A 576716-nucleotide genomic window follows, 5' to 3' on the forward strand; every position below is an offset into this window, starting at 1 on the left:
CTGTTGCCATGTGGGATCCTAAATGGAATCATGGAACAGGAAGAGGACATTAGAGGGGAAACTGAGGAAATCCAAATAAAGTCTGGAGCTTAGCCAATAGGACTGCAGCAACGTTAATTTCTTACTTGTGACAAACGTCTCGTGATTATGTAAGATGTAAACATTAGGGGAGACTCAGTGAGGGCGGGGTACACGGGCACTCTCTCTACTTACTATCTTCCCAAATTCTCTGTATATCTAGAATTATTCAAAAATAAAGTTTGCTTAAAGAAAACTACATCCCTAAAAGAGATTGGAAATGTATAAATTTTTGAATCAGAAAGTATTAACTGGGCAACTATTCCATATCCAGTCCTGAATCTGATTTGAAGTTCAAAACAGGGCCAAGAAGATGTGATCCTGGTTGGAAACCTTATGAAGCAGCTAGAAGTGAAAAGAAACAAACGTTTACAGGCTCACCTGCAAGCCAGCCATGGTATAAACGTGATTCCATTCTGTTCTCACAGCCATCTTATGTAAGCAGTATTTTTTATTATTATAGGTGAAGAAACTTAGGCTCACAGCAGTCAAGCCACTTGTCCAATATCACACAACCGCAGGTAGCAGACTTGAATTCAATTTCATCTCTGTCCAAGGAAAAAGCCCTGTTTTCCACTCCTGGCGGCCTCCCAACTGATGCAGGTTTGTTCGAAAACACAGGACATGGGAGAGGAAATTGAGGAGTTTAGGTAAGGTCAAAAGAACTTCCAACATGCTCCCAAATTAGAAGTAGCTAGATAAAGCAGAGAGGCATGAAACAGGGAGTAGGAGGAGCAGCTGAGGAAAGTGGAAAAGCATGAACCGTGTCATGGAACAGCTGAGGAAAGTGATGAGGCATGGACTGTGGAGTATAAGGAGCAGCTGGAAAGAGTGAAGCATGGACTGTGGAGTATAAGGAGCAGCTGGGGAGAGTGGAGAAGCATGGACTGTGCCATAAAAGGAGCAGCAGTAGAGAAGGAGCGGTAGAGACACAAAATGTGGAGGAGCAGCAGGAGCGAGGAGAAGGAGAGGCACGACCTGGAGTGACACAGGCTGTGTGAATATAGGGTTCACCACACACAAGCTGTATAAAGGTAAGAAAATTAGCATAACTAACTTCACATCCCTCTTACATAAAAGAAAGGGCTAAGAATGCCAATTTCATAGCATTTGGGGATTCAATAAAATACGTAAATCTTGTAGGCTCGTGACTGACGTATAGGATGTGTTTCAATGTAAGTTTCTTTCCCCTCTGAGAAGTCGCCCATGCACCTGGAATATTTGCATCCTTGAATCATTTTCTGGAGGAACCGTAACGTGTGTGAAAAGAATGTGGACCCAGAGGCTGTACCCCATCTCTGCAGAAATAAACTGGTGGTGAGTCACACCCAGGGCAATTCATTTCGACTCAGTCGTTCCACTGTGGTTACTGTTGACAGACTTAGACTCCAGAGGGACATGGGTGATGCAAATGCCTTCTCATGGAGCATGGTGTCAGCCGTAATCCTAACAAGATGTTCCAGTATGGAATAACGGCTGTTCTTCAGTTTTGAAAAGTAGCAACTGTTTTGAAATACATTTTAGTGCCAGACCTCTTTCTCCACCCCCGCAGATTTCTCAGTTATGATGTAAGGAGTCTGACAGTTACAAAGCGACACTTGCAAATGAGCAAAGAAAACAAGGCAAGGCTTTTATAAATTATTCAAATAGTGTGTTGAGTTTAAGAAAAGAGTTCCATTTTATGGCGAAGACTGATCCTTTGTAAACCTGTTGGTAAGCCGAGAGTCTGCTTTGGGAGACTTCTCGTTGGAAATACCCAGTGACCACAGCAGTGCAATAGCCTAAAAGGCATCCTGGGTCACACTTCATCATGCTGGGGCGTTGGGGTCTGGAAGCAATGACGAGGCAACCAGATTCAACACTGAGCTGGAGGGGTCTGTTTTTGCAGTGAAATCAGATCCAATTATATGCATTTTTCTCCAAAGATGAATAAACCATATTGAAAACACAATATAGTTTAAAAGTGTGTGTATGTGTATTTCTTCCTTTGTTTGTTAGGAAATAAGAAAAAGCAAGGAATTGTAGGAAGAAAAATGGAAGACTGAAAAAATTAGAGTCAGTACATAATATTATGCCTGGAGAAAGTTAATAATAATAATAATGGCTTTGGTATTAGACGTCGGTGTGTATCTTAATTCTATCACTTTCTTGTTGGTTAGATTTTTTGGCTGTTTATTATAAATGCTTTCCAATCATAAGTATTTTTTAAAACACATAGAAAAGTATAGAGAATATTATAATGAACAGTTTTGCACTAAGTTTTAGTGTTTCGCCTCACGCGTTAGACATCTTTAAAATACTACAGACAGAATCATCGACCGCATAGATTGCTCGCTCTCCCCTTTCTCTCTTTCCCTTCCCAGAGGTACCTACCAACCCTTACTTTGTTTTTATTATCCCAAAATGAACTTTTATACTTTTATTGGACTTGTGCATCTATAAACAATATATACTATAATTCAATATGCTTAAGTTATGTAAATGGCATCGTATTGTCTATATTCTTTTGTACTTTTTTCACACAAAATTATGTGTTTGAGTTTCATTCATGCCGTTAGATGAGGGTATAATTCCCCACTTTTCAGTGCAGGGTAGATTTCATTATGTATATATTACAACATAGTTGTGCATTCTCTTATCAATGAAATCTAAGTTACTTCTGGTTTTTCACTATTACACACAATGTCGTAAGTTGTTTATACAGTACTTGGGGCTCAAATGCAGAGATTTTGGATTGCAGCCGGGTGTCAAGATTTTCAAGAGCTCCCAGGAGAGCCTAATGGGCAGCCCAGGTTCCTGGTTCAGACCTCTCCCAGATCAACTGAATCAGATTTGGTGGGTGACCACCAGGCGCTGGTCTTTGTGAAGAACTCTTGGGAGATGCTAACGGGCCCCTGTGATTGAGGTAAGTTTCTCCTCTACAGAAACTCTTGCATTTGATGGACGAGTAATGATGCACAAGAATGTTTATTTACTACGTTCTAGATTCTAAATGTGCAACCAGGGTTAAGAACCTCTGCTCTAGAACACACATGGAAGTGGAATTTCCAGATCGTCTAGGTGGTAGGAATTAGTGCATCTCTAACTTTGCTCAATATTGCCAGTTGCCACCACAGGAATTGCATCAATTACATTTGTTCTCATCAACACACGGTACTACCACTCTTTCGGGATGGAAGTTCATGTCTTTGTGATATTTTGTAATTCCTTGACTCACAGGCAGCTCAAGATCTTTTCTGCTCATTGTCCATTTGAGTTTTCTCTTCAGCAAACTGCATTCCATATAATTTGCCCATTTTGAAGTGTCTTGAGGACTTTTAAAATAAGTAATTTGTTGGTTTTTAAAAAATATATCCATGTCAGTAAATTGAAGTTGCATATGTGGTGTTCTCTTCTGTCTTGATTTTTACCTCATTTATAGTGTCTTTCCTTGTACAAAATGAAAGGGAATAATGTCAATTTTTCAATGTTTTTATGAGGTTTTTTAAAAAAGTGCTTTATGTAGTTTGAGGAGTTCTGTAAAATGCACACACCTGTCCAAAGCCCACCCCTGTCCAAACACAGAACGTTCCATCACCTCAGAAAGTTACCCTGCACACCTGCCTGTTGGTCTCCGCTCACCTCCCCTGCCCAGAGCCAACCATTCTGGGTTCTTTCGCTGTACGTTAGCTTCACCTGTTCTAGAACCTCATATAAATGTAACTTTACAGAATGTTCTCGTATGTGTTTGACTTCTTTCATTCAAGCGTAATGTTCTTGAGACCCATCCATGTTTCTGCGTGTGTAAAGACAGTTCAGTCTTCTGTCCTGCGGAGGAGCAGTCATTGCATCAACAGACCGCAGTTAGTTTATCCCTCCTCCTGTGGGAAGATTGCTCTAGACTGCTTCCTGTGTTTGGCTATTATGAAGAAAGCTTGTATGAACGTGTCTTGTGTGGACATATATTTTCATTTCTCTTGGGTCAATATTCAGGGATGGAATCGCTGGAATCTAGCATATGTCTAACTTTATTAGAAACTGCCAAAACGTTTTCCAAAGAAGCACCCTCAATGGACCCATCAACAATGTATGAGAGTTCTGCTTGTCCTGCAGCCTGCCAACAGTTGACCGTTTCAGTCTTTACCATTTTAGTTATTCTAATGAGTGTTGAGTGATATCTCTCTGAGATTTCAATTCGCACTTCTGTCACGAATAATGATAGTAAGTACTTTCTCTTAGCCCCTTAGATATCTTTCTCTGTGGGGTATCTGAGCGAGGTCTTCACTCTCTTTTACAATATGGAGATGTTTTACTACATTATTCTAAGTACAAGGCCTGGGTCAGATGTATATTTTGCAATTAGTTTTTCCTATTTGGTATCTTTATTTTTCATTTTCTTAAAGGTATCTTTTGATGAGTAGAATTTTTTTTTTGAAAAGCCTAATTTATTAACTTTCCCTTTATAATGAATGCATTCTTTGTCCTGTCTGAGAATTCTGGCTACCCCAAGATCACACAATATGCTTTTATTCCATAAGTTTTTTATGACTTCAGATTTTATGCTTTGGTCTCACGCCTTCAGGTTTACTATTTTTCCCTATAAATGTCCAGTTCTTTCATCACCATTTTTGTCAATTTATTTTTTTAAGCGGCATACATTGGTTGGGTTCAGACCCTTCTTCCCTCTGCCATTTGTGGGTGGCGGTTCCCATATCAGATGCATTTCCGAAGTCTTCGCTGGCCTGTTTGAGTCTGGGCATGCCTCACTCGGAGGCTAGGCTGGGACTCGTGGTTAAGTTGTCAAAGCCTTTACTCTGCTTTCTTGTTCTCCGAGTGGCACAGTTTTGGGGTAAGACCAAACCGGGGCTTCAGTTGGCTCCAGCACAGAAGGAGGGGAGGCCTTTCTCCAGCTCTCCCCTCTCTGGAATGAGCCCCACGTGGGGTCACCAGGTAAAAGACAGGATGCCCAGTTCAGATAGACAATGAATAATTTTTTAGTACAGCTATGTCCTAAATATTGCATGGAATATACTTACATTAAAACTCTCATTTTACCAGGAATCCTGTATTTTTACTTGCTAAATCTGCCAAATGCACCCCACACGCTGTGCCTCCTAGGTGCCCTTTTACCTGATTCCTCTGGCCAGAAAGACAGGTTTTTCTCAGGGGTTTTAGCCGACTCCCGTCCCTCATGATGTTCTGCGCTCCATGGGACCCGGGCCACCTTTGAGGTGAAGCAGCAATAGATAAAAGAGAAGCGATAACAGGGACTCGCCCACACTCCGCAGGCAGCAAAGGCTGCTTCTCTTCCTTTCTCTAAGGAAAAGGGAAGGGATGGCTGTCCTTTTGGGATCTTAGCTGCCACCACAACAATGCATCCATTCAGCTGGGATCAGGCAGGAGAGAGCAGAGAGAAAGAACAAAGCAGAAAGAAACGTGGATTCCCTCCACGCTCTCCAGCACACAGGAGCCCCTCTCTCTGGATCTGTGGCCAGACACTGGCGTTTCTTCTGAAGTTACGTTGTCAGAGCTCACGGCCCAGTCCCGGGATGCAGTCAGCCCTTTGGGCAAAGCTGGGAAAGCAGGAAGGAAAAATTGGGAAACTCAGTCCTGTTATAGGACCTTATTTCAGTCCCCTCATGTGTCTATTGTTCACTTTGTAGAGATTTCAAGTAGGTTTTTGTATTTTGTCCGGAGATTTTTAGCTGTACTCAGTGGAAGAAGGAGGATGTAGTTGCCTTACCCCATCTTGGCCCCATTATTATAATTCGAAAAATCTCTCCTTTCCCCTAAAATTACTTTGGCGTGGTTTCTTTTCACCACATATGTGGGTGTGTGTCTCCAAACTGAGTTTTGCTCTGTCGATCCCTTCATGTGTCCTTTGTCCAAATCCACGCAATCCTGATTCAGTCTTGCTGGCTGCAGCTTCATAATCACGCTTGAAAGCGAGTCACGTGAGCCCTCCAACTTTGCTCATGTTTTTCAAGGTTGTTTTCGCTGTTCTAGGTCCTTTGCAACTCCCTATAAGTTTCAGAATTGCTTGTCAACAAAGCTTGCTGGAAACAGAATTAGAATTGCATTCCATCTATAGATAATTTGTGGAGAATTGAGATCTTAACAATACTGAGTCTTCTAATCTGTGAGCATGATTTATCTTTTCATTTATCTAAATCTAATTTCTCTCAGCAATGTCTTGGCTTTTCGGGTAGAGGTTTTGCTCAACTTTTGCTCAATTTATCCCTAGTAGTCTATGCTTCATGATGTATTGTAGATGGCATTTTGGTACTTAAAATTCTATTTGTTTGTTACTGGTATATAAACATAGAACTAACGTTTGTATATTGACCTTTTATTGCATACCAACGCTAAATTCACTAATTAGGATTAATGGTTGTTTATATAGCTTAGTATTTTCTACATGCAAAATCATGTTTCTGCAAAGGTAGACTCTTACCTCTACCTTCTTAATATTGTCACTTTACTTTAAATAATACAGTTTCTTGCATTATTGCACCAACTATGACCCCCCCAATACAATATAGAATAAAAATGAGAGTGAATATTCTCTTTTTTTGCTTTTTTTAGTGGGCAGTGTTTGGTCTTTCACCATCAGACTCCCATAATCATAACTGAGTCTTGAATTTTATCAAAAGCCCTTTCTACACCTACTAAAATTACCACATTTTGCTTTTTTATATTAATACAACAAATTACATTGTTTTAATGTTAATCTAGCCTTGCATTTGTGGAATAGATCTCACTTGGCCATAATATATTTTTATTCCTGATTATTGCTTTTATTCCTGATTATTTAATTTTGTTAGGATTGTTGTGTTTGCTTTATTTCTTAAACTATTCTTATTTATTTTTGATATCAGCATTATTCTAGCTTTATTAAATCATAGCATTTTCTCTTCCTCTGTTTTCTGAAGGAGTTTGTGTAAGGTTTATATTTCTTCCTTTACTGTTTCTTAAAATTCATCAATGGAGGTATTTGGTCTCAAATTTTCTTTGGAGGAAGGTTCTAGTTATAAATTCAATTTCAGGGCTGTTCTGATTTTTTTTCCCTCTTGTATCTGTTCTGGTAATTTATGTTCTTTTCTTTAATGTCAATTTTATCTAAGTGTTTAATTTTATGGCATGAATTTTTTCATAGCATCCCCTTTATCGTGTCATAAGTCCACTGATGTCCCTTATTTTCTTATTAATACAAGGAATCATGCCCTCTCTCTGTCCTCCCATCTCTCGCTCCCTCTCTTTCTCCTTCCTCCCCTCCCCTGTATTGGATCAGGTTTATCGATTTTATTTATCTTTTTCAATGCACCACATTTAGGTTTGGTCAACATTTGCTATTACTTCTTTATTTTCTATTTCAATGGTTTCAATATTATCTTTGATATTTCCTTCCTTTTGTTTAATTTGGGTTTAATTTGCTCTCTTTTCTCTGGCCTCTTAAGTAGAAGCTCAGTTTGTTGATTTTGAAACGTTCTTCTTTTCTAATATGAGCATTTCAAGCTACAAATTTTCCTATCAGCATGCTTTACCTGCATCCCACAATTTTGATGCATTATTTTCATTATCTTTCAGTTTTAATTGTTTCCTAATTTCCATTGTCATTTCTTTTTTGTCCCACAGGTTCTTAGAAGTACGTTGCTTAATTTTCAAATATATTGGAATTTCACACTTTTGTTTTTGATTTCTAATTGTCTTTTTTAAATGTTGGTAACTTTTTTTTTTTTTGCAGGGGAAAATTCACCCTAAGCTAACATCTGTTGCCAGTCTTCCTGGTTTTTTCCTTCTTTCCCCCCTCCAAAGCCCCAGTACATAGTTGTGTATAGTTGTAAGTTCTTCTGGTTCTTCTGTGTGAGCTGCTGCCACAGCATGGCTACTGATGAACAAGTGGTGTGATTCCGCACCTGGGAACCAAACCTAGGCTGCTGAAGCAGAGCATGCTGAACTTTAACCACTAGGTCATCAGGGCTGGCTCTGTAATTGTCTTTTTATCAGTGAACATACTATGTACATTATCAGTCCTCTTAAGTTTATTGAGACATTTTATGACTCTGCACATAGCCTCTCTTGGTAAATGTTCCATTTGTCCCTTGAAAAGAATGTGTATTCTGCTGCTGTTGGGTGGAGGGTTCCATAAACGTCAGTTAGGTTAAGATGCTTCAGAGTGTTGTTCAAATCTTCTACGTCCTTCCTGATTTTGTCTACTGTTTCTAACAATTCCTGAGAGAAGAGATTTGACAGTAATATGTTTTCTCTTTCTATTACCTTCTGGTACTACTTTAGAAATTAGAAATTTATAAATGAAAATCTGCTGGCACTGCCATGGCAGCTCATTTCAGGTGAACTGTGCTTTTTACCGGGTGCATTCTGTCATTTTATCTTTACCCTTGAAACTGTGCAGTTTCACGATGATTGTCCAAGATGTGGTTGGTTTTTACTGATCCTGCTCCATATTGATTGCACTTTTGATTGGAGTACTCTTTTTTTTGCCTTTTCTTAATTTCCTTAGAGTTGCCAGTTATTATTTCTTAAAATGTTTATTTTCTTCTGGAGCTTTAATTAAACTTATGGAGCAGCTTCTTAATCTATTTTTCAAATTTAGCTTCTCGTTCATATTCTTTCTTTCTCTCTCTGGGCTGAACTCTGAGTAAATTTGTACACACTACTTCCTGCTGACAAATTCCCTATTCAGATTTTCCAGGTCTAGTGTTTATCCTATCCATTCAGTATTTTTTTTAATTTTAGAGAGCATACTTTTCATTTTCAATATTTCCAATTGTCTTTTAAATCTATCTTTATTCCATATCTGGGGTTATTTTTCCGATTTCTTTTTTCTAATATTCAATTTTCATTTATCCTTTTGGGCATCCAATATAGTTACTTTTAAATCTTTGTCACATTTCTATTTTTTTAGTTTCATGTGGACTAAACTATCTTACAGCCATTGATTTCATTGGCTGTCTTTCTTAGTCTCATGCTTCTCTGTATGCTCGTGAATTTGTATTTGCAGGTTCATTTAGAGAAGGAGATATTCTTATCTGCCTTACATCTTCCAATCTTCAGGTTCATTAACTACCTCCATCGTGCCCTTGGAGTCCTCCATGCAGAGCATCATGCTTGGTAGTCCCTGCCAGAGTGAGACCAGGAATGTGGCTGATCTTCCTATCACTAAGCCAGTGAGGCTGTTACTGTATCTCCTAGTTACACGTGTCTACTTCATCTGGGGCCCTAAGCTGCACCCTTATAATAAGCTAGAGCTACCAGACACCACCACTTCTGTCAGCTTCCTTTCCTGAGTTCCTGGTTTCATGTATATAAACTTACCTCCACTCCCCCTATGAGGTAAAGAAAATACAGTTCTTGCCATTGAGGTGGAGACAAACTCCTGGTGGACCTTGAGCCCAGGAGGCAGACCTCTAGCTTTATCCTACCTATCTTTAACTCCTCTCTTTTACTATTTATCTGCACTGCTGTGTGTTTGGAACAGAGGGGATTCAATATACTGAGCTAGATCGGAAATCAACATTCTGTTCTGTTTCTGTTCTTGTTTTTGTTTACTCCAATAAAAAGGTTTTAATATCTCATTAGAAAGGATTTGTCACAAAGGGGCTCCAGCCATCAGAAATTGTTTTCTTGCTCTTGAGATTAAGGAGTCTGGAAACACAGTGTAGGTGCCCCCTCCCTGTAGGAGATGGTGTAATGTTTTCCTTCCTTTCATTCCTGGTCCTGTGGAGTCACCCTCTCCCAAGGATGGGCAAACAGCCTCGTCTACAGCAGCAGGAGGTACAAATTCAATTTTCCAATCCTGCTCTTTCCCATAAAGGATGCGGGTGGACTAGCTGAAAGGAAGCCCCTCCAGCTGTAAAGATGCATGATTCTGTTGACTGATCATCTTTTCTCCACAGCGTTGGAGCCGGAAAGGTACAGGCGCTTGTTTGAATTTATGCATGAGCAGAGGGCTGCCAGCCCAACCTTTGGCTTCACCTGGAAAGCATCATTGGCCTGGCCTTCTTCTGGCCATGGAAACAGACTGACCCCATCTCTCGAGAAGCAGTAACACAAGCATGGTTCATCTTCAAATGACAATGAAAATGAAAAGTAACAGAAAGAAGAAGTACTACAGAGAAAACTGGTTTGGTGGAATCCATAAAACAATTTTTTTTCTTTGAGTCCCTACTATGTGCTGTGTGTACAGATGTGAATGAGAAAAGGATTCCCTGCCATGATGGTTAATCGCTTTTAGTCAAGAGTCAGGAAGCCTGTTAGTTACGTGAAATTGGACAAAGCAGTGTTCTTCTCCAGGACTCAATGTCAATTTCTGTGCAAATAATAATAACAATTGGCATCCACTGAGCTTTTCCTAAGGGCAGGAGGCTAAAGGCTGTGTGTATAGCATCACGCTTAATCCTCATAGGTTCGCAATAAGGCAGGCACTGTTGCTAATCCCTTTTACTAATTGCCCAACATCACACAACAGATAACGCGCAGTCCTGAGATTTACAAAGTGCCAGCTCATTACATTATGCTATGCTGCCTCGTGTGTATGCATAAAAAAGAATTTTTTCTGCCTTGCTAGTTAGATCAGAGGAGTAGATGAGACTTGTAAAGGCCATGGCCCATAGCACATGCTCAAAAATAGTGCACCAGCAATGTGGAGGCAATATCTAATAATGTAAAACCCATGAAGAGATGTCCATCAAATTTTCCTGGGGTTTCTTTCTTCTTGACATCTCCTGCCATCCCTACACCATGACTGTCCTCCACACAGCTCCATTTGTCTTGTTTTCTTCCTCAGCTGATGTACATTTTGTAACACTAGCTCTTTGCTGGCTCAAGGGCTGTGGTTAAACCTTGAACTCTTCAGAGGACATGTTTTCTTCTCAAATCGAATGTTATGATTTACATCAAGCACCATGCTATGGCACCAGCAGAGCTGAGACGATATCCTGGCTCATGTAAATGCAGTCCAGCACACTGCCTTAAGAATGGGGAGGAATTTATGTCTCATAGAACATGATGCTTGGGAAAAAAGTGGGGAGACAGGAGTAAAGGGTAGTCATTGGGCTACGTGCCTACAGTGAGTAACAGAATGCAATGAGATTGATATCAAGTCATGCTTATGAGTGGGAGAAGAAACTGCTTTTGGCCAGAACAAAATTCAGTCACTAAGTACCACTGTCAGGATGTGTGCCACATCCTCATAGCTCCGGTACTATTATTTAATTCACACTTTCCTTTAAATTAACTTGTTTTAAAATTAAATAGCTATATCTATCTGAAAGATAGACTTTATATCAGAATGCTAACTTTAATCCCATTATCATTTGTCATAAAAAGAAGATTCAACTGAAATATATTCATAACTATTAACAACTTGTCTGCAACCCACACTCATGTCAGGGACCACATTTTGGGAGATAGAAGGGAAAGAAACTTCCTTGTCTGCTGACACCACTACTTCCTTTCCCCACCTAGAGGAAATCTGTCTTATTCCAGTTATCCACTTATGGCCACTTAAAAGAGCAAAGAGTTGGGGAGAAAACCCATAGCCTTAACTTCTATGTAACCCTAATGACCTTTAGGATAAGTATAGAAGAGACCAAGACATTCTCAAAAAGAAGGGTCAGCATGAACCACAAAATGAGAAAAACCCGATAAACCTCAAGTGTCTTTTCAAAATGAAATTGTCTTTCTACTTTAAGAGGAAATGGTCAGAAAATAGTCTTCCCTATATTTGAGCACAGTCATTGGTAGAAAATAAGTGAAACCCTGAGGGAAGTCCATGGAAACGTCCCAAGGTGGTGTCACTGGGTTAAAACAGAATCCCATTTCCTTTGTGTGGACCCTTGAAAACTTTCCTCTACTTTTTTCTCTTCTCTTTTTCCCTTTTCCCCCTTTTTTGCTAACTTGCCCTCCTCTGAACCTTGACACACTGGAAGACTCCTATAAATAGTTCTAAAAGGAACTCTTCTGGTGATTGCCAGAATGGGATTCTACCAACAACCAAACAAGGCATGTGAAGGAGGGACACGATCTCCAGTCTTCCCAATGGCAGGTTTTGCAGCAGTTGAAGAAGAAAAGTGCTACCTGGACCAGACCACAAGGACCTGTCCCTCCCTCCTCTCCTGGCCTGTGAAACTCCCATCCTGCTTTGCATGGAGAGTTACCTCATCTTCCCTTGTTCCCTGACGCACATCAGGTAAGTCAAGCCTTTTACCTGGGTCGTTTGAAAAAATGCCATGGTACTTGTAACCCCTGGCCTTAACAACTCTACAAAACCTTAATATCAAAGGGCCTGAGGAAAGGAAGCAAGGGTGTGTGCTCACCTCCTGGCCTTGCTCTCTCTCCTGGCTCAGGTACCTCACCCAACACCCACAGTTGTAGCAACACTACCAGACTTCAAAATCCATCTACACCATTATGAACAGCATGTTTGTGTTCCCAAATTTCACAGGTTGAAGCTCTAACCCCCAATGTGATGGTTTTTGGGGATGGGGCCTTTGGGAGGTGATTAGGGTTAGATGAGGTCATGAGGGTGGGGCCTCGGGATGGGATTAGTGCCCTTACAAGAAGAGATACCAGAGAGCTTGCTCGCTCTCACCAGGCACACACAAAGAGGCCATGTGGGCACACAGAAAGATGGTGGCCACCTAGAAGCCAAGAGAAGGGGCCTTAGAATGAAACTTACCTTGCAGGCAACTTGAGCTTGGATTTCCCAACCTCCAGATCTGTGAGAAAATACATTTCGGTTTTGTAAACCATCTAGTCTATGGTATTTTGTTATGGCTGCCTTTGGTGATTAATACATACTCCATTACAGTTTATGATAATTTCCCCAACAGGAAGAGGTAACACTTTCTCTGAATTTACTGCCTTACTGCTGTTGTTATAACCTGCTTCCGAAGATAATCACACATGCTCCTGGATTTTTACTCTTATGGATAAACAAGCTATTCAAGGGCGGGGACCATATCTTATGTCTTAGCATCTATCACTGTGTCTTACTTAGCATAGGTGGTCTATAAACTATTTTTCATTGCTGAAATTTACAATTAGCAATGAATGGTTTTTTGCTAGAGATTTCTTGACCTACTAAAATATCTCATTTCTGACTGTCTTCATTTGTAATCCAAGGGAAAAACAAAGTGAGGTGTGTGGCATCTCATTGCAAATGTGAGAAAGAAGGATTAAAGAAAGAATCCATTTAAAAACTAATCTGTGATTAAAGTAATAAAGTCATTCAAATATGTTTATCCATTCCAAAAGGCTGGCCTTCGCCCTCTCTTTCATATATGTTCTATGCATGCTTACCTCTGCACACTTGCCCACAGCATTTCCAGAGTTATCTTCTCCCTTCTCTTCATATTCCATTAAATTTCATCATTTTAAGCCCAACTGAAGACCCAATTCCTGGAAGAAAATTTCGGAACTCATAGTCCACACAATAGAAATCTCATTTTTTCTCTTTTAAATTGGAGTAAATAATAGTAAATGAGGCTCATATATACCCTAGATTGTTATTGTGCTTCTCGTGCACAATAAGTTCTGTATCTTCCACCAGTTTGTTGTTAAATTAATTAAGAGCAGCAATTAAGCTTTTTTCTTTCCTTGGAATCCCCATCAAACTGAGTACCGAGACTTGTACACATTTTAGGATCAAGATTTTGCTGTTGATTTCTGATTCATTAACTTAATCTTGGGATAATTTGGTTCCCAGTCTTTACCAGATATCCCTTCCAAAATTTTTATTACTTTGAAGCATTCATGTTGTCGAATGGACACCAGAAGACCCATTTCCCATTCTCTTAAATATTAAATCTTTGGCGCACATCACATAAAAGTCTTCGTAGGCTCCTAGATGGATTAATTAGGACCCTGGATCTGGTTTTCTGCAATTTTCTTGTTTTTTACGACCTCATTCCCCTCCCTCATTCTGGCATCCTTCATGACTCCTTACCCACTACACTACTTCAAATCTGTGTCCAGGAATTTCCAGTGTGAGGACAGTGTTGATGGTCTCATCTCTGAATCAATCCAGTGGCCAAGGAAGAATATGCCCTTGGTTTCCTCTTTCTGGGAGACTTCAGTCAGTCACTGAGGGAAAGAGAGCAGGATTTGCCTGATTGGTGGTTGCTATGGAAATCAGGACCCACCCCCCGCCCCCAAGCTGGCTGTGATGTCATAATGGGTAGGATGAGGGTTGGGAGTGCGTTACAGGGAACTGGGGAGACAAGCACAGTGCTGACCACAACTCTACAGTTACACAGGACCTAACACGTAAATACGGAACTTGGCAGTTTGAAGAAGCCAGTTAACACATTTGAAGAGTAACAATTCATCAGTGTTAAACTCTTCAGTGAAGTCAGCATGCACCTTTAATCTCCACAGAAATCTTAGGAAGATTTGGATAGTTGAACTGCTTTGGGCTTCTTATTATTTGTATTAGAACTGTAAGTAATATTTAAGAGAAACAAAGGTAAAAGTTTTTGTGTTTATTTACAAAGTAAAAACTCATTTTGTAGAATCTCGTTTGTCCCACCATTGAATTATTAGATATACTTCTTTTTCATTTTTCCACAAAATTTGTGTAGTGGTTGCACTGGTGTTTATAAAGCATCTTTAACACCTTCACATAATAATAATAGTTTACCACTTCGCGTTCAGGTAGGAAGCGCACAACAGTGTACTTCCCACCCTGTCTTTTATGTTATTTTTGTCACACATTTTATTTCAACATATATGACAAATGCATAATTTATTATTAAATTTTGCTTTAAACTCTTATTATCCTCAAGGAAATTTACAAATGAGAACGTAAAAGTCGTTTCTATCTGCCCGCACACACACCATCCCGCCGCTTTGTCTAGATTCAATTTTCCTTCTGGGATCATTTCCGTTGCGTCTGAAGAAGTTTGCTTCTGCTGCGGACAAACTTCTCAGCTTTTGTGTGTCTTAGAAAGCCTTTATTCCTCCTCATTTTTTGATGATGTTTTCAGTGTGTGTAGAATTATGCACTGACAGGTGTTTTCTTTTTTTTCCTTTTCAGCACTTTCTAGATGCCATCCCATTGCCTTCTGGCTAACACAGTCTCCATGGGGTAAGAGTGGATGGCAGAGGTTCTAATTTACAGAGAGCAAAGGCTGCACAGCAGTTAGCAGATTGGCCCAAACTGATCTGTATACTCCTCAAAATCAGAACTTCAGTCGGCTAACTCCTACACAAGTTCACCCCAGCCAGGTAAATCTCCCTTGTTCGTCTAGGAGTTCATACACTGGGTATGTCTGGGGGGTGATGGACACCATGAACCTAGAGTGAACTTGACCAGCTTTGAAGAAGGAAAATGGTTAAGAAGTTAATTATCTAATTCATCACGGTAACCAAGGGTTTTCAAAGTGTAGGTGTCCCCACAGACACTACTGCCTCCTTAAATCAACTGTCCGTGCCCTTGGCATTGTTGAGCCAGTAAGCACAGTGTGGGGCACATTGTTTTGATGGCCCTGGAAACCACAGCCATGGACATTTCTTTACAACCCACTAGTCAAAAGTTTGACTCAGTAATTTATTTAGTTCTGTTTAAAGGCCTATCTGTTAGTGGAGTGATTGCTTAAGATTTTTCCTTTATTAAACTGGGCAAACAACTAAAAATCAACTGATTTTATTTTTACCGTCCTAAGCACACACCCTTAAAAATAGCATTAAATAGAATAGGTGTTATTTGTATTGCCAATATTTGCAATGAGGAGTTTCACTTTTTTTTTTTGAAGATGATTAGCCCTGAGCTAACTGCTGCCAATCCTCCTCTTTTCGCTGAGGAAGACTGGCCTGAGCTAACATCCATGCCCATCTTCCTCTACTTTATATGTGGGACACCTACCACAGCATGGCTTGCCAACAGTGCCATGTCTGCACCCGGGATCCGAACCAGCAAACCCCAGGCCACCAAAGCGGAACGTGCACACTTAACCGCTGTGCCACCGGGCAGGCCTGAAGAGTTTCACATTTTAACGGCAATTTTAACTTCTGGGAATCGGGCTCAACAGGGACAATCAGAGGCATACGTCAAAGTCTTCATTTTGTCTCCATAAAGCAAAGAATTGAGGGGGGGTGGGAGGTTGTTGACCTGTGTTGTGCCTAAGAGGAAAACGTGCATATGTTCTGGTTGCTTGATTCATTTTTTTTAAAGTAAAATGGTGCTGCCATTTAATTTTAATTTTACAGCAACACTGACATTTCAGGTGAATAATATGTGAAATTTATTTCAATTCTCACAAATGAATTCCAGATTAAACAGTCATTGTCTTGGTTTTATTTCTGTTGTCATTGCCAGGTTAAAAGTTCCCAAATTATCAAGGGTGAAAGATAAAATTATAAAAGGTTAAACCTTAAAAGACACGGGATTGAAGAGAAAAAAGGGCTATAAAAAGTAGAGTTTGGTTGATTATGAAGCAATGACAAAATCCTTAGAAACCAGAAATTGTATATTTCTTCCAGGAAAAGAAAATGAGTTTGAAAACACCCATTACTACTAAAAATACAACTTATAATACTTAGTTGCCCAGAAATATGTTACTCTGAATGTGCAATGGAACACAGTTTGTTCCAAAGTGACTTTGCAATGAACTTGAAGGTCAGGTTGTAAGGAAAGTGCTGGTTAGCACAGTCATGCGTCCTTTAATGATGGGGACACGTTCTGAGAAATGCGTCATTAGGTGATTTCGTTATTGTGCGAACATCATAGAGAGTACTTACACAAACCTAGATGGCAGAGCCTACTACACACCTAGGCTCTATGGTACTAATCTCATGGGCCCACCATTGTCCATGCAGCCCATTGTTGACTGAAATGTCTTTACGCGGTACATGACCCCAATTGGTTATAAATGGCTTGGGCACCCTGACGGTCTAGGGTGGGCAGTGGCATCGCAGCTCTCTCCTCTCTCAGAGCTTATAATCATCACCAACCTCTCTGCCAATAGGTATCACAGGCCTTAGAATTCCTGAAAGGTAGTGAAACACTCATTATTGTATTTAACTGAATTCAACAAACGATGCATAAAAATAATAAAAGTGAAAGCAAAGGCTCAAACTGAATTTACTTGGCAAACTTTATCTTTTTAAGCATCTGATATGAAGTGGGTAAATGAAGATAAAGAAGACATGTTCCCTGTCTGGTGAGGGAACCGGATGCACATATACAACAGTGCTAGAACAATAGGGTCATTCATGAATGTTCTCTGAGCACCATTTTCTAAACATCTTACCAGGTGATGTATTAGAATGATAACACCTGTAGGTACATCGGGTTGACTATAACAGAATCATTCTCATCAGATAAGCTAAAAAGAATTTCTATCTTGGATGCTGGAATTGTTCATTTGCAAACTACTTTTAATCATCCTAAACTGGAAGTCGTGCCTGTAGTTTTTCAGGGAAGGTCATAACTCAGTAGTGTCTAGGCTTGGTGACAAAGGACATCTACAGTACATAAATATGGTAAAAAAGTGACACAACAGAAAAAAGCACAGATATCTTATTCTCAGAACAGTGACCTTAATTTCACCAGTTTCTGAAAGCAATGTCATAATTTCGAACAAAAATGAACATTTCTAGAGTATACATTTCACTTTTACCTGATACTAACACAAATTTTTATAAGATTTTATTTACTCATTTCTGTTTCTAAAATAATCCTCTATGCCACTATATGTTATTATATAGTTGATCTATTCATGTTATATCACATAAAAATAAGCCTTATTAAAAGACACTTCAGAATTATTTTTCCTGCTTCATGTAATGCAAATACTAGAATTTTAACATGGAAATGGGCCTAGGCCAGCACTTCTCAAACTTCAATGTGGAAATAAAGCACCTGGAGGTCTTGTTAAAATACAGGTGTGGAGGCTGGCCCAGTGGCGCAGCAGAGAAGTGCGCACATTCCGCTTCAGCGGCCTGGGGTTCACCGGTTCGGATCCCGGGTGTGGACACGGCATGGCTTAGCAAGCCATGTTGTGGCAGGCATCCCACATATAAAGTAGAGGAAAATGGGCATGGATGTTAGCTCAAGGCCAGTCTTCCTCAGCAAAAAGAGGAGGATTGGCAGCAGATGTTAGCTCAGGGCTAATCTTCCTCAAAGAAAAAAAAATGCAGGTGTGATTCAGCAGGACTAGATTGGGGCCTGAGAGTCTGCATTTCTCACCATCCCCAGGTGATGTCGATGTGCTTGTCCACGGGTCACACTTAGAGCAGATGAGCTAGACCACTGTGTCTCATCCATTTTGTTGAAACCATCTCTGCAGTTGGTCCTGATTACTTTGCCTGCAATATTCAATCTTACAGCCTCCCCATGACCCTTTCAACTGGCCACACACTTAGTTAGGTAAGATCACCATCATGAGATATACAGAATTAAACTGGCTTTCCTCCCAAATCCCATTCCCTTACACAAGTTCCTCTTAAAGGGATTTCTTAATTTGAGAAATCATGGACAACTTGGAGTGGTCTACCATGCATTGTCGTGATCTCTACGGCTGGCTGCCATTACAAAAGAATCTATCTTGAGTTAACGTGATTCCTGGAAGTGGATCGGAACGTCTTGTTATTTGTTTTGTTTTGTAATAGTGGTTGTATGCTAATTGGGAAAGATGAAGGGCACAGATTATTCTCATCGAATTAAATTCGGACACAATGATCGTAGTGAATAACTCGTGCCACAGGCTTACTTTTTCTAACAATTATAATTATAGAAATCATAATTATAACCACAACTTACTGAATGCCTGCTTTATGTTATTTGCTGTGTAATTACATCAAATCCTAGCAACAATCTTAAAGTTTAGGCTTTATTTTATCCCTATTTTGCTGTGAGGAAATTAGCTTTTGCAAGGTCAATTTGTTTATTCTTCATATCACTTATAGCAAGTTAAAAGTGGAATTAAAGATTCAAGTGCACATAAATTGCTCCTTTTTTCTCTGAATCTACAGCTTAGCTCTCAAGCCTCCACTGTGTCAGTCCAAAGGCTGTCACTTCCTGGAGGTAAACATGCTAACACATCTTCTGTCTTCTCCTCTCTCTCCGGGAAGCCACAATTTCCAGGAGGTTACCTGTTGTTCATCTCAGCTGAGTTGGGAGGGCCATCATGGCTCTGCTAGCCCCCCCCCCCACCTCTCCTGTTCTAAAGCTCCCGCATACCTCTCTGGGGCCCTCAGAGAATCAGAAGACCATCGCCATTCCTCTTTCTTAGCTGCCACTTCTGTTCCCCTACAGCCGTCTCCTACGATATGTATTTTTCCTTTGAGGGAAACAGATTGTCTCTTGCAAGAGCTTCAGGTGAGGAAAGGATGCTGAACCATGTCTTGAAGTCTGATCTGCTTTCTGAGGAGAGGCACAGTATTCACACACCCACGGCCTCAGTTCCCGCAGACAGGGTACGGGAACACCTCTTCATCCTGCTCCTCGCTGTTGGAATTCTCACCTCCCTTTGCTCGGGATGGTGTTTGTCTCATACGTTTCTCTCACTCCACTGTTAAACACATCACCCTAATGTTTTGAGTTCTCTGGGAATTGCCTCTTGATACCGAAATACAAAATTTGGAATTAAAAAACTACTTTCTCAAGCACCAGTTGCTTGGGAGGAATGCTTTGCTTTCAAGACCAATATCTCTGCTATGAACTGAAAGAGAGTTCTGGTTTGCTACTCAAAGTCACAAATTTGACTCTGATCTTTCTAAGTTCTTTTGTGCTCATCCTCTGCAGGGGCAACAGGCGTCAGCCCCAAAGCTGATTTTAATGGTGGAGATTTGCAGAAAATGAAGAAGTACCAAGAAGAAAAAATGCACCAGATATTATTTCAAAAAAAATTAAAATGGGCTACGTTCATATGGTTGGAAGAAAGAGTACAAATCTGAACAAATCTCGAATAAAGAAAAGGTTGCTTTTATTGGAAATACCTTGTTTTCTATAACTTTATCTGAAGTCAAAAAGAGAAGGTATGTCACCAAAGTTTCATAGAAGTCCTGAATGAGTCTCTTGAAACACCGCGGGAGTGTTGATATGACAAATCAAAATTTTATTTTCTGTTTGTTTTGTTTTCATTTTCCATTCCCTTTTATTAAAACTTTTTTATCTATGCAATCTCCCAAATCTAGGATGAATCTTTTTTTTCTGTCATTTTGAATTGCTGCTGAAGGAAGATTTCAATTTTTAAGAACTAAAGTGTTTTCTACTCGTTCTTATAATCCCAAGCTAAGTAAACTGATATAATTTATATTAATAGTATACACATTGACAATTAATGGGTTCTTTCCACAAAGGTCTTCTTTTTAACCAAAGTTATGAGTGATAGAAAACAGAGATATTTTGTAAAATGGAAAAGAAAATTATATGTAAACTTGAATTCACGCTGACATGTTTGCAGGAAGTTTAACACAAGGCTGCAGGTGACAGGAGCAACACTGCCATTTCCCTGAGTTATCATGGGGGAAACTGGTACCGTGTGACTTGTAACACTCCTAGAATATCTTTGTGAGCTATTACACACAGGTGTCTGATGGAGCAAACAGACCAGGGTAACGCCAGCCTCTCACGAAATCTCCACACCAGCCTTCTTAACTTGCCGGAGATTTATGGCTCCTGAAGCCAAAGACGGGAACACAAATCTTACTACTCCAGTTACTCATGTAAGCAATACTGAAGCCATCTCTGCTTTGCACCCAGGCCCTGGAGGGTGCTGGGTTTTGAGTGTTTAAAGTGCTTAGCTTTGCATTCAGGGAAGGATGGAAAATCATTTAACAGCCCCCGTTCTCCACTGGCTCCCAGGGATGCTTCCAACTGATGCGCGTGAGGAAGCCGGACCACAAATAAAACTCTTGCAGGCTTCGGAATACAATCTCTCTGCTTGGAACTGGTCAGCTCTTTGTGCATCAGGAAGTGTACACTGCTCATCAGAGGAGCCACGGTTTCGGTGTTACACAATGATGTGTGTCTCCTCATGGATTATTATCTCAAGAATAAAATATTCCCAGCTCTTCTATTTCACCAAAATATATACAATTAAGTGAAGAATTAAATACGCGCTTCTCCATTTCTCCATCTTAGCATTAGTCATATTTTAGATGAGAAAGTTCATAGTAATTTAGAAATAACCCAGATGCAAATAATATCAAGGATAATATCTCAAGTTTCCAGTAAACATAATACAAAATAGGTTAGTGTTGTCACTATTGGTCTTCATGGGAAATGTAAATACTGTTAAATTCAGGTCAAGCAGGAATTTAATTCTATGTTAATTCTATGTTAAAGGTACTGCTAGGGTTCATTTTAAATGGCATAGATTTCTGGGATAACGCATTTGGTTGGAAGGCAGACAGCATGAAGGAGATAAGGCCTCCGTGGGCAAATCAGTTTCACAACTAAGAAGACTGTTCCATGACCTGTTACTTTTCAACATTTGGCCCTGGTTCACGGAATGGAGCAGGGGTTTGGGGCACTGATCTGGGGTAGGGCCAGGTGGAGAGAGAGCTCGTCTTGAAATGGGTTTGTACTGTATTTTACATAAGATCGATAAGACCGGCAGCTGTCCGTCTCAAAGAACCGATGGAACAGGTGGTGATGGAGGTTATCTCCCATTGGCACGACGGCTCGCCTTATTTTCATATGCATACCCCGCATATTAGTAAGGAACACATTTTCTCTTCTAGAAATAAGGTTTTCATTCTAAGCTAATGTCATTTGGATAGAAGAGATCACCAGTATCTTGCTAGTTGGAGAAAACCCATTTCCTCCCTCTTAGTTACTCCAACTGAAGTTCTGAAACTCGTGAACTGGTTATCCCTCCAGCCCTCCCTGGAGGCTGCCTTGGGGAGAGCCCTTCCACGAGGCCACCTTCAATCTTGAGGAGGCTCCGCAGTGCCGGGGTTTCACAAGCCTGAGAAGAGGATGGCCTAATGCTTTCGCAGAAATGCCCTTGGCCAAATGCTCTTTGCTCACTTACCATCCAAGACTCAGGGCTTAGAGCAGACGGGGCCTGTGCTTCTCTCCAGGACAGAGGAGAAGAAAGCATTCGAGACTAAGTTTCAGATGTGGTGGTCATTTATCACTAAATATTTGGACATCTATTCTTTTTACTGAGTGGACACAACTACTTAAAATATTCTTAAAACCCATTCAGAAATACAAATAAGAAACTCAACATTCATTTACTGTATTCAAAGCTACATTCTGCCGCTAGTCCTTCTGCAGACAAGGGGACTAAAGGATGCATTTTTCCCCTACGGAGAAGGATATCTGGCACCAAGGATCTCTGGCCTAAATTCCTCAAATACATTCGTCATGTTGATACCATTTCTGAAAATCAGTAATGATACTGAATTCCATGAATACTTTGAGCAAATTGTATACATATAATTAAACCTGGATTCTGTCACTGGAAGCTAAGTTTGAATTCTTTTTTTCGTATTTCATTTGACAAAGCTACTTCTGGGAACATTTTACGTAAAACTAGGAACAACCAAGGAAAGAAGCTTACAGCACATTATACTGCAGTTCACCATATATAAATAAGCACATTGTAAAATGTGTATTAAAGTTCGAATCTGAAACAGCGTCTACTTTCCAGCTTTTATGTTTGGCATGGGGCTTTGCAGAAATGCTGCAGTGGCTGTGAAGACATTCAGGCATGCCAGACATTATGCCAGTACAAACGGTGTAACCTTAAAGAGTTTGAGACACTGAGTCATTACGAGGCACGTTTCTGGTTAAGGTAAGTTTCACTGCACGTCCTGTTACAAGGAATTCTGCTGTGTTCTTGGTAAATGTTTACCGTAAGTTCTTGTCCTTCTTTTCTGTTTTCCTAGGACCGGACTTTTGTGTATCATACAGCCTAACAGGACAGCATAGATCTATCAGGAAGCAAGCTCCACCACTAAAGTCAGTTCATGAAGAAATGTAGTCAGGATGAACTCAAAAACAACGTATTGGTTACCTAGAGGTAAACAATTATTTAGATTTATTTTTCATTTATCCCAATTTCTCTTGTATTTTTGTCACTTTTTAATATATTTTCAAGCACACAGAAAATGTCTAACTATAATACAAAATTGGCTGTAAACATTTACCCAGATTCAGGACGTATTCAAATTTGGCCCCATTTGCTTTGCTCTACCTACTGTATCATCTATTCTATCATCTATCTATGATCTATCATCTATCTATATCTATGTATCATGTATCTATATATACCTATCATCTATCTTTATCTATCATTTATCTATCTATTCTATCATCTATCTACCATCTACTTATCTATCTATGTCTACCTATATCTTTCTATTTACCTATCTATCTATCTATCATCATCATCATCTCCTCTCTCATGTCTTTCATGTGCATTCACACATAACACACATACACACACACATAAATACAAAATACGTGCATAATTTTCTGAACTACCTGAAACTAAGTTGCAAGTATCACATCCACATAGCCCTAAATATTTTGGTGTGTGTTTCCAAAGGATAAAGACTGCATAAACCTAGTACAATTATCAAAATCAGGAAATTTAACAATGGTGCAATACTATTATCTAATTCACAGCCATATTGAAACTTTGCCCATTGTCTCTATAATTTCCTTTTTAGTTAAGTTTTTCCTTTTCTAGGATCCAATCTCCATTGCATCGTCGTGAATTTTGAATTTCCTTCCACCTGGAGCAGTTCCTCAGTCTCTTGTGTTTCATGATATTGATATTTCTGAAGCTCACAGGCCAGTTATTTTGTGGAATGCCCTTCAACATGAGTTTGTCTAATGATTCCTCATGATTGGATTCACTTTCTGCATTTTGGGCAAGAATGCCACATAAGCGATGGTGTGTCCTCTCCAGGGCATCATATCAGGAAGCACACATGATCTCCCTTCATCCCATTCTTGGTGATGTCAAACTTCATCACTGGGATGTCTCCCCAGTTTTCTCCTATCAAGTTACTAATTTTCCCTTTGCAATGCATTAGAAATGTGTGGTATTGATAAAAAATCAGTGAGATATTTTGAGACTACATGTGTGTCATCTTGTTCATCCAACTCATTTTGGCATCTAGTTACCATTGTTAGTGAAGTGGTGGTTACAGATGGTGATTTTCCAGCACTGTTCCTTCAACATCTGTTAGTTGGCTAAAGAAGGCCTTTCCATTCTCTATTATCATTTTACTCACCATCAGTATGGACTCAAGGACAACACAAATGCATTTTCCTGAAATGAGTCTTTTCAAACTAGTACCTGTGCACTTCTGACGTGTTCCCAGTACTTCGTAAGCACTTTCTCACATAACATTACCAGTTTCTTAAATGTCGAAATGAAGATAAGAATGTCCAAAATGATGGTCTCCACCTACTAATCTATTAAGAGAATACATTGACTTACATGATGATAAGTACTTTTATCTCCAATTAATACTTCCAAGTGTTTGTGGCATCCACATATCACATAGATAAATTATAGAGTAGATAGGATCTAAGGCTATTTTAAATTTCTGCCCAAAGAGCTTTCAACAGGAGAGATGTCCATGGTCGTCTACAAATAGACAAACCATGCCTGCAAAACAAACTCAGTGATTATGCTATGGTAAAATATTTGAATTTAGTGAGACATCATCTGGTACAGATGGTGGCAAAACAATTATTTTCCTAAAAAAAATCTATAAGTGTTTTAATGTCATAGTCTAGCCTTTGGGTGTTAACTTAGTGATCACCTAGTTCACTGTTACCCAACTCTTCTTGAACATCGATACCTCAGCACCTTTTTTTTTTCTTTTGGTGAGGAACATTGGCCCGTAGCTGACATCTGTTGCCAATCGTCCTCTTTTTTTGTATGTGGGATGCCACCACAGCATGGCTTGATGAGCAGTGTGTAGGTCCATGCCTGGGAGCTGAATGCAGAAACCCCGGGCCACTGAAGCAGAGCATGGAAACTTAACCACTACGCCCCTGGACCAGCCCCTCTCAGCAACTTTTGAATAGTTCCAGTGGTTGAGAGTACCTATTACATTTTAAGAGTGCTTGTTTCACTAATCTCACTAAATCTCATTTCTTATTTATCATGATCAGGAATCCTTCCTGAAATTCTCTGCTTTATCCTTTGTTTCGATTTGAAGAGCTGTAACAAACCATGAGTCAGCTTCCTCTTCATACAGTGGCCCTTTAAATATTTGAAGAGAGTGCTTGTGCTCTGATGGATCTTGTCATTCTTGGCTAAACATTCCCACTTCCCACCTCCGTTTTCGAAGACCTGATTTCACTATTGATTTTCTCTACTGTGAGCATCATGTGCAGTCTCAATCACAAAAGGTACCAGTGCTGATTAATTATCATGACTACCTGGACTACTACAGTTGAGGGAAAAGATAAGAGGTCACGTTGAGGCTCTTTCAAGAAGAGTGCTGCCATTGATTATTAATGTCTGTCAGGATGGTGTGGGAGAGTTTAGCGTTCAATTGCCACCCTACGTTGTAAGTAGAGACAGTGGTTTGGATATACATCCAGATGTGTTCCAACCAGGGTAGCATACTTGACATTGTATATGAAATGAAATTACTCTTCTAACATGCCAATCTCTGAACTTTAGATTTTATCATATTGGTAGCTTAGAACAAATTTATAGTCAACTAAATTGTCAGGGCTTCTGTTCCCCTATAACATGCTTTTTGGATCATGGCATTTTATATAATCCCACTAACACTAGAAGACTTGGAAAAATCTCTTGATTGGACTAATTGAGAATAAATATAAGGAGGTGAGATTAAAGAAATAAATCTCAGCTTTCTATTTAGCTTTAACAAAATTATCATGCAGAACTGCAGAATAGGTGAGAATTTACTTTGCTTTTGTTCACACAAAAATTATTTTGAGTGTGTCAAAACATAAAAGGATGTCAAGAGTTTCAAGGGAAAAGCTGTATTTACATGTATAATCTTTACCTTATGCTTATCTGGCTGAAAACATGAAACAATTCTATTATGCTAACATTTGTCATGAGGTTTCACTATCCTAAAACACATACATATTTATTTTTCATCTCATGTGCTTCTCCATCCTCTATTGTGAGTGAAGACAATTTTGAAGGGAGAAATAATATACCGTTGACTGTAAACATTTAGCCTAATGAGAAAGATCTTTTAGGGGCTTATTCTTTGATTAAATAAATACTTGCTTCAGTGTGACAGATGTTAAAAAGGCTTTTAAGGTTTTTCAGAGTACAATAAGCTATGTCCATTGCAGCTCTGAAGTCTAAAATGATAACTTTTGAAAAGAAAAAAGCTGCCTCAAACTATAAAATAAAGGTAGACATTGCCAAAGGAAAAAAGAAAAATAGCTTTGGTTTCCACAGATCAAAACAGTTTCTCATTTCAACACATTCAGAGTCATTCACATTCCATAAAGCAGTCACTTGTGAGAACTCCATCGTAATAGTCCCAAGAACACAGTCTTCCTACAGGTGTCATGTTTATGTTGGGAAATGAATACTTTTGACAGTTGGTCACTATTTGATTTTTAATTAAAAGTGTTCATGGGGCCAGCCTAGTGGCACAGTGCTTAAGTTCATGTTTTCTTCTTCGGCAGCCCAGGGTTTGTGTGTTCGGATCCTGGGCACCAACATATACACTGCTCATCAAGCCATGCTATGGCGGTGCCCCACATACAAAATAAAGGAAGATGGGCACAGATGTTAGCTCAGGGACCACCTTCCTCAGGCAAAAAGAGGAAGATTGGCAACAGATGTTAGCTCAGGGGATAGTTTGCTCAGGTTGTGTCACTCTCTTTGATGAACCAGCAGAAATGTAAATTCTACCCAAAAGGAAGAAACAATTGCCCTCTCTCTATGGCCCTCCTTCAACATGGAGGAGGCTCAATAATGAATAACTCCTCTCACCACTCCATACAATTCTGACAGAGGTAAACAGACCATGGTAGACAGCAACAACAATAACAATAATAGCTTAAGTTTGCATAGAATTTCCATTCTCATAACAGAGGAACTATCGCATGTGGCTTGATTTCTTTGGGGCACTTATGATGCATTAAGACTCCTGAGGGTTCAGAAAACTGGCTAAGCATCTGAGAGACCTTGTAATTCTGCATTATATCTAAGGAGGTGGCTGCCACCACCCTTTTCCACCAGGAGACTCCAGAAAGAGCCTGAGGCTCAGCTATTCTCTGGCAAAAAGCTACTGGCTCCAAATGAGTTGTTTAGGAGCTGCATTTGATTCTCCTCAACCCGTTGAAGAAGGATGCTGTCTAAACCATTGCAGTACAGCAGCCGGACAAACAAAGAAACAAGAAAAACAAAGGCCAACTTTTCCACTATGTACTTGTAATGTGTTCATCTGAAAACGTTGGTGTTTTCCAAATACACAGATGTCTATATATTTGGAAGGAGCTGGAAGATGAGGAACTCAAACTGCTCAGCGAGGTTGGAGAAATGCAGCGCAATGAATGCTAATTGAACATTGAAACCAAGCAGTTTGCAATAAGACATTTTTATGAGGTCTTTGTGCCTTATCTAAATTCCCATTTCCTGAAAGTTGGACTGAAGAAACATTTAATGAAGGTTTTTATATTATGCAGAGCTGGCATTTATTATCAGAGATTGTGCACTGAACAATGAATTAGGGTGAGCCAGTCATTCGGTGAGAGATGTGCTTATATATATATGTATGTATTCTTTGCACTGCTTGTAGTTGAATTACAGATCAAACATGCACATTCTCTTCCTTCTAACTCAACTTAGGAAAACCCATAAGTAATTGATAGGACTGGTCTCACCTTCAAGGCTAGCTAATGAAGTCTTGCTAAGGGGAAAAACTCATAGTCCTGTCCATTTTTCATTTTCCTCTCTTCTGAGGCAACCAACTAAAGACGTTTTTAATATTTAGAGGAAGGAATCATTGCTCCTTAGTCTATATTCCCATTGTATGTTGAATCCACCTCCATTAAACACATATTTTTCCATAGTCGTTTCTGCCTTCCTTATTAAATTAAGAGCTCTTTGGTGACTGAAGGCATAAAAATATTTGTGGTGGATTAAGACCCCTCTAAATGTCAGATCCTCCACACACATGATTTTAGCCTCACACAAATGCTATGATAGGTTTGATCATTTCCATTTAGTTAATGAGACAGTAGGCTCAAAATGACCAAGTCACTCACTCAAGATCATAACAAATTTGAACTTGAAACCAATTCTGCTAAAGATCACCATCAGAGACATTTCAACAACCACCATGGATCACGTGTATTAATCTTGGTATTCCCAGGAGTTGATCGGCGCTTAATCTATAATTAAGGTAATTTCAATCAGTATTTACTAAATATCTAGTTAGTTACTTCCACATACCAAGAGATGGGATACAGTGCTTTCTATTTATTTACTTATAACTGATCTAGTCAAGGAGTTTTTATGAAATTTCTGTTTCAGAGATAGTGTATAGTGAATGCATTAGTTACCTATTGCTGTGTAACAAACTGTCCCAAAATGTAATGGCCCCAAACAACAGCACTGCCTCACTATTTCTGTGGGTCAGGAATTCCAGCACAGCTCAGCCAGGTCCGTGAGCTTAGGGGTTCTCATGAGGTTGCAGTCACCTGGGGCCTCAGTCATCTCAAGCCTAGGCTGATCCTCTTCAAGCTCACTGTCACAATTATTGGAAGGATGGCAGCATTCAGTTCCTCATGTGCTGTTGGAATGAAGGTCTCAGTTCTTTGTTGGCTGTCGGCCAGAAGCCACCTCAGTTCCTTGTCATATGGGGGTCTCCATAGGGCAGCTCACAAAATACTTTATTAAAACAAGCAGGTGAGAAGAACCAGAAGAGAGGACCATCAAAATAGAAGTCACAGTCTTTTGTCACCTAATCTCAGAAGTGTTATCCTAACACTTGGCAGTATTCTATTCCTTAGAGTAAGCCACCACCTCCAGCCTGCACTCAACAAGAGGGACTTACACAAGGCATAAAGGAAGGAAGCAGCAGCATCCGGGGTCATCTCAGAAGACTGCCTACAACCAGGAGCAAAAGAAGGGAGGGTCTGGTACATTCTGTCCAGAAAGGGACAATTGCAATTCATCAGAGTTGAGTGAATCTTTTCAGAGATTGTAACCCCGACTGATAACCAAATTGGCAACATTAAAAGTTGTCTTCTAAGCAGAACCATATCAACATGTTTAAATAATACACAAGCATATTCCTTGCTAGACCTTTATATATATATATCTGTAACCTCTTCTGAGCCCTAGGCATTGTGCAAATTTAGTAAGCACTCTGATTGTCTCATTGCCCGCCACCATTGAGAAAGTAGTAGTGTCAGAAGTGTGAAAGAACTGACACTACGTCCTGACCTTCAGCTCAGAAAACTACATAAATGTAAGCCAGAAAAAAGCATATGTGTGTATAGAATATAATATAAAAAAGAATAAATTGCCTAGTTTTATTTTTTAACAACATTACACATTCAAATCTTATCTTCAACTATGTGAAGGAGTCACTTTTCATGAGTGACAAAGAATGTTAGACCAGAAAGTTTTAGAATATGTTCCCCTGAGGTTTTCAGTAGGATCAGCCTAGAAACCACACACTAATGATGACAGAATCAAGACTGATAAAATCCACTTTAGAATATTCTGAGTTTTAGTCATGTTACAAAGACAAGAGCCTCATTATCTTTTATCGTTTATACTTCTGAACCACTAATGTATGCATTACTTTTCCATATATTATTAAATTTCACTTTAAGTGGAAAATGTTAATATTTTAACTCAATAGTTTAAATGTTATTAATACTAATGTTGCCTTTCTACTTTATGAAGGGAGAACTTTTCAAGTTCAATTTTAATCTTCTTAATTTATTTCTGCACCATTTGGAAAGAATACTCTAGTGGCATGGATTATCCTAAAAGTAACATCACAAAGAACTAATTTATGTCTCACTTGAACGCGTTTGGGGATTTATTTGAATATGGATCCCTGATATGTGAGGAATTCATGACAATTAAAACACAGGTGGGAAATGGAGCAGTGAAGGCTGGACTCAAGCTAAGTGGATTTTTTCCGCCCCCTGGTTTACCCCTCTCAGCAAACCTCTTCCCCCCTCTCCCTCATTTGTGAGGATTTTGTCACCTCTGACACGGATACAAGGGTCTACAGTAGGAGGAAGGCGTTGAGCAACTTCTGAGTGTTTTGCACTTCTGGATGTTCAGTCCAAGAGAGGTGGAGTAAATGCACAAGAGTGTATGAATGAGTAGATCTGGGTACTGTTTTATTCCTTTACTTCATTGAGAAATTGCCAACGAGTTATTTAAAATTCATTAATTGGAAGAAGCTGACTCTGCATCCTCCTCTACAGCTCCATAACACTCAGTACATAGCTAGCATTTAATACATTTCACTTAAACTATCTTCGTATGTGTCTATACGTCCAACCAGGTTCCTGGGGGAGGAGATTCAGCGTCTTTGTGCCCCAGCATATAATACAATGCCTGGCATCAACCAGATGTTCAAATGCCATAAAACCATCACTAACAGTGACAATAGTGCACATGATGCCTAGATCTCCAGAGCAGCTGGAGTGGTGTTTTGAACTTGCAATGTAGATATTTTCTGGTTTGAACATTAATTAAGGGAGAACCATCAGCAACTTGACAAAACTTAAGTAGGTTTTCCCAGCTTTGAAGCCAGAAAAATTACTCCACTGACCTCAAACAATTAGGATACATCTGAAAATAAGAACCCTGCAGAATCCCCACCCAGAGGCCACCATGCTGAAGAGGTAGTCAGCTGGGATCACCCATAGAGGCTTCACTGGAAGAACAGCGACCCAAATACAGGCAGAATCGTGGAGAAAAGAAAAGGTTAAAGCCAGTTCTGACCAACCATTTCTTCATTGCTCCCCTGGCCTCAGAAGTTACAAGTTACAAGTTTTCATTACTTTTTCTTCCTCTTCTCTATGTTACGTGTTCCCATCTCCAACACCAGAGATGGCTCTCTCCTTGTGCCCAAGATTCCCAGAATGTGAGTCAGGAACTTCCTTACATGTAAGAAACCACCTGGGTGTGTTTGCTCAGTAGGGGCTGTGGGGGATGGAGTGTTCCTCACAATGGGACGAGGTAGCATGCAAGCACCTAGAGTTTGAGCCAGATGATGATTTTGTTTGAACTGTAATACCTTTAGCCAAATCACTTTCGGGAAAGTTGTGGTTATATGGCCAAACCATATGTGGTTATGCCATCTGTTATGGAGCAATTGCCACAATAACGCTGAGCAAAATAAAAAATCATTAAAAAACCCAGGCAACAACAGCAAACATTTGAAAGCTTATGGGTGAGCCAGGCACTCTGCTTCAAGCTGGGGTTGGTGTCCACTTATGTCTCATGTGCCACCCCATTCTTTTTTATCAAGACTACTTGGGACATGCTCTCCCAATGGCAGATCACAAGGATGTAGACAACATGTAATGCTTCTCGAGGCTTCAGCCCCAGCTGGACCACTGTCATGTCACTCACTTACCATTGGCCAATCCAAGTCCTCTCCCCAAGCCCAGCGTCAGCAGGATAGGATACAGAGCTCGCACTCCAATGGACAGGTGTAGAATTTTAGGACCAGGAGAGCTGGAAGAATTGAGAACAGTGGTTCAATCTTCCACTCATGATTTCTTAGCGTCACTCTCCATAAGCCTCTGGAAGGTCTGGGATATGTTTATCCATTGCTGTATCCTCCCCAGGTGTCGTGAGAGCATATATTGGAAAAACAACCACAACCTTGAGTTCAACTAGATTACATTGGAGAAAAATCAAAACATTGTTCTCTATGACATTACATATATTATATATATTATTACATATCGAAATGTTATCTATAGAGATACTTTTGGTTACAAATAAGATAATAGTAATTCTGATAATTGCTTATATCCACACATATCCAGCGTGTGTATTGAGAGAATTTTGGTAACAAAGAATGTAACATTATCAGGACTATTCAGCATTTAAAGACCGAGAGAGCTGATTTTGTCTACATAACACACACTGAGTAGGGAACTGTTCAATTGAATAACCAAAATATTTTAAATATTTAAACATCATATCCACATGGTCCCAAAGAGTAAGGCTAATTAATAATTTTGACTAGTTTTTCATGGAATCGAGTGAACCCAATGAATAACTTTGTTGCAGTACAGATTTTGACACGCAGGTGAACTCATGACCTCTGAAAGCCTTCTTGATTAAGAAGTCCCAAAAATCTCATCCACACCGGATGACTAGATAAGCCTGAAAGAGGCTTCGCTGATTTAAAGTAGAAATGCTCTTGTTATTCTTCCAAATGCCATTTGAGAAAGACCAGATAGTATAATGTGGGTTTCATCTCAATTTGTATCCACCTCCTTTCTAAGCATTTAATCTCTGCTAGCAATTCATGCATTACAGGACTTATGAGCTGCACGAGTAGATCATGCGGAGGAGATGGAGGGATAATTTCCCCATCCGCTATTCAACTGCCTCTGGCATATTACAGCAAGAGCCCTAAACCATTATTTAAGAACTTTAGAAAGGATTACACCCCAGGGATCTCCCAACTGACATCAGTTTGAATGCTACCACGATAGGAACCACTGATGGTGTTTTCCAACTTCAGCTGCATCTAGTTGGAAATGATTACAGAACTGTAACCCAGCAGCACATATTATACTCACTTGCTTTTTTTGGTTGGGTTTTTTTCCCAAACCAGCAAATGCCCATAGACCCAGACTAAGTCCTACCACATATCGTGGAGTATGCCAAACTTTTAATTCTAAATTTTTTTTTCTCAAAATAGAGGTTGCTCAAATACTGATTTGAATTGTTCCAACTTGGATTTCTGTTATTGTTGCTCAAGAAGAAGAAGATAACATCAGCTTCTAGCCGGATCTAAATAAGACTCGACTTGGAGGCGGGATCCCTAACACCTGTCGGCTATTGCTTTGAGAAGCGTATCAGAGAAAAAGTGACCCCATCTGCAGCTGCATACTTAACAGACTGGGCGATGCCTTGTCGCTCATAGCATGCCAAGCTCAATGTCATGTCACTTCACTCAAGATAACAGATTGTGATCTGAATTAGAATAAAGATTTTAATTCTGTAATATATGTATTACTCACTAAAGAATGTTACAAAAACATTCCATATCCTTCCATTCTGGTCAAATTAAGTAATGGAATTACATGCCCTTAGACATTAGTGTAGCGGGGGAGAAAACTGTGTTTTATTTTCCAGTAAGTGGAGTATGCATATGCATGTGTGTGTGTGTGTGTGTGTGTGTGTGTGTGTTTCAGGAGCAGATGTTGAGAGAGAGATGTGAATATGAGCAATTTATGTGGGATGTGATATTAAGAAGCATCAGTGAGAGAAAGAGGAAGTAAGACAAGGAAAGAAGTTAAGAAAAGGTGTTTTTTTCCCAGCAAGTTACCACTGTGGAGCTTAATTCTCCTGAGAGTCTCTGGGAGGCAGACAGAATACAAACCTCAGAGCTCTCACTCCCAAGAGAAGAGGGAGCTGGAACTGTTGCTCATCAACTCCCATCAGCCATTTGTGGAGGCCAACGTGGGAGGCATGAATCCCCTGGCACTTCCGTCATGCTGTGCTTTGCCAGGGCAGGCTCTGGTCGCCAGAGAAGGCCCTTAGCCAAGGACAGACAGGTGCTGGGAGCTGGAAGACTGCAAGACAGACCAGAGCAGTGTTCATGAAAATCAGGACTAAGGGAAAAAGGGTGGCAGATCTCTACCTATATCTCTACTTCTATCCGTATCTGTATCTATATCCATATCCATCTCTATATCTCTAAATGTATCTACATCTATACATTTATATCAATAGGTCCATGTATGTGTGCTCATATTTATCCACATACTGATTGTGACTTGGCAAAAAAATCCTAACAAAATCTAAAATGTCTAGATTTTACAAAACACTTTCATAAACAAAGCTAGATATCAACAATACTAATGACCCCCAGAACCTAATTATTTGTAAATTGATTGATTCATGTATAAATTGAAAAGAAATCATTGTATGAAACAACACCTAGATCAATTGGAAAATCGTAACAGAACTGTCAATTATCTAGCAAGTAGTGAAAACGTTAATTCTGTATGCCAAAGCCTATGAGAAAGCTATTTATGTCCACTTAATCTTTCACTATTAAGATGAAAAAGACTGAATATAAATGAACTACATATTCAACAAAAGAAACTAGAAAAAATGTAATTAAAAAAGCAAAATAAGGCATCTACTTTCTGGTTCCACAAGTAAAAAATCAACTGCTCTTCTTGGATCCATAAGAGACAGGAGGACACAGAGCAAACCACTGTCCCCAAGATTGGAGAGACAGACAGGAAAACACAGGGAGTCACAGCTGACCAGAGCAGAAACTCACAAGAGGAATCCTGTGCCAGGCAGGAAATCTGAGCTGTACTTGATGAATTGCAGGAGGCTCACGGTGGACAAGTCTGAGAGTTAAACATTCCTGGAGGCCCCCAAACTTTTGTGAGTTTACCTCCAGGAGTTCAAATAGGTTCTTACCATAAATATCAGAGATAAATCCACTCATGATTCCAGTAGGCAGGAGGGAAAAGGAACTCAACAATATCATGTATCAACTGGATATAATTGACATCTATAGGCTATGTCATCCAACAACAGCAGAATACACATTCTCCTCAAGCTCATACTCACCAAGATAGACCATATTCTGGGCCATAAAACACACCTTTACAAATTTAAAAGAATAGACATCATACAATATCTGCTCTCAGATCACAATGGAATTAAACTAGAAATCAATAACAGGAAGATAACTGGAAAACCCCCAAATACATGGAGATTAAACAACACACCTCCAAGTAACATTGGGTCAAAGAAGAAATCTCAAGAGAAATTTAAAAAATAGTTTGATCTAAATGAAAATGAAAGCACAGCTTATCAAAATTTGTGGGATGCAGTGAAAACAGTGTTTAGAGGGAAATTTATTTCATTGAATGCATATAATAGCAGAGAATGATCTAAAATCAATAATCTAAGTTTGCACTTTAGGAAACTAGAAAAAGAAGAACAAATTAAATCTGAAGTAAGCAGAGGAACAAAAATAAGAATTAGAGCAGAAATCAATGAAATTGAAAACAGGAAATTAATAGAAAAAAATCAATGAAAACAAAAGCAGGTTCTTTGAAAAAAAATCAATAAAAGTGATAAACCTTTAGCCAGGCTAACTAAAAGAAAAAAAAGAGAGAGAGGATACAAATTAATGTAGAACAATTCTTTGGAAGACACAATCTGCCAAAACTCACATAAGAAGAAAGAGATGATCTAAATACGCCTATATCGATTAAAGATATTGAATCAACAATTAGTAACCTTCCAAAACAGAAAGCACCAGGCCCAGATGGGGTCACTGGTGAATTCTACCAAACATTTAAGGAAGGAATTATACCAACTCTCTACAATCTTTTTCAGAAGACAGAAGCAGAGAGAATAGTTCCTCGCTCATTCTATGAGGCTGCCATTACCCTAACAACAAAACCAGACAAAGACATTACAAGAAAAGAAAACTATAGATCAATATCCTGCATGAACATAGATGCAAAAATCCTCAACAAAATATTAGCAAATCAAATCCAACAAAGTATAATAAGAATTACACACCATGACAAAGTGAGAACCAGCCCAGGTATTCAAGACTGGTTCAACATTCAAAACTCAATTAATGTAAACCATCACATCAACAGGATAAAAAAGAAAAATCACGTGATCATATCAATAGACACAGAAAAGGCAGTCAACAAAGTCCAACACTTGTCCATGATGAAAACGCTCATTAAACTAGGAATATAGGGGAACTTCCTTAATTTGATAGTGTCTAGAAAAAAGCAAAGTAGAAGAGAATAAAGATAAAAGTGGAAATTACTGAAATAGTATAAACAATAGCAATCATAAATATATCCAAATGTTATTTCTTTGAAATTAACTATAAAACAAAAGAACTACCAAAAAGTCAGATTAGGGAAAAATAAGAGGGAGTAAAAAATAAATGAGATTATGAATAAAACAGCAGTGTAATCACAGATATTAAAGAAATGCGAAGCATCATAAGAGCATATTTTGTGCACCTCTATGGCAATACATATGAGAATTTTGAAGAGAATGGTTGATTTCCTGCAAAAATATCCAAACTTGCTTCCCAAAGAGGCAGAAAACTGAGTGTACAAATAACCAAGGAAGGTGTTGAAAAGGTAATGTAAAGACACATTAGGTTAAAAAATAATATACATCAGGCCCAGGTGGTTTTACAGCTGAGGTCTATTTGAGCTTTAAAGTACAAATCATTTCTGCAAAATGTGAACTTTTCTAGGCTATAGAAAAAGCTTAAAAACTGCCCAATTTCATATTAGCCCGATTTTAATGCCAAACTTGCTAAGGTAAGTACAAAATAATTGAAAAAATTATAGAATAATGCCATATGATTATTGTGCATGAGTAGATGCAAAAATTCTAAATACAGTCATGCGCCATATAATGATGTTTCTGTTGATGACAGACCACATGTACAACGGTGGTCCCATAAGGTTAGTACCACACAGCCTTGGTGTGTAGTAGGCTACACCATGTAGATTCGTGTAAGTGCACTCTATGATGTTCACACAATGACAAAATTGCCTAACAATGCATTTTTCAAGACATATTCCCATCAGAAGCAACACATGACTGTAGACTATTAGACAATAGAATCTAAGATATTCAAGAGGGTGACTGATATTTTTAATTCAGGATGAAAGGATGGTTGAAGATCTTTTATTCTACTAACAAATTAAAGGAGAAAACCATCTGTTCATATTCATGGTGGCTGAGGATGGAAGGGTGTTTGATACATCCGGCAGCTATTCCTAAAAGAAAATCTAAATAAGATAGAACCAGAAGAAAATGAGCTAGTCATGACTACTTACCACCAAATATCATAAGAAAGAAAGAAGCAATGAACTATTTATATTAAAATCAAGAAAAACAGGGAGGCATGCCGTCACCACTCTTGTTCAACATTGCTTTGGAGGTTCTTGCTAAAGCACAAAGGCCAAAACAATTAAATAATGATTATTCACATATTGTTTTTAAAGTCCAGAGATGTTTAGCATGCAGATGCTGAGGCTATAGATCTAAAAAATCAAAAAGATCAATTAAAAGTAATTAAGAATTAGTGAGATCAACTAGAGATAAATAATACAAATCATATATAACAAAATTTTCTCCCTATTCTAGCCTTATCCAGTGGGAAATTCGAAAAAAAAATACATTTTATTCATATTAACAGCCAAAACTATAGAATGACTAAGAAAAAAAACATTGTAATATATACAATATACAAACATATGTTTTTCTTTTCTTGGTCCTTATCTCTCTCTGCATATATGTATTTATATATATAATTTTCCTAATATATTTCTATACAGTATATATTATGTATCATATTTATAAACATACATATTATATATAAATTCAGGAGCCTTGTGTTCATATTGATGTAAAAACCTGTGTCCTCACTAAATATTCCTGGTGAGAAAATGAAATAAAAATGGTGATTCAAAATCAACATATGAATTTGATACAATTCCAAGCAGCATCTTTTTTTTAAAACTAAATACAAAGAAAGTCACAAAAGAAGTCAGCAGCATGGATGGTCTGTCACCTCCCAGGCCCGTGTCAATGTCAACAGAAAATACAGAAACATATGACATAGCACAGCACTGCTCACTTCTGCGCGGAGAATGGCATCCCGTCTTTTTCCCTTTCTTCCCGCACATTAAGGACCATGTAGAGTGAAGAAGGGAGTGACAGAAGAGGAAGGGGGTGCATAGACTGAACAGTCGGGTTGTCTGCTTCCCCCTCAAATAAGCGCATCAGGACACAAACGGTTTGATTTTAAATACTTCTGGGGAATTAATAGATAAGCCTGGAATGTCGAGAAAACTATGGCACCTAACCGCAGAAATCAAAGAGGGCAACGCTAGAAACGTCGAAGGGGCGTTAAGACGCTGTCTCTCTTCTCTCTGCTTTTGTGCGCTATTGTTTCGCATCTGTAGCCACAACATTGGCCGTCAGCAGGCGGGTTCCTGGATTCCTTCCCCGTTGGTAGATGGACCAGAAAGTTGCACTCATAGCTGGTGGTGGAATCTGCCCTGGCAAATCAGGAGACATCATTCCACAGGGTTATTTTGAGGTTAGTAAACTGACTTTTCATTATCTTTTTTCAATCCTGATGAAGATTTGCACTTTTTTAGTTTTTTTTTGTTGTTTTGGAGGGTTTTTTTTTTTTTTTTGGTTAGTGCTGTTTTAAAAATTGTAATTCATATTTTCTTTGTGTTCATTTTTGTCTACATGATTATTTTTTCAGGCAAGATATACTGCATCTGCTAGTGATTTGGCATTGGACACGAAATGGTTTGATTCAGTAAAGCTTGAGAATAACACCTTCCCTCTGGAACTGCATCCTCCGTCTGTCCTCTCCTTTCTGAACTGCAGAGTTTCTCTCAATTCTTAGCATTATGATACATCTCAAGGAGGTGAATATTATTCCCTCTTTACTGGAAAGAACTTCAAATAAAATCCTTGATTTACTACATTTTTGCCATGCATAAAGGGTTTTCTTAAAATATCGTTCTGGGTTTTGTGTATCACCAAAGCCAGATGGTTCCAGCCCATTATTGTACATATATAAAAAATACACACACACACACATTTCAGGTTCTGCTAAATTATTTTGATAACTTTAACTGGAACTAATGTGAAATAAATGGATAAAAAATTTTAAAATCACCATTTTGAAAAATAGCCAAACAATAATTCTTTCTGCCTGAGATGGTCCCCAGCCATGATGCAGCCCTAGGAAGCCCAGCTGGGTATACTGTCCTCTCTGTGCCTGCAGAGAACTTCCCAGAACTTGATTGTTTCACATGCAGAAGATTAGGTTCTTAATGAGAAAATGATCATGGTTCTATGCCAGACATTTAAATACAGTGTGAAGTGCTTCCTGAAAATATCTATTTTTAATACAGTGTTTTAAAGGTGTGCAGATAAAGTAAAAAAGACTGCAAGAAATGCTATAGAGCCAATACCAACGCGCTGACAGATCTCAAGTGACATCTACTGAAAAATGAATTAAAGCTTTATTAATGCTCAACTATCTCATTGTAATAGTGGTTGTTGGTTAATAAGGGAAGCTGATAGATTCTAACTTCTTCCTTGCCCATGGTTATTTCTCTAACGGCTAAGTAAAATACATTAGAAACATCAGACATCCTTTTGTAACTCAGTATAATATTCGTTTTCTCTGAAATTTACCCCCACAAGATTCAAATGCATTTTATGACTTTTATCATTATGCTTTAACATAAATAATTAGCACAGTTTGAGAAGAAAAAGAATACAAATGTAAATAAAAACTCCCCAATAATGAAAAATTTAAAAATGTCTTTGTTTTGCATGAAAACCTAAATGAGCAAATGATTTCAAATAAAGTCTCTTTTTTCGCACATAGAATCACATTTATAATTCTATTTCTTAAAAAGAATTAAAAATGACCACTCTCTCAATATACATTTAAACATTGCACACAGACGATGTGGCAAGAGATCTTCATTTGATTAATTATTGTTTCGTGTTGCTATCTAGGATGGAAACCACATGGTCTGTGTAACAGACATGTTCTTAGAGTCTAAGAATGCTAACATGGGGGCAGTTTCAGCTGACCTATAGTATGGATTCACGTTAACTTGCTAAACAACACCGGGACACTTTAGAAGGCTATGTTACCTCAGAGCCTATAGACATTAACAAGTTTCATGTTCTGAATGTGAAAAAAAAATTTGTTCACAGACATAGCAGACCTGAAAGTTATGCCTGCCAAAATCAGGAAGACATTTCATTTTACCAGGATGTGGCCAGAGTTTGCCTTTGACCAATTCTGTTTCATTTACTTGATGGATCAGTGACTTACGGTTGACTGAGGATTTCGAGACACATGAAATTTACTAAAGTCACCAGGGGCAAGTCATCAGAACATCAAGAGGCTTCCATCCATAGAGCTCCTGGATGGTTATCGGGCTCTTCCGGCATTGCACACACTCATTCGACGGAGGTTAAATAAGATCAATTGGATTGAGAAGGATTGCTTAAAGAATCATTGAAATAAGCAGAATTTTTTCCAAGGCAGGGCTTCCAATCCTTCTCAGATGACAACCCTTTGGGTGTGTCTCCTGGCAGGAGTTTTTGCACATCCTGGCCACACTGTGCCAGCCGAAGCTGCCAGCTAAGTGCAAAGCTCTATAAATGTTGTTCTGACACAAAAGCTCCTGAGAATTGAAGGGTAAAATGAACGTGGGTTCCGTGTAATGGCTTGGCAGTGATGCTGTTGTGAGAAATTCAACTAAACTTTGTATAAGAAAAGAGTCAGTTGTTCAGCATTCTCCTTTCATTAAAGCTAGCGAAGGGTTTTTTTAAATGCTATAAATTCACTTTGCACGTAATTCCAATCTTTGTGTTTTATTGGATATCTTGTGTCTACATCCATCATTGCTTCAAAAATAAAACAAATATATTTAAACAATAAGGCACTTCCAGGGAAAAACTAACCAGGATTTACTTCCACTTAGGACAAATTGTTCCACATGTAACAACCGTGTCCAAAGAAGTTATAAAATGTCCTTGGTTTTACAATGATAAAAGAAAAACGTTGAGTCCTTCAATTTGACAAGGTATCAAGATTGTTTATCATTGTCTTTTGTGTTATACAATGAATGCAAAATAACTTTCTAGAATATACAAATAACACTTGAATAAACATGCCACTAATGGAGAAAAGGCACATTTTCCCAAGAACCAATATTTTTCCCCTCTGCATTTTCATCTTAACGTTGATGAAAACAATCTTCTGGCAAATTTAGTTTAAAAATAAAATACTGCAGGGGCTGGCCCCGTGGCCGAGTGGTTAAGTTTGCCAGCTCTGCTGCAGGCGGCCCAGTGTTTCATCGGTTCGAATCCTGGGCACGGACATGGCACCACTCATCCAGCCACGTTGAGGTGGCGTCCCACATGCCACAACTAGAAGGACCCACAACTAAGAATATACAACTATGTACTGGGGGGCTTTGGGGAGAAAAAGGAAAAAAAATAAAATCTTTTAAAAAAAATAAAATAGTGCATCTCTCTCTCTATCATCTGTCATCTATCTATCATCTATCTATCTATCTACCTATCTATCTATTATCTTTCTATCTTCTATGTATCTCCTACTCTATGAACAATAAAAGAATGGGGGGAGGGAAATCAATCTTTGTCATTCAAAATAGGCTCTCATTAGTTTTCCCTGTAGTGTACATCTGTTGATCTTTCACTGTACCTCAGAAACATCCTGTGTCCACCTTCAAATTAGCGTAATTTTTGTTCTCGGTCTTCATTGCTTCCTCTGGCTTTCCTGGGACACAGAGAAAATCAGTTTCCTCAACTGTTGCTTAACACACGTGGTATGAATTCCACACTGAAAAGGCAGTGGGAGCACCAGGAAGAGAAGACAGTGGTCTCTCTCATTCTCAATTTTTAATGAGTTTCCTTAAATAGTCACTAAGTAATATTTCTCTTTAGCAGGCACTCCATAATAGTTCAGGATAGAAGTTTAAAAAAGGAAGAAAAAGATGACCAAGGAAACAAAGCTTTCTGAACACAACAATGCTTTTTGCTGCTATATAGTGTATTTAAATATCAGATCAAGGAGACACCTAAATGCCCACCAGCACCAACCTCAGCACTAACTAGCTTCCACTGTGAAGTAGCCGCCATCTTGAAGGTGGGAATGCCCAGTGCGAATTATAAAAGAATTCAAGCAAAACTTCTTTTATCTCCTCATGCATTATTGATTCATTTCACATTTATTTATTCACTAATTCCTTAAACAAACATTTCTTAAATGCTTATTTCCTTGGAAAAATGGCTGGAGGATTGTGTAAGAATATGGACTGCCCTGATAACTCTCATGTCCATATATTGGAGTTGGTATAATCCGTAGAAATGGAAATGTCACTAAGAAGCATTTCCTTTCTTGGTACCCCAAGAAGTGTTCTCCTCCCACAGGCCTCACCCGTCCAGCACAAAGTGAACTGCAAGATGCTAAAGAGTGTTTTTATTCCCTCCTGGAGGCAATTCCACAGGCAATTCCAGTCTAGTGGTTATTGTCTCATATGAAGGTCTTCAGCATAGGGTGAGGTTCATAAGACAACCAGTTTGGATGTAGGAAGCAAGTACTAGAACTTCCATTTATATTTATGTCTACCTAAATAATTAAGAGAATCATTAAGATGTATTGATTCTTGACAGTCGGCTTGACGTTGACTCCTCACACAACAGATGGGATGTGTCATGTCTTTGGAATGTGAGATATCCTGAGGGCAAATTGGGAGTTTGTGCACATGGAGGAGCCCAGAGTGGGGCTTTTTCTCAATCCCCAACTTCCAGTGTAATGTGACATTTGCACAACTAAGTAGATTTGGAGATTATTTCATCTAGGTTTAACTAATCTAGCCTCCACAAAATGGACAGGTAGCTTACAATTTTCCTGTAAAAGAACTGCAGGTTAAAAATATTGATCCACACCTCAGGTCCCTGAGCGCCAGATAAAGCACAGATGACTCTTCTTCTGTTAATCCAAGTAGAAGCTTTTTATTAGCCATATTATGAGGTCAACACGACGACCATCCAATGAGAGCAGACAGTCATCTGTCAGATCTGAAGTTATCAACAGCATGATTTGAAACGTGATTTTACATACACTGTTTTTAGCCATTAACCTCCCCTGAGTGTATGTTATGCCTTGAGATTACTGCTAATTGTATTATAAGCCGTCATAATCAGCAAGACCATTAAAAGTCAACCATCCTGAACATTATTAAAGCTAATGTACATTTTTATGAGAATAAAAGTTAATATACACCATTTATAAATAAAAATACATGGAATCCCACAACTGGAAGGACCTGCAACTAAGATATACAACTGAGTACGGGGGGGGGGGGGGTGGGATGGGGAGATAAAGCAGAAAAAAAAAAAAAGATTGGCATCAGTTGTTAGCCCAGGTGCCAATCCTTAAAAAAAAAAAAGATTGGCAAGAGTTGTTAGCCCAGGTGCCAATCTTTAAAAAAAAAAATACATGGAAAATATTTTTATGTTATAATTTTATGTTAACCTCATGCTTTTTCTACTCCAGTGCTGGTTTTACAATGTAAATAATATATGAATACGATAATGCATGCCTATAATTTGCAAAGTAACAAATGTCACAGATGACAGCCCAGGGCTGTGCTACCTTGAGGTCCCTGTCCAGGAGCTCTGGGAACCCTGTCCCCTAGGCTCTCCAGCCATTGCCTCATACAGGCCAGCCAATTTCCTAACCACTATTTATAAAGGACGAAGTATAAAGAATTTTAAACAACTAGCCTACAGACAAACTTTTGATGAGCTGTCACTTGAAAATGTGTAACTGGTCACTTATACTAATAATTAAAGAACTCAGTCTTAATATTTTTAATACGTCATTTTTCATTTGAAAGTTTTTGAAAAACCATGCCATCACTGGTTCGTATACACGTGGTTTTGTTGAATAAATAAACTTGGATTGTTTCGTTGATTAACAAACTTGGAGATCCCTTTCAGGAAATTATTCTGGATTATTTGGATGGGCCTGATGTAATCACAAGGAGAGGGAGAAGGCAAGAAAAGAGATTCCCCAGAATTGGCCTCACATCCTCAGGTTTTCTGGACCTATTGAGTTAAGGACATTGGCTGTCTTTAAATAGAGTTTGTGGAATGTCAAGCACCAAGTGTCTTGCTAAAGTTAAAGAGAGAGAGAAGCGTTACTGCACAAAATTGGGGTTCTCTTGCCCAATGCTCATAAAGAGCCAATCATTACAGCATCAGCTTTTGAGAAAAGAAAAAAGCTTTATTGCGAGGTCGACCTGCAAAGAGACAGAAGGCAATGCTCTCAACCCTATCTCCCTGATTCAAGATTTGGGGTGAAATTTAAGAGGTTAGGGAGAGACGGCTGGTATGCAGAAGCACTGGCAGGTCAGGTTTTGATTGGAGGGCTTTAAACATTTATTCTAAGCTGTGGAAGGGGCTTTAACACTGGATCTTCCTAGACAATGGACCCCTCACTTCTGATAAGAGTCCAACTTTCAGGTTCCGGTCATGTTCTGTTCCTTTGGTTCCTTGGGGTGGAGGTGAGGGGGTGAATCTTTGGTTCCAGGGTCATTTCAGGTCAAGATTTTCTCCTCTGCACATGTTCTGGCTACATGACTTTGCAAATTTTTTGCCTGTGAAAAACCTTCTGTTGATGAGATGGGGTCAGTTTGAGCCAATCCTGGAGGGTCCATTGTCACAAGAGAAGTGACTCAAAGTATTCTTCTACAATGCCATTTGTTGTACAGAAAAAATCTGGAAGAGCATGAAATTGCTGAGAATGCCAATTTTTAAGCAAGTTAATAGGGAGTCCATACAAATTTCAAACGGAATGATAAAGTATAGATACTAATGGTGACACATACATAGACTTTGGCTTTCTCCAAAAATGTGTCGCTTGGGGCATAATTACTGGATTGGACTCCCAGCTCCGTTTTCAGATGTACCCTTGGTGGCCCTGAGAGGCTTGCTGCTGGGTCATTTGCATGTGGACAATTGTCTGCATTCCTAAGTGGGCTGGAGCTTCAGGGTTGAATTCCCGCCTATTTGTCATCTGATATTTCACTTAGATTTCCCACCCCCATCCCCAATTAATGGCTTGTCACCGAGCAGGGTGGTCAACTCATAAGGCATCCTTAGGTTGACAAAGCTTTGTTTATGGACACAGATAAACTCTCCTCCTTTATGCCAGAATTGGCTGGAAGGCCCCCTCCCGGCCCCAAAGTCCAGCCTTTGTTTCTGTGACTAAAGCTTCCTTGCCTTTGGATTCTGGACAGACGTCAAGAAAACCCCCTCGAGGCAAGTCCTAAATGTTCTGGTGGAGGCGAAGTAAACAGACAACGACTCCACAACAAAAAGCAACCTTTGCCAATAATTTCTTAAGGCAGAACAAAATTCATGCAAAAGATTCGTCTCTTAACGACTTTCCAGAGACTTCACAGGGGTGGCCATTCATCTCCATAACATACACATTTCGGGTTCTCCGGCGTGCTTCCATACTGTAAAATGCATGTTGATTTAAGCTGATCTCATGTTAGGCACAGCGGGGCTGCTGTTGGCTTCCTCTCAATGCCAAGCCGGTTGGCAGGACTTCCACTCTGCTCCCCATATAACTCCCGCAGGGTTTTCTTTTGATTTTTACAGGTGCTAGGTTGTCAGCAACTGGATATATGCCGATGTTTTGGCTTGGGGCCTTCCTTGACGAAGCTGGCATTTGCCCAAATGACAATGCAGCCCCTGTAAACGCACAGGAATGAAGGCACAAAGTTGCTTCCGTCGGCATCGCGGTGGGACCCTCACGCCCACGCCTGGAAGGCAGCTGCAGGGCCAGCCTTTGCCTTCACGGGCGTGTGAACGGAATTTGGCCTGGGCTTCCATTTGCTAACACTTCTGGGAACTTCTGTGAGAATGCTAAGCGGAAGTCTGATAGATGATGCTGGGAGAGGAGTGACAATGCATTTGGGATCGGCTGCTAAGCCTGGAACCAGAGTCACGCCCTGACGTTTCAGATGAAGGAAGTGTTGTAAATGAATTTGGTAAGAAAGGTGTGAAATACTTTGCGTCACTGGTCATAGAAATGCTGGAGCGTCTTTTATCAGCTATTCCCTTGAGCAGGACTACCTTTGGGAACAGAGTTCGAGTACATATTTACATTATGAAATCTTAAACCATTGCATACAATTAATTTGGAAAAAAACTGTAATTATCCTCATGTGGATGAACAATAACACTGGGTCTTCAATCTACTCATGAGTCTATCAACGTTTTTTAAATTAAGGAAAATAATTATTTAATGATATTTATGTTCAACATTGATATAGTTCATTCAATAATCGCTTATTTTGATACAAAAATAGTAAAAAAAAAAATTGGGAACCACTGGCCCATGTAAAATCCTCACAAAAATGTGTCTTCAACTTGCAACCTAATTTGACTTGGCAGGTATTGGAAGTTGAGACATATGGAATTGAGCCAAATGTACAGACATCTCCACTTTTATTATATTCCAAACCATCTAGAACACTTAGTCACATCAAACCTGCAAATTCTCTTCTTGAAACTTCCAGTCTGGATTTCCAAATTTACCATCTGATTGGCTATTTGACGGGAAGTGAATGACAAGTGGGGCCAATCCCAGGGTGGTGAATCTTTGCAGACAAAACTGACGACTATATAAATACTGTACTTTTATTCAAGTCCTTCACTAAGTCCTTAAAAGCATGTCTCCTGAGGGCCAGCCCCAGTGGTCTAGTGGTTAAGTTCATTGTGTTCCACTTCAGCAGCCTGGGTTCGGTTCCTGGGCACAGACACCATTCCTCTGTCAGTGTCCATGCTGTGGTGGCAGCTCACATACAAAAAGAGGAAGATTGGCAGTGGATATTAGCCCAGGGCAAATCCTCCTCAGCAAAAAAAAAAAAGTATGTCTCCTGAAGTTTCCCAAATTTACTCAGAAACGAAAAAGTAGGGATCATTTTCTGTGTAAAATAAGAAAACAATTATGATTTCTCCCCTGCTACCTGGATAAGGGAGGGAGGAGAGAAAAAAGGAAAAGATTTTGTAAAAGAACTTAAAGGTCACCCATATTCCTTAGTATTACACGCCAGTCACCAAATCCAAGTCATAGTTCAAGAAAAGTTAGGTTGCAGGCAAATTGTAAAAGCCTTCAGTTCTGTGCTGAGAGTTGGAATAACCCCATAAGGCAGTGGTTCTCTCCGGCTGTGTATTAGAATTGGTTCAGAAGCTCTAAAAATATCACACCTTCAAGATGCTGATGGAATCGGTCAGGTGCAACTCAAAAACACAACCAAACAGGATAAACAAACCAAAACCCTCTCCTATGTATCAAGGCACATTGACATTTATCTTGCTTTCCATCTATACATAGATAAATATTACATTTAGTATCATATACATTTCATGCATGTATACACAGTACTTTATACATTTATACATAGTATTTCATACACACAAGTATATGTCTCTACACGTACATAAGTAAAATCATGTGCTTGCTTATTCACAGGCAAGAGGATGGGCTGGCAGGCAGAAGAGTTTAGTGGTTAACTGCAAGGATGCTGGCCTGATGTTCATGGCCTGCCTTCATCTTCAGACTCCAAACTCACTAACTACCTGATCTTGGGCAATTGACTTAAACAATTCGTGTCTCATTGCCCTCAGCTTTAAGATTTCACCTGCCCCATAGGATGGCTGTAGAAATGAATGACCTAATGCAAATAACACACTGAGCCAAGGGATACAATGAGTGGGCCCTCGGTAAATGTTAGCTCTAGAGGTGAATTCTATTAGCTGTTCCTCTAGTAAACTACTAACAGGGCCTACGATTGACCCGGTACAACACCAAGCAGGGCCACTCAGCAATGGAAAGAGGGATGGTTTCCATTATTTATAATGAACCCAATTGCATTTGATGGGCTGTTGTTTGAGATGAGGAAGGAGATATCTGGGAAGAAAAGGTCAGTCAGGCTCAGTTCTGGCTTGCACGTAATCTGGTGCTATAAGCATACCGACTGATGGATGCGAATTGGCTGTCTTTGACTACATTTAAATCACTACAAGCTGCCTCTCTGAACGCTATTTCACAATGCCAGGAAAGAGATGTAATTTCTACTAACCACACACTAGAATATACAAAACTGTATTTGGCCCTATGCTTTATTAATATTTGCCACAACAAATTCCCAATTACACCCAAAAGAAGACTGAATGGGAGATGTCTATCTATAGGTTACCTGTATCTATCTGCACGTGTGTATTTTACACGCATTTTCATATCTGCACCTATATCTTTATGTATAATTTAATCAAGCATAAAGTGGAGGAGAAAACTTCAGTTCACTCCACTGTAAGCAAAATGGGATGCTTCAATATGACTTTTTACTTCTTCAGCTCTGCAAGCAGGGATGTTTATTATATCTCCCATTCAACATCACGGTCTGGAGGAGTGGTTCTCAACACGGGCACACATTAGAATTACCTGGGGACCCTTAAAGAAAGCCCTGATGTCCACACTTCACTCCAGATCTGAAGGTGCTGGAAGACACTGGTCTTCTTAAAAGCTCCCCCGGGGATTCTAATAGGCAGCCAGTTTTGAGAGCATCTGATCCAGGGTCACGCTAACAATCAGAGGCGATTGTTCAGAACTCAGTCTTTAACTGTTACATTAATCTGAAACTTGAATCTCTTTCCTCTTTGGGGCAATATTTAAGTTTCTGAACTGCAATGAATTTACTCTTTTTTTCTCCCTTCAATTCACTTCTAGACCATAAATATGCACCTGAATTACTCTCAGTCCGTGCAATGACTTTTCAAATCAATAGATTTTACTTACACGTAAATTTAGTTTCATTGGATAAGACAGATTTTTCTAGACAGACTTGTTAGGCATGCAGCCATTTTATGAAAACAACTCATTGACTGAAATACAAGACAGTATCAAATGCATATTGAGTTGATTAGTTCTATGGCATTAAAGTTAAATTCAGCATAAAATAAATGGCATTCAGCTTTAGGGAAATGTGCAAAAAACATAATTCCTCAAAACTAATTTTTTAAAGTAATTGCGTCTTTTAGATGTTCTTTTGCTTAAAACACAATGGCATGCACATATGTGATAAAATTGCATAGAACTAAACACACACACACACACACACACACAAGTGTGTGTATGTAAAACCAGTGAAATCTGAATAAGTTCTATGGACGGTGCCAATGTCAACTTCCTGCTTTTAATATTGTGCTGTAGTTTTGGGAGATGTTATTATTGAGGGAAACTGGGTGAAGGTCCAGGATAATAATCTCTTTATTATTTCTTACAATTGCGTGTGAATGTACAATTTATTCAGAATAAAGAGAAAAAAGATGACTCCTTCAAACAGATTGGCAAACCATGAGGGCGTGGATTTGCATTTAAGGTTGATAAAGCCAACTCCTACCCATGGAGAGCTGGACTGCACGCTGTTCTTCCTCAGTCCCTAGTTCCCAGCCTACTTCAAGTTCCTATGCTGCAAACTTCTGCCCCCCAGCAACAGTTCCTCTGGTGTGTTGCCATTTTAAAACTTGCTGGGCACCTGAATCAGATCTCTGACTCTTCGTTATTACGTACAGGAACTGTCGTCTTCAGTATTTGTGTTCTCAGTGTCGCGGTCTCGCTTGCTTCCTCACCCCCCTAACTCTCTCCACCCTTTATAGTTCACTTAGCACTTCTGCTTGCTTTTCTCATTTACCATTTATCTCTTAATTCTAAATTTTTTCATTCTTAGTCTTTGCTTTTCCAAGTTCCTCTTACCGTATTATCTATAGATCAGAATGTTTCCTTACGAAGATCTTACATGAACTGCTCACTTCCTCACCGTCTTCTAAAATACATTCCATCACTCCCAGGGATTGGATGTCAGAAAGTGTTGGTGCAAATATAACACTGCGCTTTCCTATTAGTTGCACTAAATTGTTTTAGAGATTGCAATCCCTACTTATCTGACATTTTTAGACACACACACACACACACACTTTGGAATTTTGAAAGCACTTCTAAATAATTAAACCTAATCTTCGTGGTTACCATGAAATGGTGGAACTCTCACTTTGATGAGGAAAACCGAGGCGGAGAAACGGCAGGCACTCTCCCTGTGTCATGGCACAAGAGTTGCCCAATCCTTACTCTTTTAAACATTTTCTTGGTCACCCACAGCTAGCTCTCCTTAAATGGCATGTTCCACAAATGGCTGGTTTACATAAAAGTGTTCTCCAATTTATAACAAAGTCACGTCTTCAAGACACATCTGTGTGAAAACATCTCCCCAAAGGAAACAACGCAAAAACTATTCATTGCGTTTTGGGTCCCTGCCATGGCATTCCACTCATCCTAAAACCTGTGGACCCTCTCATGTAGCTCAAGGAGTAAAAGAATGTGGCCAAAGCCAAGAGTTTTTCTTGTTAGTTTTAAGCCTGATGTCTGGGTCAGGAGCCCACAGTCCTGCTCTTTGAAGGAGTGGATAGAACAGAGGATGGAGGACCAGTTGGAGGTGCAGTGGCCATGCAGCTGTTGGGGAAGGCAGGAGGAGACTGGGGAGGGGGAGAGGCCTCAGTGGCGACAGTGGCTCAGGCAGCTGGCGTGGGGGCTCAGGCAGGGAGGGCGGCTGCAGCAGCCAACTTGAGGCATGGCATCATCTGTGATATGATATGCTATACTCAGGAGGAGCCTGGAATAAAACCCACTTCTCAGACACTTCCTAGTCAAGATCAAGGCCAGTAAAATTCTTTCTCTGGCATCATTTTTGCTTACTTCTCATTTGAAAGTCAGAGGGATAATTTACACCACCAATAAAGACAGGAACTTCCTGCCACTGGTGAGAGCCATTAAGCTGCATTTGCATTAAAATTGAATATGATATATACCTGTGCTTGTATTTGGAAATTAGGTGGTATTGCTAATAATTTTTTTCTATTGCAGTAAGAGTCACATAAGATAAAATGAACCATTTTCAAGTGTCCAATTCCGTGGCATTTAGTACCGTCACAATGTTGTGCAATCATCCCCTTTGTCTAGTTCCAGACGTTTTCATCACTAACTCCAGAGCCATGAGGCAGGCCATCCCTGTTCTCTCCTTCCTCCAGCCCCAGCAGCCACCAATCTCCTTTCTGTCTCTGTGGATTTACCTCTTCTCGACACTTAATAAAAATGCAGTCTTCCCAAATGTGACTTTTGTGTCTGGATTCTTAAGTGATATTATTAATATTGTTCTGGATCTATCCATTGTTTGAAAATTACTGAGCGCCGACTAGAACAATATCTCTACATGTAATGGCTTCTGATTATCAAGGAACACAAAACAAACGTTTAAGTGATTTTTGACAGGAAAATGTCATCATTTTTAAGGAGAGACTACAAAACAAGAAAGGAAAGATAAGTGGCCCCAGAAGACGCTCAGTAACCCCAACCTCAAACCTAAGAGGCAACTCTATTCCTGCCTTTGGAATACGATACACATACAAGTCCCGTCGACTCAACTTCCAAAACGTATCCTCAGTCTGTTGGCTTCTCTCCACGTCCACCGTGACCACTGCGTTTTAATCCACTCTCTGGTCTTCACCTGGACAAAGACCATGGTCTCCTGCTGATCTTCTGCTCCCACATTTGTCTTTTCACAATCCCTTGCACCCACAGCAGCCAGAGTGTTCTTTAAAAATGCTCGATGAGACTCCAAATTTCTTGGTACAGATGCACCCCCCCACCCCCACCCCCCACAGTCCCCTTCCATCCTATGTTGGCTTCTTCCTACTGCTCAGGTCTTAGTTGAGCTGTCAATGCCACAGTGCAGTCTCGACTGAGCACCTTGCTCTTCAGGAACCTCACAGCCACTCCCTAATGCAATGCTGTTTCCTCCTCACCACAGTACTTCCCACCACCTGGCTTCTCACATTTGGTACTCTTTCTTATTTATCACCCATGTCTTCCCGCTAGAATGAAGAATCCATGAAAACAGGGAGCTGGCCTTTCTTGGTCAACGTCCCACCTCTAGAACGGGACCAGGCACCCAGCAGAAACTAAGGAAATGTTTGTTGACTAAATGCATAGATAAATAATAAGTGACTTTCTGGAGAAGAAAATGATCCAGGTTCCCCTGGATAGCACCACTACTTCCCACGCTTTATGGGACGGCATTCTTCTCATTCATCGTGGATATGCGATGGGTCCACCGCATGTCTAAGTGGGAAACGTACTAACTTCGCAGAACTCTTGGATATTGGAGACTCGAAGCCTTCAACACAGAACATGGTGTTGAAAGCCAGAGATATGAATGAACGTTTATTCGCACTACATATATCCAGCATTTTATGGATACATCTGGGGGGCGCAATTCAAAATCGCAGACTATTGATAAATAACGCCACCCAAACCATCACGAGCAACAGCTGCAAATATTAAGGAAAATCTCTGCAGCCTTGATTGTCAAACTCCAAAATACTTTCATGAGGAGGAAGCACTGTCTTGTTACATTGACCAGACCTTGAATTCCATTCACACTGACACGGAAAGTTAGGGTTTTGAATCTCTGTGGTGGCATAGGAAACTGCAAATTTTTCTTCTTAAATTAAAAAAAAGACTTTTTTAGGAAATAAATGAGTCTAGTCTGCTAGGCAGGTTTAACGATACTTTATTACTGAATCAGTATGTACAAACTCTAACATGAAAATAATGAGTCACAGAATATCAGACTATTTACAATACTTTTTTGTTTTTTACAAAATGCTTTTTCTTTACAAGATTACTTTTCTCTAAATAACATGACAGACAGACACAAAAATCTTTTTTTATTACATACATAAATAAATATTGACTTTAAGCAACCACTCTAAGGGACATGATTTCTAGAGAGCATCTGGATGAGAAGATAGCAGTTCTGTTATCTGCACACTACAATATCATTAAGTAAAGGAAAAATAATAACTTTACATAGACACCTCTGTTAATCACTCTGTAAATGGGATAACTTGCTAAAATACTCAGTAGAGGTAAAAACTGAGTCCGGCCATGCAAAACCATAGGTAAGGGTCACCACCTTTATGCATTTATATTTTAGATGAATTTCAAAGTACATGCACACATATTTAGCTTTTGTGTTCTGGCTACAATGTAAAGTTTGTGTAACAAGATTCAGAGATATTTGCAAACACGGGAAGGAGTAAAGTTGAGGAAATCCATGGTACATTTAAGGGCATTAAATAAACATGTCATTATCACAAGTGATGTTGACTGACATGTAAGACAAAATTAATATCTGTACTTGCATGATACAGACACAAGTCAAAATTCAGTCTTTTAAACAAGTTTTTCAGTGGACATAAAAGACACTATTTAGGGCTTTGAAATCAAATGTAGCAACTTCCCAGCTGTTCCTCAGTCCCTGGGGCTTACTTTTGCAATTGACTCCACTCCTTATACAGGCCAAATTTTCATCTATTCAGTAAAGATCACTCTACGATGCAGATTCTGAGCGGGGGGGCCTTTATCCCCCAGGGGTAGTTGGCCATGTCTGCAGAACTTGTGGGTGTCACACCTTAGGGGAGGTGCTCCTGGTATCGAGTGGGTGGAGACCAGGGAGGCTGCTCAACATCCCCCAGTGGACAGGACAGTCCCCATCCCAGAGAATGATCCGGTCCCTAAAGTCAACAGTGCTGAGGTGGAGAAAACCTGGTCCCGAGACTTGGCTGCACGCTCTTTTAAGTTTCAGGGATATAAATGTATTTTTAAACTTTGAACTTTGTTTAATAAACACTGGAAAAAATTACCTGTCATGCACTTTATCGTCTCTAATATGTCATATTCAAACAATGAATGACTTGAAAGGACACTCGTTTGTTTATAAAAATCACTGCATGAGTTTCAGCGATTTTTGCGGATAGCGCAGATGCATTCCTCATCAGAGAGCGAACGCTGTCAATGAAGAGAAGGCATGTAGCTCAGGGCGTCTCGAGTTGGCCACCTGGATTTGACAACTTGGCAGTTTTGATGAGCTCAGTTTTTTAAAGAGTAAATACTATCACCGAATATACTTTTTCTCAAATGAGAGAAATACATCTAATTTCAATAAAACAGAGAATTAACTGCTTCAAAAAGTTTTAGATTTTTTTCTAAAAAAACATAGATTTTATCCGTTTATGAGGGCACTCATTTTTAAAAATAAAAAAATTGTAATTATATTTTTGCTCATTTGATTATTGGAGATTATTGAAATTCATAAAAGAAACTCATGTTTTATTGCCTAATTAATATTTTTCTTCCAATAATACTAATAAAATCTAAATTATTATAGCAAAATTACATGCTCCTTAGAGCTGCTTTAGATTTTTTAAGGAAGGTGTAAGCTTTAGAACCTTCATTGAACTAAAAATATATTTGCTCAATGTCTATTACCCAGACAAAAGAAACATAATTAAATTTTATACAATTAAATTTATATAATAATAATATTTTGTATCTATGTATATATTCCTGCATTTTAAACTATATAATGGTACAAAAATTTGCTGGCACAAATATTAGGATTTGTTCATGACAAATTAAGGTAAAAGATAAACTTGTAGCCGATAATTAGAAGTCTTGATTTTTGAAAGTTTAAGAATTTGAAATTCAGATGCTGGTAATGGCACGGGAATAAACCACAGTTTCAGAGAAGGCTCTCTGGTGTCTGCTCAAGCGCGGGGGCGTTTTAAATGAAGGCTGTTTCCCGTTCTCTCCATTCAAAATATATCATTCTTGGAACCAGGGGACTTCACAACACATGGCAATAAGCCCATCCCAGACCACGTTAGCTAAGGGCTGCAGAAAACCATCTGGAACCAGCGAGAACTTCCATTCTGAGATTTCCCATTTATGTCACTTGTGCAAAGCTGCAAAACGCTGCCTGCACTATCAACTGTTTAAATATTTTAATACACAGGAGACAGTTTTCAATATCCATTATCAGGTATCCATGCTTTGGGGCTGTGTTTCCTAAAGAAATGCATCGATATAATAATAAAATAGTTTCTCTCCCTTTTATATCGCATCTGCTTTTAGACACTGCTGCAAAACTCCAGGAAGTGAAGGAGTCCTGAGCCATCCGCTCTTCCCAGGACTGGTCAGGGCATCCGCAGGCTTTCCGGAAACAACAAAACGACAAGTCCCACCTTCAAACCCAAGAATAAGGGTGCTACTCGTGTAGATAACGACAAGAGGAAGTCCTTTAAAAAAAATGTTTAATTTTGATACATTGCTCTTTTCTCATAGAATCACCACTGATGGGGAAAAGATATTATCCTTATGACCTTTTAGAACTGTGTTTATCCGCCAGTGGTGAGCTGTGAAAACAGTGTCTTCAGTCATTCATCCTCAAGGTATACGCATGTCCATGTATGTGAACATAGACACACACACTTAGGAGTATAACGACACACATATGCATATTTTGAACATATATATGGGTATTCCTCAACAAAAAAGTATATTAAACCAAACGTTTCTGTGTTTAAGTTGCCCCAATAGACACTGCAACGCTATATACTGATAACTTGTTTTGACTTGAGTTCATGCTCTGCGGGGGCAGTGGAGGCTGGGAAATCTTCGAAACAACAGGATAGAACAGATTTGAGAGTAAAGCTTGTTCAAAAGCAAACCACTGTCTTCTATCGATCAAAGCCCCTTCTTCACGTTACTGAGAATATTCTAGCATACAAATAGCTTACTTTGATAAGGAAAAGGCCAACCGCAGGGAAGAATTGAAAATATTCAATAGTTGGGATTCTGTCAGTTTAAGCAAGACGCTTTGTAAATTTTTCGATTCATGAAGATGGTAAACAAAGCGTATAGGCAGCTGTTTTCCACATTAAGGGGAAATATAAAGATAACATATCTGGGAAATCTCTTATACTATAGTTTGAAATATTAAAAAGTATTCCTAGGAAAGAATTTAAATTTCTCCAAGGCAAAATCTGGATAGCAGCTTAATTCACTAACTCCACCTTGCTTTGGACGCCTTTCATCAATCATAATTCACAGATTGGACTCTTGCTTGTCCTTGTATAAAATGAAGCTTCAGGTGCTTGAAGTGGGAGCGTTTTTAGATTTAATGAGTATATTTCATGTTAAATTTTTGGTTAAAATTCGCATGTGATAAAAATCATCTTTTGAAAGATCTGAGTAAATAGGGCCTAAAAACTGTACAATCTTAGTTGATTTTGCAAATCAAATCAATCATTTAGTAAAAAATAAGTTTTATCCCTTAACTTTATGCTTCATGTGTGTATGAACTGTGTATTTGTTACACTAATTTGTTTTGAGAATTTGCCGCTCCAAATTCAGGGAACTCTCAGTTCAGCAATAATTCAATAGACATTAGCAAAACCAGATGTGGAAACGGAATCTGCAGTTACACAGGCCTATTCTTCATTGTCTCATGGGAAGCTGGTGCCCATCCTCACCAGTTCACTGTTAGTCACTGGTTTCCAGATGCGTCGGAGGTGGACAGAAGCACTCAGTGCGCTGAAGTCACACAGGAGAGTGAAGTCCCGCGGGGGGCCTTCTGCTTCTGCAGGGATGCGTGTCCAGTCCTTGAAGGCCCACAAGCTGACACCTTCCATTTGCTCCATTTCGAACCTCTTTTTGAGCTGTTTAGTATCTTTCTGGAGCAGGCTTGTAATGATGTGGATGACGATGTTTGAGATGGGGTCCTAAGAAGTGACAGCACATACATAGCAGTCACATGGCTTTGTACGTACTGGATAAACAGCACGGGCACATTTATTTGTAGCGTGAGCATTAGAGCCGGGCAAAGGTTCCCTCCCACATCCACGTCTTTCCTATTCTGAGTCTGAAGGTACAGACATTCATTCTCTCTCTCCCTTCCAGCTTTTCCCTCCTTCCCTAAAACCATAAAAACACGAGCGAAGACAAGCTCTTTGCCTTAAGCTTACAATTATTTAAGCAAGCCATAATCCCTTTTATTTCCTAAAAAAACTTTGAAAATTAATGAATACTTTTATTGAACAGAATTTCAGTGGAGGACTACCAGGAAAGCATTCACCCACCGCTTACAAACACACAGGGCCAGCAAGCTCCCCCACTGGGAGAGGGTTTGTTTTCCTTTAAATTCTAAGCATAAGAAGTTATTGGGGCAAATTTGAGCCATCGTTTAAAAAAATCAGAGGTAAAACTAGGATTACTTCTCAATTTTCTTATCAACACACAAACCTTTAGATGCTGCTTTTTAAGGTTAAGCTGGAAAAAAAATAAAGTACATAATTTAAAAATCAGCAAAGGCTCATTGTTTTGAAACAGCAGGTGACAATTTTTAAAAACATTTTACTTGATTTAGCAATAAATCAAGTAGATTGATTTGGGTCATATTATGAAGAAAATTCATGTAATATATTACAGTAAAATATATGTAATAGGAAGATAAGCTCCTTAGCAAAATATTATTTCCTATATTGTCATATTTGAAAATCTTAATTTTTAAAAAAAATTTCAGGTTGATATGAGATTATGATTTTTTTTCCCCATATATACTTATGGTTTAAAAGACAAAGAAAAGGCATGCATTATGTAGAAAATAAATGGAAGGAAGGAGGGAGGGAGGGATGGATGGGGGAGGGAGTAGGAGGGAGGGGAGGAGAGCAATTCAGCATCAGCTGTACAAGTCACGCTGACAGTAGCCAGAATAAAATCCAATAAGTAGATCCAAATAGGGAGGAAGAATTTCAGGTAAAGGGAATTCCCTATTGCATAGCAATCGGTAACTATTTATTTATTTCCGTTTTTCACCAAGACATTCCTCTCTGTCCACAAGACACGGCAGGGGTCTCAGTGCCCTGGCACTCACTGTGTGCTGCAGACGGCGGGAGGTCGGGGGTCCGGAAGGTTTTCATGGTGGCTGGCCCTTCCCCTCCCGTGGTCAGCACTTGTACTTCTAGGCGATAAAGGGTGGATGGCCTCAGATTGGGCACTGTTAGGACGTAATGATCCTGAGGAAGTTACATAAAAGGAGATGCTGGTCAGTGACCTTCAAAAACACACACAGTGGACACATAGTCTATGACCGTTTCTTCCCCGTATGAGAATATTGTATAAATGCGTGTTTGGTTCATTTCAATGCCACAGTCTATCTGCAGAATGTTGCTCCTAATTTGCTAGAGTTCTCTGTGTACAGCCTCTCGGCACCTACTCAATGCCTGGCAGCCTCAGGCCCTTGGCAGAGTTAGAATCTGCCGAGGTGCCAGTTCTCAGGGCTCACCCTTGGGATTTCATCTTTTATTCCTTAACATAAGACTTTCCCATGGCTTAAGGTTTTCATCTGCACATCTTGTGATGTGAATTCTTGATAATCCAAATTTCAGTAAATGAGCCAACTGTTTTCCTTAAAACACAATATCTGTCAATGCCCATAACTGAAAATGTTTATTTTTATGCCAACACATTCTTCTCAAAACTCAATAAAACTTAATATATTCATAGAAAAACTACTTTCTAACTCCATGGAATTTTTCCTTCTGGGATTTAAGGTTTGTTTGTTGTTTTTTCTTTTTGGAACAGGAGTTGGACATTCTAGGGCGTTTTTAGAGAGGGTGAAAGCCCACACATGGGTTTTTTTCAAGCTAAGGAATTAAGTGGCCTGGAAGACAGGCCAACTCATTACGGGCTCTAGCCAAATTTGAAGGGGGAAAGGAAGAGAAACAACAAGCTTCTTTTAGCTGTTTTTTTTCCCCAATTTAACACTTCAAACAGGGCATGTCTACTCCGACCGGGGGACTTGGGGTTAACAAAGACAGAAGAAAACTGTTAAATCGCTTGTATACAAGACATGATAAGGTCTCTTGAAGAGCTGGCTCCAGCAATCAAAATCAATCTAGATGACAGTTTACTCTAGTCACAACAACACTTGTGATGTGTTGTTGAGACTTGCAAAATAACACATTCAGAAGAAGAAAATGTAGAAATAAGACTAAACAGTACAGCATGCAGGATGAGAAACCTCCAGCTCTGACAGTCATTACACACGAGCAATGGACACGAGCAACATGGACACCGTAACTGAGTTGGCACCTACTGAAGGCAGTATCTGGGACTGTGAAATGATGCTGTTGGGCAAGCTGTTCTGTCTGCTCTCCGTCGTGACCTCAGCCCACGTCACTTGAAAGCCAGTCATGGGCTGATAGAGGTTGGCCTTGGCCATCTTCCAAGAAAAGTGGCCCGTGATGTTAACATCTTGGACAACGAATGAAGCAGAAAGGTTCTCGGGCTTGGCTGGTACTTTGGAAAGAACATGACCTGGAGCAACGGGAAGATGAAAACCAGGTCAGGCTAACGGAGAAAGAGCGACAGTGGGACCTGTTTTACGTTCCCCTGGGGAATTTTGGGCAGCCATTCTACAGGGAAGGTAGAAGCAATCCGACCTCAGTCTTTCAGCACCTCTTAGACCTATGGGCGTAGTACCTGAACAGGAGTCTCTCACTGCAACTTGGTGCTAAGTGCTTCCAATCCTTTGGGCATTATGTTTAGATCCCTGCTTCAGGGATGAAAGGAAGAGAGAGAATTTTGCAATCTGGCAAGACTTGTCCATTTCTTTGAGATCAGAAATGACTACAATGAGAAGGGTGGACACTGGAGTTATTAGAAGAGTTCTTAGAAGTTACTAGAAGGAGCTTAGGCAACTGCATTTAAGAAGCCCAGGGATAGTTGTCTCCACTGCAAACGGGCTTTGGCAGAAAAAGGGAATGGAAGGTAAAGACACGAAGTTTGGAAAGTGTGTAAAGATAACTCACATGGCAATGGGGTGGGGTAAAAATAAACAATTTACATAAAGTCTGCCAAAGCACAAGCAGTATATATAGAAACCTTTGGCTTCATTTCTAAAGGGATAATATTGCCAGCATAGGATGTCTTTCCAATGCTGTTAGAATTTTAAAATAATGCATAAATTCATACATATATTACCTCCCAAACTGGGCCACCATATTACGATTTAGAAAGAGGGGTACATTTAGTTTTTAGGGTCTTGTGAAAGGTAGTTTGGAAATGTTTTCAAAGTGTTGCCAACATCACAGACACGCACTTGGAAGCTGAGGTCAGCCTGTACCTGCTTCACCGGGGCAGTTAACGTGCTTGTGGCTTTTCCCCTTAAGAGCGGAGCACGGTGGCGTGGTAAAGAAAACAGTTTCCGCCTTCAAGCGGCCCTTTGGCCGTGTTGGTTGGACGGTCACCTTATATTTGCAGGAAAATGATAGGTCTTGCAGAATTATATAATTTTCCTAGAGAAAGAGAAAGAGAATGTGCTAGCAATAAATCTCATTAGGGATAAAAAATTGGCAGGAGATGAAATCACATTCCAAAGGGATATTTTCCTCTACGTATGTGAAGTGTGTGTAACATGGCTTTTATGAAAAGTACAAAGGAGACGCTGTCCATGTGGGGACTAATTACAGTTGTGAAGCACTCCCACGGCACGGGAGACATCTCTGAAATTCCACGGGATCCTAGTGATTCCGTATCAAAGCGGCCAACTCTAACCTTCACGAGCAGCATCTCCCAGCCGGCAGCAGCGCAGCCAGTGCTGTGAAGCTGTCAGTACTAACCTAATTGTTCCTTAAATATAAAAAAGCTAACTCAGGGTGCTCTGAGACATAGGCTTAGTTTATACGTGTTTGTCTTTTACACAATGGAGATAATCTTTCGCAGTGTATTTTTTCCCCATTTTGGAGTGCTGTTATTGCTACCTGCCATAACATGGTGACTAAATATAAATCGGAAAAATAGGCTAAATTGCTGAGGAATAAGAGGCTTAGAAAATGGCTTTACACTCACATGGAAAGAGGACATTTACGGGTATGACGAGTTTGTAACCATGTTTCTTTCATATTTGTCTGTGCTGCTTATCCATTCAGGTTGACAGTTCCCAGAGCTGCATGTACATGTATGAAAGATGCATACGTACATGTCTGTCTGATACCCTGCAGGGGAAGGGTAGGGGTCCCTGCCAGGCGGCAGCATGGACTAGTGGAAAACATGAGACAAGAATTTAAAGAAAGATGGAGCCCCAGGGGCTGGCCCAGTGGCCGAGTGGTTAAGTTCGCACATTCCACTGCGGCGGCCCAGGGTTTCTCTGGTTCGGATCCTGGGCGCAGACATGGCACCGCTTCTCAGGCCACGTTGAGGTGGCCTCCCACATGCCACAACTAGAAGGATCTGCAACTAAGATATACACTATGTACCGGGGGTATTTGGGGAGATAAAGAAGAAAAAAAAAACAGATTGGCAACAGTGGTTAATTCAGGTGCCAATCTTTAAAAAAAAAGCCTCGAGTCCTTCCCTGAGTCACCTGAGTCAGGAGTAGAAGCCGCTGTGGTTGGTGGAGCAGGATGTGTGCAAACCTGCAAAGGGCAGCGACGGGCAGAGCTCCTGGCCCCTCGTCTAGAGGGGAGGGGAGATGAGGAACACCCAGCTGAGCGCAGTGAACACCAGAGAGCGAGTGGGAAGCAGACCCAGCCTGCTGTGTCTCTGGGAGTCTGAAGTACTTTTCTTTAGGAACGAATCTGCACTTTCTACGGGAATATATTGGAATCCAGAGTCAGCCACGAAGGAGACTGCTGCACAGGTATCTCAAGAATGCTCTCCCGTGGCACAGAAGGTGACATCTGCAGCAACAGGTAAATTAGCCAATGTGCCATCATAGCATGAAAATAAATTAAGTGGGCTTAAAAGTTGTTTACAAACAGGTAAGTTCTAAGCTTAGTGGAATGTTTTTCCAGGATTTTGATTCTTATTTCTAGCAGACACATTATATATGCTCAGTAAAGAGTTATCATCATCTTCAGAGCTTCTAAAGATAATAAGCTAGGACTGGCCAGCCCCCTGAAAATAAGCCAGATTCCACACAATTCCAAGGCATGAATAAGTAATACAAATACCAGCCTCGCCCCTTGCCCACAAAAAATTTAATAAATCTTGCTTCCGTTCATTTCTTTTTCTGCTCTTCAAGTAAGTTTCCATTTTGAAAACGTTTCTTTTTTTGTTTTACTGAAGGCCACAAACTTTGGGGAGAGCTTAAGGACAAATAAAAGGAGCAACTTTGGTGAACCTGAGTTGGGACAAGTCGAATCCAGTACAAAGCTGTGTATTTCTGCAAACCCAGTGACTTGTTTTATCTTACTATCTTCAAGTTATGTGATCAGATATGATTCTAAAAATACTGTACTTGTTGCTTTACAAAATGTTCAAAGGAAAAATGTTCCAGTTAAACAGCATATATCAATATTTTGTCCATTTGGGGCCATGTCTTGAGATTTTTTTATACTGTATTGATATATTACATACACATTGCCGTCCTCAACACTGGAGAATTTGATGCCCTCTGAAACATTTTCTGTTGGCTTGTTGATTCTACTCTGTAACTCATGCATTAACCCCCAAATATTTGGACTAGTATTTTGAGTAATATAGTCAGACTTACTATCCCCAGGAATTTAATGATCTCTGAAAACATCAGCGTGTGCTGCATAGAACAGGTAATATCTTTCAGTAGCTGGACTAGTCGGCGGTAGTCAGCCATGGCAAAGAGGGATGCTAAATGACAGCCTCATAATTCACTGGGAAAACAGTACCTTTAGATCGTGGTGCCAAGTCAAAATTCAGAAAATAAATCAAAGCTTTTGTCCAATTAAGATGCACACAGAGACTCAGAAGCCTTTCCCCTCTGAGCGGGGAGTTCCTTAAGAATTGCCTTTAATCTCTGCGTTTTAGGACCTGCCATGTGTTGACAACAGAATAAGCTGTCAATGTAACATTGTGCATGGATGAAAGAGGGAGGGAACATAATGACCATTATGTGTTCAGCTTTCATCTAGTCAATTATTCAACAGCTAACTTGTGAGAATAAGTTATCCATTGGACACACAGTCTGCACATCTTTGTGTCCAATTTTAAACACAGATCAACTGAGTCTAAAAACTATTCCAAACTGAGCAGTCTGACCTCTATCTACTTACCTGGGTCATGCCAGATGACGTCTCTGGTCCAGTGGTTTCATTGTGCGCACAGACTTCTGGAAACCACTGCACGTGATATCGATTGACACTGGGATCTATAATGTCAAAACGCACAGACAAAAAGAATAGTCTGCAAGTCACATTCCACATAGTTCAATGTTCTTAAAATGTGAGAGATGGAAAGGAAGAACATAAAATTCTGCAGGTGATCCAAAATGCCTACGTAAACCAAAGGAGGCACACAGGTCTGGCACAATTCTGATTATTGTTTCACTACTGAGAGTAAAGTCAGGGAAAGAAGTAATTCACTGCCAAAGGGAAACTGTGTTGAAATGCGAGAACTACATTGCAAAAATAACTAGTAAAGCCCTAGCCAAATGACTCCAAGGATGTCTTCAGAATAAGCCCTGGTGTCAACAGAAAGTCAATCCCTACAAGATAGGGCAGCACTTAGCAACAGATTCTTAATTCCTATGTTACAAGAGAGAATCATCCCAGGTCTCTGAATCCTACATTTTTCTGATAAAGCTGATAGAGAGGCTACCGAACCCACAAGAACAAAAGCGTTTCCTCAAGCCTGAAGACCCGGCCGTTCAGATGTATTCCCCCTCGAATACTGCTGTAACGACGCTCCCGCATCAGAAGACACACGATGAACAGCTGTGCCTTCCACCTCACACGGTGCCTCCTGGCACTTTGGTGTATTTGGTCCCTACTGAGCCATGACTTGGTGCTCTCAGAGACAGGCAGGATACCAACCCTTTAAACATTTGCATTCCTGGGTGGAGCAGCATATTTTCTGAACATTTCTTTCCTTTGGGCAATCAGGTGGAAAAAAGACAAAATGCTGAGAAGCATCTGACTGAGTGTGGGAAAGGCGATCTGGACAGTCTCAGGGTTACTAACCACCCAGTGCGTCCAAGGGGTGTGAAAAGGTGCTGCGTGTGCTGGTGACTAACACCGTGTCCCGAGGGTTCCCGCCAAGGGCCTGATGGAGGTTTTCAGAGGGGAAAATTGTTTGATGAAATTGGGTGGACCTGGTGGGAATTTGCCTTGAGCATTTTGGAATGAGAAAAGAAGAATATCAAATCAGAGAAAATAAACCGGTATCAAGCTGGCATCAACGGTGTTTAGTTAAAGAGGAACCCTTTAGGGTTCTACTAGAGGTTTTCACTTTCACAAGGCAGACATCAAGGGCTTTTTTTTTTCGGAAAAGAATTAGACATTATATATAAGTATGAAGTCAATCAATGAGTGAATTCCTATCCTTTCATTCATGTGATGCTGTTCTAGGGGTGGTAGTGAAACAACCACACAGAAACAGCTGCTCTCCTGGATCTCAAATACTAATGGGGCTGGAGAAATAATAAACAAAGTACATAAGGAAGATGTAAGTCTGGTTAGAAGGTATAAGGCTGCAAATAAATATGGAAGGTAAGGGGGGAGTATATTGACAAAGGGTTACAATGTTAAGTAACATGGCTGGTATAGCTCACGAAGAAGCTGACTTTGGGTAGAGACTGGGCAAGGTTTGTCAAGGGGTGGGGACAATGCAGGTAATTGTGGGCAGGGCTTTCTGGCCCAGCGCTGTCCAAAACAGCCGTCTGTGATGATGAAAACATCCTGGATGTGGTGACCCATAGTCACTCTTCCGTCTAAAGCAATTGAAATGTTACCACTGCAACTGGGGAATCAAATTCTAAATTTTCATTCATTTTAATCAATTTAAATTTAGACTGTAACAGGTGGCTAGCGGCTACCATGTTGGACAGCACAGTCCCAGCCACAGGGAATAGCAAGTACGGAAGCTGTGCGATGGGAACAGTGTGACTGACAGTCTTTGCTCAGAGGACTGATTCAGTTTGCGATAACACAATTGCATGATGTCTAATTGAGACCTGATGGCTCTGGTATCCTAAGAATCATATACATGTTTTACAACAGATTATGTTTTCATGAGAAGAGCTATTCAGAGGGACATGGCTGACGCTCACTTTAGGCACCATCCCTTCCCTCAGCTCTCAATGCTGCCACACCTGAGTTCAAGGCCCTGTCATCTTCTCTCTCTGTACCGCCCCCACGAATAATTCCATCCATTCTCATGACTTTCAAAATCACTTTCCTGCTGACAGATCCCACATTTCTCCCTCCCCCCGAGCTATTGCCTTGAATAGCTGGTGCTCCCAACTTCCTATCCCACGTGGATGCTTTTCAAACTCAACATTTCTAAAACTACAGCCTTGATTCCTGCCCTCGAATTGCCCCCTTGCCTTCAGATTGACTTTCACCTAATCACAATTTTTGTTTCCTGTATTTCTGATGTTTTGATATCTTGGGGCCTTGCTGGAAGGGACTGCCCCTTCCAGGGTTAGCCACTTCCTAGAGACAGTAAACTAACCCCCTGCAAGCACGCCTTTCATGTGCAAACCGGCTCATCCAGAGCCCCAACCCCAGCATCTCCTCGGTGGGCTCTCACACTCTGGGCCACCATCACCTGCCCTAGTCACCAGAGGGCTAGGTCCCAGGCAATGAGGGACAGTCCCTATGCCCCAGAGCCCACTGAAATCATTCACACGAGCCAGTCTGAAGCCTCCTCGCCCGCTCTTCCTGCAGAAGCCACAATAAAGGCTCCTGACCAGTGTTCCTGTCAACCTCTGCCTCCTGAGCACCCTGGTGTTTCTTCGTGTGGCCCTGTGTGGTGTGGTGGGCCCCTCTTCTTGGGAACTGTGAGGAACAAACTATCCCTTCAATGGCAGTCGTCTCCTGATCTGATGGCTCCCCCATTCCTGAATAATAATAAAACCTACACTTGAAAACACGATTAAAAAGCACAAGTTGTCTTTTAGCATTCCTTTCTGGCAGATTTTCAAACATATACACAGCAGTCCATGTTTTTCGAAGCTTAGTCAAAAAATGGCAGGCATTTAGCATAGATGTCTATACAATAAATTCTCATTATTCACGGTAGTTATGGTTTATCAAATCACCGTGAACACTGACTTAGTGACTCCTGAATCCTTACTTCTAGGGGACATACAGGGTTAGGTTCCTGAGAACCTCTGGGCCCAAAATTTTTGTCAGCCAAACAATACATCCTATTTTATGTGTGTTTCTGTTTAAAGGCAGCTGATTTAATATATATTTCTTACAAATTCATAATTAAGTCTCAGGTTTCTTTATAAAAACACAGAAAGAAAACAGGTGCAAACATTTTCATGACATGGGGAGCATGCATGTACATTTCCTTAGCTTTCAGCCTCACAATAATGCTGTCTCCTGTACTTGTTTCATAAGTCGTCGTCTCAAGAACCACAAATTTAGCCACTTTTTCACATTTTCCATAGCTTCATCACACACTATGGATGTTATTCCAGCACCTTACAGAGCGGCCTCCTGTATAAACCAGCAAATTTCCTCTTCCGTTTCATGGATGGACCGTACAGAGATTCATTCACATTCAACTCACCGCCAACAGCACTATGACTCACGCCCGAATGAAGCGTGTCTCACCAACTATTTCCCCTGGAAAACACAGGGCAGCCTTCTGGCTTAGAAGGCTTAGAAACCTAAGCAGCACTTCAGCACTACACCTGGGGGCTATTTTAAACAGCAATACGTCCCCCCCTGCCCCCCAAAAAAGCAAGAAAATACAAACAAAACAAAACAAAGCAAAAAACCATGACACTTCATAGACCATGCAAAGGACACTCGTTGATGGTACAAGAGCTGAAACAAGGAGGCACAGCGTGTCCTTGTCCGACTTCAGTTGAAAATGTGTACGTGGGGTATGAAATTCACTACCACTCTGTGCATGTGCATCTCTGCAAACGACTGCAAAAGCGCCACAAGTATTGGTTTGGGGGTTACAAATAAATTTTAGTGAGTAGATGAATTGCAAACACAGAATTTGTAAATCATGAGCATCAACTGTATCTCTTTTCATTTTCAAGTCAGTAGCATAAGGCAGCTTCCTTCTTTAAATGCCTCAGGAATTCTACAGCATTCTCAGTTGTTGCCTTTAATCCAATCCTCACACTCTGGTGCTAATGTACCAGACTGACATGGTTCAGATTATATAATTTTACTTAAATAGTGATCATTGCAAGGCCACTCAACACAAAAGATCATTTTCAACATCTTACTTGCAGCCTCTGCAGTCTCTGACATTACTCAGCCCTCCCTTTCTGCTGGAAATCCTTGCTCCCCCTGGCTTCTGTCTCAAATCTCCCCATTTTCTCCAATTCCTCTGGGCACTCACTATCTGTGTCCTCTGCTGGATCATGCTTGTTTGTCCTTCTATCCTCACAGCCAGGGCCCAGTCCACCCTCTCCCATTCTCATTTCAAACTCTCTCTCTCTCTCTCTCTCAAGGGAGATGGATCGCATCTACAATACACGTCTATAATTCCTACCAATTCAAATTTCTATCTCTAACTCTATCCTGAGATCCACGCAAGGGCAACTGCTTACAGTTGTGTAGGCTGTGCACTGCATAATTTTGGTGTTCCCAAAAGGCCAGTTTGGGGACATTTATTTAAAAATGCAAATTAAAAAATGTATATGTTATTTGAGCTCAATTTCAAAGAAATCAATTCATAGATATTTGCTTCATGGAAGTCACTTACACAAACATCTTGTCTTTAGCTTCATCTTGCCAATTGTTAAAATCCTAAGGACTTGTATTTTAGGATATGACTGCAGGACCTATCAAGTATTTGAAAAGTATTTTTAAATATTGAAATTTACTTTCACTATGCTTCAACAATTAGATTCACCTAATTTGTTTCTCAAATATACCCAACTCATAGGGTCTGGCACACATGAAGGGCTCCAAAATTTTTAATTAAACGTTAATTCCTAAAATCGCAAAAGTCTAATGATCAAGAAGGCTGGGGTTATTGAAATGACAGCTCTGAGAGGTGGAGGCCACTTGGGGAGCCACAGAACAACAGCCACCGAACAAAGAGCTGGAACTCACGACCCTGGGGGAGGGGCGCAAGACTAGAAAGGCCTTAGAGAATGCCAGCTCCATGGAGCAGGAATTTCTGCTTCTTTGCAGTGTCCATACACCAGAAATAGTGCCTGGCAGGTAGTAGGTGCTCAGTAAACATTAGTTGAATGACAACTTGTCATGGACTAATGCCTCATTCTCTTTATAATTGTAAAAATGCTTTGATAAGACAGAACTTTCTGATTTTCTACAGTTAAAATTAGAATTACGAACACCAACTAGGTCTAAGATACTTCTACTCAAAGCAGATGAATGTTTTCTCTCTCTGATCCAATTTTTCATATTTGTAGACTAAAAACACTAAGTCTAAAGCCCAAAAGCCTAACAATCAATCATGGATTCTATTATTACACATTAAAACTTAGCTGACGTCAACAGAATAAAGTTACTAGTTAATAAAATGAGCTAAGTGAGCTACTCCTTTTAAAATACCATTTGCTCTGCAAACTCGCTGTTGAAGAGATTTATTTTCTTCCAGAGCCTTCACTATGGTAACCCAACAACCTTATGCAATAAGATGAGAAGGGCTAATATCTGCTGTTTGATTCATTTGCCTACAGAAGTATATGGTGTCATAATAAATAAGACAAAAAAATTGAAGCTCTCTCTTTGGGAAATTCCGAGGGAAATGAACAGATTTGTGTTTTTCAGTTCCTAACTCCAAGTCTGAAACTAACGGCCTGCCCACCGTCACTTTCAGGAAATGTGACATCTAAGAACCAATTTCTACGAACAATTTTGTCTGATTAGTGGACGCCGTCCTCCTCTACCCTGACCTGGCACAGGTACTCAGTCCTTTTTGGTTTTCGACTCAGTGTATCCACTGGTGGGAATCCATTATAATTCGAGGATAGTCAGCTCCTTGTGTCATGGAGTCTAAAACCACTTAAGATGGGTCTATTGAGCGGCACACGGTGCACACAATGTTTAACTTTACAGAGTCGAAAAGTCCAGAAAATCCAGCCAAAGCATCCTTTCCACGACAGAAATAGAACTCATATTCACATTCTACACAGGATTCATGTAATAGCAGGACTGTTAGTCATGTCAATAGCAGGACTCTTTAAAGGCATCTCCTTTCCTACATTTGTGATTTATGAATGTGCACATGTTTTACAAATGTCTGGGGAAACTGTGGTTTGGGATCCTATGCGTCACATGGTGACTGCCTAAAAGGCTTCTGGAAGGAGAAAAACTGTGGAGTAAGTCTGGCACACGTGCTCTCCACCTCGTTCTGCTTCGGATTCCCGAAGCTTCTCCCAGTCTCCTACCAAGTGCTCTGGCAAAATGAGGCTCCATTGAGTTTTAAGTTGGCTTTCAAATTTAAAAGAAAAAGCTAAATGAGATGGATATAATTTAAGGAAAAGGGCTTTTGGAAAAACAGAAAACTCTAGTTAGATATGACTTGTTCTTAGTACCTTAGGAAGCGGCCCTGTGATCTGGTGGAAAGCAACCAACATTTGCAGACTGACAGCAAAGTAAGTGTACTGTAGTATAGCTCCTGTTCAGACTCATAGTTCTACTGCATAGCTATCTCCTGAGCGCCAGGATGATTTAATGTGTGTATATGTATATGTACACACTCATGAATGATCTTCAAGACAGACACGATTCCTTGGCTGTCATGCACTCAAATGATTACTGTATGGGAGTATTGACCATTATTCCTGCTTGCTGATATAGTGCAATGAAGATTAATCCCTTTTCATGTGCCAAATTTAATAAGACACTTAAATTTAATAGCATTTGTATTGCAAATTGGATAATGAAAACCTTTTTTTTTTTTTTTGAGGAAGATTAGCCCTGAGCTAACATCAGCCACCAACCCTTCTCTTTTTGCTGAGGAAGACTGGCCCTGAGCTAACATCTGTGCCTGTCTTCCTCCACTTTATATGTGGGACGCCTGCCACAGCATGGCTTGGTGAGCAGTGCTAGGTCCACGCCCAGGATCTGAACCTGTGAACCTGGAGCCGCCAAAGTGGAGTACGCTAACTTAACTGCTGCGCCACCAGGCCGGCCTCTGAAAACCTTTTTTAAAGCATTGCACTTGGTTGTCTGTGAAGGAGAAAAGCAGAGCGTCAATCCCAAAGCCATTTGAAGCCTCCTGCTCAGAGGCCCTCTCCCTCCTTCCCAGGGCCTGTCTCCTCCCTGCCCTCTGGCCATTCTTCAGGGCTCCGCCTACAGGAAGCTCAGGAGAACCCTTACATTTAGAGAAGGGCTACTTTGTGCCAGGCGTTATTCCAAAGCAATGGTATGTGTAATCTCACTTAATCCTCACAACAAACCTGGGAGGCAATCAATCATTTTCCATTTCATCACACTAATAGAATACAGCAGAACAAGTCCTTGATCATTTCATCACGTGCAGGAAGAACATTTGATAAAAACCAGTACCCATTCATGATGAAAACTTTGCAAATAAGAGCAGTAGGGAATTTTGTTCATCTGGTTAAAGGGTGTCTTCACAAACCTTACAATTAAACACTATGCCTGGAGGTGTTAATTAACCTTATTATGGCAGTCATCTCACAATAAATACATATATCATCACATTGTACATCTTAAACGTGCACAACTTTATATGTCAACTCTATCTCAATAAAGCGGGAAAAAATACAACAAGCAAACATTCACATACATATATAAATCCATTACCAACACGCACACACATACACACGTGTATGCGCACACACACGTATGGATCCCATTATTTCACCCAATGCTTCTATGAGACGGGGATCATTATTCCCATTTTACAGATGAGAAACTTAGACACTGAGTGGTTAAGTGACTTGCCCACCATCATACAGTTAGTGAGTGGTTGACCCGGGCTCTGAAACAAAATATATCTTATTTTAAAGACTGTATTCTTAAACTCTATGGTATTCTGTTTCAAATATGACTTCACAAGTGTACAAGGTTTTATACAGAATAGTTCCTTAAAGATACACATTTACAGTGACTTTTCTCAGTTGCAAATACTGTTAGCTTTCTTCCATATAAATATTCTGGTGAATTATTGTTAAACGATCAACCAAGTAACTAAGAAGAAAGAAAGAAAATAGTGCTTCTGTTCAATCTTTTTTTTTTTGAATAAACAGAAATGAAGGAGCAAAACAATTTTTAAAAATAAACATCATGGCTGCAATCCTCACTTTAAGTCAACGTTGTACTGACTGCCTTAGCCAGTGGTAAGGCAAGGGAAAGAAGGAAAACGTCAAAGATCTGGAAAGGACAATATAAAATTATCATTATTTACAGACTACATGATTGAGTTATAGAAAAACGGAGAGGAATCATCACATGAAATGTTATAATGAACAAAGTAATATAACAATATAGTTGGATTCACAGTCAATATATAAATATAACATTTATATATACCAGCAACAAACACTAGGAAGTCAAATTGAGGAAGCCGTATGCCATCTGTAACGGGATTAAAATAAACACAAATACCTTCGAATAATCATATTAAAAGGTGTTATCACCTCTACATGATATATTATAAAATACTGTTGAGAGAAAGTCTTAAAACCTGAATAAAGGGGTATGTCATGTTTATAGAATTTTAAGATGTGAATTCTCCAGTCATTGAAATACAGATTAATTGCATTTTCAATAAAGATCTCAGAAGGTCCTGTGGAAACTGACAAACTCATGTAAATATTTATATAAAAATGCAAAGGGCCAAGAATAGTCAAGACAATTTGAAAAAGAAGTAAAAAAGTGGAGGACTAGTATTAAAAATATTTATCAATTTACAGTAGTTAAGGCAATGTAATATTGCCACAAAGTTGGGAAAATATGCCAAATGACTCTATAGAAAAGTTCAAAAATAACTTGAAAATATGTATTTGATTTAGGGCAAAGGTGGCACCACAGAGCTTTGGGGAAAGAATCATTTTTAAATAAATGATGCTAGGTCAGTTGGAGATCAAGAGGGAAAGAAAAATAAAAGACTCCCTACACTGGCCCCCTACAACAAAACTCGATCTGAGTGAAAGTCAGTCTAAGAGAAAGAGAAACAATATGGATTCCAAGAGACAAAGAGAGTATCTTTGTGACTCTCGTATAAGCAAAGATTTCTTAAACATAACACAAAGACCACTAAACCTAAAGGAAACAAAATGATGAACTGATCAACTCTAAAATTAAAAAACATTAAGAAAGTTAAAAAAGGTAAGAGTGGATCAGAGTGGGAGAAAATACTGATAATTCATGAAACCAGCAGATGACACATATCTCAATGTACAAAGAACTCTTGCAGGACAGACTGGCTAACTAGTTTAAAGAGTGCTTCGAAAAAAGGAGGTCCAATGCCAATAAACTTACAAAATGGTGCTCAAGAACTTGATGATAAGAAAAATGCATGTTGAAACAACTCTGAGCTATCACTACACAATGCCTACACTTAAAAACGGAAAATTCCACAAGATGGAGAGAATGGCACAGCTGGGGCCATTATACCCCACGGGTGGGAAGGTAAATTGGTACAACCACTTTGGGAAACTGTTAGCATCTTCTAAAGCTCAACATACTCTAGGACCTAAGAATTCCACCTCTATGGGAGAATATGTACACATGTGCATCAAAAGACACGTGTTCGCAGGATGTTCATAGCAGCATTCTTCTTAAGCCCATCACTAGAACAAACCAGATCTCCATCAACAGCTGAAAAGATGCATGAATTGAGGTGTACAAGGGACTACTATGCAGCAATATAAATAGATGAACTATTGCTTCATGCGACAGAATGGATTAATTTCCCATTTCCCATATAATGTTCACTACAAGAAGCCAGATACAAACTGTACGATTCCATTCATACAAACTTGAAATGCAGGCAAAACAAACCTTCAAGTTTAGAAGTCAGTGTGGTGGTGGTTACTCTCGCATGCTTAAGTTGTTTTCATTTTCTATATGCATACATTTTCATTTCATTACATTAGATGTTTACTTTCCCAATGTTACATTAATAAAATGTTATGTTTTACTAATATTAATATAACATCCTGACATACAATTCTAATTTAAAATTGATAAATACAGTAGGCCAAATAAGTCTTACAATTTAATATTGATTATAAAACTATTATTAAACTCAGTAATATGGATATATTAACATATAACTTTAAATTTAATAAATAATATTGAATAAATGAAATTTAATTTTAATTAATATATGATAGTAATAAAACATTAATATTAATGTTAATCATTGTAGCTGCAGAATGGATGTCAGCAGCTTGGAAAAATATTCTGGAACATGAAGACCTCCAACATCAATATTCCTTATGGCACGTGGGCAGATACCCTGAGTAAAATAGCACTTGAGAAGAATTAGAAGAATTTTTAAAACTGAACTCTTGAAACAATCTGTTTTACTTATGTTTCTAAAACGCATAGAAGTGATAAAGATAAAAATGTATGTCAAATAATTTTAAAAGCACTATTTCAATGAAGGAAAATAAATATTCAAAGAATAAAACAAATAAAATGAACTTATCCTAAAAACAAATATTAAAACAAAAAAAAAGGGGGCTGGCCCAGTGGCATAGTGGTTAAGTTCTCGTGCTCTGCTTTGGTGGCCTAGAGTTCATGGGTTCGGATCTTGTGCGCCGACCCATGCTCAGCTCATCAAGCCATGCTGTGGTGGCGTCCCATATACAAAATAGAAGAAGACTGGCATAGACATTAGCTCAGGGACCATCTTCCTCAAGCAAAAAGAGGAAGATTGATGGGGCTGGCCCCGTGGCCGAGTGGTTAAGTTCGCGCACTCCGCTGCAGGCGGCCCAGTGTTTCGTTGGTTTGAATCCTGGGCGCGGACATGGCACTGCTCATCAGACCACGCTGAGGCAGCGTCCCACATGCCACAACTAGAAGAACCCACAACGAAGAATACACAACTATGTACCGGGGGGCTTTGGGGAGAAAAAGGAAAAAATAAAATCTTGAAAAAAAAAAAAAAAAGAGGAAGATTGGCAACAGATGTTAGCTTAGGGCCAATCTTCCTCACCAAAAAACCCCAAATTTATTCTAAGGATAAATGTTCATTGCCATATTAATTATAAAATGGAAACTCTGAAGGCATAAAATGTTTTACTGTAGTGGAATAATGAGGTATGTTATGATATTATAGTGTATCCACACAAGGCATTGATTTTAAAATGTTATGAAAAATACATGACAATATAGAATACTCATATAATAGTATATGAAAATACGTGTGCATGGCTTACATATATACTTATTATTTATATATTATATATATATAATGAGTGAAGAACTGATGCCTAGAAAACTTGCAAAGGGAAAGCCACCAAAATGCTGTTTCCATAAAATGATGCTCAGATAAGTGACTTTTTTTCTACTTTCCAAATTATTTGTGTTATGGGTCTTTTTTAAATAAAAAAACTAATTTAGAACAAAAATTTACAGTGTAAAATAACAACTATTTTGAGTGTTTTGACCTTCTAGGAAAGAAATGAAGACAGGTCAACACCCCTGAAATGATAACATTCAATGAGTCAACTGTCGCTGATTTCAAAATGTGATACAGATTCCTGGGAATCAAGGGCAACCCATTCAGACTTCAGCACAGAAAGGCAAGAAAAAATAAAAGTGTTTTACTCAGCTACTGTTTTCCTTAATATCTATACTGTGGCTTGACCCTGACTTTTTCACAAGTGCCTTTATATCATTGTGCTAGTCAAAGCAAATAACAAATAAACAAAGAACATTTGCGCACCTTCGGTCTTTTTCCAGTAAACCTTCACCTGCAGTTGGTTGTCTTGATAGAATGGAGCGCCAATTTCCAGGAGGCGAGTGGGCCGTCTTTGAAAAGGGGGCTGTATTTGCATCACACTTTTTTTAGTTTTCCCAAGTTGTTCTTCTGCAACAAAGTACAGCATTCTAATTTACTTGTTAAAAATAATTCTACAGCCTGATATCAATCCCAGTGTATTTAATTTTATTCTGTTATTCATTCATATTTAGTGGCTGTTTTTTAAACTAAAATGGGATGCAACTGCAGATTCTTTCATGCTCAAGTCGCTGACACTCCCCCCATAACAGGTTGGAATGCCTAAAAGTATATTACATGCAATCCCCAGATTTTAAATTGGTAATCAACGTGTATTCACTGGGTTGAAATATGCTCCCACTTAAGTAACAGGTATAAATAGTATTTCTCATTATACATAGTTTTTTTTGTAGTTATGAAGTAAACAAAAGAATATTAAAATTCTACTTCATGAAAACAATGTAGCTAGCCCTGCCCAGAAGTACCAGCATTCTACAGCAATATCTGTTAGTTCGAGGCCCTAGACAGAAACATGGTTCAACTTTGTCAAATTAGAAGTAAAAAGTACAAACGGCATCAACCCAATCGATTTCCCAATCAGTCACCGCAGCCAACAATTGATCAACGTACTGTTCAAACTAGTGACAGACATCCTGAGCTCTGACAGATATTAATGTGAAATATTAAGATACTCAGCAAACGAAATGAAACACAAAGGCAACAATATGTTAGATTGGGGAATGGAATATAGGGGACATTCATCCATTCATTCTGTAAATATTTGGGGACCAATTCCTAAGTGCCAGGCGCTGAGCTAGGGGCTGGAGACACAAAGCTTTCCTACCCGAGGCTCTTGAAATAGCGGAAGCCAGGGCCGCAGGCGATCACAGCGCGCCCACGGTGAGAGGGCTCTCCGCAAGGGAGGTGCGGGCCACAGGAGCACAGGTGGGGAGGGAAGGAACTGCCTAAGTGTGACAAGCCTCTGGTACGGATTCTTTGGAACATAGCCAAAGGCCTTCTGAGGGAATGAGTTATAAGGATCCCCCGTAAGATTGTTTCAATACGAGACGGGATACTTTTGGAAAGATAAGATGGAGAGTGTGTGAGGATGTCCGTTACTACTTTTTTTAACATGCATTTTTTCCTATTGTCTATTTAAAAATTAAACACACACTCATTGCAAAGCAAGGACAATATAAAAGTGATTCAGAATGATCCCAAGCCTTAAATATCCCATATCTAATGGACATAGAGATAGGTTGTAATCAAGCAAAAAAACAAAACAAAAACAAAACCAGGAAATATTTCTTTGAATCAGGTAATCCAAACTTTCTAGCCTAGGTCACTTCTTGATAATGATCTGGCTCTAGTTTTAGTGTTCTTTTTCTGTTGCCGTTTTAATTTAGCTGCATTTCCCCTTTGTGCCATTCTTGATTCCTACAGTCTATTGGGCTCCTTCGTCACGATGTTTCCGATGTCTTCCGCTCCGAAGGCACCAGCACTACTCGCGTGTGCTGCTGGTACAACACTCTCCATCCTTCCAAACTCCCTATGTGCCTTCCTTGGTGCAGATTTCCCGGGATAAACGGAAATGAACCCCTCTTCGGTGTTCCTATATTTTCCCAGTTTTAAATCACTTTTTTCCCCCTTTAATTTGTTTCTCCAATTCAACCTTGAACTCCTCCAGCGAAAGAACCTTATTCTCCTCTCCCTTGGATTTCCCCTGCCTCACTCAGGGACACACAGATAATAGTTGCTTACTAAGCATAAATTGGATGAAATGAAATGAAATCCATGAATCGACAGCTCTAGAGCTGTTACCAAATCCTTGCTCGCCTGGGCTGTGTGGGGTGTTTTACTTAGGTTATTTAGCACAGTAATCCTTTGACAGGGGATGCAAACATGTTTTTCTGGGGTACATTGTCCTTTGTGGCAGCAAGGGCAATAAACAAGTTTTTTTCCAGGTGTGTTTCTGGTGGGTTTTGGTTTGCTTGGTGAGCTCTGACACCATTTTATTCCTGTTCATACAGGCATCCTATGAAATAGAACAGGGGTCATTAACCTTTCAGCAAAGGGCCAGAGAGTAAATTTTCTTGGCTTTGTGGGCCATAGGCTCTCTCTCCCAACTGCTCAATTCTCATGACAGCACAAATGCAGCCACAGACTGTCTATAAACAAATGACTGTGGCCAAGTGCCAGTAAACTTTTATTTACAAAAACAGGCGGTGGGCAGGATCTAGCCTGTGGGCCGTAGTTTGCAGACCCTGAGAAAGAGGAATTAGCATACACATGTTAAAGGCAAAAGAAGTAGGACTCAAAAATATCAAGAATCGTGTCCGATTCCATCCATTTCAAGCAGTGGTGAGGTTGAAATTTAATCCCAGGGCCATCTCAGGTCGAGCTTATGTTCCTCCATCACTAAGCACAGCCTCCTTATAGAAAGCCAGGTGACACTTTATATGGTTTAATGATGATACCAAAAATTTCCCCTGCCTCAAACCTCTCCCACTCATTGATTTTAGGAGCTGCATACTTAGAAATTCTGCCCTTTGACGCAAGACTTCTCTGCTTTCTGAATTCCAAGTAGCTCTTTGAGAGATAATAGGTTAAGCTGTGTTGATCACATACTGATAAGAAATGCATTATGGAAACTTAGATTCTAATAGAGCTATGAGATTTGCATTCTTGGGAAGGGGAGGAAGAGGGAAAGATGAGGATTTATGGGGAGAAGACTCCCGACCTGGGGTAAGACAGGATCAGTAAAGAAAAAGTGGAGACCCCAGAAGAAAAATGGCATCAATTTACTTTTCCTTTCGATGGCATGCCTGTTAAGTCATCTATCCAATGGATCTGATTAACAGAGAATAGATACTTATATTAGTTGGGCCCATATTTAGAAAACTTTAGTTTAAACAGTTCACTTAAATGTCTGGATAACTGAGAAATATTTATTAGGCTTAAGGGTTCTGCACCCAATTCCAGTGTATGTGTGGGGGTGGGTGAGAGTGTTCCCACACTACCAAGCAATTCTCCAACACCAGCTGGGTGTCCTACAGTGCAACTCAATCCTGACACTGTCCACCAACAGGTGAAGGGCTCAGTCCCACAAGACTGCCCACCCTCCTTTAGACGTCAACTGCAAGTGCAGGTTGGCTATGGATTAGAGGTTCCAACGACCCCCTCCTTGGGTTCAATTAATTTGCTTGAGTGGCTCACAGAACTCAGAGAAACACTTGACTTACTAGATTACCAGCTCATTACAAAAGAATATAACTCAGGAAGAGCCAGATGGAAGAGATGCAGAGGGCAAGGAAAGGGGAAAGGGTTCCAAGCTTCCACCCCTCCCCAGCGCACCACTGTCTGCAAGTCTCCATGTGTTCACCAACCTGGCAGTTCTCCGAACCCCATCCTTTGGGGTTTTATGGAGGCCCCATCACACAGGCATGATTGATTAAGTCATTTGCCATTTGCGATTGAACTCAATCTTCAGCCCCCCTCCACTTCCCAACACCTCACTTGGCTGGTGACCAGCCAAATCTGGTGACTGGCCTCCAACTTTAGGTGCAGTCCAAAAGTCACCTCATTAACATAACAAAAGACTCTTCTGATCCTTCTCACCACTTAGGAAATTTCAAGAGTTTTAGGAGCTCTGTGCCAGGAACAGGGTCGAAGATCAAATATTTATTTCTTATTATGAATCATAATATCACAGGCTACCACTTTATGAGAAGCGCTCCTCGTAGCTGTAGAGAGTCAGTGTGACCAACAGCAAAGTAAGCGTAGAGCCCGGAGGAGGCTGGGGCAGGATGGAGAAAATTCACAGGGCTCATGGCCAAAACTCATGCCTTTCTTGACACCACCACGGAATTACAGAATCCTGCTGGTTACACCTAAAGTATTTCTTAAATTGCTAATTAAGGATTTAAGATCTTCCCAAGCCCACTTCTGTTTTTAATTCCTTTAATAATCTGTGATGGTGAGAATTCACCAGTGGATAACCACAACAGAAGTTTAGATGCTATGTTTAATCTCTATGTGAATTTTGTCTTCCTACTTTCTTTTATATCATACACAAATTTTTAATTTTAATTACAGATGTAGGAACATGTTTTTACATTTCTCAAGATTGAATCGTTGTTGCTTTATTGAAATGATTCAAGCACAGAAATACATTGACATGTAGTATTGCTGAGGCGTGCCACACGTAGAGGAGAGATATGCAGACTTCAGTCCTGGGAGCGTGTCCCTCACTTTGAGAGTGTCCCCTCCACTTTCAGTGGTAAACAAAAATGAAATAAAGTCTTTTCTACCACATTCTGAGAAGGCGTGAGGTCTGACTTATACTCTTTAATAGTCCTAAAAGTTAAGAGAATGGAGTGACTATGCTGTTTTTTCAGATGTCAAAATCTTGATGAATTTTACAGATGGAGATTCACAGTATTTTCTCTCCACTCCATTTTTATTTTAGAGAGCTAGAAGAATATCCCAGTTGTACAAGGTAACTATCAAACATTTGGAAACTGTCCCACCCTGGAAATATTCCTCCGGCCTCCAAAAAAGCCAGCCACATTTCCACTCAAGCTAGCATCAGGTCTTTCCTCCTTCAGGGGACCCTTTGATGAAACTGCTTGAACATTCAGCCTTTGCTTGCATAGAGATATTTATCGTCAAAACACCTAGGATGCCTACAGACCTGGAAAAAGAAAATTCAAAAAGTAATTTATATGCTGACATTTACTACTCTCTTTCCTGTAAAATATAATTTCCCTTGCTTATACTATGAAGTTGTAATTATTCTTTGCTTCTAGTTGGTTCATGATGAAATATATAGTGTTCTTGTAAAAGTCATATACTAGTGTTTATGAGATTATATATCAACATTGGGATATAAAATCCTGACAAATACTCATTTATACCCTGCATAATCGTTTGTAAAGCCACTCTCTTCTGTAGGATACCCCGAGACCCAAACGATATGTGTTACTATAGGTACTTTCCACTATTACTTCTTTTTTTACTTATCTTTTATAACTTTTCTGAATCCATGTAGAGGAATCAGTTACTCCTTAGAACAGAGTGGTCTTTGATATGTTAACTATCATACCTCTTTATTGGTCAGGTAAGACATTATCTGATTTTAAAAGATGATTAGAAAATGACTTTAACACTCAGAACGAACCTCTCCAATGGCAAGGAGTTGGCTGAAGTTGTAGGTAAGAAAGGGAATAACTACCTAATTTAATTCGGTTTCACAAATATTTATGAAGCAATGCTAATGAACTATGATGGCTGCTGGGGGCACACAGATACATAATCCATGTTCTCTGACCTAGATGAGATTTTGGTTGAGTGAATGTAGTTTTCCAAAGTTGGGAAGAGATGGGTCAGGACCCCACAGCCATAGTCTAGACATGGTGGAGTCTACCATATGCAAAAGGAAGGATGCTTCCACCTTAGATTACAGAGGCAAACATGGGTGAAGGGATAGATATGTTTATATTTGTGTGTGGCTTTCTGACAGGGCGGAATTCAGATAGTGCTGTGCAGTATGGTTTAAGGTGAGAGAGAAAGGTTTGTCATCATACTCGAGAGGATGGGAGGAGGAGCTAATTAAAGAGGATCTCACCGAGCTTCTGGGATTGTGTGGGGATGCCCTAGGAAGAGTGAGAGAGCCCTAGATGTGCCAGGGAGACCCAGAGTCCCATCAACGTTCTGTCTGTCGGCTGGACCACGACGAGGCTCTAGATGACGTAACGTCAACAATGGCAAGTTGAGGTTGTATTTCTTCTCCTTGTTCTTGGTTGCAGGAATAAACACATATTAAATTACGGGAGTCTGCAATCCCATACCAGTTTCTAGTAGGGAAGGAATGTTGTTTATTGGAAAGAACAGAATGAGATTGAAAGGAAAACTTATTTTATACAATAGATGACATCTCTGCCACCAGTAGAAAAAAGAAGGGTCTTGGGTGAAGGATAAGTTTAAAGGATTTTGGTCTTAGAAGGAAGTTGGGGAGGAATAAGGGGGAAGCAGTAAAGGACGAAATTTGGGGAGAAGTGAAAAAATGAGTAGGTGACAATCTTGAGAGTGGATCTCAGAAGAGGGAGAAATTTGTAATACGATTAATATTTTCTAAAGGACATTTTGGCTGCCATCTACAAAATGGATATTTAAGAAAGAGTGGAATCTTTGGAACAGAAATACTAATTAGGAGAATTTTAATTTTATAAAACAGAGGTGACAATGGCCTGAACATGGGAAAGAATTTGACAGATCTCACATTTCATCCATACATGAAATTAGAAACAAAAGGGCTTTCTCAAGAATTGGATTTCTAGAGAGAAAGAAGAGAGAAGCATGAAGATTGACCTCTGGATCTCTGGCTACATGGTGAATGGTGGAGCCTTTTGAGGTAGGAGAGCCCGAGAGGAACACGTCTGAGAGGGAAATCAAGAGTTCGGTTTTGAATATGTAACATTTGAAATACCTATTGGCCACCCACGTGGAGATGTTGGGCAGGTAGCTGAATATGTGACTCTGGAATTCAGGGAGTGGTCAGGCTGGGACACACGGGGAGTCACTAGCACATGGATGGTTATTGACTCCATGCGACTCACTGAGCTCTCCAAGGGAGAGAGCTGCCTCGCACTCCTCCTCGTTCTCCCCCACACAGAGTTCTCTGCACGTGCAATGCCCTTTTCCAACTCGCTGCACTCACGCACGCGGCTGCATTTGCGTGGGAGGACGCCCTGCGCCTTGTGAGCCCACGGAGCGCTTGATCCTCAGGACTCGGTGCGGAATGCTGCGGCTCGAGTTCCCCACCGTCAGGTTGGTTTCCTCTGCTTCTGTGGTTCCCCATAGCTCTGTGTGCAACGGACTGATCTTTGTGTAATCGTGTCTACAGGTGAATTCTCCAAATGCAACACTAGGCACTTTTAAGGCAGAGATCGAAATATGTCTAGTGCTGCCAATAATGTATGTGTGTGTGCGTATTTGCATATGTGGAGGTATACGCATGTGTGTATATATGCACACACACATAAGTACATGTTACGTATATAGTACATAGTGTACACATGGTCCATGTAGTATATATATTATATAGTGTACATATCTTTGTAGTATTATATAGTATAACATAGTATTTCCACCATTAGACACAATAATGTCATAATTCATAGGCATACATTTCAGTTTGATGAATGAATGAAGTTACTAAACACACAGAAATCTTTCCAAGAGAATCTTTAGGTAAAAGTTGTATTGTATCCAGACTCACACAGAAATAGTGGACTTTTCAAATCCACTTAATCTCCAAAGAGATCATTTCCCAAAAGGTAGGAAGAGCTGTTTCGAAAGCATCATTTCAAACGGACTGCTCATTTGGATCTTATTTTTCCCCAGGTGGTAGAAGATAACTGTGAGCAATCAGTGCGTCTAACTCTGCAGAGCCGGCACTGCCTTTCCTAAATTCAGACAAGCTTTTGGCCTGTTCTCCTCCTCTTCTGAACCAGGCTCACTGCCGTGATGAAAGGCAGATACCACGGGCTCACAGAGATCCTCGGGAATCAATGCCACTGGAGCCCCAAGACAAGCGGCCCGTGCCCTCGTGATCTCTTGCCACCACCCCGGTCTCGGAAACCCTGTCCCAGGCTTCTCCCCAGCTCTAACCAGCCCCCACTTCTGCACAAAGCCAGAGCATTCCAGGAACTTGTGTTCTGGCTCAGACATGAGTGTCATATAAGACTCTTCTCTGGTTTTGCTCAGTTCATGGCAAACATATTAGTTTAGAAAAACTGTAAACAAGGAAAATCAATATGGGAATGACTTAGTCCCTCCAGTCAATGGGGTATTCAGGAGCCTTTCAAGCCATAATTATGACCACTGTGGATACCAACAAAAACGGGCACGTCACAGTTATAAACTGGGAGGCATCAGTTTCTAACCATTTAACTGTATGCATTCCCCTGAAAAACAAGTATGCACATGTACTAAGACCCAAAGTCATATAAATATGTAAATTTGTTAGAATGAGACATAAGCTTTCTTGCTAAATTTCCATTTATGACACCAAAATATTACACATAAAATAGATAAAAATCATAAGAAAAAATTCGAAGGTAAAACTGTTTTATACATCATAGTTCAAAGGACCTGGTTACCTGTTCCTCGGCATGAAGATTTGCCATGTAAAGGTCCCAAATAAAAAACCCTCTCTCTGTGGTGTCTCGAGTTCATTGCTTGCTAGGTCGGAAACTGCTGGGGAAGCACTATAAGGTCACTTACTATTGCTGGCAGCCTGTGTGGACGTGAAATGAAGGGAGACCTTGGCACTCTTCAGGCGTGTCTGCCCCCAGTACGTGATCGCCTGCAGTTCCACGCTGTACTCACAGTCTGGCTGAAGTCTCTCCAGGACCACAGAATTTTGAGACTGCGAATGGAGAGAATATATACCTGAACTCCATCACCAAGCTCCCCTGGCTCTCATCTTCATCACAAAACCTCGGACGTCATCACGAAGCACACTGACTCCTCCCTCACGTGTGCCTTTAATTTTCCAAGATCTCACACTTTTCTACATCTTCACAATCTGAAAATCCAGTTTTACTAAGGATTGAAATAAATTTCATAGAAGGGCCAAAACATACTCAAGTTTCTGTGTGTGATTCTCAATATTAAACGAAGGAAGTCAAAACAACATAATTTGCCCAATAGCTTGAAGTCAGATAGAAATTCTACTAAGACTGAGAGATCAAGAGACATACCCAAGTGATCAAGTACTGGATGGTGGGACCTGGATGGAAACACAGGTCTCATGACTCCGAATCTAGTGCTTTTTCTACGACTTACAGGTATAGCAGTAAAGTCCCTTGCAAGAACTTGTAATTGAGAGGAAATAAAGTTGTTTTCTTAGAATTCAAAACATTTGTCAAAATGGAATGCACGTGATGATATCAAATGCCCCCCTAGGCTAAAACAAGATAGTCTGCAAATGGTCAAATTGGTGGTATTAACATTTATGAAGGAAAAAGATGTATCCATCATGAATGCAACACCAAACAGCAGGCAGTTAGTAGCACATGCTTCCCAGCAGAGAGTATTCCAGTTTTGTGAGTACAATGTGCTATATTAAAGGCACTGTGGTCTGAAATCCTCTAACATTGAATCATCTAAGTAACTCCCTTGCTTAAATTCTGCAATCACTATTAGCATTCTCATCCTAATTTTGAGTGTTGTGAGACCTCTTTTCAGGGAGAGAACCTGTTTTTCAGAGGCATTCCACAACTGTCGGCCCAGTGCTCACTGTAAATTAATAGACGGCATCATTCTGTGATTTGGGCTTTTGAGGGGCTAATTATCAGAACTCAACCATCTGCCATCTGGTCGGCTCTGGAGGGCTGACAGGACTGCATTCTAGAAGCGGAAGTCTGAGAGTCAGACTCCAGACTGTGGTAGCTTCTCCCAGGGGAGGCCAGGACAGCCCTCAGCAGCCCACCACCCGGGATCTCCAGAGAAACCCTCTCTGCTGCATCGTGGACCTACTTCCTCTTGTAACGGATGGTATGTCTGCATAGACTACCGAGTCCCAATTTCTTTTAGTTAGGGTTTCTTGTTGGATTGCGTATCGTTCTCCCTAGACTGTTGTCTTCAAACAAGTCAAATAAAATTCACTTTTGAAAGAGCATTTCCTTGAAAATTCCCTCTCCCCTTCTTTACCAAGGCTATTAGAATGGTTTCTTAGGCAGTGGGAAGCCATTGATGCCCAAGAAGAAAATTTCATAATTTCTCATGTTCTTTTGTATTTTTCCAGCTTCTAATCTTAATTCTTAATTGGTCAAATTTTAACATTGAGAATCTTAGTGATCCACATGACCTTTAGCTTGCCTCTTGTGCATCCAAAACTGTAGGTCACTTATAAGATAGTGACTCATGTTTCAGGCTATACTGGGCCCATTAGCAATTATAACTAAATTTGCAGTTCACATTTCCTTTATCTAATTGATATACAATAGAAATAAATTGCAAACTTCCCTACTAACCCTTGACGCTGTTTGGTTATAATGGCAAGTGTGTATGTGTGTGTGTGTGTGTGTGTGTGGAGGGAGGGGGCCCCCTGTCAGCATTTCATCACATCACATTTTGCTTTCCATCCCGGTGATTCCACAAAATTAGCTCTTCTAGCTCTTTCTATGAGCTAAGCACGCATTACCAATGATCACTTGTTACAAAGGCCTTCAAAATAAAAGATGGAACTGTCAGAAAGTTTCTTTAAAATAAAACCAAAGGAGTATCACAGCTAAACATCAATGATATGGAATTTTGGAGACATGTTTTATAATTCTAAGTGGCACAGATACTGGAATCTTCAGTGCAAAAAAAACTCCTGCTATCCTTTATAAAGAATTTTCAAATATTTATTTATTTATGGAATTCAACTTTATAAACTAGGGGGAAAGGTGTTTACGTAAGTTTTACAACTACAAGATAAAGAAATGAATACTAAAAGGCAGCTGAATAACTCCTTTTTATGCACTAAGCATTTCATATGATGCAAAACGTTCATTATCATAGAAATCTCATTGCAGAAAATGGTTCAGTCAAGATTTTATTTCTTGGCATCTGGAGAATACACCATTCCAAGTTCTTTTAATCAATAATAAAAAAATATTGTCAAAAATGCATTTTCTAGGCTGTTTACTATCCCACTGATTGGATGACAGATGGAAACACCTTGCAACAGAAAAGCCATGAACATGTGCTCTTTGATTTACAAGGATCTCAAACAAAACAAAAGAAGACCTAAATGGACAGCCCATTTTGAATTCTATCATTTTCTATGGCTAGATACATAAGATAGAGGTAAGTTTGTTTGCTTCTGCAGCTGTGACTGCCATTTGGATATGAGTAGGTCAATGGACTAAATTCAACTGTTTTTACCTAAAATGTCAAAGATGGTCCTCCATTCTCTAAATTTCCTCGGTCAAAACAAAAGGGATGGGAAGCTTTCCTTCATCCATTCCTTCTCTTAGCTCAGCAGAAGCCACTTTTCAGATCAGTTGCCTGGCATTCAAATACCCGCTGCAAGAAGACGCCACTCTTCCTTACAGCTTGCACTTACCCCATCCGTAGTTTTTCTACGCTTCTTTTTCGTCGGGACAAGCGACTTGCTGCTGACTGTCCAGCTCCAAAACACTTTGTAGTGATGCACTGGGATATCTGGCTCCTCCGGCAGATCCCAAACAATAGCCACAGTCACAGTTCCGTCACTGTTGATGGTGGAGTTCGCAAGCCGGAGGTTGGTGGGAGGTGGCGGTGCGGATGGATCTGAAATCCCAGTAGAAAGAGAAACCATGTGACCCAAGTACCAAGGATGACAAGAAAACCTGCATCTTGGTACACGTGCTGACTACATGGTCAACGCATGGAGCATTGCCCTTTATACGTACAAAAGTTGAAAACAAATACTGCATAAGATCTGCTTTTTAAGACTCAAATTAAAATACAGTCTACAAAACAACAAGATAAATGTGCTTGGGCCAAATTTCCAATCTAGAAGGATCCTTCAAGGCATTTCCACACCACTATAACCCAGTCAAATTTTCACTGTACTGAAATTGATACATTTCTGTAAAACACGGTAAAATTCAGTTTAGCTTGTTTGCCATTAACTAGGAAGCAAAGCACAATTGCCTTTGAAAATTCTGAAAAGAAAAAGATAGAAATCCAGCTCACACAAGTGACTGCTTCCATCTTAGCGGCCCTGCAGCTCTCGCCTCACATCAGCTGAGAGCAAGAGATCGGCAAAAACAAACTCCACCATTTCACGTCCACATTACAAACTGGATGACATACAGACAACCTCCGTGCTTGTAATTTCACCATTTCTGGTTTGTCACATAAACCAAAACCTTCTCAGCTGTCAGGGGAGAGATTAGGGTCTGGAATTATTACTCTACAAATCTCCATTTTAAATATATATACGCAGATGACTAAACACGTGCGAAGCTCAAGGGCCTTTCCTTCATTTTTTGCCATAAATTGAGCAAGTGTAGATGCCGCTCACCACAAATGATTTACAGATGGCTTCATTTCAAGATGCCTTCCCAGGAAAACGCTGTCAATAATTCTAATTATAATCCCATCTGCATTGGAGGTGCAAAGAAGTTATATCTGACTTGATATAAATGAAGAAGACTGGAGGAAAAAATACCCATGGTTTTACTCTCAGGATCGTTCATGTTTTTAGAATGATGGAAACATGAATTATTTTTAATAATCTCTTGCTTTTCTGGTCTGGAGGTGTGGTTGGTTGCTTAATTTTTTAAAAGTGAGAAAATTTCGTAGTTGCCTTTTTAGGTAAGTGGCTAATCAAGAGGACATTACATGAGACTGTTGATCAAGTGGTTCTCCTCCAACCATCGCCATTAGGAAGTTTCTGGGGCGCCCAAGGCTTACACTGGATATGCTGACTCAGTAAGTCTGAGTGGGGCCCAGAAATATACACACATGTTATATATATATATGTAAAACACACAGGAAATTCTGAAGTAGATGATCTGCAGGCCAGAAGTTGAAACCCACTTCACCTGGTGGCAACCAACCAAGAGGTCTAAATATTACTTGGTTCTAGGTAAGGAGGAAAACACTTGTTTCTGTTATCATGGCACAGAAAACTCAGGTTTCCTTGCTATGCTGGTTCAGCTGAGCCATCCGAGAAGGCCCACTCTGATTGTCCATATGCACGTGACACCGCTGACCCCAGTCTTTTCTCTGAAACGTTCTCCACTTGACACCACTCCCTACTGGATTTCCCTTCAGTCCCACAAGATGCTACTTCTCTTCCCGGCCTCCCCCTCCGACCCCTCCCCATTCCTTCATCTCTAACAGGACAGCATCCAGCTCGGAACCCAGGGGCCTCTTCTGTCATCACCTACTCTCACACTCTCAGGACCTCATCTAGTCACAGCTTTAAAAAACAACTTTGTGCTGATCACTCCGAAGTACGTCTTGAACTCAGATTTGAGTAATTAAGGGTCTTCCTGTCAGCTCCACTTGGAGGTCTCAGAGGCAACTTGAAACTTACATGTCTAACACCAAAATCACGATCCCTCCCAGCATCCCACATCCCACCACAGATGCCCCATCTCAGGAAACAGAAATTCCTTCCTTCCACTTACCCAGACACCAAACCTTGAAGTCATACCCTCCTTTTGCCTTCATATCCCGTGAGCAAATCCTGTTAGCACTGCCTTCAAAGTACATCCAGCATTTAACTGCTTTTCACCATGTCCAGCACCCCGCAGCACGCCACCATCATCTCTCCCGACTATTGAAAGGCCTCCTAACAGGGCTCCCCTGACAGGGCTGCCGCTGCCTCCCTAGCGCCTTCTCCCAACATGGCAGCCAGGGGATTCTTTATGACACAGACCATGCCATCTCTCCCTTGCTCGGGAGCTCGCGATGCCTTCCCATCTCAGAGTCAAAGTGCTAGCAATCTGCCGAATGTCCTGCGAGTTCTTGCCACACATTATCTCCCAAACCACCTTTCCTTCTAGCCCACCTGACCCCTCTGCTCTAGCCTCAGCGGTGCCCATGCTACTTTTGGGGGAGGAAAACCATAATGCTACCGAGGCTTTTCCCCTGGCTTTGCCTAAAGGCCTTCCCCAGATGTCCCCGTGCCTGGCTCCTTACCTACTGCGGGTCTGCCAGATGTCTCCCTATCCAAAAGAGCTACACGCTCTTTCCAACCCCCACCAAAAAAATTGTCCCCATGATTTATTGTTGTCTACAGGCCTCATTACCAACTGACTTATAGACTTTACTTGCTGTCCGCCTCCACTCAGGATCCTGAAAGCTCCACGAGGGCAGGATTCTATCTGTTGTGCTCACTTCTATATTCCCAGCGTGGAGAAGAGCGCCTCGCACGCAGCAGGTGCTCAGCAGACATTTGCTGAATATTCAGAACAACAGACTTGTCCTAAATGTTAACTTTAATTTGTAAGATGATATTTCAGTTTCAGTTTTAAACGATGTCAACTGGAATGGAGAAATCAAAAGAAGATCATAAAGTGAAACGCAAAAATCAAAGGACTGCTATTCTTGGTTTGAAATAAGATACTCAACGCAATCCCTTCCTCTTAGGCTTCAATCCTTAACCTACAAAAAGTTGCTACAGACCTTTCTGAGAGGGGAACTAGTTTGCACGCTAATCATCACTTGAGGGCAAGAGAAAAATTTAAATGTATGAAGACAATCACAGCCATTCACAGTTTCAATGACGCACCTGAACGGCTGAAAATAAGCAGTTACTTGAATTTTCCAGATATTCTGGGTTCACAGGAAAAGCTCAAAATCATCTCCTCCTCTAAAGAAATTCCAACTTTATGAAGGTCAGCTAGTATTAAATATGTCACCATTTCCTTAATCTACTTCATTCACTACTTCATTAGTTACTGCCCTGGAAAAACTTTTAGACCTTAGATGTAATCACAACAATCCAGAATATCATTATCTAGTTTATGAAACATGAAACAAAATAATTTATGAAAATAAATGAGGAAATAATGTTTTAAAATCTATGAATTAATAATATTTGCTTTACACTTTCTTAAAAGTAAGGGCCATTTTGACTGTTCACAAGACCCAGCCGGCATATTTCCATTACCAAGACGAGACACCCCCTTGCTTTCTCCCCCAGAATAATCACTATCAAGTTACAAAGCCAAAAAAGAATCGTAGAGATCACCTCTTTATCATCCTGAAACTGTAAACTATCTACTCATTTATCCATTTATTGACTGCAGAATTCAGATAAGGGTCTGTCCCATTTATCCAATCCAGAGGATTTCATTCAGTCCTAGCAAATCCCTATCTTCAAGTTATTTGCTGCCTTGTGAAATTGTTCCCCATATTATGAAATAAAGTATATTCACCTTGTTGAATTATACAAAATTCTTTTTTCAATTTGCATGATATTTTAATTGTATTTGAATTTTGAAATGTAGCTGGAAGTTTGCATGTAAATGTATATATATATATATATACACACAGATACACAAGGACTCCACATTATGACGAAGCCCTAAAGGATTCTACAGTTTATTTATTTGGCCTTTTTTTTTTAACTGGCAAGGGTCATAGGGGTTAGAGAGGTAAAGTGACTTGCCCATGGTCATTGACATAATTTGTAGCAGAGCCAGGAGTAAGAAAAAAATGAGGGGAAAAGAGGGCATTGAAGCTCTAACAATATACACCTATACACACCACACGCTCTACATATGTTATATTTCATCCTCATCACGATGGGCCAACATCCTTACAGAAAGTAAACGTGTAAAACCCTTGAATGGGGAACGTGTCCACCACAATAGGCAAGAGCAGGGATTGACAAACTTTTTCTGTAAAGGGGCAGATAGTAAAGATTTAAGGCTTTACCGACCATACAGTCTCTGTTACAACTACTCAACTCTGGAAAGCAGCCAGAGACAGCATGTAAACAAACAAGCATGGCTGTGGGTCAATAAAACCATATCTGCAAAAACAGGCAGCAGGCCAAATTTGGACTGCAGGCCATCGATTGTCAACCCCTGCTCTGGAGTCTTTCAAAAGCAGGGACACCATTAGCTTTTTGAAACTTGATGTGAGCACTGTTTATTTTTTATGTGTATGGTTGTACTTTGTTGGTTAAATTTGGCATTTTGTTCCCATTCTACAGATGAGGAAACTGAGGCTCAGAGAGTTTAATTCACTTGTTCAAGAGTGTAAGGCAAGAGGGTCAGATTCATATCACAAGACCAGCGCTCTCCTGACCCCTCCCTCTGAGGGTTAAATCAGAGCACTTCTCCCCCGTCTCAATTCCGTGTCTGCTTCACTCCACTCCCGAGGGCCTCCACGGTCATCTTCAGAACACATTTCAGAAAGCAGAAAGCAAGCACACTCTCAAAGACAACTGAAATGGAGATGCTGTATTAGCCCCTCAACTTATATACAACTTGTGTGATTTCTAGTGCAAGATATATTGACTATTTAGCACGAATATCCAACTTCATGGATATTCCTTTTATTAATGATCGTATGTGGTCCTTTTGGCAAAGGAAGATGGAACATTTGGGTTTCACAAAGACATATTTAAGCTTTCATCCCTTCATTTTTGTGGTTAATGTCACAAGTTATGAAGTAACACACACGAAGGTTTAGCAAGCTGGAATAACTTTGAGCCTCCCGCGGGTAAAGGGACAAATAAAATGACTTGTCACCCTTGCAGAAATGCAGGTCTATTATTGCACTATGTGAAATCTCATGAGAAGGGAGCACTTCTGCCCATCCCAGCAGAAAGCCATCACTTACTGCGAGGCAGGCTCCTCTAGGGTTTTAGATGATGCTATTGTTAAATACAGAAACCCACTCTTGCATGTTCAAACGACTGAGCCGCATGCGGATGGCAATAAAGAAAATGACCATTAAAAATAAATAGTCATATACATGCACATATATACACATACACATACAGAGGAACAATGCAGTCACGTACCACATAAGCACATTTCAGCCCATGATGGACAACAGCATACACAACGGTGGTCCCCTTAGGTTAGTGCCATAGACAACGGTGGTCCCATAAGGTTAGTGCCATAGACAACGGGGGTCCCATAAGGTTAGTGCCATAGACAACGGGGGTCCCATAAGGTTAGTGCCATAGACAACGGTGGTCCCATAAGGTTAGTGCCATAGACAACGGTGGTCCCATAGGTTAGTGCCATAGACAACGGTGGTCCCATAAGGTTAGTGCCATAGACAACGGTGGTCCCATAGGTTAGTGCCATAGACAACGGTGGTCCCATAGGTTAGTGCCATAGACAACGGTAGTCCCGTTAGGTTAGTGCCATAGACAACGGTGGTCCCCTTAGGTTAGTGCCATAGAGGCTAGGTGTGTAGTAGGCTATTCCAGCTAGGTTTGTGTAAGTGCACTCTGTGACGTTCATACAACGACGAAATCACCTAACCATGCATTTTTCAGAACATATCCCCATCGTTAAGCGACATATGACTGGATATGTTTTAAGAAAATGAATGTTGATTTTATTATCAGATTTCCTCAAGTGAAGCCCAGAACTCAAACTCTCCTCTGAAATGCCTCATAGGAACCTCTTGAGGAATGTGACAGTGGTCAAGTGCAGTTATATTTTAAGGGCAGTGATTATAACTAGGCACAAATTCTCCAACTAATTAGAAGGTTGGTTCTAATATTTAAAATATTTTTTTCTTTCCAGACTGAGCAGTTGGTATAGGTTTCCTTCCCTCATTAAAAAACAAGCAAACAAACCCCAAATCACCCTGCAGAAGCTGCACTGCAGGCAGATTTCTAACTGTTAAACAGTTTCAAGACAGATGTACAGCGAAGTCTTGCCCACTGGAAACGGCACACACAGAGCAGCTGTGGAACAGCGTACAAAGTCACGGGCCCCTGCGGGCAGCGGGGACTTCACGACCACCAGTGATGGCTGTTCTCATTCCACTAACACGCCCGAAGGTACGCGTGGGACAACATCCAGTGTGATACACGTGTGCTGTGAGAACAACGCTGGCTGCTTCTGTGTCCTTGGTGGTACATCCTATCCACATGGGGAAATGAGGACAAAAGATGTATGGAAGACTGGATTTGGAGGGAAGCGAATATGATAACTGAAAGGTGATGTATTAGGGTAATGACAATGTAAGGTGCACTTGTAAATTTCTCTTTATAAGATACTTTAAAAGTGTGTTATTTCATCATGTTCAACTGATCTTGACTCATCTCAAACGTCCCAAAAAATGTGTGCCTGCTTTTGGCAACATGCAAAAAAAGGGATTTGGATTCTGCTTTATACAAGCCACCAACTGGAAGTGTCCTTCCCTCCCTGCCCATGTTGACACATGGAGGTCGTCCCCACAGCCAGAAGCACTTCATTTCCCAAATTCAGGCAACTTGTAGATAAAATCTTGTAACAGGTAGTAGTACTTAGCAGTATATATTTCCAATATGAAGCATGCAATAATGCAAATATTTTTGCCCCTTCAATAAATATCAACATGATCCAGGAAGGGTTAAACACCAATTCGTTGGAAGAGAGAAACCAGTACAGCATGGAACCCAAAAGGTACTTTTTCCATTGGTACAACTGTCCCTCCTAATTATTCACTCACATGTTTGGGATCTCTGTTACTTAGAAAGGGCTGGCTTTCTTGTTCAAAGCAGTCGGCGATCATGGGAAACTTGTCTGATGTTGGGAAAGAGTGGGGGCAGGGCATAGAAGAAAAGGAGCCCAGAGATGGATGCCTGTCGCCCGTTATTCCCATTGTCCCATAGAGGATTAAGGCTGGGAATATTTGGGGACGCTGGGATTCCTTTTATGATCTCACTACATTCTGTTCATGGAACTGCTAACATATTTATTTTATACCATAATTCAAAATGTATTAGATACATTCTGTAACAGGAATCATGGGCTACTGAGTAAAACAAGAGGTAAACAGCAGACACCCTCAGTGCCCCCATCTTATTCCTTTGTACTTTACTGTTTCAGGGCACATCAGCTCAACTTCTCAGTGCCAGTCTCCCTCCCTGAGCCTTTGTCTGGACCCAGAGCAAGCTCTGCCCAAAGGACAGATACGCCTGGGAAGAGCTTGCATTCAAGGACTGAGTTCCCCACAGAGAGGCAGCTCTGGTTGCCCACAGTGGTAACTAGTATGAGAATGCGCCTTTTAATTTTTTCCTTCTCTTCCCAGTCTTGTTCCCCTCTCACTCACCCCTGTTTCCTGGATCACTTCCTCAAGAAACCACTTCTACTCAAAGCCTTAACTTGCGTTGGCTTCTGGAGGCACACCATCTTTCACAGGTAATTTCTGTGTGTCAAGAATCACATTCTAAAGCAGCATGTGCCAGCACCTTTGTGAACAGACGCATCTACACCTTGTGTTCTGACACTTTCTATGGCTTTTTCCAAATGAGACGGGATAGACTCATCTACACCTTCTGTTCTGATGTTTCCTATGGTTTGTTCCACACGCAAAAGGATAGAAAAGTTTCGCAGACTCTAAGACCTGGTAGGCTTGTTGGCTAGAAAAGTGCTTCATCCCAGGAGTGACCTATGAAGGTAATTCACCATTTCGATGATTACCATTTCAATTTGCTACATAAAGAGACATTATGATTAGACTACTAAATTATTTGTAATCTTAATTTTTAATGTTGAGCCAATTTTCCTTCTCAAATGCCAGGGGTAAAGGTAGTACCAAAATTAAATAAGTAAATAGAAATTATCCCTACCTCTATTTTGGCCTCTCTGCTGCCAGGGAATATCATCAATTTTATCCATTCTATAATCACACGTTTCTTCTGGAGGAGATAGGGGTTAGCAATAAAAACATCCAAAAATGGTATTCACCAGAAGGAAGAAAAGTATGAAACTGAGTTACCAATCTATGAACAACCCAGAACTTTCTATAAAAATAGGTATTCTAAGGCGTTAGGATTAAGCTATGGGAAAATAAATGAGTTAGAAGGAAATTAACTTAGTAGTCAATCCATTCTGGCAAACCACAGACTCATTTTGTCTTTAAACATAACCATAAGAAGAGAATGAGAAGAATTTTGGCTTTTCCATGAAACTGAGGATTATAGTTCATGAATACCAGGCAGCAAGCCTAAACTAAATGAAAGCCATCTTATCAAGACTTTTTCTTTTTCTATTTAATTTTATTTGCATTTTCAGAGGTGTTCATGGTACTTGGAAAAAATCCCTTCCTCTTTCCCTTGACCCAGCCTTAAATTATCATGGCTGGCCCTTTACTCAACTTAAATACACTAGATAATTGCTTACCCTTTGCACAGAGTATTATTTTGGAAGCAATAATTCTTTCTTAAAGCAATTTTAAACCACTAGAAGACTTACAACCAGTGCAGTTTCAGTTCTGGGCCACAGCAGGAAGAAATGGGCTTTTATTAAATGGAAATGCACCGTTTTTGGAAACACCACAGTTACCGTTAAAATGTTGTTCTATTTCCCGCTTTTACAAATATGCCCAGAATTCATACTTCCATACATCTCACTTTAAAGAGCATTCCGGATTTTAGTTCTTGTGCTCTTGCAAACCAAAAATGTCTGCACAGAGGCCACAGGAGATTCTGCTACGGTTTCAGTGCGGATGCATCACAGAACGATGGAAGAGTAGTAGATCCACTAAACAGCTGGAGACATTTCTTCCAGGATGTGTCTAAAAGACGCTTAACCATTTCCAACCATATCTTTCCTTGCCTTAATCTCATCAAATGTAGAAAAGCGCCTTACTGGGAAAAAATTGTTTTTAACAATCTCATTGAAATTTAATTTTTTTTTTAAAGATTGGCACCTGAGCTAACAACTGTTGCCAATCTTTTTTTTTTCTTTCTGCTTTTTTTCTCCCCAAATCCCCCCAGTACATAGCTGTATATTTTAGTTGTGGGTCCTTCTAGTTGTGGCACGTGGGACGCCACCTCAGCATGGCCTGATGAGTGATGCCATGTCCGCGCCCAGGATCCAAACAGGCGAAACCCTGGGCTGCCGCAGCGGAGCACATGAACTTAACCATTTGGCTGCGGGACCAGGCCCGAAATATAATTTATATGCCATAAAATTCAATCCTCTTATGTGTACAATCCAATGATTTTAAATATTTACTAAATTGCGCAACTACTACCATCATCCACTTTTGGAATGATTCCATTACCACTGTAAGATCCTTCCTCCCTTCCTGGGAAAATTTTAAGGTAGAATTCAGCTTCTGCTTTTATTACTCACGTTTCTCAACTGCAACCCTATCAGAATGTGCTGTCATATCCTTCAGCCTGGTACATCTACTCCTTAGAAAAGCCTGTTTGCAGAAAAGGGCCTAAAACATAGCAATTGTATTGACTTGTACATGATTACTCCTGTTCTAGAAATATGTGTATCCCCAAAGAAATGAAAGAGTTTTCCCCTTAAATATTCCCTTCTCTCAATAATCTCCGCTTTAGTAACTGGCAACGCCATTCTTTCTTCAGCAGTTTGTGACAAAAGAACTCTGGAGTCATTCTTGACATTAGTCATTTCCTGCAAGCCACTGGAAAGTCTTAAATTCCTATCAGATTTAGCTTTCCATCTGTATCCCCTAGTCGGTTCACTTCTGGCTTTATCCAAATGACCACCATTTTATTTTTCTTTTATTTATTTTTAGGAAGATTAGCCCTGAGCTAACATCTGTGCCCATCTTCCTCTACTTTATATGTGGGATGCCCACCACAGTATAGCTTGATAAGCAGTGTGTAGGTCCACACCCGGGATCCAAACCAGCAAACCCCAGGCCACTTAAGTGGAACGTGCGAACTTAACCACTGTGCCACCAGGCTGGCCCCAACTGACCACCATCTTTGACCAGGAATATTGCATTGGCTTCCCTACTTCTGCCTCCCCTCCCCTTTTGCCTGTTCTCAGCACAGCAGTCTGAGTGGTCCTACTCAAATCTAAGTCACATCATGCAGTGCTTTGCTCAACATCTCCCAGCCGCTCCCCTATCTAACTCAGAGTAAAAGCCATACTCTTTACAATGGCTATGAAGACCCAACAAATCCTCCTTCCTCTCAGTCTTCATCTTCCACTCCCTGCCCTGTCCCCTGCTCAGCCCTCAGGCTCCCCTGTGTTCTATGAATACTGCAAGCTCACTTCTGCCTCAGGACCTTGGCACCTACCATTTCCTGGGAATGCACTATCCTTCCTTCAGAAGGTTGCAAGGCTGACTCCTTCGCCTCCTTTGTACAAACATCTCTTTCTCAGCAAAACTGCTTTGGCCACTCTCCCTAAAACTTTTTAAAAAACATACCAAAAAAACCACCTCCTCCTCTACTCCTGGGTGCTAGTCTTTATTTTTCTTATTGTCAGTTATCACTATCCACCCTACCATACTTGAGTATTTTACTTATTAATTTATTTACCGCTTCCTCTCATCCTCAACTAGAATGAATGTGTGTGTGTGTGTTCCACAGGAACAGACGTTTTTGTCTTTTCATTCACTTATTACCCCCAGTGCCTAGAACAGTTCCCGACACGCAATAGGTGCTCAACAAGTATTTGTTGAATAAAAGAGCATGAAACATGCATGATAAAGACAAGCCAAAGACACAAAAAGGAAGTTATTTCCACCTCTGAGTTTGAGTTTTCCCAGGAAGGCAGGAAGGACCTCACTGGGGTAACGGAATCCTTCCCAAATGGATGATGGTGATGCCTGCACAACTCAGTGAATACTCAAAATCACTGGACAGTACATTTAAGACGAAGGAATTTTATGAAATGTAAATTATATTTCAATAAGATTGCTAAAAATTGTTTTCCCAGTAAGGCACATTTCTACATTTGATGGGATTTGAGTAAGATGAGGAAAGATGTGGGACCATCTCATCCGCGGTTAAGTACCCTTTAGACACGTCCTGGGGGAATGTCTTCAACCGTTTAGTGGTCTATTACACTCCCAGCACTCTGTCATGAACCTTCACTGAAACCACAGAAGAATCTACTATGAATTCTGTGCAGATATTTTTGGTTTCCAAGAACTAAAGATTGGAATGCTCAAAGTTGGGCATATTTGTAAAAGCAGGACATAGAACATAGAATGGCATTTGAACGATAACTGCAATGTTTCCCAAAAAACCGGTGCGTTTTCATTCAACAAAAGCTCATTTAAATTCGAGGGATGCACCTCTGATTCTAGACTATTAAGGTGCTCAGATAGATACACTAAGAAGTATTGGGACAGCACGGTCTTGCTATTTCCCCAGAATGGATGCCTCTTAGGAAGTTACAGCCACGACTGGCCCAGGGGACTGTCACAGGACCTCTGCTCAGATCCCACTCAACTCTTAAAGGTATTCAACAGCTGTCTCTAGAGGCTGGGAACCGGTTCTCTCTGATGTCTGAATTCTCAGCCTTTAGGGCACCAGACCAGATTCTGTAGGCAACTAAACAGATGGTAACGCATTTTGACCACAATGTGCCTGGATCACATTTGAACCATGAAACTCAAGGTGAAGAGTTCTCAAGCCTTTTATTGCTCCTCACCTCCTAACTCACAATTAATTATTTATTTCACTTGCCTCTCTAAATCATCAGACCAGGTGGACACAGTCTTAAGACAAGGTTTGATGTCTTTATTTATAATTTCACTTTCAAGTCTGCTTAGTGTAATCGCCTCAGTGGGGGGACAAATGTACCTTTCCTTTCTTAAAAGGGCTTTTTAAAAGAAAGAGCTAAAAATCCACAACATGTACTGTAATAGAATCCAAATATTAAATTATTTTGATTTCAAGTTTCCCACTTGAGACCTATGACTATGCAGAGAAGGGAGTGGTAAAATTATATAGTGAGAAATGGACAGATTAGCTGAAATATACACACTTTCCCAATCATGGAACAGAAATTGCAACTTATACAGCCAGTTCTAACTTTCCCATAATGAAAGACACATCACTGATGTTATGTCTTACATTATTCATCAATATCACAATGCATTTTGTTTAAAATAAATTTAAATCAGCTTCCACATAAGAGGATAACTCCTGATTAGTAAGTGAACAACCTGAGTAATCTCTGTCTATGAAACTGGATCTTGATGAGCAGCCAAGCAGATATATAATTAATTCATAAGGTGCACAGCCGTCTAAACACAATTGGAGAAATAAACATGGCGGTATTATTAACATCTAGTCGAATTATGTCCTTCAACTATCCCAGACTAAACTCACTACAAATGTAACACAGTTAGTATTCACTGGATTCCACAGAGATTTTAAAATAGCAATGAATTGGAACTGCAAAAAAATTATAGCCATATAAAGTGACTCAGGAGAGGTTTAACTTCTGGATGTCATGAAACAAAAGAGATTAATTCACACTCAACAATCATTTTAAGAAATATGCCTAGTTCAAAGTGGCTCAAGCTAAACCTTTCTCTCCCCAAATTAAGTGAAAGGTGCTTGATGCAGAATATTGAGACACAGCCACAAGAGAAGTTGACGATGGAAAACCGCCACTTCAAAGTTGAGAAAAACCCCACTACGTTCTCTTCTGTGGCATCTCAAAGGCAAAAGCCCAGGGATGCGCTTCATCAGAGACTCACATGGAACCTTCAAATACATCTGGTCCCATTCGCTAAGAACAGCAAAGCCACCTGTTGGCCCACCAGAAATGTGAACATGGAGACACGATGAATCTGCACCCCATGTGTGTCCGGGAGGAAGAGGAGTGTCGGGGCAGGAAAGCGAGACTGACCTTTGGAGGAGCGGAAGTGTTTGCTGGGGGCGGTGAAGCCTCGGGTCCCGTGGACGTTGACAGCCGCCACTCGGAACTGGTACCACCTGCTGGGTCGTATGTCAGTCAGTTGAACCCGCTCATCTGTGGTCTGAGGGGAGATGTCAAAGGGCACAGAGAACCTTTTATTGTGACATGGCAATCGGGTCTGTTTTAAAAATACACTAACTCATCGGCCAACGCAACACAGACTTGACCTCCCTCTACCTCTGCCCTTCTGGATACAGATCTCTGGAAGTCAAAACCTTATGAGAAATGCTTGGGCTATTTTTAAATCTGGTGACTAAACACAGCATTTGAGGGACTCAATCAATGAATTTTACATATGAGCAAATATATTAAATGAGCTAATTATTACATTACAGACAAGAAAATGAAATCTTTATAGAAAGAAGATGCCTCTTTAACTTGCACGACAAATGTAATTTTGGAAGTAGGTATAAGAACCCCCACACTTAGAGAAAGCTAACAATTTCTGGAAGTAAACTGCAACCCAAGACTCTTTTTTTAATTTGAGTAAATCACGTAACATAGGCAAGGACCCAGCTCTAGTCCTGAAGGGTGAGGTGTGGGAATATATCCTTGTCCAATAACATGTCCAAAGAAAAAAACTGGACACTGGGGAAGTTCCCTAGGTTTTGCTGTCTCTACTGCTGTAGTCCCAAGATATCAAATAACTTGAACAGTATTCGTACCTCCCCTCTTCATCAAGCTAAGGGAAAAGAGACCTACTTTCAACAATGATCTGTGCTAGATCTGAAAACCTTTGCCTCGGATTCCAAGGAATGAATGCCTACATTCTATGCCTCATCTAGGCCCAGGGTCAAACTCAACTTGGCACTCAGTGGATGAAACTGGGGAAGATTTGAATTGAATCCTTCCCAAACCCCAGTTTATAATAACTTATTGAAAAGAATTTTCACATTTATTTTAACATCTAAAAGAAGCTAAACATTTCTGAAATCAAAGGAAAAATATGAAGTCTTAAACATGGCTTTCTACCTCATTTGGCAGAAATTGAGACGACATTGTCACTGAGTTCATCATTTAGTTTTAGCCTTGAATTTAAAAGACTAAAGTCAGCATGACATCCACAGCATTTAGCAAAGTCATGAAGTATTACACGTGGTAACTAGCAAGAATAGGAATAATAATAATTCAAGATCTTTCCTCTTTCTAAAAAAGGGATGAAAGAGATGATCTTATCAGTTGCTTGCATAAACCTTTAAATAATTTGGAAAATTTACAAATGATATTGCACCATTGTTTAAGGGAGCACACTGTAAATCAAATAGAATTTTAGGCTGTATTCTGAATATCTTTATGTTTTACTAAAGTAATTTTTTTTTTACAAAATAGGTATGGAATAGAATTACTAAATTTATTTGACCAATTTTTTTTCCCTAATTTAAGATGTTTCTTTCACAGCAAACTTTTCATTTATTTTGGGGAGGGCTTTATTTTGTATCTTTGAGATACTAGTATTGAGAACAAAAACAAATTTCTCTTCCAAACACCTGAGTACTGAAATTTATTTTATATTTACTTAAGAAAATAATGGGAATCTTGTCCTTGGAGAAAAATGATCTGATCAACTTAAGGTGAGAATTCTTCCCGATAGACATACATGTGGAGAAAGCATTTTAGTCATAGAAAAGCACAAGGCAGGTTCACATCGAGAATTTATTCTTTTTCGACCATGTAGTTTTCTTGCAGCTGCTAGTCCTTTTTGCAGCTCTTAAAAAGAAAGAAAACATTTTGCTTTTCTCATCCACACGACAGCAGAGGGAGAAGCACAGGTAAGACAAACTCTGGGAGTGCTGTGATCCAGGTGGCATATCAGTTTGTAAGTGGACTAAGACGAAGAAGAAAGCACTTAGCAAAGATTTATGAGCCGTTGGCCACTTCCTTCCCACTAAGTGGTTTTGTGATATGAATCTTACTCCACGCTCCTAAAGTCCTTGTGTAAATGTAGGAGAAACAGACAAGAAGACATTGAGCTGATCAAATATCATATTAACTATTCCAAACACGGCTGCATTTCTCTTACTCTGGTTGGTTTTAAGTTTACTTCAAGGAAATATAGTTCTTGGAGGAAACAAATGTGAACACTCAGCTTAGAAAATTTTCTCCCTTCCACATGTACTTCGAGCAAATTAAGCCAAGAGTTTCTAGTTGTAGCGGGTGGTACCTACAGAGCTCATCCTGTCTTCCGCAGATATGATATGCGTGATATTCCCACATCTGATTAAGTGATTGCGGTAGTCAGGCTATTTTGACTGAGGCATATCAAGTTAATTTTCTATCTGTAGGTGTGTAGGTAGACATCACCTCAAGGGGAAAAAAGTCTATGAAGCACTCACCTGCGCTACTGTCTGCCAATGTGTGGCATCGTCTTCACTAGGATGGATTCCATAATTCCATCTTCTTTGTACCACGTAGATCACAGGCTCAATTGAAATATTGAATTTCGAGGACCACTTAATCTCCAGCTGTCCAGATTGCAGTTCTGTAAATCGTAACTCTTTCCTGGGCTTCAGGGGGACACCTGAAACAGGACCACGTCAATTAAAACAATCTGTGTGTGACTCAAGTGAGGTGAAAGTTGAGGAAGAAAATCTATAGAGGAGATGAATCCCATCTGATGATAACCAATACTCTACTTCCTTTCATAAAAGTGGCCTCTCCATATTAGGGTTTCACATTTGAACTATTCTGACACTAACTTCAGTTTAGCTGTCCCATTTTTTTTAAAGGGTCTAAATTGATTCCTGATTCTGAACAAGTTTTTTCCTCCCAGTCATCTCGAGAGCAATTCTTTTATGTGCATTCTTCTAAATGTTACCAAGTTGCATCACCTGAGGTTAACATGGAATGCACACAAGGTGAGAGTCATAAAGAGTTTCAAGGCTTTTTTCCCATTCAACATACTCTGTTTCTACTGATAGATTCCAAGGTCATTATAATGTGGTTCCCAAGTTTACTCTCCTTTCTATCTCAGGGAGTTTTCCTTTTAAGGAAAACATTTTAAAGCTCAATCCTCTCATGTGGTCAAATCTTACAAGAATGATTTCCAAAGCATGAGGCTTGTGGATTCCCCAGTTGATTGCTGGGGCTCTCTCCTATAGACTTACAGTTTAAAATTGGAAAATGATGAATTTATAACGTTTGGTTTTGGCATGAGTGAGTGCCTTGCTTCAAAAGTCCCTCACAGGTGTCTCATTTTAAAGTAGTTAATCATTCTGATTGCTTTTCCCCCTACAGTGCGTGCAAGTTGTCTGGTGACTGAAAGATTTAAGAACCATGGTTCAAAATAGTAGCCATTATGGAAACAGAATTTTAAAACAAATTTGTAATCCTAATAGGATTATGTAAAACTAACTGAATTAGGTACAGTCTACGTGACCATGATGTTCAATGCCATCAAGACCAAGAACACCAGTTGCCATTAATATCATTTTCTGTTGAGAATGAACATTTGCCTAAAGCATTGACTACTCATTTGAAAAAGTTTAGTTCACAATGCTCTATTTCTTTCTTTTTATTTTTAAAGATTGGCACCTGAGCTAACATGTGTTGCCAATCTTTTTTCTTTTTTTTTCCTCTTCTCTCCAAAGCCCCCTAGTACATACTCATATATTCTGGTTGTAGGTCCTTCTGGCTCTGCTGTGTGGGACGCCGCCTCAGTGTGGCCTGATGAGGGGCGCTAAGTCCGCGCCCAGGATCCAAACCGGTGAAATCCTGGGCCGCTGAGGCGGAGCGCACCAACTTAACCACTTGGCCAGGGCGCCAGCCCCCAGAATGCTCTGTTTCTTTTACCATTTTTTAAATTTAAACAGAGAGGAAACTGGAAAATGTGCAAATACATTTGCAAAATGTACACTGAAAATTCAAAATGTACATTTCAAAAATGTAAATTACATTTGCCAAATGTAAATAAGACCTGAAGCACATTAGTGACATGGCTGAATTTCAACTCATTTCGTTTTGATCTTAATTCAATCTACGTCTTGTTTTGAGAAATTTTAAAAAGTCATTAAACATTTAGGTGGATGGAGTTGGATAATGTAAAGATGGCATATTTATATCTGCTCAATAGGTCACTGATTTTTAAAAACCATTTTCTAGAGAACACATTCACCATACCCACAGCATTCTCCGTTTTGATTTGCTGATGGCTTATATCTGTAGATTGCCCTTTACTTTACCATGAAGTTGTCCCACCTGGTCCTTACTGTGACTTCATGGCGTGCGTGAAGGGTAAAGTATCTACATTCAGAACATTAGGGAACTGAGTCTGAGGAAGAATAAGTCTCCTGGAGCTATGATCTGATCTGAGGTTTCTCTCTAAATTTTCTGCTTCTTGCCACATTTTGAATTAGGAAAAGCCACTTAGAAAGGCAGACAAAAGAGATGGTTTTCACAGATCTGCAAATCCCTTGGACATTCTGATTCTAGTGTCCTTGCTGCTCCTGGTCAGCATGGGACTTCTCTCAGGTAGTCCGTGCTCCTGTTTGGTCACTAGAGGAGTGTTTTTCAAGCTTGTGTCATAAGCTTTTCCTCTTGGTGCATAACCTTACAGTGGGGGTTACATTCACTCTCACGACTAGAATACTTCTGCTAAGCAAGTCATTCTCAAACCTGTCCCCATACCCTCTCTGAGCTGCAGGCCCCCGGGTCCACCTGCCCCCCGAACGAATTTGCAAAAGTCCCAGCTCAAATGCCTCTCCCTGAATGTGCCCCCCCCCACCACCCCGGTGACATATACAGATTCACGGCAACTCCACACTTTTGGATATCTAAGGGATCTTTGGACTTGTTCTCGCACCTACCAACATCTTGTTGTTTTACTGCACTGTATGATTTTAGGAATTCCCAAATCATTCTGTCTCCATGGCGACCGCCCAACCTAGGCCCTTCAGTTCCGTCTGGACCTTCACAATAGCCTTCCAAAGCCTCTCCCTGCACATCACTCTCTCTTCTCTCATTCCCTCTTCTCAGTATTTTGTGCTTATTCTCCTAGTATAGAGCAGAGATTCTCTCCTTCACCTTCTCACACTCCTAAGTTACATCCCGTTTTTCATAGAATGAAGGGAAACCCCTCTGCATCTCATTCAAGGCATCCATCTTTATCAGCTACTACCAGTTACCTTGCAATTTATCTCCTCTATGAACATTTTACCTATTCGTCACACAGCCTACCTTTCAACCCAGCTTTTCTAGAAGCACACCACCAGGTACTTTCTACTACCATGGAATGCTTATGGGTTTTTTTGGTTTGTTTTTCACTCTGAAACGTCTTTCCTTCTATTTTCTGACTATAGATCCTTGAATACTTCCAGGCTCAGTCCAAATGCCACCCCTCTGAGCCACTTTCCCTAAACCTCCCAATTGGAAATAAAGGCTCCATTCTTCTGCACCCCTCCAACGTTTAGCCTCTAAGTGTCAAGACGTGCATTTAACTGCCTCTTACTGCAGCAAGCTCATTTAATGATGTCTGTCTTCCCCACTAAGGCATGGCCCCCAGAGGTCAAGAAACGTGTCTCCTTCACTCCCACACCTCACGACGTGCCTGTAGAGAACACTCTGCAATAGCAAACGTTCAGTAAACGTTTGCTGAAGGAACAGTCTACCCCGCCTTCTTATATTCACTGGGGAAATAAGAGGGTACTGGAACATTGACACAAATCTTTGCAGCAGCGCCAAACCGCTCTCTGCTGGAGAGTCGCTCAGGGAAGAGAGAAGACTGATCACAGAGACTCCGCGCTGCCTTCGGAATCATGTATGGTTCGAAGGCAGGAACGTTTCTCTTTTCCTCCAAGGTCATATTACTCCAACATTTGTTTACTCTTACTTTGCTAAAAGGTAAATACTAAATAATGAATAAATCAATATTAAGTTTACAAGATGCAACAGTTTCATTGCATTGAAAGTAGAACTTTCTCACTTAAAAAAACGACATTCCTGATATAATGGAAATCTCAAAGTTAATTGATAATAGGTTTTAATCTAGAAGTAGCTCTCTATTCTTTTTAAGTCAAGAAAAAAGCCACCAGAATTTGTTCAGAGTGATGACAAACCAATCTCGACGTAACAACTGGTTTGTATCATTCTCTCATTCCAGCTGGGCCAGTGGGCAGAAGACAAATGCTTCCACTGAGGAGGTCAGCACATACGGAAAGAGTAGCCTCTGAGAACACTGCTCGATTCACTTGACTTCTTTGTGCACGGTAAAGAGATGAGCGGTTGGTTCTTGAAACTCATAGAGCATTCTCTGAGACTTCCAAATCCATCTTTCTTCCTGGCTCTTCCATGTATGATCCTCTAGCATAAATGCAGCTACAGTGAATACTCTAGCCGCTGAAGTAAGCTGAACTCATCAGAAGCGAACCCAAGCATCCGAATCCCCTTGCTACAAGGTTTTAAGCTTGAATATCATTCAACTACCAAGAGCCTTAATGGAGCATAATGAGCATCAGGGCGATGTCAGTTCAAATTTCTTTATTTAAAAATCTCTTTAATTATCATGTACAATAATCTTGCAATTTGCATGTTAAGAAATGGTCCATCTGCTTTGCATTAGGGTCAGCTGGCTCCCTTGATTGGCAGTAACTCCAGCACTTGGCTGTAATTGTGTGCAGATGGGTCTCGTCCCCCAGACCTCCAGCGCCCGCTGTCAGTCCTTCCACACAGTCCTCGTTAGCTCAAGCAGCATCCCAACTGCATAACCAGATGTGTAGAATGGATCTCTCCTCAGTGTTTTTTATTATGTCAATGACTCGAATTGTTCTTTTTTTTATTATTATTTTTGAACAAATTAGTCATCTGAAATCTAAACTATTCTGTTAAAAAATTCAAAAATGCTATCGTATAACATCCCACAATATAGGTGCATTTTTTTCCCTTTTAAAGTGTAACAAGTATTTTCGTGCAATCAAAGGAACAGAAACCCAAAGCTTTAAAAAATGTTGAAAAGATACTGATAGAAAAATCAATGACGATAGATAATCAGCAGTTGCAAATCACCATGAGATTTGATTATTCATGTAAAAATATTTGCCATGAGTCTAAATATTAAGAAAATGTAGCAAGACAGTGTTCCAATGATTCGATAATTAATCAGTATTTATTATCACTCATAAAGATAATCAGCAATCAAGGAATTTGTGTTTCCATCTTATTAAGGCATTGGGTCACTGTATTCAAAATGTTTGAGGATAATTTGCGAAAAGTGGTATTAGTCCATCGCTAAAGGCCTGAAGTTTAAACACTTCAAATATTAAAATATTCATGAAAATATTAAATCAACTCCATCATCAGATCTTTTCGAAAAGAAACAAACTGATATATGATTAATTCTTGGTTGTGCATGGTAACCGAAAGCCACAGATTAACCTGAATCTTTACATTTGGAAAACAATTTCACCCTTTCTCTTTCTGTGCCCAAACCAATTGGGCCACCGCTGGGAGTCTGGAGAGGCAGTAGTTTCGGCAGTAAAATAATAAAGCATATAACTTCTGGAGGGAGGAGAGTCTAACGAAGCTGTAAATCAGACTTAAAAGAGGCAAGGGTGGGATGCAAAGGGAAAATAAATGCCCCAGGGTGCGATCATTTCTGTTTTACCTGTGGAAGATCAGCCTCTTAAACTTTCCACAATGATACTGAAGTTTGCATTCCCCAGAACTAGCACCTTCAGGGGTCAGTTTGCCATGTTAACATTTTCAAGTCTTCTAGGATGCTGCGAATAATCCTCTTCATTTGAAGGATGAGGGGAAAGCTCTCTGTTGTTTTCCTTTGACTGTTTCAAACTATAAACCTGGTCTGTAAAGCTAACTTGGCGGCATCAGCTAAGGATAGTTCTTACAGCATAACCTAAATTAAGTGCTCAAACAGATTGGAGTATTGGGTTGATCATCTTTTCAACACACACATTGTTTTTAAAAACTCAAGTGTCTAGCATATAAAGCTCTTGAAGCTATAAAGTCAGCATACCTTGACCTCAATCTTCCCTTCCACAAACATAGGAGACCAAACAGAAAGTATGTATGTTTCCATACATTCTTTTTAAGTTTAATTAACCCAATAAGCAATAAAAGGATAAATAGGACAGGGTTGGTGTGTATCAATTTATTGCAAAAGTTCAGAAAATGACTGGTCCTCTTAAATGAGTACTGTGTGCATTACCACCTTGATAAGGAACTACTGGATGGGTGGAGGTTGGTGTCACATTGATTTTGTCCCCAGTGCCCAGTACAAATCATAACAAATGTTGGAGGCTCCTAATAACTCCTAACAGTCATCAATAAATATTTATTGAACTGAAATGTATCAGTATTTGTAGATCCAGGTGACAGCAGTCCCGTTGAAACTCTAAATGGTGAAAACATTAAGAAAATGGTCTTCAGGATTTCCAAACAGCAACTACCTGTGAGAGGACACTTTAATAAGTAATAATCAATGAATGAGAAGGACATGAGGAACTTACAGGTTTTCGGTATTTGTCCAATAGAATCTGGTTCTTCATAAGGCATACTTTATATCTAATTTAGATACTTTAACTCTACAAATTAGTTGACAATTAAGTTCAAAGAAAAAAATTTCCATGTTATTCATTAGCCTAAAACACCGGATAAACCAGTGATTTTATTAGATTAAAAATATTTGATATTGATATATCTTTTAATTGACCTATAATAATACAGTGATGCCAAAGAGAGCTTGAAGTTCAGGGTCTTTCTATGTAGTTGGATGGAGTCACAATAAACACGACAGGAGAGCTGGCCTAGGTGGGAACGGGGCTTAGATGCATTTCTGCTCCCAACTACCAAACCACCTTAGACCCAAGAGCAGGACTAGTCCATGCCCACCAACGCTGGGGCTCCCTCCCTCTTCCTCAGGAAAAGCTTGCACAGACCCAGAGGAAGCAGAGAGAGGAGGAGGAGCTTATTTCACACCAGTTTCTTGTGGTCACTAAGAGGACAATTTGGTAAGAAGGATGCTGCCTGCTGGTACTCCAAAGAGTGCTGAGGTTGATTTGTTGCATGCTGTGTGGCTGGGTATGTTTTTATCCTCAAAAAGCCAAGAGTTGAGTCAGAAAGGATGCTTTCCCAGAGAGCCTGGGGCCATCGGCACCATGATCCTCTTTTGAGAGTGAGCAAGCAGTTTGACTCCTGGTCAAGAATGCGATCAGGGACCCCGAGTGTCTAATAATTAGCTCAGGTTGTCATTGAAAGGATCACAACAAGCTCTACTGGAGCCCCCTCTTGGTTACACATGCTCACTCACTCCTTGGTGCTGTCAAACCCTCCCAGGACATGGAAGCCAGCCTGCCTTCAGGGGCTACCGAAGAGAGCAAGGGAAAAATATCGACGTGTATATATATATTTTTTCAAAATGACACTATATTATCCTTATGCTCATTATACAAAAGTCACTGTCAGGCGAACAGAGTCTGTTTATTCTACTTGTGGTTAGTGCTCCATGAATTGCCTCTCTCTGCAAAAATCTAAGTGAGGAGCTACTTTGTAGTAGAAGAGTGACTTTAGCGCTTCAAAAAAAAGATCCATCACATTTAGTTAAGCAGAGGTCTAAATTGCAAGTATCTTTTAATAATTAATCATTTATGTTAGCCCTTTGTAGAATATTTCCCTTATTCTCAGTGAACCAGGTAAACCTGAAATTCATACTGACTTTTCAATGCTTTTTTATAAAAAGCATATTTTAATCTATATTCCCTCTTTAAAATGCCCTACTTTTAAAACACTACAGGTTTTACAAATGAGTTTTCAACAATCCTTCTAAAAGCATCCTATTTTTCTGGTAAATACCAATATTTAAATAGCAAATGATCTATAATAACAGAAAAGTTTTCACGATAATAGACATTAAAAAAATTAAATGGTGTTACATTTTGCAAAAGTGATTTTATGTAGTTTATAATAAGAGGCATGAAAACAACAAAACTTTAAATCCATTAAAGAAATGTTACTCAGTACAAAGGGGAAAGTGGCAATTATTTTGAATTAGAGAAGTAATATTTATGCCAGGTTTCCAAGGATCCAGGAAAAAAAAAAAAGGAAAGCTGGATGGATTACACAGATTTCAGATGAGAGTATTTCCAGGTGAGAGGAGAGGAGACGGAGCAGGTATGTGACTTCGGGAGACGTGAATTGTAATAAGGGTAAGAACGGACTTCTGAAAACAGCCAGCACATAAGTCAAAACCAGCATTTCTGGTCAATACTGCTTTATACACAGTTTTTTTTAAAAAAGCTTACCTATGTTTAGAAATAATATATATTTTGTGCGTGTGAGTGAACGTAAGAGAGAGAGAGAGAGAGTGACAGAGAGGAATGTAGACTATCACATCTGCTAAACTGTTTGATAAACTGAATCCCCATCTTTTGGAAGAGGGCAATTCCTCCATCTAGGATCTCAAGACACTAATCAAAATATTTAAAGTACATACGAGGACACTTCTGTTCTTGGATTACACCAACAGAAAAATCACAGTACTGGGGCATGTATTATGCATTTTTCAAGTGTGTCCCATCCCCAGCCTGTTTCCAAGGATTTAAATCTATTTATTCCAATGTACCCTGTGGAGTTTAATGGATTTATTCTTACTGGAGAAAAACGCAAAAAAGTTCCTGAATTGATGCTCTTCTTCCTACATGCTAAATTTTAAAAAAATTAACATGAATGATTTGCTCTTCCCCAATATGAGTTCATTGTGGCTGAAATCTATGGCCCATTAATATTTCCAGATGTTTGCATATGGTGCAAATTACATTTTCTTAAAGTTTTGTCTTTTTTTGCAATGGTGACGTCTTTGATTGACACCCTTCCCCCGTGCACACACAAACCCCTGCGAGGGTGAAGGTCCCTTCACATCCTTGCCTTGCTCTTTACCTTTGTACAGCGTCTTGGGCACCTGGCAGGTGTGTCCACATCCATTCGAACAACATTTCTTAACCCCAGAGCACTCGTTGTCAACTTCGCAACTTTCAACACAGGCGGCGGCGAATCCGCTGGCTTTCTCCGGAGCGGGGCAATCCCCCTGCTTCACCGACAGGATGTACTTGAGGAACTCACAGCTCGTCAGGCATTCGTAGTTCTTCTTGGGGAACAGAGGCTAGGGGAGAACAGAAAAACTTCTTCCTTAAAGATGACACATGAGGTCTGATTTCCACGACATTGGAAAGAAAGGTCAAAACTCTCATTTTGTCAAAATTTCCCTTGAATGTTTTACAAAATAAATGTATTTTCTTTGTTCCCCCTAAAGAAGTAATATTTTATGCTAATTTCCTAAAGGGATATGACCCACGAGTTGTAACTTTTATTACATGCAACAGATACATATCAGTTATACACACACATTCACAGGTTGTATTCTGAGTTCAGAAACACTTGTCAAATAATCGATTACAGATATTCAAAAAACATGTTAGGTCCAATTTGAAGGGCCTTTTTAGACTACTGTGTACATACATATATTTTCTTTCTCTAATGAGTCATTCTTATTTTTATTTCATATCCTGTAAATACTAATCAAAAGAGGTTAGCTGTCGCCCTATGGAACCATTACAATTCTCACAGCAGTAACACATGTATTGATATTTCATCAAAAAGTGGTCTAAGCCTCAGTTAACTGAACATATTTTACTAGCATCCAGTTTTTAGAATTAATGTGCACGTGGGATCTCTTATCACTGTGGAAGTGTCAATGGGTTGTGCAGTAAGAGAACGTGAATTGTCTTTCAAAGCCAAGGCACACATATTTGTCTGTGATGTGGTGTCAAATTCTGAAAAGCATCTAGCTAATGACATTTTGCTTGAGCCCAGAATCAATCAAACGTTAGTGAGAACAGTATTTCTTGACTTATTAGGGGGGCGCATTATCAAAAAAGCACGAGTCATGGAAATAATCATTTATCAAACGTATCTTTTTTGCTTGGACAAAATGGTTTAGGACAGCACCTGGTCATCCCTAGGACATGAGCTGCAATGTGAAGAGGGAGCTGCTGAGGCCCTGACAGCAGCCTCACCCAGGGGAAGAAAGGGAACAGCACTGTCCCTGCTCTGGACCTCCTTTTGCATCGGGAAGACGGCTGCCAGGACAATCGCCATAATCCTAACTTTCGCCCTAACCTTCCTTTTGCTTTTATGAAGGTGCTTGCCAAGATAGCTACTCTAATCCTAACCCTGTCCCTCCAACCCTATTTTCCCTGCAACACACCTGTCCAGCCAGGTAAAATCCCCAGCCCTCTGTTTACCCCTTTGTAGAAGTGGCCGCGTTGTCACTGATGGGAAGTTCCGTGCCACGGTGAGCCTAGGCTTTTAGGCAGTGGGGATGGCACTCCCACATCCACCTTCTCCCCTTCTGGCTGGCTTTGGGCGATGCCACAGCCCTGGACGATGGTAGAACCACAAAAGGAAAGACAGCAGGACGCAGCATGACACATGGAGAAGAGCACCCTGCCACGCAGCCTGCCTTGAGCTGCTCCGTGCGCACAGAGTGAACCCGCATGGCTTCAAACTCCTGAACAGCTTGGGCTCTGTTTGTGATGACAGTTCAGTCTGCCCTAACCAATGAAGACCCATATCTGAGAGTGATTCCCATGAACGCCTATCAGAGCTGCTTGACATTGGAAGCAGGAGACGAACAAGGAAGGCGCTTTCTGTTTATTATTTGATGTCAAATCAGAGCCAGTGATGTCAGAAATAAATGTGGTAGCATTGGTGAACACAAACCCGGGGGAGAATGCAAGCATCATATGTGGCTGACTGCCAGCATGCTGCCTGCTGCTCCATACGGACGCCAAACCACGATTCATCGTTGGTAGCGCCTGGTGACACCTGGGGAACACCTGAAGAATACCTGGTAACACTTGCCAGTGGACTGCCTGCTGCTCCTCACTGATGACTTGAATATGGTCCTCTACCATGTGGCGACAGCTGGGTAACATCTACTAACACCTACTACCTGTAACACCTGGGCAACACCTGGCACGACCTGAGCACGTGCTGCCTGTTGCTTCTCAGTAATGACCAAATAGGGCTCTTGACTGTCTGGTGACACCGGGTAACATCTGCCAGCATGCTGCCTGCCACTCCTCACTGATGATGGAGTATGACCCTCTACTCAGATAGGTAACACGTAGGTAACCTGGCAGGAGACAGGCTTAGCGATTGGTTAGGGCTGTTAATGAGAGGGCATTTCACACAATGGTAGAGGTATGTTAAGGGAAAAAAAAAGGAAAGAAAAACCCTCACCATTATCAAAGTCCCTGGTTTGGGGAGTGGGGAGGAGAGAAAGATAGGAATGTCTCTAAGTCTTTCCCCAAAAGAGGGTTAATTATAGCCTATTATTTCTCACATTGATGATCACTGGAAATGCCATTGATAACCCAAAACATGAGAACTTCAGCAAGGACATATCCCAGTAACCCCTGGATGACTACTACACCAGCACAGATTGTTCTCGCATGCTTCTCCTGGTTCTTTTCCCCAAACGACATTGAGTTAATAATCTGCGTAAGAGTTAAGGTGGTAAATGTGATATTGTGTATATCTTACCACAATTAAAAAAGAATCTGTGTAAGAGCTAGAAATCTGTAGATTCCTTGAGGACGCATACAGCGTCAAGCAGTGCTGTTCTCTTATAGCCACAAGAGTTTTTCTGATATTGTCAATTTAATGCACGTCAAGGCATCAAATCTCTACGACAATTAAATACGAGGGAAATATTTCATACTCTTAGATTAATGAACAGAGGGAGAAAAACTAGAAACACTAGCTAGAAAAAGTATCATTCCAAGGTGTGAATTAGAATTGTAGATGTCAAATGAAATGGACTGTTAATAATTAATCATATACAAAATTTGAAAATAACATGAATTGACGGGATTGAAATAGTGTCTCAATTTAAGAACTTTCCAGGTAAAACTTAGAAGGCAGGCCCTGGTTTCAATATTGAATTACCACAAATTTGTAGCTAGTTAATTAAAGAAAACCCAAAACTTTCTAAACATTGAAGGCATCATCAGTTCTTGAGGCTTTTCTCTCTTCCTCAGTTTCATAGTTCATTTTTCTGTTAGCTGCTATATGTATTTTACTTCATTGGCTTTTGAAGTTCTAAATTTAGGTCAAAACCTAAGTGAGCAATCAGAGAAGTATGTGAAGGGGTCTGTGACAATTATGGAGTGTTTGCCAGCTTTCTTCTTTCAACAAAATGTACACATTACGCGCACTAAAAGAAAATACTTAGTTAGTAAAATCACTGGCCTTTGCCACACAAGCTGAGATTTCCAAGTAGAAATAATTTTATTAAATCTGACAAGTGTTTACTGCTTGCTAACTTGGAAATCACAGTGACTGAGTTTGCACCATGCTATAATCAAATTAATGCAGTTTCAACTTCTTCACATATGAAAATAGGGTATGAGTCAGGCATCGGGTAACAATGCCTGGACTCTCTGTTCATGTGTTACTCTCATCACCCATGTGCCAACCACCACACCCCGGAACTGGGAGGGAGAGCAGAGGTACCTCCTCATCTTAATAACTTACTTACTGAGCTGTGAGGCAGAATTAAAAACAAATAAACAAAAACAGTGGCCTACACAGATCTGAAACATGCGTTCCCAATGAGCATAAACGAACGATCATACTAGCCCCACAAGCTACATCTTCCAGTGGAGGTGAGAGTGGTTCAATATTCTTCCTTTTTGGTATGGATTCTAAAATGTGATTTTGGGGGGATTATTTTGAGGACCATGGAAACAAAAAAACGTTCATCTTTGCACTGGAGTTTTCTAGACGGGTATACGAGCTCAGAATAATAGAAATAATGTTATGAATATTACGTGAGATTGTGCAAGCAAAGAACTTAGCACTATTGTGCAGGGTTGGCCCACAACAGGTACTCAACAGAAATAGAGTAACTGGCGTCTTTTTCTTTTCCCACTGCTACAAGTTTACTGTTTAACCTTTCCAGATCCTTCGGTTATTCTGACAAAAATTGTTCTAAGATCCAAAGACTGGAGGTTGGCTCTGCTTCTTCTACAGTGTGACCATCCACAAGTTTCCAACAGACTACTGAAATCTGCATAGAATGAACTGGGTCCTGTTGGAATTTATAAGAAGGAAACAGTCTAAGTTTTTAATGAAGATCATTTTACAAATACATGGATTTGGCTCAGTAATCTTACAGAGGAGTTCTATTTAGCTGTTCTATGGTTTATACTTACTGAAGGCAATTTTTGATGTTCTCTGTTAATTATCTTGGATAATTATCTTGGATTAGGTTGAAAAATATTAATGGTCTGAATATAAATTAGAGAACATATGGTATCTGGACACAAGGTTTCTCACTAGGTCTTTAATCGTAGCTTAATGAGAATTTACCAGTTGAATGGAATAAGGACAAAAATGCACACAGGTCAGAGAAAATGACGTGTGAATATTAATACTCTAGACATAAAGAAAATGTGTAAATTGGTCCCCTAATAGCCAGTTGGAAATCCTGTGAACAAAAGGTCATTTGGAGGCCAGAAAAGAAAGTTCTGACCAGTAAGCATGTAATATTTCCTGTGATATCACCAGTTAATTCCTCCTAGACTTGTCAAGAGGAATGTGAAAATTTCAGGAAAGGTGTGAGTTTTCCAAATCATTATGAGTATAATACCCATCGACTTCATGGTAAATGAAAACCCATGTGGCAACACAGATGTATGTGCTAAATGCTGTACTTCTTGTTTATACAATTATATCCAGTCTATTCAGGCAAATTATTAATTGTAAAGTTAATGTAACTACCATTCCTTTATAAAACTATTCATATGAACAATTTCACAAATCACACAAATGGCAATCTTATGCCAGGTCATTGGCTCCAATTTAAATTTGGAAAAATCATAATTACTAAACTCATTAATTTTTGTTCTTCTTATATAGTTAACTCTTATAATCTCGCCTACATGTCATCTCTTAACTAAGAAACTAAAACGTGTTTTTTAGTGCCTTACCCGGACAAAGTGCTAAGCAAAACTTTCCCATGGCAAATGATAAAAATAAAATGAAATACTAACAGTAGTGGGTAACAGTTCTTGGATGCTTTCAAAAAGGATACTATTATCTTCATTTTTTTTTAAAGATTTTATTTTTCCTTTTCCTCCCCAAAGCCCCCCGGTACATAGTTGTGTACTTTTTTTTTAGTTGTAGGTCCTTCTAGCTGTGGCATGTGGGACGTCATCTCAGCATGGCTTTATGAGTGGTGCCATGTCCGTGCCCAGGATTCGAACTGGTGAAACCCTGGGCTGCTGAAGCAGAGTGCACAAACTTAACCACTTGGCCATGGGGCCAGCCCCTACTATCTTCATTTTATTTGGTATAAAATGTGAGGTATTACACCATAAAATAATCTGTGCAGCAATCATGGAATGATGAACATAAAAACATCCAATTCAGTAAATCATCTTAATATGTTAGAAATCACACAAACATGAGGCCTCAGATATGGAGAGAAACCTTCAGTTGGTATTAGGTTCAATTCAACAAAATTGTCCCATATGCCAAATCTCAAATACAGGTTGAGATACAGATACGGCCTGCTGTGGGGTGGTTCTCTTCCTGCTCCAGCCAATAAACAAAAGTGCAACCTTGAATACAGAATCCCCTGAAATGAGCTTTCTGTCACCATCATAACCATCGTCATCACCACCACCTTTACTGCCATCATCACCACAGCAGTGGTAGTTAACCCATAATGGATGCCGGAGATCTACCATGTCCCTCATCCTCTGTCAGGTGCCTTACTAGCTCATCTCACCTATTCCTCTCCAGTCCTCACAACCATTATTATTTCCACTTTACAAGTGAGGAAACAGAAGCCCAGGGAGATTATAATTTATCCAAAATCAAAAAACAAGTAAGAGCACAGGCCACTATTATAGCCAACGTTTTTCTAAGACCTGTACCATATCTCAGGGTAAAATAAGAAGAGAGCTAAGCCAGTGGCTCTCAACTTGCTTCCCTATTAGGATCACTTGGGGAACTTCCAACACTCCTGAAAGATCAAGGAATAGAGCAGAGGGAAACAAAGGCATATATCTACACAGGTATATATGTAAATCATACATCAGAAAATCAGAAGAAAGTCAAGTTCAAGGAATATTGATAAGAACAAGCAACACTGATATAAAGCTTGTGCTGTTGAACTTCAAGGATAAAAATATAATTTTTCAGACATCCAGGTTGTTGATTATGATTTGGTTGCCCCCAATTTTCTCTACAAAATTTAATGTGTGAAGCCAATAGAGCAATGGCTATACAATAGTAAGGAAACAAACTATATATTATATATGTATATATATAATCAGCCAAGTTGTTACTCAAATATATGTGTGACAGAAATATTCTCAAAGACAAAAAGACTCAGAGAATACAGCACCCATGAGCCTTTCTCGTAAAACCAAACAATGGCAAAATTCAGCCATTCTATAGAAAAACAGAAAAGAATTGATGGGCTAGTACAATATTTGGTAGCCAAAGAAAATGAAACAATGCTTACATATTGTGTGAGAAAAAAATATTTGTCCAACTCAATTTGGACTTTAGGTATAACAATAGGCAAAGTTTCTCATGAACAATCTGAAAGAAAATGGTATCTAGGACTCCTTTTTAAAAGCAAACTAACAGGGGCTGGCCCCGTGGCCGAGTGGTTAAGTTTGCGCGCTCCGCTGCAGGCGGCACAGTGTTTCGTTGGTTCGAATCCTGGGCACGGACGTGGCACTGCTCAGCGGGCCACGCTGAGGTGGCGTCCCACATGCCACAGCTAGAAGGACCCACAACGAAGAATATACAACTATGTACCGGGGGGCTTTGGGGAGAAAAAGGAAAAAATAAAATCTTTAAAAAAAAAAAAAAGCAAACTAACATATGAATCAAATTTAGAAAGCCAAGAATAAAGAAGTTGACATAAAGGAATTAGTAATCATTTTATCAACCACATAAATATAAAATTAAAAATAAAGTCGGAATGATGGTTAAGGAAGATAATTTTATATAATAAATCTAAAATTTGAAAAATAATATGTTAGAAAAATTGGTAAGTAGAAGGAGTAATGTGAGACACATATGAATGTGACTTACCTTGAACTCTATTTTATTTTATTTTATATTTTTATTTTTGGGGGGTGGGTGAGAAAAATTGACCCTGAGCTAACATCTGTGCCAATCTTCCTCTTTTTGTCTGAGGAAGGCTGTTGCTGAGCTAACATCCGTGCCAATCTTCCTCTGTTTTGTATGTGGGACACTGCCACAGCATGGCTTGATGAGTGGTGTGTAGGTCCATGCCCAGGATCTGAACCTGTGAACCCCGGGCCACTGAAGCAGAGCACATGAACCCAACCAACATACCACTGAGCCAGCCTCAATTGAACTTAATTTTAAGACATCAGTAAATGATAAAGCAAATATTGGACTTAAAAAATAGTAATTTTAATCCTGTAATATTTTTCATAATCTTTTTTCTGTAAAATTTGGAGGTTCCTTTTTCTTCTGTAACATTCAAATAAAATTTAACTTTAAGCATTATTAAAAGCTAGCATGCATAGAGAGATAGCTGATGAGATGTTTGCCTAACGCACTGTGGGTCCTCAAGAATATCCCCAGGTTCGGTAATCCACTAGGAGGACTCACAAGACTTAGCACGTGGTCATACTCATGGCTACGTTTTACTACGGCAAAAGGATGCAAAACAAAATCAGCAAAAGGGAAAAGGCATATGGGCAAGGTCCAGAGGAAACCAGGAGCAAGCTTCCAAGAGTCTTCTCCCAGGATGCACTAATTCCCCCAGCCATGAGTTGTGACAATGCATGTGAAATGCTGTCCACCAGAGAAGTTTAGTGGAGACTCAATGCCAGAGTTTTTATTGGGGGCTGGTCACATAAGCACCTCCCACTTAGCATGTGCCAAAAATCCAGAGTCCCAGAAGGAAATGGCTGTTTATCATAAACCACATTGTTTGTACTAATAGTTTAGGAACAGTGAGCCCCTCTTATCAATTAGGGAATGGTGGGAACCGTCCCCAAATCTAAGTTTCCAGATGCCAGCCAAGGGCCAATCTTTTCAGTAGGAATGTCTAAGGAGAGCAGGCTTAGGGTAGCTATGGCGACTCCTGCACAGGCAAGCACGGCTACTCTGGATGGTAGAACTTGGAGGAACCATTTGGTTTTACTCTCCTTTGCAGTTTGTTATATTAATTTTTAACAGGCATGCATACTTTCTATAAATAATCAAAATATTATACTGTTAAAAAAATCCCTATCAGTTGTATCTTTCAAAGAAGACCTCTAAATTCTAAGTACACACGAAATAGGAAAATCATTCCAATACAAATGTTTCTAATTTATGCTTTGAAGTACAATTATAATTTGCTTGGAAACTCAATTATACATACTAATTTATTAGATGTGATTACAATTAATTTGGTTCCCAGGCAAATTAAAGACTTTGACCATGAATAATACAAAATCAGGAGAAAAATTAGAAACACGCATTTTACGGAAGTCCCTGTCCTATGGGTACATGCCCCTTTGTTAAATTATAGTCGTCTTGACTGACGTTTATGTCGGCTTCCTCTTCCTTGCCCTGCTTTTCTATTGATTTTGAAGACAAATGCATCACCTTGTATGGGAGTATCAGTGCTTAGATTCTCCACTGGGAGCAACACTCCAGAATCCTGCTGGAAGATCTTTGAAAGGTCACTGAGCCCATAAACAATTCCAGAAATTCAAAGATTGCTACAGAATCAGGGACAGCTAGGGTATTTTAGTTAAACCATATTTCCTTCTCTCCCATCCTTCCTGCATTTTGTTAATAGGAGTTACTGGGCATGGCTATGAACTAATTAGCCCATGGAAGCATTTACATACTGATTCATAAACCAACCTGGTGTTCTAGGTACTAGGAATCTTTTTTTTTTTTTTTTTTGAGGAAGATTAGCACTGAGCTAACTGCTGCCAATCTTCCTCTATTTGCTGAGGAAGGCTGGCCCTGAGCTAGTATCCGTGCCCATCTTCCTCTACTTTCTATGTGGGACGCCTACCACAGCATGGCTTGCCAAGTGGTGCCATGCCTGCACCCGGGATCCAAACTGGTGAACCCCAGGCTGCCAAAGCGGAACATGCGCACTTAACCGCTGTGCCACCAGGCCGGCCCCTAGGTACTAGGAATCTAATGACGACCAGAAGAAGGTATGAAAATTATTACCAACTACCCTTACAGTTTATGTTTACTAACAAACAGGCAAAATCACTACGCAGTTTAATTTCTATTGAAATAAAGGTAGACACAAGAAGTAATCTTTCTTGAAATCTCTTATTCCTTTGTTTATACACTACTATGTGGAAATCATACCACTTTTAGACTGATTGGATCATCATAAAGTGACATAAAAATTAGTGTAAATAGAACATCATTTCGTCATCACGAACGTGCCAGGGAAATTACAGATACCATAGGTTAGGAGAGTGCTTCTCCATGGGGGAGATTTTGCCCCCACGGAGTATTAGGCAAAGTCTGGAAGCATTTTTGGTGGTCACAGCTGGGAGGTGACTGCTGCTGGCACGGAGTGGGCAGAGAGTAGGGATGTTGCCCAACACCCTACAGTGCACAGGGCAGCCCCCCCACCAGAAAGAATTATTTAACTAAAAAATCTCAATAGTGCCAGAGTTGGGAAACTCTGGATTCGAGCACTATATGGATGTACTAGCCAGGAGTACGCCAATGTGAAAAAGAAGTAAGACTATCAGTGTCTAGAGAAGCCTAATCCGTTGTAGGAGATGGACACTGAAACAACTGCACCACCACATCATAAGCGCTATAACAGACGCGTGGACAGGTCCTACGAGAACCACTGGTAGCACATAGCCAAAGAGCATTTGAACAGTGTCCAGCGGTGTGTCATAGGGTAAGGACACCGAGAGCCAAAGTCATAGCCTCTGTCCCCATTCTGATTGCCCTTCAGGAGAGAGACAAGATGTAAACAACCAGAACTGTACAGTGAGTGAATGAATATCAGGCTAAAAAACACAGAAGCGACACTAACTCAAGAGAAGGAGGTCAAAGAAGGCACTTAAAGGATATGACAGCTGTCTTAAATTAAGAGAAGAAAGGAGTTAAGGGTAGCATTTGAACATAGGTGCTTTCCAGCCATAAGGGACAGATCGTGCAAAACCAGAGTGATCAGAACACAGAGAGCTTCAACTAATTTGGTTTATTTGGCAAAAGCCTCCTACTTCTGCCTGTTGAGGAATGTGGGAACTGACCTCCTGCTGGAAACAACTGTAAAACTGACAAATATATGCAACAACTTTATTCTCCAGACATTGGCCAACAAGTAGCACAGGACTGTACACCCTGAGAGACGTCACAGATGAGGTGAGCCCAAGGTTGTCAAAAAGAATGGCTGTAGGTAGTTTCAAGTCCACAGTGCAGGGAGTGGTGACTCAAGGAAAGCCCTGGAACTTTCTGAGTTGAGGAGGAAGAGCTCCAAGTTGAAGAAGGCTGAAGTGAATAGACCCTGTGGGCAGAATAAAAGGAAGGATGGAACTATGCAAAGAGAGAACCCTAGAGAGTTGCAGAGGAAGCGCTCGAACTTTTGGCTGGACACTGATTCGAACGTGCACGGGGTGAAAGTGCATAAGCCCAGGGACTGAACAACCAGGCAGCACAGAGTAAACAGTTCCCAGGGTTCTCAGAAGGCTAAGAACTCACATCCAAACAGGAGGAGCGGGGAGGATGCGGAACACATGGGGCATCAGATAGAGTCCTCGGAAGGACGTCACCTTAGTCCCGAGGAGAAATTAGCCCTACAGAAAGGCTGCTCTGAACCCAGCCTAAGAATGTTTCAAAAAGCAAAGCCACCTCGAGCAACTAACTACGTGCCAGAACAAAGTCTAGCGCTTTTTAGAGAAACACAGCAAAATTCAGAACATGAAAATTTGACGTCCAATCAAAAGTCATTGGGCATGCAAAGAAGCAGGAAAATATGACACATAGTGGGGAAAAAAGGAATCTACAGAAACAGAACCAGAAATGATAGAGGTGATAGAGTTAGCAGAAAAGGACATTAGATAATAAACAATAAATAAATAAACACGCTCCGTGTGCCCAGGAATGTAGAAAACATGAACAGGGAGGAAAGAAATGGAAGATATGGAAAAGACTTGCATGGAAGTTCCAGAAGTAAAAATGAAGAAATAAAAAATATGCCAGATTTCTGTTAAAAAGACAAGAAGTAAGTGTTGGAGAGGATGTGGAGAAAAGGGAACCCTCATACACTGCTGGTGGGAGTGCAAACTGGCTCAGTCACTATGGTAAACAGGATGGAGGTTCCTCAAAAAATTAAGAATAGAACTACCATATGGTTCACCTATTCCACTTCTGGATATTTATCCAGAGAACACGAAAATGGTAATTCAAAAAGATGTATGCATCCCTATGTTCATTGCAGCATTATTTACAATAGCCAAGGCTAGGAAGCAACCTAAATGCCTGTGAACGGATAAAGAAGATGTGGTGTACATATATACAATGAAGTGTTACTCAGCAATAAAAAAAGATGAAATCTTGCCATTTGCAACAACGTGGATGGCCCTAGAGGGTGTTATGGTAAGTAAAATAAGTCAGATGGAGAAAGACAAACACTGTATTATTTCACTCACATGTGGGAGATAAAAAACACCACCACATAGATACAGAGAAGAGATTGGTGATTACCGGGGGGGGGGGGGGGGGAGGGTGAAAGGGGTCACGGGGGTCATTTGTACAGTGATGGATGCAAATGAGACTGTTAGAGGCGAACAGGATGTAATGTATACAGAAGTTCCATTATAGTGATGTACACCTGAAATCTACATACTGTTATAAATCAATGTTACCACAACCAAAAAATAGGGAGAAAAGAAAAAGAAAGATAAGCCAGATGGGATTTTCAGAAGGTTAGACACTGCAGAACACCTTGAAGGGAACTTGAAGACACAGCGATAAAACTAGCAAATGAAGCAAAAAGGGGAAATGGAGAAAAACAGGATCAGAGACTCGCTGACCCAGAAGACATTCTAAAGTGGCCTATCATGTATAGTTAAGAGTCTCAGAAGGATAGGAGACAGAGGATGGGATGGAAAAAATATATTGCCCAATATGTTAAAGATTTGGTTAAAATTATAAGCCCATAATTAGAAAAATCTCAATGACCTCCAAGCTGAAATAACATAAAGAACATCCAGTCAAGGCATACCATCATTTTATTGCTTAAAACTAGATATCGGAAGAAAATCTTAAAAGCAGACCGAGAAATAAAAAGTTTCTATACAGTAGAACAAAAGTAAGAATGTCAGAGATTTTTCAGGAAATATACAAGACAGAAGAAAATAAAGAGGGATCTTAAAAGTACTAATTTTTCAAAAATTGTCAACTTGGAATTCTATACACGGTGAAATACCTTTCATTGGAAGATAGAGACAAACTAAAAATTATAATTTTCAGTTGTGAAAGATAAAAGAATGTGGGGTTTTTTTCACTTTTTTTTTCTTGAGGAAGATTAGCCCTGAGCTAACTACTGCCAATCCTATTTTTGCTGTGGAAGACTGGCCCTGAGCTAACATCCATGCCCATCTTCCTCTACTTTATACATGGGATGTCTACCACAGCATGGCTTGCCAAGCAGTGCCATGTCTGCACCCAGGATCCGAACTGGCAAACCCCAGGCTGCCGAAAAGCAGAACATGCAAACTTAACCGCTGCGCCACCAGGCCAGCCCCATTTTTTTCACTTTTAAAAACCATTTTCATCAGTTTATTTTCAATCATTATCAGCAACTGCATCTTTTCTCTTTATAGAATATCATAGAAGAAATCACAAAAGACTTCATAGAATTTAGGAAGTTCAAAGTGAGTGCTCGATAGGAAACCCCAGCATCAAAGAGGGCTACCCACACACTGCTGCTCAAGGGCTTGTCCTTGGTCCAGCAGCATCAGCATCGACCGTTGGAAATGCAGACTTGTGCCCACGGCATACAGCTACTGAATCAGAATCTGCCATTTAGCAAGACTCCCAGGTGATCTGTGAGCACAATCAAGTCTGAAAAGCATGGTCCGGATCATCCCGGGAGCTAGAGTTTGGCATCTGCAGAAGCGTGGGTCGCTCCATCTCTGAGCTGAAACTTGCCTCATCCCTAGTTTCTTACTCCAGGAGTGTGTGCTTTTTATGCGACATCCCTCCAACTTCACACTCCTGACAAGATTCCCCTTGGCATATAAATGTAGTCAAGTCTTCCCAAAGGAGAAAGACACAAAAACCACTTCCTCAAAATGGAAGCCCCCTCCATCATCCTCTACTATCTCCTCTGTCCCACAAAGACAATCTTATAGAAAGAACAGATGATAGAAAGGGCTGTGTGCATTCGGTTTACATCCCCTCCTCTACTCTTTATTCCACGAGCCAGAGTCGTAGGCAGTGACTACCATTGCTCCACAGAACCCACAGACGCAGGTTTCTAGTCACCTCCTGACTACAAAATTCAGTGGGACCCGACCTATCACGGAATTCCCAAGTGGTGACCTTGCCCTCCTCCTTCATAATGAAAATAGCTAATATTTATCTAATGTTTCTTATATTCAGAGCTGGTTAAGTGCTTTACAGGCATCTTTTATTTTTCACTGAAATTGGATGCTGTTGCAATTTCCATGCTAGTCCCCTAACTCCTTACGTGGCTACCTCTTTTCAGACAAGATAGGTCCTTAAATCACTCAGAATAGTCTCCAGTCTCAGCCTCTTATAAATTTTCAAAACTCATCAATTCTCCTCCAATTGAGTCTCATATAATTCTACACTCCCCAGCACCATATAAAAATTCAGTGAAAATTGAGCTTTACTATTTGGAAAAAAAACAGCCTACTCTCTATGGAGAACATGTTCCCCCTGGTCAATAAATTACTGAACAACCCTAAGAAGTAATTCAACATTCTTGATATTCTCATTTTCCAGGACTATAAAATTCGATACAATGAGGAAAACTTCCTTTATAAGATGGCTGGTAGAGGAAATCTCCCAGCAAGTATAAAAGTTCACAGGCATTCCTTGAAACGTTTCAATTCTGTTACTCCCACTACTGCCATGTTGAAAAGTGGGACAAAATCTGCACTCTCCCCAACCGCCCGGGGATCACACCCCAGAAATGTAAATAACACTTGCATGTCTTATGAAAATGTTAAAGGCAAATGTTTATCTTCTGTAAAAATAAAAGTTCATTATTGGTAGTAATAGAAACTAACACTTTTGGAAAGTGTACTCTGCGCCGGTCCTCGCAGCCTCCACTGCCTTCTGCCGCTCGCGCTCTCAGCCAATCTCCCTATTTCACCGGAAAAGGGAAGCATTGAGAAGAAAACGTCCACAAACCCACCCTCGCACCCACCCGTGCACCTGGATCTGGACCCATGTATTCTCCTATATTCTCTCATCTCGTGACACAGGGGGAGGGTCCTTGTTCCCACTTCAAACCTTCCTCAATGTGTGCAATGGACACCAAGCCGCTTAAGGTCACGTGCTTCTGCAATTCTCCCCTCTCCCTACCATCAACCCCTCTCTTCTGGATAATTCCCATCTGCTTACACTACGTGGTTATTTCTTCAACCTGAAAATACTTAAATATCTGATTACCTACCTCCCCCTCTACCCAGAACCTCGCTTTGCTCCTTCTCTTTACAGCAATGCTCACTGAAATGTTCTTTATACCCCCCTCTCTGTTTCTCCCTGCCATTCCTCTTGAACACATGCCAGACAGGCTTTCTCTTCAGCCACCCAACAACAGTGCTCTGATCAAGGTTGACAATGACCTCCACATTGCAGAATCCAACGGTCAATTTTCAGACCTCAACATTCTTGCAGGTGTAACTGATCACCTCTTCCTTCTTGAAAAGCTTTCACCATGTGGCCTTGAGAACTCCCCCCTCCCTGGACGCTGCCATCTTACTGGCCTCCCTTAGTCTCACTTGCTGGGTCTTCCTCTTCTCCATATCCTGCTGATACTGGTGTGATTCAGGGCATAACCTGTGCAGCTGTTCTCTGTCACCTCATCCAGCTTCATGACTTTAAATACCATCTATCACTGATGGCATTTCTATTTCCAGCCTAGATGTCTCTTCTCAACTCCAGACTCATGAATGTGCCTATGATACATCTCACGTGGATGTCTCATTTACATCTCAAACATAAGCATGCTCAATGCCAAATTTCTGACCTATCCCTTCAAAAATCTGTGCCTGTCACATATTCTACATCTCAGTATCATCTCAAAGTCATCCCAACTTCCTTAGTCCCCTAGTTGTTCATGACAAAAACCCTGGCATGGTCACTGATTCTTCTTTTCCTCCCATTCCTCATATCCAATCTGTCACGCACTCTGTTGGCTCTACCTTCAAACTATGTGCTGACCATTTCTGACCACCTCCACCACGACCCTCCTGGACTAGCCACCACCATCTCTCATTTGCTCGAGTGCTAAGACTGTGCAAGTAAATGAAAGAGCCTGTGTTTCTTAACCATTGCTCATACTACCTCATTACTCAATACTCAGTACCTCAATGTTAATACTCCCTAAAGCGAGTACCCATGAGCCACACTATAGCTTTCTTAGGAAACTATTCCAAAATAGGGAATCTTTTTAATAAAAATTGAATCCATCTGTTATGTTGGATGCTAATTTAGTGGACTCAGGATGGTTCACTAATTGACTTTTCAAAAGAATACAGGCAATTGTATCTGTGACTCCCATGATGTGGCGCCCAAAGCCAGCTTTATTTTATTTAGGCTCTGGTATATCCCCAACCTCCAAGAAAGAAAAGAAATGTATATGATCAAAAAGAAGAGCATCAACTCCACTTGTCCCTTCACAAGGATATTCTAATCAGGTAAGCTATTGTTCTGCTCCACTAAAGCAAAGATTACTAAACTGTACCAAACTCTATGTGCTGAGCTCCCCCCACCCCTACAACGCACACACTTCTGGGGCAAATGCTATCATTTTCCTGTTTAGCTCTCATCATCTTCTTCCAGTGCCTTTAACTCATTTCCAGCCGTTCCCAGGCAGGGGAAGTCTCTGCTCACATCCTGAAGGGATGCGTTTACGGCACACCCTCGATTTTAAGACATAAAACTGGGTTATGGAGCAGCGGAGGATCACAATTTTGAGTGCAATAAGTCCCCACATAGGAACGAGATCGATCTTAACACCTTTAGTTTCTGAGGTCTCTTTTCAGTCACGTTGGAACATTCTGTGGCTAACGAGCACCCTGAAGTAAGAAGGAGCCTTGTTCTTCCTTCAACTCCTTGAAGGACCATCAATTAACCATGATTTTGCATAATCCAAACTTCCTCATGTTTGAGGCTAAGCCTCTTCAGGTACGGATGGTTGGGCCAACGACTTTACATTAGAGACAGGCTCATTCGTTATTTCCTGATGGAGGAAGTAAGCCTTGATCCTCTACTCCGTATGCTGTGACATGGAGTAGAGTCAGGAGGAGGTGCCTGGGACAGAGTAGAGTGGGAAAGAAATGTAACTAGAGGTCACACCACCTGGATTTTAGATCTTATTCCTCTACCGATTACCCACATAATCTTGGGCAAATAAAACCCTTTCTCCTTGAGCGTAAGTTCCATTGTCTCAAAAGTTCATCTAGTGAAATTCAGACCTAACTTCCAAGAATTTTTATGAAAATCAAACGTAATAAGCTTGGAAACCAATTTGAAAAGGAAAAAACACAAAGAAAAAATTCAACAATCGTATCTGTGGTACAGTGGAAACCATCTTTTTATTCCTATTTTCACACTGACAAGGACTAGCTCTACAGAACCCAGGTTGATCCAATAACAGCTTTAATATAAACAACAGGTACCTCTCCCATTGACTGACCCCTGAAGCAGATGGGGCCTCAGCTTTCCAGGACCCCTAGTACACACTTCATACCGCCAATGTTGACATCCCAGTGAGTACCTCTCAGGGTTGGGACGTCATGAAATCAGGAACATCAGAATTAAAGACGGGAGGTGCGTGATCGAGCAAGGTCACTCATAAACTATGATATATCACGTTTCATCAAAAGTAAGACAACATCAGTTCTAACAGACATGATTATTTTATATACCATCAAGAAAGAAAAAGAATATTTTCATTTATAATTTTAGATTCCATCAATTGTAAGTAAGGAACATCTAAATGTGAGGAGATGTGCATTTTATGATCAGTAGGAAAAATGGTTTGTTGTGGTTTTGAAGATTTTTTTTAAATAGGAGGATGGAGATAATGGTTAGTTAATAAACAAAAGCAATAAAGCAGGATCTGTCTATACACCTATCACGACCCAACATGTTCCAAAAAATGATATAGGAAAAATTATCCCAGATGGTCCATAGAAGGAATCCTGAAAGATTCCTGTTCTAATACAAACACTTAACCTCTTCCCTTAGAAAATAACATTATTAACTCTGGTACCAGTCTGAAAGTAACAAAAGTAGAATTGTATAGATAATCAACTGAAAAGTTAGAGATCAATACATGAGGAAGCCATGAACCAATTCTAGGTATGTTATTATTAACATGCCTCCAAAAGTCTCTTCCATGTAGGAAAGTTTATTTTATAATTAAAATTACCAAGAACAATGCTTTATGTTTAGAAATGGGTGCTGGTAAGACAGATTAAGAAGTAACAACATTCTAGGAGGTTGGTTAAGTGGGTTTTGTGATACAATTGTGACTATCGTTCTTTGTCTTAGGAGCAGGAGTGGGGAAACTTTTTCTGTAACAAGCCAGACAGTAAATAGGTTTAGCTTGACGGACCATGTGATCTGTCACAACTAGTCATCTCTGCTGTCGTAACACAAAAGTAGCCATAGACAATACGTGAGCAAACTGGTGCGGCCGTGTTCCAATAAAGCTTTATTTACAAAAACAAGAGGCAGGCCAGTTTTGCTCTGTGGGCCGTGGTTTGCAAACTCATGCCTTAGAAGACAAATAAAGCTCAGCTATCTTGCAAATAAACACATCGGGCCAAATCTGTCTAACAGTCTAGTTGCTTCTGCTGTAGAAGAATAAAATCTAGAGTCCTTCTGGGTCTGAACTTTTTCAAACGGAAAGCTTAGGTGCATGACAATATGGACTTTGTGTGCACTCTTAACCAATAATGTGACGAGCAAGAGGACGGACAGGATTGTATTAGGTCTGTCTCGGTGAATGACTAGCCTTGAAAATGCTGAAACGGGGATCAGTTTTTTCAGGATTCAGTCTATTTCGGCATAATAGTCAGATATTTACTGCAAAATAAACCAGAAACAAAGAAACCCCTATAAGAACCATAAGAACAATCAAAGGAACTAAAATCGCATATGAAAGTTTGAGTAGTTTGACTGTTGGGCTGAGGGCTCTCCATAAAGTTCCTCACATTAACTGGCCTCTATTTCTCCCACCTTTCAAGTTACAATTAACCTTTACTGCCAGAGCAGTTGACAATTTGTACACAATAAACTGGATTTGGTTCAGAAGGCCTCAGAGTTGTTTCAGAGAGAACAGCAGTTACACAGGGAGCTATCACATTTGGAATTTCCAGGGAGAAAGGTTTTAGATGACCTTCAAGTATATCTTCCTTCTCAGGGATTGGACATAAAATAACAACTCAGAGTCAGGGATATTAAGGGGTACTGTGTTTGTAAGGAAAATGGCACGGCATGGCACATCTTTTTCCTCAAGGTTCTACAGCCATGTTCCCAGAGTGGAATCTGTGTGCCTTCCAAGGTGAAACTCGCTGCAGGCGGGGAAGACCAGACTACTATGTCCATCTGGAATGGTTCGGAAGAGTTCCCGAGCAGCCCTCAGTTCCACTCAGGGAAGCCCTAACACATCACGTCACTTCAAAGCCATGGTTCGCTCCCAAGAGCCTCAGTGGAGCTCCTCGGACTGCCGGAGTGGACTTTCCACTGCTGCTCTCCACGAGAGCGCACCGACTTTCCGATTCTCCTTACTTTCACAGGCCACTGTGTAGTCAGCCTAGCTCACATCCTCCTGGCTGCATCTTAGCGGATCCCCGGCTGGCCCAGACCCCGGATCTCTGGTTTGCCCTCGGGGAGGGAGTCCAGCAAAGCAGTCCTTCTGGGCCCCTCTTCATCATAATTGATGATTTTAGACGCTGGTCTCCCGGGACGATAATACTCTTTATAATTTAACTCAGAGCATAGAGCAAGTAAGATGTCTCTCATACAGTTAAAAGTAGACAAGCCTGGGCCAGCCCCAGTGACCTAGTGGCTAAGTTTAGTGCAGCCCACTTCGGCAGCCCTGGGTTTGGTTCCTGGGGGTGAACCTACACCACTTGTCTATCAGTGGCCATGCTGTGATGGTGGCTCACATACAAAAAGAGAAAGATTGGCACAGATGTTAGCTCAGGGCCCATCTTACTCAACAAAAAAAGAAAGTAGATAAGCCTTCTGTCCAGGATACAGGGAGCCCACAGGGTGAACAGTGAGATGAAAATGTTTTGAGAAATCCCACTACTAATAAAATGGGTGGCTTCTCCCACACAGTGTGAAAATCTCAACATCATGCAGAGGATTACCCGTAGAATAGCCAGGATGTAAGATGGGAGGATGGCAACAGTTTATACCTTTAAAAACAGATGTTAGCTCAGGGCGAATCTTCCTCCGCCAAAAAAAATAAAAAAGCTTCTAGTCTTGCAAGCATAGGTAACACTTTTTTTTCCTGTCTGATTAACCAATAATGGAAGCAGTAGGTGATTGGGTTTTAAGAAGACTCAAAATTTTTTTCTTTTTTATGTGAATTCACACACACACACACACACGCACACACGCAGGCACGCACCCCTCAAGTAAACTGAACTCCCCAAGCTGCAGAAGAATGCAGTGCCTTTCTGGCAGGGAGTCCACTGGGGCACTGCCAGATGAGGGCCGTGCCCCGAGCACCTCTGGTTGGGCCCGGGAGCCCTCTTACCTCACAGAAGCTCTGGCACTGCTGCTTCCGCAGGTCCCAGGATTCCTTGCAGGGCTCCAGGCACTGGAGAGATAAACAACAGGAATAAATAAACAAACACGGAGAGGAAACAAGGCCACAAGGCAAAGAGTTCACCTGTGCTCCTTCCTTTTCAACACCTACTTTTCCGAGTTAGTTTGGGAAATCCAACTTCCCAGGGGGTGGTTTTAACTACGCATAATCTGAATCTGAGCAGGAGCATCATTACAGAACAATCAAAAAAATGTCTATTTCAACACTATTGAAAAAGAAAAGGTGCACAGTGTGGAGGTGAAGTTAGGAAAAGTGGTGATGTTCATTGTCAGGCTGAACGATTTGGCTAAGAAATTTTTTAATTTAAGAGATATTTTTTAAAGCTTGTTACAGATGAATTTTTTCTTATAAATTTTAATATTAACTTGGTTTTAAATTGGCAAAATACGGTTATTTTTTGTATACTCTCCTGTAAGTGACTGAGTGAAATTGCTCTGTATTAAATACATGTAAGTATGTATATATACACATATATATTGCTGTTAACTCACGTCTTTAGCTCACTGAATCCGACAACATTAATGTTCACTCAGTTTAATTACTCTATTGAAATATATTGAATAAACCTGAACATTAGATTCTGACATGAGAGTTTCAGAATAAAGTTTGAATATATATATATAATTTGTTACCATATGTATTTTAATAAGCCAAAGGTAATAGCTCGGCTCCATTGTTCAATAACAAACGTCATAATAAATAATAATAGTGTTGAATAAAAAAGTATCTGTGTGTATAATATATAGTTCTACATATAATATATAATTATAATACATAAAATATAGTACTATACTACTATATAAATATGTAGTAATAAATAAGAGATTACAGCCAGCCCTCATGGTTGAAATTAAAATGTTATGTTCATATGAATGGAGATTTGATTCTCAAAATTATATTTTAATGCAAATTTTAATTAGTGAAAATTAACAGTCATGTAGAGTTGTCAGCCATCTAACTATCGGCATACCCCTGGCTCCCAGAAGCTCATGACTATTTTATCTACATGATTTTTGTTTCACTATTGATAAACTTTTCAATTAGGATCAAAATTCTCAGTTAAATTTCAGACATGTATAATATACAATTCAGGATATATACCGATACTATTTTTTTAGTCTACTTTCTAACAACCTCCTCCCTGTTTTAATATAAAGATATACTTTGGGGCTGGCCCGATGGCATAGTGGTTAAGTTCACACACTCCACTTCAGTGGCCCAGGGTTCGCAGGTTTGGATCCCAGGCGTGGACATGAGCACCACTTATCAAGCCATGCTGTAGCAGGCATCCCACATATAAAATAGAGGAAGATGGGCACGGATGTTAGCTCAGGGCCAATCTTCCTCAGCAAAAAGAGGAGGATTGGTGGCAGATATTAGCTTAGGGCTATTCTTCCTAAAAAAAAATAAATAAAAATAAAGATATACTTTAAAGATAAACGGGAAGACCCTATGCTTGTGAAACAATTTTCAAATATCCATTGCCATTTTTTTTTTTTTTTAAAGATTTTATTTTTTCCTTTTTTTTTTTCTCCCCAAAGCCCCCTGGTACATAGTTGTATATTCTTCGTTGTGTGTCCATCTAGTTGTGGCATGTGGGACGCTGCCTCAGCGTGGTTTGATGAGCAGTGTCATGTCCGCGCCCAGGATTCGAACCAACGAAACACTGGGCCGCCGGCAGTGGAGCGCGCGAACTTAACCGCTCGGCCACGGGGCCAGCCCCTCCATTGCCATTTTTTTCAGTCAAAAATATTTATATGAAAACAAACTACTGCCCACGTATCAACTGTCAATTCATCACACTAATGCTATTTGAAGCGTGATCAATGACTGGCACTATGAACGTCACGTTGGAGTTTATTAGAAATGCAAACTCATGGGCTGCCCCTAGATCTACAGAGTCAGAGCCCCTGGGATCGGGCCCAGGAATCTCTTTAACAAGTTCTCCTGGAAATGCTGATGTTTACTAAACTTTAAAAAGAACTGCTTTATTGTGGTAAACATTGCAATATATATGTACATCAAATCATGACATTGTACACCTTAAATTATACAATGTTATTTGTTAATTGTATCTCAGTAAAGCTGGGGGTAAAAAAAGAAGCGCTACAGAACTTGATGAAAACAGAGTCTGTAATGTCTCCTTCTTGATTCCTTAAGAGCCAATCTCTCTCTCTCTTTCTTTCCTTTTTGGAAGATTAGCCCTGAGCTACCATCTGTTGCCAATCTTCCTCATTTTTTTTTTGGTTTTTGCATGAAGAAGATTAACCCTGAGTTAACATCTGTATCAATCATCTTCTACTTTGCATCTGGGTTGCCACCACAGCATGGCAGACGAGTGGTGTAGGTCTGCACCCAGGATCCAAACCCACAAACCCATGCCGCCAAAGCGGAATGCCCGTACCTCAACCACTATGCCACGGAGTCAGCCCCAGGACCAATCTATTTCTTATGAGAATATTTTAGATTTTATATTCTTTAATGTTGCATATGAACAATTCATTTTTAGGTATTTTAATTTAAAAAACTTGAGCTCTTCAATGAGATTTTTCCAGGACCTCTATGAGCTTAACCCAGGTTTATTAGTGTTCACTTCTCCCAAGCATGTTCCAAAACACATGTACAATTTTTCACCAATATAACAATTCTAAAAGAATACCATTTTTCTAATAGCAATGAAATCGTTTAAAATCTTGTCAACCTTACATATTTTATGAGTTCTTTAAAGAGTTAGTTTTGTTTCCTAAAGGTACGTCCCGACCCATGACTTATCCTGAGAGCTCTCCATATTTGTTTTGGGATATTGGCTCCTAGCCAAAAAAGGCTAGTGGTCATTTAATAAGTATGCTTAGACCTAATTCCTTCTCAAGACCATTTGAAATGAACAAATGGTACTCTTCAAAATACCCTGAGATTTTGTTCATTTGGAGAAGCGTCCTACGATGTAGCAGGACCGCTCCACAAGATCTGGGGATTTTTCATGGACACCAGCTCAGCTGCTTACAAGTTAAGCCTTTGTCATTTCATTCAGGAAACATTTATTCCAACAAGCATTTATTCCATATAAAAATTGCTCAATGCAATCTGGCTAACAACGCCTCAAAATAATAACGCAATTCTTGCTTCCTGTCATTGCTGAAAATGTAAATTATGAACACATGCCTCTCTACATGTGTACACAGTTGCATTTTCACAAATTCAGACATGAGTGCACCAAAACTTCTCAATCCTTTGAGATCTCCATAATGTCAGATAACCATATTCCTAATAGCTTGTAGGGCAGTCAAATACTTTATCTCAAAACAAACGTCATTTACAAAAATGGGCATACTTCTGAAATGCTAATGGAAGCAAGACATAACACATTTGTCTTCTTGCTAATCCAGAGTCTGTCAAAGTCTAGCATTGGTAGATGCAATTCACTTACAGTTCCATTTTAATTGCATGCTTGCCTCATTTCCAATAACCACTAATCAGCAGTGTTAAAAGGTACATTTCAAAATGTGATTAATGACAGGCAACATTTTCTTTCAGTAATCCTCTGTGAAAACTACTTGACGAGAATAACCTAGATGTAGACGTCTGAGTAAATCTTTGCAGGATGAATTTGCCAAAGCTCTATTTCTTTATAGTGCTCTTGGCCAGGTAAAACGATTTCAACAAAAGCCAAAGAGAAAAAAAAAATGACAGCCATTTCTCTCACACTGAAAACAAGAAGAAAACACTTCTTGTTTCTCCAAGTAATAATAATAATAATAATAAGGGTAAATAAAGGTTTGCCAAAAGAGGATAGCCCCACATCTCTCTTCCATGAGGGAAGGGACTATGAGAGAGATAATACGACAAGCAGACAACCGCTTTGGAACTTACTATATCGCAACTGTAAGTGCCATGAGCATATATTGCCTCAAACTACAAAAATACGGTACTCAAAGTTAATATTTTCGCAAGTGTTTTAGGCTTTCAAGTTTTAGGGTGATAAACTGTTTGAAATAACTTCTTCCTAGGCTATTACTTCAAGCTCAATGAAGAAAAACATCACATTTCAGAGAAATAAAAAAAATAGGTTGAGAAAGTTAATCATATAGATCATCATTTAAATCAATTATGTTTTACTTATTCTAGAAAAGTACACTCACAATATCATTTGCTTAGATGGTAATTCTATATTCATTTACATTTTAAAATATACAGTAATGTAAAACATGTTCACAGAATATTCTAGTAGAATGTAAGATACATGAGCACTGAGACTTTGTGACATTTCCTACAATCTTCTCAGCATATAGTAGCAGCTCAATAAACACCTGTTGAATACATTTATTGATAAATTCATGTTTTTTGCAGCACTTAGAGTTGGCACACTCAAATACTTCCAGGGACCAAGCAAATAACGAATAAGAGTGAAGGGGGGTAAGTCAGGACCAAGTGGGAGTGACAGGAAGAATGGGAACCTGGAGAGCTCACCCAGCATCCAGAAAACAACTACTCTTCACTGCCTTCTGCTTCTTGTCCAGACCCGCCTGGCACTCCAAACTTTACAGAGAAGCCAGTGATACAGATTTTATGTAAACCCTTCCAACTTTTAAGTATACTGCACAATGCTGTACAGCTCTTTTTTTCAATTGTAATTTATTTACAGCCCAAGATACTAGAAAAATTACTTTAATTGCTCTAAGTAAGTGGTTCTGAAATAGGGGTGATTCTGTACTCCTGGGGACATGTGGCAATGTCTGGAGACAGTTTTGTTTGTGACCACTGAAGGGAGAGGTACTGGCTTCTAGTAGGTGGAGGCCAGGGATGCTGCTTAAACATCCTACAATGTGCAGGACAGCCCCTCATATGATAAAAAAAAATTACCTGGCTCTAAATGTCAACAGTGCCAAGGCTGAGAATTTTTGAACAAGACACAACAAAATCAGTGGGTTAGTCGTAATAACAGAGTTGATCCTGAGAAACAACTTCGCCAGGATCACAGAGTAAAGGCTACTCAGAACTGTGACCTCTAATCATGTAGCAATTCTATATATTTTGGCCTCATTCATCCTTCTAAAACATGGTTTTGATAATGGGAGTTCCCTCGTAAAATTAGTCAATAATTTTCAAACTAATCCCAAAGAATATGGTTTTACATTCAAAACATCTGGTCAACCAGCAAATCCTGCCTAACCAACTTCTTCAACCTCATATGATCTACCTTCACTGAAGCTGGTCTCTTTTCTGTTCCCTAAACACAAGATCCCTTCCACTTCCACTCTGTTATTATTGTTCTTCCCTAAGGAGGAACTATTCTGTCCTCCGCTCCCATCAACAGCTGCTTCAAACCATCTATTTTTGACCATTGCCGTCCACACGGCACACATTGATTTTCCCTCTCTGCAACCACACAGCACACATTGATTTCCCTTCTCTGCAACCACACAGCATTTAGTTTCCCTCAAGACTTCTCACATTTTGTTTTCGATTCAGTCGGAGAGTCTATGAATTGTACTGAAGTTACACTGTCTCCAATTGACTACAAACTCCTCTTTAGGAGGGAAGGTGTCTGCTAACCCTTTTATGATCCTTCACAAGGCACATGGGCTGAGCACGCACAGGAGAGAGCAGACTCTAGGGAACCAGCCCTGTGCTCCATGGTAGCGCAGCTCGTGCAGACTGGAGGGCTGGAAAGCCTTGGCTTGAGCCTGAACTCTGCCACGTGTTGAATCTTCAACTGTGAGAAAAGCACATAGACTATTTAGCCTCAGTTTGCAAACTCAAATATGAGAACACAACTGTCCGTATTCACTTGTTAAAATAGGACTGAATGTGAAAGAGTGCCAGAACCTCTACAGATTATGGAGCGCTTCTAAAATTATTTGTTCAGGGGAGCCTCATCACAACAAATCTCTGGAGGTAGGTCAAATTAGGTCCTATTATCTGTCCATTTTGGAGAGAGGAAACGGCAGTTCAGAGAAGTTGAGGAAACCAAGCAAGTGACTATAGTTTGAGACGTCAGGGGCCGGAATTTGGACCCACGCTTTGGCACACTCAAAGAAACAATGCTTCCAAATTAAGCACTGCCCTATTTCTGCCACATGCTACAAGGGCTTAACGAGATAATGTATGTGAAAGGGACTTAGAAACTGAAAAGCACTTTGCAAACCTCTGGGATTACTAAATTATTATGATCCCAAAGTGGATTTAGTTCCAGAATGCCAGAGGTGCTACAAATTCCAAGGCATTTATGTAATCACAACCAATAAGACTGAGTATTTCACATCACAGACAAAGGGATCCAGCTCTTATGAGCCAAAGTAGTGACAAAGAGGGAAATTATTGACATTGCTTTGGTGAACTACCATCTGGACTGTTCAGCACAAAATTCCATACCTTACATTTAACCAAACACTTTGATAAAAGTACAGCAAGGGAAAATATATTACCTAAATAGCAATTACAATAAATTCTGAAGCAAAAAATGTTCATACAAAATTCAAATTTTCACACATGCCAAATAATCAAGGAAACAGAATCTAAAATTACATTATGTTACATAAATAGAAACTATGCTAAAACAAAGCAACCAGCATTCCATACATTGCAACCTGTTCAAATTAACATCTGCTAAATCAAAATGGACTAGTATTTCCTATGTGCAAAGTACTGTCTAGTCACCAAGATGGGGGGAAATGTGGCAAAGATTCATTCTGCCCTGACTTAGCATATAATCTCCATGAAAGAAAAGCATGTAAATAAACAAGTATAAAGCAATGAAGCATAAAAAAAGTGGTAGAAGAATAATGTCCCATAAGAAACTAAAGAAGTGATAGTATTTCCATATGGGATAATCGGAGAAGATCTCATAGAATTGAGGATTCATGAATTAGCTTAGAAGGATAAGTAGGACTTGAGCAATTGTAAGTAGATTTGAGGCCTGGACAATATTGTATATATTGGCGGGATGGGGGGGCAGGCTTGGTGTGTGATAGTTAAAAGGGGAGAAGACCCAGTAAAATACAAGACAAGAAAGATGGTCCTTGGAATTCAACGAGGATCCACCGACACTCCTAGAACAGAGAGTTGCTTGCCCCAATTTGTGTTTAAGATGACTTTGTGTTGGACCAGGGGATGGATTAGAGAGGTGAGATATTGCAGCAAATGAAACCAGAGCAAAAGTTTTTACAATGCCTTCCAGACCTTCTCTCCACCATTTCTCGTATCAATATACCATTTGGATGGCAGAGGACACCGGGTGAAAGGAAAAGCAAAATAAACCCATGAAGGACAATGTTGAGGTGCAAGCTTGTGGACATAGTTACTGGTTTTCTTTGAAAGGTGGGAATGAGGGAGGAAGGAGAATGGGAAAAGTCACCAACATTTCTAACTTCGATCTGAAAGGAAGTGATGGTGTCAATAAGATGGAGGGGGCAGGAGAAACAAACACGGGGAAACATTAGGAACTGAGTGTTCAACATGATGAGTGTGAGGTGCCCAGTGGATACACAGGAAGGGAGGCTCAATAAGCTATTGGGATTATGGATATGAGTTCCAGAGAAAGGTTGATCATATGCAAGTCTCTCCTTTCTTTCTCTCTACGTCATTCATTCATTCCTTTCATAAACATTTGCTGAATTCTATTACCACCAGAGGGCCATGCTAAGTGATGGGTCCATTAATCTATGAACTACACAAAAAAATCTGCCTTCGAGTTCCTTACAGCCTAGAAAGGTTAAAAAAAGCATGTTCATTTATAAGCAAAAGTCAATGATACATGTCAAAAAGAAGTGTAAGAAATATAAGGATTGGAGTGTCAAGAATTTGGGGAGTTGGCCTATTCAACATAGTGCTGGAGGTTTTGGCCAGAGTAATTAAGCAAGAGAAATAAAAGGGATCCAAATCGGAAAGGAAGAAATGAAACTCTTGTTGTTTGCAGATGATATGATTCTATATATAGAAAACCCTATAGAATCCATCAGAAAACTGTTAGAAATAATCAACAACAACAGCAAAGTTTCAGGGTAAAAAGTCAACTTACAAAACTCAGTTGCATTTCTATACACTAATAATGAACTAGCAAAAAGAGAAGAATACAATCCCATTTATAATCACAACAAAAAGAATAAAATATCTAGGAATAAATTTAACCAAAGAGGTGAAAGACCTGTACACTGAAAAAGATAAGACATTATTGAAGAAGATAAAGAAATGGAAAGACATTCCATGCTCATGGACTGGAAGAACAAACATAGTTAAAATGTCCATATGACCTAAAGCAATCTACAGATTCAACGCAAATCCAATCAGAATCCCAATGACATTCTTCATGGAAATAGAACAAAGAATCCAAAAATTCATATGGAACAAACAAAAGACCTCGAATAGGCAAAGCAATCCTGAGAAAAAGGAACAAAGCTGGAGGCATTACAATCCATGACTTCAAAATATACTACAAAGCTATAGTAATCGAAACAGCCTGGTACTGACACAAAAATCAATGGACCAGAACTGAAAGTCCAGAAATTAAACCACAAATCTATGGACAGTTAATCTTCAACAAAGGAGCCAAGAACATACAATGGAGAAAGGAAAGTCTCTTCAATAAATGGTGCTGGGAAAACTGAACAGGCACAGGCAAAAGAATGAAAGTAGACCATTATCTTTCACCATGCACAAAAATTAACTCAAAATGGATTAAAGACTTGAATATAAGACCTGAAACCATAAAACTCATAGAAGAAAATATAGGCAGTACACTCTCTGACATCGGTCTTAGCAGCATCTTTTTGAATACCATGTCAACTCAGGCAAGGGAAACAAAAGAAATAATAAACAAATGGGACTACATCAGACTAAAGAGCTTCAGCAAGGCAAAGGAAAGCAGGATCAAAACAAAAAGCCCACCAACCGGGAGAAAATATTTGCAAATCGTATATCTGATAAGGGGTTAATTTCCAAAATATATAAAGAACTCATACAACTCGACAACAAAAAAACAAATCACCTGATCAAAAAAGAGGCAGAGGATATGAACAGACATTTTTCCGAAGAAGATATACAGATGGCCAACAGGCACATAAAAAGATGTCCAACATCATTAATCATTAGAGAAATACAAATCAAAACTACAATGAGACATCACCTTACACCTGTCAGAATGGCTATAACTACCAAGACAAAAGACAACAAATATTGGAGAGGATGTGGAGAAAAGGGAACCCTTATACACTGCTGGTAGGAATGCAAACTGGTGCAGCCACTATGGAAAACAGGATGGAGATTTCTCAAAGAATTAAAAACAGAAATACCATATGACCCAGCTATCCCACTACTGGGCATTTATCCAAAGAACTTGAAATCAACAATCCAAAGAGACTTATACACCCCTATGTTAATTGCAGCCTTATTCACAATAGCCAAGACATAGAAGCAATGTAAGTACCCTTCTATTGATGAATGGATAAAGATGTGGTATATATATATATACAACGGAATACTACTCAGCCACAAAAAAGACAAAATTGTCCCTTTTGCAACAACATGGATGGACCTTGAGGGTATGATGTTAAATAAAATAAGTCAGACAGAGAAAGACAAACACTGTATGATTTCACTCATATGTGGAAAATAAACAAACACATAGATAAGGAGAACAGATTAGGGGTTACCAGAGGGAAAAGGGGCTGGGGAGTGGGCAAAAGGGGTAAAGGGGCACATATGTATGGTGACAGATAAAAATTAGACTACTGGTGGTAAGCATGATGCAATCTATGCAGAAACTGATAAATAATAATGTACACCTGAAATTACACGATTTTATAAACCATTATGATCTCAATTAAAAAAATTGAAAGAAGGGGCTGGCCCCGTGGCCGAGCGGTTAAGTTCGCGTGCTCCACTGCAGGCGGCCCAGTGTTTCGTTGGTTCGAATCCTGGGCGTGGACATGACACCGCTCATCAAACCACGCTGAGGCAGCGACCCACATGCCACAACTAGAAGGACCCACAACAAAGAATATACAACTATGTACCGGGGAGCTTTGGGGAGAAAAAGGAAAAAATGAAATCTTAAAAAAAAAAAAAAAATTGAAAGAAAAAAAAACTCAGCCTCAAATACCCCCCCAAAAAAAGGAATTTGGGGAGTTGGGATCTATGAGAGCTAGAATGGCAACACTGAGGAGATCTCGTGGTTCAGCAAGATGTTTTTGTTTGATCTGTTTTGTTCCCTCTTTTTCTGTTTGTGCATGAGGAGACTGGAACATGAGGAGATAGAAAATGAGGAGACCAGAACATGAGGAGATAGAAAATGAGGAGACTGGAACATGTTGGAGGGCAGAAAGAAAGGTTACAACATGGAAACACAGAATTGTAGAGAGGCAAGGAATCTTTGATGGCATCTAACCCAACTCTGCACCTTCCAGATTTGGGAACTGAAACAGCTTCACAGAAGCGATGGCTGGGTAGCAGGAGTTAGGTCCATGGCTCCATCCGTGATTGGAAACAAGCCATTCAATTTCACTGTTCAGCTTCAAGATGTAAGAATTTGGTTGTGGAGAGACGTGACAATGGTCATGAGTGGCACTTGCTGTCCAATCACAGTTTTCCAATATGGTGAGAAAGCACCGATGATTAGATGTGTGTGTCCTTCTAGGTGCAATTCTGGTGGCTGAGCTTGAGATGTCTCGTGTGGATAGGCAACACAGGTGAGGGGCACAGAAACTGACGATTCCAGTCAGGTCTGCGGGCAAGGGAAAGAGCACGATCCTTGGAGCTGGCTTGACCTAGAGGAGAGCTCCTCATCTCCCACTTGCTCCATTCAAGTTTTATTTTAACCTCTGAACCATAGGTTTCTGATATATAAAAGAGCAGAGTAATATTTGCCCGAGGGGGCTTTTTTGAAATAAATTTTTAATGACAATATTTTGAAACACCTACACATAGTAGCTGCTTAGTGAATCTTGTTCCCTTCCACGTCTAGAGGATCAATAAGGGGAATTTATTTTAGTTCTTTCATATTCCCCTGATATCTACCTTTTTTCTTTTAATTGAAGAAGGAAATAAAATTTGTTTTAATTCCAGTCTCTCAAGCACATTCCAATAATTGTCTTAAAAGTGCCGAATTTTTTGCCAAAATTCCAACAGCTTTGTTTGGGTGGGGTGGCATTATATTTGTGTATGTGGCCAGAAGGTGGAAGCAGAAGAAAAAATCTGGGACTAGGGCACTGTGCATTTTGTTGGACATACAGTATGCTTTCACAAAAATATTTTCTGTTGAATAATTAAAAAATCAAATAATGATTTATAATTAATTTTTGTCTGGATTGTTGCCTGGATGCAAAGAATAAGCTTTAGGTGCCACAAAAAAAAAATCCAACTTTTCATTTCATAGAGGTGTATATTCACAGCATATAATAATGCTATCAACAGAAGTTTCCAAAGACTATTTCTGTTTTCTGAATTAATGGCAGCAAGTTTCTCTGGGATACTGTAGACCTGTTTTTTAGATGGATATGGGTTTTTTTTCCTCAATATATTTCCTAAAATATGTGCAACCTACTGCCTTTGGAAGTATTCGTGGACTCTCTCCAGCTCTAAATTGGTATAGAAATTGTTACAACCCTGCGCGTCGAAAAGTGCACTTTGTCTTGCCAAAATAATGAAATCTTTTGGCAGGAAGCCGGCAGAAGTACAGTTGAACAATCATCAGAGCCTGAACCACAGGAGATTAGCGTGCCAACCCAGCACAGTAATGCTACGCCTTCGACATCTCATATCACAAATCAACTTTCTCTGAAACGTTTGAAGGTAATTGCTCTCTCGCCATGATGCTTATCTAGGAATCTGGGCCTCGTTTTATCACAACTATTTTTCATCATAAAAGGAACTCTGACATCAAGAGCTCTTGTAGTTTCAGTGAAAGTGTTTAGAAAAAAACAAAAAACAATTAAAATGGAAAACAGAAATTAATCAAGGTAGTTATTATCAGAAAACCATACTCTCATTGTCATTCTTTCTCACTTAAACTAGACCATGATGCACAGCATTGAGTCTCTTCAAACAGGTGCGTCACGGAATTCTGTCTCACTGAAGACCAAGCGTGCTTTCTTGGCATCCAGATTTTCCACCTGATCTCTGCTACGGCATTTTAGCATAATACTGATACATATTTCAAATAATAGTCAGTGGTTATTTCTCAAATTAAAACAATATTAATTATGAAGAGAAAGTGACAACTTTACAGGGGAGAAACCTGGCAGAGAACACCTTAACTAAGTGATAAATGTCACATCTCTGGGAATGGGACAAACCCAAGCCATGTGCCCCTGGTGGGATGCACCGGGGAAAACACAGCATCACCAAGGTGGGGCTCCTGCCCAAAAGGCAGAACCTGAATTGAACCCCAGGAAAATATCAAACAAATCCAGAACAAAGTGCCTTCTACAAAGCAACAAACCTTTGTCTTAAAATATATCAATGTTGTGAAAGGCACAGGAAGGCTGAGGAATGCTTCCAGACTAAAAGAGACTAAAGACATGTGACAATCAAATGCAAAGGATGATGATGGCCAGATCCTGAATCAGACTAAACAATGCTATAAAGAACATGATTGGCACAATTAATGAAATTCAGATGTAGACAACATACGAGATAATAGTATTACGTCTATGTTAAATTCCCTGAATTTGATAATTCCACAGTAGTTATGTAAGAGCTGCATGTTGAAACATTTAGGGGTAAAGAATCATGATGTCTGCAACTTATTTTTAAATAGTTGGAAAAAAGTTAACTATTATATATGTATATATACATATATATACAGAGACAGAGAATGTGATAAAGCAAATATGGCACACACCAAAAAAGTTAACAATTGGTCAATCTAGATTGGAGTCAGCACAAGAAACCAGGGACCAGATCTGACACACCATCTGTTTTTGTAAGTAAAATGTATTGGAACACAGCCACAGCCATTCATTTCTGTATTGTCTGGGGCTGCTTTTGTGCTCCAATAGCTGAGCTGAATAGTTGCGACAGAGTTTTATGTCCATGAAAGCCAAAGAGTACTTACTAGCTTTTGACAGAAAGTTTGCTGTACCCTGATTTAGATGAAAGGTATATGGAAGCTCTTTACACTATTCTCCTCACTTTTCCAAAGCGTTTTAAATCAAGCGAAAAATTAAAAATAAATATGTAATCTTAAAATTACTGAAAATCTCAAAATCACAGATTTTCTTCAGGAAACATCATTGACAAGCTCTCATGGACATATATCTATGGGCAAAAGATGATTAAAAAAAATAATAAACTGGCTATAAGTAGGCTTATAGGAAGAAATGGAGATTTAGAGACCAATGCTTCAGATCTGAAACCTCATACTGACTGGATGGTACATCTTCCCAAAAAATTGTTCAACAAGAATCTTCTGGGCTTTGTACACTTCTACAAACAGGTGATTTAACCAAGCCTGGTGAACCCACGGCACAGAGGCAAGGGTAGCCTCAGTCATCCTGGAGGTCCCAGGTTAACTCCATGGCCTTGTGTAATGACCCAATCATCCTCTCTGTCTTGCTTTCTAATTATGAACACAGGAAACGAGTTCACCCAGCCCTGTGGTCCAATTTGCCTCTGAAAATGTCCCTCCCTCTTTTGTACTAAATAAACCCTTCTTACAACATCAAAGCAAAATGTTCCTCATCATGAAAATAGGAAATGAGTAAAACCTACTTCTTTTGCAGTTGCAAGCCACTCAATGACATGTCCTGAATAATTATTAGCTTTCAGTAGTATTTGCACTTCCTGCCTAAATTCATACATAAATTCTAAAATCAGTAGAATCCATGTTTATTACAAGACCAACGAGGGAAAACTGCCGTTGGTGTTGGGCCAAGGCAGGGGAGGAAAGAAGGGGTGGTGCCCTCCCCTCAAATGTGGAAGCTTACATGCTAATATGAACATTTTCCTCAAGACACGAAGAACCGCCCTGCAATGGGAAATGAATTGGAGAAGGAGATAGCCCAACTGATGACAGACACAAGACAGCCTTTCCCCTGGGAAAATAAAAACGTATGGTTAATCAGGGTGCTCAAAAAATCAACAATGGCTAGAAAATATCATTCCTAGGTGTTATTTCAAACCCAGAAAATGCAACATACACACACACCATTCTTCATTATAGTTTGATTATAGGCATCTGTGTCCTTTGGCAAATCAACCACTCATCTTTCTCCAATATTGACCCCCAAGTAACCAAAATAGCTCCAGAAACCTGTCATAGCCATTAGTCAGATCTTAGAGGCTGAATTAAGGAGAACCATCTTGTGCACCCAGAATCTCAAGCTTTCATTAGATCAGATTTTGCATAGCTCCACGGGAATCACCAGTCAGTGTTCTACAGGCTTAAACAGCCAGGCCCCATCCCCCGAGTGAAAGCCAGCATCTAATCTGCACAGCAGGCTTTTGACATGGCTGAGCCCCCAGGTGAAAGAACTCCCTCTTGACAGGCTACCAGATGAATGGAGATTAGGATTCCCCTGATGTCACGCTGCGTTTAAAAGCTTATGCAAGTCTAGCGCTGATCCTCCTCTCCATATATATTTTTTCTACACATTTGCTTAACAACACACAATTCCGAAGAAATCTTGTAACTGGTAGAGTTGGAGAACCGTGTCAATCGTATTCCCAAGCTGGGTGGCCTGGTGTCCTTTTCCCCTGGGCTATTGGCCTTATAAAATCACAGGAGGAATTGGATTTTGCTATTCGCCCCTATGTTAAATCTCACAGCGCTACTGTTGAGCCTATCTTATTTATGATACGTGCTTGTGGGTTAATAAGATTGTTTATATCAGCAATATATAAGAATGGCATAGGTAGATGTACGCTGTCGGCTTATTATTTCCGAGAAATTAAATCTATTTGTCTGAGAGTGGAATGATTGTAGCAGATTCTAAAACGGAAGCAAGTCCTTCCAGTTAGACACATCATCAAGTGTCAACACTAATCCTTGCAGATAGCAGCAGCTTGTAACATTGACAGCTTAATATCTATCTGTGTGGTTGGGTCGTCTGACAAGTCAAGCTCAAGGAAGGCATGGTGTGCTCTTGAAAGGACTGGGGAGCCGAAGCTCGACTTTCGTGTTTCCTGTCTCCCTTGCCAGATCAAATCGCCCCAGCTTTGTCAACATTAAAGTGCCTCCAAGACATTAGTGCATCCCTGAACAAACCCATTCAACTTCGCATTCTGTGGTAGGTCTGCTCAAAATTAACAAGTGAGTCGTAATATTCATAACTTTCCAGAAGCTGAAAAGGAAGCACTGGGCTGGAGCATACGTATTAGTTATGGATGGGAAACCCTATTTATATAGAACCTATTTGCCCTTTTACCCAAACTTGGAACTTGCACAATCTCACTTGGATATTTAATTTTGTTCCCTCTTTATCCTGAAAAGAGTGATATTGAGGTTCTCTTGTCCAGTGGAATTCTGTTATAACAAAATAACAATTAAAGCTACTTGTGAACCCAATCAAAACTAGCAGCAAGTGCAAACTCACGAAGTGTGGACCAGAATGAACGTTTGGCTAATGACCCAACTCTTTCAGGAGATTTTGCACAGGTCTAGAATAGCCTTCTATATCACTCTTTTGGGGATAGCATAGAGAGTTAATCAAACAATGTGGAATTAGCTGAGTTGTGAAATGCAAAACAACAAGAGGAGACTTCTTTGGTTGGGTCCTTAATTGAATGTTTCAGGTCAAGGGAGTTATGAGGAGACGGTAGCAAAGAAGCCCCAAGCCTGCACTGCATTTCACAACTCAGCTAATCCAACACTGTTTGATTAACTCTATGCTTACCCTCTTGACTCCTTTACCCACTCAGTCATCAGTTGCTCTGCTGAACCCAAAAATGCAGAAAAAGAAGGCAGCTAGAATCACCTGGAGCAGTACCAGCCAACATAATGCAATAGTGTAAATGCTCTATATATGCACTGCCTGATATGGAAGCACCTAATCCCCTGTATTAAATGTCTTCCAGTTTATGTACCTAGAGTGGTGTGTTGTCTTTATTCACACTGCCTGTTACAACGGATTAAGAGATAGCTGTGATTCAAATTCAATCCCTACATCACTAAAAATGCAAAGAACATAGACACTGTTTCTCCGATCATCTATTGTATTGCCAATGCTCCTTCATAACCCTACTATCCCTTTACTTTGGAGCAAACAAAAATAAGTGAAACAAGGTAATACTCTCCCTTTACTTTGGTGCCTCTCTCCCTTCTGTCCTCCCTTCCCTGCATACAAACTTACTGAGCCACATCTATGTGGCCAGCACTCTGAGAGACACTGGGAGTACATGGACACATGTGACAGACAGCCTGTCTGCTTTGACCTTAAGTGTGATGGAGGACAAAATTAAGCCATTACAACACAGCGGGCTCAAAGCTACGGCAGAAGAATGGAGAGAAGCACAGATGGGGACAACCAACACTGACATGGAATTGGCAAAGCTCTCTCTCTGGCTGAAGGGATGTCTCGGCAGAAAGCAGAATAATGAGTAGGAGAAGAATGAGTAGCAAAAGCCAAGTGGAATGGAAGAAGATTATGTTCCTGTCAGATTTGATCTTCTGAAGCAGGAAAGTAAAGCTGTAAATTTCAACAACGTAGATCTACCCCAAAGGTTTCTGCTGTGTTGTGAGATGAGATGATTTCTAATACACAGGTTACTCAAAGTCAGCTTTAGCTTTGGGGCAAATGAAAGCTGGGATCTTAGCTCTCCTTAGAGTAATTGCCGAATGTGTTTCTAGAAGGATAGCAGGCATGATGTGAAGTGTAGAAGAGAGAAAAGAAAACGACTCTTATTGAAATTTATGTTCCATTTATCAAAGACAAATGATCTAGCTTCCGTTTCTCCAAATATCCAGAGCTGTTTGTAGAACCAATCCTTTCATTACCTCATAATGACAGCATGGAGAGGTCTGCTTTATGAAATGGTAAAATTCCCTACATAAGAGTTCATGCACTTGAAAATAACATACATGAGGACACTCGCATATTATAACAGACAGTGTGATACTTATAGTTGATGTACTTAATGACTGCTTTCTTCTGTTTCAGGGGAGCTTAAAAATAGTCCCACGTATTGGGGCTGGCTCCGTGGCCGAGTGGTTAAGTTCTTGCACTCCGCTGCAGTGGCCCAGGGTTCGGATCCTGGGCAAGGACATGGCACCACTCGTCAGGCCACGTTGAGGCGGCGTCCCACATCCCACAACTAGAAGGACCTGCAACTAAGATATACAACCGTGTACGGGGCGGGGAGGGGGTTGGGGGACATAAAGCAGAAAAAAAAAAAAAGATTGGCAACAGTTGTTGGCCCAGGTGCTAATCTTTAAAAAAAAAAAATAGTCCCACGTATAAAACTATTTTGGAAATTTTAGATAAGTACAAACCCCATAAATCTGAATAGGCAGCCTAATATAATTTAGGACCACAACACATAGCAGTACAACTGGCCAAGGATGCAGAGGATGAAAAGTAAAGGGTATTTCTTTCACACATTTTATTATTTTCCTCCCAATCCATGCAGTTTGCTGTGCATGTATAAATTCATGAGTGACCTGAAACACCTTCAGTCCACAGTCATGTAGCAGAGAAGCTCCACAGGACACTGCTACCTGACGATAACGTAGCCACGTGGCTGAGAACCAACCATAGCTCCCTTCTTCCTGATGGCACTTCATGCACGTCTATACTTTGAGGAATGCTCTTCCTCTATTTCTTTAATACACTAGAAACATCTCTAAGTGCTTATACAAAACATCAGCAACTAGTCCCCAATTTGTGAACTTTAAATAAGAATGTGACTGCCTCATATGCAAAGACTTGACCGCAAAGAGAAAGCACAGCAAAGTAAAACATCAGAATGGCACCTTCTGTAGAAAATAGGGCCTACAAAATATTTCGAGAGATTGAAGACTGCTCGGATAAGGCAAGTCCTTCCCATGAAGGGATGAGCTTTTCTCTCTTTCATTTTATTTTTTGGAAACGAAGTTGCCGTTGCTCTTTGTTAATGAGCAAACCCGGTGAGCCCTGAGGCGCATAGATGACTCCCCAGCCACCTTCTCCATCTGAGCCCCGCCCAGATGAGTCCCGCCCAGAAGAGGAGTGAACCTGGGACACTAAAACGCTCTGGTGCCTCGGGGGACTACTCCCCAGGAGTTTTACAGACCACCTAACAATCAAAGCAGCGGGGGGAAAAGGCCGCCTTTGTGCCCGCTGTCACTCTGTCCTTCCTCTCTGGCTCCCCACCTCCCTCCCTGCACCGCCACCACCAGACCCCGAATGGCTAAGCAGCCTGGGGAATAGGGCTTTTCACTGCGAATTTCACGGCCTGATAAAATGCAGGGGCCGTTTCTCTGGGGACCGAAAAGCCCTCCTTTGTGAGCCCGGTTGAGGGTCAGGTTAAGCCCTGCGTTTTGGCAGCGGGCATCTGTTTGTCTTCACGCTGAGGTCTCCTAACGGGGGCGGGAGAGGAAGGGAAGCGCAGAGGAGCCGGGTGCAGAAAGCCGTCTGTGCAGGGCAGGTCCCCTGGTGCACTCACAGAACTCAGGCAAACCGAGACGGGCCGCCCGCCGCCCTGAAAGCCCCACCAAATCCATTCGCTTAAGCCCTGAGAGCCGGCCTTCTCTCTCCTGCAGGCTGAGTCCTCACTTGTTGCTCTCAAGAGAAGGAAAGCAAAGTACAGCCTTTTGCTCACTTTCTAACAGCAAAAAGAACCTGCAAAAAAATAATGTTGGAAATACTGAAAATATATTTCTTGGGTTTTTTTGTTCTGCTTGTAATAAAATTGTAGAACTTCAAATTAATTCTCAATTCGGGAAACCTGTCGTGCTATATAAGGGGACATTTGCTATGGGAGGCTAATAAAGAGCTCATTCTATAAAGACAGGCTCTAGGAAGAAAAGCTTCGCAGGAAATGATGAATATTGATGGTTTCTCTAAGTTATAGCTGCACTTTCTACTCCAGAAAGAAACCAACACATAGAGATGGTCCCTAAAAACTTAAATCATTGAACACGATCCAAAACAGTAGTTCAAAAACTGAGTGGGTTTCCTAATAAAATTAGAATTGACAGAGCAGTGCTCTCTCATTGTAACAGGGTTACACTTGCTTCTCCCGTGCTGTTCTCTAAGGTTAAATATCTACTTCGCTAGCTCAGCCCAGATGCAGAAGAACAAGCAGTTTAATATTATGGGAAAACTATTGGAAATAAGTAGGTTAGACAGACATATGGAAGACCCAAAGACTAAGGAATTTTATAGGGGAGAAAGCAATAAAAAACAATACGAATCTGAAGACTCATTGTAAACGTAATCAAATACAGGCAGACACACGCACGTGCACGCACGTGCACGCGCACACACACACACACACACTCAGAACAGAGAAACAAAAGTAATATGTTGCCAACTATCTAGTTCATCTTTGGTCAATGAGGGAATAACCAGAGGTGTGGGAAGAGGCAAAAGGAGGCTATCGGAGAGCATTCAGTGAAATAAAATAGCGACCCCTTATGTTCATCTTCTCATTCAACTATTATTTCTTGTGATCCTTTTTTTCCCTTTCAGCAAGGTGGATGCAATTATTCCATCAATCTTTGTAAAAGAAAGACAATATCCATTGGAAAATCAGCCTCTCTAACAAGTGTCACCCTTGCTCCATTAGAAAATTATAAAGAAAATATGCAAGACCTGCATATCAAGAGACTGAAAATCAAATACTACATGCATACACATACACTCGCACACACACATGCACACATGCACATACATGCACATGCGCACATGCATGCAGATATGCACACTCGCGCACGCACACATAGATGCACACAAATACACACGCTATTTTATTGGAAATCTTCATGGATTCCGTAAAGCCCGTGGAGATATTACCTCAAGCACTAAGTAGAGACCACAGTCACCTCAGTGTGTTAAAATGAAAGCTTCCAAGGGAAGGCTCTGAAATTGCGCGGGTGTGTGTCGGTAGCCCACTCAACTTTTCTAAGAAGTGTTAATCAAACTTTCCCCCCAACAACTTAAGACTAGTGTTTAGCATTCCAGAAAGGCAGCCATCTGGTTCTGTTTTGTGGCCGTAGTTTTTTCAGGGACTTGAGTTTTATTATGTTGAGGATTTGCAATGGGGGCAAAGGATGAAACAGAGCTGATTTTAATATAATAACAGACAATGTTAGAATAAGTTGGACATAATTTAATGTAAAATTTTCAGGATAAAAAATGTCCAATGTTTATAATTCCATCCATTCCACCAAAAACACACATAAATGTTCATGATAGCATTATTCATAATAGTCAAAAAGAAACAAACCTAATGTACATCAACTGATGAATGAATAAATAAAGTGAAAAAAGACAATGGAATATTATTTGGCAATGAAAAAAGAATGGAGTATTTATACATGCTACAGCATAGAAGAGCCTTAAAAACATCATGCTAAGTGACAAAGGCCAGACACAAGAGACCATGTGCTATATGATTCCATTTACCTAAAATGTCCAGAATGAGCCAGTCCACACAGGGACAAGAAACAGATTAGTGGTTATCTAGGACTGGGGACATGGGAGGGGAACGGGAGTGACTGCTAATGCCTGTGGTGTTTCTCTGGGGATGGTGTTGAAAATATTCTATAATTGTGCTGCTGGTTGCACAAGTCTGTGAATACATGCAAAACCACTGAATTGTTTAAGTAGGTACATTGTATGGCATGTGAATTACATCTCAATAACGCTACTATGTAAAAAAAGTTTATAAATTTACCAGTATATAATTTACATTGAACAATGATTAAAAATGCAAGTCATGCAAGTTAAAAATTTAGTGATCTTCAACTGTCTCATTTTGAACACTTCCAAGATTCATGCTATCAAACATATCTGTTCCATTCAACGGGCTGAGCACGTACATCAATCTCTCTCACAGTGTGGGTTTGGTCCTCCCCTACCCCCACCCCACCAAGATTGGGATTAGGTAGGTCTGAAGCAGCTGGGAAAATGCGCCCGTGGGGACCCCAGATGACCCTTATGCAGGCTGAATTTGAGGATCATGATCTAAATTATAGCAATTACTTCAAATTACACTGAGTCTAGGAAAAGATACTGGCCACATAAAAATGGTAAATTTCATAAAGAATGTTAACTGTTTCCACTTTCACATTAATTTTAGAATAATTATTGTCCATGCGATATGTTTAACAACCCACAAGCAAAAATGCTGGAGAATAATTACATTACCTTAAGCTTTACAGGCCAATTGAAACACTTTTTCTGTTTTAGACACTTAGAGAAAATGATCTCTTGAAAACGAAATGACCTCTTGAAAAATAGATTCTAGACATACCAATGCAAGAAGTGGAGCTCATTTATGAATTCCTAACAGTGGATAAGTTATTCAGAGAAAGTCTTTACATTGGAAAAAAACAGGTGTGTTTGCAACTTGTAATCACGGACCTTTTTCTAATTAGTCACTTTAGTAAAATGATGTATCATCCCAAGACACCAGCGACTACGACTTTAAGCTTAAATCATATGTTCTGCTAATGAAGCGGGCCTCCCACTCTAAGTTATGCAGTTCCTCTGTTCTGCTTCTGTTCAAGATTTATGTTGAAGAGCATAGCATCATGCAGAGTACCTTTCAGGCCTAACATTATATTAGATGAGTTTCCCACATGTAACTTCAAAATGAAATGCTTTTACCATAAAAAGACTCAGCTCCTCAACATGCGATTCAAGGTTCCTTTGGGGAGACACGCAATGAGGCCGGATAGTAACGGGGAGCTGTGAGCAGCCTCACATCAACGGAGGGGAATCTGCGTCTCCAGTTGTAAAGCAGGAGGAGAAACGTCCATGCCTGAATCAGAAGAGTGAAGGAAAGGGCCTTCCACAGACGATGGCAAGGCATGAACTGGCAAAGATTGTCAACTACTGGCCGCTCTGAAGAAAGACTTCTGTGTGGACCCCCAGATTCTATGTTCAAGATACTTGGATTTTCAGTTAGCTTAATTTCAATATTTGATCCTGCCTAACTACCGTGGTGGGAGATTCATGTGATTGTACTTTGTGTTTTTACTACTGCTTCCTCTTTTTATATTTCTCCACTCACCTTTTAAATGTGTTATCTTTAAGCTCTTTTGTTTTCTCAATTTATTTTGAAATCCATCTTATCTTTCACTTCTAAGTGAAAAAACAGGAGCTCAAACTCTGTCTGAATCCACCAAGTTGGGTCCATTCAACATAGATCGTGTAAGTCTTTTCTTACAGAAGATTTTTCTTGGGGAGGGGGATATATACAGATATACAGATTCCCTCTCATTCTCAAAAATAGACTGTTTTTGAAACTCGTCTTAATTTTTTCAAAAGAGGAAAGAATATCTGTAGTTATATCTAGGTAATTAGCCTTATGGGAGCCTTTACCCGGGGAAGAAGAATGAGATGACAAAATATGTCTGTCATAGATTCCATTTGTTAAGTTAATAATAAAGAGCAAAGGAGAAGCTGGTGAGTTCAGGCACAAGAGTAATAAACATGGGACAATCAAGGAAGACATCTTTAGGCAGATGAATCTGAATTTTGTAGGCCTAGTGATTTTGGAAACTGCTGTTAGGGTTTTGAAGTACTTTGAGAGTTGCTACATTGAAACCATGTCATACTTCACAGCATGGACACAAATGTAAACACACCCATTTTCCATCTTTACCTGGCTACAGTATAAAGCTTTGTATCTTTTGTAGATTGCAATTATTAGTAAAGGTTACCTCTCCCCTGCCCCCAAAAATGGAAGGCTTGAAAATAGAATCACATTTTAAGAGAATATTCCATAAGACATTTACATGCCACTAACGAGATCTCAGTTGAGGGCTTGATCCCCACGTGGCACAACTTGTTGTCTGCAGAGAAAACTCTACCTCCAAAGGCTATCGGAGCAGGTCACTGGTAAGGACTGTACTAGTCACCGAGTGGAATCAGGCAGGGTCTCTCTGCCTCAGCACCACTGACATTTGGGGCTGCCTAAATCCTTGGTGTGGGAAGCTGTCCTGTACACTGGAGGATGTTAGCAACATCCTTGGCCTCAACACACTAAATGCCAGCAGCTCCTCCATCCCTAGCTGTGAAAACCCAAAACATCTCAAAATGCTGTCAAATGTCCCCTGGAGGGGGTGGGGGGCAGTACTGCCCTCTGTTGAGAACCAATGGGATCAAGTAAGAGCATATGCATAAATAAGCATAAAACCATCACCACAAGGGGAAAAGCATTCAGAGCACATCCTGCTGATTCTGAATCAGAACCCTCATCTCCACAGTACGGATTTCTCAGTAATAGAATCCAGACTGAAATGCTGACACGAGGCTGAAACAGATAGGTGAGAACAGAAATAATTCCCTATAACAATTCAAACGATGAAAGAAAAACATAAGTAAAACAAATAACAGTTATAAATAATACTTTGAAATAACTTTAGGGTTTACAAGTATCTCCACAAATCAACACTGCTTTGAATAGTATTTCTGTGGTGCTTTTGGAATATTTATGTACAAGCAGTCAAATCTGTTAGCTCTTTAGTGAACAGAGTATGTTTCCAGCTAGGAGCTATTTTAGAGATATTTTCCCTCTTAGATATAAACAATAAGCAGATAGAGTTACTATGTTCAAGCTCCTTGAGAAAAGACCTAGGACTTCCACTAGGATGAATGACAGAGGATAAAAACGAATATTACATTATCCAAATTCCCTCATTGTACTCTTAAACAAGCAGCTTTAACACGTACATGTCACTTACATAACATTTCAGCACTCCGACACGTTCTCTTCAACTCAGCCATTGAACTGGGGGCAAATAATATCATCAAAATTTCCCATTTCTGCAAAGCATTTGGAATCCAGCAAAGTTCATTAAATTGTAATGATGCTATAAATTCATAGACGAGCCAATTAAAATAGTGCTTCTAAGGTTAATCTTCACAGTGGAAAATAATTTATATGCTTCTAAAGTGGACCAATAGGCTATATTAAAATAGAATAATTATATGAAAATAATTGCATGACAAATGAAATAAATTTAATCAGATCAAGTAAATGCTAAAAGAAAGCATCTAATAAATATTCAAACTAAGTAACTATTGGTCATAATTCTGGAGTCTAAAATAAGCAAAAAAATTCAAAATGGGCAAAATTTTTTATAATTTTTCTATACCTAAACCAAGTTGAAGAATGAAAATTCTCTAATATATGTTCACTTTATATTTTATATTCATATTTTATATTTTGCCTTTATATTTTGACTACATATTGTCCTTTATAAAATTAAGGAACCATAAAAATTTGTTACTCTACTTATATTAAGTAGCAGTATTACTTTTAAAATACTCTTATGAATCTCTGAAAGGTCCAGGTATGTTACTAAATAGCCAGTTTTAACATATATGCTCATTTACTTTTTAATTTTTTGTATGTCTCTTCTTTCTCTGACAGTTATGTTATAGACATAGGGACATATGGTATTATAAAGCACACTACACAGAACCAGGTGCGCTCTAGAAGTTTAGTAAATGAAAATAGGATCCATGAGAGAATATTCCCTTAGATATCTTTTCTTTAATATAAAGAACCAAGCAAGGAATGGCAATCTCCCAAGTCAGCATCTCCTTTATCACCAGACCCTCCATTAAAATAGTTCCAAGAGAGAAAGGTTTAAAGATGTGAAGATTCACCAGACAAATGCTACACTACCCTAGTCTACTTCTCTCCCAGAAACAACACCTGAATTCCTTTAGTACTCAGGGTATTCACAAAGGGGCTCATCCTTAACTCTAGGACATTTCATAAAGTGCAAAATCAAAACTATCTCTACATCTCTGACGGTAAGAGGTAGACATGGATGGAATCACTGGGACCCAGGTGTGAGATTGAGAAAACAAAGTGCAAGGGTTCATAAACCGTAAGAAAGAGCCAGAAGAGTCTAAAGGATCCCATTTTTCTGTTGGGGACTTTATGGCCCAGGGGGTTGACATTTGTGACTAACTCAAGGAAACACATCTTGATCATGACAGAACCAGGACTTGAAGACACATCTTCTCACCACCAGCCCTCCGCCATGCCCCAGAGATTCCCCACCAGTCACGGCATCTTCCTGGCCCACAGAGAATGGACCCGTCACTACAGCCCTATCTCCTCCATCACTTTATTTTTTGCCATACTTTTCACTTTATTTTTCTTCTCGTATGCCCACGAGAACAAGATTTTTGCCATCGTTCACAGCAATATCCTCAGAGATCCTTTGCATAAGCAGGAGGTACTCAACGAATGAACACAGCAGTAAGACTGCATCACCCTCAGTCTTCACATGACCGAGTTCTATTGCGTAAAACGTCTCACAAACAGAAATGGACATCTCAAGTTTTGCCGGCCCCAAAAGATGCTCCCACAAATGCCAGCCACTTCTGAGACACCCCTTCTCAGTGCAGCAGGCTGCTGAGCCCTCTCTCCCTAGGGACTGAAGCAGATTTCCTGGGAGGCTGACCAAGTTCAAAGTTCAAGGCTCCTCACTCCATATGAGCCCCTCCAAGGCCCTGGAAGACAGCCTTGCAATGTGTTCACATATAAAATTTGCGAAATTAACATAATTTGATTCATTTCTCTTAACCACACAAGCTTCCATTCCACACACCTCAAGTGCACAATGGTGACAGGCTTTCTTTTTGGCAAAGGGTTAGCTAGTGTTAGTTTGGTCTGCTGCCAGTGACAGCTGTCTGGGGGACCTGCCACTGCTCCAGAGGAGTGCAGTCCCCTTGTGGAGACCTGTAACTCTTTCTGGAGGCACCTGGTCTCCTGGGTCTCTCCTGGGTTCTCCAGGCAGCTGCAGAACCACAGCATCCCTGTGCTTTGCTAAACTGTTGCCTCGGACTGGGCTCGTAAACCTGTCCACTGATGCACTTCCAACGTGCCTTTATGAGAAGACCTCAAAGGCTTCTTGGGTAATCAGGAAGAGGCCAGTGCAAATCAGAGTGTCAAATCATATTCTATTTGTAAGCGAGAGAACAGCTGTGTCAGAATGTAGAGAGAGCTAGAAGATGGGGCAAACAGAAGCACTGCAGGAATTACAAGCTACAACGACAATTATAAATAGAGATGCTACTATACTGTATAGTCTGAAAAAGAGGCAGGGGCTGACGAGGACGAATAGCGCACTCAGGAAAGAGCTGTCCTTTTCACCACAATGCTGAGTCAAAGTAGAAGGAGAGGTGTAGACGGGGCGGGGCGGGGGGGGGGGATCCAATTTGTAGTCACAGAGGGAGGACTGGGTGAAAACCGTTTGAAAAGGAGTCAAGGCTTAATAGAACTAGTTTATCAATGAAAGACACTTCAAAGCCTTGAAAGAAAAATTACTAATGCCCATTGCTAATTAATCATTCTACGGATTCTCATGCAAATGCTCTTTGGGTGGCTTTGATCCGCACTGACACCTGAAAGAAAGCACACAGTGTCCCCAGACTGGAGAGATGATTGGGGAGAAAAGTCCCGCGCAAGGACACAGAGCACTGTGCCTAATACCCTGGGAACTCCAGGGGGACGCACGGGGCAGCCCAGCAGCAGAAAGCAGGGCTCCATCCCAGCCCACAGGGGACTCAGAGATGGCTCCGTTGTGGCCCTTTACCTCTCAAACCACAAAACACGTACCCTGATCAAAAGCAGCTGGCCTCCCCATGCCCTCTTTTTTGAAACCAATGCAAATGGCCTCCTGGAACTCTCCGATATATGCAAGAAAAAGAGAACAGAATATGCTCAGGCTTTGTAGAATTGGACAGCAAAGGTTAAATAAAATTAGCTAGAGATTGGCAAAGTAATAGAACTGTCACCTCATTGATGGAAAAAAATTATTTGGGGAAAATTAAAGAGAGATTCTTTTTCAGAACCACATTCTCATCTAATAGGTGGCCAAGTGTCATCAAATTCATTATTTTTATCTGATTTAGAACAGGAGTGTGCCTGAGGGATGGGCCTCTGATTTGTAGAACACTAAAGTGGGTGTACTAAAAACCATTTAAAATGATATTAAATCAAGAAACTATTTCCCAAATTGAGTTTTCTCCACTGGCTTCCACAAGGTCACGCAATAAAACACTTAAGAGTAGGAAATAGTGCACACAAAACTAGGCAGATTGTTGCCTCTTTTATCTACATGAAATAAAATCCTGTCTATCTAGTAGTTTGGGTGAAATTTCATTTATTTTCCTAAAGTTTCCATCACAATTAGCAATCAAAGGGATGAGAGATCCTATCTCAGGTTGAAATTTCCCCAGTGGACATGCGTTTCAAACAGCAGCTAAAGAGAATGGGGAGGTCACTCGACTGGCCTGGTGTACATTTAGTCTTCGGTTTTTGTTTTAAGGAACGATTTTAAATGATACACATATTCATAAAAAATAGAAAAATGACCTAAATTGGAAGTGAATGAGAAGAAATGAGGACATGAAATGGAATCAATAAAGAGTCTGATGCCAAATTACACTCTCCAGAGGCCTTCACACTCATTGAACAGAGGCCACAAATTTTGGTCTCAGCTTTCTTCTACCCAACAGGAAAAGAACTTGATCAGTCTACACAATTCAAGTATGCTTACGTTAGAAGCAAGGAAGTAGGCTGGGGGAACAATTATTCCTGATAGAAATACTAAAAAGAATTTTTTTCTGAAGTTCAGAAATACCACCTTCAGATCACAGAATATACTCAAGTATCCTCACAGCAGCAATGGTGAAGGGCTTCACAGAGCTCTTTCTCTTGGCGTGTTTCACTACAGTGTAGCATCTCACCAAGGCAAAGTCAGCATCCTCAGTTCCACAGCGTCTGACAAATTGTGTGTGCATAACCAGTCCTTTGTCCAACTGGATTAAGCCAGTCTTCATCCCATTTAGAATACTGGGTATAATTCACAACACTCACACTAAGATTTGTTTCTCTCATTCTCGCTGTTATCATGTGCTCATCTCTTCATTGTACCTGTTTTAGGTTTGGTGATTCTGAAGTGGAAGACAGAAGAAAAGGAGGCCAATTTATGGCTCTCCATGACCAGGTCAACATGAACCCACTGTCATTTTGCTTGGATGCTCTCCTGGATCGAAAGGAAGTACGCAGATAGTAAATTTTTATTGGCTACCCCAGTAAGTGAAGTCATCCCTCCATCCTTGGAATCATCCTATACATCTTGTTTTCTCTCACTTCCCAATTTCAATCCATTGGCAGATCTTGTTGGCTCCACCTTCAAAATACTTGCCAACATACCTAGAATATACTCAAGTATCCTCATAACAGCGATGTTGAAGGGCTCTCCCTCACTTCTAGATTGCTGCTCACATGTACAAACATGCAAGCCCTTTTGCAGTTACCTTTTGCAAAATAAACGTTTTCCCCCAAATTCCATCTCCCCTTTATCTGGCTTAATTTTCTCCCTTGCTCTCCTCGCCCCCTACCGTATTTAAATTCGCTTCTTGTGTTTCTTGTAGATCCTCCACACTGAAGGTAGCTCCAAGAGGACATGGGATGTGTCTGCCTTTTCATCCTAAGTATCACTAGAGTTCCTAACAGCCTTTGGCACACCGTAGGCGTTCAGCAAAGGTGCAACGCATGGGTGAAGAATGAGCCAGGATAACACTTGTCTGTAGATATGAAGCCGACGTCTTTGTTTTCCAGTTAAATTGTATTGAGTACCAAGCATGATGTCAGGTGCTGGGGATTCAATGGTGACCAAAATAGACATGGCTGCAGCCCTCAGGGAATTTTCCAACTAAACCTCTTGTCACCGACCCTGAATGGGACAAAATGCATGGCTTCGGGCTTCAGCTTCAGCCTCAGACTCTGTTTCTGCCCTCACTTTCAACTCCAACCCTTCCAGCCTCAGGGCCAGAGCTGACAGTTCTTTTGCCCAGCCCATGTCACCGGGGGACTGGCTGGACCCAGTGTCATGTCTCCCATTGGTCTGCATCAGGAAGTCGGAGTGCCTTGGTACAGTACTTCAGTATTAGCAAACCATATTTATATCCAACGAGCATTCAATAAAATTAAATACAAACCCCTCCCCCAAAAAGGATAAATCTGTGCCCTATTACTAGGAAATATAACATCATAAAAGAAAAAATAAACCAGAGTCTTGTTGAAAGTCTCTCTCTGTTCCATTTCCCAAAGAGATATTTATTTCAGCGACAAAAAATATACCTGATCTTTTGCTAAAAAGTCACCATGATGGAGACTAAAAGAAAAGTCCTTTTTCAGCAAACAAATAAGATACAATCCTTGATTCTTGCTTTTATTTTCACTTAATTCACCAAATGTAGGCACTGTAGCAGATTTTTAAGAATTAAACATAAAAAGGCTTTAACATATGTCCAGTAGCAAACTTAAATCGGGGCCTGCTCTGTGATCTCTACCCCATGACCACAGCTCTCACTACGCAGGTGCTGACATGAGTTACTCATCTGTTTACCCCTCTGGAACAGTCTATAAGCTCCTTAAAATCAGGGGCTGTGCATGTCATTCAGAGTTTGGCAAGCTAAGGCCATCGGGGGCCAAACCAGCCCAACACCTGTTTTTGTACAGCCCACGATCTAACCACAACTTTTCATTCTAAAATGGTTGGAAAAAATCAAAAGAAGAATAAGATTTTCATAGCATGTGACAATTATATAAAAATCAAATGTCAATGTCCCAAACCAAGGTTCTATGGGCACACATGCCCATTCATTTACATATTGCCGGTGGCTGCTTTCAGGCTACATCAGCAGCCTGAGGTCTTCTCCTAAAGGGACACGGAAAGTGCATCAGCAGACAGGTTTATGTTGAATAGTTCCAGCAGAGTCACTATGTCCCACAAAGGCCCAGATCCTCATTATGTGGCCCTTTAGAGAAAGAATCTTCCAACCCCTCGTCTAATTCATCAACTCCTCCCCACAACACAGCAGGGACCCGCAACATAGTGGCTGCTCATCAAATGTTTATTAAAATGAGCTGAAATGGTCAGCAGAATTCTGACCTTCGGAAAGAGTCTGAGACCTAAAAATTGTTTTCTTCTACCTCAGAAAGCATTTTCAATACCACGAGCAAAACAGGGCGCTGGCAGTCACAAAGCAAGTTTATCTCTAGTAGGAAGCTCCCCGGCTAGGATACAGTAGAGAAGGCAGTTTTATCTGAGGGGACGTCGTTCGGTCCAATCCACCAACGTGATCAGTGGAGTAAGTGGAACTGTGAAACAGGCCCTTTGATTCCCAGAAGCCTGGAATCAACACCCAACCCCGTTATCGCAAATGCCGGCACGGGGCCTTGCCAAGAGTAGCATTTGGCAAATATCAATTGAGGTGAAGGGAACAGAACTAAGGAATCGGACAATCGAAAGAGGCCTCCAGGGTTTCCGCCTGCAATGTCGGCCCCAGCCCCTGCTTGCATATTTCCAGCAGCTTCACAAGACCTCTTGTTGCATCCCTACAAGTGCCTCCAATTGGGAGAAAATGCTCCCTTATATTACAGCAAAGCTAGTCCTGCCTCCTTGATACCTTGGATCCAGCAGCACTGGATGAGAACACTGGCTGAAGACTAAGAATGCCTTGTCGTGAATGCCATGTGAACTTGGCAAGTTGTGTAGCCCTTCTCTGCCTCAGTTTTCTCGTCAATATGATAGGGACAAAAATATACCTCTCAGTCCTTCCCAATGATATTGAAAACACCCACCATTCTTGGTTACCCTTTAAAATGGGTTGGCCATACCCTGTTCACACAGCTGCTTGGAACCTTTACCCCCCTAACCTTTTGGAACAGCCTTCAAATCTACCCATTTCTCTTCATTCCTGGGGCCACTCCCTCATCCAGTCTGCTAAACGTTTCTACCTGGGTTACTGCAAGCATCTTTTGACTCAACACCCTGCTTCGTGACGCACTCTTCAAATCCATTCTTCCCAGTGAAGCCAAGACCTTTATGCACGGATAGACCCTGCCTTCCCACGAAGTTGAGACTGTTAACAGTTCACAAAGCCTTGCATGCCTTGACCCTGCTCCCCGTGCCCTTTTGGCTCTGGACAGTCACCTCCCCAGGACAACTGTAAGTTCTAGCCACACCGAGCTAGTACTTTCGGTTCCCCTAGATTCGTGCTGAGGGAGGCTGTGCGGTAAGGAATTTGGCCTCACCCAGGGAGGTCTGGCCTTCATCCTTTACCTCTTGGGAGGTAACCTCTAAACCCTTGACATTCCCTGAGTGATTGGCATTCCCATGTTATTCATGAAGAGTCCCCAGGACCACACGGGAGAGTTTATGCCAACGAGATGACTCACGGTGGGCCATGTAGTATCAGCCGGATCTCTGAGGAAGTGAGTTGGGGTGCCTGCAGATGGATGTCAACCACATGGGCAATGACTCAATCAATCACGCCGATGTGAGGAAGCCCCAGTCAAAAACTGTGGACACCGAAGCCCAGATGAGCTTCAGGTTTGGCGATATTCCGTGGGTATTGTCACACGGGGAGGCTAGGAGGGACATGCGTGCTGAGGCCAAGGGAAGCTTTGTGTTTGGAACCTCCTAGACTCTGCCCTATGTGTCTCTTCCTCTGTCTGGTTCAAATTTGTAGCCTTTCCCAGTAATAAAGGCGACCATGACTCAGTGAGTTCATGAGCTTTTTTAGTAAATTACCAAAGCTGAGGGTGGTTTGGGGAACCCCTGAACTTGTAGTCGGTGTCAAATGTCTTGAACATACTTGGCAGGTGGGAGCACTGTGTGCTTTTGTTGTTGTTGTTGTTGTTGTTGAGGAAGATTGGCCCTGAGCTAACATCTGTGCCAATCTTCCTCTGTTTTGTATGCGGGTTGCCACTATGGCATGGCTTGATGAGCAGTGTGTAGGTTTGCACCCAGGATCTGAACCTGTGAACCCTGGGCTGCCAAAGCGGAGTGCACAAACTTAACCACTAAACCAGCGGGCCAGCCCCATGAGGACTGTGCTAACTTCGCAGTTTGGAGAACTCTGGGTCAACAAGTTCCTAAGACAGAGAAGTGAGGGAGTAGGGAAGCCAGGGAGGGGAAGGAAGGGAGCCCAGGACACATTCATGCAAAGGTCTATGTTCTGGGCACCTGGGGCTCCATGGCACTGGGGACGCTGGGAGACTGCTCTCCCACTCTGGTGACAGGGAAGCCAAAGTATTTATCCACCACCTCCTGACCATCAGTGCTGGGGGCTGCTCCAGGGCATTAACTCCCAGCACCTCCAGCCTGCCCCTGCTCTGGCAGAGGGTAGGTTCCTCAGGCAGAGAGTGCAGATGCATGCAGAAAAAGCCATGGGTGTTGACGGGATCAGCCTCAGCCACACAGGGGATCCAGGAGACTCCCATAGGCATCTGGCTCAGCCAGTTCCAGTTCTTCAAATGTGCCCTGGTCCTTTTGCTTTCTTTTAACATGCTGTCCACCTTCCCCAGAATACTGACAAACCCCTCCACCTCCCACCCTTTCAATTAGTTTATTCATCTTTGGGCATCAGCTCCAATGTCACCCTAGGATTTGGGGTCCTTCTCTTATTTTCCCTATTCCCTCCCTCACGGCACTTTTCAAGCTCTGTTATAATGTCCTCTTAAACTGTCTGTTTGGCCCCCATAAGACTGTGCACGGCTTAAAGGTTGGACTTGTCTGCTTTATCCCCCGAGCCTAAGGTATTTAGCAGTTGTTCAGTTCATCTGTTGGATGGGTGAAGGAGCTGAGGCTGGGAATAAATGCATGCATTGATTTCGTACTTGCTCTCAGGAGCATTCTCATTTCAGAAGGGGTCTCAGGAAACTCTCATGGAATGACTGTGGACATGACACCACCTCCTTGAAGGAGACAGTTTGGGAAACATCCTCACAGGCCCTGGGATGGATGCCACACGGATGTCTACCTCTTCTGCTCTCATTTTGCAGGTGAAAAGGCACACGCCAGAACACTGTGGAAACGACGAGATAGATATACATACACGTTAACCCAGAACTATACTACAATCTTGGTGAATACATGAACTGTGCTTCGAGCTTCATATGCATGTGTGCCCTAAAAGAGGTGGAGACTGTCTTGTAAATAGTTGGATCTCAATATATACTCATCAAAACAAATGGAACTTTAATGGCTCAGAGCGGGATACACACCAAGGCAGTCCAGGAAGCTGAATAGCAGGCAGAGGGGACAAAAGAAATACTGTAGTTCCAAATAAAGACATTTGTAAATACTATGCTATAGGTTACAGTAGTAGACAGATCAGCCAGGTGAGAAATCGTAAGGCCCCAGGTAGAAGTACTCGCTTGCTCGGGCTGCCGTAACAAAGTACCACAGCCTGGGGGCTTAAACGACAGGAATGTATTGTCTCAGAGTTCTGGTTGCTGGAAGTCCAAGATCAAGGTTTTGACAGGGCTAGTTTCTCCTGAGGCCTCTCTCCCTGGCATGAAAACAGCTATCTTCTCCCTGTGTCCTCATCATAGTCGTCCCTTTGTGGTGTCTGTGTCCTCATCTCCTCTTCTTATTAGGACACCAGTCCCATTGGATCAGGGCCCAGCCTATAGACCTCACTTCATCTTATATTACCCCTTAATGACCTTATCTCCAAAAGCAGTCAAATTCTAAGGTACTGGGGGTTAGGGTTTCAACATATAAATTTGGGGGAGGGGGAACAAATTCAGCCCCATAACAACAGACTTTTTTGAATTCTATTACTTATTTGATTTTAATAAAGGATCCACCTTGACCACAAGTCAAAAAGCTGGCGCTAATGGAGAGCTGTTGCGGCCACAGCAAAAACAATAAGGAGCCATGGTCCCCAAGCTCCCAGTGTAGGGAGTGTTCCCAGTGGTATGGGACTGTTTGGTCTCAAACAACTGGTCATCGTCACAGTTAGCAGCGTTGTTTCTGAGAGCATGGAAAACAACAGCATCCACGCCTCAACCAGCCCTTCTGCAAGTGGCGGCCAAGGACAATCACATCGCGTGAGGCCAGGTACCCGAAAAGGGAAAAAGACCCTCTCTGGGAAGCTACAAGATGGTTAAAAGCATTCAAAGGAAGTGGAGCAAGCTGAAGGGAACATAGGGGCATGTTGAGCAGAGAAAAAGCAACGAAGGGGAAACAAGAAGGAAGAGTTCACCCACCCCTGGTTCTCGGGGAATCCCGTGACCCTGGTTTGATGACATTCAGGGCAGATACGCCTGTGGGTCTGCAGCAGGCAGACGCCCCCATAGCCCAGGCTCCCACTCTCAGCTCTGCAATGAAAGCAGGTCTACAGAACTTTGTTCTGTAAATGGCTAGAGACTCAATATTTTAGGCAGGGCTGGCTTGATGGGTGTCCAACCGTCTTGAAGTTCTTAATTTTTGAAAGAGGCCTCGCATTCTCATCTTGCACGAGACCTACTACAATCCTTAAGTGAAGGCTTCTCCTTTTTATGTTAAAAAAAGAAAACCTGGCATCCAAATTCTTGATGGAAAGCATGATGGGAATTTTTTTAAAACTTGCTATGTTCAAACATACTTGTATTCACTTTCCAGATTTTGTATAACGGATTATTTTTCTTGGACTTTTTTCCACACAATTGGCAATTTCTATGTATGTTGTAAAGCACTTAAATCTTTCAACCTTTGTACAAGTTTATGGCATAGAGACTAGTGCAAAAACTCGGAGTTTCCATTTCAGATCACGAATCCGAGGATAAGAACACCGAAGACAGAAAGACGTCACACAGGGCCACCAAGCCAAACGGAGTCCTGGTTTGGGGAAGGAGAATCCCCACGTTATTATCAGGTGGTTCTGTGCTCGCGCTGGGATTCTTGAGGCAATTCCCAGCAAACACTGTTTGTCTATAGAACGGCTGTGATGTTTTTAATGTAGCTCTTAGTAGTCTCCCAGACAACAATGCAGAAATTTTAGCCACTGAAAAATAAACTTACACACACACATACACACACTGTTATCCTTTCAATTGGGCCTCAATCCTAAAGATTCACCCTACCCTGATTATTTTAATTCATAACCTCAAGACCAGTTAAGGTGTAAGTGGAGTGAAAAGTCCGCTGCCTTACTCCGTATCTAGAGGTCTCTCTAGAGAAGCTCTTCCTCGTGGTAAATTCTCATCAGGTAGAAAGGACCACAAGGGAAGGAGGAGCTGGTCCTGTCTTTGCTGCTCACAGGCTCCTTCACAGCCTCCTCCTCCAGTAGCATCTATCTTTGTGCAGACTTCAATTTTCATGGCTTTTGGGACATATTGTCACAGGTCTGCATAAGCACCTATTTTTCGCTATGTTGTCTCATATCCTGTCTCCTTGTAAACACTGCACCAGCATCAACGTGAGCTGAAGACAGACATGTTCCCAGGTTCCTCGGAGCAATGCCCACTTCTAGGTGTGAGGCAAGGGAATGACATGATGATCCTAGAACGTCCTGTTGTTCCAGAAAGCACGGAAGTGCTCAAGAAATGACAAGCACCTGTCAAAAGGATGCAAGAGCATGCCTGAAGATGCTCCTACTGGCCAAACCAGCTGACAAACCAAGGATCAAAACAAACAACGTAGCCATCGATGAGCATCCGCTGAGGTTGACAAACACTCTCTCCTTGACCAAACTCTAGATAGGCCCCTCTGGGCTCTCTTTTGACTATGCCCCATCCTTGGGCTTGTTGTACTCAGAAACCCCATTTTAGCAAGACTCCTGCTACGTCAGTTTAGCAGGATCCCCACCCCCAATACCAGAGCATCGTCACTATCTGAATGGGTTCCTCAGCCCCCACCTTCACCCAGGTGACGTCTGATCACCCTGGCTTGTCTTCAGCAAGAAGCCCGTCAAGCGGGTTTAGCCAGAAATCCCCCTTGACCGCTGCCATGTCCTCTTAGTAACCTTCCCCCCACTGACCCCTTCCTCCTGCTCCTCAGCTATAAGCTCCCCCGTGCCCATGCTGAGCCATTTAGAGTTGAGCCTGGTTCTACACTGAGGTCTTTTTTCCCCTACTGCAAGAGTTCTTGATTAAAATCTGCTTTTGCTCCTTTAACTTCTGTCAGGCTCTGGTTTCCTTTGAGAAGACAAATAAGAATCCATGAGTCCATACTGGTAATACAAACATAAATATGACAATAAAGCTTCCTTAATATAGAATGCAAATTAATAAATGCAGGAGCAAAGAAGAAGCCAGTGGTCCCCAGAGCCGACCCGACACACAGCTGTGCTAGGGAGGTGAGCTCCTCCCAGTCCCACAGGGCCTCAACCACCAGCAAAAACGCTCCACTAACAGCAGAGTTTCCTGTTCCTGGAAACAAATATGGGAATGAAAGGCTGCCAAATGTTAATATTTGAATAGTGGAACTATGGGCAACATTTTTTCTATTTCCATTCTTTACATATTTTTGAAAGGGTGTATATTGCCTTTACCACGGAAGCAGCATTTTTTTATACTATGCACTCATTAAGACAATTGTTGAAGTCTAAAATATCAAATTATTTTCTTCTTTTTTTTTTTAAATATGCTTTCGTTCGTGAGGAGGATTGGCCCTGAGCTAACATCTGTTGCCAATCTTCCTCTGTTTTTTCTTTTTCTCCCCAGAGCTCCAGTACATAGTTGCGTATCTTAGTTGTAGGTCACTCTAGTTCTTCTATGTGGGACACCACAGCATGGCTTGATGAGCAGTGCGTAGGTCCACGCCCAGGATCCAAACTGGCGAGCCCCAGCCACCGAAGTGGAGCACGAAACTTGGCCACAGGGCCGGCCCCTATTTCCTTCTGAAGACTACTCAGCAGGGATGTAGACATTTTAGATGCTGAAATACTGGGTACCCAATTCATGTACATATTATTTTTTAATTCTCTTCTTATATAAGTTACTAAAATTGGAAAATAAAGTCGTCACCTAATTTGACTTTCAAAATATTAAAGCAAGTAATTGTGGCAATATTTACTGTGCTCATTCTGGCAAAGTGAACGATTTTTAATGATATTCTTTAAGATTGAAAACAGTGACATTTCTTTAGTCCAATTCATACATACCCCACAAAAAAAGAAAGAAAAGAAAAAGATCCCAGATTTTAAGCTTATTGTAGAATCTGACCGTATTTGCCAGTATGGAGAGTCTCCTTGTTCATATTTAACATATTTTAAAGATTAACATGTAGATATGAGGAAGTGAAAAAAATAGAAAAAGGTTGAGAATGTTCATTTTTCACTATTAGCAATTCAGTGATTTTCAAACCAGTATTAGGTTATTTTTTCCTATATCGTAGATGTTATAATAAAAAATTAAATAAAGCTACTACTGTGACCTGAAGGGAAATTTACAGACACACACAAAAAAAGGAGTCAACAAATTTGCAAAACTGTGATGTTTTCAAGTCTTAAAGTGTTGATGCACCATTATATTTGGTTACAATGGAACTTAGAAATTTAGGAATTTAGGAATGCATGAAATGGTGTCACGAAATGGGATCTATACACGGTGAGAACCTTAAGAGGAAATGCTCAACATTCTCCAATGTCCAAGAAGTAAAAATGGACAAACTGGTTTTGTCCTAAATGAAATGATGGCGTCTATCCAAAACGCGGAGATTTACAGCGCTTGCGATAAGTGCTCTTCAACTCTGTATTTCCTCCCAGTCTGCAGACTTCTTGATAAGTGGAAAATTTGACTCTCCCACAGTTCAGTTCACCTTATGTGCCCAGGATGAGGTCCGGGGATTCCCGACAGCTGACAGCAACATCCCATGCCACTGAACCACCTTCTTACTCCCCACCCAAAACAAACATGCCAAGTGTCAACAGTAGGAACTGCCTAAGAAAATATATCTTGTTCTAGGCCAATCAGACTCACGAAAAGAGTAGAAATCCCAGCCATCACTGACAGCCTTGGGCTGAACAGTACAGAACTCTGTATATTTAGAAATTATAAACTCTGTCTATATTCTTTCACCCAGCCCTACCCCATCAGGTGCTCAGAGCTGCCAAAATTTCCCCTTAAAATTCTAGCACACACCTAACAAAAACAAAGTCTAAAATTAGGAGAAAAATGAGTTTACATTTGCCTTATAAGACATTCAAGCCTTACCGATATCGTACAAATGAAATTCTTCTCTAACTTCATGCAAGTTTCAGAACGTCATCCTTAATCTTAGAGAAAAAACTGGGAGAATATCTCTTCTAATCATTTCACTTTTCAAATGGAAAATCAGAGTTCCAGAGAAAGAACATGACTGTGGGACTGGGCTTACACAGCAGGCAGGAGACCAAGGGTTCATAGGAACATGGGTCACTATCCCTCATCCACTTCACTGCACCATGACGTCTATTCGACATAGAACATCCTCAGGATATGGTGGGTTTCTTCTTGGGGGAGAAGAGGAAACAAGTTAAGGGATTTAATTGCCAAAGACCAGAAAGGACCAGTCTCTTTCTAGAAGGCACTCCCCCCAAATCCTGCCTGGGTCAGAAGAGCAAAACAGCAGGTGTGAAGGAGCAGGGGAGGGTGGACGCTCAGAGTATGGACAGTAGAGCCAGGTGTCCTGAGCTCAAACTCTGTAACTACTTCATAGGATTGCAATGGGGTCCAAGTGAGTTAATACTGGCAAAATGCTTACAATCGCCAGGAGTACATAAAGTCTATTAAATTAAAACAACAGCAATGAAAATCTGTATGTCCATAGTAGCAGAATTGGTATTATAAACAAAAGTGCAAGGTGCCGGCTTCCAGAACAATGCCGACCCAAGAAAAGTGAATCAACTTCATGGGAGCCACTACCTTTCACTGTCCTATCCATAATCCATTGTTTGATTCAACAACTTTCATCCAAAAGCTTTGGGTTGAGGCAGGAGAGTCACAGCATGAAAAAGATCAAGCCTTGGGCAGGAGGGGAGGGTTGAAGGTGGCCCCTTCCAATTATAGAGGAATCAGTTCTGGGGGTCTAATACACAGCATGGTGACTATAATTAACAATACTGTATTGAATACTGGACAGTTGCTGAGAGAGTAGATCTTAAACATTCTCACCACACACAAAAAAATGGTAACTATGTGAGGTGATGGATGTGTTCACTCACCTTACTATGGAAACCGTTTCACAATGTATGCGGATACCAAATCGTCAAGCAGTACACCTTAAACTTACACCATGCTATATATCAATTGTACCTCAATAAAGCTGGGGGGAAGAAAAAGGTCAAGTCTCCAGAGCCTGCGAGGAGTCCTACGTCACTCTCTTTTCCATTTTTCTCCCTGCTTATCTGGGCCTTTTCTGTGTCTCCTGACAGCCTTTTACCCTGGAGGTCAGTGGCGGGGGAAAGCCGCCCCTCTGTAACCGAAGTCGTCTCCATCCGTGCGTGGGAAGTGAAGGAGGGGCACTTTGCAGCGCCTTTGGCTCTCAAAGGTCTAACAGCAGGTTCTTTCATTGTGGCTACACGGAAAACTAACCAAAAAAACAAAGGGAGGGTAAAAATCCACAGCCTCTATGAAGACAGTAAAAGATCAGTAGCTGCCAGGAGTTTGCAAGGAGGAAGGGAGGGTTGAATAGGTGGAGCACAGGAGATATTTAAGGCAATGAAGCTACTCTGTGTGATACTGCAATGGTGGACACGTCATTAGACATTTGTCAAACCCAGAGAATGTGCAACACCAGGAGGAAACCCCAACCTAAACTATGGACTCTAGTTAACAATAATGTATCAATATAGGCTCATCAAATGTAACAAATGTGCCAAACTAAAGCAAGATGTTAACAATAGGGAAAATTGTGGAGGAGGAAGGGAATACAGGGCAACTCACTATTTTCCACTCAATTTTCTGTAAACCTAAAAATGCTCAAAAAAATCAAAGTCTATTCATTTAAAAAATCCAAGATCTCTTAACAGTCTCATACACATGGCAAACATACAAACATTTAATTAAAGATGATAACTCTAGAAATAAGTCTATCACATAAGTACAAAAACTGTGGAAATTAACACCCACTCAAAGTAGGTAGATGAATTGACTTGATGTGGTAGATGAGAAAGAAAACACAATTTAGAACTCTATATAGAAATTAAAAACAAAACACAAGAAACTACTGTTTTAATTATTTCACCAGCATTTGTATATGATAAAAACATCAGCTTGCATATATTATTAAATATCTTTCATCAAAGTGCATGGGATATGAAGGTAGCTTGTCAAATAGACAATCAATGAAAGAAAAGAAGAGTGGAAAAAACATTTACCTTTTTTTGGATTCAGAAATGCCCTCTTAAAATAGGTATTGCAACTATGTTATTATTACGTCCATTTAAGTAGAATATTCATCCTATTTGTAAATTGTGGAATGAAACAATTTCAGTAACAGTCCACTGGTCACCAGCATTTGGGCTCATCTCTTCCTTCTTCCCATGAGTTTATAAAGCATCTATCAGCATAGCACCTACAATGTGTTAGAAAATTTACCTAAGTCATGATTTCCCCATGTGGTTGAAATGTCATGAACTGACAAGGTATAATTTAATTTTTATAATCCTCATTTTGGGGAAGAAAAGGGCCAGGAGATGAAGGTAATGGGTGTGGCCACACAACAGCTATGAAGAGTCTGAACTGGATTCCACATTGACCCAGCCTCTGCTCCTGCCAGTTGGCTGGGCCACTCTAACTGTTCGCCTTTTTGCTTTCTTATCTAAGACCAAGCTTCAAGTAAACACCAGTCCTCATCAATATAACAATGCTTGTTAAATTGCCACGGAAGGAAGCAATCACAAATACTCTCAATGGGTACAAATATTGAAATTACCCAAGAGTTTTCCCAGGTAGCTGTAAACATCATGCAACCAAGGACAACTCAAATTTATGTCTCTAGTCCTCACTGTGTCTCTGAGTGGACACCTCAGACATCCAATTATCTGTTTAAGAGCTCCCCTTGATCACCTCACAGGCTTAAATTTATCATGTCCAAAAAGAAATTTTTACATGGCTCTCTCCCCGCCCCGCCCCCCCCCCAGGAGAAGCCCAGCTCCTCCCCCAGTCTCTTTGATCTGAGTAACTGGTCCATGCTTCTCTCCAGTTTCCCAAGAAACTCAGGCATCAGAATGGATGCCTCCCTCTCCCTCACATCCATACCCAAGCCTAGCTAATTTTGCCTGGATTTTACCCACATCTATCCACTTCGCCCTGCCTTCACTGTAGTCTCACTCTGTTGCCTGAAGTAGTGCATGTGCTTCTGAATGGGTCCCCCATTTCCATTCTCAACCCTATTAATCTTTCCCAAATATAACGTATCATATCACCTCCACACACACGCGCTTGTAACTCCTCTGTAGCTTCTAGGGTTGCACTGCAGCCAGAACATAAAATACTTGATCCTCTAAGGCCCAGCAGAGAGCAGACTCCTGCCTACTTCTCCAGGTCTCTTGTCATCATTACTACAGCTTCTTAAAGTTCTCTAAAGATGTTGAGTTCTCTCCTGTCTCAGTGCCTTTGCACATGTTATTCCCTTTGCCTAGAAAGTTCTTAAGCCTACTCTTCAAAATTTCAAAGAAATTCCATTCTCAGAGAACCTTTTCAGTAAATCATCTCTCTTACATTTCTTATTATAGTTCCCTATTTTCTCCGAAACATTTGATAAAATGTCTATAGATTTTTGAAATAGTTGCCCTCCTTACTTCCTTCTGTGTTTATAATACCAGTTCTGCTCCATGAAGACAAAGTCTGTGCCTATTTGTGGAGCACCCTTCCTAGAAAGGGCTTGGCACATGACAGCTGGAAGTGAGTATTTTAACATGAATGAATGAATAAATGAATGAATGATTTTAAAGGAAACATGAAAATATCTTAGATATCAGAATTCATTCATTCATATACTAAATATTTGCCACCCCCCCATTTTGTCACAGGAAGGGGAAAAGTCCTTCCCATAATATTTAATATTTAGCATTCATTACATGATATCAAGCCACCTATCACATAAGAAAGAACCTCACTTCCAGAAGAGAGGTTAAATACTAGATTCTCACGAACATTTCCATTTTTCATCTTATGAGGTACTTATGAAAGGTCATAATTTACTTTGAGGAAAGATGCTTTCATCTCCATGAAGAGAAATTGCTTTATTTAAATATTTAGCATTCAAACATATTCTTCCAGAAAAGTGGGTCACGGCATTTAAAAATCAAATAAGAGCATATTTGCAGAAAGGTGCAAATTACATTTCCTTTCTGGCTGTTACTGAGGGACACAGTGCTAAATTAATCTTCTGAATCGTACTTGCCTGCTGACTTCAAAAGAGAGGGAAAAAAAGGACATCATTTTGAAGCCTCATTGCTGAGCAGGGACGTAAACTTAGCCAAATGCCCAGACCCACCGTGGGTCACATGTGTTTCTATGGCTTAGGAAATACTTCTGCATGCTTATAAAAACAAGCCTTTCATCAAATAAGGCAAGACTTATTTGTATTTTATATCATGATGCTACATATTTTGTGTATATATCCCATGTGTATAGAGAAGACTATTCATGAAAAAAATACAATGACAGAGATCAATTTTCTTAAACTGCATTCAAAAATCACTTCCCCAAAGACATCACAGATGTAGACTGCTTCACACACACACACACACACCAGTGCTGTTTACTTCACATGGCTCCCTTGACATCAGAAAGAATGAAAACATGAACCCACCGTGTCACACCAATGAGAGTTTACAAATCTACTTTCATACCAGGAAAACGTGAGCTCTCAACAGTCACTGCATACACCACCCGGAGGGCCTTGCGTGGAGACGTCCAGCTGCTCATGCCCATATCTGCGCAGATAAATTCCTGATCTGTCAGCCCAGTTCCCCATGAACGGTCTCTTTAGGCTTGGCTTGAAGCAGTGGGAAGTCGACCCACGCCAGAGAGTTCCCTTGTCAAGTGACCGGAGGTCAGTGTTACAATACCCATCGGGGCCAGGGGTGCATTTGCTCCCAGCATGTGAGTCACGCATTGCTAACAAGCTCCACTGCATCTGAGCAAGCTGGGCAGTGGGCAGAGGGCCTTATCTCCTGTCCCCTGGAGGAAGAATTGAGAATGAGACACCCTCCCCACTTAACTGACCAATGAAGGGACCAACAAATCTGGTCATTCATCAACCGGGGTCTTCGCCCTGAACACCGCTGATACCCTGAGTGTAAAGGAAAGCTCATCAGTGAGAGGATGGCTGGTCTCACAGAGCAGGGACAGCGCAACTAGGAGGCTCATTCTTTGGGGAAGCAAAAAACGAGAATGAAAGGACATCGTCTTAATTGCTCTAGGGGAAATAAAATCTAGTAAAATAATAGAACCAACAAAGAAATTAGAACTTGATCTGGGTAGCACATAACTAAATAATATAAATAGTACCAATATGGTGAAATATCAGTGCATTATTCGACTTTATGTATATACATTATGGTATAAAATAGATCTGTACAGCTATTTTTACATTGAAATCATTTGTTATTTTAGATGTCTTTGAACAAAAAAAATATGACGGTGATATTTAAGATAAAACATGATTTTAAGATAAAATTCATATTTTAAAATTGTTACTGTAGCACCATCATCAATTCATCTTTTGGCATTAATTTGGTAAGCATTACTCAAAGCTTCTTGCTTAGCTAACTACCACTAATGTAACATAGTTTTTAAATTGGTGTGTAACACTGTATTTGGCTCTTTTCTCTGTTCCTTGATGTCCTCAGACTGACAAGAGATTTCATACAACACGATGGTGCTTCACAAACATTCGCAACAATGGAAGTTGGCAGTTTTACCCGTTTCTGTTTACCATTACTACAAACTTCACAGAAAAGGAAAGTCTCCGTCAGATGGGGCTGGCGAGTTTCTCCAAATGCTGTCAAAAACAGAAGGCTGGTTCGTCCACGGAGAGCTGAGCAGAGCCCGCTGACATGTCAGCCCTCTGAATTCCGGATGACACTGGCAATGAAGTCCGTTTGAAGGCTCCCCCACGGCACACATATGACTCCTCTTTCCAACCTGTCCTCTATGCTCTGTGTTTTGAGAGTTTTAAGAAACGGACAGTGAGTTCTGTTCTGCCTTGAAATGTAAAATCAAGTGAACTCAAATTGTGAAATGATCGTGCTATGTAAGTTCCCCCAAATCACGACAGAGATGGTGCTTAATTTATTTGCCAGGTTGAGTGCAGTCAATGTTTAAGGACGATGGAAGGGCCAAATGTGCAGATGTTCGGAGGACCTAAACAGCAGGGGTAAAGAGAGAGTACAGGAGGTTGTCGTGAGCTTGACACCTTACAGGCAGGCCGGCCTCCACAAGGAGCCATTTCGCACCCACACGAAGCTCTTCATCCAAATTTGCCTTATTGTCCCTCTCTGCCCAAGGTGTCAAACAGCTTGGTATGTTTAGTCTGTCATCACATGCCAAATGCTGAAAGTAAAGGAAACCTCACAAGCTTCTGAGAAGGCTCATAAACCAAATGTAAGAACCTTTTGGTTTCTTTCTTTCCTCATAACAAGAACTCATGATCCCGATTGCTTTTTAACGTGGGAAGAATCTATGAGGCCCCTTACCTTCCTGCCATAGAAAATCGAGACAAAGAATCAACCTGCGAATCTGTTGCAAGAGTGTGGGAAGAAGCATTTTCTCAACGTTTCAAGTTCTTGTTAATGGTTTTTTTTTTTTTAGAAATAGGAAAAAAATGGCTACTTTGTTTTGTTGTTTAGCGCTTCTGTGATCTGGTAAAATCAGACATAAAATCAACAAGTTTGACAAATAAAATAAAAATCAGCCCTCAAAATAACAAATGTTTCTAATTGGGTGACAGGATTGTTTTACCTACTTTTGAAGTTCTTAAAGACATAGGTGGCTCAAATGATGAACATGAAACTCTAGGCCTGAGGAGCTCACAATAAAACGCATATGCCACCATTCATGTGAAATTTTAATTCCCACACGGAAATCTCTGACTCCGCCCTAAAATGTGGGGGAGCCCAGGAGCAAAAGAGAAATACCAAATAGATCTTCTCAGGCAAACTGCAGTATCAGTGCATGTCCCTCCCTCCTCGGCCGTCTCTGTCCTGTCTGGTGTCCTCTCCTCCCTGCATACAATCAGCTCCATGTAAAATAAGAGCAAATCCTCATTTCCTCAGCGCCTTTTGGGCTGTGGAGTCATTCTTCCCAAATATGATCTGAAGTGCATATGTGGGCCGCAGAGGGAAGTCTAGAAATTGAGTCTAATGTGCTTGGACCACCACACATCCCATACAAGGAAGGAACTTTTCAAAATCCCAAAGCTATGAGTTTGGCACCCCTCAACTAGCACAAATTTCCTTTCAAAAGTTTGAGAGAAAGAGAGAGAAACTCCCAAGTATTTTGTAACATAATGTATTCCACATTTTCGTCGGCATCATTTTTAGGCCAAACCATGTGGTAATACATAAATACATAAATTGATCATATGCTGCCTGCAAATCTCAAAGCAGAGAAGCAGCAACACAAAGGATTTCCGCCAAGACCGGCCTGGCAACCGTTTCATCAGAAATCATTTCCTCTAGGGTGCTGTTCAGAGAGAGTCCACCCAGATGCTTCGTAAAGTCTCGGGAAACTAATGACCACAGCAGTCTGTATCGGAAAAGTGAGCTGAAGGCAGCCATGGGTCCTCATCATCAAGATATTTAAATGCAAGAAGCCCATTACTTTGGTCTCTAAAATTAAACATTTCTCTCAACGATCCTGTTTAGAAATAGTTAAGACCAGTCTCTTCTTGGGTGTCCTAATTTATATTCCTTGCTGTTGTAACGAAAACGCTATTTTGACTGATTTGTTTTTTTATTTAACTCAAATGGCAAAGCAGCTAAAGTTGAGTATTGAGTTTCGTATATCTGGTTTAATATTATATATTTTGATTTCCTTTACAAAATCGCTCATTTGGTTGAGCTAGCATAACTATAACTCTTTAAAGACATCCACAATTTTTCTTTGAAAGGACAAGCTAAAGAAATCTAAGGCATGTGCATTATGTTATTCGTATTTGCATAAGCTAGTCTGGGCAAAATGGTCTTTCCAAATTGGAAAAGTCAAATGACCTGATACTCAAGGGCCAGCCCCATGGCATAGTGGTTGAGTTCAGCACGCTCTGCTTCAGTGACTTGGGTTCATGGGTTCAGATCCCAGGCATGGACCTACACCACTTGTCAGCCACGCTGTGGTGGCAACCTATGTATAGAGGAAGACTGGCATGGATGTTGGCTCAAGGTTAATTTTCCTCAGCAAAAAAAAAAAAAAAAAAGACTTGATACTCTTAGTAAAATGTTGTATCATTTGTCCATAAGTTCTGTTGAAGTAGGGGAGGGGAAGTTGTTCTCTTCTTTAATGAGATGCTCTAGTAAAAATGAATGTGTGAAAACACAATCTATAAATTCAGGAAGATCCATAATTGTCTCAGAATTGTTCGAGGAAGGACAAAGAATCATGTTTTCTTTATATCTTTCTTTCCCTTCCAAGGGTGGCCATGGAAAATGCAGATGTAGAAATGACTTTGGGTTTTGAAAGTCGGCCTTTTTCTAATGTTGTACACTGACTGCTTTAATCCTTAAAAACTTCGCCAAAGGAGACAATGGTGACAGAGGGGAGAAGGTACCAGCTCCCAAGCAGAAGACCTGTGCTCCACTGCCATCATATGGGCGTGACGAAGCCAGCTTTCTTTGTAAAGTATAGTAGCTCATTCACATACAAAGACAAAAAAAAATCACCCTCGCTGTTAGAAATCTATAAAACGGAGAGCTTCTCTGTTTTAGAGTTCTGCAAAAATTAAATGAGACAACTGATGGTAAAGTATTTGTCAATCAGGGAGTTCTACACAAACTTGAGTACTGGTGCTGCCATCACCACGAGGGTGACTGCAAGGAGCTTGCAACCTCCAACACTTAAGGCAAAGGCTGTCTGTGGAAAAGGACCCTAGAATCCATAATACCTCATTCAAAGAAGTCTATTTCATAGGAATATTACTTCCCTCCTCTCGTTCTTCCTCACCTCACTTCTACGTGCATCTTCTCTCCCACTTTAGAGGGTGCCGTCCAGGAGAACCGTCTGCAGTGAAGGATGGAACTGTTCCGTGTTTGCGCTGTCCAAGATTGCAGCCTCCGCTTATGGGTGGATACTGAGCCCTTGAAATGCGGTTAGCGCAGTTTCTCAACCTCAGCACTACTGGCATTTTGGGTCAACTAACTCTTTGCGGTGGGGCTGTCCCGTGCACCGTAGGATGGGGAGCAAGGTCCTGGCCTCCACCCACTAGACGCCAGTAGCACCTCCTCCTCCTAGTTGTGACAACCAAAAATGTCCCTAGACATTGCCAAATGTCCCCTGGGGGAACAAGATTATCTCTGGTTGAAAAGCACTGGGTTAACGTGATTGAGGAACTGAATTTTTAACTGTCTTCAACTTAATTTAAATAGCAAATGTGGTGAGTGGCTATAACATTGGACAGCATCACCTTAAAACTTCTGAGATTATTATAAAAAGCTAGACTGACAGTTAATGAATAAAGAAGGAAGTTGAAAAAATCCTTTTTTTTGAAAGGGCTAAGGATAGGTTGAACAATGTAACGTTCCACTTTATTTACAACAAATTATATATTTGCTGTCTTTAACTCAGAGCAATGATAGTGATCCTAACCTAGCAATGTCTAAAAAGGTACAAAATTAACAATAAAAGGAGACCCAAAAAACCACCACGGGGGTTTTCTATCCCTACCTGCCACCCAGGGAGGGGATAATGAAACAGACAGATCTCTATCAGCAGCAGGGTCCAGAACCAAAGAAAAACTAACAGCCGTAACCACCCCAAGCTGTTCCTGCTGGCTCCCAGCCCTCTCCCTACTAACACGCACACGGCGCAGGAGCAAGTCCGGATTGTTCTCAGGCAGCAGGAGTGATCTGACACAGCTAGGTCTCTACTGACCTGCTGCGGTCACCTCTCGTTTCCATCATTGGACTTGGAGCCATGGCCAGGTCCCTGAAGTGGAGTTACACAGGTTCCTCCGATACATTGAAAAGTTTACTAACTATCGTTTTCACTTGAGGACTGAAAACAATTCCCTATCAAAACGAGATAACTGTGTTCGGTTAGGGAATCCTGTAAATGACTGGGAGTCCCCAAATAAGTCCAAGTTCAAAGGGAATATTATGTAAAACAGTCTCCCTGGAATCTCAAAAGCAATGGAATCCCAAGTGCCCAGAAACTGAGATGTCTTAGTTTCCAGTTCTACATTTCAAGAAATGTACGGATATTGCTTGAAAGAAACAACATTCAGTGTGGTGAAATACACTACAATTTTGTATTTCCTCTCCAAGTGCTTGGAGGGTGAATCTCCTATAAGATTCTGATGCCAGGAACAATAATTTAAAGTACAAAGAAAGAACATAGACTTTTGTCTTTTAGAGACAAACAGTTCTGCAATTTAGCCCACAACCAGCCAACTTTGGGAACTTTGGACAAGATGTTATTCCATCTGAATCCCAGCTTTCTAAACTGTAAAATGAGAAAAATAATAGCCACTTCCATGAGTTACTGCAAAAATTGAAAAGAGCATCTTTCAGAATATACCAACCCATTCATTCCACCCATTTCACATTCTCTAACTTTCTATCTCCCTCTACTGAGCATGGCCAATCTTGGTGCTTGAAGACACAGAGAAGAACAGAAGATTGCCCCGGCCTCAAGGAGCTCACGGGAGCCCCAGAGGCTGTAATCACAGTCTGTCTTCTCAAGGAGACGCCAATCTATCTAAGGAGACAGACACATAAACACTGAAGGAGATGAAAGAAGTCCACAATGGGAAGGCACCACTTACTGTTGGAGTACCCGCGACTCCATGGGTCATATAATCTGGAAAGAAAATGCCCCCTAAGTGAACAGCTAGCAAAAGAGAGCAAAACAAACAAGTCTCTTTAATTGTGAAACAAAAACTGTCAGGCATCTGGTAGGTTCAAGAGCTTTTCCAAAGGACCAACAGTTCAAAAACCATTCATTCATAGGAGTACTTATTCAACTCAAGAGTCCTAGATATTAAATGATGACAGTGTCCCACTAACTTTTATTTCAACAATTCAGAGTAAAAAAATAACAGTAATTAACTAAGTAAAAACTTGGCTTTAAAAGATGTAGATTATGCTAAGTGAAAGAAGCCAGACACAAAAGGACAAATGCTATGATTCCACTTACGTGAGGTCCCTAGAGGAGTCAGATTCATAGAGACAGAAAGTAGAAGGGTGGGTGCCAGGGGCAGGGGGAAGAGGGACTGGAGAGTTCGTGTTTAATGGGGACAGAGTTTCAGTTTGGAATGACAAAATGGTTCCGGCGATGGATGCTGGTGATGGTTACACGACAATGTGAATATACTTAATGCTGCTGAAATGTACACTTAAAATTGATTAAAACGGTAACTTTTTAAATCTCATGTATATTTCATCATGATAAAAAGAAAAGAGGAGCAGCATGGTTATGCAGCCTTGCTGGCCATGAGGCACGCACACACTTACACACACACACTTCACACCTTTGCACGGAGCCGGGAGGAAAGAGCAGGGAAACATCCTGGTCTCCCCTCACAGTACACTCTCACTCACAGAAAACAAGCAGCCCCGGAAATGTGCCCTGCTGGCACACCTCTCTACCTGTGCTGGACTGTGGAACTGGTGCTAAGGAGAGACTATAAGAGAAGAGCTGGCATTCCCCTTGCTGTGGATATTATGCTTAAACTCACTCCCCCTCCCGCCTTGGGCCCACACGCTATGGTGTAAAATGTTCCATTTGTCTTGTGGCCACGTCAAAGAAGCTTTTCTGGTTGGTGAGCAGACTGCTAACAACGAGTCTTTTTCCCTCAACATAAAAGAAACTCGTCTCTTAGACACAGTATCTCCTTTTTCAAATAATGACAATCAAAGTTCCTGGAACTTAGCTTGTCCGAATGAATTTTAGCTTGTGGTAAAATAAAATAAACTAATGGCTTGGGGCACAGAATAATTTCCATTAAGAACAGAAAGGAAAAAAAAATCAGTTATGCATAGTAAAATGGAAAGTTCACTCAGCCCCGTGTCATAACCTTTGCCACTAATTAGCAATGTTATTCTAGATATGGAGCTCCCCCAAGGGCTGCAGCATTCCTAAGTCAGTCGGTTAGACTCTCGCTATGCAAAGTAAGGTCCACGGACCAGCAGCATCGACATCACCGGGGAACTTGTTGGAAATGCAAAACCTTGAGCCACATGACTATATACACTTCTCTGTCCCATTGATGTCACTCTGGGTGCTGTGACTTGCTTGGCCAATGGGCTATAAAGACAAGTGGCAAGTGCCACACAGGAGTAGAAGTTTTAAGAGCCATCCCAAAGTTCTTACATTGTCCTTTTCCCCCATCTCAAAACTAGCATAAATGCCAAGTTCCAGCCAACAGGCCAAGCTAGAACACCTAAGAGGGTACAGGAAAAGTTCTTCCTCCCTACACTAGTTTAGTCACCTAGCAATAATATATAAGGCAAAGAAAATCAGTATCAATACAAACTAATAAAATGTGAAGAGGAATATTTATTTATATACATTCAAGAGAATATAGCTAATTCTATTGTTTGAGAGATTGTTCAGCCTCTCAAAATCCTGACTTCCCTCTTGATTCTCTTTTCTTTATAGCCAAACTACCAAAAAAGGGGGTCATCATCACCTGAATCAAATTTCTCCCTTTCGGGGCCAGCCTGGTGGTGTAATGGTCGAGTTCACGCACTCTGCTTAGGCGGCCCAGGATTCACAGGTTCAGATCTTGGGTGCAGACCTAGTACTGCTCATCAAGCCATACTGTGGTGGCATCCCACATAAAATAGAGGAAGATTGGCACAGATGTTAGCTCAGGGCCAACCTTCCTCAAGCAAAAAGAGGGAGATTGGCAACAGATGTCAGCTCAGGGCCAACCTTCCTCACACACACACACACAAATTTCTCCCTTCCCACATTTTCCTCAACTAACATGCAGTCAAGATCCTGTCTTCCAGGCTCTCCTAGACCCTTCTTCCAAAGTTACCAAGGACATCGGGGTCCATCTTACTGTCCTCACATCTTATCAGCCGTGCGACCTTGAGAAGGCTACTCTACATTGTATCTCGCACAAAGTCAAAGGAAGTTAATACTTCTCGTTCCCTTCTCAGAAAGACTTTTTGAAAAGCAAATGGTATTAATTTATGTGAAGACTCTTGTAAACTGTAAATCTTAACCAAATGAAAGATATCAACATCATGACTGAAAGCTCATGCCAAAGTTGCTATCAACACATTTCGGGAGGAATCTAGAAGCACTAAAAGTGTCAAATTACCATGAATGAAAGTTAAGGACATGAAAGAATCACACTGATCAGACGGTACTTCTGAGAGCACCGAACCTAAGAATGCTGGTTCAGATGACTCAGTTACAGCCAACCTGCATCCAGTGCCCTCGTCCCACTCAACCCTCCACAAGCACGGGGTCAGGCACACAGACGGCATGTAATTAAAGCTTAACAAATATAAAGTGAGCTAAGAAGGAGAAACAAGCTACAGTAAAGGGGAAGGAGGGGAATGAGTCTCCATGCCTCAAGAATCTTGGGTTCCACATGCAAACAACATAAAAGCAAAAACTACAAGACAATGAATGTGAATGCAATCACGGCATCTTATTAGCATACAGGAGGGACTGATTAATTGGTCCTGGGACTAAAGAAATATAAAAGGGAAGTTTGCACAGAAGAAAGAAATTAAATCTGGCTATTAGAGGAAAGGGAGAATTTCACAGCAAAAACATCTGGAAGGGGCACAGCTGTTTCCAGTTCCACATAGAAGGAACTTGGAAGTCAACACTCCATCTTAACAACAAATTAAATGCTGAACAGACTGAAAAATCAACAACTTTTCTTGGATCCATATGACAAGGGAAAACACGGAACAAACCACTGCTCCCAAGATTGGGGAGACAGGCGCATACAGAGAGTCACAGCTGACCGGAGCAGAAATCCACAAGTGGAAACCATCATGGGAACCAGTGCTGGTGCAGGAAACCTGAATTGTGGTTGACAAATTGCTGGAGGCTCAGTGTGACAAGTCTGAGAGTTAAAACTCCAGGGAAATAAGAGGGGCCCACAATATCGCGAGATTTACTTCCAAAAGCTCAACTAGATAACCACAGTAAATATTGGAGAAAAATCCCCTCAAGATTCCGGCAGGGGGAAGAGGAAAAGGAGCCATTCTGGAATATGCTAGAGCAGTCTGTTCTCAGGAGGGCCTGCTTTCAAGGAAACTAACCAGATCCTAACCTGCTAGGGTCTCATCAGAGCCCAATTGACTTGGGGAAGGGAAATACTCAATGCCAGCTGGCTTTAGCTATTCTGTGCCACCTAAAGAGGGAGAAAAAGTTTCAGAAACACTTGTGAAGTTCCCAGTCTAGAGACACAGTTTCACTAAAAGACTGAAATCTACTCATAGGGCTAGAGAACACTTCCCCTCCCACATACCTTAGCATACTTTACTAAAGGTCTATTTACAGCAGTTCCTTTTACCCAATACATCATGTCTGGCAAACAAGAAAAAATTACAAGGCATACCAAGAGGCAAAAAATACAATTTGAAGAGACAAAGCAAGCATTAGAACCAGACATGGCAGGGACGTTAGAATTATCAGACTAGGAATTTAAAACAACTCTTTTATGCTAAGAGCTCTAATGGAAAAAGTAGACAGCATGTAAGAACAGATAGGCAATGTAAGCAGAGAGATGGGAATCCCAAGAACAAACAAAAAAAAATGCTAGGGATAAATAAAACTTGGTAACAGAGATGAAGAATGCCTTTGATAGGCTTATGTAGATAAGGATACAGCTGAAGAAATAATCATATCAGACACCAAACTACAGACCCAGGAAGCTCAATGAATATCAAGCAAGATAAATGCCAAAAAAATACATCTTGGCATTTCACTTTCAAATTACAGAAAATGAAAGATTAAAAAAAAAATCCTAAAAGAAGCTGGAAAGAAAAGAATACTTTATGTATAAGGAACAAAGATAAGAATTATATCCAACTTCTCCTCAAAGACCATGTAAATAAGAAGAGAGTGGATAGAAATACTTGAAAAATTGAGAGGAAAAAAACACCAACTAGAATCCTGTACACTGTGAAATTATCCTTCAAAAGTAAAGGAGAAATAAAGAATTTCTCAGACAAACAAAAATTTAAAGAATTTGATGCCAGTAAACCTACTTTGCAAGAAATGTTAAAAACTTCTTTAGAGAGAAGAAAAATAACATAGGTCAGAAACTTGGATCTACATCAAGAAAGAAAGAACACCAGAGAAAGAACAAATGAAGATAAAATAAAATGTTTTATTTTTCTTATTCTTAATTAATAAGAGTTCATTCAAAATAATAATAGCAGCAATGTATTTGATCATGTGTGCTTATGTATATCATATATATACACTTATGTATGCTTATATATAAGTGAAATGAATGGCAGCAATGATACAAGGGACAAGGGGAAGGAATTAAGATTATTTTCTTATTATAAGGTACTCCCACTACCAGTGAAGTGGTATAGTATCATTTGAAACTGGACTTGGATTAGTTGTAAATGTATATTGCAAATTCTAAGGCAAACACTAAAAAAAGTAAAAAGAGAATTTGACTAATATGCCAAAAAAGGAGGGGCCAATTCTGTGGCCTAGTGGTTAAGTTCGGCACACTCCACTTTGGTGGCCCAGGTTTGGTTCCCAGGTATGGACCTACACCACCCATTGGCAGCCACGCTGTGGCAGCGACTCACATACAATAGAGGAAATTGGCACAGATGTTAGCTCAGGGCAAATCTTCCTCAGAAAAAAAAAATTAAAAAATAAAAAAGGAGAGAAAATGGAATCATATAAAATGTTCAATTAAAACCAAAACGGACAGAAGACAAAAAATAGGAACAAAGAACCAGAGCAACAAATAAAACAGTAACAAATATGGTACATATTGATCCAACTATATCAATAATCACCTTGAATGTCAATAGTCTAAATGTACCAATTAAAAGACAGAGAGGGGCGGGCCCTGTGGCCAAGTGGTTAAGTTCACAGTCTCCGCTTTGGTGGCCCAGGGTTTTGCTGGTTTGGGTCCTGGGCGCAGACATGGCACCACTCATCAGGCCATGTTGAGGCGGCATTCCACATAGCAGAACTAGAAGGACCTACAACTAGAATATACAACCATGTACTGGGGTGCTTTGGGGAGACGAAAAAAAAGGAAGATGGGCAACAGATGTTAGCTCAGGGCCAATCTTTGGGGAAAAAAAGAAAAAAAGACAGAGACTGTCAGAGTGGATCAAAAAACAAGACCTAACTACATTGTCTATAAGAAACCCACCTTAAATATAAAGACATACATAGACTAAAAGTAAACAGATGAAGAAAATATACCATGCTAACACTAATCAAAAGAAAGCAGGAGTAACTATATTAAATTTCAGACAGAGTAGACTTCAAAATGAAGAAAGTTATCAGGGATAAAGAAGAGCATTACATAATGATAAAGGGAACAATTCTCAAAGAAGATTTAATAGTTCCTAACATGTCTGTGCCTAACAGGACAGCATCAAACTATGTGAGACAAAAACTTTTAAACTGTAAGGAGAAACGGATGCATTCACTATCATAGCTGGAGACTCAAACACCCCTTTCTCAGAAACGGACAGATCCAGCAGGCAGAAAATCAGTGAAGACAAAGTTGAACTCAACAGCACCATCAATCAACTGTATATAACTGACATCCATAGACTACTTCATCCAACAAGAGCAGAATACACATTTTTCTCAAACTCACATGGAACATTCACCAAGATGGTCCACATTCTGAGCCATAAAACATACCTTAACAAATTCAAAGGAATAAATATCATACAATGTCTGCTCCAAGATCACAATGGAATTAAAACTATAAATTAATATCAGAAAGATAACTGGAAAACCCCCAAATATGTGGAGATTAAACAACACACTTCTAAATAACACATGGATCAAAGAAGAAATCTCAAAAGAAATTTAAAATTATTTTGAACTAAATGAAAATAAAAACACAACTTTTCAAAATTTGTAGCATATAGTGAAAAGAGAGCTCAGAGGGAAATGTATAGCATTGAAAGTATATGTTAGAAAAGAAGAAAGATCTAAAATCAGTAATCTAAGTTTCCACCTTAGGAAACTCAAAAAAGAAAAACAAACTAAATCCAAAGTAAGCAGAAGAAAAGAAATAATAAGAATTAGAGCAGAAATCAATGAAATTAAAAACAGGAGACCAGTAAAGAAAATCAACAAAACCAAAAGCTGGTTCTTTAAAAAGATCGATAAAATCATTAACCCTCTAGCCAGGCTAACAAAGAAAAAGAGAGAGGACACAAATTACTAGTATCAGAAATGAAAGAGGAGACATCACTACAGATCCCACAGAAATATAAAAGATAAAGGTAGGGCCAGTCCCATGGCTGAGTGGTTAAGTTCACACGCTCCCATTTGGCAGTCCAGGGTTTTGCCCATTTGGATCCTGGGCGTGGACATGGCACCACTCGCCAGGCCATGTTGAGGCGGCATCCCACATGCCACAACTGAAAAATAAAAGGACCCACAACTGAAAAAAATATACAACTATGTACTGGGGGGGATTGGGAGAGAAAAAAGCAATAAAAAAAGATTGGCAACAGTTGTTAGCTCAGGTACCAATCTTTAAAAAAATTTTTTAAAAATTAAACAAAAAAGATAATAAAGGAATATTATGAACAACTCTATCCCACAAATTTGATAACATAGATGAAATAGACCAATTCCTTGAAAGAGATAATCTGCCAAAACTCACATAAGAAGAAAAAGATCTTCTGAATAGGCCTATAACCATTAAAAAATTGAATGGACAATTAATAACCTTCCAAAACAGAAAGCACCAGGCCAAAATGGGTTCACTGGTGAATTCTACCAAACATTTAAGAAATTATGTCAACTCTCTACAATCTCTTTCAGAGGCAGAAGCAGAGGGAATACTCCCTCACTCATTCTATGAGGCCAGCTTTACCCTAATACCAAAACCAGACAGTGACATTACAAGAAAAGAAAACTACAGACCAACATCTCTCATGAACATAGATGCAAAAATCCTCAGGAAAATATTAGCAAATTGAATCCAAAAAAGTATAAGAAGAATTACAACATGACCAAGTAGGATTTCAACATTTGAAAATCAATCAATGTAATCCATCACATCAGCAGGCTAAAAAAGGAAAATTACATGACCATATCAATAGATGCAGGAAAAGCATTTAATAAAATCCAACACTCATTCATGATAAAAACTGTTAGTAAACAAAGAATAGCGGGGAACTTTCTCAACTTAATAAAGAATATCTACAAAAAAGCCTACATACTTAATGGTGAGAAACTTGAAGCTATCCTGGACAAGCAGCACCAGAATCCACTGGAAGTCTCTTAGAAACGCAGAATCTCAGGCACCAGCCCAGACCTACTGAGTCGGAATCCCTGGAGGGGGCACCTAGGAATCTGTATATGAGCAAGCTCACTGGGGGATTCTCATGATTGCTAATGTTTGAGAAGCATTGCTCTAAGAAGTTGGGAGCAACAAAAGAGCAGACACAGGGAAAAAATTAGGGGCTAGGGACTAGTATATTTCAGGGACAATACATGCTTGAGTTATAGCACAGGGGATGGCAAAATAGTTTGAGAGATGAATCTGAAGGACTTCGCAGGAGGATGGATATAAAGGTTAGGGAAAGGAAACATTAAAGAGGATCTTGAGGGTTTTAGCTTGGGTGATTGAGTGAATATTCACGTTTCTAATTAATATTGAGAATCCAGGGAGATGGATAGGTTTGGGGAGGGCAAATAAGCAACTTGGTCCAGGTCATGGAGCTCGTAGTTCGCATTCTCAGCACTAGAGCCCAAAGACCAAACTCTCTCCACCATACTACCACCAGCTCTCTCACAAACAGCAGAAGTATTGTTTTTCACTTAGGACACAGTAACTTAGAGGGTTTTTATAGGACCATAAATCAGAAATGACCCACATGGAGTTGAATCTGCAACTCAGGACAGTAATACTGCAGTGGATGGAGGAATGTATAGATAGAAAAAATCAGGAAGAAGGAGGCAGATGAAGAAGGGACATTTCATTGGCCAAAAATGCAGTCTTCCCTCTGCCTTTCAAATATCAGGGAGGAAATGCCATAGTCCCATTTCTGTTAGAGTTTGGTGATTCAGAAAGAGAAGCTTCAACTCTATATTATGTATCTTAGGGCTTAATTTGTGCTGCTATAAATGCACTATCAACATTATCCTGCAAGTCCAAGGAGAATGCTGGCAAACTAGTGTTGCCTTAGTCCTGGTCAAGACACAGCCTCTCAGCAAAATGACAGCTAAGATCATAACGTCAGAGATTTCAGCATGCTGCCACTCAGGCACGGAGATATGACTCTCCCAACCTAGATTATTTTTTCCTGCCAAATATTGTACCAGGACTAGGCAGAAAATGATTTAGAAGTAACACAGAAAAGCTCTCCAGTGTACGTATTTTACATTCTGTCAGAGTTCACTTCTACTTATAATATTCTCCATTACCAGTTGGAAAACAAAAGTCCTAGGGAATTTCATTGTCTTTTTGTCTCAAAATGACAAAGAAACGAAATAAACATACACAGGATGCATAGGACAAAAGTGGAGGATGGGTGCAGAAGGGAACAGCATTCCAGAGCTTTAAAATACAGCAAATAAATTTGCCCTGGTTCTTGAAACTAGAGTCTTTAAAGATACTGAGCAACAGGCTTCTTGGTGATCGGAACACTTTTTGACGCCGCTTCACGCAATACTTTCGAGATGCCCAAGATTTACAGTTGATTAGCCTGCATAGTTCAGCTGCTTTCTCAAAAGATTCTAGGAAGGGATTATTTCTGTGCCCAAAGAGCCCTGGAGAATAGGGAGCGCTGTTCGCGGCCGTAATGTGAATTCCCCGGACTCGGTACACTGTGCTCACTGAAGCAGATAAAGCAAAGTTAAAGAAGCATTTAGTTCTTCAGAATGCCGGCCTTCGTAAGTATCTTTTTGTGGAAGGATTTAGGAGGAGGGGAGGGTTATCCTCAGTGCAGGCATTATTTCCTCATACAAAAAGGGAAAATGTGCATACAGTGGGATGTAAAAAGCCAAAACTCGCATGCCCTCCTCCCTCCCCAAGGAAAAGTTGCCGAACACACACTCCCAAACCGAGAGCATGAATCTTCACAGCTTCATAGCCCCGAAGCCATTGTGCAGTTTCTCTTGGGAAACGCGGCTCATTCATCTGCAACTGCCCAAGTTCAACCTTTCAGCTGTGAGAACTGGGAGCCGAGCGACCATCAAAAGCCCCACCTTCATCAGCAAGCAGAACCGAGACAAGCTGCGGCGGAGGAAGAGCCGGGCAGCGCCGCTTTGACTCTCAACAATGCTCCCATCAACGCACAACGCACGGGAGAAAAGTCTGCAAGAGGCTGAATCGGCCACATCTGCAGGCGGCCGAACTCTTAAAATGATCTTTGCTTCACAGTGCAAGGCCCATCCTGGGCCCCAGCGGCTTCCAGTTCTTCTTGTAAACAGCGTTGCTTATGCGGAATTGAATGCAGAATTAGTCACTTGTGATGAATTAAAATGCATATTGTAATAGGGCAATGCCACGTGATCCCATTTTCCTAACGACCAGCAAATTTCTCCGGTTCCACTCGGCCTTATCCCCAGCCAGTCTTCAAACATGAATATCCACATTGACATGAACTGAGCTATTGGTACAATGAAAATCACATCGCGATTCCCATTCTATCGCTTGAGTGGAGTTTCCATTGTAGTTAAAAGTTGAAACCCAGTTCCTCCGCATCTGTCTCTACGCTTAAATTTTCCATATGGACTCCCATAACCTAAGACAGATGGAGAAGGTTCTTCATAGAAATCAATATAAACACTTACTCCTGATAGCAATACAGAGAAAGAAAAAAAGAAAAAAGAAAGAGAGAAAGACATCTTTACCAAGTGCACACTTTAAGTCACTTCTTCCCCCACACAAATGGAAAATGAACTCACCCACACTGGTAGCTCCGCTCTGAAAAGACCAGTTGAGAGAAGTCCTTTCTTTATTGTGTAGTTTTAAAGACTATTCTTTGACCTTTCCTATTTAAGTCTTAAGATCTGTGAAGACAGGGCCAAACCCCTTTGGCTCCGAATGGCGCACACAAACAAAAGCTTTTCACCTTTGTTCCACGCACCTCATTTCCCATCAGAACACGTTTATGCTGCCTGCCCTGTTTTCCTAATTTAAATGGCATTTTCTTATTTCTTTTGCCCAGTCACAGCCATTACCTAGTTGACAAGCGGCCACCATCGCTCCTTTCCAATGAAGTTATGAGGCCATAACCATCACTACCCAGCTGACAGACGTGGCGTATGAATACAGATGTCTTGTCACTTCATCCGAGCCAACCATGAAATTGTGGATAAAAGGTTCAGGAAGCTAAACCACTCAGCGGGCAAGCTTCAGCCAGTAGGGCACCTTTCTAGTTATTTATTATTTTATGGATTTATCTAGTTATTTATCACTTTATGGATTTATGGACTTATCTATGGCCTTAAAGGGATTCAAGAATTTACAAAGATCCAGATGATATAGCCATAAAACAAATCTTAAGTGAGTGAATAAAAGGAGATAAAGGGAAATAAAAATTGGGACAATAAATACATGCAGTCAGAGAAAAAGCTAGTTCCCCAAATCCATGTGATTAATCTCAGTGCCCTTATTAAGATAGGTTATTTTATTTAACTTTCAGCTTTCTCAAAGTCAATTCTAAGGGGAAAGCACTATTGGTTACAAAATCTACGCTATCCATAGACTAAAAAAGCTACCAGTTTCCAGGGAAAGCATAATTAGTACTGACACTGTGACCTGAATGAATGAATGTCCTTCCTCCTAAAGATGGCACGGACTAACAGCCCAATGTCCCGAGCGGGCTCCTCAGAGTTGCCTCAAGGACTGGGTTTGTGAGACAGTTTCTGAGAATATTACACAGGTTGCATTACAGCAACACGCGATTCAATAAAGGGCGTTTGCTAAAGGACGACTTTGAGATGCAAAGGTCGGTAGTTTAGTCTTGTAATCAAGGCATAGATTCTATAACATCTGGAAAATGCCTCCACTGGGCATGTATAAATATGGTTTCTCTCTGGTGACTTTCGTACCACAAGGATACAAGGAGTTTGATAGTGTCCTCCTTGGCAAATGTCAGGAGTGCAGTGGCTTTGTTGACACATCATTGTCATTTCATAGCTGGTAACTGTTGTTAGCTCTGTGAAAATTAAAGATCCTAATGAGGACATTTGTCTGAAAAAAAAGATACCACAACCTCTGCCTAGACATGCATCAAAGGAAAAGGGAGTACTTGACAAAGATCCTCCTCAGGAAAAATTGTTTTCTCTTCCGACCCAGAAGAAAACAGAAGGTACAACCTCAGTGGAATCTCCCATACAGCACGGCTACAATAATTTTAGGCTGAAAAAGAGTTTAAAACAAATGCTCAGCTTAACCATACACACACACACACACACACACACACACACACCCATTTCACATCACCCAAAGAACATCATGCTTTGAGTAATGAATCTTGCAAAAAAGTTCTCTGACCCAAAATAGTTGCAAAATGAATATACCAAGGTAGCTGAATGTGATTACAAGGGTAAGTTTCTTCTGAATCAAATAGGTAAAAGGCGAGAACTCTTGAGAAAGGAACATTATTTTAGTCTGCAATAACTAACCTATATTCCTTCTTTCAGGCAAGTTAGATAGCAAGAGTGTGTTTTTCACCCCACTAGTAAAAAAAGAGCTGAAATGCAAACCTAGATTTATTTTCCTGTAATGATTCTCCTCTAAGCATAGGGAAATAATGTTTCCAAGGCAGACTATAGGTTTGTTTCTAAGAGGAATTTGTGTGTATGATTAGGTGCAACAACTACGCCTGACCCTCACGTCAAGGATCACCGACAGGATAGAGCCCAAGTTACGAACCCAGAGAAGCGAGCGCTGACCCTCTAAACCCCAGTGAGAGACTCCACCCCAGTAAGAATACTCTGACAGGGAGCCTCCTTGGGGAAGGTGAGGCAACACAGCATGATCACGTATGCAGTACTCAAAATGCTGCCCTCCCCAGCTCGTGAAATCCACGCTGCCTCCTTTCTAAACCACCACAGTTCCCAACCTTCAATCGGCACTGGTGCTCTTTGCTAGTTGGCAGATCAACCCCAACATCTTCAAGCCATAGGCGCTCATCCATGCTCCGGGTGCCTTCTGATGAATACATTACAACTGCAAAACATCTGTCAGACCATAATCACCATGTAATGCATCCTGACTGAGATGCTTTTCATATGTTCAAAACGGCTTCCCTTTCTGAAGCCAGCTCTCAGGAATCCTTCTTCAGTTGTGAACCAAATAAGAGATTTTGCTTGCATCTTCTTTCATCAGATGGGAGGAGAAATTAATAGTAAGAGATTAGGAAAGGGCGAGAATAAAAACTGCGCAGAGGTGCTTTTTCCCTTCCACGTGTCTTTGCTTTGAAGTTTACAGCAGGTGCAAGTCTTTCACACTTGTAAAAATTGATATGGAAAACCAGAAACACATTGGGCTATTAATACGTCACATGTTGGATCTAAATCTAAACAAGAACCCGTCTTTTTCCTTAAATATTGATTTGCTACGAGCTTTGCAGAAACCTTGCATGTTCTTTCAACAGACAGGCTAGTGTCTAGGCTAAAAAACCCTGGAATGTTCCAGCTACTGCAGACTAATGATCACCGCAAAGCGCACTAATATGTTTGATAAAAGTTCCCAGCATGAGGGCAGAAAACACTTACCATAAGAATGACAGAGTGGGGAGAAGCAAATCATGACACCAGCTCAGGCTGCCATCAGTGCTGGAGGCTCCAATTAGAACTGTGAGCTGGCCTTCCAGGAGGCTGTGACAGATGGAAGGGGGCAGCAAATCTCTAATTGTTTAAATCATTAACTCACCGTTCCACCTGCATTATCGCTGGAAGGGACCCTGCTGGCAGCCTTCAGCCGTTTCTCACAAATCTCAGCGCTCACTCCTCACCATTTAAGAAATGAGGTTTTGAAACCAGATGTTTATGTAGCTTCCCTGTTTATAAGTTCTTTTGGGTTTCGTCTGTTTCACATTCTCACTTTTCTCTATTTTTTTTTTCATGTCTGCCTTTACACAGAGATGACATCCATTTGAAGGTTCCTGTAGAGTGACACTGGACAGAGTACTTGAGAATGATGTCGGATTTCTAGCCCTAACTCAAGCTTGCTGGTCATTTGATTTTCAACTGCATATAGACTGTGAAATTCCAGAGCTTGAGTCTCCCTTAAGAGAGACTTCAGCTCTTGCTAAGCACAAAAGCACATCGTGGGCTTTGGGGTACTCGAATTATGCCATGTACAGGCATGATGTTATAGGATAGTCTGACAAATGTGCGTTTCACAATTTTTATTAACCGTGCTAATGTACTATCGAATGTACAAACCACTTTTTCGAGAGAACACTTGCCAAACTTTCACACACATAAAAATTTCTTTTCCTATGCATTCCATACAAATTTTAATTCCATCACTGGTTTAAGGAAATAATAGAATATTTCTCTCTTCCCTTCCCAGATCATCACATCCTGTTTACTTTCTCCTGAGAAATAATGTCATGCTCTTTATTTATGGAAATAAGAACATTGGTATCCAGAATAAAGGGAATTAATTATATCATTTGAGAAGTTTTCTACAAGAGGCTGTCTCTTCCAGTGGTACAAACCTACAGCTTCTCTTGACAATCACTGTCAATGGTGGCTTTGCCTATGAAATAATTGGTAATTCCCCAACTATCTCAACATGTTGGACAAGAGATGCTCAATAGACATCAACTTTGTCCTTGAAGTTGATAATATAAAGTCAGGGAAAATTGTATGAACATCAGCAAGTATTACAATAGGCTTTAAATGTTTTAAAGTATATAAAACATCTGACATTTCAATTCATTGTTTATTAGAATTGCAAAGAAGCAAAAGAAGATGTTTGCCTTTGGTTCTTGGGTATTTGGACATGGTGCCTTTCCACGTGTCTGAGTTTTCATTTTTCTCCTTAAGATCAGTTTTCCTTGGGCTCGATGGATCTACAGTCATTACCACTAAAGCACAGAAAGCATCTAACACAAAACAAAACCCTTCAACAGTCACATTCGGTTGTGTTTCAGAGGTTTGACCCTTATCCAATAAATTTCACAGATGTCCAATGAAGCCGTCCAGATGTTCATACAAGCAAAACCAATCTTCCTCACCTCTAAAGTTGGTTCTGAATAAACCTGGAAAATGACTAAGAATTAGTGTTAGAGCCCTTAGAAGAACCTAACTCCCACTGAGATCAAAGCAGCATGCCCAGGCACCAAGATCGGGCCCTAATACATATCCTCAAAACCAAATGGGAAACAGAAGTTGAGTGAGTGACTTATAACACCCCAAGGAGAAGGATGAGCATGCATGCTCCCCACAGAGAGGCAAACTGTCACCCAGAGAGGTCCACTCTTAGAAGGAAAGTTTTGAAAGGCAACTGAACAAAATGTTAAAGGATAAATCTTTTATAAAGTAAATGCATGACTCTCATGCAAATATAAAATGAACATGTGTCAAAGATTTGATTCAACTCATGCAATACCAATAATATGTTACATTTGGTTCAAAGGAGAAGTCCAAGAAGTATAAAGACGCACACAATGAGGAATGCTGGAGGGCTTCACAAACAGATGCAGAATGGTCTGTTCACGGGTAAGCAGCAATTGCATCCCACTGGACACAACCATGATCAAGAATCACGTGCATCATTACCAGCTTTCTACCACTTCCTGAGTAGGAAAACAGCTCAATGAGGACAATGAACAATGGGGACAACCCAGAAAGCTGCAGTAGAGGGGACATCTAGGAATCTCTTACTTTGCCCATTTTGAAGTCTTTCACAATTTTTACCAGCTCTAATAGTCACAATTTAACACTGAATTTTCAAAAATTAACTGTGATTTATTTCAAGTTTTCTTGCTATTCTTTACCATTCATTCATTCAACAAACCCCGACAAGATGACCAACATTGTTCCATAAATGACCTTAGAAACTGTCCATTTTTGAGTTTGAGTACATCAAAATGTATCTCTGTACTGAGAGAAGAATGCAATTTTACTGTTTTGTTTCAGTTTGGTTTTGCATACATGAATGCAATGGCACAGAAGAGAGATTGGCAAACTAGGGGAAATGGCCAGATCCCGCCTGCCACCTGTTTTTGTACAGCTGGTGAGTTAAGAATTGTTCTTCCTTTTTTTTTTTTTGTTGAGGAAGATTGGCCTTGACCTAACATTTGTTGCAAATCTTTCTATTTTTGCTTGAGCAAGATTGTCCCTGAGCTAACATCCATGCCAATCATCCTCTATTTTGTATGAGAGACGCCACCACAGCATGGCTTGATGAGCAGTGTGTAGGTCCATGCCCAGGATCTGAACCCATGAACCCCGGGCTGCCAAAGCAGAACACGCAAACTTAACCACTATCCCACCAGGCCGGTCCCTGTTCTTCCATTTTTATATGGTTGGGAAAAAAAGAAAATTTCTTGCCATGTGAAAATAATATGAAATTCAAATTTCAGTGTCCATAAATAAAGTTTTATTGGAGCACAGACACACTCCTTTGTTTATGTATTATCTGTCACTGAATTCATGCTACCACGGCAGAGTTGAGTAGTGCCACAGAGACCTTATGGGCTACAAAGAGAAAAGTAGGGACAGATCCTAAAAGTGTCCAAATACTCTAGCAGGGGAGGTAAGGAGACGGTGGGTGTTACGGCCATCATTACAATATGGGGGACCCTCAAAGGATATTGCACAAATTTTGAAAAAGGGGTGAAGAGCTGCTGGGGATGTGCTCAGCAAGCCCAAAGGGAAAAAGTGAGAGCAAAGACCAAGTGGGCTTCAGTGTTACTCAATCACTAGGGCCTGGGACATAGCAGATGCTCAGTGAGGATTTGTTAGAATTGAGTTAATCAAATTCTATTAGAACAAGCAAATTTATTTAAAGGAAATTTATTTTGTGCCGGGGTATCAGAGAAGAGAATCGAAGAAAAGAATTTGAAGAGAATGTTAAACTAGAAACATAAATGAAAGGCCTGAACAGCCATCCCATTGTGGTATATGGGAAAAATTTGGAAATTTACATTATATTTGGCATAGAGTAATTTGTTATTTAAGAGAAAGATTAAAACAGGTTCTTAAAAAATATACATTGTTAAAATAGAATTAACTCAAAAGTACCATTAAAATGGAAATAGGGCACATTTTATTAGTATCTTTTAGGGTACCACAGTAATATTTCAAAAAGCACTTAGGATGGCTTAGACTAAAAAATTAAGATAAAAATTTATGAGAAAAATTATTTAGATAGAACAGAAAAACATATTTTCTCTTTTATGTCAAAAGCATGTTTACTTTCTTAATTAGGAATAGATGATCTTATTATTTAGTTACTACTAAAATTGAAGTACTAAAAATAAGTTATTCTAAAGGCAGCATTTTCAGTAGATTTGGTGTATTTAAAATGTTTGCCCCTAATCATCCTAGACTGAGACTTAGCTCAGATGTCAACTTTGCAAACAGTTTAATTTGGAGTGCCCAAGAGCAAACCACGTCCCTCTGAGTTAAGCGCACTCTCAGTGTGAAAAACCACCTTCATGGAGGAATTTCTAAGGAATCCATCTCTCCAGGCATTTACTGTGCATCCCTAAACGAGGCTGAACCAGCAGAGAGGGCCATCTTTAGACTGCATCTTCCTGACCGCCCACTGGATGACAGGGATACGAAAGCAAGAAAGAGAACAATGACTCTCTCGCTAGAGCTGGGCCACAGTTTTGCCAGGAATTTGTACAATTCACAGGAGCCACAAGAGTGACTCAGGAAAAAGCCCAGAGCGCTGGAAGAACCAAATGCTGAACTGAGCAAAGATCTTCCAAAATTGTTGTATTGTTCTCTAATACAATGGGGTGTACAATGAGAAAGCCATTGGCTTCTGTTTTAGCCAGAACTCAGTTCAAATTCCATCCCTGTATTTACTAGTACTTGCTAGTTGAGTGACATTGTAAGAAGTTCACCCAACGTTCCTGAGCCTCTGTAAAATGGAGATGGTCATACCAATTACAAAGTCAAGATTAGGCCCACTGACACACAAGTCCATCCTCAGAGAACAAAAAAATGTAAAAGCACGGTGGCTTAGACAAGACAGAAAGTTATCTGCCTCCTACACGCAAATAATTTGAGAAGTTCAAGACTGCTACGGGGGCTCCGTGCTATCAAAGACCCAGAATCCTTCTACATTTCTTATTAGCTATTGTCAGGCTGGCCTCCATCCTCAAAGGTAACTCATGGCCCCAGATAGCTGCTGGAGCCTCTGCCATTGGTCTGCATTCTAAGCAGCAGAGGAGAGAAAGGGGGAAGAGCAAATGAGTGCATTTTCTAGCTAAATCAGTTCCCTTTAATGAGGCGTCTCGAGGGGCCGGCCCAGTGGCATAGTGGTTAAGTTCATGCGCTCCACTTCAGCAGCCCGGGGTTCACAGGTGCGGATCCCAGGCATGGACTTACACACCACTCATCAAGCCATGCTGTGGTGGCATGCCACATAAAAAATAGAGGAAGATTGGCACAGACCTTAGCTCAGGGACAATCTTCCTCAAGCAAAAAGAGGAAGATTGGCAACAGATGTTAGCTCAGGGCCAATCTTCCTCACCAAAAACAAAAACAAAGAATAAAGCGGCATCTCGAAAATCGTTCACAATAATACCACCTGCATATAATGGACTAGAAAATGAGATGGCCATATTTAGCAGCAAGGGAACTTGGGGGAATGTAAATATTTAATTCTAGGTGGCAATGTGTTTAGGTGAGGAATTAGGTTTGGGTTAGTGGAGAAGAGGAGAAACGAGATTAAGAGGCAAAGAGCAATCCACCCACCCGCGTTAGAGAGCATGTGATGAGAACTGGAATCCTCCACAAAACAAGCCCCTGAAAGGGCAGTTGGCACGAACCACACGCTCAGTAAATTATATGTTTATTTTCTTTCATACAATAAGGTAAAACTGCTGAAAATAAGACTATATTCTTAACTTCTTTCATAACTCCCAAAATGCACAGACCAGGGTTTCTCACCCTCAGCACTACTGACATCTGGAACCAGGTAACTCTTCGCTGTGGGGGCTGCCCTGCGCATTGTAGCTTGTTTATCAGCATCTCTGGCCTCCACCCACTAGATGCCAGTAACTGCGACAACCAAAAATGTCTTCTGCCACCACCAAATGTCCCCTTGGGAGCAAAATAGCCCCTGGTTAAGAACCACTGGCTTCCACTTCGGCAGGACCATACGTCACTAGTCTATACCATCCAGGAGTGGAATGCTGCCGAAGACCCTTGAGTTCGTAGGGCGGATTTCACTATGCCGGATTCACCAAAGAAAAAAGGCGCAGAATCCCCCAACGAGTAACAATCACGCTAAGTTACACAGGTACAAAATAGATGCTATATTACTTTTTCCTAAAGGTAATGCAGTAATGATATACTTTGGAGAGGAAAAAATGTAATGTATGGGCTTCATTCACTCATTCATCCATCACAAATACCTGAGCAGCTACTCTGTGCCAAATACCATTGTAGACTCTGAGGACAGCACAGCGAAGAAAGAGAACAGAGCGGATGCCCCAGAGAGTTTACTCTCTGCTGAAGGAGACAGACTCCCAGCAAACAAAGGATGAACTGTATAATGCCATGTCGGGTGTGATACGGACAACGGAGCAGGTAAATGGGCGAAGGGTGATCCGGAAAGGCAAGGCTGAGAGGGTGGCATTTGTGCTGAGACGCAAGTGAGAAGAAGGGTGGGCTAGGTGACTCTCTGCCGAAGGAGCATCCGGGTGGAGGGAAAGCAGCCTTGACAGGGAAGAGCAGAAGGAGAAAGTTGGAGGGAGAGCACAGGCAGACAAGACAGGATCAGCGTTTCAGACTGAGCGAGATGGGAAGATATCAAAAGGTTTTAAGGTAGACAGCAGCGTGATTCAACTTATACGTTTAAAGGGTCATTCCAGCAGCCACGTGGAACAAGAATACAAGCTGGGACACCCAACGGGATGCTCCTGGGTCCGTCCAGGCAAGAGAGGATGGCAGACTGGACAGAGGGGGCAGTTAGACGGGAAGAAGAGATCATATTCTGGAGGGACTCTGAAGGGGACAGCCTTTGCAGATGATAACCAGAAATGATTAGAAAGTGTGTGGTTTCTATAAAATATCAACCTTATCTTTTAACACATATTCAGAAAAGTGTATCATCAACATTTCTTCTGGGTTTGGTTTTGATATTTTTTACTCTTCGGTCCCAATATTTCTTCAAAATGGTTTTTCAAGTTGCTGATGCCTATGCAGCACAACATGGGAGACAGCGTTCCCGACTTGACCACGGCTCACCTAAAGATTCAGAGGAAAAGCGTACATAGTGCTTCCTGAGTCTCAAAAGAAATGCCAACTGCAATGATCTGCAAATGTATCCAGCAGTGATAACACCCAAAGGAGATCAACTTTGATTAACACGTAAGATTCGTTCCCAAGGATTCAGACTCAAGACAACCCTTAAATTCCTGTCAGCCTTGTGAAAGGTTCCAGAGTTTCTGCTGGAGTTAGCTGTGACTTATTGAGTCATTTCTGCTTTGGGGCAAAAGGAGTTGATTTCTTCTCTTGTGAAATTCAGTCTCTCATGTCAGCCTTGATCATTCAATTACAATATAGGGTTTGACAATCTGTTCCCTGGAGCTGCAATTTTCTTTAATTAGGATATTTTTTAAACAGTTCAAATGAAACTCTTCCATTAAAATTTCAGGTGTAAAAAAGAATTAATTTCTTGATAGTATAAGGAGAAAGGGGGTGCTTAAATGAGAAGTAATACTGAAACAAAAATTATCATTTATGTAATACTCAATTTATGCAAAACTGGACAAAAACACCACTTATAAAATCCAGTCAGACTATATATATATGTACATAGAGAAAGAGAAAGTGAGAGACAGCATCTTTCCTGCAATGGTGACACAAAAAAATTACCCAAAACTCCAGTTGAAGAACAATTAATATAAGAGATACCAGAAAATGGCTTATCAAAGCAAATGCTTATGATATTATACAAAACGAGTAAAATTATCATAAACCAGACATTTCATTTCTGCCCAGGATCTAGAGTCAGAGCTAAGCAAAGCTTTTTTTCTCCAAATTATTTCACATTCACATAATAATTCTGCTCTATTTGTAATAGCATTCATGTGTATTAGATGACAATGCGTGCACAAATGTAGGAATGTATCATTACAATAAGCTTTTGGGTTTGGGAATATTATTCTACAATCATTTTCTTTGAGATAATGTGTTTGAAAGACCCTTCAAAATAATAACGATCTTCATAAATATGCTATTTCAGTATTATTGCGTATTGCTCACATGAAATTTGGTTATAAAATAAAGGAATGCTTCAATTTTAGGTCTAATAGTAATGTCCATGAAATAAATCTCATCAAACACTATTACGATCCCAAAGGTACGCCAATATTTTTAGCAAGTTGAAGCTTTATTCATTTATATAATCTGAATATAAAACCTCCTTCCATTTCCAGACTGGAGCTCAAGTACCATCACATGTATCTATTTTAAAGGTTCTGATGTTTCGGGACTGAGGTAAGAATTTAAGCTATTAAACATATGAATGAGTATAACGACAACTTTAGAGAATGTGCAGGGAGCAAGAAAGACTCAAGAATAGAAAAGAGACTGCTTATTTAAAGAATCAAATCAATTTAACCAGCAATTCCGACATACAAACAAAACTACATACAAAATAACGTAGGGGTAAGCAGAATGCATTAAATCTTCTGGTCTAACCGGAAGATGCTTTCTCCATAAAAATTTTTTTTAGTAAAAAAACTACAGAATAAAGAGAGAAATAATGTAGTATACAGAATTTTAATACATGTATCTTGACTTCAGTGGCGGCTCCACTAACTGAATCTACACGTCATCAAACCTCACAGAACTAGACACACCGTACAAATGTCAACTTTCTGCTTTTGACCTACAAATACATAAAGTGTACCCACTGGTGGGAAGTGGGCGAAGAGTACCTGTGATTTCTCTGTACTATCTCTGCAACTTCCTGTGACTCTAAAATTATTCCAAAATTAAGTTTTTAAAAATACTGACACAATAGTAGGGAACGTACCTTAGAACATTGCTTGTGATTCTGACACCAAACCAGGGAACCATTGTTCTGCAAAAAGAAAAGATATATTGATGCATTAAATAACTTTCTAAATGAAAACTACATATACATGTGCGTGTGAATATAATTTTTAAATATTTGCATTAACAAAAGACCAATTTCACCATCCTGATATGTTTCTCTTCCTAAGATAGAAAATATGTTTCTAATGTAAATCCTATTTTGTCCTTGACTTCATGACATAAATACACATAAAATAATAAACGTCTCTAGCTGTTGAAAAGGAAGCATGTCTGAGCCATCTCTCCCGGTGTGTGAGCACTGAAGTACAGGCCAGCAGGAAAAGGAACACTACATGCTTCTTCCGTAGTAACCAGTTTTGGTAAATTTACAAGCTGGGCAGCCTGCAGGCTTTTTGATCTCAATCAATTCACAGTAATAAGAGTTTAGCTTGGAAGTCAGATCCCATGGCAAAAGCCTTTTCTTTCCCTTTTACTGGACATGTGACTATGGACAAGAGACTATCTCTGTGCCTCAGTTTATCCATTTGTAAAGCAAAACGACAAAATCTCATGCATGAGGGCATTGGGATGACTAAAGGAAACAATATCCATAAACCACTCAGCATGGCTTGGCATTCACTCTATGCACAACCAACGTTAGGACTATGATAGATTATCCTTAGCATTCAAATTTCTGCTTGAAACTTCTCCTTCGAAAGACTAAAACTTAGGTCATGGTTTTTCCTTTGGTTGTGATATTTTATGTCAGATTGTGCTAGGCTGGGGTAGAAACCATCATCCAATAATTAAGAAGCTACAGCCTCCAGTTCTCTGAAGTTCAAGGATGAGATATGAAATAAAGCAGCTCATTTCCTACGTTTGAACTTCTAAACTGTTGGTTTTAAGAACATCAGTATGGATAGAATAGTATTATGTTTGCAGTTGAGAGGAAAGAAAACTGAACTAACATATCTTTTTAAAAATATTTTATAACAAGTTTACTGATACATAATTCACATACATAAAAATCACTCATTTAAAGTGTACAATCCAATGGTTTTTAGTACATTCACAGGGCTGTGCAGCCATCACCACTAATTTTTGAACATTTTCATCAGCCCAGAGAGAAACCTGTGCCCACTAGAAGCTACTCCCCGTTTCTCCTCCCCCGAGGCCCAGGCAACCACTAATCTAATTTCTTTCTCCGTAGATTCACCTGTTCTGGACACGCCATATAAACGGGATCACACGATATGTGGTCTTCTGTGTCTAGCTTCTTCCATTTCATGTTTTACATAATACCTAAATGGTGCAGGATTTTTGCTTCATCTATATTGTCACAAAGATCAGTATTTCACTTTTTTGTTGTCAAATTCCATTGTACGTATATACCACATTTTGCTCTTCCACTCCCAATAATATATATTAATATATCCTATTCCCAAAAATATATCTTGATAATATAGGATTCCCAAAACCACTGAATAATTCCCAACTGTATAGAATTAGAAATTTTCCTCTTCTATTTGGACGTCATTGGGCTAAAAGACCTCAGTCCCATGGTAAAGCTTTAACTATTAAATCTGTGATATGGTCCTAACTCTCCTTTGCAGCCTTTACTCCCCAAAGTTGCTACACATACGTACAATTTTAGCTAATCTGGTATCAACCTACTCATCCCCCTTGTGAGCCCCATGCTTCCTCAGGGGGCCCTCATCTCTGTCTACATATCAATGTTCGTTGGCCAGACAAGCGAGGACTGAAGCTGGGAAAGTATATGAATAGCCTGGGATGAGGTTAAGTATGATTTTTGGCAGGGTTGACATCAGAGAAATAATTAGATTGAGTACGAGTCAAAGCTGGACCAATAGTGGACATGGTTAATTACTGGAAACGAGGTGTTAAGAGAAAGGGTGCAAGAGAGAGGGCATTGTGTGTGCCCTCATAAAAGGAGCCCTTGGCTTGGTGACAAAGTAAAAGTTCACCCGGGGTCAGGCAGACTGAGGTGCAGTCATAAACAGGGTGACAACTGCAAAAAGCAGGGGCCAGACACTGAGAAGCACACTATGGAAAAGCTGAGAGCAGGGTCCAGGGCAGCTTTGGAGAACTCCTAAGTGAGAGCCACCCTCACCAAGTTGCCCAGGAAGGGCCTTTCCCACCTGCCCTGGGCAGGGTTGGCTCCTGCAGGGACTCCCAAGGACCACATCTGTCAGAGCACACCCTGGCCTCAACTCGAGTGCTCCAGGCTCATTACCCAAGGATGGAAAGTGGTGAAGTACCTTCTAAAGAGACTCAGGGCTGAAGTGAATGGACTCCGATCTTGCAGACTGGGTCAAGGCCAGTTCTGGGAGATCTTTTTCACCAGGGTCATGGTCTGAGGACCTTCAGCCTCCTTGAGTCATGTCAGAGGGTGGGAACCTTGTGGTAGGAACCTTGACATGGGCCCAGCTCCCACCTCCTTCCCTTCCAGATCTTTCTTTTCCCAGACAGTTGGGCAGGACCTCTGGAGGAGATAAGGGGACCCTTAACTGCCGCTGCATTTGCTCTACTGCTCTTGAGAGATGTATCGTACTCTCTCCTGCCGTGGTATATATTTTCTTTTATCCACCTCTTAGCTCCACAGCTAGAGTGAGGTCCAGGAGACAGGGCTTCCTGTTTCCTCTTTGCTTGAGTGTCTCACACTAGCAGCTGGACCAGCTCCCAGCACTCACAAAGATGGCATCCGTCAAAGGCCATGGGAGGGTGACTGGGGCCAAAAAAGTAGGCACGGCAACTGCTGCCTGCCCCAGATTAGTGGTTGACAAAAACATCACTAATGGGGTAATGTGCCTTTCACACAATTATCATCGATAAATATTATCATTATTATACTCTTGACCACATCTACGTGGCAGGCACTTGCTTTGGTGTTTGGCATATTCGCCCCACAGAGTCATCTCGGATGACGACACGAGCTGCATTTGCCCATTTTTACACTTCAGAAACTGAGAGTCATAGAAGCCAAATAAACATCTACAGTCAAGAAGCCAGTGGTAAACTTAACTGCGAACATCACAAGGAGTAATGCTGTGGTTAGACCCAGGGTGATATTGGCAGTGGGTTCTAAGGCATCTCCAGATTTAAAGTCTTGGAAAGAAAGGTAAGGATCGGTCGGGACGGTCCTGCACATCATTACATTCAGGAAGCAGCAGATCAGATGGGTGGGTTAGAGCAGAGAATAGGAGAGGAGATTGGGTAAAGAGGTAGAAAGATTACAGTGGATTTGGACATTTTGCCGGAAATAAATTTTTTATTTAATAAATGTCAGAGGCTTAAAAAAATGGAGAGTTAGAGCTGTGACAACTTCTGTCCATGGCATACCTGATTAGCTTCCTTCTGTTCTCTCTGACTTTAGGTAAAATGGCCAATCCTCAACAACAAAAACACCAAGAACCCAGCAAGGATTGCTTTCAGCTGCTCAGCAAATGCAAACGCTCCTGCCCCGCCCATGATGAAACTCAACACTCGTCTAATTGGCTCCCAGTTTGATCCCACAGCTCCCACAGCCATCAAACTGAGAAGAAAGCCAACAGCACAGAGCCTATCTGCTGCTTACATTTTATTGGGAATTAATATCAATGTGCTTCTTCAACCAACGCACCTACCTTTTAAGCAAAATTTTCCACTAATCAAAGCTCTGTCAGAAAGAAATATTTGGGGCAATAGCAAGCAAGCCTGAAAGATTATTATGTTAACAATTTTTTTTATTCCTGAAGATAGTATGTCATCGGATGCTTGGGAAGATTAAAAAGATAATCCACGTAAAGTATTTAGCAAAATGTTTGGCACAGAGTCAGATGTCAGAAAAAAAGGCCATTGTTAATATTGACGCTATTTTGTTGTTTGTCATCATTATTGTTTTCAGGAGCCGGGGAGTAATCCTGGATTTACAATCTCTCAGCTCTTATATATACGTAGCGCTCATCCTCCATCCTACACTAACCAGTGCGAGCTTATTAGCGAGGCTCAGACGGGGGAGACCACCACATTTTCTTCCCTGGGAGGGAGCAGTCTTCCACCTTGTGCCAATATGGTGAGTGGGCGATGGTCTGATTTTTGCTTTAATTTCCTTTGGCCATTTGTATTTCCTTGACTGCGAATTGTCTGTGCATTTTACCACTTCTATTTGGATTGTTTACTTTTTTCTTATCAATTGTAGCAGCTATTAATACCAATTAGATTTAATAATCATTTTTCTGTAACAGGTATTATAAAAATTTTCCAGTGCATCATTTGTCTTCTGAATTTATTCATGGAGTTTTCCCCATGCAGAAATTTTCTACATACACACACACACACACACACACACACATACACACATTTATGTTTCATCCAAAATGTGTCTCTATTTCCTTTTCGAGTTTTGGATTTCCTGTTTTTCTTAAAACCATTCCCCCCACGTCAAGGTTCTGCAGCTGCTCTGTGCTTCTGCCTTTATCAGTCGGAGTTTGCCATACTATTTGTCTCTACAAAGAACTTCTAAGAACCCTGTCTAATGGCACCAAGGATGTCGGTAAAGCCCCGATTAACTCCGGCCACTGTGTTGAGGCCAGGTGTGCACGTGCCCTGCACCATCCACCTCTGTTGCTCACCTGGAATGCTCTTTGAGCAGAAGAGCAATGGAAAATAAAAGAATCCAGTATATTTCAACATCCTGCCCTGGGGGGAAGTTCTTAGTCAGATTACAATAGGCTTCACCAGTTAAGTCACTTGACAACAAAAATAAAATACAGTACTTGCAATAAAGTCTTGTTCTGGCTTAAAGCCAGCAAAATAGAGTCCCAGCACATTAGGCAAGAAAGACGTTTACCTCTAGAAGCATCATTGTAACCTCGAGGTAGGATCAGACAGCGGGACTTTTGTAATTATATAAAGATTACATCCTGTATTTTATTGGTTTAACTAGATCAAACATGAATGCTAGTGAATCCGACTTTCAAAGAGTTTATATAAGTTCAATCAACTGTGCCCAGACATTATTTCAATGACATTTTCAAAGTCTCTCCATTTCCAGCCTTTTGATTTTTCTCTTAAAGAAAAATAATTCTTCAAAAGCTTCAAGTAAAGAAAACACTTCATTCACTCAAAGACAACCCACAAGGGAAGGATAAAGATAAATGAAAACTAGTTATCTAGATACAACCATTTGAAAAAAAGGACAATTAAAACAGATCCTGCATACTTTTCTTTAACATAACCAGGTGTAAGTGTGGAACAGACACACAGACTAATCAGTGTGCAGTTTCGGAAAGACAACACCGGACTATTGTCCCACAGCAGGACAGAACAGTGTGAACTGAAACCATCCCGGAAAACCCGAGAGACCTCACCTTTCCAATCAACTTCTGAACTGCAAATAACTGGCCGTGACTCAACTGATGATTGTGTTTTCATGTTAAATATAAGTTTTTAAAAATGAAGGCATGGATTAACATTTAGGAATTCATTTGAACCCAAAATATGTTCCTATTATTTTGGAACCATGGAGTAACATAACTGCTTTCACTTATTATTATAAAGATGTTCATTCCTATCGTCAATATACTTGAAAGTTTCTCACGTATTCAACAGCAGCTAAAAGAGTTTAAAAGAATAAAATTGACATGGGGCATTTCCATGGCTTGAAATATTTTTTAAAATGAATCTCTGCTAGTGATCATCTCAACAGTATACTTCATGCAAAATATTTCTCAGGAACTTTCAATGCATATTGAAAGAAGCTAATCTGAAAAGGCTACATACTGTGTGATTCCAACTCTATGACATTTTGGAAAAGGCAAAACGAGGAAGACATTAAAAAGATCAGTGGTTGCTGGGGCAGGGGTGAGGGGATGAATAGATGGAGCACAGAGGATTTTTAGAGCAGTGAAAATACTCTGGACCATACAGTAATGATGGATACCTGCGACTATACATTTGTCCAAACCATAGAATGGGCACCACCAACAGCAAACTCTAATGTAAACTACGGACTCTGAGTGATAATGACCTGTCAATGTAGGGTCATCAACTGTAACAAATGTACCCCCTGGTGGGGGGTGTTGATAGTGAGGGAGGCTGTGCATGTGCCGGAGCAGAGGGTAATGGGAACTCTGTACTTTCTACTCAGTTCTGCTGTGAACCCAAAACTGCTCTGAAAAATAAAGGCTACTTAAAAGGGAGAAAAGCTATGTGTATATATTTGTTATGCACAAGTAAGATTTACTTCAAATGTTACGAATCATCTTCAGTAAATGGTCTTTTCATTAACCACACTTAAAAAAAATTTCTCTGGATACCACAAATATCTCACTTTTAACTGAATTCTACAGGAAAACAATATTTGAGTATACAAATATACCTCTCTCCAGATTCCTGCCCTTCCCTCTCCCACCCCCCTGGAAAGCATGCGCTGGCCACACCGCCTTTGGTTCACTCCTTCACACCTGGCACCTTGCTTTCCAACGAGAACTTTTGCAAGTGCTGTCCTTCCACCCAGAACTTGTCCCTTCACCAAGTCTACTGCCATGCATCTTTCAAGTCACTGCAAATGCCACTTCTTCCAGAAAGCCTTCCCTGACACCCAAGCTCTGACTATCACAGGTCCCCTTGTTGCACAAGCTCTTGCAGGTCCCTGCACTTCTCTTCCATCCACTCTATCAGGGTCGACAAGCATAAATGTATTTGTCGCTTCTCCTTAATGATCATCTGCCCTCAGCCTGTGACCTCCCTGAAGACAGAGTCTGTCTACATCTCTCACTCACCACTGGCTCTCTCATGGCCTTAACAAATATTATCGATGGAAGAAATAAGTGAATGGAATAGGGGGTCATACACAGGAATTTAAACTTTAATCAATAGGCCAGGAGGAGCTGAAAAGAATGAGATAAATAGACTGAGCTGAAGAAGTTTTTCACCTCTGGGCGGAGCTTCTGGGAAATAGGTTCCTTATTTTCTTTCCTGTAGAGTAAATGTCCAGAAGATTTGGCATGACAATATTGAAAACTGAACAGAAACTTGCATTCACAATCAAACACATATTATTTAAGAAATAATCACAGTAATCATCTTTTTATAGATGTATATAATTAAAATCATCTAAAGAAAATTTATAGAACAAGTGCTAAACTATACCATATAGGAAAACATTATATTTTATTAATATTTTACTATGAATTTTGACAGGGAATATTCTACTGAATTGTAAATGTGAGAGAGCATTAGATAAGGACAGAATTTTTACTACTTACTGTCCCTATTAGAATGGTGGGACCCACCACAGAGTCTGAATTATTGGCTTCTCTTAGGACAGCTCAAGCAATAGTCTTCCAACTTTAATCTCCTCTAAAAAGATATGCTAATCTTTAATTCATTCTTGCCACAGCTATGATTTCAGATATGTATTCTCCAAACCATATTTAGTACTAAAATTTATATTTTCAGGAGAAAACTCTGGTAAATTGTGCCCTCTCCACAAAATCACATAAAACCCAGGAAGATTTCAAGATGAATAAGTGACGTGCTGAAATAAATCCAACCTTAAGTAGGTTAAGAGGGAGCATTAAAGGTAATCACTAAAATTTAGTAAATGACTCATATTACAAAGTAGGAGAAGCATGAGAAATAGAGCACTTCCTATAAATCAAACAACTAAAGCATTGTTCACGGGAAACCCAAAAAATAAAGAAACGTCTATATAAATGCCCTTCTCCTCGCAGCTCCTCCTTCATGCCAAGGACAAGAAGGAGTGTAGAGGAATGCCAACTGTAAAGGCAGGCATGCTCAGACATCACACTGAGGTTTTTACTTCGCTTGTAAATTGCATGTAGATTCTCCCAATTCCAGGAACCTCCCACCAATCGCCATATCCACTTGTCTAGAAAGTAAACAAAGCTTACAGAATACAACGAGGAGTCTAGCAGGGCAGAAGTACTGAGTTCATTGTGTAGGAATGCCCACTCACCTCAAAGCGCTCCAAGAGTTGTCTCCAAGGTGGGCAACTTTAGTCGGCCACGCCTACTTCTGTTTCCAGCCCTTACTTTGAAGCCTTCATGGCTTGAGCTTTAATTGTTTGTTTGTTTTTGAGGAATGTTGGGAAAGACAAGATGGGGAAGAGGAGAAAAGAAGGAGCAGTGAAAGAAATAGGGAAGAAAGATAGAAAGGGCCCAAAAAGTCTGCGGTAAACGGCATATTGGGTCTCTGGGCACAAACATGAGATTGAAAGAGTCCTTTAAAGTTTAATATAAAAGCACATTCTGCTTTTGTCATCAAGAGGCAAAGGCAAAGCATCTGCACTATTTAAGATTATTTGAGCTCAACCATACAAAAGCCATTGGCATGAGGACTGCCGTCTGCTGCCAGTGGGCTGCACCTCAGCAGTCCCTTTGCTGGATGTCTAAAAGCAGAGGTGGCATTTTCTGACACTAGGATGCTTAATAATCTAGCTGCAGCTCAGTCTTCGTGGCAACCACCATTCCTGTCCAACCTGGGATATGGGGTCCCCACGAACATTCAAGGATCCCGGCTCCACCTGCAATCTACGGTATCTAGAGACAAAGCACAGAAAGAGCAAGTGGTGGAAACGAGGCGGGCGGGGAGTCTGGAAACAAGATGAATGACCATGACCCGCTTCTTTGGACCTAGAACATGTCCTTCCAACAACCCTAGGCAAAATCATGAGATACCATACCTCACTGAGATACACAATCTGATTGTCTCTGAAGTCAGGGTGCATCTTATCCCAACTGTGATGAATGTGACACAATCATTGTTGGCCAGGTAGGAGCTGTGACATGGTGATCAACATTTCACACGTGAACTTAGTCATAGCTGTGCACGCTATCACCATTTACACTGAGTTGTGCACATCATTGATTCTACACATGTGGGTTTAACGACCATTCAAAATGTGACTAAAATAGTTAGACAAAGATTTGGCATTGAAAGGAAAAATTATCATGTGCACAGAAACACACAGAATAAAGACGTATGGCAACCATTCATTGGAGGAAAGTCTGAGCTTTCATATTTTCTTACAACTAATAATACTTTATAGGATTTAAGCAAGGAATATGCCACAAGTAGATGACTCTGTACTACACATTATCACTGACATATGAACAAAAGGAGCCACAATCTCACGCAAAAATACAAGAGAACCAGAAGAAATCACCTGGACCAGATGAAAAATATTACAAAGCAACAAGATACTAGAGTGAATGAAGGATGCTTCAGGAAAGACCATCATTGAGACATGTATCACCATTTTATTCTCATTTAAAAAAAAATTCTTAGGGTTACAAAAAAATGGATGTGCTACCCATAGCTTCTTAGAGTCGTTGAAATCTCTTATACAAATGTATGTTGGCTCTCCACAAATCTCGTTGCTTCTCAATACTGACACATCTTGATAGTTACTCTTTCGGGGGCTGCCCCTGCTTTCCCTAATCTGCATTCAAAAAATGATGAGTGAATGACTTGTTAAACTTACAAATATTCTCTAGAAATATTTTCTGTGACTTTAAGGAGCAGAATATCATCAGTAGATACACAGAGATCTGCCCACACCACAAACACGCAAGGTAAACCCAGTTTCAATTTCAATGATCTCTACATGGAATGTGCACATAGAATTTCTACTGACATGAAGTTGGGGTGGACGGTGCTTCTTGTGCCCTTTACTTTTCTATAGGAAATCAAAACTGAGGTAATTTTCCAAAAGAAGTGAGTTAATGGGAAGGGAATTTAAAGAGAGAAGTGGACATTTAGATTAGTTGCTGAAGGAAGATGAGAGCTGGAGTGGACTAGGACTATACTGGGAGGATTGGGGATAGAACAGACATTTACTGGAGGCTCAGAACTACGGATTTATAGTAACACCACTCCACATGGTTGTGTGATTTTCTTTGCCAGTACCCAGCACTAAATGGACACCCAAGTAGGCAGCTATTAGAGCCTGATGGATTTAGAGTTAGGATTTTGCAGCTAGAGAGTAGCCAAAGGGCAAGAAAATGAAGGTACTGACAAAAAAAAAGATTAAAATGATGCCTCATGGGCTCTAGACAGGACTCAGCAGGAAAGTCAAAGGGGAGGGTCAATGGAGCAGCGCTGCCAAATGTCCTGTCAAAGAAGCGCCCGGGGGAGCTGTCGGACAGGAGGCTCTCGGGCGAATGCAGAGCCAGCCCCGACCCTAGACTGTCGCTCAGCAGGTGCCCCAGTGCTTCCTGCCACGGGCCACACGTGGTAAACTCTCGGCCAACAGACGGTCCAAACTTGGAGGGCTAATGGAAGAAGGTCTTGCGAAAGATACAGAGCAGTTGTACAAAGTAAATCAAAGCACTAACTTGGTAGGTGTTTGTGCTCAGAGTAGAACAGCGAGTTTCAAAACGTAGGGTAGAAGAATTCTGATGGATGACAGGCCCAAGGTTGTCAATGGTTGGGACTGGATCAACCCCAAAGAACTTTGTTAGCAAAATAAAACAGTCATCGTCTGGTTTTACATATAGCCACGTACAACCCAGATGTCTCCCCCCCACACACAATGGAAATGAACATTCCTCCTGAGAGTGAGAGCAGATGCTTCACAGCTAAACTCCCCCTTCCCCACCTGGAAATTGTACTTGGTTGAAGAGAGGGATCTAGTCTGAGGCTGCGCTCCTTTAGGGCAAAGCCCAGATCCAATGCATGGCTGAGGCTGGAGTGCAAAGGACCAACCTCCTTGTCCCATTCAGGATAACTTCCAAGGTATCCTCACCTCCAGAGTGTGCTGTGGGATCCGCCAAGGCTGTGGCTGCAACTGCATGGCAGCCCAACTCCTCCTCCTGCCTCACGGTACATCCTTCACTCCGTACCTCAGGGGTTGATGCTGAGGACACTACCCAGTAAGGTTCTGAGCTCAGATCTCGAAATCTTGGAATATGCTCCATGAAGAACACAACCTGTGAAAACCATTCACCTCCCATGTGTATCTAGGATGAGGGAATGAGTTTTCTCCAACTGAGAGGCTTTTGGAAAAAGCCAAGTTTCAATAAAGGAAAGTAGATATGAGGTGTATTTCTTGAAAAAGACAAGGCTGTTGAAGAAACTAACCAAGTTGTAGCAGAGTGGACTCCTGCATGGCAGTGTAGCCCTTCCGGTGCGGAAGATGAAGGTGGGATCACAGGAGCAGCTGTGAGCTGACAGACGCTTTCACCCAAGAACAGAGAGCTCCTCATTTCAAGTCCCAACAAGCTCTTTCTTCACGGACCAAGCTAGTTCAGGATGCATTGCAACTTCACTTCAAGTTGATACATTTGCCCCCCAACTCAGAGAATTGTATTCTCCAGAGGATATTCACCAAAGAAGAACGTCTTGTTGTTTGACTATGTTTCAACTTGTTATTGGTGGCTATTTTTCATCTGTGCTTTTAAAGCAGCTTTAGTGTGAGGCTATGTACCAAACAATTGCAAGAAAAAATAGAAATATTTTTTAAAAATCATGTCAGCACCATTCCAAAGTTCCTCTGAAGAATTAAAATTATTATCAAAGCAGAAAAAAATGCAAGAACAACTGAGAAAAACAGTTTAAAAACATGACTTTACACAGCTCCTAATTACATCCTTTACTGTAATTCTCCGGAAAGACTATGGCGTGCTGCAAATTTGCAACTCGCTAAAGTATACTTTAAGTAACATTTAATGACTAGCAAAGTTCAGGAGTCTTCTTAGATCTTTCTTCCCTTAATTGTTGTTGCTGTTGTGTTTTTATTGTAGGATGTTTTAAACATGAACAAAACAAAATCAATCAGGAGGAATTTTAGCAAAAACTAAAGCTATGTAGCCAGCGACAAAAATGATGACTCCATCAGATCTCTTAGCTACATCAGGGTTCCATCTTGGCCTTCCTGGGAAGGGCAGTGTACAAAAGCTGCTCTTATTTATAAGCAATTGAAAAGCATTTTCTTTATTATTATAACAAAACTTAATTGAGGGCTCTTGGAATTCTGACTTCTCCACAGTGAATCATGAGCCATGAAGGATTCCAGAACTCTCTCAGACCTTCTGCTACGTTTCTATCAGTCCCCTTCTGTGCAAAGCAGGCATCTGTGGGCATTTCTGTCAATCCCTCTCTGTGAAAGTATAAGATCTATTCGAATAGGGCCATGCCTGTTCACTACATACAACCAGGACAAGAAAAGGGACCCAAAATGTGATTCCAAACACCCACTCACAATGTTTGTAAATTGCAGAATTCTGACTCAGATGATCCCATATAATTACAAATCAGAAAAGACCTCTGAGGCTCATTTAATCCATCTTCTTGCTGAAAACAAGACAAACGTAACCCGTTAATGACATGTAATTGTCTTACAATACAAAGAATTTTCCAAGGGAATGAGGTTACAGTGTCCCAGTAACATGTTACTGTGTCTCATTCAGTTTTCCATCCCTGAATTCCTACCAAAACCTCTCAAAATCATTAAAGAGCAAACGGGTGAGGAGTTAATTTTCAGACTTCCTGCCAGCTAATATTCTATTCTCTAATTAACTCAATCTTCTAATAACTCTCTCAAAACATGTACAATGCCTAAGAAAAAGGTCAAAACCAGACGAGAAACAGAGACAACACAGGGTCCATCTTGTCTGAGTATTAAGAAGGAAGATCACATCGACATTATCCAATTCCATAATACTTAAACAACCCACATCTTGCAAGTGATTGTGAAATGGGGAACTTTTTGAAAAATGCTCACCAACGTCTGAGGAGAAAGGGAAAGAGAAGGACGGGGTTGCGATGGAGGATGTAAGCATCCGATGATGGCACTAAACCTCAAAATTACCGCGCCGAGGACTGTCTGGCCACATCAGGCTACTTACTCTTGTGGATTTGAATAACATGTGAAAGCCATCAGCAATACTGACAACACCAGATTCTGAGGAAAATTCTAGATCATGAGAATTGCAAAAGTTAATAGAGATTCTAGTCCAATGTTCTCCCTTTGTAGATGAAGACACTGAGCCCGGGAAGTATAAAAATGTGCAATACATTGTTGACTCAAACAAAAAGAATATTTTAATAGAAAGCGCACCTAACTTGAAGTCAAAAGACCTTATTTCACATTCAAGGTCACCTATCCATCATAAATCGTGAGCTCTAGGGAAAATTACTTTCTTTTTTTCTAAAATGAGAACAACAGTGCTTTTATAAGATCACCACACAGATGTCTATGAAGACCACCTGTGACTATCTAAAGTCAAGGCTGTAACCTAGCTGGCAAGATGCAAAGTCCACCAATATGAATGCTGCGCACACAGTGACTGTCAGTAATTCACAAGAAGATCTCAGAGAGCTCTGGAGTCCCACATGGCCCACGTGATACTGCGAAGTCAGAATTCTAAGAGCCCTCAGTAAGTTTTGATATAATAATAAACAAAATGGTTTTCAACTGCTAATGAATAAGACCAGTCTTATGAATTTCTACGTTATTTGGTTGTTTCAAGTCTTTCCAACGGCACACTCTGCATGTAAAGTATAAAATCAGTACAGCACTTTAATACAGTGCCGCACTAAGTTAAATTCATAACTCACACCCCCCTTTTGGGGAACATGAAAATCCAATAGCATTTACTATTTCTTTCGGGTTCCTGGACCCAATTCTAACATATATGGCAGGAGGGGGCTTCCTTACACACCACTGACTAGAGATTTTCAAACATTGAGGTATATAGGGTAACTATTCGGGTTCAAAACTGATTCACCTTGAACTAAAAAGCCTGACTTATGGCCTATAAAACATACATTGTACATCTCCTTATCCATTAAAGAACACAGTGTCTTAAGCTAAGAATGCAGACTTCCCCTCCTATGCGCTGTTGGTAACACCCGGATTAATCCCTTTGCGGACATCAGGATCATGTTGACCTGCTAATTTGCAACTTTGAAACTTTGGAAATGTATCCTGGGTATGTTTAGCCTATGTTCTTTGTTCTAAAAAGATGTAAGACTGTACTGAAAACCATGCTTCTCTGGAACATTAAGGCCTTCCGGGTTATAATGCTCACTCCAGATCAAGTAAAACTCACCTCACTTCTCTTATCTATAGAGAGGTTATTGCTTATTTTGCCTAGACATCATTGAGCAGTTCTCAGACACCAGCAGGGTGTTGGAGAACTCAACTCAATTCTGATACCATCTACCCACCCCCCAGCCCGAGATCGCTCCAGATCCCACAGGTTAAGAGTTCAGCTCAGTGCCACAAGACTGCCCCCCATTCTTCAGAAGCAGGTCACAAACCCAGGCTGTTATCCGTGCTTCTGACCAACTGGCTATAGATTGGAGGTTCCAACAACCCCCACCAAGGACTTCAGATGTCAGTCACAAGTCTAGGTTGTTTCCTGTACTTATGACCAACCGGGCTATAAATCAGAGGTTCCCACCACACCCTCCTTGGGTTTGATTAATTTGCTAGAGTGGCTCACAGAACTCAGAGAAACATTTGACTTAGGAGATCACCAGTTTATTATAAAAGGATATAACTCAGGAAGAGCCAGACGGAAGAGATGCAGAGGGCAAGGCACGGGGAAAAGTCCGGAGCTTCCGTGCCTCTCCAGGAGCACCACTCTTCCCGAGTCTCCACGTGTGCACCAAGGGGAAGCTCTCCGAACCCCGTCCTCGGGGATTTTATGGAGGCTTCATTACACGGGCTTGATGGATTAACTCACTGGCCACTGGCAACTGATTCAACCTCCAGCCCCTCTTCCCTCCCTGGAGGTCTGGGGATGGGGGTGGGTTTGAAAGTTCCAATCCTCTAATCACAGGGTTGGTTCCCCTGGCAACGAACCCCCATCATTAGATGACCTAGGGGCTTTCTCAAAGTCACCTCATTAACATAACAAAAGACACCTTTATTACTTTTATTACAGGAAATTCCAAGGGTTTTAGGAGCTATGAGCCAAGAACCAGTGGAGGAAAACCAAATATATATGAGAAATATATTTTGGTCATCGGAATGACCAAATATATATTTCTTACAAATCATATCACACTATTTTTAATATTATTTAAAATTCAAAATGAAATATAGTGGCTATAAGTTTCTTAGGCCTCTGTCAGAGCACAGTGTCTCATTACCACCCATCTGTCTTTCCATTTTGCTGACTATGACTTGTCCCCCGTCTGTCTTTACATAAAGTACTTAAATCGTAAAGCATATGGCTGCATCATAGGGGACAATTGTTAACCATAATGTAAACTGTTTCGGATCACGTCCAGTTTTTGGTGAAAACAGATTGCTTAAATAAGCATGGAAGAACCACAGTCACAAGATGGTTTGGCCAAGCACAGAATCTGTCCTCCCCCAGGTGTAATCTATCTGTTCTTACAGCGTTCTTTCCACCCTGTGTCCAGACCCTCAACTTCACCTTCCTCACCTTCATTTCACAGCCAGACCTGGACTACTAATGACCTTTCCTCTCCAAGATTTCTGCTAAAGAGTCTTCATCCTAGAACCAGATTCCCTGAACACATATGGTCAGAAGAAGCATTAATGGGCCATAACCCACGTTTTACAAGAGATGGCGGCCAATAGCAATCCCAACCCTCTCCTTTGTCAAATGAGTATACTGAAACTGAGCGTCCTCAATGACGTTCCTGCCCAGGAAGCCACTACTGACTCCTATTTAATAAGCTAAACCTTAATAAATTTTATGTAACATTGAATGAAGGAAGGCTGGTCAGAAGAAGAATGTTAGAGCCAGGAGGCAGAGAACAGAAAGTTTCAATGCTAGAAAACATATCAAGCAAAGAAACACACTAGAGAGAAACCCTAAAGCATAAATAACTATCGCAGTGGTTCTCAAAGTGGAGTCCTGGAACCAGACACATCCCTGAAAGCTCATTAGACATGCAACTTCTCTAGCCTCATTCCAGACCTGCAGAATCAAAAACTCGGGGCGGGGTGCAAAGGGCTGTGTTTTAACAAGTCTGCCAGATGATTCTTATTCGGCTAAAGCTGGGGAACCTCGCTGGAACGGGAGGAGGACAATGCGACTTACATTGTAAGCGTATGCGTGTGCACGTATAATTTCCAACCAAGTCAAGTCTATTTCTGCTTCTGAACCTGCAAGGCTGACACTTGGAGCAAGGACTGCTCGAGGTGATGACGTCCTGCTCAGTCTAGGCCAAACTGGTCTCCACTCTGTCTCGGCCTCACCTCCATCTACAGTGATCTTGAGCATCTTTCTACTGGCATTTTTATAAAGAGCAACTCCGGGAAGATGTTATTTATTGCTCGGGATGACAGCGAGGAAAAAAAGCAAAGTGGGCTTTACAGGCACTCTCACATCACCCTATTATTTTTCAGAATAGATGCTTGACAGCTGCGAAGCTTGACGGGCATGATCTGTTGTTCATAACAAGCTATTCCCACAAGGCGCGTTACCGCCTGGTTGCTGGCATGTTGACCAGCAGAGGTTAAGGATAATTTTAAGTTATCAAACTAATTACTCACAAGCATTAACAGTAGCCAGAGAGAACATAGCTCCAGATAACATGAACTGGAATCTACTGCCGTTATCACTATACCCATTTAAAAAATTTCTACTTGAAAAAACATACAAAGCCCCATAAATGCAAACTGTTATTTCCGTCTGCACTCCTACAGAATATTTTAGCAACATGTTTTGCAACGCACTCAACAAATCTTAGAAGCACCTATTTTAATGCTAAAGCGAAATCTACCACCTTGACATAAACACGTAACTGGGAGATCCAGGATTTAGTTTAGTTGAGTTTCATTTGTAGTGAGGAAAATCTAAGCAGGAAAAAATAATTACTAGAATACATGTTTTTTCTCCTTCTAATTGACTTTACTAAGTTGGATTTTTGTCACATTGCCTTCTCATGATATATGCTTTTCCATTGTGCTAATTTATGTGTTAGTCATTAGAGAGCACAGAATAATTAATCAAACTAAAATAGAGCACCTCGCAGTCTACTGCACCCTGACTTATACGATATTCTAGCCCATTCATCATGATTCTGGGTTATTTTAATATGAACTTCAAAAGATAGCATGTTTTAATGAGAGATCACTTGAGAAAACATGATGAATTAAATGTGATGGACGAGAAAGAGCAATCACTTTGCAAAAGAATCAATTCCAAGAAAAATGTGCTATCTGCAGAATTATAAGCACCCAGCATCTGGGAAGTCGTTTTCATAACGAATAGATGACCTAGAATCCAATGGCCTTTTCTCCTTACACAATACCTATCCAGGATTTCCAATTTCAATTTAAAATTCTACTTAAGAATTTCTATTCCCATATGGGAATAGAAAATCTTTAAGTGACAAAAGCATATAAGAGATCTGAATTTCATTCTCTATAGAACTAAGCACTTTCAAAGAAACTTCAAAGGGTAAATTTTTTAAATTAAAAAATTAATTTTTTTAAACTCATCTTTGTAAAAAAAAAGATTTTATTTTTTTACAGCAGTTTTAGGTTCACTGCAAAATTAAAAGAAAGGCACAGAGATTTCCCATACACCCCTCTACCCCCACCCAAGCACAGCTTCCCCCATTATCAACATCCCCCACCAGACTGGTACATTTGTTCCAGTCGATGAACCTCCACTGCACATCACCACCACCCGGAGCCCACGGTTTACATTCCGGTTCACTCTCATCGTACGTTCTATGGGTTTGGACAAATGTATAATGACATGTGCCCACCACTGTAATAATACAGACCAGCTTCACAGCCCTAAAACATCCTCTGTGCCGTGCCCATTCATCCCTCCCTCCCCCAATCCCTGGCAACCACTGATCTTTTTACTGTCTCCTGAGTTTTGCCTTTTCCAGAATGTCAGAGTGGGGATCATACAGTATGTAGCCTTTTCAGATTGGCTTCTTTCACTTAGTTATATGCATTTAGGATTCTTCCATGTTTTTTTGTGGTTCATAGCTCATTTCTTTTTAGTGCTGAAAAACATTCCATTGTCTGGATGGACCACAATTTTTTTTTTTTAATCCCTTCACCTACTGAAAGAATCTTGGTTGCTTCCAAATTTTGGCAATTATGAATTAAGCTGTATAAACGTGTGTGCAGATTTTTATGTGGACATAGTTTTCAGCTCAGTTGGATAAATACCAAGGAGGGCGACTGCCGGATCATACAGTAAGAGCATGTTTAGCTTTGTAAGGAACTGCCTGTCTTCCAAAGTGGCTGTACCATTTTGCATTCCCACCAGCAATGAAGGAGCGTTCCTGTTGCTCCACATCCTGGCCAGCATTTGGCACTGTCGCTGTTCTGGATTATGGCCATTCTAACAGTTGTGTAGTGGTATCTCATGGTTGTTTTAATCTGCATTTCCCTGATAACATAAGATGTGTAGCATATTTGCATATGCTTATTTGCCATCTGTATATTTTCTTTCGTGAGGTGTCTGTTGAGGCCTTTGGCCCATTTTAAAATCAGGCTGTTTAAATTACCTTTTAATGGCTCCGAGACCAGACCGAAGAACCAAGGATCAAGGTGTGCACTATTCATTTTTGCATCCCAAGAACTTCAACACCAGGCACTCTCTCACTCTCTGCTTAACACATCCCAATAACAACAGCTAATACTTCTGTAGCGCTAAGCACCTGTGAGGTTCTGCCCCACCTAAATTGCAAGGCATCACGGCGCAACCCAATGGAGCAGTGTTACCATCGCCAGCACTTTACAGGTGAGGAAACTGAGGCAAAGAGCTCTGAAATGGTCTGAAAGAAAGCTCAGAGACTAAAGTTTTTAAAAATGAAAAGAAGTTTACTTGCAAAGAAGCTCCAAGGGAATCAGACTTTAGGACCAGCTCTAAATTAAAAAAGAACATAGTAGGTATGTCAAGGAAAAGATGCAGCATGGCCAATTTACATTAGGCTGCTCATGGCCGAAAGCCCCAGTTTTCTTATATGATTATCACATCCACAAACGCTATGCCATATCTTCAGAATCAGTATGGCTAAAGACAGAGATACAGTTGTCTTCATTCAGGAGAATGTTTGCCATAGAGTGGGAGCAAATTATTTTTTCTAATTGCATTTTATAAAGACAAGTGCCTTATTCTTTCCTAAATTCTCAAATGGAGACATAAATGAGCATCTTTCCAAACTCTCACATTATAAGTGAAAGAGGGGGCCGGCCCCGTGGCCGAGTGGTTAAGTTCTCGTGCTCCGCTGCGGCGGCCCAGGGTTTCGCTGGTTTGGATCCTGGGCATGGACAAGGCACCACTCATCAAGCCACACTGAGGCGGCGTCCCACGTGCCACAACTAGAAGGACCCACAACTAAAATATACAACTATGTGCCGGGGGGATTTGGGGAGATAAAGTAGAAAAAAAATAAAGAAATAAGAGAACATTGTTAATGCAATTAATTCATTGATTCATGTGTCAGAGTTTATTCTTTCAAAGAGAGTACCTGAATATGTAATAAAAGAATCATACATACAATATATATATATATATATATATATATATATATATATATTTGAAAACAGATATTGAACTACAGACACACAGATCCAGGGAGAGATGTAAAGGGATAGAACTAGACCAGTGGTTTTGAACTGGGGTGATTTTGCCCCATGGCACATATTGCAATGTCTAGAGATACATTTTTTTTCTCATGACTGGGGGTGGGACGGTTGCTACTGGCATCTAGTGGGTAGAGACAAGGGATGCTGCTAAACAGCCTACAATGCACCTGACAGTCCCATAAGAAAGAATGACTGGGCCCAAAATGTCAATAATGCCGAGACTGAGAAATCCTGAATGAGACACGTGTGGATAAGACGCATGCAGACATACATATGGAAATAAAATTTTAGCCCTAATTTCATACAGTTGTTCAAAAAAGAAGAAACTTCCTCTTTTTTTTTTTCAAAATTGTGGAGTAATAGGGACCAGCCCAATGATACAGCAGTTAAGTTTGCACGCTCTGCTTCCGCAGCCCCGGGTTCGCTGGTTCCAATCCCGGGCAGGGACATGTGCACTGCTCATCAAGCCATGCTGTGTCAGGCGTCCCACATATAAAGTAGAGGAAGATGGGCACAGATGTTAGCTCAGGGCTAATCTTCTTAGAAAAAAAAAAAACATTGTAGAGTAATAAATGGGACTAGAGTATGCAAATCTTGCCCTATTAAAAATAGGTTAAAAAAAATCCATGGCTCCTGAATAACAGGAAGATCAAAATGCAAATAGATGTCTGTTCTACTGTATTCTCACCTCTAAATGTTTCTCTATGCTAAACGTGATACTTACCAAGTGAATACATTCTGTCCAGAATTTTTTTTTATTCCTTTGCAGCTGTGAGGACATTATATCCTAACTTTGGACACAAAAATATGGAAACAACAATGAAAAAAAAGATATTCCCTACTTTCTTTTAGATTCTGGCCCAATGGGAAAATAACTTCCCAGATGTAGGCCATTCCTGGAATGATCAGCAAATAGGTTTGGCAGTGCAGCTTTCAAAATGGTACAGCCAAATGTCAAAATAACAAGAGAGCGAGGCAAGGAGACGGAGAGAGGGAGGGAAAAGGAGAGAAGGGGAATTGGTGACAGAAATGGAGGGAGAATGAATTTCCATCCAAAGATATGCTGGGATGTCCGCCAAACCTCTGCTGAGGGCCAACTATGTGTAAAGATGTAAGGAAGGGGCTGTGGGGTACATATTTCAGATTTTAAAGGCAAAACTCTAGTTCTAAAGGGTGTACCCACCTTCAAACAATCACTATTTTCAACAGTGGATGGCACCTTAGGTTATTTCTCTGTACTTCCCTGCCACTGAAGACATTAAAAAAGAATGACAGTTACCAAAACATTTTCAGAATAACTGGTGTCCTCTTTTCTTCTCACCCTTTCTGAAAGGAATCAGTAACTTGTGGGTCGACTTGGCATTCTCGTTGTTAACAGACATCATTCCAACTCTTGAAGGCAAGCCCAAGTTTGTGTTCTGCAGTTTGTAACTGTGCCTCTATTGGAATCCTCCACATGTTGGACTGTTGGGCGAGACTGGGTCCACCCAGATGCCTGGACACCATGTGATGTCCAGATGGCTGGGAGGTCTTCTGCTCCTTGTTTCATAGGAAGTTACTCCTCTCTGGTGCACAAAATGCTGTTCACTGGGGAAATGGCCATCGAGTGAGGGATAAGACATCAGCAAACAGGGCCAGAAGGAAGTAGCATGAAGGATAAGCAGTGCAAATCTGAGTATCTCAACAGAAACCGTTTGCTCAGAGATTTCTTGGGAAACACTTCCACATTTCCCAATGTGGGGATTATTATTATTCCCTGATGACTGTAAGGGGTCTGGGTATGTGCATCGTACAGGGGTCTGCTCATCAAATGGAAAGGAAGCTAGTGGCCCTGGAGTGCAGGGCTCCTTGGCGTATTTGGTCATTGGGACAGCACTGGGAAACCTGTCCAGGGGACAGGGTGACACATAATATAAAGTATGTATCTTCTTTGAAATCTCTCTTGATATTTTAGGTTTGCAAGCCTTTGTCAATTTTCTTTCCAGTCCACAAAGTATAACAAATAGGATGAATTTCAAAAGAGTGCTATTACTTGCAATAGTGTAAGCATTTAACGACAGGAGCTGAGACGTTTAAATCTAGAAAGGGCTGTCTCTCTCCATTATGTGTTAGTAGAGAATTAAACAAGAGTTGATAAACTTACATCGGAGGAACCACTCACACTAACCCAGCAGGGACACAGCTAATAGGTGAAATCACCTTTACCCTGGAAACTTCATTTTTGCTTGCATTTAGACTTTCTCAACGTTTCAGTCTTTCTTTTAGAGAAGTTCTCAGTAACCTCCCAACTGAGCATGTAACCCATCTGGTTTGCCTTTAGATAAGCATGTCATTTGCATTGGAGAGAGGGAGAAACACCAAAACTAATGCAATGTGTTTCAAAATATGAATTCTTAATGCATTAGAATATTACAGTGAATTGAAAAAAGGTGTAAACTGAAAACAAACTATGGAGAAAACATCTCTAAATTTCATAAGTAAATGAATTTCCATCATTTCTCTTGTCCCAAGCGCTAGTACGATTGATGCCATTTTTGGAAGGTGATGGATTACTCTGCAAAATGAACGTTTTCCATTTCATTAAACGGATTCATTGGTTATGTTTTCATGTCTGGATTTATGAAATTGTCACCTCTTTGAATATAACAAGAAATTAGCTATGAAATTTAAAAAGTCATCAGTGATCACCAGACACTAAATTGAGGGGCAATATGCATTTGTGTTTGCTGAAGGTGATTTAAGATCATGTACATACCAATTTGGATAATGTACTTCCTTAAAATAAAGAATCTGATCACCAGACATCATGCGACTTTTTAAGTAGTGACAATATATCTGCCTTCTCTTTCAAAGAAAGACGGTAATAAGAAAAACTAAATTATATATTTTGGAGGTCACCCTACACAGAATATTATTTTCTCAACTTGGCAAAATACTAACAACTTGGAGAGCAAAAAGTTTATTAAATGACAGAAGTTACAATTTCAAACAAAAGGACAAATAGAATGTGAATTAAGAATCGTGGTTAGCTTTTTTTTCCCTCTTGATCCTGCTTGATGCGTTATTGTCTCTCAGAGTCCCCTGAGGATAGATTTTAGCACTTTGGGGATGAAAGAACCCCCATTCAGCACCATTTTCATGTGCAGCCTTGAGAATTTTCTAACTTCTCCTTTTCTCAGAATGCCTCATTGTCCAACTTTTATATCTCACAGAGACCATAGAGAGAATCATAAAGTGTAAACATACGCACACACACCCAAAGCCAAAACAAAAGGAAAGAAAGTAAGCATATGAGGCGCACCGAGTTCTTGGGAGTAGCTGCCACACACATATGAGCCACAAGGACCACTTGCTAATACTCTACATGTGTCCCACCGCCGTACAGAACAGCAGGGAGCCAAGGACAAAGGTCAAGGCTAAATATGGAGGCTTCTGTCATTCCCAGAAAACAAACTCATCTTCCATGACATCAAGGAGAACAGCCGTTCCTGGGACATTTCTGCAAGGATCACAATAACACTCTGCTATTTTGTTAGACAAGTGGAAATTTTGGTGGACCTCAACCAAGTCAATTTGTAAGAGGAAAAAAATACTCTTCATCTAAGAACTTAGGATAATGTGTGAACTGATTATATACGAAGATTTAAAAGATGACTCATGACTATAATAGTTTGTTTCTTCACTTCAACAACTCTTTGCCACTATTTACTTAAATGTCCCTCTCTCTGGTAGAAAATAATTCTCTTGAGGGCAAGAGGCACATCTCACTTCTGCCGGGTCCCCACAACCTAAGCCACCTGAGAGACGACTATGTGTGACAGGTTCATGTTGATTGGAAGAAGGATTTGGGTGGACAAAGGCACAGGAGAGGGTGCTGACGGACTGCTGTTTTTAAGGCTTTTTCTATCATACCAGCAGCCTTTCAATCATCCACAGCTGTGCCACTCTGGACACAGTGGTGCCTCCAGGAGCCGATGAGAGAATGGGAAACGTAGGACTATTACCCCCCAAACTCCATGATTCTTGGTTATGCTGCAGTTGATATTTCCACTCTGCCTCCTCTCATTGTTAACATCCTGAGAAGCAGGTTGTGTAGTATAAATATTTGGGAATATGAAAATTACAGTTTGAGTCTCTGCTCTGAAGCCTTGGTTATCTCACTTCCAGACTTTCAGCCTTCCTATCTGTAAAAGAAAAATAAAACTCCTGACCTCAGAGACTTGCTATGAAGGTCAAATAGATACTTTACGTGAAGTTACTTTGTCAACACCAAGACATTACAAGATGCAGTGCTAAATACCTTCCATCCTGTGGACCAGTGATTCAGGAGAGTTTCGTACTTTGGGTCCACCCCCACTGACTCAGACTGGGGGCCTACTGTCAGCCAAAGTGTAATGGCAGCGAGATGGCATGGGCAGCCTCCTTCTTACGCCTTCTTGTACTCCTCTGGGGCTCCTTCTTAGGAGTGCTAGCAAGGATCCCCACAGAGATCAACTGAAGAGCGTTGGAGCCCTCAGGAGTGTAGCCTGAGGTCCAGCTCGATCAGCAAGAACGGGAAGAGGAACTGTACACACACCTCTAAGTGTGATGACCTGCTCTTAACCCGTCCCACAGAACAACAGACTTGAGCTCTGGGACAGCTCTCCCCGCATTCCCAAAGCCTGGCTGCAAGCTGAGGCGCTGATGCTGTGTCATGTCCATAGAAGCCGCTGGCAGTCCGCAAGAGACAGCCCAGACTGTTGCAAGGATGCTGTATTTACTCACATTGGCTGGTCTACGCTGGAAGAGCCCAGCTTTGAAGGTTTCGCTCAAGTGTCACATCCCCTAGGACACTTTCCCTCTCCTCTGAGATCTCACACAAATAAGTCTATATGAGCTGTCACTCGTGGACTGAGTTGTCTGTTTACAAGTCTTGGCCCCTCCTGGACTATAAATTCCTGATGAGCAGGGATTTTACAGTCTCATCTTTGAAACTGCAGCAATCCATGGATATTAGCTGAAATAAATGGAAGTGATTAAAACTGTGTTGTTTTTTTTTCCTAAGGGAGAAACAGATCCAGCATCTACAATCTGTGATTCATATTAAAATGAGCCATAAACACTCCTGCCTAGTTCCTCTTTACTTATTGGCTGTTGGGATCACTACTGTTATCTAACCCACTCTACCATCAGGAAAACGCCTCCCACACCTCTTTGAAACCATGTGTGAAATCTTCTAGGAACACAGAGGGGATTCTGGGTCCTGGGAGACGTGGCTCCCTGCTTGCTTGCTGAGTAAATCTCTAGGTGGTTACTATCTGAATTAACTATCCTTGCCATCTCCCTAGACCCGCCAGGGAGTCCTGTAGTTAACGATGTCCCCTCACCCCATCTGCTGTCTACCTACCATACAACTACTTCAAGCTTCCCTTAATAGTATATATTTTTGACATTTCACTTAATTCTGGACAATGAAGGAGCACGATGTGCTTATAAATTGGGCTCACAATATGAAATCTTTTTACTGAAATCCTCTGGAGATATAAGCTAAACTCAAATAAGAGAAAATGTTCTGACTCTAACTGCTTCTTCATTTAGAGGGATTTTTTAAAGTTTGTATAAACTCTCAAGACTTTTTTTTAAAGTGACAGAGGAAAAAAGTCTGAGCTGACAGTTGTGAAGGCTGGGCTCTATTTTTACTTCTTGTGTCTACTATCTGTACGTGCTTGCACGAGTTATTTCTATAAGCATCAAGTTGTCTCATCTGAAAAACAAAAGTGTTGAATGAATTGGATCAGGGATCTCTGAAGGGAGGTGTCTGAGATTGGGTTTCCTAGGAGCAGAGGCTGAAAAGGGGCTTTCTGGGTATGTCATCTACTGGTAGGGAAGCTCTTGATGGAAGGGGAGGGGAGGAGGCAGGAGGAGGAGCTGAGAAAGCTGAGTAGGGACGTGAGCTCAGCTGACCTGCATGAGCCTGGTCCCATGCAACGCTTTGGAGCATAAACTGTACGGGAGAGTTGATCCCAGCAGGGGGCTGGCCTCCTGGATCCCCCAGCAGTGAGCCAATGGCCACGATTTGCCCTCATCAAGGGAGTAGGATACCCTGTCTTGCTGGCAAGATGACACCCATTGGCCGAAGGTTAGTATCAGAAGCAGCAGCTGTAAGCTATTAGCAGCTGATACGGGAGCCTGGGGTTGCCGGGGTGAGGGACAGAAGGTCACCAGCAGCATGTACTGAGGAGGAATAGGTGTCTGTGACCTATTTTCAATATTTCAGAGAATCCAAAAAAAAGTACACAATTTCCTCAGATGATGGTGCAAAGATAACTAAAATGTCAAGATTATGAGTTTTATCAGTCTACTCTGGTAACGTGGGAGACCTCATGCTGATCCGAAGCTTGATAGACTTATGGGTATCTTTGATTAATGCAAAGAGGAAAAACTAAGTCATACTTAATAAATGCCATATGTTGACAGACAACACACTTTCAAAATACGGAGTCCAGGCTGAGTGCAATAGAAATGCTGAGAGGCGACCGGCTGGGGGAGTCTAAAAGGCCTCTGAGCTTAGACAAGGCAGCAAAGTATAAGTTCTGCAATAATTTGCACAAGGCCTTGCAATGGGGCATTTGCAATTTTCCCTGGTCCCGTTTTTCATATATAAAACGTCTTTTGATAATATGGATATGCTTTGCTGATTGTTGCCCCCAGCCCCACCCTCCAAATTGTACAAGAGTAGAATTCTGTAAAGCAATGCAAGTGATTCATGGGAACTTCTCCATTTCTGAGTTCATACAAGCGGTGCCCACTAACACGTTCACAAGTTTCTCTACCGGACCCTTCAGTTGTACGCCCATTCACTGAACCACACAACGGTGGATTGTACAATGAAATCCGGTGAATCCATTTCAAAGAAATAGAGTAACTTCCTAATTTTTGATTAAGTTTTTTAAAGGAGGAACACTTGCACCAACAGTAACTTTAACTTTTTAATTTAGACCTCCAGACACACATACATGTATATATTATACACACACACATATATATACAAAATATAAAAATGTTTAAATGTAAATATATAATTTCTCCTCTAATGATATAGTGCACAAAGAAATGAACAAGTCAATCACTGTTTTCTAATGTGTTTTTAAATGTTCTATAATAGTCACAATAAAGATAGACTTTTAAATCACATTCACGGAGAAACACTGTATTAAAAACTTGAAAATTTGCCATGAACAGCCTAATGTTTGATTTGGGTCAAATTCATGAATTCTTAGAAACCCGGCCAGAGATCCAGTGACCCAGAACCAGGAAAGAGAACGGCCAAATCTGAGGCCGGCCTTCTTCCCAGTGACTCTGTCCACACCCGGCCATTCCGGCACACAACCTAGACTGACTGCGGGGCAGACGGACACGCCAGGGCTGAGGACACTCACCACGGAACGGCTCCTCCCAAATCTCTGAGCAGGGGCCTGACTGTTGGCTGCTAAGCTTCCCCCCACCCCGCGCAAACTGTTTACTTTTCCTTGGAGGAGAGGCTGGTTCTCTAAGCAGAATGAGCTAATCACCAGCTTCATCCTCTCCTTTGCCAAAACAAACAGCTTCCAATTACTGCGAGGAAAAGCCTCTGATCAGCTACCTAAGCGAGCCTATCAGTGGTATTCTATAGGGTGAATAAGTCCCATTAAGCAAGAATCTCTTAACACTAATAAAATTCTAGAACCCTAGGGCCAAGGCTGCCAGCAACCTGCTACTTATCTTCCAACAAGATTCCACCCACTTTTTCTCTGAGCAGTCCGGAATTCTGGCAGAGATAGATACACTCTCTCTCCTCTATTGCACATGAACTACTATTTGTCCTCAAACCCTATTTTCTTGAGCTTCCTTTGAGAAAACACAGGCAGAGGAAGAGCAGGTTCCAGGTCTGCTAATACTTAGCGGAATGACTTTATCTTTAAGGCTCCAAGATTCAGCTCCACTGTCGCCATCATGAGCAAAACCGGCAGGGGCGGTGGGGGGAGGTTCCCACAAGAAATGCCCCAATGTCTCAAACTAGCATAAGAGAGGAAGTCACTCTCAAGGTAAATGAGATTCGCCTAAAGAGAGATAGAGCTTATTTCAGGCACAATCTTCTTCTTTTTCCCTCTTCTTTAATCTTCTAGTGAAGGTGGGAAAACAAGCGTAGAGGAGGTTACTGCCAAGTGAGCACAGGTCAGCATTGAACACCACGGACAGCCCTCTGAGGAACCGCCGTGCCAAGTGGGCTTCATGCCTTCCAAAGGGCTCTGCAACCTTATATACAAGACCCAGACCAGGGCCAGCTTCATGGACACGTGACCAGTGCACACAGCCCATGCTCAGAATGGGACATGTGCCTGGGGTTTAACGCTCTTCAATCGCCATGTTGAAATTCTTAATGATTTTCTCCTCGAGTCTGTGTTTTGTACATTAAGTCTGATGGAAGTGTGGAGGCTTGGAGCCTCTGACCACACATGATGCTGCCTCCTACCTCCCCAGGAAAGGTTCTCGGTTGTCCACTCCCTCAGCCACTGGCACCTCAGTCGTAACCCAACCTCTCTCTCCTCACTCTTTGCCCTCAAATCACCGTCACACTGTGTCCCCTGCAGGGACCTGGATGTGGGTGCAAGGAGAGTCAGGGTTGAGCATGCATGCCCTGAAGTGTCCCAGAAGATAGTGGTGGTGTCCTAATCCCAAGCTGGTAGCACCATGCTGTGTCTGGTGGGTGGCCAGCCAGAGCCCAAGATTCCACAGGAACAAACCTATTGCCCATCCCCGATGCAGGTACCAGTTGCATCCAGCAGAAGGCTGCAGTACACTTGGGAGTTGCCCATCTGCCATGGGTTGAGTGGCAGGAGGGGGAGACCCTTGGCTCAACTTCCTGAGGATCCATCTAGAACACAGTGCAGTGCATTGGTCCAGCAGCTGGGAGAATATGAGACCAGGCAAGTGTTATGCCTGAGCAAGCATGGGTGCACACCAGGCCCCAGGTACCTGTGAAGTTCTACACGCGTACAGGCATCCTGCAAAATCCCCTTGGGGGGGCCTATTGGGCACAAGCCACACTGAGCACTTGGGGGGGGCCTCTCTTCCTCCTTCCCACCTTCCTGAGTCTGGCTTCTGCTTCTCCCTCCAGCCATCTCAAAGCACCCTCCAGGGAAGAGCCAGGAAATCTGAATTGGATGATACTGGGGATTCCCCAGACAAGTGAAATGCTCTGACATCTGTAACACTGCCCCCGCACAATATAACGATGAGCAGTAAAATCCCTGCTAGTAACTCAATTTTTAAATTTTTCTTTACTGAGAAGCGCACTGAACAGCAAATTTAAAACACCACGACAAGTTGAGAGAGAAGGGCCACAGAAGGAAAACATGTTACATTTTAGCTCCTTTAACACTTTTTTTCTTGCTCTTGGAATAATGGACCAAACGTTTTCATTTTGCGCCAGGTCCTGAAAATTAGGTCAGTCCTGAAGTAAATTAACCAACTAAACAATGAAACCATAAAAATAAAAACAAACCCAAAAACTGGTAGCTGTCTTAGCTCAGAACCGAGCTTTGCCGTCTATGAGCTGTGTGACCAACCCGCCTTCTCAGCACCTCACCCCCTTATCAATTACAGGAGAACACAGACGGTACTCCTCCATATGGTGGGTGTGGGGATTACGTGGTGAGACAGCCTTGTAAGACATCCAGAACACTGTCTGGTACTTCGTAATCTCCCAGTTAGCGTTAGCTCCTTTATCACCATCACTTTCGTTAGCCCCAACATGTTTTACGATCTCCACCCTGCTGGGCAGGTACTCATCTCCCAGTGGACACAGAGGAGGCTGGGAGTTCAGGAAAGCAGTCTGCCCAAGCGACCCATCTGCAAAGTGGCAAAGCCTGGATGCAGAGCAGTTCTGCCTGGCTCCAGAGCCCACTCCCCTGCTCCGTACCCCACAGCTCGGAGCTCATCTTCATTCCACTGATAAGAGGATGTCCTTCCCAATCACCTCTGTTGGCAGGATTTTAACCACCCACATATGTAAGTGTTAACCTGAAACTGCAAAGTGCCAAACGCCCTGCACAGGGCATCGTGGAGCTGGAGACTGAGCCCCTGGGAGGTGCTAACCTGTACTGCTTGTTTTCATGAATGAGGGGCAGCACTCAGCAGTGAAGCGATGCAATCGAGAATCCGTCTCCCTTTCAGTCTGAAATTCTAAGCTCTTCTAGGTCAGGGGCTGTGCCGGATAATTCAGACATCCCCCGTCACCATTCCCACCTCCGTGCATCAGTGTTGAGTCCCTTGCGCTTTCAGGCGTGGTTGACAGGTGAAGCTGAGCCAGCCCCACAGACACCAGGGGCGCACCATCTACTCACAGTCCTCCCGCCTTGTTGCTGCAGGGCTGGGAGGCGTTGGAAAGGGCACTGAATCGGGGTGGAGACCAGGCGATTCCAGCTTCTTCTGCAGGTCTGCTAGCCCAGGTCACTGCCCCTGGTGGCTCTGAGTCTCTGTCTGTACCATGAGTGCAGAGGTTGGGTTCTTCCTAGCCAAGGCCTGGCAGTTTTCACGCCTAAGAGTCCACACACTTGGCTGGCTCCAAGGCTGGCAGCAAGCCTTCTCCTAGCCTTAAAAAGATGCCTAGAACTGTGCAAGAGAAGTTGGAGATGGCAAATGCTCCAGAAACAGCCTTCAGCTTGGGCTTATTTGCACAAGTAGGTGCGGTGGGCTGACCCTGACAGAAGGCACTCTTCCAAAAGCTTCCTCTGGCCCCGCCTTCCCCACCCATTAATAAATACCATGTGCAGCGTAATGAGTTGGCTCCAGCTGATTCCTCCACCTCCCCCCAACCATTTAAAAAGGGGGAGGGCCAGGGAAGCTTGAGGTTTTATAAGGAGAATGTGCGGCTGTCTTTTCAAATCCTAAGAAAGCTTAATCCCTACAATTTAGATAAACCAAATAGGCATTATCAGGTTAGAGTTAAACCTCCAAGAATGGCTTTGCCATTGATTGCAAAAACAGCAGTTACTAAGTCCTAACTGAGTAATTTGCAGCTTATTTCACCCCAGCTAATTAAAATGTAATCAGGATTGTTTGGCAATGTGTGTTCTGTCAGCAGTTTTTCTTCCGAAGAGAAATCACGCCAAGAGACCACAAGAAAAGCCTTTCACGGGAATTGGCTTGATCTAAACTGCTGCTTTAGCCACCGAAACTGTAAAACAAATAAATTACAGCAACTGACAATTCAATAAAAAAAGAAAGAAAGAAAAGATACTCTTTCTCGCCGGGGATGGGCTGCTCTGTTTTGTTTTGTTTTCTGTTATTTAAACAATAGTGCAGCATCTTCTCAGGAGAGCGACTTTTAAGGCAGGGCAGGGCGGTTTTGAAACCAGGTGGCCGGGGAGGAGCCCTCTCCAGGATGTCGGCGTAATTTCACCGCAGGAGACGAGCACTGGGTTTTCGCTTTCCCTGAGGCCCAGGAGGACCGCAGAGCGTGCCAGTTTCTGTGAAACCCACTAGATGTTGCTTCTTTGACTGAGCACAAACAAAACCACACACTCGCGCGCACGCAAACTTCGCGAGCTGGTTCATTCTCGGAAGATCCCAACTTTGAGTTCCCCTGATGCCATTCGGGGCGAGGTTTCATTAGCTCTCACGCCAAGATGAACCACCGGAGGGCGGCGGCGATTCGCCCCAAACTCCACCGTCATTACAACCGCCTCCTATCGCAGCTTAATTCCCAAGGCCGCCTGGCAGCGGGGAGGCCCCCTTAACCCAGCCCAGGTGGGAGGGACACCCAGTTTATTTCTTAAGGGCAGAGGGCTCGGCTTAGAACCCCGCGAAAGAGCCCCAAGTCTCCTTCCGGCCTCCGCAGTTTTCTTTGGGGCGAGAAGTTGCGATCTTGGAACAGGTGAGCAGCTAGAGATAGAAGCGAGAGGGCGAGGGAGAGAACGATAGCAAACGAGAGAAACAAGACGTTTGCGTGAAAGATTTCAGAGCGCGCGCGCTGGGACTGGCTGGGAAGGCAGCAGCCCGACGCAACTCCGCTGAGTCCGGGAACAGCTCCTGTGCGCCCACCCGCACCCGGGGTGCCTGCGCAAGTCCGCGGGGATCCTCGCCACTATGGACCCCCTCCACAGGCGCCAAGTGTGCTTTTCCCCGAACCTCCTACACACCCTCGCTCACACACACACACACACACACACACACATACACTCCACTATCAAGCTGAAAGAACCTACGAGAGCAGGGGGTATATATGGACCCCGGGACTCTTCTCGGAGCATCCAAACATGGCCTAAGTCCCGCATCGCTTGCAACTCTTCCCTTACTCTCCAGGCTATTCATTGACAAGGTCTGGAAGTTTTGGGGCTCTGAATTGGGGCGCGCAGAGCCACCCCCCCCCCCCGGCCCACGCCCCAACACACACACTGTGGAACACACGACTTGACCCTAGTGCTCTGCCTGGGGCCCGAAGTGCGGGCCGCGAGTTCCGGGCTCGCCGAGTGTGAAAGCATCTCTCAACAGAGACAAAAGTGTCGGCCCGCGGGCACCTGCGGGGCTGGGCACCTCGCGCGGGTCCCCGCGCGCAGCTGCGCGCGCCTCACGGCCACGCGCAGTGCCGGCGCCGCCGAGGGCCCCGGAACGCCCGGGAGTTTGCGGGACTCTTCCTCAACTAACAAATCCACACACCCGCCCTCGGAATCCACAAAACTGCCCTCCCTCCCCAAAGAAATCGCCTTTCGTTTTCCGCTGGGAAGAAGGGGAGTTGGGGAAAGATGCTGCAGGCTTCATTTTCCTTTCGAGAGCAGGGAGGAGGCTGGAAAGGAGGGTTCGAGGACCCCGATAGTAAAATCCAAGCCGAGCGAAAGCCGGATCTGCCGGTCCAGTTGGGCGAGAAGTTCGGGCGCCGAGGCTGGGAGGCGCGCGCCCTGTGCGCCCCCGCCGCAACCCGAAGCGCCGGGGAGGAGCCGGGGCGGGCCGCGGTTGCCCTACCTGGAAGTGCTGGAAGAAGGCGGAGATGCGCGTGATCTGCAGGCTGAGGCACCTGGATGCGCAGCGGGCGCGCTGGACGCTCCCGGCCGACAGCGACTCGTCCAGCCGCCGTGCAGCCGCCGCGCCGGGGCCGGCCGCCAGGCAGACCCCGGAGGCCGCCAGCCAGAGGCAGAGGGTCAGGGCCGCGCCGGGCGCCCCGGGCACCATGGCTGCGGGTCGAGGGCGCGGGCGCCGGGCGCTGGCCAAGGCTCCCAGCTCCGCGCCGGGGCCGCACTGCCGGGGACCTCGCGGCCGCCGCAACTCTGCTGGAAAGTTCAATCATTCAACTCCGGCCCCCCGCCCTCCCTCCCAACTCGGCCTCGAGGGGTGGGGTGAGGGTGACAGGCGGCCATGCCATTGGCTGGAAGGAAAGTGAGTGACAGGGAGGCCGGGCGGAGGGCCGTGCGCAGGTCTAAGGGGCGGCGGGCCGGGGCGCCCAAAGGGAGGGCAGGTCCCCACGCTGAGCTGGTCTCCCTGTGGTCCGTTGCCCAGCCCACGCAGGTTCCACCATGGTCTGCATTCGCTCCTTCCTGCCTCCACCTCGCCCCACCATCCAGGTAAACGCCAGGTGTGAGCCAGCCCGGGCCTGGGATGCGAGGCGCTGTCTTGGGAAGGATGGCCTCGCCCTAAAGGACCAAGCGCCCTAAAGTTGTGGGCTGCCTCCCCAATTTTCACCCCGGCTCCCAGCTTCGCTCATGCTCTCCGTATTTGAATTTCCCTTTACCCAAGTAGTGGCAAAGAGCTAAGTAACAGAACTGAAATGGATATGAAACGAGCCAGAGGCCAGGCAGAGACATTTGACTGACATTTTTTTCCTCCCTCCCCCATTCCTTCTTTCCTTCCTTCTTCCTCCCTTCTTTCCGTCTTCTTATTATCTGGGATATCTTCTTATTAACTCTGAGTACATAGCTAGTGACATTTGTTAATTAGACCCACACACGTTGTTTCCTCGGGTGTCTGTTTTTCTAGTAAGCACTGCAGTCCCAGTGTGAGTTCTTCAAAACAGAAATCTTTCCTAAACTCTTTCTTCCCCTTGTTCTGCCCCACGCCTCTTGATTCAGCCTTCTTAGCAGTGACATTGCCACCCCATCGTCTCTTGTACTCTTTTCCAATGCTCTTTCAGCACACATGTTCTCCCCAGCAGGGGCCATGCCAGAGAAAGAGACACGGCTGCATTTGTACTACACCACCTGTAACAAAGCTTTCTGCTTCCCTGAGCTCTGCTGGGAAATGGCAGTGCCCCAGCCCCCTTGCGACTGGGAGACCCCAGAGAGTGCTGGGATGCGGTCACGAAGCCTGTGCTTCAGACATGGGGATATTTATGTAACACAGTCGAGTCAAAAAGACTCATGCACACTCACTTTTGGATGCGGAACAATTGACTGATGTTTCTGTGCACTGACATTGCCACGTTCTCGTACAAAATTGCACTCACACATTCCAAAACATCATACCTCCATACGCACACAGCAGAGCACAGCAGAGCGTCTAGATGCACTCGGTCTGCTCCGCGATCCATCACAAAGCTTAATCCCTCTTTGCACAGAGCCTCTGGCTCTTTCCAATTTCCAGCCTTCTCCTCCTAGGTTTCTGCACAGTTTCCACTCTGTGATTCTGGGATCTTTCTGTTAAATTATAACAACCACCATCTACAGTGATCCTATTATACCTACGATTCTGTTTCAAGTACCTCATCTTACATATATATTTCTCCACATAGGTAAGTCAGCAAGGCCAATAGAATTAATGTCTTAATGTGTTTCTCAATGAATTAAAAAAATCAGAGTTGCCTTGTTCAAAGTTTCTGTAGGCAGAGCCGGCTTCATGGGTGTGCGACCTGTACAATTGTGCGGAGCCCCATCTTAGAAGGAGCCACACTTGGTTTAATGTTCTTCTGTCACCATCTTGATTTTAATTTTGAACAACATTCAAATTATGTAGCCAGTCCTATCTGTAGGTTTTAGCATGACAATTCTACACGTGAGCTGGAAACATAAAAAACTTTAGGCATGATCTCACACGAGCTCAGTAATTTGTTTAAAAGATACTCAGTTGCAAATGGAAATCTTTTTTAAGAATGTTAAACATACTTAATATTGACTAGGAGGAAAGAAGCTAATCATGGTGACCCCAAGTTAGAAGTGTATAAAGTCTTGTGTCAGTGCGTGACATCTGAATCCAGGGACTGTCTTCTGACTGTTATCACTTTCATTTGGGAATTACTAAAAACGTTTCCAAAAGCTGCAGCCGATCCTTCCACAGTGCTTGTGCAAGTTTTAAAGTTAAGCGAACACCTGGTCTTGGTGAAGGCGAGGATATTATGCCTGCCTACATTTTCTTTGATTTATGACTTTGCATGTCATATCATGAAATTTATACTCTGGACAGGGAAATCATAGGGACAAGCATGGTGAGCTTTTAGAAACAGCTTTTAAACGTTCAAAGGGATCACTATTTTTTTAAAAAGCAGTGTGTGTGTTACTTATATGGGTTCCATAGCATATTCATTGCCATGAATAAATGCATTTTATAATAAACCACAAAAGAGAACATCTAGTCGGTTGAACAGAAGGCTTGGGATTAAACATTTAGGGCTACCTTATTATGCACACGTTAGAATAATACTAGCATTTATATTGCTTTCTTCTTTTAGAATTAGTACAGACATCCTCTGTTACCATGCTGGCCTTTTCCATGTTATTTATGTTAATTACAGTTTGAAGTAACTTGTAAGAGGAAAACATTTTTGTAAAGTCAGAATAACAGTTAAAATCTATTTTTTTATTCTGCTCACATATAGCCAATTTATTAAGCAGCTCACCCTGCAAGTTGGCACATGGGACCTCTCTAACTTTTGACAGGACTGGTGAAGACACACCCTAAGTTCATGACAACCAACGGCAGGAGAGGACAACCAGAAGTGTGTATGGAAGAAATGACTGATAAAGGAACGCGTGGGAATCGTCCAGGTGCATTAGTGACAAAGGGCTTAGTGTGTCTTTCCTCAAAGCCAACTTGAACCCCATGGTCTGAATTTGTCTGGAGAAGAAACGAACCTTAAACTGACTTCAGTTTGACTTAAATAGACAAAACACCCATCTCTCAGGGAGAGTAGAAAAGGGCCTTCATTGACTCATTTCTAGCTATGTCAGCAAAGATAGACCAAAATGTGTGCCTGTCTTGGTGAGGTTATAGAGGAAACACACAAAACAAGGCCCTCATTCACAGCTTCCAGAAAGTGAGCTATGCTCTTCCTTGCAACTTATTTAGGTTATTAGTTTCGTCTTCTTTACTTTTTTTTTTTTAGCAGAGAGTAAGAAGCCCCCTGGGAAGCTCGCTCAAGGTGGACTCCAGGACTCCATGTTCAGAGATTCGGGGTCCGCCACCTGGGGTCGGGTGCTGGCATCTCACCTTTTACACGCCACCTGGGGTGATTCTATAGCAAGTGAGTCAGGGACAAGTTTGACAGATAATTGATGTAGAAAACATATACCCCATTAAAACACCGAGTGGACGCTTTGATTTCAATAGCATCTATGACTTCATTTTGTTTAAAGTGCCTTTTTTAGGTATTTGTGTTGATATGGATTGGACCCACCAATCTATTTCTTAATAATCACATTGATATATTTTTTCAATGCATTTAGCCAAGACACTCTTAGCCTCATTCTTGGGGCTAGCAGCTTGTTTGTTTTGTTTTGTTTTTTTATTTTTCCTTTTTCTCCCCAAAGTCCCCTGGTACATAGTTGTATATTTCTAGTTGTGAGTCCTTCTAGTTGTGGCATGTGGGATGCCGCCTCAGCATAGCCTGACAAGCAGTACCATGTCTGTGCCCAGGATTCATGCCAGCGAAACCCTGGGCCTCCGAAGCAGAGAGCACGACCTTAACCACTCGGCCACGGGGCAGGCCCCGCAGCTTTTTTCAAAGGCTTTCCAGCTACATTTGATAAGGATAAACTACGAAGGAAGCAAACATAATCTCTCTCTGATATGCTCCTCTTGGAAAAGCAAATTGAGGACTCTCTCTAAAACCAGAGATGACCAATACTTTACTTTGATGGCATTTATGAGTCTTAAAACAGAATGCGGTTCCTGGTCATTGGTTATGAGTTAGAGGTGACAGTGAAGTGAGGGGCAAGAACTCACATATGAGGGTCTGTTTCCTTTTAACACCTTTCATTTGGTGATGCTATAATATCCATCTTCTCTCAGAAATTGCAATTAACTTCCAGAAAAGAAAACGTGAGAAAACCAAGAAGTATGTCCTGCTAGGGCCTCCGGCCATTCTCCCCTCCACATTTCCATGCTGAGTTGTCAGAATTGCATAGTCAGACCCTTCTAGATCTCCTCATTAACTGTGCTTTCCTCCTCCTCCTCCAGATTTAATTCCCTTCTGCTCAGCTTTGAATCTCATGATCCAGGGAATACCGAGAGAGCCTTTGAGAAAATCAGAAATAGTGAAATGAGAAGCGTGGGGTGCAATGAACAACTGAATGGATACATATCAGATTTGCATCTTTTGTAATATGATTTCAGGCAAGAATGGGATGAACCTCTACGGTACTGTACCAATCTGGTCTCTGATGGCAAATTTAATCATTTTACAAATGAAAATTATAATTTTTGCATTGGGTCATTGAATATACACTCTACTTTTCAGAAGAGAACACCCATATCCATTTGCAATCACCTGCTTCCTTTAATTGCCTTGCAATGTAGACATCCTACTTGGGGATAATTTTAGCATACAACACATTCTCCTCTTCAATGAGATTATAAAAATTCAGTTGTATATACAAGTTTTAAAGGTATTATTTTTATTAATTACCTAGATATTTACTAAGATTTTACTAAGAAGTATCAGAAATGTGTTTGGTATTACTTTTATGTGCTAAAGAATATTTTAATGAATTTTATATCTCTTTTGGCAACATATACAAAGAATTGTCAAATAACACGATTTCAAGCTACGTCTACTTTTCAAGAATTTGTCTCCTTGTCCTTTTCCCTCCCCCACAGTCAGCATCAATCAGTGTTCAATTTGTTCAGTACCTGTTCTGCAGTCACGCTAAGAGCCTCTTCTAAATTATGTCATCACTAAAGTTTTATTCTGTCATTGCAATAATTACTAAACAATAAAATGTATCAGATGGTGCATTTTCAGGTTTCAAGGGTCAGCTGTATAGCAATGATGATGTTCAACTGTGAGTGCTTTTTCCTTCCCCGCAAGTTTTTAACTGTAGTGCATTTGATGGCCTCTGTTGATTTTAGCATCTGCTGGACCACTCAGGGACATTGGGTTTTGGAAATTCAGTGGTTTCAGAGAATGTTCAATGCAAGTAAAACTGAATACTTGTCCCAATGACTAGGCAATTAACTGATTTTACCCTAATTCTAATGTTAGCTACACTACAATGATCAACCAACCATACAGAGTCAGTGTTTGCATACCGGATTTTATAAATCAGCTGTAGATATTGAAAAACATACACATAACCATAAAAGAAATACTATATAATAGCCAAATGCTGGAAACTATTTAAAATATGAAAAGTAACTTATTTGTTTCTGGATCTTGACCAAAATATTACTGGTTTGCCCGGTACCATACATTTTGAGAAGCGTAAGCAAATTAAAAGAAATTTAAATTATATTCTTTTAACTAAATCTTAAATGATATAACTTTAACTAAAAACCTCATTGCTCATTTCCGAGTGGCCTAATTTTAATGTGAAATGCATAATGAATTTTTCAGTAAAACTCATATTTGAAATTTTATAAAATGAGACTTTTAAACGAAGCTCAAATAAACAATCATACTTTTATTCTGATTTTCATGCCTGAACATGAAAAGAAACCTTCAGGTGCTCTTCAGAAATATTGAAATTCTAGTCTGTTAAAAAGACTTAAGTGGGTTTTTCTTCTTTGATGTTTTCAAGCCTGTTGAAATTTACATTGAGCCGTATAAATACCATAGATTTGGAGAGATGCTTCTGAAAGATGAAAACGGCAACTTTTAACAGGAAACAGCGCCACATGCTGGCCAAATAAATAAAATGCAAAGGAAATGGACGGAATCCTTTAACTGATAACCTAACTTGAGGACTAAATTGTCAAGTCTAAAGCAGAAATCTGACTGGGATAAGCATGTAAGGTTCTCCATTAATACCAACTAGATTAATTCCAGTGTGGCTTTCCTGTGTAAATGCAGTCACACTGAACTAAATTAGAGAAAGGAGCCTAGCAGTCTTCAAATGGATTTTTTCCTAGCTTTTAAACACTTCTCAAACTATTCACTACAAAATTAAGCAACAAAGGCAGACTGTGTGTGACTTATATTTGAAGAAGCTTCTGTTCAGAACACCTTCTTTGCAGCTCACATTTTCCTTGCATCTTAATATTTCATCAAATCTGAGACCATATGAATAGAATTCAACACCAGAGGAAACTAAAGCAGAGAAGTCAACAGGCTTTATCTACAGTGTTAGCGAACAGAAAGAAGACCCAGAAACTGCCTTTCGATGCTCACTAGCCACTTTAGACAAGATGAACCAACAGTCGAGAAATTAAGATCAACACATTTAAGAACTTGGAGGAGGCACTCTGTTACCCTGAGAGCAAGCGAATAGACTGATGGATGTATCTAAGGCATGAATTAATACTTTTCTCTTCTGAATCCACAGAGGCTTTAAACAAAAAGCATCCCCCAGGACCAAAACAGAACAAAAACAAAACCAAAAATTTGGGTTTACTTCCAGGATTTTCTATAGTGGCGAACTGGAAGCAGCTGGAGAATATTCTGCTCTCAGATTGAATTTGGGTGTCTCAAGGAGTCAGAAATCAAAGGTCATTCCCTTCCCCTCTCTCCTCCGTCCAATGACTTCTGTACCTCCTAATACCCACCCTTTCTTCACACAATCACACTCCTTTTCACACAAAACGTTGACTTTGAGTTCCAGAGAATGAACTCCAGCCCAGGAGCTCACTTCACTCTGTTTTCTTAGCAATCTGTTTTTCCCCTGGACACAGCTGGACAACAGGTAGATATCAAAGACGGTAAATAGGATTCTTCCATTGCTTACGTGGGATTCCTAGCAGGAATATTTTTCCTATGGGCCTTCCGGATATTGCACCATGCAGAGAAAGTAACACCATAACGGCTTCTCTGCTCAAAAAGAACTTCAGTCAAAGAACGGACATGGATTCAACCTGGTTCTTTTTCTTCTCCGCAAATAATTAGTAGCTACCGTTTTGGCTGATTACAGTCAGGCAGCATTCATCCGAGAGAAATTTATTTTCAATATCTTGATATTCATAATGCTCTTCATATACGTGAGGACTGTGCTAGGAAAAGTGTTCAGCTGAGAGCAATCATACCTATGTCACTGACACGTAATAAGTCAGGTAAGACGAGTGGGGTCTCCGGAGAGCTGGTGAAGCCTTTCACATCAGCAGGATATCCCTAATGAATTAATGCTTCCTGGCCTTATGCACAATGAAAGAAACGAAAAGTGATTTAAGCTTTTTCCTGTAGTCAGAGAATTAGCTGCACACATTCATTGTTAATTTAATACCAAAGACTTTTTGTCCTAGACATTCTCCCTCCTCCACCCCCGCAAAAGCTATGAAATTATAGCTGTCTGAAAAAATTTTAAGACATGGCTTTATCATAATTGCCTGCTCAGATCCTAAAGGATCAGGAGAAATGCCACAGTTTGAAGATGAGGAAGGGTGAAGAGCATCAGCTTGGAATCGACCCGGTGTTGAAATCTCAGAGGGAGCAAGGAGGCAGGTGCCACCTACGCAGATTCCTTCACTCCTTTGCATCTCCATACCTTCCCCTTATAAATAGACACGGGAATGGAGACTACCTTCCGGGATTCTTTTGAGGTAATATTTCTAAAGGTACAGACTTTGAATAAATAATGAGTGCTCAAACTAGGCAAGGTAGATAGAGAATTCATAACATTCAGCAATGGCTAGATAATGGATTTATAATATGTTTTGTTTTTGTTTTTAACTACTCTTCTATTTGCTATAAACTTTATACCAGGGTTTCTCAACCTCGGCACTACAGACATTTTTTGTTTGTTTGTTTGTTTGTTTGTTTTTTTTTGGAGGAAGATTAGCCCAGCTAACTACTGCCAGTCCTCTTTTTGCTGAGGAAGCCTGGCTCTGAGCTAACATCCGTGCCCATCTTCCTCTAGTTTATACGTGGGACGCCTACCACAGCATGGCTGCCAAGCAGTGCCATGTCCGCACCCGGGATCTGAACCAGCGAACCCCAGGCCGCCGAGAAGCGGAACGTGCGAACTTAACCGCTGCGCCACCGTGCCGGCCCAGGCACTACAGACATTTTGAGCTAGATAACTTGCCGTGGGGAGCTAGCCTGTGCCCACGGGGAGCTAGCCTGTGCCACGGGGAGCTAGCCTGGCTTCCAGCCACTAGATGCCACTAGCCCCCGCCCAGCCACCCCCAAACAATTATAACAAACAAAAATGTCTCCAGATATTATCGCATCCCCTGGGGGTCAAAAATTGCTCCCAGTTGAGAACTCCTGCCTTAGAGCAACGCATCTTGTAATTTGGTGGAGTCCGTTGCCACTAATGGAAAGGTAAAAATGATTTCTAAATGACTTGAAATGGACATTAGTTTCTGAACATGAAAACCAAGTCCACTTTCCAAAATGATTTATCAAAGCAGTTTATTTGATAAAAATGGTACTGGTGATATATAAATGATGGCAGACTGAAAAGAAAAGCAAATGCCCAGGGCAACCCCCACCTGCCTCTCCAGAGTTTTCAAGAGAAGCATTTAAACCTAAGATTCTATCCAAGAAGAGCTCACACAGCAGACGGGAACGCCAGAGCCATTTTCCCGCCTGGTCAAACACTCTACCTGATTTTAAACACCCTCTTTGAGGCTCGGTCAGTGTTTGCTGCATAAAATTACATTGTAGGGAGTTAAGTTATACATTTTTTTCTTAACTTTTTTAGTCGGTTTTATCGAGGTAAATTTACATAAAATAGAGTTAACTCAGATAAAATAAAATCCACAAATTTAAATCCACAATTTGATGAGTCTTAACAAAGGATGCAGTTATGTAACCCCCAATACACTTGTGATGCAGTATATTTCCATCGGCACAAATAGTTCTCTCGTGCCCTATTGCATCTCTGCCCTGACTCCCAGCCTCTGGCAACCAGTGATCTGATTTCTATCCTTCCATTTTTGTCTTTTCCAGAATGCCCTATTAATGGAATCATACAGTATGAAGCATTGTGTCTGGCTTTTTTTCACTTAGCTTCATATTTCTGAATTCAACGTATTTCATGCAGTAATAGTTTGTTCCTTTATTTAGCCAAGGTTTTTGAGAGTATGATACAGGGGTTCACTAATAGCATAAGAGTTGTCTGAAATTATCGAAGCCTGAAACAAATGGAAATTCATCAGACCGTGCCCTTCTCTCTGCTTCCCAGCATGCAGTTGGCTGATTTAATGCAGTAACCCTGGTCACAGCTGCCTGCAGGGGGCGGCAAAGGGCTGGGAGGCAGCACCAACATTTGCCCTCAGAGTCAGAGAGCCGGAACTGGGGCCTGAAGCTCAGTCCCAGGTGAAACAGCTTCAAGCTCAAAGCTTTAGAAGGCGATACTGATTTACCCTCCAGCAAAACCTGATCAGCCTCAGGGAAGCGAGGAAGGAAGTCCTCAAACCATCTGATGTTAGAGGACAAATCAGGAGTTAGGTCAAAGATGAATCCATGACTAGAGAAATATTTCTAAACACAGAATACATTCACTAAATAATAATATATTTGTTAGAGTAAAATTAAGACATATTGATCATCAAAAACATCTTAAAGAAAGAAAAGACATTACAAAGTGGAAGAAATTTTCACAATACACACAACTGACAAAATATTAGAATGAAGAATAGGGAATGAATTCCTACAATCAGTAAAAAGAGCACAAACAGACCCAAAGAAAAATAAGCAAAAGTTATGAATAGGCATGGCCGGATGAAGAAACACGTATTTCTAAAAGACAGATGAAGGGACATTCAGTATTACTGGTGATTAGAAAAAAATATCTAAAATAAGACCAGCATGGATATTATTTTACAGCCTTTCTCTTGGCTACAATTTAAAGTCTGACCATGCTACCTCTTGGAGAGCAGGTGGCTTCACAGTGGCTTTTATACATTGCTGATGGGAGTGTAAATTGATGCGATGACTCTGGAAAAGGGTCAGACGTCACCTCTAAACATCCGACCACTCACCTCGCTGAGTCATCGCTACGAGTCAATTCCACTTCTGTGCGACCCAAGAGAAGGTACTGCACATATATTGTGAAAAACCATGGACAAGCAAGTTTATAACAGCACAGCTCACGTTAGCAACAAAGTGTCCATCAGCAGGAGAGCAGGTGCAGAAAGTCTGGTGTATGGACTATATGGAAATAGTACACAGCTGTCAAAATCAACTAATTACTGAGACGTATATGTTAACGATCAACCTTAATCATATAACAGTAATAACAACTGCCAACAGGTTATATATGGCAGGATATCCTTTTTATAAAGTTAAAGATAACTAGAATAAAAATTACTTACTAATAAACGTATATGTGCAATAAATCTGTATAAAAAAGGAAAGACCTAGATTGCAGGGTCGTGGTGGAGAGAGCAGGAGTATTGGTTGATTGTAAAGGACGTAGTCTTTGTCGTTGGTAATGCTACATGGTATCTGCTACACTATTAACAATAACTAAACAGTTGAATATGTAAAATGAGCCATATCTAGAACAATGATGAGAATGCCATGGACCAGGAATTATAATTTATCCAACTCCATGTTTCTGAAACTTAATTTAAAAATATAATGAGGGGCTGGCCCCGTGGCCGAGTGGTTAAGCTCGTGCGCTCCGCTGCAGGTGGCCCAGTGTTTCATTGGTTCGAATCCTGGGCGCGGACACGGCACTGCTCATCAAGCCACGCTGAGGCAGCGTCCCACATACCACAACTAGAAGGACCCACAATGAAGAATATACAACTATGTACCGGAGGGGCTTTGGGGAGAAAAAGGAAAAAAAAATCTTAAAAATATAACAAAGTAAAAATAACAGTACTAGATGCTACATGTTCATTTAAGCAGCAATTCAAGGTCCAAGGCTTCTATAGCAATAGTACATGTATTATTTGTTGAAAGAATGAGTCAAAAAGCAATTCTTTTTTCTGGGTGCAAAGTCGGAGAAGAATAAGACATAGTAATTGAATATTATTCTTGGGAATAACAAGGAACAAAAAGGTAGTGTTCAAATGACTGAAGAGTGTTGACCTTGAGAATGAAATAGCTCCAGACTTTGTCAAACTGTCCCGAATCCCTGGGAAAACAATATGTCACTGTCAGAAAAAATTAGAAGGTAAAAAGTATCAGCGAGGGAACTAGCTCACTGGCAGAAAATGAGGACGACGTGGTTTCAACAGGCAGCACCTGGAGTCTGCTGCCAATAATTTGGTCTTCTGTGGCCCTCGCGGCTGCCTCCTGATGGGACACAGCTTGCTTTTCAGCTCTTCACTCTCCCAGGAGATACAAATTGGGGGGCCATCATCATCATACAGATGACATTCAAAACCATGGGCTGAATGAGATCCCAGAGGGAGCAAGCGTGAGTGTAAAAGAGAGCTACAGGAGATGCAGGGATTAAAAGACCATCACGAGCCAGAAAAATAGTCCATGTAATAACATGGCCTTCCTTACAGCCGTGGATTGGGGAGGTCTAGAAAATCCAGACCTCTTATTTAGGGCAAGTTTGAAGTAATATAATGTTAGGAAAAGATATGTTCTCAATCTGTATCAGATATTACCTAATCTAAATCTTTCTATCAGCCATTGGAGGTTTCTCTGCTACTTTGACCTTATTGTTTTCTCCATGTTTGCTAGACTTATCTACCTTTTGATTACTCTGGTGAGTTTTAGGAAAGAGTCTCTTCAAACAGGCTCTTTATCATGCTACTGGAAGACTATTTATTCATATAGTAAAGGAACTGTGATGGTTAATTTTATGTGTCAACTTGCCTGGGCTAAGGGATGCCCAGATAGCTGGCAAAACATTATTTCTGGATGTGTCATCTATTAGGGGGTCTCTGGAAGAGATTAGCCTATGAATCTGTAGCCTGAGTAAAGATGGCCCTCACCAATTCAGGTGGGCATCATTCAATCTGTTGAGGGCCCGAACAGAACAAAGAGAGGCAGAGGAAGGGCACATTTGTTCTCTCTGCTTGAGCTGAGACATCCTTCTTCTCCTGCCCACAGACGTTGGCACTCCTGGTTCTTGGGCTTTCAGACTCAGACTGGGACTTACACCATCGGCCCCCCAATTCGCAGGTCTTCATTCTCAGACCAAATTACACCACTGGCTTTCTTGGGTCTCCAGCTTGCAGATGGCAGATTGTGGGACTTCTTGGCCTCCATAACCACATGAGCCAGTTCTTAAAATAAACTTCCTCTTATATATCTATATATCTCTATCTCTATCTATCTATCTACCTACCTATCATCTCTCTATCTATCTTATTGGTTCTATTTCTCTGGAGAAACCTAAGTAATACATGAACTTCTGCGTCTTTCTCTAACCTCATAACTAAGTCTGGAAAAGTCTTGGGCATAGAAGAGAAAGAAAAACAAAGACACAATACTTGCACACTTGCACTAATTTGGTTAAGGCAAAAGGAAGGAAATAAACTAATAATCCAACCAAAACCCAGAATATTTAAATCTAAACCACAACTAATTATTCTAGAAGTCATTTTTAAATTATCAGTCCATGGGTATTTTTCTGTCTCAATTTTTATTTACAGAGAAATTATAATGGTCATATATTAGACTTGCAGTCTAGCCCACTAATAGCATGGAACACTCTATGAATCAAATTATTATTACTATTTCATCTCTGATGAGTCACTGAAATGTTCACCACAAAGAAATGGACTTAGGAGTTAAGCATTGCTACAAACATGTCAAAAATAAGAAGTAAATATTTTAATTTTATTCCAGAGCTATCTTTCTGAGATCAGGAACATTTTTTAACACATTTTTTCTTATGTAAGTGAAAGAAAATCCTTTTGCAAAATATAAGCAACCACATAGGAAACCATGGAGGAATGGCAGCTGCTACATTCTCATTTAAGTTGGAGAGTCGTATCATTTTATTTGTAGAATTTTTTATTGCAGATAAGGTAAATCAACTACGGGTGGTTAGGATCATTTAAGCCAGTGCCACTTAATGCTGGTTATAATTAGCAATTTAAAAATGCAGGGGCTGGCACCATGGCATAGTGGTTAAGTTTGCACGCTCTGCTTCCACGGCCCGGGGTTCGTGATTTGGATCTTGGGCGTGGATGTACACACCGCTCATCAAGCCATGCTGTGGTGGCATCCCACATACAAAAAATAGAGGAAGATTGGCAACAGATGTTAGCTCAGGGCCTAGCTTCCTCACCAAAAAAATTAAGATGCCTAGGAGCCAACACCAGACATCTTCATTTAATCGGCTGGGGTGGCTTAGGTATCAGAATTTTTTAAAGCAGCTAGGCCATTCCAGTGCCACCAGGGTTGAGAATCAACAAGAAGAATATTTTTCCCTAAATTCACATGATGGATTTAAGGAAAATTACAAGAATCTGATAAAAATGGTGGAAACCCATGATTGCTCAGCATCAGCACCACTGACATTTTGGACAGGATCATTCTTTGTCGTGGGGTCTGTCCTGTGCATTGCAGGATGGTTAGCCATATCCCTGGCCTCTCCCCACTAGAAGCTGGGAGCACCCTCTCCCCAGTGTGACAACCAAAAATGTCTCCAGATGTTGCCAAGTGTCCCATGGGGGACAAAATTGCTCCTCTCCTGGGGCTGAGAACCACTGGTGTAACCAATTCCCATGTTACAGATGATTCAAGTAGTACTTTAGTTCCAGGAAAAACCAAACACATAAACAAACACATCCTTCAATTACAGCAGCAATATATAACCGTGCAAACAAAAGGAGACAGTATCTTTAAATGATGTTCTGGATGATGTTTTGAATTAAAAATTAACCAATATAAAAGTTTTCCATTCCATCTCCTCTTGCACTTCTGGATCCCCCACCCCTACCCGCCTTCGTTCCTCTCCGTTTTCAAATAGCCTCATGAGACTCCTTGTAAAGATAAAAACCTTTCCCTGTTCCTCTCTCTAACAACAGGAAGGCTGGAAACAGCCCCCACTTCTGCAACCTCACGCAGCCAGCTAAAGCTTCACAGCCCCCTCCCAGCAACTGCAATTTCCTGCCATCTTCCCCTCTCTCAGCTACCAGGAGCAGCCCGCTGATGGGAAGAACAAAGAAACTCATTGCTTCTCCATCCATGGCGCTTATTCACCTTTTCTCTCCTTGCGGCAGAGAAGTAAAGTTAAATGGGTTTCTTTGTTTCTCATTTGGTCTCTGCCATGCCCGTCCCGTATGATTTTATATTTTACCTGTCTAGCAACAAGTTCAATAATATCATCCATTCAGTAACTGAGCCTCTTGCTATGTTTCAAGCACCGTTGTAGACAGTGTGACACAACAACGGACAACATGAAGCCTCCACCCCCTTGAGGGTCTCTGACTAACAGGCAGAGATTCTACACTGTTCTAGACAATTCTATTCAGCTGCACAGTTTGCATTTTCCTATTGCATGAGCTCCTCTTTTAAACAAATGTTCAACTGAAGAACTTTCTAGTTCCAAAGAATGCTAAGAATGAGATTTTTTTAATGTTGAACTTGCGCACCTAGGGCCTTGAGTGCAGTGAATGCTGTGAAGTGTCGGTCTGCTGAGATCCTTTGTAACCAACCATGATACTGCACTTCACCTTGAGGTGTTTGACAAGCATTACTGACATCAGGTTGAATAAGTTCAAAAGCAATGAATGTTTTGATAACAAGCGAGTCGGAGGGGAGGGCACCTTGATGACCCCAGTAGGGAACTTGCAGGTCCAGTGGCATCCACCTCCAGGTAGCAACGGGGCCAATTTGGGTGGTGCAGCTCAACTGCAGCCAGTCTCGTCAGAGAAGGGGCTCTGACCGGGGTCGCCTGCACTGGTGAGCCACATGATTCAATTACAGCTGCCATGTCTGGAGTTGTGTAAATGGCAACACTCCCCTCTCCCCACCCCAGAGGATCAGTAAAATAAAACAAGGTTCCTCAAGGCGAGTCTCAGCCGGAGCTGTGGGAATGGCCTTGACTTCTGCCCACTTTTGGGTCTGCCTAGCTGGTGCTGAGGTAGAATGCTCACAGCAGCCCAGTGGACACCACTGGGTTTCATCTTGGCCAAACCATTGGTGAGCCAGGCCCTGGCATTTCGAGGACTCTCTGGGAACCCAGGGTGCCATTGAGCCAGCGGCTTTTCTCCAGGTGGGAGAGTAGGAGATAACGTTTCCCCGCAAAGGGGTAGCAGCCCTAAGACACAAGCCAAAACAATTTGAGTTGCTCCCCTGCTCAGAGTTCCCCAGCACAGTTGGACAGATGCACATGGTCTTCGATTTTGCCTGGGGACAAGGAGACCTTGGCCCCAACCCTAATGATGTTCCTGTCGGAAGCCACAAGGCTGAGGGAGGGATGGGGTTATGGAGGGAGGGAATGGCACTGCTCCAGGAAGCAAAGCACAGTTACTTCTGCTTTCAAGCGCCTGGCAGATGCTCGCCTATGTGATTGAACACATAGTTTATTTTTCCTTTTTTTCCCTTCATCAATTTAATCATATATCCCTGGAAGTCAAGAAACTTTTGTTAAAAATCAGCCTGAAGTTTCTTGCAAATTGAAGTGCGAGGCGCCCGCGACAGTCTTGTGAGATGTGAGCTCTGTGAGCTTCTGAGGAGTTGGTGATTTCCCCTGCTGTCAGTGACATCTGCTGGGCATGGAGAACCAACATATGCCACACCAACAATTCACAAAGCGCATTGGAAATCACCAGTGGCCATGGTCATGTTCACGTAGAGGTGACTGTCTCTGGCCTGCTGTCTGGCTAACTGGCTGGGAGACACCGTTGATTGTGCTGTGAGACACATTTCAATTTCAGAGAGAGGTTAATATGCGTAAAAATAGGTTTCTTAGAATCCGTGAACTAGGCAGCAGTGTTTAGCTCATAGCTTGGTTTTGAAGCTTAAATGCACCGACCCTCAAGCACAGGACATCATAAGCAGGCACTCAATGCAGTTCTCATTTAAACCCATGTGTTGCCTGCTTGCTTTAGTCCATGGGCCAGCTTAATTTGTCTACATCCTGGCACCTTCCATGAGGGCAGAAGAGAATATATGAGAAAGAAACTCACATTTGTCATGTGATGCTAAAATCCTCTTTAGGATGAAAAATAGAATGAATAGTTCTTTAAAATAAAGCAAAAGCTAGAAAAATGAGTTAAGAGATTAATTCTCTTAAAAAACCTTAAACTGAAGCTGTGATTTTTAACATGGTGCTCAATACTCCTCAACTCTACTTTGTAGTCTGTACGACTCTGACTGCCACCCTGGTTACAATCCTGCTCGATTTTCTTTCTATATTCTAAATGTGTATAGCCATTATGTATTTCCCATGTGACAAGATTTCTAGAAGATATTTTAAAAGCAATTCTAGAACCATCAGCCCAGACTTTACAATGACATTGACTGACTGTATTGATTTTTATTTTTCATGCTAAATGACTAGTCTAGCAAATGTGAAATTTCAGTGAAAAAGAAATTGTTAGTTTAGTTTAAAATAATGTGATGAAACTGGAGACATAAAGATGTTGGCAGACCATCGTGAGCTGGGTTTCTGAGACGAACATGCACGATATTAACATGACCCACTAGGAATGCATAACATAAAATGCCTGGTGCTTTTTATGAGATTATTAGAACGTGTATGCTTATGGCTGCAAAATGTGAGATCTGGCTTTGTACCTATTTAAGTGCCAGTAGACAGCTTAAAACATTTCGAGTTTTATGACTATTATCTATCTCGCTGTATTCAAAAATCTCTGTCCTGACAGAGCTAGTCACTATTTCTGTCACCATAAATTGGTGTGACATTTTAACAAAAAGTTCGAATATGTGGTTTCCTGCTGTCTGTGTTATATTGCCTTAGAAAAACCAAGTAGTTGATCATCTGTTATAAATATATACTTATATTTTGTGTGCTTTATTTGCATAATGTTCATAAACAGTCAAATTGAAAGAAACTGGAACTTTATGAAAATATTAGAATAGAAGTAAAATCTTAATTGGGGATTTCACAAATCTTAGCATTTTCCAGTGGGTTCAGCACCTTCTCAGTGGACCTGATATTGGTTGAGAAAGAAAAGCTATGTTGCTGCATTGCCTGGCAGTTTGGTACTTTGGGATTATCATCTACTATTCACTAGGCTGCAAAGGAAATAGTATCTGAATCTTACAGATGAGGAAATGAAGGCTCAGAGAAATTAAGCAACGTGCCCAGGGCACTCAGAGGGGAAGTGTGGAACTGCTGTCATACAAACCCAGGGCCAGCTATTCCAAAGGCCAGGCATTTGCATTAGACCATCCTCCCAGACACCAAAAAGGAACAAAAAGATTTAGCAGATTCTGGAAGAAAGAAATTGGGAGGCAGGATCAATTCAATCATGGCCTCATCTGTAAGGACGTGAAGTGAAAGGCTGGCATTAACATCTGTGAGTAAAATTTGTGAGTAAAAAGTAAACACTAAAAACAGTAATATTATCCTAGTGAACTAGGATCCCACTAGTCAGGAGATGAAGCGACTCTTCAGGTCAGAAGTCAAGGGGGCCGATGGCTGGCTCAGTGTCTAGAAGCATGGACTCCTGGACACATGGATGGCCCGCAAACAAGGCCCCAACGTCTTATATGGAGCAGAGGTCAGGACATTTTACTGGTGGTCCAGGAGTCTAAAACAGGTTAGCAAATTACAGCCCAGGGGCCAAATCCTGCCTGCCCCCTGTTTGCATAAATAAAGTTTTATTGGAACACAGCCACTCCTATTCATTTGTGTAATATCTGGGGCTGCTTTCACACACACAGAGTTGAGTAGTTGTAACAGAAACCTTATGATCCACCAGGCTTAAAATATTTACTACCTGGCTCTTTATGGAACAAGTTGGCCAAGCCCTGGTATAAAACACAGACTGCCTGTTGGACAAATGGCATTTGTAATGTGACCCGTGCATGTGGCCCGCCTCCTGTCTGGCTACTCTCGCCATAGTTCTTCCAACCCCATCCTTTTACAAAGATCCCTGACACACCTCCTTCACATCTGCCTGTCCCTAACTCCCCTGACTCTGCTTCTGTCTCTTTACTACTTCACAGCTGTCTGGCGGTCCTCCTCTTTCCACACTTGCCCTTCACACTGTTCTTGGCCAATGTCAGCAGAGTGAGCTCTTAAAACACAATGTAGGGGTGAGCCTGGTGGCGCAGCGGTTTAGTTTGTATGTTCCGCTTCGCCGGCCCGGGTTTGCTGGTTTGGATCCCGGGTGCGGACATGGCACCACTTGGCAAGCCATGCTGTGGTAGGCATCCCACATGTAAAGTAGAGGAAGATGGGCATGGATGTTAGCTCAGGGCCAGTCTTCCTCAGCAAAAAGAGGAGGATTGGCAGCAGATGTTAGCCCAGGGCTAATCTTCCTCAAAGGAAAAAAAAAAACTAAAAACACAACGTAAATGATGGCCCTCCCCTCCTCCCCACCCTCTCCATGGCTTCTCATCCCTTGCGGATGAAGTCCAGTCTCTTCCTTGTCTGCACAGCCCTTCCTCACACGCCTGCCTCCCTCTTTGATCTCAGCTTGTCTCTTGTTCTGTCCACTGCAGCCCCCACGCACTTCTTGCTGAACTTGAAGCTTGTTCCTTCCTCAGAACATTAGCAAATGCCCTTCCCCAGGCCAAAGACATTTTTATACCCCATCTTCCCTTCGTCCTCCAGTAGCCTGCTCAAATGTCACCATCTCATTCTTTACCTCAAGGGAAATAATTCTGCAAATTCCAACAGAAATCTCCTAGTCTTTATGAGCATTACATTTTGAATGTTATTAAACAAGAAATGGCAAATTTTCTCAAAATTCTCAATACATAAAATATGGCATCAGAGTATATTTTTATTTCTCTATCATCACTATTTAAAAAGTTATAAAATGGATTGTAATAAGCTGAGAAAAATAGGTTTTTGTCAAGTCCTTCTGATTTCTCCATCTTGAGTTGGGTATATACCCTCAACCCACGTTCGCTCACTAGACTCAGCTTCATTTTTCTTCCTAACACTTCTCTCTGCCTGAAATGCTATTATTTATTTGTATATTTATTTATTTATTTTATTTACTTGTTTGTTATCTCTCCAATTAGATGTAAGCCCCATGAAAGCAGTGTTTTATCTATCAAATTTGCCACTTTTGACACATAACAAGAACTCAGTCAGTATTTACAGAACATTGGGTGAACCGCCCATGTTTACAGGTAAAATTCTATTTTGTAATATATACATCCTGCTGTTATGCTGACATGATTTACACCCTTTGGACCAAATCGAGAGTCTGACTCCACTTGACAACTGTCTGTACTTCTCTCCATGGTGTATGGTCTGTGCCCCCTCCCCTTTCTATCCTCATCTGGTACTGCTTTCCTCTTTCGTACCTTTTTCCTGATTCTGGAACATCCCTGGCCTGTTTACCCTTAGGATCTTTGTTCTTGCAGTTTCCTCCACCTGAAATATACTGGGGGGGGGGGGGGGGGCATTTTGCATAACTGACACCTCACCTCTGTCCAATCTTTGCTCAGATGCGAGCTTCTTAGTGCAGCCTGGCCTGCCCTCCATGTCTACAGCTGGGAGCCGCCCGCGTCCCTGACCCTCTTGATCCTCTTCCTCTGCTGTACACTTCTGCCCCATGGGACGCACCACCCTTTTAAAGTTGAAAAAAAATGAAGCGTAAAATTATCATTATGTAAAATAAAATTATAAATAATATAAAATGCTAGTTGCTTACTGTGTCTCCCTAGAAGGGAAGCTCCATGGAGGCAGGAAGCTCTGTCCACGTGCCCCGCCTCTTGCGCCTGCCTATCTACATCCATTTGGCTGCTGTAACAAGCACACTGCAGACTGGGCAGCTTAACCAACAGACATTTACTTCTCACAGTTCTGGAGGCTCAAGTGCAAGATCAAGGGACCAGCAGATTCGGCATCTGGTCAGAGCCTACTTTCTGGTTCATAGATGGCCATCTCCTCGCTGTGTCCTCACGTGGTGGAGGGGGCGAGGGGGCTCTCTGGGGTCTCTTTTATAAGGACACTAATCCCATTCATGAGGGCTCCTCCCTCATGACCTAAGGCCCCCCCGCCCCCCGCAACGGCCCCACCTCCTAATGCCATCACATGGGGTGTTAGGTTTCAACAGATGGATTTGAGGGGACACAAACATTCAGTCCCTAGCAGTGCCCTCCCCCACTGCTCCTGGGATCAATCCCTGCAAGCTGGTCCCAGGTTCTCCTAGGAGCAGGTTTCCAGCAGGGATGGGCCAATGGGAGGTACTAGCAGGTACCACAGGGTGGCTGTGTCTTTTATAGGATGCCAGCGCCTCTGACTAGGCCGGCTGTGCTGCCAGCTTCCATCAGGTGGGGCAGCCTCTGGGTTTGGAAATCACTGCGTCCTTCCTAGATTCCTCCCCCAGGGAGGGCAGTGGCTTCTGGAGGCTGCTCTCTGCCGTGCCTTACCATCCAATGCGCTATCCATTGTGCAATGGAGCTCACAACCAAATGACTTAGAAGCTCAATAAGTTTAGCATATAAGCTCTAGTTTAATGGGTTTTCTTCATTATCATAAGAGAAATGCACTATAAATCACCATCGTAGACAAGAGCTATAATCTGATGCACTGTAAAATCACAGTCACGTATGGCAAAGTCATTTATCATAAGACTTTAATTATATGAAGAGACACTAAATTTATCTCTGTGTCTTCATCATCCAGTTCAATGCCTGGAATGCAATAGTTACCTGATAAATCCTTGTTTAATGATGAAATGAATGAACTGAAAATTTAAAAAAATCATGCAGACTATGCTTTCCACATTACAATATAAGAGGGCGCAAGAAATCTGGCAACCCATGAGCCTATGAATGAAGAAAAATCCCCCTAGTTTGCAACACAAAAATGCTAAGGACAAACACGTGGTTCAGACTTGTGTGAATCACGAGAGGAGGGACTTTCTGGCAGGAATCTCAGGGCACCTGTCAGGCAAATCTCCCATAACCACATCTTCGGTTACTGCCTTCTCCTCAGTCTCTGGACATCTTGGAACAGGCAACAGTGATTGATTGATATTCACACGGGAGAGAGAAATATTCAGAAGTCAGATCTCCACCAGGAGGGTCATCCCCCGAGGGTCCAGGCATGCCTAAGGGCACTGGTGTTTAATGGACACACATGGAAATAGATGCAGGAGGACAGAACAGGAGATGGAGGGGCACAGAAGACAGAGGAACTATTTTATCCTATTGTCCAGGGTGTTATGGCAGGTTTGAGGGAGAAGCCAAGAGAGATAACAGAGTCAATGCGTTCTGGTCCCCGGTTTCATTAGCATACATCTCCAAGCAATCCTTTTTTTTTTAAGATTTTATTTTTCCTTTTTCTCCCCAAAGCCCCCCCAGTACACAGTTGTGTATATTTTTAGTTGTGGGTCCTTCTAGTTGTGGCATGTGGGATGCCGCCTCAGCATGGCCTGACAAGCGGTGCCACATCCACTCCCAGGATCCAAACCAGTGAAACCCTGTGCCACCGAAGCGGAGCGCGCGAACTTAACCACTCGGCCACGTGGCCAGCCTCCACGCAATCTTAAACACTGCCTTAGCCAACTCCGGCTTCACAAGTTCCTTGCAGAGTTCCTACCTCAAGAGCCTCTGAGAGATTAAGGGGACCTGTGCTGTGCAGCATGGACTGCGGGGCATAGGTTTCCTCCTCTGACACTGATCAATTATCTGTAGGGCAAAGCCTTCACCATGGTGTCCTGTCACCTTGCATTCCCCCCCACGGGCCACACAAGCAAAGCTTAACCACACTCTGACCCATGTCTTGGTGGGATATCCTGCAATTCCTCCTGGAGCCAGAGGAGATAACCTGGGTAGGAGTTGCTGTGAGGCATTTCCCCAGCCCCACGTTATGGTCATTTCTCCTCTGTCTCCCTCGGTTCAGCCACCCACAGCTCAGGTCGTCTGTTATCTGGCCCCTTTGGATCTGTGTTGTCCTGTGGGACTAGAGTTGTGTGGAGCTGACGCCATGCTGACCTTCCTTTTGCTGCCTGTGGAAGTGATACCCGTCCGAATCCACTTGGGCTCCTTGTTTCCTTACCAGCCAAACCCATGGAAGAATGCCAAGGCAAACTAGCGGGGGCTATGCTGCTGCGCAGCGACTGTGTGACCGTGTGGCTGGGTTTACTCATTGCTGCCGCATTTTCCTCTGTTAATAGACTCCAGGGCCCCATACTGAGTATCAACGCTCCATAGTGCAGGCCAACCTCGTTTGCCACAATTGTATAGACTTCCTCTCAGTGATGTGGCCACAAGGACCTTTTGCTGTATTTAAGTGGTGTATAGACTTTTTCCACACGTCTGCAGGTCAGGTTCGCCCTTGCACAGCCCCAGAACTCCTTTGCAGCCTCTGCTAGGAATTTATGTGGTAAAACAGTTGGTGTGATTAGATTCTCACATTGCTCCAAGTTTATGAGGTTACTCTACTAATTGTCCTCAAATATACCACATTCAAAGATAATTCCTTAAGGAAATAAAAGCGAGTTCATGAAGCGTAGAGGCCAAGAACAGGCTGTACTTCGTCACAGAGTGCCTATCTTACACATCTACAGAGTATGAACTTCTCCTTGACTTGAGATACTTATAAAGCCCTCTCCACAGACTCAGGAGCGGGAACAGTGTTCAAGTCTTTGGAGCAAGCTGCAGAGTCTTTTTCTTTTGCCACATAAGCTCTTCTCTTATGATAGCTTTAAAGTAAATAAATTCAAGTGCTAGCTTTTTCAGCTAACTGTCACTCTCATGTGTTTTCAATCATGGCTCTCATTAGTTTTTAATTCTACGGAAACTCAAATTCATTTTTAATTATGACATGGCTATACTTTGGCAAAGTAGAACGCAGATGTGCTACATTTAAAATAAAAAGCAGATTTCTTCATCACAGCCCAAATATGCTCCTATCATAAAACATTTCTGATCCTAAATGTCTTGGGCTCCGCAGTGACTGCAGCGGAGCTGTATGCTCGGCCCAAAGGCGGACGAGAGGTCCAGGCGCTGCCTGGCTGTCCCTGCAGAACAAGGGGACTCACCCAAGTCCTCATCAGGGTTGTGCCCGAGGACATTCTCTTGAATCACACAATGTCAAGAGTTTTGGTGCAAAACCGGTTTTCATTTCCTAGTTCCACTTTTCAGAATCACAAGTTCTGAAAGCCAACGAGCAAGTGCGCCTTCATCCATTCTGTAACTGCCGTGGGGGACTGGAATTGGCCACCCCAAGATGTCTCTTTGGCATGAGGATTATTTTGGGGCTGGTTACTTTTAAAAAACTGCAGACAGGAAAGAAACTCTGAAAAGTAGAATTTACTTACCCTTTGTAAGAGACATTTGCATCTGTAAGGGAAATCTCCATCTGTAAATGTGTCTCCCTCTCTGTACCAGGAAGAAGGGGGGATGACCTTATCTCTAGAAACTCTCATCAATGAGGAAGGCAAGGACTTACATCTGCATAATAACCTGACTCTTGTTTACTGTACTTGTCTGGTAACCTCCTGTAACTGACTCCCCCCACCCCCAACATCATCCTCCTTTGTCTTTAGCTGAAGATGATATTTAAGGTGGTGGCTTCAGCCATTTTGGTGAGCTGCTCAGTTTGCCTGAGCCTCTCCCATGTATACATGCTATAAAGCTCTGTTTAATTTTCTCCTGTTATTCTGTCTTGTGAATTTAATTCATTCTCTGGCCAGAAAAACTCAGAGCGGGTAGAGGACATGTCTTCCTCCTCTACACTGTATACTATTCAGGAAAGAACAGAAAGTAAGATTTACTGTAGACACAAACGAGGCTATAAGCAAAACGTACTTTTCACTATTTTGACTTTTCCTTTAAGTCATAGACTCACCAGTGCACGTTTAGATGTAGTGAAAAATGATGGATTAATTGAACAGACAGTGCCATGGTATCAAAGTGAGATTTAAAGATGGTGCCCTCTAAGTTATTCCAATTCAGAATATGAGTTTAACAGTAATTCCACTCCTGAGTCTTCCTTTGCCCTTGGGAAGGATCTGCTTGTGTTTGCATGGTGGGACATAGAAACTAAGAATCCCAAGTTCAAGGGAGCCTTAAACAGCAACAAGTCCCCAGTCCATAGAGACAGAGAGTAGATCAGTGAGTGTTCCCAGTGGCTGGGAGGAGGGAGGAATAAGGAGTCACTGTTGCTAATGGGTATGGGGTTTCTTTTTGGGGTGATGAAAATATCCTGGAATTAGATAGTGGTGATGGTTGTACCCCTTCTTGAATACGTTAAATACGCTAATACACTAAAAGCCACTAAACTGCACACTGTACTATAGTGAATTTTATGATACACAAATTATGTCTCAGTTAAAACAAATAAATAAAAGTTAGCTGTATGCTAAGTTTCTTTTGCACGTACACACAGACACACACACACATACTGCATGGGACATACTTACACTAAAAAGGTGTTTGTTGTTTATCCGGAATTCCCATTTAATTGGGTTCCCTGCATTTTTGGGGTGGATTTTTTTAGAATAGTTTTAGATTAACAGCAAAATTGTGTGGAAAGTACATAGAGTTCCCATGTACGTATACCCCTCCCCCAACACATGCATAGTCTTCCTGTCGATCAACAACCCCACCAGAGTGGTACATTTGTGACCATTGATGAAGAACCAATATTGATACATTATTATCACCTAAAGTCCATGGTTGACATTATGGTTCATTCTTGGTGTTGTACATTCTATGGGTTTTGACAAATGTATAATGACACGTATCCACCATTCTAGTATTATATAGAGTATTTTCACTGCCCTAAACATCCTCTATGCTCCACCTGTTCATTCCTCCCTCCTCCCAAACCCTCAGCAACCAGTGATCTTTTTTTTTTTAAAGATTGGCATGGAGCTAACAACTGTTACCAATCTTTTTTTTTTTCTGCCTTATCTCCCCAAATCCCCCCAGTACATAGTTGTATATCTTAGTTGCAAGTCCTTCTAGTTGTAGCATGTGGGACACCGCCTCAACATGGCCTGATGAGCAGTGCCATGTCCACGCCCAGGGTCCAAACTGGCAAAACCCTGGGCTGCCACTGTGGAACACGTGAACTTAACCACTCGACCACAGGGCCAGCCCCAACCACTGATCTTTTTACTGTCTCCAGAGTTTTGCCTTTCCCAGAATATCACAGAGCTGGAATCAGACATGACGTAGCCTTTTGAGGTTGGCTTCTTTCAGTTAGCAATACACATTTTAGGTTCCTCCTTGTCTTCTCATGGCATTCTAGCTCATTTCTTGTCATTGCTGAATAATATTCCATTGTCTGGGTGTACCACAGTTTATCCATTCACCCACTGAAGGGCATCTTGGTTGCTTCCAAGTTTTGGCAATTATGAATAAAGCTGCTTAAACATTTGCATGCAGGTTTTTATGTAAATACACTTAGTTCATTTAGCCAAATAGGAAGGAGCACAACTGCTAGATCAAATGGTAAGACTACGTTTAGTTTTGCTAAATCTGGCAGCCCTATTCTTGGTGAACTTGCACTACTTTGGAAGAGGCACAGAACAAGGACATAGTTCAGTGAGAAAAGGCAATAAAGGACATCTTATCTTTATTCACTCACTCATTTGCCCACTCACTCATTTGATATTTATTGAACAAAACTATACGCTAGGCCCTGAGAATGCAAACAAACCCATGTAATGGAAGACACACATGCTGTAAAACACAGCATGGCAGGGTAACAGGGGCGCTAGTAAGGGTTTCCAACATGCACGTGCTAGAACAAAGAAAAGATGGAGAACTCTTCCCAGAGGAGGCTGCAAGGAAGGCTCCGAGAGTGCCCCTAAGAACGAGAGCCTTTCTCTTGAAGGAGGCAAATGGTCCCACAGGGCTATTGATGGGAGGGCCATGGAGGAAAGGATGATCTAGACAGAGGTGCAGAGGTGTGAACTAGCAACGAAATATACTTATTCAATAAATATTTCATACTCTTCTGTTACGCTGGTCCTGAGGAAACACTTTCACAAAACAGGCAGCCTCGACAAGTATTCTGCTGGAAAACAACTAATGCAGGTTTGTGTAACTCAGAACCGACAGCCTTCCACATGGCTGGGAAAACAGATGCTTTGAAAAAGTGGTCATTTTCAAGTGGGTATTTCTTCCCTTCTATTATTGAAGAATTCTCCCTTCTATCCTAAAAAGGAAATACTATCATCAGCTTCCCGAATATGAAGAGTAACATAAATGTGTGTATAAATAGGGTTACCATCTATTAGCATTTCAAGCCTTGGTTTGGGGACTTTTTTCCCACTACTATGAACATTTCCTAAGTCAAGTTAACATTCAGAACTTTAGTTACTATTATCCTATGTGAGATTTTTGTATCTTGCATCCAATGTACTAGTTAGACATTTCTTTATAGGCATCTTAGATTTACAGGTGCACTTGATCAAATAGCTAGAAAGATTCATTTCAAATAGCTGGAAAGTTCTTCATTGAACAATTTATTCCATATGTACCCAATAGCCAAGCATTTGGCAAGTGACCAACAGATGTGATTTAGAAGCCTGGATAGCTCATGCAGGAAATAAGTAGCTGACAGATAAAGAAAAATGGCAACTTTATGCTTTAATGGCAACGTAAACTCTCTAGAAGGGACAGTTATCAGTTCAACAATAATTGATTTTCTTCACTCTCAACCCCTATAACAAATCTCTTTCTAAAAGGTAAGAGACTTTGCTCTGGTAATTTATTTGTTTATGTGTAACTAGTCCATCTCGAGAATCTCGATAAGACATCTTTCTCTGGCACATGTTTTATCTTGGTCCTGAGTGCAAGAGAATAGTAACTGAATGACCTGTTGAACAGGCACGCTTGGAGGCAGGGTAAGGAGAACTGACTTAGTGTGCATTAACAGACATCGCTGCAAGTGTTGTGTGAGTACCGAGACAGGGAGGCAAATGGCTGAGTGAACTGCGCCCCTCAAAGACACGTGAATGATCTGAAGTGTCTGATTTTGTTCGGCCCTATACTTTAAAATGACTTAAGTCAAAAGAGACGTAATTTGTTAATTAGTAAAAATCTAAAAACAAAGAGTTTCTGGTTAATTCACAGAAAGCGGGAAGTTGGAATAAATTCCAAGACAATGTTTTAACTAGGTAAAGTTAATTCTAGTATTTGTATTAACACAGGGAATGGAGAATTAACATTTATTCAACATTTATTCCTTCTACTGATCAATCATTCATTTGGTAAGTGTTTATTGAGCACCTCCTATAGGCCTGGGAGTATGCCAGGTTCCAGGAATAAAACTGTGAATCTGATAAAACATCTCCTCTAGGGGTAACAGTTGAAGTATACAACCACCACAATATGTGGTTTGAGGGGCTTGGAACCATCACAGAGAGAAGGAGCACAGTTCTGTTTGAGAACCAACAGACGATGCATTCCAGGAAAAGGGAACTACCAGGTGATCTTCAAACCAAGTCTTAAATGAATCAGTAGGCATTTGCCGGACATGGGTGAAAGGAAGTGTAGCTCAGACAGACGAGACCAGGTATGATTATTAAGTATCAACTATGTCCATCTTTACCAATTACTTACAATTCATTCCTAGGCAAAATACTTAATCAGCTCTCTATTCCTCTGTTTTCACATTTGTAAAACAGAGATACTAGTAATACTTAATTTGCAGTCTATTGAAAGGATCAAATGAGATAACAGATCTTAAACGCTTAGCTCATGGCTATTAAATGCTGATCCTATGGAACATTCCAATTAGTCAGGTTATCACCCCTTCCTCTACCCTGAATGGCGGATGAACAATGTTCTGCTCTCCCCAACCTTTCCCCCAGAAGAACGCGAGGAACTTCGTAAGCAGCTCAGAGCAGAAAATGAAAGTTCCATTCTCATTTATGTGAAGCAGTCCGAAGGTACGTGGAAGAGCTCCCTAGATTGTACATGCATCTCACATCTCTGATTTTTCTCTTCCAGAATTTCTTATCATTTTAGTACCATTTTTCACATTGTCTTTTACTGGTAAAGGGTTTCGTTCAGGCAGAATTGTGATCAAATCCCATCCTAAAATGTTGACCTATACTTTGATTCAGATTTCTTTTGAAGTAGTTCCAAATTCCCAAGTAGTTCATATTTTCTGATACTTTGGTCACTGATTGATAATTTTATGGGATTATAATTAATAAAAGTGGACCATACAATCACTGAGCTTCTACAGTTTTTACTCTTAGCACCCACCTATGGCTTCACTCTTGGCCTCAAGGGAAGTGGTTGGATCTTTGAGCTGAGGAGAGAGGGGAAGTCCCTGATCATCCGCTTCGAGGAACCAGATGCACCCACTGACCGGATGGAGGGCCCCTTGCAGCGCACCGGCGCAGGCCTCCGTCAGGAAGAGTGCCTCTGTAGGCCGATCCATCCTCCTGTTCCCTGAGTCTGACAGATGGTAAATACTTAACAACATTCCTTAAGGAAATGAATAACTATTTATTCTTTCTTGTAATGACCATGCCTACTTTTATAACATGTTAATAAAACTAGAAACCCAAAACAAAAGGATCTTTTAAAAACTGCCATCATTTTTGGACCTTTATTCTACCAATAATCTATTTATGGATTCTAAGTATTCCGACTGCTCTCCTGCTACTGGTGAAGCAGTTTCTGGCAATTTTACTTCATCAAATAGCGTAGCACAAGCATGAATTGTAAACAAAGTAAAATAAAACCAGCACAAACACTGAAAAGTATGAAAGTATGATCACATTTCTTCAAGTAGCAAAAAACACTGAGAAACTAGCCTCGCGATCTAACAACATCATCAGACTTGAAAAACCAGTAACTAGAAATGCAGTTTTAACCATGGCATTGCTTAAAGCAATTCCTCTTTTTGATCAATTGTTTTCAGCCCATTCACAAGACCCTAAAGCTAATAAGGGTGAAAAATGTAACAGTATTTCAGTTGAGTGTAAGGAGAGAGAAACACAAGAGCTTTAAGGATACATCATGGCGTACAGTTTTTACTCTTATTGGTGATGGAGTGCTAGGACAAAGTGAGAGTTTCCAAATGCCCTCAATATGTCTTTGCCTCTCACTATTCATGCATCTGTGAAAAAATCTGCAATATTTCAAAACATTGTAAGCAGAGTGGAGACTTACATGAAGAAAGCTATTTACTTTATCAGGATTACTAACTGTACAGTAGTATGCACGACATTTCAAACACTAATTGCTGAATTAAACAATTCTTCAAACAATCACACGACTATGGAACTAAGTGGGGCTGACAGTTCCCAGTTCTCATTTCTCTTTAAAATTTTCATTGGAGTCTCTGTTGTAAATTTCTTTTAAGTGCTTCACAGAGAAAATTAAAACATTTTTTTCATCTTCAAATGGAAATTTGTGATTTGAATTTTTCATTTTTTATTGAGATATAATTCATATGCCTTAAAATTCACCATTTTAAAGTATACAATTCAGTGATTTTAGTATATTCATCAAGTTGCACAACTATCACTACTATCCAATTCCAGAATATTTTCTTCACTCCAAGAACAAACTCCATACCAATTAGCAGTCACTCCCCACTTCCCTCTCCCCCCAAACCCTGGCAACTATGAATCTGCTTTGTCTCTATGGATTTGCCAATTCTAGATATTTAACATAAATAGAGTGATACAAAATGCTGCCTTTTTAATCTGGCTTCATTCACTTAGCACAATGTTTTCGAGAGTCATTTAAGTTGTACCATGAATCAGTATTCCATTCCTTTTAATGGCTGAATAATATTCCACTGCATAAGTTGCCCATATTCTGTTTCTCTATTCATCAACTGATGGACATTTGAGTTGTTTCACTTTTTGACTATTATGAATATTCTACTACAAATATTCATATTTGAGTTTCTTTGTGAACATATGCTTTCAATTCTCTTGGGTACATATCTAGGAGAGGAATTGCTGTTACATGATAACTGTGTGTTTATTAACTTTTTGAGGAACTTCCAAAGTGTTTTCCAAAGTGGTTGCACCATTTTAAATTCCTACCAGTAGTGTGCAAGAGTTAGTTCTGATTTTTTCACATTGTCATCAACACTTATTATTCTGTTATGCTTTGAAATTTATCACTGAGGAGAAATGATAAATATTTCACAAACAGAGTACTATGACAAAAATAATCTAATGGGTGAAGTTCAGATTATAAGGGTGTTAAAAAGAAACAACAGGCCCAAAATGGAGTCACTCATGCTAAGCCCCAGCAAGACTTAATACCTACCCTAATTGCAGCTTCAGCCTCTCCCAGGAGTGGAATTTTAAACCAATAGGTCTCAAATTTCCTGATCAACACTAGTGAGGTAATCTGCCTGATCAGACTGCCTGCCTTGCCATAATGAAAGGTGACTTTGCCTGAAATAATCCACTTTTTAACTTCTTCCTCCCATCTTCTTTCTGCTTATAAAAACTGTTTGTTTTGCATAACTTCTCTGAGCTCTTATTTATTTGCTGGATGGGATGCTGCCCGATTCATGAATAGCTGAATAAACCCAATTAGACCTTCAAATCTACTCAGTTCAATTTTCGTTCTTTAACAAGGGGAAAAAAACCCTAAAGATTGTGGTAATTCAAGAAGTGCAAATCTCCTTAAATAATCAGAGGAAAAATATAAAATTAACATTTTTTAGCAATAATTGGTTATTATATAACTACATTTCAATTAATCTTTTTAAGAGAATGATCAGAAGAAAAGGAAACGAATTTTCACGAAAAAATTTTAATGGTATCGTGGATGAAATGGAGTGATAGCAAAACCTGCACGAAAACATATCTGTTTAAAAAACATAATGCAAAACGTTTATGTTCAAAAACATCAATATTTCAAACATCAATGTTCAAAAACATTGGCCCTTTGTTAACTCAGCCCATGTTTGTGTGTCTTGGATTGTACTGTATTTTGGATTGGCTCACCAAGGTGTAACTCATCACCGCAACAGCACAGGCAGGAGAAGTAAGAGGCAGTGAATCGGCGAGAGAAAATATGGTACTCTCGGGGAATGGAAGTAGTTCTTACGGATGGAGCATAAAACTCAATGAGAGGCATGATGGAGGATGGATCTGAAAGTATGCATAAGTGGGGGCCAGACCTAAGGGGCATGATGGGCACGAAGAAAAGTGTTAGCACAGAGAGAGTTAACACACTGAGATTGCTCTCCTAGAAAAATCTGCTTGCATGGTTGACCCTTGGCTGGCATCTGGAAACTCGGAGTTCAGGAAGGTCGCCACCATTCCCTGATAAGAATGGCTCATCATGCTAACTTGTTTGTATGAACAACATGGTTTATGATGAACACCTGCTCTCCTTCTGGGAGTCTGGAATTTTGATACATGCCAGGAAGCGGGTGCCTACGTGACCAGCTCCCAGTTAAAACCCAGGATACTGATTTTCTAACAAGCTTCCCTGGTAGACAACATTTCACATATGTTGTTACAAATAAATAGTGTACTTGCTCTCTCTCTCACACACACACACAAACTCACATACACACACACATACCCCAAACAAGCAAACAAACAAAAACCCGATCCCTTTAATTTATGAGGGACTGAGGAAATTGCATGTTTAGACGGATGGACAATCACTACTTAATTCTGAATTAATCAGAGGCTTAAAATACAGCTTAAATAAATGGGAAGAAAACATCGGTCAACTTGATGATGAGAAAGAACTTTTTAAATTGCAGTAAGGTCCAAAACCTTTGAACAATCAAAATACTTATCCCAAAGCATAGAATTTTTTAAATCTGAATTTCATTTTACATATGAAGAATGTATCCAAACACACCGATAATAAAGAAAGTTGCAACTTCAGTAGCCAGGATATTAAAACTAAGAAATGTTTTTAACCTAGTCTATTGACTTTAGCATAAGCTGCTTACCTTGATGCTAGAGACCCAGAACTCAGTGTGTTAGTAGTTAACGACTTCTTGTGGGAACAAAAATCACAGTCTTTTTATTTCACTGACATTAAAAAATAGTGTTCTCTTGTTTACTCCATTACTTTTCCAAACTGGGTGATAATTTTTACGAAACAGTCCTGGATCATTTGTTCCTTTGGAGTTAATTTAATTAAATAAGAAAATTAATGTTTTGTCGTCTTCTAGCCTAAGGGAAAAGATGACCTTCTGCTAATCTGTAAATGTCAACTTCTAGCAAGAACAAAAGTGTCCCTGGATGTCTCTGAATTATTTACAGCACTAGTCTTCAGATGGGCAGTGACAATCCCTCTCATTTTAGGAATAATAATAATAATAATAAAACTCCAAAGACAAATCCACTCCCCACCCACTGCCATTTTTCCATACTACTATCAGATTGATTTCTTTTCTTTTAAAATTAGTCTTGAACATGTTTCCATTTCTATAGGTGGGTAGTGGCCCCACAAGTGCTTTCTTTATGAAGAGAGTACATATTTTAAATTATATTTTTAAAAGATGTCTGATAAAATAGGCCCTAAGACACCTGAAGACCCATGTCTTTAGAATCATTCTTTCTTTTCAAGTTTTATGAGACCTCACAATTCTTGATAAAAACTGAAAGTCTAGACCAATTCAACATGTGTTCACGCACGAGAACCTTCAAAAGCCATTTACAACCTAGAAAACATAAGCTTAGGAGATAACGGTAAAATGTAAAAACTCCGCTTTGGCCTAACACATGAAACCAAAATTTATAATAAAAACCTAAAACGCAAATGAACCCAAGATGGCCTTTTCCAACGTCTGACCAGATAATCCTAGGATTGAGATGTCAGTCTGAAACCTGGCATGAGTGTTGTACTACTTCTCTATTTTCCACCACTGGATGGACATTCCGAATGACTCTTACAATGGTATCGATATCCTTTATTCCTGGTTGAGAGATAGAAACATAGATCACAAGAAAACCCCCAAATCAACCCTACCGATTGCTTCAAATGTTTCAGAGGTGTGAAGAAGGAAAAGTCCTAGAAAACCCTTGGATGGCAACTTAGACTGTCATTTGAGGTCTTAGAGAGAGCAGTTTAGGTGCAGAGATGAGAGTGGAAGGGCTGGTTTAGTTTAGATCAGGTTGAGAAGAACATGGGAAGTAAGATTGTGGATGCTGTTCGTTCTAACAAATCTTTGCAAGAAGTATGGCTATGAATTCATATGAGATATCCAGAATCAGAAAACCCATAGACACAGAAAGCAGACTAGTGGTTGCCTAGGGTTGGCTAGGGGGATAGAGTGACTGTTAATGGATACAAGGTTTCCTTTTGGAATGTTGAAAATGTTCTGGAACTTGATAGTGGTGATGGTTGCCAAACATTGTGAATGCACTAAGTGATACTGAATTGTACACTTTAAAATGGTTAAATCCCATTTTCAAATGGTTAAAATGGTGAATTTTATGTTATGTGTATTTTGCTATATACCAAAAATATGGCTATGAAAAGAAAGGATAAGAAGACAGGAAGAGAGAGACGTGAGGTTATGGGAAGACTTTTTTGTTCTAAGAAAGGAAATAATTGCACATTTTTTATAGGTTTTCATGAGTTGAAGCAAAGCAGCCAGGAGAGAAGGCAGCTGAGACTGGAGGGGAGGGGGAGAAGGGACTCAGAAGGGATGCTGAGGAGAAGGCTCTGAGCTTGGGCAGAGAGCTGATCCTCACAGGCAAGACAGAGAAGAGGGAAAATGAGAGGATAACTAGGTAGCTAAGTAGGCAGGGACTTTTAGTTCTGACTTGGTAAGTTTTTTCCCCATAGGATAAAGATGAAACTTATTACCTGAGAATCCAGGGAAGTAAGAATGGGAAAGGAGGCCTAAGTGAGCAGTAAAAATGTAGCATAACCATCTTGGGTAATATCAGAGGAAGCCAGGAAGGGAAGGTAAAAGCATCTCTAAGTGGTACTGTGGCCTCACGTGAAAGTGGAATCCATAGCGTTGCCCCAGTGGCACAGTTCGGGGCCAGGTTGGTTGGTTGGTTGGTTGGTTGGTTGGTAGGTTGTTTTTTTCCTCGGAAGGGCATGGTTGTCTGATCCTGGGTCAGAAAGAGCAGATGGTTGTCTTGATCTAAGATTAGGCTTGGCAAAATTGGCAGAACAAGAAGACAGTGCAAGATCTTGAATTTTTGGCAAGAGGACTATTGAGGAAAGCCTTGACCTTTCCTCAATATTTTGTATGCCCTTTGGTTGGATTTCAGAGACTTAAGATGTTTATTTTTGACAATCTTTTCCAGTTTTATCATGGCCTTTTGGGGAGAGTGCTTGCCAAGCTCCTCACACAGATGTTCCGGAAGTTTCCTCCCTCAGTTCAAGAGGTCTTGGTCACATAATGCCATTGCATCTGGATCTTAGCAAACATCATTCAAAATAGGTTTTGGTGGGCTTATCACTTTAAGAAATGTTGAGTGAAACAAAATTAACATATTTTTTCTCCTGTTTGATTTCAGATAAACTTTACTATAATAATGTGAAGATTTATAAATCTGTGAGAAGTGATCACAGCACTCAAGAGCGGCCAAATTTAGTTGACCTAAGAAGTCAGGCATATGGCGGGGCCATGGAAGAGTGCCCTGTGTGCCTCAGACCACACTAAGACGTGCTGGGCTGGGCCAGCAAGCAGGTGGGTGTTGTGTGAGATCTATGGAGTGGCAGTAATGTGTCAGGAACACTCTGAAGATGTGTGCAAAGTTTGTGTGTATTGGTTATTTTCTGTGGCAAAGGTCCATAGCTTTCATCAGATTCTCCAAGGACACCATGATTCCCAAATAGTATTTATTGCTACTGAACAGGGAAAGGATGATTGATGGGAAACAGGCAGAGAGAATTAGTTGAGGCAAGTGATCTAGCTATCGCTTATATGGTTTAATCTATGGCAAAATTCCCTCACTGCCAAAAGGATGTTTTCCAAACGCACAACCCACTGGAATGTTGAGGGCTGCTGCCTCAAAGGCATGTAATGAGGTTCCAGTTAATGTGGTTTTCATAACTTTGAGGAAGAGGCAGGATCTACACAAGTGAAATGAGTGGACAGAAAGTAACGACAGAGATCCATAGTGTCATACTTGTGGCTACCCGCTGCTGACACTACCTCCAGCTCACTACGGGTTCAATGTGACGTCCCTCTCTACTCACGTTGGCTTCTGGAAGTCCTGGAGGTAAGAGAGAAATAGACAAGAAAGGTGTACTATTTATCCTCCACATTTTCTTTTTAATAAAAACTCCTCCTCAGTCCTAGTACTATAGTCTAATCAGTATGTCATTATGAATTCAAGCCCAGAAATGTGAACATGTTACTAATAAAATACATGATGATTCCACCTATAGATGATTCCATCTACTACTTTCCTCTCCCTTTAAAAGTGGGTTGTGTTGCTTTCCTAGCATATTTTCTTTATAAAGAAGACATTCTTCACTAGGTCTTGTCTCCCAAGATTTGTATAAGCTAGAATCACTGATCCTGGAGCCCTATTAAAGATCACCCCTCTTAACTTGCCTGGCCTATGCCAGTGGATTATACCCAGTGATACTTCTCTTCAGAACCAAATAGTTTATCTAGTTAACTAGCAGAGGCTGATCCCACTAGCTTTTACGACATCCAAAGATGGCTCAAAAGGAGTATTTGTCACCTTTTCATGGTTTAAGAGACATCAAATACCATATTCATGGTTTTAATGGACTTCACTAACAGAGACAAGACTTTCATCTCTGTATGTCTTCAGTTCCTGCCACAGCCCTCAGTAAAAGTGAACGAACAAAGGAATAAACAATTACTTCTATTTGATCTACCTGAGGGCTTTGGTTAAATTAATCCTGGTGATGAAGATGAAGCCAATAAGCATTTCTATAATGTTTGACAAGACAATTACAAAGAGAAGCAATGCATTAATACTTCTTAATTTTTGTCAGGTATATTCTCTGGCTCAAAATCCCAAGAGTTTAAATGTGTCCATTTCATGCCATCAGTAGAATTACCTCTATAATTTAGCCTCTATATGAAAATGAAAGGAAAACTTTTGCTTAATTTATAATTTTTGGCTCAAGTATGTCTGTGATTTCGTGGCTGGGTTTAATTTTACCTTTGTGCATAGAAATCTACAGACAACTGTAATGCAGGGATAATTGACCATCATGACCAACCCTTGACATCTCGTCTAGGTGAATCATCAATTTTCTCATGGCTAAGGGACAGTCAAGTAAAGATACACTTGGGGCTCAACTAGACCAGGTCAGGGGACATTTGCACAGGGACTGGGGATGTGTGAAACACAAAGGAGATGGAGATCTCCTTTTACGATCTTCAACGTCAATATCAGAAAAAAAAAGGATCTTGGAATAGCCTCACCATCCACTGCCTCAAGAAATCTCTGAAAGCAAGGCTCTTGTAAGTATATGGACTGCTGCAGGACGTGCAGTCTTGTGGGCAAAACAAGAAAGAACTCCTTTCTCTGTAGAGTTCCTGTAACGTCTCCTCTATCAGAAACATCCAAAGTGACCAGTCCTCCTCACCAAGCCCATAGTACCTGTGACTACTCAGTGTGAAGGGTCAATTAGATCAAGAAAATGCATTGAGAATGAAAACCAAATAGCATTATTTGGGAACTTCAGAAATCTTCAGGAATCCCATTTTTAGTGAGATCAATAAAAATCTCTGGAAACTTTCACATTGAAAAGTATATATTCTGGGATTACAGTAAAATCAGGTATAGGACAAATTGAGAGACTAGCTTTCAGTCTGCAGCTAACTAGCTCTGCAACTTTGGGCAAGATAATGAAGTCCCTGGAGCTTCTGTTAAATGGAGGGGCCCACAATGACTGATTTAATCTGAAAAGTTCCATGAAGTTATGATGTCGTGAACTATATTCTTCTGGTCTTTATTAGGGAACTATATATTATTTTGTAGGATTCCTTTACTAGATTAGAGGATTTCTCCTTCCTTCACCATATACAATTTTTAAAACTGATCTCATGAATTATCTCTATTTCTATTTTGTATTTGAATGAATGACACTTAATTTACCCAGGCTTTTAAGAGAGCATTGCTAAACTCTCAGGAGATGAGGCCAGTATGTATCATTTATAAAATATTTACAGCATCTAGTAGAGAGCTCTGAATAATAAATGGCTTCTATTTAAATGATGATAGACTGTTTAACATTTTCAAACTTGGCTTCTCAGTATATGTAAAATATTCTCAAATCTCCTTTGATTTGTGATTTTACTTTAAAATAGCTCTAATCGAATATGCAATGTAATAATCTTACTGATAGAAAGGTAATTTTTTATCTCTATTTTTTAGTTTTGCTTTTTGTTTCATAACAATAATAGGAAAGAATCCACAACAAAAACAATTTTCTAGATTAAAGTTGGAAGACTCTGGTTTTATTTTTGAAAATCCAGTTAGTCTAAAATGCATTATTAAGTTCAGTAATGATATTTAAAAGCTGGAGGAGTTTAATTCCACAATGACCGTTTCATTTTTAAATTCGACACATCTTTGGCTTATGTAACTTGTCTGAGATTGCACAGCTGTTTTTATTTATAGTCTAATGAGGGAATTTCACTTGTCAAAGATGCTATGATAAATAAATGTCCCTGGGCACATTGCATTCTGTGACGTGGTCCCCTTATAAGCCAACAAAATGTCAAGAAATAGCATTAAAATCCTTTTAGCTGCAAAGAAACTGGATTATCATTTTTCTCAAGTTCTTACTCTTCTAGGGGCTATTACAAGAGAAGTTCACATTCAAGAGTCCATTAATTTACATAATATGCTTATTATTTTTAATTAAGAAGAGAAAGTCAAATTCATCTCCAGACCTTAATACTGACAACATTCGTCAGTAATCATAGGTAGGTGGATGTACTAAAATGATGCACAGACTCCAAAAAACTGGCAGGCAGTGAGGAGGTAGATTTTAGGGGGGTTCTCTAAGTAGTGAGGGGTTTACACAGAATAGAGACATCCAGTCATCTGCCTCCCTCTGTCTACTGTGGGTTACTCACACAGCTTCTATCAAAATGCTGTCAAATACAAAAACTACACAAATTCTAGAGATTGGCATTGCCACTTGTTAATTGCCCTGCGCTCTTACAAAGTGCGCACCAGATTTACTTTCCTACATACAAGTATATAATCTATAGTTGTTTCCAAGCAATGATGACAGAAAGGTACTAATTGGGAGACATTTGCCATTTCTTCTTATAAAAAAATGTCAACTGGTTCCCTGAAGGTCCTTCCACTCAAGTTGGCCATAGGAATCCCAGGGATGATCTGATTTTCCTTCTTGTTGCCTTAAAGTTGGCTTGCTGATTGTAATGGAATTCACCCAACTCATGGTTTTTTCAGGAGCAAATGGGTCCATTTGCCAAAAAGTGATGGTCTTTTCAAGTAAGGCTATTTTGGGAAGTAATAAAATATTTGTGCACTTTTATTTATTCTCCTTTGCGCTTCTTGTTTTAAAATGCAATTCTGTCCATAACAATTTTTTTTGTTTAGAAAAATTTATTGGGATAAACAAGGAATGTTACCTAGTTATATGTCTTTCAAATTCATACCTGTTGGAGATACACTTCAGTATTTTCAGTAAAACCAGTCTTTAATAGACAATGGTAAAAGCCCATGTGATATTCAATCAGTATTGGAAAGATTTTTAAAAAGTCGATTGCCTTTGACAAGATGAACAATGGGTCTGTTATTCACATCACAAAATAAAAATTTATTATGAAAATAGTCAAAAATGACTGTTGGAGAGTAATACCAGCATCATGGCAGAGTGAGCTCTCCTGGTAAACTTTCCCCTCTAAGACACAACGAAAACAACATTCATATTCCAACAGAGGACATCCACACAACACAAAAGATGTCTGAGAGACCCATGCAGCCATATGTTGGAAGGTGGAGGTGCTGGAGTTCTCCCTGGAGGAAGTGGAACAAGGCAAGAGAAAGTTCCTCTTCCTCCTCAAAGGGCAGCGACCCAGGGATTGCATGCAGCTTCCAAGAGGAATGGGGGGAGGGGGCAGCGCCCACCATGGGAACACCATTGATCTCCAAGGTCCCTTACAGTCCAGGGGAAAGCCCCACACAGAGGTGGCTAGCTATCACGGTGTGTCTTCATCAAGCTAACACCCCAGAAGAGCAGATAGCGAGGGCAGAGGGAGAAACCCCTGAGATCGTGTAGGAGAAAGAAAGCACTCCTACCCCCCACCCAATGCCCCAGGTCAGCACCTGGGAGCTGTGCCGTGGATCATGGCAGGCTTAGAATATGCAGCTTTTGACCTCTACCCAGTGGCAGCAGGTGGAAGTGGCAATCAAATACTACCACAATGTGGAAGCACAAATATACACTGTCTAGCAGTATGAAAAAGTATATTAAATACCCAGACCAGAAGGAAAGTGACAAGTACCCAGAAATCAATCCTGAAGACATAGAAATCTATAATCTAAATGACAGAGAATTCAAAACAGCTATCATAAAAAAAATGAGTTAAAAGAAAATGGAGATAGACAGTTCAACAAATTCAGGGGCTACTTCACAAAAGAGATTGAAACTATAAAGAAGAACGAATCAGAAATGTTGGAGATGAAAAACACAATGGATGAGATAAAGAAGAATATGGACTTCCTGAACAATAGAGTTGATATTATGGTGGAATGAATCAGCAATATTGAGGACAGAAATATAGAAATGTTTCAGATGGAGGAGGAGAGAGAACTAAGACTAATAAGAAATGAAGAAATTCTCCAAGAAATATCCAACTCAATTAGGAAGTGCAACATAAGCATTATAGGTATTCCAGAGAGAGAAGGAGAATGGAGCAGAAAGCTTGTTCAAAGAAATAATAACAGAGAATTTCCCAAACCTGGGGAAGAAGACAGAAATGCAAGTGAAAGACACCAACAGATCTCTTAACTATATGAATGTAAAAAGACCTACTGCAAGACATATAGTAGTGCAGCTGGCAAAAGTCAATGACAAAGAAAAAATACTAAGGGCAGCAAGGCAGAAGAAAATAACTTATAAAGGAACCCCTATCAGGCTTTCAGTGGATTTTTCAGCAGAAACCTTCCAGGCTAGGAGAGAATGGAATGACACATTCACATCTTTGAAAGACAAAAAATTTCAGCCAAGAATACTCTATCCAGCAAAAACATCCTTCAGACACGATGGAGAAGAAAATACTTTCCCAGATAAACAAAAGCTAAGAGAGTTCACCACCACAAGACCCCCACCCCCTCACAAGAAATCCTCAAGAAGGCTCTCATACCTGAAAAAAAAGAAGAAAGAGGTTACAAAGCCCTGAGAAAGGAGATAAATAGGTAGACAAAATCAGAAAACTGTAGCTATCCATCAGAACAGGTTAGCAAACACTCAAGTATAACATTAAGGATAAAGGGAAGGAAAACACCAAAAAATATATAATCTTGTCATTTTAACCAAACATTCACAACACAAGATGGAATAAGATGTGACAAAAACAACTTAGGAGGGGAAGAGGAGAGGGACTAAATTGGCTTAGTCTAAGGAAATAAGAGGTCATCAGAAAATGGCCTATCTCATCCACGAGATTTTTCATACAAACCTCATGGTAATCACTAAACAAAAAAGTAGAATAGAGACCCAAATAATAAATAAGGAGAAAATTAAGAAAACCAGCATAAAAAAACTACCTAACCAAATTGCTGGTCTGAAATACATGGGATGAGAAACAAAGGAAATGCAGGAGAACTAGAAAATGAGCAATAAAATGGCATCATTAAGCCCTCATATATCAATAATCACTCTAAATGTAAATGGATTGAAATCTCCAATCAAAAGACACAGAATGGTGAGATGGATTACAGAATAAGACCCAACATTATGCTGCCTCCAGGAAACACATCTCAGTTCCGAAGAAAAACACAGGCTCAGAGTGAAGGGATGGAAGATGATACTCTAAGCTAATGGCAAACAAAAGAAAGCAGGTGTTGCAATACTTATATCAGACAAAGTAGACTTCAAGATAAGACAGGTAAAGAGAGACAAAGAGGGGCAGTATATAATGATCAAAGGGACACTCCACCAAGAGGATATAACACTTACAAATATCTATGCACCCAACATAGGAGCACCAAAGTACATAAAGCAACTATTAACAAACTTAAAAGGAGACATTAACAACAACACAATAATACTAGGGGACCTCAACACTCCACTCACATCAATGATAGCTCATCCAGACAGAAAGGCAAGAAGGAAACCATGGAATTAAATGAAAAACTAGACCAGATGGACTTAACAGATATATATAGAACACTCCATCCAAAAACAGCAGAATACACATTCTTCTCAAGTGTGCATGGGACATTCTCAATGGATAGACCATATGTTGGGAAACAAGGAAGCCTCAATAAATTTAAGGAGATCAAAGTAATAACAAGCATCTTTTCCAATCACAGTGCTATAAAGCTAGAAATTAATTACAAGAGATGAGGAAAGGACAAAGATGTGGAGACTAAACAACATGCTATTGAAGGAGCAATGGATCATTGAAGAAATTAAAGGAGGAATCAAAAAATATCTGGAGACAAATGAAAATGATAACATACCATACCAACTCATATGGGAGGCAGCAAAGCGGCCCTAAGAGGGAAATTCATAGCAATACAGGCTCACCTTAACAAACAAGAAAAATCTCAAATAAGCAATCTCAAACTACACCTAACAGAACTAGAAAAAGAACAAAGCCCAAAGTTGGCATAAAGAGGGAAATAATAAAAGTCAGAGCAGAAATAAATGCAATTGAAAGAAAAAAGACAGCAGAAAGGATCAACGAAACAAAGAGCTGGTTCTTTGAGAAGATAAACAAAATTGACAAACCCTTAGCCAGACTCACTAAGAAAAAAAAGAGAGAAAGCTCAAGTAAATAAAATTAGAAATGAAAGAGGAGAAATTACAATGGATATCACAGAAATACAAAGGTTATAAGAGAATACTATGAAAAGTTAAATGCCAACAAATTGGACAATCTAGAAGAAATGGATAAATTCTTAGACTCTTACAACCTCCCAAAGCTGAATCAAGAAGAAATAGGTATGCCACAACTAGAAGGACCCACAACTAAAATATACAACTATGTACTGGGGGAATTTGGGGAGAAAAAGCAGAAAGAAAAAAAAAAGAAGAAATAGGTAATCTGAATAGACCAATCACAAGTAAGGAGATTGAAACAGTAATCAAAAACCTCCCAAAACATCAAAGTTCAGGATCAGACAGCTTCCCTGGAGAATTCTACCAAACATTCATAGAAGATTTAATCCCTTTCCTTCTCAAATTATTCCAAAAAATTAGGGGATATGGAACACTTCCTAACACATTCTATGAGGCCAACATCACCCTGATACCAAAGCCTGACAAGGACAACACAAAAAAGGAAAACTACAGGCCAATATCACTGATGAACACAGATGCAAAAATCCTCACCAAAATATTGACAAACCTAATACAGAAATATATCAAGGGGCTGGCCCCGTGGCCGAGTGGTTAAGTTCGCGCACTCCGCTTTGGTGGCCTGGGGTTTCGCTGGTTTGGATCCTGGGTGCGGACATGGCAGCGCTTCTCAGGCCACGTTGAGGCGGCGTCCCACATGCCACAACTAAAATATACAACTATGTACTGGGGGGATTCGGGGAAAAAAAGCAGAGAAAAAATAAAAGAAGATTGGCAACAGTTGTTAGCTCAGGTGCCAATTCTTAAATAAAAAAAGAAATATATCAAAAAGATCATACACCATGATCATGCTGGATTTATACCAGGGACACAGGGATGGTTCAACATCCGCAAATCAATAAATGTGATACACCATATTAACAAAATGAGGAATAAAAACCACATGACCATCTCAATAGACACAGAAAAAGCATTTGACAAGATCCAACAGCCATTTCTGATAAAAACTCTTAACAAAATGGGGATAGAAGGAAATTACCTCAACATAATACACCATATATGTTGCCATATACAACATATACGACAAACCCACAGCAAACATCATACTCAATGGGCAAAAACTGAAAGCCATCCCTCTGAGAAAAGGAACAAGACAAGGGTACCCACTCTCACCATTTTTATTCAACATAGTACTGGAGGTTTTGGCTAGAGAAATTAGGCAAGAAAAAGGACTAAAAGGAATCTAAATAGGCAATGAAGAAGTGAAACTCTCACTGTTTGCAGACAACATGATTTTATATATAGAAAACCCTAAATAATCCATCAGAAAACTATTATAAATAATCAACAACTACAGTAAAGTTGCAGAGTACAAAATCAACTTACAAAAATCAGTCGCATTTCTATACTCTAATAACGAACTAACAGAAAGAAAACTCAACTGAAACAAAAAGAATAAAATATCTAGAATAAATTTAACCAAAGAGGTGAAAGACCTATACAAGGAAAACTATAAGACATTGCTGAAAGAAATCAATGATGACATAAAGAAATGGAAAGATATTACATGCAGATGGATCGGAAGAATAAACAGAGTCAAAATGTCCATACTACCCAAAGAAATCTACAGATTCAAATGCAATCCCACTCAGAATCCCAATGACATTCTTCACAGAAATAGAGCAAAGAATCCTAAAATTCATATGGGGCAACAAAAGACCCCTAATAGTCAAAGCAATCCTGAGAAAAAAGAACAAAGCTGGAGGCAACACAATTCCTGACTTCAAAACATACTACAAAGCTATAGTAATCAAAACAGCAATGGGCTGGCCCAGTGGCTCAGTGGTTAAGTGGGCACATTCCTCTTTGGTGGCCCAGGGTTCATCAGTTCAGATCCCAGGTGTGGACATGGCACTGCTCGTCAAGCCATGCTGTGGTAGGCATCCCACACATAAAGTGGAGGAAGATGGGCACAGATGTTAGCTCAGGGCCAGACCTCCTCAGCAAAAAGAGGAGGATTGGCAGCAGATGTTAGCTCAGGGCTAATCTTCCTCAGAAAAAAAAAAAACATAAAACTCCTCAAAGAAAACATAGGGAGTATGCTCTTTGACATCAGTCTTAGCAGCATCTTTTCGGATATGTCTCTTCAGGCAAGAGAAACAATAGAAAAAATAAACAAATGGGACTACATCAAATGAAAAGCTTCTGTTCAGCAAAGGAAACCATCCACAAAACAAAAAACAACCCATCAACTGGGAGAAAATACTTGCAAATCATGTATCTGACAAGGGGTTTACTTCCAAAATATATAAAAAACTCATACAACTCAACAACAAAATAATGAAAACCAAATCAAAAAATGGGCAGAGGATATGAACACACATTGTTCCAAAGAAGATATACAGATGGCCAACGAGCACACGAAAAGATGTTCAACATCACCAATTATTAGGGAAATGCAAATCAAAACTACAATGAGATATCACCTCACACTCATCAGAATGGCTAGTATTAAGATGACAAGAAATAACAAGTGTTGGAGAGGATTTGGAGAAAAGGGAACCCTAGTACACTGCCAGCGGGAATGCAAACTGGTGCGGCCACTACAGAAAACAGTATGGAGATTTCTCAAAAAATTAAAAATAGAACTATCATATGATCCAGCTCTTTTATTTTTTAGTATTATCCAAAGAATGTGAAAATACTAATTCAAAGAGATATGCACACCTATGTTCATTGCAGCATTATTTACAATAGCCAAGACTTGAAAACAATCTAAGTGCCCACCAATGGATGAATGGCTGAAGAAGATGTGGCATATAAATACAATGGAATACTACTCAGCCATAAAAAAGATCAAATCTTGTCATTTGTGAAAACTAGATGGATCTCGAAGGTATTAGGCTAAGCAAAATAAGTCAGACAGAGAAAGACAAACACCATATGATTTCACTCATATGTGGAAGATAAACAAACAAACACATAGATATGGAGAACAGATCAGTGGTTATCAGTGGGGAAGTGGGTAGGGAGAGAGCAAAAGGAGTAAAGGGGCACATTGGTATGGTGACAGATGGAAATTAGACTATTGATGGTGAACACAATGCAGTCTATACAGAAGCCGAAATATAATAATGTACCCCTGAAATTTACACAATGTTCTAAATCAGTATGACCTCAATAAAATAATATACATATAAGAGTACTTTGTGGAGATTATCTGAATTATTTCCTACATTTTTCTTTAACTTTTATTTCACCTTGTTTGTTCATTTGTTTCTGGGAGTTGAATTTTCATTGTAAAGTCTCCCTTTTCTACAGATTTTGGTCTTCCTTTCTTACAAAATTACTAAAAATGATTTTTTTAAATTCCACAAAATCGAGACAATCAACATTCTTACTTTAGATTTAAGCTAAATTAGTAATTTCTCCCCAACAGCATCACAGTTTTTGAGCAGCTGGGAAACTGGAACAAATGATGAGATTGCAAGCAACAATGATGCCCCTGTCAGACAGGTGCAGGGCTGGTCAATAGATGTCACCTAAAAACCCTTTCTGTCAGTTCATTCCAGGAAAAGCAGAAAGCTCACCCCACTGGGTCCCAGATGTATGTCACTGACTCTTCAGCAGTGGAATAGTTGGGTCAGAGACCAAATCTTTCCATCAAAAATGTCTAGCTTCAATATTTGCAGTTCCTCTAATGCAAGCAATATCAGCACTTTTTTCCTCTCTCTCTTTTTAACATCCCAGACAATCTCAAATAAAAACGGCATTTTGTTCTGCAGTTTAAAAATAGAAATTTTTGATCTCCATCAGCGATGGACTTGCCTGAAGTTACTTGAAAATAAAATATCTTTTGGTCTATTTTCAAAACTTGCTTCATCATGTGAATGAGGAAAGCATCTTGATGAGATGGGTATTAATTTTAGTAATTATCAAAAGCTCCCTAATGAGAGCTCTTTGTAGCAAAACACACCTTGACATTTTTGAAAAGATATTTTGAGTATTAAAAAAGAAAGCTCCACCATAATCTTTAAGAGTTATAAAAAGGGTAGTGAAGAATGGAATAGTATAGGTCTACTTGATAAAGTAAGTATTACTATTATTATGAAGCTTCTCATAAGGACTCAGTAGCATTGTTTAAACTTTATCACTCAACGAAATGATACAGATAGAAAGAAAACATGGAAGTCAAATCCTGAAACTAAGCTGGAAGAGCTCAATTTTACAAAACTGAAACCAAAAGGAATGGAGAAGACACTCTGAAAATCTTGGAAACTCCCCACACGGTAAGTCAACGTGGAAGCACATTTCATGGGGTGCCACCCAGAGCTCATTCTCTGGGTTGTCCGTGGCCTCAGCAGAAGGAATCCACATTTTCCAAATCATGGATATTCTGATACCATGATATTTCTTGCCCATGTTCCTTAGAGAGTAAATGGAATGTAGATTTCCTTCAACAGTCAGCAACAACACACCATTTTCCTATTTAGTACTGTGTTTGAAATCAAAAGCCCTTTTCCCGACTTATTCATAGCACTGGGATATAACCTTTGTATGGCTGTCCTTAATCTATGACACTGATCCCTCACGCGGGATCCCGGAAAAAGCAAACCTGCAGATGGCGACATGGCGCCGCTCTGCCTTTGCCTCTAAGGTCTTGTTCACTGTCAGGGAGCAGGCAGGACAGGGGAAGCAACAGCAATATTTTAAAGCTGTGGTTTTCAGATTGAAAGGTATCATACAACCTAATTATTTCCTTACTTTGTGTATATTCTTGTATATAACCCAAACTTCAGAGCTGTCAAAGCAAACCTCAAAGATAGGGAAGGTTGACAGGGAAAAAGCCAAACAAAACAAAAACATCCCATTTTTCAAGGACAGGGACTTACAGTTCAATTACATTTCCTTGCTCTCTAAATAACCGAGTGCAATGACCCATAGAGCCAGCATAGAAAATATGTCAAAATAACATAACGATGTCTAAAGAGTTTTGTCATTTTCCTATTTGATGTGTCTGAGTCATTCTGTTTGAATTTCTACTAATTGAGATTTATGATAACCATCTTGAATGTCACGTGGTAAAGCTAACAACCTCTTTGGAGAATACCAAGTTTCATGGGCAACAAATAACAAATCACTTTTAAAAAATCAATGCCAACCAGTTCACTGAGGTCAGACACTTGCTATTGTCCACCCTTGGTTTAACACTTAAATATTGGAAGGCACCATACTTGGGGTCTCTCCAGGATGACATCTGAGGGATAAAATCAGAATCATCATGAAGACAGGTCCAGGCAATGTGGCATTTCACTGGCCAAAACAGAGCCTTCATTAACTCTCCTGAGCACAAAGTAGAGAAAGAAGATTTTTCAGAACTGTTTAAATAAATGTCATTCTGTTTATCAAAACAAAGAAATCTGGCAGGCATTTCTAACCATATGGGGCTTTTGAAAATATATGAGAAACATCTGATTACGTGTTTAGCTGAATATTATTAAAACTGTATGCAAACCCTTGGGAGAGCTATTGGCCTAAGTTGCCTGAAATCATCCTCTGGGGCATCCTATCTGATATGTTATTGTCTGCACAAAATTATTCCAATATAAATAAAACAGAGCCTCAATGAAACGAACCCAGCCCTCCATTATTGAGCTGATTTCTTGAATAACTGTAATTATAAATATCCATACTCTTTTATTTAGACTCTAAGGGTGATATAATAAAACAAAAACCTATAATTTGTGGAGTAATAGAATCAGTATGAAAACTTACAAAAGCTCACTAGATCTTGAACCCTGGAAGAGCAGGTAGCTGGAGAGACTGAGAAAGTGGAAGAAGGAAGAGTGATCAATGGTCAGCTTTGGCTCCTCGAAATCATCCAAATATTATCAGGCCCTTCAGTTACAACCTCATGGCCACTACTTAAAAAACCTCAGTTTGCTTTTAAGGAACGTAATTTAAAAACCAGGGACCATGATAGGCTTGGGAGGTCCAGGACACTCTTATTCTTTTGTACGGGTGCGTTGAATTAGATGTCTACCAAATGAATAGACTTACATGTAAACTTCATGTCAAGTTGTTAAGCAGAGCCCCATGCAAAATATTTCAGAGTAGGATTTATAGAATATAAGCTCATTTCTATGAGTAAGACATTACAGATGCTACCGTTAATGAATGAAAAGTAAAATATATTTTAAAAACACAATTTTTTTTGCCCAAATCAAGTTGAAACCCAAAGTCTCAGTGTATCACGTTCCAGGGACAGGCGAGATTTCAGGCAAGGGCAGCAGTCCCAACGCTGTTCTTAAAGCAGGACTCCTCCCTGACGTGAAGCCAACGACTCACTCTGCAGGAGACCACGCAGCATGTGTCCCTGTCTCAGTCATTCCTTCCTTCCCTTATTTTCTTCAATACTTTCACGATAAAATCTGAGGGTTCTTTTCCTTAGTATTTCTTGGAGAGTGATCTGATAAGAAACTCTGTCAAACACTCAGATTCAGGAAGCGGATCAAAATAAAACTGAGTGAGGCATGGAACTGAGTTGTACCAGCAAAAGTGTGCATGAAATCATCGTAGCTGCGACCCAGTAGCTCTTTTTACTTTGGCAACCTCAGCACACTCCGAAGTTTCCGGGTTTTGCTTCCATCGGTGGTTCAACCAATATTTATGGCTACCTATCATATGCCGGCCTCTCTCTGAGTTCCCTGTCTCTGGAGAACAGGTTCTTTTCTTGTTTTGCCTGTGTGTGTGTGATATTTAATCAATCTAGGTTAAAGTATAATTCCTGTTAACAAGGAATCAACTACTGTCTACATCAGTCTGTTTCTTCAACAGTTGGCATTAATCAACACAATGGTATGCACTTGAAAAGTTTTCCACTCTTTATTTCAAGTCTACTTGTTGTCTTTGGGGTATGTCCCTAGAGCTCTACCACCCTGGAAAACGTACACATTATAAAGTTAAATTATAAGTAGGTTTGCCTGAAAAAACCCAACACACCTTGTGAAATTTGAATTCTGTTTCCATGGGACATACTTCTACTAAAAAATGATCTGGTGTTTACCTGAAATTCAACTTTAATGACGCATCTTATATTTCTTTTGCTAAATCCAGCAAGGCTAGTCATAAGTGCAAATTGTGCATGTTCATAAAAGAGCAAGATTAGAGGAGAATGAATTAATATGTTTCCATTCATGAATAATATAAATAACAAAATACAAATGGGAAACAAGTCAATAATACTATTGGTTGTAACTCAAGGGAGACACGGGTGGAGAATCCCCTTGATCAAAGCAAACCTTTGATCAGCTGCAAAATGAAAGACTTGCTTGCATATGCCAGACATATGTTAATGTGTATGGCTAGAATAAAGCGTAGCAAATATATTAGTGTCAGAAAGATCCTCCAAAGCCAGAATTGTAGCATCTGACATCTTCTACAGATAATTAATCCAGGTTGGCACAGACTAAACCAACATCACTGAGTGGGATAATATACACAATGTAGGCATCTAAGGCAGTGATCAGTAAACGTTTTCCATAAAGAAGCAGACAGAAATATTTTCAGCTTTGTGGTCACACGGTCTCTGTCACAACTACCAACTCTGCTGCCACCATAGCTCTGAAGCAGCCATAGACAGTACATAAAGGAATGGGAGTGACTGTGTCACAATAAAACTTTATTTATAAAAACAAGAGGCTGCCTGGATCCGACCCACCGGCTCTAGTTTGCCAACCCCTGACATAAGGCAAGAGGAGTTCGTTGGTAGCTCCTTACACTGTCAATAGGCTTTTTACTCAGAGGCAGAAAAAGCAATTGCAAGAATTATTAAATGATGTCAATCTACTCTAATAGAATATCCAGGAAATTTAAAAGGCTCAGTTTGGTAAGCGATATTATAAAAACTCAATCTCTCTGTTATAAATGCAGTTAAGAAGAATTAGTTATCTTATTAATGAAATCAGCTAGCTTGTTAAATAAGATCTAAAATTTGAAGGTTGGAAAGATTAAGAAGTCTGCTTATTCATGGTGATTAACCACACATATTATCTCTCTCTTTTTCAGAGCTCTCAATGGCGGCATTTAAATGGATGTATTAATCCACAAGGGCAGACAGAATGCGGGTGGAGACCGGAGCAGAGGAGTTTTCGACAAATTTTGGAAACTGGGAAGAGAATGTAAAATGTTCATTGATTCCGGAAGGGAGTAAAATTACAATCTGGGCTCGGCTCACACACTCCGTTCCCATTTTAGGAGAGAGGCAAGGCTAGAAATGAGGAATTTGGGCCCTGCCTGAGATGTTCTGAATTGAGATATGCTATAGAGTGTGGGCAGTGTGACACCAATGGCAATTTCCCTTGACCGAGCTCAATTTCATTTTCCATATCCTCAATTGTCTTTCCAGAGAGTCTGATAAAGCAAAAGGAGCATTATTTTAAAATGTTGAATAAGAAAAGTTATTTTCCCCATGTATCGCAATGCAAACAATTCTTTTCAGAGTCTCCACACACAATCCAATGGTGTCACGCACTGGGAAGAAAAGCATCTTCCAGCAGCTGAATCAGCACTGGTTAGTAATCCTGACTTTTTAAAATGCAGGTGACAGGTGTCTGGATCTACCAAATTTTCACGTTACTTTGGATTAAAACCTGCAGAATAAAAAAATTCTACATGATTTCTTTGCGATTTGATGTGTTATCCCATAACAATGGAAACTTCCTTTATCAAAAGAAGCAATTGCGCATTTACTTACATTACAGTTAAGTCCCACCTTGTTTCATCTTTTTTATTTTTTTTAAAGACTGGCCCTGAGCTAACATCTGTTGCCAATCTTCCTCTTCTTTTTTTCTTCTTCTCCCCAAAGCCCCCCAATACATAGTTGTATATTCTAGTTGTAGGTCCTTCCAGTTCTGCTACGTGGGACACCACCTCAGCAGGGCTTGATGAGCGGTGCCATGTCCACGCCCAGGATCTGAACCAGAGAAACCCTGGGCTGCTGAAGCAGAGTGTGCAAACTTAACCACTCGGCCACAGGGCCAGCACCTGTTTCATCTTATAAAATGTTTAATATTCTACTTCTCATTAATAAGACATAAAACATACAGGCTGCTGAGATGATTAATTTTTAGTTTTATATCCTTTCTTTTTCATTAAATAAAGAGGCAAAGTAAGATAATGATGTCTAACAGAATTAATGGAGTTATGCCTGAATTTTTATAGATAGTTCTTAATTATTCCCAAAAGCCTAACACCAGCACACATATTTACCAAAAGAATATTATGTCGTTTATCATATCTGTTGTTTAATAAGAACTCGCAATTTTATACAACACGTCACATTGTATTACTGCAAATTAAATAATGAGTAACAGGATATAGATGTCTTCCGGTTTATATAACCTCTAATAAAACTGGGTAAATTCATCATATTAGCTCTTCACCGCTTTTGGTAATCAGTCTTACAAATGTCTACTGTAGTCTATTCCTCAGTAAGTCTTATGATGTTCTTTGAAACACATATTAACTCATTTATTTGACTTGAATTATTTCATCTGACTGTTTTGACAAGAAAGGAAGTCTGAAATGGTTGATTACTTTGAAAAGAGAGTTGATTTGCTAATTAGGTTACATGGCAGAAATTTCCCATTTACTGGGAAAGCCTATATATAGATGCAAGATTTTGACAAAAACATATGTAAGGCACATTTTTATCAAAAAATGTAGTACTGGGAAAAGTTTATTGTAATTCAACAATATTTAGATTGTTCTCAACTCTGTGTTTATGGAATTAAAAGAGTACCTCTAAGGGAAAAAATAACATGTAAAATTAATAATCATTTTATAAGTACCGTGATAACTATTTTTGGTTTAATTAGGCGAATTTGAGAGAATGAGTGACTATAGTGATAGTAATAAATCCTTTTGAAAATCAGAATTTCCAAATGCTTGTTTTCACAAAGTTGAAGAATGACCTAAGTGAATAGTTGGCAGAGTTCTCATGGTGGGGGGGAGAGGGGGGCCTGCTTCCCAGGGGAGATTGGAAATGCTGCAGGCATTTTTGGATGTCACAACTGGAGATATACTACCGACATCTAGTGGAAAAGGCCAGAGATGCTGCAAAAAATCCCATCATGCTTGGGACAGCTCCCTCCTCCTCCCCACAACAAATTAGCCAGCTCCACAGGTCAGCAATGTCCTTTATACTGTTGAGAAACCTTTATATATGGATACATAAATTAAAAGAGGAAAAAATCTCCACTTGTATCACTAAGAGATTCATTTAAATAAGTTTTATTTAATAATTATTAATGTGGGGCCGGCCCCGTGGCCAAGTGCTTAAGCTCGCACACTCTGCTTCAGCGGCCCAGGGTTTCACCAGTTTGGATCCTGGGCACAGACACGGCACCGCTCATCAAGCCATGCTGCGGTGGCATCCCACATAGCAGAGCCAGAAGGATCTACAGCCAGAATATACAACTATGTACTGGGAGGCTTTGGGGAGAAGAAGAAAAAGAAGATTGGTAAGAGATGTTAGCTCAGGTGCCAATCTTTAAAAAAAAATAATAATTATCGGTTTGTTGTAATTATGTTGAAGTATGTTTTAAACAATGTCTGCTTATGTTGTTTTGATTACTATGTAATAATAATAAATGCAAAGATAACACAAGCTAGAGGAAATTTTTTTAACTCTTAGAATCTTATGGCTAGAAGAAATTTTTTTAAAAAATCATTTAAAATAATACACAGTTTTGTTTTAGGTAAGTGTCTTAGTCTGTTCAGGCTGCTATAACAAAATACCACAGACTGGGTGGCTTATAAACAACAGACATTTGTTTCTCATAGTTCTGGAGGCTGGAAGACCAAGGCCAAGATGCCAACACGGTCAGGTGGGGGCTGGCTTCCTGCTTCATTGCTCTTCATCCCTGGCAGAAGGGACAAAGCCCCTCTCTGGGGTCTCTTTTATCAGGGCACTAATCCCATTCCTGGGGGCTCCACCCTCACAACCTGATCACCTCCCAGAGGCCCCTCCTCCTAATGCCATCACATTGGGTGTTAGCATTTCAACATAAGAATTTTGGGGGGCCCAAGCGTTCAGACCATAGCAGTATGTAAAATAAGTCATTAATAAGAGATTTGCAAGCATCAAATAATATTCCTTTACGATAAAATTCTCTGAAGAAAGTGGAATGGAAACTAAAATACAAGGAAGAAAAAAAATGATGTAAAATTCCCCTCTGTTAAAGAAGAGCGTTTTCATGGGGCCAGCTCCGTGGCCAAGCAGTTAAGTCCATGCTTCGGTGGCCTGGGGTTTCATGGGTTGGGGATCCTGGGCGCGGACATGGCACCGCTTATCAGGCCATGCTGAGGCAGTGTCCCACATGCCACAACTAGAAGGACCTACAACTAAAATATACAACTATGTACTGGGGGGATTTGGGGAGAAAAAGTAAAAAAAAAAAAAAAAAGATTGGCAAAGAAGAGCCTTTTCAGTGTGGGTTTTTTAAAATCTTTTTTTGTGAGGAATATTAGCCCTCAGCTAACATCTGTGCCAATCTTCCTCTATTTTATGTGGGATGCCACCACAGCATGGCTTGATGAGCAGTGCTAGGTCTGCACCCAGGATCCCAACCTGTGAACCCTGGGCCACCAGAGTGGAGTATGCAAACTTAACTATGACACCACTGGGCCAGCCCCATCATTCCTCCTTTTTTTGCTTGAGGAAGATTGTCATTGAGCTAACATCTGTGCCAATCCTCCTCTATCTTATGTGGGATGCTGCCACAGCATGGCTTGACAAGTGGTGTTAGGTCCTCACCCGGGATCCACACCTGTGAACCCTGGGCCGCCAAAGTGGAGTGCGTGAACTTAACCACTACGCCACTAGGCCAGCCCATTCCTCAGTGTTTTTAATTAATTATAATAGGTATCAAATTGCTGTGGTAATTAGATTATATTGGTAAAAGAGTGATGTTACAGTTTTGTGTTTGGATGTCTGTATTCACAGTATGCCGGAAATTTCATCCTTTCCATCTAAAGTGGTGATGTAAAACTGTAGACATAATTAAGGTGTGCTAGAAGTTGCACAGGTTGGCAAGATCCTTTTAGAGAATATTTAAGCAAAAATGTTTGAAGTCCACTGTTGTACAGGGACGATGCAATTTCCTAAGACCCTAGGGGGCTCCAGACAGACAGGCAGAGAGAAATCCCTTCACTGTCCAAGTCTCCATGCCTTTCTACTCTTGTAGCCCCAAAGCATTTTAAACAGCAACTTTCCAAATCCAAACAAACTAGTCATTCATAACATTAAAAGCTTTTAAATATAATTCCCAAGTTACTGGGGTAAGTAAATAATATTTTGATGCAATGAGATCAAAGCAAAAAAAAAAATTACATCACCAGACTCAATGAGTGATTCTTCTGTATGAAAAGAAATGATCATGAGGGTGCTTTGTCGGATTTTTAATTTAAATATTCATTAAGTGAATTTAAAATATCTTTATAATCCTCATCCTCTGGAGAAGAAAAGAAGGCATTTATCTGAGACTAAGAGCTTTCCCCACTTAGTGAAACCCAAGGGTGGGAAATCTGAAGACTTATTTCAGTTTTTCTCAAGGGCAGTTGAAGAACATTTAAGAAATGCAGCACAAGATGGCAGTATTTCCATCCTCTAGTTTCCATCTATACTCAAGTAGAAAAAGAATCGGTGTTTCTACAGTGACCAAAGAGGGGTGGGGGCCTTTAAAACAGATATTGACACTAGACACAGATGTTTAAATCAAGGCATTGTCTCTACACTTTGGATATGTGACTTATTTTTCCCATATAGTTCACTTAAAAATTAGTTCACAATTATTAATTTTTTTCTTATTTATTGAAGCAGCATCATATAAGTAGGTTACCTATATTAATACTGACAGAGTAAAAAGGAAAAATGAAGAAAAAGTTAAATAGTGAAATTGCCAAACTAGCATATAATATCAGCAAGTTATGGCTTAACTCAAAGTGGTTTTTTCCTTTAACAAACCATGTAACTTTACCTGAGCCTAATATACCGACATAGATGACTAGTATGTCGATGACTATTTGTAGTCATTTATATATTACAAGAAAATTATATACGCATTTAAGAAAGAATCACAGTTATGTTTTTATACATATTCCATAATTGATTACAAAAACATACACTCTGTGGGTATCAGAATTTACCTGAAAAAGTTTGTATCAATGAAGCCAGCCAGACCTCCCGGGCTGCTCCTTCCAAGTTGTGTGAACTATGTAGACATTTAAAAAAAAATCTCTCAGTGCCTCATTCAGTTGCTTCCTCTCTGAAAACAGGTATAATTTCACCCACCTGGTTTTCAAGAGTAAAAGAGAAAGCCAGTGTGAAATTGCCTAATGGGCACATATCACACTGTAGGTGTTCATTAAAACAATCATCATCATCATCATTGATTAGTTGAGCTATTATTGCTTGTTAATTAGGATCCTCCTTAAAATCGGGATATGGTGTATGAATCCTCCAACAGAAAGGCTGACCCGAAGGAGATTAGGGCATTTTTAGCTTCTGAGCCTCTTTCTATACTTTACAGCACCATCAAATGGAATATCAAGCCAATTATATCTTTTTTCAGTCAGTTTTGTACCCATGATCTCTCCCATCACGATCAGATTTTATTATGCACTATTATTAACTACTGAATAAAAGAGAAAGGAACCAAATTTTAGCATATAAATGTCCATGCTTTACGTGTCTCATTTAGTCTACAAAATGAACTTGCAATTTTTATTCTATTGTCCTCATTTTACCATGCAAAAACTGAGGAGGTGACCAGGAGGTTTTGCGACTTAGGTCACAGAGCAAATAAAGGGCGAGTCCCTGGGATTGCAGCAAAGGTCTGTCTGTTCACAATTCCCCCAGGCACTGGCTCATCCTCCGTGCTGCTCTCGGACATTTTTCCCTTTTTTGAGGAAACACAAACGCCAGTTGAGCAGAGAAGTTTTGGAGAAGGCTGCTGAGAGGTAGGGCTGATCGTGTGCAACGAGCAAAGCCCAGCCCAGCCCCCACAGCAGTCAGGCGGCCCCCAGCGAGCGCCCCATAGTCCACGGCCACCCACTCTGCTCTTCTGGGCTTCTCCACCCTACTCAGGCTCCCAGCCTGCACCCTCTCACTGCACTCAGAGCAGCTCTCAGGTCATTTAGACAGAGCTGGTCTGGGGTTTTTATTGATTTGCAGTTCTGGCATTGAGCCTCCAAATACTGATTTCTCTCAGTCTTAATGATGATGATGATGATGCTAGGTTCGGTGCTTCCTCCCCGCAATCTTCCCAGTTGTTGGCACTGGTTCTAGGAATCATGCACATCCTAGATTGCCCTGGTGATGGCGCTGTGGATATTTAAACCCGGAAATCGGCCTTTTCAGAAGGCAGAGCTTGCTTCCTGCGCTTTTTGAACCAATGATATTTTCTATTAAATGCAGAGTCTTGACTGCAGCGCTCCCAGAAGCCAAAACCCAGCTGCTCTCACCCGCATGCCACCATGGACAAAGGGTCATATTTTACCCCATTCATCGGACTCTCAAGGAGTCCATAGTCAGCACAATAGAGCAAAGGGGGCTGCTTCCAATAAGTGACCTGGAATCCCAGCACTTCCTCCCCCAGGGCACTGTTGGCAGCTTCAAATAAAAAGCTAGTTTCAAATAAAAAGCTCAGATCACTATGGTTTTGTTCTGATGTCATGTTTTGCGGTTTCCCGCACCTGAATTGGACGTGGTGTCCTGGTTAGTGTGTAGGTTTTCCGATGGACACCTATATATCTATCCCATGCACATGAACACACACAGCCACCAAGTGAGCTAGAATGACCGAATCCCAAGAAGATTGGTCTGAAGAGACCAGTGGCCCCACGAGTCCCTTCCACTCCTGCAGCTGAGCACTGTCACCCACAAGCATGCGTGGGTGGAGCGGCCTTAGGAGTAGGGAGGTCTGCAAACACGGAGTATGGACACAGCATCCTGTGCTGGCCCCACGGCAGCTTTGCAGCCGGGAGCAGGCAGCAATTGCTCCTGCCCACTTCCCTCCCCGACTCCTGTGGGTCGTTTTCAGGCATCTTTGCTTTTTTTCACATTCTCTTTATTTAAGTAAGCCTAAAGGATTTCTTGAAATCAATACAGTGTCAACTTGTATCCAATGAGAAAGTGAAAATATTTGGGGCTGATGGTGCTCTCCTGACACCATTTCATTTTCCCTCTTTAACTTTAGACAGGTAACCTGGCATTTGGCTGCCTCCTTCAGAATGAATCATCTAAACACTTGTCAAACGCTGACCTGAAAGTTGTTGAAATGTTTGTCTGAAACTTGTCAAATATTAGATTACGTGACGGGGTTTCTGTTTCCTTTCCAAATTTGCCCTTGTGCCATTAAACTGCCATTTGAACTCAAAAGCTCCAATTTAACTTCTCAGAAATATCTGTTCGCTGCCTACCTTAGGTTTAGCAACACAGAATTAATTTGCTGCGGATAGCACTCCTTCGAGAAAGATGCTGTACAAGCACATTGGCCCTGTATTTCCAGCAAGAACTCACACAAGCCTGAGATACAAATAATGTTCTCTGTAAATAAATTCTTTGCTGAGTTTGCCATTGTCTAGCTGGTAAATAAATCCTTGGCATGGTGCGCCCAGTGGGTTTGAATACATACGGTCCAGCTAGAAGGAAATCTCAGTTTTATGCATCTTTGCCCAAAGTTCTTATCATAACCCAAACTTTGAGTGTCTTTCACCACACCCACAAATTCCCTGAGATGACTTTTTATTTTGACTCCTTGCTGGCCCGGATGAGGACAACATGGAGAAAAGACATCCTCAGAATTTAGAAACACTATTACAAGTGGAGATCATTTTTTATTTTATTACTTTTACTATTTTATTATTTTTGTATTACTATGGAAATTCTCAAACATAGCCCAAAATAGAAGAATAGGGCAATCAACCTCTAGGTATTCATTGCCCATTTTCACTCACCCTCAGCAGTTTTCATAGGTCCCGTGCATCTGCTTTCGCTTTAGTGGAGCATTTTAAAGCACATCTCATATCAAGGGACCCACTGTTCCTATTGCCCTGGACCATCGCCATCTTAGCACTGAAAGAAGGCCCCATATCTCAGGAATCCGCTCATTCCAGGCAAACTGGGATGGTTGGGCAAGACATCATCATTCCTGTACTGTAACTTCTTCACTGTGGATCTCTAATTAATAAGGGCTTTTGAAAAACTTAACCACAATACAGATATCACATCAAATAAAATGAACAATTATTCTTCAGTATCATTTAATACCTGCCATGTTCATTTTTCTTTTCTGTCTGCAAAAAGACAAAGTTTTCGCAATTAATTTGTTTGAATCAGGATTCCTATGATTGATACATCACCTAAATTTCTTTTAATCTATAACAGCTTCCCAATCTTTTTTTTTCTTGTGTCATTTATTTCTTTAAGAATCTAAGGCATTTTTCCTACACAATTCCCGCATTCTAAGTGTTGTAGGTTGTATTCTTGTGGTCATTTTTAATATGCTCCTTTATTGCATGCATTTTTATATAATGTGCTGATTAGCTTTAGAAATTTGATTGGATTCAGGGTCAACATTTTTGGCAAGAATACTTCCATGGTAGTGTTAAGTATTTCCTACTGCATCCCAGAAGGAGGTCCTTCTAATATTGATAAGATTGACCTGGATTCTGGAGAGGTCAGCCTGCTGGGACCATTTGAAAACTCCCCACTCACCTTTCACCTAAAGATTTCTGCGGCCGCCTATGGGCATTGCCTTGATCTATGACCTCATTAGGGCTGGCAGAGCATGATATTCGAATTCCAATATTCTTCCTTCATTTATTCATGTGATCCTCTGCAAAGAGTAGCTTTCCATCACTGACTATCCGGTTATTGTGGAGTAAAATCCAGACAGAAAGGCAGAATAAGTGTGTGATATTCTTCTACCATTGATTCATTTTCGGGGTAAATAGTTGGTGCCCTAAAGATGACCAATAAAGCTTTTTGGAGGAGGAGGGCAGAGAGAGAAGTAGCATTTTGAACTCTCTGGTGCCTGTTCTTTGATGTGTTTTCATAATCTCCTCAGTTTCTGTACACATGCAGAAATACATATGCAAATATAGTTGATGCTGTACCATAATTTCCCTAATAGGTGTGCACATGCAAATTTGCAAGGACCTAGAAATATATGGCATAGTACCTTCCTTCTGTACTCTTCACCAGTAAACCTTTTCAGGGGCAAGCATGATGATGACCATGGAAAGCACAAGGCAAAATTATTAAATCAGGAAAAGGTACATGTACACTTTTGTCTTTGCATTGTTACCTTTCTTCCAGACTCTTGCACATTACCTTCTCGAATGGCTACTTTTCTGTCCATGGCATCTACCGTTGCTATCACCCAACTACAATATGCTTCAACAGTTTCCTTCCCTCTGCATCTCATCTCCCCTTTCCTTTCAATTCTCCTTCTCACAATCACCTGAGATCTGGCCCACAGGAGAAAAACAAGCTCAGAAACTAATTCACACTGACATCAGTGCTCTTAGCTGCAATGTGTTCCTTCTCTTCCTAACCCATCTTCAACTCCCAGAATTTAAACTTTAAAACAAGTCAATCCTTGGGTCCAAGGGAACAAAGGTTTAATTGCACTTTTCTAAAATGTCTTTGTTGACACAAATAATCCATAATGAATCTATAAATCAAAATTGGGGTGAATTTATTATGAGCCAGATCTGAGGACTAGCTCAGGGCCTTCCTTCCCCAAGGAAGGAAGGGCACCAAAGAATTAGGGTGTACAGAGTGGTTATATACCGTCTTGGAACAAAGAGCATCCACCACATATGACAGGAATATCTCTTTTACTACTGTCAGGAGATGCTTAGCTGGCACAACAGATCAGTGGTCAGCAGGTCGGTGGTCACAGGTGAGTACAGCAGGTAAAGTAACTAATCCTTCGTTCCCAGGAAGAGATGCTTATCCTTAAAGAAATGCCAATATGGGGGAAGTTACTTCTCTATCTTTAGGGGCATCATTCTTGTCTTTGGGACATAGTAAATATTGAAAGCAAACATACAATGCATGCCACGTCAGGCCCTTTTGGAAAAACAAGGTCAGGCCGAATTAATTTTAACCCAAATGTCTTCCTCATATACTCCAATATATCCTATTGCTTGTCATTTATTTATCATCTTGAATTATTCAGTCTTAAAAAAGAAGGAAATTCTGTCATTTGTGACAATATGGATGAACGTGGAGGGCATTATCCTAAGTGAAATAAGCCAGACAGAGAAAAACAAAAACTGCATAGTATCATTTATATGTGGAATCTAAAAAAGTTAAGCTCACAGAAACAGAGAGTAGAAAAGTGGTTGCCAGGGGCTGGGGGGCTGGGGAAACAGGGAGAGGTTGGAAAAAGGGTGCAAACTTTCAGCTGTAAGATGAATAAAGTCTGAGGACCTAATGTACAACACGGTGCCTGTAGTTGATAACATTGTATTGTGTAACTGAAGTTTGCTAAGAAAGTAAAACTTGTCTTCTCTCCAAAAAGAAAGAACTGAGAGAAAGACAGGGAGGGAGGGAAGAAGGAAGAAGGGAGGGAAGGAAGGAAAGATGTGAGGTAATGGATGTGTTACTTATCTTGATGGGGCGAATCCTTTCATAATGTGTACATATATCAAATTATCACATTGTACACTTTAAACACTTCACAATTTTGTCAATTATACCTCAATAAAGCAGAAAATAAAGTCTTGAGTTTTTCTCCTTTGGGGTGTTGTTCACACTTTTCTAAACTCCTCGAATAGCTCCCTCACTTAAACAGTCCAATCCTTCCTTCCCTTCAGATCTGTTGAAATTGCACCTCCTTTGTCATAATGGTCTTCCGTCTTTGGAACTCACAGATTATTATCATTCGAATGCCTCATGAAGATGCTTCTACTGTTGTCCTGAACTCTTATTTATTTCCTGTAACGCTGTTTAACTTTTTATGGCCTTAGATAAGATTTCTCTACTAAACGGTACACTCTTTGAGGGCAGGGATGGTGTGTCGCATTTTAAATAATACCTACCGGGCTCTGGGCACAGTAGGAATATTTGTATCAACGGTAAAATGCTGGTAAATGTTTTAGATGAGAATGGGGGCAATTCTAGAACATTATATTTACCACTGGGCTGATAAACATTTACACTGCCTAGAGTTTGGCATGATATTTCTTTTGAACCATTCTAATATTTTTTAAACTTCTTATTTTCATCTCTACTACTGGAAAGTGATGCATTTCTGTGTAAACAGTCTACCTGGTGTATTTTAGGACACAAATACTTCCCAGTATGACCTATGCTAACTGAATTGCCAAAGAATTTTAATTAGACCAGCAGCATGAGTCAAAGTGTGGAGAAATGGTGATTCACAGGTTCCATACACTGCTCATACCAGACGCAAACTGATAGATTCTCCTAGGGGGCAATGTGGAAAGATATACCAAACACCTCAAGACTGCTAATACCCTTCATAGAAAATGATTATATATATTATGTACAGTCACAAACATGAATGCCCATTGGTGCGCATCACTGATATTTAAAACAATGAAAAATTAGAAATGACCTCCAAGTCCAAAAATAGCAAACTAAACCATGATAGATATGTATGATGGAATAACTATTCAAGCATCAAAAATATTTTCTAGGGGCCGGCCCAATGCCGTAGCAGTTAAGTTCATGCACTCCACTTTGGCAACCCGGGGTTTGGGGGTTTGCATCTCAGGCACAGACCTATGCACCACTCATCAAGCCATGCTGTGGTGGCATCCCACATATAAAATAGAGGAAGATTGCCACAGATGTTAATTCAGTGACAATCTTCCTCAAGCAAAAAGAGGAAGATTGGCCACAGATGTTAGCTCAGGAACAATCTTCCTCAAGCAAAAAGAGGCAGATTGGCAATGGATGTTAGCTCAGGGCCAATCTTCGTCACCAAGAAATTTCTGGGGCCAGCTCAGCAGCACAGCGGTTAAGTTTGCATGTTCCACTTTGGCAGCCCAGGGTTCGCGAGTTCAGACCCCGAGTGCAGACTTATGCGCCATTTGTCAAGCCATGCTGTGGCAGGTGTCCCACATATAAAGTAGAGGAAGATGGGCATGGATGTTAGCTCAGGGCCAGTCTTCCTCAGCAAAAAGAGGAGGATTGGTGGCAGATGTTAGCTCAGGGTTAATCTTCCTCAAAAAAAAAATTTCTAAAGGAATAGCTATAAAACACAATTCACTACTAAGTAAAAATGAAATGATTTAAAAGAAGCAAGTGAAATGTGCACATATGAAAATTAGCTAGGATACCCTGAAATACTAATAGTGGCTCCCTCTGGATGTGAGCATTATGGATGATTTTTATTCCTTACTTGACTTTATGAACTTTCCAAATTGTCTACAAAGAACAATACTATTTTTAAACCCAAACAATGTTGTCCTATAAAATATCTAGGCTACATCATTATAGTCTTTTTTCAAATATGTACATAGCTATGACTCAGAAATTACACTCTTGTGCACATACACAATAGAAATCCATACACACATCTACCAAAAATGCAAACAAGAATATTCAGAGCATTTGGGGGTGAATAAAATGCTTTAGAACTAGATAGAGGTGATGGTTGCACACTGTTGTGAATGCACAAAATGCCACCGAATTGTACAGTTTAAAATGATTAATTTTATGCTATGGGAATTTCACTTCAATAATGAATGAATGAATGAATGAATAAATGAATAAATAAAGAAATAAATAAATATTCAGATCAGCACCATTTGTCATAGAGAAAAAAAGGGAAATCACCCAAACGTGTAACAACAGCAGAATGGATAAATAAATGGTGGTATAATTAAAACAATAGACTATAATACAGTCATAAAAATGAAGGAACTCCTGCTACATGCAATTACATGGAAGAATCTCACAAACTTAGCACCTGATAATAGGAGACAGGCACAAAAAGAACACACTGTAGGATTCTACGTAGGCAAGGTTCAAAACAGACAAAAGTCACTAACAACGGCAAGTCAATTTCAAGGTTGCCTGTGAGGAGGGAGGGAGGCAGTGACACGGAGTGAGCCTGAGGGAGGGTCTGTGTGCGTGGGGATGATCTGAGGCTTATCTGAGTGGTGGGTGGCTGTGTCTGCAAGTTCACAGCAGTGAAATTCACCGAGTTATAAACTTACAATATGTGCATTATTAAAAATGCCCTGTTGCTTTAGTTTCTACCTGGTTCCCTGCAAATTCTCCAGCCCAAATGACCTCCCCTCTTGCTGAAGCTCTTCTTCAGTTAATAAGATAATTCTCTGTTCACTTATAGACTTGGACTGTTTCTATGATTTCCACTTTTAGACATTCCATCCATTATTCAACAATGGCATTATTGAATTCTAGTATATTCCAAACACAGGGCTAGGTGAGGGGGAGACAGAGCCAGAAAGAAAATACATATTGAATAGCCTTTAACGTCCATCTAAGCATGGACCTTTCTCTAAAACAAACACATACAACATTTGCATATAATTTCAAGGGGCCAAAATCTCCCTGAAGACCCTTCCCCAGCCCCGGTTAAGAGCCCTGCTTTCGACAATGTTTCATAAGTGTCGGGGGAAATTTTTCTCACGTTTTTATTAGGTAATTACTTTTCTTTTGCTTTTCTAAAAATTAAATTTGCACCTTATAGAGTGGTATTTTTAAGTCAATTTATTTAGCTATGGGGTTATATGATTTTTTTCCCTCAATTTGTTTGATATTTTCAAACCTTTTGAATTCAACATTTTTCTGAAAATGTGTCCTATAAAGTATCCCAAATCTCTTTAGGCATATTAGTTAAGAAGCTACAGAAACCACATTTTACTGCACTTAACACAGTAAGCTTAACTGCTCAGGATAAAACTAATACTGTAATTTCTCCAAAATATTTTGGCATGTATATTTTTCATTAGAATAAGGTAACTAATAATGATAATGCTTTTCTACAGCTAAAGAACACAGGATATTAGAATTTAAAAATCAATTTCTAAATTCTTTTTTTTTTTTTTTGAGGAAGATTAGCCCTGAGCTAACTACTGCCAATCCTCCTCTTTTTGCTAAGGAAGACTGGCCCTGAGCTAACATCCATGCCCATCTTCCTATACTTTATACGTGGGACGCCTACCACAGCATGGCTTTTTACCAAGTGGTGCCATGTCCGCACCTGGGATCTGAACCAGCGAACCCTGGGCCGCCGAGAAGCGGAACGTGCAAACTTAACCGCTGCACCACCAGGCCGGCCCCCAATTTCTAAATTCTTAATCATATGTGACCAAATATTTCACTCCATGGAAAACAGTCCCTCGTGCTCACATCCTGGTAACCCATGAAGACTAGAAGAACAAAACTGATGACGAATGTGACAAGAGAACGAAACTGTATGTTAATTCGTAGTGCTAATTAAACCATAGAACTTTACACCAAGTTCCCCAAGCATTTAAAGGAAAAACAAATATAAAGAAACATGTGCCATGTGAAGAAACAAAAAGATAACATGCTCTTCTTTAAAGATATTTAAAATTCCAAAAAGAATTACAATTCTAGAATATGCATTTACAAATTATATATATACATATACATATATGTATACACACATACATATGTGTGTAAAATACCTTCATAATCTTATCATAAATCAACCATTTTCTAGATTTTACCAAGTTAAGTGTTTTATTTTCATTTTCTTATAGTTTCCCTGTGTCTTAGGAACCTGGCCTCTGTACCATAACTTGTATCCTACTGTGCGTCTTCTGGCCTTCCTAGAAAAGACCATATCAAATCCTATACTCTTGAGGACAATTGAGATCTCATTTCTTTTCAGAGTTGAATAAATACATTGTATGCTGCAGCAACAATATGTCTACCTTCTAGGTGAAAAGGTGCCCTGGCTGTCAATAATCATCAAGGGCTTCTGTGATGAATTCTGTAATCAAAACCTGAACTCCTTTTTGCCCTGTTTTATGCAAGATCCCTTCTCCACCCCCATTAAAAATCTTCCATTCATTCAGGGGACATTATTGCACTGGGCTAAGATTTTGGCATAACTGTAAACAGTATTTTCTCAACAAAATCTGAGCAGAAATGCAAACCATTGGCTGCTGGTGACCTCAATCTCCTGGTCTTTTCACAGTAATTAACCTGGGTTTCTAGGGGTGGTGTAGATATGTTACAGACTTTAAATTAATACCAGCCCCAATATTGGTTCCCCAACACTAAACCCAGCATATATGGGGTTAAAACCAAAAGCACTCATCTCCTTTCCCTGCTTCTTTAGTTACACTCATATGTAAATATCTGTTTCCTTAAACTTTGACTCCCTGAACTTTACAATGAAATAGAAGTTACAAATTCTTAAAGCCCAGGTGGCCTCATGCTGGGCTCACACTAAAGTTGTGGCTGATCACAGGTCCTTGAAGTTTATTACAGGGAAATTGGTGTCCAGAGAATATCAAGAAGCTGGAGCTTCCCAGACCCCAACTCCTCAGCTTCCTGGAGCCAGAATCCACCATCCATCACAGAGGCATACAACCAAGGACATCCACCTGCAAATTCCCTTATCTCACCATCCCCACTTCCGCAAGCAGCCTCACAAGGCTAAATGCAGACTGATGGGAGAGCATGAACGCAAGGTCACAGGCTCCCCGTCCCTACAAGCAGCAAACCTTAAAGCCCTTTACCCACTTCTGAACGGGGAGTCAGTAGTGCTTAAGGCACTAGCCTGCTGCATGGTCCCTTTGCCTGGCAAAGAAAATAAAAGCTGATTTTTTCCTTTTCACCCAAAACTCTGTTCTCATTGTTTAGATAGGCACCGAGTAGGAAGACTGAACTTTCGGTAACAGATATAGAGGTAAACAAAGGGTAAAAATATTCTGGAGTAAGAAAGAAACTTCTGTCAACTTGGACCCCTCCCTCTGCTCCAGACCATGAATCACAGGTTACATGGTCTGGTTGATTCTATTTCCAAAATGTTTATCCACACAGTGTCTTTGTCCCCCAAACAGTTCTCATACTCTACTGTAGACATGGGTTATGTCTTGCCTGAATTATATCCATAGTCTCTAATTGGCTCAGTAAATCTAGGTTCTTCCCACATATGATATAATGGCTTCCTACTGAATAAAATGGATGAACCCTAGGAAAATTCAAATTCTGATCATATCCCACAATTTTATTCCATATAGAGCCACTCCCCTTTCCAAACCTGGGGCTCCAGCTATGACAGACACCTCATGGTTCCCTGAGCAAGCCATTCATACTCAGGTTTCCTGCACTGCTTCTTCCTGGAAAGCTGCCCCCTTCGCATCAAATCTTCATTTGAAATGCAAGCATGTTTAAAATTGCTTGGGCATGTTTTATACCAGGCATTAAAACATGGAGGAGGAGAGATTGCTTATGTGGGTATGATGAGTTAAAAAAGAAAAGTGATAAGCAGCACCAATTCCCATCTCTTCTTTTTATCTGCCTCTGGTCAGAGGTGAGAAGATTCCCACCATCTACCCATCTTTCCTTGGGTGGATGTCAGTGACAATGGACATGCTATGATGTCACATCTTTGACAATGATGGGACTGCAGATGGGTTCCAGTTTTGTGAAGTATTACACATTTTGTTGTTCTACCGAATATAATCCAACAGAGCTTCTAAATGCACTTGAAAAGCCCTTCACCATCATGTGCAGCTGAGACTAGGTTCTGCTCCCCAGTGGTCTCTCAGAAGCCGGCATGCTCCACCTAATTCCCATCATGCCTTAATACCAATAGTATTCCATAGGAAGATTATAAGGAGAATTCCATCCATGCAGGTTCTTATCTGTCACTAAGCTCTGAATTCCGATGTTGTCAAAGAGAGGGACCTTGGAAAACACTTTCCTTCATGAAAGGGTCATATTTTCATTGCTTCGCAAGCCCTATTTAACAATAACGATTCATTTTCAGCCTTCCTTTCTGAACGAAGTCCAATTTTCATTACAGGTGATGCTATTCTTCCCAAACCAGGTTGATTTCAGCTGTTAGTGCTAATAAGCGACATCCTTGCCTCACTTATCACTTGGCCCTCCAAGCAGTGTTTCATTATCGGAGAACAGTATCAGGCAACATTAAATGCTCATGGAAACTGCAGGGGATCAGAATTGGCCACCCTAAAATGTGCCTCTTTGACATGAGGATTATTTGGGGCTGGTTACGTTTAAGAACTGCAGACATAGAGAAGCTCTGAAAAGTAGAATTTATCCTTTGAAAGAGACATTTACATCTGTAAGGGAAATCTCCATCTGTAAAGGTGTCTCCCTCTCTGTACCAGGAAGAAAGGGGGGTGACCTTATCTCTAGAAACTCTTAACAATGTGGAAGGCAAGCAATTAAATCTGCATAATAACCTTACTCTTGTTTACTGTGCTTTTCTGGTAATCTCCCATAACTGACTCCCCCCACCCCCAACACCCTCCTTTGTCTTTAGCTAAAGATGCTATTTAAGCTGGCAGCTCAGCCATTTCGGTAAGTTACCCAGTTTTCCTGGGTCTCTCCCATGTACACATGTTATAAAGTTTTGTTTGATTTTTTCCTGTTATTCTGTCTCACATGAATTTAACTCATAGCCCAGCCAGAAGGACCTAGAGAGGGTAGAGGAATTCTCTTCCTCCCCAACAAAAGGAATCCTCCCTTCTCCCCCAGAACACCTCCCCCCATGGTACAGCTGCTTTCATGAAAATTTCAAAGCACTTTGCATTTCTAGAAACCAATCCATACTCTGAAACCAGAAGGAGTACAGACTATATAAGATAACCATTTTGAAGGTCTGTAAAATAGATACATATTGCCCATCATAACTCACTCCTGTAATTTAAAGTGTCCCACTGGGGATTATATATCCCTATTCTCACTTCCTATTTCCACAGAGAGTAACCCTGCACACACTATGGGAAATACTGAGTATGCCTTTCCGTCCTTAAAAGGAAAGGCTTTTCTTTTAAAGGGTGAATAAACTCTTGTCTCTAGAGGCCTGAATTCAATTCTCATTCAGTTGCTTTGATTAAATAGGAAACCCAGCAAATTAAGCTCCCCATTTGAGGTGACCTCCTGAGGCATTACTAGCAAGAAGGACAGAGGTGGGGAGAAGACGACGACGACTTAAATTTAAAGTCATTATTGAGATTTGATGCAATAACTAGTCACATTCAACTGCAATAATATAAAGTTTTAAATTAGCCAAGGGTACAAGCGTGAACAGAGTTTTGGAATATTAGAAAGACCTTTTCCTATTTAAACTAACAGATCAGAAGAAGCTGACAGCTTGCCTTCTTTACACAAAACGACAGTTGTGATAAGTTGATAAAAAGATGAAAATGACAGTGATAACACTGAGAGAAAAAAATCACCGACAGTATTTCTCAGAACATAGAGAAATCAACCCTACTTTATAGATCAATCTCCTTGCTCCCTGGGGCAAGTCAGCACAGCCAGACCTTCTACCATTGTAAGGCTGCAATAAAAAGAGGTAGTCTGATACTAGAGGAAAACGGGAAACCCCAAACGGCATTATTAATATGCAGTGCAAACTGTCTAAAGAAGGAAATCTTGAAAGCAGAGGGAGAGATTGGCTTTAATGAGGCTACCCTCCTTCCTCATGAGATTATGGCCCTTAGCTTTGAATCTGACAGCAGGACTCCGTCTCAGGTAAAAAACAGTTAAATTGTTACACCTTTAAAAACTGGAAATAGATTATGGACTTCCAAGAAGTGAGCTTGATTTTTTTTGCAATCTTACCTCTGCTTCTTTGTGAGATGCCATACAGTTTAAGAGAGGAGCAGCTGAAGATAGCAGGGTGACGCCTGCTCCTCTTGCTATGCAAGATGAGGATCATGAGGTCTTCCTGCTGCAAGCTTGCTACGGAACAGAGAACACTGCTTATTTGTAGCTTAGTACCGACGACTGGGTGGGTGTCTTATTGTCCATCATTATCTGTAATGTTAGACTTTGGCAAAGAAATGGTTTTTCTACTAATGTATTTTTATATACCAAATAATTTGATAAAAGATCTCTAAATCAAAGATGATTTATTCCACTATATATATACACACACTCACACTGTTAATTGAAGGAGCAGTGATTCTCTACTGGGGAAATAAATATTTCTCCCCTGGAAATGTTAGTGTTTTATGACATAGTATTCAGTTATTTGTCAAAATGTCTATGGCAACAGAGAGGGGAAGAGTAAGACCCTAATTTTAGTATCTTGAACCTGGGGCATTAAAGTGAAATCTTTACTTCTAAGACATGAGTATCCCCTATAAACCACATCAAGAAGGACTGCTGTTCTTCATAAAGACGGGAAGTCAATTAGAGGTTATCAGGGGCTGGGGAAGCGGGAGAGCGGGGTGTCACTGCTTAATGGGCACAGAGTTTCTGTGTGGGGCAATGGGAAGGTTCTAGAAACAATGGTGATGGTTGCACAACAGCCTGAAATAATCAATGTCATTGAATTGTACACTTCAAAACGGTTAAAATGTCATATTCTGCTTTGTATATATTTTACAACAATTTAAAAAAAAGGAGAATGACTGTTGCTACAACAGGTCATACTGAAAGGGGACTCATCCATACAGGAAAAAGGACTGTTGAGCAGTTGATGCGTCCGCTTCTAGATGTTTCCTTTAATTTGACTAGTTTGTACATAAATATTTGACTACCAAAATCAGACAAAGGAAAACTCATGGTCTAGGGCATGTCTATTCTAGAAAATAGGGTGAAGTAAATTACCTTCCTTCTGGTGCCTCCACAGCTCAGGCTCCTTACTGAGCACCACAGATGCAACATTCCTGCACGTTATATGGGGCAGTATGTTCTCACTTGTGAGCTGTGATTTAAAATGGATGCTCTCTCTCTCTCTCTCTCTCTCTGGCTTTGGGGGGAAAGCCTCATGCACTAGAATCTGGCATTATTCCCCTTCAACTGGATGATCCAGGGCAAATTCTTCCTTAGAAAATGCTCATGGAGAAAATAGAATCCAACATTCAGGGATGTCCTGAGAATTAGAGCTTATGTATTTAAATCACTTGGCACGTGATACCTAAATATTTACCACTTTCCAGATAACATTCTGAGGCTTCAGAAAGGATGGTGGCTCAGTAGGGCTAAGAAGACCCCGTGGGGAATTCCAACATCACCATCCTAAGTTTTCAGCTTGCCCCGAAAAACCTTCTGTTGATAAGATGGGGTCAGTTTGAACTGCTCCTAGAGGGCCCGTGGCTACAGTCTAGAGCTTCATGACTTTTTACATTTGTAAATAACCATATAACCACCACCCAGAGCAAAAAAGAGGACATTTTGATGCTTTAGAAAGTTTCCTCTTGCCCCTCCCAGTTGGTGTCCCCCCATCCTATTCTCACCTCCAAGTTGACCAGTTCTGACCTCTATCACCATTGATGAGGTCTTCCTACTCTCGAACTCCATGCAAATGGAATCATAGAGTAACTTGTACGTCTGTCTTCTTGCGTTCCACATAAGGACTTTGAGATTCAGCCCTGTGGTTGAGTTTCTCTGTAGTTTGTTCTTCTTATGGCTGAATGGTATTCCACTGTGTGAATATACCAAAAGGTGTTTATAAATTCTCTTGTTAATGGACATTTGGGTCTTTTCCAGTCTGAGGCTGTTATGAATGAATCTGTTATGAACGTCTTTCCTAAGTCTTTTTGTAAATATTAACACTCATTTCTTTTGGCTCTATATGTACAAGTGGAATTTCTGGGTCCCATGGAAACTTATTAACTTTATTAGAAAGTAAGAGTTTCCCAAAGTGATTGTACCATTGCACATTCCCACCAGCAATGAATAAGGGTAGTAAACTTACCATACGTTAAAGTAAATCTACTTTTAATATTACAATAATAAAGTATGGAAAATAAAACATCATGGAACTGACTCAAGAATTCCTTCTTTCCTTCCTTAAAAATATCTTGAGTTCATGCAAAGAACCACACACAGTTTTCAGTGTCAAGGTTAAGTGGAGAAAAAAAGAAAACTGAACAAGACCCCTGATATCATAGGGCTTACCTTCCAGTGGGAGAAAAGGTCTAATAAAGAAGGAGAAAACTAATAATAATGTAATTTCAGATATTGCTGCTAAGTGTTATAAAAATGAGGCAGGCTATCAGACAAAAGTAACTGCTATGGGTGCAGATTACAGGCTATCAAGTGTGTAACACAGATGTTCTCTCATAGGAGGCACTATTGAACTGTGCTGTCCTCATCCCTCCTGCCTTACGCAGATGTGCCCCCAGTGGCTGGGAGAAATGGTGTCAAATGTTCCCAGCACCACGAACCTGAAGACACTAGCAATTTTCTTCCTCTTGCGGATGGAAAGCAGAGACTTCAGATGGGCCCGATTGGGGTTATATACCCATCCCTGAACTACAACTGTGGCCAGAGTGCCGGGCTCCACTAACGGCCAGGTTCAGGCCACAGGCCTCCTTCAGTGAATGGTATAGACACGTGTGTTACAGCCCTTTCCATGTGGAGCTAACCGGGGAGGAATTCTGAAAGGAAGGTGGGATCCTATTCTTAGAAGAAAGTGGGCTGAGCAGATAAATTAAACTTAACACCCCAACAGCGAAATCAGCAATCCGTAGGGGAAATAAAATCAAGAAGTGGTTAAAAAAGTAAAAAATAAAAATATACAGTCAAGTGTTTGCAACAAAACCAGATGAATATTGAGGGAGATCAATTTAGAATGAGCTGGATGGAGCTGGGTGGCAGTTCACAGCCCACACCACCATACAGAGAATCAGAGAAGCAATTAGTGGGGGCCATGAGACAACAGGGAGCAGAGAGCCCCGCATAGCTCCCCTTACCTTCAAGCTCGCTCCCCCCAGCACACTCCGCCTACCCCCCAGACACACACTATAATATGAAGGAGGAACTGTGTCTCTCTGTGTCAATGTTCTATCTCCTACACGGAGAACAGTACAAAGCATGCAGCTGGTACCCAATAAATACTTGTTGAATAATAAACAGGGAAATTTGGTTTTACAGATCTTGTTACAGCAATGTACTGTATTAAGAATGCATAGTTCTTGGGGCCAGCCCCCTGGCCTAGTGGTTAAGTTTGGCACACTCCGCTTTGGGGGCCTGGGTTCTGTTCCTGGGTGCAGACCTACACCACTCGGTGGCCATGCTGTGCTGGTGACCCACATAGAAAAATAGAGGAAGATTGGCACAGATGTTAGCTTGGGGCAAATCTTCCTCAGGAAAAAAAAAAAAATAAGAATGCATAGTTCTTGCAGCCATGCACCAACTATGATTTATAGATTTAGGGAGCATTCTTTACTCTCCCCTTGCTCTGTCTTCTTAAACTTTAGAAAGAAATGTTCATTTCTAAACCAAACTTTCTCATCATCCTTTCTCAGCTTTATGGTCAAGGAGAGTCTGGCATCACAAGCTATGGAAGAGTTTGCAAACTGACGGGAATTCACTTAGTTTAATGATTCCTAGTCTTGACTGAGATTGATTCATAACAAGAAATAAAACTTCAATAAGGGGTTAATGGATGTATAAGATTTATAAAAATATGACTTTGGATACTTCTTTTCAACCTGTAAAGGTCATCAACTTCAGCTGTTGTGTGTGAATTTTTGAATAATTGCCTAGGACAGAGTTTGGAGCAATCTGCCAAGTGGACAGCTCTGATTCCCCCTGCATTTGCTGAAAATCCCAAGAAGCAATGTTATATAGCTTTCTTTGGAAAAGGAACATAGAATCAGTACAATTAATCCCACTGACAGTGATTATAGCTAACTCTGTGCAAGCCATTACTGGTAACTTTACAGGTAATAATTCAATTAATTGGATCCATTATGTATAATGGTTTTACCTTGTGAGTCTGGAATAGAAAACGATCTTTTGATTTAAGATATAGCTCCATTATTCATGAAACATAGTCCTGGAATGGGGTGATCAATTCACTTAATTGATTTGACATCCTTGTTTTGAGTGTAAGTGTTGAATGTTCTTTGACAGGAGGATATGAGAATTAAGTGATTATTTTCAGGACAGATTGAGCCTCTAGTTGTTCTGATGCTTCTTCCTGTTTTTTGTCATCAGAACAGATTCCAGATCATCCATTGCTGAGGAGCAAGTGTCATGTAGGAATGATGACTTACAAGCAGTTTGCTTTGATGGCTTTCTTTGTTGGTTTTTGCATGCTCTGGAATCAGGTTCTTCTCAGGCATTTCTTGCCTCATCTCCCTCATGATAAAAAGATGGACTAGAAAGTACAAAGGGTGCTTTACTGAGGTGCAACACACAGGTGTGTAATGGGAGAAGAAAGATGTGAGGTTCTGGATCAGGCTTCTCGAGACGGATACAACTTTGAATAGCTGGAGAGGGAGAGCAGGGAGGACCTGGGAACAGCAGCAAGGCTCCTGGCTGGTGTGCAGGGTGTGTGTGCAAAGTGTACAAGAGTGCCCCATCCTCCTCTGTGTGTGTATGCCTCTCTGTGCAGAGCTCTGGGTTCTCTCTTCCTACCAGGCATCACCACACATTCTTTATCAAACATCCCCTGAGAGCATGGATGGAGCTCAGTTGATCTTGCGTCCTCAGCTTTTGGCCTGGCACCCAACGGACACAGATATTTTTCGACAGAATGAAGGAAAGAAAAAACCACCCAGGAGAGGATAATGAAGGCTCATCTGAGGAGCTGGACTTGAGTCTAGACACAGAGCCCTGCTTGCAAACCCTCCCGCTCTCCTGCCTGCTTCTTTCTCCCACCTTCTACAGTGGAACTTCACTCCCCCAAGCCTGCCAGCCACGACGCCTCCCCACGCACCCTCAGCGGACGACGTGACGCCCTGCTTATAGAAAGCAACAGAAGCCTCAGGTGGACTCACTTGATCTTCTTGCCTCTAAATTTACCTGTAACTGGCCACTCTTCTTTTTGTCTCTTTTTATAAATATGCTGACTCCCGTGAAACTCTAGTCCCCAAACAGCTGCTTCTTCAGCATCCTTGCTCTGATCATTAGCCTCTCTCTCCTGGATTTCTCACCTCTCCTGTCTGCTTCTTGTCATCGGCATTTCAATATGATGGTATCTCTCTTATGTCAAAACAAATAAAAATGTCTCTGGAACCTCTTCTTCCAATTAAAAACAACCTTTGCTCTCTCCTTCATTAAAAAGCTGTCTATAGCCACTCTTTTCCATTTTCACTTCCCTTGTGCTTCTCAACCCACCATGGGCAGGTTTCTGCCCACACTGCTAGTCTGAAACTTGTTGCTACAGCCGGTGAATAAGGACTCATCCTAATCACACTTGATTTAGCAGGGGTGTTGCATACAGCCCCTTTAACCTGGCCTCCAGGAAGCCTCCCTCTCCTAGTTTTCTTTATGCTCATTTTTACCGTCTATCCCCTAAATCCAAGTTGCTCAATGTGTTCTCCTGCACATGAAACTGGCCTGGGGCCTGGAAATCTCTGCAATTGAAATAAGATCCCAGGAGATTCTTTTACACTAAGCTTTCGGACGCTCTGTCTGAAGTACTCATGTTTCTCAGAGACCTGTCCCATGTCTTTGATTCATGGTTTATAGCAGAGGTTGGCAAACTAGAGCCCATGGACCAAATCTGGCCCCCCACTTGTTTTTGTAAATAAAGTTTTATTGGAACACTATGACCACCCATTCATTGACATATTTCCTATGTCTGCTTTCAAGCTGCTATGGCAGAGTTGAATGGTTGCCACAGAGACCACAAGGCCCACAAAGCCTAAAATATTTACTATCTAGCTTTTTATAGGAAAAAATATGCCAATCCCTAGTTTGTAGTCTCTCAGCTGTCCTCCCTGACATTAATAGCCTTCTTCATGTGGATCTCTCTGCTGTCCTTCAGACGTATATAGCCAACAACTTATTGGAAAGCTGCACGTGAACATGTCACAGACCCTTCAAGCCCAGTGTCCAATTGCATTTACCATCTTCATGACTTGCTCCTCCTCCAGGATGACGTCTCAGGAAAAAACACCACCACCACCCAGTTGCCCAACTCCTGAGCTCTGTTTCTCTCAGTCATCCATCTCTGTAGGCTTCAACCCTATGCTAGGTTAGTTCCACCATCCCTGGTCCCAACAGACGTTCTTTTTGTGCAAGTTCATCACTGAGGTTAGTGCAAATGATGGACTTGGGCTGATTTGCCTAGGTTTTGCACTAAACTAGGGATTTCCCTCTGGTCCACAGTCTGGGGGCAGCTCTGGCTGACAGGTCTTTCCTTGGGAAGAGCACTGGGTGGGCCAGGGCAAATCCAGTGTAGCCTATTCAGTTACTCACACTTGAAAGAGGTCTCATTACCTACATCTGTAGGACATCATTCAACATCAATTACAAAATTGAATTTGACTGACATTCAGACAAAGAAGAGTAAAGGGCAGTAGGACCCAGGACTTGAACCCAGGTTTGCTGTAACAAAGGATGGTCCTGCCTAGAGGGGAAATAAGAGGAAACAATCCTCCTGAGAATTCAGGGCTTGAAAAAGTCTTACAAAGAAAGTACATTTCCAACCCTTGGCAGAGAGAAAGCACACACAGAACTGAGAGGTTTAAATTCCGAGAGATATGCATCACATATTCAAATGCAATAAAACGGGCGCCCAGATTGATTCATTATCTTTCATCTGAAGAATCCAGGAGTCATATTCCCTAAAGCAGATGCTGACTGTTTTTATCATTGCACCCCTGATGCGTATGCAATTTTGTTACTGGACCAAAAGTCACATTATCCATGGAAATACAATAATATCTGCTTAAAATTTCTTGAAACGGGAGAAAAAAAAGTCTATTGTTGCACTTTTTTAAGCTGCATAATGTAAATAATATCATTTTTGGTCCCGTAAAATCCTCTTTCACGGACTCTCTGAAGACTGGGGACAGCGCTGGAAGGCAGGATGTTCTTACCTTCGGCCTCTTACCCAATCTTGCTTCAGCTGAAAATCACAGCTTGTCTTCTGAAATAGCCATTTGCAGAACTGGAGACTTGGCGTTCAATTTTATTGAGCTTAAATGTGAAAAAGCAAATTTAAACAAGTTTAAATACGTAGAGGTTTTCTCTAAGTGTTGTAACCATTTATATGAAATGTTTTACTCAAGGAGGTAATATCTGCCTCACTCATATTACTAATACCCCTTCCGTAAAATAATGGATGCTATTTGCAAATTTGGGTTATAAAAATGCTTTCTTGTTTCTAGCACACAGCCATGTAGCTAGGTATGTGGAAATTTACCATCCAATTTTCCCCTTACAGATCAGGTCCTGCTCTTACTGATCAGGTGTTTGATCTTGAATTTTCTGTGGTTCTTATAGTCAAAGGATGGCCTTTAAATTCATTATGTTGCCACATGCAGTGCCTTCCACAACGTAACATTGAAGGAAAAAACTTTATAGCTTATTGAAAGAGTAGTATTTTCTGTAAAACGGAAATAATGCTAGTCTCTCCAAAAGTAGCAGAGTGTATTCGATTTTAGAACTTTATTACACTCCACTGACCCCAAGCGGACCTACATTTTTAAGCCAATTCTTCAATGCAAGGGTCATAAAAGAATGTTCAATTGTCTGGAAATATGGCCCAATCTTACTGAGAAAATTATTATCTTGTTGTTGTTCAATGAAGTGCATGTTAGGAAATAACCTGCTCAGGGGCACCCCTAGAGAGCCTGGAAGGCATTTTCACTATAAACAAGAGCCAATGCCATCAATTATTAACAGGCACCTCATAAAACACCAGATGTAAGGTGGTTCAAATTCATTTCTTGGCATCATTAGCATGCATTCTTTCAATATACAGAAATACTCTACACAGACAAACACACAAGGTGTGTTTACCTGTGTGCTTAAAAGAAAGTCACCATTTCTCTCCATTGCAAGTCTGAAAACCTCTTTCCAACATCTACTTGCGTACGTGCTGGCTATTTCGCTGTTCTGTGTGGGGCCTTTCACAGTCTGCCGTTCTGACTCACCACTGGGGCTTTAAGAAGACTTTAATACATATGAGACACATTCTGGTTTGTCACAGGCAGAATAATGACCTCTAAAGATGTCCACATCCTAAGCCCTGGAACCTGGGAATACGTTACTTTACAAGGCAAAAGGGATGTTACAGATGTGATCAACAAAGGATGCTGAGATGCGGAGATTATCCTGGATTATCTGGGTGGGTTCAAACTAATCACACGAGCCCTTAAAAGCAGAGAACTCTTCTGAGCTGGGCTCAGGGAGATGCAGAAGAAGAAAGTCAGAGCGCTGAGGCCTGAGAAGGACATGACCTGCCATTGCTGGCTTTGAAGATGGAAGGAGCCATGAGCCAGGGAATGAAGGGGCCTCTAGAAGCCAGGAATCACCCCTATCCAATAGCCAACAAGGGAATGAGGACCTCAGATGTCAGCATGGAACTGAGTTCTGCCAACAACTTACATGAGTCTGAAGCAGACTCTCCTCCAGAGCGTTCATTTAGGAGCTCTGCCGATACCTTTTACCAGCAGTCATATTTAAGTAGTCTCCGAGTTTATGGAAAACATCAGCTCTCCTAGTCCCTTCAAAGGTATGTTTCACCATCCATTTACACGCTGTTCCCTAGAAATGTCCCCCCTTTGAAATGCAGACATAATTAAGGCGGCGATTAATGTTGGCTTCCTTCCCTCTGTGTGCACGGTCGTCAAAGGTTTAGAGCCCAGTAAGGTTTATTACTGCTCAGCTCATTCCATAATAAACCTCTTACACACAGGAAGAACATTTGTGACTTAAAGCAGAGTTAACACATTCTAAAGAATTTCAAGTTTATTGAAAGGAATGACCCTTTGTGACCAGTCTCCAAATTACAATAATAATATATTATACAATAATATTATACAATAATAATAATATTGTAGGAATCTAAGAGTAGCACAATTGCTTTTTTTGTGCAAATGCATTGGTTATGTTTCTGGCACAAAAGATAATACATAATTTATCTACTCATTTTAGCAAGAGTTTCCAAGAACCATTTCATCTTCAAAGTCAAACCTTCTACAACTGGAGTTTGAAAACATCAACTGTTACCATAAGCTGGGAAAGGTTTATTTTAGTTTGATTTTTTTTCTTCTTCTCCCCAAAGCCCCACAGTACATAGTTGTATATTCTAGTTGTAGGTCCTTCTAGTTGTGGCATGTGAACGCCGCCTCAGCATGGCTTGATGAGCAGTGCCACGTACGTGCCCAGGATCTGAACCAGCGAAACCCCGGGCTGCAGAAGCGGAACGTGCGAACTTAACCACTTGGCCACGGAGCCGGCCCTGATTTTCTAAAGAATATATAAACTCACCTGAATTCTATACCCTCTACCCACATCTACCAAACACATAGGTTAAAATAAGCAAAAGGTAAACAACTAGTACAACTTATACAGCAAGAGAAGTCTTCCGAAGATAAATAATTGTTTCTTCTGGGATGATTAAGCAATTGTGGTTAAATTATTAAATTTCATACTCCAAAGTCATGTCCAATGACACAAAAGTCAATGAAAGTTTTTGAGCTAGTCATTGCATGGATTTTGTTTTACAAGGGGTGTGTGTGTGTGTGTGTGTGTGTGCATGTACGTGGTGTCTAATTGTTTAGTGTGTATGCTTTGCAAGAATCTGCAAAAGTTGCATGGTGGGAAATGTGAAGGAAGTGGAGGAGAGGCCTTACCTTCTATTGCAGGCAAAGCTTTAACTGAGTTGGCTTTCAGATTATGCAATATGGTTTCAAGAAAACATTCTCAGGGGCTGGCCCCGTGGCCGAGTGGTTAAGTTCGTGCGCTCCGCTGCAGGCGGCCCAGTGTTTCGTTGGTTCGAATCCTGGGCGCGGACATGGCACTGCTCGTCAGACCACGCTGAGGCAGCGTCCCACATGCCACAACTAGAAGAACCCACAACGAAGAATACACAACTATGTACCGGGGGGCTTTGGGGAGAAAAAGGAAAAAATAAAATCTTTAAAAAAAAAAAAAAAAAAAAAAAAAAAGAAAACATTCTCAAGGGCCCCTGTTGAATAACGTAAGTTCGGATGCTGCTTCTAAGATTTTTTTTCAAGAAATGAGAAAAAGAAAGAGGGATGTTCCTTTCTGTTGGTTTGAGAAGCCAGCCCCCTGAAGTCACTTCATTTACATTAAATAACTGAATCTGAGTTATTTATTAGAGTGCGGAGCAGTGTAGATGGTAGGATTTCAGAAGAATGTGTGCCCTCACCTGGTTACGCAGGCCTTCCTAGAAGAACAGCAGGTGGTTTATTTTCCAAATACTCCAAGCTGTCTTTTTAGAGACTCTTCTTCTCAGTCTTCATTGTCCTTGCTCTGAAGGACCAGCATCTTTACAACACACGCTGTCTTACCCCTCCTGTATATCTTTAAGACACCTGAAGAATCAAATCTCTAAAAGTATTAGTCCAATACTGTGTGTGATATTCTGCCACTCAGGTTTCAGCAAAAGAGCTGGGAACTACCCCCTCTCTCAGCTCCCTGCAGCTGTAAATCACTGGTTTAGGGTCATTGGGGGGGGTAAATTCCCAGGTATTTTGGAGCCTCTGAGGAAGAGCCACAGGTACTGGGTAGAGAATTGGTGAAACCGGCAACAGGGAATTGAGAGGATCTGCCCTATACAGACTGCACTTGACAGCCATTCCTTATGACTCTTCAGGACACACCCCAGGGACTGGACAGAGAACCAACTCATGTTCCATCTCCAGACTCAGTCCTCATTTGCCCCAAAGCCATTCCTTTGGAGTTTCACTGTCTGTGTCTTCACTGGGTTCAAAGCTTGGCTCTGTCCATTGTTAAATGGGTGAACTTACTTTCTTCTGAACACAAATTATTTTTCATCTGTAAGATGTAAATACGAATAGTTGCCTTTAGGATGATCAAAAGGATTAAATTAGAAGCTTGAGTAAAATCTTTGGCATATAGGAAATACTCAATGAGTATTAAGCCCTTCTGTCTTATCGAAGATCTTAAAGGTACTAAGAATTGCACACCTTCCTTTACGAGTGAATTTTAGGACCTTTATTATCATTGACGGTAAGATACTGTTTCTTAGTTTGGTCAGGTGTCTCTTGCAATGAGCTACTGTTCCTTCTCCTCCTTGCTCCCTCCTCTCGCTTCCTCTCCCTCTCCCTCTTCTCTTCCCCCCCCCCCCCCGCTCCTCCTTCTTCTTCTATTAATTCCAATTTTAAATTGTCCTCTAATTGTAACTCTCCTTCTTCAACCTTCTTGACTTTCTCCTTCTCCTTCCCTTCTCTTCCTCTTCTTCCTTCTGTACATATAAACACGCACATTCTCCCTCCACTAGAAGAGAAAGCAAGCTGTCTTCCAGCCTTTCTCTGCTGGAAAATCCCTTGAGTGTGGTGAGATGTGCCTCCCTCGTCACTGCATCCATCACACCTGGCGGGGGACTGGGCAGCGTCAAGTGGAGCTGGAGAAAAGCAGACGGCTTCAAATCCTTGCTTTGCCAAGTGCCAGCTTACTTGACCCTCAGGAACATTTCTGAGTATCACCCTCCCTATCTGTAACACTTTAGTGACAATGCCAACTTTGTAGAGCTGTTGCAAAGTAAGGGGGATAGCATATGAAAAACTGGCTGACCTACCATATGACATTGATAAACAATGAATCATGGAAGAAATTAAAATTGTGCCACAGATATATATATATCAAGCACCTATTATATGCCAGGCAATTTGCTAAGTATTGGCCATGTCAAGAAGGCCATCTTCCCGGGATGAGCCTCTGTGTCTTTTTATTAAGGAAATGTTTTTAGTGTAGTCACAAGATTCTCCGGTAGATTCCTTTTCTCCCAGAGAGTGGATGAGATAACACGACAGTCTTTGCAGCTTAACCTAGAGACACTCAAGAATATTCTTATTTTCTCTTTCCTTTTTGGGACCCTGAAATAGATTTATGCCCTTCTATCAATCCCATCCTTGTCATGGTGTGCATAAAATCAGCCTATTTACACACCCACTTTTTCCTTACACGTTTAGAACACATTTTGATCCACAGATACCACCTCTGTCATTTCTCTCTCACTTATGTTTTCAGAATGACTATTCTAGACAACTTATTTTCTTCCACCGTATTTTTGAACATTCCAAACTGATATCCATGCGTTTCTTCTGTTATTGCTCCTGGTGATCCAGATCTTGTCCTCAAGTGGAAAGCTGTCATGAGATTCCCTGTGTTTCTATCTAAAAATATGCATCTTGTTTACTGAATTCTATCTGTCATAGAAAGTGCATCAGCACAAACATTTCAAAATCTTTGCTCTTTCTATAGAATTAAGATAATTTCTTTTTGCTTCACTCATCTGCTGATGACTCAAATGCATCTACTGAAAAATATTGTTTAAATGAGTTCCCTATCAGTCTCATTTAAAGTGTATTAACAATAATGATATGCGAAAGTCGATATTTTTTATTACTCTAGCAAACTGAGTTTCTCAACCCACTTGACAGTTTAAAATTGCCACTGGGAAGAACTTGACTTTCAAGGAGAATTAAATGGCGTTCATTGTGGTGACTGATTATCAGCATAAGAACCATGCATTTTTCTACTACAGTAGAGGAAATAATTCAATTAGTCTGCTATTGTAAATGTTCTGATTTTAATACATTAACTTGTGGCCCGCGGCTGATAGAAAAGAAATTAACACTGACTCTTTTTGACTGTGGAATGAATTTGACTTTCCAGGGCAAGAAAATTAATTATAAATGCTCTCTATTTAAGATTGCCAGATTTTTTTTATGATAAATGATGTAATTATTAGATGTCAAGTATACAAATAGTCATGCATCGACATTTCAGCTTATTAATTCCAACATTCACCACTGTGTATAACATATTCATCACATTTAATTGCTCACTAAAGGGGAAAAAACATCATTGTTCTCATGGTTCTCCCTGTGATTTTCAGGCAGTAAATTTCTGAAGACACTGAATGCTAATGCACTAGATTTCTGCTGACAGCCTTGTGTTTCATTTTGAACCAAGACCAAAATAAACAGAAAGAATCAGTGAAAAGTAGGCTAAAGCTATGGAAGCAGGGACTAACTTTTACAGCTTTGGGTTAGGTGAAATTTGTCCCCAGCTCCCTTCCTCCCTCCTGTGTGTTTTCCCTTCTCTCTTCTGCCCGTTTTGGGGCATGTGGGGGTGAGTACCCAGGGCCCTGATGCTGTCTTCTAGGACCCCAGGAGCTTCTGCCTTCACAAGAGATGCCCTCCCTTATCAATCAGTGCTCCCGCTCTTTGCAGCATGAAGACAATTGCATAGCTTCAAAAGAATTCAGGGGTCCCTTCACCCCTGACAGTAGATATGAGTCATGATTGATGAAGTACATTTTTTTTAAATTCAGCAATGGTTTCAAATAAATTTGTACTTGATTCATCCCATCTGTGATGGTCAGTTTTATGTGTTAACTTAGCTAGGCCACAGTTCCCAGTTATCTAATCAAATGTTGATCTAGGTTTTGCAGTGAAGGTATTTTGTAGATGTGATTAAAGTCCATAATCAGTTGATGTTAAGTGAGGGAAATTTCCTGGGTAATCTCAGTGGAACCAATGTAACCACAGGTGTCCTTATTAGAAGGAGGCAGGAGGATCAAAAAGAGAGAAGGTGATGGTGGAAGCAGAGCTTGAAGTGATGCACTTTGATAGTGGAGGAAGGGGCTAGGAGCCAAGGAATGAGGTGGCCTCTAGAAGCTGGAAAAGACTCTCCCCTAGAACCAGAATACTAGCCCTGCTGACAGCTTGGTTTTAGCTCCATGAGAGCCATTTTGGACTTCTGACCTCCAGAACTGTAAGGTAATACATTTGTATTGTTTTCAGCCACCAAGTGTATAATAATTTGTTGCAGCAGCCATAGGAGACTAATACACTGATACATTTGAAAAATTAGTATCCAAATGTGTGAAATCTATTATTTACTCAATCTATACTCTTTCTATGCATTTATGGCTTCTTATCCTCCTTGCAATAACTCAACGGCACCTCTAGAGCCTCAGTCCATGGGTTTACATCTGCTGCCATCAACCACAAAAGGCAAGAGTGGGCCTGAAACTACCTCCCTTCAGTCCTGGCTGCACTATTTCCTGCTAAGCCTTGGTATAGTCCCGCCATCCTTCTCTAGGCAGTCACTTCTAGGCGTGTAAGGTGAAACTTATCAACCTTCCCCATCAGAAGCCTTATCTTTTTTCCTCCTTATTTTCTACCTGTGGTGGACAGAAGTCTAAGACGAACCCCAAGATTCCCACCCCCTGGTGTATGCGCCCTATATACCACCCTCCCCTTGAGGATGGGCAGGACCAGTGAACATGTTGGATGTCACTCCAGTGTTTAGGTCCATAATCAGTTGATTTTAAGTTAATCTAAAGAGAGATCATCTGTGCTGGCCTGACCTACTCAGTTGAGCCCTTAAAGGTGACAAGCAGCGGCAGCAGCAGCAGCAGCAGATACTGTCCTAATCGAAGAAGGAAGCAGAAACCATTTTGTGAACTGTCTAAGGAGACTACATGGCAAGGGACTGTGGGCAGCTTCTAGAACCTGAAAGCAGCCCTGGCAGATTGGCAGCAGGAAGACAGAGACCTCAAGCACACAACTGCAAGGAAATGTACTCTGCCAACCACCTTCTGACTTTAGAAGAGGTCCATGAGCATGAGGATGGAAGTAGCCCAGCCAACACCTTGGTTCCTACCTGGTGGGGCCTGAGCAGAGGACCTAGCCAGCCTGTGCCTGGCTTCCAGACTTGCGGAAGCTGTGAGATAGTAATTTGTGTTGCTGTAAGCCACTAAGATTGTGGTTATTGGTTATGCAGCAATAGAAATAAATACACCACCTTGCAAAAAGCATTCTTCAATTAGCTATCACTAAGAATGCAAAATTAATTTAAGCTATGTTTTTAATAGTTTATATCCTTAAGCATGCTACAGAACAAGAGAAAAGTTTTTCTAAATAAAAAAAAGTTGTGGGGGTCAGCCCAGTGGCATAGTGGTTAAGTTCACGTGTTCTGCTTTGGTGGCCCGGGGTGCACAGGTTCGGATCCTGGGGGCAGACCTGCACACCGCTCATCAAGCCACACTGTGGCAGCATCCCACATACAAGACAGAGGAAGACTGGAACAGATGTTAGCTCAGAGACAATCTTCCTCAAGCAAAAAGAGGAAGCTTGGCAACAGATATTAGCTCAGGACCAATCTTTCGCACCAAAAAAAAAAAGTTGTGGTCTGAGCAGAAAGAGTTGTTGGAAAAGTTACCTTTCTCCAGAATAAACTTCCCTTCCAATCTCCCCATGTAAGTGGACTCTTACATGCTCACTTGGAATGCGGGTAGCAAGCCCAGGTAGCAAGGAGATACTCAGATACTGCTGCCCACTCTGGCTTCCATATCCTGTCATTTCCCATGACCTTGGTGGTCTTTGTCACTCACTGGACCTTGTGCACAATGATGGATTCATAGAATCATTTGTCCTTTGGGAAAGGTAGCTTCCATTTCCCTAGATGGATTTGAAAATCTCTAAGGGCATGGTGCCAGGTCAAGAAGGCATGACTTGGAATCAGAAGAGCTGGTTTACATCCTGGCATACTATTTAATGTCTGCAACCTGCATGGAAAGTATTTTACTCTCTCTGCAGTAAATACGTTAGTCATAATATATGATGCTATTTGTGAAGCTCATATGAATCAGTTTAAAAGTACCTTGCACATGGCCTTTCAACTACTAAGTGTTCATTAAATGTTTATTCACTTGCTCTGGAAACATGGCACCAAACATGGTAGTTTAGGATCTGATACAGTTTACCAACACCCATTTCCAGCATTCAGGTTAGCTATCGGCCTAGAAGGGCCTGAGCAGGTCCTCCCTCTTGAGCTGCCCACAGTACAAGAGATTGGACAGCTCACGTCCCACCCAGGAGAGTGAACCCAGCGAAGAGCTGCCTCTACAATTTCCCTCAAGAGAATAACACAGATTTCCTTCATAGCAGAGGCACTTTTTCTTTTTTTACCTCATTAGCAAACCCCACCGAGTATGACTTTCTGAGAGTAAGAGCCAAAGAATGGGAGGAATTCAGAGGCAGTAAAGAAAATTGCTCCCTCAAAACTACAAAGACAGAGAGTAGAATTTCCACTTCGGCGGTAGAGTTGTCTCACTCCACAGGCTTGAGAAGAGGCATGTTTATGAAACGCTAATGAAGTCAAGCTCATTCACATGGAAATTTCTAGATTTTTTCCCCCAAAATTAAGTTCTTACAAGTGATTTAAAGAGTAATTGTCTCTAGATAAACCTGCCTTAATATATGTTTTCCAGCAAATTACACCAGTCAAAAGCTTGTTTGAAGGGTAATGCCGCCTGTTCAGGTTGCCTTTGGGAGAACATTATGAGAGGATGGTCTTTCTTTCCATTTACTGCTCCTATAACTAATGTAGGGCTTCTCTCCAGAAGATTAAGCTATAAAGGGGAGGATATGTCCCTAGGAATGGGGAAGATACAAAGGGTGTTTTTGCCTCATCCCCCTGGATCATAATCATATTGCACATTTTCACAATGTTCATGTTTTTGCTTCTCACTCCAAATAATACACCAGATGGTAAATCCTAGGAATCGTTTAACAGGTTTGGCAAAAATTCTCAGAGCAAAATTATTTTGAAAGCTATATTTGAAGCAAAATGTGGAGCAAAGGAGGTATGGATTTAGCACTTGGGGCAGGTGAAATAGTGTTAAATGGATCAGAGGGAAAGCTCTATGATTCTATTACTGTGTCTTGAATGTGCAGATGAGTAGTCTTCAAAGTGAAGAGGCAGGAAAACTTGATTCACAGGAAACCAAAGTCCACTATTAGTGAGCCAAACAGAGTAATTGATTATTGAGAATAAATTATGTCCATGCCCAGACAAACTACTTCCAAGCATATTGAGAAGACTTGAAGACATGAGCATAGAAACATCATCATCAAACTTTGAGGATGATAGACAATGGGTGAAATCCCAGCGTTCAGGCAAAGGCCCTGGTTTTCAAAAAGGAGATGAGTATATTCAAAAAACTACATGTTTTTTTTTAGCATCTCACTAATTCCTGGTTAGATTTTAAATAAATAATAAAAATGTACTATCATGGGGCCAGCCACGTGGCCAAGCAGTTAAGTTTGCATGCTCCACTTCAGCGGCCCAGGGTTTTGCCTGTTCAGATCCTGGGCGCAGACCTAGCACCGCTCATCAAGCCATGCTGAGGCAGCATCCCACAAAGCAGAACTGGAAGGACCTGCAACTGGAATATACAACTATGTACTGGGGGGCTTTGGGGAGAAGAAGTAAAAAGAAGAAGAAGATTGGCAACAGATGTTAGCCCAGGGCCAATCTTTAAAAAAGAAAAAGAAAAGTACTATCATGTCCTTGATTACTATGCTACTGGAGAGAAAGATTCCAGTAGAACTATCCATTCATCCAACCATATATTCATTCATTCCATTCATTCATTTAACAATTACTTATATCATTACTACCGAAGCCAGTTACTACAATAGGACCATGGTAACTAAAAGGGTTTCTGTGCAATCTACTGCTCCAAAGGAGGTTTCTAGTTAGAATGTGTGGACAGTCATTGTGATAAGGGCTGTTACAGAAAAATGCACAAGAAATTTACAAGATTCCAGGTGAGAGACAAATCACCCTGTGAACACGAATTTCAGGAGATCTTCCTTCCCTTTAGGATTCTTTAAAGGAACTGATTTCCAAATGAGAGTTAAAAATGTGTTTTCCTTGGTGGCCAAGCCAGAGCTCAATAATCCCTAGAGTTCATGCTTCTTTGGCAAAAACTAAACTGGAGAAATGGCCCAGGACTGATGCCCACGTGTGGCATCCCCAGCCCTCTCCCTTGAGTTGAAGACAAGTTGGACCACTGGGCATGGCCAACCTGACCAGCCCAACCAAGCATGGTGGAGAGGCTGAAAGAGAGTGCTTGTGTGACCTACTGACCAGGCTGCTCCTCTGAGTCCCTGGGAGTCCTTTCTGCTTTGGAACAGCTGTTGGAATCAAGGAGTCACAGTTTCCGTGAGAAAGAGGCAGAAAATCCACAGGGAGAGAACAAGTGAAAAAGGAAAACATCACAGAGTGAAGTGCAAATACCAGCTGAGAGGAAAATAAGCTCAGGGATATAGGCCACATTGTTTTCCAGGAAGCCAATGACAAAAGCAGAATTAAACCCTACAGTGGATAGCTAACATGGAGAAAAAACTAAATCAATGAAGTAGAAAACAAACAAGACATACTCTAAGAAGTCAGAGAAAAAGAACAAAGAAATAGAAAGTATACAAAAAACACAGAGGCTAGGAACAGGGATTTGGTGTAAAGAAATTGATTTTCTCTAGGAAGCCACCAGAATACTTGAAAAAGGAACAATTACAGCAACTTTGATGAAGCAACTATTATGTCCTATGTGCTAGGGTAAGCACTCTACACTTATTATCACTTTTAATTATTACAATAACCGTTTAAGATACAAACTAATTAATCCCTATTTTTCAAATGAAATATATAAGTATTATAGGAAGCATGTAAATTACCCATGTTAAGCTAGTAAATGGATAAACCAGGAACAAAATCCTGGGCAGGCTAAATTTAACACCTGGTATTCTATATCCCTAATCAAAGAAGCAAAAAATGAAACTTTTACTGAAAGCAAAAACTGACCCAACTTTGTAGATCAAAATGATTCACCTCATTGTGTTCCAAACAAAGTAGTAAAGAGTAATTTCCATGTCTAAACATTTGTCACTTTTATGCAAAACAAAGAACAAATCTATACATTTTGGGGATGATTTCAATCACCCTAAGAACCAATAATGTGGTGTGCAAATTTCAGGCTGTCCCAATGGGAAAGCCGTGTTTGGTTGAAAGAAAGGAAATGGTACCCTGTGCCTGACAAGCCACATCTAGGATATGGTCCAGTTCTGGGGGCCATTTTTAAGGACTTTGATGAAACGAGCCCTCAAATGGAAGGCAGCCCGCTGAGCACAACTGCGTGAAGTGTTCAGAGGAAGTGTGCAAGTAGCTGCTGACACACCTAAAGAAGGAAAAGCGAATGGTGGTGGTGGGGGCGGGCAGATGAGTGCTAAGGTGCCTTGCAGTGTGGACATTCTGTGAACTGACTACTCAAACTGAAGTTTGACTTGGGCTATACATTTACAAAGTAAAACTTAATCCTCCTATTTTGTCACACAAACATTGCTCAAGTGACTTCTTCGACAGTGAGAGTAAGTTTTGCTTGAAATATCAGAGGAAATATCATTTCATTGTTTGTTTTAATTCAAATTCTGTGGCTTATAGAATAACATGGCTTGCTTCAATTATTATCATCATTTGGGAATTATTATTTTACAAACTTGGCAGAAAAGAATGATCATAGTCCAAAGATAATTCTCTAAAGTCACTTTGAATTACCCCTGGAAGGGCTTTTGGTTAAGTAAAAGCTCGACCCCCAAAAAATGAGCTCTTAAGAGGACAAAAGTAGCCAAAAGAAACAAATAAATATGCAGGACACAGTTTCATAATTTGTGCCACTCTTGAATTAGTAATACAGAGTAATAAAATGGAATACATTATAAGTTTTGTTCAGAATATGCTGAAATAATAACTATTTTATGAATACCCATTAATGCCAATTATTATTCATTATTAATACCCCACCATCAAATTAAAAAGAAGATATATGTGTGCTCTCTTCTACTCTTGTTTCTCTCATCTTATTATAATACCCAGCTGCTTCATAACAAATTAATGATTTAACACAACTTGGAAATAAAAATTGCAACCTAAATACCGGATACTAAAGTTGATATGGGGTGACATTCTGTTATGTTCTCAGGTTGTTTATAAAATTTTGATTACTGGTAAATATTTGATACTTTTTCTAAGATCTACTTTCAAGTTCCAAATAGTTTTATGTGATCATCCAGTTCTTGTTATTCTAATTTTGAAAAAGAGACTCAACTCCATGTAGCCTTCAATTTCAAAACTGCTTCTTACACATGAAACTGATGGGAAATGCTCTAAAGAGTTGCAGACGCTCATGTCAGCACAATCGACTGCATCATATCTAAGGACTCTGACTCTTAGGGAAAAGAGTGCAAATTCCTTCATAAAGTGAATCTCTCCCCTTGAACCATGGGAGGCAAAACTTCCATATATTTGTGTATCATATAGTTTACGAAGAGCTTTCATATTCTCACTTAAACCTCGCAAAAGTCCTATCAAGTAGCTATTTCTAATTCCCTTACTACATATGAGAAAATCAAGGTTTGGACATTTAGTGAGTTTTCCGAAATCCAACAGCTTTCAAATTGCAGATACAGGAGTTCAAAATAATGGCCCAGATCACTCCACTTCACGCTGCTGAGGCTGTCAATGAAAAAAGGATTTGAGGGGCCAGCCAGGTGGTGCAGCAGTTAAGTGTGCATGTTCTGCTTCGGCGGCCCGGGGTTCACCGGTTTGGATCCCGGATTTGGACATGGCACCACTTGTCAAGCCATACTGTGGTAGGCGTCCCACTTATAAAGTAGAGGAAGATGGGCATGGATGTTAGCTCAGGGCTAGTCTTCCTCAGCAAAAAGAGGAGGGTTGGCAGCAGACGTTAGCTCAGGGCTAATCTTCCTCAAAAAAAAAAAAAAAAAGACAGGATTTGAAGACGTGACCCAACCCAAAGGATTACTTACCTTTTTCTCAAAGGTAAACACAGAAATAACACGGAAGTTGATTGCGGAATTTAAAATCTTTTTATGTGATTGTCATTGGAAGTCCAACTGACAGTTCCTAGCTGATGTGAGAAGAGTATTTGATAGATGATGGTATTTAAACATGGGGCCTGTGTCTTAAATGCTTCTGTTTCTTCCTCAGAAGCTGGCACAGTGCCTTGCATGAAATAGGCATTTGATAATACATCTGTGGACTGAGTTTGTAGTTGAACCTCTATCTCCAAGATGTGTTAATGATTCTTGACTTCCCTCCTTTGGACTCTACCTGTACAATGCTAAAAAAAAAGTCTACTTAATCCATTTAGCTTAACAAGGGATCAGTGGAAAGAGAAAGAATCATGCTGATTGACTATTTTTACTAAGTTACCAAAGTGACTTCTCGTTTCAGTTAAGCAGCTTGTCAGTTCAGTCCAACCATTTGGCTCCCAGGAATGACACAGACATGAGTCACTGGTCTGAAGACAAGGACTTAACCCAACAGCCCAGCACAGTTTTAGTGCTGGGGACAGGAAAAGAACAATCTGTCCTCCTCTAGACATTTTGATATGGTAATAAAAATGTAAACAACGTATTCATCCCTAAACCTTAGAATCATCACTGGAAATTGAGAAAAATCTAGCAACACAAAATTTGAGTCTACATTCACCAAATTCAAGGCACAAAACCTCACAGAATTATGGAGAAAGTCCATCCAATCAATGGAATTCAGAGCTAAGAATTCAGCCACTAAGTGGCATAATTGCTGTAATTAGTCAAATGGTGTAATTACAGTAAACACATGATAAGTTGCCACCAAAGCATGTAATTGCAGAGCATAATGGTGTTATTATGATTTCTGATGATATAATATGATTGGGATATGTAATAAATGCCCATAACAATATTAAGACATTTTTCATTTGTGAATTTTCTTAGTACTTGATTTGGCTTTCTTAAACTTCCTAGGTTTAAATCTAAGTCATACAGAAAATCAAGTATTTTTTCAATGAAAGGAAAAGTGAATATTATCCAACCTAATACTTTAGTGAGAAGGTGGATAGAAAAACAAAAGATTTGAAGTTGAGTGTAAAGTCAGTCATTAGGAGAACCCTAAACAGAAATTAATGGCTGCAATGCAAGAAAATACCAGCACAAATGTGGTGCTGATTTCACATATATTCCATTTTTCAGGAATTTAAGTTTCTACCTTAAGTTTTCCACAAAACTATCCATGAAAATGAGAACATAATGCTGCCAAGCACTGTCTATGGTTTCACAATCTGAGGAGAAGACAATGTTTTTAAGGCATATGCACATTGGTTAAGTATGTGTCCAAATTTTGTACTGTCTAACAGTAGACTGATAATTATGAGTTGTCTTGAATTCTTTTTAGATGTAGTTTTGTATGATCAAGATATTTTTATTTCATAGAATTAGAAGAATTCTTTAAGGATTAAGAAAGGCATAGTTCAGGGGTTCTTGAACTCATTTCATGGAAGGTGCTGTGCATGTCAGTGGAAGTGTACTTTTCTTGGAAAGCGGTTTTCATCAGAGGTTTTCTTCAGTGGATTTGTGAAGCAGAAAGATCTACCTGGGAGATTATGACATCCAGCTCCACTTGGGCTGGAATCTTCTCTACAAATGCCCATCAGATTCTTACTGATGTTGGCTTCAACTTTTGTGGTAAGGACGCTCTAACTAATCTTTGAGAGTGATTGTTCCATTGACCATAAAACAGTCCAGTTGTTAGAGACTCATTCCCACATAGACCATATTCTTCATCATCATAAAATCTACCCTGTTGTCTTATTCTCTCTTCTAGATGAAAGCCCTCTAAAGTATTTGAAGACAAATATCACAAATCGTTCCTTCTCTAGAATAAGTTCCTCTGTTACTGGTGACTAATTCCTCATTATTCATTCTCTGGTGGGTCACCAATTCATCAGGACTCTGTTTAGAGTGGGACACAGTTATCTAGACCAGGGGTTGGCAAACGTTTGCTGAAAAGGGATAGATAGTAAGTATTTTTGGCTTTGCAAGCTATACTGTCTCTATCACAACTACTCAACTCTGATGCTGTGCAAAAACAGACACACACAATACATAAATGAATGAGGATTCCTGTATTCGAATAAATTTATTATTCTAATAGAGTTTTACTGTCAAAAACAAGAGTCAGGCAGACTTGATATGTGTGTTTGCTGATTGCTCATCTAGATGAGTCTGAAGAGAAAAGAGCCCTGGGAAACTGTGACTGCACTTCTCTGCCTACTAAACTTCTGCTAATACAGTTTAACTACTTTTTTAAAAAACAATAAAGCATACTACCTCTATGTATTGAGGATACAGTTAACAAAGCTCCTTAGACAAGCATTGTCTAATGAACTTCCTGTGATCATGGAAAATTGCTTGTGTTGTCTAGTATAGTAGCCATTAGCCGCATGTGGCTATTCAGCACTTGAAATGTGCCTGATGCATCTTAAACACTGAAATTTTAATTTAATTAACTTATATTTAAATTATATAGCCACATGAGTGGCTACCACATTGGACGGCACAGCCCTGGACATTGTTTTCCTGTGTAGACTGCTTTTCAGCACTACTCTACTCATTTATAGCACTGTATATTTTATTAAATTTACACACAAAGCAGTTTATTATCATCTAAGCAAATATACAGCTTTAAGCATCACAGAAGTTCAATAAATATTAATGATGATCAGTAAATTGAATCATTACAGATAATGAAATAGCATGACAAAATATGAGACATAATTAGAATCAGTCTTGCTTTTATTGACAAAGATTTTCCATGGAACTGGGAGCCATGATCACATAATGGTATAGGCTTTCATGATTTTAAATTATTTTAATGGATTTCACACTTTTGATATTTATCTGAAGTTAATTAAAGCTTTTCCTATTTGACATTCCCCTGCCATGAATATTGATGGGTTTTACTGTAGTGTGAATTTCCAAGTGTCTTTTTTCTCTTGTACCCTGAAGATTCAGATTTTAGCATGCACTGTTTATTGCTTAATTTCATTCCAACTCTGGAGAAGGGGGAAAGATCATTTCATCCTAATGCTCACTGTGAGAAAGAAATGAACCAGAATACTAAACAACAAAAGAATTAAGAACCTCATCCTGCTATAAAGTAAACAAGTTCATGAATTGAGAATCCAATTATTATTCAGAATACATTGCCTTTACTGCATCCCTTCACTTATTTAATCAACAAAAGCTGCAGGTACAAGAGTAAACCGAAACAAATGTGGATTCGGCCATCAGGGAGCTGACATTCCATGCTGACGACAGATGTTAATCAAGGAATCTCGAAAACAAAGTACAACTTGCAAGCTATGCTCTGGAAAATTCCACAACACACTGAGAGCATGTGACCAGGGGCCTGGCATTGCCCAGGAAGAAGTGACATTTGGCGTGACATCTCAAGAAGGAGAGCGGAACCTCCCAGGCAGAATGATAGCAGATACATATTAGGGTTAGGGAGCGTGTTAGATCAGAAGTGAGGGGGAGAATGAGGTAAGGTGAGGCAGGAGAGTGCCCAGGACTGCACCATGGAGTTAGTGCTAGGGCTCGTCCCTAGCCCAAGAGTAATGGGGGGGTCAATGGTAAGAATGTTAAGGACAGAGCGGGGAAGTGGAGGTGCAGCAGAATTCACACTGCTGCTACGGGGACGCAGGCTGAGGACCAAACGCAAATGGTGAATCCAGCTTCAATGCTTCTGCGAAAGCCCAGGTGAGAAGTGATTGCATCTTGCGCTGGAGGGATCAGAGCCAAGAAGGAAAGAAGTGAGTGTACTTGAGAAATATTCCGAGGGTGAAACCAACGAGAAGGAATGCAAGTGAGTAATGAGGGAGGTGGGCATGGCAAGGATGCCCCTAAGTCTCTGGCGCGAAGAGCTGTGTAATGGAGCTTCCACTCACTTCGAGAAGAGTCAGCGGTGTTCTTGAGAGGACCGTGGGATAGGAGTGCCCCAGAGAACTGGCAGGCGCAAAATCAGGCAAGCACTCGAGAGCTAAGTGTTCATTATTATAAAGCAACCTTTCCGGAACAATAAAGACCTCCAAATAGAGGAAGAGCTGCGTTTTGTTTGGGTGTGTGTGTGTGTGTGTGTTTCAAACAAATTAAAATGCCCAGTAGATCCCAATAATTCATATTCTACCCTCTGGGAGTCTGTTCAGTTTGCTGACTGCACACATCTTTGCCTGTGCCTCTCTCTAAGAAGCTACACTGTCTCTGGCTTAGAAAAATCACCAAGTTCTAGACAGGGGCTGCATGAGTACTCACTTCCCAAGGGCAGGCAGCCAGCGCTTACCAAATGTTGCCAGCTGCACGCAAGTAATGCACCCACGGACTTCAGAATCTCTACTGCCTTGCGATGGAAAAGGACAAACAATTGCATTCTATTGGTTCCACGTTTTTTGCTTATTCATCCAGGATATTCCCAGTCACTCCCTCCTCATGGGCCAAATCAATGTGATTTTCCTATTAGTTTCCTAGAGCTGCCATAACAAAACACCACAAACTAGGCAGCTTAAGAGAACAGATATTTATTGTCACACAGTTCTTGAGGCTAGAATTCCAAAATTGAGGTGTCAGCAGGGCTTCCTTCCATCTGAAGGCTCTAAGGAAGAATCCTTCCCTGCCTCTTCCTAGCTTCTGAGGTAGCTGGCAGTCTTTGCGTGCCTTGGTTTGCACTGCATCACTCCCATCCCTTGCTTCCATTGTTGTACAGCATCTTTGCGTGCCTTGGTTTGCACTGCATCACTCCCATCCCTTGCTTCCATTGTTGTACAGCATCTTTGCGTGTATTTGTGTCCAAATTTCCCTCTTCAATTAAGGATACCAGTCACTGGGGTAGGGCCCACCCTAACGACCTCTTCTTAACGTGATTGTGTCTACAAAGCTCCTGTTTCTAAATAAGGTCACATGCATAGAGGTGCTGGGGGTTAGCACTACAATATCTCATTTTAGGAGACACAATTCGACCCATAACACCATGGATTAAATTTTCCTAATCGAAGTATTCATGGATATTTCTTCTCTACTATCTTCTCCTATAGGTCCTGATACAAAAGGAAGAAAAACAGGGACACACATTCAGCCTAATTCTGGCTGCCTCTAGTACTTCGCACATGATTTTACTAGCATTTATCTGATTGTAACAATTATCTGATTATGTGTCTGTTCCCACTGCTGACTTGGAAGCGAGATCTTTCAAGAGGTAGGTTAATAAATAAAGACCTGTGTATCATTTGTTAAATAAGACATATAAAACATAGATCTTATTCTAACTTAGGGCTTAATGCCTGTCACAGAGAAGGACCTCAATATTGGTTTGTCAAGTGAGGGAAAGAGAAAAGAGGAGAGGAGAGGAGAAGGGAAGAGAGCTAGAGTGATTTTCTGGTTTCATGTTCAGTCTTCAGTCTTAACCAGATTAACCCTCCTTGCCCCTTAACCTCTCCTAATTGTCTCCATTAATTTCCCTCTCTAGCCTTGTAAGGATTGAAATTCATCATCAAACATTACTGATAAGCCATGAAGGGACTGATAAAGAGTAATGGTTTAGATATTCATCTGTGTCAAGGCTGCAGATAAGACAGATTAACTCTGGGGGACCCACGATTCTGTGGCTTGCTAGAAAAGATTACTGTGGATTAAGTTTTCCATGGTCAGGAACTTCATTTCATTTAGAACTGCCAGCATTAGGTATCAACTCAAAGTATTGTAATTTAGTATCAATTACCCAAATACCTTATCTCAAAGATGTCCTTTCCTGCAGTAAAGTGTTCTGTTTAAACATCCTCTACAACCAATTCACTTGCTGAATTAGTTATCTATTGCTACATAACAAGAGGACCACAAACCCAGCAGTTTAAAACAACACACAGTTATTATCTCAGTTTCCATGGGTCAGGAGTCCAGGCAGTCTAGCTGCGTCCTCTTTTCAGGATTTCTCATGAGGCTACAATCAAGGAGTAAACCAGGACTGAGGACTCATCTGAGGCTTGACAGGGGAAGGATACGTCTCTGAGCTCTCATGGTCATTGGCAGAATTCAGTTTCCAAGAGGGAGGTTGGAGTCCTATGTAACGCAATCATGGAAGTGACGTCCCATCAACCTTGCCATATTCTATTGGTTAAACGCAAGTCACAGGTCCCATCCACACTCTTGAGGAGAGAATTCCACAAGAATGTGAATGCCAGGAGCAGGACTCACCAAGGCTATCTTAAGCATCTGCTCTCTATACTTGCCAACCAAGGCTAGATTTCTCATGAAAACTTGAATGGGACAGGCTTTTATGGATATAATGTTGCAGGGACGTACATGGTGAATGTCATGTAAGTATCTACACATTATCGTTGATCAATGACTATCTTAACTCAGACTGAAGCTACGCTCTTTGCACTTGTTTGTTCAACAAATATTTATTAAGCATGTATTATTTAAATAAAGAAAGCAAATCTCTACAACTTAAACTAAAAAGGGGGCTTCTATTTCCAGAAAGCAATCTTGGTACAAAACATCTATATATTCTGGATAAACATGTTTACACAATATCTTTGGAATAACTGGGGCACTGACAATAAAGTCAGGGGAACAGTTGGAAGCCAGAAATGATAGGAATGCATAACCTGGGAGTTCCCTGAGAGCTGCTGCTGCTCCCTGCTGGCCTGGAGCCCGAATCCTCAGCACCCAGGAGATGGGGCCAAGCTGGAGGAGAGACCAGTTCTGAGACTCCTGCATAAACCAGACCCTGTAAGGGCAGGACCCTCAGGGAGAAAACATGCTCTGAGGAGGCTGAGATCTGTTTGTCTGACCCGGCTTTAGACAGAGTGAGGAAAAGCAGAAAATAGCCTCTGAAAATTCCTCAACCCTAAGTCCTCACTTACATGCTTTCAGACTTGAAGACACAGTACTGGGGAAGCCTAAAAACCCTGAGCCAAAATTTTAATCGAAGGTGTCCTGTGTTTCTAATTCTGTACTCACATTACAGAAGTACATGTGCAAAATCCTTGTATACTGTTTTTTGATGATTTTTATGTGTTGTGTGTAAAATGACAACTTTTGCTGCTGATGCATAGAAATGGAATTTCCATATCCTGGTCTTATTTTTGGCAACTTGCTAAAGTGTCTTATTTGTTATGATATTTTCTTAGATTCTTCAGTGTTTTCTATGTATATAATCATATTTGCAGGGCCAGCCCAGTAGCGTAGTGGTTAAGTTCACACGCTCCACTTCTGTGGCCCGGGGTTCACAGGTTTGGACTCCTGGTGTGGACCTAGAACTGCTTGTCAAGCCACACTGTGGCAGCGACCCACGTAAAACAGAGGAGAATTGGTACAGATGTTAGCTCAGCGACAGTCTTCCTCAAGCAAAAAGAGGAAGATTGGCAACAGATATTAGCTCAGAGCCAATCTTCCTCATAAAATAATAATAATCATATTTGCAAATAATAGCAGTTGTTTCTTTACAATTTTCAGATTTTATTTATGTTCCTTTTCACTTTGTGCTGCCCAGGACTGCTAGTATCACGTGGTTTAGAAATGACAGCAGGCTTCTTTTTCTTTCTTCATGATTTGAAAAGAGGATTCCTTGAGTGTGACTTTTGCTATAGTATTTTTGAAGCCATTTATCAGCTTAAGGATATTCTATTACATTCCTAGTTTTTCAGAGGGTTTATTTTAAGATCATAGATTAACATTATTAATTTCTTCCTGCATTTATTGACAAAAGTACATGGGATTTCCTCCATAAATCTGTTAATGAAGTAGATTAGATGCATAGATATTCTTGCCGTAAATGTAAGAATGATCCCCCAAGCATTAATGGTTAAAGATCTGCCCACAAAAACAACAGCAGGCACAGCAATTATGTAGATGACTTTCTCTGACTACCCAAAGAACAGACCTTTTAATCTTACACAACACCTTTTAGTATAAAAACAAGGAAACACCCTAACTGACATAACCTAAAATACCTAGAACAAACAAAAATAAAGAATAAAAAAATTACCCTGCATGACTCTATTTATGAGAAATATCCATAACAAGCCAATCCAAAGAGACAGAAAGCAGATTAGTGGTGGCCAGGGCCTGGGGACTGGGGAGCGACTGCTCACGGGCAGCGAGTTTCTTTTGTGGGGATGAAAATGCTCGAAAGCTGATGGCGGTAATGCTTGAGTGACTGTGAATACACTAACAACCACTGACTTGTACACTGTAAATGGGTAGATTATGCAATATGTGGGTTATATCTCAATAAAGCTGCTTCTACAAAGGGTTAGCCAATCTCACTCATGAACATAGATGTAAAAACTCAAATAGAATACTCTTAAAACTTATCAGTAATATATAATGAAAGGTAATATGTTAAGATCAAAGGTGCTTCAAAGTTAGAATATCGGGTAATCTAATCTAGTTCATTAGTGGATTTATGGAGGAGACATTGTACGCTCTTAAGCAGAAAATTACAGACAGACCGTGAAAAACACTGAAAAGCTGAATTTAGGGATGGAAACAACATGTTTTTCACCAGAAAACTCAATATCATAGAGACGTCAATTCTTCTCAAATTGGTCTGTACATTCAGGGTAATTCCAACAGTAAGTTTGGCAGATTTTCTGGGGCCATGACATACTGATTGAAAACTATATGGACGTTTTTCTCTTCCCTTCCTCTTTTCTTATTTTTCCTTTTCTCTTTCCTTCCTTTTTCTTGCAGGGGCAGGACAGCCAGGGGCCAAAGTGTCAGTGGGGCCAAGAAATATGCACAGCCATATGACTATACACATACAGAGAAATCGATTAGCAAAAACCTAAATGGGTAACATACACGACAAGGTATTTCACAAGACAGAAAACACGAATGGCCAATAAACATGAGAAAAAGTGCCAAGTTTCATTAGTAATCAAAAAAATGCAGTTTAAATTCACAATGAGACTTCATCTCATACCCAATGGATTACAAAAAGTTCTAAAAAAAATCTTAACAATATCACCTATGGGCAAGGATGTGGAGCTATGGAAAGGCTCATACATGGCTGGCCAGAGTAAAAACGATTTGGAAAACGATAGTATTATGTAGTAAATCTGAATCTGCGCATACTCTACAACCTAGCCATTCTGCTCTTGGGTATTATTCTAGAGTAAAAACTTCTGTGCATGTGCTCCAAGAGACATACTTGCAGATGTTTGTGGCAGCAATAGTAATAGCAATGTTCCTAAGATTCTTAGAAATTCTCTGGTCTAGCTGAGAGGATCTATTTATTCTGCGCCATGTTAAACCTTTCAGCGATTTTAACAACAGTTCATAGAAACACAGTCTTGACTTGATCTTTATCTCCTGGCCACCTTTTATTTTGAGAATCTAAATTTGGGAAAACTGGAGATGAGAAACAGTTTTATTTTCCAATCAAATCTTGACCCCTATATAATCTCTCTAAATTCTGCTTGGAAATTGTCCAGGTCTTTCTCTAGCTCATCTCTTTTATCACATTCAGTTAAAATGAACCAACACTCTCCTCAACCTTTTCACTTTGCAGGAAAGGAGGAGTTTCAGTGATTTGGGGCTACATCATTGCTACTTTAGTAAGCAGACACATAATATTTTTAGTAAGCAGACATGAAAAAGTACCTCAATAAGTAAAAAAAAAAAAGCAAAACCTTCCATGCTAATCTGGAGAGGGGTGTCTACTTACCTAGGAAGCTGATTACCAAGGCTTTTCTGAAAGATAATCTGAGCTGAGACCAGAATAGTGAGTTTAGTCCAGGCACATGAAAGCAGAGGCACCAGCCCTCCAGCAAAGGGTACAGCAAGTGCAAAGGCCCTGAGGTGGGAACCCACCTGGTGCTTTGGAGCAGCAGAGGAAAGGCCAGTGAGTTGGACTACAGAGGTCAGACAGCAGAGCTGTGAAAAAAGGAACTGCTGCCCATTAACTCAATAAACTCTTGAAAACATAGAAAACTATGTTGCATTCGCAATGCCACATGCAACTAGGTACTTATTAAATGGCTTCAGTTTGTTATGTTGACTAAAATACTCCTCCTGCTGCAGATGACTGGGGCTAGCCGATCCGGGGTTATGCTGGCCCCGGATCAAAATGGTAAGGTTAGCAAAGCTTGTCTTGATGACCACTCTTTTCCACATTCTGCTCCTTATTTTCACATCACACAAGCTCTTCATTCTCTTCCTGCTGTGCTTCTCACTTGGGCCAGCCCTACCTCAATCACAGCACCATCCAAAGATTAGTCCACTCCTAGGTAAATAGAGCTCAGCAGTGAATCACTGCTTTTCATGGTGACCAGGAACACACTACATGTGTGGGTTAATACAACACCCTCCGAGATCTTTGCTCTTCAAAAGAGAACTTCAGGATAGAAACTGCCTCAGCTATATAATCAGTGTCGTCTTGATAGCGCCAGCAGAGACAGGCTGTTCCCCTGCTATGACTCAGATATCCTAACTGAGCGCATATCCATGAGGTTGTTCACTGGCGCTAATAAGAAAAGGCAGAGAATTGTACCTCAGGAAGGGAGCGTCGTTTCTCAGTAGCATTCATTATATTCCTTTGGACAGTGCAGTAAATGGTGATCAACCAACATGTTTTCTCTGTAATTTTTCTCCGCTTCCTACACTAGATGTCACTGTGCAGCTCATTATTAAATAGCCTAAGGAAACTCTTCATAGAGAAAAGGAAACTATAAAAAATCGTGAAGGATGCCTAACATGGCAGCACCCAAAATGCATGCAAGCATTCTGCTCAAGCGGATGGCAGTCGGCAAGGAGACAGCTCATTTCCTATACATGACTTACCATTCCTCTAGCCCAGTGTAACGTGAAGAAGACTAATCAACAACTTGAATTCTTTCCTGTCTTTTCCCCATTTGCATACCTGTCAACCTGATAAAAAGTGAGAATTCGGGAAATGCAAATAGCCTACTCATGAAATTTAATGATGCGCACATATGCTCTATTTTAAAACGCTGCAAAAATACGCCATTTCCTTGATGCTTCAAGAAACGTCCTCTCTGAAGACAATGGAGCTGGAATAGAGTAGGGACCCAACCCCTTGCCCTTCGCTTTTCTTGCCTCCTGTTTCTGCTGCATCTTGGACCTTAAAGGTGGAAATGTGGTTAATATGTTTTCAACAGGTAGGGTGACCAGCCGTCCCAGTTTACCCGGGACTGAGGGGGTTTTAAACCAGGATGAGCTGGTCCATCTATGAACTATGGACACCATGGAGATTCATTTGTTTGCATTATTACAAACCCACTGGCTCCGTCTGAGAATTCCTCTGCACATACACATAGAACCCTGAATTCTTATACTTAAGAACCACGCACAAGACAAGCAATGTTACTCAGCCTACAAGGCTTTTTAGATTCCATCAGGATGATGGGTTTGAGCTGCTGGCTGGCACTCAGAAGGAAAAAATATTTTCCAGGATGCTTTCCAGAAGCAGAACTATTCGGCCATGTCCAAGGTTTTAACAAGAGTGACTATAGAAATGGAATGATTTGAACAATCTCTAAAGAGTGCACTGTAAGAAATTTCCAGGCACTCTGCTAAGGTAAATTTGGTGCCGTCCTGGCAAAAGGGATGTTCCTATACTAGATGAGAAGGCTAACTTTTTCTAAAAAGTGTAAAGGACTAATGAGATGCATGGGTCTAAGGTGACAATTCTACAGTGTACAATGCAATTAGTGACGTTGATCCAAGGCATGTTTTTTTTGTTTTGTTTTTGGTAAGGAAGATTGGCCCTGAGCTAACATCTGTGCCAATCTTCCTCCACTTTATATATGGGTCACCACCACAGAATGGCTGATGAGTGGTGTAGGTCCACACACGGGATCTGAAGCTGCAAATCTGGGCCGCCAAAGCAGAGCATGCCGAACTTAACCACTAGGCCACAGGGCTGGCCCCCTTATCTCCATTTTATAGACAAAGAATTCTGGGTACATACCTGCTCAACTTTGCACAGGCAAGGTGGTGAAAGTAGGTTTTGAAATTAGCCCTTTCTGATGCAAGAAATGGGACATTTCGTCACCACTCTTTACTGTGTCTACAGTACCAGCCAGGACATTCTCAGTCAGGAACTACTTCCAGAGTTTCAGTGGCAATGGATAGGCAGGGTACCAGAACCCTGCAGTAGCTATATCCCAAGATTGGTCTCCTGCCTCCCGCTAATCTCCTCCTAGAAGCCAATATGAAGCCAGTTGGCAGATGTCCACAGAGGCCGTCATTTGGGTCTTCCTGTTAGGTTACAGACAGAATGGAGAAGGATGGAGGTGCATCTGGTGGGCTGTACAAAATATACCCAAGACAAGCTTTCGCTAGCCTCCTCTGCTGGTTCTGTTGGGTTCTCTGATTTTCCTATACTCCATGCAGCTCTAAATGACTTCTGCCATTGCAGTATCCCTTTAAAGATCTAGTTGCTCATTCTGCTTATAAATGCTCCTAGTTCTACCCCAAATACACAAGTTTCATCAGCACAACATCAAGCAGCAATGGATCTCTCCTGCAAACACCTCCATGCTAATTAGAGCAGATTCAGGAACATTAGAAAGTCTTATGCTTCTAAAAAATATATTTTCAAAGATTCTACTTTGCCCTGCGAACCCAGCCACATAATCTCTTCTTTCTGAAAGTGCTTTGTTGGTGCCATGGTGGAAGGAAGTTTATATAATCCACTGGCTCTAAGCTGGAAAAGATATCTTTGAGGTTAGTGTTTTCTGAAAGACACTCCCAAGGTTTTCAGAAGCAATTTCCTCCAGAGTTATTTCCAGTCTCTCACTTTCCAATTTTCACACTGTTACAGCAGGTGAGTTAAAAGTCACCTGCCCACTGGTCTGCAGCACCACAGTTTAACTCTTCCATTCCCAACCACTGTTGGATTATTCAAGAGCTGCAGAATAGGCTGAGACATCAAATATCAGGCAGGTGTGTTTGGAATACGGTAACCGGCTGTAGAATGATGTTTCAGTCAACGACGGATCACATATTCGACAGTGGTCCCATAAGATTAGTACCATACAGCCTAGGGGTGTAGTAGGCTATGCCATCTAGGTTTGTGTAAGTCCAATCTATGATGTTCACACAACAGCAAAATCACCTAACAACACATTTCTCAGAACGTCTCCCCGCTAAGCGATGCATGACTATAATGAGATCCCTTACCAGGAGTCACACTTCCATAACAAAAATTGTTTTTCTGTTTGTTTAAATTTAATTTTATTTATTTATCTTTTTTCAGGAAGATTAGCCCTGAGCTAACTGCTGCTGCCAATCCTCCACTTTTTGCTATGGAAGACTGGCCCTGAGCTAACATCCATGCCCAGCTTCCTTTACTTTATATGTGGGATGCCTACCACAGCATGGCGTGCCAAGCACCTGGGATCCAAACTGGTGAACCCGGGGCCGCCAAAGCAAAATATGTGCACTTAACTGCTGTACCACCGGGCCAGCCCCACAAAAATTGTTACTGTATGTCTGATCTCTCCTGCCACTTAGGAAGAATTTCTTCTTTCAATAGCTAGTGCTTTGATTGAAAAATATTGGTGAAGAACTAACCTGATTTTGGATTCTCATCACTGTTTTGAGTGATGCTATGCTGTGTGTGTGCTTTCTGGCTTCTCAAATTGAAAAATTAAAAAGTAATTGAGAGGACTGCATTAAAAACATGCAGACAGCATTATGCCATGGTCATATCTCCTCTGTGCCATGTGTGCTAAAGTGGAAAGTCAAAAATATAGGTGTTGTCCTCCATCTCTCTTTTTTTTGCTGAGGAACATTCGCCCTGAGCTAACATCCACTGCCAATGTTCCTCTTTTTTTTTTGGTATGTGAGCCACCACCACAGCATGGCCACTAACAGACAAGTGGTGTAGGTCTGCGCCCAGGAACTGAACCCGGGTTGCCAAAGCAGATCATGCCAAACTTAACGACTAGGCCACTGGGGCTGGCCCTGTCCTCCATCTCTAAAATCAGCAGTGTATACAAGGACACACCACTCAGACCTCCAACTGAGGGAGTGCATACGATCGAGGGTCCTGGCCACTGTGTGATCGTGCATGCTGTACAGCCCCATCTCCATCATACCTGCCATAGCTGAGTGCATCTGGGGTGCGAGGGTAAGCTGCATAATGCCTCATCCCAAAGATGTCCACATCCCAATCCCTGAAACCTGTGACAATGTGCCCTTACACGGGAAAAGGAACATTGCAGGTGTGATGAAGTTAAGGATCTGGAGATGGGGAGAGGATCCTGGATTGTCTGGATGGGCCCAATGTCATCACAAGGGTCTTTATGAGAGGGAGGCAGCAGCAGCAGAGTGAGAGAAGGAGAAGTGAGGATGAAAGCAGAGGTCAAACCGAGAAGGAGAAAACTGAAGATGCCCTGCTGCTGACTCTGAAGATGAAGATGAGGGCCAAGAGCTAAGGAACGGGGGCAGCCGGCAGGAGCTGGAAAAGGCAAGGGAATGGATTCTGCTCTAGAGCCTCCAGAAGGGACACAGCTTTTGATTTTAGCCCCATAAGACTCATTTCAAACTTCCGGCCTCTAGAATTGTAAGATAATAAATCTGTGTTATTTTAAGTCACCAAGTGTGATAATTTGTTATAGCAGCTACAGGAAACTAATACATCCATTTTTCTCAATCTCACTCTTCTTGCTGCTTTCTATAATACCACAGACCCCCCCCCCCACTCCTGCTTCTTTTGTCTCCTCCTTGGATTTTCCTCCTTTGCATAAAACTCTAAGGTCTGGCCCATCAAGCATAGCTCTTGAAATACTAAATGTGCAAATAAGGAATTTAGCAGGTCTTACTCAGCCTATAGTCTGCCTCATAAGGCTACTTTCTTGTTGCAAAAGCCTGTGTTTAATACCAGAAGCCAAACAGTACCCTGATACGCGTCCTTTCACGGCTTCCATCAGACAACACACCACTCGCACCATCATCCCTGCCCAGGCAGAGGAACCACTGGAGAGAGCTAGGGAAAGGCTGCCCTCAAAATGAAAAAGAGAACCAAAAGGGAAAAAAGGTGTAACCTAAGAATATAGGTCCTGTCACAGAACCGACACCTCCAGTGCCCCGTGGCTGTGTGGGGAGGAAAATGTCTTGGTCCTTGGATGGTGTATAGTCTAGGCCAGCACTTTGACAATTTGAGCCCTGCATCAGAAGCACGGGCAGGGCTTGTTAAAATACAGATTACTTGCTCCACTCCCAGTGTTTTGGACTCAGGAGGTCTGGGGTGGGGCTGAGAATGTGCTTTCCCAGGAAGTTCCCAAGAGATGTTGGTGATGCCTGTCTAGTAGGAGAGACAAGATGCTCGCCAAATGAAGAAAAGCAGAAGCCAGAGAGTGGAAGCACCATATGAGAAGTACAACCAGGAGAGAGAAGAGCGAAAGTCACTGCTGGCTTGGGAGGGGACACAGCACCATGGCATCGGTGGCACTGCAGCTGGCCCTTACCAGACTCTGAGAAAAGATACAATTCCAGGTCCAAGGAAGGACACATACGGAAGCAGAGGAAGGCCGCGGACAATATCTGGCCTGGAAATGGTCAGCAGACCCCATCAGCGGGTTTTCGGGTGTGTGAAGATCAGTGAGCCGGGGAAGGTAAATGGGTCCAGGCTAGTTGCCTTGCATGCCAGGTGAGTCCTGTGCAATTTAGCTCACAAGTTCCCTATAACAGACTAGGTGCCAGGTGGTAAGAGGACAATGAACAAGAACTGGTCCCGTTGAGAGTTTGGAACCTACTTGTAGAAAAGAGAACTCTGCTGCAGGATTTTGTGCAGAGAAAAGAGAAGAGGAAGATGTTTTGGGCAGCAATCAGAGTTGGGGTCAGAGCACGAACTGGGGTCACATGCACAGGGATGAGAGACTGGCGTAAAGCAGAGGCAAGAGAAGAAATCAAAAGATTTATGTCATATGGTTCAGTGCAGGTCAGAAAGAGAGGGTGAGTGTATGTAGAAGGGATGGAAGGACCAGAGTTGGAGATGGGCAGCAGGTCCAGGGCAGGGCCAGTGAGTCAGCTCATCAACTGGAGGGACGCAGCCTGAGGGAGCTGTGGGTAGCGCTGCAGCCGACGCTTTATCTTTTCCAGCTGACCCTGGCTCCATATTTCATTTCCGATAGAGCTGCCTGACTGCATCCAGGATGCACCCTGACAGTGCACTGAAATTAAATCACACTTTGATTGCATGTTTTACTAGGGGCAATGGAAAAAGATGATGTATTTCTTTCTAAGTCAGGCCCTAAGATTCCTGTAAGGTTGAGAGGTAGGAAGGAATAAACCACTCTCAGCAGTTGTCCTTTATTCTAGCAGGAAAGGCAGGTCCCATTTTTGCAGGAAGATTGAGCTTTCATTTTGAGAACACGAGTATCTCAATGGGTCACTGGGATACGTAAAGAGAAAGCCTCAATCCTATTCTCAAGTGGAGAAATTCAGAATAATGAAGACTTCAGCAGTTCTGCATATTAACATAGGAAGCTTTGGCCACTGTGAGCAGAGATGTGGCCCCAGAGAGATTATTGTGAGGTTGACAGTGGGGAAGGAAGGATCTCCTGCTCTCTCTGGGGAAGAGGAAAGGGATCCTGAATTCCCATGGGTGGCAGGAAACAGGGCCCTGGAAATGGCAGCAGGCCAGGAAGAGGGGAGAGAGAAAGGCAAGGCACATGGATTCGGGGATCCTGGATGCATGACACAGGATATCTGCATTAGTTTGCTGCATTATAATTCCCTTAGGCCAACCTCACACCTCAGCGCAAGTTCATCCAGGATGTGGATGAGGATACATAGATGTAAATTAGATGTAGGTATTGGTGCAGGCGGAGACGCAGTCGTACATATAGACGAAGATGCACACAGTAGAGGTGTAAGTGAAAGTACAGATATAGCTGTAGATAGGTATTAGATGTAGACATAATTTTAGATATAGGTATAGGGAGAGATGAGAATATAGTTGAAATTGTCATCATAGCCATAGACAGAGATAGAGAAAAAGATAGTTTTCGAAACAGATGTGGATCTAGAAGTAGGTGCGCATGTGATGCACAGAGACGATGGTCTAGACACATATAAAGATACGGAGCTGGTGCTCCTGGCTCCTTCCTCTTATCATGACAGAATATCAAAGTCAAACATCCAGACTTTTTCATGAGTTCAATGCTGTCACCGAACAGACCTACCTCTGGGGAATTCCCTGGACCCACATAAATTCGTGAAGAAGAACAAGATGAACATGATGGCCTGCGCGGCACCTGTATGCTTCACTAGCATACATGGTATTGTTTTCATGGATATGAAATAAATATTTATCTTAAAGTGCAACATATACCCCAAATTAGAGCTTGTGCTTCCAGTTCTACCAGCTCTAATTAGTCATGATCTTCGTTAGGTGTGAAAAGCATCTCTTGTGCGAACTTTCCAAGAATATTTAAATGTAAGTCATTTAAAAGCACATTAAAAATCAGGTAGCCATGGGGCTGGCTCTGTGGCCGAGCGGTTAAGTTCGCGCGCTCCGCTGCAGGCGGCCCAGTGTTTCGTTGGTTCGAATCCTGGGTGCGGACATGGCACTGCTCATCAAACCATGCTGAGGCAGCGTCCCACATACCACAACTAGAAGAACCCACAAGGAAGAATATACAACTATGTACTGGGGGGCTTTGGGGAGAAAAAAGGAAAAAATAAGATCTTTAAAAAAAAAAATCAGGTAGCCATGGTAACCAGCTATCATAATATAATACCTTTGTTTATACAGTATCTGGGCAAAGAGTTTTACAATTATCTTGGCTTATTAAGTGACTTCATAATGATCTGTTGTGTTCATTCTGTATTCACTTCAAAAGCAAATTTTGAATCTTCTGAGTATATATATTTTAGATGATTAAGGCCAACATTACTTTATAATCCATAATCTATGGCTACATGTTTATTTTACGCCTTCTGTTGTCAGAGTAAATAGAGTTAGGAAAATATTCAAGTTAGCATCAATTTTAAATTCTAGAAAATACAGATAATTCAAATTTCTAGTACATAGTATAAAATGCTTTCTCAATGCTTATTTTGCTTTAAAATTGGTCATGTGCACCAGTCATATATCATATATACTACTTTATTGTGCCATGTTTCCCCAATTAATTCCAATAAAATTAAATGGGATACAATTTATATTTTAAAAAGTAGGTACTCTATTAAAAAATTGAAATTCACCCACTAAAAATTTATTTTCTTTAATGCTCTGCAAAGAGGCCTCCCTGCTCTTTAGGACACATGGTTAGCCTTAGATTTCGGTCCTCCAGGGAAGGAAGTGGTACTAGTGCTGGATCTGAGCCTGGTGTCAAGGTGTAGAGCTGAGGGATGTCAATTATGGAGATGCAACAATGCAGAAAATCAGAGCAGGTAAGGCTGAAGGTTCAATGTAAAACTCAAACCCTGTACATGAGGGTTCAATGCAAAAGGTAGACAAGAGTTGGAATCTGGGTCAATTTAGCATATGCAGAATGGAATGAGGGCATGGATCTGGAACTGTGGATAAATTCTAGGTGAAGAGGACCAAGGGCTGGATCGTTCAACAAAGCAGGAGAAACAGAACAGACACTTGTTTGATGAAGAAACACTAACATAAGTCTTGCCCACGGGCCCTGGGACTTCTCTAGAAGATCACGGCTTTGGAAGACCAGAAGGGGTCTTGAGGTTTAGGCCAGAATTGGAGTAGAAGAAGTGCTAATAGGTAATAAATCTTTTTGAGGATTTATCTTCAAGGAAAGAATCCAAAATATAGAAAAATATTATGCACAGAGATTCTTCTTAGAATATTATTGATAACAGTAAAAAATTAAAAACAATCTCAACATAGAAAATAAAGGTATGGCTAAGTAAATTATGACTGATCCATTTGACAAGAAAGCATACAGAAAATAAATGGGAGTTTTAATAATAATAACAACAAAATTAAAAGTTAGCTAAAAAAAAAACAAAACATGGATCAGGGAAGCTAGTTAAAATCTCTCAAAAAATGAAATTAAATGGTGGTCTATTAAGGTAATTTTTTAGACCTAGATCTACCTTTTTGTTTGCAGGGCCTGAGGAACTGTAATATGACAGGATACCAGTCTCTGGATTCTTCCTAAAATATTCCTGGAAGCTTTCTAAAGGCTCTTAAAATCAAATGACAGCGGGACTTTTTACCTGGCCTTATGAGCCACCCCTGCAGTATTTTTTCTAACTAGGGGCTTACTTTGAGTTTCCGTGCATTACTCTTAGATTCAGTGGCAAATCTTCAGGTGAAAATCAGCAAAAAGGATGCAATAAAGCTACTCAGAAACAGGGGTCTGGAAGCGGTTTTTATTTGCTCTTTCACCCTCAAGCCTCCATTCTGAAGACTTTCTTTTGTCCTCCCTGCCCCCCAAGGATGTGGCCTGCCTTGGTTTACCACCTGCTCCTTCGAATTCGCTTTCTCAGAGCCTGTTTGGTCTTGGAGCCCACAGGTGGTGCCTCCTAGGAGTCATGAATATAGATTTCACTAAAGTCATTCATTCGTGTTTTAAATAAGTATCTATTGTGCAGCTACATTTGCCAGGTCTCATGTGAACCAGACAGACACAAAGTGCTTCATGCAGGGCACCTACCACGTGGTCAGGGAGACAGGCATGAAACACACAAATAACTACACAATCACAACTGAGAGTCAGTGCTACTAAAGAAACAAACGGAGCCCTTGGAGAGCATTTCAGAGCTGGATCTGTTTAAATGGGGTTCCCATAGAAACAGATCCTAAGGCAAGGGGTCAACCACAGATGGTCTATTTGGAGGTACTGGTACTCTGGTTGGAGAGAGGAGAGGTGAGACAGGGAAGGGAAGGCAGCTCACGAAGGAGGCGAGATCAAACCAGCTACCACGGGAAGCAACTAGAGCTTACACCCATCAGCAACCCTTCGAGAATGGTGCACAATGCAAGTTCTACAATTATCTCACCAAGGAACAAGGAATCTGGGGTATTACATACCAACTTGCCATCTGTGGAAGACACTTCCCAGGGATGGGTAATTCCCCAGTGCTTTAGGGCCCATGGCACACACAGGCAGATCAGCCTCCCAGGGTCCTGGAAATTACTGTCACAATGCAATGGTTAGAGTCATAGGGATGTGAGTCAGGCACAGACAGCATCTGCTGCAGGGCATAATCTTATTGCCCAAGCACTATATTGACAAAATGCAGTTTTGATGGAATGGAAAGTCTTAAGAGAAATAGATTTGAGTACATAAAACCGGGGTTACTTCTTTAAAACAAAGGAGAGATGTCAGTGCAGCTGGAATGCACAGGGAGCGATCAGGACAGGTAATGTGCTCCAGGACCCCCAAATCCATATGGAGAGGGAGGACAGGAACGTGCCAGGGCACAGCTGTGAACGATAGTACTGAGTGACAGAGGGCTCTCTGGGCTCGCTTCACATACATGAGGCAGAAGAAATCCTACATGTATCTTACATAGCATCCAACCCCAGCTAACAGCACTTCATTAATCCCAGGAGTAAATAACATGTGCCATGACCGCAGGGCACAGGATGGGAGTGCACACTCCTCTGGCACACACAGAGTCTTCATTTGGTATCCTCAGATTCCCTAGGCAAGCACAGCTTGGAACTCAGTGCTGTGGAACCACGTCAGATAGACTGTTCCAAGATGTCTCTGTCATTCATGACCAAAGGTCTTGGCTCCAGCTGTGGGCTCTATTTTGTCTCACCAGGGATCCAAGACTGTAGTGGACTTCCAAGCATATTTTAAAATCTTCCCATTCAGACACTCCAAAATTGCACTTATGAGAATAGTAAACGGAATCTTAAAATAATACCAACTTTTTAAAAGATTACTATCAAAACAGAGACAACAGTTTGTTGAAAAATATGAAGTACTGATTCTGTAGATCTGTAATTTTTTACTTTTGCTGAGGAAGATTCACCCTGAGCTAACATCCGTGCCAATCTTCCTCTATTTTTTAGTATGTGGGCCACCAGCACAGCATAGTTGCTAACAGAGCAGTGTAGGTCCACGCCTGGGTACTGAACCCAGGCCACTGTAGCAGAGCATGCTGAACTTGCCCACTAGGCTACCATGGCTAGCCCTAGATCTGTAAATTTGGACAAGTTACTTTATATGCCTAAGTCTCATTTTCTTCATCTGTAAAGCTCCACTTAATAGGATTATAAAAGGTTAAATGAGTTAATTTCTTAGCTGGCAACAGTACTTGGCAAAGAGAAAATAGCCAATAAATGTTAGCTGGTGTTGTGGTGGTTAAAATCTAAAATATGACCATATAATTTTATTATCAAGAACTGGAGCCTTTTATTAATAAAAAGTTATTAATCACTTGAGAACTGCAGGCATAAACCTGCACCATTCCAGGTAAGGTGGGGCATGCAGTCTCTGTGTACACAATGAGCATGTTGTAGGTGTAAGTAGGTCACACCGCCATCTCAGCTGAAACCACTGACTCTTGATTACACAGTTGTATCAATGACATTTGTGGGGATGGGGGTGGCTAGAAAACAACTTTGGAGAGGGGACAATTGAGAACATCATTCCACAAGTATACGAAACACCTACTCCAGTATTGGGTACTTTACTGAAGATTCAGTGGTTGAACAAAACAGACCGTTTTGCAATCAACTTTCAAATATTTTTTCTGCATAAATGCCTTCCCTCCACATAGACAAACATTGGAAGGTTATTATTTGTCCAACCACCAACTACTGGAAATTTTCTTTATGGCATGAATTTGTATACCACCACAGGTGTGCAAACTGAAAAGTTGGCCTACAGTGGAGAAAGGCCCATGGCATCGATCAAGTCATTGCTTTGAGAAAGGAAGCCCTCTACTTGAACAGGTTTCTCTTCAAATACTGTAAGACAAAGACTCTGAGCTTTTAAAAAAGTTTCTAACTCCTGATCCTTTTATATATATCCTTGATATTAAAGAGGATTTCAAAATCTTTGAGTGGGTTCTTGACCATCTACCTTCAAAATCTGCCATTTGATTTCTCCCTTCACTTTGGTGTCTGACATCTGTCTTCTGTGAGTTTTGACCCAACCTCCAAGCTGACCTCTTGTTGCACATATCAGCAAGTAATCAGGACGTGATAAATCCTTTAGTGGTTGTATAAGGAAGATACTATGAGGGCAAAGATGATGGACTCAACTCTGCTTTGAAATGCCATCCACTTCTCAGATACTCCTTCCCTTGGATGTGTCTCTGGGCACATGCCAACTTCTCTAGGGTCTATCCTAGGAGTGGAACTGCTGGGATATGGGGTAGGCACATGTGTCACTTTCCTAGATATTTGCCAACTGCTCACACATACTGGCATTGCCAACACAATATGCTCAGATTCAGAAATTTTCCCAATCTGCTGGATGGGAAAATGTATCTTATTTTTATTTCAATTTGCATTTTCCCAAATACTACTGATCTTGAGTATCTTGTCAAGTTGCTATTGTGATCCACATAATTATTGTTATTGTTAATTTACATATGTTGGTGAATTTCCCATTCGAAGCCTTTAATCATTTTCCTTTTGATCTCTTTGTCTTTTTTCCAATTGACTTGTTGTATTTTTATATCCTAAACAATAATCCCTTGGTCTGATATAGATAGATGATAGATAGATAGATGTATAGCTATATAGATAGCAGATATCTTCATCTATTCTGCTGTGTACTTTTTTTTTGGTGAGGAAGACTGACCCTGAGCTAACATCTGTTGACAATCTTCCTCTTTTTGTTTGAGGAAGACTGTCCCTGAGCTAAAATCTGTGCCAATATTCCTCTATTTTGTATGTGGGACACTGCCACAGCATGGCTTGATGAGTAGCATGTGGGTCCATGCCCAGGATCCAAACACACAAACTCTGGGCCACCAAAGCAGAGTGCACAAACTTCACTGCTACACCACCAGGCCAGTACCTCTGCTATGTACTTTTAGCATTTTTTTTTTAGATTCAACTAGTACCTTAATTAATTAATTAATTTAGTCTTTTAGAAGATCTTTATTTTTTTAAATTTTTTATTGTGGTAACATTGGTTTATAACATTATATAAATTTTAGATGTACATCATTATATATTTCAATTTCTATGTAGATGACATAATGTTCACCACCCAAAGACTGATTCCAATCCATCATCACACACATATGCCTAAACACCCCTTTCGCCCTCCTCCCTCCCCTCTTCTCCTCTGGTAACCACCAATCCAATCTCTGTTTCTATGTGTTTGTTTCTTGTCGTTTTTATCTTCTACTTATGAGTGAGATCATAAAGTATTTGACTTTCTCCCTCTGACTTATTTCACTTAGCATAAACCCTCAAGGTCCATCCATGTTGTCACAAATGGCTGGATTTCATCATTTCTTATGGTTGAGTAGTATTCCATTGTGTAAATATACCACATCTTCTTTATCCATTAGTCCCTTAATGGGCACCTTGGTTGCTTCCAAGACTTGGCTATTGTGAATAATGCTGCGATAAACATAGGGGTGCATGTATCTTAATGCATTTGTGTTTTCACATTCTCTGGATAAATAACCAGCAGTGGACTAGCTGGATCACATGGTAGATCCATTCTTAATTTTTTGAGGAATCTCCCTACTGTTTTCCATAGTGGCTGCACCAGTTTGCACTCCCACCAGCAGTGTATGAAGGTTCCCATTTCTCCACATCCTCTACAACACTTGTTACTTCCAGTCTTGTTAATTATAGCCATTCTGATGGGAGTGAGGTGATATCTCACTGTAGTTTTGATTTGCATTTCTCTGATAGTTAATGACGTTGAACATCTTTTTGTCTGCCTGTTGGCCATCTGTATATCTTCTTTGGAGAAATGTCTGTTCGGATATTTCCCACTTTTTAACTGGGTAATTAGTTTTGTAGTTGTTGAGCTGTATGAGTTCTTTGTATATTTTACATATTAACGCCTTAGCACATATATAGTTTACAAATATCTTCTCCTTTGCAAATATCTTCTCCAACTTGTTAGGTTGTCTTTTCGTCTTGTTGATGGTTTCCTTTGATGTGCAGAAGTTTTTTAGTTTGATGTAGTCCCATTTGTTTATTTTTTCTATTATTTCCCTTGGCTGGTCAGACATGGTACTTGAAAACATGCTGCTAAGACTGACGTCAAAGAGTGTACTGCCTATGTTTTCTAGAAGTTTAATGGTTCCAGGTCTTACACTCAAGTCTTTAATCCACTGTGAGTTAATTTTGTGTACAGTGTAAGATAATGGTCTACTTTCATTCTTTTGCATGTGGCTGTCCAGTTTTCCCAACACCATTTATTGAAGAGAATCTCCTTTCTCCATTGTATGTTCTTGCTTCCCTTGTCGAAAATTAGCTGTCCATACATGTGTGGGTTCATTTCTGGGCTCTCGATTCTGTTCCATTGATCTGTGTGTCTGTTTTTCTGCCAGTACCATGCTGTTTTGGTTACTATAGCTTTGTAGTATATTTTCAAATGCAGGAGTGTGATACCTCCAGCTTTGTATTTTTTTCTCAGGACGCCCTTGGCTATTCGGGGTCTTTTGTTGTTCCATATAAATTTTAGGATTCTTTCTTCTATTTCTGTGAAAAAGTTTGTTGGAACTTTGATAGGGATTGCATTGAACCTGTAGATTGCCTTAGGAAGCATGAACATTTTAACCATGTTGATTCTTCCAATCCAAGAGCACGGAATATCTTCCCATTTCTTTGTGTCTTCTTCAATTTCTTTCAACAGTGTTTTATAGTTTTCACTGTACAGATCTTTCACCTCTTTGGTTAAGTTTATTCCTAGGGATTTTCTTTGTGTTGCAATTGTAAACGGGATTGTACTTATAATTTCTCTTTCTGCTACTTTGTTGTTAGTGTATATAAACACAACTGATTTTTCTATGTTGATTTTGTATCCTCCAACTTGACCATATTCATTATGTCTAAAAGTCTTTTAGTGGATTCTTTAAGGTTTTCTAAATATAAAATCATGTCATCTGCAAATAGTGACAGTTTCACTTCTTCCTTTTCAATTTGGATCCCTTTTAGTTCTTTTCCTTGCCTCATTGCTCTGGTGAAGACTTCCAATACTATGTCAAATAACAGTGGTGAAAGTGGGCATCCTTGTCTGGTTCCTGTTCTTAGATGGATAGCTTTCAGTTTTTCTCCATTGACAATGATATTAGCTGTGGGTTTGTCATATATGGCCTTTATTGTGTTGAGGTACTTTCCTTCTATACCCATTTTATTCAGGGTTTTTATCATAAATGGATGCTGTATCTTGTCAAATGCTTTCTCTGCATCTATTGAGATGATCATGTGATTTTTATTCTTCACTTTGTTAAGGTGGTGTACCACATCAATTGATTTGCAGATGTTGACCCGTCCCTGCATCCCTGGAATGAATCCCACTTGATCATTGTGTATGATGTTTTTAATGTATTGTTGCATTTGATCTGCTAGTATTTTGTTGAGGATTTTTGCATTGATATTCATCAGTGATATTGGCCTGTAATTTTCTTTTTTTGTGTTGTCCTTGTCTTGTTTTGGTATCAGGATGATGTTGGCTTCATAGAATGAGTTAGGAAGGTTCCCTTCCTCTTCAATTTTTTGGAAGAGTGTGAGAAGGATAGGTATTAAGTCTTCAAATGTTTGGTAGAATTCACCAGGGAAGCCATGTGGTGCTGGCATTTTATTTTGGGGGAGGTTTTTGATTACTGTTTCAAGCTCCTTACTGGTGATTGGTCTATTCAAGTTCTCTATTTCTTCTTGATTCAGTTTTGGAAGGTTTTATGATTCTAAGAATTTATCCATTTCTTCTAGATTATCCAATTTTTTGGCATATAGCTTTTCATAGTATTCTCTTGTAATCTTTTGTATTTCTGAGGTGTCTGTTGTAATTTCTCCCCTTTCATTTCTGATTTTATTTATTTGAGCCTTGTCTACATTTTCGTTGGTGAGTCTACCTGAAGGTTTGTCAATTTTGTTTATCTTTTCAAAGAACCAGGTCTTGGTTTCCTTGATTTTTTTTCTAAATTTTTTTTTTTAGTCTCTATTTCATTTATTTCTCCTCTGACTTTTATTATTTCCTTACTTCTACTGATTTGGGGCTTTGTTTGTTCTTCTTTTTCCAGTTCCTTTAGGTGCACTGTTAGCTTGTTTATTTGGGATTTTTCTTGTCTGTTGAGATAGGGCTGTATTGTGTTAAACTTCTCTCTTAGAATCGCTTTTGCTGTATCTCATATATTTTGGCATGTTGTATTTTCATTTTCATTTGTCTGCAGGTAATTTTTGATTTCTCCTTTTATTTCTTCATTGACCCAATCATTGTTCAGCAGCATTTTGTTTAGTATCCACATATTTGGGGCTTTTCTGATTTTCTTCCTATAGTTGATTTCTAGTTTCATACTGTTGTGGTCAGAAAAGATGCTTGGTATTATTTCAATCTTCTTACATTTATTGAGACTTGTTTTGTGGCTTAATGTGTGATAAATCCTGGATAATATTCCATATGTATTTGAAAAGAATGTGTATTCTGTGGGTTTTGGACGGAACGTTCTGTAGATATCTAGTAAGTCCGTCTGGTTGTGTCATTTAAGGCCAAGGTTTCCGTATTGATCTTCTATTTGGCTGATCTATCCATTGGTGTAAGTGGAGTGTTAAAGTCCCCTACTATTATTCTATTTCTCTGCCCCAGGGGCTTCTCTATAGGGTGGCTCACAATGTGGCAACTTGCTTCATCTGACTAAGTTAGCAAGAAGAACCAAAGTCACAAGAAAGAGTATGCATGCAAGACAGAAGTCACAGCCTTTTATCTCCTAATCTAGAAGTGATATCTATCACTTTTGCCACATTCTATTTGTTGACAGCAAGTTACTAGGTTTGGCCAACACTTAAGGGGAAGGGATTACAGGAGGGTATGATTACTGATCCAAAAGACCACGTTCTCCTCAGCTTGACTCAACTTTAGACAGATTCCTTCCTGATTCTAAGCCCTGACCTCCCTTTTCTTCAAACATTTACTTTAGAAAATTGTAATAGCAAATTCTTTCTCTGCCTCTGAGATGTAAACATTCTCGAGCCTGAGGCCAGTTTTACAACCCAGGAAAGTCTTTCTCAAGGATCTGGGAGCTACCCCTTTGAAATGAAATCATCAAGGAAGATGGGCCCCTATCTCCCAGTCTCTGTGGGATGGTAAGAGCCTAACTCCTACCAATTAGCAAACACAGATGGCTTGATCACATTGACCAACCTCTTCCCAATGTCCTCCAATACTTTTCCACAAGCTAACCCTAGAACTTAAAATTTCTCCCACTTTTTATTTCAGTAGACTTGAGTTCAGTCTCTCTCCCTTATTATGATAGTCTTGAATAAAATCTTCCTTGCCACTTTTAACAAGTGTCCAGTGCAATTTCTTTCATAATATGAAGAGATGGGGATCACTGGAGGCCATCTTAGAAGCTGCCTACCACTGAGTGTGTGTGAGTGTGAGTGTGTGTGTGTGTGTGTGCATCTCCACTAACTACATAGTAAGCCTGCATGTAGATCATGCAAAATGTCATTTCAATTGTTTTTAACTGATATCTTTTTGGTATATCTACATATTTGGTGTTTTAAAGTTGAGATAGTAGACCCTAATAGATACAAACACAGTTTTTGTCCCCTTTGAAGAATTAATGCTGTTCAGATGACCCAGGTACTGAGGACCTCCCGAATCATCCAGAAAAACCTCATTTGGTCCAACCAGAACAGCATTTCTCAGTGGTGCCCCTCCAAAAGGGAAAAAGATTAATTTCCCACCAGTAACCAGTAAGCTGTGTCCCATTAAACCTAGAATTGTTCCTGGCCTCTGTCATTAATATTCACTAAATGAAAACAAACGCAATTTAGGAGAAGTGAAAAAAACTTCCAGTGCCTTCACTGAGCACTCACTTTACTGCAGCCAGACTTGACATTAACATCTTAATAGCTCTGATAGAATCACTTAGGAGCCCAGCTTCATGTAAATAGAAAAAAATGTTAATGAGGAGAAAATGTGGGTGATTAATAAATGTGACTGAGATTAAATGACCTTTACTTACTCACTGGGTAATTAAAGTAATCAAGGGAGACCCAGCTGTGATGAGAAATGTCATAGAACAGACCAAAATACTATTAGCTATCATCTTTGTAAAAAAATACAGCATTTCATATGTTTTTCATAAAAAGGAGTACTTTTAAAAATTGCTTTTTATTTAAAATAGGGTTTTTCCTGACTGGAGAATATTCCTACTTCAGGGCACCTGCAGCAGTATAAAAACAGTATAAAAACACAGCACTGGGAAACACAACCACTAAGGAATAAAAAAGTAGCATGCAAAGATCTAGCTTATGTGTCCTCAGACATCCTCTGAATTCCAATTAGGTGTTCCCCCTAGTGTAGATGATATCAGTCAGAAAACAGTGGCTTGAAGGCACCAGATCACAAGTTCCTCTGATGTTACTCTTGGGGATAGAGGGGATGAGGAATGCATCGTCCCCAAAGAGACTTTGTCTTTTCTTTTGGCTGCAAAAAGAAGCAACCCTGTCCACAAAACTGGGAAGAAAATCACTCTACACTCAAGGATCAACAATAGAGTTTTCTTGTCTTGGACTGACCAGGGACATTTGGGCACTACAGCCTTAATTCCAGCTGTGGGGGATCATAATTGGCCACCCCAAAATGTGTCTCTTTGGCTTGATTATTTTTAAGGACAAAATACTCTGAAAGAAACTTTGAACTTCCCCCAACTGCCTAAAAGAATTCAAAATAGAAGGCCTGTCCCAGGACAGGCCATCACCATAGATAACTCTGGGTATGGTAGACTGGGAGGATCTTTGTAAGTCCATTTTTATCAAAGTGCTCTCCATCTTGCATGGTCTTTGCAAGGCATGGTCAACATTTGTTTAATAAACATTTGCTTCTCCATCTCCATGTGAATTGCCTTCCTCCCCTTTGAAGTCCCAAACCACTGCCCCCAACATCTTCCTTTGTCCTTAGCTTAAAATGGTATTTAAGGTGGTAGCTTCCACCATTTTGACAAGTTATTCAGTTTTCCTGGATTTCTCTCATGTATACATGTTATTAAACTTTGTTCAATTCTCTCCTGTTATTCTGTCTCATGTCAATTTAAGTCTTAGACCAGCCAGAAGGACCTAGAGGGTAGACGAATAGTTCTTCCTCCCCAACATAGCTGATGGATAAATGTAATGCAATCCACTATCATCACCAAACTTATTTTTTCCACTCTTTTCGTCAAAAAGTACCAACTGCCAAAGCCCTAAACTTTCTTCTCTAAGCTGTATGTCACCTGAGGGCACAAACTGAACTTTCATCTTCACAACCCCACACACATTATGCACCTGGGCATTCAAGAGATGCTTGTTGAATTCATTTTACAAACACAACAAAATATATCACTGAAGTATAGATCTCGAAAAACAATTGTTTTGACTTAGTGAGTTCATCACTTTTATCAAATACACATTAATGAACAGGATAATGTTAGAATCCCACATAAGGACTTTCCCTATAGTGTTGTAACCATGGGCCCTCTAGGACCAGTTCAACTAACTCTATCTTATCTACAGAGTAATTAAGAGTGGTTTTTCTTGAGCTGAGACCCCCTGTCCAGTTCAGGCTGGTTGAGACCACCAACCCATCAACTGAGCCTGCACAAATGCTTAATAAGTGACCTTTTTGAAGTCAAGGAGCTAAAAACTCCACCCTCAGATCATGGTAATACCGCCATTTTGTGAACATGCATCCTATGAAGAGCCGTGAAGCTTCACTACACTTGTGCAGATCACCAATTACATCACTTCTCACCTCCAATCATCTATCCCCATACTTCAAACCACCCTGCCCTTAATCCCATAAATTGTGCCCCAAGCCCTGGACAGGGGAAACACATCTGAAAACACATGTCCCTGTCTCCTTGCAGATTGACCTAGCAATAAAGCTAATTTCTTTTCCCAAAAGCTGATGCCATAATAATTGGATTTTTTAAATGCGCATTGGGCAAGAGAACCCCAATTTTGTGTGGTAACAGTGCTATCTGCTGATTATTTTGAAATGATTGCAAATTTGTGAACTTCCAAAGCTACAGATCCTGATATCATTTTTTCAGAATCTTTTGTTGCCCTGGAGTCCTCTTTATCATGTTTAAATGTAGAAAGGAGAGTCAGGCCAGCAGAGATATTGTACAGAGCATTATCAGGTCACAGAGCTAGAGAAGGAGGGTTGTTTTTCTAGACTCTCTAGACTATCTTCTGAAAAGAAATTACCATCTTATTTTTACTCATTTCATTTTGGCTTATCTTTCTCTTCTTTTTTAAATTTTTTCTATTTTTAGCACTATTCCACTTTTATCTGTCTGCCCACATTTTGTTTCTCTCTTCTATTGAGATGTTAGATGCTTTCTCTTTCCCCATCTTCTGCAATTTGGTGGCTGGTTTTCCTGGTATTTTTATCCTCCTCTTTATAGTCTTCCCTCCTCCTGCTTCATTCTTTTAAGTCCTCTTTTCCTTTCTATATTTGATGTGTTGACTTGAATTTATCACACTTACTTAAATACTTGTGTGACATACACAGAGTGAGCATGAGTGGCTAGGGCTGGAATTGGGATTCTATGAACAGCAACCTAAATCATGAGTAATACCCCTGTTGTGACAAAAACAAAGAAAGGCTGTGCTTATTTTAACGAAGAGAGATTGAGCAGCTGCATAGAAAGATAGATAGTTAGGGCAAATTGGGCACAGGCCGGGAATGAAATAAATAGAAAAAATATCACCCTGCCATTCCCTGCAATGTTCTAATTTTATAAATTCGGTATTCAAGCAATAAGTTGTAAGATACTCAAATTGGAACCTCTAATTTCAAGTCCTAAGAATTTCCCTTCCATGGCATGAATCTCCATGCCATCACTGGTCACTGCTGAACATTATGTCAGTATTTTCCATGTAAATTCTTGCACAAATCAAACGCTTATCCACCTCCATCGCTGCAGAGGCCAGGCACATAAGTTTACGGATGGGTCACCAGCTGGAAGAGCAAACTGGACTGAGCTCAAAGACTATTCAAAAACCTCAATTTAGGGGCTGGCCTGGTGGCCGAGTGGTTAAGTTTGCGCACTCCGCTGCAGGCGGCCCAGTGTTTCGTTGGTTCGAATCCTGGGCGTGGACATGGCACTGCTCATCAAACCATGCTGAGGCAGCGTCCCACATGCCACAACTAGAAGGACCCACAACGAAGAATATACAACTATGTACCAGGGGCCTTTGGGGAGAAAAAGGAAAAAATAAAATCTTTTAAAAATAAAAACCTCAATTTAAAATTGTGATGGTTAATTTTATGTGTCAACTTGATTGGGCCACAGGGTGCCCAGATATTTTGTCATATATTATTCTGGATGTTTCCGTGAAGGTGTTTTTGGATGCAATTAACATATTGGTAGACTGAGGAAAGCAGATTGTTCTCCATAATGTAGGTGGGCCTCATTTAATCAATTGAAGGCTTGAATAGAACAAAAAGGCTAACCCTCCTTGAGTAAGAGAGAATTCTTCCTGCCTGACAGCCTTGAAACTGGGACATCAACTTTTTTCCTCCCTTCAGACTTGAAATATCAGCTCTTTTTGGGTCTTAGGCGTTGGAACTAAGTCTAGAACTAAACCATCGGCTCTCCTGAGTCTCCAGCCTGCTAACACACCCTGTAGCTCTTGGGCCTTGCCAGTCTCCATAATCATGTGAATCAATTCCTTACAATAAATCTCTTTCTGAATTCATATACATCCTATTGGTTCTGTTTCTCTGGAGAGCCCTGATTAACACAAAAATCTTACCAAAATCTGTAACACAAAAATCTGTAAGAAACTCTGGAGTCATTGATCAGAGCATCATATCCTTACATGTAAAGCAAGTAAGGTCCAGAAAAACTAAGGAATCAGATGAAAGATAAACAGCAAATTAGTGTCATTGCTAACTCTGTTCTTTCTCTAGCCTCATGGGGATTCTAGGGCAGTCACAGCTTTGTTTATGATTTGGGGCAGATTTGAATACAATTCTTTAGCCTTCGGATGTCAGAGAAGCTGAAATAAGTGGAACACGTAGAAGCAGCAGCAATGATTCTTCCAATATTAGGAAGTTCACTCCACCCCAGCAAAGATTATCTATAAAGTTTCTGCAATTATCCCCATTACTGATTTATAACTTTCTCAACATGTCTGTAGCATTCCCCTAACTGTCCAGACAAAAACCTGTCTCTGGCTTCCTTTGTCAGTTTAATGATGCTGGAATTGTAGCACAGCAAGGGACTCAAGAAGGTATCAGGACAAACCCCTAAGAAGTACTTTGGGGGTGTGACAGACAGAATAACAGCCCCCAAACATGTCCACATCCTAATCCCCAGAATCTGTGAACACGTTACCGTACACGGCAAAATGGACATTGACGATATGATTAAATTAAGGATCTTGCAATGTGGAAATTATCCTGGATTATTTGAGTGGGCCCAGTGTAGTCACAAGGATTCTTATGGGAGGGGATTGGGAGGCCAGAGTGGGAGAAGGAGGTATGAAAATGGGAGCAGGGGTTGGAGAGAGAGAGAGAAATTTGACGATGTTATGCTGCTGGTTTTGCAGATGGAGGAAAGGACCACAAATCAAGGAATGCAGTTCGCCTCTAAAATCTGGAAAAGGCAAGAAAACAGATTCTTCTCTAGAGCTTCTAGAAGGAATGCAGCCCCTCAGCACCTTGATTTTAGCGCAGTATGACCCATTTTGGACTCTGACTTTTAGAACTAGAAGTTAATACAGTTGTGTCATTGTAAACTATGAAGTTTACATTAGCTTGTTACAGCAGCAAACAAAACTAATACAGTGGGGCTTGTAAAAATCAATGCCTAGGCCCAACCCTCAATGATTATAATTCACGTCTTCTACCAGTTTTTGTGTTTTTTTTGGCAGGGAAGATTCACCCTGAGCTAGCATCTGTTACCAATCTTCCTCTTTTCTTTTCTTTCTTTTCCTCCCCAAAGCCCCAGTGCATGTTTGTATATCCTAGTTGTAAGTCCTTCTAGTTCTTCTATGTGAGCCACTGCCACAACACGGCAACTGACAGACAAGTGGTGTGCTTCCATAACTGGGAAGATAACCCGGGCCACCGAAGCAGTGAGAGAGCCAAACTTTAACTGCTAGGCCATCAGGGCTGGCTCTCCACCAATCAAATTTTGTATTTCACAAATTTTGTCAATTACCAGAGATACAACAAAAGCTGAGTCACAGTTACCCTTCAAGGAGCTTATGGTCTGAAGGGGAAGACAGTATTTTTCAACATAAAACACCTCTTTTCTGATTAAGAAGCTTAACAACCACCCACAAATAGTACATTGATAGACTTATGATGATCCATAAGCCTTTGCCCCCCAAAAACAAAATTCCATCCATTTAGCTTTACTTAGGTCAGTTTTCCTAAAGGGTATTTGAGAAGTGAATCCTTAAATTTTTCTTGCAGTCCTCCACATTTCTTCCACACATCTGCTCCCTGAGAAGCCTGTTGTTATTCTGTCTTCATATATGGCCCAAATAAAAAAAGTTGTGGGGTTGTAATGATGAGTGTATTTGCAATGCCAGTTGGTTGGCCATATTCCTGGACACCATCCTGTGACTCTGAAAGCTCACTAGGATACAAAGTTGAGGATTAAATACTCAGGAAGCCAGGGGTACAGCTAAGTCTCTAAGCACAACTGCATTTTGAGTGGTCCAAGGTGTGACATGGTGTTGGAATGCCTTTCTATCTGCCAGTCTTCTCCCGAACAGCAAGACAGTCAGGGTTTTCTTACGTTTCTTCTAAAGCTCTGTCCCTCCTCCCTATTGTTCCATATTGTGTTAAATAAGGAATACAATTCAATGACTACTGTGTTGATGAAATTGTGTTCCTGATTTTTCAGGGCTAAAATCAAGATGTTGGAAGGGCTGTGTTCCTTCTGGAGGCTCTAGGAGACAATCAGTTCCTTGTCCCTTAGTTCTAGTGGCCTCCTTCATTGCTTGGTTCAAATCCTCCCCTTCCAGCACTGGCATTACTGTGACCTCTGCTCTCATCATCACACCTCCTTCTCTCACTCTGGTCCTTCTGCCCACTTAGATAATCCAGGATCATCTTGCATCTCATGACCCTTAACTTAATCACACATGCAAAGCCCCTTTTGTCATATAAGGCAACATATTCACAGATTCTGAGGTAGGGCATGTATATCTTTGAGGACCATTATTATGCCCACACAGAAACATTACTTGCTTTGGTCAGAAGAATATAGGCAGAAGTGATGGTTTTCTTGTCCCAAGTCCAAGCTTAAAAAGGTAGCACATATGTTCACTCATTTTTCCTCATGGTTCTGTCATTACAGGAGAAGAATGTATCCCAGATAGTTTGCTGTTTCAAGAAGATGAGATGCATATGAAGCAGACCTGAATCGAACCTAGAACTCCAGCCAGGCCAAACCCAGTCAGTTAAGACTAACTGACCCTGACTCAATCCACAGATGCTTGACTAAGAAAAAAAATGGACTATTAAATAATTTATGGAAATGAATATTGGGGTATTTTGTTATGCAGCAACATCATGGTACTGAGTAGCTGATACAACTGCATTCAGTCCAAAGCTTGAAGTGAAAAGTCTTGGGCTGTAAGAGTCTTCCAGGACAAGGACATCCATTGCCCTGAAATGGTAAAGAATTACAACTATATTTGTACTTCTGCTTTGATATCCCTTTTATCTACACATAATACTGCATGTCCTACATCTCTTGGACATTGGAAGATCTGGTTCCATGTGAAGAATTTCCAAGGAGTTTGAAAAAATGCCTTCTTTTATTTTTTTAATTTTTTAATTAATTAATTTATTTTTTGTGAGGAGGACTGGCCCTGAGCTAACATCTGTTGTCAATCTTCCTCTTTTTGCTTGAGGAAGATTGTTGCTGAGCTAACATCTGTGCCAATCTTCCTCTATTTTGTATGTGGGACACCACCACAGAATGCCTTGAGAAGTGGTGTGTAGGTCCACACCTGGGATCCAAACCAGTGAACCCTGGGCCACCGAAGTGGAGCACACGAATTTAACCACTACACCACTCAGCCAGCCTGAAAAAGTGTATTCTAACCTGAACTTCTTCTAGGAACTTGTTTCTTCAACCATGACTCCACAGAAAATTTGAATTAGACTCCATTACACAGATTTTATTCATTTTGTTACAGAAATGAAATGGTCAGACAACGCAGATGTGATTAAAATGACAATGACATGCCTGTCTGATTTTCTGCTTGAACTGGACTTATAATAACAACTAATCAAAATTTCCAGTACACCCCTTGCCCAACAGTGTCTTGTAACATATATCTCAGTGAAGCAAATGGATCATAATGGCATGGATTTGACATCGCTGGATATTAAGGAAATGAGAAATATACCTGTTTTTCAAACCTACCTGCAATTGGGAGATGTGGCTGAGATGAAAGTTGGAGACTTAAGATTAGGATGTCACTCATTCTTCACATTCAGGGACAACCCCAGTTTCAAATATCCCGGTCAGTATTTCAGATCATTTGACAGACAATATGATCTGATTTGGGGGTCAGAAAATAAGAGCATGGTGCTTTGATGGCTTCTTGCAGATTTTTAACCATCTATTCTCCACCCCAAGGGGCCAACAAGTGAGCTGATTTTTTAAAATCTCTATAAAATGTTTTAAGGTGCTTTCCATGCAGAGACAATTAAGCCAGAAAGGGACTAACTCTAAAATATGCACGTCTCTGAAAGTTGGATATAATTTTTACTTGCAAAAGAACACTCAAAACATAAATGGAAAGTATTCAATATAGAGATCTCAGCTTTTTCAGAATTGCAATTTTAATTGCTAAGATGAATGTTGAGGCTGATTTAGCACTAGAATCATAATTGACTGTAAATTTTCTCTTGTTTTTACAACCATTCCTGCAATACTGAATACAGTTTCAAAGCTGAAGTGAAGTTTCCCCCTAAGAGTTGGTTATGGATTGAATTGTGTTCCCCAAAAAGACATTGAAGTCCTAACCCCCAGTACCTGTGGATGTGACCTTATTTGGAGATGGGGTCTTTCATATGATTAAGATGAAGTTTTTAGGGTGGGCCTTAATCCAATATGACTGATAGCCTTAGAAAAGGGGGAATCTGGACACAAAGAAGGCAGACATTGTGAAGCTATAGGGAGAATGCTATCAACAAGCCGACGCACAGCTGAGGCTATCAGAAACTAGGAGAGAGGCATGACACAGATTGTCCCCAACAGCCCTCAGAAGAAACCAACCCTGCTGCCACCTTGACCTTGGATCTCTGGCCTCCAGGCTGAGGTTCTTGATCCATTCAAACCTACTGAAGTCAATAGTCTCCTTGCTTTTTAAATTAAAATTCCACATGGAATATGAAATGGGCTCCAAATATTTCAGGAATCAAAGCCTAGAAAAATTATCAGTATTGAAAAACAAAACAGCACTTAATGGGAGTTATTTATATTTCTTCTGGCTCTTTAAAATACTTTGTCAAATATTCAAGACAGAATCTAAACCAAACAAATGTTTCTTCTCAGTATTACAGTGCTGTCAGTTTAGACAGCTGTAATTGACTCAGATTTTCAGTGATGGTGCGAATAATTTCAAGTCCGTGGGCTAACTCCTTACTCCTGGGCCAGCACTTCGCTCCTGTTTTCTGTGTTTATTTCACAACGTCAGGAAACCTCTCTCACTCTTTCTCAGCTGTGCTTTCCCTTCCTCCCTTGTCAAAGCCTCCCCTCAGGACTGCCTCTGTAATCCTTCAGATTACACTGTGAGTCAATGGAAGGCAGTGTGGTAACTCACTCAGGACCAGACTGGGCCTGTTTTTATAAATAAAGTTTTACTGTAACACAGCCAAAGTACATTAACATGTGACTGCTTTCAATCTACCTCAGCAATGCTGGTTGGTTACAACAGAGTCTATGTTGCTTGCAAGGCTGAAAATATTTACTATCTGGACTTTTACAGAAAAAGTTTGCCAACTCTTATTTTAAGGTTTCTATCTCAATAAAAGCAAAAGCAAACAACATAACCCCCATGCAATATTTACATTATATTTGAAATCCACAGGACATAGGAGAGTAAATAGCATGTTTGTGAGGGATATAAACAGACATAGATTTCACATCGAATAAACCACAAACCCACTTCATCTTTGAGCCCAACACAAGCAAGGTGTAATGGGCTCAGAGGCCACATCTTAGGAATTACTTACGTATATGGGGTGCTTTAAATAGCTGTATATTTACAGATAAGTAACTGTATGTCTGTCTTGATTCTTGTTCATTTCTGTTCCATAATCTGAGCTATTGGTTTCAGAGTATGCAAAATATCAGCTTATTCCAAGTCTTCAAGTTGAAGAGATATGTTTTAGTAAATATGAACTAAAATTTCATTTTCAAAGCTAGTGTTTGACTGATTTGGTTGTCTATCATGTGTCAGTTTCCTGAGTCATACCCCCAAATTGCTATTGTTTGTTAAGGAACAATCTGGATGCTGGCACCACTAAATCCAAACCTACAAATTGAGGAGATATAAACAGAGATTGATTCATTCCACAGTCTCTAGTCTTCTTCTAGCCCAACTCCAATAGCTAGTCCTGCCTTTACGATGATGAAAATACAGTGTCTATTACATAACCAAAACAAAAAGCTATTATTGCTTTTCACACGTATTATTGCTCTTGATAATCCACCATCTGATTACCCTGCTGAGTTATGCTCTTGCAGTTCCTTCTATTTAACTTCTTATTGCTTATTACCACTGTGACCACAAAGGGAAACAAAGCAAGAAGGAAGTCAACCAAAGTGTCTCTATTATATTTCGGGAGAAGTTTTGGAGTCTCTGACTTTTCAAGATATAATTTCCACCCACTTTCTTACAACTATGTGAGATCTAGGGCATAGAAAATTCCCAACAGAAAGTGTGAAATTCCTTATAAGTGAATGGGAAACATCTTGGATTGGACCCTGAGGACTCCCGAGTTTGCCCACTCTCAGCAGGCTGACTTCTGCAACACATGCGCCAAACAAATAGAAATCATGTAGATTGGCACACACAGAATCTCAGATTGGACGGCAGCCAATTGCAAGTCGTTCTTTCATTCAACAAATATGTATTGTGTACCTACTACATGCCCAGCACTGTTCTAAGTTCTCAGAATACAGTTGCCAACAGCATAGCAAAACATCCCTGCCCAAGTGGAACTTCCACTCTAATGAGCTTGTCTCTCTAATGTGGATAACCACACAAAGAGAAAGTCTTAATGATGAAATTTGGATCATCAGATTTGTTTGCTAAAGCTCTTTTTATAGATATCACAGAACTGTTGGCCTGTTAACTGTGTTATCAGTCTGTTCCTTTCCTTTCTTTTTTCAAAAATATTTTACCAACGTCTCTCCACTGTATGAAAGTTCATTCAAATGATTCAAATAATTCTAAGTCATCTTGCTGTCCTAATTTCAGACTTTTATCACTGTCAATTTACCTAGTCACTCACCCAAGAGATATTTATTGAGCAGTGTTCCAGTATTATCTTGCTGCGTAACAACTACCCCAAAACATCAAATGGCTTAGAGCAACAATACTCATTTCTTTGGGCAGGGTTAGATGCTGAGGACTCATCTTCCTCCCCAGTAGTACCAGGCAGGAAGCTCAACTCAGGGCTGGAGGATACACTCACTGGCAGACAAGCTGGTGCTGGCTGTTAATTGGGAACTTAGTTGGAGCTGTTGGCCTAGAGCCTCAATTCGTCTCCACATGGGCCTTTCCATAGGGCTGCTTGGGCTTCCTCAGAACATGGCAGCTGGGTTCCAAAAAAGTATTTCAGGTGATAGGAAGTGGAAGCTGCTAGTCCCTTAAGTCGTGGGTATGGAAAGTGGCACAGTGCCACTTCTGCTATATTTTATTGGTCAGAGCAGTCATGGATCCTACCCACAATCAATGAGAGAAGACAAAACCCCACCTCTCAATGAGAGATGTTGAGGTTTTCTGTATGCCAGGTATGATGGGCACCACTGGAAATGCACAAATGAATAAGATATAGCAACAGCTCCCACAAGAAGCTCAGAGCCCAGCAGAAGGACACAGCCCATAAAGAGTTGATTATAACTCAACAGGTTAATTCATGGAAAGAATGCAGCAGGTACACAGGGAGAAAATTGAGGAACAGTTCATAAGTAGGAGTTCAAGCAGTTAAAACAAAACGAACAAAAACAAACAACAAAAATCAACAAGGGGAGGATGAGCATAGATTAAATGCTGAGACGGTGGCCAATAGAGCAAGCTCTGCCTGTAGAGTTGATGTTGAATGAGTCCCCATTCAACAAGGGTGTAACTGTCAATTCCCACAATCTGTCCCTCCTGTCATTAAATGAACCAAACCCTCAAGCAACTGTGCATCAGACCAGAGTCAGCAGCGTCACCTTCTTATCACTATCTGTGGCTGCCCTCCATCGCTCTCTCTCCTCCACCTCTTGGTCTCCTGACTTCTGTTTGACAAGTGCTTGAAGCCTCCCAGCTTCGCAACAAAGGTGTCTGTGCCTCCCAGCCTGTCTCTAGGGGGACTGACTATAAGAGCTCACTTCCCATGAACCCCCTCGCCACACTGGGCATTTCCTTAGCTGTGGCTCCACTGACCAGACCACAGGTAGCTGTAGCTGACGATGCTAGACGTTGACACGTTCTCTTAGATTCTTCTGCACATGCTCACTCACGCACATTCGTATGCACGTGCTCATTCATGCATGTTCTTAGGCACACATACCCAAGGCACAAATAAAATTCATGCCCTGAGCAATAGGCTTCAAACCCTACTGGTGCGGTCAAAATGGTGTATTTTACAGGTTTATGCAAAAACAGAACCAGGCATACATGCCATTTAAACTTAAGTTTGACTATACTATGTAAGAATCAGAAGATTAAGCATCATTCCCTAGGTCTAGAAATGATATATTTTTAGATTGTATCTGGCCTCTAAATAGGGGAAATTTAAAAATATTTACTAATGCCCAAGCTCCTTGAATGGATGCCCAAACTACCTGTTTCAGTTCCACTTCCATATGACTTACCTGTTTCAGGTGGCTTTTCCTAACTGAGGTCAGCCATGTCATACCTCTCCTCAACTCTGCTTGAATTCAGCACCTAGGTAATTGTTTAAACTCGGATGTGTCGTGTAATGTGTCATCTAACCTGTCTATTGGTTGACTCAGCCTTTTTAAAATTCAGTGCCTCTGAAGAGCATCTTGAACGAAGCCCACAGCTAAACATGCTTGTGATTGATAAAATGCCACTTGACAGCTCCTATTTGTGCACTTTTATTCACTCACTTCACATTTATTCACCTACTACATATCAGCCACTGTATTAAAATACGTGAGGATACACACACACACACACTCATGAACACTTATACTTACGTATGTTGTGTCCTCTAAGAGTTTATCAGCTAGATGGAGACAGAAAATGTGTAGTTTGGGCCAGCCCTGTGCCCTAGAGGTTAAGTTCGGTGCACTCCACTTCAGTGGCCCGGGTTTGGCTCCTAGGCGTGGACCTGCACCACTCATCTGTAAGTGGCCACACTGTGGCGGCTCACATACAAAAAGAGGAAGATTGGCAACAGATGTCAGCTCAGGGTGAATTTTCCTCAGCAAAAATAAAGAAAATGTGTAGTAAGAAAGTGAAGAAAAATGTGCCTCCACTTAGACTGACCAAGGAGGGCATTGTGACCAACATGGGATTTGAGCTGCTTTTTAAAGGGCTTTCAGGAGGTTTTTTTTTAAAGATTGGCACTTGAGCTAACATTTGTTGCCAATCTTCTTTTGTTTTGTTTTGTTTCCTTCTTCTACCCAAAGCCCCCCAGTACATAGTTGTATATTCTAGTTGTAGGTCCTTCTGGTTGTGCTATGTGGGACACCACCTCAGCATGGCCTGATGAGCGGTGCCATGTCCACGCCCAGGATCCGAACTGGAGAAATCTTGGGCTGGCCATGTGGAGCATGTGAACTTAACCACTCGGTCACAGGGCCAGCCCCTGGGAGGTTTTTAAGAGATACGAGTAAAGGGGAAGCTGGACATTAGAAACGATAAAAAGTCTCTAGCTATAAACCACAAACTTAAATTTATATTATTATTTGATGCCCAAATTTATTTCATTGGAGATACCTATGAAATAAGCATTATGAAGTTATTTAAAAGTGGCCTCCTTAATATTTTTATTTCATTATGTTAAGAACTATTACTGACACAATAAACTTCGCTCACATTTTCTTATCCTCTCATCATATCTCGGTGTCATGATGGATATAAAGCCCGAGTCCTGGTTTAACTGTGAAAGAAGAGAAGCAGAAAGACCAAGTTGAATTGACCTTTGAAACTTATTCAACGCCCAACAGTACACCTGAGATCCCCAAAATGCAGAATACTCAGCTCTCCAGTCATAAGTTGGTCACCCTGAATCTTTTTACTAGAGCTCTGCCCACACATACAGAAATGTATTCAAGGCAACGGAACGGCATCAAACCGTTCTGCAGTTCCTGCTCCCCACCCAGCTGTGCAGTGGTGCTCGGAACACATTAGATTAAGGACTCATGCCCAATGCAACAACACATATAATCAATCACGCGAAGCCACAGGCACCCACCGAATACACAGTTTGACTTTATATGCAAACAAAACGAAAAGTTTGCAAGTCTAAATAATAGCAAACTTGATTCTAACCTTACGGGCTAAAATATAGTCAGAGATTAAGGCAAAGTATAGGTGTACTTTTCCCTTTATCTTTATCTTTATCTTTATCTAGTTTATCTTTAGTTCCATGGAACTGAAAATTGTAATCTTTTTACTATGTTTCTATCAGACGAAGCCCTCCCAAAACCACCGAAAATAAAGGCTATTCCTTGCAGAACCTAAAATCATATAAGTGCTTAATAAATATTACTTTCAGTAGGTAGTAAATAAAGGCACCTAAAAATAAAGGAGCAGCTTTTCTGTCTACAAAATATCCTACTCCATCATTTACATTCAGGTCTGCCATCCCTCTGATATATGATAATGCCTCATGCCTCCGTGGTAGTAAGGAATATTAGCGTTGAGAGAAGAGGTCTATGAACTTTTTAAAAAATACTTTTTACTCTATCACAATAGACCAATAACATGTCCCAATTCTATAGCACTGCATTTTTGTTTTGTCAAAAATGGATCACTCCATTATTGAGACGGATAATCCACGTTTTAAAATACACGTCATCAGAAGCATTTTGACTTCCATTTATTCTCATTCATTGTGCAAAACTGCGAGCAAAAGTTGTAATTAGGAACTGAATGTTCCATTCCATGCCTCCAAACAAGAGAAACTAATGGAAGGTGTTCAGGGTTGTGTTATGAATGAATAAAGTGAGAGATTTCTAGCTAAAAAGGTCTAATGAGACCATTTTCATTCCCCATCTGGGAATCCCACCCAAAACAACAAAATATAAACAGTCAATAAATATTGAAATAGTCATCAATGAAACTACTACAAACCATAAACGAGAGAGCGAACTTGACAAGTATTGTGAAGACTGGCCCAAGACAGAGTGTGACAGTGGACCTCTAAGAGGATATGGGTTCCCCCAATTAACTGCTAGTATCCTTAAAGGTCTGTCCCAAAGGTCTCTGCTGAGGGGCCTGAGAGCCAAGTTTGAGGAGGAGGTGTGGGAGGAAAGGAGATGTTCCTTTTGAGCAGTGCTTCTCACTGGGGAGCAATCCCCCACCCGGGGGACACCTGGTCATGACTGGACACATTCTTGGGTTGTCCCAGTTGGGTTGTCACAATTGCTACTACACCTAGTGAGTGCGTTGAGGCCAGGGGTGCTGCTAAATATCCTACAATACCCAGGACACCTCCACACCCCAACAAAGAACCATCAGCCCCAAATGTCAATAGTGCCGAGGTTAAGAAACCCTGTTCTAGAGACCTAACTGGGCAGACAGAACGAGGGGAGAGAGAAGATGCCATCTGGACAGGCAATTTATACGGTCTGCCAAGGAAGCCTGTCAGAGATGACGCTCCTGGGTAAGCGAGAGCAGGCAACAAGCAACCGATGACAATACAAATAACCGTGCTCCTGAGGGCTCTGCTGTGACCCCACCAAGCCTCCTGAATTTTGAAAAGGGAAACATGCTTGCAGGGCAAAGAAATAACTGCTTTGGAAAGAGGGTGTTCAAGACCACACAGTGCCAGTGGAGGCTGCGCATGGCCTCTGCTATGTCCCCTCCATTCCTCCTCCCCCTCAGTGCCTCTCCACAGCTTCTTAGGTAAAGAGCAGATCCCCTTCAACACGGCACAATCACATGAAAGGAGTGCATGTGGGTCTTCTGCAGAGAGAGAGAGAGAAAAAAAAGGAAATAGAGACTACAAAAAAGAGAAGAACACATATGACCCAAAAATTTATCCAAAAAGAAAGAGAAAACCACAGATTTCAGGCAAATAGTTCTCCAGAGTCTCAAATAAATTACAGAGAATAGATATGAGGTTATTTTTTTTAATTACAAAACAACAAAAGGAGATTCAAAAAAACCTAGCTGGTGGAGCTTAGGAAAGAAATGGAAAAGAAAAAAAAAAAAAAAACACCAACACAAGTGAAAACAACTAGAGTAAATATACCAGAGAGTAAATTCAGAAGCACAAGCTCTAAAGTTGAGTCATTGAAATATAGCAAAATGGAGGAGAACAAAAATAATTATAAAGATGCTTGGATGAACACACACAAAAGGAGTCCAGCGTAGCATAACAGATAGTGCTGCATGAGAGAAGAGAAGAGAGCAAATGCATGAAAAGCAATTCAGTGATAATCAAAGCCCTTTCATTCTGGAATAAACACTTGAACCTGTTGATAAAGAGGACACTGCCTCCCAAGGAATTTGCTGTGGAATTATCAGCATGAAGACATGGTGAAATTCATCAAACTTCACAAAGACTCATGTGGGAATCCAGGCAGAAGGAAGTCGAGTTCTGTAAAAGGGAAAGACTCAATTTGATCTTAGACTTCCGGACTGCAATCATCATTAAAATAATACAACAAACAAAAAGTCGAGGGCCTTTGGGAAAGGTGCCAAGAGGAAGTTGTATTTTAATAAATAACCTCATTTTCACTACAGGGAGAGAACAGATAATGGCTAAAGCTGAAACATGTAGTTTAAAACAGCATTTTTTTAAAAACACTTTTTACATTTTATGCTCCTTCATCCTAACTTAGGAGTTGAGTACAACTCTTCTAGGAAATGATGTGACTTTTGAAAAAGGAATAGTCATCTAATATTTGGCAATTTCTTCACTTTTATCTCTGCTTACTGTTTTGGGTTAGATTTAACTAAAACTTAATATAATCTTCATTATTAAGAATAATATGTGTAAGTTTGATCCCATTTTTTGTTTTTAAGTATGCTTTTTGGTGGGCTTCCTGAGCTAACATCTGCGGCCAATCTTCTTCTTTTTTTTCTCCCCAAAACCCCCCATTATATAGTTGTATATCCTAGTTGTAAGTCCTTCTAGTTCTTCTGTGTGGGACACCACCACAGCATGTCCTGATGAGTGGTGCTAGGTCCATGCCTAGGATCCAAACAGGCAAACCCCAGGGCCGCTGAAGTGGAGCCCGCAAACTTAACCACTAGGCCACAGGGCCACCCCGCTCCCATTTTTTTTGATGTACTTTTCCTTAGCTATCTATTATTTAAAGATTTTTTTTCCCTTTTTCTCCCCAAAGTCCCCTGGTACATAGTTGTGTATTTTTAGTTGTGGGTCCTTCTAGTTGTGGCATGCGGGACGCCGCCTCAGCGTAGCCTGACGAGCGGTACCATGTCCGCGCAAAGGATCCAAATCAGCGAAAGCCTGGGCCGCCAAAGCGGAGCGCGCGAACTTAACCACTCGGCCATGGGGCCAGCCCCTACTTATTAGTAACAATTTGTGGTTCTTGCAATCTGTATGTTTCTGAAGAGAGATACCTGTTAACAATCACCAAACGTCGACCAGAATGATTTCTGTGTGGTGGCTTTGGAGTGATTTTTTTTTTTAATTTGTACTTTTCTGCATTGCTTTATTGTTCGTATAACAAAATACATCTTTTTAGAGCAAAAAAGTCATTATTATTTTAATGGAAATAGCAGAATTGAGTAGATGCAACAGAGACCATAAGACCCACAGGGTCTAAAATATTTAGTATCCGGCCCTTGAGAGAAGCAGCTTGCCCATCCCAGCTCTCACTCTGCCAGCTCAAAGGACTTGCCAGCCCATCCAGACAACCAGCTCCACAGATGGAGAGCCTGACCCTGTCTGTTTTCACCCAACACGGCTGTTTTCCTTTGACTTGCCAAAGTGGTCAGCAGCAATATTTTCTCACAGACTCAGTGTTTTCACAATTAGGGGAAAGTCTACACAAGGAGCTTGTGCATGCCAGAGCTAACACATCCTCAGCCTCCCCTCCAATGGTTCCAAGCAGCCCTTCACTGATGGTTCTGGCGCTGGGGCAGACAAGCTACAGCTGTCTGTGACCACCAGACAGGAAGGTTAAAAGGGCAAAAAAGAAACATCGCGAATTGATGCTAAAAAGAATCTGAGACGCGCCCACTAAGATATAAAATGCTGAAGATTCTGAGTAATAATAGAAAAAAAGTGCAACGTCCTCTTCTCTAGGATGCCTGCTTAGAGCGAGGTATCCATCCTGTGTCTTTTCAGAAACACAAGCCCAGGCAAGGTGGGTCCAGGTGGAGATGATGCTGTTCTTGGAGCATTTTTTTCATTTCTTTGTGAAATAACTTGAGTTACTCTGAAGTATGGATAAGAGGGAAAATTAGATGGAAACCTCTGTGAAGACTTGAGACTTTAAAGAAAAGGAAACATGCTCATTTTAGAAACCTAGAAAATGGAGAATTATGGAGCAGTTCTAAAAATAATCCAGTAACACTTTGGTCCACACAAGACAGCAGAGAATAAGAACTTTTGCTCAAGATTGCGCTTCTAAATCAAAGCTAATGTTATTCAAGGAGTTCTTGTCTCATCGGCGCCTCTCCCACACCTTTGTCATCACATAAGGAAAGCTCCGGCCGCGGAGGCTTTCTCGTGCAGTTAAGTGCAGAAGTCTGGAGGCCTCTGAGGTTCACAGAGATGCCGGAGCGACTTCCACACAACCCCATTCCTGCCGTGCTCGGGGGCACTGCTTGCGTCCCACGTCCATCCTTCCATCCTTCCATGGAAGGGCCAAATACTCCCACCATAACAAGCTGTACCTCCTTTCTCCGCTTTTGCTTAGAGGGTTAGACACAGTTTATTGCAAGAGTCCTTAAAAGCTACTGACGCTGCCGTTCCTTATTCTCTAAGGCGGGAAATCTCTCTCATTACTGACGATTAGCTTCCTATTGATTCTGTCATGCGCTCATTCGAGCCTTATAAAGCTGGTCTTTAAAATAAAATAAGGTTTTGGACAACATTTAGCAATGGCATAGAAATCCAAAACACAGCAGGAGGCGGGGAAAAGACACTCAATAACTCTGCGGGCAACGCCACTGAGTGGAAAATCTGCAATCTAGCGATAAACAGGCTTTAAATATCATTAGTCATATTTGTATATAAAAGCCTTCTATAATACATCAAAGCCAATGACTCCAAGTAAGGGCCTATCACAACGATCTTTCAGAAATTGCTCTTCAGGGCACACGGGTTTTTGTCCTAAGAGTGAAAATGAATGCATGGAAAATAATTCAATGCAGCATCTCAATTTAAATGGAATAGATTTACATTTTAACTTTTAATGCTGGCCATTCTTCTTTCTTCATTGCAAGGACAATCATGAGAGCGTGCAGACATCGACCAAAGAGATAACAAGAGAAGCAATAATCCATCAAACAATGAGTCGACAATTGGAGCTATTTTTCTTCCTTATTTAGAAAATAATTCTCTTTCCTTCCAAGAAAGAGCCCTGCTAAAATTGTTTTTTACAGGCAACAGTATTTATTTTAGATGAAATGTATCTTCAAGCAGAGTTTACTTGTCTTGTTATGGTATTCTTTGCTTTTGTGAGAGGTTAACCGGGACCGTATTCACCAAGAAACTGACACTAATTGGTGAAGAAGGCAGCAGATAAAATCTGCGTTATCAGGAAACAACTGTCAAGGGGAAACCAAGAAGCATTACACATGGATTTGGATTCCTTTTTGTGATGTTACTGCTGTAGTTTAGCTAGTATTACTTGCATAACATAAACTTGGGCTTATGAGAAATGAAGGACATGCTACTTCCCTTCAATTCTCATTACTTGGTCATAAAACTAAGCAATCCTTTAATGTAAAAATACTCTCATTGATTAAAGGGATGGCAATGGATGGATGAGCCATCACTAGAGGTGAGATATTACTCTGCGAGCACGTAATTACCCCTATAAGAACCTAATTAGTCCTGAAATTTACCCAATAATCCATCTCCTGACAAGGACCAAAAGTCAATTGATGAGTCAACAAATTTGCTACAGAAATGTTCAGTAGCCAAAAAGCAAGGTGGTTGAGGATACAGGTTTTCTTACCACTGAGGGGCTAACTTCTCTGGACTTCAGCTTCCTCCTCTGTGATTTGGAAATAATAATGGTTTACTACAAAGGGCTGTTGTGCTAAAAACAAGAACAACAACAAAAAAACAACTTACCAAGGTCTACAATATAGCAAGCATCTTTACTATGGTAGGTATAATTATTATTGAGTTTGCTAGACTGAATCTTGTGGGGCCATAATCCAAGCGAGTATATCACAGTTCCTGTCAACCAAAAGCTTATCAGTTAGTCAGAGACATAAATGTGGGAAAAATAAAATGAAAATGTACGAGTTTTACAATATGTGCCAAATGGGTATTGCAAGCAATACGTGCGCTACCATGAATTAAGACAATGAATAGAGAATTGGGTGGTCAGCAAAATCTTCCATGGAAGAATGACCTTGAATTTGGATTTAATGCTCTTCCACATCTCTGATACATACTGCTTCAAGAGTAGAGAAAACAGGAGAGCAAAGCTGGTAAGTCAGGTGAGAATGAGGTTGTCATGTAGCGACCAGGAAGGCTGAAAAGTTGCAGCATCAGTTACCCTTGCCACTCAAAGTGTGCTTCACAGGCCTGCAGCACTGGCATCACCTGGGAGCTTGATACAAATGTGGAATCTCAGGCCCTATCCTCTTACGCTCTCCCACACCCACTAAACAGATCTGGATTTTAGCAAGGTCCTAGGGTGACCTATGCATACATTTAAGTTTGAGAAACACTGATCTGAGCTACACAAGCTATAGAAGACAGGGTCTGTTTGCTGTCAGTCTCTGTGGGAGCGAGGCTCCAAAGATTAGCCCCCAAATAGCTCCTCTTCCTGGATATGCATCTGCTCCAAACATCAACAAGTGGGGCTTATTTCCCTTGCCTTAATTCTGGGATGATCTTGGAATTACCTTTGGCCAAAAGGGTGTCCCCCAAAATGTTGCTCTTTGTAAAAAACCCATAGAACGTACAACACCAAGAGTAAACCCTAATGTAAACTATGGGCCTTGGGTGATCATGACATGTCAATGTAGGTTGATGGATTGTTACAAACGTACCATCCTGGTGGGAGATGTCAATACTGGGAGAGGCTGTGTGTGGGGTGGGGAAGGGCTTTGTGGGAACTCTCTACTTGCCACTCAACTTTGCTGTGAAGTTAAAACTGTTCTAAAAAATAAAGTTTATTAATTAATAATAGTAAAAAAGTTGATACTCTGGGAGTCTCAAGCCCAGGCCATAAGAGCTTCCTGCCCCTTGGAATCCAGCACCATGCTATGAGAAGCCCAAGCCACATGGAAAGGCCTTGTGGAGGAGAATGGAGGCACTCGTTGACCACCCCAGCTGAGATCCCGGTCAATAGCACCGACTGGCAGCCTTGTGAGGGAGCCATCTTGGATAGCAAGCACAGTCAAGACCCAAGATAACTGCAGCCCCAGCCAGCATCATGTGAAGTAGAAGAACCACCTCTCTGAGCCAAGCCAATGCAGAGAATCATGAGAACAACAAAATGCTGTTGTGTTAAGCCACACACATTGTTGCACCATCGTGTTGGGATGGTTTATTTATGCAACAAAATGTATGGAAACAGTCTGATTTGGGGGTATATTGCAGCACAGTTTAATACTTATTTATTTGGGGTGCCAAATAAAATAAAATTATGATCTCTATTTGAAGATAAGCTTCCACTAAAAAATATTTGGTTTGTTGATTATTGAGAAGTGCAGATTCATTGCTGATAAAGTTTTTGTCCAAAACAAGTCCTGACATTAGGATCCAAAAATGTAAAAATAGTAACTAGAGCTAGAAGGAGCAAATGAAGTCTTGGGTCATTCTCTCCATGCATGCAGCCCTTTTCTTAAGAGGAACATGGCATATCTACCTAAAATACGGACAAAATAATTTGAGAAAAAAGTTTAATAATGCTTTTGAGATGTTTTTATTCTCCTATTGAAACAACCCAAGAAAATAATTGTTCTCTCAGGCTTTCAATGATGTTCTTTTACTGAATTAAAGTATCTATTTTCCTCTGAAATAAATGTCCAAAAGAGGAAATATATTTCATTTATGTTCCTAGAAAACATGCTGTATATGAAATGTGAGTTTCTTACAAGAAAAAAGGCATAATGTAGAATTCATTTCTCAACCACAGAGCTGTTGCCTAATGTTTATAGAAATGATAACAATGATCATATTTTGTACTAGCTCTAAGTGATGTAATTTATAATAAAGCTTCTTAGAGAGGACATATATTAACTATATGGCATATTGATTAACAATCCAAAATCATAATATAGACTACAACGTTTTTATGCTACTATTTTATCATCTGTGCTTTATTCATGCCAAAATAAATCACAGGATAAAGAAACACTTTCATCAGAACAGAGCATGGCTACAAGCTCAAAGAATGGAAGGAGCACACCAGAGTTCCCAGAATGTGGGCAGGCTCCAAGCCTCATTCGATCCTGTGTGAAATGAGGATAAAAACAGTTCATACCTATAAGGCTGGGACTAGGATTAAATAAAGTAACCCACATCAAGCACCTCACTTGGTGCCAATCATGTCATAAGGGATCACTAAAGGTGGAGAAATTTAGGGATGAACAAGAAACTTTAGATCCATCACTTAAAATAATGCACTCCTCACAGGCATCAGAAACGAAGTGGATTTTTCTGCTGCCTTCAAAGCACGTCTTCCTGCTTGCTGGAAATGCCACTCAAGAACAATAAGCAGAATTATGTATTCATGCTGCCTTTACCACACTTTGTGGAAGGCACTCAAAGGGACCCTGGGCTCGAAAGGGAGGACTAAGACACATTGTCTCTTCTCCAAGAGCCCAGTATCTCTAAGACAGATATTTCAGGGCCCAGCTGGGGATAAAGTTGTTAATTCCTCCAGTCCCCACAACCTTACTGCGGGTATGTGTGGGGAACAGCAAGGAAGCCAGCAGCTGGAGCAGAAAGAGACAGAGAAACAGAGAGAGACAGAGGCACAGCGAGAGACCGAGAAGCAGGGAAATAATAATCGTGGATGAGGCCAGATTGCATATTCTCCTAGGTAACAGAAAGGATTTCAAGTTTCCCTTTGAGTGAGGGTTTCCCTTTGAGTGAGGGTTTCCCTTTGAGTGAGGGTTTTCCTTTGAGTGAGGGTTCTGAGTGGAGGAACCACAGGAGATTTTAGGAGCAGGACTGCTGGTAGCTGTGCTGCGCACAGACGCCGGACTCAAGGGCAGAACCAAGCGGGCTACTTATGAGGCTTTCAAAATAATCCAAGCGAGGGAATAGGTGGGGGCAGTGGGGATGGTCACAAGTAGTTGAATTCTGGGAAAAATCTACTTTAAAGGTAGACCCAACAGAATTCTATCACGATTAGATGTGGAGTGTGTAAGAAAGTATGGGGCATCAGAATTGGCCACCCCCAAATGTGTCCCTTTGGCTTGATTAGTTTTAAGAACAAAAGACTCTGAAAGAAACTTTGATCTTCCCTCTAACTGCCTAGAAGAATTTAAGATAGAAGGCCTGTTCCAGGAAGGAACTAATACCATATGATAACTATAGTATAACATAAACTAGGTGTGGTAGACAAGGAGGAACCTAGCAAGGGCCATTTAATCAAAGTCCTCTCCATCTCTCCTTGTCTTTGCAAGGCATGGTCAACATTTGTTTACCAGACATTTGCTTTTCCATCTCCTTGTAAATTGCCTTCCTCCTCTTTGAATTCCCAAACCACTATCTCCACATCCTCCTTTGTCTTTAGCTGAAGATGGTATTTAAGGTGATGGCTTTGGCCATTTTGGTGAGTTACTCAGTTTTCCTGGGTTTCTCCCATGTATACATGTTATTAAACTGTGTTTGATTTTCTCCTGTTATTCTGTTTCATGTCATTTAAATTCTTGATCAGCTAGAAAAACCTAGAGGGCAGAGGAATATTCTTTGTCTCCTACAAAAGCAAGAGGGGGGAGTCAAGAATGACACCAAAGCATTTGGTCTGAGCAAATGGGGACTGACACTGCCGTTGGCAGAGATGCTGCTAGTCAACAGTCATAATGCAGTTGAGTCTCGTTATTGCCATAGCTACGTTCTATAAAGTTGCAGCAAACACTGAATTAGTAAATACTAAACCGTTGCTCCTCAGAGAAAAACATTCCTTGATCTTGAACCCATGGACAACAGCGCTATAACGCATACCTGAAGGAAGCTTCTCTAACACATGGATATTTTCTCTCTAAGGCACAACACAGTCTTGCACGGAGGGGCACCAGACAACACTTCAGCACTACGCTTGGCGGCCATTTTAGATGGCGAAATCACCAACAGAAAGCACAAAAATGAAAAACATGGCACCAAATAGACAATGGAAAGGATACTTTTTTTACAGTCTGAGAGCTGAAACTGGAAGGCAGAGTGTCGCCCTGTTCAGCCTCAGCTGGAACCTGCGCATCAGGCGAATCAAATTTATCTCTGTTCTGCCCATGTCCGTCAATGACTGTGAAAGTGCTGCAAGTATTGAGTTGGGAGTTAAAAACAAATTTTAGCAAGTAGGCGAATTCACAAATGCGGAATCTGTGAATGATGGGGATCTACTGGACATCCTGAGCGTTCTGATAGCTATTTTTAAGGACAGACGGGAACATAAAAGGAGAGAAAGAGTAATGGAGAACAAGGAGACGAACCAAAGAAGAATTCACAGAGGAGGTGGTGCCTGGGCCTTGATTTACCCTTTGTGCCCTCAAATGAGGAATGGCTTACTTGCCCCTTAAAATGCGTAAAGCAGAAATTACAATCTTGCATGTCAATAGGGCCAGCCAGGTGTCTGGGGGAAAAGACACAGCATCAAACCAGTGATAGAGGCCAGCGATGCTCAGCCCTGGAGCAAGCAAGACAACATGGACCGTAGAAATGGGGCAAAGGAGCAGTGGTTCGGGACTGAAACAGGGTCAGCTTCAGCAAATCACTGCTGCCATGCCTGCAGCTGGGGTGTTATCTGACTTTCTAGGTTTTCAGGGGAAGCTGAAAATTCTTTTTTCATGGAAAAAAAGTGTCAACAAATTCAATTTAAAAACAACGTGCTGGGGGCCAGCCCAGTAGCACAGCAGTTAAGTTCACATGCTCTACTTTGGGGCCCAGGGTTCGCTGGCTCGGATCCCGGGTGCAGACCTATGCACCGCTTGTCAAGCCATGCCGCGGCAGGCGTCCCACATATAAAGTAGAGGAAGATGGGCACGGATTTTAGCTCAGGGCCAGTCTTCCTCAGCAAAAAGAGGAAGACTGGCAGCAGATGTTAGCTCAGGGCTAATCTTCCTCAAAAAAAAAAAGTCCCGGACAAAAGAAAAATGCAGCCCCCCTTGGGCTCATAGTTCCTTTCCAGAGGTAGAAAAGGACCTGATTTCCGCTGTGTTTTCCCTTTGCTCTCCTGCCACATTCATGTTTTACAGAGGTAAAAAGTTCCAGAGTTGAGTTTCAACAGCTAGTAAACAAAAATGTACAAGAATTCAAATACCAAAAATAGGGTACATCTGCACTTTGCCTCATATCTGAATGCCATAACCACGGCTGCAATTCTGCTTTCTTTTTTCTTTTGCGTAAGTGTGATCACGGACTTTAAGCATTACACAGTGTGACCGAAAAATAGCTAGATGCATTTAAAAACTAAATCTGCCAGGGTTGACACAAACAAGTGCTATTCTCCTTCAGCAGTGTTCCCTCGAGGCCCCTCACCGTTACTCAATTTATGCTTATAATCCTCCTTCTTGGAGTTGGCTTCTGAACTGGTTTACCATGAGGCCATGAGGCCAGCCATTCCTCCTTCACAGTCAAACTAACCTGAGCGATGGCACGCCTCGGGACGTGCGCGCCAAAGGGTGGGAGAAGCCACGGAATAGGCAAGGGTCTGTCTGAAGAACCAAATTTACCCGACGTTCTGGTAAGGAAAGTGCATTTGTATGCTAGGAGAGCCTTTTGGCATGAAAAGGTGCAAGAAAAAGCACAGTGTCTGTCTGTCGTAGATGAGGAAAGTGGTGGCTCTCATTAGTGGGGAGGCGACCTTGGCTTTAGGTCAATGAGAGCGAAGTGTTTCCCTACAGTAGAAACAAATGATTTCAGTCACCTTCCATTTGGAACTTGTGATTTTGGGGGAGCGTCAGTAGACTCCTACCCTGTTTTCGCATAAAGCTGTGTTTTGCCTTACCACTCAGTATTCTCCTTTAAGAAGCCTACTAGGGTTCCACTGCAGTTTAACAAGTTACCAGACTTCGCAACGTCACACGACACCCACTGACTAGCTCACATTTTCCCTGGCTCAGGAGTCCAGGTAAAGGGCGGCTGTTTTCTCTCACAGGGTTTCACGAGGCCGAAATGAAGGTGTCAGGCAGCTGCATCTAAAAGCTCGGGTTCCTCTTCCAAGCTCTTGGCTGTTGGAAGAGTCCATTTCCTCATGCCTACGTGACTGAGGGCCCAGTTTTCTTGCCAGCTGGTCGCCTTCAGCTACCAAAGATCTTAACTAAGTGGCCCCCTCCGTAATCCTTCTCACACTTCCACGATCCCCAACTTCAGGAAAAGCTCAGTTCCTTTTAAGGGCTCACCTGACTAGGTTAGGCCCACATGGATAATCACCCCTTTGATTTACTCAGTGTCACCTGACCAGGCCTGTCCACCCTCAAGGTGGAGAAATTATACAAGGTATGTACATACACCAAGGGGCAGGAATCATGGGGCCACCTTAGAATTCTGCCTACTAGGAGAGGAAGCTATGATTATACATCTATACATCACGCAAAGAATTACTTGCTGCCATAAATTATTTCAAAGTCCTGCTACAATTGTGATGATGATGAAAATAGTTGAGTAAAAAGAAAAAACTCCTCATGGAGAAATCTACACAAAACAAGTATCAAAACTTCTGGGGTTTATGATTTGTGCCCCTGCCCATGCACTATTTGGAAGCAGACAAATGTAATTTTTTATTTTCTATCAGGATTAAAATAGAAGCTTTAGGGCCAGCCCAGTAGCATAGTGGTTAAGTTCACACGCTCCACTTTGGCAGCCCAAGGTTCACAGGTTCAGATCCCAGGTGCGAACCTAGCACCACTCATCAAGCCATGCTGTGGCAGCGTCCCACGTAAAATAGAGGAAGACTGGCACAGATGTTAGCTCGGCGACAATCTTCCTCAAGTAAAAAGAGGAGGATTGGCAACAGACATTAGCTCAGGGCCAATCTTCCTCACAAAAAGAAGAAAAAAGGAAGCTTAAATCTTAAATTTGAAATAAAACATAACAAGATAATAAGGAAAATCCAGACTAGTCTGTAATCTAGAGAGATTCTGAGAGTCATGGACTTATGCCTGAGCCTTCCATGAACGAGTCTTTCGTCCTAAACAAAAGTAGGTAACAGGCGGTAGGTAGCAGCTGCCAATCCAAAATCATTGGTTGACGTTTAATGTTTACTAAAATGTGACTTTGGTTGGGGAGATGGAAAGGAGTGTATTGTTTCATCAAGAAAACCCTGAGCAGTAGCTACATGAAACTGTCACTGAGCTAATAAAATTTAAAACCCATCACGAAGAACACTCATGCATTGCTGGTGGGAGGACAAAGAACACAGGCACTTTGGAGAACTGTTTGACAATGTCTGTCAAAGCTGAACATACATATGCCCCTCGACCCATCGTTTCCACTCCTAGGATCATATGCAACAGAATTATGACCCAGGAACACCAGAAGGCAAGTCAAAGAATGGTTATAGCACCAATTGTTGCAATAGCCCCAAACTGGAAACAACTCATCAATAGATGGGCTACCCAACTATCGCCCATTGATAGCAGAAGGTAGACAAAGTAAATTATGTTATAGTCACACAATGCAATGCTATAAAGCATGAAAAAATATACAAATTCCATCGACACAGAACAGCATGGTTGAATTCCACCAACATAACTTTGAGTGAAAGAAGCCAGAGACAAAAAGATTCATACTCTGTCATCCATTTATATACAATTCAAAAAGAGGCTAGCCTACTCTATAGCATTTGAAGTCAGTAGAGTGGTGGACTTTGGGAGAAGGGGTTAGTCCCTGGAAAGGTCCCAAGGGGAGCTTCTGCAGTGCTGATAATTTTCCACTTTTTACTGGAGTAGTGGTTCCAGACGTGTTAATTCCAGGAAAAGTCACTGAGCTGTGCAGTCATGATATGTGCACTTTTCTGTGCGTTTTAACTCAATGAAAAGTTTACTTAAAAATCAATTATGCAGGAAAAGGCTTTTCGTAATGTCAGAAGAGTGAAGTGAAACCATGCCCTTGGTTAAACTTTTTAAAATATACTAGAAAGCTTCTAGAAGGAGACAGAGAGTGGAGAGGAGTCTAACCTCAACCCCTGCAGCTGTAAGAGTGAGACTTGGGAGACTGTGGCTTCCCACCTTAGAGGCTGCCCTACCCACATGGCTAAGACTGTGGAAAATAGCGTGAGCACAGCCACAGCCTTACTGGCTACCAGCTAGGAGGGTAGCTGGAAGTCAAATGGGAAATCTTGGGAGCAAGAGAACCTTAGAAGGATTTAAATCCAGAACGTAATCTGCCTAAATCACTGGCAGAAGCTCAACTACAAAGGCCCAGGGAGACCTTGGTGAAAGAGAGTGCAATAAGGAACAAATATACGCCAAGTTAATGATTTTCTTAAGTGAGTGCATTCCTTAAACACGCGCAGCTTGGGGAACAAAGCCTGAAGGGTCAGAGTACAGAGTGCAAAACCAGAAGAGCAGCTGAGTTAACAGCGTCCCTAGAAGCAAGGGAAGCACAGAGAGTGAGCCCTGTATCTTCCCCATTACTCAGCTGATTGTCAATTCTCACAGGCCCAGGGAAGATCCACAGAGCCCAAGCAAAAAAATAGAAGTGAAAAGAACCAAAACAGGGCAGAGATCTAAGTGAATGCACGCAGTGAGGAGACAACGTGCCTACTAAAGAAAATGTCAATCGAGATACATCAAACGCTGGACCATCACACAAGTCCCACATATTTAGAAACACCGAAATATGGCAGAGTATGCTTTTTGTCCACAATGGAATTAACTCAGAAATCAATATAAACATAGCAAATATCTGGAAATGAAACAACTCATTGGAAAACACACGTATTGAAAACTTTATGAGAAGTACATATAGCAGTACTTAGAGGGAACTTCATGACCTTAAATGCTTATATAGAAAAACAAAAAAGGTCATTAATCAGTGATCTAAGCCAGGGGTCAGCAAACTTTTTCTTAAAAAGGCCAGATAGTCAGTATTTCAGACTTTGTGGGCCATATGGTCTCTGTTGCAAATACTCGACTCTGCTATTGTAGCACAAAAGCAACTATAGTCAATACTAAAATGGAACAAACACCACTGGATTCCAATAAAACTTTATTTACAGAAACAAACGTTCAGCCATATTTGGCCCATGGGCTGTAGCTTGCTGATCTCTTGTCTAAGCTTTCACCATTGGAAACTACATAAAGAGGCAAAAATAAACTCAAATTAACAGAAAGAAAGAACGATAACAGATAGTGGCAGAAATCAATAAAACAGAAAATTAATTAAACCAAAAGCTTGCTCTTTGAAAATAAAAAAAATTAATAACTTTCTAACCAGAAAAATCACAAAAAAAGAGAGAGACAGGAGAGAGAAAATAAACAAATTACCAATGACAGGAAGTAAAAGGAGGGCATCATTTGAGAGTCTACAGATGTTAAAAAGGTAATTTTTAAAAATATGAGCATTTTATAGACATAAATTCAACCACTTCAATGAAATGGACAAATTCTTTCGAAAGACATAAATTATTAAATATTATTTAAGAAGAAATAGAAAACTAAAGTAGCCCTTATATCTATTAAAGAAATTGAATTCTTAGTAAAATACCTTCTGACCAAAAATTCCAGACTCAAATGACTTCACTGGAGAATTCTAGAAAAGAGTTTTGAAAGAAATAACCAATGACACAAGATTAGTTTAACATATAAAAATTGCCATAGCAACCTACTAAAAAAGAATGGCCATATATTCACTTCAATAGATGCTGAAAAACATTTGACAAAATTCAACATCAATTTGTGATGAAAAGTCTCAGCAAACTAGGACTAATAAGGAGCTTCTTAAACCAAATAAAGGGCATCTACTTAATGGTGAAATTTTGGATACTTTCTTGCCCAAATTGGGAACAAGACAAGGAAGTCTTCTCTTACCACTTCTATTAAACATTGTGCTTGAAGTCCTAGCCAATACACTAAGTCAAATAAATAAAAATAAAAAGCATACAGATTTTTAAGGAAAGAATTAAAAGTTTCTCTAATGATAGATGACAGAATAATATATGTGGAAAGTCCTAAGTAATCTATTAAAAAGCTAGTAGAAATAAGATATGAGTTTAGCAAAGTTGCAGGAGACAATGTCAATATACAAAATGTATTTATATACAACAATATTTCTGTATATTAGAAACAAAAAATTGAAAGTTGAAGTGAATTGCTAGCAGCTGAGCAAGTCAAGAGAGGGATTTTGTTTTTAGATAGTAGAGATAACAGGAAGTTTTCTTATGTGTCTGATCCAGGAGGGAGAGAAAAATGTAAGAGAGAGGGAGAGCAGACAATTGCCGGGGCAATGTCCTTGACTCAGTAAGAGAGTATAGGATCTAGTGAATGAATGAAGGAGTTGGCATAAGATGTGATCATGGATCACTCGCTATGATAAGAGGCAAAGTTCTTCAAAGTGGCCGGGGGGTAGTGCAGATGCTGGTGTATGGGTAGATGTGGTAGTAGGAGTCTGTGGGATTTATTTTCTGATTGCTTTGATCTCCTTAATGAAGTCAGAAGTAAGACCATCAGCTATGCATGACGATGGGAGAAGGAATTGTCAGAGCTTTGAAAGGAAGAGATAGAAGGTAGGAAATAGCCATGTAGGAAATGGAACCATAAACTGGCATAAGAAATTATAATATGATGTACTGGCAGCATTAAAGGCAATTCTTTGAGTTCATGGATTTAGAGGAAGACCAGGTAGCAGTTTTCCTCCATCCACGTTCAGCTGCATGTTGATGTGGAGTAGGCAGAGGTTTTAATGTAATCAGCACTGTCATTTGTCCAGGCAAGTAGAAAGGAGTGGAGGATACATGCAAGGGTAATGATTGATATGGATTTTAAGGTGGTTATGGAGAGCAGATACGTCATCAGGGAGTTGAAGGACAGGAAAAGAGGGGAGAACTAATGGGTTGGAATTCCCAGTGAGGTCAATGAAATACTGGCAGTGTTCCTAGGAGGTATATGCTGGCAAGATGGAAGGTGCTGATAAGACAGTTGGACTCATGCACTTGTGATTATGAAAGTGTATACTTATTGGTAAAAAGAAAAAGTGGCGTGCATGTCTAAGATAGAGTAGAAGACACAGTCACTTAAGATTAGTTTAAGAAGAGAAACTGTGGAAAAAGTCATTCACATATATATAATTAAATGACCAAGAATTAAGACAGAAATTTGTTAAAGAAAATGACAGTGAGCCAGGAGCTAAAGTCATTCAGAAATGAGCATGGATGACCCAGGAGTTATGGAATGATAGCAATGATGGGAAATTAGTGATATGATGACATGACCTTCAAATCTAGGGGATTTAAGATAAGCAGAGAGGAAAAGATCTGGAAACTGAAATAATAACAAAGTCTGAAATTTGAATGAAGACCCTTAATTCTGGGATTATGGGAACCAATCAAATAGAGGTTTTTACAGAAGAAATTAATAACCGCTTCATGCTCCCCTCCAATTTCAACCATTTACAGTAACAAATAAGATGGTTTGACACGCATTTTTCAACATTTAATTTGAGCCTCTTGAGATTTAAAAAAAATCATTCTGTTGGTAAAAAAAAAAATCCATCACTCTCTATTGAAAATTTTAAAGAGTATCATCTCTAAGTAAAAGAGACTAGCCAGTAGCCCTTTCAGTGTATGGCATAAGTAACTTGATTCTCAGTAAACACACTCATCAAAACTTCTCCAATGCGACCTAAAAATATTACATGACGTCCTCCAGGCATTTTAGGAAATTTGTACCTCTTTCCTCGAGATTATCCTGACAAGCGGTAAAGCACGAAATCAACGTTATCATTTGTATATCATATTTATATGACATTTCTTTCTGGAAATATTATGACACCAAGACAGACAAGAGAAATTGCCCTCATGTTACATCTGATATGCAGTGTCACCTCTCTCCACTTCAGTCCAGGTTTCCAAAATCGACAAACTCAACATAACAGTACTTCAACCAGTAACCAAGAGAGAGGCAAGAAATTTCCTGGTGAAAAGTAACTTGAAATATCATTTTCCAATAAAAAGACTATGATACAGGAGAGAAAACGTGCATGAATTTTTTAAATTAAAAGAAGACTTGAAGAATCCCAATATTTTAAACATGTGATTGATTCTATCAGGTTGTTTTCATTGGTGGGCATGGCAACCCACACCCCTACCCCCAAAGCTGGATCTTTACTTCCTTTTGCTGTTGGATACACTTGGAAAGAGGCAGAAGCAATGCTTTGTGTTAACTCATTTCATCCTTGCCTGAAAATTGCTTCAACCTCCTCTTCTTTTCCCTCTCTTCTTCCTCCCCAGTCTTCCCTGCTTTGTTTCTGGAAGGAGGGACTTTACAGGTGAGACTTAAACTAAGAGACCCTAGGAACAGGCCGGGTGAAGGTGAGGGTGGAGCTACAGGGTGAGGTGACAGGAAAAGGAGAAGGATCCCGTGCTTAGGGGCTCCAGGAATTCCAACCAGCTGTCTGCTGACTATAAATACCTTAGGTTGTCAGCATATGTCACGTCAGCATGAGTGTAATTGACGGAGAGCTACCATTATACATGCCTGCAAGTCATTTTGACATGGGTCAAATATGTGTATAAGCAAGGATGCATTTCAGAACCATCACTTTAAACAGCAAAATTTTAATAACCATACAGCCACTAATAATTTACATCTTAATACTACTTCACAGCTTTCAAAGCATTATCAGAGATGGAGGCAAGGTACAATTATCCATAGACTATTTACAAATGTGCAGATTTCCCAGAGCATGCGCATTTCCCCATCTCTGTAATGACCTTGCTTTTCGGCATTTCACTGCCTCTCACTCCTTCTTCTAGCACTGTGGAGAAAGAGGAGATCCCAGGAAGTCCAGCTGACTGTGTCCTAGGAATACCCACAATGGCAACCCATGGAGGAGGCTTACTGAACAACCTCAGTGATGATTTGGGATTGGGGACTGCTTTCCCTTTCAAAACAAGGGGAGAAATCATATTGAATATGTTCCTCTGTTATACCAGAGTCATGCCAAGTATCACTTCCAACCATCACGGTGCTTCTAACTCTCCCAAAGCCTGTACAGTTTTGGGGAAAGGCACATTTCTTAAAGTTTCTGCTGCTTCTACTTCCAAATATGACCTCGATTTTCTCCATTTTCACTTTCAATATTTTTGCCACCCAAACTCCTCCTACGGAGAGGTCCTAGAATGTTCACTCCGACGCTGGCAGCCACAGCCACCCTGGGAGAAATAGCCAGATGTGACACTAGGTCAACTCGGGCCCAGAAGTGGAAGGTCAACGAGAGGAGAGATTTTTTTTTTTTTTGTCCACTATACCTACCAGGGATAGCTTTGCCTGCAACCCCTACCGGGGAAAGAGTCCTTTTTCTTTATTTTTCCCTTTTGTGTGAGTATCAAGGAAGAGTCAGTTGAGTTGAACCATGTGGCAAAGCTTGAGAGAAAATAATGAGACTGTTTAGACATCTCAATTCAGGTGGCTGCTTCAAATGCACATTTACCTCTATTGCATTGACCTCCCTGTTTCATCTTTTACTAATTTGAATATACTTTTTAGATTGTTTATACAGAGTACCATACACCACAGAGTACAAGGGATGTGGCGATGAAGGAGAAAATACGCAAGCATCCCAGATGTGCAGGAAGCAGGCTGCCCCCGAGGCAGGGTAGGTGGAGGAGAAAGGGTGGTGAGCAGCTGTGCCATGGCAGCCCTTGATCAGCTGAAGACACATGGGCATTAAATTGCCTGTGACACAGGAGTTTGTAAGTGAGAACAACTTTCTGCTTTCTCTGCATACAGAGCCATCCTTTAGGGAAGAGTATTGGAGAGGAATGTTTTGAGGCAGCAACTCAGCTGCCCCACCCTGGTGCTCCCTTCCCCCTTCCAGGTAATATTTCCCCAAAGAGTCAGCACAAAAATCATGAAATTCCCTACATATATAAATGAGGAGACAAAGTCCTCCACATGGAACCCACACAAATCTATGGCAAGAAAATAAAAATGAGATTAAAAAACACAACGCTTCAAAAAAGCAGGAGAAAATGCACGTCTTTTTAATTAACATACTAAATAGTCAATTAAATAAGGATTCTCTGAAGAAAGGGCCACAGAAGAAGAGCAAGGGCTATAAGAAAAGCCAAAACACAAATGGAGATGAAACACATGCACACAGAAGCTTGGAAAGAAATGGACGAGAAATATAAAATCATTGCAGAAATAAAAATCATATATGAGGTTAAGGATAACACGCCCCATTAAAAATAGAGCCAGGGGATGATGGTGTGGGGGATCAGAATTTGCCACCCCAAAATATGTCTCTTTGGCTTGACTACTTTTTAGAACAAAAAAATCTCAGAAAGAAACTTTGACCTTCCGCCTAACTGCCTAAAAGAATTTAAGATAGAAGGCCCACCCTAGGAAGGAGCTATCATCATAGATAACTCTGGGTATCGGTAGACTGGGAGGAACCTTCCTAGGCTCATTTTTATCAAAGTTCTCTCTCTCAGGTCACCTTGTCTATAGATGGCCCAGCAAACATTCATTTAACAAACATGTGCTTTTCCATCTTCATGTGAATTGCCTTCCACCCCTGTGAAGTCCCAAACCACTACCCCCAACATATTCCTTTGTCCTTAGCTGAAGATGATATTTAAGGTGGTGGCTTCCACCATTTTGGTGAGTTATTCAGTTTTACTGGTTTTCTCCTATGTATACCTTTTATTAAACTTTGATTTTTTTCCTGTTATTCTGCCTCACGTCAATTTAATTCTTAGACCAGCCAGAACCCAGAGGGTAGAGGAAGAGTTCTTCCTCCCCTACAATGGAAAAGATTGTGAAACTGTATCATTTTCTCTTATTTTATTGTAGACTCTTTGTTCTTTTTATTCTCTTTGCTAATTGCCACGAGTAAGTTGCCTGGCCCGGAGGTCCAACACTGTAACCACAGGCCCATTTAGAGCCAGTTTGAGCAGACCCCATCTCTTATCAACAAAGTGATTAAGGATTGTCTTTCAGAAAAACTGCAAAGTCACATAGCCAGAGCATGCGCGAAAGAAGAAAACGGTGACCTGAAATGACCATGGAACCAAAGATCCTCCTTCCAACAGAACCCAAGGATGGGACAGGACTGGAACTTGAAAGTTGGACTCTTATCAGAAGTGAAGTGTCCTTCATTCAGGAAGATCCAGTGTTAAAATTCCTTCCCCACCTCATCTAAAATGTTTAGAACCCCATCATAAAAGTTTAGAACCTCACCATAAATGTTTAGAACCCTGTCATAAATGTTTAAAACCATGCCATAAATGTTTGAAGCCCACCAATCAAAACCTGTCCTGCCAGCATTTCCGCACACCAGCCTGTTCTCCCTAAGCTCTTAAATTTTACCCCGAATCCTGAATCAGGGATACAGATCTGAGGGCACATGCCCCCTGTTCTCCCTGCAGATCTCTCTCGCAGAATAAAGCTGATCTTTTCCCAAAAGCTGATGTCATAATTAATTGGCCATTTATGCACATGAGGCAAGTGAACCCCAATTTCGTGTGGTAACAACACCACAGTGTGGGTTCTGCTTCTGAGGAGGGCTGTGGGGAAAGGCATTTGTGAGCCATACATTTGCTGTGATCAAACGGATTGTCATGGCTTTATCAAGGGCCTCTATGTCACCAGGACCCAGGCTACTACCAAGAGAAACATCCAAAGGAAGAGAAACAAAGGCCTGTTAGATTTCTCAGAGCCTTGTCCCAAGGGCAGGCTTCTTCCAGCGAATGTGCAGTGGCTGGACCTACTCCAGGAGATTTGTGTAGACTTGTTAGTCCAACCTGAATGTAACCTTTGCTGTGCAAAGGGAGGCACTCTAAACAGTGGAGTCAACTTTGAAGAAAGACCCAGGCCCACACCAAGACCAGGCAGAAGATCTAGGAACTGTCTTCAGAGCAGACATCCATGAAGAGACACTCCAGAGGATGACAAAGAAAAGACAAATCCTTGGTATCAAGAACTTCCATTTCAGAGAAGACTGTCAACAGGGGAGAAATTTTGGAAAAATACAGACAGGAAAAATCAAGCAATGTAGTACCTCATCAATACACCTTCCCTGGGAAAAATATTCCAGAAGTATAACAAAGCTGGAAGTAGGTTCCATTTGGAACATGTTACAGTTTTATTGTTATTGACTTACTATGTTCTTATTAGTTAATTATTATTATTATTATAATAATGACAATAAATACTCACATAGAGCTTGTTGTGTGCCAGCTATTATTCTAAGCATTTTTACATATATTAGCTATGCAATCCCCAAAGCAACCCTATGAGCTGGAATTACTATTTTTTAAATTTCTTAAAGTATTTATTTACACCATTGACTGTGTCACTATAAGTTTATGGGATATACAAAATTTAAAAGTGTACATAATATTTCTAGGGAAACACCACGTTATTCTTAAAATTTCAGAAGCACTGCACTGTTCACATATGAACAGCCATGATGATTACACACATCTTTTTGTTAAAAAGATACCCAGACCCCTGTTATGACAATTCCTTTATTTCATTTTTTTAATTGAAATATAATGACATGTTGGCGCAAATAATCCATAATCAATCTCTAAATCAAAATTGGGATGAGTTTATTACAAGCCAGATCTGAGGACTAGCCCGAGGTCTTCCTTCCAGGGCACCAAAGAAGCGGGGTGTACAGAGTGGTTATATACCGTCTTGGAACAAAGAGCATACATCACATATGACAGGAATGTCCCTTATACGATAGTCACAGGATTGCCTTGCCGGCACAGCAATTTGGTGAACACAGCAGGTCAGTGGTCACAAGGTGAGCACAGCAGGTCAGCAATTAATCCTTAGTTTAGGGAGAGAGGCTTTTCCTTAAAGACATGCTGATGTGGGGGAAGTTACATCCTTATCTTTAAGGGCATTGTTCTTGTCTTTGGGACATAGCAAATATTTAAAGCAGATGTACAACGCATGCTCAACAGGCCACATCAGGAGCTTTCGGAAAAACAAGGTCAGGCCAAATTAGTTTTACTCCAAATGGCTTCCTCACATACTCCAATATATCCTAACGCTTGTCATTTATTTATCAGACACATAACACTGTGTAAGTTTAAAGTTGGTCCTACTGTTAGCTGCAATGCAGATGAGGAAAATTGAGCACAGAGTGCTCAGGAATGTTCTCCAAGATCATGCACCTCTGAGGGAGAGGAGTCTGTACTTTATCCACGCTCCACAAAAAGGGGGGAAAGGCCTTCTCAACGTACCATGTGTGAGAAAGCCTCCATTTGTAACTCACACTATCTAAGATATTGGATGATCCCCACTGGGAAAGACAAAAGAGACAACCTTAATATGAAAACCCACCACACACCACCCAGCCCTGATTCAACATCAAACATTTCAGATTGCAAAACACCCAAATGAATGTGTTGAGATGCATGCCTTCGGGACCTGACATTTTTTTCTACCACAGAAGAAGACATCCTGGAAGAAGTCCTAGAATGCAATGGAAAGTAGCCCCTAGGTGTATCAGAGAAATAATAATGGAAAGAAATGCAACAAATATGATTAGAGGGGACTAGCACTATGATGTGACTCATTCAACAAATCAACTTGCTTTGAGGTTATTTCTGTCAAGTCCAGCTACACCAGATGCCTGGCTATTCCTCAAACACAGACTGCATATGGCAGCCTGAGGGCATCGCCCAGCCATCCCCTCTTCCTGACATCCTGCAGGCACCTGGGGTAACCTCCTGCCAGTCTCTGCTTAAATGTCAATGAGGCCAATCAAGATTGACGCTGTGGTTTTTGTCCTAACAACTGGGAGAAAGGAGTTTTCGATAAGTGTGGTATTAAAAAAAAGCATGCATTTGGAGAAGTGTTAAAATGGCTATGTGTCTACAATACAGAGGAGAACAAGAAAGAAAGAGAACAACTCGGGGGCAGTAGGGATGTTCAAAGTAGAAAGCACAGAGGGGTTGATGTCTGGACTCTGGTTTGCTCTTTGTGCTCTCAAGGTGCATTAGGCCCGCCATCCTTATGCATCCGGCTTCGCAGCTTCAAATGTTTAATGACGATGCCAAGTGTAAAGAAACATCTGGGTGGAAATTCAATGATCTTTGCAGTGGATAATTCACTTAGTGTCAGCAAGATGATATGGAGGGCATACGCAAGACCAGTATTACCAGGTTTTCTAGTTTTTCAAGAAAAGCTGAAAACCCCAATTTTTTAAAAGTGAAATACCCTTATAATTAAAGGTTGGCAAGCCACTCAAAAATTTTTAAATACTGCAATCCAAAGAAAAGATTATGTCTTAAGTTTACATTTTTATATTCAAGAGAAGAAATAATTTAAAGTTTAGCTATAGCATACCTATCACGATTTGCTGGAATTTAAGACTCAATGAACTCTACTCCAAAACATATCTTGAAAGTGAAAAAGAACTCATACTGTCTGAAAACGTGTGGCCTTGTCAGCAGGGATTATTTTTGGGTTTGGTTTTGTTTTTAAATGCTCCTGGAGCTAGGTTGATGGGAATAATCTTTTTGTTGCTAAGAAAGGTTTATTTAATTTGTAAAGGTCAGTCATGATAGTTATGTTTTGGTTTAAGATTTCACCCTAATTCTAAAATTTTTATCCACTTCGGTAATCTATCTTTTTAGTGAGGATGAAAGAAAAGAAAAAAAATCTTATGAATATCCAAAGACTCAATCCAACCATGTGTCTCCTCTGCAAAGAACATAGACATGATAATATGGAGAGAAGTAACAGATAAAAAGCAGCAATGCTCAATTAAACCAGGAAAATTTACAATGAAAATTAAATGATTAATACTGATATAGTCGAGAAGTATAATAAACAATATTAGTATTCTTAAAAAAAGAGAAAGCATACTACTCAGCCATAAAAAACGATGAAATCTGGCCATTTGTGACAACATGGATGGACCTTGAGGGTATAATGACAAGTGAAGTAGGTGAGAGGGAGAAAGTCAAATATCATATGATTTCACTCATAAGTAGAAGATAACAACAACTACATATAAACATATAGAGACAGAGATTGGATTGGTGGTTCCCAGAGGGGAAGGGGGAAGGAGGAGAGTGAAAGGGATGATTAGGCACATGTGTGTGGTGATGGATTGTAATCAGTCTTTGGGTGGTGAACATGATGTAATCTACACAGAATTCTAAATATACTATGATGCACACCTGAAATTTATATAATGTTATAAACCAATGTTACCACAATAAGAAAGTAATTTAAAAAAGAGGAAGCATAATATAAAATTCCAAATTATGATGATGAAATATATGAAGTAATGTCGTGAAGGGTAGAATAAAAAAAAGGTATTTTCTTGTTTCTGGAGAGGGAAGGCCAAATAATTATTTAACCCTTGACGTTAATGGAGGGATACAGGGTAGAAAGTGTTTCTAACAATGTAAGGGGAGAGTTGGAATCACAGAAAAGTATTTTCTGTTGGTGCAATGTAAAGAAGTTATGGGATTGCTAAAATTTAAATACACGGGAATTTGAGTACACTAGTAGTCATTAATACTATTTGTCAACTTACGAATTAATAATAATCAATATTAATGTTGCTAATAGTATTATCCAAGAATAAGTAGAAAAGCTTTTGGTCTTCCAGACAATTCATCCAGGGGAAGGAGAAGAACGATACTAGTAAATGGAGGAATAAAGTTAAAGGTGAGTTGTGAGTTTATTCTATGAAAATTCCACTTTTTTTTTTTTTTAAAGATTTTACTTTTTCCTTTTTCTCCCCAAAGCCCCCCGGTACATAGTTGTGTATTCTTCGTTGTGGGTTCTTCTAGTTGTGGCATGTGGGACGCTGCCTCAGCATGGTCTGATGAGCAGTGCCATGTCCGCGCCCAGGATTCGAACTAACGAAACACTGGGCTGCCTGCAGCGGAGCGCGCGAACTTAATCACTCGGCCACAGGGCCAGCCCCAAAAATTCCACTTTTTAAATATGATGACTAAACTATTTAAACTGGGACACAATATAGTAAGATAAAAATCTTCCTAATTTTGTAAAGTCTGCATTAATATTGGTTAAAAAATTCTAACCAAGTTGGCACAAATGTAAAACAAAGAAAAAAGCAATCATACTTATTAATGCAAGCAAAAACCACAAGCAAAATATTAGAAATCAGAAGCAATTTTATTAACTAAACCATCATCCCCAAGAAAGAAGTAGCTTAAGGAGAGCAACTGAAACATCAACCATTTTTAATAGGAGGCCATTTTTTCATGGGGATTGAGAAGGCACTGGATGAAATTCAACATCTATTCCTTATGAAAACTCTCTTTAAAGAAGGAATAAATGTGCCCATGCCTAAGATGTCAAAAATACATACACTATACATATATACATATATATGTACCTCAAAATAAAAGTCAGTATCCTGTTTAATGAGGAAACATGGAGAAAATATATGTAACATACAAATTTTCTTAATATATAAAGATTTCAAGTCGATTTTAAAAGTTTAACTCAATTAAAAGAAATGAGCAAAAGACATGAACAGGCAGATCACATAAAAGAAACAGCAATGGCTCATAAACATGAAACGATTGTCCAATTCTAGTCCAAGAAATGTCCCTTAAAAACAGATCTTTATTTTTGCAAGTCCAGACTGATAAACGTTATTATGTGTGGTTGAAAACACATTTGGCTAGTCTGTGAAGTAACAGGCTTTCTCATACACTGTTGGTGAGAGTCAAAATTAGTATACTTTTGGAGGAAAATTTGGAAAAATCCCAATCCTACTCTTGAATTCATCTCACAGTGCTCTTCCTGAGCGCTCACACTTGAGTACATTGCAGCTGGAAACAGAACAGATAGAAATTAGGCAGTCACGAATAGGACGTGTGCATGCAGGCAGCAGCAAACTTACTCTTCGCTTCAGAATGTTGTAGACATTCTGGTCTGAAGCAATCCCTTTTGGGCAAAGGGATTCCAGTTGAAGTTGTATTGCTCACAGCTCCCTGCACAAGTTTTCTTCCCTTTGAAAGGATCCTTTCTCCCATCCTCCGGTCCTCAGTCTGAATCTCCCTGGGCATTCCAGTGCCCTGGTGCAATGGGGAAGGCGAGAGGAGATCTACTTTAGTGGGAACGCAATACTGAAACAGGCAGGAAACTGCCTATTTCTTGGGTCCCCTTTGCTTTTCACTGCAGCACGGGCACGCACATTCCTCATGTCCATGATCATCTGTCCAGATGCTGATGGCGAATGACGGAAGCTCCTTCCTCGGTCCATTACAGGATCTTCAGGGACTTGGCCGAGACCCTGTGTTCAGTGGCAGCTTCCTGGCAAGGCTTATGTCTCTATAGCAACACTGCTGCCCCCCACCCAGGATTCCCAGAGGTGGTCCCTCTCAGCTTCTGCACAAAGCCTGTGTGTATGTACTGTGGCTCAGCTAGCTCCAGACTAGAACGGGACTACTCTCCAGAGTGGATCCTTCCCAACTGTCGGGGAGAGTCCTCCAAGGATTCACCAAGCCCCTCCACAGCACTGCCTTGTGCACTGTTCTTGCCGTCCTTCAACGCTGTCTTCTCTCCATTTTCTAGCTCTTTCAACTCATTTTAAATTGCTTTTCCAGGCATGGGGACAGACCACTTTCCTCTTACTATGCCTCCAGGCACTTCCGTCTTTGGTCTGATAAAGCCTTATTAAAATTAGCAATTTCTATTCTCTTGACCTGTTGCTGACGGTGTTTCTTTGTGTATGTTCTGTGTGTGTGTATTTGTGTGTAGTGTGTGAGTGTGTACACGTGTGTGCCCACATGGTCGGTGGGGGGATGGACAGGAAAAGGGAAGCAAATCTCATCACACTTTGTCTCAGGTTATTACCAAGGGGACATGCGTCACCTTGCCTCGTTACACAGCCAGAATCTTCACAAACGGGGGCTGTTCATAGCTGAGTGCGTGTGCCCTGCCTCATTTGCAGAAGCAACATACATGTACAAGTATTTCTGTTGTACATACGTCTACAATTTTGGAGAGTACTCACAAGGCTGCTGACAACTTCCAGGGAAGGTGGCTCTAGATTACTTTTGAATGTCTTATCTTGCTCTTTAATTTTTTTTTAGTACTTTTTAAAAAAATTTTTATTGAGTTAATGATAGGTTATAATCCTGTGAAATTTCAGTTGTACATTATTGTCTCTCAGTCGTGTTGTAGGTGCACCACTTCACCCTTTGTGCCCACCCCCCACCCCACCTTTCCTCTGGTAGCCACTAATCTGTTCTCTTTGTCTACATTTTTAAATCCTCATATGAGTGGAGTCATACAGAGATTATCCTTCTCTAACTGGCTTATTTCACTTAGCATAATTCCCTCAAGGTCCATCCATGTTGTTGCAAATGGGACGATTTTGTTCTGTTTTACAGCTGCGTAGTATTCCATTGTATATATATACCACATCTTCTTTACCCATTCATCTGTTGATGGGCACTTAGGTTGCTTCCACATCTTGGCTATTGTAAATAATGCTTCAATGAACATTGGGGTGCATGGGACTTTTGGAATTGCTGACTTCAAGCTCTTTGGATAGATACCCAGTAGTGGGATAGCTGGGTCGTATGATAGTTGTATTTTTAATTTTTTGAGGAATCTCCATACTGTTTTCCATAGTGGCTGCACCAGTTTGCATTCCCACCAGCAGTATATGAGGGTTCCTCTTTCTCCACAACCTCTCCAACATTTGTTACTATTAGTTTTAGATATTTTTGTCATTCTAATGGGTGTAAGGTGATATCTTAGTGTAGTTTTGATTTGCATTTCCCTGATGATTAATGATGATAAGCATCATCATCTTCCGTATATCTTCTTTGGAGAAATGTCTGTTCATGTCTCCAGCCCATTTTTTGATCTGGTTGTTTGATTTTTTGTTGTTGAGTTGTGAGACTTCTTTACATATTATGGATATTAAGCCTTTGTCAGATGTATGACTTGCAAACATTTTTTCCCAGTTAGTGGGTTGTTTTTTTGTTTCAATCCTGTTTCCATTTGCCTTGAAGAAGCTCTTTAGTCTGATGAAATCCTATTTGTTTATTCTTTCTATTGTTTCCCTTCTCTGAGAAGACATGGTGTCCAAAATGATCCTTTTAATACTGATGTCAAAGAGTGTACTGCCTATACTTTTTTCTAGAAGCCTTATGGTTTCAGGTCTCACCTTTAGGTCTTTGATCCATTTTGAGTTTATTTTGGTGAATGGTGAGAAAGAATGGTCAATTTTCATTCTTTTACATGTGGCTTTCCAGTTTTCCCAGCACCATTTGTTGAAAAGACTTTCTTTTCTCCATTGTAGGCCCTCAGCTCCTTTGTTGAAGATAAGATGTCCATAGATGTGTGGTTTTATTTCTGGGCTTTCAATTCTGTTCCATTGATCTGTGCACCTGTTTTTGTACCAGTACCATGCTGTTTTGATTACTGTAGCTTTGTAGTATGTTTTGAAGTCAGGGATTGTGATGCCTCCCGTTTTGTTCTTTTTTCTCAGGATTGCTTTAGCAATTTGGGGTCTTTTGTTGCCCCATATGAATTTTAGGATTCTTTGTTCTAATTCTGTGAAGAATGTCATTGGGATTCTGATTGGGATGGCGTTGAATCTGTAGATTGCTTTAGGTAGAACGGACATTTTAACTATGTTTATTCTTCCAATCCATGTACATGGAATGTCTTTCCATCTCCTTATGTCGTCATCCATTTCTTTCAGAAAGGCCTTGTAATTTTCATTGTCTAGGTCTTTCACTTCCTTAGTTAAATTCACCCCGAGGTACTTTATTAGTTTTGTAGCAATTGTGAATGGTATTGTGTTCTTGAGTTCTTATTCTGTTAGTTCGTTATTAGAATATAGAAATGCTACTGATTTATGCAAAATGATTTTATACCCTGCAACTTTGCTGTAGTTGTTGATTACTTCTAAAAGTTTTCCAATGGATTCTTTGGGGTTTTCTATATATAAAATCATGTCATCTGCAAACAGTGAGAGTTGCTCTTCTTCCCTCCCTATTTGGATTCCTTTTATTCCTTTTTCTTACCTGATTGCTCTGGCCAGGACCTCCAGTACTGTGTTAAATAAGAGTGGTGATAGAGGGCATCCTTGTCTCGTTCCTGTTTTCAGGAGGATGGCGCTCAGTTTTTGCCCATTGAGTATGATGTTGGCTATGGGTTTGTTGTATATGGCCTTTATTATGTTGAGGTAGTTCCTTTCTATGCCCATTTTGTTCAGAGTTTTTATCATAAATGGCTGTTGGATCTTGTCAAATGCTTTCTGTGTATCTATTGAGATGATCGTGTGGTATTTATTCCTCAGTTTGTTGATGTGGTGTATCACGTTGATTGATTTGCGGATGTTGAACCATCCCTGTGTCCCTGGTATGAATCCCACTTGATCATGATGTATGATCTTTTTGATGAATTGCTGAATTCTGGTTGCCAAAATTTTGTTTAGAATTTTTGCATCTATGTTCATCAGTGATATTGGCCTGTAGTTCTCTTTTTTCATGCTGTCCTTGTCAGGCTTTGGTATCAGCATGATGTTGACCTCATAGAATGTGTTAGGAAGTGTTCCATCCTCCCTAATTTTTTGGAATAGCTTGAAAAGGATAGGTATTAAATCCTCTCTGAAAGTTTGGTAGAATTCCCCAGGAAAGCCATCTGGTCCTGGGGTTTTATTCTTTGGGATGTTTTTGATTGCTGTTTCAATCTCTTTCCTTGTGATTGGTCTGTTCAAATTGTCTGCTTCTTCTTGAGTGAGCTTTGGGAGATTGTACGAGTCCAAGAATTTATCCATTTCCTCTAGGTTATCCATTTTGTTGGCATAGAGTTTTTCGTAGTATTCTCTTATAGTCCGTTGTACTTCTGCAGAGTCTGTTGTTATTTCTCCTCTTTCATTTCTGATTTTGTTTATTTGCACTTTCTCCCTTTTTTTCTTTGTAAGTCTGGCTAGGGGTTTGTCAATTTTATTTATCTTCTCAAAGAACCAGCTCTTTGTTTCATTGATCCTTTCTACTGCCTTTTTCGTTTCAATAGCATTTATTTCTGCTCTGATTCTTATTATTTCTCTCCTTCTGCTGACTTTGGGCTTTGTTTGTTCTTCTTTCTCTAATTCAGTTAGGTGTAGTTTAATATTGCTTATTTGGGATTTTTCTTGTTTGTTAAGGTGTGTCTGTATTGCAATGAATTTTCCCCTTAATACAGCTTTTGCTGTATCCCATATGAGTTGGTATGGCATGTTATCATTTTCATTTGTCTCCAGGTATTTTTTTATTTCTTCTTTAATTTCTTCAATGATCCATTGCTTGTTCAATAGCATATTGTTTAGTCTCCACATCCTTGTGCCTTTCTCAGCTTTTTTCTTGTGATTAATTTCTAGCCTTATAGCATTATGATCGGAGAAGATGCTTGTTATTATTTCAATTTTTTTAAATTTGTAGAGGCTTGCCTTGTTTCCCAATATATGGTCTATCCTTGAGAATGTTCCATGCACACTTGAGAAGAATGTGTATTCTGCTGTTTTTGGATGAAGTGTTCTATATATGTCTGTTAAGTCCAATTGTTTTAGCTTTTCATTTAGCTCCACTATTTCCTTGTTGATTTTCTGTCTGGATGATCTGTCCATTGATGTGAGTGGGGTGTTGAGGTCCTCTACTATTATTGTGCTGTTTTTAACATCTTCCTTTAGGTCTGTTAATAGTTGCTTTACGAAGTTTGGTGCTCCTGTGTTGGGTGCATAGATGTTTATAAGCATTATTTCTTCTTGATGAAGTGTCCCTTTGATCATTATATATTGTCCCTCTGTGTCTCTCTTTACCTGCCTTATTTTGAAATCCGTTTTATCTGATATAAGTATTGCGACACCTGTTTTCTTTTGTTTGCTATTAGCTTGAAGTATTGTCTTCCACCCCTTCACTCTGAGCCTGTGTTTGCCCTTGGGGCTGGGGTGTGTTTCCTGGAGGCAACAGATTGTTGGATCTTGTTCTTTAATCCATTTGCTCTTTAATTTTTTTAAGCATGTACAGTGGATTTTTTTCAATAAAACCATAATTAATAAAAATGAAATAGAAAAACGAAAAAAAATTAAAATTAAAAAAACGGGAGGAGGGAAGGAAGTTAGGAGAGATCCCCAGGGTCATTTTGTTTTGTTTCCTGTGTTGCTTCTCCCAGCTGCACTGCTCCCTTACGATTCGATCATCAAAAGCTGGAAAGCATGAATGCTCCCTGGAGGGTTATTTATGTCACTAGTGCTCTCCTCAAGGCTGAGTGAGGAGGCTTTTTCTAGGTAAGCAAACTGCTGGGTAATAAGTGTATTGAGCAGCACACTTACAGAATGCTCTGGGGAATAGGTTTACTTGGAGGTAGAATTAAACACTGCTATAGCAGATTGTTGGGGAGAGGACCATGGATAGAAAAACATGCCAGTGCAGTCCTAAACTCTTATTTGTGGGACATATTCATTGGATTGACAAGCTCTACTAAAGACCTTCGGGTCTTTTCAATTCTATGTTCAGACTGCCTTCCCCCGATTGTGCAGTGCCACCTGCAGGGTCCTGAGCAATGCTCACCTATGAGAAACACCATCTGCCACTTGGTGGCATCACCATCTGACCCCCACCCACACCACCTTAAACTGCCCCAGAGAGCAAACTGGGGTGCGAACATCTGCCTCCGCCTCAGGGACTGTCCTGCTCAAGCTATCTAAAAGGCCTTCTCTGCCTTCTGAGTCCCCCTGAAAAGGGGCCACTCAACACTTCACGAAGTGGGTCTCTAGTTAAAGGAGAAACGTGCAGATCCTAAACCTGCTCTCACTGAGAAAGGCACCCACTGCTTACAACTTCAGTTATGCACATCAGTGCCAAAACTCCCCAATCCTCTCACCAAAAGAGAGCATTTAAATAAATCCCAAACAATGTGTCTCAGATTTGACAGCAGTCTGTTTCCTGCTACAAATACATCTCTGACTTTATAGATATTTCTTTCATTGGCTAAATTTTCCCTATGTTAATTAAAAGTGTTTTTCAAATTATACATAAATTTTATGGGTATTGTTGTCCCTCCCTCAACTGGAAATATTTCATTTCATCTCCAAGAAAACAATCCTAATAAAATGGCCAGGAACTAAAATATGGAAATATTGATGACTAGCTTCTATAAGGAAAGATCAACGTGTAAATCCATGTTACAAGGCAATGATTTGGCTTTAATTAGAGTTAATGGTTATGCAAGCAACTATATCATATTGTTGAGGATAGAATGCTTCTTACAGGCAAAGAATGAGCGAACCTGAAAGAGTGGCTAGGATTCTGCCATCTGGTCGTCACCTTGGAAGACTGAAGTGAGCTGCCCTCACATAAAATATGAGTGGCCAGCAAGAATATGGAGCGATCAGAAAACTCCAACAAGGTCTGCTCATTTGTCATTCCATCGGGTTAAACCCTTTCTCCACCAGTGCCTAGTAACAAGAAACCCTCTGATGTGTGCAGGGAGCAAGAAACTTTCCAGCAGTGAGTGTGAGGCTAGAGGCTGTGCGGTGGGTTTAACCCACCCTGAGAGGTGGAATGTTTTATCATTGACATTATATAGAATTGCATAGTGATCATGAACACAGGTGGACATTTAGTCTGGTTTTTCATTGCATTTAGTTCTCCGGAACTGCAGCCCCTGGTGTTCCAAGTTGCTCCTAATCTCCCCTTCTACAGACACTGCTTTAGGGCTTGCAACCTGGAGGGACAGCTCCCATTGCCAGCCACCCCAGACACCACCATCCAAGTGTCCTACATTTGTGAGATGTGGTGAATGTCACTGCTGGTATTTTAAGGTGAGGACATTGAGCCTCAGAGCTGCTAAATGACTTACTGAAGGATGCTAAAGAGCTCACACTGAGATGGGAGGGCAAACACTTTAAACCAATCACCCCCTGTTAACCACATCACATATTCTATATTCTGAAAAAGTAAGATGATAATCTATGATTGCTGTTTTAGCAGCAGAATATTTTTATTACATGAAATAGTATTCAGAACTTGAGTGTTCTTTCAGAGAAAACCACAGCTCCTTTTGCTCTGTGGCCCTGAAGACCCCACAGAAGCCTTGAGAAGAGGATCTTGGTTGGATACTGGGGAATGGGGACATAGAACATCCAGGACATGCTGAGAGACCACACACCAGAATCCTGGGCAGTCAAAAAGTCCAAGGAGGGCTTAAGTGACATGGCAACAAAAGGGAGGCTGAGCCGGGCAGGCAGCATACCTAATGCTGGCTTTATTTACAATTTTAACTCATTTCAGTCCTATATTGGGAGATAATTTTATTTCCAAAGACAGTTGGCCTTTATTCTCTCAGCTGAGTACTCCCTTCAGGGCAACTCCAAAGTTTCTTTATAAAATGTGCTTACATTTTATATGAGCCTTTGAATTTCTATGGCCAGAATTGACCTTTCTACGCAACTAGGAAGGGAAAAATAATTTTCATGCCCAAGTTTAATTCTCATGTGCTTGATCCTATAATTATTGTCCCTTCAAAATATGAGTTTAACCTTAGGACATTGGCAAGCCCCCATGTTATTAAAACACGGGTTTTTCCCTAGGATCGTGAAGGAGTTTCAAGAAGCGAGAGAGAGGTTGGACTGTCTCCAAACCTCCCCTGCTGCCTCACTCTGTGGCCTTTTTTCATCTCTTGTTCCTACAGTGTGGAGAGAAGCGCTTGCCCTGCCCTGCTCTTGGTCCTGGTAGTTCTCTGTCACAGCCATCCTCTGTCTAAGCGAAGCCAGGAGGTGCTTTGGTTTGTGCTGTCGAGCCAGCTGTTCAAGCTGTAAATTTCTTTACCAGGAGAGAAAGGCTGGCAACTCTCTTGATCAACAAGCAGGATATGTCTACCAGTCCAGAAGATCTTTGCAAGTCATTCTGTCCACTGAGGAGGAGCATAGATAGTGACAATAAATGAAACTGGTGATCTTTTCTGCTCCTCCAGCACTGCAATTCTTCTGGGAGACAAGAAATCTCTTCCCAGCCATTTTTCTCAGATTATATGAGTCTAGGGACACTCTTCTGGAGAAGGCTCCCCTAGGAAACATTGGTGGAATGTTAACTTTGCCAGGGCCTTTCAGCTTTGTCAACACAGGTCCCTGGGAGATGTGTCTCCTATGCAGTCTGAACCCAATTTTTCTTGTCACAAGATTTTTTTTTTTTTTAAGATTGGCACCTGAGCTAACAACTGTTACCAATCTTCTTATTTTTTAGTTGTGGGTCCTTCCAGTTGTGGCATGTGGGATGCTGCCTCAACGTGGCCAGATGAGCAGTGCCATGTCTGCGCCCAGGATCCAAACCGGCGAAACCCTGGGCCACGGAAGGCGGAGCGCGTGAACTTAACCACTCGGCCACGGGACCAGCCCTTGTCACAAGATTTTTAAACGAACTGAATGTCGGGCAGTTGAGATCATTACCTTTTTGTTTTCTCTTATTTTGGAATGCACAGATCATGGCACATCACCCTTATTTGCCTACATAAGGCAACTCACTATAGTTGTGTGTGTGTTAGCTAAAAACACATATACGCACGTGTTTATCCCTAATGTATGTACGCATGCTCTCTTTTGTCCACATTCATCCTCCCATCACCCCAGAAACAGCCATCCTAATGTACGTTTGTTGTATGCATTCATGTAAAATGGATATTGCTTCCAGCTATAGATGTATGTCTACTTGACATATTTTGTTCCATGTGTTGTTGTGTGATGGGCACAGTTGTCTTGTGGAATAGATTACATGTTGTTTCTTACTTTTTTTCACTCAACACAGTGCTTTTTGGATCTGCCTGTGATACAGTGTACACATGTGGTGCATGGCTTCTGACTGCAGGATGATGCTCTGAAGTATGCACCTGCATTCCACACAGCCCCATCCCCTGTAAGGTTTCCAGTTCCTAGCCAGTACACACCACCATGATGAACCCTCTTGTATGTATCTTTTAGAGGACCTGTTGTGAGAATTTATTTGGGTTATATACTCAGAGTGCAAATTTGGGTCATAGGATATTTCAATGCTTAATTTATTTAAATACTATATATTTTTATATTGTTCTCATATGGGTTTTTCTATTATATCCCAGTAGTCCATGTTTTCATCCTTATATCAAAACTGTGCTGTATGGATTACTATGGCTTTTGTGTATGGCTTAATATGTGTTAGGGGAAGTCTTCCCACTTTAGTATTTTTGTCATTTTCATGGAATTGAGTTCTTCAATACAAATTTTATATTAGGGTCATCAAGTTTCTAAAGAAATCCAACTGAAATATTGAATGTGACATCTCTATAATATTAAAATTATATCATATCAGAAAAGGTACATCTCTTCATAAGTTCAGATTACCTTCTTTGTCCTTTATAAGAATTTTACATTTTTCTCCATAGACATTGTGTGTAAGGATACTTGATAGTTTTTGTTGCTGTGGTGAATGTTATCTTATGTTTGATTATATACCCAAGTTGCTGGTGTGGAGAATTGCTTCTGATTGTTGTAAATTTATCTTGCTTCCAGCAACCTTGCTGAACTCTTTCTAATTATAATAGTTTGTCTATTGATTGTTACTTTTTGTATGTAAATGATTGCTTCATCTGCAAGTGATTGAGTATAAGAAGTCCTGTTCTATACTATAAGAAAAGTAAAAGAAATTAGAAGCATAAAGATTGGGCTATTTTAGTAGATGCTCTGTGAGTTTGCAAAAATAGTGTATATTGTTTGCTGGTTTTAGAGTTCTTTATAATATCTCAAGTTTATTAATTATATCATTCAGGTATTTCATAATGGTGCTTTTCTGGCATCTTGATCTAACCATTTCTTAGAGGAATATGTTACAATCTCAAACAGCAATTGTTGGTAAATATATTTCTCCCTGAATATATGTTCACAATGATTAACTCTTATAGTTTGGTTCCTTATACAATATAGCATCTATCTTTTTCCCTTATGATATTTATGTCTTGAAATCTGTTTTGTCAGATTTTAGGTTTGTTACCCCAGCATTCATTGAGTTATAATAGACATCCTCTTATTTTCATGCTTTCTCTATCTTTTGATTTAAGCATGACTCTTTTAGGCAACAAATGGTTGAATCTTATTTTATAATCCAGTCCCTTAGCCTCCATCTTCTAATTGGTGAGTACAACATATCTAAATTTTTACACTGATTTGTTTCTACCATCTTATTTCATATTTCATATCCTCTATTTTAACTCTCATAACTAGTGTTATGAGACTTACCCTAACAGATATTAAGACATAATTAGTGGTTGTACACTTTGGGTATCTAGTTATTTTAGTCTGTGAATGTATGTTATTCTAGAACAGGGTTCTCACCTGGAAGCAATGCTGCCCCCCAGGAGACAAATAGCCATGTCTAGAGCTGGTTTTGGTTGTCACAACTGGGTGAAGGGAGCTGCTATGGGCATCTTAGTGGGTAGAGGCCTGAGATGCTGCTCATCATCCAACAATGCACAGGACAGCCCCTCACTCCCCACAACAAAGAATTAACTGGCCCCAAATGTCACTACTGTTGAGGCTGAGAAGGCCTAAGCTAGGAGTCCCAGCTGGTGAGGGGCTGGGTGCCAGAGGTGGAAGCCCCAGGTAGCACAGAACCACTGTGGGCTACTTCTTTTCCCTCAACAATAATAGGCAACCCTCTGGTCAGTTCCTTCTAAGGCTCTTATCTAAATCTTCTCTCCTGAGGTTGAGGTTCGCCACTGCTGGTTGTTTAGAAGAGGCATGGCAGAGGAGGAAATGCCCAAGGAGTATAGGTCAGCCCCATTGGAGACCTCTTTCATCACTTCCTCACCCCAGCGGGGATGCTGTGCTGCCCTGATATGATCACCTACCCCAAGAATATCATTGGCCTGACTATGGTGATAGTTTCCTTATAGCAAAGTGGGCAGGCAAAGACCACTCCACACACACCCCAAAAGCAAGATTGAGAAGAGGTAAGAAAAATTAATTCTTTTCACCAGTTCTCTCACTGCCCCTTTGGAGGCCTGGTCCTAGCTTAACGAAGCAACCTCCCACCTGCCCCCCCCCCACCAAGACATGTGCAAATCCGTTTCCAAAGTCCTTCAGTCACCCCAAGGAGTTGTGGTGGTTTCTTATGGGGCATTACCTCCTCTCTTCCAGCCTTCCCTTCTGCTTCTGCAGCTGCCCATGGCTGCTGTTGAAGTTTCATAGGAAACCTATCAACTTAAAAAAATTATTAATTGTGGATGCCTCATGAAAACTAAGATACTGAAGTGAATATCTCTATAAATTCCACTCTTCATTAATGAATGAGTGTAACAGATTCTTGGAAATATGTTTTAATGATGTGGGATATATTTATGAGTTGTTATTTTCCCCCTCTTTGGACACAAAATTATTTTTCTCTTGACTCTGACAGTTATTGTACACATAAATATCCAAATGATAAAGAAAATTAAATGTTTTTTCACCTTTCCAGTTTCTACTGAATACTGTTTAACATCACAGGTCCTTCTTTCATCTCAGTGAACAGAATCTCATTCCTAGCCACTAATAACATTAATCAAAGTAGTCTTTTATGACATTTAAATAAATGTATTTTCCTTTACACACACAAGGACAAAATAGATGACCTGCAGAAACTGAGTGTTTATCACAGTGATCTACTCCTGTTATCACACTGCCATTATTCACCCATTGATTCAGGGAAAGCAAACTGCTTAGGATATCAAGATCTCGTGATGGCAGTGTGAGGAAAGAAAACAGCTCACGAAAATTCAAAGACAGCTTCCATGGCCCACTCCCTATTTTATTGTTAGAAACTACTTGTGTGATTTATAATCATACTTAAAATTCAGACTTAACATTAATAAAATTTTTTCATGAGAAAGCAGCTTTTCACATATATGTCTGATACACAATGCAGATAATGCATTTCAGAAAAAAAATTAAAAAACAAGCTTAAACTCTCTTTCTGGAAATTAGGTTTGTATACATTTAAATGGCTAAGGAAAAAAGTGATTTTTTTTATCTACTTATATCTATCTATTTATCTATCATTTATTTTGATCATTTGGTACATAATCATTTTCCATAAACTAGCAGTTGAGGTCAAGTAGTAAAGTACAGCCAATTATTTATCAAACTCTAGAAATAATAACTGTGAATGCAAATATTTTTGCAAATTCTACTATATCATAAGCACTGATAAGCAAGAAATTTACCCAAATTTGATGAAAGTAGCACATAGATAATCTCAGAGTAAACTCAAGAGTAACCTGGATATCTGCTGAGATTTTATTCAAATAAATTTAATGAAGTTCTACAGAGTATATTTTAGGACAAAAACAAGTATACAAGAATGCAAAACTTTTGCATACTCCAGATAATGCAAACACTAATCAAGACAAACCAACTGTCTCCTAATTCAAGTTTTCCGTTCTAGTCCTTTGTTTTAGACCAATGGCCAGCAAACTACTACCCTCAAGCCAAATCTGGCCCACCACTGCTTTTGTAAATAAAGTTTTATTGGAACACAACCACATCCATTTGCCGATGCACTGTCTATTACTGTTTTCACACTACAGCATCAGAGTTGAGGTCATCTGACCCACAAAACCTAAAACATTTACTATCTGGCCCTTTACAGAAAGAGTTGGCTGACCTCTGTCATAGGCCATGAATAAACGAACACACATCAAAGGCGCTGCCATATTCTCCATCTCTCTAGTGGTGTTTGGAATGTTCTCCGAATCCTAGACAGTAAGGCTGTCTTGGAGTCTTCCCCATGTCTCTGACATGACGAATCTTGTCATGAAGTACTCTCTTCTCCTGCTGTGTACTGGCGCAAGTGGTTTCCCTGCCACTGGAGATGTTTACAACAGCCTCCAAATGATCTTCCACACTCATTCTTAACTTGTTCTAAAATTATCTGCACAGATATTCCCTGCATGCAAGCTTGGACAAGCAGTGATTCATACTTCTTCTGGCAAAATGAGAACCTTGATTAGAATCAATAATATCAAATAGCTGCCATCAATTAGAAATGCTTCCAGCAAACCCTTTGTAGCTGTCTTGTGTAAATGGATATGGTCTTGATTTATTAGGGAATGGATGGATCATAGTGAAAGGTATTGATTTTTCCATTTTTTTCCCCTAGATACCGGTAGCGTACAATTGATTTAGAGTATCATTAGTGTTGTTATGGTTCTAAGCATTTTTTAATTGCCATTGTTATTTCTCCTGTAACCTATGAGTTATTTAGGAGTGAATTTTTAAATTCCCAAACACATGGGATTTTATTAACTATCTTTTTATTGTTGATTTCCAATTTATTGCCTCGTGGTCATTCTCTATATCTGGGGTATAAGTTTACGTATATATACTACACCATATATATAATACACAATATATATAATACATGATATATATAATGTATATACATATTATATATGTATATATAATAATGTTAATGACACTGCTTAAACCTTCTATCTACTTTCTAATACTCTGTTATCTTGATCTACCAATTTCTGATAAAAGTATGTTAAAACAAAACTGCTGATGAATGTGTCCATTTCTCTCAGTATTTCTGTCAGTTTCCTTTCTGGAGTTCAAGGTGTACACAATTTCATATTGTTATATCTTCTTGGTAGACTTGCTCTTTTGTGTTTATTATATACCATCTTATTTTACTAAAACAACTTGTGCATTATATTCTATATTGTGGGATATTAGTATTAGTAAGCTTTCTTTTTATTAGTATTCTCCTTGATTTTGTTTACCTGTATCATTTTTACGCAGCTGGATTTTTAGTAGGCAAATCCATTTACTCTGATGATAATTATTGCCATATTGGGACATATTTCCACCATTTTATTTTGTGTTTTCTATATTAGCATTATTTCCCTTTTTCTCTCCTCCTATATTTTTTAATTTAATTTTAATTCACTTTTTCCTTCTCAGTCTTAGTTGTTATATGTCATATTTTATATAGTGGTTATTTTCATTGTTACATATACTAAACATTAATTTGTCTAATAAAATCTGAATTTATTCAGTAATTGCATAGTTCATCAAAACACTGCATTCTTATCTTGTTATTGCTGCCTGAGTTTTTATTTTCAATGTTTCATAGAAAATGCTATTTTTACATTTAGCATTTAATTAATTTGTTGGTATTATTTCATCCACTTCTGTATACACTGCTTCTTTAATCTCACCTCTTCTCTCTTACGTTCTCACTTATCTTCTTAATGAAAAACATCCTTTAACATTTTTTTAAGGGCTAGTTCCAGAGTCTGTGTATATAAACTCTGCATGTAAAAAACACCTTTATTACGTCTGCTCTTGACTATTCAGATGGCAACTGCTTTCTTTCTAACATGGATTACTGTAGATGAGAACTCCACCGTTAGTTGAATTGTCATCCTCTTGTAGGCGATCAGATACTTCTCTGTGGTAGCTTAAGAATTTCTCTTCATTCTCAATGGTTTGCAACTATTATATGCCATGGAATGGATTTATATTATCTTTTCAGTTCATAGAGTGCATTTTGATCTTAAGACTTCAATTATGAATAATTTTGGATATTATTTCATCCAACTCCATCCATTCATCTTTCATGAAACTCCTATTGAAGTATCTCAATCTGGTCTCAAAATCCCAAAGCTACTCTTTTATACCTTTATATATCTTTTTAAAAATCTCCTTTTCCTTGCTATTCTGTTTGTTCTAAGGTACCAACACCTAATTATCAATTTCCTTTTGAGTATGTGCAGTAAGAGCTTATCCCAAAAACTGTTTTTTCTGGTGATAATTGCTAGATTTTTTTTATGATTTCTAATTTTTTATGTTTATTTCTGTCTATCTTGATAAATTCCCTGCCCTTTAAAAAAAGATGTAGGGCCAGCCCAGTGGTGTAGTGGTTAAGTTTGCGTGCTCTGCTTTTGTGGCCTGGGGTTCTCGGGCCCAGATCCCGGGTGCAGACCTATGCACCACTCATCAAGCTATGCTGTGGCAGCATCCCACATACAAAAAATAGAGGACAATTGGCATAGATGTTTGCTCAGGGCCAATCTTCCTCACCAAAAAAACCCACAAAAAACAAAAAACAAATGATGTTGTTAATTCACTTATTCATTTAAGCATCTCAAAATATTAATTTTAAACTATCAGTCAGACTGTTTTAGAACATGCTTTTCATTTCAAGTTAATTGTTTAAATGTTGATTTTATTGACTGTAACGGACTTTTAGTAACAGGTTTTTTCACCAGTTTTAGAATTTTGGATTGTAGCTCATTTAGAGGGTTAACTTTCGTATTTTCTCTTTCCTGTTTCTTTCTCCCTCTCTCCCCTTTCCCTCCAGGCTTACTCCTGTGTCTAATGATTTCATGCATGGTTGTACCTCCAATCCCTCTGTGATGGTTAGTTTTGTGTGTCAACCATGGGCTGGGCCATGGTACCCACATATTTGGTCAAACCTTTTTCTGGATGTTTTGTGAGGGCATTTTGGATGAGATTAACATTTATGTTGGAGGACTTTGAATAAAGCAGATTGTCCTCCATAATGTAGGTGGGCCTCGTCCAATCAGTTGAAAACCTGAATAGAACAAAAAAACTGACCTCCCCTGAGCAAGGAGGAACTCTGCCAGCAGAAGACCTTCAGGCTTGAAAGCAACATCAGCTCTTCCCTGGACCTCCAGCCTCCTGGTCTACCTGCAGATTTTGGACTTGCCAGCCTCCATAATTACAGAATCCAATTCCTTACAACTCTCTCTCTCACTCTCAGTGTATATATCTATATAAATACAAAGTTTCTCTGGAGTAATGACTAATATACATCCCCAAACCCTATCCAGATGACATGTAATAATAGCATTCCAGGACTTCTGCTGTGTGATAGGGAAATACAGCAAGAGCAGATATTGTCCCTGAATAACTGGAGGACTTGGTCCAGTCACTGGGCTTGAGGCTATGTCCATGTCCTTCAGCCTTTCCAAACCCACAGCTGGCTAAAAGTCATATCCTCAGCCTCTTCACTGGGGTCATGGGAAGGATCTCACCTAAGCTCCTAACATGTCAAAGTGAACCTGGACCCATGAACCTTGTGACAGGAAGTTCACAAGCCACATCTGCTCACAAATACCAAGTATGGATATCGCCACCTTCTTCCTGTGATAACCAAAGAATGGAAAGGAATGATGTCTTCTATGAAAATATATTTTGGAAAATATCCTTTGGAGAAAAGGGACTTCATCTAGAAGACTCAGAAGAACATTCTGATAATTTTTTGCTATAAAAGAACTGATATAATTGACAGCCTCAATGGGCATCATGAAGTTGTAGCTTCTACGAAAACAACTTGCCATATAGACTGAGATTAAAAGATGATGTGATGAGCTACAGAGAGATGGTGTTCTCTCTCCACCTGCCTCAATTTGGTCCTTCTTTTAGATATCAGATTAAGCATCTTTTCTCCTTTGCCTTGCTCAGACCTTACTCCTCCTCGCCCCCTGCCCCTCTACCACCAATAACTGGCTTAATTTCTCTCCTGCTTGCTCCTGTGACACCCTGGGCTTACCCTATTGGCACGTTCCAGAGGGGATTGTGTTATAATTTCTTATTCATTATCAGTGTCACTCATAATGAAATGTAAATCTTTTAAGGGCTAGAACCTCTTCTATCTTATGGATATTTGAATTGGCTGTGCCTGGACCTGTGCTTAGCACCTTATTAGCCCTCCCAATAAATATTTTTTGAATGGGTGACTGGCTTCCTTTTGTTCTGAATAGCTTTGTTATTCCCAGGCATTACCCGGCTCATAATCTACATATAAAACTATTCCCATGAGACTTTACAGATCTACAGTATGTTTCATAACAAACATTTGATTGATTAAGACATTCTCTTTTTTGGTGCATGTAGAGTCTGTAGATCCAGCAACAGCTGTTGTCTTCTTCTGTAGAACCCTCAGCATTCTCCTAAGCGGGAGCCACTCCACTCAGCTTTCCATGCTATTCTATCCCGGTCAATGGAGGTATAATGTTTATGATTTTTTTCCTATACTTTCTTACAGAGTGTCTCAGGATTTATGAATGTTACATGGCTCTGAAACAAACTATAAATTTTACCAGCACTTCAGAAAAAGACCACTTCATCTCAGTGGAAATTTGAACACATGATTACAGCAAAGCAAATTTAGAATGCAAGCACGATGTGAAAACTTTTTCCACACTTCCCCAAATCAGAAAGTCAGTGGGCTCGGAAGGAGTTAGCAGTCTGATGTGGTTGCAGACGTGTTTGCACTGATTACGGCATTCGCCGCCTCATCAGCAGGAAGGGTCCACGGAGCCTTTTTAGGAAACAGAACCTCAAAGGGGCAAAATCATCGCTCTCACATCAAACGCATTATGAGGCCATTACACAATAACTGAAATGAGTTCTGGAAGAAAGCTGCTCCACCCGCTCAGGTCTTCACAAGTTACCCATAGAAAACTCCTCAAAACCCAAACTATCATGTAAAAAGGCCTTAGGGAGGAGTGATGTCATGCGGAACAGCCCTTACATAACTCGCACCTGAAAAGATACATGGCACCAGAAATGAAGACATGGAGAACGGATTCCTGGAAAAGATCTCTTCTCCCTCAGATTCAAACGCGTAGACGTTGCTTAATTTTTCAAATGGGTGTGGAGGAGGGGAATAAAGGCATCATCATATACACATCTGACAGCCTCCAGGGAACAACAGTTTCTGAAAATACATTTTAACAGATATTTTTCACTACTAAATTTGCAGTAATTTATCACATAATTCACAGGAGTATAATTTGTGTCGAAGTTCCTGTAAGTATTCTAAGTCCTGAGAGGGAGAAGTAAAGGAAGTTCATTCAAATGATTTAAGTTTTTAATCTAAAGGGGCAGAGACTAGTTGAAACACTGATGGTATCAACAGGGAAGGAGATTAGGGGGCTGGCTGAGAAGATAAGAAAAGAGCTAGGCTTCAATGCAACAGTGATTAGCATTTCCTCATTGGAATTCTCTGTGCTGTCTCGAGGTAGATCGTGCAGATCTTTCTCTTGCCAAGTACGACTTGAGTTGTCCATCTTCATTCCAGAAACCTAAGGCAAGTAGGGCCCAGACCCTGGGAGAAAGGTCCATAGAACTTCTCTCTTATCCCACCGCACCTTTGGCAAACTCTAACCCTTCCAATCACCCCTGGTATCAGAGCCCTTGGCTGATTTCCATAGATATTAATGAGTCCCGAATATCAGAGAAGTGACATCAAAAAGTTCTTTTCTAAGTTGAATGCATTTGGCACCTCTGGTCAAATGAAGGAGTTCTTCGGGCAGGAAGAGGAGAGTTTTGAGCATGGGAGCCTCTGGGCTGGTGGTGTATGCTCATTCCAAGACCCTGAATGGTGGCAGGGAAGAGCTGGTTCTGGCCAAGCCACTGGCCAAGCAGAAGAGGCCCCTAACCTTGGGAACAGTGACAGGACAAGTGAGGATGAGGGAAAAGGCTGTGACCTGGTGACCTAAAGCCTGGCTTGGAACCTCTTCTCTGAGCACAGAAAGTGACCCATCCACACAAGCACATCCAGACGCACAGGTGTCCGCAGCAGCCCCTGTGGAAGCAGCAGTAGCCCAAAGCAGCAGACTGCTGCTGCGTGGTTTCTGGGAGGCATTTGGAAACATGACTGATGGCTATGGCTTTTTCCTGATGCCTAACATGTGCCTTTCTGGTCCAAAGGAAAAGCAATGTAAGCAATACACCCCGCTCTGTGCTCATCTGAATACTGTACCGTCCAGAGAACTTAGATCTCAACCTATTTATTCTTCCTTTTGTGGCTATCTAGTCACCCACAACAAAAACAATAGCAAAAATGGATGAGATACCATTGCCCAACAGTGCCTACTCTCATGAAGAGCCAAAGTCCTTTAGAATCCACTTAATGTGCACCTGCAAATATTAGCTATGCCACCCTGGTTTAAGATGCTTGAGAAGGCTGAGCTGTGCTAACACAATTTGCTCATTACATACATCTTCATCAGGAGAGCAAAGGAAAATTCCAGGCCAGCCAGGAATAGCATTAAAAATTCCAAATGAGGGGCTGGGCTGGTGGTGTAGCAGTTAAGTTCACGCACTCCACTTCATCGGCTTGGGGTTTGCAGGTTTGGATCCTGAGTGCGGACCTACACACTGCTCATCAAGCCGTGCTGTGGCAGCAACCCACATACAAAATAGAGGAAGATTGGCCCAGATGTTAGCTCAGAGACAATCTTCCTCAGGCAAAAAGAGGAGGATTGGCAACAGATGTTAGCTCAGGGCCAATCTTCCTCACCAAAAACAAAAACAAAAATGCCAAATAAGTGGGTTTTACAGCAATGAATATTGAACATTTTAAAGTGTTTTTCTCTCTCCCAATACTACCATTGTTATTTAATTCCCGGTCACTGTGCTATTCCAGGTGCCCACGTCAATGATCTGAAGCTTTTAGAATCCCTTAACATAATCACATTGTGGCTTTGGTTGAGAATTTCACAGTTTGCAGCTGAGTTTCTGGCCATGGCTCCAGGCTGGTACGCTGTAGAACCCAGTGATGTCAGAATGTCCTCCCTCCTGTTCAAGGGCTCTCTCCACTACACCATGTCGGGAGGTTGGCATCTCCCTACCCCTGGTTCCCCTCACCCCCTCCGATCTCCCCCCTAAATGCTTGTTGTGGTCTCTGCTGCAGAATTTGCACTTTGAGTCTGTGCGGAGGTCTGTGCAGCTCCCCGTGTGTGGAAGACACAATTTCTACGTGTTGAGAGTTTCGCCATCCCCTCACCCCCATCTCTAACGCTGCCTCCTCCTTGCAGGCTTCTCTGCCATGCCAAATCCCATGATTCTTTACATGTTCTCCTAATGACAGTTATCACCTTCTCCCGGGCTTTACATCTATTTGTATTCAAACCTTATTTCTCCAGTCCCTTTTAAGAGCAGGGAATGAGACTTCTTGGTGATTCTAAACTCATCTCTTCCCTGAGCTGCAACAGGCATTCGATCATAAAGCATTGCATTCCAATTATTGACCTGCCCTGCCCAAGCCAGAGTGCCTCCCTGGAGTCTGATCTCTTTACCTTCAATGGCAGCCTTTCAGCTCTCCCCCTACATGAGAACTGATTCTCCTCCTGCAGCACCACGAGTCAGAAATTCCATGGATAGAGATAGATTATTTCCCACTGAGCATCAACAGCTCCAAACGCCGATTGTCATGGGAAAGATAATGCACTGTTATTCACATGTTTTGCTCATCAGATGGTTTTCCTGGGACAAAAGAGATGTGGCAGGACAAGCAGGGATTGGCTACTTACTGAGGGAGAGAGACCAAAAAGAAACTGGTTAGAAATGAAGATCAAAGGATCGAAAACCGAGTTAAGTAACTGATGTCACACTTTTTCCCAGGGCCAGCTCTGCAGGTGACAATAGCATTCTTAGCAGGTTACCGCCTCGAGGTCGGTCAGGGTCTCTTCTTGACCAGCCACTGCACACAAGTCCTCCTGAGAGTGGGCTAATGTAGGGCCCTGAGGACGATGCAAGCTTTCCACAGGCTGAGGTCCCTACACTGGGCTGGTCTTCTCTGAAAGAAATCTGATATCCTCCCACTTTGTTTTGAATGTGAGGCCTCCTGTAGCACATTTGATTTCAATTACTAAATTTGTTCTTCTCTCCATGCAAACTGGATTTCCAGACCCAACGTAACTAGGCTGAGAATCAATCCGATACTAACTCTCCCTATGATCATAGAGAAAATTAGAAAATGAAATAAGCGCACGTCTTAGGCATGGGGAAAAAACACGACAACCCAAACTCTACCTTGGGCTAAATTTCTCAAGAGCCTTGCTCATAACATGAGCGCATCAAAGATGGACACGTCCTCATGTGCCAGAGAAGATGCAAGAGCAGGCACAAATTGGGTAACAGTATGTGCAAATGGCTAGCAAAATGCACAATTATCCAACGGGTCTGCACAAACAAGGGGCAGATGCTCTGAGGTACCACGGGTTTTCCTGCTGAGCAGATGCAAATCGCATTTTAAAATTTTCCACTGTGTGTTTCTCCATTCATGGAAGGCGTCGATTTAATAGCTGTACTGAGAGATGGAAGCTGCTCAAAGTTCAATGACTTATTTCACTTTTGGACAATTAGGGCAAAAGAGAAATAATTTCATAAAATGTTCCTCGCTCCCCGCAGGGCAGAAGCTAACCCTTCTGCAAGGGTGCACAATAGACCCAACTTTAAGTAATTGAATGTTACAGGGATGCAAAACATAAGCGCAGATTAGAAACCTTTTGATAGCTGTGAATGGGGCCTCTAACTCCATGCTGTTGAAGGAGCCAGGCAGGCCGGGAAGGGTGGGGCTCTCAGTGGTGAACAGGCGAGAGTGGTTTGGCAGGGATTCTCCTCATGGAGCAGGGGCATCAGGGCACAGGGCTGAGAGGCTGGGTTCCACCATCAAACCACTCTGACCACACGTCACTACTCTGTATCTTCCTTTTCTCATTTATCAAATGGAAATAATAATACCAGTTACAGGGATGTTGTGGAGAAAAAAATCAAAAGACATAATAAATGAAAAGACCTTTGAAAAACTAACACTAAAAATAAAACACCCTATCTGATGGCAAGGTGCTATTTATTCAAAATTCACTTTTGCACATAATAGCTGCTCAACTAATAGTTGATGCTTCTGCTGGTGACCATTAACCTCCTAGTTGCTAAATGCCATGAATTCTTTATAGTCACCATCCACCTCTGCCTCTCTAGCCTTCTTGTGGCTTTTATTAGTCCTCCTCTGCAAAACTTCTCCTGGTTCAACTTTTACTCTATCGTTTTCTTCAGATTCAAATCCGAATGGCAGCTCCATGCAAAGTCTTTTGGCAGCTTGTCATCCGCTGGCTTTGGAGTATCACAGCTCTCCAGGAGTCCTGTCCCTGGGTCACCTCCTCTGCTCCCACGTTCCACTCACTCCTATGTTTGTCCCTGCCCCGCAGATCTTGATCTACAGCCCCAACATCTCCTCTAACCTCCAAACTGCATTTCAACAACTTCTTGGGTGTCTCCTTCTGGAGCTCCTCTCCCCATCATCTCCTTAAAACTGAACCATCCTAGCTCCAGCCTGGCCCCTATAGGCGTCTGCTGCTGGAGTCCTCAGTCCGCTATATCATCATTAGCTACAAGCAGCCACCACTGCTCACTCTGTCTCTTCATCCTGCCCTCTTTAAACTGATCACAAGTCACCTTTGTGCCTTGGAGAGATTTCTCAACTCATTTACCTCAGCACATATAAGGGAGATTCTTTTCATACTTTCACCGAATTATTGCAAATACCCACTCTGTTGATCTCCAAGACCTCTAGACTTTTCTCCTTCCAGTTCGTCCTCCACACAGCTGCAGACAGATCTTTCTAAGGTTGAAATCTGGTCCTGTGGCTACTTAATGACCCCCAGTGGTTCCACTTTGGCTCCAGGCGAAGCCAAACACTTTATCATTACATGGTGGACAGGAGGATATGCCTCAGTGACCTCCCACGAGAGCTGCAGCTCCAGAATCCACCACTGTTTTTGCACCACGCCCCGCCTCCTCCGGGCTGCTCCCTGCTGATGATGAAGTGTGATGGAAACACTGACCCAGACCCATTGCAGGGAGACACGGGACTCCTTGTTGGTTCAAGGATTTCAGAATGGCTTGGCTGAAACTTCCTGAGAGTTCATGGCAGTCTAGGATGGTTCCACCCAACCTTTTTTTTCTCCTTCATTCAGGGTCAGATTTTATTGTGGTCAGAACCCTCTCCTGGCCTTCTCCAGCTCCTTCCTAACTTCCTTGCACATGGGCATTTCCCCTAATGAAATCCTTGAGAATTTAATGCTGCCATGATGTCTGCTTCTCAGGACACTCAGACTAACACACATTACAAACACATTTTTTGTTTTGCAAATTCCCACTGGTACCGTTGATCATGGGCATGTATTCTTATATTTTCTATCCTCTCTGTCTTCACCATCATTTTCTTTTCTTCTGGATCAGTTCTTCCCCATAAATAGAGCATCCCTTTCTTTTGGTTAAATTAGGTGCCCCTCTGTGGTAAGTATCTATCATAGCAAACACCATTCTCTATTCCCAACTGTAACTGTAGGTTTTGCCATCTATTTCCACTATTAGAATGTGAGCTTTTCAAGGGCAAGAATAGTCACGTACATAGTCCATCTCTGGAGTCTAGTACAATATATAGTATCAGTGGGTGGCACATTCTCACATTTAGATTTGTTCTTGTAGGCTATTGCTGTGTAACAAACCTCCCAAATTTACTGGCTTAAAACAGCAACCATTGTATTATGTGCATGATTTCACATAATACATAGTCAGGAATTCAAGCAGAGGTCAGAGGGTATGGCCTCTTTCTGTTCTATGATATTTGGGGCTTCAGATGGGGTGGCTCAAACAGCTGGAGATGGCATGGGCCAACGCGAGGGGTCTTGATCCTTCTCCATGTAGCGTCTATTGTGGCTGTAATGGCTCCTTTACTTGCATGTCTAATGCCGGGACTGAGATGGTTGAAATAGCTGAGGGCTGGCCAGCATCACTCCCTCTCTCCTTGTGGCCTCTCCATTTGGCTAGCTTGGGCTTCCTCACAGCATGGCAGCCTCAGAATAGTCAAACTTCCTACATGAGTGTCTTCTAGAGAAAGAGAAATGAGAGCTCCAGGTAAAAGCTACAAAGAATCTTTTCACTGAGGCTCAGAAGTCCTAGAATGTCACTTCTGCTCTATTCTATTGATCAAAGCAGGCACAGATGAACCCACACTCAAGGGGATGGAGGAATAGACTTTCTCTTAATGCTGAAATGTCAGGCATGTACAGGGAGAGGAAGACTTGATGGTGGTCATCTTGGAGACAAGCTACCTCAAGATTCCATCTTAAATGGCATTTAAAAGACCTCCTTCCTTAGACATCTGATCTAAGTACACTGTCCTCAACAGCTATTCTCTGTCACGGTGTTTATTCCCTTCAACACACTCATCACAGTCTGAAATTTCTTTTCTGTACGTCTAATTGTTTAGTGCCTGCCTCTCTGCTAGAATATAAGCCCCACAGGGACAAGTTTACCATTGTATTCCCAGCACCTGACACAGGGCACAGAGCACAGTAGATATCAGCTATTAAGTGTGCAAGCTAGAAAGACACTCCCTTGTTTAATAGACCCATACGGAGTAATTTTGCCTCCCAAATTAGACAAGGTTTCTATACGACAAAGATTATGTCCTTCTCAGGAGCCTTTGAACCTGTCGCAGTGCCAAGCACAACACAGGGTTCACACAGTATTAATAAATCTTTGTTGAAAAATAGTAACAATCTTGGTCCTTATCCAGAAGGTCACTGGAGGCCTATTCTTCAAGTATTTTTAGTGGAAACCATCTCCTATTGCCACAGGAAACGTTCACAGGTGCCATGCTAAAACTCACACCCCTCCTACTTGCTCATTCTGCCTCATGACGAAGGGCACCTTGCCACGAAGTCTCCTACCACGGCGGTTTATCTCTAAGTCTCAGCTAGAAGATGGGAGAGTGAAAGATGAAAGGCAAAGAGCAAGGTAACTATCCCTGTGTAAATCACTCATCTTGCCTGAGTCAGTTCTCTCTTCTCTAAAATGTAGCTCTTGCACCTATGGAGTTGTATTAACTGAGATAATACATATGAAGAACTCAGTCCAAGTCTAGCATGAGGCAGGTGTTCAATTCATGGCATTTTCCCAGTCTCTAATAATGCCTGTGGTTATAAAGGTGCAATATCTCTAATCCTAAAAGTCTATACTTTATCTTTTGACTTACTTTAAGCCTAAAGGAATTGATAACTTTTGTCTTTTATTTTCAAACAAAGAGGAAATGAAAGGACATAGAAAACGACCACAAGAAACACAGTGTCCCAGCTCCATCTGACATAAAGGAAGGGAACGATGCTTCCATTTAGAGTTTTTGTACTGGCTTGAAAGTGATTCACAATTGGCCCTGAGGGACAGCATGGCCACACTCTATCAGCACACTAAAACCACCAGAAAAAAATCAAGGCTGACTTTTGTTAATTTTCTAAACCACACTGACTAATAAAGGTTATAGAGAAAGAACTGGTATTTGAAAGCATGTTAGTAAATCACAAACACTTGTGATATTATAACTCTGGATACCATGGAGATAAATAAAAAATAGATACCTTGAGACCTGATGCAAGTCAATAATGCTGCTCTCACTGGTGTTTCAGAAAAATATAAAAAAAATTTCAAATGCACGAACAAAAATGTAAATACTGTACAATACCAATGCACTCTAGTCTCAGGTACTGAAGAAAGATGATTTGGTTTACAAATCACACATGTCACTAGCTTATTCTGTTTTTCTTCCTCCTACCAGCAAGCTTTTGACTCATCTGCAAAATAATGAAAAGTTGTACCAAATAGGAGCCAGATGAGAAGAGAATTATAAAATAAAAGTAGTTCCTTTTTGCACATAAGATTTTCTTGCCAATTTGTGGATAGCTAGAAGAGAGCTGAAATATGTTTTGAGATCATGTTTAGATTATATTGATTTATGCTTTCTCTCACCTCCTTGTAGTGATCGCTGCAAATTATGTTGTTGCAAATAAAATGCGTGGTGTCAAAAAACAGAGCCCATTTAAAAGAAAATTACGTATGTGAAGAAAGGGAGGGAGAGCACATTCTGATTATTTGGGGAGGCAGAGCATACAAGGTGTAGAAGTTGGTGTAAAATCACACTATTATTTTTAAATCTTCCTTTAGATAGACAATTCAAGTGGATTATTTTTGACCATATCAGAACCACATGAAGACCTGCTCTTGGGTTTAGCTAATACTTTAGACCAGAGGTCGGTAAACTTTCTGTTAAAGGCTAATAGTAAATATTCTACTCTGCTGTTCTAGCAACAGAAATGAATGGGTGTGGCTGTGTTCTAATAAAATACTTTCAAAATCAGATGGTGGGCCCAATGTGGTCCACTGGTGGTTGTTTGCCGACCCCTGCCATAGAACAGCATAAATATATGCTTCTCAAAATAGAGACAGCTCTAGAAGTGAGAAAAATAAGCTAAAATGCATGTGCATGGCCTGAGAGAGGTAAGAAAAAGTCACTCGAAATAATATTTAAGTTTAGCTGCATTTCTTAGTAGCTACCAAAGACAGACAACTCTCTCCTGCTATCCCTTCACAGTCTCCGGCCATCCTTAACCCCAGGCAACTACTGATCTGTCCTCCAGCACTATAGTTTGTCTTTTTGAGACTGTCAAATAAATGGAATCATATAGTATGTAATTCTTTGAAACTGGCTTCCTCTCTCATGCAGGATTCTGTCTTTAAAATTCATCGAAATTGTTGCATATATCAATAGTTTGTTTCACTTTATTGCTGAGTAGTAAACAGTTGTATCCAAATAGCTTTTATTTTTCTAATCCTTTCACCCATTTTTAATTTTAGGGAAAAACTTGTTGAGAGTTTTTAGAAAGATTTTTTAGAAATCTTTTTTTTCTTGAGAAGTGGCAGACAATGTTGTAACACACTGGAAAGCGGTCCTTAGATACCTTCATTCACTGGTTCTCAGGATTCAGAGTGCCCAAAGTCACTGCTCTCTCTGGTTAAAAATGCAGATTCCTGGGCTCCACCTCCAGAAGGGTCTGATTCGTTAGGTCTGAGCACTAGGCATCTGCGTTATGGCCCCACCTCAGGCAAGTCTGACAGAGGCGGTGTGTTGGTTTACCGTTGCTCCTATCCAATTACCACAGCTGAATGGTTTAAAAGATGAATTTAATATCTTATAGTTCTGGAGGTCTGAGTCGACCAAGAGCCCGACGGGGCTAAAATCAAGGTGTCAGCAGGGCTGTGTCCCTTCTGGGGGCTCTAGGCAAGAATCTGTTCCTTTGCTTCTTCAAGCCTCTAGAGACTTCTGGCACTCCTCGGCTGATGGTCCTCTTCCTGCATCTCCAAAGCAGGCAACACTGCATCTCTTTGCCCTTGCTTCCATTCTCATACACATATATCACTCTTAACCTCAGCCAGGAAAGGTTCTCTTTCTCACACTGCATCACTCTGACACTCCTTTTCTGTAGGCAAGTCTTCCTTTTGCCTTCTTCTTCTAAGGATGCTGGTGATGAACTTGGACCTGCCTAGATAACCCAGGATCATCCCCCCATCTGAAGGTCCCTAAGCTTAATCACATCTGCAAAGTCCCCTTTGTCCTGTTGCTTCACTGGTTCCAGGGATTAGGGTGTGGTTATCTTTTGGGAGGAGAGCATGGGCATTATTCTGCCTACCACAAGTGGTCTGCAGGCCAGATGTAGAAGAAAAACTCCGAGGAGCAGCGTTTACTCCATTTTTCTAGTTACCCATGATGCCCGTAAATCAGCAGTTCTCAACTGGGGAAGGGAAGTGATTTTTCTGCCCTGGGGACATTTGGCAAGGTCTGGAAAGAGTCATGCATTAGTATGTGGATGGAGATGAGAGAGAAAGAGAGCCCATGCATAGAGAAGCCAGCCAATGGTCGACGGGTCTACATAACTAAAGAGCAGCTGTGTTACCTTCCACGCGTGCTCCCCTCCCGGTGCAGTCGTGATGGAAAGTACGTGCAATGCAACGCACGGTCAGACGAGCCTGGGTGTGTGTCCCAGCTCTGCTGTTATGCCAGGCACAATATGGAGCTTGTTTCATTACCTCTCTGAGCCTCAGTTTCCTCATCTGTAAAGTGACAAGAGCCATACCCCATCCAGAGAGGTGAGATGAGCCCTGGGATGTGATGCGGCTAACACGCCCTTCACTGATTAGCTTCCCGACCACTAAGGAGTGAGTATCCATTTCAGCCTTACTCAGCTGGCTTCTCCCAGAAGCAGGGACTTCGGATTATTTAACACTGCATCAGAAACCGCCCAAACCTACCAATATCTGGACCCTTGCATCTAACCAATAGCAGTCAGATAAAAAGGAAAACCAGTAAAGCAGCAGCTTGCACTAGGAAATAAGCCCAAGTGTTGCTCAAATGTGAGAGTTAAACTACAATAATTAGGGAAGGGATCGTGAAAAGGCATTGAGGCCCATAGAAATGTGCATGTTAGCAGTCCAATCCCAAAGCAGTGCATGTAAAGTGACTACCATGGACATAAATGGCAGATGTCCAACCAAACACCTATAGGAAAGGAATCCTGTTGTGGAAAATAAATAAAAGATGAGCTAAGGGGAAAGGAGTCTGCATGCTTTCTATTCGGAGTGGAGACCTGAGCAGGGGTGACACAGAGCATCGCAGATGCGTTAGATACGGCAGGGATGGCATCCCAGCGTGTAAGTGGCCCGGGTGCCACCAGCCTGGCCAGTTAGTACACTTCACCTGTGCGAGCCTCAGCTACTGAGTCTTATTGAAACAAAATACATTCTGCCTGAACATCCCTGTGCATCCTGTGAGGTCCAGTTTGTGGAAATGAGCATGAGCAGGTGAGTACCTCTAATTGAAATCCAGCCTGGTTGTGGGAGACCCCACTGCAGAAGCCAGCTGCACAGCTCGTGCCTGGCACCACAGGGCACAGCAGAACACACCACCACCATCCGTTATCCCTGAGTGTGGGCGTGAAGAATGTGCCCCCATCCACGAAGCGGGGAAGGATCCCCATGGAAACGCTTAAGCGCTGGCTCTTCAGCTCATGATGCCTGTAAGGGGAGGCGCTGACTGTAACCTATAGCTAGCAGTTTATCAAGGTAAGAAGGGAGCATCTGGCCTTTCCCCAGTTAGAAACAACACTGGGTGTAGTGTTCCTCTCCTTCTTTCCTACACTTAGGAAAGGCCTTCAAAAAATCCATATTTGATCCTTTTTCTTCTGGGAATGCCCCACAAGACAGTGAGATTTAACCTAAAAGCCAAAGATCTATCAGATTTTCAAGGTGAGAAGGCATCCTTCTATGGCACAGCTTGTCTGTCAGACCAACTTTTAGGGCACGACTCCATCACTGTGTAAGTACACCGAGGAGTTAGAGGATTGTAGAAAGGCGTGCAAGACTGCTTCTTCCACATCACTGCAAACCCATCTCTACTGCGTGCTTCTAAACTCCAGGGGATGTGTTCCCATTCTTACCTCCATTACGGTTGACAGATGAGTCACTTTATCTAAAAGGGGGCCCCTTTGCATCCATTTATAGCAGAGACACCAAAAATTAAGAGTATAAATTGTTAGCCTGGCTTTAAAATTAGCAAATTGATTTGATTTTTGTGTCTTATGGTCAAGAAGCCTGACTTGTTCAGGAATGTGTATCACAGCTTCACAGAGTGAAGAAAATACTAAGGGAAAAAATGCTCAGCTTAGATCTATATAAATATAATCATCTATATCGATTTAATACTTTAACCTTTTTGAAGGTCTTTTATAATCATTATCTTATCGATCATCCCTAATTCTTTTTTTAGATAAGGCATTTACATATATTGTTGTGAGCTTAATTGTGTCCCCTCAAATTCATACGTTGAAGTCCTAACCCCTAGGACCTCAGAATGTGACTGTATTTAGAGATAGGGTCTTTAAAGAGGTAATTAAAGTGAGGTATTTGGGTGGGCCCCAATCCAATAGGACTGGTGTCCTTATACCATAGAGATGACGACACAGACACACAGAGAGGGATGACCATGTGAGGACACAGGGGAGAGACACTGTCTACAGGCCAAGGAGAGAGGCCTCAGAAGAAACCAACCCTGCCAACAGCTTGATCTTGGACTTCCAGCCTCCAAAACTGTGAGGAAATAGATGCCTATTGTTTAAGCCATCCAGTTTCTGGTGCTTTGTTATGGCAGCCCCAGCAAACTAATACATATCTACATCAACTGCTGCAAGTTCTTCTTTATTTGTTTCATAACCTCCCTTTATCGAGGGCTTGCTATGTGTCAAGCACAGGACAATGGGTTTTACATTCCTAACTCAGTTCATTCTTTGAGCAAGCACACACAATATGCATTCGTAGCCCCAGTTTATGAATAAGTACACTGAGGCTCAGAGTTAGGAATGTGCCCAAGATCACGCTAAATGATGCAGTCGGACCTCCAGTCCAGATATCTCCAAGCCCCAGCCTTGTTTTGTTTCACTGTGACACTGTCATCCTCCAGGACACAGGGGCTTTAAGGAGGAAAATGTGTCTCCAAGTATCAGGAGGAACATTTGTGCACTGGTGATGCCTGGAGAGAGCCAGGAGCTGTGCCATGCCCATCTGGGAAGGGCCCACCACCAACTCCGTGGTGACAAGGCCTGGGTCACCATGAAAGGGAAGTGGGGGCTGTGAGACTCCCACAACAGTCCTCCACCGCAGCAGAACATGTGTGGGATACCTTGGTGGGAGAAAGCACAACCCACTTGTCTCCCCCCCTTTCCCTGTTCCACCACACCTCCAAGCGTGGCCAATTCCATTAGCTCCATAGCTATATTTGTTAGCTACTGCTACATAACAACAGCTTAAAACAACACCCATTGATTACCTCGCAGATGTGTGAGTCAGAAGTGCAGCATGGCATGGCTAGGTTCTCTGCTGAAGGCCTCATGAAGCAAAAACTGAGGTCTCTGCTAGGCTGAGCTGTTACCTGGAGTGTCCAGAAAGAATTCATTTCCAGGACCATTCAGGTTGCTGCATAAATTCAGTTCCTTGCAGCCATAGAACTAAGGTCCCCATTTGCTTGCTGGCTGTCAGACAGAGATCACTCTGTGCTCCCAGAGTCCACCCACACTCTTTCTCACACGGCCCCTCCATTCTTCAAACCACCAAGAGCACCTTGAGTCCTCCTTGTACATCAAATCTCTCTGATTTCCCCTTCTGCGACCAGCTGGAAAAATCTCTCTGCTTTTAAAGGGCTCTTGTGCTTAGATTAAACCTACTCCACCCCAACAATCTCTGTTTTGCCAATAAGGTAACATAAGTAAGGAAGTGATATATGGTCATGTAATAGGTTCCAGCCACGCTCAGTGCGGAAGGGATTATACGAGGGTGAGGGTCATCGTTAGAACTCTGCCTACCACAGTATGTCACAAATACCCCCCTGTTCTTTCCATCTCTTCATTCTATCCCACACCAGCATTCTAACTGACCTCTCTTCCTTCTAACCATGCCTCCAATCTTCCATTTTCCACCCTGGAGAAACAGTGATTGATTCTCAAACATCAATGTGAGCTTGTCATTCCTATAGCTAAGTCCTCATTTCATTCACTCAACATTTATTGGGCACCTCTGCACACTCCTCCACTATCTTGAGCACTGTATTTAGAGAAGCCAATCAAAGAAACCTTGTAAAGAGGGGCATGCCCTCCAGGAGGAAGAGAGACAGCCAAAAAGCAGACAGGTATATGAGCAAGATTGCCACAGAGCGTGATAAAGAGCTATGAAGAAAATGAACCAATGATGCAGTGGCTGGACTGGGAACGGTGGTGGGCTAATTTAAATGGGCAGCCTGGAAAGGTCTGGCTGAGGATGGAGAGACAGGAACGGAGAGCTGGAGCCACCCATAGGTCGAGTGTTCCCCAGACAGACCAAGAGGTTGAAGGCCTTGAAGTGGCGAAGGACCAGCTGTTTGAGGAGCTAGTGGCCAACATACAAAGGGTATGGCCCCGACTTGTGAGGAATTCCTTGAAGAAATGAAGTCAGTGACATGCAATGATTTATGGAAGGTCGGCATGTTCACTGAGTGTAAACTGCAGAGATACCCAATTCAGGTCACCTCGAGATGAGCTGCAACCCTCAGTACGGGAACAGGGCCAGCCTGAGGTGATCTCATGGGGATGGGTTTGGGGAAACAAATACCCTAACCTCCCACCCCTCTCTCTCTCCCTCCCTCCAGCTCCTGCCAGGGTTCACTGCGGGGCCACTTTAGATGGGACCGAACCCGAAGCCCAAGGGCCTGCCTTCAGTTGATGTGGTCCACAATGGTCAGCCTCCAGGGATGGAGAGGGAGACAGAGAAGAACGCAGAGCACATTTGGAGGGATAAAAGGACCCTCACGGCCCCACCCGTGAAATGTGGAAACGTGCCCAAGTGGACAGTTGGCACTTTCAGGTATCCTAAACATTTAAGATTGAGCCATTAGAAGGCATTGCTGATTTGCCAGCTTCTTTATTTCAGGAACCTCCATGTTACTTATGAACCCAGTACTGAGAATCCTGTTTCCTTCTGGGCCTGGTCGATGTCTCAGCTGCTGCTGCGCAGAAGCGTGGGGCCCTGCCCTGCTCCGTGCTGGGCAGGCAGCTCCCCTCTCAGGTCCTCCCAGCTGGAGCCTCCACAGACACTCTGGGGCAGGAGGGCTCAGTCAGCAAAACGTGCCATCTTTTCTACAGAGATTCTCTATTATGGGCTCCATTTACTTGTGGCACAATTACTACTCGAGTGTAACCCTGTGGTTTCCAGCTGAATATCATCTTTTCATCCCTCCTTAGTCAAAAAGGCTCTTGAAGTCTGCAGACACCCAGCCCAGCCCCTAGTGAGAATCACCATTGTTCTGTCCATCTCACATCTTCTTTCATCCCTGATCCTTTGCACAGTTCCTGACCCTCATCAGTTACTGACTGATACATTCTGGGAAGAAATTAGCACAGAAAATTACATGTCTGCAGTGATGAAATAAATGTACTGGACAAAGTCAGGAGGAGAACCCGGATGACCTAAGATCAACATATGATCTGGCTGAAAGGACAAGTATCCTAGGGCTTGTCGGTGAAGATAATAGACCTTACCTCCACTCTGGGACCTTCTGCTGAGAAGCCACCTATATCCACACTAGTTCCAAACCCGCTTCGGCAGCCGACTCCCAAAGAACCGGAGGGAGGTGTTGTTGAAAGTGTGTTCTTCGCGTAGCAGCACGCAATGCAGTGACAGTTTTACACTGGAGTGTAAACATGCAAAACTGTAATCACGTTTACTCAGACCAAATTTAGGCAGCAAAACGGTCTTGGTTGTTGCTTGCTTACTGATAGTGATAGGTGGTAATGAATCGACTGCTAACTAGTGCAACATCTGACATCCACGTGCTCAGGTAGAGCAGCATTGGAAACTTTGGTACGATGGGCATTTAGGCCAGATAATTTTTTGCTGTGGGGGCAGTTCTGTGCTTCGTAGGATGTAGGAGCCTTTCCTAAAATGGGCTCTGAGGCGCTTTTGCACACAAGGCTTTGTAACAAAAACTGGTTTGAGGACTTGGCCCACTGGCCTTTTGTTGCACTCCCACTAAATGGCAACAACTACAGGAGCAAATTATGCCAAGCTTTCACCTTGGTACCTGCTTGATCACACGCCTCATTTAACAGTCAGTCTCTCAGGGGACTGCGCTTCTTAGATGAGTACCTATTTTCAACAGCTCCACCAACTGTTTTCACCTTTCAGGTCAGGTCTTCTCTGCATAATGAGGCATTCCACTGGGACCTGCGAGACACTCAGAGGTGCTCTTCCAGCTGCATGTCAGGTGGAAGGATAGAAAGAGGATGTCTGAAGGTGCAGAGCAGGCCTGGCTACTGGCCTCTTGAAGGCCTAGCTCTGTGATTGAAGAGCCCAGGCAGCTCCCGTCAGCAGCCACTGAGCTCTGTTGTGTTTCACATTTACTGTGTGGGGGTCACGTCAGTGCAGAATCCTCCCAGTGGCTAAGCTGCTGGGTTTCTTCTCAAGCCAGTAATTACATCTTACATCTCCAAAGGGCAGCCCTTTGACTTCAGCCCTTGGTTTTAGGGAAGTGAATACCCTTCTCTATCAGCCCGGAAGTCACCATTAGTGTCTCATTAGTATAGTCAATTGTACTAATGACATGTAATAATTATTAATGTCCCAAATTGCATCTTATTTTGTTGTTGTTCAATAAGCTTGACTACTGCTGATTACCTTAAATGACACCATCGCCCAGGTTCAAATGGCACTCACATAAAAACACCTGCTCCATCTCCTACCATCTGCTCCCCCAAAAACTTTAAGAACGAGATGCAATTTCCTGCTTTTGTCCAAAAACACCATCTCTGTTTCTAGGCATCCTGTTCTATTTTTCTGGTGAACAGTTGGAAAGATTTCTAAGTTGAAGGAATGTGAGCTTTCCCTAGCTTCGAATTTGATCTCTCATTCAGCAACTTCCACCTTCCGTTGGCGTCTCAATGAACCTACGGTTGTCTCTAAGCTGCCTCTTGTTCTTGATCTCATTCAATATTCATTGGGTACCTTTTCCTATTTTTATGGAGAAACTGAAGCCAGAAGGTGTCGCCATATTGGGAGGGACTTTCACTGTTGGCAGAAGGACTCACTCCATTCCTGACCTACCCTGCTTGACCCTTCCCTTGAAGCCCCTAATTACAGGCAGTTTTCTGACTCATTCCCTTATTTTTTTTTTTATCATTCTCATTCATTAAACTTTTGTTGAGTGAATAAATGTATGCATGAAGAAAATCAGTAATGGTGTCAGAAGCTTGCTCCTTGTCACCAAGCTAGCTATAATCCAAGCATGTCTGTTTTCCCTAGCTTTATTGAACTATAATTGACACATAACACTGTGTACGTTTAAGGTGTACACGTGTTGATTTGATACATTTGTAAATTGCAAAATGATTACCACCATAGTACTAGCTCCCACCTCCATCCCGTCACAGTTACCATTTCATTTTTGTTGTGAGAACATTCAAGATTTACTCTCTTAGCGATGTTCAAGTATATGATACAGTATTATTAGCTTATAATCACCATGGTGTACATTAAATTCCCAAACTTGTTAATCTTATAACTGGAAGTTTGTACCCTTTGACTGAGATCTCCTAATTTCCTCCACTCCTCAACCCTACTCTACTCTGATTTTTCTGGGTTTGTCTTTTTTAGATTTTGCATATAAGTGAGATCATAAAGAATCTGTCTTTGTCCGGCTTATTTTACTTAGCATAATGCCCTCAGGGTTCATCCAAGTTGTTGCAAGTGGCAGGATTTCCTTCTTTTTCATGGCTGAATAATATTCCACTTTATATGTATACCAAATCCTCTTTATCCACTAATTCATTGCAGACATTTAGGTTGTTACTAAATCTTGGTTGTTGCAATACTGTGATGAACATGGGAGTGCAAATATCTCTTCAAGATACTAATTTCAATATCTTTGGACAGATACCCAGAAATGGGATTGCCAGATCATATGGTAGTTCCATTTTTAAATTTTTGTGGAATCACCATACTGTTTTCCATAATGGCTGCACCAATTTATATCTCTACCAACAGTACACTAGGGTTCCCTTTTTTCCACACTCTCACTAACACTCATCTCTTGTTCCATCTCATTCTTTGAGTAGCCACTTCATTATTTTCTATACTCAAGGGTTTTTATTTCCCCTTGCCTTTATATTCCTCCCAATTTTTCTATCTAATTTTGGATGTCCAAACTCAGTTGTAACCTGATAGCAGGAATCGTGGTCTTTTTGTAAATCACTCTTCTCCCTCTGAGGACTGAACCTGTAGTAGCTTTGCCCCCAAGTTGAGACAGTCACTGTTGTTTAATATAACATTCCCAAAGCATGTGACATTTCCAGTTTCTTCTTTTTTTCTTTTTCCACTTGGCTAGTTTTAACCCTGTATTCCTATTTCTCTTTGTCGTACTATTTGTTTTTCGTTTTTTACCACAGGAACACAGGTTTATAACATTATATAAATTTCAGGTGTACATTGTTATATATTTCGATTTCTGTGTAGATTACAACAGACTCACCACCCAACGACTAATTACCATCCATCACCAAACACATGTGCCTTAATCACCCCTTTCGCCTTCCTCCCTCCCCCTTCCCCTCTGGTAACTACCAATCCAATCTCTGTCTCTATGTGATTGTTTCCTGTTGTTTTTACCCTCTATTTATGAGTGGGATCATGTGCTACTTGACTTTCTCCCTCTGACTTATTTCACTCAGCATAATATCCTCAAGGTCCATCCATGTTGTCACAAATAGCCAGATTTTGTCATTTCTTATGGCTGAGTAGTATTCCATTGTGTAAATATACATCTTCTTTATCCATTCATCCCTTGATGGGCAGCTAGGTTGCTTTGAAGTCTTGGCTATTGTGAATAATGCTGCAATGAACATAGGGGTGCATGTATCTTAATGCATTTGTGTTTTCACGTTCTTTGGATAAATACCCAGCACTGGGATAAGCTGGATCATATGGTAGATCTATTCTTAATTTTTTGAGGAATCTCCCTACTGTCTTCCATAGTGGCTGCACCAGTTTGCACTCCCACCAGCAGTGTACCAGGGTTCCCTTCTCCCCACATCCTCTCCAACACTTATTGTTTCTTGTCTTGTTAATTATAGCCATTCTTGGGAGTGAGGTGGTATCTCATGGTAGTTTTGATTTGCATTTCCCTGGTAGTTAGTGATGTTGAACATCTTTCCATGTGCCTGTTAGCCATCTGTGTATCTTCTTTGCAGAAATGTCTGTTCAGATGTTTTGCCCATTTTTTAATTGGGTTGTTAGTTTTTTTGTTGTTGAGATGTATGAGTTCTTTGTATATTTGGTATATTAACCCCTTATCAGATATATGGATTGCAAATATCTTCTCCCAATTGTTAGGTTGTCTTTTCATCTCGTTGATGGTTTCCTTTGCTGTGCAGAAGCTTTTTGCGTTGATGTGCTCCCATTTGTTTATGTTTTCTATTGTTTCCCTTGCCCGGTCAGACTTGGTACTTGAAAACATGCTGCGAAGACAGATGTCAAAGAGCATACTGCCTATGTTTGCTTCCAGAAGTTTAATGGTTTCAGGTCTTACACTCAAGTCTTTAATCCACTTTGACTTGATTTTTGTGCATGGTGTAAGATAATGGTCCACTTTCATCCTTTTGCGTGTGGCTGTCCAGTTTTCCCAACACCATTTATTGAAGAGACTCTCCTTTCTCCATCGTATGCTCTTGGCTCCCTTGTCAAAAGTTAGCTGTCCACAGATGTGTGGGTTCATTTCTGGGCTCTCAATTCTGTTCCATTGATCTGTGTGTCTGTTTTTCTGCCAGTACCATGCTGTTTTGGTTACTATGGCCTTGTAGTATATTTTCAAATGAGGGAGTGTGATACCTCCAGCTTTGTATTTTTTTCTCAGGACGCCCTTGGCTATTCGGGGTCTTTTGTCGTTCCATATAAATTTTAGGATTCTTTCTTCTATTTCTGTGAAAAAGGTTATTGGATCTTTGATAGGGATTACATTGAATCTGTAGATTGCTTTAGGAAGCATGAACATTTTAACCATGTTAATTCTTCCAATCCAAGAGCACGGAATATCTTTCCATTTCTTTGTGTCTTCTTCAATTTCTTTCAATGGTGTTTTATAGTTTTCAGTGTACAGATCTTTCACCTCTTTGGTTAATTTTGTTCCTGGATATTTTATTCTTTTTCTTGCAATTGTAAATGGGACTGTATTTGTAATTTCTCTTTCTGCTACTTCATTGTTAGTGTATAGAAATGCAACTGATTTTTGTATGTTGATTTTGTATCCTGCAACTTGACCATATTCATTTATTATTTCTAAAAGGGTTTTCTAAATATAAATCATGTCATCTGCAAATAGTGACAGTTTAACTTCTTCCTTTTCAATTTGGATCCTTTTTATTTCTTTTTCTTACCTGATTGCTCCGGCTAGGGCTTCCAATACTATGTTAAATAAGAGTGGTGACAGTGGGCGTCCTTGTCTGGTTCCTGTTCTTAGAGGGATAGCTTTCAGTTTTTCTCCATTGAGAATGATATTTGCTGTGGGTTTGTCATATATGGCCTTTATTATGTTGAGGTACTTTCCTTCTATACCCATTTTATTCAGGGTTTTTATCATAAATGGATGCTGTATCTTGTCAAATGCTTTCTCTGCATCTACTGAGATGATCATTTGATTTTTATTCTTGACTTTGTTAAGGTGGTGTATCACGTCAACTGATTTGCGGATGTTGAACCATTGCTGCATCCCTGGAATGAAACCCACTTGATCATTGTGTGTGATCTTTTTAATGTATTGTTGTATTTGATTTGCTAGTATTTCGTTGAGGATTTTTGCATTGATGTTCATCAGTGATACTGGCCTGTAATTTTCTTTTTTTGTGTTGTCCTTGTCTGGTTTGGGTATCAGGGTAATGTTGGCTTTGTAGAATGAGTTAGGAAGCTTCCCCTCCTCTTCAATTTTTTGGAAGTGTTAGAGAAGGACAGGTATTAAGTCTTCTTTGAATGTTTGGCAGAATTCACCAGGGAAGCCGTCTGGTCCTGGACTCAATTTTTTGGGAGGTTTTTGATTACTATTTCGATCTCCTTACTGGTAATTGGTCTATTCAGATTCCCTAATTCTTCTTGATTCAGTTTTTGAAGGTTGTATGATTCTAAGAATTTATTCATTTCTTCTAGATTATCTAATTTGTTGGCATATAGCTTTTCATAGTACTCTCTTATAATCTTTTGTATTTCCGAAGTGTCCGTTGTAATCGCTCCCCTTTCATTTCTGATTTTATTTGAACTTTTTTTCTTTTTTTGTTGGTGAATCTAGCTAAAGGTTTGTCAACTTTGTTTATGTTTGCAAAGAACCAGCTCTTTGTTTCATTGACTTTTTCTATTGCTTTTTTAGTCTCTATTTCATTTATTTCTGCTCTGATTTTTATTATTTTCTTCCTTCTACTGATTTTGGGCTTGGTTTGTTCCTCTTTTTCCAGTTCCTTTAGGTGCACTGTTAGATTGCTTATTTGGGATTTTTCTTGTTTGTAGAGGTAGGCCTGTATTGTAATAAACTTCCCTCTTAGAACCGCTTTTGCTGTATCCCATAGATTTTGGCTTGTTGTATTTTCATTTTCATTTGTCTCCAGCAGTTTTTGATTTCTCCTTTGATTTCTTCATTGACCCAATCGTTGTTCAGTAGCATTTAGTTTTAATCTCCGCATTTTGAGGCTTTTCTGATTTTCTTCCTGAAGTTGATTCTATTTTCTGGTCAGAAAAGATGCTTGGTATTTTTTCTATCTTCTTAAATTTATTGAGACTTGTTTTGTGGCCTAATATGTGGTCTATCTTGGAGAATGTTCCATGTGTCCTCTCATCATCAATTCCAAATGTTTCAGGAGTGACCCCTGTGTGGGCTACGTTCTCTTTCTTTTGTGGAAAGGTTGCTCTTGCTGTAGGTGCCCAGGGATTCTACACTGTCCCCATGGCCAGCTGGTTGTAATTCTAAGCTTCCTGTGGCTGCTATGGACCCTTTAGTCACTTTATTGGGTTTGGGGAGCCACAGCACAGTTGGCTGCAAGGTCTAACAGCACATTCCTGTTACAGTTTTTCTGTGAAGTGAGTAAGCCCCCAGCATGGTTGGCTGGAGGCTCAGGGGCTTACAATTGCTGTAGGTCTCTGGCCTGCAAGGCTGTTGTCAGCTCTTTTGGGATTGCAACTGAGTGGGGCTGGCCCCAGGCACAGCAGCACCCAATTGTTTCAGGCTGTGGAAAGTGGGGACAATCCCCTATGTGGCTGTTTGTGAAGTACAGGTCTTCTGTTGCTGATAAGCCCCATGGCCCACAGGGCCACACACACCATCAATGCAGTCCTGGCCTGTGCACACATCTTGGTTCCCTGGGGCATAACCAGGTGCCCCACTTCAGAGGCCCTCACATGCTCCACCAATGCCCCACCCACTCCACTGCTTCTCACGCATGCCCTGCCCCACAGAGAGGAACCCATTTGCCTGCCTGCAGAGGATCCAGGCACTCAGTCTATGCAAGTTGAAAAGTTGCCCGAGGGCTTGCTCTTGGGTGGAACCAGTCCCTGGGGTGGGCTGCCTGCCCTGTCTGAGCTGGATTAAATCCATGCTCTAGTGTGTGGGGCAGATCCTAGGCTAACAGGACAGGGGAAGAGCTCTGATGGCGTCTGCTAGTGTCTGTGTCAGCATGCCTGTACTAGGTCATGATAATGACGGCTGCTAGTGTCTCAGTCCCTGGAGAGGTCTTACCTCTCATTGAGATGCAACCAGAACCTACCAGCTGAGTCACTTTTCACCAAAGGACTGTGCTCCTTTCTTTCTGGTGATTTTCGGCTGCTTTCCAAAACAGGTAAATTTGTGCATGGGCCCTTTAAGAGCAGGTCTTCTTCCATTTGTCTGATAGCCTTTCTTGGGGTGTTCCCTGTTGTAGTTAATAGCCAGCAAAGCCAGATATTTCGAGACTCATGGCATTTGTGCTGAGTCTGAAGGATGCTTATAGTGGTAATGCTCCTTCATTCAGGTATACTACTCCTCCAGGGAAGGCTGCATACCTTAGAGCTGCTCCTGGTCAGCCGTGGAGCACCACAGCTTGCAAAGCTAGGTTTTTTTCCTCCCCAGATGGAATTTCTGCCTCTTCCACCTCAGTCGGACTGTCCCTTCTTGCAGGGGTTCTTTTAATTCAGTTTTCACTTCTCTCTCAGGGGTAACTGTTTCAAGAATAGATGTAGCTTGGTTTTTTGCTCATGGGAGGAGGTGAGTTCAGAGTCCACTTAAGCTGCTATCTTGACCCCAACCCACTCCAGTTTCTTGGGGGCAAGAAAGGTGTCTTGTGCATCTTTATATCTTCAAAATCTTACTCAGAGTCTGGCACAGGGTGGATTCTCAAATGTTTTTGGATAAAATGAGAATAATTTTATATTCTCCCCTAAAATAGAAACCCTCCATTCCCTCAATAAATAAGGCATGAGAACCAACTACGTTTCAGGCACTGGGATATTAGCATAGCCATGCAGACAAGTTCCTTGCTCACTTGGAATTTTTAAATTCTAATAGAGCAGACAGACCAAAAAAAAAAAGACAAACACATGAAAAGGGTGATTTCATATGGCCACATATGCTATGAAGAAAATAAAGCAAGGGGATGTGGTAATAAAGGGGGAAAATGGATAGACAAATGGTCATGGACAGATTCTCTAAGGAGGTGACACCTGAACTGAGAGAACTGAATGATTAACAAAAAGCCAGTCATGTTAAAACCTAGGAAACAAAGTCTTCCAGACAGTAGAAGGAGCAGCAAGAGCAGAGGTCCTGTGGTAACAATAAGCTTGCATTGTGAAGACGTGTGAAAAGACCAGTGTGGCTGGAGTATAATTTGGGGTTTTGAGAAGATAGGAAATGAAGTCAGGGAATAGCAGAGCCACTGGGTCAGCAATTAAGAGAAGATCCCTTTCATGAACAGCATAAGGAGAAGGGAGTTATGTTATACTCTCTGAGGCTAAAAGAATAAGAGAATTATATAATGTCCTTTGGGTGTCATTGCCAATAATAAGACCATGCTGTTCATCCAGCACCCTCCCACCCAACATATATTCATTCATCCAGAACAGCTTCCCTGTCTTTGGCATGTGAGAGTCTTAATCATGTGGAATTACAAGCCTGCTGGGGAAGGCTTGTCATCATCATTTATAGTGCAAGCTGTCTCTCTGGATCATGCCCTGGTATGTTCAGTCCTAGAAGGGAAGATTAAATTACACCAAGAAGAAAAATACCCAACTGCACCTCATTTTCTCTATTTGAGAATATCGCTAACTTAAGCTATAACCAAAAACTCAGAAAATAAAGATGTCTGGAATTGTCCCACATCTGCAAGTTCCAAGATAAAGAAACGGGCTTACTAAATACATAAATAAAAGAACATGATATGATTTCAACATATCAGACTGGCAAAGAAAAGCATGATAAAACCAGGAATATGAGAAAACGGGGGTGCGCACACATGACTGGTGGTAAGGAGAACTGGGACAACTCCTTTGGAGGCAATTTTGCAAAAGCTAATAAGCTTCAAGATGGGCATAATCTACAACCCAGCAATTCTACTTCTAGTTATATACCCTGAAGCAATTCTCCCATGTGCCTGCAAAGAGGGAGGTACATGGATGTTTACGACAGCATTGCTTGTTATAGCAAACAACGGATCAACAAAACAAAAAATCTCAGATGCAGAAAGAGGGAAATGGATGGGCTATGATACATTCATAAAATGAAACATCTCATGGCAATTAAAGTGAAGAGACCAGAGCTACTTGTGCAAACATGGGTAAACGAACACACTGTGTTGAATGGGGAAAAAGAAAACAGTTGAAAAGTCTTTGGTAAAATAGACCATTGGCATGAATTCTTAAAAATTCAGAACATTCCACACGTGGTAAAAACCTAAGAAAGATAATTTAAATGACACTGACCAGCTCTGGGAGGGAGGGAGGGAATGGTAGCTATAGAACCATATCCATAACACTGTGTTTCTTTTTAAATGCTCTGAAGCAAAAATGATAACCTGCAAAAATTGTGTTAAACCTTTTTGATGGGTACCCTTAAGATACTTTTTCATAAATTAGATTTTGGAGCATTCAAAGGTCCTGTCAGCAATGATAATTCAATTCAGCAGTGGAAGGATTTGGGGGAAACTGGAGGGGTCACCATTTCTTAGTAGTTGGGAACTCTGGTTGCTAAAAAACAAATGTGACATCATTTGGAATGCCAGAGGAACAACACAACTCTTCAAAATAAACAATGTTCACACATTATTAAGAATTTCTTGTTTTTCTTGAAGAATTGTGACTTTAAGCTCTACCAAAGTAATCTCGTTTGTCTTAAAAAAAAAACAATGAATTCTTGGGTAACATGAGAATGCATTTCCTACTGTTCTATCTGAAATCTTACTAGTAACAGCAGTTCTGTATTATTCATTAGAAGGAACATAGGAATTTCTTGACAGAAATGTGTTGCAGTCTCTTAAAAGAAGAAAGACACTAGGAAAAACATGCAAAAATAGACCTGGATTGGTTGGTCAGGAATTTGTCTACTGGTGTTTAAAGAATATTATGTAATGACATTGGTGAACATGAGTTATCACAGACGGTAAGAAAATCTCTCTCTTCCTCTTCCCCAAATGACCCCGAAATTATAAATATGGTAATATTGAGTTTCAAAGTTGGTAAAATAAAATTGGAGTGTGCAATAACTATGGGAAATAAGGAGTATCTATAGTTCCTATTTATCTTTTCCAAAAATATCATTAGTGGGAACAACATTTCTAATAACAAGAGATTTCCATTCACATCCACTGGGATAATATATAAAAATATTTGCCGCTAGTTCTGTAATTCTTTACTTGAAATTTTGCAGAGTGCCTATCCTGATCTCATTTTGGAGATGGTCTGCAATCATTCTATTAACTCACTCAAGACCAATGATGGGGAAAGTCAATCATAACACATTTTGTATGTGCAGCTTCTGCCTTCTCTTACTTTCTGTCTTCAGAATATTCTCTCAGCTCATCAATACTGCATCATAACAGTACTTGCTTGGTGCACCAACATCCTCCTCCAAATATTTGTTCATAAATAAAAAGAAAGAAGTAAAACAGATTGCTTCTTTCTAGCAAACAGAAGAACAAATGCTTCCAGACTGCCCAAATTCATCCTAATGAGAGGCCAGTAGCCTCATTGTCCAGAAATCCGAAGGATTAGAGAAAAAAAAGACTCAAGAATTTAGATGAGCATATGAAAATATAGTACCTACAAGTGCTCCTACTAGTTTTCTTTTGTGTAAATAGCTGCTACCCAGTGAGAATTTCCATTGTTCTCTTGTGTAATAAATACTGAAAAAGACTCATTATGCTTAATCCTATAAGGAGCACACATCCTACTTCATGGGATAAAAGAGGGTTTATCCAAAGGAAACAAGTTAACCCTTTCAGAACCACAAATGCCATTTCTAGGTGTGCCCCCAAAGGTTCCTTAACTTCATAACAGGTTGCTTCTCTGAGGTATTAGGGCACAGAAATATCTGATTAAAGATGGGGATGGCAAGCACCAGGGGGAATCACTGGAGGGGAGATCCATCCGGAAGCAGAGCCAGCCATGCAAAGCCTTGCAGATCATTGTAAGAACAAGATGGGAAGGTGTAAGAACATTTTGAGGAAAGGGCAGACATGAAAGAATCACTCTGCACAGAAAGGGAAACAGAAGAACTTTACAGGGAGGAACGCCGGCAGACAGCACCTTAGCCAAGTCCTCGAGATTAACATCACAGTGATGAGCCGCGTGGACATGACGCATTCTAGTCGTGACGTGATGAGGAGAGCCCTTCACCTCTGCAATGCTCCTCTCCAAAGCCCCAAACCCCCGTCTAACTATGAGAAAACACCAGACAAACCCAAACTGAGGGTTCTTCACAGAACGCCTGACCAGTCCTCCTCAAAACTGGGATGAAAGACAAGAAAAGAACGGGAAATGGTCACAGATCAGAGGAGACTAGGAGACATGGTGACCAAATGCAACGTGGGATCCTGAGACAGAGAAAGGTCATTCATGGAAAAACCTGCGAAATCCAAATAGGGTCTCTAATATAGTTAGTGGTAGTGTATCAATGTTAATTTCCTCATTTTGACAAATGTACTATAGTTGTGTAAGGTGTTAACTTTAGGGGAAGCTGGGCAAAGGATATATGAGAACTCTCTGTAGTGTCTATGCAATTTTTCTAAACTCTAAAATCATTCTAAAATAAAAGGTTTTTGTAAAAAATAATAATAGTAATCTAGCCATTTCATGAAGACAAGTATGAGACCAAGAGAACTAGTTAGGTGTGAGAAATGACAGTGACTTATATCAGGGCGGGAGAAGCAAAGGGGATGACAAGTATGATGGTTTTGGGCACACTTTGAAGGAAGAACCCATGGAATTTGCTGATGGGTTATCATTAATAAGCAGGAGAGAGGAGTCAGGGATAATTCAAGTTTGGGGGCCTGGGCAACAGGAAGCCTGGAATTGTCAGTGAGCGAAATGGCCAGACCGGTTGAGGAACAGGATTCAATGAGAAATTGCGAGTTCATTTTGGACATGTGTAGTATGAGGTAGCCATTAGCTGTCTGAGCAGGGAGGCGAAGTCAACATTCTGGAATAAATTAGTCTAGAGCTCAGAAGAGAGGTCAGGGTTTGAGGTCCAAATGAGACGTCATCAACAACAGGTTTATAATCCCCTGTAAAAGGGGGAAAGAGCCCCTAGAGCCTGGACGGGTGGGTGTGCAGGAGGGAGAGAGGGAAGGAGCAAAAGGTAGAGAGGGAGGCAGGTGCGTCAGCAGGCAGTCTTGTCCATTACCAGATAAAACTCCTACAACGTTACGAAGCCTTTCACAAATGAGAATGGAGGCTTAGGAGCCAGTAGCCAGGATGTTGAGTAGCCAGAGCAATTGAAGTGGAAGTTTGTCATAGAATATATGTGCATGCAGACACATTTCATACAGACACACACATATACATATGCATTTCACTCTGTGCATCGTCTTTCCTTAAAATAGGGTCCCTTTCCAAGATCCAGAGGGATTTCTGAGACTTTGCATCATCAGCTGCATGCATTCAATTATAACTCATTTGCATAGCAAACTACAAATAACTAAGGGGAAATTTTCTATGCCAAAGGGCTTAATCTGGACATAATTACCACTGAAATAATGACAGGGATTGGATAGCCAGGAAAAACTCTTTTGGCTTAAGAAAATAATAAACTCAATGAATCATATCTATTCCCAAAGGCAAAGTTTGCAAGAATTTAGTATGGTCAATGAGAACTTTTTTCCCTTTCCATTCTAGCCTCAACATAGCATTTTTCAGTCCTGTAGAGAGAGTTCTGTAGGAATAGTTTGGGAGATTGGAGATCCCCAAGTCACAGTCCCCATGGAATTCCCTTACAGGGAGACTATGACTCTAAATAAATCTGAGGGTACATGCTCCATACTACTCTTTTAAGTGGATCTTTTTCAAACTGTTAAATCGTACAGAAGGAAAGGGGCCACATTATTCCACTTGGACTTCTCTCTGGTTCCTAAGTTTGCTTTTTATGCAGTCCTCTCCAAGCTATTTCCCTAGACTTTCAGGACTCTAATTTGAATGGAATCTTACCGCTGCGTGAGCACATCACATCTGCCTCAGGAAGACTCATCCTCTCTCCTCCTTGTTGGGTACCACCTTCCTCTCCATGGTGGGGCATGAATTCAAGGGGAAGTTGCAAATAGGGACTCAGGTGTTGGTGTTTTTAAAGGAAACCGTCAAATAAGAAACCAATCTGGACTTAGTAAGGAGAGACTTTGTTTGAAAGCACTGTTGCAAGGGAGGAAGGAAAGAGACTGCTGCAAGAAGGGAGAGTGCCCCTCGCAAGAAGGAATGCGCTCGGACCACCAGGAGGACTACAGAGGGTTCAGTGTTAGGCAAGAAGAGGTCTTCTCCTATGAAGAGGAGTAAGCAGGGCTAAAGAGCAGCAGGAGTGGGGAAGTGAGACGAAAGGGTGGCCTGATTAGTCAGTAGATCCAGAACCGGTTTACTCTGAGGCCAGCCTGTCCTCATGCTGGGTGTGTGTGTGTGTGTGTGTGTGTGTGTGTGTGTTATGTGTGTGTGTGTGCGCACGCTGTCTGCTGGCTCAAGCTGAGGGTGGGCCAAAGGTCAGGGCCCTGGGAAGAGGAGAATCTTAATCAAAATTTGGTTAACAAGTGTCTTAGTCTGTTCTGGCAGCTGGAACAAAATGCCACATTAATCATTTCACAATATATACCTATAACAAATTATCACATTATACCTTAAATTGACACAATGTTATATGTCAATTATATCTCAATAAACTTGGAGGAAAGACTTCATAAGAGTGGATGGCTTATAAACAACAGAAATTTATTTCTCACAGTACTGGAAGTTGGAAGTCCAGGGCCCCCTTCCTGGTTCATAGCCAGTGCCTTCTCTCTGGGTCCTCACATGGCAAAGGGAGCTCCCCAGGGTCCCTTCAATCAGGGCACTAATCCCACTCATGAGGGCTCTACCCTTAGGACCTAATCCCCTCCCAAAGGCCCCACCTCCTAATACCATCATCTTTGGGGGTTAAGATTCAACATATGAATTTGAGGCAGGGACACAAATTTTAGACCACAGCAATGAGCATTTTGTTTCGATGGATCAGTGGGGACACGCAATTCGGCTAAATAATTGTGAGACAAAGAATGGGAATTTGGAAGGTCTGTGTCTGGCCTTGTCCTAGGCAAACAGGGTGGGGAGGAGGGGCCATATGTGAGTCCTATCTCAGTCATAGGGAGAATGACGGTTCTTTGCAGTAAGCTGTTTTCCAGAACACCAAGGAGGGAGGGATTCTTAATCGTCACCATTTTCCGGATCACAGGGCTTGGGTAAAGTTTGACATTGTCAGTACTGATGAAAGAAAATTCAAAAGTATGTAATCAAAGGACAAGACAGGACCCTTAGAGGTAACAAACTGATGATCTAAGCAACCAGGAAAGCTTGTTCTTAATTCACCCCCAGAAAAACACATAAATAGAAGGAACGCCATTTTGTAACTTCTTGAAGTCAAATAACAGCTCTTTTCTCATGTCCCAAGGATGAGAAATTCTGTGGCTGGAAATCTCACTAACTGTTTAAGTGACTATGAAAATGCCAATGCCACTCTGCTACTTAGAGCTTCCTGGAGACGAAAATGTGCAGGAATATCAAATACCTGAGCTACATAAGCCTGTGACCTTTCTTGGAGATCAGATTGGAGGGGACAACCACAGAGACGAAACCCGCCCCTCATCTTCCCACCACTGTAGGCTCATTTTCTTTTACTCTTGACTTTTTAACAAATATTTTACAGTTCCCTTTTAAAAGGTCAATGCCTCTGGGAAGGACCTCAAGTTAGGAGCTGATCAGAAATATGCAGGATTCAGACAGGGACGGAACTGTGGAGAGAAAGAATGGGAAGGCAGCAAAGAGAAACTTCTTTGTAAATTTCCCCTAGAGCTGGCCCGAAGCCTGAGGAGAATCCCACCTTTGGATCTGGCTCACTCTAATGACAGGTGGACAGAGGGATTTTGATTTTGATCTGGCTTATGTGAGGGATCTTCCCCTTTCCAGAGCTCACCTGCGTTCCTGCCATCATAATCTCCCATGGGGAAACTGTGCTCCTTCTCATCATTCAACAGGCTGCTGAATACAGACAACCCTGCTGTTGGGATGTTAATGCAGTTTTCCATCTCAATGGAATCCAAATTGGATATTGCTTTTTGTTAAATGTTTTATTTCTGCATAAACTGGTTTATTTTACAAAAAGCCTGCTTTGATAAGAGAACCAAGACACATATTTTCAATGCAAAAAATTCAGAAACAAAAACGACATTGGCATTTATAATCAGTAGGATTTTAGTGATTCACTGTAGAGAGAAAGATTTGGATTGCCTGTATTTATTAAAAAGGAACGGCATGTGTGTAGAAAATAGCATGATTTAGAATTTACGTTACTCATTGTAAATGTAGAAATAAAATCACCACCACCAAAATACATAGGTAAGGTTGTAATTTTCAATATTACTTTGCTATTTATACAGATTGTTTGAATTATGTGTAATTTTACTGAGCTGCACATTAAATCTATCACAGAGAAAGCAAACACTGCTGTTATCTTTGTTATGAAAAGCTCTCTCATATCTGAGAGATGACCCTATTAAGTAAGAGTTAGAAAAATCAAGGAGAAATTTAGCTCCCAGTTTCTAAAGGAAGTTGGACCCTACCAGAGGTTATTGACAGTGAAATCTCTAACCACCTCACAAAGGAAGACAAGTCCCAAAGCTTTCCGACCACCCCAACTTGGATTAATATTGCTCAATCAAGGCCAGTTTGGCTTTACAGCCTGTGACACTTTGTCCAAGAATAGAATTCAGTGAGGTTGTAAAGTGGTTTAAGCCTCGTTTGGACTCACTTAAGTTATAAAGCTATTAGAGAAAATATATAAAATTTTTGATAGGACACATAGCATCTACATGTATTTTTTAACAGAACTGAGGTTACAAATCCATGTTCCCACCACCACTCTGACACTGGGCGTGTGGGTGGGGCAGGAGGAGAAATACGATGAGTATTAATTTTTAGTAAAGAAATTATAAAGACTCCTAAAGAAAAGGATGGTGAATAGGCATTCACAAGCTATCAAAATAAAAAATTTTCATAAATTATGGGCAGCAAATCAAATGCCATTTGTGCCAGTTTTATAAATAGTTGCAACAGAGAGATTCAAGGAAGGTGGTGGGAGAGGCGGTTTGAAGAGCCCACTGCTTAAGGCTGACTTACAACGGATTCTTCCAGCTGCAGTCTGCAAGTGGGATTCTCTGCAGCTACAGCTACTTAACATTTACTTGTATTAGTGAGATTTCGTGTGTCAAAACTCACAGAGGTTGGGAGAGTTGCAGGTATTATTATAGAGAAAACACACCAGACTATCTTTTATATAAAAGTTTACTCTGGGTTTTTTAAAAACGAAAACATTAGATTTTAATGCACATTATAAATATAGGGGATGCAGTCTCCTTAGACAAATAATATTTTATCAAGTTAACTATTAACCTCAAGCAGATTATCTACAATTCAATTCGACACAATTATTGAATATCACAAGGCATTGTGCTAAATGCTGCAGATAAAAAGAATAAAAGAGCATCCCTGCTGTCTGAGCACTCACAGTCTAATGGAAAGAATAATACATAAGCAACCAATTAAAGTGAAATATGATAAATGCTACACATAGAAGAATAAGGAAACAACTCTGCTGTTTTGTTTTAGTTTCAACAGAGGCTGAGGAAGTTATCAGAAAGGTAAAGACAGACAAAGTGACATTTGAGCTGGGCATACAGTTTTCTGGGTTAAAAAAATAAGTGGGGATGGAAAATCCAGGGTAAAAGAGAAATATAATTAAGGCACAAAGGTATGGACGTTGAGGATGAGCCCTGGGAAGCATGAGGACTACAATGCAGGCACAGCACACAACACATGGAGGAGAATATCAGAGAGGACCTAGAAAGGCAAAGCTTGGACAAGGTAGTAAAGAGCCACCAAAAGCTCACACCCAGGGAGTGGTTTGCCTAGATCTGTGTTTTAAGACCCATAGCTTGCATGGAGGATGGATTCGAATGGTAAGATGCTGACATACGGAGACCATTTGGGCAGCCAACAGACATCCAGTGGGGAGATGATGAAGCTGCAAGAGCAGAGAATAGCCATGCAAGGCAGGAAGATCTGAGAGAACAGATTGAAGTGAGGGTATCTGATGACCAAAGGAGGTGTGAATTCAGGAAAGGAGTCAAAAGACTGTAGCTCTTCGTTTAGGCAACTGGAGGTTGTCATTACTAAGCTGGAAATCCTGGTGGAGGTGCATGTGGGAGGGGGTTTGATGGGGGCAGGGTATATTAGCTTTGAGGCACACTGATTTTGATGAGCCATGGGACATCCCAGTGGACCCATATAACCAGAAAACAAGTAGTAAAGGACTCAGAAGAGGACTGAAGATGGAAAAATAGACTTGAATACCATCATTACACAGAAATTGATAAAGACCCAACAGTCCTTTAAACATATACCCCTGAAAGAAAGAAAATGCAAGAAGCCCCAGGCAAGGAGCATACCCAGTCTGGAAAACACCCTCCTCTTTCTCTCTTTCTTATGGTCTCCAAATCCCATTACCACCTCTCCCTCATCCCTATACCTATTGCCAGTAGAAATGTTTACATCTCCCTGTTTGGATTTTGGCATTTCTTTGTGATTCCAGTTACTGGCCATTCCTATTCAAAGCTGCTTCTCAGCACAAGACCTGGACCTCTCCCACTGACAGACACTCACAGACCTTCCTAGTTCTGATCTGCACCCCTTGATCCAGACTTCGTATTTCACGGGGTGCAACTTATACAACAGCTTCCAAGAGGAATATGCCACAGTGGGAAGTGGGGATGGCTGAAGGCAGAACACAGGGAAATATCAACATCTTCATGAAGAGAAGCCGGAGAAGAGGGCAGAGAGAGAGGCTCTGAGGAGAGAGATGAGATGATAGAATTTGTCGCCACAGAATATTTGCAAGATGTTGGTGTTGGCTGCTTGAATATATGATGGAGTCAGGTGAGCTGGGATTAGCCTTTGCAACTCCATTTCACCAAGGGAAGCACCTCTTTATCTGGGTTTGGAGCTCTGGCATGCACTACTTCTTACCTTCCCAACACCAATTTGCCTTTTTCTCTTACTGACACAGAAGCCCATGTTTACAGGGATCAGCAATGTTTCGAGCTAACGATATGCATTATCACAACCTCCCTTGTGGCTGAAGGAGGTAGGGTGGAAGGTGGCATGCAACCCGGTTCTGGACAATGACACACGGAGAAGTCCCTGGGTCAGGAATCCATGTATGCATCAAAAGACGAAACTTCACAGAGAGGAGATTTTGGCTCCCATCTTCTTCTGCTTGTATGTGAACACGACATCGGTAGAAACAGAGTCTGTGTTCTGACCATAAGAGTGAAATCAGCAAGTGAAGAATGGCAGAACAAAACAATAAAAGGGTCGTGAGTCCCTAATGGCATCTTTCAGCCTCTGCCTCGGCTGTAAACATCCCACTTCTAGACTTAGTAATCAGTGAGGAAAACCTTTATGTTTAAGCTACTGTTACTTGCCTTTTTTGTTGTTATTTGCATCCTTTTGCAATCCCACTTCATGCATGAGGAAAGTGTACAGCCATGGCAATGGGAAGCAGAGAGGAAGTAAGAGCTACTAATACGAAGGAGGTCAAAGAGGTGTGCGGTTAGACCTTTAGAAGCGTCATCAATGTGAAGTCTGTATTCTCCAGGAAAAAGGGAAGAGGTGAAGAGGCAGGACCAGTGGAATCCCAGCATTCCAGATAACTCTATGAACACTGTATTACGTAAGTAGAACCTACAGTAGGATATACTTAGAAAAGGTCCTTCAAGCGACGTGACAAATTTTTATTCTGGAGCTGCCACAGTTATCCAAAGCTAAATTACAATGCAGATTTAGCAGTCTTTTCCTAAAGCATCAGGTAAGCATCACCAAGCAATACTGAGTAGGACTTGGAGCTCTATCTACATAAACAGATTCCAATGTATCACCCAAGGTTGGGAAGCAAGATGCTCAAGTTTAAGGCTTTTGAGGGTAACCCGCTTGGAGACTCTCTCTCTCCCAGCTTCTCTTTATACCCTCGGTTCTCCCTGTCTTTCTTTCCTGAGCATCCTTAAGCCTTCACCCTTCCTAGAGAACCACTAGCTCTCTTTCTCTCCACTACGACTTTGCAAGGTTATGCTCTGAAACTGAACACAGGCAGAGGAGAATGCAGGAGCTTCTCCTCCAACAGTCCCCTGGGTCAGTTTCTTCCTGACATACACTGACAACAAACACACCTCCTACAGTTGATTAGTTTCTACCCAAAACATGGCTTATTCTCTTACCCAAGAAGGCATATTCCTCCAAGGAACATAATGGGTTTTTTTTTTTTTGGTGAGGAAGATTGGCCCTGAACTAACATCTGTGCTAATCTTCCTCTATTTTGCAATGCGGGATGCTGCACAGCACGGCTTGATGAGCAGTGTGTAGGTCTGTGCCCAGGATCTGAACTGGCGAACTCCGGGCTACCAAAGGGGAGCATGGGAACTTAACCACTACACCTCTGGGCTGGCCCCACCAAGGAACATAATTTTGAAAAGACTCCTTGAAAAATGATAGCCTGGTGATCACTGGGCTAAAAAACATTGACTCATGAGCCTTCACATTACAAGAATCAGTCATCACCTTCTCTGACCAAGCCATATGGGGTAAAGACATCAAAACAAGGTAGGGTTTTTTTTTTCTGATCCCAAATTATCTCCTCTGACAGAAGAGGAGGAAGGTCTTAGTTCATCTCACCATGTACGTGAGTGCCTGAAATATAGGGATTACTCACCTAATGTTGTATTATCTTCTCTTCCTACCCACTCAATCACAGCTGATCTCACCATTTATTACTGATGCTGTGTCACCCAGTGCTGGTTCATATGATACTAAATACAGGTCAAGTTAACACTATGGTAGCATTGTATTTGATTAAAACACTAAACCTTACTTATATAATTTAGCAAATATTAATTCACCTGATGTCAAACCATAAATCCACCTAGATGGTATTTACCTAAGTAAACATTCTTTCACTATCTTTCTTAAAAAATGCAGGTTTTGCTTTGACTCCTAATTTTGGAAAATATGTAAAATTACCACTTTGAAAAGTCACAACCCTAGAGATTTAACGTGGTAACAGGGCTTAAAGAGTAAGATAAGTAAGGAGAGAGCCACACATTTGAGAAGCTGCATAGCCCCATCTATTTCTTGGCAGCAAACCAGCAGGAAACTGGCCTGCCTGGCAAACACCATGATCATAAGGAAGCAGAAAATTGAGCCCCCAACTTCTTTTCATAACATGAAGGGTGCCTCTAAGTTTGAGTCTTAATTTTTACTATTATTTTCTGGGTCTCAAATTCACATAATTTAAAGAACATGCTTATTAGATTTTTTTCCAAATTATAAAAGTATGCTCTTTGAAAAAAATAATCATACCAAAAGAAAGAAAAAAAGCCAACATTCTCCTCTATCCCCACCTAATTTTACTGTACTCTCGCACATGTGTACACACCACTCCCTGGTAACAGTTTTATGTGCATTCTGCCATGCTTTCCTCAATGCATACATTGTATACAATTTTATTCATTTCGATAAAAGCTATTTATTAAATGTATAGCAAAATGGGTTTTAATTTTATAAGACTGGAAATCTTATAAATAAGTTCTGATTCTTAAGTCCTGAAAAATCCAGTTTTGGTTTGAGAAATATGGATAGTATAGTTATGGGGGAAGCAGGAAAAGTAACATCAATATCTGAACTGAAACCACTGATATTTGTGTTAAGCATTAAAATGTAATTGGTTGTACATTTCCAAGAGATTTCAATTCTGACACCACACAAACACCCAGGAGAACCAAATAAGTTCATTAGTCACAGTTTAATTAACAGACAAAGGAAGCTCTATTTGGTGGTTGGCTGATTGAAAAATACCTGAACTGGATAATTTGAATAGATTTAAATGCTCACACCTACCACCTGCTAAACATCATTGAACTATTTTAAGTTAAATCAATTGCCTGGTCTTCATATCCCAAGCAAAGCCTGCATAGAACAATTGTTTCCCATTGTTTAAAGCATTTGTATTTTTAAAAAATCCCGTTCTTCCACTTTAGCCCTTTCTTCAGCAGTGAAGGGAAGCGTGCTCAACCAGGAACCTTCTCAAGGGCGCAGGCCATGTTGATTTCACTTTGTATTCCCTTCATTCCCTACATTTATACTTTTAAATATAATCAGGGGCTGGCCCGGTGGCACAGTGGTTAAGTGCGCACGTTCTGCTTCTCGGCATCCCGGGGTTCACCAGTTCGGATCCCGGGTGCAGACATGGCACCGCTTGGCAAGCCATGCTGTGGTAGGCATCCCACATATAAAGTAGAGGAAGATGGGCACAGATGTTAGCTCAGAGCCAGTCTTCCTCAGCAAAAAGAGGAGGATTGGTGGCAGATGTTAGCTCAGGGCTAATCTTCCTCAAAAAAATAAATAAATAAAAATTAAAAAAAAATATGTAATCAGCTCTAATGAGTAAGTTCAGTCATATTAGTACCCTTACAATGTTTTGGCTAAATTCCCCCAACAAAATAAGCTAGGAAAAAGCCCTCTAACTTCCTGTCTGTTTCTTTTTTTGTGGAAAAGTTACAAAGGTTAGAACAGAAGAGATTTAATAATTGATCATTCTAACAGATCACTGAAAATGTGATTTTAGGACATCACGAGATTTTTGCAAAGGAAAAGAAATACAAAACTTGCTCTTTATGACTCACAGATTTCCTTTAAATTTAAAGAATGAAATCCTATTGAGATTCATCTTTTCAAGATCCCATTCATTCAAGCATATGATCTGGCCAAAAATAACTCAGAAGCAGTGACCCTTCAATCTTTTGGAGCCCTGAGCCACATCTCAGAAACTCTTATGAACGTCAGTGCTGCTGGGGCCTCACAAGCAGAGTTGACCTCTGGCAGGACAGAGCCTTTTCAAAGAAGAATAGAGAGCTGTGCCTCACAAGTGGGTATCTTCCAACACCACCGGGTCAGTTAGCTGCTGCTGCATAACAAATGTCCCAATCTCAGTGTCTTAAAGCAACACTTCTCATGACTCTGGGGGTTGACTGGCTTCTTCTGCTGGTCTTGCCCAAGCTCACTCATGCAGCTGCAGTCACAAAGTGAATGTTCTAAGATGGCCTTACTCATGCTAGAGAGGTTGGGATGGCTGGCCTCCCACTCTACATGGTTTCTCATCCCTGGCTTCTTCAGAAAGCATGGTCTCAGGATTCTAAGAGTGGAAGACTGGAAGATGCACAGCATCTGGAAGGTCCACAATGTCCCATTCTACTAGTCAAAAGCAAACCACCTCAACCTCGAAGGCGTGGAGAAATAGACTCTTCCTCTTGATGAAGAAGTTGCAAAGAATCTGAAACCATTTTCAATCCACTTCAGGAAATAAAAAAATCCCTCACAGCTCTACCCAGCCCAGTCCCATCAGCACCTGGACAAAAAGCGATGGTGGACTAAGAGCCTCCATCACCTTCCAGGACTTCCATATGACCACGTTAAAACAGGATTTTCTAGAGTGCACTTTCCTGAGTGAAAAGGCAGAAGGAAATACAACACAATACACCACAATTGTAAAAACTGAAGGAAAAGGTTAAAAGGTATATTTACTTGAAGCAGACATAGAGCTTTAAATTTACAAAATTATTTCTACAGAGCTTTAAATTTACGAAATTATTTCTACAGTTTTAAATTTATGAAATTATCATTTGCCAAGTTTGGTGATTCCTTACATGATATCTACCAGTTTAAAAAACAACTGTTTATAAATGCAGGAGATAATGTCTCCAATGGTTTCCTTCATATCATTAATTCCTAATTAGTGACAGGCTATAGACTGCTGGTCGTATAATTCTACACTTATGATAAGGTGAGCTGCTAACAGCTCATTACAGTCTCCCCATCAATAAACTGACTCAATATCACCGACTTCATAGGATTGGCTTGATAATTAGATGTGTTAACATGTGCAAATCTCACCAAACAGTGTCTGGAACGTAATAAGTAATATATAGTATTTGATATAATAATAATTATTATTAATATCACCAAAAGAGTTTATCTTTTGACTAGTAGTAAATTTTATATTTAATTTCAGAAATCAGAAAAACAATTCATGCTTGCTTTTCTACAAGATAAAATAAACAATAAAACAGGTCAATAATGGGTAGGGTATAACATACACACGTACACACACACACACAGGCAATCCGAGCTGCCTCAACCAAAACTTTCAGAGTGAAGGAGAAACATCCTGTCTTTGGGGTGACGTGATTTAAGAAACACATACACAATTCTTGCCTTATACCAGAGACTGTTCTTGTCAGTTTATAGACATTAATTCATTTGATCCCCATAAAAAACTTAAAAGTGGGCACTTTCATTATCTATGTTTTAAAGACAAAGAAACCAAGTCATAGAAAGGTCCACACTAGTAAATGGAAGAGCTGTGACTCCAACAAGATGGCTCTGCCTTTAGAATCCATGCTCCTGGCCTCTACTCTCTGCTCCCTCTCCACATGGTGGCTGACAAAGTCCTCATTCCAACCACGGCACGGCTAAATAGGTAACCAGGTATGTCCTCTGGCAAATCAAAATATCTTGAGAACTAAGTACTAGAGAATGTTACGTGTGGCTAGATCAACATTGGCCTAAATACCAAGGATTTCAGGATGGAAAACAGTCACAAACAATTATAAACAACTGTGAGGCTTTGTGCTGGATGTTCCATTGCTCCTTTGTCAAATATCACACATAAGAAAGCCAGAGGGGTCGGGATATAGTTGGAGGACCCTGGGTTCAGGATTATAACTTCAACTTCATCTGTCATTAGACTCTAATTTGGCCAAGAGGGACAATATATTATATGCTCATAGGCAATTCTTGCTTCTGAACCCAAACTAGCTGGTGACGAGAGCTGGTTCTCTGTGGATCAGTTTCTTTCCATGTGAAATAAGAACAAAGAGAGAATGGAGGATGACAATTCCTCATTTATTCTAAAAATAGGGCAGGCTTCATAAATGCTTGTGAAAGTTCCACTGCAAAACATTGAGAAATAGAGAGAGATGGAGCTGTGGTTTAATTTAAATTTGAGCTGAATCACAGAAGCCATAATTTGCTAGGTCTTCTCTTCGGGCCCTTACATTTATTCTTCAATATCTTGCAATTACAAAACATTCTACAGCCAATGGCATTCATTCTCCCATGAAGCTGAAAAGTGTTACGGGACTTGGCAACAAGTGGCTGGCCTCCACGAGAAGCAAACTCTTCAAAAGAGTCATTGTTTTCTGTTAAGAATTCAGTCCACAATGATCAATTCAAACAACATTCAGAAGAGTAAAGAGGGTCCCTTTTTCTTTCATATTGTCATGAAATTTAGAAGTAAAGTTAATTTGTAATCTGGCTGAGCCACGAGTGACCTCTCGCCCCCTCTCAGTAGAATGATAAAAGGCACACTCTAGCTAAAATGAGTTTCTGCTTTCAGGTCATTTGAATCCCAGGAGTTTATGCCGAAGAGTAGAACATTCCTTAAAAGCTGTATATTGTGATTTGACGATTAGGGCTTTAGGGTTTAAGTATTTTCCCTTCAGCAGAAGTCTGAAAAAACTGAATGACTTTTCAACAAATATTTGCCCAAAAGGGAAAAGCTTTCATTTTTCTTAGTGTGATGCCCACCTTGACCATATCTTCACTGGGCTTGGCTGCTGCAGACAGCTTGGCTTACCCAGGCAAGCAAACAAGCTGAAAATGCCTTTATCCAAAAAACACAATTTTTCTTTCCCAGACAGCAGGTTCTGAGCACTAATTAATTTCCCCAGCTCATTTAGGGCTAACAGGCCACACTAGAGATGAGATGATTAAGAGCGCCTCATATTATAGGGGGTACCTTTAGCACATCCAGTATCCCTAGGGAGACAGCCTAGGCGCTCTGCTCACCATTTCACGTCAGGCCAGCCTAGAAGGTTATAGAGTGCAGCCCGTTATTTTTTCAACAACACAGGTAAGTCTTAACTTCTGTTTCTGACAACATGGAAACTAAGTAACTAGAGATGTCTTCATGTCAAAGCATATAAAAATGCCATGTCAAATATAACCAATATTCTTTTAAATCTTTAGTTTTACTTGAGCAACAAAAAAAAGTAAGGAAAATCCCAGAGACTCAATATGACAAGGACATTGAAAATAAAGGTCCTGGGTAAAACCTGAGCACGCCTGTCACTGTGACCACATCCAAAGCCAGGATAAAGGTCTTGCATCCATGCAAGGTGGAAGGTGGAACGTAGACACCATCAGAGCCCTGGGACCCTCAAGGAAGTGCAATGGAGGGACACAAAAACATTCACCTTCTGGCACCCACTGGACTCTGGTGTGGAAAAAAGGTTTTCATGAGTATTAATAAATGAAGGTCTCCTTTGCAAGGGATTAGAATCCAAATAATTATGTCCTGGGTGGTCTAGGGAAACTCAAGCTAAGATATTATTTTTAGTAAGTGCTCCTGCGATGCCAGGAAGAATCAAATAAAATCATTTTTGTCTAGTCTTTGCTCAAAACTCACCTTCTCAGTGAGGCCTTCCCTGTCCACAGCATTTAAATTTGTACCCACCCCCATTCCTTTTCTCCTTAGCACTCCCTGTCTTCTAGAATTATACCATATAAATAACTGAATTATTGGGTTGTTTGCCTGTCTCCACCAACAAGACTGACTGGAATTTCCTCAAGGACAGGAGCACCATAGCAGGCATGACGGAAGTTCCTGGTGATGGTGTCTGCTATGGCTGGCATCCACGTGTATTGGACAATCAGGGGAAGCATGTGAATGACATTGCTGCGTGCTTAGCCAGATGACCGAGTTACATACTGACGCTCCGTAAACTCACTGAGACTTTTCCGTTGAGAGTTGGGGTTGGACGTGTGGATTTGAATCTGGCTATAGCAAAGTGAAATAAAGAAATTGCACGCTTCTATGAGTAAAAAAATTTGGTGGGAGGGAGGGGAGCAGGAGGGTTTAGAGGAGTGAAGAAAAGTATAGCATAGATGGGTGTAGGAACCACAGAGAGAAAACCTCACACCACCAGCACAGACCCACAGTGGGAGGCAAAGCTATAGGGGAGACTGACATATTGAAAGAAGGCAATACCGCAAAGGATGTTAGAGGGACAAAACCTTTTAAATATCCTTCCCAGGGAGAGTTAGATATCCATGGAGAAAGCCTGAGTAGTAGAAAATCCTAGCAGCGCCTGGTAAGGTGGGGTTTTCTTCCCCCAACTGAAAAGAAAATGTCAGCGATTCATCAACTGAGTTTATCATCTTTCTTCCAAAGATGGCCCAGAGAGCAGCTAAGAAGATGTAATGGCAAACCCCAACGGTCTCTAATAGATTCAATCCTCCTGCTCATAACAGAGAAGCCCATCCCTGAGACCATGATGAATGATGCCCTGGGTTTCCCAGTAATTGTAGGAAAAAAATTAGGGAATTGGCAACCCAAACACCCTCATGCTCTACTTAATTTCTAATGGTCAAACACTGACCAGGCATTCTTCCTCACCCACATTTTCCTCTCTTCTTCATGTAGCAAGGTCTCGTTTCCCCTTTTATTGCTTCATTAATATTCTAGTTGCAGCTTTCCACAGGTGCCTTGTAACTAAATTCTCTCCAGGGGGTTGTTTTAGGAGACCTGTATTTTACACAGGTGAAAGACAGTCCCTGTCAAATTTCATCCACCTGAATCTTTTCTGAGAACACCAAAGCAAAGATTTGAGACTTCCCTTTCTGGTTTTCATTTTTGTTTTTTACTTTGAGCACTCCATTTATTTCAACTAACCAGAGACATAAAAACTTGCCTCTTCCCCACTGCTTGTCGTCTGCTTCTTATCTTCTTTGAGATGCAGTGCCATTTAAAGAAATCTCCAATTTTAATTTTTAAACAGCTTTCAAGGAAGGCTGTTACAAGGTAAGTGCAAATATGTAATAACTGTGTAACCACTGGAGTCTTTCTCTTATCATTTTATTCCTTGATGGATTAATACATAAATAAATCCCTTTGTACGTATGTTTATCAAATTTAATACCACAAAACATGAGATGCATTATTTAGCAAAGTGCCTCAATACCTGTAATCAAGAGCCACTGTTTTGTGCTCTGAGACACAGAATCTATTTTCCTGTATTGCTTAACATAAAATAGCTCTTTCCAACTCCTACTTGATATGTACAACATTTAATGTACATTCTGCCTGAAGAGAGGCAGGCTGTGATTCATGCTCGCCAAATTCCATGCATACAGATGACCAGGAGCAGCTTTGTGACAGTCGGGGTCAGAGACATAATCTTTCTGGGATTACAGAGGAGGGGACCAAGAGCGGTGGCTCATTTATGAAACAAAGAAAGCTGTCAGAGAACATTGCCTCATGCGGAATGCAGAGCTGACCAAGACAGACAGAAACATCTTGAGATTTTTTTTTTTACGTCAAAGTGGGGGGTCTGTTTTCTATTCAGAGGTTTACTGTGGTAGGCTGAATAAGGAGCCCCCAAAATATCCATGTCCTAATCTCCAGATCCTGTGAATATGTTATGTTACATGGCAAAAGGAACTTGGCAAATGTGATTAAGGAGCTTGAGATGGGGAGATGATCAGAGATCATCGACGTGGGCCCTATGTAATCACAAGTGTCCTTGTAAGAGGAAGGCAGAAGGGAGACCTGACTACAGAAAAGGAGTGTCAGAGTGATGCAGCGTGAGGAAGATTCAACCAGCCACTGCTGGCTTTGAAACAGATGAAGGGGCCACAAGCCAAGGAAGAGAAGCTGGAAAAAGCAAGGAAACAGATTCTCTACTAGAGAATGATCCAAGAAGGAACACAGCCCCACTGACATCTTGATTTTAGCCCAGTGTATTGGTAAGGGTTCCCCAGAGAAACAGAACCAATAAGAGATTTATTATGAGGAACTGGCTCATGTGATTCTGGAGGCTGAGAAGTCCCACAGTCTATGATCTGCAAGCTGAGACCCAGGAGAGCCAGTGGTATAATTCAGTCTGAGTCTGAAGGCCTGAGAGCCAGGGGGGCCGGTGATGTAAATCTCAGTCCAACAGCAGGAGGAGATGAGATGAGATGTCTCCACTCAAGCAGTGAGGCAGGAAAGAAAGGACAAACTGCTCTGTCCTCCATTCTTTGTTCTATTCAGGTCCTCAACAGATTGGATAATGCCCATTCTCACCAGGGAGGGCCATCTGCTTTACTGAGTCCACTGATTCAAATGCTAATCTCACCAGGTCCTTCCTGATTCATTGTATAAATTCTATGACGGCACATGGTAGGACCTTCACAAATGTCTGTTGAGTGACTGTTGAATGAATAGTAAGCAAAAACCCATAAGCTCTTGGCAGTAGGAAGGAAGAGCATTTAAAAGTGAAGCAGGGCCAACAAAGAGTTACTATATGACCTAGCAATTCCACTGCTAGGCGTATACCCAAAAGAACTGAAAACAGTGACTCCAACAGATAATTGTACATGAATGTTCATAGCAGCATTATTCACAATAGCCAAAAGTGGAAACAACCAAAAGATTTATCAACAGATGAAATGGATAAACAAAATGTGGTCCATCTATACAATGGAATATTAGCTTGCCATAAAAAGGAACGAAGTATTGATACATGCTATAGCATCAACGAATCTCTAAAACATTACGGTAGTGAAAGAAGCCAGTCACAAAAAAGTTCATATATTGTAGGATTCTATTTACAAGAAATATCCAGAATAGGTAAATCTACCAAGACAGAAAGCAGATTGATGATTACCAGGAGTTGGGTGGTGGGCATGGGGAGTAACTGTTTAATGGGTCAGGGTTAATGCAGGGTTTCATTTTTGAGGGATGAAAATGCTCTTGAACTGGCGGTGATGGTTGCAAAACCTTGTGACTGTGCTAAATACCACTGAACTGTTCACTTTAAAATGATTAAAATGGTAAATTTTAAATTTATGTGTATTTTACCTCATAAAAAAAAAGAAGAAAGAAAAATAACTCTACTGACGTCTGGAAAGCAGATTACCCTGGGAGAAGAGGACCGGCTTTTCCTAAGTTTCTGGAACCAGAACGCAGTGAAAATCTCAGAGTTTAAAAATAAGTAAATTGAGTTTGGGGCTGGCCTGGTGGTGTAGTGGTTAAGGTCACGTGCTCCACTTTGGGAGCCCAGGGTTTGCAGGTTCAATCCTGGGCGTGGACCTACACACTGCTCATCAAGCCATGCTGTGGTGGCGTCCCATACACAAAATAGAGGAAGTCTGGCAACAGATGTTAGCTCAGGGCCAATTTTCCTCACCAAAAAAATAAATAAATAAACACACAAAAAAATAAGCAAATTGAGTTTGAGTCCTAACTTTTCTCACTACTAGCCAGGTGAGCTTGGACAAGTTGAGTTTTCTGTGGTTGAGGGTCTTTTTCCATAAAGCAGAGATGCCTGCATTCCAGGATTGTTTGGAAACATAAAGGCAGAAACAGACAAAAGCGCCTAGCACATAGTAGGCTCTTTAATGAACGTAGATGCACCGCCATCCTGGCCTTGGCGGCTCGATCCTAGTCAGCAGTGTTTCCAGCCCTTCCTCAAGTCCAGACGAAGCCTCAGCACAGGCTCACATCTTGCAGAATGTATCTAAAATCTGCTGCCATTTTCATCACCACACTTTCCTCGGTAAAGGACATACACCTTCATTTAAAGGACACTCTCCTTCCGTTATGGAGAGCCCAAACAGCCCGCATCTTGCTGAAGGAGCACCAGTGTAGCAGCAACACTGCTCAGGCGGCATGTGCAGGTCAAGCACGGGACTAACTGTGAGAACAGCCTCTACTCAACTCCTAGGGTTGATTCCTCAATCCCCGTTTTATAAAAACTCCCAAAGCAAGGCCCTAAAAAAGAAGCTGAAACAATGGATCACACATGTGCTGTCGTCTTCCACAACTGTCAACCCCTCAGACATATTTGGCTGAGTTTATGGTCTTCACAAAGGTCTCGTTCCAGTTAAACTTAGCGTCTCCCCTCTAAACCAACTGACGAAACCCATGGATTAAGACTGCCAACGTTCTCTGTCTCCCAGGAATGCCTGTAAACTGGAATCTTCACAGGCCAGTGAGCAGCAGAGGCCTTCCCAGCACGGCCTGCAAGTGCAGATTCCAGGCTTGGCTTGCTCTTTAAAATGCATCACAGCTGCTGAAAGATGCCTGCTTTGTTATTAAAAACTTCTAACAGGCTCACAGAGGGCAGCCCTCAGCTCTTGTACATGGCTGCCATTAAACTTAGATTATAAAGGATTTCCTTGCCACTGTCCATTTGCCAGGCTTACTGGGAACAACCAATATTCCTACTAAATTTAAGAAGCGCTTAAGAAATATCAGCAGGGGGTTTAGACCCATTTATAGTAATGGTTCTCAACCTGGGACCATTCTGTACCCCCAGGAGACTCTGGGCAACATCTGGAAACATTTTGGGTTGTTGAGACTGGGGACAGGGTTGCTCCTGGCATCCAGTGGGTAAGGCCAGGGATGCTCCTAAACATCCTACCACGCACAGGGCAGCCCCCACGACAAATAATCATGGGTCCCAAGTGTCAATTATGCCAAGGTTGAGAAACCCTATCTTAGAGGAGCAACCCAATAATTCAAACATTTATCTCACTGCCCTTAATGAAAAGCCGTAGCACGAATGATTTTTTAAGCATCTATTCATTTATTTATTCATTCATGAATTTGTTTCTATGCGATATCTATCTGGGATGTCCCCATCAGGTTGCCACAGAGCCTCTCTGTGCATTTCTTCCCCTTTTCCTCCAGGGGGTTGCTAGCAGGAAAGAAAAGTCTGCTTCTTATCCCTAGGCTAATTGACAGCACAGGCAGGCAGAGTGCCAAAAAGGCAGTTTGGCTTTCTAAAAAATTTTTTAGGGATAAATCAGATTTATGCAATAAAATATCTCAGCTGGGTTTCTGCTTTCCTTGAGTCATTCTTCAATTTCAGGAGAACATATGTCAGCACGACATCACCTGAACGAAAGAGAAGCGAGAGTGAAATCCTTAAGTAGGTAATGAAGGTCTTCCCATATGAGGGGCTGAGTCCTCAGAGGGGATGGAGAGGGGATGGGGCCCACCACTTTGGGGGCAGAGTCCCTTCTAGACTCACCAAGCAGAAACAGAGCAGCACTTCTCAACATGGCCTGCAGCAGAATCACCTGGAGAGCCCAGTACAGCGCAGGTCCCTGGGCCCTCCGGATGCCCAGGTGATAAGCACAGGTTGAAGAGCATGCCTCTGTAGGGTAAAGACACACCCACTAGCCCCATATCAACTGAAGAGATGCACGGGTCAAGACAAGTTGTCCACAGAAGCTTCTCGTAGTTCCAACCAGCTTCTTTTAAGTATGTACTCCTGGCTCTGAATGGCTTCTTCCTGATTCTCCCATTGGGTTTTGTTGCATGCCATGTGGAGTAAAATGGAAATTCTGGGGTGGGATGAGGTCAAGGGCAGACTTGAGATGAGAAACACAAAGCACGAGGGGTGAGGACTGGAGCTCCGTGGAGCCCGTTTGTTGTATAGACATAATTTTCTAGTGTGACAGTTGTTGGCTCGCCCTTTCCACAAGGAGTCCCCTCAGGCACAGATGACTTGACTATTAGGTTTGCTGATCCACAGCTTCATAAATCTGGGCACTGGGTGTTGCCTATGCATCTGTGGAGCATAATGCTGAAGAGATTGACAGTAGTCTGCAAGTACACGGAAATTATCTGTCAACCACAAGTAAACAGAAGCAATGCATGTGCTGATCACATTTGGAACAGGAGGCTGTGAAGCCAGCGGGGTGTCCTGGAGGAGTCTGCATAGATGTGTCACCAGGGTGCTGTCCTCTCCCTTATGAGGACACAGGCAGGTCCAGCCTGCACAAGCCAGGCCCGGTGTGAAGGCAGAGAAACTGCCCCAGTCCTTCACATAAGCCCAGACCACGCTGAGCCCCGTCAGGGCCCCAGCACACCACTTCTGCTGCTTTCCTGGTGGTGGTACCCCTTCCCTCCTGTTGGCCACAGGTGGAGAAAGAGGGCAGGGCTGGGAAAACACCTGTGAGAGCAGGAAAGCTGTGTTGCTAGCACCTATCTTACAACAAAAGAAGAAAGCAGGCAAGACAATGCTCTGTATATACACGTCAGAAATTTTCAAATGAGAGCTTTGGAAACTCAATAGAAACGACCTGATACCCTGTGTCATATCTGGGTAGGATAAAATTGGAGGTCAGAGGAGGTTTCTCTTTTTTGTCTTTCATATATTTAAACAAGGCATTAATCTGAATGCTTTCCCCCTAAATGTTTCATGCGCCAATAAAGAAAATGCACATATAAAAAAGAAAACAATTATCGTTTAAGGTTCCATTCCATCTGTCTTTAGGGTCTTGATAGCTCTGCTAAAAAGAATAGTGCCATCAGGCATAAATATCAGATTAACAAGAAATGATCTTTAAGACTCTACTACGTAGGATGTATTAGTCAGCTTGGGCAGCCATGACAAAATACCACAGACTGGGTGCCTTACACAACAGAAATTTATTTTCTCAGAGTTCTGGAGGCTGGAAGTCAGGGATCAAGAGGCCAGCAGGGTTGGCTTCTCCAGAGGCCGCTCTCCCCGGCTGTTTAGACGGCTGCCTTCCTGCTGTGTCCTCACAACACCTTTGCTCTGTGCGAGCACCCCTGCTGTCTCTTCCTCCTCTTATAAGGACGCCAGTCCTATTGGATTAGGGTTCCACCCTTATGACTTGATTTAATTTTAATTACCTCTTTAAAGGCCCTATATCCAAATACAGTCACATTGGGGGTTAAAGCTTCAACATATGCATTTGGGGTGGGGGGGACACAATTCGGTTCATAATGCAAGGGGAGGGATTCAAAGAAGTATAAAATTCTATTCTGTCCTTAAGGATGTATAACTAATGTAGGGTCCTGATCTATAATACAATCAGGCACAAAATACAAGCTATGGATCCAGAAAGCTGACAACCCAAAGCTCAAAGAAGGAGACACACATTTTAAGTTTTAAATAGAGACTTACTCTCCAAAAAAAAGAATGTAAGAGATTTTAAGGTGCTTATATTCTGTAGGCAGCATAGATCCATTTTACCTGCAATGTTGCCTTTTAAGTCAGTGACTAAAGCAGTGATGGAAACACCCACATCAGACAAACTTAGAGCAAACAGCACTTGGACCAGGTTTGTCTGTGGCAGCTCAGCAGAACATCTGATCTGTCTCTGAGCTCCAAACTTGCAGGATTTCTTATTTCTACTCCCTGAAGTGGTCAAGGTGCAGACCCACCCATTAGAATATCCACAAAGCGGGGCCAGCTCCGTGGCTGAGTGGTTAAGTTTGTGCACTCTGCTGCGGCGGCCCGAGGGTTCAGATCCTGGGCGCGGACATGGCACGGCTCATCAGGCCACGTTGAGGCAGCGTCCCACATCCCACAACTAGAAGGACCTGCAACTAAGATATACAACTGTGTACGGGGGGTTTTGGGGAAATAAAGCAGGAAAAAAAAAAGAATATCCACAAAACTAGGAGTTTTACTGAGTAATAGAACATTCCATACTTATCAGTTCTACATTAACTAGTCCATCCCCATAAAGATAATATGAAGATCAATTAATCTAATGTCCATGGAGCATGGAGGAGCCAACAAAGCACCACAGACAGACTTGGATTCCAAATCCGAATTCCATTGCCCTCACTTGACCAACCCAGTTACCCCCAGCTGAGTTTTGGAGAGTTAACATTATCGGCACCCCTCCTTCAATACGTTCGTTATTGAAATAGCTGCCATTTCCCCACATCCATCCTAAATGAGAGACCTAATGGCCCATGGGTTCTTCAAGGAAGGTTAAATAACAGGCCTCTCATGGACTGGATCATTACTTTAGCTTTTATCTTCCAAGGGAGCCAACAAAGGCTCTTTGTCCCTGGCTTGCCAGAGTAATGGTTTTCAAACCTGGATGTGTAACCCCAGATGCATCCTTTCTGATAGCTTGGCAGCCTAAAGGCCACAGGGGAATCAGCCCATAAAAGCAACACCTGAAGAACACAAACCACCTATTTACTCAGCGGTGTAGACTCTCAGCAGGGATGCCGGGCAGGGTAGGGAATATGAGGATGCCTCAGGGGTATCATATCATCTTCCATCCTTCCAGTCCTACCTACTCCCAACCACCCTCCCATGTCAAGTGAGAAATAATGTGCCAAGTTCTTTATATTCTTGTTCTCCTTGGATGGCCATTTCTGTGCCTTGATTTAGGCCACATCAAGACAAAAATGAGCGTGGATCAGAGAAAGAAAAATTCACTTAGGGTGATGGGAAATATTATCTAGCATCAGACAATAAATGGAATGAAAGCAAAATGAATGGTAATAAGTGAAGATGTTTGTGAAATATCCAGACAAGGAGATTCCTCTTTGCTTAATATAAGTGACATATTTCTCTAAAGCATTTACCTCCTGTGAACTCTAACAAGAGTCAGCGAGATTAAAGACTTACTCAAGGGCATACAACCATCCATTGGCACTAGCGGGAGGGCACCCAACCCAGACCCCTCCTAACTCCAGGCCCCCGTTTACTTTCCACTGAAGCCTTGTGATATTCACCTACCTATCTACTTATCTTTCTATCTAACTTATTTATTCATCTATCTATCTATCTACCTATTTTAACCAATACTGTATATCACTAGCTGAAATAGGCAGAGATGTAAAAATCACACTTTAGACTTGACACAAATATCATAAACCAAGTAGGCACACATAGAACCTTAAGTGGGACAGAAGTTAGTGATTCCAGTCTTCTCCTTATATTTTCTCTGTAAATTGAGGCAGATGCCCAGCCTGGGTTTAAAAAGAAATCTGACCTTAGCCATCAGGCAATATATGAGGACAAAAAAATCCAAGAAATTTTTTTAATGGTTCTTGACTAGTACTTTGTACAGCTGAATTTATTTCCAGTTTGGCCACAAACTAACCTCATTGTTTTGGCCAAGTTACATAAGGTCTATAGATCTCAACTCCTTATCTGCAAAATGAGGGTGTCATGCTAGGTTAGTCCTAAAATATCTTGAAGGCATTAATTTCTATAGCTCTATATTAGCCTCACTGGCCCTTTTGCAAACCTTAATGGTCTTGGCCATCCTCCTGACACTGGAAACAGCAATCAGAATTTGCAAAACGATGTAGAAGTTCCAAAAAATAAGACAAAATGGTCATTAGGACCACTACCATATAACCATAGTTTAAAAACAGAACCACATAGAAAGCATTTTCTAGGGAATAAAATGATACTAAATTTCATAAAATTATACAAATACATCAACTGGCACACAATAAAAACCTAACAATACTTTTCAAATAATTTTCAAAATGTGCCCCTTTTGCTAAAGAAAAATGATTTTTCACTTACAATATTTCTTCAAAAAAAGCATCACCAAAAGATATTTTCATAACCACTTGTCAATGAATTATGAAAAACATAAATCACCTTGATTCATTTGAATAATTCCTGTTGAAGTTTTTTTAAAAAAACGTATATTCACACTTGCTCCAGAAACGATTTAAGATGGCTTGCTGAGGTAACTGTATTTAAAGGCAAAACCTATCCACTTCAGAAGTCTTAAAGAGTTACAAAAGACGTTGTCATACTCCTAGGTGTGAGATAATGCCTTTTGTCTAATTAAGGGGCCCTAACCCCGTGCAGCATTTTCTTGAGGCATATAAATGAACCCACCCACGTTTGTCTTATGACTAACCCCACATTCCCATCTTCTGCTTCTGTCTCCCTTGTACATTAATAGACATGGTGCCTGACCTTCAGGCACTTATGCTTTAATTGAGGAGATATAAAATGCATACACATGAAACAATTAGAGCACAATTAAGTGATCAGTGTCATATGACTCTGAGTACAAAGGTCTGCAGAGAAAAGAGTGGGCATTTAATGCTTAAATACCTGAAGAAAGAAGGAATGGGTCCCTGAGGGAGGTGAGACAAAGCAGCCAAAAGCCATGACTCAAGAGTAAATGTGGCCTAAAAAACAACAGTGAAGTATTTGAAGATGAGACTGAAAGTGGGAATTGCGAGAAATTAGATTGGATAAGTCAGCAGAGGTGGGGGGCAAATTATATTGGACCTTATAACTGACCTATATTTTTAGAGGTAGACATTGCATTTTTATCTTTGCCTTCCAAAAAATGTAGTACAGTATATTCCCCATAGAGTGAACCTTGTCCAGTGGGAACTGGAAGATAAATTTCTCCTCCTTTCTCCACTCCACAGACTATTCAAGGTGGAGTTCCTGCTTGCAGATCTGTAAGATAAATCCTGCATGCCCTACGAAGCCATTTGCAGAGAGACTCGCTATGCCTCTTTGTGGCTTATCATGAAACAAAAATTAGTATCATTAAGCATCATACCCTATTGGTTCACAACTTTCCTTTCTTCATCCTCATCTCCAGATTTACGTCTCTGCTAATCCTCACCCCGCTTCAGTATCTTTAATATTCACTATTAACAGTTTTTCCCACCTCCATTCCCCCTTAATAGGTGGGAAGTTGTCCTAGAGTTGAGAATGAATAGATACTGTCTGAAGTTGATAAATTATGACACACAGGTTTATTATGCTATTTAAACTATAAAGGCAGTTATCAGAACTAATACATAGCCTTAAATTTCTATATTATCAGAAAGAGCATAAACAAAGCATATGGATCATATGACAAGAGTTGGAAAATAAAGAAAATATTATGAACAGTAACCATAACATACTATAAAGTGACAGAAGTAAGACCAAGTGAATCTCTTTACCAATAGACATAAATGGGATAAACTCATATACTAAAAAGAAAGGACTTTCAACTTGGATCAAAATAAAAAACCTAAGTACATGCTATACGTAAGAATGCAACTAAAGCAAAATTATATTCATAAGAAGACATATAAAAATGTAAAGAAAAAGAAAATATAGGTCTGGATATTAATATCTCTTAAAATAATGCAAAAGAAAGTAACCAAAGGCAAAACACATTAAATAGTAGAGGGCACAATCGCTGTAATAATCTGACAAGAATCATTTTATGCTTCACATAGCATCAATATGCCTAAATCAAAAACTGTAAAAAAAATATAATGAAAATCAATAGTGATATGAGACTTTAATCTCTGTCTGTCCCAGAGAAACCAAACACAGGTATGCTGTCTGTAGTACCATCTGTACAGCAGTATCTTAAATTGCTCTTTTGGCATTACAGTAGCATGAGCATTTTCTTTCATTTTCAACAAGTAAACCCACAACACTCGCTATAGTACTTATTCACTAGGCCAGTAGTATATTCTATTCCAGCTGCAGTTTCTGAAAGGATCAAAAAATTGGAGAGGAGTCTACCTTTGTGGAGCGTGTGTGTGTATACCTGCCCTCATGTGAATGTGTTTGTGATGTTTGTTGGTTATTTTTTTAAAATACGGAAAGCAGCACTAAATGATCTTAAAAAGAGTCTTTATAACTTGAAAGAAATTTTCACACGATATCCATTTCCCCTTCAATATTAGTAAAGCATAGAAGGTAATGTTCTATTCTGGCACCTTTAAAGCATGATAGCATTGTGTTGGAGAAAAGACCAAGGAGACTGCTGCCCGAGGAAGCTGCAGAGAGGCCACATCAGAGAAGTCCTATGCCATTTTGAATCCATGTTAGAAGCTGGGCACACTCTCAGAAAAAGAGTTCAGTCTTTGTATGTGATACTGCACTGGACACCTCAGTTACCTTTTCTCCAGACTAGAAACCATAAATTCCTCTTTTCTTCACAGTTCTTAAAGCTAAACTTTTAAACAGCTTCTCACTGAAGGCTTCAGGAGTACTTCAGAATTCTTTATTTATATACATTTCAGAGCCTAAGCCTGGATATAGAGTAGTAGGAATCTGACTAGGCTAGTTCAAAATTTGCAGAAATTTTCCTTATAATCTCTAAGTTTTATATATTATCCATCAATACATTCTGAAATGAATACTTTCCTAATAAGAATAGTTGCATAATGCTTTATCACTTACTTGGTCTTTGTATACAAACTAGCATTTGTTTTCTCAAAACAATCTAATTGTAAATTTATTAAGGAATTAAAGAGAAATTAAATTAAAATATAATTAAAAGGAAATTATTATATCCAGGTATAGAGGCAGAAGGATGTGGTTGCCAGGCCCATTGGTAGAGGAGACTGTGAAAATAACCTTCCAGACCAATTGCTTAGACATATAACCTGGCTCCTTTATAATACACAAATTAGAAGAAACGGAGACTAGCATTTTCCAAATGCCAACCTCCAAAGACCTCCACACTATAACCTCAAAGACCTCCACACTATAACCTCAAAGACCTTTTAAGTTTGTTACGTGGTTCCCCTTTTATTTGACTGATCTCCAGAAAAAAGCAGACTTTTCCCTCATATGTCCCTGATATTACTAACATTCCATCCCAGGCTGACAAAATCCTATTCGACTTTCAAATTCAACCCAAATGTTTCCTTTTCAATGCAACTGTTCTCCCAGTGCTTTTAAATGTGTAAGACACTCTTCCTCTTTTAAACCTGTTTAGGGCTTTTACCTGTCATGGGAAATTGGCCTTATATTTATGGTTGGTTGGGACCCCATTAATCTATATCTTAAGGTTAGGGACAGTTTCATGTACATCTGTACAATACGGAGTACTCAGTGTACACTGACCACATGGAATCAAACAAAATTGAAAGAAATCGAGCTTTTTATCTTAAAATAGGTCTTTAAAATAGAAGAAAATATAGTGAAAAGGCCCCAAATTACAAGGTACTTGAACTTGAGTAGTTCCGCTAAGTGGTATTTTTATGAGTCCTAAATGCTCTGCTCTACGCTCATAAAAGGAATGATTGCAAATAATTGCTCACGCCTCACAGAGACGGCAGTAGGTGACTCTGACTTGCTAGTTTTTTTGGGTTTTTTTCCTCTCAGAATATACAGGTTCATGACTTGCATAATAGAAGCTAGCTCCTTTCTAAACCACGTGGAGACAACACTGGTATGTATATTTTAAATTCATTAATGTCTTTACTTAATCTCTGGATATATCCATAATTCTTTGTTAACTCTGATGGAGATGCTGGTGTGCTTTTCTTCCTGTACAATTGCAAGTTACTACAGAGAATGGAATTCAGAAGTCAAACAAAGCTTTTTACCAACTCTGATTACAAAGTAATAGAATTTACACGAAATAATATAAATAAATGGCATCTCAACACCATGGGTGGCATTGCCGTTGTCATCATGATATCCCAAAATGGTGAAATACTCTTTGTAAACTTACGAATAAAACAATGTACAGTCTCAAATTATGTAAGAGTTACAACCTGGAAAAATCCAATGGATATTAAAATTGTGGAAAAAAATTCTGCTTTACATGTAAAATCGTGTAAGTCTAGCTTCAGACAATTATACGTAGATTTTTTTTACTTACTTGGATGTCAAAATGTCATCTGGATCATCATGCTGCATTGTTCAACGTATGTGCTGGATACCAGCCCACCCAGCATCAGATGCAGTATATTCTCCAATCATCAAGACAATTAAAGACTGCTCCATAAATATCCAAAAGTTTCCTGGGGGAGAACCACCAAGCTTAACTAAATTCATTGTCATATAACGAGGTAAATATTTTAGCTTAGAGTAAAAACCATTTTTGGATTGAACAAACTCTTCAATGACCTGACTCATGTTTAAGGTTAAATAGCAGGAGCAACACGGTTATTTGTTTCCAAAGCATTAAACACACTGGGCTCTGATAAACATGCTTGGTGTGTCACAATCAATTAGAGAGCCATCCAGTGTGAATGAGTTTCTGACACTGAGAAATGCCACTGGCATCTGATAAACAGACAGCAGGAGATAGGATTCCTGAGCCACACAATTGCCTTTGAGCTACCTTCTTCAGATACCAAATGCAATCCCACTTGCCTGCAATGACAAGAGTTCAAAAGGAGCTGCCCATTCTTTGGGGCTAAAAATATATTCTATTCTCTTCATGCAGCAGGATTTCTCGTGACCCCAGAACAACCTTGTGTGGCTCAAAGATAAAGAATGGCCCACCACCCTTCACAACGTGAACTGTTTCTGTGTGGATGCAACACTTGGCACACATGCATAAGAATGGACAGATCTAACCAAAAGTTTCTTCTTTAGCATGTTATCAAACTTCAGTTTGACCCATGCTTAGGCAAAGCATCCCCGGTATAAACAGTCTACTTGCTACTGTGACAGAAAGTACTTGAAAAGGGAAGATACCAAATTATATGTTGTAAAGTTACATGGTAAGGAGTTATGAATCCCAAGCTATTTGCATATTTCTAACGTCTCATCAAGGACAATAACTCTATGCAGTTGAGTAAGAAGGAAGCAGCATTTGAAAAAACATCTGGTAAAATTTAAAGTTTAACTAAAAGATTTTGATACTTTGAGAAGATGGAGGCAAAATTATGGATTGTTATATGTTTCAGTAGTATTAGATCAGCATTAACAAAATGTCTAATTAATGTATTTAACTACTTTATTGACAAATAGAAATGGAAAGCAATAGGATATATTGGAGTATATGAGGAAGCCATTTGGTGTAAACCTAATTCGGCCTGATTTTGTTTTTTCCAAAAGGGCCTGACCGTGGCCAGTGAGCATGCATTGTATATCTGCTTTAAACATTTACTATGGCAAGAACAAATGCCCTTAAGATAAAGGTGCAACTTCCCCCCACATTGGCATTTCCTTAAGGATAAGCATCTTTCCTTAGGCTAGGAACTGACTGCTGTGCTCACCTTTGACCACCCAGCTTACCTGTGACCACCCAGCTTGAGACAGCAGACCTGCCACCCTGCTGTGTCCACCGAGACAGCGACCTACCTGGTGTGTCCATCAATTGCTGTGCCAACAGAGCAGTCTGGCAACTATTGTAAAAAGGATATTTCAATCATATGTGAAACATCCTCTTTGGGGGTATATAACCACTCTGTCCACCCCACTTCTTTGGTGCCCTTTCTTCCTTCGGGAAGAAAGGCCCCAGGCCATGGTTCTCACATTTTAGCTCAGAAGAAACTCACCCAAATTTTCATTTATAGATTGGTTATGGATTATTTTTGTCAACATTATACAACAGAAAACTTGCAAAATTCATTACGTCAGAGTATTAAAAATTGTGTCATATTTTATATGGTCCAGGAGCAGCCTGTTAATACAGTTGTAGGGTGTCTCTGTGTGGAGAGCAGAATATATTTTTATGAAAATATTTTCCTTTTTTTCTGTTTGACAAATATAGATATTTATATACGAGTATTGGGTGTCCTTAGAATAGAAGTTTTCAACTATAAAGTGTAAAATCATTATCTTACCACAATTTAACAGGAAAAATAAATTGGAAGTTTAACTAATTTCTAGTCAATTTAGATAATCTAAATCAAATGCCCTTATTTCTTGCCTCAGTAATAGAAAGTTCTGTTTAGTTTGGCTTTATTGAAGGAGCAGGTGTTTTTTGTTTGTCTGGAAAATTATCCAATTATTGTTACTCATCATTTGAGATTACCTTTGAAGACTGCCTAAACATTCTACATTTTTCTCAGTTATGATGAAATATCGAACAACATTATTAAACACGTTCACGGAATTGACATTTATAGAAGACATATATAAAACTATAACTGAATAATGCACATTTTTTTAAGGGCATTTGGAACATTCACCAGGATAAACCATGTGCTGGGCCATAAAACAAGTGACAAATTGGAATCACATAGATTATGTTCTCAGACCAGAACAGAATTAAAATAGAAATCAATAACAAAACAAGATAAATATAATATCTCCAAATATTTTCAAATCCAGCAACATACTTCTAAATAACCAAAAGGCTGAAGAGGAAATGACAACTAAAGTTATAAAATATTTTGAAGTGGATATTAATGAAAATAAAAGATATCAGATTTTGTGGGATACAGCTAAAACAGTGCATAGAGAGATTAAAAACACAGTATCATTGAACGAACGTGCCTTGTCAAGTTTTTCCACCTATGTGCCAGTTCATCCTCATTCTGTCTTTTGGGGCAATACTATTGTCTCCTGAATCCAATTAACTAAGAACACATGATTTTTTTTCTCTTTTGCATAATATTATGCCCCTCACTACAGACTTCTGGCATGCACTTTGCAGCCATGGCATTGTCTACCTGTGTTTTGCTACTGTTGTATATTTCTAGATCATTTTACTGTCGTCTTATTGTCCTTCAATCTAATAAAAGCTGGATTTTGTTTTATTTTTTTCTTCTTCCACTTGATTGATTGCTTAATGAACAGAATCTGACACGTAATCTGATTAAAATGCCAAACGTTCATATATCTCATCTTCTTCAGATGTGCTTAGAAAATCTCTCTTACATTAACAAAAGTCATTCACTGTGCATCATTGTGTATAAACCACCCCCACAGCATAGAAAATAAGACTCTTAGGAACGCCAAAATGAAGGTTATTGTTGACTTTCCACCCCACCAGAGCCTCAGAAAATGGATGGAATTTATGCAATCCTTCTCCTAAAGAGTTATAAACAGGCCGATAAAAGCCTTGGTGGGCCCACACCATTCCTTGCATTTTTGGTGACAGCACTAGCCCAATGTTCGAGGTGAGTTAAGATCTTCCACCTCCATCTATCCAGACAGAAACAAAACTCACTCTTTCCCATCCCAGGGGACCCTAATCTAACCTGGAGATTCCACATGGGCAGGTCAAGCACCCACAGAGGGGGCAACAATAACTCCCAGACTCTTCCTGCTCAATGAGACCCTGGAGATCCGCTGGTTCCCCAAGCTTCACGCATGTGCTGAGAGCCCCTGGGAGTTCTGAGGAGTTCCTCAGTTTTTCCCCCGTGCCCAATCATCCAGCTTCAGGCAAAGCTAGCTCTGGTTTCTGCACAAAGCTTTTGAGTAAGACTATGCCTGAAAACATGTATTCGACAGCCTGCTAGACACCACGGTGCAGAGATTCCACCGATCTGCCCTAAGGTCATTCAGTTCGTTAAAGACCAATCCAGGGCAAGCATCTGGATTTCCCAATAGAGCAGGGGGCCTTTTTCCACCAACAGAGGATTTAAGAAATGCCTTAAGGCTCCCTTCTCCACAAACTCTCCCCACCACCACTCATTTCTCACCAAGTGGTTGAAATTTCCGGGGTGGGGAAGGTTCAGATACAGCCTTAAGTAAGCACCTGTCAAAATGCAGATTTATTACCAGCAACGGATGATGAATTTACTGGTTTTCAAACCTGGTTCTTGATGCCCATGAGGAATGGCTCAGGAGGTAGTGAAGGGAAACCACATTCCCCCATCTCTCAGGCATCCAGAGGAATTCTGCTTCAAGATGGTGGACACCCAGGCAAGGCACTGAGATCTAGGGCAGTGGAGAATTCCTCACGTCCCTTCTGAAAATGCTTCTCCCACTTCACACCACAATGACGAACAGACAAACTGACGGACCCAAGCGTTAAATTACTCCCCGCTTCCCCACACTTCACAGTAGGTACTGTGTCTGTGGCAGAGTGTAGGGGGGCAGTGAATGCGTGGTGGCACATGTATGTTTGTGTGTTTAAAACTCCAGTTGTATAAATGGATGCACCTATCCTCTACCCCATTTTCTTTGATATCCAGATAAATAAATGCACAGCCCATTTCTGTGGGAACTTCAGGTTCCCATCAAGTGTTTCTTCAGATTCCGAGGTTGAGAGCCAGAACCTCTGGGCTCTCTCCCATCACCTTCTACTCTGAGCTCCTGCTTACTTGCTTTCACAGTATCTGAGACCCTTCTGCTACCTGCTATCAACCCCTGGCCCAATTTCACCCCCCAACCCAGGGACACGGCCCCTCTCCTCATTTCTTAAAGCACCACTAACCCAACCCTACCATATGTAACAGACTGTGCTAAAGACTTGGATAAAAGAAGGGAATGGTGTCATAGAATAAGAAATGACTAAAACTGAGCATCAGGTACCATAGTAAAAGTCCATCAGTCCTTCTTGCCCAGAGAATTCTGTACTAAAATCTTCCCACGTTTCTGGAGCCTGCCCTGACTCCATGAAGGATCTTTCATTCAACCAACAAGTACTTGCTGGCAGCTTACTTCTTTACCAGGCACAGGTCTAGGTTCTGGAGGTTCAGAGGAAACGAACAATCTCTGCCATTAGGAAGTTATATTCTCTATAGCCCTCCTTTCTGAGCCCTGGCTTCCTGAAGCCTCTGAAGCAAAAAGAGACAATGGAAAAGTCAAGTTGCTCTAGTATGTCAAGCATTTTTACCTCTCATTGTTCTAACATCACCCTTTCAACCTAGGCAAGGGGCTTCACTTCTTATAACCCAAAGAACAATTATGGTGTTTTCCTGAACAAAAGAGCAGCTTTCATCTTGATATGGATTCTACTTCCTCCCTACAATGCCGAAATGATTCTAGGTTTTTGTTTTGTTTTGTTTTGTTTTGTTTCATTTTTTGCTGAGGAAGATTCATCCTGAGCAAACATCTGTGCCAATCTTCCTCTATTTTTTAGTATGTGGGCCACCAGCATAGCATGGCTGCTAACACAGTGGTGTAGGTCTGTGCCCAGGAACTGAACCCGGGCCGCTGAAGTGGAGCATGCTGGACTTAACCACTAGGCCATGGGGCTGGCCTCTCTAGTCAAATTTTTAAATTACTGTTTCCTTATCTTTACATTTGCCATTTCAAAAATCTACTTAATTCAAATAATTTCTCAGCTACAGTCAGTATAAAATCTGCCTCTTTATGTTATGAAACTTAGATGTCCCACAAAATATTTAAATATAAGCACTTAACAATATTTCCAGGAAAAGCCAGCCAAGATTTTATATGTATATGAATCTAGATTATATAAATTCAAAACTCTAACTTATCCTATTGAGCTAAGAATATGTTTAAATGGTGATCTCACGCTCATTTGTCAATAAAGACCATTACAATAAGCCAGCAAAAGGAATAGAAATAATATGCTTTATGGGATTTGAGCTGTCAGTAATTGTGCAAAGATCATCAAATCTATAAATAACTTATAATACCTGAAATATCCATCAGCTGCAAAACTATTTTTCTTTACCTTTTGTTTTTTTAAGCTTCAATGCATAGCTGTGTATGCTAGTTGTTAGTTTTACTCCTCTATTTGAGCCACCACTGCCACAGTATGACAACTGACAGACAGGTGGTGTGGTTCCACAACCGGGAAACGAACCCGGGCCGCAGCAGTGAGAGCACCGAATCTTAACTGCTAGACTCCCCCCCAGGGCTGTCTCATCTTTACTTTCTAACTCATTAAAGCTGATACTGAGGATTCACCACGCAGAAAGGCAGAAGCACCAGGAGCCAGAGTGAGAGGCTGGCTTCCCCACCCATTCGGACCTGCACAAATATCATCTCTCCCGCCTGAGCACCAGGACAGGAACTGCCAATACCCAGGCCATAAACTGTCTGCAAATTATTATAAAGTAAGAGCATATGCATGGACGTGGACTTCTGCCTGCACAGAGTTCCACTGGCTGCATGTTTGGGGTCTCTTGGTGACGGCAGTGTCCACATTTCAACAGGCAGCTCTTTCTCCTGTAACTCCATTTACATTCTACTTATCACATTCCTTCCTCTGGACTGCTGTATAGCCCACAGTTTGAAATAAGCTGTAAGATTCAACTATACATTCATTTGTGTGACTGATGCTACGCTACATAATTTACAGTAGCCTGTCATCCCAGTCAGATTACTTCTTGAGGGTAAGGCTCTGACCTACTATTTGGATCACAAACAGGTAGTATGGGACAAAGAAATTGTGTAAACACTCAAACAGGTGTTAGTTAATTGAGATTATTTTTATATTTAGAAATATGGCAAAATATCCCCAAGTACTGGATTTCCATGATGATAATTGAACTTAGAATAGTTTAGGAAAAAATCATGGTTTAGGAAAGAATCATACTTACTCATCCAAATGGATGGGTAATTATTTGCCATCCATGGACAGTGCTGACATGACAAGGTAATCAACGAAAGATGATGGCAGCTTCTCCTCATTTATCAGCAGAGACAGGACAAGGCAGACGCTCACATCTGGCAAAGCCCCAGTGCACATCTCGATGCCAAGGAGTCCCTATTACCTTCCTCCTCTCAAGGTGGAAAGATAACACCAGGCGCCCTCAACAGGCCACGTGGCCAGAAATCCAGGGCTGCTCCTCAACTGAGGATTTTCAGGTATTACCTGGGTGGCCATTTTTCATCTTCAGCTGACTCTCTCTCCTTTTTTTAAGTAGCACAAGTTTATGGAAATTGGAAATATACCAAAAAATGGAGATCATAAACATTCACACCATTAGCATTTGGATGTAGTTGATCTTTGTTATGAATATTTTTATGTGTGATGATTATATGGTATACTCAAAACTGCATCAACTTTATGAATCAACAAGTATAATTTTATAAATATGTGTTTATTGTTAAATTTTTTTTTAATTAAAAAAAAACCCTTAAAGAAAAAAATGGTTAAAATCAGTATAGGGCTTTCTTTGTGTGTTTTCCTATCTGCTGACTCTTTCTGAATGTATCATATTCAAATTTCTTGACAATATCTCATAGGTAAACTCGTTATCACCCAGGTTAGAGGGCTGATAGTCATCAGAGGTGTAAATCAAACACACAACGTTCCACTTGTGTAAACCCCCCATCCTTGGTTTAAACAATTCCGACTGGGGTCCCGGGCTCATGTCATAGCAAGGATGACCACCTCTGACCTTCTCAGAGGGGGCTGTGGGCACAGCAGGTAATACTCGTCTTCTCGAAGTCGATGGAAGGCAGCTAGTCAATCAGATCTGTAAACCAAATCAAGTTCTGCAGTTTGAATCAATGTTCCTAAACTGGACTAAGACATCAACAAACATTTGTTCAGGAAGAATTTGTGGGTGCTATATTTTCTGGATCCCTGTTTATCTAAGAATGCCTTTCTCCAGAATTCACACTTGGGAAAGTCAACCTAGTTTCATATAAAATTCTTAAATTATAGCACTTTCTTCTTGGAAATTTGTAGGTGGTTCTCCATTATCTTCTGATGTCTAGTTTTTCAGAGGAAGGACTGAGATTATATGAGCTTATTTCAGTTACAAGCAACAAAAACCCAACACGCTTAATATAACTGAAAAAGAAATACTGATAGATATATTGAAAGACCCAAGCGCAGCTGCACCCAAGGTCAAACCATGTCATTGAGACTGTCTTGTTTCACATTCTCCCCTCTTCTCTCCTCTTTATTATTAGCTTTATTCCCAAGTAAGCTTTCTAGGTAGACATATAAAGATGGCTGTCAACAACTCCAGACACAAATTCTTGTCCCACAGAGATTTCTTTTTCCTGATATCTTGGCAGGAGTTCCAGGTAGGAATGTCATTGGTGTGGCTTGGGTCATGTGCCCAGCTCTGTTCAGAGAATGGGTATCCTAATTGATGAGCTTGAATCCCATGGTCAACCTTGCACTGGGTGACACAGTTTCATTTGATTGGCAACCCCAGGTAGGAGAGCTCCCAAAATAAATGGAGGTCTACGTCACCTTCCTAAAAAAGAAAGGAAAGATACAGGGCTGCAAATACTGACAGAAATTCCACGGAGTTCTTCATGCCTTGTAGTTAAACATTTTTTTCTCCTGAAGCACATACAATGTCAACTCATTTTCTTAGTAGTGCTTTTTTAAACTAAAGAAATTTTTCAAGTCTTTTTTCCTCTTTTTGACTTTTTTCTTTTAAGTGATGCCTGTTTTAATTCTGCTATTGCATTTTTAATTTCCTTGCATTCGTCTCTTCTCTCACCCATCTCCTTTCCTCACATTTTCCTTTGGTTTTTCATCTTACCCCATCTTCCCCTTAGGACTTCGTTCTCTGGTTTTTTGCCTTGCATCATATTTTGGATTCCAACAGTTTTCTATGACTCTTAGATATTTCTTGTTTTGTTTAAAATTAGAAGTTCACTCTCCTTCTGAGTTTTCAGGATGCTACTGCTTTTAATTCTGCAGCTTTTCCTATATAGGCTCTATGCTTTGTTTTGTTTTGTTCTTATTTACTTGTCATATGTAAAGGAGACTTACCCATTTGTGGCTTCTGTCCTCAAACAGGCTGCATGGATTACATTCATGTTCACTCCATATTCATTTGAAGTATTTTACAAATGCCATTCTTTTATTCATATTAATATCAATTGACTGCTATACATACCTCCTGGTTTGAATCTTAATGTATAGCAAACATTCACTTATCACTTGCCTGATATCCTGAAATGAGATCTTCTTAGGTTTCCACCACCAGAGCATCCATACCCTGCTCCAAGGGAATCCATGAACAAAGGAAATCCTCCAGGTGTGTTTCCACTTTATTTACGGTGACTATCCATCCCAGGATACTGTAACCACCAGCTCCTATCCAACCCTCTTGCTGCCAAATATTTCCATGGTCCAGTTTCCAAACAAAAGTGCGGATTTACAACGCTACCTAAAACAGAGATAATTGTCTTTGCTTTGGAGCCTCTGCCTTTCTGATCTAAGAGACAGGAAGTGGCAAAAGGAGGAAACATCTGTGCACCTACTTTCATGCGGCCCAATAGACCTGTGGTGTTCTAGCTGGTTCTATCAGGTGAAATTAGTGGAAATTCTTCACACCTTGGGCTAGCGACCAGTTTTCAGAGGCAGAAGGGTGAGAAGCAGAGAGGAGTCGCTGCAGGATTGCAGCAGAGTCCTCTTCAAATGGAAGTGATTTAAGCGGAAATCCATTCCTAAGGAATGTGGCACAACGGATAGGTTACCATTAAAGTGATCTTTTAACTCTGCAGTTATCCTCAGAAGGCCACTCACTAGGGTCTTTCTTGTTTTCCAAAAGTACTGCCGTTCCACTGTTTAGGACAGAGGATGTTTTTTCTTTTTTTTCTTCTTCTTTATTTATTTTCGGATGTACATAATATATTTCGAATTCTGTATAGATTACATCATGTTCACCACCCAAAAACTAATTATAGTCCATCCCCTCACATGTGAACCTAATCACCTCTTTCACCCTTCTCCCTCCCACCTTCCCCTATGGTAACCAACAATCCAATCTCCAGTGCTATGTGTTTGTTTGTCACTGTTTTTATCTTCTACTTATGAGTGAGATCATATGGTATTTGACTTTCTCCCTCTAACTTATTTCACTCAGCATAATACCCTCAAGGTCCATCCATGTTGTCACAAATGGCCAGATTTCATCATTTCTTATGGCTGAGTAGTAGTCCATTGTGTATAAATACCACATCTTCTTTATCCATTCGTCCCTTGATGGGCACCTAGGTTGCTTCCATGTCTTGGCTATTGTGTATAATGTTGCAATGAACATAGGGGTGTGAGTATCTTTATGCCTTTGTGTTTTCATGTTCTTTGGATAATTACCCAGCAGTGGGATAGCTGGATCATATGGTAGATCTATCCTTAATTTTCTGAGGATACTCCACACTGATTTCCACAGTGGTTGTACCAGTTTGCACTCCCACCAGCAGTGAACAAGGGTTCCCTTCTCTCCACATCCTCTCCAACATTTGTCGTTTCCTGTCTTGTTAATTATAGCCATTCTGACCGGAGTGAGGTGATACCTCATTGTAGTTTTGATTTGCATTGCCCTGATAGCTAATGATGTTGAGCATCTTTTCATGTGCTGGTTGGCCATCCGTATATCCTCTTTGGAGAAATCTCTGTTCAGATCTTTTGCCCATTTTCTAATTGGATTGTTAGGTTTTTTGTTGTTGAGCTGTATTAATTCTTTGTATATTTTGGATATTAACCCCTTATCTGATATATGGTTTGCAAATATCTTCTTCCAATTGTTAGGCTGTCTTTTTGTTTTGTTGATGGTTTCCTTTGCTGTGCAGAAGCTTTTTAGCTTGATGTAGTCCCATTTGTTCATTTTTTCTTTTGTTTCCCTTGCCTGGTCAGACACGGGACTTGAAAATATGCTGCTCAGACCGATGTCAAGGAGCATACTGCCTATGTTTTCTTCTAGAAGTTTCATGGTTTCAACAACATTTTTCACAGAAATAGAACAAAGAATCCTAAAATTTATATAGAACAACAACAGACCCCAAATAGCCAAAAGACTCCTGAGAAAAAAGAACAAAGCTGGAGGTATCACACTCCCTGATTTCAAAATATACTACAAAGCCATAGTAACCAAAACAGCGTGGTACTGGCACAAAAACAGACACACAGACCAATAGAACAGAATCGAGAGCCCAGAAGTAAACTCACACGTTTATGAACAGCTAATATTCGACAAGGGAGCCAAGAGCATACGATGGAGAAAGGAGAGTCTCTTCAATAAATGGTGTTGGGAAAACTGGACAGCCACACGCAAAAGAATGAAAGTAGACCATTCCCTTACACCATGCACAAATATCAACTCAAAATGGATTAAAGACTTGAATGTAAGAGGATGTTTTTTCTTAAGTTTGAATATTCCAAAGAAATGCAATTTCAAAAGCACCCACAACAAAGATCTTACAAAGTTCATGATTCATGTCCACTGGGAAGTTCTTCTTTGCATCACACCCCAAACTCTCCTCATGCTGTTTTAACCTCGCCTCTTGTTTTTAAACTCCATGTATAGAGCAGCTTAGCCAGTACACTGAAATAATATCACCACTCACCCTGGTGTGTTACAGCGGCTCGACCAAGGGCCATAGTGTTCAATGCTGGCTCGTGGCATCATTTACATAAAGAATAGTGTTCTCACTTATTATATGCCACGAAATTTCATCTTAACTATCGGGTATAAGATCAGTGTAATTATGTAGTATATTATGTCAAATTAGCCTTTCTTTACACAGTGGTTTTACCGTTAGCCAGTGTGAAAAAAACGACCAAGTTTGATGACTACTATACGGGACTTTCTTAGTTCAGTTTGCTGGGGAGATCTACTCTCAGGAGGCGATCTGCGTGCAGTGAGTCGAGTCGGTAGCACTCTGGGACTCAAGAGCTGTGGGAGAGTGAGGGGAGCAGAAAAGTCGAACTCTGATGTAGTTGCAGTCAAGGTCTCCCCTGATCCCATGGGAAACTCTGAAGCTGGGATGGCCCCTTAGAGTCATTCAAAATTGAGGTAAGGGGACTGCATATTTCTATCCCAAACTGCCAATAATAGTGTGAGCTGTTCTCGACGATAGTAGAAGCCTCCCCTCACCCAGTGCATTTCCTCGAGAGGGATGCCAGTGTGGCCTGCCAGCTATCAACCTTCCCAATAGGGTGGAAATGAGGGCCTCAGTCCTGAAGGGGGACCTGAGAAGCACTTTACAGCACCCTCTACAAGGACAGAGAGTTCCCAGAGAATGGTGTGTCAGGTTGCTAAGTTATGCTGTATAACAAATAATCCTTAAATTCTAGTGTCTTAATACAACATTTAATTCCTTACTCATGCTCCCTGACCAATACTACACAGTGAGCTCTAGTCATTAAGGTCACTTGAGGACCCAGGTCTATGGAGACTCCAAAACAGCAGGTTTTCTTATGATCATTTAGGCAGAAGGAGAGAAACACAATGAACCATGCACCGGCCCAAAGTGCAGTGAGACTGGTTTCTTCCAATCATTTCCATTGGCCAAATTATGTCACATGGCCATGCCTAAAATCCTGCCTAGCACCCAGAAATAGAGGAGAACCAGAAATATCTATGACCTAATGCCCACCACAAAGTAATAACCTAGCCTGGGGTCGAGAGCTATAAACTGCCCACTTGAAATATTGTGACATATATTGTTAACCTTTGCACATTTATTCTTTAATTACAACTTGAGGAGAATCAGAAGGAAAAGTGTACATACAAGGAGCTTTAACCTCCAGATAATAAAATTGGAAAGCTGAAGAAATATTTCCATAAAGCATTCCAACAGAGGACTCACAAGAAAACCTGAAGAAAGCAAGAATTGATGACATTTAACAACAGACGGGAAACTATGTAGACTCTCTAACATTCCAGAGAGTTTTTTTTAATCCTTAAAGTTATTAGCATAAAAATCCTCAAAACAAAAGTCTCTCTCTGTGTTTTGGACAGAGTGGCACAGCAGAGAAATGAGACAGCACGGGCTTCTTCAGTCAATAGTAAAGCTGGAGAAAGAAGAATCTCCAGACTGAAGGGATGATACTGTGTATAAAACAGAAAGGGGGGGAAATCTGATCTTCTAAAGGAAGAAAGAAAGCCCATGGTTTTGGAACAAAAAATGTGGGGCTGTCACAGCAGCTGCAAGCACATATTACAGGTTGCCTTGAGAGTGTGTATGTGTGTTGTGTGTATGTGATTGTATCTTTGTGTGTGTGTGTGTACGCATGCGCAATAGGGGCTTCCCAGCATACCACTCGGATAGGAACAGCAAAACACAGGCAGCCTAATGGCTAGCTAAGAGCCTTGGTGTTCTAATTACTTCTATATATCTGCTTTAAAAACTTGAGAGATCTCTTCAAATTGGTGCTGGGAAAACTGGATATCCACATGTAAATGAATGAAATTAGATTCCAATCTTATACCACTCACAAAAAGTAACTCGAAATGGATTAAGGACTTAAACGTAAGACCTGAAACCATAAAACTCCTAGAAGAAAACCTAGGGGAAAAGCTTCATGGCATTGGTCTAGGCAATGCTTTCTTGGGTATGATACCAAAAGCACAAGCAACAAAAGCAAAAATAGACAAAAAAACCCACATAAAACTAAAAGGCTTCTGCACAGCAAAGGAAAACAAATCGATGAAGTCAAAAGGTGACTTACTGAATGAGAGAAAATATTTGCAAACCATATATCTGACGAAGGGTTAATATCTAAAATATATAAGAAATGTCTACAACTCAATAGCAAAAAACCAAATAATCTGATTTAAAAATGGACAAGGAACTTGAATAGACATTTTTCCAAAGATGACATATAAATGGCCAACAGATATATGAAAAGGTGCTCAACATCACTAATCATCAGGGAAATGCAAATCAAAACCATAATGAGATATTACCTCACACCTGTTAGAATGGCTATCATCAAAAAGACAAGAGCTAACAAGCGTTGGAGAGGATGTAGAGAAAAGGGAACTGTGTGCACCGTTGGTGGGAATGTAAATTGGTGCAGCGACTATGAAAACAGTATGGAGGTTCCTCAAAAAATTAAAAATAGAACTACCATATGATCCAGCTATCCCACTTCTACGTATATGTCCAAAAGAACTGAAAGCAGGATCTCAAAGCGACACCTGCACCCCCAGGTTCACTGCAGCATTATTCACAATAGCCAAGACATGGAAACAACCTAAGTGTCCATGGGCAGATGAATAGGTAAAGAAAATGTGATATATACATACAATGGAACATTATTAAGCCTTAAAACAAGAAGGAAATTCTGCCATTTGCAACAATATGGATGAACCTGGAGATGTTATGCTAAATGAAATAAGCCAGTCCCAAAGTGCAAATACTGCATAATTTACTTCAATGAGGTACCCAGAGTAGTCACATAGAAGCAGAGAGCAGAATGGCCGTTGCCAGGGACTGTGGGGAGGGGAAACTGGGGAGCTGATGCTCAATTGCTAAGAGTTTCAGCTATACAAGACGAATAAGTTTTAGAGGTCTGCAGTACAACATTGTGCCATAGTTAGCAATACTGTATTGTGAACTTAAAAATATGTTGAGGGTAGATCTCATGTTAAATGTTTTTAAAACAATAAAAAAAACAAGATAATTTTCTATTGTTAACAACAAAAAATAAAATATGTATTTGAAAAACCAAAACAGAAATCCACTAAGCAAAACCATTTCAGGTTTGCAAAGGAATTAACTGTCCGCACTTGAACATGACAGGTTAACATGGGTCTTACTGAGGGATGGACTGATGGAGGTCAGAGTCCTGACCTGGCTGTATGTATCTGCAGTCCCCTCCCGCTGCTTTCCCATCCTTCCACAGACCTGGCTCCACAGTGACCACAGCAGGGAATGTCAGCTTCTGTCTTTCTTTCCTCAGTCCCCCTTATGACCAGAAGTTCTTGACCGTGCTCCCTGCTGTTGCTCCTGGGGGCCTCGAGTTGCCTCTAACTGTGTTTCCCTCTCTGGGTATTTTCACCCATCTGTGGTCCACTCCCATCCTTCAGCACAGTTTACTTTCCTCACGTTGACTCAACATGCGCTTCCTCCAGGTGTACTGGGTATTGTGCAACAGAGACGCTCTCTGTAGGTCACTTATAGCAGCATATAATTTCCTGACAGCCCCATTCCAAAATAAAATATATATGCAAATAAGTCTACATATATGCATTTCAGAAATTGCTTTTTTCCCAAAGGGTGTCCTCTGATTCCTCCATTTCTTCCCTCTTGAGGGAGTCAGGAAATGTGGGAGGGTGAAGAACAGACATTTCTTTGCTGCTAAACTTCCTCACAAATTTACTTTTTTCTTGCTCTTTTAGAGGAAAGGCTAACTAGAATCGCCAATTACCACGTTAACATTTGCATCAAAGTTTAAAGTAATGAGCAATAAAAACATAAATGAATATTTTATTTCTAAGTGAGTTTCCCCCTTGAGTTTTCTGAATTGTTAATTTCCAGAGTCAAACGCCAAGCTGCGTTTCCCACTCTTCAGCAATGAGGAAAGGCAGACAGGAGGAGGATCAGCATACACTGTAAATGACTCACATACATTTTAAGACTATGCTGAAAGGTTTAAAGTTAATGTTAGAGGTTTCAGAGAGATTTCGTGTTTAGTATGTAAACTCTAGTTCTATAATCTACTCATTTCGAACATTTTTTTTAGATTCCATCTCAAATATAGTTCCACCAAAAATCGCTGTGTTTAAATTGCCTTAACATTGTCTGTGAATTGTGTTCACCTGACAATAGCACGTGAAGAGTTTAAAGTATAATGATTTTCTAAAAATACCAATGATTTGCACGTTCTTTTCCATCACAGAGCAATTGGATTTATTACATATTTTTTCCACTTGTCAGGCATGGAGAAAGTGGTTAGCAAGAACTCTCCAAGTCCCATTGTGCTTTTAAAATAAAATGATCAAACCAAAATCTAAATTTATAAAGTGAACCACACGGCATGTGTTCTCAATGAAACAAGGGAGTCCATTCTTCCTTTAAATCAGAGGATCACTTCACATTCTCTAACTTTACTCATCAGCTGGCATTTCGGCCTTTCAGCAATGGGGTTGTGGCAAACATCTTTGCCCAGTGTCTCGGGAGAATAGAATATATTTTATGAGTCTGAAATATATGGATTACCTGTCCATCAGTATTATAGCAGTTCCCCACCTGGACATTTGATCAATAGCACAAAATCTTGCTCACTTGTCTTGTCACAAATCTTCTTAATTACTTCTAAATGTAACCACGCACAATGAATGAAGAGAAAAGAGGAAAAAAATAGATATTCCCCAGTACACAGTCTGTGGGTTGTATTCATGCGAAAATACAAAACCACTCGCGTCTTTAAATGTTGGGGAAAGAGGTCAAAGTTACCTAAGTTCTTTATGCAATACAGCTCTCAAAACTGTATGACTGAAGCACCACTGTTAAGTGAATCAAAAAGGTGACGCTAAATAGTTTAGCAATTTGTGAAAAGATAACCTTCTAGAAGCATCTTTTTCTGTAAACTTGTGTTTTCTTTAGATTTTGCAAGAGAAGGATAATAATAATTCTTTCCAGGTGTGCAACTCAAAAATATTTAACAACCAGCATGGCGCAGGTGCCAACCAATCACAAGGGACACTGAATTCACACTGGCCATAGACCCCTGTGAGCCCCACCAAGGGACGTCAACTAGCCCCGCCTAGTTCACAGGGTGGTAGGGTTAAAAGACTGAAAAGCAGTGCCCTTAGTAGACCCTGGCATACAAGATGCATCCAGAAAATGTCAGCATGATCCGAATCAAGTCTCCTGCCATGGTAGGGCTATAATTCAATTGTACACATAGTTCTGGAAAGCTTCTTCTAAATGTTCAATACTGTCTACCTGACTCAAAATTATCTGAAAAAATGTGTGTGAAAACTTCAGTATCTTGACTCTTCATTTATAATCCAAAGGCAGGAATGGATAGCAAGTTCCATTCCAGGGACAAACCACAGTCAGAGACGCAAGCAGCAGCATTTTAAACAGTGATAGACACGAAGGCTTCAATAGTGATAGGTCACTCACAACAATCAGGGAGAAGTAGGTGGAGAATTCTTTATCTTTCACAACTACAGGGTCCATCTTTAAACACTAAGGACTTAGCAGAATAGAACTGGATAAAATGTCACAGGTGTACTTTGTTCATATTCCATCTGGCTTACACTAAAAAGAAATTCTTGGGAGAATGGAAATATCCAACTTATTAAGCTTATTTCTCGAGCATCTCTCAAAACCAAGTCTTCCTGGTACACTGAAATTTTACTTGATTTTCAGGAAATTTAGAGTGAATGTTTTCAGCAACACACAGATCTATTATAACATACATATCCGCAATCTCATTTTCCAAAAGGAAATGCCAGGACCTGTGGCTGCCCCAGTTGCTATGGAGACAATGAAGATCTCAGATGAAGTTCTGAGTCCAGAGCTTGAGGGAGCACACAGCAAGCAGCTGCAGGATTTGGAAGCTTGCTGCCATATGGAGTCTGCAGCTGCCAGACCAGAGATCTTCAAGAAGGCAAGGGATAGGAGGGGAGAGTGGAGAGAGAACTCTTTGTTTTCTATTGAAAATAGGGGAGAAGAAAACCAAGCAATGAGGAAATGATTGATCTAAACGCAATTATGGTGCTAAATAAATCCACCATAGCCCACAGTATTTTAAGCCATCTCAAATGATAAGGAAATTAATTCTAGCATGACTTCAGCCAAAGAACACAATGTGCTGAATTCACACTATCTGAATAATTGCAGCCATCAGATGAAATAACAGCAGGGAGACAAGTAAATAGGTCAGGTATTCTATGAGATAAATGTGTAGCCCCTGATGTCTTCTGCACAACTTTTGTAAAAAGCAGGTGGTAGCATTTTTCTAACTGTTTTTAAACTTCTCTGCAGAGGTTATATGTTTGAAATTCAAGTGTTGGCTGATGGTAACCTCCCATAACCAATTACTTTCCACCATAAAAGGAGTTAATACATTTCAGAGATTTTTTTTTTCTTATTACTTAGCATTATAGAGAACAGGTACACGAATAGAAGAGGCTTCTTTAACACAGCTTTACGATGATGGCAGACTTTTTTATGCACTGATAGAAAATTTTACAAATGAATTGTGAAATGATCATTAGCTCACCCTCTCTTTATTTAGTATTGCGAATCCAGGAATTGAAATGATAGAGTGTGTACCAGAAGGCTTTGCTTTATAAGGTTTTTTTAACCGGAGAAGTTATGAACTGATGGGGAGACACGTTGTCATATGCTAGGCTTTTAAAAAGTATCTTCAGTTGAAGGAATAAAAGCCAAACAAATACCCTTCCAAGCATGAGGTCATAGACAAGTGAGTACTGGTTGGCTAACAGCCACGCCATTAAATCATTCCTGGAAACCATGGTGTTTCAAGGCAGTCCTTGTGGGTAGAACGGACAGTACAGCATGGCCCCTAAAATTCATCCCACCTCAAGTTAAATAAGGAGTCTATGCATGCAACACAGTGACATCCCAATGCTATGAACCTTTTTCAATATCTTCCTCCTAATTAATACTGAATTATATACTTTGGTCTCTTCAACACTTTGTCCTTATTACTAAGCACCTGTAAATTCCTAGCACTAAAATAGATGCTAGGAAAGAGGGAATAAAGAGTAAACCAGTTCCTTTGTCTCAGAGAGCAAGAACAAAATTCAGATTGAGTTGTTAAAATGAGCATTTGGGGAGAAAAGTCCAACTCTTCTGACACCAGCAGGAGAAACACTTCAGAATTATAGACCATTAGAGCTGAGAAAAAGCTCAGAGGCCAAAGGAACCAAACCTTCTTGTTGCACAGATGACAAAAGTAAAACTCAGGGAATTTAAGTAATTTTCCCCAGAGTTGCTATTGTCCAGGCACATCAAAGCAAGGCAAGCTGTCCTCGTGCAGTGGAAGAAGGGCCTGCTTTTCACGCGTTCCAGGGCTAACTGCCAATTCACCGTGGATGGGTATTCCATCAGCCCTGCTTGGAGCAAGAGCTCTGCTCCCCAGGATTGAGCCAAAGTTACGCACAGAAGGGGAACCTAAGCAGCAAAGTTTGCTGCTGCTGTTAGTAAGCAAACACTGACGGAAAAGACTACTGACTGCAGGTTAACGCGAATTAGAAATAATGAACAATTATTGTTATTTATGTTCTCCTCCCTTATGCTCCTCACTACCTCATTAGCATGAATTTAAAAATTGCTTTCAATGTAATTATTTCATTAATGGCTTCATTGCACCACTTTGGTTTAATTAAATCAAGAATTTTCATCACTCACTCAGTAGTACAATGTATATTGTATTCCACTCATATCTTCTTCTTATAATACTATTTGCTATTTATTGAGCAAGTATTCTGTGTAATGCATTGTGAGTGGCTTTATTTATTTTCTTTCTCACTCTTACACCTATCCCAAAGGTAGGAATTATTACTCCCATTTTTAGATGCATGACTTTATCTTCAGAGGGATTAAGCAATTGGGCCAAGATCATAGAGCAAGGGCAGAGCTACAGATTCAAACGGAGAGCCCTCTAGCTCCAAAGCCAGATTCTCCACCATGCATCACAGCTTCCGTACCTTGTCAGGCCTTCCACACTCAGAGAAAATTAATTATTCACTTATTTGGAAAAGATTACCCAGAAGCCATCTAACATGTCAGCATAATAGGAAGATAATTAAAGATCATGCTGCAGATTCCACAAACTCCAATGAATAATGAAGACTTTCAAAGACAGCTAGAAATTGGAAGCTGACCTGCTGCTCGGCTTGAATACAGTTCCAGGTTATCTAGTTGAAAATGAAAATTGGCAGTTGATGCAGTAATTTCAAATCAGCCACACAGAGGAATAAGAAATGAAACCCTCTGCAAATAGAGAAATATTGATTAAGTATATTCCAGGGCCAGACCCAGCACTGTGAAATTAACAGAGCACAAAGGCAGGAGAAACACTGGGACCTTTCCCTCAAACAGCTTTGATCAATGATTTTCAAGAGAGGGAGGCAGGGTTATAATGGGAGACTCGAACATCAACTCAACGGGGTCCCTCCTTTCAAACACCAGATGTTCTCTTTATTTCATCTTCCGTTCAACCCTGATTTTTCATTCCTGGGAATACTGCACATCAGCTTCAAACCTACCCCCTTTGGCTCCTGTCTAACTCCTTCAGCAGAAAACATATTATAAAACTACCATGTATGATTAATAATATTATCATCAACCTGTGCACACTGACAGATTAATAAATGCACACAGGATCACATGGCCATGAAGTCGCAGGGCACGACGAGAACCATCATGTGTCTACATTTTACAATTTCCCAGTCATCTCCCTGGTAAACTATCATAACCAAAAATAAACAGCTATAATTCTCTTTTTATCCACATCCTTCCCCCTGGGGGGGGGGTTGGGCAGGGAGTTCATCAGGCCAGGGAAGATGCTACAGATTTAGGTAGGGGTCGGCAAACCACGGCCCAGGGGCCAAAGCCAGCCCATCATTTGTTTTTGTAAATAAAGTTTTATTGGAACAAGGCCACACCCATTCATTCATATATTATAGATGTGGCTGCCTTCATGTTACAATGGCAGAGCTGACTAGTTATGATGGAGACTGTATGATGCACAAAGTTGAAAATATGTACTCTCTTGGCCTTTTATAGGAAAAATGTGCCAAGCCCTGGTAAGGACATGGAAAGAGAAGAACTTGGCCCAGAGAAGATCCCAAAATCAAGTGTGAATAGTCAAGAGAAAATCAGAAATCTAAACTCATAAACGCAGAGAAGAAAAATCAGAGAGAATGATGTCAGTAAAATGGCAGAATAGGAGTTTTCTACCATCTTTCCCAGAAGAAACACCGATGTGATAATCACTCCTGGATGACAGTACCTTTGCGGAAGTCCAGGAGTCCAGAAGAGAAATTCTGGCACACCACTAGAGAAAAAAATCCCAGATTAGACACAATGAAGAGGGTAAGAGGAATAGTTTGACTTTACCCACGTCATCCCTCCCCCAAGGCAGCACTGTGCAGGGCTAGGAGAAATCTTCTTGCCCATGATTGTTCCCATGGGGGAAAGTGAGAGCATGTGAGTGAGCACCCAGCTTCCCCAGCTGTGCAGGATGATGCCAAAGAGACCCACCTCTTTCTTGCCCCATCTAGAATACGGAGATGAGCTGCATGACTCAAGGGACGCGAGTCAGTGGCTGAGAGAACAGCAGCCAGGGCTCTCTGAGGGGGTCAAAGGGATGCAGATCCTACTCATAGCTTCACGGACTCCATCAGGAAGCCTGCACATGAGCCACTGGGGCAACTCACCTGCGGATCCCCGCCTCCCCCCAGGAGGCCCATTGGCATCCCTAAGGTTCTGTATGCCTCACCCACACACCCTCACACTGCAGCCAGCTGCCTGTGTGCACTCCTGAGGGAGACGAATACAAGCCTTTGCAGATGGCTAGTGAGCACACACAGAAAGTTGACCCAACTGTGCGGGATTGAGAGAAAGCACACAAATGTGAACATTCAGCACTGCCCTAGGGAAAGAAAACAGAGGCTGTCAGCATTCAGCCTGGCTTTGCAGGATCAAGAGAAGGCATACAATCTTAAGAATTCCCCCTCAAAGAAGGAACAAGAAGTGTGGAGCAGGCATATCCATAGAAAAGGTGTGAGAAAGACATAGAATCCCTAGCAGGGCTGACAGAAGGTATTCCTCTCCCAAAGCCAGTCAGTAAAGACTGAAGGAGGGGACTGCTTCTTCAAAAGTGAAGAGAGCAATGCAAGACTTAAGCGACATGAAATATCATGGAAACATGACATCACCCTTCCCAGAAGGAACTTTCTGTTTCCTTCGAACACAATAATTTCCCAGTAACGGACCCCAAAGCAATGGAGATCTATGATTTGCCCAACAAAGAATTCAAAACAGTGGCTTTAAGGAAGCTCAGTGAGCTACAAGAAAACACAGAAAGATAATTCAATGAAATCAGGAAAACAATATACAAACAAAATGAGAAGAAGTGTCACAGAGGGATAGAAATCATAGAAAAGAACCAAACAGAAATTCTGGAGCTGAAGAATACAACAAATGAAATGAAAAATGCAAGAGAGAGCTATTTCATGTAAAGGCATTTAAATATCAAGAAGGAAGTCGGCATTTTGAAGGCATTGCCTTTCACAAGAAAACAACTTTCCATATTCACTAATTGGGTTTACTGGCATAGCTACACTCTGGAAACTGAGACAATAATCATGTGAAACAGAGTAATGAGGAGTGGAAATACCAGCTGAATTTCTGAATAATGCCTTTGTTGCAACTGTTTTCTCAAGTGCAAAGTAAAATGATTTGTATCCACATCCAATTTATATACACGTATTCGTAATATATATGTATGAGTATATATGTATATATGTATGTAAATGTATAAATACTTACATTTATGTGTTAAACTAATATGTATACATGCATTCTAATAAAGACAAAATTCATTTGTATATGAAAGTTCTTAGCTTATTTGGAAAGGATATGGTTTAATTTTGTCATTCCCAAATACAAATTGATTCCTTCAATAAGTACACTCAACAAATACCATGTGTCAGGCATGATTATAGGGTCCATGAATGCATTGGTGGAAAAAAAATGGAGAAAAATATCTTTATTCTTTTACCAGCTTGCATTCTAGTAGGGATGGAGAAGAAACTGAAAATAAGCAAAATTATATTATCTATTGCTGTGCAACAAATTACACAAACAGTGGCTTAAAACAACACACATTTATAATCTCACAGTTTCTGTGGGTCAGGAGTCTGAGCATGGCTTAATTGCATCCTCTGATTCTGAGTGTCTCACAGGGCTGTGGTCTCATCTGAGAGTCTCATCTGAAGGCTCAGCTGGGGAAGAATCTGCTCAAGTGGTTGTTGGTTAGAATTCAGTTCCCTGAGAGCTGTTGGATCTAGGACCTCACTTCCTTGCTGGCTAGTGATGGAAGGCCATCCTCAGTTCCTTGTCACATGGGCCTCTCCAGCACAGCAGCCTTATCAAAACCAGCAAGAGAGTGTCTTCTAACCAGACAGAGTCAGTCTTTTGTAACTCAACCATAGAAGTGGCATCCCATCACCTTTGCTGTATTCTGGTTTTTTTGGAAATGAGTCACAGCTCACATTCAAAAAGACAGGATCACACAAGGCTATGACTATCAGGAGGCAAGGATCATCAGGAGCCATATTTAAAGTCTGCTTACAACAGTGGGGCAGAACATGTAGGGCCTGGTGGGCCACGGAAGGAATTTGGGTTTTACTAGGATGTACAAATTGATGCTACAACAATTTATAAGACGCAGCTCAGGATCTACTGAGTGGTGATGTCTACTGACCAATTGTTTACTTCATAGCCACCCACATTGTCCCCCATGAGACCCCTCAGCTTCCTTGTCTCATAGAGAAGGATGGCAGCATCGACTCTTCAGTATCCTGTGCTACTCTCTCACCCACTGGAACCTGTCTCAATGCTACAGGCTTTTTCCCAGTCACTCACAATTTCTCCCTGCATCATTCTTTCACACAAATTTTCTCCCTTTTTTCTCTCCACCTATCTCTTTCCTGCTGAGAGTCACCTCTTCCATTAGACGGTCTTCTCTTCCTCTTTTGGCCAACAGCATCAATACCATTAAATTATCTAACATCTTGGTAAGTGAATCTTTTCATCCAGTTCACAATAGGGGAGACAGAGTTAGCACAACTAAATCAAATTGCAAGGTTATTCTCTGACTATTGATGCATGTGCTGAAAACAGCCGGAGCAGAAAGCCAATGACCACGAATACTGTTTACCCTGTCAGGTACACTTGGCCAAATCGCTGTTTGCTTATGGGCCTTCCCAGTTCTTTACAGAGCCCAGGCACTACCTCTCTAACTTGCTGCTCTTTTCCAATCCCCTTTATACTTATGATCACGCCTAAGTTTCTCTACTATTGATCCAACTGATCTCCTCACAAAGCTGGATCCACTGGGCTAACAATATTCATTGTTACAATCAGTCTTCTCCAGGAATCGATGGTTTTACCATCTAATCTCTCTTTCAAATGCCCTGTCAGGGATCCCTTGCTCTCTCACCTCCATTTCTGGATAGCTTCTCCTTTGCCGGCATATAAATAAACTAATATTTGCAAACTTTTGGAAGAGTCCTCCATTTCTGTATACGGACTGTATGATAGTGATGAAGGACAGCATCATAATGATACAAATTAAAAAATATGGGGGTTATAAAGGAGCATCTTTAAATATTTAAACAAATGACAGGTGAAATCTTAGTTTCTTAAAATACTTTCAAGCCACTTGACCACATTGGCCTTAAGGCAACATTTTGTGAGATAGAAAAAAAAAATTTCTTAAGATATTCTTTCCTTAATAGGAGTTTTGTGTTGATTTTATTGGGGAAATATGTTCTCAAAAATTGCTAAAAACACTTTTCCAAGATTTATTTCTCTCTTCATGATCAAAATAAGTTTGGCAATGCCTACATTTGCTAGAAAAAGTACAATATTTTCCCTCAGGTTTTGAAACCCCTTGAACACCTCTGTAACCTGCTGCTTTATTTTTATAGTAATTGAAGATAGATTGGAGTTTAAGGAAAAATGAAGCATACAGCACAACTGAAGAAATTCCATTGCAATGCTGCACAGATTTTGCAAATATTCAACTTTTCCCCCAGTGTAAACATAGCCTTTATCGTGAAATTGAACAAACAGTTTTCTAAATTTGTCTCTCAGGAGCAAGCCTGTTCTGCACATCATGGAACATTTTATCCTCCCAGAATAGACTAAAAGTTCTAAATTACTCATTATATGGCTTAACAAAAGAAACTCGTCCTTAGTTAATTGAAGATAACATGGCCTTGTTCCCTGGTGCAGATATATTAAAATTGCTGGTTATTTCTGTAGTTAATCTCTTCTGCAAAAAAACTCTCAGTCATAAAACTTATCTTCTTATGATAAAAAAATGAGATAGCATGAAATAAATATCCAATTTGGAGCTCAGAGGACATAGAATACTAAGGAGGAGAGAACTATATTTCTGAAAACTTGCACAATGTCAACTATCTCAAAGAAAAACACTTCTATTAGTTAGACTTTACAGGGCTGCAGCTAGGGGGAGACAGGTGCTTAGGGTGCAAAATTTAAGGGGGTGCCAAGGCAAGTGCCCCATTTGCCTCTCCCTAGGCCTGGCCCAGTTGGACATATGAGCTCTACTCCCTGAAAAGGCCTCTTATCTAATTTTGAAGAAGTCATTTAACTGCTCACTTGTTTTTGGACTTCTCTCCTATAATCATATTTATTTTGCTCCCTGGATCTTTTATTTAATCCATTATAATTTAAAACACAGATAATGAATTCCTATAGATAATGGACTACCTAAGGGGCATTATCTGAGGAAATAAAGACCATAAAGGCATGGCCACAGCTATAAGGGGCTTATAATCCAATATACAGAGAAGACTCGTACTACTTCCTAAGAAAATCCTTGCATGGACCCTCCATTGCCCTTCTAACTAGGATCCTAATTCCTCATGCCCTACATTGCCAAACGTCACCAAATCACCTGCTGTTTGCTTTCTAGCTCATGACAAGCACTGGTTTTCACATATAACTTGAACGAAAGCCCTGTTAAGCCATCTAAGACCTCCTAATTCCTTGCAAACCCAGAACTTTAAGTATCGTTGAATGTCATTGACCTGAGGCTTTTTATCTTACCCAACATCTCTTCTTTCTGGAGCATTTCTCGTCACAGTCACTGTGGCTCGCCTCCAATAGTTCTGATCCTTGCCCCATCTATTTCAACAGCATCCTCTTCTTTTTCCCTCACCATCTTCTTCCTAAATGTTGATATTGTTTATGACCAGAACCCTCTTCTCTTGTTGCTGTACATAATCTCTCTGGTCAATCCCAGCCACTTGCAAAAGTCTACTTCCTATGTGTACACAATTGACTTCAAAATCTGTATGCATGGCCAAGCCCTTTCCCCTGGAAACCACGTCTTTTTATCTCTTTGGATACATTTATTAAATAACTACTAAGTTCCTAGGCATTGTGAGTGCACAGAGGAACCAGAGAGCCTCTGGGCTCAGACTGCAACATAGCGGAGGAGGCTGATCCGTTCAGAAAAGGTTACAGCACAATATGTGCTATAATTAAAGCATTAATCTGGTCCTCTAGGGTGATGCTCCTCAAACGTCAATGTGCAACTGAACCTGGCATCTTGTTAAAATGCAGATTAAGATTCAGAAATTCTGGGGTGAGGCTGAAGACTCTGCATTTCTATCAAGCTCGCTGGCGATGCTGCTGCTGCTGCTCCATGGAGCACACCTTGAGAGGCAAAGCTTCAGGAGATTTCCCTGACCCTAATTCTGTGAAGTCAAAGAAGTAGTGCCTGAGCTAAGTCTTGAGGATAGCCTGAATTTGCTAGGGGAACAAGTGGGAAAAGATGGTTTGGAAGAGGAAAGAGCCTGGTCGAAAGCGCAGACACGTGAGAGCACGGAGAGCCAGGAGAACGGTGCCTAGAGACCACAGCAGCAGAGGCAGGGGAGCCCTGAAGGTGGAGTAGGATGTGTGGAGTGGACCTAGAGAATTAGAAACCACCTGAAGTACCTGTAGCATCTCCTAGAGAGGCGACATCCAGGATGAGGAGGAGTCAGCCGGAAAGAGCGGGAGCACTGAAAATCAACAAACATAAGATTCCGTCTGTGCCGAGGGCCCTGAGGGTCACTGTGGGGCTTGTCTCCAGTGTCAGGCCTTCCAACAAACAGCACTTGGCCATCTCCATTTCCCACCTCGTTGCCCCTGAAGTCATGGCTACTGCACCTGGTGTTCCTATCTGGTATAGAGTGAACTGTTTTCTTAAACTCTGACCTACGCAAGACAGTTACTTAGTGGTTAAAGATTATTTTGACACTTTCCTAAAGAGTGGGGATTGAAAACAAACCACCAAAACATGATGCAAATTCACCCCCCAAAAAAGTAACCTCTGCCAGCGATTGAATGAATGAATGAATGAATGAATGGCATAGGAAGGTACTTTGGGTAGGAACTCAGTAGAGAAAAATCAGTACTGTTTAAAGCAGTGTTCTCTAGTAGAAATATAATGTGAGCAACATATATGATTTTAATTTTTCTAGTAACCACGCTTAAAAGTGAAAAGAAAAACTAATTTTAATAATAGATTTTACTTAACCCAATATATCCAAAATATTATCATTTCAACATGCAATCAATATAAAAAATTACTGATGAGATATTTTACATTTCTTTTGTACTAGGTCTTCGAAATCCAGGTATGTATTTTATACTATGCCACACCTCAGTTCAGACTCCCCCTTTCTCAAGTGCTCAAGAGCCCTGTATTGCTGGTGGCGACCACAGTGAACAGCACAGGTTTAAAGGTGTGCAACTGACTCTGTAATCTGCATCTATTCCGAACTGTGTGAGCTTGGTCAAGTCACTTCACCGCCCTGTACCCACACACCTCATCTGAAACTCAAAGAGCTGGACTAGATCAGTGGTCCCCAAATGGTAAAGCAAAGATCCTGAAGACATCAGTGTTGTAGCCACAGGCATGAGCCATCCACATGGATGTGAGTGAGTGAGTGTGAGTGAGTGTGTGTGTGTGTGTGTGTGTGAAGAAACACTGAAATAACTGCAGCTATCAACCTGGAAATTCTAATCGTAAAGTAGATTCTTACACTCTAGAAGGATGGGAAGCATGATACTAGAAGATTGTTAAGATCATTCAAACTCAACATTTTGCTGCTATTTATGGTTTTTTCTGGGGGTGGTGTTTTTTGGTTGGGGGGGGTATTTTTGGGGGGGTTTTGGTGGGACTTTTTACGATCCTACAAATGGAAGCAGAAATAAAGCAGTAACTGTGTGTTATCCACTCTATGGGAACAGGCACGTTCACCGCACTCGATGGTACAGAAACAAGTCTGTGACCTGCACTACGTAAAGTCAATCGAGCAACAGGCATGTCTTTATGCATGGAGGAACACTTGTGGCGACACGCTGAAAACTGCTGTAAATGAAGGTCAGCTTGCCCGCTATTGAAAATGATGGCAAAGAGTCTACATTTCCTTTCTTCTCTTTTTCAACAGGTCAGTAAAATATACTTGATACTCAATTTCCTAAGGAAACTCTGTTTTGTTTATTTCTTTTTAAGGTTGTCTTCTAAATTCCAAACAAATCTATGAGCAAATTGGAGGCAAAGGTTCCGTATTATTCAGTTGTGTAAGCCCAGCGTCTGGCACGGCACCTAGCACACAGTTGGCACTCAGTGTATGCTTATCAAGTACCTGAGGTAGCATTTCAATCCTCACCATGGGTTCTCCAATATACGAACTACATGTGGCAAATAATAATACGTAAACAGTAACAGTGCTCCAGGGCTGGGCACAGCACTCCCTAGAGGAGAGGCTACACATCTGAGGTTTTCTCTGCTCTTACCAGGTACGGACGCAGAGCGGAAGGAAAGGAGAAGGCAGCTGGACGGGGGTCCAGAGGAGGCTCATAGGCAGCACGTCCACTCCCATCACCTAGAAGGCAGTGAGATGGAAGAGAGCTTCTGTGTCGTTCTCCCCAGGCCTTAGGCCAATCACTGTAGCACTACTTTTCTACCTGAAAAAATGTCTTTCTTGTCAATTTATTTTAAAATATTTTTATCCAGATACACATATAACTTGACCTAATGCCCAGATGTCATTATCCCATACATATTAGCTCATTGTCTTCATGGGCTTTTCTGTGTGTGCGTGCTGTTTGCTTCTCTTCTCCTGTCCTCCAGCCATGCCACTTCTCCTCACTACCCACTCTGCTACCACAGCTCTCCCCGACAACCCATGTGAAGAACCTAGAAGGTATTTTTCTACATTTTTCTTAATACTTATTTACACACACACACAGAAATTTGCAATTGTTTTATAAAAATGGAACACTACATACATCTTTCTGTTTTCATCCCTCAACAATACATGTAGAAATTCCTATACAGTAACTAATATATTCGAATTCATGCTTTTGAATGGCTGTATGATATGATATGCCATGCTGCCAATATATTCTAACTTACTCAATGACTCCTCTGTTGAAGGGCAGTTACTTCGTTTCCAGTTCCTTGTCAGTTTGAACAATGCTCAGGACATATTCTGGAACACTTTATTTCTAGGGCATGGAGCTCCAAGATGGGATGGCTGGGTCAAAGAATATATGTTTACCATTCTGATAGTTATGACATATTAATATCCAAAAGGGCTATAAACATTCATACTATCATCAGCAATATACGAAAGTCCCCATTTTGCCACATATCTTCTAGCAATATGTGTTACTGCTTTAACATTATTATTATTATTATTATTTTAGGAATATTAGCCCTGAGCTAACATCTGCTGCCAATCCTCCTCTTTCTGCTGAGGAAGACTGGGCTTGAGCTAACATCTGTGCCCATCTTCCTCTATTTCATATGTGGGATGCCTACCACAGCATGGCTTGCCAAGCGGTGCCAAGGCCACACCCGGGATCCGAACCAGCAAAACCCGGGCCACCAAAGCAGAACACGCAAACTTAACCGCTGCGCCACTGGGCAGGCCCCTGCTTTAACATTATTTTATAATACTCCTGTACCTGAAGTAAATGTCAGGTGAGCAATATGCACCCACAGGATGTGACCCCTTTTGGAGGAAACCAGAAAGTCCTGCTAGAACTGAGTGCAGTAGGAAGGACACCAGAAGTGACTCCACAGACCTAGCTTTGAATTCACCCTCTGCACCCTTTGAGAACGTGCACGAGTCCTTTAACCTCACTGAGCCTCTTTCTACATTTGTTAAAAGACACAAACACACATATAGGTATACACATGCATTTTAATATCAAAGGGCTGACAAGCTAATGTGAATTTATCAGGCCAAGATCAAAGTGAAGCCAAGAATCAAGAAAGGATAGCAGACCCCTAACGCCATTTTTCCTTGAGGGCATCTGGTCAACCTGGTACCCGTCAGTTTTAGTGTTTAATTCCTCACAGGGTGCAGGAGGTAGAAGGCAAACTCCAGGGCTCATCCAGGGTGGAAAATCTAATAGAGGACACTTCTACCTCAAATCTGGGATCTCCAAATGCTACACTCTCAGTGTCAGTTTGAGGCAAAATAGACTCACCCCAAACTTGCACCATAAAGAGACACTGTCCTGAGTCCTGAGAAAAGCAGCAAATGAATAAATATTAAAAACTTGTAATAAAAACTGGCACTCATGTGGATTTGCAACCCAAATTCACATCACCTGGGAAGTTCAAAAAATGTTAAGCTATCAATTTAGCTCAAAGAGAACCTCAAAAGCTATCTGTGGTGAGGAGCTGGGCTGCTTGTTTGTTTCATTTCCAGTCCATGGGAACTCTGAGAGTTTTGTAAAATGCAATAAAAATGAATTGCACAAAAAAAGATATGGGAAAAAAAGACAAACAGCACATTGATGCTGTAGTAATGTCAACTTACTATAAAAATTTCCAAATGTCACTCTCGATTTCCATACTTACTACACACAAGGTTACAAGCATTTTGTGCAGCAAACCTGGTCCCAGGTACCCAGCAGAACAAGTGCAATTCTTCTCTGTGGAACACACTCCCCTCTTAAGCCTCAGAGAATTCTCAAAGTAATTTTCCAAGGAAAACGCACATTTCAAAAGCAAAAGAAAATCAGCAAACACATAAGGAAGCTAGGCACCATGAGAAAGAATTAAAATAGAGATTCAAAAAACCTTTAAAAGCTTCAGATAATGAATTTATCAGACACCGAATCTAAAACAAACTTGCTTATTATGTTTAAAGGAATAAAATACAACAGACTTCTATAAGACATGACCTAGTAGACTTGAAAGGAACCAAAGAGAAATGGAAAATAAACTAATAGAAATTAAAGATTCAACGAATGAGTCTAACAGTAGACGGAACCTGGCCACAGAGTCAATCGGGTAACAGGAAGATGGGGCAGATATTGCAGGGTGCAGCACATTAAAAGAAAGCGATGAAAGAGAAGTTTAGAAACATAGAGGATGGAAAAGACATCAAACATTTTCTCAGACTCCCAGAAGAAAAGAAAGAGAATAGGGCAGAGGAAATAATACAAAAAGAGAAGAGAATGTGTAAAAGACATGAAGCTACAAATTCAAGAGCTCCCAGGAATGCCAAGAAAAATTCACAAATAAAAATGGAAACCTAGACAAGTCACAATGAAGTATGAGGACACCAAAGAAAATCTTAAAAAGAGAGAAAAAAGAAAGATTGCCCTAGAAGGAGTAACAGGCTGATGGATGATTTTCACCAACAAAAACAGAAGCCGGGAAAAGAGGAACTGAATCCTGTCATCAGCCACACGAAGGAGGGTGGAGCAGATCCTCTGCAGTTGAGCCTGGCAACTTTGCAGGCCAACACTTTGAGTGCAGCCTGTGAGAGACTCTGAGGCAGAGGACCCAGCTAAGATGTACCAAGATTCCTAGCCCATAGAAATGGAGAGAGGATAAATGTATGAAAAGTGATAATACTGAGATTATAAATGATAATTTTGTTGTTTTGAAGTGCTAAGTTTTGGAGTAATTTGTTATGCAGCAATTGGTAACTAACACACTTATTCATCTGTTCTACCTGCCATCATAGAGAGCCCTACTCAGCAATTTAAAAATAAAGATACAGCACAGGCTGCGGGAGGAAAAGGCATGGATAATCCACAATCTAGCCAACTGTCAGTGGAGAGGGAGAATCTGCCCTGATGTATTCATTTCCTACGGCTGCCATAACAAAACTAAACACACTGGGAGGCTTAAAGAAGACAAATCTATCATCTCACAGTTCTGGAGGCTAGGGTTGGTTCTTTCTGAGGGCTGTGAGGGAAGGATCTGTTCTACACCATTCTCTTTGGCTTGTAGATGGCTATCTTCTCTCTACGTCTCTTCACTTCGTCTTCCCTTTACGCGTGTCTGTTTCTTTGTGTGAATTTCTCCTTTTTACATGAACACCAGTCATACTATATTAGGGCCCACTCAAATGACCTCATTTTAACTTACTTACCTCTATAAAGACTCAATCTCCAAAAAAGGTCACATTCTGGGGGACTGGAGGGTTAGGACTTTGACATATGAATTTTAGGGGGGGGACACAGTTAAACCCATAGCATACAGTAAGGGACTTTTAGACATAAACTGAATATTATTCAGACACAGACTCAGTGTTTAGAATCATGAGTTCATTCCAACCTAAAATAATTCCTGCATATTGTTTTACTTGGTTCAAAGTGAGGCCATAACCCTTACATTCATTTGTCTTGCCTGTCATTTATGAGACTGTGGGGTCTGATATGGTCCAGAGGGGTTCTTTATTATGGTTTGCTGTTTTGTTATCAGTTTTAAGAAAACATAATGAAAACTGAAATGCTGCAAATATGTCAACTTGGCATTAGATACAGCCAGTTCAATGCAGTACTTCGCTAAGTTCAATCGCAGCATTGTTTATGGACGAACTAAAAAGTTCATCCTCATAAATTACATCTAAGCCAATTAAAATCCCAAATGGAAGTGGTATCTCAGTTGTCCCGTAGCCCAGTTCTCCACTGAATCTATCCAAAATGAAATATGAAGATAATAAAATTATTCTAGGGGTCACATTCTAGGATGCCCTTCCAAAACTCAAACAATCCTCACTTGTATGCCCACAATAGCTGACACAGTAGTAGAAATGAAGCAAATGAAGCCAGGGGCTGTGCAAGATGTCCCTACTAAGTGCAGCCTAGATGGTGAATTAAGACTTCATTTCCCTGGGTACAGGGTAGCTAACTGCAGAAATGAGGAAATCAAGTTCGCGTTCCAGAAACAGCTCCTTTGTCTTTATACACGGGGAGCTACTGTTGCTCTAATACTGTTTAGCTGTGTGCCTGTATGTGTGCCTTATTCCATGCAGCCCTGACTCCCCTTAATAAGAATAAATCCTTTTAAACCAGAGACTTTGGGTTAAGGCTGCCCCCGAGGACATCTGGTAAACCAGGCACAAGCTGGGCAACACTGTGGGTGTCTTCGCTGCTGAAGGCAAGGATTATATCAAGGCTGTCCAATTTCTACTGGACTGGACTTTCTGAAACAAAGCACAACAATGCAATTACCCCAGCAGAAAACTCCACAGAAAAGATGAGAGAAAATAGATGGAAACCAATTTGTGAAACAGCATAGCATACTGAGTCCAGTGAATAATAATAATTGCAACATTGTCTGAAGGCTATTAAAGATCCATATTATGAGAGGGAAAAAAACAATAAAAGAAGGATAGCATTACTTCAGGCAAGGCAAAGTACTGAAATGATGACTGTTCAAAGCAGGATCTATGTCACGATAATGAAAGCTATCTTTAAATCGAAGGTTCTTAGCTAATGCCCACCAAACTCCACCGGAGGGGCCAGTAAACTAAACTACGAGAGAGAGTTCTGAAACAAAGACAGGGGCCTTGGCTGGCAAAGAACATTGCTCCTCAAAGGAACTGACTGAGGTTTTGTTGTGTTCAACTGTGGGCTATGCTATGGTTCTCATCTGATGGCTCAGAGCCATTCAGAAAGAGCTGGTTTCACAAAACATCTAGGATCAGCTCCTGAAAGAGAAATTACCAGCATGCTTGTAAACTCTGCCCCACCAAAGGAAACGTTTAGATACACCATGACTTCAAAAAAAGAGGTGTCCTCTCTTTGGAGTCATCAATAAGACTCAAAATGGAAGCAAGTCAATGAGAAAAATGCACACAGCTCAAGTTCTCTAAGCAAGACGGATATAGTTATAACTGATAAGGCCTGTCTGCATCATTGCCCACAAATTTCAAAAGATCTTCCCTGTTGAGGGTAGATCAGTTTTATTTAAACACTCATACACATCTGAAATATAAACAAGAGAGAAACTTAACAGAAATTAAATAACCTAAACATTTAGCAGGTGATAATTATAAAGATGTCAAATACATAGAACCTACACTGGGAAGCAGTGGTTCTTAAACTTTAACGTGGTCCCAGTGCAAGGGAAAGGAATAACAAATGAACTGCCTGGGATCGGCAAACTGGTGGACTTCTCAAACCTTCTGCATGGACAGTGAAGGCAGCTTCTCACCGTGATATCCACTGAACGAATATTTATAGAAAGCCTGCTTTATGACAAGACATGCCCAATTGGGGCCACAGTGGGAAATTAAAAAGCCAAAATTCTCTGCCCTCTTGGCATCCACATTCTAACAGGGGAAAATAGATAATAGACAATATAAATAAAATACATCATATTTTAGATGTTCATGTATTGGTTTCCTATGGCTGCTGTAACAAATGACAATAAACAGTGACTTAAAACAACACAAATGCATTATTGCATGGTTCTGGAATTCAGAAGTCCAAAATCCTTCCTTGGAGTTGGAAATAGACAGTCTAATGGGATACTTAGCAATTCGGTAAAAAGTAATAAACTGCATTCCAACTCCTCCACGTGCTTCATCCTTTCTTGCTCAAGAAGGCTGACTATACGTTTGATTAAGAATCTGTAACTTCTCCAGACATTCATCATCTGGAGGGAGAATGTTCTTTGGCCCACCTGCTCTGAAAAATCTTAATTCTTTGAAGCCTCACTACACCATAGTTTGACGTCAGTTTCTCCAAGGATTGCTGGCATTCTTGATTGCATTTTTCTGTTTCTCTGTTTCCTCTACTAGAATTATGAGACCTCCTTACATTCTGTACTGCTAATGAAACACATTAGGCACATGTAGGTTTGGAATGAGACCTTAGTACTCTTCAATGCAGTGGTCAAACCATGATGTCGCAAAGCCACTGCCTATCTGCTAAGTCACATGTTTCTCCTTCAATGAGGCATTCATCAGCACACTCAAGGGTAGACTCTCCATCTGCTAGGTGACAATCTCAAGGCTATTTGCTGAAATCTGTAGCCTGCTGAGCTACAAGGACAGACACCCTTTTCAGGACCAGCTGGACAGAATCCGACAGTAACTTGCCAACACCCCTGGACCAATCTAAACTACATTACTAGAATATTCTATAAAGGCTGCAGATGGGGTTCCCAACTCCATGTCCCTGGTTCTTGAAAGAAATAGTCAGGTGGGGGCTACTCAACTAAAACATCTGCCTGTAAGAAAGTGTGGAGCAATTCTTTAACTCAGGGTTTTACAAAAATATCAAAATGATTATCAAAATGTGAATATCTAGCTCAAAACACAGAAGGCCAAATATGAACATAATTTCCCAGAGGGTATACTTGCATATTATGGACAACTAGACACGACAGGCAATGCAATTTTGTCATTAGTTTCCAATGCCTCCTCCTAAGAAGCTGATTAGAAAGCAGATAAAAACTCAGCTTAGAATGCCAGAAAAGAATAATTTCTCTATGAAGCACTTGCTTTCCTTGCGTGGTCCAAGTTTCCAAGTTTTGCCAATTCACTTCTTCACATCCCCCACTGTTCTGCTCCTTGATGCTATGCCATGAATGCTGCTTCCTTTGGTGACAGTCCTTATTTCTTGCAGGGACTTGTGTTATCATTTATGTACTTTTCCAGGCCCTGGGCACTCTGCCCTGTGTCTCAGTGCATACTACCGTACTACAGAAATGCAAGGGATTTTCAGACTTCTTTTCCTGAAGAGGTTCTTGCTCACTGGGAGCTGAAAATGGATATTCCCTGGAAGACGCCAACTCTCGACTGGCATAAGCATGGAAGCTATGCCAGGTCCTGGGTGATGCCGTTAGATAATCCCAACGGCCCATAGCAGCTCAGCTCCACTCTCAGGTAGTAACAGTGGGTTCTCATTTCAGGGGAGGAGAAAGGATTGTTGGACCAAAGTGTACCTCAGAGAATAAGGAATGATGGTTTAGTGGAATGGGAGAGGTAGCCATGGGTCTTAATGAGGTGATAAGAAAGAATTAAAACCTAAAGGAGCTGTCTATCCATAAAAGATTGACTAGAAAAACTTCCTACTAGAGGGAAGTGTTCTATAACCATCTTCCTGGACCTCTGAGTTGGGGGAAATTACTCCTATAAGAAATCACAGTCAACATGTTGATTATCTGCATGGTGTGAGAATCCCAAGACAAGAAAATTCATCAGTCACAGAAGAAGTAAATGCAAAATCATTCTATAAAATCCCTCCAGAACCTGACGTGGAATACTAAGAGGAGAAAAAAAAATCCTACTGAAAACGAACTCATAATAAATTTAAAGGTACAATGAGAGAGATCCTTGGCACCCTGAGAACTGAGATAATTACTTAATAGATTCTTTAAGTTCTTTTTATTATGTTTAACATAGATTTTTTGCTTTTAAAAGGAACTGAAACAACAACAAAAGAAAAGGCCACTGCATGAAAAGAACAAGATTATTTAAAAATCAGTCAATTTCTATTCATGAGAAAATATAGTCATTAGCAATCTACTAATGGAGAGAAGGTTGCCAGACAACCTTTCTGAAGTAGGTAAAAATGATACTGTGTGTGAAACTGTTAACTTTCTTCATTACACTGTATCATACCTAAGACAATAATGTACTTCCCCTCTACCATGCTCTAGCACCAACATGGGACAATCTGAACAGCTAGAAAACCAGAAAGTCGCTGCTTCCTCCAATTGTCACTAATGCACAATTTCTCTGTTCTTTCCAGGTCTTCATTTCTGTTCTGTGATATGCAAAACTGCACTCAAGGTTAGGGAAGCATCTAGTTCATCTCCTTGGGACATCTTTCAGAATCAGGGAGGGGATGAAGAAATCTAACTCCTAATAGGGCTCCTGCGGCTTATAGTAACTCAGGTGTGTCCATTTGTGCAGACAGCTGCCCTGACTCTCTTTGTCTGTTCTGAAATAATATAGATGTAGAAGCTTGTTAAATGAAGTACACTGAACACATTTCCTATTTGTTCTAAATAGAATTTCTATTGCTTCTCCGATATAGAAATTAAGCATTGATTTTGTGGTACAATTTTCAGTTGTGTCTACCCTACATCTACGGATATTTGTAAGTTAAGAAATGAGATAGCTTCAATGACTCACCAAAACAACATCAAGGCTAAATAACAGCGCACTTTCAGGAACAGAATTAAAATACTCCTTGAACCCTGAGGCATATTCCCTGAGAATTAGAACTTAATTAGCAAAATATTTTGGTAAGCCACTAATAATTTAGTAGCATTTTATACGAGCGAGATTATTAATTGGATATACTAAACCTTCTACCTTTAAAAAATAGTACTCCAGATGTTAAGCTATGGTTCTCTCCTATTTAGGTCGAATGTAACCCAGCTTTCTGAAAATCCACCCCAGACACTGGGAGTGTAGAAACGGTCTCTTTTACATGTTGTACTTTTTCATCCTGTTTAATTTCAAGTGAGCACAGGAAGTTAGACAGAGGATGGCTTGTGTTTCAGGAGATAATATTATTGCTGCTATACTTACAAGTATGAACTTGAATTTCTGCCAGAAGGGACCTCCTGATGGGATTAACCATCAATTCCCATCAGGAATGTTTTCTGGTGAAAGTAGGACAAGAACAGCAGCGAAAGTTCCCTAAGGACTCAGGTGCCACTTCTAATGAAGTGTCCTTTCATGCAAGAAGATGCTTCAGACAAAACTAGCAGAGTTAGCTGTGCTTAGTTTCCTGTTTAAAACTAGTGGGAAAACAAGTCGCTGTATGCTAACCGCAGAAATTAACCAATCTGTAAAAGAAGGCAAAACACAGAAAGTTAATATGGAAGTAGATGATAAAGGCAGGGTCAAAGTAAGATTAAACCGTTCTTTCAGATAAATTTGCCATTTTGAAACTACCAAATCTGCAGAAAAATCAAGCCCACTCACCTGCCACTTGATATCAAGTATGTATACATTTTAGGAAAAGGACTCATGACCTAAGTATTGAGACAAAAGAACCTTGCTCTCCACCCTTCCACCTGCTCCTCTTGATGAAAGGACACGAGCATCCCAACTAGAGAAACTTTCCCCTCTCTGCCTCTTCCCACCCCCATCCTTGGCCAGAGACAGAACATCAACGGGAGGTTTAACTAGTAGAGCTTCTTAAATCTTCCCTCCAAGTGTCCCCAACAGCAGCAGAGCCAAATGAACATCCCTTGGGAACGAGAGAGGCCATAGCAACTCTACCAGTGTGAAATTCCTTTCAAAGCAATTGTATTTTTTATAAATTGTGATTTAACTCAAGAGATTAAGGCAAATTTTGCCTTTGGCAACTTATCCAAGTCATTATACAGGCATGAGTTTTAATATTTTAAGTTTTAATATGATAAGGATGTTTTAAATTACTTGTCATCATGCAAACTGTAGATACAGGTCTATGGAGAGATGAGCTATTTATCCTCCAGCTTTTCAGATCCCTGGCATACTTCCTCACACCCCTGAGGATAACCCAACGTCAGGTTGACATATGAGGTTAATGGATTTTAAAATCTGCTGGCTCACTGTGTCAACTCATAGCATTGAAACTTACTTTTGCCAACTTACCCAAGTAGAGAACCAAAAAAAATAATAAAATAAAACTTTTTGCTAAAAATAGTGAAGGCAGAGAAAGTGCACAAGCAAGTTAAACAGTGACTTTCATTCTATGATCATTACCTCCTTCACAAATCCGGGCTGACATCACACCTTGTCTATATCACACACTGCTCCTTGTAGCTACATTTCACCTCTCAACTGTGATCGATAAATTCATGAAGGGCAGGTACTGTCCCTTATGATTTTTTTGAATGCCCTACTACATTTAGCAAAATAGACCCTCAAGAATATGTGATTAGTAGAATTAACGAGTTGGTTATGAAAAGGAGATTTTCTGAAACTCTGTGTTCAAGAGGTGAGCCAGCAATGCAGAAGGACCTTCAGATCAAAGCTGCTACTCTACCTCGGGGGAGAGTATGAATCCACAAGGTTGCAAAATTCCATATAATCTCTTCCAAAAGCCTGTGGAAAGAAGATGAATTTAGGGAGAAAGAGAGGAAAATTGTAAAGTCAAACCTCTGCAGTGGGGTTTTACTACTTTGTTTAAAATAATGAGAAAAAAACAATCAGAACATGCTACACACCACTTTGTAAGTTCAACACCTTCCAATTAAAGCCAACGATAAGTACAGTCTGACCATTCTCTATTGTGGTTTCACCCCCTGGTACCCTCTAATGTAAGCACAGTTAACCTTTTTTGGGAATGCCATTCAGCTTCCTTGATGGGGTTCTCAGAGGGACACGGGCTTCCCACACTGCTCCCTGAGAATAAGATACACCCATCTGAACAATACTTACTGGCATTTTTGGTGGTCAAAGAAGACTTAGGACAGCTGCAATACATTCAACATTCAAAGAATCTAGTCTACTTGCCTAAACTCAAGACAAATTTGAGTCTCCTCTCAGCACTATCAAATATTTCTTGGTATTACAAAAGAGAAACAGCAAGCATCAAAGGCCCTCATTGAGCTTATATTTGATATTTTCACCATAAATCAGCTAAGGCGGTGCCACACACTAGAAGCCCAAACAATGTAGCTGACCAACATATTTTGTTTTCCCTGAATATTGTTTAAAACAAAACCAAAACTGAGCCAATATTTAAAACTCAGGAAAACTAATGTAACAAGCCAGAATACAGGTGGTCCTGGACATCAGAAGTGGGGGTACACTGGGTTTGTGCTCACGCCTGTCAATGACTGGCTGGAGCTGAGTGGCAGCTGCAGCTCCTTGCACATAGCCCAGGAGCTCCAACTTGCCACACCTCCCACTACTCCCTACGGTGCTCTGGCACCAAGATGGAGTCTCAGTTCCCAACCAGCACTGCATCAGAACTGTTACTTTTAGATAGAAAAACATTTCTCTGTCCTAATCTCTCTATTAAATGTGGGGAAGCAAAATAAACAACAAAAGAGCCACATGTTTCCATTCTTACACATTTAATATGTAAATTCCTCACTTGAGTCATTTCTATTAACGGCCTGGCCCTTATAGACCAGTGAGATTTCAACCACTGCATTGAGGGGATCACACACTTACTTCAGAGGAGCCCTCACATGCATGTTATTAGGAAGAATTTGCAAAACACAAACTCTTTCAGCTCAATCGCTACATACATACAGTGAGGTCAAGGACTGGGAATGGGATAAATTGCAGCAGTACAACGCACTTCTGCCATCTGTCTCTAACCAACAGAGCTATGCAGCTTCACAGACTGAAACGACAAGTGGTGATAGGAGCATTCCCCATCTTTAAACAGCCATAAAATTTCTGCGGTGTCAAACTGTGGCTACCTGCACAATCTCCACTCCCTTGGTCATCAAGCTGAACAGAAGCAAGATTCCAACATGGAACCACAAAGAAAAGGCATCTGCCCTCCGTCTTCTCAAGCAGTAGGCACTTCCAGTTTTTGCCCAGAATATATAAAGCTAGAGAGAGTATTATCCTGATTCTAAACGACATTTCTAGAAAGCCAGATCTTCTACAAAATCATTAATTTCCTTGAACCCACCAGAGAGCTAAGGTCACAATAAGCCTGAATCCAAAGACAGACAGGTGTTACCTAAGAGTGGTGGCACATAAGTACTCATTCAACTATAGGAGAACACAGGGAAGGGACAGTGCCTCCATAAGAGTAGGTAAGAAGAATCCAGCTCAAATTTTTGTTAACGAATTACTAAAAGCCAAAGATAGGCTAGCATGAGAGTAAGGAATACCTGGGACCATGGGCTCAAGGGGATTTGCACCACTCATGGGCTCTTTCTATGACATCCACTGTGCTCTCATGAGAAAGACAGGGAGCAGGGCAAGAGATGGAAGAAAGCTTCCCCAGGTCATGCAAGCCTGGCAGAGAGGAGTAGCCACCACTAGGGGAAAAGCATGAATTCCTCCTCAGCCTTTCTCCACTAAGGAACAAACTTAAGTCTTAAGCTGCTGGGAGAATATCAGCAAACCTGTCACTCCAGGGCACAGGTGAAGACATATTGTAGCTGAGGGGAGGGAAAAGAAAATAACCTTCTATCACTGAGGGAGGCAGAGAAAATCACCTGGACCAGGTGAGGTCTCCTATGGCTCAGGGAGGGGCAGGATCACTGAGAAAGCACTCCTCTGCCACCCTCACCCCTCACCCCAAGATGCAAGGACATGTGGCCTGTTGAACCAGGAGAACAGAAAAAAACCCACCCTCATAACAAGAGGATAGCAAGCACCATATAATAAGCAACAGTAGTCTTGCAGAGGGTGGGAGGTACAAAGTAAGGAGAGAAACCCCCTCTGTGGTACAGGTGTACAAAGAAGGCTTGAAGCTGAGGGTGGAGCAGAAACATTGAGAAAATTCCTCCAGCACACCAGTCTCAATCCTGAGCAAAAGATAATGCTAGAGGAATTTGAAACCCCTGGTGCAATGAAGTTATACCATAATAACAACAGAAATCCAGCTCATCTCCTGACTACATTGACTCCACCCACACAATAATGGCCTAGCATTAGAAGAAATGTATCATTCCCAGGCATAAATATTATTTATCTCAGTTCCTATTTTCCTACACATTATGTCCAGCATCCAATACAAATACAAGGCACACAAAAAAGCAAGAAAAAAAAAAAACAGTCAAGAGAAAAAGCAACCAACATAACCAGACTAAGAGATACTCATGTATTGGAACTATCAGCCAGAGAATAACAATGAACAATACGTTAAAGGTACTAGTGGAACATGTAGAAAACATGCATGGAGAGATGGAGAATTTTGGCCAAGATATGGAAACTCTCAGAACGTGTCTTATGGAAATGTTAGAATTTGTTTTAAAAAGCATGGTAACAGGCATAAAGAATGGCTTCAACTGGCTGAGCAGTAGACTCAGAACAGCCAAGGCAAGAATTGGTGAACTTCAATATAGGTGAATAGAAATTACCCAAATGAAATATGAAGAGAAAGATGAATGGAGAAAAAAACAAAACAAAACAGAATATAGCATCCAAGAGTGTGAGACAGTATCAAATAATCTAACAGGAGCGACTGGATTCCTAGAACAAAAAGAGAGACAAACACAGTAGGATAAACATCTGAAGAGACAGTAGCTGACAATTTTCAAATAATAAAAGATATTAAACCACAGTTCCAATAAGTTCCCCAAGCACGTTAACAAAGTGTGTGTGCACGCGCACACACACACACACACACGCACCCCTAAATACAATATAATCAAGGTGTAAAAATCAAAGATAAAAAGAAAATCATAAAGGCAGCCAGGGCAGGGGAAAGATGCATCATGTAATTACAAAGAGAGGAATGACGATAAGAATTACAGCAGACTTCTAATCAGAAACTATGAAACCCAGAAGACAGTAGAGAGACAACTTTAAAGTGCTGAAAGAAAAAAAAGAAAAACTGTCAATTCAGATTCTACACCCAGAGAAAACACCTTTCAAAATGAAAGAGAAATAAAAATTCTTTCAGACAGACAAAAATCAAGAAAATTCATTACCAGCAGATACCTGAGGTATGAGAAACACTGAAGAAAGTTCTTCGGATAAAAGGAGTATAACAACAGATAGAAACTGGGTTCTAAATAAAGAGAAAAAGATTTCCATAAATGGATATATTAAAGATAAATATGGAAGACATTTTTCCTCTTTTTGTGTGTGAGGATGATTGTCCCTGAGCCAACATCTGTGCCAATCTTCCTCTATTTTACGTGGGATGCCTCCACAGCATGGCTTGACCAGGGGTGCTAGGTCCACCCCCGGGATCCAAACCTGCAAACCTGGCTCCACTGAAGCAGAACACACGAACTTAACCACTACGCCACCAGGCCAGCCCCTCTCCTTATTTTTAATTACTCTAAGAGACTACTGATTTTCTAAAGCAAAAATAGAAGCAATGTATTCTGTGTGTTTATGGCATATGTAAAAGTAAAATGTATTCCAAAAATAGTATAAAGGACAGGAGGGAGGAAGGGAGCACACTGTTGTAAAGTCTTGATGCCACTTGAAATGGTATACTACTACTTACAGGTGAATTGTAACTAATTAAAGGAGTACATTTTAAACCACAGGACAACCAATAAACTTTTAGGACATAATAATAAAGCAATAATAGAGATAAAATTGAATCATAAAAAATAATTTATCAAGACCAGTAAGATAATTGATATACCAGGAATTAAGGAGAAACTGGGCCTTCCTAAATGCCTAAAAAAATATATATTTTTTTAATATATAGAAGCAAGCATAGAAACTAGGATCTAAGTATCTCCAGCAATAGTCAGCAATAAAATGCAAAGACTAACCACCTGTCTTTTAAAAATTAGGTTAAACTATTAGAACAAACACTGATTACACAAGCATGATTGAAGATTTGGAAGAATAAGCTGTGACAGAGAGTAACTCCTGTTTAGAGAACTATCACATTATCCATCCAGCAACTTAAGCAATTGATTCAAACTCAGTTTCACACTGAATCACTCACTCCTGATCCACATTTTTAATACTCTATTCTCTTTAACCTTTAATTGCTGATACAAAAAGGGAAGCTTGTCTTGAAAAGCTTAGGAAAAGCAATTTCATTTCATTTCATTTTAGTCTCTGAACTTGAGTCAAACGGATCATAACAAAACTGAATGGTCAGTCTGGCTCATCCGCATGACTGAACATCCCCCAGGAGAGAAAATCAGTCCTAAAATAACTCCTAAAAACCTGCAGTGCCTCACTCCCCATGATAGAAACAAAATTTTAATTACTACAATGTACTTCTGGTTTATAGACCAAGATTTAGTCATAATTCTACTTCTCATAAAAAGAATGTGCCGTTATTATCTTTCTCCATCTCTTGATTTCCCTGATAATCGGTCACTAGTTACTCCGTGTCAAATATTCATGTTTAAGATCAGAAGACTTTTTGATCTCCAGAGATATTTATAGATCTATCCATGTAATTCTGGTTCTAAATTAAATATTATAAATTATTTCCATTATAGTCAAAATAAATTGAAGCAACAAAGTAATGAGTCACAATAAACTTAAGAGAGGAACAAAAAAAATCATTAAATTTGCAAAGTATATTTCAAGGTACTGATTTAGGACAGCTATAAAAAGGCCAACTTCAAACATTCATTTGATACTTAGATTTCTTTTTTCAAATAGGCCCTCTGTGAAACCCAACATGTTACAGAGAAATAGTATTCCATGTGATGGCTTCTTAGTTTTCTGTTAATCCATCAGCAAGTACTTATGACAGTGTCCATGCAAACACTCTAGGTTGAGAAGACCTCAGAGCGGTGAGGAGATGTGGAATACACTCCCCGTCATGTCCCCCTCCTGATTCTATCACTAACCTCAAGTTGAAGGAGATAGGAAACTGCCAGGTGGGCTTGCCTTCACCTCAAAAATGGCAGTTTCTTAAGGTTCAACCAAACAGCTGTATGACCTGGACAAGTGGCATAACATCTTTCTTCCTGTTTCCTCTTCTCTAAAACTACATTGTTGACTTACAGATCCTCTCTGAGATTTCTTCAGGTCTTAAAAATGTATGTATGTGATCCTGAAAAGTATCACAAAAGGTGAAGACATGGACCTAAGGGGTTGACAGTCTACTCTGGGGAGGTAAAATAAATACAGATAAAAGTCCTAAATACCAGACATCTGGTCAGAGAGTAAAGCACCCTAAGGTGATTTTTCAAAGATTTCTTATAGAATTTGTGGCCAGAAAAAGGAGATGAGAAAAATCTTGGAATTTATCTCATTCTAATAGACAATTTCTGTTAAGATAAATGAAGTCACATTCCAAGCATCCTTATTTCAGTTCTCTACTTTGGGGAGTACCCAGGATCATTTTTCAAAGCCAGCTGTCTTGGTACCACACACCAGTGTAAACAGTTGAGATTGTCAGTAACACTTACATAACCAAGAGTTCTAATCCTCGGCTATAAATCTCCTGTTTCCTCGATACACCCAAGACCACAAAATATACTTTTCCCAGACCTGCCTAAACAACCTGTTTTCTTGAGAAACCCGAAACTGTAGAATATACTTGCCCAGGACTTGTCTACCTTTCTACCATCATTTTCAAAAACTAATAGTACTTGATCTTAGCAGAACGACTGCCTTACCCCTCCCCCCCATTCCTGTTTCTCATTTTCCTCTTCTTGTGACCAATCCAAGCATCTATAACATCTATGGTTTCTGCTAATTGAGAATTCTTGCAGCAAGCTCCTGAGGTCGCTGAAAGAGGCCAACCGTTTCTATCTGCCGACTTTTTATCTGCTGAAAACAGACCCAACAGAATTTCCCCACTAAGATAAAAAAAGTGAATAAATCATCTGCTAAGGGCTTGGCTTCGAGGGGGAGGGGGTAAGGAACATGACCTCACTGATGCTTAACAGAAAAATGAGCACAAGAAGTACTGTGCTCAAAAAGTTCACAGGTGAGAGTTCTCTTAATAATCATATGTTCTTTCTTTTCTTCTCTTCCCTTTTTTCCTATCATTTTCAAAGTTTAGGAGAGTTTATCACTGGTAAACTTCTAAGAGAATACATTTGCCTAGAATACCTGATCCCAGCAATAAGTAACCTCATCCAGTTTATTCCAATGTCTTCCACAAATACGATGATTTTGAACATAAGCCATGACGTGAAAAATTGGGGAGAATACTGAAGTATTCTGAGGGCGTAAGTTATATTGCCCAAGGGTAATTTACTTTAAAAATAGTTCAGTAAATGACAGTGCAAGGTAGGTGTGCAAATGTCTTAGCTAACATTAATCCATACACTAGAGGTGGCTACTTAGCATAATCAGGAATTCACACTTCAAAGGTACCTTCGGGCATTTCAAATATTGTTATTGAAATAAACACCAGAAGGCATATTAATTAAGACATGAGTGCTGCTCGATATTCATGTTTAGGTACAAGAAGGTACAAGAATTAGCAAGCTGCGCAGGAGAACAGCCTCAGAGAAGGGCTCAAGATGTGACTCTCATTACTATTCCATCGCTCTGCCTCAACTATCAAGTATCTGGTTCTGCGTTCAGAGTATCATTGTATAAAAATGAAATGCCATTATAATGCAGAAAGCTTAGAAGTACAGTCACTTAGGAAAGTACAGAGGGAAACACTAAAAGATTACATTACTGGGTGAAATCAGAAATACACAGTAATTGTAAATATTAATGTATCAAATAAGTAACGTTCATAAAACAGAAACTACAGGTAACAAAAAACACACTGGGAGTCAGAGATAATAATTCATATCACCCAGTCCATGAAAAAGCAACTATATATTTTTAAAGACCTCATCAGATAGAAGAAAGAGAAGGGGAAGGAAGAGAAACTTGCTATTTTTTATCAAATAGTGTAGAGAAATAGTAAATTATGCATAAAGAAACAAAAGATTAAATCTATTCTATAAAAGTAACCATTAAAACAAAAAATACACACTTTCTAAGATAGGAGTATGCACTGAAAGCAAAGCAAGAAGACCACATTGTGAAAGACTTTTCTAAAAAGGCTACTAAATTAGAAAATATAAGATAATTTGAGAGAACACCAAGCAATATTCATTAATAAATGTAAATGCAGTCAACACTTAATTAACACATACGTAAAGCCAAACCCTCTAAAATGCACCCTGGTTCAGTAATCTAGCGCTGCATAACAACTCCTCCAAACTGTGGCTTAATACCATAATTTGCTACTGTTTTCTTACAGCTCTGTACATAGACGAGGCTCCACTGGGAGGTTCTTGGGTCTCTCATGTGGTTGCAGTCAAATTGTGGTTTGGAGCTAAAGTCATCTGAAGGCTCAGCTAGGCAGGGTTTCTCTCCCTTGTGTCTTGTTTCTCAGTTGGAAAGCTGGAACACTGAGAGGCTGGTCAGGCATCTCTCTCTCTCTCTAAGAGCCTTGCCACAAGCTTAGTTTGAGATTCCTCATAACATGGCAGTCTCAGAACAGTCAGCCTTCTTAATGGCTGTTGGTTTCCCCAGAGCAAGTGTTCTAAGTAGGTAAAAGCTGCAGGCTTCTTTTGACCTAGCTTTGGAATCCATGCAGCATCACTTCCACCATATTCTACTGGACCAAAGCAAGTCCTGGACCAGCCCAGAATCAAAAGGAAGGGACAAGGCAGTGAATACCAGCAACATGGTTCATCGACAGGCAGGGCAATCTTTCTGATAGAGACCAGCTACTACCAACCATACACATGTAACTCAACATGTTTCAAAAAGACAGAACATAAAAGAATGGTAAAGACGCCAGACATATGCCAACAAGAAAAAACAGAGGGGGCTGGCCTGGTGGCATAGTGGTTGAGTTCACGTGCTCCGCTTCAGTGGCCCAGGGTTCATCAGTTCAGATGCCGGGTGCAGACCTACACACAGTTCATCAGGCCATGATGTGGGGGCAGCCCACATACAAAATAGAGGAAGATGGGCACAGATGTTAGCTCAGGGACAATCTTCCTCAAGCAGAAAGTAGAAGATTGGCAATAGATGTTAGCTCAGGGCCAATCTTCCTCACCAACCAACCAATCAATCAATCAATAGAAAGCAGAACTTGCCATCTGAATAGTAAATGGGATAGAATTTGGTAAAATGACATAAACAAAACATAGAAGGGCATTGTTTAATACTAAAGGTTGCAGTTCTTGGGAAACACATAGTAACTGCAAATATTAATGTATGAAATAAGTAAATTTCATAAAACAGAAATTACAGGAGCCGGCCCTGTGGCCAAGTGGTTAAGTTCACGTGCTCTGCTTCAGCGGCCCAGGGTTTTGCCAGTTCAGATCCTGGGCGCGGACGCAGCACTGCTCATCAGGCCACACTGAGGCAGCATCCCACATGCCACAACTAGAAGGACCCACAACTAAACTATACAACTATATACAGGGGGATTTGGGGAGGAAAAAAAAAAGCAGGAAAAATAAGATTGGCAACAGCTGTTAGCTCAGGTGCCAATCTTTAAAAAAAAAAAAAGAAAGAAAGAAATTACAGGTAACAAAAAAACACTGGGAGTCAGAGATAATAATTCATCTCACCCAGTCCATGAAAGAGCATCTATATATTTTTAAAGATCTCATTAATGTGATTTTAAAAATATACCTGATTTAAAGATAGGAAACTTGGTGACTTGAAAATGGAAAATATCATCTTTTCAACTGCCTGCATGACAGAAAAAAAAAATGACTATATATCAGGCCATGAATAAGACCTCAATTTATTTTTAAAAATAGAAATAGGGGCCAGCCCAGTGGCACAGTGGTTAAGTTCACATGTTACGCTTTGGCGGACCAGGGTTCACTGGTTCAGATCCTGGGTGTGGACTCGGCACCCCTTCGCAAGCCATGCTGTGGCAGGTGTCCCACATATAAAGTAGAGGAAGATGGGCATGGATGTTAGCTCAGGGCCAGTCTTCCTCAGCAAAAAGAGGAGGATTGGCAGTAGTTAGCTCAGGGCTGATCTTCCTCAATAAATAAATAAATAAATAAAATAAAATAGAAACAGTACAGAAAACATTTTATAGTTAGAACGTGAATAAAATCAGAACAAAAAAAGTAAAAGGGCTTTGGAAGCTAAAAATGTTTTAAAAATTTTTGACTCTTTAGTCACAAAGAAAATTCAAAATGGAAATGAAGAATTTCTAGAAAACAATGATTTAAAAAAATAATAAACCCCAAAGAGGCCCACACCAAGACATATTGTAATTAAAATGTCAAAAATTAAAGACAGAGAGAATCCTAAAAGCAGCAAGAGAAACGCCACAAGTGACATATAAAGGGAAGCCCATCAGGCTATCAGCGGACTTCTCAGTTGAGACCCTACAGGCGAGAAGAGAATGGCACAATGTATTTAAAGTGCTAAAAGGAAAAAACCTACAGCCAAGAATACTCTATCCATCAAGGTTGTCATTCAGAATGGAAGGAGAGATAAAGTGCTTCCCAGATAAGCAAAAATTAAAGGAGTTTATCACCAAGAAACCAGTTCTGCAAGAAATGCTGAAGGGACTTATTTAAGTGGGAAAGCAATGACCACAAATAGAGATTAAAAAAAAATATCAAAAAAACCAAAACAACAACAACAAAAAACCAGGCACTAAAATCACTTGTAAGGTAAAAATATAGTAAAGGCAGCAGATCAACTACCTGTGAAAATAATATGAAGGTTAAAAGACAAATGTACTAAAATCACCTATTTCAATGATAAGAGGGTAATGGATAGACACACAATAAACAAGAGACTATATATGATTTGAAAAACATATAATGTGGGAGGAGGGGAGTGAAAAAGTAGAGGTTTTAGAAAGAGGTCAAGCTAAAGAGTCTATCAACTCAATATAGACTGTTATATGCATAGTATATTAAGTAGGACCCTCATGGTAATCATAAATCAGAAACCTATCACAAGCAAGAAAAAAAGTAAGAGAAAAGAAATCAAACAAATTACTAAAGCTAGCCATCAAACCACAAGGGAAGATAGCAAGAGAAACAGAAAGGAACAGAGAAGAACTACTAAAACACCCAGAAAAAAAAAGTGACAAAATGGCAATAAATACATATTTATCAATAGCTACTTTAAATGTCAATGGACTAAATGCTCCAATCAAATGCCACAGGGTGGCCAATTGGATACAAAAACAAGACCCATGTATATGCTGCATTCAAGAGACACACTTCAGACCTAAAGACACTCACAAACTGAAAGTAAAAGGATAGAAAAAGATATTCCACACAAATGGCAAAGAAAAGAAAACAGGGGTAGCAATACTTATATCAGACAAAATAGACTTTAAAACAAAAACTGTAACAAGAGACAAAGACGGGCACTACATAACGATAAAGGGAACAATCCAACAAGAAAATATAACACTTGTAAATATCTATGCACCCAACATAGGAGCGCCTAAATATATAAAGCAATTATTAACAGACATAAAAGGAAAAATAGACAGTAACACAATAATAGTAGGGGACTTTAACACTCCACTTACACCAATGGATAAATCATCCAATCAGGAGATCAATAAGGAAACACTGACCTTAAAGGACACATTAGACCAGATGGACTTAGTAGATATATACAGAACATTCCATCCAAAAACCACAGAATACACATTCTTTTCAAATGCCCATGGAACATTCTCCAGGATTGATCACATATTAGGCCACAAAACAAGTCTCAATAAATTTAAGAAGACTGAAATAATACCATGCGTCTTTTCTGACCACAAAGGTATGAAACTAGAAATCAACTACAGGAAGAAAACCAGAAAAGCCACAAAAACGTGGAGATTAAACAAAATGCTATGGAACAACGATTAAGTCAATGAAGAAATCAAAGAAGAAATCAAAAAATTCCTGGAGACAAATGAAAATGAAAACATGACATGCCAAAATCTGTGGGATACAGCAAAAATGGTTCTAAGAGGGAAGTTTATAGCAATCAGGCCTACCTCAACAAAGAAGAAAAATCCCAAATAGACAATCTAAAAGTGCATCTAAAGGTACTGGAAAAAGAACAACAAACAAAGCCCAAAATCAGCAGAAGGAAGGAAATAATAAAAATCAGAGTAGAAATAAACGAAATAGAGACTAAAAAAACAATAGAAAAAGTTAATGAAACCAAGAGCTGGTTCTTTGAAAACATAAAAAACATTGACAAACCCTTAGCTAGACTCACCAAGAAAAAAGGAGAGAAGGCTCAAATAAATAAAATCAGAAATGAAAGAAGAGAGATTACAACGGATGCCTCAGAAACACAAAAGATAATAAGAGAATACTATGAAAAGCTATATGCCAACAAATTGGATAATCTAGCAAAAATGGATAGATTCTTAGAAACATACAACCTTCCAAAACTGGACCAAGAAGAAGTAGAGAATTTGAATAGACCAATCACCAGTAAGGAGATCAAAACAGCAATAAAAAACCTCCCCAAAAATAAAAGTCCAGGACCAGATGGCTTCCCTGGTGAATTCTACCAAACATTCAAAGAAGCCTCAATACCTATCCTTCTCAAACTCTTCCAAAAAATTGAAGAGGAGGGGAGGCTTCCTAACTCATTCTACGAAGCCAACATTATCCTGATACCCAAACCAAACAAGGACAACACAAAAAAAGAAAATTACAGGCCAGTATCACTGATGAACATCGATGCAAAAATCCTCAACAAAATACTAGCAAATCGAATACAACAATACATTAAAAAGATCATACATCATGATCAAGTGGGTTTCATTCCAGGGATGCAGGGATGGTTCAACATCCACAAATCTATCAACATGATACACCACATTAACAAAATGAAGAATAAAAATCACATGATCATCTCAATAGATGCAGAGAAAGCAGGAATAAACTTAACCAAAGAGGTGAAAGATCTGTACACCAAAAACTATAAAACATTGTTGAAAGAAATCGAAGAAGACACAAAAAAATGGAAAGATATTCCATGCTCTTGGATTGGAAGAATTAACATGGTTAAAATGACCATACTTCCTAAAGCAATCTATAGATTCAACGGAATCCCTACCACAGTTCCAACAACATTTTTCACAGAAATAGAAGAAAGAATCCTAAAATTTATATGGAACAACAAAAGACCCCAAATAGCGAAAGGACTCCTGAGAAAAAAGAACAAAGCTGGAGGTATCACATTCCCTGATTTCAAAATATACTACAAAGCCATAGTAACCAAAACAGCATGGTACTGGCACAAAAACAGACACACAGATCAATGGAACAGAATCGAGAGCCCAGAAGTAAACCCACACATTTATGGACAGCTAATATTCGACAAGGGAGCCAAGAGCATACAATGGAAAAGGGAGAGTCACTTCAAAAAATGGTGTTGGGAAAACTGGACACCTACATGCAAAAGAATGAAAGTAGACCATTCCCTTACACCATGCACAAAAATCAACTCAAAATGGATTAAAGACTTGAATGTAACACCCGAAACCATGAAACTTCCAGAAGAAAACATAGGCAGTACGCTCTTTGACATCGGTCTGAGTAGCACATTGTCAAGTCCCATGCCTGACCGGGCAAGGGAAACAAAAGAAAAAATGAACAAATGGGATTACATCAAACTAAAAAGCTTCTGCACAGCAAAGGAAACCATCAACAAAACGAAAAGACAACCTAACAATTGGGAGAATATATTTGCAAGCCGTATATCAGATAAGGGGTTAATATCCAAAATATACAAAGAACCCATACAGCTCAACAACAAAAAAACCAACAACCCAATTAGAAAATGGGCAAAAGATCTGAACAGAGATTTCTCCAAAGAACATATACAGATGGCCAACAGGCATATGAAGAGATGCTCAACTTCATTAGCTACCAGGGAAATGCATATCAAAACTACAATGAGGTATCATCTCACTCCCTTCAGAATGGCTATAATTAACAAGACAGGAAACAACAAGTGTTGGAGAGGATGTGGAGAGAAGGGAACCCTTGTTCACTGCTGGTGGGAGTGCAAACTGGTGCAACCACTACAGAAAGCAGTATGGAGTATCCTCAGAAAATTAAGGATAGATCTACCATATGCTCCAGCTATTCCACTGCTGGATATTTATCCAAAGAGCTGGAAAACACAAAGGCATAAAGATACTTGCACCCCTATGTTCATTGTGGCATTATACACAATAGCCAAGACATGGAAGCAACCTAGGTGCCCATCAAGGGACGAATGGATAAAGAAGATGTGGTATTTATACACAATGGACTACTACTCAGCCATAAGAAATGATGAAATCTGGCCATTTGTGACAACATGGATGGACCTTGAGGGTATTATGCTGAGTGAAATAAGTTAGAGGGAGAAAGTCAAATACCATATGATCTCACTCATAAGTAGAAGATAAAAACAATGACAAACACATAGCATTGGAGATTGGATTGGTGGTTACCATAGGGGAAGGGGGGAGGAGTGAGGCCAAAAGGGCTGATTAAGCTTACACATGAGGGGATGCACTATAATTAGTTTTCAGGTGGTAAACATGATGTAATCTACAGAGAATTAGAAATATATTATGATGTACATCCAACAATAAACAAATAAATGGAAAAAAAAGAAAAAAAATTTAAATCTGTACATAACACTGTAGATAAAGAGTTAAACTGGAAATATCATTGTTATGCATATGACAATGAATTTATATGCTTAGCGTAAAGAGCTCTAAGCTGATAAGAAAATGAGGAACATCCTAATACAAAAATATTTGAATGTCTAATTCATAATAGTTAAAATCCACAAACTAAAAAATAATAATAATAATAATAAACTACTATTGGGGCCATTCCTGTGGCCTAGTGGTTAAGTTCAGCACCCTTCACTTCAGTGGCCTGAGTTCATGGGTTCAGATCCTGGGCATGGACCTACACCACTCGTTGCCATGCTGTGGCAGTGACCCATAAATAAAATAGCGGAAGATTGGCACAGATGTTAGCTCAGGGCTAATCTTCCTCAGAAAAAAATACAAAAAACAAAAAGAAATCCACTACTATTTATATGACCCTATGGTCTACACACTCAAGTGATATTAGAAGAAAATCTGTAGTCTTAAATATTTATTCTTCTTAAATATTTGCTCTTAAGAATGAAACCAATAATTTAAATATCATGTTCAAACACTTAGAAAGAGAATAATGAAAGAAACCAGAAGGAATTAATAAAGATAGGAGAAGTGAACAAATTACAAACACAAGAGAATTAATAAATAAATTTGAAACTTTTTTGAAAAAAACAATAAAAAGACAAACTAGTCATCTCATTTTAAAAGGAGAATATATAAAGCTAAGAAAGAAATAATAATGAGGATAATCATAGATTCAGAGAAAATTTAAAGAAGCATAAGAGTATAATATTTCTTAACTCTATGTACATAAATCTTAAAACCTGGATAAAATGAGTAATTTCTCGGAAAACATAGAATGTCAAAATCGATAAGAGAAAAGATAGAAAATCAGATCATTAAAATGGAAGTAATATAGAAGATAATCAAAGCTATTCACTAAAAAAATAACAGGCAGAGGGTTTCACAGACAAATTATGCCAAACCTAAAAGAAAAGATAAATCCAAAGTCATTTGAATTGTTCTTGGGCATAGAAAAAGAAGGAAAACTTCACAATTCTTTTTATGAAGTGACTAAAATGTTTATTCCAAAATCTGAGAAAGAAAACAAATTATCTTATTTATAAATATTAAAGCAAAAGTTCAAATAAAGTCTTAGCACCAGCATCCAACAGGTCATTAATAAATAACATAACATGATCAAGCATATTTTCTTCCAGAAATAACAGGACAATTAAACATGAATTCAAATATGAAACACATATTTCCTCATATTACAGATCTAAGAAGAAAAATTAAATGATCATCTCTATAGACACTCGAGAGCATATGTGAAAATTCAAACATTGTTCTCTATCAAAAGAATTCAATAAAATAGAAATAAAAGGATACTCCTTAACTTGATAAAATATAATAAACTTAGTCTAAATATTATTGGTGACAAAAAACATCTGCCCTTGCCACCACTACTATATAACATTTTCCTGAAGGTATTAGCCAATTCAATTACATAAGAGAAAAAAATGTGGTACATGAAGTTAAAGAAGAAAGGCAGACTCATCCTTATTTGCAGCTGTGATCGTATACCTGGAAAAGGTGTGGAAATGCACTGAAAAACAACACCACTAAAGAGAATTCTGTTAATATAACAGATCACAAAATTAATAGTCAGAAATCAATAGCTTTCATATATATAAAAAAGCTTAGAAAAAAAATATTGACTGTAAGGATCATACAATAGCAATGAAAGGTAAAATATCTAGGAACACACAAGAAATGTGAACACCTATTAGAATGAAACTTTAAAACTCCATTGTGAGACATAAAAAAGGCTTAGACAAATGAAAATACACATGTTCTTGGCTAGGAAGATCCTACATTGTAAAGATGTCAGCCCACCCTATGTTGCTTACAAATTTAACATCCCAGTAAAAATACCAACTTCAGCGGGGGAGAAGGGATAGAGTGGTGGAGAGGAATTAGACAAGCTGATTCTGATGGTTACGTGGAAAAATAAACAGAATAGCCAGGAAAACTTTAATCCACAAAAACAAGAGGAGTCCAAGCCCTATCAGATATTAAAACATATTACGAAGCCACAGAAATGAAAACAAAGTTGTACTGGCTTACGAAGAGACTGATTAACGGAACTAAATAGAAAGTCCAGACGTAGACTCCATACTAAGGGAATTTAATACACGATAAAGGTGGTATTTCAAATTAGTAGAGAGAAATGAACTCTTCGACAAACAATGTTGAGACATGAGTTAGCCATGAGGTATTGCATCTATACTTCACGCTATACAGTAGGATGGATTCCAAACGGATCAAAGATTTAAGTCTAAGAAAATTAAACCATAACATAAAACAGTCAATATTAGTAACAGTGTAATTTGTACAAATCACTCAGTTATTATACAGTAGTCCTGCCTTATCTTCAGTTTTGCTATCTGCAGTTTCACTTTCCATGGTTTCAGTTACCTGAGATCAACCATGGTCCAAAAATAATGTTACGTCACAATGCCTCCATCATTCACCTCACTTCTTCTCATCACGTAAGTACTGTATCATCTCACATCATCACAAGAAGAGCAAGTACAGTACAATAAGATATTGAGATAGAGACAACATTCACACAACTTTTATTACAGGATGTTGTTATAATTGTTCTATTTTTTTTTTTTTTTTTAAAGATTTTTATTTTTTCCTTTTTCTCCCCAAAGCCCCCCAGTACATAGTTGTATATTTCTCGTTGTGGGTTCTTCTAGTTGTGGTATGTGGGACGCTGCCTCAGCGTGGTTTGATGAGCAGTGCCATGTCCGCGCCCAGGATTCGAACCAACGAAACACTGGGCCGCCTGCAGCGGAGCGCGCGAACTTAACCACTCGGCCACGGGGCCAGCCTAATTGTTCTATTTTATTAGCAGTTACCGTTGTTAATCTCTTACTGTGCCTAATTTAGAAATCAAACTTTATCAAAGGCATGTACATTTAGGAGAAAACATCGTGTATATAGGGTTCAGTACTTTCCACAGTTCCAGGCATCCACTGGGGTCTTGGAATGTATCCCTCTCAGATAAGGAGGGACTACTAAGGTTATGCAATGTGTATGTAACACATTTTGTGATAAAAATGGCTCCACGGTTAATTAAGTTTAAGACAAGTTGGGGTCATCAAAGTCAAGCAAGTTTATCAGGGACTTCAATATGCTAATATGCAATGGAAATTCTCAGTGGAAAGGGAAAGGAAAAAACAGAAGGAAGAATTTTCTAAAAATATTTCATCAAAGAATGCATTTGGGGGGCCAGCCCAGTGGTGGAGTGGTTAAGTTCATGCACTCCACTTTGGCAGCGGGTTCAGATCCCAGGCACAGACCTACACACTGCTCATCAAGCCATGCCACAGCAGTGTCCCACATACAAAATGGAGGAAGACTGGCATGGATGTCAGCTCAGTGACAATCTTCCTAAAGCAAAAGAGAAAGATGCAACAGATATTAGCTCAGGGCCAATCTTCCTCACCAAAAAAAAAAAAAGAATGCATTTGGGCAGTTAATTTTTATCTATTTTTGAAAGGTGTAACATACTTTGGGAGGAGCTGATATAAATATGAATACTTCACATTCTTCTTTTTTTTTAACTGGTAGATGAACTCTTTAATCTTAGAGAAACTAAAATATGAATTACATGAGACCTTGTTATATGAAAAGTAATGGAAGGAAAGAATGCATGGAAGTTGTCCTGAAATATTTGCAGGTCTGTGGTGTCAAAGGTAATGAAGAGGGTTGAAAACATTCACCCGCAGGCAGTCATGTAGAGAAGTGTCTTGTCTCTTCCCTCTCCCTATCTCATCTTTACACCAATGCCAAGGGAGTTAACAGATGGACTGTGAGCACGGGTCCTGTCCCCACTGCCATGCCCTCCAGGCCATTGAGACCCCAAGTCCAGCCAGTACAAGGGTTGGACGAGAGGGAAGAGTTTTTAATTGAGTAAGAAACTTAAATTCAAGATGGACAGCACTAAGTCTTAATGACCAAATAAGAGTCTTTTAATAATAGAAATTAAATAAGATATCACAAAAGAGATCCTTAAGAGATTTCAGCATCAAATGGGAAAGATGGGTTCCATAGGTCCCCAGGATAGCTGTTATTAGAGGGGAAAAAAAGCAGTTTCATGTTTATTCCTCAGCAAACAGACTCCTCAGTCCCGCCCAGGACCCTCTGTAACTATTGCATGGTGAGTTCTCAAGGCTTGGACGCTCTCAGTGTTCCTTCTCAGAGAAAACCCAGAGCAACGGGACTGAAGCTACAACGGGGAAAAACATCTTCCCAATGACCAGAACTGCCAAACACAGCAACTTGCTGACCCACAAAAGGTGGGAACACTGGGAGGGCAGGACGCCAGGCCAAGCCTGGATGGCCAACAGTGATCGCAGAGGAAAATTCTTCCACTGGGTGGGAGACCAGGTTGAAAACCTCTGAAGTCCTTTCCAACTCAAAGTCTATGAATTCCTCATTCTTCCTCGCTACACAAAATACTTCAAAGCATTTTGCTTGCTCTTAGTTAACCTTGCCAACAAAAGCAAAGAGTGATGTGAATGATCCAAAAATTCTCCACGATTTGACTTCTACACCATGCCATTTTCTGGGTGCATAACACTAGCACTGGTCTACTTTTCCTTTCAAGGACAGTCTCAGCTACACTCAGGCTTAGTTAGTGAAGGCAGACCAGGGAGGTCTGAGCTTCCTTCAGAAGAGCCATGCTGTGATAGAAATAACGTATGGAGGCAAAGCCACAAATTGAGCCAGTGGGAAGAAACAGTTTCATGTATGTGCTTTTCTTCTGTTACTCTCTTAGCTTCCTTTAAAAATACTGCATGGCTGGGGCCAGACTGTTGGTGTAGTGGTGAAGTTCACGTGCTCTGCTTCGACGGCCTGGGGTTCGCGGGTTCAGATCCCAGGCGCAGACCTAGGACCACTGGTCAAGCCACGCTGCAGCAGCATCTCACATAAAAAAACGGAGGAGGACTGGCACAGATGTTACCTCAGCGACAATCTTCCTCAAGCAAAAAGAGGAAGACTGGCAACAGATGTTAGCTCAGGGCCAATCTTCCTTACAAAAATAAATAAATAAATACTGCATGGCTGATCATTGAAAAGGTTTTCTGTTCCCTTTTTTTTTTACCTTTACAGTTCAATTTACTATATAGAAATCATTTGGGTTTTATATTTTCAGTTAAATTCTGAATTGAGATTACAATATTGTAAAAAAAAAAGATCATTACCTTAATTCAGTACTTTTTTAGCATATACCAAATTGAAATACATAAGTTCAAACTTCAGATTTACTGCAAACAGTCTCCAAATACAATACAGACATTTCTTAAAGTTACCATATCACTCACATGTGGTATTTGCAACTCTGAGCTGTTATACATGGAATAGCTTTCCTATGGCAAAACTGAGATGCCATGAAGCTCAAAGTTGTGATAGTCAAGCCAAGGACTCCAAGTCATACCATCTTATAAAAGGTCTCGCATTTCTGGACCACAAAGCACTACATGTAAAGAAGGTTGGGAACGATTCCTCCTCCTTATTACAGTTAAAAAAAAGTTGCACGGTAGCTTGGAATTTTGCATAAAATCCCATATTATACCTTGGAAAAGTCCAAGGGTAATTAGATGACAACAGATTTAGGGGGTCCTAAATTTTTTTTAATAGAACCCATGAAATTCAAATGGGCATTAATCAAATCAAAAAATATTAAGCACCTACTTGTTTAAGACTGAAATTTATTAGAGATTCATGATCAATTTCTTTCCACCTTGAAATCAAGATGTAAAAACCAGCTATTAAGTGCATTCCAAACTTATGTAGCACAGGTAGAATTTTCTGTCCATTGGCACCAAAGTGAAGTCACATTTCCTCTTAGGAGACAGAAATTCCACAACTGAACATAGAATAAGTTAGGAAAAAATGACCCCTGTTATTTTATTACTTGTGATTCTGAGATCTAGGATTACCAACATACTAGCAGTGAACAACACAAATTCCTGGCAACAACTGTGAGGTTAGTGATGCTAACTCCCTTCCCTCAATCACCAGAAAATTTTAGTATTAAAAGTAATTTACTAAGCTGAACAAATGGGAAACAACAAAAAACTAGTAGCTAAAACAAAACAAACCCCTAAAGTTTGAAATCACTGCAATTGAGAAACTGAAAATAGGTGTGCTTCCCCTCAACCCCTCACAACTCTGAATTTAAATAATATTCCATGCAAAAGAGCATCAGGTTTCTGGATACAGATGCAGCCCTCCTTTAAGTTTTAGTGTGCTACAGAGTTTTCTGCAGTTTTATTTCCCTCTCCCTAATTTTATTCCAAGTATTTAATAGAATCTTCCATTTCAGCCAAAAGATTTGTGATTCAAAAATTTACTAAGGTACTCTATGCATTCTATCTATACAGAAACATCTACTAATGATTACAATTGGTTTATGCAGGATTAACATTTTTGGTGTTAAACTTGTTAAACATCATGCTTACTGCACATCTACTCTCCATAATGAATCTGAACTTCACAATGATTTACCAAACATTTTACTTAAATTACTAATTAAATAACTGAAAAATGTACTGAGCCAAACTGAACGTAAATGAGCTATAAAGGAAAATAACCTTCAAACAGTCCATATACACATCTATTTCAAAACTACCTTTGCTAGCTAGCCCCTTTCCCAAAGTTTTAGCCTGTAAAAACAGTAAAATCTACACAAAATTTTATTGCAATCATACTACCTTAGGTCAAATATAACAAATACTATGATGCAATTTTACATTTATTAAACTACAGTTCAAAGCACAAATTTACACATTCTAAATACGCTAAACATATCTAAGGAAGTCACACTGCTCTTTCACTGACATCTGATATATCTGGGTGAAAGACATTAACTTTACAAGACTTTTTAACACGAATTCTTAGTATAAAAACTGTGTACTTGTATGTAAACGGTTTAATGGGGAACCCAATTAATGGGCTTCTATCTCCACTAAGTCATCCATTTTGCTGCATATTTTATTTTAAACGCTTAAGGGGATAGGACAAACTGGTAAGTTTAAATCTGGATGCATTATCTAAATCTCCTAATTACCCCCAGTAAATTATAGATAAAAGCTGATTTTGTCTGGTCCCAAATAGCTATTATTAATAGTTTTGTTTCCAAGAGAATTAACAGAATAAGATTGTTTGAATTTTTTCCACATTGGAATGTAGACCAGACAAGCTTAACCTGCAACTTCAGATCTAAAGAAGGGTTAATTCCTGTTTAAGCTTCAGTGGAAAAGCTGTCTTCTTGGCTCAGCGGAATGCAAGAAGGCACAAAGAAGAAGTTCTTCATCATTGTGTCTGAAGTAACCCCAGCATCTTGCATCTCAGACCAATTACTAAATGACATCATGTAATAAATAGCTGGCCTCTGAAAATCATTAAAAGCAGATGGGTCATGGAAAGAATCTGCTCCCATGTTATCAAAGATAAGCCAATCTCCCTCATTCAGCTCAGGAAGAAGACAGTTTTCCATAATTTGATCAAGCTCATCACAGGATGGACCCCAAAGGCTGCTTGTAAACAGAGGCTCATGTTGCTTGTATTTCTTGGGAACCTCTGGAAAGGTATTTAAGTCCTCAAACAGTTTACTTGCAAAAGAACCATAAACACCACCGTTCATGAAATACATGAAGGCTGGCTCATCACTTCTGGTTTTTTCTACTCCACAGGATAATTTATCATTTTCAACAACTTTCTTCGCAATGATATTAACTGCAAGTGTAAATGCAGAAGACACATAGTAGCTTCCAGGTTCTGAAATTATCTTAATGCCAGATCCTTCAGGAAAGTAGACATCCAACACAGGGCTGATAACATGATTAACCTCTTCCAACTGAAATGCAGTTCCTGTGAAGCCTCCACCAATGTCTAACATGTTCATTGTGAGGCCAAATTCTCCAGCCATGTCAAACATACATCGAGCATCAGACAGAGCATGTACATGTGCTTGAGATTCTTTGCAAGCACTTGAAACATGAAATTTAACCCCAATAATTTGGACACCAAGTTCCTTAGCACATTCCAAGAGATGCCTACAGTTCTTCGGGGTAGTGCCAAACTTCACGTTACCCTCTTCATCTCCAATATTATCTTCTGTTGCAAAACGTAGTAAGACCTTGGCATTTGGGTGATTACGTGCAATTTTCTTCAATTCAACTTCACTGTCACGTTATGATATTCACTCCAACTTTTGCTGCGTACTTTATCTGAGAGACTTGTTTGGAAGGACTTACGTAAATGATGTTTTCTGGAGATACACCCAATTCTTGCACTAAAGCCATTTCAGTTTTACTGGAACAAGCAAATGCAGTTCCAAGAGCTGCCGAGATCTCAAGTACCGCCGGGGCAGAGTCGCCCTTTACCGTGTCGAATGGCTGGATCTGAGCCACTACATTCTACCACTGACTGCGCTTCTTCACAATCTTTCCAAGATCTCCCACACAAAATGCATTTTTCCCTGTCAGGGTATGCTCATAAACATAGTTATCAATAACATTTCCAAGGTTTCTTCCTTCACCCAACAGGCCAACAGAGTAGTTTGCATCGTCAATAAATCCCTTCATCTCAGCTGTATTCCACAAAGCCGAAAGTCATAAACCAGGAAAAACAAGAGACGGGCCACTAAGACTTATGTCTGGGTCCTTAGACTATGCAACAAAATGGACAAGTTAGGAGATGGTACCCCCCTATCATCAGCTAGGTTCCCAGGGTAGCTCAGCGTTGAAGTCAACCTGCTCTCTAGACAGCACGTCTCCTAGGCCCTCTGGGTAGTTGTATACTTGGTCAGAAAGTTTGCCGTGAGATAACGGCCCAAAGAGTCGGGTAAAGCATCTTCTCTTTTTCCGTGGAATTTTTAAAGAGGGATGTCGTTACCTTGAGCAGAAATACCCAAGGCGGCCTGGGCCATGGGCTGCGCGGACGACGTAGGGGGAAAAGCGCAGCATCGACACCAGCTGTGCAGCAGTAGCGGCGGCGGCTGAACGGGAGAAATAGAACAGCGCGGGGACAAGAGAGGCAAGGGCTGGGTAGGGAGAGGATTCGGCCTCGTCACACTGCAGAGCAGGAGAGCGAGAAAGGATGAGAGGAGGAAGAGAAAGCGAAAAAGGCAAACACCGCAACCCAGCGAAGAGCCAGAGAGTGTCTCTTTTTTTTTTTTTTTTTTTTTTTTACTGTGGCACAAGTAAGGGTTTGCTAGTTGTGCCTTTGCTTTTATACAGCTAATTTAGAATTGCAAAAGAGCCTGCTCTCATCCTCCAGCAATGTCGGCCAAGACAAAAGACATACAGGTGACTGTCCCTGCAGACTACCAGATTCCTCTGTTTCAGTTCCAGACTCTCCTTACCCTGTCGTTGTTGTTTTCCTTATAGAGACTGGGTTCCTGCAGAAATGTTATATCCACAGCTTTTGTTTGCTCAAAGCCCTCCAGCATCATCCTGCGGTTTCCAGACATAATGCTACTGACTATTTTTCATTGTGTACGTTCACCTTTGTCTGCATTTACCCAGTCTGGCCTGCCTTCAGCACACGTTTGAAACTACTTCTCGCCCTGCCATTCAGTTCCTCTCTTCTTGACATGATAATTCACCTTTATCTCTCTCTCTATCTCTCTCTTCTCTGCCTTCCTTTTCACCAGAAGCTTATATCCCAAGCTATGTTTACATCAGAGTTCCTCAAACCTGTCACTATTGGCATTTGGAGCCAGATCATTCTTTGTTTGCAGGGCCTGTCCTGTGTATTCAAGGGCCTCCACCTACAAGATGCCAGTAACCACTGCCACCCCCCAGTTGAATCTCTTGATATTGTCAAATATCCCTCGGAGAAAGGGGGCAGAATCACACACGCCCCCGGATTGAAACCACTTGCCACAAGAACAATATGAAAAGGGCTCTTGGGATCCCCGCAGTGTAATTTTTAGGGAAAGCACTCACCCACGCTGATGGACAGAGCCCTTGCTTAGACCCCAGTATGGGGCTCCCCAAGGCTGTGACTGAGAGTGTGACCAATGCTTGGAGACTGCTGGCTCTCTTCCTGAAGACACAGTCAGCCAGGCATCCGGATGTGACATTTGGAGGTGATGATAGAGGAGAAGCAACCAGGGGTAAAAGGAGGAGATGGAGTTTGCACAGCAGGCAGGCCGGGGGAGGAGACTGAGAACGATTAGGCTAAGGCAGCACTGACCAGTCAGGTGCAAGATATCCAGGTCTGAAACAGAGCCACCTTTCTGGGAGCTACTGAGTCAGGAAGACATGGTTAGATGATCCAGGTTCAAGTAGGCTGGACCACAGTGGCCATGGCCAAGAACCACAGAACACGGAGCTAACCCACAGAAAACACTGCTCACACCCAGCTTCCAAGGCAAGGTTTGCTTCCCATGGAGCCTTTTTCATGTTGTTGTGGAATGTGGCCCAAGCCCAAAGATGAGTCAAAGATGACTGCAAGTGAAAGATGCTTTGTGGGTGCTGGGCAGAGGAGAGGGGCCTCACCTCACCTCCACCTCCTTGCTTATCCCCTGCACGGCTGCCTCCACACCGGTCCTCACTCCCTTCCTCTGGGAAGCCTCTTATCTGTTCATGTGTCTAGAATTCCAGCACCTCACACCACTCATGCACTACTCGAGTAAATTACCCTTCAGTCAAGATACCCTAGGAAACAAAAAAGCAGAGGATAGAGAACATTATGGAGCCACGGAGTCAAGGGTATTCTCCCACTTGGGGTACTTATTTCCACATCCCAAAACCTAGGGTTAACTTTTTTACCTAGGATAACTTTTCTTTTACATCTAAGGCCAATAGAACCAATTTGTTTCCTTTCTACTTCCCTCTCCAAGATAAAAATGTAAAGTGCTTCCCAGTAAACAAGAATGAGCTACTTACTGATCCACGAGTCAACATGGATGGACGTCATAGACACTATGTTGAGAAGAAGCAGCCAGGCATAGAGGAGCTCACACTATCTGCTTCCACTGCATGACATTTTAAGGACATATGACACTAACAGACGGTGATCAGAAGACAGAGATTGGTGCAGACACAGAGACTGGGCAGGGGTAGGAAGGGGACAGTGGGTGCTGACCATGAGTTGGTCTTGGTCTAGGTTGGTTACAGAGGTGCAGACAGATGTAAGAGACATCATGCTGTACACTTAAAGGTTAGTGCACTGCATGCCCTTTAGTAAATTATCGCCTAGTTTAAAAAATTCACATTGCTTTCAGGTAACGTAAGATACTGACAACAAAAATAACACAGGAAGCATACTGCTTCCAAGAAATCTCTTCTTTTCTGACCTCAGAAAAAGGCACAATATATTTGTCCTACATGTATCAGAAAGCATTACTAATCGTCTCAAGAGAGCACCCAGTTACATTCCCCACTCTATGACGGTGACATTTCAAACTGGATGATAAGACTTTTGTAGCCTTGTTGGTAGATGAGAGGCTGGCAAAAGGAGACAGAGCAAATCACCATGAGCAGCATCAGTGCAAAGCTTCTGCGGATGGCTGCCACCTGGAAACACAGCCTGTGTAATAAACATCCTAGGGGGTGTCGTAGAGCCTTGCCCCTGATGACAAACGGATACTTGCCTCAAAAGTCCACCAACGGATCGCCTCCAATGTGGATGCAGCGCTCCAGAGGGAGGCTTCAGTGGTATCTTGAACAAAGCCGCCCCGTAATGCGATTCACAAAGACAGCAGCATTTTACTCTCCGTGTCAGACACAGCCAAGGGAACAAATTGGCATATGTGAGTCTATCTTCTCAAAATCCCTGAGTTGGAACAGGATAGAAGGCACCTGCAGCTCATTAGCACCACAGAAGAGTGGTTTGTTCTTAAGCGGACATAGATTTGAGAAAACTGAGGGCAAGCTTAGACTGATCTCAAATCTGAAATTATGTGCAGGAGAGAGAAATCTGCCAATCGTTGATGCCAATCGTTCCTAGGCAAGGGTCTAGGTGTCCCCAAGTGTCCTCAATGAAAGGCCACACCTAGTTTCCACAGCATAACTGAATTAAGTGTTGCCCAAATGTGAGGCCTTGGGTGCTCCACAGATGCCCAGCATCTTTTTAGATAGAAGCCTCCTCTCTACACTGCAAAATAACTTGGGCTCTGATCCGTCACAGTGGTGGTTCTCAAACTTCAGCAAGCACCAGCTTCACCTCGTGGGCTTTTTCAAACTCAGATCCCCGGGCTCTAGCTCCAGAGCTTCTGATTCAGTAGCTCTGGGAGAAGGCTTAAGAATTTGCATCTCTAGCAAGCTCCCAGGTGACGCCGATGCTGCTCGTCCCAGAAGCGCACTTAGAGTAGCTCGCATTAGGGCCGGTCCACCAGAACCCAACGTGTCTCTCTGAGGACTGACTCAGAGCAGCTAAGACACCAGCCACCTTCATTCAAAGGACCTGAACCTGGCTAAGCTGATGGTTACTACCACCAAATGGGCTCATTTTTGGCGTTTTCTGGTGTCTGTGTAACTCCTAGCACTTGTCATGTTGCCACAGGAAGACGTAAGTAACTTGCATCTCGACAATTAGATGGCAAAACTACACTAGAGTCTGAAGCCTGTGTATAAAAAAGAGGGCCTAGACAACGAGAGTCATCTTTATGGCCATCCTTTTGGTACTCATGTTCTTGGATCTTTTTTTAATTTCATTTTTTTTTTTCAGCTGAAGACCTGGATCTACGAATACCAATATCTTCACTGTTTTGTTGTAGATATTTTCAGGGGTAATAATGTAAACCTCTTTTCAGCCTCCAAGTTGGAAATGAAACATGGATTCCCTGGAATAGCCCGTTGTCGGAAGTAGCAAGCACACTTCTCTGGCGAGGGTCTGCAGGCCACACAGTCTCCTCCCTGAGCTGGCTGGCAGATACAGATGCGCAAGCCAGGAAAGCAATAAAAGTATGAAATAGAGATATTAAGGATGCAAGGAAGTTGTTTACCGCAAATATTGTCTCCAAGTTGTCTGCACAACACAAGCCTGGCGCTACATTCTAAAGGCACCAGTACTAACAGGAGAAATTTTAAATGTCAAGAAAATTCAAAAGAAGACAAGGAAATGATTTTCAGCAAAGTCTCACAGCATCCCTTCGAAAAGCCTGAGGTGAAAATGAGAATTTCCTGGAAATTCGGCTGGCAATACATTCCTACACCAACATTTTAACCCACTGCTCTCCCAATGCTTCTTACTTTATTCACTCCTGACTGAATTTCCCAGGTCCCTCTCCACTTATTTCCAGCTGTCACAAACACGGACTTTGGAGTCATAAAGTTCCAGGTTTGATTCTCATCTATACGACTGATTTAGCTGTGTGACCTTGAGCAAATTACCATCCTCTCTGAGCTTCTGCTTCCCTGTCTCTTAAATGGAGATAATAAAACCTATGTCCTAGGAGTCAAGAAAGATTAAACAAAGTATTCAAATGCATAGCATGCAACAAGGCTCAAAAACAATTTGTTAAATTTTATTTTATTGTGGTAGGACACAACACAAGATCTACTCTCTCAACAAATTGTTAAGTGTACAACAAGTATTGCTAACTATAGGTACCATGTTGTACAGCACATCTCCAGAACTTAGTCATCTTGCTTAACTGAAACTTTACGCCCATTGATTAGATCCAGCAATCCCACTTCTGGTATTTTATCCAAAAGAACTGAAATCAGGATCTCAAGAAGATATTAGACTCCCATGTGCATTGCAGTACTATTCACAATGGCCAAGATGTGAAAACAACCTAAGTGTCCATCAACAGATGAAGAATAAAGAAAAGGTGGTATATAAATACAATGGAATATTATTCAGCCTTCAAAAAGAAGGAAATTCTGCTATATGCAATAACATGGATGAATCTGAGGACATTATGCTAAGTGAAGTAAGCCAGTCACAGAAGGACACATATTGTGTGATTGAAATATATTAACTAACACTTGGTCCCTTCCTGCCTTGGCACACTCCCACTGCTAAGATGGGCTGCCTGATGTCATCTAAACTCCAAAGTACAGAGTGAAGCAAACAAGCCTCGCTGAAAAAAATCATTCCTTCACTAAGCCTGCTTGAGATTTATTACCCTCAACTGTTCCTTTGTGCATTTTTTTCTCTCCTATTCTCCTAACTCCCATTTCTTCCTGACTTTTCTCCTTGCTTCAAAAATTCCCAGGCGCGAACTCCCATTTCTCTCACTGATCCTGGCTTATTCTTCCACCACCAACTACTATACAAGTGGCAAGCCCATCAGAACCACCAGGCCACAAAATCAGCCTCCTCCAGCCTTCCTGTCCCTGACGGCATGAGCAGTGTGCCTTGTCTGCAGTGAGCCTATTGAGAGCTTGAGTGGAACGACTCTGGGTCTAAGAAAGGATGTTCACATTGATAGGTGTTCTAACCCATCAGCTTTTGACAAATGATAGAAACAAGAGCCGGATGGAAGGGCAACAGATACTGTCACCCACCCACCCACCATGCCTGCCCTGAGCTAGGAAGTCATGCCTTGGGTACTTGGTAAGTAGGAGAAGCAATTTAGAGAAGCATTGCTCCCACCCAGCTCTGCCTCATCACCATCTCCTAACCTGGCCATCGGTGCTGACTGTTCCCAACATAATACTCCTACCGGTTACCTTGAAAAGGAGAACTCCAAGCTTTTCTAACTCTGTTATAAACTTTTAAAGCTCTAAATCTACACTGTCTAATTCTGGATCAATAAATGTTGAATGAGGACATAAATCTCTGGGGAAATTCATGCAGCTGTAATAACAACACTGCAATGATTAAAGATTCATAAATAAGAAAAAAATCAATTTGCTAGTCTCAAAAAGAGTTCTTGAGATACACTAAGGCTTTCATTTGAATCAGCCTAGTTGAATGTTAAATTATACTGGAAGATCAGAAATGTACATACGCTCATCATAATATCAATACATCTCTTTATCTCACTTACTAAGAGAGCACGTAATCAAAGTTTGGAGACTACTGTTTTTAATTGCCACCAGGTTACCTACTCCTTCTCAATTCTACATCCTAGGATTTTAATAAATTGTTAGTGAATAAAGTATTCTAAAATCAAGAACAAAGTTGAACATTCTGGACTTGTCTATTTTTTTTTTTTTTGAGGAAGATTAGCCCTGAGCTAACATCCATGCCCATCTTCCTCTACTTTATATGTGGGACACCTGCCACAGCATGGCTTGATAAGCAGTGCCATGTCCGCACCCAGGATCCAAACCAGCAAAACCTGGGCCGTCAAAGCGGAACGTGCGAACTTAACCACTGTGCAACTGGGCTGGCCCCAAGGACTTGTCTATTTTTTGAGTCCCTCATTTCCGTGCACTGCCATCACTTATCTGCCTGCTATGGCCCCAGTGCGGGAGTCGGATGCAATCAATTTGCAGCTGGGACAGAGTTGCTGACTCACTGTTACATTTTTCAAACCATGCGTCACCCAATATTTCCATTATTTTCCCATAAGGTAACCATCCAGGTTCCTCAGTATAAGGAAACAAGCAGGAATACAGCGGTAATCAATTTTCCATAAACACTCCCAAGGACAAGTGTCCCAGCAATGTAAATTTCTTACATGCTAAACTTGAGAAAATCACATTGTTCAATTGAGCTTAAAGAACAATGAAACTCAACACTTACGATTTGAAAGCACGGGAATTAAATATTTGGTTGTGACTCCTAAATTACCAACATTCATTGAAAAGCATAAAAATAGTTTCAACAAAAGCCTCAGAGGAACAAATGCTCTGCGCGGCCAGCTGTGGTAAGCATGCCCAGTGCTTCTAAAGATACAATCCTATTTAGTTCTCACGACGATGGTAGATGGCAGAGCTGGAACTCAAATCCAAATCTTCTGATTTTAAGACTAGCAAATCTTTCTGACAATCAAAACCATCTGTATCACAACAGAAGTCACAAACTGAGTTTGCACCCATCGACTTTCCTTTGCATGGTCAGTACCACAGACAACGCAGAAGAGGGCACTGCGATAGGCAAGCAGTGGGCAGTCCGTCAATGCTCGTCCTTTGCTGGTCTCAAGAGCCCAACTGAGTTTAAGACCCCTAAAGGAGACCAGCCGAGTTCCACAGTGGAGAAGGGGCATGGTCCATCCAAGAGAAGGATAGGTAGGGTTATTGAGACCCACCGGATGGACGTGAAGGAACCCGCAAAGGACTGACCTATAGAACATACTCACAAATATTAATTTCTTTTAAAAGACTGCAATAGAGAGCAGCACTTGGCCTTTCCTGCTTTTATGTCTATCTTCTGCAGAAGTGCTCTTCTCAAACTCCGTATGTTCACAATTTAACTCAACATTGCCTTACCTTCTGCGTGGAGACTTTCTTGGTAAATGGCGCTACTATCTACACAGTTGGGTATCTTCCTAGATGCCAATTTGTTCTCCCTCTGACGGAAAAAATTCCAACCCATCCTTCAAGGTCTAGTTGAAATAACACCCATTTCATGAATCCTTCCCTAATTCTCCAACTAGTGGGGAACTCCCCATTTTCTAGAATTCCACAGTGCTGTGCAAACTTAATACATGGCATCTTGTGCTATAAATATTTCTATGCACATCATTTCTCCTTCTAAAGTCCAATCTCCTTTAAGTAAGTTTAAGCAGGAGAGCACAGTGATGTAGGAAGAGCAAAGGCTTTGGAAGCAGGCAAAGCTGGGTTCAAATTTTGACTCCCCACACCTGTTGGCTCTGACTTGTGCTATGCAGGTAAATTCTCTGAGCTTCCGTTCCTTTGTTTGTAGTGTAGTGAGAGTCTTTCAGCAAATGAAGGTAAGGCACTTAGGACAGTGCTCCATCTCCCCGTATGCACACACCTTGTACCCAATAAACAGTAAAGCAATAAGAAATCAATAGATAAGCATGTGTTTTCTCCCCCAGCCACAGGGGAACTCAACCACTTGATTCCGAGGCCACTGAAGAGCGCAGTGGTTAGCAGATGGGAAGAGAATGGCAGAGTCCCTGGAGATTGAAGGCGAGAGTTCGACAGCGCACTGAGGAAGATGAGCAGTGTGGCCGGAGAGCAGTGAAATCCAACTCTATCCAGCTCTGGAGTCCAAGAAAGAAAACCAAGCAGTTAATACCTGGTCAAAAGTGGTAAATAGGAACAAAGTACTGACACATGCTACAACACAAATGAAGCTTTAAAATATTGTGATCAGTGAGGAGCCAGTCACACAAGTCCACGCAGTGTATGATCCCACTTATAGGAAAAGTCCAGAACAAGTGAGTCCACAGGGATAGGAAATAGAGCAGTGGTTACCTAAGGCTGAGGCAGGGGGGCTGGGGATTAACTGTAAACTGGCAAGAGGGGTTATTTTAGGGTACGGGAATGTTCTAAATGGAATTGTAGTGATGGCTGCACAACTCAGAAAATGTACTAAAAATCACCCAATTGTACATTTAAAATAGGTAAATGTAATGCTATGCAAATTATACCTGAAAAAACTTGTTAAAAATACAAACACAGGAAAAAAAAATGGTATGAACCATCTCACCACTCCTAAGACATATTCAGATTTGCGTCATATGTAGACCTGCTCACTTCGCCCCAGAATGTTTTTAGCAATCAAAGAGAATGATAATATGATAAGATGAAATTCTGCATTTGCAACAACAAAACGTTCGCTTTACATTAGGTTTAACAATCATCACACCAACTTGCACCACCAATATTCCAACGCAAGTGTTGCTGGCAAGGTCCCTTCTGATCGTGTGGACCTCTTCCTCTTTAAAATTCTGCTTTCTGCTCATGTCATGAAATCACTGCTTCAGAGTCCTCTTCCTTCCTCTCTAGCACTCCTCCTCTGTCTCCCATAAGCACTCCTCTGCTTTCACTCATCCCTTCAGTGTTGATGATTTTGAGCATTGCATCTTTAATTTCTTTTCTTCTCACTCTGAGTAATTTCCACAAGAGATCTCATCCATTTTATATGTTCATAGCTCTCAAATATATATCCCATCCCAGATCTCTTATGGAGCTTTAGGGCCATAAATACAACTGCACCATGGACATATTCATGTCAAACTCAATATGCCCCAAAGTGAACATGAAAGACAGGTGTTAAAGTGGCATCACCCTCCACATTGGGTCTGGTGCTAAACTCCTGTTTATCCCTCACTCCCCATCAAATTACTCAGCAAATCTCTCTAATCCATCCATTTTCTCCAACCACGCTGTGTCTGGTACCAACCACATCTTGCCTTCCAACTGGTGTCTCAGATTTTAGTCTAGATATCCTAGAATCCAAGTTAGATGAGTGGTCTACCCAAAACATTGATCTAATCATGCAGCTTCTCAGCTCCAAATATTTAATGACCTAACACTACTTGCAAGTTCCTTTATTAACTTTCCCTTTGCTTTTCCCCAGCGTCCCTCCCGCTACCTACTCACGAGCACCCTTCTCCAGCCTTTCTGAGCTGCTTGCCATTTCCCTAAGGCACCACGCTCCTTGCTGCATTTACATGAATTATTTCACGTGCCCTGACAACCTTACGTCTTCCCTTCTCCCACTGAGCTAACTCCTCCTAGTTCATCAAGACCCCACTCAGCATCAGCATTACCTCCCCCTGTGATGTTCTTTGACACCCCCAGGCTGGATTAGCTTTCTCATGCCTCTGCATCCTTCAGCACCTTGGGCATTCCTCCTCCCTCTGTTTTTATTGCCTATTCATTTCTCTGACTCATTCGCCAGATTGTGGACACCTTCGGGGCAAGGACTGAGTCTTTCTTCTCTGTATCTTCAATGCTTAAAGCAATGCCTTCTCACAATAGGCACTCGATAAATCTTTACTGAAGAAATGAATGAGAGTTTTGCCTAGATGCATCAAAACCAAATAAAGTGCTATTTTTTTATTTCTCTCTCTCCCAGGTGTTGCCTTTCACATACAGAGTGTTGTATCATTCTGAGTTACAACTCCACCAAAACACATTGACTGTATCTTTCTGATCTTCCATCACACGTCAGTCCTTAAATTTATTTCATCATTACTCTTTCCAATGAACTCTCTCCAAATTGTGTCTTTCAGCTACTAAAGGATCTAAGATATTTATCATGATATTTCCTTTTAATCTCACTGATTTCTTTCTACAAGACATGGTAGCCTTGAAGCAAATCATAAAATCATCCCAGAATATAACGTTTCAGAGTTATTTTTCACTGATAAAAGTGAATCTAGTAACCCGGATTGACTGTATTTTTCAAAATTTAGGAGCATGGACAGCTTTATTTACCCCTTTGTGATTATCTTGACAGGAATTTTTGTTACTAATTAGGTATCATTTACCTAGAATAAAATTCCATCACAGGTGGCACATCCACAAGTAGTCCCAACGTTATGTACACAAGAAATAAAAGCACTTTGTGTTAACCCAGCACAACAAATAACTAGAGGTTTGATCAGAAATCAGATACCAGCAGCTGAGTTAAGAAAGGAAAACTAATTTCAATCCTCATGTTTTTTAAATAAAGAAAGTATGACTCCCTTAAAACCACACTCCTTAGAAGAGCAGATTTTCTGATTTTCTTGCCTTGATAAATGCTACATCTTGGATGAGTTTTTTGTTTGCTGTTATTCATTATTTCTAGAGACTTAACAACCATCAACTTTTTTCCCCCGAGTAGGAAAAACTACAGATATGTAATAGCCTCAAGTAGGTCTGTATTTGGATGGGAAAATACAGAGATGAGAAAGCGATAGCTTGAACAAGGGTTTATTTTTCTCACATAACAAGAAGTCGGGGTTTGGGGGGGGAAGAGTGGACTCTGCTCACCAAGGACCAGGGCTTTTCCCGTATCTGCCTCTCCACCCTCAGTATCTTGTCCCTGCCCATCACGGTGGTGGCCTCGTGGTCACAATGGCTGACACACATCCAGGCATCCATGAATAAAGAAGGGAGAAGGGCCCTCCATGGAGTCTTCCTCTTTTTATCAGGACAGCAAAAGCTTTCCAACACCCCACCTGGCAAATACCCACTCACATGATACCCAGCATATCACAACCCAACTTTTTTTTTTTTTTTTTCTTAAAGATCGGCCCTGAGCTAACAACTGTTGCCAATCTTCCTTTTTTTTTTTTTTCCTGCTTTTCTCCCCAAATCCCCCCAGTACATAGTTGTATATTTTGGTTGTGGGTACTTCTAGTTGTGGCATGTGGGACGCCACCTCAGCATGGCCTGACGAGCGGTGCCATGTCCGCACCCAGGATCTGAACCAGCAAAACCCTGGGCTGCCGAAGCAGAGCGCACAAACTTAACCACTTGGCCACAGGGCCAGCCCCACAACCCAACTTTTGAATAATTCATAGTCAACTGGTTGGTAATCTAATCATGGGAGTGACAGCCCATCATCTTCAAAGGCTCTGCCTATGCTCAAAGGTCGGGGGTTACACAGGGTACATGTACCACAGGGGTGGGAATCTCTGGGACCACTTAGAACTCTGCCCACCAAATCTCCACTTTCTTCTAACAACCGCAATATCCAAACAGAAAACATCAATGTCTGGCTCCAAGCCCTTTAGTGTTCTCGGCAGCAATTCAAAGTCACAAGTCATGCATTACGGATCCCTTCTGGCAATGTCATCTGAGTCCATGTGAATCACCAGAAATGGGAAGCTGTGGGGGTGTGGAAGGCTCTGGTACACTTTCACAGGACTTCCCAATAGCATTCCATGGAATATTGAACCCTACAGGGGATGGTCACCTGTTACAGTGATAGAGAAAGAAGGAAGGAACTTGGGAAGGAAGGACAGAAGGAAAGAAAAGGGGAAGGGAAGGTGGGAGGGAAGAAGGAAGGACTAAAATAAACTTAGAAAACCCTATCTAAACAATCATGTTTCCTCTCTCCATTTATTAAACACAGGATTAAGCCAAGAACTGGGTTAGGTGCTGGGGTTACTGTGGAGAACAAGCGAGCACTCAACATGCCCTCGGGGAGATTACATTATGATGAGAAAACTGCCCACCCCCCAGAAAGTAACTAACGAGTAAAACGGTTACAGATTTTAATGTGTGCTGTCAAAGAAACCAGTGCTGCAGGAGAAAACACCTTAAATCTTTCCCTTGATGCACTACTATTCATGGGCTAGCAGGCACCACCTCTTAGCCTTATCTATGGGCTATACATTCTGCAGAACACGGTTTAGGAAACTGCACTATTTCATGTCAAAACTGGATTAAGATCTCCAACGCCTAGCTCCCCGTGGGCAGCCTCAGACTTGGAGCAAGGACCCCCAAGAAGGACAGCTTTTCCTTCAGCGGCCGCTAACAGGTTTCCTATCTGCAGGCGTCTCAGCAGATGCCCTGCCAGGCCTGGGTCTTTGCAGTAGGTACAGATGCAGCCCTGAGGGGGCGCTGATGTGTATTTTTATTCCCTCCCCCCACCCACCCACTGCCCCCGATAGGGAGTTTCTTCTCCTTGACTCTTCCAAGTCTTTTTATTTTCTTTTCTTCCCTCTGAAATCAGGTATTCCTTTCTGGGTATGGAAACTGCATTCTTACCTAAAAGTGAGAGCCCAGATTTCCCTTCTCTTCTAGCAAGGAGACCAGTTGCATATGGAGCACGTGTGTGTCACATCTGTCTCCAGGGGAGAGCGAGCATAAGGCAGGCACACTCGGCAGACGCCTTCCTGCTGACACTCCCCCAATAGAAGGCCTATCAACCTTCAGTGCCCAAACTGCAGAGAACGTTCGCATTTATCAAGGCTCCATTTTTGTTGTATTTTAGGATCCCTGTTAGTGTTTTCACGCAGATCTTTGATTTTTCAAGAACAGAAAACTCAGGTTCAGTGGAAGGTGGCTTTATACGTGTGGGCTCTCAGCCACACTTGCCTCGCTAGTGGCACTCCTATAGGCATGTGTGACTCCCCTTAAAAAAAGGCCCCTTTAATTCGCCTGGGTCAACTACCCCTCGCCACTCCTGACCACCCCCAGATCCCGGGGCAGCATGTAGGTGCAGTGGGGGATGACACACTGCTGCTAGTTCAGTCTATCCAGGAACTTCTCTTCAGAACAGTCCTCTGCTCCTTTGCTAAGCTTAAGAGCTACCAAAAGATCGCAGCAATGGAAAAACTCATGGGCAACACTGCAAATGCTAATTCAGAGAGGAAAGACGGGCAGGCAACCTTTCAGAAGACTTTCAACTTGACAGTATTATTGCAAATGATCTTACTGAAAAGAGAGGGTAACACGCCCACTGTGGTTGCAGAGTTAACTCGTAATGAGCTCCAATTTTAAAGGAATGTGAAGAAAAGCTCGGAGGAGGAGGCTGCGAATTGAATAGAGAAGAGTAGAGCCACAAGGAGCTAAAGCTTACAAAGTGCCCCCACGTCCATCTGAAAAGACTGCCGAGTATGGGCCAAGAAGAGTCGGAACCAGGAGGGACAGATGCCTTGCGTGGTGTAGACAGCACGACACTAATCGACCAGAGCAAGGAAATGTTTGGCGTTAAGGAGAATAGTTTTAAGTTATCTATTTTTCTGTAATAAATTACCTTAGTGTCATAAACAGTGTCTTAAAATAACACCCATTTATTAGCTCACAGTTTCTGTGGGTCAGGAGTCCAGACACGGCTTAGCTAGGTCCAGCGCTCAGACTTCCACAAGGCTTTTCTGGAAGGAGTCAGTGGTCTGCGTTGTCTAGAGCTAGGGGCCCTCTCACAGGCTCACACGGCTGTTGCCAGAATTCAGTTCCCTGCAGTTGTAGGAGTGAGGCCCCAGTGTTCTCACCGGCCCAGGCACTGGCTACGTGGCCCTCTCCTAACACGGGAGCTAATTTCTCCAGCGCCAGCAGGAGACTCCTGAGTCTGCCCAGGCACTGGCTACGTGGCCCTCTCCTAACACGGGAGCTAATTTCTCCAGCACCAGCGGGAGACTCCTGAGTCTGCCCTCAGGCACTGGCTACGTGGCCCTCTCCTAACACGGGAGCTAATTTCTCCACCGCCAGCGGGAGACTCATGAGTCTGCTACAGTGGAGTCTTCCATAACGTAACCAGGGGGACACGCCATCATGGTTGCCATATAAGGGAACCTAATCAAGAAAATGGCATTCACCATAGTCATGGGTCCCACCCACACTCAAGGGGAGGGGATTGCACAGGGTGTGCACAAGAGGCCATGGTGCTCTTGGGGGCCGGTTTAGGATGCAGTGTACCACAGCTAAAAAGGAAGACATGACAGGTAAGATGGCACCAAAACCAAGGATAGTAAAAGAAACATTCTAGACTCAGGTGAACATTCTAGGTCCATTAGACTACTGAAAGAATGTACCAAAGGAACTACAAAGAACCACCCTTTATAATCCTGGACTACAGGTAAGTTTCCAAAAGTCTAGTTGCCACTAACTCCAAAAGAGAAATCCAATAGACTTAAAACCAAAGTCTCATGAATTAATTATTAATTCTCTCCCCAAATCTCAAATACATTAGACAGATTTTTGTAAGCCCTGGCAAATGCTGTGTTGATTACCAGGAGCTGGTACTGATTCACTAAGATGATTCATTATTTCAGTCTAACCTGTTCCTTTGACAGAACTATTTGGAGAAAATGTTGACAATATGGTCCCCTTTGAGTGCTAGATATTCAGAGAGGTGCTCCTTATGGTGAAAACAAAGAAATACTATCTGAAATAACGTGCTCACTAGTTGATTTTGTAACTGCCGTATCCAGGAGCAGGTCAACTCAAGTAGGCTGGATGTTAATCTGAAGAATGACATCTTGCAGTGAGACAAAGCACTCAGCACTGGCCCACTCAACATTAAAACTAATATTTTGAAATGTTTGTGGATTGCCTACTTTGGGAACACTGGTCCATGAAATAAATCATAGACTGAAAATTCAACACCATCCCTATAGGTTTAACCAATGAGCAACAGTTGACTCAGGTGAGCATCAGTATCACGTACTGTCTTGCATTTGGTTGACCTTTAACCCCATAATATTGAACAGATTACAGGAAACTCCTCCACGTTTCCTGTGGGAAACCCCCCTGGGAAAGTGCAATATGAGGAACCCCTGGCTTACCATCTTCCTTGTGATAAACACCACAGTTCTAGTTGTCTCAACGCCCACTATTAACAAGAGCCAGAGAGTTAGAGAGTTACAACAGCCTTTTTCTTACCTCTCAAAGAATATTCTCTGTATCACCTGTGCCCCACAATATTAATAGAAGATAAAAGGTGGGTAAAGTGTCTCACGGTCATATATGTCTGGAAAAGACATGGTCAAATGAAGTTAAGCAAGTTTCTTTACTATGAGCCTTTAAAATGTCAGTGTGTTTTTTGAATATCAAAGAGCGGACAATAGTTTCACAGAGAATCTCATGCAACTAGATTCTGGAAAATCTCAGGAAAAAAATAAATCATCACAGCCTCAGGCTGCCCTAATTAATGTGCAATGTCTGTACTTAAAAAGCTAAGAGTTAGGGGCCGGCTCCATGGCCAAGTGGTTAAGTTTGGGCGCTCTGCTTCAGTGGCCTGGGGTCTGGCTGGTTCGGATCCTGGGCACAGATCTACACACCACTCATCAAGCCATGCTGTGGCAGCATCCCACACAGAAGAACTAGAATGAGTTACAACTAGGATACACAACTATGTGCTGGGGCTTTGGGGAGGAAAAAAGAGAAGAAGATTGGCAACAGATGTTAGTGCAGAGCCAATCTTCCTCACCAAAAATTAAAAAAAAAAAGCTAAGAGTCAAAGTGTCATATTCCCTGGATACCAGACTTCTGGACTGCTGAGTTCAGTTCTGGGGGCCCAGCAAGTTCAGAGTGACTCTGGCCAACCAGAGCACACCCAGAAGGGAGAGATCAGATGAAGCGGAGGATGGTTGCAAAGAACCATGCCCCTCCCTGTGTCTTGCCATATCTGGTATCAAGTTGCCTTGCTCACAAGAGTTTTGTTTTGTTTTGTTTTGTTTGAGGAAGATTAGCCCTGAGCTAATTACTGCCAATCTTCCTCTTTTTGCTGAGGAAGACTGGCCCTGAGCTAACATCCATGCCCATCTTCCTCTATTTTATGGATGGGACGCCTACCACAGCATGGCTTTTGCCAAGCGGTGCCATGTCCACACCCAGGATCTGAACCGGTGAACCCCAGGCTGCCGAGAAGCAGAACATGTGAACTTAACTGCTGTGCCACGGGGGCGGCCCCGCTCACTAGAGTCTTACAAGCCACAGAGAATGAAGCCGGGAGAATCCTTTCCTCTTTATGGTGACACCTAATGACTCACTTTTAAGCAATCAAATTTGGCAAAAGTGATGGGATGGCACTTCTAAGAATAGGTTACAAAAGTCTGACTAACATAGAGACAGAAAGCAGAGTATGTAGTTGCCTAAGTAGAGTATGACGTTTCTTTGGAGGGTGATGAAAATGTTCCAAAATTGATTGCGGTGATGGCAAATATACTAAAAAATTACTGAAGTATACAAATTAAGTGGATGAACTGTATGGTATATAAATCATATCTCAATAAAACTGTTAAGAAAAGAACAAACTGTGACTTCCATCTTGCTTGTGCTCTCTCTGGATCTTCTCAATTCCCCCGCTCCCCCCCCGCCCCCACCGGGTGAAGCAAGCTGTCATGTTGTGAGCTGCCCCCTGGAGAAGCCCACATGGCAAGGAACTGGAGGCCCTTCCAGACAGCAACCAGCAAGGGACTGAGGCCCTCAATTCTGTAAGCCTGCAAGAAAATGAAGCCCGCCCACAGCGCGTGAGCAAGTGTGGAGCAGATCCTTCTCCAGTCAAGCATGGAGACAGCTGAAGCCTGTGAGAGAGCCTGAAGCAGAGAAGCCAGCAAAGTCACCCCTGGCTTGCTACCACACGGAAACTGGAGACAAAGCCCTTAAACTGGAGGCAATTTTTTCCACAGCGACAGGTAACTGACATACTTCAGTCCCTCTGTCCTCTACTCCATTGCCTGTTCTTTGCCAGATGCCTTTCCAGCTTCCAGACAGCCTTGCAAAAACTGTCCAAGGTAAGGCTTCATGCTGGACAATTCAGACCGTTCCTGCCCCCAGGCCTTGTCTCTCACCATTTGCCTCTCCTGGAATGTCCCTTTCTTGCCCTTCAACATGCCTATGATGTCGATACCTCCTTCCAACCCTCATATTTTCTATTAAATACAAAACCTACCTCCCAGCCACCCCTCCCTCTGCCCCAAAGTGACTTTTCCTGACTGGAAATTTCCTGGGTACAAGTTTACTCATTGATCATCAATATCTTATGCTATCTTTTAGGTGTAGTTGACAAAAAAGATTTCTTTTAAATCATTTTTTAGGAAAAAAGATGTTTGTTTACTCACAAAATTCATATTTCTGTATAAATTTTTAGATTTACATTTATTTTATTTATCCTTTGCTTCATGTCAACTTTTATTTGCCCTTCTTCAGTATACTATACACTTAAATATACTAGCTATTTCTTAGCTATAAAAATATAGTGAAGGAATCCTCATTTTTGTCTGAGCTTTATTACATTTCATTGTATTTTTTCACATACTTAAACTCACCCTTACCCAAGTGATGTTAATTCAGAATTCCAATAGTCTATTATGCTGTAATACTGTATTTACTTTTAGTTATTCACTATTTCTGTGCAGATTTTTCGTTCCCCAAATCCCTTTTGGGTTCAGCCACTGTAGCCACTGCATCATCCATCTTTCAGATCTTCATGGACGCCCTCCCCAGTACCTTTAAACTGATTTGCACGAGATTTACTACCTTTCTTGGCCCTGGGAAGTTACGACAGCTTTTAAAGTCCTCAACTTATTGCCAGACATTTGGAGCAAAGGAAAATTAGTTCTAGTTTCTGGGGGCTCCAACTCACACAAACTTCATTTCATCCAAGGTTCTTGTTTCTTATCCTTGGATGAGATGAAATTTATGTGAAAATGTTCTTATAGATAAATAAAGGCTGATGTAATAGAAAATAAATAGTGATTGAATACACTAAGAAGTTAATAACAGGAGGAAAACGTCAAGAAATCTTTTCCAGGCTAACACATTTGAAGGCTGGCCAAGGTCATCATTAACTAGTTTTGGACTTCTCTGTCTGTTGTTCAAGGGAAGTGATTTACATTCCACTCCTATAGACCCACATACTCAAGTGGTCTACAATCTGATTTATGCTTTGAAAGCTCAGATCCACTGTACTAGAGATGGTTTGATATGCTCTAATATAGAATACATCTTTAGAAAGCAGTTAATGAAATTTAAGAAAGTATAATTTGAAAGACAATTATATTCACTTATTTTTCATAGCTGATGTTTTCAAAGGCTCTGGCTTATAAAATCATCTATTCTCCACAAGGCCATCCACTTAAATCCACTTTACACCCACATTTCTTAAATAACAAATGAATATATATACATAATATAGTAACCATTTTTGTTCATCTCCAGTGTTTGCCTATAAAATAGAAAATCAGAAGAATAAACTGGCTCTTTTGCCAATGCATGCATGCACACACGCACTCAAGTGCTGACTTTCCTCTCAGAAAAATCTCCTCAGGGTTGAGAACACAACATCTCCTGACTCATCAGCTTCTGTGTCTTATTCTCGGTGACCCTGAGCCGAGGGTGTCATGGTAAGGAGCCATCATCCTTCAAGACAGATGAGATCCTTCTGAGCTCAGGGAAACTGCCCTCTACTTGCTTTTGTAGAAATCAGTGCGAGACTTTGCACTGTTTTCTTTCACATGTTGCTTCCTTTAATGCGCATGTCATTTCATATTGAAAAAGTGAAGAAAAAGAATTCAAGGTTCTCCCTAGATTCGACCTCTCCCCGCAAAGGGAAAGCAACTGAACCCACTGCTAATAATCTGGGCATTCTAGAAACTCTTTATAGCTCCTGCTGAACTTCACGAGAGCAGCCTTGTCGCCTCTGCTGCCCTCCCATCCCCTCCATTCATCCAAACCTCAGCACGTGCAAATCTCATGTTACACTCACAGCCACCACAAACACCATTCCTAGGAATGTCCCCAAGTGGGAACAGAAAGGGAGTGGAGAATTTGTTAACATTCAAGTTCTTCTGATGTGTGCTTGCAGGGTTTAGGGTACAGATATCCCCCCTCATTTCCAGGAAAGTGGAACTCGGGGAAAGCAGATCTCCGTGGGACCCGGGTTCTGAGAACCAGAGAGGGAACATGGCCATTCTTCCCAAGCGAAGTCCCAGGAGGGCCATAAAAACCCTTGCCCTGGTGAAACTCCACACACTTTTATTTTCACGAGTTCGAGGTCTGTTCTACTTGCAAAGACATTGCATAACACAGACTCAGGATCTAGCAGAGGTGATGAACTCATTTTTTACATGACTTTCTCCTTGTCTGTTCTCATCCTTAAACTTCCATTTTGCCCTGTCATTCCCTAGTTTCTTTTCCTATTAAAAAGTTACAATCGAGGCTGGCCCCGCGGCCGAGTGGTTAAGTTCGCGTGCTCTGCTTCGGCAGCTCAGGGTTTCACTGGTTCGGATCCTGGGCATGGACATGACACCACTCATCAGGCCATGATGAGGCAGCGTCCCACATAGCACAACCAGAGGCACTCACAACCAGAATATACAACTATGTACTGGGGGGCGCTGGGGAGAAGAATTAAAAAAAAAGATTGGCAACAGTTGTTAGCTCAGGTGCTAATCTTAAAAAAAAAAAAATTTACACTCAGTTAATATTAGACATTTTCTGCAGAGAAATTTTATGTTGCTTAAATTGAGCAACAGCACACCATAATAATTAAGAGCAGATTAAAATTCCTGCTGTACCACGTAATAGCCGTGTGATTGTGGTTAGGCTACACAACCTCTCTGTTGTTCTTCAGTTGCCTCTGTGACATGGGCACAGTGATGTTACTTATGTCATGGGGATTTAAGGAGTTAAAACATGTAAACCCCTGACAACGGTGCCTGAGAGATCCGGGCGGCTACCTAAGGGCTGGGGCTTCGTATGTTTACACAGCTACTCTGATGATACCACTGCTTTACCACAGCTTTCAAAGCCTCTACCTTCTCGCTCTCTTTTGCCCAGTGCCATGTGACCACTCCTCCCTGGATTCCCTCTTACCTTCATAATGAGTCCTCCTCAACCGTGATAACTAGTTCCACTCCCCTACTCAACTTTAAAGGCAGGAGGTGCCATTTAAAGGCATTGTGATGTCATTTAAAGGCAGGTGGTGGCACTTACAGGCATTGTGATGTCACGCAGAGCAAACTAGACTGAGAGACGAGCAGGCTGGGGTTGTGGTCAGGGTCCCGGCAGGAGAGAGCTGGCATTTCAAGGGGTAACTGTAGGGAGTTTCATGAACGAGGCGAGGGTACGCAGAGGCGCAGGCGCCTTATGGAGCCAGCGAGGGAGGGGAAGGCTCTCGGGGTCTCACAGGAGCGTTTGCCCAGCGTTACCCGAATGTCCCAGGTCTCCCCTTCCCTCCCTGCTGCATTGGCAGCCCCCTCCTCCCTGGCTGTTGCTGGGAGAGCGTCTTGGGTTGTGCTCACTGGGAGAGGGTCTTTGGTCGTGCTCACAAACACACAAAGTCCAGCAATTCCCATGCATTGAGGATTGAGGTTGTTATGGCCTCCGGCCTGTAGCTGATCAGCATGCCCCTCCTCGCTTTCTGCGGAGCACATCCTACAAGTGACAGAGCATGACTTTAAAACCGGAGCCTGCAGTGCCATCTGGCACAACACCGTTCTGCTCATGCACAGACCCATTCCCAACTGCCTGTGGCTACCATCGCTTCTATTCAAAAGGTCTCTTTCCTGAACCATCTGCTCCTCCCCCTGCATTCGTCAGAAGATGTTGCTCAAGGTAGAAACCACAGGGAAAGTCGTGGAGTTCTGTCCTCCCTCACTGGAGTCCCACCAGTGCTCCCTCACACCCCACACATCAGTACCTCCTCTCCAGCCTCAACCCCTCTGCCTTCTTTCCAGCTGCCACCATCCTCTTAGGCCCCTTGTCTTACCTGGCTCCCATTTCATCCGCTCAAGAACCATCTGTGGCTGATGTGGACTCGAGAACAGAGCCCAGAGCTTTCAAGCCTCCCCGACATCTGAACCCCAGGTATCAGCCCATCCTCCTTCCCAGCGTCATGCTCCACACTACCACTTACCTAGATGCTCCTCACATGGGATTACTCCCCATTTCCAAAATGTTCCGGGCAGCTGCCATTGTGTTCCTTCCACTTCCACTCTTCCATCTAGTCTGGATTCTCTCCCTACCTCCTCCACCCCTTCTGACACTTTGACCTGACAGCTCCCTTATTGTTTTTGAGATATCAGATCAAACAGTCCACGGAGCCTGCTCTCATCAACCAGCAGAAACAATTAATCCTCTCCCTAGCCACAGCTGTCAGGACTCACATCACTTACCGGCTCTGCCCTCCAGGTGAGGGCTGATTGAGGCTCTGCCCCACTCGCACTCCCACTGACCCGTTCAAATTTAAGTTCCCTGACAGCAGAGAGCACAGAAGCAGCATCCTGGTGTCCCCAAGCTGCTTAGCACCGAATGGACCCTCCATAAATTTTGGCTGAATTTAATGACAATGCCCTGGTCAGTGTCACCTCCGCCTTCATAAGTCTTCACAAACCCTCTCCTGTAGAGCTTGGCACTAAAGGTCTGCCAAAGAGCAGGGATTTTTTTCAGCACGGTTCACTCTGTTCTCCAAGTCTGTGCCACATCAGTGATATGTAATAAGTTGTTAGCGAGTATTCACTGTATGAACAGATGAATGAATAAACATTTTAAGTCATCGCTGCAGTCAAACAGGTGTAACAATAGCCAGGACTGAGTTGGTGATTATGTTAATTGAGCATCACACTGCTGCTCAAAAAGTCTGGTTCCAAACCTGTCAGTCCACAGACATTTGCTCCTGGACCACGATGAGGCAAAGATACAAAGTGACGATAAATGTTTAGAAACTTTCAGAGGAACTGACATTGTCACAACCTCCAATTACATGTTCTCATCTTGTTGAGCAGGGTACAGATCAGGTCCAATGTCATAGATCTTGCAGGGAAGGTCATGGGATGGACTGGAAAGTAAAAAACAAAACAAACAACAACAAAACCACATTCCTTCACCACAGAGAATTCAAGAAGCATGGTCTTACCTTAGAGTTCCCAAGAGGAATAGCGAGATTTCTACCCCAACCCTCCTCCAATCCCCACATGACCACCCCAGGAGACACCACTTCTTCACGTAAGCGGTACTGTCTCCATTCCTCTCTAGGGCTAAGAAGGTTTCGGTGAATAATTATAACTGTCTTATTGTCAGTCCATGGGACATGCCACCATGTGCAATCAACCCAGCATTACAGAAGGGAACTGTGTGAACCGAGCGATGGAGGGAAGACCCACTGAGAAACTTTTATTCTCCTTTGTTTGCTCTCTAGAGTAAGAGGGACATATTTCAAACAGTCTTCATTCATTCATTCCTACCATGTGCTGGGCAGGGGACTGGAATTCATTGTGACAACAGAACACAGGAGGAAGAGGAGGAGAAGACAACAATCAATAATAATATAATAATAATGGCAGGCGTTTCTGAAGCTTTACTAGGCACCAGTCACAGGGTTGAGGGCTTCTGTACACGACCTCACTTAACATGCAGAAGTCCCCTGGGATATAGGAGTGAGCAAACTACTTGGTTCTCCAAGCCTGACCAGGGAAATTGTTTAAAAGGTGGGAGGGGGGTGCCAAGCAAATTCCCAGATCTGACTCATATCCTTTAATCTTAGGACTAATGAAAAAACGTAATGTAAATCAGCTTGGATCCAGGACAGATAAGCTGTAGAAACACTGTCTGCACTTCAGGAGCATATCTTCATAAAGATATATGGAAATATAGACAAAATCGTAAAGGTAAGTATTAACATAATATAGAGAGATAAATATCAAGTGTTCAAAGCATTGAAATCTATGAAATTCTAGAAATAATTTCTATAAAGGATATTATTTTCTGATCCAAATCTAAAAATGTTCATCTGTTAATTACATTACAGGATAAAGCTCTCAAATAAAGACAGATGATTGACAGAGGGATGGATGAGTGGATAGATGACAGAGATAAAGACATATGGATAGAGACAGATAGGTAGATAGATAAGTAATGGATATATATAGTATAATCTTGCCAAATGGCTCTATGATGGAGACTTGATGACTCTTTAAAGAAAGAGCTAGCCCATAAACCCACCAAAATCAATAGGACACCTAAGTCATAAACAGTGCTGAAGACAGAAACGTCATTTAAAAGGAAAAAAGAAAGACATCCAAAATAAAAATAAAATATCCCTCAAAGATAATTGAAACGAATGTGCTTACATTTTCAAAAATTAAGCTAATACCAATCATGATAAGACCTACATCCTCAGCAGGGCTTAGAAACCCAAGAGCCATGTGGGGCCCAATAACCAAAAGAGGCTTAAGCTGGGGTGATGATAGTATCTACAAACAGATTTATTAAGAAACAAAGTCATCCAACTTCCTCTGTCATGAGACTTCCTAAGAGCAAACTTCCTCTAAAGTTAAGGAGAAATTTATGTACACCAGCTAAAACATCTACTTGGTACCAAAACAGCATCGTGTCCCCACTGCCCAAGCAAACTCTATGAGGAAACTGGAATTTATTTACATCCCATCACTCTTCTCAAAGGACCTGAAAGACAGGTGGAAGCTATTAAAGAGAAAGCCACATTGTTCCATTGTTATCCTTATCTATGACAGAGCCATTGCCATGGTCACTAAAATAGCAGAGAACCACGCAAAGCAAAAGGGAACTGGAGGCATTGTAGTAGATGGAGCAAGCACAGAGGGAAAGACTCTGCAAAGACATTGCAAGGGTGAAAATATACACCTGTCCCAGCTTGGGGCAGGGGTGGACACTGGGTGGGGGCTATCCCCAGGTGCCAGACACGAAGCAGCGATCAAAGCTCAGGTCTTAAACAGGAGACAGTAACAAGATGACGTGTATGTGGCCTCTGTGGACTGGACTCTAATGTTCACGAGGAAATAGGAAGCATGCCCTTGAGACGACGCCAGGTGACAAAGCAAGTACTGGCTTCTTGGGAATGTCTGCCCCACTCATAAAACAGATGGAAGAAAACATCCACTGGCTCAGGACAAGTAGGTTTGCTATCTGCCTAGCCTGGGTCAAGCAGGAAAAAGCAGCCATCACAAGACAAAAACCCTAGGCTTGTGCTCTATTGAGTGCACAGGCTCAAGCTCTTTCATTTCTTGGTTTGGAACCAAAACCAAGAAATTAACATAACAACTCAAGGGGGACTAGTGAGAGCAAATATAATATTGCTCCCAAGAACAACACTTTTACAGCCCAAAAAGGGCACACAGGACTGTCATTAACTTTTTTTTTTGCAGGGAAGGATTCACTCTGAGCTAACATCTGTTGCCAATCTTCTTCTTCTTTTTCTCCCCAATGTCCCAGTGCACAGTTGTATATCCTAGCTGTAAGTTGTTCTAGTTCTATGTGAGCTGCCGCCACAGCATGGCAACTGACAGATGGGTGGTGTGGTTCCATGCCCAGAATCAAACCTGGGCCACTGAAGCAGTGAGAGTGCCAAACTTTAACCATTTGACCGTCAGAGCTGGCTCTAAACATTTTTTAAAAACCTTCTGAAGATGAGCTACAATAAAAGAAGGTGCTGCACGAAAGAGAGTGAGAGAGCCAACACATGCTGCAAACAGGAGCGTTAGCAGCCCAAGGAAGGAAAAGAACCCTCCATCGAAAACAGACAATACAATAAGCTTATAAACAGAATTAAAGAGGAAGAATAGAAACAATAGTGTAATATCAAGATATCATTTTTTAAAAAAAGGAAATATTTACAGAAACACTATACAGAATTTTAGAAATGCACACACATGCACACACACATAAATGTACATATGTTCATTTGAATAAAAAACTCAGTCGAGGAAGGGAGGGGTTCCAGTTTCCAGTAACAGAGGTTAGGTTCAACTCTCCATTGAAGACAACAAAAAACCAGGATGGCTTATATTATCTAAAATCATCTCAAAACACCGCAGGGCTCCGAAGCCAGCGGGGGCCTCCCAGGCTGATGTTTAGATGAATGTGTGTGACTAGAGAAGAAAGCAGGTATCAGCCACCAAAGCCATTTGTGCCCTCCTTCACTGTGAGACCGGGATCCCTCACATCTGGCCTGTGGTCCCCAGGCCATGGAAACAGCATGAAAATGACAGAAATCTAGTGAGGCTTATAGGAGACCTAGCCCTGAAAGCTGGTCCTGCAAAGGCAGTACCCTTCAGACGAGAACAGACGTCGCAAGAGATGGGCACAATCTCCCTCACCCCAGCCCAGGGGACTGCGATCTGAGCAGAAAGGAAAAAGAAGAAAAACAAGAGAAGAGGCACATCTGTGGAAGCTGTGGCCTCTGACCCACCCTGACTAACTCAACAAGAAGGAAGATGAGGACACCTGCTATCACCTCTTCTATTGAACATTGTTCTAGAAATCTGAGAAAGTGAACCAGAGTGTTTTAATTAGATGGAGAGAGAGAGACACATATGCACACATAAATATAGATATATATTTTAATGGAAGACTGTCAAATCATAAAAATTCTAATTGACTCTACAGACCCACTCTTGGAACTAATAAAAGAGTTTGGCAAGGCTTTTGGAGACAAGATCAAAATACAAACGTGGAAAGGGTTCCTATATGCCAGCAAAAATCACTGGGAAAAAGGTTAATAACCACATTCAAAGAAGCAGCAAAATGAGTATGTTATCTAAACATAAATCAAATCAAGGAGGTACAAGATCTATATGGAGAAAACAACATGGACATAAAAGATCTAACAATCCCACTCCTAGGCATTGAGCCCTCGAAAGGTGAAAACTTATGTATATGCATGCATGTAGAAGCTCTATTCATAATCACCAAAACCTGGAAAGAAGAGCAATGTCAGCCTGGTGGATGAATAAACAAACATGGCACATCCATGCCATGGAACACTACTCAGCAACTAAGTGAAATGAACTACTGATACAATGAACAGCCTGGATGACTCTCGAAGGCATTATGAGTGAAAAAAGGCATCTTAAAGACTACATACTGTCTGAGTTCATTTATATGCCTTTCCCCAAAAGAAAACCATAGTGTTGAAAAACAGATCAGTGGTTGCAGGGGTCAGAGGTAGGGGAGGTTGTGATGGTAAAAGGATAGCATGAGGCAATCTTGGGGATGACGGAACTGTTCCGTATCCTGATTTGGGTGGTGGTTACATGAATCAATTCATGTGTTAGAATTAACAGAACTGTGCATGTTGAAAAGTCAATTTTACTGATTTAAAAGTATAAGAAAATTTTTTAAGAGGAAGACCTAAAAAACTGTATATTATGTGATGAGAAGATAATTCAATATGCTGAAGATGTTATTCTCCTCAAATTAATCTATAAATTCAATGGATTTCACAAAAACATGGCAGAGTTTTAATAAAACTTGACAAATTGATACTAAAATTCTTAAGGAAGAATAAAGACCTAGGTATAGCTTTTTGGAGACAATTTGAAAGGAAGGAGGAAAACCATGCCCTATCACATACCACGACTTCTTATCAATCTCTAGTAACTGAAACAAGGAGGAAGTGGTGCAGAGATGGACAAACGGAACCTGAAGGAGTCACATAGCTATAGAGAAGCTTTAGAAATGGCCTATTCACCTATACAGATAGACACAGAGGGAGAGAGAGAAACAGACATAGGTAGGTAGGTAGGTAGGCAGGTAGGTAGACGGACAAGATAGATAGATAGATAGATAGATCTATTTAAGGCTCCTACCTTATACCAGGCACAAAAATAAATTCCAGCCACATTAAAGTCCTAAATGTGAAAAGTAAAACTTAAAAGAGATTATAAAGAATTCCTACAAATCAATAAAAAATATAACAACAAAAATCAGCAAAGGATATGAAAAGGTATGCCCCAGACTGCCATGAGGAAAATAAAAATCAAAGTAATAAAATTCTATTTCATACCCATCAAATATGCAAAAATGTAAAAGTTTGGGATACAAAACGTTGGCAAGGATGGAGGAATGTAATTCTTCTAAGGGGCTTTTGTTTTGAGAACAGTTTTAGGTTAAGAGAAAAATTGCAGAAAGCATAGAGTTCCCATAGACTAAACCACCACCACAGTTAACATCCTGCATTTGTGTGGTGATTTGGTTACAAGTGATGAACCAATATTAATACATTATTAACTAAATTCCATAATTTACATTAGGTTTCATTCTCCGTGCTGTATGTTCCATGAGTTTTGACAAATGCATAATGTCATGTATCCACCATGACAGTGTCACACAGAATAGTTTCACTGCCCTAAAAATCCTCTGTGCTCCACCTAGTCGTCCCTCCCCCAACACCTGGCAATCACTGATCTTTTTAGTGTCTCCAAAGTTTTGCCTTTTCCAGAATGTCAGAGTTGGAATCATACAGTCTTTTCAGATTAGCTTCTTTCACTTAGCAATATGCATTTAAGCTTCCTCCATGTCTTTTTGTGGCTTCATAGCTCATTTCTTTATGTTGCTAAATGATACTCCATTGTGTGGATGAACCAGAATTTATTTATCTATTCACCTACTGAAGAACAACTTGGTTCCTTCGAATTCTTGGTAATTATGAATAAATGGACTTTCATATGCCATAGGCAGGAAGATAAAATGTTACAACTACTTTGGAGGATAAGCTGGCAACATCTAGTGAAGTTAAAGATGTGCACATACAGAGCTCAGAACTTCCATTCCTGGGTATACATCACAGAGAAACTCTTGCAAGGAAACACAGAAAAAATGTTCATTAAGCAATTTCTGTAATAGTGAAAACTGCAAACAACCTAAAAGTGTGCCAATAAGACAACTGGACTGGGAGATAATTCTCCACAGCTCTCAAATTTCTGCATATCCTGCCAGTAGCAGCACGGACAGCTTTTGTTCTGGCCTATCTTCTCAAGGGTGCTTGTCTAGTGGACAGCCTCAGAAGATAGAGATTGTGTCTCCCTCTGGAGAAAAGTTACAGTAAATTGGCTTACTGCCCAGCATAAAAAATTTGGGTTTCCTAAGTTCAGGGTTCCTCAGCCGTGACAGAGACCCACTGCATGTGCGGCACACACTTGGACCGCTCTGCATCACCCCTGAGGAACTCAAGGGGCAAGGAGCTGGTGCAGATATGAAGCTCATGCTGCTGCTGCGCCTTGAGGAATACAGCCTTTTGTCTCTGACCCAGGAGTCTCATGTCTTCTGTCAGCATCCACGAAACTATGGCAGGCTAAACTGTTAGCATAAAAGTCAGGTCAAATCTCGCCTCAGTTCTTGACAAATGGGTAAATAAAATTCTGAAACATTTATGCAATAGGCTGCCTATGACAGTTGGTATAAAGAAATTAAAATGACAGGTATCCACATGGTTACATCTCAATAACGTATTTTTAGATGAACATAAGTAAACTGCAAAAGGATACACCCAGCATTTTCTGTAAAATAGATGTTGTTTTTGGATACACACATATACATCAAACACACATGGGAATTCACACACAATCTTCAGGGTAATGCTTAACTCAGGAGAAGCAGGATGGGGAACTGAACCAGAAGTTTTTTAAATCTTATGTAAATATGTCAAAATGCTGACATGTGTTCATCCTTTCAGCTGGATATAGAGGTTTTCTACACAGGTCCACAGTTCTCAGCAGCAATTCTGAAAAGTTTGTTCTTAATTTTTGCACCAAAATTTACATGGCAGCAAGACCCTAAAATAAAACGAGGGAAGCTATTGCTACTCTTTATTTGCTGATGTGAATATTCCTACACTTCGTTGCCGAAATCTGAAAGTGTTTGCTGATGGTGTGCTTCCCCAGGCCCTGCGGTGGTGTGGGATACTCAACGATCTATGCCCACTTTTCGCCTTTCTAAAATCTGGAAAACTCTAAATTCTAAAAGCCCCTAGCCTTCAGGGTTTGGGGTGAGGTCATGTAGTCTTGAAATACTCTCCTGAAATTTTATATGTGTATTTATTTCATAATGTAAGATATTAAAATGAGGGGGGAAGCTCTAGCACTTTTTAACATGTAAAACCAAATGTGTGTTGCAACACGCACGTGATTCTCCACAAAACAGAGCACACGGCATATGGATGGGGCCCTCAGAAGGACCACATTGGCCCTGTGTCCACTCCCAGTCTCATAGTGGCGGAGAGAATCTGTCCCTTACACACAGCACAGAGACGACCGTTCTAGAAATACTGACCCCCTGGTTTTTGTAGTACTAGAACATGTTCTAGAAAACAAAGATATTAATTATTTTTAAACATGGCAAGATAGGGTCACACAAGATTTTTCCTGTAACTATGAAAGAGCTAGTGCTTATTGTGGGCCACACTGTTACCTTTAAGACTTCTGCTCGATTATTAACATGATGCCTGTTCCAAGAGCTCCAGCTCCCCAGGTGGCAACGCACTTTAGCATCTGTGCCCTGCCAAGGGATGTCTCTTTCGCCCGATTTCAGATGCTCTTGGCCTCACCAGTCTCCCAGGCCCCCCACTGCTGCCACACCCAGCTCTGCATGGGCTCCGACCCCCTGCATGCTGCTCCTCCATGCCTCCTGTCAGCCCCATGCTGTGCCCCTCGCCCGCCTGCCTCCTAAGGTCTTCTCTGTTGAGGCCGCCGCATGGGACAGCTTGCGAGTCAGCTCATCGCCCACAAAGTGCCAACCAGAGATGCAGGGAAGTGGTTGCCCACTGAGGGCAAATGTTTGATCAGCGGAATTCATCCCCTCCTCTCGCCCTGGCTGGGTGATCCTGAAAAACTACGATGGTCCTATGACTTCACAGACAATCTCACAGCAACTCCCAGTGGTGGTGGCCAATGTGATGCATCATTCTAGAATCAGCACTCCCTCCCTCCCTGCACGACCCACGCTGTCCCTGCCTCCTGCCCACGGGGGTCACTCTCCTCAGTAAAGCGCCCTCCATAAACCTCCCTCTCAGCTCATTCTGGGAGATGTAAGCCAAAACAGACGTCATACCATTCTCACATTTTTCTAGGTCCAGGTATTTGGGGAAGGGAAGAGGCTTCTTTCATAACTAAAAACGTCACGGTAATCTCAGGAAATCAAAAGTCGAGGTGCTCTCTTGCTATCCACGTTTGCATGCAGTCTCACGTGTGGCAGTGGGACACAGTTTCCTGCCAAAGTACGCAGCTGAATCAGTGCCCTCGCAGCAACCTATCAACAGACCTGCCTCGGCTTTGGTCACGTGACCCAAATCGACTAGTTAAAACGTATCTGTGGTTTCTGGACATTTTAATTTATGATAGTTGCATTTAATTTATGCCTGGCGGGCAGTGTGATTACAGTTAACAATACTGTACTACATACTTGAACCTTGCTAAGAGAGTAGATCTTAAATGTTCTCACCACCAAAAAGAAATGGTAAATATGTGACACGATGGAGGTGTTAGCTAACATTGCAGTGGTAATCATATTGCAACATACAAGTGCATCAAATCAATTTAAGTTCGTACATCTTAAACTTACACAATGTTATATGTCAACTATATCTCAATAAAGCTGGAAAAAATAATTTATGCCTGTCCGTGGTGGGACCTTTATTAGAGTGGGTACCTGCTTTGCCTCCCGCTTCCTAGTGATGAACCTGTGTTGATGCATCCAGATTTATCAGACAGTTGTGACAAGAGCCAAGTGATGGAGGGTCAGGCTCCACTTCTGTGGCCCAGAGGCAGAAACAAAGTAATTGACCCGCGGGAGGAACACACCCCCCGGCCTGGACTCCTTCCCTCGGTGTTCTCAATGCCTTCCTTGGCACAAAACCAAATCCAAACAGCAGTAAGGACACCACTCTCACCGCCTCCTCTGACCTTCTATGTCAGCACTAATTTTAATGTTTCTTCCTGGCTTCAGCCATGTTCTATGAAGCAATAAATAGAACTAAGTGTCCTTTTAGGACATTTTTATTGTGGCATATTTTTCCTGCCTCCTGCCATCTTATTATGTTATCTCACCAAATGCCAGAGAAACACGAAGCAGATGTTCCCCCAGGAGATGCTACAGAGGGAATCTCTTTTTCCAGAACTGTGACAAGGAAGCTCCCAGAACTCCACTTCACTCGCCGGCTGTATGAGCTGGAGCCCTGAATGTACAGGGAGGTGAGAGGCTCCCGTACGAAACGTAGGGCTACACTTATCTCTGTGGAGTGACATGGAACAGAAAAAAAAAATGCCTTGTCAGGTACATAAAAAAGGGAAAAAAAGAAACTAGAGATGAGATCAAATGCCTCTAATTACAAATACTTTGCAATAATATCCACATTTCTTTGTGGAAATGGAAAAAAATATGCAAAAATGTTGTTTGGAATAACTATATATCTTTGCAAACAAATATTTTTGTCTTGGCTGGCATGGCTGTGATGCATGTCAACTGAGTTTTCTATTGGACATATTTAGCACTGTAGTTTTCCATAGTGATATACACAAAAAGTCTTACCTTATGTGAGGAAGAAGCATGGGAATGAGAATAAAAATAAGGAGTGGAAAATAAAAATTTATAAAGTCCTAGTTGGTTCGTTAAATATAAGAGGGGGCTATTAGATTTTTTTGGTAATCTTAGGGAATTCTATGCCTCTTTTTACAAATATAAGTAGGAATAATTAACAATACAGCTCACAGACTTCCAGTTCAATAATGCAGACTTAGCACATATTTTATATCATTTCTCTGGACTTTTTAAATTGATGATGAATGAGTGATTAAAATAACAAATTCATGACAACAAAAATGTTATGGTGTGAAGTTATTAACAGATGTGCAATTTCAACAAGCTTCTAGATCAGGGTTTCTGAACCATAGCACAATTGACATTTGGGGCTGGATAATTCGATATTGTGGGGGCGGTCTCGTGCACTGTAGGAGGTTTAGCAGCATCTCCGACCCCTACCCACTAGATGCCAGTAGCACCCTCGCCTCACCCTCAATTATAACAAGGCAAAAATCTCTCCAGACACTGTCAAGTATCCCCTCGGGGCACCATCACCCCTGGTTAAGAACCACTAGTCAAAAGACCGAGCAAAGGAAGGAATATTTAGCTACACAGTTGAGCGGAGGAGACTGCAGCCTAGAATATCTGTAGAGGGCACGATAATGCGGGAGACTGGCGAGCCACATGTCATAGCAGTGAAGACAGTCCCAACAGGGAGGCTACAGTGCAACAGAAGATCCAAGGACAGAGCAGTGAAGCAGCAGAAAACACAGGGATTGAGTGAAGGTCCATAGGCAGAAGACTAGAATAAGCACACACGCTCACATGCATACGTACACACACTCACATGCACCCACACATGCACATGTGCATACACATGCACAATGTGCCTGTACACACACACTCATCCACACACTCACTCTTTGTCTCTCATACACACACACAAGCAGAAAAGCACACAGCCAAGCATATTCATTCCTGAGGTAAAAGAAAGAGAGCTCCTCCAACAAAATCAAACAAAGAACTCTATCAGCCAGGATGAGTATCAAAATTCTAGCAGTGGAACACCAGCCAACCCAAATGGAAGCCTGCCAACCAGTAAGTCCCTTCCACGTGCATGGAACCTTCAACCTCCTTTCTGTTGCATAACGGGTTGAGCAAGAACCATGAGGCATTTGAGGAAAGCCTGGATTATGAAAGAGAAAGACTAAGATAAAGAGAAAAATTGAACACAACAGAAATGGAGATAAACGGGGTGGTAGGGGGTGGGAGAACAAATTAAAAAGAAAAAAATCAAATTAACATCCTCAGACACATTTAAGAAGACATTTAATTCAAAACAAAAATCAAGATCCTTCAAATAAGAAATAAATTTTAAAAATCAGAAAACAAGAGAATGCTGGGAAATTACAAACATGACAGCCAAAATGATAAGATTCATCCAGAAGATGAAACTGACTAATAGGAGCTCTTAACAAATAACAGAGAAGGCAGAGGAGGAGATTTTCAAGGAAATAATCTTTTTGATGTTTCCCAGAACTAAAGGAAGGCAAGCGCCTCCAAATCAAAGGGGCCCAGAGAGTACTGAAGAAAAGGAATAAAACGATCAGCATCCTGGCACATGTTTGAGAAATTATAGAAGTGCTGATCTAATATGGCATGTTAAAAACAAACAGTAATATCTTCAAAGTTCTGATTTAGAAACAAAGCTAAAATTCTATGCAGTCAAACTCATAATGAAGTGTAAAAACAGAATAAAGACATTTTCAGACTTGCAGGAACAGTGTTTACTTCCCAAGGAACCCTTTCTTAAGAAGGGATTAGCCATCACAAAGTATGTCAGTGAACCAAGAAGAAAAAAATTTAAGACCCAAGAAACAATGGCACCTACCCGTGAGAGCAAAGGAAGACAGTCCAGGGGGATGGTTGTGACTTTTGTCCTAATGAACAATCAGTGGGTGGAAGGAGGAGGATGGAATGAGACCGTCGAGAACAAAAACAGCTCCCTCACACTAGAGCGAAGAGCCTATGCACATGCACATGAGGATGTGATGACAGATGATGAGTGGAAGGTGAAGTGGGAAAACAGTGAGCAAGGCGACCCCAACCGACTGCTCCCCTGCAGGGGGCTGGGCCTCATCAACGCCAAGCTGGGATCAAGAGGATGCTTTCATTTGGTTGAGAGATTGCATGTTGCTACTAGGTTGTAATACCTGAATTGATGTCTGTGCAAGTGGGAAAGAGAGATTCAAAGCAGGAACCAGAGAGAAATGAAGTTGGAGTCTATGGGCATCCTGCTGAGACCAATTCATCCAACAAACTGGCTACATCTACAAACCTGAAAAACTGTTCTCATTTTCCCACTTGCTCCCAGCTCTGTTCACACCCTTCTGTGTCCTCCTCTGTACTATAAAGCACTGCAATTCAAATTATAGCATCTTTTGGGATTTGCTGTAAATTTAGATCTTCAGGCCCCACCCAGACTGCAGTCATGTGTCACTTAACGACAGGAATATGTTCTGAGAAATGCATCGCTAGGCAATTTTGTCATTGTGCAAACATCATAGAGAGCACTTACACAAACCCAGATGGCATAGCCTACTACACACCTAGGCTATATGGTACTAATCTTATGGGACCACTGTCATATAAGTGGTCCTTCACTGACCAAAATGTCATTCTGTGGCACATAACTGTACTGAATAAGAAACTACATCTTATCAAAATTGGGTTAGGGTCTGCCAGAAGCGAACCTTAATAAATGTATGCTTTTTAAGGTGCTGAGTCTTTGGTAATTTGTTACGCAGCAGTAGAAAACTAATACAACAAGCTGATAAATCTGTATTGGAAAAATGGGCAAGAAGTGGTGAGGAGGATAGTAAGTGAAGTATATTATCAATCCTCACAGCAAGAAGCCAGCAAATAGTGTCTAAATTTGCTACACCCAGAACAAGGATTCTAAACCACTGTTTTAAACATGGAGTAATCACGGAGTAGTAAAAGCAGAAATAATTGAGTGGACTTATGAACAGGGAGAGGTGGGCCAATGGACTGTGTTGTTTCATTATAAATGTCTCATTGCTCTTTGACATTTTGATCATATCACAAAAATTCTACTTTTCCATTTAGCATTTACAGATCTTAACCAAATCTTAACATTGAGAGATATCGTAACGGTTTCCCAGTCCAACATGCCAATCAAAGCAGGAATCGCTAGACTCTCAATCTTTTCTTGCATATGACTAGCACCTGGGTATTCATTCCAACCCACGACACAGCCCATTCTATTGAGCGATGCAGCTCATGATTAGAAAGTGCTCTCACATTGAATCCAAAAAGCTGTATCATGTAACTTTGAAGGAGAACTCCCACTGTGCCTTCTGAAGCCGTAAGGAATACATCTTCTCTCGATGCCAAATGTCAAGCCTTCAAATCGTGGACAACATCTGTCACCCGTCCTGCTAAATATTCTTCAGACTAAAAGCCCCAATACATTCAACACTTCTCCAGATGACATGATGCTCAGGTTCCTTCCAGCAACATCCGTTACCCCTAACATTTCTTAGTTGGGTGTGTCTGATTTGAAAGTTGACCCATGGCACTCCAGGAATGGCTTGATTACAGCAGAGAAAGTGGGACAGTGATCTGCTGGATTGCCCACGTGGCAGACTACATTAGTCAGGCTCCAGCCACAATTAAATTCCTCAGGTCCTTTTCTCACAACCTTCTCTATTAAACCAACACTCCCTAAACATGTTCTATTTTGAAACTCAATAGCAAACCTGGCATTTTCTTCATGAGGTTTCTGCCAATTACCTGAGGATTTTTTTTCTAATTTAACAAATACTTACATAGTGCTTTTCAGGTGCCAGACAGTGAGCCTTTCACAAATATTAAATCACTTGATCTTCATAACAACCCCATGAAGTATGTGCTAATATTATCAACATTTCACAGATGTGGAGACAGACAGATGAGTTCTTAAGTAATGTGCCAAGATCCCTTAGCAGCCGGGACGAAGATTCGAACCTTGCCAGGCCTGCTCTAGAGCATATTCTCAATGACAGCATCCAACTGCCACAGGGAGATATCTGAATCCTGGGTGTGCCACCCTGTGAAGGTACCACCCTGTCCACCTTGGTGTTACCCACAAATCTGACATGCTTGCCTCCAAAGTGGAGAGAAACATTGAGGAGGATGACCCCAGGGAAGACTCCTTTACAAGAACAAATCTGAAGAAAAGCTATGAAGACCCAACCAACACCACACAGGGAGAATTTTCTCCTCATCTGCAAGCCTCGGGGACCACAAAGTCCTGGCGAGCAAAACTGCACTGAGTTGGCTGATGCAGAGGTAGTCTAGACCAGGTTGGAAGTGAGTTGCCCCACAGGGGACATTTGCAAAGTCTGAAGACAATTTTGGTTGTCACACCTGGGGTTGGGTGTGGCAGGAGTGCTACTGGCATCTAGAGGGTGGAGACCAGGGATGCTAATAAATATCCTACAATGCACAAGACAGCACCCTCCCCCAACAAAGAAGGATCCAGCCCAAGATGTCAAGAGTGCCAAGGTTGAGAAAATCTGGTCCAGCTGATCTACTCATATTATAAAGTCAAAAGCAATAACACATCAGAAGTTTTGACTTACTGGACCAATTGAGGAAAAGGTCCATGTAAATTAGTGAAATACATCTTTTCACTGAAATTTTTACACACAAAATTGCAAGGTGGAACAATCAATAAGTTAAAATCAGGTATGTCGGCTATCAGACTTCTCCAGGTCTCAGTTTATGACCTGCAACACTAGGGTGTGCTTGGGCTGCTTTCCATTCTAAAATGCCATCAACTGCAGCTATATTATTTTTCGAATACGTAGAGTAAGCAGAATATTTTTAACACAAGTAGCTGCTCCAAAATGCTGAGTGTTAATGACTAGTTAAGAGCATTATACAATTATCATTTCAAAGTGTCAGTCTAATTTTTGAGGTTCATTTGTTTGCATTTTTATTACAATGTTTTCATGTAAACTAACTTGTGGTTTCTTCTCTTTAACAGATAAACTTCAAATGTTACTTCTACTATGTGTTTTCTTAGTACGTTTAAACTGTTGTAAATAAGATAAAGACGATTTATTTGTGTTGATGCAAAGAATCCACAACCAACGTATAAATGAAAATTGAGGTGAGTTTATTCTGAGCCAAATGTGAGGACCATATAGCCGGGGGTCTTCTTTCCCCAAGAAAGGAAGGATATCAAAGAAGTGGGGTGCACAGAGTGGTTATATACCCTCAAAGAGCATCTATCACATAGGATTGAAATGTCCCTTTTACAATAGTCACAAGACTGCTCTGTCAGCACAGCCATTGATGGACACAGCAGGTGGTAGGTCTGCTGTCTCAATGGACACAGCAGGGTGGCAGGTCTGTTGTCTCGAGCTGGGTGGTCACAGGTGAGTGTAGCAATCAGTCCCTAGACTAGGGAAAGATGCTTATCCTTAAGGAAATGCCAATGTGGGGAGAAGTTGCACCTTTATCTTAAGGCCATTTGTTCTTGTCTTTGGGAGACAGCAAATGCTTAAAGCAGATATACAATGCATGCTCAACGGCCACGTCAGGCCCTTTTGGAAAAACAAAGTCAGGCCGGATTAGGTTTACACCAAATGGCTTCCTCAGATACTCCAGTATATCCTATTGCTTGCCATTTATTTGTCATTTGTTTGCAAACTGAGCACCTAGCAGAATGTCACCAACTAATTACTACTTTTTAATTATGTTTGATGTTTATTTTTTATAATGTTCATAACAAATCAAAACTTGTTTCTTACACCGTACATCTAATTTCTACCATTAATTATTGGCTAAAATAACATAAATAATAAAGAAGTAGGGGAAAAAATCCATCTTTTACTTTCCTACAGCTACCTGGACTATAAGCCTCGATGGGTCAGAAATCCCCCAGATCCTCCATGCCACCTAAGTCACAGTTACAAGTTGATGGCCAGTGACCTTCATTTTTTCTGATTCTTAGTGGCCAGAGAACATTGCCTTAACAATCTCTCAGTCACATGGTGATTGCAAAAGGACCTTTATACTTGATTTCTTTTTTTAGAGGTCTCTAAGAAAGTGTTCTGGAGCATTACAGAACCACGGTAATAACAACATCCTCCAGTCAAAGACCATACAGGAAAACAGCTGCACATAATTACAGTTGGGTTTATTGATTCATTGCAACCAGGGAGAACACACATCCTGGGGACCCATAGCATCTCAGCAAGGTGTTAGAAAAGACATCATAGAATACGAGCTGTGTTAGGTGATCTGAGGGAGGATTCAAGAAAGTGGGGCTTTGCTTTGAACCAGATGCTGTCAGAGAGCAGAGGAATTATTCCACTGAGCATCTTGATGAATCTTGCCTGGAAGCAGGAAGTGAGGTTGCAGCTGTATAAAGAAGCAGCAGTCACTCATTTAACCAGGAAAGTGAGATATTTGGTCATTTTGTCGTTTGGAGAATGTTTGTGTTTTCGTCCATGTTCAGACATGATTATGAAGTGGCCTTGTTTTTTTCCTGACCAGTGTGGTTTTCGAGTGGCCTTGTCTGATGCTGGTATTCTGTGAAATTGTTTCTGTTCAACAAGAGAATGCCAAGACCTAGCTGTGAAGGCCAGGCTGGCTCCCAGTGCGAGCAGCTGCTTTTCTCTTTCTCAGTAGGAACATCACCCCCAGCCGCGCCTAAGGGGAGACTTGGTCTCCTGCCATCTAAATCCACAAATAGTTTGCTTCCTTTGGCTGGCAACAATCCATCCTCCGTGCTGGTTCCAAGGGGAAAAGTCACTTTGGAGACCTCTCTCACTCAAAGATTTACACCAAATCCTTAATTTGATTGTTCCCTTCTGAAAGTCGAATTTCTCACTTGGCCCCATTTCCCAGGGTGAGTAGGGAGTCACGTGGAGGCAGGCATCATATTCAAGATATTTAACAGGGGCACCAACCCATTGGGGTGGACGCCAGTTACGTCTTGGAGGTCTCCTGCTATGCCCAGCTCCAGCTCTTCAGTGGCAGGAGTTTAGGGAGGCCGAGGCACCGGAAAAGGGGCCAGGGCTACGGGAGGGAGCTCGAGAGCTGGGAGCAGCGGTTATTACCAACTCATCCAGAGATGTTTCAATAATTTAACAACCTGCCAAACTTGTTCTGGTACATACCACTGAGCATCAGCACCAGCCTTTCTTGCAGGTCAGCAAAACACTGGCCTTTGAGACTTTCTGGCATCAAGAATGACAAGAGAGATTTAATTTTTCTCTATTTTATAAAAGAATGGGCCCATTCAAGGAGGCATGCCTGTGCAATACATTTACCCATCTGTATTGTCCTTCCCAATACAGTCAGTCTAAATGTTTTAAAGAATGGGGGCAAAGAAGAAATTATTTGTGGGTGTGTTTTAAAGATCTTAAACTTCTCTTATTTGATTTTTTTTCTAAGATATAGTGCTTCCAGTCATGACTAAATGCACAGAAATTTCAGTCATATGTACTAACTTAGAGATCCCTAAATTGGCTGATAGTAAATTAATTTAGTCAAACAACTTTTTTTTTTAATGTAGTATTTCAACAAAAAAGAGCAATCTGGGAGCAGCCAAGTCAAGTACAGATCAGAAGGGAGGGTGGGGACGTCACTGACTGGCTAAGGTCTTCTGCCATATTAGGAATTCCAACTACCTAGATGTCGGCCAACCCACCACTAATCTTACTCCTTTTGGTAGAACATGCAATTGATTTTTAAAAAATTATTAGCTATTAGTTATTTTAATTGTTTTATTTTTTTTAATTTAAAATCAGTATTGTCATTGGATAAATCCAAACAAAATATTTCTTAAACATGGGTTCCTTTGAGCAATTAGCTAAAGTTAAGCAATTATTTATTAGGCTAAGAAAGTTCTTCTTTTTTTAAGGTCATTTTTACCAACAAATTCACGCCAACAGAATTAAAGTTCATCCTGATTACACGTCAGACTAAAGGAGTAAAGGATTTCTTGGTAATTTATGCTGCCATACCTTTTGAAACATTAAGAATTTTTGCCAAAGAATTCTTAACTTTTTATTCTGAAAGACTTTAAAATTTATAGAAGAAGCACAAGAAGCCTCGAAAGTATCCCATGTACCCTCAGCAAATTCACCAACTGAAAACACTTCACCCCATTTACTTATTATCTCTTTCGTGTGATTTCTGAACCATTTGAAAGTGAATTGTTGACATCATACGCTTTACTCCTAAGTACTTCAGAGTATGTTTCCTAACAACATGATTATCAAATTGAAGAAATTTAATACTGATATATTATTATTGTCACATTCAGATTTCACCAATTTTCCCAGTAATACTTTTATGGAAAACGTTCCCCCTGATCCACATTGCATTTAGTTTTCATGTCTATTTTCTTTGTCTTGAATGACATTATCATTTTCCAAAAGTACAGGCCCGTTGCTTTGTAGAATGTTCTCAGTTTGGGCTGGTCTGATGCTTCCTCATGATTAGATTCAGGTTATGCATTTTTTGGCAGAAATGCTACACTTGGCAGAAATGACAAAAGCAAAGCTGTCTCCTTCTCAGGGTGTCACAGCAGCAGCAACTGGGCATTTTGTCCCACTATTGGAAGTGGTAACAAATAAGAATTTTCTTTTAAGCAGGTTTCTTAATGTTTCCTTTTGCCCATATTGTAAATACAGGCACTTACTGATTTCACAAATAAGAGTGACTTGCATGTCATGACTCCTTCTTTAAGATCTACTCTTCCGTTACATTTCTCTACTACTTTCCTAGAACAAGTCAGTTCTGCCCATTTACCTTCATTCCCTTGAACAAAATGGGAAAGAACAAACAGATTGACACAGAAGGTTGTCAGTATGGTGATGACTACAACTGGGAACAGGTCTACAAAAATACCCAGCTCGCTCAACTTTTACAGGGGAGTCTGTCTGTGTCCGACATGCCAACAGCAATTGGGCTTGGAGGATATTCTTAGAAATCAATTATTTTAGCTTATTTTTAAAAGCAGACTAGCTGCCACAATGGAATACACATTAAACAATGCATTAACGACGTCAAATTTAGAGCCAGCTATACTAAAAATGGAAACCAAAATCCTGCCCATAGATAGTCATTTTACAAAGACCAACGAGAGAATCTTGGGACCGTGGAGTCGTTCGGCTCTACTCTCCAACCCCTATGTGGCAGGACTAAACTTAAAACTTTTCCCCAAGATTATTTTCATACCCACTGCCTAAATATCTCCCAGAAAGGAATTTTCATAGCTTCTATTAGAAATTGCTTTTAGAGTCTCAACATTTATCTAGGCATGAGAATTCAATTTGGGGCACCTGAAATTTCTCTCTTCATATTTTTTCTGGTCCCAATCTGTGAAGAAATAAAAACAATTGGTCATTCCTAAAAAATAAGCAGAAGCTTATTTGTGTAACAAGCAACCCCAAGATTTCAGCAGCAATATTATTCAATAATAAGCATTTATTAGCTCACAAGTCTTCGGGTTGGCTGATCTAGACTAGAGATGGCTCTGCTGATTTTGGCTGCACATGTTCACAAGTCTAGGAGTCAGCTAGCTCAAGCTTGCTCTTTCACGCCTCACTACATTACGTCCACTAACATTCCACTGACCAAAGCAAGCCACATGGCCAAGCCCAACACCAATAGCATGGGCAAGTATGCTCCGTCAATGAAAGCAAAGGGAGGGACTGAATACATCTGGAAAAAATCTAACTTCTAATAGCCTCACAACACAAAAACTGGCTCCCAGTTTTTTTCCCCACTCATGAACTACTGAATTAAACTCTGATGTTCCCAAAATATCACACCCTCTCTAACCTCTGGGCCTTTTTTTTTCCCCAGGAAGATTAGCCCTGAGCTAACATCTGCCACCAATCTTCCTCTTTTTGCTGAGGAAGACTGGTCCTAAGCTAACATCTGTGCCCATCTTCCTCTGCTTTATATGTAGGATGCCTACCACAGCATGGCTTGCCAAGCAGTGCCATGTCTGCCTCTGGGATCCAAACTGGCGAAGCCCGGGCTGCAGAAGCAGAATGTGCGAACTTAACTGCTGCGCCACTGGGCCAGCCCCTCTGGGCCTTTATGCATGCCGTCCCTCTGCCTAGAATAACCTCCCACACTTTCCTCACCTCTTATGCCGTAAGCCCACCTCTATCACTTGCCAGGCTAACTCCTGCTCATTCTTCCAAACTATTATATTCTAGAAGCATCTCTAGATCTCAGAATCCAAGAACACTGCCAACCTCAGATCTTCCCATATGTCCCCATATCCCCTAAGCTTCTCCCATGGCACCTGATGAATGTTTGAAAATTGCCTGTCTCTCTTCTCACATGATAATCTCTGCAAGAACAGACTCCATCCTTCTTATTCACCTTTGTGCCCCGAGTCCCTACACAGCAAACACTCAATAAACATTGGCTGGATGAGTAATTTGGATATAGTTACTCACCATTTGTGAAACATGAACACTGGCTATACTAAATAAATATATCCTACCTACTGACATTTTCTCCTTCCCCACTTTTTATTTTTCTTTCCTTTCTTTTTTTTAAGGTATGCTTTTTGGTGAGGAAGATTGGCCCTGAGCTAACATCTGTTGCCAATCTTCCTCTTCTTCTTTTTCTCCCCAAAGCCCCAGTACATAGTTGTACATCCTAGTTGTAAGTCCTTCTAGTTCTTCTGTGTGGGACACCGCCACAGCACGGCTTGATGAGCGGCGTGTAAGTCCGTGCCCAGGATTCGAACCAGTGAACCCCGGGCTGCTGAAGCAGAGCACGTGAACTTAACCACTCAGCCAGGGGGCTGGCCCCCCTCAACTTAAAAAATAAAAATAATTTTAAGCTCTGCTCATGGAGAGCTATGAGTTCAAATCAAACACATGAGCTCTGACTCAATCTGAGCAATCTCCCCCACTCAACTGCAGATAATCATGTTCACTGGATGTTCACTGGAATTTTCATATCACAAAAAATGAACTATTTGGACCAAAAATAAACTAGAACTTGTAGTTTGAGCTCTCTGTGGGTCAGGACATATTCTAGATATTTAAAAAATACTCATTACATGGGGAGACTGACCACTCCAAATTGGAACTCCCGCTTTTATTCAAGCTACTTCTTCCTTCTCAAGCTCATCCCCAACAAAAGATCTAAAATAAAATGTGCCCCGATGACTGAATGGTTAAATAAATAATTGCTTGTAGCAAATCAGTAGCTGCCAACTAATATAAATACAGTTTACATTTGTCTTTCACAGATCTTTGTAAAAATATGAGCTTCTCATGCAAATTTACAGGCTTCTAGACTACATTTGAAGGGCTTGTCTATTTAGCATCATTGCTGAAAATAAGCACTTCATCATAAATCCATTCATCAAAACTGAACCAATGATCCTGCCTCTCCCCACTAGAATGCATCCGTTTTCCTAATGTGTGACAATACGTTCCATGGACATTAATTCACAATGACAGCGATTCTCAGAGAGAGCATTCAGCAGCATATTCTCCAAAGTATTTACTTAGGCTTACAATATGATGATCCAGAACACTTTGAAAAGGGCTGGTAAGAGGATTTCAACAATCCACTGTGCCTTCCAATCAATAACTAATTCATCGCTACCAAATGTCTTCTTCAGAGTACAGAGCTGCAAAAGAATCAATGGAACGGAATGTCTATTGCAATGACTCCATGTACTCTCTTTAGCTTTTTAGAAAGCTATCTGCGAGAGGCTGGGAGAAGTCATCAATGACTCTTAACGAGCACAACCAAAGATAACTTATCATGATGTCTGTGACTATTTCTTGTTGCCACATTCTTATTTGACGACGTCTGGAGAAATTTTTGTTTGTCATACCCTGGAAGGGCAGTGCTACTGGTAGGTAGAGGGTAGAGGTCAGGAATACTGCTAAACATCCTACACTGCACAGGACAGTCTCCCACACACAAAAGATTATCCAGCCCATAATGTCAATAGCGCCGAAATTGAGAAACACTGCCCTACAGAAAATTAATAGTTGTATTTACACCTGTGCTGTCCAATATGGCAGTCACTAACCACATGTGGCTACTGAGCCCTTGAAATGTGGCAAGTCCAAATTGAGATGTACTATAAGTGAAAAATACACTCCAGATTTCAAAGACTAGTATGGAAAAAAGAATGTAGAATATCTTAATATTTTTATAAAAATTAGATATTGAAATAGTATTTTGGATATACTGGGCTAAATAAAATATATTATTAAAATTAATTTAATCTTTCCTTCTACTCTTTTAAATATATCTACTAGAAAATGTAAAATTATGTGTACGGCTCTCATTGTATTTCTTTTTGGACAGCACGGGGCTAGGAGTTCCTTCTGTTTCTTTGATAACACACTGTCTCTAGCCATGAAACCTACATTTCAATAAGTGGTTCTCTCAAAGTAAATTTAAATTCAAGAAGCACTTGGTTGCTATGTCCTTTCAAGGTGAACATCAGTGTGAAGTTATTTAATCAGATCAGAGATACATGAGCTGCAAGATGAAGTCTCCCTGTTTATACTGATTTACAAAACTGGGCTGAGAGGAAAAAAACAGTGTCGTGGACCTGTATTTTTCTTTATGCCCAAGTGGTTAGGAATTAGTTCATTGGCAAAATGTCCCACAGGTCAACAGCTTAAAAAGCTCCAAGGTAAACAAACAGGGGGAGGGGCTTTCGACAGCAGGCAAATATTTCCAAAAGGCAAGCACAGTATCTGGCTCATTAAAAAGAATGACCCTAAGAAGAGCAGAAAAATTAGACAAATCTGTTAGATTGGTCATTCATCAGACTTGTAACTCCTCTATACATAGCACCACAGGGATAGTGCTGTAGATCCACTTGAACAAACAGGACAAACAGATGGCAACATTAAATAACAAGTCATGACAGGAATGGTGATATTCCAAAGGAGAGTTCACAGGGAAAACTGGCATCATTAGGGGTGGGACTTGGGCATGGAAATAAAGGTAGAATTTAGAGTAACAGAGGGATGTGTTGTGGAGGAGTCTCCAGGAAGGGGAAGGAGAGTGAGCTGATACTCAGAGCTGAAATAGGTATGAGGTTTGTGACTGAGACAGTAACAAGAACTGACTGGTCAAGGCTTTGAATTCATTTGGGTAAGAGTTCAGCAACAAGACAAACTTCTTGTCTTAACAACCAGGAAGAGAATGTGGAACTTTACCCTATAGGCAGCAGGGAGCCAGGGAATGCTACGGAAAGAGAGAGAGGTGTAAGGAGAACAACATTGTAGACATGCACCACGTGAGATGGACTGGAAAGAGAAGAAATGACAGGATGACGTGTAATCACCCCAAAATGTGCAGTGATGAAGTACCAGGGTGGTGGCAGCATGCCTGGAGGAAAAGGCACCGACTGGACACCAGGAACAGAGCAGAAAGATGACTGATTTTTAGTCTGAGTAACTGGGAGAGGGCATGAGCACAGACATAACGATGAATGCTATGGAGGCATTAACTTGGGATGATAGATTGCTGACTATTAAAGCTGGGACTAGGGTTCCAAGAATAGAGCTATAAATATGGCAGTCAAACTAATATGTATATCATGTTTCCTGTTGTTTCACAGGATTTATTTTTTTAGATTCCACATATAAGTGAGATCATATGATATTTGTCTTTCTCTTTCTGACTTATTTCACTTAGCATAATACCCTCGAGTTCCATCCATGTTGTCACAAACGGCAGGATTTCCTTCTTCCTCAAGGCTGATAATATTTCACTGTATATGTATACCACATCTTCTGTATCCATTCATCTGTCAATGAACACTTAGGTTGTTTCCATATATTAGCTATTGTGAATAATCCTGCAATGAACATGGGGGTGTAGATATCTCTTCAAGACAGTGATTTGGTTTCCTTCAGATATATTCTCAGAAGTGGAATTGCTGGATCATACGGTAGTTCTATTTTTAATTCTTTGAGGAACTTCCTTACTATTTTCCTTAGTGGCTGCACCAATTTACACTCCCACCAACAGTGCACAAGGGTTCCCTTTTCTCCACATCCTTGTCAATGCTTGTTATCTCTTGTTTTTTCGATAATAGTCATTCTAACAGGTGTCAAAAGCTTTGATAGAGGAAATAAGTAAAAGGTAATGAGTTTCACATACTTACTTTGAACTTTAATGAATGGTTATTTCCCTTCTGGCTTCTGAAATTAGATGTGTCACATAACACCATCAGCTCATCCTAACACCACAGTAATAAGACTCCATCCGCCTGAAGACATAAAAGAGACTGCATTATGGGTCCAGTATTTTTTGTCAACAAAACACTAAACAAAGGTGTACTCAGCATTTTAAAGTGAAGTGTGCCAGCCATGAGAATATCACGATGACTAAGAATTATTAAGCACAAAACTGATAACTGGTAATGGCATTTAAATATTTTATTACAAAACATCCTATTCCCTAATCTCCAAAGGCATTGAAGCCAACAATGAAACGAATCTAATTAGTATGCAGTAGGAAGTGTATCTTCCTTGGAAAAAGAAGAATGACTAATTGAAAACTAGAGATAATCAGACAAAATAACTTTTTCTGAATATTGTCAACCACTTCCTGACAATCTAATATGTTCAGAGAAGGACCTGAGTTTTCACATGATGTGGAAATTCAGTATTTCCGCCGTTTTCCTTATGAAAGTATGAAAGCATAAAGGAGAAGAAGAATGAGTTTTTTAAAAATTCATTGATAAAACAAGAAGTTCAACCCCAGACCTCAGAGTATCAAATTGACTGCCAGTGTCCCTGGAGATTGAGCAGGGTGTCTTGAAGAGAAGATGGAAGCCAACAAACCACAGGGTCATGCAGCAACAAAAGCACGTTTCCCAAAGACAAGGGGCATGGCTTTGTCCTAGAACCTGGATCACGTGTTTGCAAGGAGAGCATGAAGGGTGAACCAGCTGCAGCAGGAGCTCCCTCTACCCAATTAGGTTCCAAATGCAGAAGAAACGGAATTGAACGAAGAATCACACTGACAAGTTACATTTGCAGGCACTGTTCTGTCTTTATGGCAGTGGGAAAAAGACATTTGAATTGTTAACACAGAAATTTTAAAAATCAGCCTATTTCACTGATTTAGAAGTAAAGGATAAATAAATTTATATGTAAAACCCTGGGTTAAGGGAAAAGACCAGATATCTTGGTACACTGTCCTGTCTCTTTACCACAGAAAACATCCAGAAATAAAACATAGATTATATTTATATATATATGCAGAAATCAATAGCTTTCTTATATATAATCAATATAAATTAGAACATATAATAGAAGGTAAGACATCATTTAAAATAGCAATAATAAAGATAAAATGCCTAGAAATAAACTTAGGAAATATGTAAGGGGCCAGCCCCATGGCCTAGTGCTTAAGTTCAACGTGCTCCACCTTGGTCGCCCAGGTTTGGTTCCCAGGCATGGACCTACACCACTCGTTGGCAGCCATGCTGTGACAGCGAACCACATACAAACTAGAGGAAGATTGGCACAGATGTTATCTCTGGGCAAATCTTCCTCAGGCAAAAAGAGGAAGACTGGCACAGATGTTAGCTTGGGGGAAATCTTCCTCAGGAAAAAAAAAAGGAAATATGTAGGAACTTTAAGAAAAATATTTTTAAGTTCTTCTGGGGTGGAGGAGAAGAAAATTTAAACACATGAAAAGCATTCCAAGTCGTTGAGTATGAAGAATCAACATCATAACATGACTGTCCCTAAATCAATCTAAAATAAGACCAAAAGGATCTGTTTTAGTAATTAGTATGCTGATCCTAACTTCCATAGGGAACCACAGATAAGCAAGAACAGCCAGCAAAAATCTAAAGTAATTCAATTACAAAATGAAAACTATAAAAAATAGGCAAAGATTTCAACAGACACTTCACAAAGAAAAGATATTCAAATGAACAATAAGCACATGAAAAGGTGTTCAGCCTTATTAGCATCAGGAAAATGAAAAATAAAACCAATGTGATGCCACCATATAACCACCAGCATAATGAAAATTAAAAAGACTGGGGGCCAGCCAGTGGCGTAGTAGCTAAGTTCTCATACTCCACTTCAGCAGCCCAGGGTTCATGGGTTCAGATTCCAGGTGTGGACCTACACACCACTCATCAAGGCATGCTGTGGCAGCATCCCACATACAAAATAGAGGAAGATTGGCAGAGACGTCAGCTCAGCAACAATGTTCCTCAAGCAAAAAGAGGAAGACAGGCAACAGATGTTAGCTCAGGGCCATTCTTCCTCACAAAGGAAAAAAAAGGAAAGAAAGAAAATTAAAAAGACTGACAATATGAAATGATCTTGAGGAATTAGAGCAACTGGAACTCTCACACATGTTGGTGGAAGTGTAAAATGCCAGAACCACTTTGGAGAAAGGACTGGAGGTTTCTTAAAAAGCTAAAAACTTACCCTATGACCCAGGCATTTCCCTCATATGTATTTACCCCATCCCCCCAAAAAGGAAAAGAAAACATATAGGCCACAAAATGAACTGTGCAAGAATGTTTACGGCAGCTTTATTCATAATAGCCAAAAACTGCAAACAGCCCAGGTTTGGTTAATAGGAGAATAAATACACCAAAGATGGTACATTCATACAATGGAATATCACTCATCAATAAAAAGAAACAAACTACAGATAAACGCAACATGGCTAATTCTCAAAAACAGTATGCTGAGTGAAAGGAGAGGCCCACAGAAGAATGCACACTATATATAAGGTCAGAGTAGGGGAGCCTCTGTGGGAGTGGGGGTGGGGACCAACTGGCAAGAGGCATGGGGAATTTTCTGGGGTGATGGTAATATTCCTCATCTTGACAAGAGTTTGAGTTGCACAAGCATATGCACCTGTCAAAACCCAGTGAATATGCACCTAAGATTTGTACATTCCATTGTATAAAAATTTCAGCTCAAAATATAAAAATACCATAAGCAAATACTAAACTCTAGTTAATGATAATGCATGATAAACTATTTAGGGAGAAGTATACTAATGTCTCCAATTTACTTTGAAATGTACCCAAAAAATAAGATGGATTAGTGTATAGAAGGATAAATAGACGGACAGATAAGTTAAAGCAAGGTTAGGAAAATGTGACTGGTAGAATCTACGTGGTGGGTAAACGGGTGCTCATTGTAAAATTCTTTCAATATTTGGCGCTGCTAGCCTTCAACTATGCCTTGCCCCTGGAAAGCCTCCATCAATCTGAGCTAGCAGGAGAAGGAAGAAGGACTGAGTGTCTCTGCGGCCCTCTGATGTTAACTGAAGCTCCTCCTGATGGGAGATCCAGAAATGAAATGTTATAAAAGCCAATGATATGCAATTCCCCAGACTTTAATTTTTTAATGTATGACTAATGGCTATAACTAGTTATTGACTGAGTTATTAAGAATTACCAAATGAAAATTAGCATATTACTTGATTTTACTGAAGATTCTAATTCAGTTTTCTACTCAGACATCTGTTGCCAAGCAACCCGGGGCAACACTGCAAAGTTTCTACTGGGCTCTCCCGCCTGCAGATTCTTGGCGGTCTCCCAGGCAGGAGTAAGGATGTTGTAATGGCTGCTGCAGCATCAGCATCATCTTGACATGAGGATGGTTTCAATTGCTGTCATTCTTAATTTTAATAATTTATATATTACAGTTGGCTTCATGATTATCAATTTTGTTTATTGATGTTTATTTGATGGAACCAAAGGCAACAATGTGATCAACTACATTTTGGCCTACAATTTCCCAATAACTGGGTTTTAAGTCATGTATACACCATGGTTCAAATGGGAGTCACCCACACTCTGATTGCTGTAGCAGACATTCACATAATTCCCACAAATATGCTTGTAGGGGTCAGTCCACTGTTAACACCTAGTGTTAGCTTTTTTTCTTTTGGGGGTGGGTATCATTTGGTTTATTCACCCCTGGAAAGTAGGAGTTGGTAGTGTAGATGGGGGGAAGGAATACAGTCTTTTTATTCTGCCTAAATGGACCACACACCCCTCCCCCCACCCCAGGAACCACTAGATGGCTAAATTTGAAATTAGGTATCATCACTTTTTTTCATCAAACTTTTTCATAAAGAGTCACATAGTAAACATTTCGGGGTTTGAGGGCCACAGGTCTCTGTTGCAAGAACTCAGTTCTGCTGTTGTACCGTGAAACGTTGGTGCCATCGAGTGCATGCCACCTCCTAGTGGTCCATTCTGTGGACAGCAGAGAG

The 576716-nt window shown here is 40.9% G+C and overlaps 1 protein-coding gene, 3 long non-coding RNA genes and 1 pseudogene across 5 annotated transcripts; 2 read left to right on the plus strand and 3 right to left on the minus strand.

Annotated features, from left to right (window-relative positions):
* Positions 1 to 12757: 12757 nt before the first annotated feature.
* Positions 12758 to 14190, minus strand: LOC139081013 (uncharacterized). The gene is made up of 3 exons (XR_011535945.1): positions 14027 to 14190; positions 13381 to 13479; positions 12758 to 12797 (listed from the first exon to the last, which is right to left on the minus strand). It is a non-coding gene; the product is annotated as an uncharacterized lncRNA (long non-coding RNA).
* A 54-nt stretch (positions 14191 to 14244) lies between these two features.
* On the plus strand, positions 14245 to 33228 carry LOC139081012 (uncharacterized). Of its 2 annotated transcripts, XR_011535944.1 has the most exons (5): positions 14245 to 14519; positions 15116 to 15306; positions 19826 to 22829; positions 22924 to 23057; positions 32923 to 33228. It is a non-coding gene; the product is annotated as an uncharacterized lncRNA (long non-coding RNA). The 2 variants fall into 2 exon arrangements; XR_011535943.1 differs by lacking the exon at positions 19826 to 22829.
* A 19284-nt stretch (positions 33229 to 52512) lies between these two features.
* Positions 52513 to 233506, minus strand: ANOS1 (anosmin 1). Its single transcript, XM_070606649.1, has 14 exons — positions 233180 to 233506; positions 200627 to 200674; positions 130117 to 130179; positions 109971 to 110193; positions 101423 to 101607; positions 99021 to 99150; positions 85826 to 86031; positions 82993 to 83137; positions 74653 to 74796; positions 62892 to 62986; positions 59987 to 60158; positions 58958 to 59178; positions 57734 to 57875; positions 52513 to 56582 (listed from the first exon to the last, which is right to left on the minus strand). The coding sequence occupies exons 1-14, from the start codon at positions 233384 to 233386 to the stop codon at positions 56524 to 56526; spliced, it is 2040 nt and encodes a 679-aa protein (XP_070462750.1). The 5' UTR covers positions 233387 to 233506; the 3' UTR covers positions 52513 to 56523.
* A 109-nt stretch (positions 233507 to 233615) lies between these two features.
* On the plus strand, positions 233616 to 239043 carry LOC139081005 (uncharacterized). Its single transcript, XR_011535928.1, has 3 exons — positions 233616 to 233775; positions 236080 to 236187; positions 237599 to 239043. It is a non-coding gene; the product is annotated as an uncharacterized lncRNA (long non-coding RNA).
* Positions 239044 to 524987: 285944 nt separating this feature from the next.
* On the minus strand, positions 524988 to 526599 carry LOC103566934 (antizyme inhibitor 1 pseudogene; annotated as a pseudogene).
* Positions 526600 to 576716: the final 50117 nt, after the last annotated feature.

Source organism: Equus przewalskii, chromosome X (genome assembly GCF_037783145.1).
Source record: "Equus przewalskii isolate Varuska chromosome X, EquPr2, whole genome shotgun sequence".
In the NCBI taxonomy this organism is placed as follows: domain Eukaryota; kingdom Metazoa; phylum Chordata; class Mammalia; order Perissodactyla; family Equidae; genus Equus; species Equus przewalskii.

Coding starts and splice junctions, on each gene's coding strand:
- ANOS1 (XM_070606649.1), bottom strand. CDS start 233,386: ATGGTGCCCGGGGCGCCCGGCGCGGCCCTGACCCTCTGCCTCTGGCTG. Junction 110,194..130,116: donor AGTGCCAGAGCTTCTGTGAG/GTAAGAGGGCTC, acceptor GTTCTCCCCTAG/CCTCTGTTCCCCAAGAAGAA. Junction 57,876..58,957: donor AGTCCCAGATACTGCCTTCA/GTAGGTGCCAAC, acceptor TAACTTCCTCAG/GATCATTACGTCCTAACAGT.